Source organism: Lissotriton helveticus, chromosome 7 (assembly GCF_964261635.1).
Source record: "Lissotriton helveticus chromosome 7, aLisHel1.1, whole genome shotgun sequence".
NCBI lineage: Eukaryota > Metazoa > Chordata > Amphibia > Caudata > Salamandridae > Lissotriton > Lissotriton helveticus.
Genome location: NC_136068.1, coordinates 113,768,833 through 114,345,548, shown reverse-complemented (window position 1 = coordinate 114,345,548; position 576,716 = coordinate 113,768,833). Strand labels below are relative to the sequence as shown.

Genomic DNA, 576,716 nt, shown 5'->3' with positions numbered 1-576,716 from the left:
GCAATGCTGACAAGTGTTGAAGTGCTTTCTGTGAACAGTTAGCACACCATTCGGCATGTTGCACTTGGTTGGAAGGGTATGCGCTTGTAGGGTGAACCATGTGGTAAGTGTTTTGGTGTCATGCAAATACCCAAATTTGTGCTTTTATTGTGTGACATTGTATCTGTGCACCAACTTGAAGTATGGCAAAGAGTTAGAGATAGACGTATGCTTGTGTAGCATCGTCGTGCAAGCTTGGAAGAATATGGGGAGTGTGTGGTAGCTTAAAAAAATAGGCTCAATTAAACTGTTATAAGGATCATAAGGGCCTGGTGCAGACAAGGAACACCCTAATACTGGTGAGAAGGTACCAGCTACATCAGATAGTCCAACTGGAATCATGGCCTCATAACTTTGCAAGGTGTGACCACTACATTGCATCAACTTCCTCGACAAAGAACCAAGGTACAGGCTGATGCAAAGGAACACAAATAACTTTGCTACGAAAAGAGTAGGGGAAACCAAGCAAACAGAAACCTCTGCACAACCACAGAGACCATGCAAACATCAACCTCTGTACACTCAGAGACACCAAGACCAAGTCCAAGCAAACATCAACCTCTGCACAACCATGAAGGCCAACCAAACATCAACCTCTGCACAAGCATAGAGACCTAGCAAACATTAACCTCTTCACAAAAGTTCGCCCATGATTTCAGTATAAACTTGAGCCTGCTAACCATGCATTGGGCGATATCCAGTAGCAGTGTAAGATGCAGATCAGTTTTAATGTGTCCACCTTATCTTCTGTTGTTGGAAAATTACCCTCTCTGAAGGGTCACTCTAAACTTTTTGCCTCCCTCTCCTCCTAATTTTCTGGCCTCATTTTTGTTGGCTGGAGGACTCTGGGCACTTAACCACTGCTGGCCAGTGCTAAAGTGCATGTGCTCTCACCCTCTAAACATGGTATCATTGGTTTACACCTGTTTGGCATATATGATTTACTTGTAAGTCCCTTGTAAAGTGGTATACCATATACCCAGGGGCTGTACTTCAAACGTTGATTGTGCCACCCACAGAAGTAACCTTTCAAGCCTGTCTCAGGCCTGCCACTGGAGTGCATGGATGTGCAGTTTACTGTCACTTCGATGTGGCATTTACAACTATTTGCCAAGCCTTAAAGTGCCCTTTTATTACATAGTAGTCACCCCTAAGGTAGGCTCCAGGTAACCGAGCAGGGTTCTACTATGTAAGTAAAAGGTAGGACATGTACTTTTATGTTTTGCATGTCCTGGTAGTGGCTAGAGTCGGCTTTAGGGCAGTGTGACTAGTGCTGTGACCTCAGGGGGGCGCTGTGTTTAGCAATATCTTATGATGGGAGAGATAAGGGGCACTTTTGCTGGTGGTAGGGAGAGAATCCAAAGACGTGGTCATGGGATGTGGGGGCGCCAAAAGTGATTGTCTCACAGGGCGCCATCAGCGCTAAAGCCGGTCAAGGTAGTGGCAAACAGACTATTTAGGTTTTCACTACCTCTAAAATGCCAGCATTGGAACTTCCTTAATACATTTTTAGACTGTAATTCCTGATTAGAGAGGAGTAGCGTTATCATGTTTCATATGTTTGGAATGGTAATGATAAAGCCTCCTTATGTGTGAAGTTGGATTTAACATTATTGTTTTAGAAATGCCACGTTTAGAAAGTGGACATTTATCTGTGCTTATATCTGTAAGTGCTTAGCAGCTTCTCTCCAATACACGCCTGTGTTTGGTGACAGCTACACTTTGTGCATTCCCTCTAGACAACCACAAACACCAGAAGGTGAGGTTCATCTGCATTCTGAGCACTCATCTGTATTCCGATGGGAGGGGCTGACACACTTCAATAGGTAACATCATGCCCACATACAAAACACTGATTTACCCCCCAGGTTTAGCATGTCAGATGGGACTGGGCTGAACGGGATCCTTGTGCACTTTAGAGAGCTTCTTTGAAGTCACTCCCTACCCGACCTTTGGGTAAAAGTACTGAATCTCTGACCCCCTAAAACGAGGCACTTCTGGATCTTGAACTGGACCTCTGTCAGAAGGACTGCTGTGCTGCCTAAATGACTCGACTGGACTGCTTTTCTAGAAGGACAACTTTTCTGCTTGATGCGCTGCAGCCTACTGCTCCCTGACTTTGAAGAGGGAAAATTGTGCCCTGCCTTCCCTCCAAGTGGTCTCCAAGAGGTTGCTTGTTTCCCTCCTGTTCTTCTTAATTCTCAGGCACACAAAATACTTCCTATAATTCTGCTGGTGGTGCTGGACTCTGCTGCCTGTGAATTTTGCCCGTGCCTGAGGTAGCCACTCCAAGTTCTGGGACTCAGAGGTGAGTTCTGCAGCTTTTGTCTACAAAAGACTTCCAACTCACCCCTTACAGCTCCTGGGACTGTTTTTAGCTTGCTCTTGGCCCTCAAGAACCGCTGCTGCAGTCTTCAGCCCTTCTTGTAAGTGTTTTTTGGGCCCCTGAAATCAAGCACTTGGGCTCCTCATAACCGTGAACTGGTCAGTTTGCACTGGGACTGCAATGCTCGCTCAAAGGATCAGCACGAGCCACTGTAGCATCGTCTCCTCGTGCAGCAAGCATTCCTGACCAAGAGGCCACGTCTGCCGTCCGAGATGCCCAGCTGCCTCTTCACTCCCAGAAGATCACTGCTGGCGACGTTCTACTTGCTCCTGTGACCGTCTACCCCATGAAAAGGGCTCTTGGCTCAGCTTTAGAAGGTAAAAACTTCAGCAGGCCTTGTTTGAAACTGTATCTGACCCACGCTCAATTGCAGTGGCCTGAACTTTACCCCAGTCTAGTACGACCTAAAGTAACCTGTTAGCGCAATTGATTTCTAAGCACTGTTTTTGGTTTATTCTTTAAACATTATTAACCCTGGTTCTACTAGTTGGATTTTTGTCAATTTGGTCTTGTTTATTCATAAAAATATAATCTATATTTGTAACCCTGTGTGGAGTATTTTTTTGGTGTATTCAATGTGTTATTGTGTGTGTGTACTTTGCACAAATACTTTACACATTGCCTTTGTGGATACGCCTGACTGCTCTGTGTGAAGCTACCAGAGGGTGAACACAGGTTATCTTACTGTGTCTCTAGCTTACCATGACTAGAGTGGTGGTTCATGCCTGGCCTGGGTGCATACCTCAGCCAACCATAATCCCCATTTCTACTGTCAGTCAAGACCACTATTCCAAGATTGGCTCTGAATTTAGCTCTATTAAACTGCAGATTCTGGCAAGAAGGCAGGTACAAGTTCTGATTGATAATGATGCCACCCATTTCCAAACTCTGGCACACTTCCCAAGAGTCGAGACTCTTACTTCTTGGAGAGTGACTGGACTGTCTAGTTATTCAAGTAGGGAATGACCCAGATAAACTAATCCTATAACAATCCTATAACTTGAGTGAGCACCTCCGAATATATTCCAGGTGCATATTCCTGGCAGAAGGGAAGATGAAAGTACTTACTGACAGCCACAATCCTCTAGCATTCTCCCAACAAAGGCAAGCAGAGAACACACTAAGCTTAGTTTGGGAAGCATGTATGAAACAAAATCCCAAGGGTTCAAAAAGAACTTGCCAACCACGTTGGGCTTGCCTTTTAAGTCCTAGCTAATTCTACATTATTATCTGTAAAAATTTCCAGGGATTCGAAGCAGGCAGCAGTGACTCACTTACTGGAAATGCCATCACTGGAGGTTTTTTTGTTTTTCTACCGACGATTGGCCATATCATGTTAACATTAAGGAAGGCAAGATAACTGAACAAACTGACTCATATTTTGAAATCACTCCAGTTGAGATTTCGCCCCGGATGAAGTGAAAAGCCCATTCTTGAGCCTGCCTTGAAATGCCTTCAATATCAGCTGAGGGTGACATGTTTGTACACTGAATTCACTAGATCAGCACTCCATTTAACTCTGCTGGCCATACAATGTCGTAACAAAAGCCACTGCAGCCCGGCATGCCGGGGGGACCCAGTGCCTCGGGGCCCCGTCAACAAAAAGTGATAGGCGGAGGGGGTGATTCATGTACTTTGAAAGGGGTCCCCTCAAGCTTTGGTACGCCACTGTGGCCATACTCTCGTAGTGGACCGTCAGAAGCAGGCTGCCACTTGTGTGACTGTTCTTGGTTGGATGACCTCTTTCTTTTTCTCGATGTTGAGAAACTATTGCTCTGCCTCTTTTGGGGCACAGGCTTTCAATCTCTGACATGGTGTGCCACATTCTCCACTCTGTTAGTGAGCCAGCTACACCTTTGTTGGTGCTCATATCCTCATTTAGGGGCCAATTGGCACCATAGTTCCCTAAGCTAACCATCAATGAATGTTTATTTAGGTGGCTTCCATCTTTAGGGCTCACCTTTTTGGCACAAATGAAAAACATTTTTCATACTCGTTGATATATATATTCCAACTTAGGGGGTCAATTCACCTACTACAACTTCATGTATTCATAAATGTCTTTGTGAATTAGCCCTTTGTTACCGATTACTTTTCTTTTGCTGCAGGAAATTGAGTTTTTGTTGCAGTGCACCCCCACTTTTTGCCTGGTATTTGATGTAACTTTGACTGAAGTGTACTGGATTCCTGCTAACCAGGTACCCAGTACTAAAAACTGTACAATTGTTCCCCCAATTGGCAAAACCTTTAGCACCCTCTCTAAGTCCCTGAGGGACTAAAGAGGGTCCCTAAGGGCTGAAGCACGAATAGTGCCACCCTAAGGGACCACTCACCAAGCGCATGCAAGACTGCAATTGGAGGCTGCGTGTCTTGGTGCAGACAAAAGTGAAGATACGACATGTCACACATCCCTGTGTGCCATGTCCCTAACACTTCATGTAATATTTGTAGGTCACCCCTAGAACAGGCCTTACATCCTTAAGGCAGGGTGCTGAATATTACATGTGAGGGAATACCTGCATGAGCAGAAATGCCACTGCGCTGGTCAGTCCTATTACTGCAAGTACAATTGACCAGGAATACCATTTTAAAACATGTGCTGAATACTGGTGAAAATGAGTTCCCCATCTACATGAGGGCTTCACTGAAAATAGGGATGTTTGGTATCAAATATCTCGTATTATTAAACACGCACTGATGCCAGTGTTTGATTTATCTATACATGCACCCAGAGGGCACCTTAGAGGTGCCCCCTGAAAGACTACCAGCCTCTATTGTGCTTGCTGACTGATATCTGCCAGCCTGCCACCCAAGTCACCGTTCTGACGTCTTAGGGTGTGAACTTTTGCTCTCAGGAGGCCCAGAACAAATGCCTGTCCAGGGAGAGGGTGTAACACCCCCTCCCACAGGATAACCTGCTGATTAGCCTCCTTCAAAGAAGCCGCCGGCTATTGAATGCGAATATGGCTCCCCACTCAGGAGAGGAAGCTACACTCCCTGTCCAGAGTCCCCTTGGCACCTGGATAGGCAAGAAAATTAGCTAGTCAGGTAGGTGTGCAACCTCCAGGCTAGTACCACCCCTAAGGTGGGTTACTGTGTGGTGAACATCATTATTCAGATATAGCCATATTTGTAATGGAATACTTAGGAATTCTGGGACAGGGTTATACATACTTCTGACAGGAAGTGGTCATATAGGGGGCGTAGTGACCCCAAAGGTCAGTAGCCCATTGGCAACTACTCTACACTGCCTTAACGCCCCGAAATTCAGTATTAATGGGAGATTCTGACACCAGAGAAGTAGATTCTGACAGCCTACGAAGTAGAAGGACACTAAGAGCTGCAATAGCTGAAGACTGAAGAGAGTACCTGACTTGGCCCCAGCCCAGCTGACCTGTCTGCCATTCTCTGCCTAATCTGCACCAAAGATGACTCATCCTGCAGCTGTGCGCCTCCAAAACCGTGGGAGGACTGCCTTCAAGAAAGACTCAAGACCTCCTGTGAACAGCGGTCCTGTTCTAAAGAAGTCCAAAGAAGAAGACTCTGGGGCCTCCGGAACAGCCAAAACCTGACACGAGAAGCACCCACTGCACCCATCGCCTCCGGCCCACGCTGAAGTGGGCCAACATACCTACAAAGTTCCCCAGCCCTCTAGAGCCTGAGTCCAGCGTGGTTTCAACCCTCATGGACTCCTCGACATCGCATACAGCTTCTGCATGCAGCCCCCCTCGACCACAACTGCTCCAGTAAGGAAAAAACCTAACACCTAAGGACGCCTGTGCACCCGTCACCCCTGGGCCTTGGAGAAGAGGACCAAAGGTGCCCTCCCTAAGCATCGCCAGGCCTGAGCTCACTTGTTGGTTGAACCAGACTGGCTTCCTAGCCAGAACCTGAAGCCTCTTTTTTACAAAAACAGATCCCCATTAAAAGGCATTGGGCTCCCGTCGCTGATTTGCACCCGGCTGCCCTCGTGCCGCTGGTGGTGTTCTGCTGGTGCTGCCTTTGACCTCGCCCATCACTCCCCTTAACTCCTGGAAATTGGTCTTGTAAGTCGCTGTACCATACCTGTTTGCAGAACATGTTCTTCCTTCCATAGGATAACATTGCAGAACTCAGATATTGCACAAAGTGGCCACTTTTTAAAGTGAATTTATTTTTGGAAATGTACTTACCCGAATTAGTTTTTCTGATGCCTAAACATATATAAAGGTTCTTGGTAAATGTATAAATTGGTGTGGATCTACTTCTTGAGTTGTGTGTGTCATTTATTAATCATTGTGTGTATATGGAAATGTCTTGCACTCCTCTGTGTTAAGCCTTTGCTTGGTTGACCACACTACCCACTAATAGAGCACTTCGGGTTTGCATAGCAAGCTCCTGTCTACTAGTAAGGGAAGCCCCGGACTCTTTACACATTATATCAGATTATTGATATATCATATAAAGAGTCATCTTCCTACATGGGCCTGCGACCCAAACACCATAGATAGAATTGGTGCATAGTCTGCATAAGGAAAGGATCTTTTAATGGTATTTGTGTTTTTAGATGTCCTTCTGTAGTCAGCTATATTTATATTTTCTAACTGTTCTCTTGTTTATCCATATTTATTTTTGATGAAAGAAAAAAACGAATTTGCAGCTTTGTATATTTTCCCATTTTGTATGGGGTTGGTGTACACTCAGACCTTGATGTCTGTAAGGTTTTAGTGTTCTAAGTGAGCAAATGAAACCATGAGCATTGGGGGACCTGCAGCTGGGCACATTTGAAGCTATTTTAGCTTCGTAGGTACTCTCGCTCTTTCTAATAACTTGCTGTGCTTTATATTTGCAAATATGAATAAGCTGTCAAAATCCAGGCCTGCAAATCTGTAAATATGGCAAATTGGCAGCCTTAGTAATGTGTTATTGGCAAAATGCCTTTATGAAGTCCCCTTGGCACGGTCAGTGGATGTCTGTAGTCTAGATGACTGATTCTGAACAGTATTAAGACTGAAATCCTCTCATCTGCTGAGAAAGATCGATTGACTCTCTGTATTCTAAGCCCCAGTGCGGAGACCTTGGCCTAACTTATTGATCAGATCAACTGTATCCTGCACCTGCATTTCCTGTCTGTAATCGCTACAAAGAGCTGTGCAGTACTTCTGTTATTGTCATATGCCTATGAATAGCGCTACAATGTTCTGATCTGTAATAGAACATTGCAGTGACCTGACCTGGGACACACCTTAGTGTTATGTTATGTTATCATTATTTATAAAGCGCGGCAATTACTCGAAGGTGTCCTGGCGCTAAACCACTAATTCTCTGAGATATGGTCAAGCTATCCAGGTTAGTGAGTGAAAAGCCAGGTTTTAAGGCCTCTGCGAAAGGTAAGTAGGTCTGTGGCGTTTCTCAAAAAGGGGGGAAGCTCATTCCAAGCTTTGGCTGCACATGGAATGAAACTTCTCCCTCCCCATGTGGATTTTTTAATGAGTGGCACATTCACCAGCTTGCCTCCTCAGGAGCGCAGGGTTCTACCTGGTGTGTACCATTGCATTTTCTGTTTCAGGAAATCTGGTCCTATCCCATGGAGTGCCTTAAACACAGTACTCAGAGTTTTAAAAAGCACTAGATTCTTGACTGGCAGCCAGTTTAGTTTCTTTAATTCCTTAGAAATAGATGCGTATTTGGGTGTGTCTGTAATCAGCCTCGCAGCTGTGTTCTGTAGCATCTGCAATTTATTCGCAAAGTGTTCCTGAATATTTAGATACAGGCTATTGCAGTAGTCAAGTCTGGACAGAATAAGGGCAGTGACTACTGTTCGCTGACAAGATATAGGCAAAAAGGGCTGTATTTTCTTAATCATTTTAATTAAAAAATGGATGGAAGAGGCCACAGCATTGATTTGGTCCCCGCAGTTCAGTTTTTCATCGATAACGACTTCTAGGTTCTTCACCTCCCTAATGCTGGCTCCAAGGCTTTTAGCAAATGCAAAATTACGTGTGAAGGTCTATTCAGGCGCTGTTAGACTCATGCCCTCCATTCCTCTTCAACTGCTCTGGCTTCTTATATCAAGGAGTAACCATTTCAAGGCGCTATGTTTTAATTTGGAAGATGTTCACACTTCTGAGCCCTTGGTTCTTTGAGAGAAATATAGCTATTGCATCTCCTCACATACTCTTGGCTCAGGAGCAGGTAATATACTGTTCGTTTAAAGCTTTGGGAAATGAGGACTAAGCGATTATTCTGTAATATCACTCAAAATATGGAATTCACTTTCTCTATCTGTTGTGGCCATTGACAACCGCCTGCCTTAACTGCCTGCACTCAAGAACTAGCTGTTCCTGCATAAGCGGCAACAGGGCAGAATCCATGGCGCTCAGTGTCAGTGGAACCATCATGGTACCACGTCGTAAATGTTTAGGACATTAAAATTATTGCTTCATTTATTTTCTTCTGAGCTATTCCCTCATTGGCCACCAGGCGTCACTGATGCAATATTTTGTCTGGTCAGAGAGGCTCGTCCTGGCTCACACTGCGGATGTGCTAAAAACAAACACAACCTGGATGGAGACGTCTAGAGCGGTGTGAGTAGGTGGAAAATGTCTGCAGGAAAGTCGGGTGTGTAGTGAAGCCCCAAATTGCCTTAAGTGGGGGATGCCACTGTGCCCCATTGGCTGCTGAACTTGGTCTCACTAAAAGAGGGGTCTCCACCTGTTCTATAGTGAGAGCTACCTCTGCTCAACAGGCCCGGCTCTAGGGGGGTTTCTTTGGGAGGGACGTAATGAAGCATTGGTGGGCCATGAAGATGAATGGGTACGGGCCAAAAAACAACAAAGTATTTAATCGATCTGATATTTTAAGTATTTGGCACTTTTAACAGAATAATCAGTACCCAAGGTGCTACCTACTTCGCTTTCGCTTCTGGCTTTGGGGAAGGGAAGGGACACGGATTGCCAGAACTCATGAGTAGTAAAAAAATGTTCCTTCAGACATGCAGAGTCACTTTGCAGTTTTTTATTTTGCAAAGCATTGCAGTTTAAAAATACGATGCAATCATCATAATGTATTTTTCAGGAAATCCGTGCTGGCCTTTTGTGCATCATGGCAGCTACTTAACTCCGGTGATTTCACACCTAGGGCGAGGTTAACAGCAACAATGCAAGGAAAGTCTTATCACTGTGAATCACCTCCACGTGACTAATGAGAGTCCAACCAAAGCAGCCGGGGCACTAATGTCAAAGACAGAACCAGGAGTCTCTCCAACTCATCTTGACTTGTCATTCAACTATTACATTTAAATGCCCTTTAAAAATGCAACCATTTGCCCTCATCAGCATATCAGCTTCTGAACATAGGCTTCTTTTTCTATCAAATACCACTTTCTGTTATCGACGGACAAACACAGTTTTTGCCTTGAAATTATCAGGTTTTATTTAGAGGCATACACAAGCCTCAAACATCAGCTTGACGATTTCATAAAGTAATCGTATGTACACACGTCTCACATAGGCAGTTTCTGCTTCAAATGCCCAGGAATCACAATCATAAGTCATGGATGCTCTCCATAGCCCCAGATAAATCTGTAATTTGCCAACAGTCGCCACCTTTATACGAGGGCCAGCGCTGGAGCTTATAATAGGCGTGATGCTCACTATATATGAGACATGGCCATAATTATGCAAGGGGGCATTATTGTGTAAGGGGAAACAACCTTTACAACACAACTTTTACAACGCACTACCATTACAACAAAACTTTTACAACGCAACATCCATTACAACGCATGTCATTACAACGCAACCATTACAACGCATGACACTACAACGCATACCATTACAACGCATGTCATTACACCGCATACCATTTCAACGCATATCATTACACCGCATAGTACCCTTACACTATCCAACATTTACCCTACTGTTGCACCCCCTAGTGTAATTTTTACCCCTACACTATCCAATACTTACCCTACTGTTGCACCCCCTGGAGTTAGAATAGAAATAGTAATTTTTACCCCTACACTATCCAACACTTACCCTACTGTTGCACCCCCTAGTGTAATTTTTACCCCTACACTATCCAATACTTACCCTACTGTTGCACCCCCTAGTGTAATTTTTACCCCTATACTATCCAATACTTACCAAATATGCGTTGTAATGGTATGTGTTGTATTGGAATGCGTTGTAATGGTAGTTTTAGGAAATTCGTTGTAATAGCATGCGTTGTAATGGATTGCGTTGTAATGGATGTTGTGTTGTAAAAAATGCGTTGCAAAGGCATGCACTGTAAAAGTATGCGTTGTAACGCCATACAACCTTATGTAAGGGATGGCTATAAGGAGGCCTGTCGTGCTTCTAATTTGCCAATGATAGCTGCTAGTATGCCACAACTAGACCACGAATGCCCAAAATATGTCCCAAATATGCCCATGGTTACCCTTAAAAGGCCATTGCCACTATTATGCCATGAATGGACACAACAGTGCCAGAGATGAACCCTTTCCCTTGTTTATGATGGTGGTACCATATATTTTTGATGGTCCTGGACACCAGTAATAGGAGGGGGACACTGATTATTAGGGAGGGACATAATGCCAGACACACACCTAAATATACACCCATGCATATACACACAGACACATGTATACGAGACTCTAAATTGTCTCAATATGGATCCAGGCTCTCGTTAGCTCCTGGACTGATCATGCACCGTACTCACACAAGTTCACTTTGGCTCCTGTACTCACACACTTCAGCAGGCCCACGCTGGCTCCTGCTCTGACTACTTCTGACACTTTCCTAGTCCTTTGTTTACACAGAGTGTGGCTGATAGAGCAGGGTCTACAACATGGCCAATCTCCTTGAGACTTTGCGAGATTGAGAGTGGACACAGATGGTCATGCAGAAGACCCATAGCCTGCCGCAGTGTGTGTTGAGTGTTTTCATTAGGCTGCAGCTTTGGTTTAAGTGGTTGACATTCTAGTGTCTTGAGATGAGCAGTGCTGCGTTGTATGATGCCTACAAACCATCTGAATTGGGTACTGAGCTTGGCTTCACCTCTGAGAGCTACTTCTAGGATGTTGAAGAGCTACCAGTAGCTCCAGATCTACTGGTTGGAGACTCCAGCACTAAAACATAAATTAGTTACCTATGGGCATATTCTGTTTGCAAAGTGCTCGTAAAAAATATTGTCAGAGAATACAATGACAACAGGGCACGAGTCAGAGGTGGACGGGGAGGCCAGGAGGTGTCACCCTGTGTCCCAGCACTGCAACAGCTTGCATTTATAAACCCTGTGTGCATGTAACTTGGCCTCAGGGTGACTTTAAACCCTCCTTCCTGCCGGTAGCACCCTTTTTTATGCGAAAGCCTCAGTTGGGAAACTCCACACCATTAACCGTTCTATCACCGAGAGAACTGCAAAGGTGCAGTGCCTGTGTGCTCTGTCGCCAGGCAAAGAAAGGAGCAGAAAGCAACCGTGCAGGAAAATCAAGTTTGACTGTTTAAAAAAGCACACTAACCACATTGTGTTTACCCTCTAAAGACAGTTTAAAATGTAATCCCGAGCTCCGCACGTATGTTTAAAAATAGTGGGGCATATTATCAAGAACGGCGTTAAAATTATCGCCGCTTTAGCGGCAGGAAACTGCCGCTAAAGCGGCGATAATGGGCTTGATAATATGCCCTGGAGAATTCCAATAGAAGCCCATGTTCACACCAGAACATGGGCTTCTATGGAAATTCACAAGGGCATATTATCAAGTCCATTATCGCCGCTTTAGCAGCAGTTTTCTGTCGCTAAAGCGGCAATACTTTTAACACAGTTTCTTGATAATATGCCCCAGGGTCCCTTCCAGCCATTTCTGAGTTAAATACACCCTGAAATGTAGAAACCATTCAATCTATTTATAAAAAGTGAAACAAACTCAAACTTGTTTTTCTCATTTGTGCATGGTTTTCTAAACTTCTTTTTGTAAAATAGGCCGGTTCCGCATTATAAAGGAGGGATATTACAAGGGCATGACATTACATATTGTGAGGTCAGTTCCTGTGATGTAATTGTGATGTACTTATGTTAATGAGTCCCCCCACTATTTTTCGTAGGATTTGTGGCCAGCATGACACAGGGATTTGGAAGGTGGGCTAACATGCACCACTGAGAAGGAGAAATGATAACAATAGGGGAAAAGACAAAGGGACAAATAGAAAAAGTGAACCTCTGAGAGAGAGAGAGGTGAGAAAGAAGCAGTAAGGATGAGAACAAAATATGGTAGAGAAAGGAAAGAACGAATGAAAGGAAAAAGGAAGGGTAAAAAAGAAGGAAGAAAACATGAAAGGAACAAGGACGAAAAAGTGAAAGGGTGCACGATGGAGTGAAAAGAAGTGTGAGAGAATGAATTAATGTAAGGGTAAAATGATGTTTAGATGGAAGGGTGAACGGATGGATAGATAGTGAAAGGATTGATTGGTGAAAGAGTGAAAAGATGGAAAGGTGAAACATAGACGTGGAACAGTGAAAAGATGTATGAGTGAAAAGTGGTCAGGGTATTTATTGGTATGGTTTAAGTAGGGGGTAGTGTTTTAATTTTCTGGCTGCTCTCTTGATGAAAGTCTCCATAATCTTGAATCTGCATGCGATGAAATAATTGATATTCCTAAATCTGCATGTTATTCCACATCCGGGGGTTTTAAGGGTCGCATTCCGAGTTGTCCTGAGTTGGGCAAGGGAGGAGATATCTGGACTAGAATTATTGATTTGCCAGTAACTACCCCTCAACTCCAGGAATTCTGAGTGAAAAGTCCCTGTAATGGGGAATGGCTTGCTTGGCCCAGAGTTACCAGTCAAAAACAGTAGGTTTTCCCAGAATCAGGTAACTTTTCCGCTTTTCCGAGCAGCGTTGTGATTGGTCAGCCGCTCAGGCAGTGTTTGGGAGCCTGGGCATGTTCTCCACTAGACTGTGCAACACAGCCCAGTGGAGAACAAGCTAAGTGCTCAAGACTGTTTGGCTGGCCTCAGAGTGCCGGTCAAGCCGTCATGCGAACTTAGGAAGTGCAAACCACTCCTGCTCCCTCTGACGGCGGGGAGCGCAGCCCCGTCCCGCAACTAACATGGTTTTGAGTGGCCCAGAAAAATAAAACAATAACAACTTATTGTTATTCTCATTTTATCTGTCTTTTGCACTGCTCAAAGAGCAGTGGGGCACGCTCCTCCACCTTAGCGGAGGGGCCGCCACTGAATAAAATCCGTCTGTACAGAGCTTTGGCAGGAGGCTTCCCTGTACACAACAATATTCTCTCTGGAAAGCTGCGACACAGTGTTTATAACTAGCTGCAGATGAAAATTCCAAACTGAGAATCAAGGGCGAGATGTATGAAGCTCAAATGGGTTCGGTGTTTGTGAACTCATTTGAGCAAAATGGTATGTATATAGCAAATTTCAGTGCAAAATAAGGAATCTCAAATTTGCGATTCCTCAATTTGCGATTCCTTAAATGCAATGTATGATGCAAAAAAATTGATAATTGCCCCTAAGGAATCGCAAATTACCACCAACTTCAAGTTGGTGGTAATTTGCACATTTCTTGAAAAATGCCAATTTTGGCATTTTTCAAAGTGCCATGTGATGCACATACATGCCCCTAGGGCATGTATGTGCACCACATGTGCATCCATGCTTATTTCAGGGGTGCAACAGGGTGTCCTTTGGACACCCCTGCACCCTTGAAATTATTCTCAATTTGCGATTAGCAAATTGCGAATCGCAAATTGAGAATAATTCCACATTCATTCCTATGGGCCTCCTGGCCCATAGAAATGAATGGGAAATTATTCCTTAATTGCGATTAGCAATTTGCTAATCGCAATTATGGAATTTTAAGAAATTGCTAAAAAATAGCGAATTTCTACATACATACCATTTTGCAATTCTCAAATAGCGATTCCTTAAAAATCACTATTTGAGAATCGCAAAAGGGTATCTTGATACATCTGGCCCCAAGTCACATGCAACTACCCAAAAGGTCAAACGTTTTACTAATGATGGGGGGTGTCTGTTATAAGTGCTTCCAATTTGCGGCTGATGCGAGAACTGATGCACCAAGAGATTAAAGGCTTGATTTAGATCTCGACGGACAGGTTACTCAATCACAACAGTAATGGATATCCCATCCGCCAAAATATAAATCCCATAGGAAATAATGGGATTTATATGTCGGCGGACAGGATATCCGTCACCGTTATTATAGAGTAACCCGTCCATCAAGATATAAATAAGGCCCTAAGTTTGACTCCAGGTCCTACTCATTTTCCTCTCCTCACCTGTGAGAAGGTTTGAGTGACTTCCTAAGATCACAAAAATATCAAGGCACCACAGTGGAAACTGTGGTTGTGGGCGATGGGCACGTCACTGAGTTTGAACTCAGACTGCACCCTTACACCACACCTGTCTCCAGTACAGTTTGCAATGCTCTGGGGTGAAAACTTGTATTAATTAACAATTTACGTCTGTTTGTGTTTTTGCAGGCTATCACTACAAAGACCTAGTGTCACCTCACTACTTGAACATGATTGCCAACCTTTCTGGATGCTCTGCTCATCGCCGCTCCCCAAACTGCTCCGACATCTGCTTCCACACACGCTATCGAACGCACGATGGCTCGTGCAACAACCTGCGGCATCCGATGTGGGGTGCCTCACTCACAGCGTTCCATCGCCTGCTGCGGCCAGCCTACCAAAATGGCTTCAACCTTCCCCGTGGCTTTGCATTGACCGAGGAATCTGGGGAGCTGCCCTTACCGCTGCCCCGTCTCATCTCCACGACCATGGTGGGCACCGAGACCATCACACCCGATGACCGCTACACCCACATGCTGATGCAGTGGGGGCAATTCTTAGATCACGACTTGGATCAGACAGTGGCTGCCATCAGCATGTCCCGCTTCTCAGATGGGGCACCTTGCTCCAGTGTCTGCAGCAATGACCCACCATGCTTCTCTATCACCATCCCTGAAAACGACCCACGAGTGCGAAACGGTCGCTGCATGTTCTTCGTGCGCTCCAGTCCTGTGTGTGGCAGTGGAGCTACTTCCCTACTGATGAACTCAGTCTACGCCCGGGAGCAGATCAACCACCTCACGGCATACATTGATGCCTCCAATGTCTATGGCAGCACGGAGCAGGAGGCTCTGGAGCTGAGAGACATGGCCCAGCGTGACAGCGGGATGCTAAAGCAGGGGCAGCTGGTGCCTGGCACAGGCAAGCACCTTCTGCCCTTCGCGGTGGGGCCTCCAACAGAGTGTATGAGAAGTGAAAATGAGACCTCTGTCCCATGCTTTTTGGCTGGGGATCACAGGGCCAATGAGCAGCTGGGTCTGACCTCAATGCACATCCTGTGGTTCCGGGAACACAACAGGATTGCCAAGGAGCTGCGAAGCCTTAATCCTCATTGGGATGGGGAAACCATCTATCATGAGGCTCGTAAAAACATTGGAGCCCAAATGCAACACATCACCTACACGCACTGGCTACCCAAGATTCTGGGGGAAGCCGGAATGAAGATGCTGGGGGATTACAAAGGATATGACCCAAGTGTGAACGCCGGGATCCTGAATGCATTTGCAACAGCAGCCTTTCGTTTTGGCCACACTTTGATCAACCCAATCCTGCAGCGCTTGAATTCTACCTTTCAGCCAATCCGTGAAGGACACCTCCCATTGCACAAGGCTTTCTTCTCCCCATTCCGGATCATCCAGGAGGGTGGTATCGACCCCATCCTGCGTGGCCTCTTTGGAGTGCCAGGGAAGATGAGAGTACCCATGGAACTCCTGAACATGGAGCTGACAGAGAAGCTGTTTTCCATGGTGCATTCTGTGTCTCTGGATCTGGCTGCCATCAACATCCAACGTGGCCGTGACCATGGCATCCCCCCGTATGATGACTACAGGGTTTTTTGCAACCTCACTTCGGCACATGACTTTGAGGACCTCCGCAATGAGATCCAAAACCTGGAGATAAGGGAGAAGCTACGAAGGTAGGTCACTAGAAGGTTTAATCACCATAACATGAAAAGATCTCTTTTTCTTAACAGACATGATATCTTCAGAGGTACTTGCAACCTCCCTCCATGTCAACAGAATGCTACGTTTCCAGTCCTGGGCTTTTTGGTTAAAAATGTTCATTTGAGCTGCATTAATCCAACTAATGGAAGGGAAGCACACAAAGACTACAGCTTCCAGAACACAACATAAGGTGCCCCGGGGGCACAACCGGTGTTGGTACCTGCTTTTTGCGTCCTTGGGGCACTTTGGTATTATAGAAGGGGTGCAGACGCTTGTGCGTCCCCTTCTATAATACCAATAGCGCTGGCGCACTTAGTGATATCAACAGAGGGTGTTCCCTCATTTGCATAGGGGCGTGCCATATGCAAATGAGGGGATTCCTTTGACTCTGCACCCATGCCATATTACAGACACGAGTGCATATTCAAAAAAGCCCTCAGGAGGTGCACTGACATTGCGCCATTTAAAAGATGGCGAACTGCCAGTGCGCCCCCTGAAAGCAGCCCTCTGCAGAGGGTAAAGGGGGACCCATGGACCCTCCAGACATCCCCTTGCAGGCGGGTGCAGTCCTTGACTGCACCCGCCTGCAAGGGGATCTCTAATCCCCTTTGAAAGTGCAGGCGGGTGCCGCCTGCACTGTGAAAACAGGGAGCAGCTGCTCCGTATTTTCACATGAATGCGCTGACTTGGGCACAGCGCAAGTTCTCATCTGCCCCATGGCGGCGCATTCACAATAATGGGGCGCACTGGCATTGTTTGCGCTGGGCGCATCTTTTCAAAGATGCTCTGGGCACAAACAGTGCCAATACGTAATACGTCCCCTGGTTGTCGCATAAAATCCCAGGATGGGAAACATGGTGTCCTGTTGACATTGACTGAAGCTGTATCCACACCTGAAGCATCATCTGATGTTTTTAAGATCAAGTCTTAGAAATGCAAGTCATTGAGGATAGTGAAGTTTTGTTAGAAAAGCAAATTGAGCTTATAATATTTTGCCCTCTAGGTGAAATTTTAGAAATGGAGTTATTTTTTGCCTTTGAGGAAATAGGAAATGCAAAAGGTGTATTTATTATCATTATTCTCATATTTCCTCAGGATCATTATTACATAGACAATCACTTGACGTCAGAAGAAAACAATATAGTCAATGTGAGAAATACGCTTCGTTTGCATTTGCTTAATTAAGTGAAATATCAGAAAAAAATATGTGAAATTATGCATAATACCATGAAATATAAAACTGACATATAGAGAATCAGGACCCATTGATTTATGATCTTTATATGGAGAACTTAAAGTTATAAGACTCATAAAGGATGACTCATAGCTGTGAGACTTGGTAAAATATGTCTTATATCGTGGATTCCAAAGAAGCTAAAATTAAAGATAGCTTAAAGCTGTTAGAGACTACACCTGTATGACCCGGTGAAACCTCTCCTGTAATGGTGTGCGGACTGGAGAATGATGGCTCACACAGGTAAACAAAGTATGCCTCTATCCTCTGTAGCTGTACGACCCAGTAAAAGATTTCTAGTAGCAGTTAAGATCTGGAGAAGAATATTTTATAGCTGCACAACTGAGAGAGGGACATATTAAACCTGTAAGGTTTGAATTAAGATGTCCTATAGCAGTAACACTGGTAGAAGGAGGACTCATTTCTGGACACCGTTGATGTTTTATAGCTGTACAGGCTGAAGAAGAATGTTTTATAGATGTGATCCTAGTAGAAGGCTGTATTTTAGCTCTAAAACCAGGAGAAAGATTTCTTAAAGAAGTAAGACCTGTATAAAGATGCATTGCTGGAAGTTCTGGAGAATATCACATAGTTGTAAGATAAGGGGCAAAATGTGTTCTGCCATGGAGAAAGAGGCCTTATACTATTCTACTGTGAAGCTCAGGCAAGGATACCTTATAGCTGTAAGATCTAATGGAAAATGTCTTTCAGAAGTCAGATCTGAGAAGGAAACATTATCGCTGGAAGCCAAAGGAAAGAATATCTTAATGTGTAATATCAAGAGAATGCTGCCTTAGAGCTTTTGGTCAGGAAGAAAGATAGCTTATAGCTGTAAAACTCAGACAAGGATGTCCTACAAATGTCAAACCCAATAAAAGATGGTTTATACTATTTTAGTTAGGACTTATTGAGCCCAGGGGTCTCTTGGCTTATAGCATTCTGACCTCTTAATGAAACCTTATTGCTGAAAGCCTAACAGAAGGATGCCTTGATGCCGTTCATCCTTGAGAGGAACACTTTATAGATGTTAACCCAGATGAAGGAAGTCTTATAGCTTTGGCCCGGAGACGGAAGACTTATAACTAAAGGACCTGGCAAATTAATTCTGAAATCAAGGGGTCCTTGAGCAGGAATATGAAGGCAGATAACAAGAAGTTGGAGTGTTAAAGTCTTGTTAGCAGGAAGTCATTCAGGTGCAGTCCTCCTTAGATGGAGAACCCAAAAAGTCTCAGAAAATGAAAACATTGTTTTGCATAGAACAGATTCTTCACTGCTCCTGTATCCTGCTCCAATACCTTGGAAATGCCCCTTTCTCCTACTCCTCTCAGATACTATTTGGTAGGTCTAATTGTTTTCTTTGTGATTTCTCATATTGTTTAACACTTATTTTTCCCCACTGTTTGGTCTGTCCACTTCCCCCTCTGCCATACCAACCTTGTCTTCCTTTTCTCTTTCTCCAAATTATTTATTACCCTATGCACGCTTTCTTTAGTCTGCTCCATTCTGTTAGTCAGTTGCACTTTTTTTCTTGTTTCGCGTTCTCAGATTTTTCCCATCTGTCTCTCCTGCAATTCACCTGTTCTAAGCTTGACCATAATAATTATTGCTATCTCTCCCCAACCCATTTATACACCTATCCTTTAACAGCTTGTACGGGACACCCAAAAACATTGACTTGTTCCCAGCCCTCATGGTGGAAGACCTCGTCCCAGGGAGCAGAGTTGGGCCAACATTGCTGTGCCTCCTGGCCACTCAGTTTAGGAGGCTCCGCGACGGAGACAGGTATAGTGACAAGCTCTCACAGCACCCATGCGAGGTAAAAGTAGGTGATTTTGTACCAAGTGGAGGGGAGCAACATCAAGTAGATGAATCCACCGAAAAATAGAGTTAATTACCATGTTGACCATCGTGATGGCATATTAACTACTATGTCCTAGGTATTTCTTTTAAACAAGAGGTTGTAGCTTGTAGATTAAAGGTCTTCTTTAGAACTTGTCTGCTGTTAAGGCTGAAATCTTCCCACAAAAATACCCCCCACATACGAGAGATCCGCCTTCAGGGAATGTTGAACCATGGTAGCAGATATTCCTTTCCAACAGGGGACTATCTTCAGGAAGTATATATTGTTCTCCAAGTACTAGGATGAAACTGCAAGGGTGTGAGAACAAGTTTCCGTTTTTCTGTCCTGGACCACCACTGGAATATTTGGTGGTCCTGGAGAGAAATTACACCAGTGAAAATGATGAACAAGGGTCCTCCCTGCTGAGACGAGAAGACAATATTTTTGCCAAAAGGACAGGGGTGCCCGTTAAGCCCTTAGCTTATCGAGGTTCCCGAAATATCCATCTTTCTCATAGCACTTTAAATTCCCACCTAGCGGAGTCTACAACAGGCGAGGGAGTCCTCGAGACGGGACATAGTGAAGGCTCATGAGAACTGGGAAGCAAGATCTTGACGTCAGTTGTGTGGTGGTAAATAAGTAAGCATGAGGTACCCCTGAGAACATAAATCGAACTATTACTTTAGGCACATTAGTTCTCTTTATTTACTAATGGCATTTAAATCATTTCTTGTGTATTTTGTTTTTTGTTTTTAAAGGTTCCTTAAACCAAACTTCTCTTGAAAACAACCATATAGATTATATTACCCACATGGCGTGATATTACAATACTTGTGCAAATACAATACAAAACATTAAAGGAAAAAGCAATATACATTCTTATTCACATAACAAAATTATACATATTTACATATATTTCGTGTACATTGAATTCGTCCTACAGCTTCTTGTTATGTTGCTGGAACCTTTCTTAATTGGGTTCTCTGCTACAGCTTTACTAAAGGTCTGTTGGGGGCCAGGGACAGTCTTGGTTCTCTTTTTATCCTTTGTTCAACACTTAGATATGAGTTCCACACACTAACTGTATTAGATATATATTCTAAGTCTTTGTGTCCTCTGATCCTCACAAAAAGGGGTGCCAACGCGTTTCGACCTTCTGTACTTGACCTCTGTTTCTCAAATGAAGGTCTTCTTCAGGGCAATATATTTTGTGTGTAGGACAATATGCCTATACCTTCTTCCATTTGTTGTAGGGAATATGGAATTACTGTCAGTCCTATCCTGTGTATGTTTGTTCTACAACTTTTTTCCTTTTCTTTCTAATGCAACTTATGACCTTGTATCTTGGCCTATGGGTCCAAATGGATCTGACGACATTCCTGTATTTCCCCTATAATAATAGTAATAGTTCGATTTATGGTCTCAGGGGTACCTCATACTTACTTATTTACGTTGATTCTTTCCCCTGTAGTCCTTAACAGAATCACTCCCCTTTTCTTTGTAATTCAGTTGTGTGGTGGTGTCACTGGGATCCCTGGGCAACGATAAGGCATAGAAATGCTCCATTCATATTTTAGCACTAACCCCTATACTGGATACAATACCTTGGAATGTTAGGGCTGTATTGACGTGTCAGATGGTAAAGTGTAGTTCAGACAGTTTGGAATTCAAAACTAGAAATCTAGGCTTTCTGACCAGAGAGAAATCCCCTCTTCATTCCATCACAGTGATCAAATATCATGGATAGAGGTCATGTTTTCTCCTCAGTTTTCTTCACAACAACCCTCTAATTCTGTGCAATCACATCTTCCTCTTCAGGTTCTGGTACACCAACCCAGGCGTATTCACATCGGACCAACTCGTCCAGATCCGACAGGTCTCATTGGCACGCGTGCTCTGTGATAATGGTGATGACATCCGGCATCTCCAGCCTGACGTCTTCAGAGTAGCTGAGTACCCCAAGGGTATGGTGAGCTGCGATGACATCCCGACTATGGACCTGCGTATGTGGCAGGACTGTTGCGACGGTACGAATGGCACGGTCAATGGCTGGGGCAGGCTGGGGTTTGGGAGTTCAATCTGTAATCCCCAGTGCACAAGAGAGCTGTATCTAGTAGGCTCTAATGGCTGCCTGTCACAATCAGCCAAACACACAAGGTGATGGACGGAATGTTGCACATTGGCAAAACATTCACCCCCCAGTCACAGTCCTGGGTTTCATCCATCGTTATGGCCATATGCTAATGAGTCTTGACCCTGTGCCTCATGGGAACAGTCCAGCCCGAACTGCCAAGCCATGTCTTCCCTGGACCGGAATCAAGCATCCTAGGACCAGTTTCTGGCTATCAGCCGTCATCAGCCAGGATAGCTTGACTCCAGGAATGGCATGGTGAGCAAAAAAACAATGGATTTAGGCCCAGATCTCTGTACTGGGGCGAATGTATGACATTGTTCTGCATTCTGTCCAGTCACAATCATACAGCATCAACCTCAGTGCCTGCTCGTGTACCAAAGTTGTGCCATGTCGTTTTGATGGAGGTGTAAAGTACCTGCATGTGGTGCTGTCTTACTATTACTATTTGTAAGTCTTCTCACAGTTAGCGTTCCTTCCTGTTTTCCAACTTGATACTATCTGTCCTACATGTAAAGTGCTTGCACATTGTGACAACTTGTATTTCATCTTCACTGCAGCCGTGCTGTCCCTGCATGTTGTACCAACTGACTATTTCTTTAGTTATACCAAGTAAATATTTCTATTTGTGGTGTCACTGGTGTGCCTGCATGATGTGCCTCTTTGGTCTTATTATTTGTTGTGCAAGTGACTTACTTACATATTGTGTTAACCTACTATTTCTAGTTGCTGGGATGCTCCTTCATAGAGACTCAACCTGCTATTGCCCCTTCCTCTGCTTGGACGTGCCTACATTTTTTGCCATTTTGTTTGGCTTTTTAGCTGAGTTGGTGATTTGATTCCTTACCATCCCCGGTTGATGTATCTCCATTCTTAATACATGCGAAATGCCTTTCTAGTGCTTACAAAAACAAGTTCGGTGTAGCCATATTACTTTTCTTAGTGTTTTGATTTTCAGCGTTAAACGCTGTACATCAATAACTGGCCCCGAAATAACGAGAGGCTATCAGCTCTCTAGGGGTTCAAACTGTTTAATTTCAAGTACCCTACAGACACCTGTGGAACAGGCAGGAACCACCAGAGCTGTCTCTACCTGTAAAGAGTATTCCATCTTTTAGTGATGTAGGGATACCTGCTTGATTAGGGGGAAGGTACATTTATCAAGGCCATGAATCTGCTTCCCTGGCAGCTCAGGAGTAAACAATCATGGTTGCCATTTTAGGACCCCTCCCTTGTCCCGCAGATGGAAGTCACTGCTTTGGATTAGGTTTTTTTATCAGCTGTTTCATATCAGAAACCACAGGATGGAGGTATCGATCAATGAAGTAGGTATAGATTAGTACCCTGGTATGGGATGATTATGACAGTAAATTTGATTTGTCATAGTTTCTTCCATCTATTTTGGTGTCAAAATCTCAAACCTGTTCTGAAAGGACATGGAGGTTGGGTAGAGACTGTGGAACTACAGAGATGGCTGCTTAATTCTCATTTCCAGCTGCTGCTCCCTCTTCTTCCCCTGTAGACTGTAAGAGTCGTGGGCAGTTTCACGCCCTGTCCCAGCAGTTCCGGAGCCGCAGATCTCCCATCTACAGCTATCCTGAAGAAAACCCGTCTACAGAAGAGAAGAAGGAAATCAGGTAGGAGACAGTCGTCATTTTTTTAATCCTATGGAACCACTAAAAGATGGTGTTGTGAGTGCGGGTGTCTTACATATATGGAGGGGAACTGGCTGCACTGGGAAGTAATGCATGGCTTTTAAAGCAGCAAAAGTATTTCATATCAAAGGAGTGTCCTGCAAAAGAACCATGGGCTATGCGATGGGAACATTTCTTTGCATCATGTGCATTATTGGTGGTATTTATATAGTGTAAACTAGGGGTGCGCAGAATTTGCGTAGTCGCGCTACGCATAGCTTTGCGAAACGGTAAAAAATCTCCGCGAGCACACATAGTTCCAGGAACAAATGGAACTGCTTGATCTGCCCGTTCGCAATGCTTTTTTCCTGTTCGCGAATGCTTTTTACGTGCTCAGGGGGAAATATCTCACAAACAAGCATTTTGAAAGCACTAACGAGCAAACAATTCCGCGAAGCCACGGATCGTGGAATTTTTGGCAATTCCGCATTCTCCGCAGAACGCAAAATTACCCGCATTCCACAAATTCCGCAAGCGGAACGGAATTTACCGCCCAGGCCTAGTGTAAACCAAGCTGCAGGGCCATGGCGAAATGCACACTGTATCAGGGAGTGTGTCAGTGTGACTGGAGATAAGTTCTGGAGTGCTGGAGGTAATGGCGATCCTAATCCGCACATTGCTGTTATTCCAAGACCTGAATGCATTAACTTAGAAGGCTTGCCTTCTGAGCTTCTCCTTTTAGCATTTCTTGATTTCATCTATGATGATTTTATTACTGTTTGCATATCCTTGGGGTCCTCAGGTGGTTCGTTTTTCTGCTTGGTTGTGTAGAATGCACACTGTTATGGCTTCGTAGGCAATTCATCAGGTTTTGAAGAGGATTCAGTCCTTAAAGTGCAGATAGTGCAGTGCAGGTCATAGTTGTTTAGATCTTTTCATGATGGAGACCGAAACCTGGAAGACACTCGTTATTGGAACCAAAGTGAAATCAGTCACTTTGTTGAGCAGCACGTTGCTACCATCTAGATTGAGAGAACGAATGCCCAGGGGGTCGAGCGTGAGTCTTAGTAACAAAGATAAAGTTTCATTCTGCATGGAGTTAGAGAGTTGTCTCTGGCCTTACCCTCAACATCGAAACTGCGAATGCAGTTCAGTTGTTGAGTGTAAGGCCAGTGTAGGGGATAAATCTAATTATTTTTACATTTCACTTAACCCCTTCCATGTCTGAGATCCATCTCTAGATCTAAGTTCTTCTGGTGCAGTTGATGATGGACATGAATTAATTTTTTTCGCCATGTTCAGTTTGAGGTACTCTTCAACTCATTGTTGGCCATTGAGATTGGGGGGTACCCACCTCAATACGTTGTTGTCTGTAGGAGGTATCAGGGATGTTGACAAGATCTTGGTCAGGGTTTGTTGGGCCAAGGCATCTAGTGCCATGACTTTGCTCTGCAAATACATGTTTAAGTATGAGAGTGACCACACACAGGTGTAAGACCCAAGTCAAGTAAAAACATTAATAGACCCCCCCCCCCCTCAGGTGGACTACAGGTTAAGAACTACAGCCTTAAGACATTCTTTTCACCAGGAACCTCTGTCTCTTCATCAGCTCATGTTGAGTCTTCACTGAACTCACAAAACAGAACTGGACGCACTACCTTACATCATTCGTACGTATGAATCACGACACTCAACTCTTGCTATGAGTACCTACCACTCACATTGCACTCCAAAAAGCAAACACACATCTCGTTCAAACCCAGCACAACCAGATATAAACCACTCATTGTCACCAACATTTATGCAGACGTAGACACAGCCACCACTTAAAAAGTTCCGAACTATCAGCATCCTGGTACACTCAACGGTGTAATGCCAACACAAGGCAAATACACAATTCAAAAAAGTCAAGATGCAAGTTTCAAATATCACAAGATCCAGAAAAATTGCAAAAAATCCAGCAAGGCTCACAAAACCAACTCAGCAAAAGCAGACTACTAGCCAAAACCTATACCCTTGATCAACATCACATCAAAGCCGTTTTCAAGGCAGTTAATAACAGAATCAATTCCCTCTCAGGGACAATACCCACCAACATTATTCCTTATTTCATGGAAAAAATTACTTTTCCGCATAACTATGATATTGAACTCCCCACACTGACAAACTTTATATACCTCCATACCCCAGAGTCCCACTACACTCCTTACAATTCCGGACTGGCTAATCCCTAGCCAGAAATATCAACTCCTTAAAAACTACTACAAATGACCACATACTCTCCCCCATTATCAAAGCCATCAGCTCAAATGGTATCGTAGCTATCTTACAGGTACATTTGTGAAGAAATATTCTGCACAGAATACACCTGCATAGCTGAGTTGTCACTGATTTATATAGAGCTTTATTAAATGTAGAGTTCCATTCATTGTTCTCCAAAAGGTATTCTTTCAGTTATCCATAATCATTCTTTGATACAGGACATAGAGCTCTTTCTACATTTATATATATGGACTGGTTGGAAGGAAATCAACCACACAATGCATTTCGTGCTTCTGTTAGCATTTTGTCAGGAATATGATTAGCGTAAGTCTTCATAACATTAAATTAATTCTGAGAAAAAAGGAACAGAATAAATGCAAATGTATCCAACCCTCAATCGCAATGAACACTTTTATAATCCATGAAGGATCAAATCCATATTCAGCATGCATACACATTCTGATACTTTAAGTATGATATGTTGGTAATAAAAGTCCTATTTGCTGAGTTTACCATCTTCTTAACAATTTATAGTGCATACGTTTGGGCCTAAAGCAATTAGCTATAAAGTTCCGGAATGATTCTGTCAAGAAAATCGAAAATTGTACATGTAATACACCCAGATTCTAAGGATTACCGGGACCACCCCATGTATATTAACCTGTAAAATAATTTGGTAGTGACAACCGAGTACTTCTCCATTGCTTAACCTGCTGCTTCCCATAAATCCCTTCCCAGGAAGAGGACATCTTGTCTACTATAACCTATGTATTTCATATTAAAAACCAAAAAAAATTCAAATTTGTCATTTAAGCCTTTTAACATCATTCATTTCAAATGTTTAACTCAATAGATTTCTCTTCGTGAAGGACTTTGCAATGTATCCCTTCCTTGTTCTTATTTAGGTACTACGTCCAAGATCTGATCATGTAATTAGCTGTAATGCTTCACCGAGAGGCTTACCTCCTGGATGTTCTAGTCCTGTGACTGGCCTTTGCCATCATTTACCATCAAGCCTCACTTGAAACATTCTTCACATCCAACACAGACTGTCACCTAAACCTCATCCTTTTATGTGGTAAAACAGCACTTCTTAAGATTCCCTGTTCTTCCTGGTCTCTTGTGGCATCCCGCATGGCTCTATGCTGTTCCTCATTGTCCAGCCACTTCATGAAACTCCTCCGGCTGAATCAACTGAGCATTTCCTTGATCTATATATTAATAACACACAACGCTACCTCAAAGTCTCATTCATCAGTGAAATGAAATTCTAGCTAGGCCATATGACACTATCCAAACATCAATGTCTTCTGCTCTTGAATCTCCACCTTGAAAAGGACAGAGCCCATACTCCTAAATGGCAGCAACCCCCATCCAAAGTTTCATTCCTGAGTGTCAATCATAAACCCTCATGGTGTTTCTTCCTGCCTTCCTTGTACCAAACCCTTGACTTCCACAAAGATTCCTGCCTGCTCTATAAGGAAAGATGCTGGTTTGTCTTTGTTAATGTTTCATTAGTTGAGCACGGTAATTTGATTGCCACCTGATTTATTATATTTTCTTAGAAATAAGTCCTTTGTAAACCATTGTTTTTGTTTGCTTGTGTTGACCTAGGTTCCCACTGGCATAACTTAAAAAAAAAACTTAAGACACCTTTAATTCTGTCACAAGTTACTGGCCAGAATCAAGCTCTTCTTTTCCTTTTAAAACGTCCTTTCCACCGTTAAGGCATTTAGGCGGTTTATTCTCAAATAGATAGTGGAACTAACCTACTGAGAGACACCACACTGGTATCCCTTACCGCTATCTTGCAATGTGACTATTAAGAATACCCAGAGGCCTGTGCGCTTATAGCTCATCCGCATGAGACCAGAGATTACAGAGGAACAAAAAGAAAGAAGATCTGGCGCAGCATATAGATTGCATCTTCATAATGCGAGTGGCAAGTTATTGCCTTGGCCAATGCTTGTTTGTAAGGCACTGTCAGAAAAAGTAAAAGAAGAAAACATTTCACAATAATGGAAAAAAAGCAAGCACATTTTAAGTACCTCAAAACTACATTCAATTAAATATTTTCAATCTTTATAAATGGCACAGTTTATCTTTCAAGTATGTTGCACCCAGGAAACAGTAAACAGAATTTAAAAAGAATAAGGAAGTGTTAGAATGTAAAGTGAAACCATTGACAAGTTCTAGTTTACTTTAAGCAGGACTCAGACTGAAACAAATGGTCCTTATAGTAATCCAGGGAGCAGGTCTATGGGCCCCCAGGAGAAGCACAGTAGCAAGCCCCACCCCTCCCAGAGCACCATAAAAACCTTATGGTTTATGCTGCAAATGAAGATCTCAGGACAGCGGCGCTCGAGTGAAAATGATGAGAAGCGTCTTCAAATGGTAGGTTGCCCTGGGGGCCACGGTGTGCTGCAAATGGACAGTCCATGCCGTCAATGAGTCCCAGGCGCAGTGCTCAATTAAAAAAAAAAAAGAAATAAGTGCCAGGGCCCTTATCAGGAGGCCACTGCAGCTTGCACCACCTATTGCTCCTGATATCGCTGTCAATGACAGTACCAACACAACTACAAACCATCACACTCCTACAAGTCTGACAATTCATAATATTCAAGGCCGCCAAAGCTATAGTAATAGCTTGGACGCAGGTATTAGTCATTTCTAAAGTATATTTTAAAAATAAACAGCTGTAGTTGTGCTCATCTGTAAATTAGACAAACAGCGCCTCCATGTGGCAGACTGTCATAAGTGCTAGTGTTGACAATTATGTGCTGGTACCGAGCACCAGAAACCACCGGCTCAACTTAAGCATGGACCGGGAGCCTGCGAGGCTAGAATAGGGAGCAGCGTGCTTGGGAATGTGCCCTGGAAGGAAGTGTGATGTGGTCCTGGGCTCATTGCTCTCCTGAGTTGTCTCGTAGACCGCTGGTCGGGCAGCACCTTGTTACACATCTTGCTTCCCTCCAGGTCACTCTTCCAAGCGGGGGCTCCCTATTCTATTCACTCGAAGAAACAAAAGTTATCACCATCATTCATATTTTGCATCAGACATGGGCATAGCACCTACTCCCAGATTCATCAGTGGGGGTCAGCCTGCCACTGCTACGCAGGAGTCCAGTGAGGTGAGAAGACAGGCTCGGCTGCATATATATTGGACACTGCTGTGTGATATAAACTCTGCAACATAGTGAAAACTGTCAGCTTACAAAGCACTGAAGGCCGTCAGTACCCACAGCTAAGCATGTTCTGCAGTATCTGAGATGTGATACAATTGCTGTATGTTCACATAAGTGAGGTTGTGCTTTTGGCCGATTAGCAAATTTAGTTATGGATCACCTGCTCAGCTCTATATTGTTCAGTGCAAGCTTTTGTAAGGTACTCATGAAAGCCACTGTGCACATTGCCAGCTTGTGTGTATACCTGAAGGTAAAGTTGGTCTGGTGCATGCTTGTAGTATTACTTTCCGTGTGTTTGACATTTTTCAATTTATCTGTTCATAAGATGAGCATTTTCTAAAGTGCAATCAGTTGCTTGGTTCAGTGCGGCCCAAGCCTCAACCATGCACATGGTCTTATGCACCTACTGAGTGTTTGTCGATTCAGCTTTATGTTTAGACAGCACTTTAAAGGTCCAGTGTTTTAGGAGGTTAATGCGGTTCAAACCTCAGTTTAATATTGGCATATAATACAAAGTGTTACAAGGACATCCTGTGGTGTCACACAGGCAACCAATGAAAATGGAGGGCAGGGAAATTGTTTTGCAGTGTGACTTTTTCCTGGGTTCACATGCTGTGCATTATTCCACCTCTGGTGGTTGGGTCGGGAACCTTCCTCTTGCATAGCAGTCCTTTCTTCCTATTTGCTGTCTTTTTGTTGTTGTTTGGAATCATGGGTCCCAACCATTTGGTGAAATAATATTTCCCCCACACGATGGAGCACAGATCTGCCTAGTCATTTAAACCAATGTCCATCCACTCTTTTATGATTGATTATTTTCATCAATCCCTGTCCTTAGGTTTCAAGAGCAAGAATCTTCAGTCGACTCCTCCTCCTCCTCCTCAGAGAATCTTCAGTCAGTGGTGACCAGGATGGAGAAGGCCATCTCTTCTCTACAGAGGAAGGTAACATGGGGTGGGCTTGGGTGATGTTTTATAGGGAGGGTGGGAATGCGGTAAATTGGCCCTTAGGAACTGGGAGTTTTTACAGTTGGCTTGTGCCACTTAACAGAAGGTGGGGAGGAGCAGATGTTTGTATGTCAAGCAATTGCATAACATGATCCATGACCAATCACAGGAATTGGTCTAGCAGGGAATCTCACTATTTCCAATAGAACTGCTGGCACGGGCAGTGGGAATTTGCAGGTTCAAATTGTGGGTTTTTTAATTTTTCTGCCTCAGTCGTACTTTCTTCTGAAGCCCACAACTTTTCAGTTCCATTTTCCAAATCAGATCATTTGATTTCCCAAAAATATAGTTGCTCAGACTCAGGTGAGACCACAGTATTAAACTAAAGGAGCTATAACACAGGAGATTTAAATACACGTTGGTGCAAGTGTTACTCTTCCACACAGAAAAACATTACAAGTAAACCCGGGCCACCGTCTGCCTTTAAAGCACAAACTTATTTGCGAGCGGTTAAAGCGAGCATGTTTGCACTACAGTTTAGTTTGCCTTTGTTTCGAGGGTGTAAATAATCAGTGACTGGACCACAGAGGTGCATCTCTTATCACAGTTATGTGCCTGCTTCCTTTATTAGTCCGTGAACGTACAAAGTAAGGGGGTCATTACACAAAGAAACTGGAAGTAAACGCAAAGCTCCCTGGACTACTTTTCCATAAATACTTGTGTCATTATATACTCATCATGAGGCAGTGTTTTTGCTAGGTCTGGGCGGAGTTCACGGATTTCCGCTATGCGGAACTCCGCAACGTGACCAAAAAACTCTGACGCAGTACGAAGAGTCTGGCAAATGGCAGAGTGCGTTAGTTCGCGCCATTTGTGCCGATTGTTAATGCCAGGTATTTGTCTCATGCTAGAAAATCAGTGTGAACAGTACTATGTGCAGCGCAATAGAGCGCGGCTTCTTTCTGCCGCTCGAGTAGATTTTCTACATGATCGGCAGCTTTCTCAACGCAAATGGATGGTTTCTCAATTAAAGTGGTCACGACCATCAGCGACCACCCGTGTTGAGATGTCTCGCTGGAAGGTGATCTAGCTTTGGAATTTCCTCACGAGTGCTTGCCAGCGTAGCATTGGCGAGCGAGGAAATATTTCACTCCGTGAAGTTTTTGGGAACACCTCGTGCTCTGTGGAGTGCGGAAAACTCCACGAATGCAGCAGGGTTCACCACTCATGCCTAGTATTTGCCTTCTACTGCTGCTCAAATGCAGCATGCCCTTTCCAAAGTTTCTACAGAACAGAATATTAAAACAGGATTCCGTGAAACGTATTTTGGCTGGGCTACAGGTAGCACCACATACTGGGGCACAATTACAATAAGGTGATGCACTGGGGGAAGACTACTAGTAAAGCCAACCAATTGGGCAAGGCTAGGGGGGAGTGTTGCACTGACTGAGGCAGGAATACAGTTCAAGCCACAGACTCGGGCAGGACTTCACACGGGGGCAGGACAACAGGCAAAGACAGACACTGGGGCAGGATTGCAGGTAAAGCCACACGTTGGTGCAGGAACGCAGGTAAATCCACACAATGGGGTAGGAATGCAGGTAAAGACACACACTGGGGCAGGATTCCAGGTAAAGACACACACTGGGGCAGGAATGCAGGTAAAGCCACACACTGGGGATGGAATGCAGGTAAAGCCACACACTAGGCTGTTCTTACAGATAAGGCAAACACACTGGACAGGTTAGCTGCCTGGGCTGTTCCTTCCCTCAAAAATAATGGGGGCAGATTTACAACTTCTGGCGCATCTCTGCTAATCAGCAGGGATGCGCCAGAACAGTTGCGACACACCATACCACCCGTGCGGCACCACTGATGCTCCGCATTTACAATACGGTGCACCATGGCGCATGGATAGGCAGATGCATGTTGCATCCCCCGGCGGAAAGGCGGTGTATTGCTGGAGTCGCGTTGCAAGCGCTACGCAGCTCCAGCAAGGCTCGGGGTTCCCCTATGCCTAACATGCTGCATCAATCCTTACATCTGCTTCAAGCAGGCGCAGGATATTGACGCAACATGGCCATAAAAGTAACCGAGTGAAATCTTGTAGGTTTCACTCAGCCACTTTTACGAGGCGTTCCTGCGCCGGAATGCACCCCCCCTGTCCTGGAACGCCCACATGTGGCGCAGGGCTTTACAACATGGCGCATCTCCCTAGGTGCGTCACGTTGTAAATACCCCACAGCATGGCGCAGGCTTTGCGCCGTCGCTGCGTCACAAAAGGGATGCAACAGCGGCGCAAATGTGGCGTACAGGGCTTGTAAATCTGCCCCATAGTTTCTCAGGAGAAAAGGTAGTTTCTTCAAGTCCTCTTTGTTGTTTTCCCATTCCTTCTTCTCTCATGAATCCACCACACACGCTCAGGGAAACCAGACGAATTTACACACAGAGGCAGGATGTAGCTCTGCAGCACAGTATTACTGTCCACGCAACACACTCTCCCTCACCACATCTCTTTAGGCCGATACAGCCTGGACACGTACTGTAGACCACTTCAACACTGTGTATACGCAATCACACTTGACCGCTGCAGCAACCTACAATGTCTCAGTCCTTGTCTCTGGTAGCCTCCTTCCACACTCCTGGGTGTTCACCATCACACCTGACCACAACACCAACCTGTGATGTCTCAGTCCTTGTTACTGTCTTCTTCACCATGGATCCTTAGGTCCATAGAGCTGATGGACTATAGTAACCTCCCTCCACAATTCTGGGTGCTCACCATCACACCTGGCCAAGATGCCAGTCTGCTTCATCTCAAGGGTCCTTGTCACCGCCTCACTCACCAAAGAACATCAGACTCACAGAGCCTCTTGCATACCTCTGCGTGCTCACAGTTACTCCTGGCCACCACACCAGCCTGCTTTTTTTCCACTGGTCTTTGTCATTGTGTTTTCTCACCACAGATCTTTGGGCCCATAGAGCCCGTAGCGTAGACCTCTTCACGCCTCTGTGTGGTCACAATCACAAAGTATTAGCCTATTCTCACAGGTTCTTGTCACTGTTGCCCAGGTCCACATGCTGGAGAATGAAGTGAAGCGGCACCATGGGAGCATCCGTGAATACAGTTGGCACAGACGGAGAGAAGAGAATTGGAGTAAGCAAGACCAGCACTGACTGTTGTCATGAGGTGAGTGTAAAGAAAGGCAAAACCAGCAGGCCACAGTGGACCTGAGTAGCTGGATTCATAGAAAAGGTCTACTGTTTGCATAAAAAGAGGGGATATTGTAAGGTATGTGACATAGGGTTATGCAGCAGGAAATCAAGGAAAGGATATAAATATTGCAACTCTAGAATACAATGTAGGTCTGCATCAAATGTCTGTTATCTGGGTAAAATGAGGTCTGCACTTCTGCGATGACCTGTCATCTTCCTGGGCTGTTCATCCCTGAAGAGATGGGACCAGAGTCTGTGGACTGAGATAAATTGCATCTGTTAAAGCTGCCTTGAGAGGTGTTTGGATGTCGGGGTCCCTAACACCAGCATCAGTGATTGTGCTAGCCTCTCTGGATATCCTGAGACAAGGCTGAAAGGACAAGCGGCTAGATATACATTCAGAGAATCTGCAGGAGAGAAGACAACATTTGGCCCTCAAATGCACAACATAGCATGAATAATCTATGGTAGGAAAAAACCATGCGTTATTGCAAATATATTGTGTTCTAGGATCAATTAATGCACCTTTTTCCATATTTATGGATTTGTTTCCATCTTCCAATTTGTCTTTCTTTCTCCATTTTTTCTTTTCTTATATCCTTCCTTCTTTCTTTTGTTCTTCTATGTTCATCTTTCTGCAATTCCCCAACTTTCCCATCTTTCCGTCTTTCTATCTTTCTTTAATTCTTTTGTATCTTCTACCTTTCTTTCTAAGCCTCTACATTCTACCTTCGTTTTCTTTTTTCATTCTTTATTCCTTCCATTTCTTTTTTTATTTCTCTTCCTTTTTCTGCCCTTCTCTACTTTCTTTTTCTTCTTTCCATCTTCCTTTGATTTTTAATTCCCGTCTTTCATCTTTCTTTCCTCTATGCTTCATCTTTACTTCTTTCTCACTCATTCATCTATCTCTCATTAATTGAATCATTTACCCACCCGTTGCCTGTCTTCATCATTAATCTCTTCATCCATCAGTACTTTCTATATTTTTCTTTTTCTTTATGAACCATTTCTTCCTCATGTCCATCCATTCATCCCTCCTTCTCTCCCACATCAATCCTTCACTCAGCCATCCCTCAAACCTTTCTTTTCTCCATCTGTTTGTCCCTCCTCATCTCCATTGATGGATCATTCTTACCATCTCTCAATCCATTCATTCTGCTTTCTCTCCTTGCATCATCCATTAATTTCTCTAAGCATCCTTCCTTTCATTGACCCCTTTTCCTTCCATCCTTTCCTCTTTGCACCCATCCTCTGCAACACTCCTTCGCGCTCTCCGTCTCCATTCACTCGTCCACCATTGTGTTGATCCTTTTCACCACCTTTTTAATTCCACATGCCTTCTTTCCCTTCCTGCTGACTGGTTGCATTTGTGTCCTGAAGGGATGAAGAGTGTGCACTTCTGCCTCAAATTCAGCACAGCATGCTGCAGCTTTTTGTTACGCCTGCCTCAGTACACACTACAATCATGCATGTGTGCTCCAAGTACCTTTGTCATGCAGATTGAGACCCAGAGGTTGTCTCCTTGAGACTCATACCATGTGTACCCCTCTTACAAGTGTGATTACCCTCAACTCAGTAGGCTGTATATGGATGGCAGTGGTGGCCGTGATACAGTTCATAGGGGCAAGAAGGCACGTTTACCCGCCTTGCTACAGATAAGTGCCTACTGGCCACTCCAGCTTTTTAAAGTCATCTGCCAGTCCATTGCAACTAGGTCCTGCACCCTTCTAATTGGGACATGGATGCTGCAAATGTATTCCTTTTAGTGCGTGTAGAGAAAGCATGTATGGGGCATTTGTGGCAAGGGTGGCTAGAGCCACATTGGGATACATTTTGTATTTGCAACATTTAAAAGTTTGTAAGATGGGGGGTTGGCTGGAAAGCCCAGGTAGCACATGTGAATTGCAAGGCTTCCCCCAAGGGCATTCCAGGAATCCTTTGTAGTAGGGCATGCTTAATAGTGTTAAGGAGAAGAGACAGAGGACCCCTTTGAAGCTAGGGAGTTTCCTCCTGACCTTTCCTGGCCCACTGGGAAAAGCTGCACAGAAAGGGATCTCAAAAATGATTGTTGGAATATTCAGCTTCTGTCTATAACTTCAGTATAAAGATGAGGAGGAAATTTCCAGACAGAGTGCCAAGATTCCTCTGTCAGAATCCAGGGTCTCCACACCATTGATGATGAGAGAAAATGCATGATCCTATATTGTTTCACAACCAAAATCCCTTTGCCAACTTTGAGAAACGAAACATAGGATCTTTGCTTCAGACTGCCAGGACAGCTGCCTGTAAAGGGTGAGATGAAGCAGTCCTTCAATTCTGTCTAAGCTTAGCTGCTGGAAGTAGGGGAGGCCCTTTTCAAGTGGTTGCAATGTCAGCCTACACAGGCAAGACGAGGAAGATGATCCATGCCTTCTAGAATTAAGTCCCAAAGGAAGAATATGCCCAAGGTAAAAAAAAACTTCTGCAGATTATGAAATGCTTGATTACAGGTGAAAAGGTAGAAGTTAATAGATGGAATCTGCAAGGTCAAGACATAGAAATGCAGGAAAGCCTGATTAACAGAAATTTACTGCCAAAAACTAGAGCATAAATTATTGTCCAAATGATAGGCGGTGAGCGGTGAATGTGACAAAAAATAAACATCTAATGGGTTAAGACACATTTTCATCCTGAACAAGCTTTCTTTCATATGCTCCTAACATGAAGTCACATCAGAGGAAACTCTCCAATGCTTTCTTGGATAGGGAGACTTAATTAGACTTTATGGAGTTTAAACCGTCTGGGATAAGGAAAAGACAGAGGCCTGGACTGTTGGTTCAGAAAGGAAAGCAATATGAAGAGCAGATAAGGCACTCAAATAACTCTTCCTAGCTTTAGAAAAGGGCATGAGAGCTATTTTTTTCCAATATGCACAGGATTGTGGTGTTCTATGCTGGGCGCCTCGATTCAACACACGTAATTGAACCTAAGTGGTGCCATGATGTACAGATGCCTTCGTGTGGCCAGGATACCGAGTTAGGAATGTAAGCATAACCCATACTGCTGGGGCTGGAGCCATGAGGGACTCCAGCTGGTTTGTGTGTCCATGTCGTGGAATCTGCTTGGTGGGAGAGAGCTGACTAACTGCTCAAGAGAGACAGTGAGGGAGAGTATAGATGCCCATAAATACATAAGAGAGATGCCCAGAAACTGGGCCGAGACCGGGACAAGCTAAAGATGTCTGCAGTGTACCGCGGAAAGGAGCTGCACCACTCTGCCAAGGTGAGGCCTAGAAGTCCCTGAGGTGTCACCACAGTGTGGCCTGATCATGTATCGCCATGAATCGAGCGTACCTCTGGACCCCAGCATTGTCCGAGTTCCCCTGCAACATCTGAGCACCATGAAGCTGCTGGAAGAAATTTCTGCAGTCCAAGTATGGGTAAGCCGAACTTTCAGTTGAGGACAGCTTTAATGGAGAGGCTGATACCAGGAGCAGAGTACACCTAGATGTTTAAGTTTTTTTTTGGGATGATTGCCCAGCTGCAAGTTTTACCAAGCTGTACATACCACAACCACAAAGCCACCTCTTCAGCCAATGCTGGTGCCGCCTACGCTCACCTAACCTGCACCAGCACCATTAATGCTGATTGCTCACTAGATACTCGATGCAAGGGCAAGCTCAATTAACACCAGGGACCAGAAGTGCGCACCCTATGAGGAGCGCAATCCCATTGCGGCATCCGACCAACACAGGCACAGCCTGTGCCCTAAACAACTCAACAATGAAATAGTACTACCCACCACAAAGAAGGCCAAATGGGGTGAGGCAATATCAATACAAACTGGGGAATAGCCCAAACAGGCTCTCGATTTATCTGGCCACCCTCCTTAGAATTTCATGAGCCAAATGAACTACCATGGGTATGCCTGAGCAAGGGATAGTGGCATGGAAGTATCATGCATGTTTCTTTCATGAGAGTAGCCTGTGCCACCTCCTACAGTAATCACTGAAGCGTATTATTACAGCTCACCTTTTGTTTTCTTCCTTCTAAATCATTGATGAACAGAATTAGGTAATGTGAGGTTTAAGTAAAGTACTTTTGAAAAGATTAAGCACTGGAAGACATTCTGTCATTGATTTGTGTTAGTTTTTTTTTTGTTCTGAGTCTCTAAACCCACAGTACCTCTCTGAGGAAGGATTGAACTGCTCAACCTTGTTACCCTTAGGGTCAAGTATTAAAGGGATCTACATGGGGCCCAGCTTTATGTCCAATAGTAAGGTTTAGCCCAAGAATACTAATGGTAAATGGCTCCTATTGACGCAATTTTAGCTCCGTAATCTCCGATCTTCTGTGTTTTCCCAAAAAGTTCACACATTCACTTACCCCACAGAGCCATCATTCTTTTTTTCGAGCAGTTACATTTATCAGCTCCATCCCTAAATTGAAAGATTTTCATCACTGCCCAATGTGAAGTAAATTGAGTGTCGGAACATAATTCAAACCTTATGGGCTACCAACCTTCTTAAGTAACTAGATAGTCATTAATTGTCTCTGAGCAGTGGATTAAATGCCAAAATCCAGGTGTACCCTAGTCTGGTATGTAGGACTGCACCTAGGTCTTATGAGATTTACCTTCAAGTAAGACAAGTCTCACACAGGGTTCTTGGAAATATAAAAAGGTGGAGGGTAGTCTTAGTAGAAAAGAGTGTCTCCAAAGCCCAGAAACCCCTCTCATTCCTTTCACAGAAGATAAATCAGCCCTAAAAGTATCAAAGACATTCCTCACCGCCCTTTGAAATCAACAACCTGTAACTCCGGGAGAGCTCTGGAGCTGGTGCAGTGAAGAGAACTGGACAAAAGGCCGATGGCATGGACAAGTTCCAGACAGAAGTAATCTATACTAATATAATAAAGAGAGAGCCCAAACCTTTGAGGCGGGTAATCTCAGGAATCACAGCACCAATCACAACACCCAATACAGCGTTGGAAAGGGCAGTTGCAGCAGCAGGACATAGGCTATGCAGACGCCCACCATATACATTTAAAAGGTAAAAGAACCGTGCCAGCAAAGTAGTCCCTTGTGGGCGTGTCTACGTTGTGCTGTGGGCATGTGCTGGGGGCGTGACAAACGCTGGGGCCGTGTGGTACGTTCTGCCCTTTATACCATGTCTCATATTGTGTGCTGTGGGTGTGTGCTGGGGGCGTGGGCGTGTGCGGGGCGCGGGATTACGGAAAAAAAAAGCGAGCGTTGTCCCCAATATTTCTTTTTTTTTTCTTCCCAGGTTCTGTACATTCCAGCTTCGGGTGTCCACCCTGCTCCCTTTAAATACCCCTGCACCCCATAATCATAACCCACCCTTACTCCTTAAAATACCCCAGCACCCTTAAACACTAACTCATCTTAACCCTATAAATATACCCTGTACCCCAAAACCCAAACCTATCCCTAAACCCTAAAAATACCCCTGTACCCTAAAACCCAAACCTAGCCCTGAACCCTAAAAATTCCCCTGTACCCCAAAACCCAAACCTACCCCTGAACCCTAAAATACCCCTGTACCCAAAAAACCCAAACCTAGCCCTGAACCCTTAAAATACCCCTGTACCCTAAAACCCAAACCTACCCCATAACCCTAAAAATACCCCTGTACCCCAAAACCCAAACCTAGCCCTGAACCATAAAAATAACCCTGTACCCCAAAACCCAAACCTACCCTTGAACCCTAAAATACCCCTGTACCCCAAAACCCAAACCTACCCCTGAACCCTAAAAATACCCCTATACCCCAAAACCCAAACCTAGCCCTGAACCCTAAAAATACCCCTGTACCCCCAAAACCGATACCTATCCCTAAACCCTAAAACTACCCCTGTACCCCATAACCCAAAACTATATCTGAACCCTTAAAATACCCAAACACCCCAAAACATATACCTCAGGACCCCAAAACATATACCCCTATACCCATGCTTACCTTTTCCAAACATTAAAAAAAACATGCTTTTACCATTCATGAATTTACAACGAATTTCGTTGTAAATGTATGCGTGGTAAAAGCATATAAAATGTAATGTCATGCGTTATAATGGCATTGCGGAGTCATGGTACTTTCGTAATGAAAGTATGCGGAATGATGGTATGCGGAAAGAAAGTTGCGGAATAATGGGTGTTTACCCTCCCCCGGTAAGTACATTGGTGGCACGGCGGCCCACATCTCCAGCAACATACTCATATTTTTTCACCACCGATTTGAAAAATGCACAGGTCTTTCTCATTGATGGCCAGCACCGACATACACTTTTAGACACACCTCCCGCCACAAGTTCTAGACTTGCGAAATTTAGAGCTGGGGAGCTACGTTCGAATCTCGGCATCAGCTCAAAATCCTGTGATTCCAATCAATCAATCAATCAATCATGCCATTTGTATAGCGCACTACTCATCCGGGAGGGTCTCAAGGCGCTTGGGGGGGAGGGGTATGCTACTGCTCGAACAGCCAGGTCTTGAGTTGTTTCCTGAAGGCGAGATGGTCCTGGGTCAGCCGAAGGTGGATGGGGAGGGAGTTCCAAGTCTTGGCAGCCAGGTAAGAGAAGGATCTTCCTCTGGTGGTGGCTCTTCAGATGCGTGGTACGGCTGCGAGGGCGAGGCTGGTGGACCGTAGCTGGCTGGTGGGCGTGTAGAAGGTCAGGCGGTCGTTGAGGTACTTGGGGCCCAGGTCGTGGAGAGACTTGTGTGCATGGGTGAGGAGCCGGAACATGATCCTCTTGTCGACGGGGAGCCAGTGCAGGTTCCTCAGGTGGCTGGAGATGTGGCTGCTTCGGGGGACATCCAGGATGAGTCGGGCGGAGGCGTTCTGGATGCGCTGGAGTCTTTTCTGTAGCTTGGCTGTGGTTCCGGCGTAGAGGGCGTTTCCTCAGTCCAGTCGGCTGGTGACGAGTGCCTGGGTGACAGTCTTCCTGGTCTCGGTCGGGATCCAGCGGAAGATCTTGCGAAGCATACGCAGGGTGTTGAAGCACGATGAGGAGACGGCGTTGACTTGTCTGGTCATCGAGAGGGAGGGGTCCAGGATGAAGCCCAGGTTGCGTGCGTGGTCTGTTGGCTTGGGTGCGGTGCCCAGGGCTGGGGGCCACCAGGAGTCGTCCCAGGCGGAGGGCGAAGATCCCAGGATGAGGACTTCCGTCTTGTCCGAGTTCAGTTTCAGGCGGCTGTCCTTCATCCACTCGGCAACGTCTTTCATCCCTTCGTGTAGGCAGGTTCTGGCGGTGTCGGGGTCTCTGGTGAGGGAGAGGATCAGCTGGGTGTCGTCGGCGTAAGAGATGATGTTGAGGTTGTGCTGGCGTGCGATGGCTGCGAGAGGTTTCATGTAGATGTTGAAGAGGGTGGGGCTGAGTGAAGATCCTTGCGGGACGCCGCAGATGACTTCGGTGGCCTCGGAGCGAAACGGGGGGAGGCGGACTCTTTGTGTTCTTCCGGCGAGGAACGAGATGATCCACTCCAGTGCCTTCTCTTGGATACCGATGTTGCTGAGGCGCTGGACTAGGGTGCTGTGGCAGACCGTGTCGAACGCAGCGGAGAGGTCCAGGTGGATGAGGGCCACTGTTTCCCCCTTGTCGAGCAGGGTACGGATGTCGTCGGTGGCTGCGATGAGGGCGGTCTCGGTGCTGTGGTTGGCTCTGAAGCCGGACTGCGAGAGGTCGAGGGATCCGTTCGTCTCGAGGAAGGCGGTCAGCTGTCTGTTGACGATCTTCTCGATGACTTTAGCAGGAAAAGGGAGGAGCGAGATGGGGCGGAAGTTTTTGAGATCTGTGGGGTCCGCTGTAGGTTTCTTCAGGAGGGCGCTGATCTCAGCGTGCTTCCAGCTCTCCGGGAAGGTAGCGGTGTTGAAGGAGGCGTTGATGATGTTCCGGAGTTGGGGTGCGATGGTGGAGTCGGCCTTGTTGAAGACGTGGTGTGGGCAGGGGTCGGTCGGTGATCCAGAGTGGATGGTCCGCTTTGTCTCCCCGTGCCTACCACACATGAATGTGTTCTTCTGTAATGTAAATTGTGCTCATGCCATGTTGTCGAGTTCGCGCTATATAATATTGCAAGGAAAAATAAAGTAGGGAAACTAGAGTTCACACACTACTGAACGCGCACTCTTACGTGCATCAGCAGTGCACTGTGAATCGGAGCGTTTCACAGGCCTGTCACAGATAAGAAATGCTATCAAAATGAAATCCTACAAAACAATATACTAGTGGCCGGCAGCAATTCGTACCCAGACAACGCCGGGACGGGCTGCTAGTATCTAATAATGCTAATATTTTCATGTTTGTATGTGTGCTTTTGGTATAAATCTAAATTGGCACCACTGTTTCCTACTGGTGTGTGGGTCAGCCACGGCTTGTGCAGATAAGACCGGTGGGTGGTGGGGCTGTGTGGGGGGTATTTTGACGAACGATAACGAGGGAAAATGAATTATTTCATTTTCCCTCGTCATCGTTCGTTGAAATTCCGCCCCCACTGACCCACCGCCCCACCACTCTTACCTGGACAGGCCGCGGCTGGTGTGGGCTTTCTTCATAAAGCACGTGGAAATATTATTAAACTGCTCTTACAGTTGTGATAGGCAGGCTTATACTATCCAACACCCTACTCAATTGGTTGTTCAAAAAGCTTAAGACAAGAAGAATTGACTTGTGTTCACGTCTTTTAAACAAGTCTAGAAAGCATGAGTAGCATTTAGCAATGGATTTCAAGAACACATCCCGGGCTATGGATAAACAAAAGAAAGGGCTGGAAGATAGTGATTGTTTCTTTAGTAAAATACAAAACTTTTTTCTTGAAGGGGAGGCCCTGTCTGCAAGATCTGACACTTCAAGCCCAAAACTACAAAGGAAAATATTTGAGATAACAGACTTGTCCCAAAAGAGTGCTAGTATATATAAAAAGTATTACGTAGATTCCCAAATTCCAAAGAAGAATACTTTAGTTTCAATGAATAGCCACAAGATTGTTGCAAGAATAGCAACACAGCAGACTGCTTTTTGTGGAAAATAGGACATTCGATTGAGTTGGGGGAGAGTCGGTCATATGCCAAGCAACCTCCAATCAGCGGCGATCCATGCAGATAACAGCGGTGGGGCCGATGCAGAGGGAAAACTAATTATTTATTTAATTTTCCTTCTTCATCGTCACTTGAAATACCCCCCCCCCCCCCATGCTGCCCCACCGCTGTTACCAGCACGGACCATGGCTGCCTTCAATTAAGCCTCCCTTTGGTATTGTTATTTCCAAAAGTGCTTCCAAAAATAAATAAAGCTTGGACATCCAAATGACTTGCTAGCTTTGAACATGAATGCATGTCATATAAATTAAAACCAAGCCAGGCTATTCAGAAAGGGGTCTTCAAAATATTATCCTTTCTTGGGGTAGAGGGTTCTATAGTCTTGACAAGCATATGGTGTTATCATGTTAGCTGCCTCTAGGTGCAGCAAAATCAAGTATGGAAGATTACAACAACAATCAGTAGACTCAAGAGTCTCCAATTTATAATATGTACTATCAGTGTTCCTTTTGAAGTGAGACTCTGAGTTACTGACCTGCCAGCTCTGGTGCTAGGATGTTTTGTGACCAAGGCAAAAGAACATGCTTCGGCTTTTTAGTGTTTTCTTTACCCAAGCAACAAAAGCCTGAATCAGGCCATTTGTTGTGAGGTCACATCCTCTTGTGGCCACCTTTAGTGTTGCTGTAAGACAACCCTCTACAAGAATCTTAATGAAGCTCCAGCCATGGAGCAACAAGTGGTTCTAAAGGTAGTAGGTGTCTCCAAGATCACAAGACCTCTTTTTGTCAGTCTCTCCTAACTTTAATATAGCCTTGGGCTCAACCGGCCATTAAAGGCCTGTCCCAGCGAGATAGACCCGAGCTGAAGGCAAGGTCAATTAACAAGGGAGCGAGCCTTTAATGGCCGGAGGAGCCCATTATGGAGGGCTCTAAGGCTATTAGAATATTCTGCCCCTAAAGGGCAGAATGTTCAAACTTGTAAAACAAAGGCCTCACTGAGCCTGAGGGGGCTGAAATCCCCTTGGGCTCCGTGAAGCCTTTGTTCATAGCAACAGCTGTGAAAGACATTAGAAGCCCGGAGCACTCCATTGTCTTCAATATTTACATATTTACTAAAACGATGCTGACAACCAATCAAAACCGTTCTGCCTCCCCTGTTCTGAACACACTGCATGCATAGGCAGGGAGTGGGTCATCAAATTATTTAGATTTTGTCTAGAGCAGTGCGCTTTTCATTTGTATCTCAACATTGTACTTCAATCGAGCCAGAAGATCCGTTTGATTGAAGCACAATGTTGCATCCTCTAGTAGGCATTGCTCTACCTACAACACTGAGGCATAGTGCAGAGCACTGCCTTTCTAACCAGAAGGCTGTCAAACTTATCTTCCCAGGTTTCAGACGTGCGTCTTAGCCCTCCTCTAGTAGGAGTCGGTTAAACTAGAAGGTCCAGTGCCCACCGGCCAATCTCTCAATCCTTGAAAGATCACTCTTCGATTAATGTTGTCAGAACGAGTTCACAATCTTGAAAGAAACCAAAGAGCATAGAAATGGCAAAACCAGAAAGGAAAAACTATTCTCCTGTGTACTGGAAGGAAATACAGTATGGTACATGGACGAAGTCAGATTCCACTTATGAGCAACCACTTCCCTTAGTTTCTGGAAACTGATTCAATTAGTAACCAAGCAACAGTAATCTTACAGCAATTGGTAGGGGAAATTATAAATAGAAAACTGATACAATTACTGGGCGAGGCCATGCATACATCGAATATTCAATGACAAACCTTCCACCCATGGGTGACGTCTAACTCAGTTTGATTGCAATATTTAATGTCCTTATCAGGGTTGGCCCGTGGAGGGAGTTTCGGTGGGCCAGAGAGGCGGGGTGGGGGGGGGTGCTAAAAACGCAAAATGTGATGCAGGGTGCGCTACGAAGTTCGTTTTATTTATTAAATTGTTTACTTACCTTCAATTATCCATACTCCGGTTTTTAGCACCCCCCGCCCCGCCACTCGCCCCACCGAAACTCCCTCCACGGGCCATGGCTGGTTATAAATGAGTTGTAAATGATAAGCTGACACGGGCAGCAAAGTTACTATGGAAACATGAGAACAAAGGTCATTCAATTGATAGAACTGGTGACAAAAATCTGGTATAAATCAAAAAGCAGATAGATAGAAAAATGTGAATTACAGCAGAGAACAATCCAGTGCAATTAATTTATAATGTTAGGTTGTGTAGCAGAAAACCTGTTATTTGAAGCACCACAAAATGGCACAACTATGCAGATGTAAGGGGCTATAAAAAATTATAATGCATGGGATTCTGAAATCCCTTTATAAACGGCAGTTACTAATTTCTTTATATTCTGAGACTAGTAACGCACTCAGTTGCCATTAGAAAGAAAGTACTTCAGAACTCGACTATTATAAGTTATTACAGTTGAGTTCTGACGTCATAATGCCTGTTGCCAGAGTAAGCAGGGGAGGCAAAAGGCAGGTCAGGTCACAGAGCATAATTGAAGCAGTTGTTTTTGATGTGTTTAATTTTGCACTAGAGGTTTTTTGTTTATTCTTCACATTTGCAAACATGCTCACTTTTTCATGTGAAAGAGCTACTAACCAAGGTTTTAAGTGGTTTGTGGGAAAGGTGATGGTGTGACCTTGTATTATATGTGATAATGTACCCCCTGGCATACATGATAAGGATATTTTAAGTCACAGAGGAGTTCCATAACCTTATAAAGGAACTCGGCCTTCAGCCACATTCCTCTATGGGGTTATGAAACTCCTTGGTAACTTGCAATATCCTTATAATGTACAGCAGGGGAAACTTTATCTCTTCTATATTACTGTTATCAGTGATAATATTTTTCAAATGTTGATTCAAAGATATAAGTGGAAGTAGACGCACAGCACAAATAAGATAGTTGATTTCTAGACCATATGGCTCAGAAAGCAAGGAAGTGCAGTACACTCAAGAGTGGATTATTACTTCCATACCCTGATCTCTCTTGCAGCACCACTACATCCATCACTGACACACCCTTTTTGCATGATTCACACAAGCACTTTTCCATCTCCATTCTAAACCATCACCATGCTGCAGTATGCCCGTTCATACCGCCCTTCTCCTGCATGTTCTACCATCTGCAAAATCCACCTTGTGTACAGCGCTCTCTTGCCTTGTAGTTTTGTTTTGTTATACAAGCCACATAAACCCACTATATATATATATATAATATATACACGTATATATATATCAATCACAGTAAATGATGATGACTGTAGTTATAATTAAGTCTCAGAAATGGCGTGCTTTGATTTGATTATAACTTTTGTGCAGTTTGACGAATCTTTACAAAACCTTCCAAATCAAACGGCATAATTGGAGAAGTCTCAACATGTCAAGTTTCATGCAGATCAAGTCAGGGCAAACTAAATGAGGGGTCACAATATCTAGAGTTAAATACGTGAATGGCTTTATGCCAAGTCAAAGTCTGGCATATAAGTTGGACAACGTACAAAATAACCCAGACCTGTACTCTTCCCACCCATCTCTTGGCTATACTGTTTTTTAACCCCTGCAAGCATTTGTGGCCAAATGTACTATTTCCAACTCACAAAATAAAGACATCAATTTGCTTCCAGTATTTTTGCGACCAGTAAATAATATTCATGATGTAGGACACAAATTGTGACTTGCTCCAATTGGAGGCCTTCAAAGGGATGGTGGCCTTCTATTGTCAACAGACAACCATGTATGTGGTTGCCTTCCAATAAAGTCATTTGTTGTTTAAATTCATCCTGTTTTACTTAAAGGAAGTGGAGCTGTGATTTAAAAGATTAATGAGTTAGTTAGTGAGACCGCTATGGACCCCTGCCTAGTCTCCACCAGATGTTTTCTGTTGCATTCACAAAAGGACTTCTTCCCGTTTGTGAATTGGTTTCCGCTCCACCACCCCCACCTCTAACCTGGGAGTTGGTAAAATTTGAATGGTTTACCATGGCTTTTTCTGTCCTGAACCATGAGATTTTGTATCCGTTTCTAAACCCGTTTTAGGAGTTGGAAAAAGTTTAATACATTGCAAAATAATTGGAAGTCTTAAACTCTGAATGGAGTGTTTGCAACCAAAGAAATGCATTGGAGATCTGGCCCTTAGTTTCTTGAAGGGGCTATGAGTGGAGTTTCCCAATTAGACCCCAGCTTCAAAGCAGAAACCTATCAGGTGCACCAGATTCAGAGAAACCTACATCAGGATCAGAGACACCTACACTTAACAGGTACATTGCAGGATCCTCACCGGTGGTACATAAACTTTAGGCCTTCACTTCTAGGGTGTTTGTGCGCTCCTGTGCCACATATCCTCTTTTTGCGCAGACCTTGACATTTGAACCTTGTATCCAAATGGTACATATAATTTTAGGAACATACTGAGTAAATGTTTTCTGGCATGTATATTTATTCCAGATTCTGACTGCCATGTTCACCAAACAATGCATAAATATATTTTATCCAAAGAAATTATCTTAATTTGGCTAACAAAATGTTTTATTTGCAAGCTTTCTTAATAAAGTCTAACTACATCTATCAGTCTGCAAATTATGGTTTGAAAGAAACATGCACAGTTGTTTTGACATGTTGTCGTGTATTTCTATAGGTTCTGAATCGATCCCCCTATTCCTGACCCTATTCTGGTTAAACTAACTAGCTAGTTAACTAACAGTCAGCCCATGAGGCAAGAAAGCCCCCATGATGCAGATACCGTTATCTGACGCAGTCACACTACGGCACAGGAACGTGTTATCTGATTAGGTCATAACGCTTGAGATCTAATTAGACAAGCGACATTCCTCCAGCCCCTGATAAGGCATACGACGTTCTCATAACAAATCAAACCTATGACAACCTGGACAATCCGTGCGGCCATTGTTTTGATTTCACAGAGAACTTTTGCAAAAGAATGTGCTAACGAGCAAGTCGTATGACATCTTTATTGACGTACCTATGTCCATCCTTACGTCAATCCCGGCACCTTTAAGGTATAAATATTGCCGACCTTGCCCTATGCAAACACACGCGTGGTGACAAGCCGGAGCAGCCATACTTGCCGAAGCCGAGAGCAGAAGCAGACCCCGCAGGCAACAGCCCCGCCTTCCTGACGCGCTGAGAGACGCGCTGCTATCTCAAGCCGAGAGACCCAGCACCGGCGCTTCCGGGTAGCCCTCGCAGGCAGCCTGGAATATCGAGAGCAGAGAAAGAGATACCATTCCTCATCCATCCTAAATTCCAGGTACAGAACTGAATAACCCCTCCTAGAGAATTCTTTAGTTATTCACTTGGCAAAAACAAACTTAACTTAAACTGTAACTTTCTATTCCCGCCCACGCATTAGACTTAGGTCAGGTACACGGGGTAGGCGTATTTAGAAACACCAGTTGAGTACGTTTAGTCAAATGTATATGTGTATGTAAATATATTTTAATCATTTTAAAACATCATATGGCTCAGAAACCATATCAATGTTTTTACAGTATTATTTTATACTATTGCTTTTAATGTATGCACTTTACTTAACTATAAGTATTGCAATAATATCGATCCACTTCTCATGTATGAGAAAAGAGACTGATCAATAAATAACACCTTTTTATTGAACACGCCCGTCTCTTCCTTTTCTCTACATTCTGATGAGACTAAGAATGCACGTACTGACTGAGTAAAATAATTGCCTTGTGCTCACACGACTCTTGAGATTGACTCTTGATTAGGGGAGAGCAAAGTTGTCATGTTCTATGGTTGTCAGAAACTAAATCCCTTCTTGTCTAATCAGGGGAGGTAATTCTCTCTTGAACATTCGAGAAAGTTTCTAGCGAACTCTGAGCTTAGCTGGCAAACCCAAAAATTAAGTCTAGTATCGACAGTAGTAGACCTAGTTAACGTCTGGTCTAGGCCTTTACTGCTGTAGGTACTATTCCAATGCGCAGAGCCTATTGGGAAAATAGGAGCTACACTACATGGCGCCCAACGCGTTTGGAAAGGGCGATAAAACTAACGTAAGACATTTAGAGTAACTCAGTCGTGCTTTCTCACTCAGACCCCTTTTCCCAAATACTCCAAAGACGTCTGGAGTGGGTGAAAGGTTATTATATCCTCCAAAAACCTCGCAGGGTGGAACTCCTATGTATGGTTCTTGGTCTAGTCAACGTTGAAGGATAAAACAGTTCCAGAATATTGTGCATCTAATCTCTGTTTCCATAAAGAAACCTGATCTGCAAACAAACATAATACCATCCTGTCTGTAAAATGGCAGAGAGTGATGATGAAAGAGAGGCAATTAGATTAGCCACTGAAATAGCAGATGCTGATGCTACCATGCAAACAGCAGACCCGGATATAATACTCATCCAGGTCGCCAAAAGGAGATCTATAACCTTAAAACTTATAGAAAATGGACTGACACCTAGAGGTGGCACAGTCATATTCGTAATTGAGGCACACGAATATCGGCAGACAGAGGTATACTATACATGGATACATTTTCCAGCAGCGAATGCTGTAACAAAGTACTTCCACTATTACAAAGTAGAGGAACCTCCTGAAATGTACACTCCTTTCGAGGAGGTGGAAGTACCACTCAAATTCCAAGAGCATTTGCTCTTATTTGATGGCGCCCTAAAACATAACAATCACATTACAAGGCTCGGTCCTTTAGGAAGACCAGGAGCGACGTGGCCGGTCTTAGCCGGATACACACCACATCCAGACATCGAAAGAATGCCTGCAGCAGAGCTGTTAATACAGCTAAAACAACTACTAAAAATTCACAGACAATTAGTTCAGTATGTAATGCGGACTTCAACAATTCAGCCAGCGATTAAACTACCACAGCTGACCCCTCACCAGGGGAACACAAATAAAATTACACCACAGAACATCCAATCCTGCCTAGGTAAAGTTCCAGCTAAACGGGAACAAATACCATTCTGGTTGGCACAGAAAATCACCCAAATAGAGGCGGTGTTTCCTGACACCACCCCATTAGAAAAACACAGGATTCTGACTATATGTCTCCCAATGGGAATCGCACCACACATTGAGGACTGTGACACTTGGGGTACAGTCTTTGCTTCCATCTATACAAAAACGCACGGTGTTCCATCCATTTCGGTAATACCAGATGTGCTAAAACAAATTCAAGATGAATACGGTCCAGAACCTGCTTTAACTCTTGGTATGAAATTACTGAAAGACTTCAAGCAGGTCTCGGCTATATTACTAGCCAACATAAAAGGTGAAGCAGCAAACGTGGCGATCCGCCAGAGGTTAAAAGAGACAGATATAGCAGACCAACCAGCTGAAATTGCCAGAATCATAGAAAAATCCTATGAAGAACTAGGCAGAGATAGTCTAGGTGGAATACCAGTAAAACCGCAACTGACTACAAGTCCAGAAAAAATATTTTTTAATAATAATAATTCACCAAAAAAGAACTGGGATGGAAACAAACAATCCAATCCTAAAGAAAAGAAATTCCAGTCCAGAGGAAGGTCTCCTAGGCGAAGAGAGAAATCTCCAAACCCGAGACAAAGATCACCCCAGAGTGAACCCTCTGGGAATAGATATAACCTTAGAAATAGGGATAATATTAAAAAACCTGATAGATATCAAGACATTGATACACGTCCCTCTCAATCTTTTCAGAATTCCTAGCAGAAATCGGAAAGAAGAGGACGATCAGAAGAGCACGCCAAGTCCAAAGACAAGGAACCTGCTCAACTTAAAAAGAAATCACAATTTCCAAAAAAGAAGGTAGCCAGTATCAAGGTAGTTAAAAATGCCGAGAATACTGAGGACACAACTGAAAAACGGAGAGTGGGCTCAGACAATGCTAGACAGCGCAGCAGAGGTGAGCATAGCTCGCAAAGTCCTTATGAATCATCTGGAGACAGTGGACACGAATGAATATCTTCAAGTGGAAACTGCAGATACCAGAGTTAGCAAGCCCCACAAGATATACGAGATAACATTACGTATAGAGGGAGATAAGACTAGGAAAATAAGGGGACTATTTTGGGATAACCTATCCAAAGGCTATGACATCCTTCTAGCTGAAAAAGACTGGCCACCAGAGTTTGTCAGGGAGTGCCCTCATGGCGAAGAAGTAATTATGCCTGCCTTCTCGAATCAAATACCGATTCATAAAAAATATACACTTGCTAGAAAGTGGGCAGTGGCCTTAGCACCTGCTTTATATAAAAATCATGTAGGATGGGATGAGGATTCTCCTCCTCACAAAATCCAGTTAAAATCACAACCTACTGCACAAAGGCAGTACCCAATTAAGCAAGAAGCTAAAAAACAAGTAAATGAAATACTAGATCAGCTAGAATACCAGGGGGTGATTGAAACTTGCACCTCACAAATGAACAATCCTTTGTTTCCGGTCTCCAAACCAGACAATTCGTACCGTCTAGTTTTGGATTACCGACACCTTAACACATGTTGCAAAACTTTTGCAGTGCAAAACTCACACAGTGCTGCACTAATGAATAACATAGTGCGCAAAAAATACAAAACAACCTTGGACATCTCCAATGGATTCTTTTGTCAAAACATAGCACCAGAGAGCAGATATTTAACTGCATTCTCAGTAAATGGCACTCAAAAACAATTCTGTCGGTTAGCCCAGGGGTACAAGAACAGCCCGGGGGTATTCTCAGCGAGAGTAACAGAATTACTACAACTATATGATGATGAAGCATTATCTTATGTCGATGACATTTACTTAACAGATGATGACTTGGAGACTCACTTGAAAAGAGTGAACACCATAATACTTGGTTTCGCTGCAGAGGGTTACAAATTCAACTTCAAAAAGTCCAGAATTGCCCATCTGACAGTCCTATTCTTAGGATATGAGCTATCAAGTGAAGGTAAAAGCCTGGCAGACAATTTCCTAGAGAAATGTGCCGTTATCCAAGCTCCTAAAACACTAAAAAACCTACAATCAATTTTAGGCTTCCTAAATTTCGGAAGAACATACATTGCAAATTACGCAGAGAGGGTGAAACCCCTTTACGATCTAATTAAACCAGACTTTAAAAGATCCAGTTGGACTCAAACACACACAGAAATTTTGAGATCCTTACAAACAGACATGCTAATTAAAACAAAATTAGAAACACGTGATAACACACGCAATCTTGTGATCCGAGTCATCCCAGGGAGATGCGGATTCACATACCTGACCTCTAATGAGGGAGAAAAGGTACCAATTGCATTCAAATCACACTTGTACACAGAAGCTGAACAGAAATTCAGTAATACAGGAAAAATCATTCGTGCAGTTCAAACCGCAATAGCTAGAGAAAAAGACATAGCTGACGGTAGACATATCACAGTCAGAACAGCAGAATCAGCCTTTGAGGCACTAACAACACCGTGTAATTTACCAACAACAACATTGAATCCGGAATGGATACAATGGGTGAATTCAATCACAACGGACAAAGTATACTACTACTTTGATCCAGAACTAGAAGAATTAAAAAATCTAAAATATGAAAAGACGTATCCTCTGCCAATCGACATTCTGCCTCTACGACATTACGCCTGTGTAATCTATACAGACGGACATGCTCAACCCTCCGTTTGGGGAGAACAAGCATACAATCCCACATGTGAGATTACAAAAGAAGTGTGGCGCGGAGGTAAACTAAGACCTCTATTAACAAAATCACACTCAGTAGAAACTAATTCAGAACTACAAACTAAAATAATAGCTTTGAAAATGGCGCTAGATAATGCGGATCGCGAATTCCCGACACTTATAGTGTCAGATTCATATTACTGCGTCAAATCATATAACAGCGATTTGCAGACATGGATTCAGAACGGTTATAAAGATGACACAGATGCACCAATAAAGCAGAGACTGCTCTGGGAACAAGTAGCTCTTTTGAAAAAAGAACTACCAAAGACTCACGTGACTCACTCACTGAGTCATCAGCGTGATGGCGTTCACGTTGTAGGGAATTCATTGGCTGAAGCAGCCGCAGCGGCAGCCACTAAACTGGCTCCCGTAGATCGAAAAAAGCGTGCATTAAAGTACATTGACGGCGAAACATTGCTGGCAGTGAAAACGTCATCAAAAGGCGACTGCTCAGGGTTACCGATCAACTATCCACTCAATTACACATACATCATAGATGCAAACTCCGTTCCTTTTGCTCGAATCCCTGGAGTGGGGGATAGAGTGATTCCAAACATGGACAGGAGACACTTGTTAATCGCAGACGCACATATGGGCGAGGGTCTCAGACACCTTAAATTAAAAGATTCTCTGGAAGAATTACAATCACGGTACTGGTGGCCAGGCATGAGCCTGCACTACACCATGTTTGTAAAAAACTGCCCAAACTGCAACAGAGATCGCAGAGGGGAGAGAAGCAGTTTAATACCTCGTCGAATCAAGGCAGATAATATTACCAGCAAAAAGAATGGCTTGCGATTAACATACACAGGCTAGTTCCACTTATAATGTAGATCCACAGCACTCGGCTGACGTCCGGACTGTTATACAAGATTTGCGAGCCTAAATGGCATATACGCTAAGAGCATGCTACGTTCGACCATTTCTTTCACTCAGGCAATCCAGCCTGGGGGGGAAACATGGCCAAATGAGCACAGCCCAGCGGGAATCTTCTCACTTCCTTCCTGAGGGTATGGGATGGTGTAAAGAAAAAACCAAGGCAGAAAGCAATCTATAATGGAAAGGATATTAGGTTCGGGAGCTGGGTGGGTCAAACATCTAATAAGTGTCCAACGTAGTCTAAATAACTTGCCAAGAAATTCTCTGAAGGGATTCAGTCCGTACGAATTATTATTCGGAACTAGGATGTTGATCTCTGACCTTGATAGTCAGACTTCAGTGGTAATAGAAAAAACCTTTGATGTCAAAGACCGTTTGGCTATTTTGCAGGACTTAAACAAAACAAGAAAAGACCTGAGCAACATACAGTTGAAACAACAGCCAACAACCACTGAAGAATCACCACCTGTCCCAGCAAGACCTGTCTGGATTCCAAAAGTCGGGGATCTAGTCAGGGAAAAGATCGCGGTAAAGAAGGAATTTGGGCCTTCTTACAGAAAAGCAGTTCCTGTCTTGTCTGTCAACGGGACAAGATCAGTTGTACTACCGCCACTTGCTGGAAAAAAGGAGAACCGAGTTGTATCCATCGACCTGGTAAAACCACAACATGTGGCCGATAACAAACAGTAGGCCAAGTGGACTCCCAATAAGTAGCAGAACACCAAGGTTTGCTACCAGTACAGAGGTCCTATCAAAGAGGCTCATCACATTCGAAACGCCTACAGAAGAACAACGAGGACTATGCAACAATGCAATAGAACTAAGACCTCTGAAAACCCAAATAAAAACATTTAGCAGAGACACACCAAATCAAGATCTCCTTGAGTGACTTTGCAAAACCAAACTCATTTGCTGATGATTGGGACTTTGAAAGTATAAACAATATGATGTCTGACTTAGTAATGTCTGTTAAATTTACAAAACATGATTATTTGCAAGGTTCTACAAATTATGATAGTATGTATTGCTATAACCATTATGGTAACCATTTCTTGCATAAATCTGCACAACCTAGAAATGTTTTAAATTATAATCAATGGGAACATTGTGCTACACCTCCAAAAGGGAGCTCTAGAACCGTTTATGACAAATATTCATATTTTTCAGGTTTTAACATAACTAATGCTGAAACATTTTAATACAAATTGTCAAACAAGACAGGGATGAAAACCATGATAACCAACACAAAATTGATATATTCAGATTCATTCTTTGAAAAAATGAATACTTTTGGATTTGATTATTGGGACAAAAACGTTGATTTGAAAAGTGTTTGGGGTACAAAAGAATGGCAAGTACAGGGTTTAGAAGCTTTGTTTAGAGCCTGCATGATCCCAGAACAAATGATATTTTTAAATGACACTGTTCAACAAACCACCTGTCTTGGCTTAGCCAAAATCAAAGATTTAAATAACCCGTCTATTCCAAAGCCAACAATGTTTAGCAATAACTCTGATACAGATGAAGAAATAGACATAAACCATATACTTAACCAAAACAGAACACATCCTGATTGGAAACAATGGTTAATCTGGCCCACAGATACAAATCACTGTCAAGATAGATTCCTGAATAAAACACAGGGTTTCAAAATGACCAGGCCAGACCCTAGATATCCTCAAAGACATCACCCAGGGATAATAACAATCTACAGTGTGGGCAAATTATGCCTTCAATGGCTACAGACTTCCACACTGCCTGAAATTAAGCAACACCTAACTTTACTTACTGATGGTGCTGACTTGCGTGATTTCATACTGGGACCACGCAAACAGCGTCAAAAGCGTTTCATAGCAGCCTCTGTATATGCAGCATACAATGAGGCCTGGAAGGTTACTCAAATTGAAACAGCAGAGAGAATACGTGAAATTGATCGTATTAATTTGGAAAAATCACTTTCTGTAGTGGACAATGGGTTAATGACTCTGTCCTCCAGAATTTTTTCATTGGACAGCATTGTGTCTTCAGCAATCGATATATTATCGCAAGACTTACTGTTATTACAACATGGTCAGTCACAATTGCGTTCCATTGTACAGCTTGGCTGGACGTTACAAAATCTGCGTTCAGGCTATGTGCCTTGGCGTTTAATCAACACAACGTCACTATTCCAAATCTTTAACCTTACTGATAGACAAATCGGTATGGCGCAGAAGGGTGCTGATTATACAATCTTGAGCATTGAAAAACTTGAAAGATTACCAATGACAATGTCAGAACGACCTGTCAGTGAATGGATAATCCACGGAATCATAAATATTCCGATCTCAACCTTCAGGTTTCAATACTGCCAAAAATATATACAGGCTGGCATGTACGAGAAATTGGGAAAGGGGTACCTTAAAACAACTTGGAACCTGCCCTATTCACATGCATGTGTCAGAAACAAAGGACAGAAAGTGTTTCTTAGTGGCAACAATTGTGCGATGTCACTAAGCGGCACGCTTCTGTGTAACGGTATTAGTTTGCACGGAGCCTGTGAAGGGAATTCATACAACCTTTCATGTCACCAGCAAGGCGCACCTGCAACTGAAATAGAACCATTCTTTCAAAGACTCTATAATGGGAGTTACATTCTTATTGTAGACCGCAGATGTTGCAGTCTTATGCCCGGGACTCCTTATCTCGTCACTACGACGGCGAAGGTCAAGTGCTGTGGACGTTCTTTGTTCCCCAGCTCCTTTCCAGACAGGGAGGCGAGGGCATGGCCCAGTTTGAAAATTACTTCTATTCGAATAGATACTTTAAGCAGAATGAAAACAGTGCTTCTTCAGACGCCTACAAGGCTCACGTCATCAAAAGAAACGTATGATCTACAAGTCGCAAGGACGACTGCAGAGATACATACATTATTATCAACTAATTCCCCCGTACATTTCGCGGAAATCCTGAGCGAAATCTTAAATATTTCTGATACCACTGGGGTCTCAAAGGTATTTAAGACAGTATTTTCTATGGCATTAACACCATTCAAAGCCATACTGGGTATTTTTCCAGATTTCGTCCATTCGATTTTTGGCGGACTTCCCCTGATCCTGGGACTAATTGCAGGAATCCTATTCCTAGTCCTTATTTTTCGTTATGGCAACCCATGTCACAGATCAAACTCTCGCGACAATGGAAGATACGATCCTAGCCATTGGATACCGGGACCGGATATCAAAAATCCTGGGACTCTCCCGGCTTAGAGACCTAAACATGACTTGGTTTCTATCATTTCGACCAATGTGGCAAAGGTGTGTTTTACCTGTACTAAGGTGTCTGCTATGCAGAGAAGAATGCGTGTTAGACACCTGTCTGACGCTACAATCGGATGCGCCAGTGGATGCAGATACACTGTTGGTTCCTACCAAGGTTCACGCACTGTGCTGCCCTCAAAGGCTGCCAATTCTGATGACGGCATTCCTGGAATCTTCACCACTACGATTGAAGAGTAGTGAAGTTCAAGATGAAAGCAGCATCGAACAGGTACGACCTTCTGTCAGCAATGCAAATCAGAATGTCAATGAAGACAATCATGCGCACGAATGCATGGTTACCCCTATTTCCGACTTAGAGGAACTTTCCCATGAAGCTGTTGACAGTTTTTTCGAAAGCCTGAATGATATGATGTTCTCTCCAGAACAGAAATAGAGACTTTTGAGTAAACTCGCACACGGCGTTCCCTGAATTCGGCCTTCAACTTTAAAAATAAAGTCACATGAACAATTACAATCCAGTTCACGGACAGCAACTTTTTTCAGCAAGCCCTTAAAATATTTTTCTATATATTTTTTCCCCGGGACACTGATCTTCTGCTTAAAGTAAGAAACTATTCCTAGAGAACTAAGATTTCTATTTTTAGATACTTTATAGACTTTAGCTGCCCGCTGGTATGTTCACAAAATATATTATGTGATGAAATGGTTTCGACTTTTCTTTCTGTATAGCCATATTAAGAGCCATTTCATGTGTATTTCTCATATACCAACAAGCAATAATGCATAAAATACGTGCTTACTTTTGCATTTAATTCATAGCTTAAGTGCATACAATATATATGACTGCAATTTTTCAGTATATTTGAAAATTTCGAAATGCATTTATGTATTTTGGGGTGGTAAGGTATACACTATACTCTATAGTATGTTGTACTATGTTATACTATGCATAGATTAGTAGATATGACCATAGTTAGCGTGGAGTGGGTGTCGTGTATTTCTATAGGTTCTGAATCGATCCCCCTATTCCTGACCCTATTCTGGTTAAACTAACTAGCTAGTTAACTAACAGTCAGCCCATGAGGCAAGAAAGCCCCCATGATGCAGATACCGTTATCTGACGCAGTCACACTACGGCACAGGAACGTGTTATCTGATTAGGTCATAACACTTGAGATCTAATTAGACAAGCGACATTCCTCCAGCCCCTGATAAGGCATACGACGTTCTCATAACAAATCAAACCTATGACAACCTGGACAATCCGTGCGGCCATTGTTTTGATTTCACAGAGAACTTTTGCAAAAGAATGTGCTAACGAGCAAGTCGTATGACATCTTTATTGACGTACCTATGTCCATCCTTACGTCAATCCCGGCACCTTTAAGGTATAAATATTGCCGACCTTGCCCTATGCAAACACACGCGTGGTGACAAGACGGAGCAGCCATACTTGCCGAAGCCGAGAGCAGAAGCAGACCCCGCAGGCAACAGCCCCGCCTTCCTGACGCGCTGAGAGAAGCGCTGCTATCTCAAGCCGAGAGACCCAGCACCGGCGCTTCCGGGTAGCCCTCGCAGGCAGCCTGGAATATCGAGAGCAGAGAAAGAGATACCATTCCTCATCCATCCTAAATTCCAGGTACAGAACTGAATAACCCCTCCTAGAGAATTCTTTAGTTATTCACTTGGCAAAAACAAACTTAACTTAAACTGTAACTTTCTATTCCCGCCCACGCATTAGACTTAGGTCAGGTACACGGGGTAGGCGTATTTAGAAACACCAGTTGAGTACGTTTAGTCAAATGTATATGTGTATGTAAATATATTTTAATCATTTTAAAACATCATATGGCTCAGAAACCATATCAATGTTTTTACAGTATTATTTTATACTATTGCTTTTAATGTATGCACTTTACTTAACTATAAGTATTGCAATAATATCGATCCACTTCTCATGTATGAGAAAAGAGACTGATCAATAAATAACACCTTTTTATTGAACACGCCCGTCTCTTCCTTTTCTCTACATTCTGATGAGACTAAGAATGCACGTACTGACTGAGTAAAATAATTGCCTTGTGCTCACACGACTCTTGAGATTGACTCTTGATTAGGGGAGAGCAAAGTTGTCATGTTCTATGGTTGTCAGAAACTAAATCCCTTCTTGTCTAATCAGGGGAGGTAATTCTCTCTTGAACATTCGAGAAAGTTTCTAGCGAACTCTGAGCTTAGCTGGCAAACCCAAAAATTACGTCTAGTATCGACAGTAGTAGACCTAGTTAACGTCTGGTCTAGGCCTTTACTGCTGTAGGTACTATTCCAATGCGCAGAGCCTATTGGGAAAATAGGAGCTACACTACAATGTCTTACCTGTTTCTACTCTTGCTGCAAATTATATTGAGGAATTCCAATCAGCCAGGCCTTGCTTAACAATATACCATGAAGTAAGACTTTTCCATCTTCAACTTAACTCATTTGTACACTGCTGATGAAGTGATATTTTATCACAAAATGTGCAAGTAAATTATTTAGCTACCCTGATAAAGGCACTAACCCGGGTTTCTTTACAAAAATCACAGGAAATAGCTACATTTGGAGCAGAGTTTCAAGCTGAATTATATGCAATGCAGCTAAGTTTAAAAAAACAAATCAACCTGTTCAGATGCGAGTCCTTGAATATGAAGCGGGCTGGTGTACAGAGTTGGATAGTGTTGCATAGAGCAGTGCAGTCACTGATGAAGCACAGCTTTGCTTGTTAATGTAGCTTTGCTGTAGGAAGAATGGGCCTCTTCACAAGTTTTTTCATATGTTTTATTGTAAAGTGAGTTGGATCTTGGAGTTGTTTGTGTCTTTAGGAAAGCACCGGTGAAGGGACCAATCCAAATAAGGTGTCACAATTGGGTATCTAGCCCTGGTCGCCATGTATAAAGCTGTATATTTGCAGGATACTCCTTTTATCACTTGCACCTCAACCTGTCTGCATTGTCTTTTTCTTCCTGTTTAGAAATGTTCAGTCTCTTCTGTCTAACAGCAAGTCTGCGTACCCACAGAGAAGCCTCTGGAGGAGAAGGAGGAGATGATGGTTGACTGGGCTGTCCAGGACAATTACATTGACTGGGACTTTTGTGAAGTCCATTGACTGTATGAAGAACCCCTTAACAGCAACAGTCCTTCTTAACTGAGCTCCTATTCAAGATACACAAACTTCTCCAGAAACTCAGTGGAAAATGTCCCTGGAAGGCTCTATCAAGATCTCTGGCAAGCCTCGGCAATATAGATTTATCATCTCTAAGACTGGACAATGTCATCTCCACCAATCTACTATTGTAAGAAGACTTGGGAGAAAATGAAAGACAAACTTGGTCTGCCAAACGTACCAGAGCTGTGAATTTCAAAGTCACTCCAACTTGCAGACACGTGGGACTGGGGACTTTCTCAGGCAAGCAACTGGCTGAACATTGGGAAATCACATACCACTATCCCTGTATGCAGGATTCCCAGGAAAGTGTGATGATATCTAAAGGCACAATGGAAAACTGAGATTATCCAATAGGCCACCAGGGCCTGAAATGTGCCTGGTGCTTCCCCTGTCCTCTCTGAGTTTTGAGACACTGACCTGTTAGTAAATGTCCTAACTGACCAATTAGCCAGTTTGCTTCTGAAAATGTGGTGCTTTATCATGGTTTACATACAGGCACTCTGGCAAAACCAGAGGGTAACACACCTTTGTAGATTACAACTTTACTTTTCTCAACAAGAATGGCAACACTGTAATGTTATTCTTTTAGTCCTGCAGGTTCTTCTGTGGAGTCTATGACATATCTTTATTTGGCTGGCATCCATTAGCTCTCATTAGAATCTAAGGGCATATTGTGCATCACTTCCACTTTCAAGTCAAGCAGCCTAATCGTCTCCTGACAAATGTCATATACATGACTACTCTGGGATCTGTATGTCTATTAACACATGTTTCAATGTCACAGTCATTTATAAATATACACTGACAATGGATAGTGTGTGTGATATTGTGTACATGTGATCTCCTGAACCTACAGACCGCTCGTGGCACTCTACAATGAAAGCCCAAGGAAAGGCCAGCATTGCTGTTTTTATGAGGTTGAACCAATTGCAGCATGTTTTAGGATGAAATTTGCAGGTGTTCATCCCAAAAGAGTTTGCCGAGTTTGTTGCAGGCTGTCTTCCATCCTGCCGACTGTAGAAGTATCCTTACACAATGTTGTGGTAGTTTACAATTACAAACAAAGGAAGTTGTGTTACCACTGTATGACTCATTGACACATTTGTAGTACTGTATCCAGATTGAGGACACCTCTGGACCAACGTTCTGAGCTGTGGATGCCACATCTGGAAGCCTTGCCAAGAGTATTGTGTTCTGGAGGCAAGGTCTTCAGAAGTGTAAATCAGATACATACGTTTTTAAGACCAGAGCTAAAATGTTGCATGGTCAACTCCCAGAATCTTATGAAATGATATGCAAGAACATAAATCTATATTGTCTGTATGTGATAGAGGAGACATGGAAGAGATATTTATATATCTCGGGGGTAAAATGCGGTAGAGCATGGGTGCTGCCATAACTGAATCCGAAGGTTGCAGGAGGTGAGGCCTCCGCTTTCAAAACCAGTAACACATGAGAGCAAGCCTGAGATATATGAATTTTCCCCTCTCGTGGACCCATTCAGCAGAGAAGTCGACATTGTAGAATTCTGAAAGTAATTCTGTATATATACACACAGCATTAGAACAGTAAACAATATTAAACACTACAGTGGCACCGACACAGATTAGTGAGTGAACATTATCCAGAGACTGTTATAGGTCAAAAGTTTCCAACACCTTTTTATGATGTTATGATACACATACAAGAAAACATGGCGGTCCATTGCTCCTCTTTTGCGCATAACCCTACTAACACAGTATCATGGTGTTGGACAAATGGACTCAAAGAAGAGTTGGACAATATCAAATCCACTGAATATTCCATCAAGCGAAATGACAAACGAAGATTATACATTCAGAAACTTACAAATTGAAATAGACAATTCATGCAATCATTGTAAAGCATTATCTAAACTATTGTTCCACAATTTTTCTCAAATGTTTTTTAGCATAACCTTTACCTAATACCCTACGCACGATTAATTAAGACAACCTTTGGCGCTAGCTACCGAATTGCATCATCCACCTAATTCAATTTCATATGTACGCCTCAATATTCATTTAAAGAAACATGAAGTTCCACCCAATGGAAAAAAGTCCTATTTGATATTATCGTAGCTTTGAAGTCATCATTACAAAAAATCATGATGTTACATTGCCACATCCAAAAAATAAGCACAAAAGGCACCATCTCACCTAATATCACCACCTTTACTAGGCCCCAGGAAATGCTGTTAATATACCTCACATTCATCCCTCTACAGAATTGCAGCAGATAGTGTTTGGGTACCAAAATACTGTGGGCTATATATCGCCTGAAAAAAAAAGTAATCTCCTAGATGTTGTTAACAAATATTTCACCCATTGGAGTTAATAATAGAAAATCTACATTCAATTGAGCAATATTTTTCTAAACAATATTTAGAGTCAGGCAATATTTTTAGTATAGATATTCTAAAATATAACTGTAGTCAACATTGTGGTAACTAGCCACACATTTTCAAACAACTTTCCCAAGGTTAATTTTTGTGCATACAAATCTCACAATGTCTGTTTGCAGGTGTATATTCATTTAAAAAATGTCCCTTTCACACCTTTGATTCCGCTTGAGGATTGAAAACCCAGGTTTATAATTATTGTTGATTTCAGAGAGTGTAGGGATCCCGATATCAATGGAAATTGTGGCTTGTAAGACTTGCTTGGTAAACCTTAACCATGTAGCCTTGCACTTCAGCGTTGCCTCAGGACTGCATTACCCGCAGATGTGGTTCACTGGTAAGAGTTATTCAATCATTGGCTAGAATGGTCTGAATGGTGAAAGTAAATGCCACTCATATCTAGTTATTTTCTCTGGTGTGAGAATTCAGATATGGCTTGTTGTGTATCATAAAAAGTTTTAATTAGTATAATTTGTTTATGCCTTTTCCATAGGAATGTGGTGGTTGATAATGTCCCTGTGAGAAATAATTGAAAGAAGTACTGAATCACATGTTGTAATTCTTCATGTCCTGATGAAGGTGGGGTTGGACCGTAAATCTTTTTAAACAATACCTAGACCTTACAAACCACATCCTTTCAACTATACACAACTATAAGTTAATGGAAGGTGCATTATTTCTACTCCTCACTCCACTGCACTCTTAAGTTACTTTGACCTACATCAGGCTAAAGACACCACTTTGGTCAATAACACATAACACCAAAACACTTCTTAAATAAGCTACACTGCAAATCAACAATAATGCAACCAAGCAATCAATAGTGTATGCATGCTTCCGGCCCACTAATATTTGTACGCATGCACATATGTGGTATTTCCGTAGCACGAACCTAGACAAAAGGCAGCAGAGTGATGTAAAGGGTCAAGGAAAAGCATAAAGAAACAAGTGTCAAGAGAGTTTGTTGGTTTGTGGGCTACTAATGTATTGTGATGTAATGTTCTCATCTCTTTCCTAAATTGGAGCAGTGTTGGTCTTGTCCTGGCGGTTACAGGGATGTTGTTCCAGATCCTGGATGCATGGATGGAAAAGGCCTTCTGCCTTGTACTTTCTTTTTTAAACTTCTTAGTCTGCAGTCGGATGGTGTTCAATAGTGAATTTGTTTGCAGGATAAGTGGGGATGCTGCTTGTGGTTGCTTTGTAAATGATGTAGCTTGTTTTGAAGATGTATCTGCACCTCATAAGGAGTAAGAAGCACGATATGAACACACTTTTCACTGCAATTACAATACAATGCAATACAATACCTATGTGTGCTTAGAAATTTCACAATCTATATTTGGAAGTGATACTAGATTTATAACTGAACCTTGAGTATTAATTATTTTATGCATTTCTAATAGAAATAAGATGGTTTAATTGACAATGTTGGCTATGTGATATGATTACTTATCACAGCTGTGTAAATTGGATTATTCAATGATGAACGTTCTGGTGAAGTCTATCGTTGCAGGGTAAATCAGCCAAGGCATTATCAGCATGACATTTATGTGTTATCAAATGAACACCAGTATCCCTAAGAGAGACAGTCATAACAAATAATAAAAATTTCAAAAAACGTTTATATACCTCCACTCAACACTAGCATTTATATTACTGTAATACGCAGATTTACTAGACATGAGTGGCTTTTATTTTGGCATTCAGATGATTCCAGCCACTAGATTAGAATAAAATATAAAACCAGTAGGTCATGCAATCCCACAGCACCCAAAATGGCTATGACTCAAGAAGCCAACACTCCCATGATTACAGCTTATCAATTAGGTTTGGTGCTATACACGGAAGACTTGCCAATATTGTCTGAAAAAAATAATTATACCTATGTGCTATCACAATAGAATTTATGTTCATGTAGCTAAAGAGAAAATATTACCATTCACAAGACACAAGTCCATTACTTGGATCCACAAATCTTAAAGTGAAGTCTAAAACTTCTTTCCAAGCTATGCCACTTTTTAACTTTCCTTGTAACAATCGAGCAGTGGCTAGATGGACAGTGCAAATACATGTATCATGATTATTTTGATAATTAAAGAAGAAATAAAATATCGGGATGCCCTCTTTATGTTCAGCTATTCAATTAAGTAATGTTGAAAAAAGTAGGGGACATATTACCAACAAATAGCGATATTAATCGCTAAGTAGGGTTAGCGGCAATATTTTTATCGCCGGGCATCATCGGTTTTTATCGCTGAGATAACTTGCTATTAGCAAGGTTTATCTCAAAAGCGATAAAAATGCAGGCGATAGCAGCGAAATGCATGAATATCGCTGAGAATACAGCGATATTCACGCATTAGCGAAGAAATGCTCTTAGCCATGTTATCCACCTCCCATTGGCTAAGAACTGGTCTGGGCAGGTGTTAGTATTTGGAGATATTCGCGCTTAGCGTGAATATTTCCATCGCTACGCCTGCCTTGCTAATAGGCGATAGCGACGTTAGCGACTGCTGTCAGTCGCTAACGGGTTGGGTACGCCCACTTTGCATGTCATTAGCGATAAATATCGCTGACATGCAAAGCGGGCCCCAAAGCGCTCGCTAATGCCTACAAGCTGTCGCTAACTGCTGTTAGCGACAGCTTGTTGATAGGGCGATAGAAGTATCGCGGCTTAGCATCCGAAAACGGCCGCTAACGCGGTGATATTCGCCTATCGCCTTCCTCGGTAATATGCCCCTAGATAATTCACAAGTTCATATCACCACAGACTCGGTCTACTACTGACACCCAGAGCTATAACAAGGGGTTATTACATAGTCATTGACCCAGTGATGGAACACTGCCAGAGACTCTTTCCACAAATCTGGTGATTTAATCAGTCTATTAAATTTTAGCAGCTCTGCATAGTCATGCCCTAGGCACCAAGCTCAATATACTCTGTGTAAGCATTCGAATTGTATCATTCAGAACCGCATTATTAGCACATCCGGCCAGTCGTCATCACAGAGTTCACTATCATCTGATTCCCATGCCTCAGTGACTTACCAAAAGGAATCTGAAGTTTTAATCACTAATATATGGTGGACTCCTGATATCTTATGGAAGCAAGTTCAACTGTAGTTAGTTTGGGTTCAACAGCAATGAAGTCAGGCAATGCTTCAATATTATGGAGGTGTGGAATGAGGGCAAGGCCTGGGTTTAAGTATTAGTTCCGCTTAATGTCAACATCTGTTTCTGACACAGTATGGCACCTGACTTAGAAATCGTGTTCCACAATGCAAAGCTCTTCAGATTTTCTATCAGAGAAGAGCTTCTTTAGTTAGGAAGCCACCCCAATCAATAGCCTTCACGACATCAATCCACATACAGAACACATTTGTATAGCAGGAGTGAGATAAACCAGAATATAAAGTGTCCTAGTTTTTGTAACAGAAAGTTTCAATTCTATTAAGGACATGGAGGCTAGGATTATGCATTACTTTCTTTGCTTTTATTAACAGCAGCCATATTATAACATTTATAGAAAAACTACAAATACCATGAACACTTGGGAATAGTTCATAACAGTTCATCCAGTCAGAGAATGGATCTCCTTTCATAGTCCTCTGTACATCATCCTTCCTCTTCTTTCTTGATGCAATATGATGCCGGGCATTCATATTCCTGTTTGTTCAAGTCAGTCCCTGCGAATAATAAACAACATTGAGTCAACAACCTTAACACTTAGGGAAGCATTTATACAATCATAACCATGATAAACCATAATGATACATCATCAACCAAACTTACATTGATATACAAGAACTTTTCAATAGTAAATGCATTACTTCCGTAAAGTACACATTTCAGCATCTAGACCAGGTGGGACAGTCGAACCTTGACCCCAGGAGGGATCTACTTAATGACCCTACGATCAAAACACTCCTTGCAGACCTCTCCGCACTACAACTCAACCCTCTCATCTCCACTCCAACTCACCTAGCTGGCCACATCCTAGACCCAGTTTTTTCAAATTTAGAAGAACTCACCTCAGAGCCACCCCTTCCTATGGGATGGACAGATCACTCCCTTATTAAAATGACCATTCCGGTCAATAAAAGCAGGCTCAAGACGGCATCGACCAGCCGCCTAAAAAGACCATGGCATAAACTGTCTCAAGAGGACTTTCACAAGACCCTAGGGGATTTCTACCTTGACAACAACTCTGACATCAACGCCAACTATAGCACGTTTCACGAGTGGATTACGGGTGGACTAGACAGTCTTATCCCAGCAAAATGGACAAAAGGTCGTAACTCTCCATCCAACCCCTGGTACAACGACACACTCAAAAATCTACGGAAAGAGTGCAAAAAGGCAGAACGCCTCTGGCGTAGGGAATACAACAAAGAAGACAAAGCTAAATACCTTCTGTTACAGAAAACTTATCACAAAGCCATCCGTGCTGCACGGACCGCTTTCTACGCCAACAAAATCGAATCTAGTCCCACTCCCGCTAAAGAAATCTTCAAACTGGTACAAGAACTGCAGAGCAGCAAAACACCCCTCCCTACTATTTCCTCCGAGCAACAATGTGAAGAACTTGCCAGGTTCTTCGTTGACAAGGTACGGAAAATTCACACCTCCTTCCCCCAACACGACCCTAGTACCATCAGCAATCCTTCAGTTTCTCCTAGCTACTCGACCTTGACCTACATCCCAGAAATCTCCAAAGACATCCTCATCAGACTATGTAATAGAGTCAAATCTGGCTCCCCCGCAGACCCCATGCGCCCGGCTCAATTCCTGGAGTCACTCAACTTCTTCCTACCAGCGCTAACCGCCATCCTGAACCTCTCCTTCACTTCAGCGTGTGTACCATCTGCCTGGAAGCAAGCATGGGTTTCGCCTATCATCAAGAAACCCACCCTAGATCCATCTAAACCGGAGAATTTTCGTCCAATCTCCCTGCTCCCATGGCTATCCAAACTCGCTGAAGCGCATGTTAACAGCACTCTATCCCAGCACATGGTCAAAAACAACATTCTGGACCCATCACAAAATGGGTTCAGACCAGGCCATAGCACTGAGTCTGCTCTCTTAGCCACCACAGAGCACCTCCGTACGATCTTAGATGCCGGTCAAAGTGCTGCGCTGATCCTTTTGGATCTCAGCGCGGCATTTGACACGGTATCCCATGTCATCCTTCTTAAACGTCTGGAGACCTTTGGAGTAACTGGTCATGCCTTGGAGTGGCTTAGATCCTTCCTCGAGAATAGGTCTTTTCGAGTTTCTGCCCCCCCCTTTCTATCTAAGCCCCACCCTATTGAACAGGGAGTCCCGCAGGGCTCTGCGTTAAGCCCCTCTCTTTTTAATCTTTATGTTCAGCCTCTGGCGGCAGTGGCCAAAGAATGGGGCTTGACATTAGTATCGTACGCTGACGATACACAACTGGCCATCGCTCTCTCAGATGGTCCTTCCAACTTTTCCTCTAATTTCAAAAACGGACTTTCTGCGGTCGCCCAATGGATGACAACGAACTGTTTACAACTTAATGGCGGAAAAACAGAGGTGCTCCTCCTTGGCAAAAACACCAGCCTTTGGAACGAGCACTGGTGGCCGTCCTCCCTCGGTACCATCCCTCCCCCCAAGACTCTAGTGAAAAACTTAGGTGTCTGGATGGACGACTCACTCAACTTTCGAGCCCACACCAAAAAAGTTGCCGGCACCTGTATTGGCCTACTGAGAAGCCTCAGCCACATACTAGGCTTCTTTGACGCAAAGACCCGCCAACTCATCATCCAAGCCACCATCCTCTCGCGCCTAGACTATGCCAATGTGCTCCTTCTTGGTGCCAACAAATGTGAGTTAGCACGACTCCAACGCGTGCAGAACTCTGCGGCTAGAACTCTGGTCGGCCTCCCCCGCAGATGCTCAGCCAGAACGACCATCAGAAAACTGCACTGGCTCCCTGTAGACTCCAGAATCAAGTTCAAGACCCTCATCATGACCTTCAAAATCCTCAAACTCAACACCCCCCCTCTGCTTCAACCCCTTCTTACTCCCTACGCGCCGTCACGGAACCTAAGATCGTCCAACCAAAACCTTCTATGCGTCCCACGCATAAAACTCTGTCGCACGGGCGGCCGCTCCTTTAGGTTCCTGGGAGCCAAGATGTGGAATGAACTACCACATCACATTCGCTCGATAGACAACTTATCAGCTTTCCGGAAAGCAGTGAAAACTTTTCTATTCCCTGGCCTGTAATCCTTCCTCTATCCATGGACTCTCCACGCTTAGGATCTGATTCGGGTTCCAGCGCCGGGACGCCTCATTGCCGGGGCAGCTGTAGCGCTTTACCAAACAATAAGATAAGATAAGATAATCCTCATGTACGTGTCCTTAATAGAATAGAAACTTTCCGTTACGAAAGCTAGGAAATGTTATATTCTAATCAGGACCGGAGGTGAGGATTATGCTAGTTCAAAGCTTATCTACCACCAGAACTGCCACACTGGCAAATGACAAAGTAGAAATACTGACACATCAAATCCGACGACCAATCTGCACCATTCATAATATCTTTGAATAGTACCCCCAAGAAAAATTCTTTAGAAGCCATCGCTTCTCTGGTAGAATGTGCACCACACACCTTTGTATTGATGCCAGCATCCTGCATTACCCACCGTACCCATCTGGTGATGACTGGAGGCCACACAGCTTTATGTGGTTTCCTGAGAGCAATGAGTTTACGCTCTCCTAAGGAATGAAAATCCTTTGCCGTAGCCTCATAAGCCTTAATACTGATCATTGTACACAACTTCGGAGAATCCAGAAGAGCCAGATATAACACTATACAAGAGTTGGTTTTCGCTCATTGTGAAATGTAGAATGTAACTCCTTCCGGAGTAAACACTCTTCCAGTGATATCCAGTGCCCTGACATCATATACATTTCTGGAAGAGATCAGACATAAGAGAGATGCCAATTTAGCTGACAGTCGTTTTCGAGAAAGATATTTGTTTTGGGACCATGAGGTAAAGAAATTAAGCAGCACATTTTCATGCCATAAGACCGAATATCTTGCTTTAGACAGTTGAAATGCAGAGCTCTTCTTCAGGCCATTTTCCTTCCGTGGAGTATTCTCCACAATGTGCCCCCCAACCAACGCCACTAGCAACGTATTGTATGACTAGGTCCAGTCGAGATCCGAAGATGGCGCGGCATTTTATGCCCCCATGTGGGCTAGCTATAATTGGAGTTCCACTTTCACATTGGTTCAATGATAGAATACCAATGTCACTAAGCATTGGCGCAAAATCCGCTACGCTCGCGGATTTTGCGAATTTTCGGTAAATCCGCGATCCGCGAACTCTCGCGAATTTACCGAAAATTCGCAATCCGCGAGCGGCGGATTCCAAGGTCAAAAGTTCAAGCCTTGCTGGCCTGTTGTTGTAACTATTTTACGATGGCGCCGGCAAGCTGCCAGCGCCATCGTAAAATAGTTACTAAATTAGCTTCAACAGGAAGTACTAATAGATAAAATCAAGCAGGCGCTCGTGCATCTGCTTTATTTTATCTATTCGAGCTTCCTGTTGAAGCTAATTTAGTAACTATTTTAGGATGGCGCTGGCAGCTTGCCGGCGCCATCGTAAAATAGTTAACAGGCCAGGCAGCTGTGCCCTCTTCCCAAATATACCATCGAAAATCAGATACAGAGGTATGAATTGTAAATTGGTCTGGGTCTCTTTTTAGCTGCTGATAGCAAATAAAAGATTTAAAGCAGTGTATTATCATTGGCTTGGGGTGATGAGCACGTCTCGTTTGAGTATCCTGATCATTGTTCGATTGAAGAGACTTCTAAAGTCTAAACCATCTACACTTTTGTAGTTTTCAACTAAACGTGTAAGTCCTAGAACCTGATAAATATAGCGCAGTATTTTCTCGTTAATATACGAACGCTGAAGATAATAGGTGTCTCTTTTCTCCAGTATTGGCTTACGGTGTAATATCGGTGTCTTCGCTGCATTTTCCTGACGGTGACTGACCTGAAAAGCTTTTGTGCGGTATCTTCCAGCTCATTGTCTGACATTCATTGGTTAAGGTAGATACATCATCTTGCTTAACAAAAAGTTAGATTTAAATATGCCTTAATGTGACACGTTGCACACTGTAATTAAAGCTGCCATTTCTCCCATAGCACAGCTGTGGTACGTGTCATTCTCATTTATAAAAGACCGATACCGTGCATCGTTTCTATTGATCGTTGCAGAACATAGGGTAATATTTCATTCATTTTTTATTTTTGTGGACCTCCGCAACAAACTATAAAGAATAAGGCAACACTGTAGCTGTTCTTTGGTCACCTGTGGCTCATGTGAATGTCATCGATCTTTTAAATAATATCACTCAATAATAAATAATAGCGATATGGTAACACTGTGGGTGTTTGGGTCCTCTCTGTTTCACAAGCATGTCTATGTATTTTTATCGGAGCACTCTTCCCTTTCTGTTTTTAATTGGCACATTGATGGCATGTGACTTTCGGTATTTTTGCCCCCCTGTTCCTGACTTTTTTGCTCTGGCTAATACAGGTCTATTTCCATTCTTTACTGCAAACAAATGTAAATAAGATTATAGATACCTTGTTCCATCACCCTGTCTGAAAGAACCATATGTATTGGTTTTTATAATTACAGATCTCAAGTCTTCATCCGCTGCTCTGATCGGTCTCTGACCTTTTATACACACAAGAGGCATGTGCACTCGCATGGAAGCCCCGCCCCAAATCCGCAAATCCGCTAATCCGCAAATACGCGGATTTTGCGGATCCACGATCCGTGAATACGCAAATCCATGAATCGTGGATCCGCAAAATCCGCCCATGCTTAAATGTCACAAACATCAATATTCTAAATATCGAAGAAAAAAAATCAACTGCAAAAATATCAACTCCCATACCGTAACAGGTAAGGTAAAAAATATTGAATCAAAAATATCGAGGTAATACATATAGATGTAAAAAATATTGATTTAAAAATATATATCTAAAATAAAATAATATATATTGCATATACATATTATTTTTAACAAAATAAATTCAATGAAAACTAAATATAACAAATACACTTAATTAAACAAAATATAAACACACAAACATATTTAATTCTATAAACTTTAAAATGTTATAAAAAATAATATATATATCAATAATTTAAATAAAAAAATTCTATAAAAAATTAAAACACTAAACTATAAAAAAAAAACAACTTACACTTCCCAATACAATAAGTGCAAAAGTAGGGAAAGTGTAGGATAGCGGAGTAATTAAATTTACTATTCCAACTCCAGTGAGTGCAACAGTAGGAAAAGTGTTGGATAGCGGTGGGGTAAAAATGACTATTCCCACTACAGTGATAGCAACAGTAGGGAAAGTGTTGGATAGCGGAGGGGTAAAAATTACTATTAGCCACTCCACTGAGTGCAAACGTAGGGTAAGCGTTGGATAGCTGAGGAATTAAATTTACTATTCTAACTCCAGTGAGTGCAACAGTAGGTAAAGTGTTGGATAGCGGAGGGGTAAAAATTACTATTCCCACTACAAAGAATACAACAGTAGGGAAAGTGTTGGATAGAAGAGGGATAAAAATTACTATTCCCACTCCAGTGAGTGCAACATTAGGGAAAGTGTTGGATAGCTGAGAAACCAAAATTACTAATAGCACTTAAACAGTTGGAAAAAACCCATAAAATATTTAAAAAAATTACAAATCATAAAATAAATAAACAATATTTAAATATAAAATTAAATATATTAAACATATAAAAAGAACACATATTAATAATAGTAATTATATATAACAAAAACCCACAAATATATAAACTAAATTAATATATACATTTATAAACAATAGTTATTTAAAAGTAGCAACTATTTAAAACATAAATGTATTTATTTTATTTCCTACGCTATAACACCACACCCATTACAAAACGCTTCAACATTTTTATTACATTTATTTCCATAATTAACATAATTAATAATCAATTAAAAAAACTAAATAAAAAAACATTCATTGAGTACAAATGCTTTAACACTATATTATCCACAACATACACCTAAATTAAACTATAAAATATTAAAACATAATTATATATTATTTTTAAACGAAAAACTATTACTATTAACAAATAATTAAATTATTTAAATGTATTCAATACCAACCTTGTACCCCTTTTGAAAGTAAAAATAACCCACATAGAAATAAACAATTACAAAAAATAAATATCAAATAATTAACATTAACAACTATATAATAATTAATTAAACACAAATTACTTACCACCCTTTACACCTTTAAACACCACAACACACACCTAAACTTGTTTACACAATTACCATATTTAATTAACAATCAACTATTAAACTAATTAACAACAAATTATTAATTAATTAATAATAAATTACTTTGCACATTTAACACAATAACATCTCAATAAAACAAATATGAATAAATAAAAAATATTCAATACATTTAATATAATTAAATTACTTCCCACACCATCACCCTATAAACCCACAACCCAGTATACAACAAAAAATGCCAAATTCAAATAAAAACTATTAATCACTAATAAAAATAATCAATTAATTTTAAATAATTAAATTACTTCCCACCCCATTCACCTATAAACCCACAACCCGCTATAGAACTAAAAATGCAAAACTAAAATAAAAATTAATAACTACTAAAAAGTCAACACGTATATTAAAAATACAAACAATTCTTATAAAAAAAAATACATCACCATATTTTTGCAAACAATATTTTACACTTCGATATTTTTAACATCGATATTACTTACCTAAAATCAATATTCTTGACCACGAGAATTTGTGTGTCGATATTTCTGACACACAATATTTTTAACTCGATATTTGTGAAATTCTATATTTTTTACTCGATATTCTGTCTCTGCACCTTTCGCATCATCCACTCGGGCTCTCCGTCAGAACCATTCCCGCACCACGTCTTCAACAGAGCAAGCAGCTCCATCGCACCCCACCTGCGCAACATCATCAATCTCTCCCTCAAGACTGTGACCTTCCCAGAGATCTGGAAACACGCAGAGCTCAACGCCCTACTCAAAAAACCTAAGGCAGACCCGAGAGACCTCAAGAACTTCTGGCCCATCTCTCTGCTCCCCTTCCCAGCCAAGGTCATCGAGAAAACCGTCAACAGACAGCTAACCCGATACCTCGGTGAAAACAGAATACTGTACCCTTCCCAGTCAGGGTTCCGCAGCAACCACAGCACCGAGACTGCCCTCATCGCCGCCTCCAACGACATCAGGACCCTGCTGGACAACGGCGAGACCGCAGCACTCTTCCTCCTATACCTCTCTGCAGCCCTCGACACCGTCTGCCACCACACACTACGCGCACGCCTCCACGCCGCAGGGATCCGAGACAAGGCTCTGGATTGGACCACCTCCTTCCTCTCTGGCAGAACCCAGAGCGTCCGCCTCCCCCATTCTGTTCCAAAGTCTCCGAGATCATCTGTGGCGTACCCCAGGGATCCTCCCTCAGACCGACGCTGTTCAACATTTACATGGCCCCGCTCGCACACATAGCCCGACAGCACGACCTCAACATAATCTCCTACGCCGACCACACTCAGCTGATCCTCTCCCTCACCAAGGACCCCATCACCACCAAAGCTAACCTCCACGAAGGAATGAAGGCCGTCGCGGACTGGATGAAGACCAGCCGTCTGAAGCTGAACTCGGACAACATGGAGGTCCTCATCCTCAGCTCCAACCCTTCAGTCTCGGACGACTCCTGGTGGCCGACGGCACTGGGGGCAGCCCGACACCCACCGACCACGCACGCAACCTGGGAATCATCCTCGACTCAACGCTCTCAATGACCAAGCAAGTCAACGCCGTCTCCTCCTCCTGCTTCAACACCCTCTATATGCTCCGCAAGATCTACAGATGGCTCCCGACAGATACAAGAAAGACAGTCAACCAGGCCCTCGTCAGCAGCAGACTCGACTATGGAAACGCCCTCTACACTGGAGCCCGACCAAGCTCATCAAACAACTACAATGCATCCAAACGCCTCGGCACGACTGATCGTTGATGTACCACACCGCGGCCACATCACTCCCCACCTTAGAAACCTGCACTGGCTCCCCGTCAACAAGGGGATATCCTTCAAGCCCCTCACCCACGCACATAAGGCACTCCACAAGACCGGCCCAGCTTACCTCAACAGACGGCTCTCCTTCTACATCCCCAACCGCCAGCTACGCTCCGCCGACCTCTCACTCGCCACCGTCCCGCGCATCCGGAGAACAACCACCGGTGGGATATCCTTCTCCCACCTCGCCGCCAAGACATGGAACACCCTCCCACTGCCTAGGACAGACCCAAGACCTGCTGACCTTCAGGAAGATACTCAAGACCTGGCTATTCGATCAGTAGCTACCCCCCCACCCCCAGCACCTTGAGACCCTCGCGGGTATGTAGTGCGCTTTACAAATGATTAATTGATTGAGGTGCACTCTGAGATTATGTGAGGCTCTTTCGGAGGTAGGATATCTTTAGCAATTTTAGGGCTCAATAATGAAGGGGCGGGGAAAGATAGCCTGAATGGACGAGATAGAGGAGGCCTACGACCCTCGTGATCTGCCTCAGGGAAGTATAATGGTTGGACAACATACATCTTAGCTTGTGTTTGATGTTGGCTATCTTCCATGATGGAAGACTCAGAGTGGCTCGGACCAAAAACACTACAAAGCCCTGAAAAACGAGGGATTGTGTTGCGTATCAGCCCGATTTCTTCCCGTTAATGAGAAACCCTAGGGATTGGAGTAGGGAGACCATCAATTGGAGGTTAGCTGTCAGGGTCTTTGGGCATTGGTGTATAAGAAGGATATCAGAACCTTGGTAAATCTCAAGGAGCTGAAGATAGGCCAAATGTGAGTGTGAATTTGAACATTTGCTGACACCAATGAAACTGCAGGAAGCGCTGGTAGCTCCGGTGTGGCAGGAAGATCCGAATTGTGAAATACACATCTTTAAGGTCCAGGCATCTGGAGGAGATGAATACCCTCCATTTTGAAGTGGCAGAAGACCAACCACTCAATGAATTCCTTGAGGTTTATGATGGATCTCTGACACTACTGCGCTTGTCCATCATGAACAATTTCCTCATAAGCCACTATGGGTGAGGGTGAGCAAGGGCTATGGCACCTTTGGAGCGATGGTTCTGAACTGACTGGAGAGGCCTACCCATTGGAGAACCGTAACAGGGGAGGGGGGCTAGTTGGGCAAGGGAACCATAAGATTCTATCCTGAACCCCTAGATGCTCTACAGGACCCAAGTGTCAGATGTCATGGGTCTCTAATTATGGGCAAAATCTGCCAATCTGCCTCTCAATCTTATGTGGGAAAAAGGGATTATACTCTTTGTGAGAGAAGCCTTGGGACTGGCTGTCTCTGGGTGCTCCTCTGAACCCCTTGCCAGGGATAACCTTGGGTGATGTAGAACCTGGTCTGATCCAGCCATTGTCCGCATTTAGATGTTTGGACCCGGAATGAGGCCTGATGTTGAAAGCAGCCGGCTGATCACCCCCCTTCCACGACCCGCCCTAATGAAAACCTGGGGATTAAATATTTTCTTTATGGATGACTGAGCCTTAGCAAGTGGAATTTAAGATGGCCACCGATGTACTCAGTTCTTTAATAAAATGATCACCAAAGAGCCCCTATTGGGCAACTGGGTTGGCTTCGGAGGTGATACTCCAGTTTCGGGTCAATTTTTATGAGCAGAGATCTCCGCCACTCTGTCAAAAGGGCACAAATGGGATTACTAGGAGTATGATCGCTCTATGCACCCAACCCAAAAGGATATCTGGGGAAATGAGGGACCCAGAGGTTTTGGCGTCCTCGTCCATGTCCAATATCTTTGTGAGGGGGCCGGCTATGTCAAGGAGCTTGTCTTGACAGGACCACCAAGAACATGGGGTCTCATGTGTACTTGGCATGGAATGTCGCCATTTGGGGATCTATTTTGGAAGTTAGGGCTACTTTTCCCTCCAGTGATGGATGAGGACACTCTGCCTTAAGGCAGTTACAGATCTTTTTGTCAATTGAGTTGTGCAATCTCCCCACCCCACAGATGGCTACTTTGTCTGCAGGCCCAAAGTCCATGGGTGCATTAGGCGCTCTGGGTTGAGCATGTCGGAGTCAAAGCCAAGTGTGCTCTTGCTGCTGTTGAATGGCTTAGAATCTGAAGAGGGATACCAGGGTATTTCTGGCTCCATATCCCCTACCAAGGCAGTGGGCGAGTCATCACTGTCTGGCACGGGGGATGCAGGAGATGCTGCCGGACTTGTGATAAGCTGAGGGTGTTCCCACAGGGTCAGAGAGAATGTTTTGACCCAAGAAAGCGAGTTTGAGCCTGTCGAAGGGATCTAGATTGACACCTGGTTCGTGGTCCCACTGTTTCTTCGACTTCTGGAGCACCTCTTTAGGTCTCCGTAGTCACTAGGGCGGATGACCCTTTGGGTTCTTCCTCAGGGCAAGCGGTTATAGCCACCATGCTGTGATATTAATGAGATTTTGTCAGAGACCGTCCTCTGTATAGAGGCATCCACGACCTAGCAGATGTTCTCATCAATCTATAGGTAAATCACAAATTCCTCCTTCATATAGGAATCCTGCAATTCCTGCAAATTAATGGCAAGTTGGATGGGGTGAACCTGGTTAGGATGTACAGCTGCCTGTGAAGGCACTGGACAAAAGGTCCTATGGACTCCACCGCCCTAAGTGTAGACTGACCAAATTATTTATTTTATGGAGTTTGTCTAAAAGATAGGGTTTAGGATATGCCAGGAAGTATGGTGCCTTGCTATGTTTGTGTTTAGTGTATTTGCTATGGTTTTGACATGGTGCAACCAGGATAGGGGGAGTACCCTATACCCCTATGTGTGTGTGTGGGTAGAGACCCACACAATTAAAGACAAAGTCCCCTGCACACGTTATTGGGTTAAAAGCACTGATTAGCAAAGTCTCTTGCAACAAGAATGTTATCATTCAAGGTCCACGCAAGTTATTTACAGTCTCTTCAATTTGTTTAATCTTTAGGGACACAACCAGCCAACACGTGTTTCGTCACAATGGGAAGTATCCCGTGACTTCTTCAGGGCTGTATGGTAAAGTGTTGGTATCAGGTGAGATCGCTCTGTCGGTGATAATTCCGACCCGGCTGGTCTGGTAAGGATAAGAAAAGAACGTCCTCGTGAGTGTACAGTGTATGAACACAATGCTCCGGTGTGCTGGAGATCCCAGTCAGTATGGTAAAAGTAGAAGGGACTCGTTCTAGTGAATCTACAGTAAAAAAAAAAATCAAAATGCACCGGTGTGTCAATGATCCCCAAAAGTGAGTACCTGTGATCCAGTTGAACGGCGAGTCCGCCGTTGAAAAGCGTATGCACTAAGGCGGAGAACAGGCAATGGTTCACCTCTGCTCCGGAAGCAACCTGAGCATGTCCTTGGCCTCAGCTAGGTCTGTAGTTATTTTTCGGGGAAAAGACGCACATGTGGACTTTTGTGAGGGTTGCATTCACAAAAATGGTGCTCCCACCTTTTTTCTAGCTCTTAACATCATGGTGATAGATCTCTTTGGGGATTGGGTGGGTGCAGAGAGGCCTTAGACAAACTCTTCCTGCCAGTGGATGGGTGGCCTGGAAGCACATGACTTAGAGGCTTCCTAGTACTAGCACAACTTCAGAGGCTGGCGGCATGTGAGCCTAACCGGAATACCGTCGGCAAGGTACATCAAGAAATACTCGGCAATACTTCACTAGTTGAATGTATTCACCCATTCCTCTGCCTCCAATTGAACTTTGATATTGTTGAGGGCTGCAAAATACTGATGGGAAAGATCATTGCAAAAATCATAACACAAACGTACTCCCCTAAGATATCCCTGTGGTGTCTTATTGGGCCCAAGGATACTGAGCCTTAATCATATTGTATGATATTCTTTAGACGGAGCTTCGATCAGAAAGACATGGAAAATTTATGAGTTTGGGGCCCTTAGATAGTTTGCAGACCTAAGGGAGGAGTATGAGACACACCACCCTTCAAAGAGCAAGAGAACGAACAAGGGACAATTCTGCCAATGATTCAAAAGCCAACAGGGTCACACAATTACGGACATGGGCAAGAAAGTGCCACACATTTGCAATTCTATACAAAGTGATCAGAGAAGCATGATGACGAGATGGAGGTGAACTGAGAGGTAAATGGGAGAAAGACTTATTCAAGAAGCTCACTGACAGGGAATGGCCCATAGCTCCCCAAAGTTTGTCAAAGACCCTCCAGAAATGCAAGGATCAAGCTTATCCAATTCAATTCTGTACACTAAACATACCTGACACCAACACAATTGCACTCCATAATCCTGATGTGCCATATATATGCCCCCCACAGGGGCGGCTCTAGGCTCATGGCGGCCATGGCCAGGGAGCGTAGGTAGGGGGCCCCGGAAGAGGGGGTCCGGGCGGGGCAGAGCCCCCCGGAGCACAGGAAGGTGTTTTAATAAAACATACAGAAAAGGCGTTAGATGACCAGTACCTGCGCCTGCTCCTACCCTTCCGAATTCGTCTCAGAACGATAACATTTAGGAGGATATTGTGACACACGACATGGCCAGCAGTGGGTAGGGAAAAAAAGAAGCCAATCAGGAACCAGGAGGAACGCAGGCGCGGAGGCCAGTGAAGAGAGGGAGGTCAGGGTGTTTGGAAGTGGAACAGAGCAGGAGGCCGCCAAATCCCGGCCAGGGGCCGGCACGCAAATATGTATCCATTATCAGAGGATTATTATATTAAGGATATATATTCGCGTGGCAGCCCCTGTGGTTTGGTGGCTCTGTGCTGGTGCACAGCTTGCACATGCCTAAGGCCGCTCCTCCCCCCACGTAAGGCCGAGGAGGCTGCCTTCTACCCTGTGCTTAATTTAAGCTTGTGGTTGAAGGAGGGATGAACTGGCATTCAGTTTTGGGAACCAGCACATATATTGTCCTCGTCACACTTTGACCCAGAGTAGGAGGAAAGAAAAGACAAGAGTAGAAAATAAGGACGAAGAAAAAGACGAAAAAACTGTGACAAGAACAAAAGGCAGGAAAGAACCTGAAAGAGCAAGAGAAAGGGTGTTGTATGAAAGAGGCAAGAGATGGAATCAAGACTACACAGTATTTTGTATTTGGCACGCCGACATACAATACCGTCGGCTGTTGGCTTCTGATCAAAACTTTGGAGGCCAGCACTTATTCTGCTACAAATTAAGCACTGTTTCTAAGACATGGGGGCATATTACCAACAACTAGCGATAATTATCGCTATGTTGGCTTAGCGGCAATAATTTTATCGCCGTGTTGCGGTGATTTTTATCGCTTAAGAGCCTTGCTATTATCAAGGTTTATCTCCTAAGCGATAAATATCGGCCGAAATGCATGAATATCGCTGTAAAGTCAGCGATATTCATGCATTACCGAGCTAATGCTCTTAGCCATGTTATCCACCTCCCATTGGATAACATGGCTAAGAACTGCTCAGGGCAGGTGTTAGTGTTTGGAGATATTCGCGCTTAGCGCGAATATCTCCAAAAGTTGTTAATAGGAGATAGCGATGTTAGCGACTGTTTCCAGTCGCTAACATCTTGGCACGCCCACTTTGCATGTCATTAGTGATAAATATCTCTGACATGCAAAGCGGGACCCAAGATGGTCGCTATCTCCTACTAGCTGTCGCTAACTGGTGTTAGCGACAGCTAGGTAATAGGGAGATAATTTTATCTCCGCTTTCTTGGCTTTTAAAGCCAAAAAAGCAGAGATAAATCCCTTGATAATATTCCCCATGGTTTGGGGGTACCTGGCGATCCAGAATTACTGGAATAGGATCATGGACCACGTAACCAATCTGATAGGAAGGCGACTCTACATTAGGTGTAAAGTATTTATATTAGGACTCAAGCGAAGACCAAAGTCTGAAAAATCTACTTGCACGTTAGTAGACATATTCATGCTCTTGAGAAATATCTGATAAGTGGAAGCCCACGACTGTCCCAATCTTTGTCATGGAAGTTAGAACTGAACTTCACAAATGGGCACAGGCAGAAAATGATACTGCTAGGCACCTCAACGTGACAAAAAGGGCAGAAAAAAACAGGTGAAGTGTGTAGGTACTCTCTGCTGCTGGCGCGCGACTCCAAGTCTGATGACAACCAACCGCAAGGACATAGCACTGGACCAAACATTTTGTATGTAATACATTGTGCTGTACAGAGGAGTGCGTAACCAGTTCAGATCCAAGAAAACCAAACTTTGCAATATGCTTAATAGAACACCAAATACCATATTTATTGTGAATGCTAAATCTGCCCCCGCTAAGTTTGTAACAATTTCTTTGACTATTGAATTACTTAATGCACACATTGACAACTTATTGAAGTGTGAATTGTAAAAACTGGGCGAAATGTTGTCAGCTGTAAACGCATCGAAATGAGGTAATATCAATAAATACGATAAATAAATAAAGATTTTGAAGGAAACAAGTCAGACAGTTCAGGAAGCATATTCAAAACTACTGACTAGAAAAGGTAACGCTGATCTGGCAAACATAACAAAATGGAATGGCCGACATGCAACCCTTAATTGAGCCCTATTACAATGGTATAGTTACAAAACAAAACCGTACATCAAGAAGTTTGCCCTGATGAGGATCAAGATGATGTGTCTCACACCAGATCACAAACTTCTCTCAGCATCCAGCACAAATGGATTTAGTTGAAGAATTTCTGGCTGCAAGAATGGAATCTTCTTCATGAGGCAGCAAATCAAAGGAACTCAGCTGTCACTACTCAATCTCCACACATGAAGCTGTAGTTTGTGTTGACTCAGGTGTGAGGCCCTCCACTGCTGCGGAGACAAGAGGGTCCTAACAAAGTTGTAGTTGTATTGGAGGGCAAATGTTTAAGCTCAAACATCTGGCCCTATACCCACTTGGCCTAATCCAGGCTATCAAGATGACTTGAGCCCAGTTGTCCGGATTTTCTTCAGAACTTGGGACAGGAGAGGTAATGGTGGTAATGCATACATGAGACCCATGTCCCATCACAGATGGAATGCGATTCCCAGTTACTATCTTGGAGGGACCATTAGAGCGCAAACGTTTTCACACTGTACTTCAAACCAGAGCCAGAACATGCCCCACTGTACAAAGATGCCTAGTGCTACCTCTAGATGGAGACAGTGTTTGTGGTCCACCAGCCAACGTTTGCTCCGCTCATCCACTCTAGTGTTCCATGACCCCGCCATGTGGATGGCCACCAGAAAGATCTGTCACTGGTCCATCCATCTCCAAAAGCACTAAATCCTCTGGCACAGGATCCAGAACCCAGCTCTGCCCTGCTTATTGCAGTGCGATATGGCAGTTGTGTTCTCCAGCCTCCCCTAGATGGTCAGAAGGAAGGCTTTCCGAGCCAACTGGATTGCACAAAGCTCCAAAGATTGTATAGTGCTGGCACTCTGCTCGAGGCTCAAAGCCTCTGATCTCCGCCTCTCCACCACCCTAGGAGTGACATGTCCATCAAGACCATGAAGCCTGCCTGGGTGGGAAAGGAAGAGTGGCTTGCGAAACGTAAGGTTGGTGTTTGTCTGCCAATACAGAATAACCGGTCTCCTGAGAGAGCTGGATGGAGTCAGGGAGATAGCCCTGGTTCTGAGCCTACTGAAACCTGAGGTTCTGCTGCAGGACCGGCATATATTATCCGGCAAATGGCACAAGGAGGATGCACAAGGACAGGAGTCCAAGAAGACTCAGAATCATCCTCACAGAGAAGAATGAAATATCTGCATCATATCCTGAATGTTCCAAACTTGCTGCATTGGTGGAAACCCCTTAAACATCACCGTATCCAGTATAGCCCACATAAAGTAATTTTTGGGTAGGGCTTAGGTGGGACTTGCAGATGGAAAACCTCAAGGGAGTAGCAATTGTCCATATATGGACTACAATGGCCCTGCCTTGAACAGACAGTCATCGAAGTAGGGGAATATATGTGTTACCACCATCCAAAGATGAGATGCTACCACTGACATCACTTTTGTGAACACCAGAGTGACTGAGATAAGTCTGAACGGTAGATTGGTAAACTGGAAGCATTCACACCCCATCACAAACTGCAGGTAGAGAATGTAAGACAGTAGAATGGGTATATAAAAATTCACAAATAAAGGACACCATCCAGTCTCCAGGATCCAGAGCAGAGAGAATATGCACCAGAGTGAGCATTTTGAATGTGTCCTTTACCCAAAAGGTGTTCATTGGCCATTGGTCCAATATAGGCCGGTGGCCACCTTCCTTTTTGGCAGGAGCAACTAACACAAGTAGCACCCCTCATAGAGTCTTGCACTCATTTAATGGCCCCCGTGGCCAGCAAGAGTTTACTTCTTGAATTAAGACAGGTGGTTTGCCTAAATTTGACTGGCATGCAGGTAATATGAGGCAAGAAAGAAGTAAAAGTAAGGCATAGCCCATTTGAACAATCTGAAAAACAAGGCGTTCTGATGTGACGGATTTCCAGCTGGGGAACTAATGCCCCTTACTGGCTGATTGTGGAACAACAATGGCAAAAGTGACTTGGTTGCCTCTGAAGGAGGGGGAAAGGATGTTGTTGAATGCTGCCCTGCTGGTGTAAAAGGTTTTGACAACCTCCACGTCCTCTGCCACTAAAAGCTGTACCATTTGCTGAACCGGCTTAGAGGGTTAACATTGGCTGTAGCCCAGGCACCGGCTGAAAGGGTTAACATTGGCTGTAGCCCAGGCCTCTTGAGTAACCACAGACTAAACACAACAGGAGATTACAGGTCAATTTATCAAACTAAATACAAACATACAAGAGGACACAAACAGCAAACACTCACAATTTGAGTGGCACCATGGCTAAGAAATAAGTCCCATCAGCCCACCACCTTTGGCGGAACATCGTCATCTGGGAGATAATGGAATCAAATCTGTATAGCAAGACCACAAATGGAATAGCTATATAACACTAGATTTTGATCCAATAGTTGGCCCGGCCAAATGTGCTCTCAAAAACCAATGATGCTGATGATGTGCAGTGCAAGGTGAATGTGATAACTAAAAATGACTACAGGGACAAATAATATGTTTATTAAGAATTGTCCAAATGTCATGATTAAAAACAACCAGACAGTCTAAAAAAATTAACTGTCATTGGCAATAGGTAGAAGGTCATACATTGGCTGTAGCCCAGGCACCGGCTGAGAGGGTTAACATTGGCTGTAGCCCAGGCCTCTTGAGTAACCACTACATTTACTGTACTATTGGTGGAATTGGCAGACTGGTGACAATGACCCCAAGGATGGTGCTGCGGAATGACCATTTTTAAATCATTCAAGTGCTCAGTCAGTCTTTTACCCCAAAAGTCGAGATCCACCAAAGGGCAGGCCCATGATGAATGCCTGGACGTCCACAAAAAACTGCTTCCTAGAGTGTAATCTAAGTACTACCCCGGGCCGTTACACAGCCTATGCAATCGTTGGTGTCCAGGTCAGCACGCAGCCCATGTATGAATCATTTGGGTATGAGACTCCCTGAGGTCTTCTGGGCCAGCCAGCAAGACTTCACTGGTCATGTCCCACAAAGCATGGGTGTATTTGCACAGAAGGCACACTGCTTCAAGAAGCATAGGGCAGATGAAAACATATTTTTGCCAAATGTGTCCATGCACTTTGATTTCCTGTCTGGGAGGTTTGTTAGTAAGGCATATGGATTTACCTTGTTCGTTGATGCTAGTGGCACTTCAGGTGTGGGGTGTTTTGCGAGAAAACCAGGGTGCCCAGTGACCTGTCTGTATACTCTGGCTACAGGTTGGTTGACTGATGAGCAGAGCATGGGTTTGACCATGTATTTATTTTTTCATTTTAAAGGTTTTATATAGCGCTGGCTAGACCCGGAGGTATCAGAGAGCTTTACATGAGCATCAGATCATAGTTACAGGTTACATCGTTACAAAGGTTACACAGTTATTAGAGCATGGCAACATAGTTACTTGTAAGGTCAAGATAAACAATAAGGACAAATACGTAAGGGGAAAAGCAGGCAAGGGGAGAGATTCAGGGGAGGGGGAAGGAGCTGGTGAAGTAGACAGGTAATGAAGGCGGGAAAGAGGAGGGGAGGGTGAAAGACACCGCATGGAAAGAGGAGGGGAAGGGCGACGGGGACACAAACCGGGAGCCGAGTCAAAGATACGTCAAAAGTCTAGTAAGCTGTGATCCCAGGGGAAGTGGTATCGCTTCCCTAACTCTGTTGCGGGAGGCTCCCTTTATGCAGTGGACTCTCTCAGAGGGGTCTCTGAGACTCCAAGGCCTACATACTGGATCCTTCCCCATAAAGGGGAGAGGGAGTGCTATGGCAAGGGGTGTCATACCATACCACAACTGTGAGTGGCTCCCTTGGCACAGTGGACTCTCTCAGCGGGTATGCTGAGACTCCAGAGTATAAATATTGGACCTTTCCCCAACAAGGGGAGAAGGAGTGCTTTGTCAAAGGGCACAAAGGACAGGGGCTAGGCCGACTAGCAGGCAAGGTGAGAGATTCAGGGGAGGGTGGATAGGAGCTAGGAGCTAGGGAGGTAGACAGAGGGAGAAAGAGTACTAAATGGGAACAGATTTAATTAATGAGTTATTATATAGCGCTGGCTAGACCCATGGGAATCAGAGCACTTTACATGAGGTACAATAATGTTGCAAATTACATCAGTTACAAATTACATAAGTATCAAGAAAAGCATTTAAAGAACATAGGGGACAAGGTGAATGGAGCATGAAGGGTAAAGGGATAGGGTAAAGGGGTAGCAGGAAAACAGGACACAGAGACAAGGGGAAAATCTGCCCTAGGTCCGGCTGGGTAGGTGACGTCAGGGAGGGGGAGTCCACAACCCATCTCCTCTTTAGCTATATGGCAGCTCTACCGGGCATCAGCCAAATCGCTAGGTCACCACAGTCTGGGGTAAGTTCCGCAGGTTCCAAGTCCTGATGTGTAGGCAAGTTAGGGGATAGGTTCAAGGTCTGGTCAATGTCCAATTGTTGTCCCAGGGAAGTAAAACAACGTGTAGGGGACCAAAATATCAAATCCAGCATGCACACACCATCACACGCACAGACATGCACAAGCACCCACCAATGAGAGCACATACTCTCCAATGCGCACTGACACACACAGACAAGCACATAGCCAGAAACATCCAAGAACACAAACACACATAAAATCCTATGCACTAATGCAAAAACACCCATATACATGCACACGCAAACACCATCACATGCAAAGACATTCACAATCACACACAAATGCGCTCACTCTCATATACACGCAGACACGCACAAACTCACATACAGAAACTATCAAGAACACAAGCACACATACAATCACATGCTCCAGAACAAAAATACCCAAGGACGTACACACAAATACATGCCCACACACACATCACACGCACAGACATGCACAAGCACACAACAAATGTGCGCACACACTCTCATACGCGAACAGAGGGCTCACATACAGAAACATCAACACGCACAAGCATACATATAACCCCATGTTCTAATACAAAAACACTCAAATAATTAAATGCACACATCACACGCAGACATAAGCACACAAACAGAAACATCTGCATGCACAAACACAAGCACACATAGAATCACATGCTCTAATACAAAAACACCCAAATACATGTCCACACCATCACACGCACAGACATGCACAAGCACACAACAAATGTGAACATAGTCTTTCATACACGCACAGGCGCACACACACATGTGCGTATGCACACACCCCCTCATACACACACACACACAAAAGCACTCCCATGACACATTTCTCCAGGACTGCCACAGCATTGATGGCACACAAAGGCAGAGTCAGCGGTACCGATATCCTGGGGGCGCCTTGGTGTAATGGAGCCTATCCCTCCTGTCAGCCACCATCTTAGGGTCAGGCACTTAATGGTGCACGATCATGGTTGGGCTAAGAACATAATGGCAACAAACATTGTACGAGCCTTACAGAATGGACGCTGTACCTTATGAGCAGGTTGGATTGAGTCTCTCTTCATCTGCCGCTTTGCAGGGTGAGGAGGCAATGGGCCTTTTACCGGGGAGGTCACGCAAGGCAATGAGGGCACCCCGCAGCCCCAAGCATACATGTTGGGAAGAGCCAGGTATTTATTTAGTTTCCTGTGCGTGCTATGTGTTTAGTCAGGTGCACCTTATGTCCCTTCATATGCTGCTTGCAAGGAGCAAATAAGGAGGGGGGGCCGCTATGCATCCATGCCCTCTGGTGAGACCTGTAGCCTCTTGTTTCACACTGTGTAGGGTGTCTTACCCAGGCGGGCGCTTAGGTGCGCCTGCGCTTTAGTGTCACTGCAGGTGACCTCCTCCACAGACGTCACAGCACGCGTCTGGTTCTGAGACTCTTCATACACTTTCTGCGGCCGCCATCTTATAATTAATGTTGCTTTGCTTTAAGACGTGGTGTGGCTTACCCGGTGCTGTTCTGAGGCGGCAGCAACTTTCCGCGTGTGATGTGTGCGCCTCCTTCTCAGCATGCTTCTCATCCCACCGCTGATCCGCATATGCACTTGCCTCTATGTGTCCTTGAGATTCGGGAGGGAAGGGAGGCTGGGCTAGGGTGACCAACTGGCATTGGTGCAAATTCAGGACGGTGAGTGAAAAAATTCAGGACAAAGGGTCAAAATTCAGGACACAAATTCAGGACAGGAGGTCAAAATTCAGGACAAAACTTCAGGACAATAGGTACGTTTTACAGACACATCAGAGGTCGCGCAATAGTATATAAGTAAGCCCAGCCATTTCCAAACATATTCAACCATTTGCAAACCTATCCATCATGTATCCTTCCATCTATCATTTCACTCATCCATCCCTTCATCCATCCCCTCATTCATCCTTCCACTCATCCTCCATTATCCATCCAGCCATCCACCCTTTCAGCCTATCCATATGTACACTTATCCATCCACTCTTCATCCCATCCATCCATTCACTCATCCATTCAGCCATTTACCCTTTCACCAATCCAGCCATCCTTTCACTTACTAATCCTTCCACCCATCCACTCTTTTAGTCATTCATCCATCCTCCCTTTCTCTCTCCATTGACCCTTTCACTTAGCCATCCTTCCTTCCATCCATCCACCCACCCATCCATCCATCTACTCATCCACTCATGAATCCATCCATTGACCCTATCATTCATCCATCTATCATTTAACTCCTTCACACATCTATTCATCCTTTTGTCCATCTACCCTCCCTTTCACTCACTCATCCATCCTTACATCCACCCTTTCACTCATATGTCCATTCATTCACCCTTGCACTTATCAATCCATCAATCAATCCATCATTTCACTCATCCACCTACCCACCCATCATCCACCCAACCAAACCATCCACCCACCCACTCATCCATCCTTTCACCCACCCAGCATCCAATCCACTGATCCATCCTTTCACCCACCCACCATCCACCCACCCACTCATCCATCCATCCATCCTTTCACCCACCCACTCATCATCCATCCATCCTTTCACCCACCCACTCATCATCCATCCATCCTTTCACCCACCCACTCTCCATCCATCCATCCTTTCACCCACACATCATCCATCCATCCATCCATCCTTCCCCTCATCATTCATCCATCCTTCCCCTCATCATCATCCATCCATCCTTTTCCCTCATCATCCATCCATCCTTTTCCCTCATCATCCATCCATCCTTTCCCCTCATCATCCATCCATCCATCTTTCTACCCACCCACTCATCATCCATCCATCCTTCCCCTCATAATCCATCCATCCTCCCCCTCATCATCCATCCATCCTTCCCCTCATCATCCATCCATCCTTTCACACACCCCCTCATCATCCATCCATTCCCTCATCATCCATCCATCCATCCTTTCACCCACCCCCCATCATCCATCCATCCACCCTTCCCCTCATCATCCATTCTTTCACCCACCCCCTCATCATCCATCCATCCATCCCCTCATCATCCATCCATCCATCCTTTCACCCACCCAGCCATCCATCCCCTCATCCATCCCCTCATCCATCCCCTCATCCATCCATCCTTCCCCTCATCCATCCATCCATCCTTCCACCCACCCCCTCATCATCCATCCATCCATCCTCCCCCTCATCATCCATCCATCCTTTCACCCACCCAGCCATCCATCCCCCCAGCCATCCATCCCCTCATCCATCCATCCCCTCATCCATCCATCCATCCCCTCATCCCCTCATCCATCCTTCCTTCCCCTCATCCATCCATCCATCCCCTCATCCATCCATCCTTCCCCTCATCCATCCATCCTTGCCCACATCCCTCCTTCCCCTCATCCATCCTTCCTTTCATCCATCATCCATCCTTCCCCTCACCCATCCATCCATCCCATCCATTTATCCTTCCTCTCATCCATCCATCCTTCCCCTCCATCCAACCATCCATCCTTCTCCTCATCCATCAACCTTCCCGTCATCCATCTTTCCCCTCATCCATCATCCAGCTACCCTTCCACCCACACATCCAGCTATTTACATTTTCTCTCCATCCTTCCCCTCACTCATCAATCCATCCATCCTCTCTCATTATCCATATATTCAATCTTTCATTCATCCATTCACCCTTTCACTAATTCATCCAGCCATTCACCTATCCCTTCACTTACTTACTCGCCCACCTTTTCATATTAATTTTGAGCTGAGCCTTTTTGAAAAGAGGCCCATCAAGAACTTCACCCTCGCTGCAGTGGCCGTTCCAGGACTGGGACAGAAGCCACCCAGGGCGGAGACAGGATCCACCACAGGGGGGGACAAGAGCCATCACAGGCGGGGGTGGACTGGAGCCACAACATGGGGGGACAGGAGCCATCACAGGCGGGGGTGGACTGGAGCCACAACATTGGGGGGACAAGAGCCATCACAGGCGGGGGTGGACTGGAGCCACAACATGGGGGGACAGGAGCCATCACTGAGGGGAGGGCAGGAGCCATCACAGGAGAGTGAACAGGATCCACCAGGGTGGGCACAGGGATGGGCATGCAGTATTCTAGTATCATCTTGGGCTCCTTGCCCCCTCCTGCACAAGACAGCGAGAAGACAGGCTCTCTGTCCAAAATGCCACCCCCACACACTGATGTACAGTACTTACAGGAGATACTCTAAGAGAACTGATTGAACTGATTTTCCTCCATACTTTGTTAATCAGTGTGGGTGCGATTGTGCCATTTCTTTATTGTATTACATTATAGACTGCATGTTTGAAGAACCGAGGTTTGCTTACAATTTAGTGACAGTAATTAAGCTCGGTGAAGAGAAGCACATGCTGCCTCGGTGTAATCAGGGGTGTAATCTGGCCGAGTCTAGGATGTTTGGGGCCCTGGGTAGAAATGGAATGTGTGAGCCCCCCTCTAAATAGCAGAGACATGATGCATTCAGGGCTGTTTGCATGTGAATAGATGTCGCTGCTCCTGAAGGTGCAGCCCCTCCCTCTCAGTCACCTTCAAGCACCTCTTAACAGGTCATCAAGGGCTGGAGGTGTGAGGGTTGCCATCCCGCTGTGCCTCTCCAATGCTGCTGAGTATCTGAGGAGCTTTGGTGCAGCATCGGAGTGAAGAAGGGAGGTGGGTGCAAGGCAAGTTGTGCCGGCTTTAGGGTGAGGCAACCGGTGCCCTGTTAAAATGACGGACAAATGGCGTCCGTTAAAGAATCCTTCACGGACAACGGACAGACGGCCGAAATTACGGACTGTCCGTGAAATTTACGGACGGTTGGTCACCCTAGACTGGGCGATGGGCTCACTGCAGCACTCAGTTATTGCTCACCCCTCCGCTGCTGCTGGCATCTCTTGGTTTTCGCCTGTTCCGTCTATCTTAGTCACTTTCGATGGGGTCTGACTCCGGGGCACTGTGCGCGCTCAGGCAGGATCACGCTCTGGGGTTCTGGCAGCCGCCATCTTAGGGTCAGGCGTGTCTGTGAGTGCCCTATTAAATGGCAATAGTGGCTCTGACAAAGACACCGACATTCAAGGGATGCAGTCACCAAATGGGTTCAACCTTAGTTCGCTGTAAATCTAGCTCCTCTGCGTTCTGCTACTGCAAAGTAGGCGCTTTCTTCAGTTGAAGGACTAGGTGGTAAATCCAGCTCTGTCTCAAGGGAGGTGTCCAGCCCACTGGCCTGGGTATAGTGCTTCATCAGTTTAGTGAGGGGGAGCAGATTGCCTACCTCCTCATCATCATCATCAGTGTCCTGTGTAATGTCTATAGGCCCTGAACTGTATCAAAATTGGAATCCAAATAGGACCTCTGGTTTCTGGTCATACTAGTGTTGTGGAGGAGGCTTAGGATCTGGTTGATTGGCCATTGCTTGCACCTTGGTTACCTCCCAGTGCGACACAGGACTGGTGTGGGTTGATGTCAATTTCGGGGTCAGAGACCAGAGCCCGGACAAGGTCCGGCTCCAGCGCAGTCTGCACTAGCACCGCTGGCACTTGAGTGACTGGCATGGACCTTGACGTTGAAGTATTAGGCACAGCTTTTAAAGCACGGTAATGTTTGCAGCATCAACACATTACAGGACAGGAAGGTGGTGCTCCCGCTGTAGAGAGAGGCAATGTTTGGAGCCCCCAGTGAGCAGCTGAAACAGTAGGAACAATAGAAAGAGGAAGGAGAAAGGAGGAAGGGTGAGCATGGGAAAGGAGATAAAGAGGAAGGACCATTGAAAGGAAGCAAGAGACAAGCTCGTACTGGAGGCGTTACTGCAGTTCCCGTTAACAAAGAAAACAAAAACCTGGTATAGGGCATGAAGGAATGGAAGTGAAAACCTCATGCATTCCAATTTTTTAATAAATCCAACCTAAATAAACCACAATCGAACTATGGGGCCGATTAGGATGGCGGACGGACGCCACCCCCGAGGTGGAGGGACCGTCCACAGGGGCAGCGGGGGTCCCTCCGGTGCAATTAGGATGTGACCGCCACCCTGGCGGTCACATCCCGTATCTTTAACCTTGCAGCGGGTGCTGCTTGAAGCAGCACCCGCCGCAAGGTTAAAAATGCATGTTTTGCAGTTACATGCACAAAGCGGCAGGCACCACGCGGTGCCTGCTGCTTTGTGCATGCAACTGCAGGGGGGTACCATAGGTACCCCCCATGTGCACCCCCACCCCCCCTTCACTCTGGGGGCCCTGCGGGCCCCCAGATGTAAAGGACCACATGCTTTTCCACGGCGGAAAAACCGCCGCGGAAAAGCATGTCTGAACACGCATCCTAATATGGCTGGCGGTGTCTGATAGACACCGCCACCATATTAGAGCTTTTCCGCCAGTCGGAAGCCGACCGCGGCGGAATAGCGGCAGACGGTCTTCCCGTCCGTCGATGACCCCCCCCAGCCATCCTAATCTGGCAGGGGGTCTTTGAAGGCACCGCAGCGGTGAATCCGCATCCTCCGGGCCGGCGGTGGCTTCCGCCGGCCCGGAGGATGCGGATTCACCGCAATCCTAATCGGCCCCATAATTATGTCGATTCAACTGTGTAACAGTCCTTTCCATTTTTTTAAATCTTTTAAAATCTTTGCCTGTATCATATAGAGAAGTGACAATCTATTCTAATCAGACTTGGTCCTGCTTCCTAAAGGACCAGAATGATAGACTTGCTAGAGCAGCGGTCTTAACCTGTGGTCCGGGGACCCTGGAGGGTCCACAACACCTACTCAGGGGGTCTGTGACTGCTTAGAAAATGAAATAATATTAACTGATTAATAAAATGTATATAAAAAGAGAAGCAAAATGTAAATTGAGAAGTTTAAAACGTTCTGTTTGAAGGAATTTGAAATTGGAGGCTAAAAATGTAGTCGGTATCCTCAGGCGGATTCACGGAGCAGAGCCGCTGCATCAAACGGGTCTATGGGTGACATCAATTGAAGTTAGAAAAGCTCCCACTATCCTATTTAAATTAAAACTTAATTTTGTTATGTTTGTTTGTGGAATAAATAAGATATTTCATCATTTGGGTATTTGTTTGATGAATGCTTATTTCTGAATTTTTGTGCATTGATTGTTTTGCGGTTAAAATCATTGACATTTCTTAGGCTGGGCTCCCTGACTTCTAGTAATGACTAGGTGGGGGTCCCCAGATTCCAAATAACGATTCAGTGGTGGTCCCTGAGTTCCCGTAGTGATTAAATGGGGGTCCAGAAAATTCAAAAGGTTAAGAACCGCTGTGTAACATAGCAGTGTGGACTTTGTTTGGCCTCATCATGAAGGTGCCATTAAGCGTAAGAATGGGTCTGTGCTTGCTTGTGTACCTAGTCAGAGTAGATGTGGTAAAGCAGTTGTCAGAGTATTTGTTTTTTGGAGGGAGGGTCGATTTGCATATGGTTGTTTCACTTTTGCACACATACAAACATGTCAGTACATTAAGTAATGCAATGCCTCTTAAAGGAATTCCTAATGGGTAAGACTGAATACAGCATTTGGTATATCAAACCTTGGTCTATATTAGCAGTTCTTAACCTGTGGTCTGCAGACCCCCTGGGGTCCACGACGCCTACTCAAAGTCCAGAACTGTATATAAAATTAAATAATAATACGACTAATAAAGTATATTTAACCCGTTTACTGCTTCGAACGTTCCGCGCCAGTGCGGAACGTTCAAAGAAACGGGTGGGGCCGCGTCGGCCGGTGGACGTGTGCAGCACCAGGGAGGTAGCTCGCGCAACGGCCGACGGCAGCAGCGAATGGGTTAAATAAAAAAGCAAAATTGAAAATGCAAACTATTAAAACGTTCTGAAATTGTCAAGGAATTTGACATTGGAGGCTAGAAATGATGCTGATATCTTTCGATTGATTTGTAGGAACAGAGCAAGCACAGCAAACAAAATACAGTATATATGATGTGGGATCTCAACTGAAATACTAACAAAAAGACAGCATGCATTAGGAGCAAAAAAGAACGATTTGATAGAGTTTAGCATATCTCTTCTCTTTAAGAATTAAAAACTGCATTTAGAAAAGTTCCAACCTTCCAATAACATTTTTATTTTCCTATATTTAATCCCTTACTAAACTAAATTAAATGCAATGTTTTAATATATGTATATTTGTTTTGATGTATACTGGTTAGCTACTATTTTTCCAATGTCTTGAGGTTCAGTTCACATAAATTGCTTAGGCTGCAAGACCCCAGCTTACAATAATGACTCATTGGGGTCCCTAGATCCTGGTAATGGTTCACTTGGGGTCCAAAGAAGACAAAAAGTTAAGAACTGCTGGTCTAAATGATTCTCCTGTGCGGGTGTGAGAGTAGCACCAGCCATGTCGTAGTATCTCAAGGTTATCAATAGGTGTCCCGGTGGAGTGGGTGGTGCTAATGCACCTCAAACAAATATCTTTGTAATTATATAAAATAAATAAGACACTATGTTAATTCTAACTTTTTTACTCGAGAGGAGTAGCTAGTTTTATATCTTTCTTTTACATGTGCAGAACACCAAAATCAATTGTACATATTTCTAGCATGTGCAACAAAAACATATATAAAGAAACACTTATTGAATAGTGCATAGCTTTTACATGGGGTATAGACCATTCTAAGCACAGAAACTACTTATGTCCTAAATTCTGAAAGCAACATCAGTTGGGACATCCTGTGTTGTATGGCGGCAGCAGTGACGCTTCCAGCTCTCAGCATTACTTGATTGAGTCTGCATCAGGACATGAGGAAGCTCAATAGAAGAGTGGGAGGGAGGGGTCATTTAATTATGTGATGACCTGTTCTGGTTGTTAAACTGTCAACAAAAGATTGAGCTAAAAAGATGCTGCAAGTGGTACATGTACAAGCTGGGCGTAACAAAGGGTGCATTCCCTTTACTTATCGGGTCATTTTACAAGGGACCAGGCCATGCAGTAAATGAGAAGGTTGCCTATGCCGGTTCCATAAAGATAATGCATTTCACATGAAAAGATGTTGAAGACCACCATGCACCTGAAGCCTAGCAAGGTTGAAACATCTGGAACAGCATGTGCACACTTTTCTTATGAGAGCTGCTCTAGTCGGATATCTCAATTTGAGATTTGGCCCAAGACTGATGTGGTCATTTCTGTAATAACGCAGACTAGCTACAAACTAAGGAACATATGCTCCCAGAGGAATTTTCTGTGAATTTGGTTGATTCGAGTAATTTTCATAATTTTTTTGCGCTCATTCCAGGAGCCAGATGTCAGACTGTTTGTTACATTATTCTTGGAAGTGGACATTAGAGTGTGGCGCCGCTCCAGCATCCCGCAACTGAGCTCCAGGAATAAGAGCTTCACACTGTGACTTTACCCCACAAGCCAGAGGTCAGAGTGTGACATTCCAGGAACTGGACAGAGAGCTACTACTTGCGGGCCAGACTTCAGTCTTTCAGAGACGCTACATCTCTCCTCGTTCGTATTTAGGAGGAATATTTCAATACAAAAGTGTGTACTTTGTGGAGCCTTGGAATAGAAAAAATAAAATAGTACAGCACACCCTAAGAAAACAAAAGTAAAGAAGAAACAACAGGAATGTAAAGGGCTCAGCCCAGACGGAAAGGTAAGCTAGACAAACCCTCTAAACACACAGAGATCAGCAGTCACTTAATGACAACGTTAAGGGAAGTAAAGCAACCTTTGGCCGGCACAGCTCTTCCTCACTTCAGATTCAGATCAGATGTGTTCTGGCAGAAACAGACAAGAAGCGGTAAGTGCCTTCTGTGAATAGCAAAATGATAGTAAGTTTAGGATTTTGTCTTAATTTAGTTCTGTGAATCGGGCCCGGTGTATCTGAAAGGCCAGATGGGTTGGGCAGAATCAGTCATGTGCCATACTTTCTAGAAAATCCCAAAAGTTGCTGAGTAGGACATGGGGTGGGTGCATGAACTTACAGTGAGGTAGTGAACCAGGTTAGGAATGTGCCTAAAATAAACAATCAGAATGTCGAAGCTGCCCAGTTTTCGGAAGACACTTTGGGGTGGTACTCGGAGCTCTGGCTGCTTTCAAGTACCATCATTGCTTAGCTTGTAAAAAAAAACTACAAGTGCCAGGGCCGCAGGTACTTCGGCAAAGGCCACAGTGGTAGGCACTACCGCCTGTCCCAGTCAGCACTTCCATATGCCAACCACCACCCAAAGCATATTCAAATTAAGCACTAGTCATTCAGTGGGAGAGTTTAACTTCTCATTCTGATGCACTTTATGGAAAATGATCTTGTGCATGATTAATGATAGTCTTTAATAAGGGCAATGAAAACAAGCATTGGCCTTGCTTAGAGCTGAAATAACACCTGTAGTCATTGGTGGCTTTAGGCGCTCAGTACTCATCCTAAGTGCACTCTGTCGCTCATCCGTGCACTCATGCATTGATGATTGCAAATGTTACTTCTCCAGACCAATGGCTGAAAAGGGCGGCCCCAAAGCACTTCTATGTATGTATACATTTTTTAATGCTTTGTTTTATTACATGAGCCTGGCAGACATTTTAAGCTAACACAACAAAGAGAAGAGTACCCCCTGCAGGCGTAACAGAGATAGTCTCTGTGCCTAAAGCTTAAGGCTTCAAGAATCACTTGTGCCCAACCCATATGTGGGACAAAGCATGTCCTTTATGAAGACCCCTCACTCACCAACCTGGTTGGTGACTTGCTTCATCATCGGGGTCCCACCCCGTAGGCCGAGTGCCAACGGGGTGTGCTGCGACACCTGATTACAGTGGAGCGGGTAATGGTTTCTTTTATATGTGCAGTGAAGAACGGTGGTAAGTGATTTAAAAAGGGGCCAGTACTACTCACTCCAAGACTTTATTCTTGAGTGACTGGACACCTTATAAAAGAAGTGTAACACCTATGCCTAATTAGGTAGGCTTCGGTGTTAAAGACGTATCGTGTATTAAAATAGCGACGTGTGCTATGTGAGTTAAAAGGTCGGTCTACATGTTTCAACCATCAAACAATTGTAGGTATTCGTCAGGACCAGTGACAGACCAGGGTGGTCCGCACACGCTAAGGTGCGTCCTGCCCTTGGTCAGTGAAAGTTGGAAACACAGAAAGTGTGTTTCTTGTACAAAGATTTTCTATCCCGGTCAGGAAGAAAAACCTGTGGAAAGAAGGTTCCAGAATAGTGGGTGGTTGGAACCACCGAACACAAAAGACAAAGGACATACAATGGTACACAAAACATAAAGGTACAAAAACCTTATAAAACTTATAAAAGAGGGAATGCCAGCACCCCGTTATGCGTGACACGAATGTAACACAGTCAATCACCGCAATCCCTGTAGTGCCCCATGTACATGTGGGCATGTGGGTTAAGCGGGCACGGACTGCATGACTGTGGCGGTACACACACGTTGATATCTGGGTACTGGCAACGTATTTTACAATATTGCCCTCGGGAGAGTTAGCTTGTTGCAGATTCGTAATAGCACTTCAAAAGAGGATGGTGGTTTCACTCTAAATATTGAAACGCTAGGCCTACACAGACTGTTAATCTATTGACTATCTATGCGGGTACCTAGAATTTGATGGAACGCCATGCTTACTTGAATTGCGGAGAGATACCGCTTCACAGGCGTCCGGTTTCCAAGGGCGATGCTTACATCACCTGAGAAGTGACAATCAGAGTGGGCGCGAAAACGCCGTTAGTGGATACGTTTCTAATCACGTAGGAAGACATAATCCAGGAATATCGTGTCAGTTGTCACTTACTTATGGCTTCTGCTCCTCAGTCGGTAAACCTACTTGGTTTCCACAACGGTACGCCCATGGGAATCCCTGATGCGTACTGAGACGGAGAGCTAAATATTAGGAAAGCCATCTCCCCGGATAGGGCGTGGTTGGCCAAGTAACGTGGGTTGATGGAGCCAATCACGGGTCTGCAGTTCCAAAGTGAGGCTTGGAACGCGGTAGCTATGGAAACCGTGTACGCTTATGGCTATTGCCGAGATTGGGTGGCTTCACCGAAGCTCAGTTCGACCCTTCGTTTTTGCAGGTCAGAAACACGGTATCGGTGGAAAGAAAATGAAAGGGAGGTTTAGAACGGAGTGTGTTCTTTACTAATGGTAGTAGGATGAGGCATCTCGTCTACAGGTATTAAAGGGGAAGACGAATAAAACACAGTTAGTAACCAAATCCTTATCTACACTTATAGAAATCTTACTATGCCTGTTGGCACAGACAGTAAACCCTCAGGCTCTGCATTAAAGGGTGAAAGCAGACAATAAGTGTAAATGTAAATTTATACCACAACCAAAGCCCCACGGGATATTGTCATTCAGACCTGTCCTGTGGGTGGACAGCCTATAAACCCATCTTTGCTCTTTTTCAAAAAGACGCTGTGTCAGGTTGTGACCTGGGTTTACTTGTTCAATAACTGTCCATTGAAGGTCGTCAGGTGTATGTCCTGCAGGCAGATAGTGTTCGGTTAGTCTGGTCATGGACTTCTTACACCTGATCGTGCTTCTATGTTCCCCTATCCGTACTTTGACCTTTCTGTTGGTCATACCAGCATAGTGTCGGTTGCAGGGGCACGTTATTCGGTATACCACATTTTCGCTGTTGCAATTGGTGTGGCCTCGTATTGTCCAGATCTTCCCTGGTTCCAGTTGTAGGGTTTTGGTGTTCGTTGTCAAAGGGCAGACGCTGCAGTTCCCACACTTGTAGTGGCCGGTCACTCTCGATAGTCCCCAAGCGTTCAGTACAGTTTCATTCTCCATAACTTTTGTTGCTGGTCTAGTGTTCACCATCGCATCCTTAATACTCCTCGCCTTCTTAAAAGAGAAGAGGGGTTTGTCCCAATGCATTTTGCCGGAGTTGAGGATTGACCAGTGTTTATTTACTATCCTGGTTACATCATTTGAGATTGTGTTATATGTAGTAACACATGTGAGAGGGGTGTCCTCCAAAGGTTTTTCTAGACTTTCCAGCAGCGCTTCCCGTGGTTGGTTGCGTGCACGCTTTTGGCTCTTATTAAGGATCTTGTCTGGATATCCTCGGTCCTTTAGTTTCAGGGTGAGGTCACTGGCTTGTTCCTTGTAGTCTTTTAATTTACTGCAATTCCTGCGAATGCGTAAATATTGTCCGTATGGAAGATTCTCTCGCAAAGGCCTAGGGTGGAAACTTTCGAACCTAAGCAGATTGTTCTTTGCTGTGGGTTTATAGTGTGTTAATGTCTGAAAACTTCCATTCTCTTTCAAGCTTCGGGGGACCGGTTTCTGGCATTTCAGCCGTCGTCGGCCCGGCTTGCTTGAATCCTGATGGTGCAATGAGCAAGGGACTCACATCTGAGTATACCCTTCCACGCTTATGGTGGACAAAATGATTCAGAAAAGGGGGTGGTGATGAACAGAGTGTCTGAATTAAGTAGACCACTCTTACCCAGTCCAAAGATCAGGGCTTGATCCATCACTGTAATGCCAGAAACCGGTCCCCGGAAGCTTGTTTCCTTTCCAGTAAAGAACTGGCTTGGTAGTTTGGTCTGCCCTGTTCCCATGATGCACTGGGCCAGGGACAGACTAATTTGCATGTAGCCAGGTTCTGAACTGGGATGGTGCAGTGAGCTAAAAAACGGTGATGGATCAAGCCCTGATCTGTTGACTGGGTAGGAGTGTTCTGATTAACTCAGATACTCTGTCCATCACCACCCCCTTTTTGAATCGTTTTGGCCACCACAAGTGTGGAAGAGTATGCTCAGATGTGAGTCCCTTGCTCACTGCACCATCAGGATTCAAGCAAGCCGGGCCGAAGACGGCGGTAATGCCAGAAACCGGTCCCCGGAAGCTTGTTTCCTTTCCAGTAAAGAATTGGCTTGGCAGTTTGGTCTGCCCTGTTCCCATGATGCACTGGGCCAGGGACAGACTAATTTGCATATAGCCAGGTTCTGAACTGGGATGGTGCAGTGAGCTAAAAAACGGTGATGGATCAAGCCCTGATCTGTTGACTGGGTAGGAGTGTTCTGATTAACTCAGATACTCTGTCCATCACCACCCCCTTTTTGAAATTATTTTGGCCACCATAAGTGTGGAAGGGTATGCTCAGACATGAGTCCCTTGCTCACTGCACCATCAGGATTCAAGCAAGCCGGGCCGAAGAAGGCTGTAATGCCAGAAACCGGTCCCCGGAAGCTTGTTTCCTTTCCAGTGAAGAATTGGCTTGGTAGTTTGGTCTGCCCTGTTCCCATGATGCACTGGGCCAGGGACAGACTAATTTGCATATAGCCAGGTTCTGAACTGGGATGGTGCAGTGAGCTAAAAAACGGTGATGGATCAAGCCCTGATCTGTTGACTGGGTAGGAGTGTTCTGATTAACTCAGATACTCTGTCCATCACCACCCCCTTTTTGAAATCACATGTACATGGGGCACTACAGGGATTGCGGTGATTGACTGTGTTACATTCGTGTCACGCATACCGGGGTGCTGGCATTCCCTCTTTTATAAGTTTTATAAGGTTTTTGTACCTTTATGTTTTGTGTACCATTGTATGTCCTTTGTCTTTTGTGTTCTGTGGTTCCAACCACCCACTATTCTGGAACCTTCTTTCCACAGGTTTTTCTTCCAGACCGGGATAGAAAAATGTTGTACAAGAAACACACTTTTTGTGTTTCCAACTTTCACTGACCAAGGGCAGAACGCACCTTAGCGTGTGCGGACCACCCTGGTCTGTCACTGGTCCTGACGAATACCTACAATTGTTTGATGGTTGAAACATGTAGACCGACCTTTTAACTCACATAGCACACGTCGCTATTTTGATACACGATACGTCTTTAACACCGAAGCCTACCTAATTAGGCATAGGTGTTACACTTCTTTTATAAGGTGTCCAGTCACTCAAGAATAAAGTCTTGGAGTGAGTAGTACTGGCCTCTTTTTAAATCACTTACCACCGTTCTTCACTGCACATATAAAAGAAACCATTACCCGCTCCACTGTAATCAGGTGTCGCAGCACACCCCGTTGGCACTCGGCCTACGGGGTGGGACCCCGATGATGAAGCATGTCACCAACCAGGTTGGTGAGTGAGGGGTCTTCATAAAGGACTTGCTTTGTCCCACATATGGGTTGGGCACAAGCGATTCTTGAAGCCTTAAGCTTTAGGCACAGAGACCATCTCTGTTACGCCTGCAGGGGGTACTCCTCTCTTTGTTGTGTTATATTGAACATGGGGACCGGGAGTTCCCACCCTACATTTCTGTTAAACACCCTACTCTCTCTCATTGTTTTTCAATAGACATTTTAAGCTGCCAGACCAAATCTAAAAAGACCTTCAATACACACAACTACATACTACACATAACATTACTTATAGGTACAAAATTACTCTTAGGAAGACAATATACAGTCTTTCTAAGAGGGTATAGCAAGTGTTACTGTTGGCGCTCTGGGAACCCCATAACTTTTGACACCTCAAAATTGGGGAACCTCAAAACATTCGACACCCCCAAACTTTACCACAATGGAATGCCTACAATTTGATGAATCAGAGATTACTTTAAAACTCAGATTCATGAGGTAATAAGTCCTCGAGTTAAGGCACCCCCCCAACACATCAAAATAATAAAAATAGAGTCAATTAAAAGGCCCACTAAATAAATGAGTTCTAGATCAATGGAATAGCTTAAAGATTTATTTCGAAATTCAAATAAGGTGGTACAAAGTCAATGTCATAAAGGTTCTCATCAAATAGATCATTACACAAGAACGCATAAATCAAAATTATTTTAAGTCCCAAGTGGGCAGTAAAATCAGGAGAGAAACTGACTGCATCCCTAGTAGAACAGGAACATTTTCTGGCTCTCCTCAAAATCAAGGGATTTTACATATTTTCGCAAACTAAATTAACAGAACTGTACATTAATAGTGATGCGATAAAAAAAATATCACATTCATAGCAAATCAGAGGACAGGCTCAAAAAACATCTTATAGCCTTAGCACCTAAACACTATCCCACTACATGCATAATTATTTTGCCCCTCTTTGCTAATGTCATCCAGAGATGGTAGAACAAACTAGATGTAGTGTGTTATATAAATGAATTGGGCACAGTGATCTAGAGGAAGGACCTTGAAGTAATAGTTGTAATTGTGACTGGGCCGAGGAAATTTAATTGAAACGATCATAGACAATGGCAGTGGAAATTAAAAAGATGAAATCTTGCTTGACAGTGTGCTGCGGAAATAGGTAAGAAAGAGATGGGCAGCGAAGAAAGACACACAGGACTGTATTTCAGATAAAATGGCTGGGAGGCATTTATTGAGACTTGGTTAACAAGTCTGTAAAATGCACTTCTACACAACATAGGAAAATTGTTTCAAAGACAACAGTACCATACCAGTGTGTATACATATAATAGAGGGCAAAACTGTACTCTCCACATTGTTAATGATGCCCAAAAATATAAGTGCAAAAAATCTTCTACCTTACCAAAGAGCAAATCTTCAACCCCCAGGGTTTGTTAGAGGTGCTAACCAAAGCTAAACCCTTGCCTACTACAGTAAGCCATGTAACAAAATACCTGTGTTAAGGATTTATAACAGTGTAATAACAATCCACCTTTAAAGGTCTATTGACATGCATGGTTCAAGTTGATGCATTTTAATTACCTTCACCACACTTATCTTACATCCATCTACCCAGACAGGGCTGCATCATCTTCAAAATGTGATGGGCTGGTCGCCATGTTCCTACATATGACATGCGGGATGTTGTCAGAGTACTGGGAGGAGGTAGTGTCATAGCTTCAACAAGTGACGCATTATTGACTTGAAGCAACAACATGGCACTGCTTACAGAGTATCCAGCAAGGTAAAATGCAACACAAATGTTTGACCCTGCCTGCTTCTAGCCAAGGGCTGCGAAGATATTTGGTCCAGGCCTTGATCGGTTCAAGGCAGGACTACGTAAACATTCTCTATCTGGGTCTTCCAGAGTATTTGCTTACCTGTCTCCAGGTAGTGCAAAATGCTGCGGCCAGGGCTATTCTTTCTCTTGCCCTAGGACCCGGATGTCTGTCCATTTGAACTCTCTCCACTGGCTCCCAATCCACAAGTGGATACAGTTTAAGGCCCTGGTGCTGGCTTTTAAGGCCTTACATGGTTATGGAGCCCCTTCGCTCTTTCCGGCTTAGAGTGGCAAAACTATGGAATGATTTGCCGCTTGCTGTGAGACTTCTTTAGGACCTGCTTTCCTTCAGAAAAGCCCTAAAACCATGGTTGTTTCAGCAATAACGTAGCACTCTGCGCTCTGCACACTTTCCCTTCCTGTCTAGTTCAGTCACACTCACCCAGCGCCGGGACACTCAGTAGAGTAGCTGTGTGCTTTATAAAAACCCAGATAACACAACATATCTACTGGCTATCCAGAAGGGGCCATCAGTGTTGAAGTGGAGCAAAGATATGGCAGAGTGGGAAGTAAGGAAGGAGGTACAACTGAAAGAATTAGGAAGGATGGGAAAGGTCTGAGAGAATGGGCTGAAGTGACACAGGATTTTTTGGACAGGCGGGATGGTGGTATCCTAGTGCTGGCCAACTATGGGAGGAACCTGCTGGCATTCCTGCACCTAGGAATAACTTTGCATCCTGAGCTGCCCCCCTGCCAAACAGAGCCAGGAGAAGAGTGAAGGATGCCTGCTGCCTGTGGCCCACCATGATTGAAAATGGTGACTGTTCCCTAAGGCAGGCCGTCACCCTGCCAGAGGCTACATGAAGACTCCAAGAGGTCCATGGGACCTCAGTTGGAGCTTGACCTCTGCTTTGTGCCGGAGACAAGTCTGTCACCATCTGGGAAGACCTCCTGGAGCACCACAGGTAAGCAATTTGTATTTTCTCCCTGTGGCAGGCCCGTCTGAAACCTAGAATGAGACATGACAGCAGAGAGGTGGCGGCGCCTGTTTGTGGCTCCTGTTGCTATAGTCAAATTGGGACCTGCAGAGAGTCTGGACGGTCAAACCCTGGGTGCCCCTCATACTGGGGGGCACCGTCATTGGCGGGCCTTGATAGACACCTGAAATTGAGAGGCTTCCCGGGAGAGAGAGGTCCCAGTCTACACTGACCAGGGGATTCACAAGGTGCTGTGTTTTTTCGGGACCCAGTGAGTTGCAGAGAAGTGGGGATCTTTGGGAAGGGAGACCCCTGAGCGCATGCCGCCTCTCCCCGTTGGAGGATGTAACAAACTATACAGACTGGTTGGCTCCGACTCTGATCTGGTTGTGTGGTGGCTACTGGGTCTTACACTCCAGGTGACTGAGAACCTGGCCCGGTCCAATGGTGGAGTGGAAAGTCTCCAGGTTGCCATCACCTGTTCTGCCCTAGAATGGGGTCCCTCTGGATTCATATTGCTTTCCCACCACCCGGGACTACATTAAAAACATCAGAACGTGACAGGGGGTCTCCAGGTCTTCTTGCTTGGCCCCCACCCAAAAGAGTGACCCTTCATCTGCATAAGGACATTGACCTAGGCCGTATGCACATGTTGCTTCCATCTGGCCAGGAGAATAATACCGCAAGCGTGGTATGATACAGACTTGTCACTCACATCTATAGTCACTCTCCAGACTAAGCACTGGTGTACCTCAGTCAGGTGTTGGGCGAGGCCCAAGATGCATCAGTCTCCACGTGTGGTGATCAGCTGTGGTTAGATACATAACGATGCTCTTCCTGAGGTGTTAAAAGAGAAGCACATCTCAGCAACAGGACCCCAACCCCAATGACTACTGATTCTCCTGGCTGAGTGATGAAAGATGCCATCAGTGATGTCATTGACCATGCCATGAATGATGTAATATGTGAGGTCATAAGCAGTGCATTGCGGGGGCGCGAGTTATAGTTAGCTCAGCTTTTGTATGAGTGAAATGTCAGCCTAACTATAACATCCCTGTAACCTTTGTTTTTTTCAGTGAATATATATTAGAAGAAAATTAAATAATAAAACTCTCCCTCCCCCCATTCTATTATGACTAGCTCCCCACAAGCGGATTCTCCTTCATAAAATCCTGCCACGCTGCTTGAATAAGGAGTGGCATTACAGCCAGTGACTCTAAACAAGTGAACGTCTGTCTCTGGTTTGATGAGAGGGCCGATGGAAAAGTGAGCATACACAACACTGTGATTAATGTGCTCGCTCGCCCAACCCCGTCTAAAAAGACAAGACATGTATTTATTTTCAACAAAAAGTTTCGGGACGCAGGAACAGTCCATTCATTTTGTTTTAATCCATGACGTCCTATCACCGTATTCCATGGCCTCAATGGAAGTTTACAGATGCCTTAAAGTACAAATGGCAACTATTATTCAGATCTGGCATGAAAAATAAATCTTGGCAGTCCTACCTAGTTTATCATTTGGATGGCGTTCAGGGGAAATGCTTTAATTCTCAGCAGCAGATCTTGCAATCTTGCAATACGAGTGGGAGGACAAGGGAATATTTGATTTTGCATGGGGGGGGGTTTGCTGAGCTTTTAAAGGGTGTGGAGGAAGAGTCTTGAGGTGAACAATGGTCTTAGGGTAGACATTATGTGTGAAGCGTGCGCTATTTAAGTGCCGTCATCCATCCATCCTGTTAAAACCTATGGCCTTCCTGTTTGCATGGCAAGGCCTACCTTTACTAGAATAGCAATAAGGAAAACAGACTACATTTGGGAAAAAAAGTTGCTTTAATTTTTTAAAGCAAACACAGACATGGTCTGCTGTCCACAGCAGGTCACCTGTGATTGTAGCCCATTCCCAATGGGTCGCAAATTGCAACCTGCCTCATGAATTTTGATGAGGCAGGTCATTTGGGAATCGCTAAATGTGTCTGAGACACATTAATACATTCGGTTTTGCGAGTCGCAAAGATAAAAGACGGAATTTGCGACCCACACTACGGAATGGTTGTACATGTGTCCCTTAAAGATTCAATACAGCAGTTGCTGTGGGCTTTTTGAAAACAAATAGAGTAACAAACGCAAGATCTAAGTGCGAGGAGTTGTGCCCTGCTAAATAAGCTTTATTGCAAGAAAATAGCATATAAAACCATAGTAATTAAAGTGGGGCAAGTAGATGGACTGGTTGCTGATGAGACGCAAACAATCAGCATTCTGATTTGAGCACTAATGGTATAAAGGTATTCATGGGGCATTACAGAATTAGTAAATATTATGCTAAACTAATATGCCAAAATGTAATTGTGTGGTATGTAATAGTTATTAAATTATACTATTGGGTTAGGGGTGTGATGAGTAATATTTGACATGTATTTAGCTTTCGCCCTTATTTCACTCTTAGTTGCTGAGACGTTTATAATCATGATGACAATTCTTGATTACATTTTTTAGGTTTCAATCATTTTTATTGAAATTTGAACATACAAAAAACAGTGATTATTTATACAAGGATATCACTTAATAAGCTTGAATATATTATAAAAATAAAACACAAGGAGATGATGGACGGAGCGCTGACACTTTTCAGACACTCACCCCCAGTCACAGATCTGCGGTGAATCTATCATCATTCTTCAGCTCACTTCAGTTCAGACCAAACTATATGCAAATCAGTCTTGACGTTTCAGCGCTCCGTCCATCATCTCCCTCTGTTTGATTTGTTCGCCCTAAGTTGGCAGGGTATTCCCAGACATGGGTCTCTTGCTCACTTTGCCACTGGATTGAAGCTAGCCTGGCTGATTAAGGGTGTTACCCAGAAACCGGCCCCAAGATGCATGTTTCGGGTACAGGGAACACATGGCTTGCCTGTTCGGGCTGGACTGTTCACATAAGGCACAGGGTCAACATTGATTTGCATGTAGCTGGGTCTGAACTGAGGTGGCTAATTGAGCTAAAGAACGATAATGGATTCAACCCAGATCTGTGACTGGGGGTGAGTGTCTGAAAAGTTTCAGCACGCCATCTGTCATCGCCTTGCGTTTGCCTCATTATAAACTACCCTTTGTGTGTACAAATTCAACGGTTCGAAAGATCTCTGCAATATTATCTACAGATGTAATAGAGTCTCTAACAGGGTTGATTTACTCTCAACACTGGTACTTTATTTGTGCATAATACACCGGGAGAGTGAGAGACACCTGCCAGCATTCCTTTCTTTTGAAAAGCACATCATCTTTATGAGGTTTAGAAAATTCACAAAGTGTGCCACTTTTGCAAAGTCATCCTTCAGTTTAAAAGTAGCCCTGGGTGGAAGGACTGCTTTTAAAAAGTACATTTGTGCCCAAACTCGACTCTGGTGTTTGGGGCTCTTAAAATGGATAACCTAAAATGTTTGGCATATTAGGAACCACCATGGTCTCCCCTATGTGTCCCAGGGGTGGGGGTTATGTATTTATACGGTGTGCCCTTATAAAATGAGATTTATATTAGCTGGGTTAAGTGAAATTTCACATTTCTCTCCCCACATTGTGATAATGTGCAGCCCAAATTCGACTTTGATGCTTAGAGCACTGTGGAGGGAGGATCTGCAATATTTCTACAGATTCAGAACTCCTAAAATCTCCCCTAGTTGTCCCATGGGCAGGGATGTGGAATTCCTATAGCCCAACACCCAGGACATATTGTTTGGGGTCAAGGGCAACAAGTTTTAATGTGTATTTTGTCCTTGGGACAAGTAGGCCCAACCCCCTGCAGCACAAACCCTTTGGCTGCCAGTTTGCAGTGCCACATTAAGTGTCAGGGAAGGGCACTGTCCGCAGTTATGTTAATATTTGTGTGCATACGTTAATGCTGTTCAAACTTGTATTTATGGTTCATTAATTTAAAGCCTTTATTATTAGGGTGAGCACTCTAAGTAAATGTAAATTCTGACTGCACTACTGACAGGGGTTCCAGTATAAAAATGTATACACACAGTTTCAAAGTTTAGCAACATGAGGCTATGCAGAATGGTCCCAGAATGCTCTCTGATTAGATGCAAATATTTGCAGAAGCTTGAAAGCAAGATTAATGATTATTTGCTTTTAATATAAAATGTTCCTAAAAAAATGAAAGTAGGGGAAAAAAACATTTTGCTAAACTACCATAAAATGTAAGGTTCCATTTCATTGCAGCATCATTTAGTAAAATGCTACTATTTCTCAAAAATATTCATATTTGAAAATCAGTGTAACCAGTTTCAATAAGATTAATGGAAATAAACAAGCTTTGGCAAATCCAGTTGGTCTGAATTTGGTGGTCAGCTTTTTAGTTTTGGCAACGCGTGACTTGTTTTGGCATCGTTTTTGGAAAACCTTATTGATGCGAGAGCTGCCGTACCCTCACCATTATAACAAACATTGGCAAAAGCGAAAATAGTTTTTGTCTCAATAAAGCACACACTACCATATTAGTTATTGGCACCAAACACAACTACTTTTTGTACCGATATGCTCCTTGTGAAAGAGCAGAATGCGATCACTCACAGTGAGGGAGAGTGCAGCTATATGGCTTTCGTGAATTTACAGAAGTAGGGCAAGAAATTGTACTCCTAGAAAATATTTGTGAACTGCATTTTAGCATGAGCAAATATGCATGTGTTTATTTGCTCATGCAAAAACCTGAGTGTTTGTAAGTTCATTTTCCCTCCAACCACTTTTTTCCCAACTCTGGAAGAAGGTGTACGTCTGCCATTATCAAGAGTACATTTCTAACATTTCTCAGTATGAGAAAAGATTAGAGAAGAGTTGTTGAAAACCCTTAAACATGCAAGTTAGTAGATTTGCACAGACTCAAAAGGGCATTCCAACCCTGGAACTATTGCTTACCACTACCTTCAGTCCCAGTATGTAGATCTGCCAACACGTGACAACATAAAGGGATTGCTAGTATTCAAACACTACTATGGTATGAGCACTTGCATAATCAGAGAGGCTATATAACAGCTCTTATATAATGAGATTGCTGCCATAATTTGTCACCGCACTACATGGCAACCAAGGGACAAGTGGATATTGTTACAGGACAAGTAGATTTATGAAGCAACCTGTCCCATGGACAAGTAGATATTTTAATAAATTCCACACCCCTGCATGGGGTAGGGGTCCTGTAGATATAAGCAGAGTACTTATAAAATATGTTTTATAAGCCCTATGGCTGGAATAATGGCCCAAGTTATTTTTCCCATTGCAAATCCCATGCCACATAGGTTAACATGGCAAGGGGTTATTAACTAATAACTCCTGATAGGATAATGATAGAACTTCCATTCAAAGACTTCCAAGAATTGTAGTGATAAATCCAACAATATGATAATGTTGAATTTCTCCTAAAATGTACAGACAAGAAGTTAAGACTTTCTTGTTTGTAGGTCCAGATTCAGCCTTCTAGTGGTCTGTCCTGATTGGTCAGAGTTAAGTGGATTAGCCAGACTGCTTTGAAAAGGTGATAAAGAGCCCCTGGGGTTAACCAGCTCTGCTGGGAGGGCAGTGTGCTGCTACAGCCAGATCGGGGGGGAGGGGTCGTAAACCATGGTCTTCAAAGGAAAGGGGAGGCCTCAGTGTCATTTACAACTCTACTATTTTGACCCCAAGCCACAGCTAGGCTTATGGAAGGAATGAGCAGATGCAGGGGGAGAGTCTATGGAGAGTAGCCATCCTAGGGGGTTGTTTAGCCTGCTTACCTCCCTGCTGGAAAATCAGCAATTATGAATTTGGAGGATTTGGTGCACTCTGGGACAAAATAATGGCACACTCTACAGGATGTGGTCGTACCCTTGGGGAGTTGCGCTGCTCCCATTGGTCAGGAGTGACCTCCTGCTTGACCCAGAGAACTTGGAATAAGTATCTAAGAGGGGCAGAGTCTCTCAGATCTGCTGCTTGAAAAATAAGAAATCAAGACGTTGCCATGCCGAGAAGTTGAGGTGCAAATTCTAAAGCCTGCCCTCTGTAGACTGTGCCAGCTGACACTACAGCCCTGTGGACTACCTTGCTGTAAAACAACTAAAGAGTGGACTCCCTGCAAGCTACAGGTTAACAGAGCTCACCTGGAACATCACCACCAAGGATCCTCAACCTGGAGAACGACCAGTGGATTTGTAAGGGTTTTGTCCAAGTGGATTGTGGAAACTGAAGTCCTCAACTTTCAAGGACCATCTTGGAGCCTCCAGACCCCTGGAGTGAGTTTGAGACACGTTGGGACCCCTTGGAGAACTTCAGGAATAAGTTCCAGAACTTTGGAGCAACATTGGAAAAAAGCTCCATAGGGGAACCGACGCAACCTGGCCAGCCAAGGCGTCTGCCTTCAACTGCTAGCCGGCCAAGCCTTCCAGGTTCGTCCCACTGAAAACTCCGTAGGTCCGACTTCCAGAGATTGGCCGGGAGTAGAAGAAATCTGAGGCCGGCGAACCCTCCCCAAATCCAGCCTGGTGTCGAGGGACCCCGTGAGAAAAAGCTCCAGAAAGGTTTCTAAGTCTGAATGTAAAAACTGTGACCGGGACATACCGCGAGGGGTAGCCGCTAAGGGCTCCATCGCGGTCAGCCTGAAACTTCGACTTTGAGCCGGTCTATCGCGACCAGATGTCCCAATATGGTGCTATAGATTTCTAAGTGATATATAATGCTAAATCTTTGAAAATTAATATCTCTGGTTCCCTAAATTGGATTTTTGTCATTTTTGTGTAATTTTAAAGATATAAATATTTCCTATATTTATAAATTAGTCTTGGATTTTTATTATGCATTGTGTCTTAATTATTTACTGAATTTGTGTTTTTAAATGCTTTACATACCTGTCTTTGAAGTTAAGCCTGCCTGCTCACAGACACGTTACCAAGGGTTGAGCATATGAATTATTTTCTAAGACCTATTCTGAGCCCTATAGTGTGTTAGTGGCCTTATTGCTAGTGGCAGACCGATATTTGCCCCTACCAATAATCTACTTTCTAACAGCCCCCAAAATATCAGAGTACATGGCAGGTTGTTACCTCCAGCTAAAACCTGGTGGTAATTTTCTGTGCAAACACAGGAGTAATAAATCAATCAATATAAACTTTATTCTGCTTTAGAGATAAAAACCATAAAAGTGAAACAAATTATATATACATTCGTTAAAAAAGACCTCAAAATGTTACAATAAATGTTGCTTAAGAAATAGATTAAAAAAAATATTTTAAAAAACTATTTTTAAAACCACCAATACAATCATGCAGAAAATTCCTAAAGAAGGCATTACAGAAACAGGCATTGGTGGCTCCTCCGCTAAGGTGGAGGCGCGTCGCCCCACTGCTTTCAGTAGTGTAAATAAAGGAAGAATGAAATGATAACTTGTCGTTGTTATCATTTGATTTGTTTCTGCTGCAGCGTCTTTTCAGGCTGCTCCACTCTCAGAGCAGGAGGGAGGAGTGGTGGGCACTCTGTAAGTGCGCAATGACTGTTTGGCCGACACGCTTGGGCCGGCCAAACAGTCATGCTCACTTTACATGTGCTCGGCCCAGGCTTCATTCCAGCCTGGGTGAAGAACATGCACAGGCTCCCATTCCCCCGCTGAGAGCCAAACCACAGCGCTTAGACCAATCGCAACGCTGCCTTGCAGAGTTGTGATTGATCAGGGGAGCCTAGGTGCTTCCTGTTCTGGCTGAGCGGAGGGACAACACAGAGAGATGACAAAGGAGAGGCGTGGTGAGGAGGTAAGTTTTATTTTCTTTACCCCCTACCACCCTCCACCTTACCACTCCCGCCCCCCCCCCCCCCAACCCTGATCCGTGCTAGCCACCACTGGAAACAGGGGTTGACCTATACACTAAAGGCTATACACAGGAACAAGCATAAGTTATGTTCAACTCCCAATGCAATTTGCTCTCGAATTTACAATAGTGCAGGGGTCTAAATGACCCAGTCAGCTGGCCACCCACTGCTCCACAACAGTAAACACATTCCACATCCCACCATTGTGCACAAAGGCAACAGAACATGTTTTACAGACCTCATACGCACAGCAGCACAAAGGCACACAGTGGAGAAGCCGTGCTCTACAACAGTAAAGCATGTTACTCACAAAAGGATGCTCACAAATACTACTGAAAACAGTAAACAGTCTATGTGCAACCTCAAGCACACACAGTGCCAAAGTCATACAGAAGACGAATTGGATGTCTGCTGTCAACACAACATTTTAAGTGATTAATGGACACCCATTCAACAGCTTGAAACAAGATATGGCAAACTCCTGCGACTCCCTCATTCAAAAACAAATCACACAGAGGCAATACTCTCTGCAAACTCAAGGCAAACCAGACCCACACATCGCACCTTCAGTAAACCATCGAAAACCATTCGTAAACACTAAACCGAATAGATCCATGGTTACATACACACTGACATAGCAATTGTGGCATGGGCCCTAATGTTGGAAACAGAAATGGGCCCCATCACCCTATGTTTGGGTAATAAAAGGAAGTCAGAAATGTGCTGGCGCCACCTGTGCCCTGCAACTGTCACACCAATGATACTTACAGGAGCGGCCTTAGGCATGTGCAAGCTGTGCACCTGCACAGGGCCACCAAACCCCAAGGGCCACCAAACCCCAGGGGCCACCACGCCAATATATATCCTTAATATAATAATCCTCTGAGGATGGATACATATTTGCGTGGCTTTCCGTGGTGGCCCCTGGCAGGGATTTTTGCGGCCTCCGGCTCTGTTCCACTTCCAAACACCCTGACCCCCCCTCTTCACTGGCCTCCACGCTCAGCCCCGACCCTCTCTTCCGGGTCCCAGCAGCGGTGCGTCCATTGGGGCGTAGGGGCGTAGCCCCACCAGCCACCATGGACGCATCGCGACCGCCGGCCTATCTAAATAAAAGACAAATCAGCCGCCGGGAATGCGCGGGGGAGGGGGGGTGTGGCCTGCTGCAGCTTGAGTGACAGACACTCAGGCTGCAGCAGACTGTAGTGGGCAGTCCCGCTGGGGAACTTATAGTGCGCATGCTTGGGAAAGTTGAAAACTTTCCCAAGCATGCGCACTGTAAGGTCCCCAGCGGGACCCAGGGGTGCTGTTCGCCTGCCACAGCCCGGGTTTACAGAGGGCGAAAGGGCGAGCAGCAAATATGCCACGCTAGCCAATCCTTGCGCTGCTGTCCACCGGTGCAGCATCCCATTGGATGCCGCGCTTGGGGGTGGCACACACACTGTCTGACGCACGCACTGCTAGGATGTCGGCGCCGCGGTAAGAAAACTTTGGGAACCTTTCTCCCGTTATTGTTTTTTTTTTCAGGACGACGTGTAAAAAACCAAATGCATTTACCATTTATTTGTAATGTTGTGTACATAGCCTGTTGTGTAAGCTGCTCGAGCCCGTCGTCCGACTCCATTGTACCTGCGTGTGTGGACACATTGCAAACTAATGTATGGTTTGTAGCAGGTCAAAATGGGAGTTGCGGCCGCGCCGTCTTCAGGTCTCAGCTGCAGCTTTCATTCTCACAGCTCTGCTCAGGAGGCTCAGCCCGGGCGGCAGCGGCGCACTTGGGTTCAAGGAAGTCAGGATGTTTTAGGTTATGTATGGTGGATATAGCCCTGAGGTTTTTTAAGGATTTGGTTGCAGAGGAAAGATGATTGTCGTGACATCCCGTCGTTGCGCAGCACTTTGGTTTCACTTTAGTGCCTTGCACAAGGAGACTCATGGGCCCTGGAGGCAGCGCTTGATCAGCTGCTTGCAGCCAGTGCCGCTCATGAAGGTCTGCCCTGGGCATGGCTCGAGGCTAGGGGCCACGAGGGTGCTTGCCCTGGGCATGGCTGTAGGCTCAAGGCTGCGGGGGTGCGTGCTGGTGTCTGGCAGGGGTGCGTGCTGGTGTCTGCCGCCGTTAGTTTTACTTCAGCCTCGGCCAGCCAACAGCCTCCTTTACTTGGGCTGGCTAAGGCAGCTCATCTCTGTGCAGCTCATCTCTGCACAGCCCAGCACTGCGCAGCTCTTCTATATCTCACTGCAATAACAGAGATCACAGCGAGGGAAGAAAATAAAGCACTGGCAGCACTCCACAGAAAGTAGAGACTTCTAGTTTATACACAGGGCACGTCTCTTTACTGGGCTCAGGTGTGAGTGGTGTACGAGAGAGACTGCACACTGGAAGGGAGTGTGTATTCCCGGTGGGTGAGGGGGAGTGCTTTGTCGGGGCCCGAGGAGTATTGTAAAGGGGTTCCTTGCCTGAAAGAGGGGGAACATCGGGTAGGAGAATTGTAAGGTGAGCACACGAGCGCATCACGGCTGAAAGTGTTTGAGTTAGTGGAAATGAGGGAGGGGGCTTCAGTGCAGAAGGAAAGGGGTGGTGTGTGTGGCTGTATGAGAGAAGCGGGAAGGTGGGAGAGGCTTTCCTCCTCTTGTGACTCATCTTTGTCCTGTATACAGTGCATCATTTATGCAGGTGCTTGGTAGTGGAGGGAATTAATTTTTGGGGTCTGAGAGCTATTTTTCTTCCACCATATTTTGGTCCAGAGCTACTACTGGAGAGAATTACAGAAAGGGAGCAAGACGAAAGCAGAGGAAGATAATGGAACAGTGACATGAAGATAGCAGGAATGAAAAATAACCTACAAGAGTGAGATAAGAACACAGGAAGAGCAGGTTGATTGAAAAAAGAAGCACGACGTGGAATCAAAATGTATAAGCCTTGGTATTCATGAACCCCTACATTCGGCAGCATGAGTGATAGCCTCTTTACAAAAAGTATGAGCTCCTTCTGTTTTTTATTTGATTGCAAATTAGGCATGGTACATGTATAAAATACCAATGAACTTGGCCTAAATGCCATCAAGGCAAGCTTAATGGCACACCAAATAATTATACATGTATCAAATGGGGTAATGTAAAGACTAGCATTTGAACATAGCTCAGCAAACCTAAACTATGTAGGATACTTGAAAAAACGTAGAACTCAAGCCCAGATGCTCAAATGGATGTAATGTATGATATTGATATGTTTCCCTGGTTTTCATTGCTTGAGTTAGTTCACGAGAAAGTGTCACTCATGGTCATTAAAATGTCACTCATAATTGCACTGAAATTATGAGCATGTCACACATTGCAATCGGAAACCTTGGCAGCTATGCAGGGAGCGCTCATAGTTCACAGCCCGTTCCTCTTCGTTCTGCTGTACAGACAGGCATGGTTTGTCTTTGTGCCTTTGTGTCTTCAAACGGCCCCTTTATTGAGGGTTTCCAGAGCAGCTCTTTGAAGGGGTTCGTATCAGAGCCATATTATCTTATGGTCACCAGGAGGTTCAGAGAGCCCCCCGCCCCGGGTGTAGTGTGGATCCTGGTCACACGGCGCATCATCTGCCGAGGGTCACAAGCAGCGCGCGCAGGGACAGAAGGACTCTGGCACTCACTCACCTCCCTCCCAGCCTCCTGCTCTTCTGGTGAAGCCTCTGACGCCTTCGGGGAAAGTCCGCGTGAGAGAAAAACGCATGAATAAATACAAATAAATAAATAAATTAGTTATAATAAGTTGGGGGTCAGAACAGTGTTGAGCCCCCACCTCTGTGGGGTCGGTGTTACGGTTCCTGCCTCCCCCTGTTCTAAGATGTGTGTGTTCATAAGCATGAGCCCTGAATATATTCTCTATGAGAGCCTTTTTATGATTTCAAACCCTTTGCCAGGTGCCTGTGCTTCGAGTCTAGATGTTAACATTCGCTGTATTTTCGCAGGGCTCTGAGAGTCTTAGAAGTTATGTAGTGTTAACCCACTAATAGATCTGAAGGTGTTTTTATATGATACACATTTTATCAACATAAGGGAGCGAAAGACGGAGTCAATCTCAATGCGGTTTTAACCACAGTCTTGCAAGTTACAGGTATTGATGCTCGCAAAGGCTAGACGGTAATAATGACTAGGTTCCATGTAAGTGTCCGGCGGATGATGAAGAACTGCTCCCTGCATGCACCATCGCTTTGGCGCTGACCCGGCTTTTTAAATTTATTTATTTATGCAATATTATATAGCGCGGACTTTACCCGAAGGTGTCAGAGCGCTTCACAAAAGGACCAATAATGATACACGAGGAACAAAATACGAAAGCAAACAATAAGTTACATGGATCAAAAGTGTCACTAGTGAGCGACCAAAATACATGAGGTAGCAATCGGTGCATTACAGGAGAAATAAAAGTGATGTGTGCAGGTTACAAAAAAAAAAAACGTTTACTCAAACCCTATTAAAGCGGCCAAATGAAAACAGCTGACCTTAACAAATGTGCTGCTAGCTGGTGGCTTAGAGTTATCAAAGAGTTGCAGAATATTGGCAACGCTAATACCGGGTGCGAGGGCACCGACTTCCAGGTCATGCCATTGCCCCAACTTGATGCGACTACAAAGCTGCTGGTTTGAGCAAGACATGGGTCCAGATTCCATTTTGACATTATGTGATTTGGGGCATATCTATGTCATTGTGCACAGAACTGTAAATGTATATGTTGATGTGCTTTGAGTTACGTGCCGAGTTATATGCCAAGTACATGTTACTGCGTCTCTTCCATTGAACCTTCTCAGCACACATCATGCTGTTGTAGCTACCGCATCCCATACCCAACATTTTTATGGTACAGCGTTTCAGGGCCTTTCAACATGGCAGTGCAAAAATAAATTTGCAGATGTGTGTACCAGCGATGAGGTTGATCACATCCATGTGTTGTGAGGCAGGAGGTGGGTCTTGCAGTAGGGTTAAAGGAACAGGGGCAGCGGGACTCATGGGAGTAGGAATGTTACCAGCATCTGAAAGTGATCACATGCAGTAGTCTGGGCTTGGTGTGTTCTTGTTTGCAGAACTGCTGGCGAGAGTTGTCTGTAAGCCCTGTCTGCGCAGTGTTTATATGTACGTCATGTTTGCTGTCAGTTGACCTCTGTTGCAAATGTATATTAAGCAGTTTTGGATGGGAAGGGAGTTCTGCCGAATCCCAGGATAGTGCCTATTGTATTATGAGGGAAACTGGGAATTGCATTTATATAGCGCCTACTACCCCTGGCCATTCGTTGGCGCGCTTCACTGCGAGTATCCAGTTGTTCCGACTACCGTCCTCAATGTAGCATCCTTGTTGGCTAGGCTACCCCGGCATTCGATGGCGGCTGTATAACTAGTTATTTTTATGTAATTAAAATGATAATGGAATCGATTAGTCGTTGACTGCGAAAAGCAGAATTTGTATGATTTCCAAAGTCGTCCTAAAGAACATTGTAACAGAAAGGTGTTTTTTTTCTCGTCAGTGCACTTAAATTGGTGTGAAATCCCCTTTTATTTAGCTCAGCGGGTTAATACATCTGCTGCAGAAATATGCAAGTGCAGATCGATTTGAAGCGCCCCAAAGGGCTGACTAAGAGGTTTGTTCTTCTGTACTTAGGAAGATTTCCTTTTTTTACTAAGGGGGGGCGAGTATATCTTTTGCGACCGATACCCACATCTGGGTACATTGCCTTCCTTCCCAAAATCCCATCAGTGCCCGATAAATGAGCCGAACAAAGGGTTAACATAAACGTCTGTAAATACGCGATGATATGTAGAATGCAGGAAAGCGATTATCAGCTTTACTTTGAGACGCCTTCACCGCACCTTGGTGTAAAGGTCACTTCCGGGATTGTGGTGGTTCTTTCGAGCTTGTGCCACATACTTGGCTCTGGAATCGACTAGAAAAGTCCGGGGTGTCTGAGAGCGCGAGTGAGTGGGTGTGTGAAAATTAGATGCACGCTGCTTCCAGCGCTGCGGCCGCGCCATGTGATCTTGTGCATGCCCATCCCCCACTGTGACCCCTGTCATTCTTTGTGCATGCTTACTGTAGTTCGTTGTCACACTTGTTTCGCTTTTGCCAAGAGGGACATGTTTTTAACGTGCCTTTTTATTCTTCCTTTTTAGTTTGAAAGATTGGAAAGCCCGCATGAACTACTTCCTGCAGCATTCCCCCGCTTCCAACGACTCCCCGAAAACCGTCCAGGGCAAGAAGGGCAAAAAGTACGCCTATTGCAGGTAAGAGTGCCACTACCTTGTGTGTACATATTGCATCTCGGGTGCTGAAGTGCACTTTATACTTTGCTTTTGGGTGACACCAAGTATTGCTGGTTTAATTGGATTCAGTTTGCTGACTTGTGATGCACGGCTTGATGGGTGCATGCATTTGTTTTCCTGTGACTAGTTTGTTCTGATATAATTGTCTTATTTGCAATAGTTTTCAGTACACAGTTTGCTCAATCAGTTATGATTTTGTGTGACTACCTGGATTCCTGGAGTGCCTCTGACTTCGTTCTGTTTCTTTACTTTTTGTGACTGTTGGTCCTGCGGGGAAACATTTTCAATTTATGTTGTCTTGTTTACTGGGAGCATTGCTTTTATTTTCCTTTAGTGTAATAGGCTGGCTGGTGAAGTGCACTTCCCATAGTGTGCAGTCACTTCAATTTGCCTTTAGGTGACTACCTGGCTTGATGGTGGTTTTCTATTTGATTTCATGTAAATCCTTGTCTTGATGAGTGCATTGGTTTTAGTTTGTTTGAGGTAACTGCTTCACATGCTGGTTTCATCACACAGCTGACACCCACCCTGAGAAAGCCAGAGCTGCCCTGTTAGTGGTATCAACACCAGTGCGCTTAGGTTCCTTACAGCTCCTTCACTTGAAGTGGGTTACCACCTACCCGTTACTTTTTGTATCCTGCTCGTACCAAGTCAGATCCAGACCCAGACCCAGACCAGTCCCCACAGTTGCTCCGGATTAAGGGACATTGTCATGTCATCTCAGGCGCGATGTAAAGACTCCCAGTGAGCTGAGGACTCTTTTGGCTCAAGAACCAACTAGCTGGAGACCCTTGTGGTTGTTTAAAGATTTAGGATCAGCCTGTAACTCAGTCTTGAGCTGGGTGGGTGACCTCGATTACAAAGTGGCTGTGCCAGATGTCCCATTATGACCCCTTTTGCCTGTCTCCCCTTCAGACACACAGGGCATAAAAGTGGGGGTTGCTCAACCCTGCCAAAAAACTGAGGGGTGACCCTAAGAGCACAGCTGCCATCCTATCAGTGGTGGGATGCTTTGGTGTGCTGGTCTGGTTTTCTGGATGCATTGGCTCAAGTTTTTTCCCATGTAATTGATTAGGTGTCTTGGTAAGTTGCTTTTATGTGAATGTCTGACTAATGACTGCGCATTCCTTTCAGTGTGCACTTGCTTCAGTTTACTTTTTGAGTCACTGTCTAGTTTGCTGGATGTATTGCTTTCATTTTTCTTTCATTAAACTGTTTGACTTGCTTGGTGCTTTTATGTTGGTGCCTGCATGCTGAGGTGTACTCTTCTTCAGTTTAAATGTATGTGCTGGCCTGTTGACTAGCACCCTGCTTTCAAAGTGAAGGTTCACAGGTTCACACTTGCTTTAGTTTACTTTTGTATGGTTGACTGCATGCACAGTTTTGCTGGATGCATTGCTTTAAGTTACTACTTGATGCATTGCTTTCAGTTTGCTTTCAAGTAATTGCCTCTCATTTTCCCAATGCTTGTGAAGGCTGTTTCCCAACTGCTGAGCAACTTCTTCTTCTCTTAGAGCTGAGATTTTCATGAAAGTCTTATAGTCTGAATTCAGCACCTGAGCGTAATAGGACGGAATGTATGAAGCTCTGTGGTTATACTGAATAAGCAGCTACCTATGTTATGCCATCTATTAATGTAATAACTGCACTTTCACAATTGCTTTATTAACCTTCCTGCTTTCTCAAATTTTTCTTGAAAATGCACGATTTGTCTTCTTTTTTTTCAAAATTTTCTAGGGGGGGGTTATCCCCCCTAACCCCCCTTTTGGGGTTCGGGCTCGCTCGCTGCGCTCGCTCGCTACGGTGCTGGATGCTAATTACTTTGCGCCCCACCACTTTCAAATGTCACCCACCGCCCCTGCCGGGTCCCCCTACCTACGCTCCCTGCCCAGGGCCGCCATGAGCCTAGAGCCGCACCTGATACCTATACCGCCGGTTTGACAGATATAGCAATAAAAAATCAGATTACAAAGTCTCCTGTCTTGCCTACATTCCGAACTGCAGAAAAGCACCTCTGAACTGCCAAGAGTGCTAAGGGGGTCATGCAAATGAGCAGAAATGTGTGATATTCTATCCTAGCAAGTCCCAACCAACGTAGTTTAGTCAATCAATTTTAGATATTTAAAACTAACATAAAAGAGGACTGTAACTCAAGCCAAACAGGTATATCTCTGCCTCTTCCCCTTTTCTTCCTCCCTACGTTGTCCTCCTCCTAGTCTCAAAAACCTTCCAGAGGGGTTCACCCAATTGCGGCAGTCGGGCTGGAAATGAACTGAAAGCATAATGAAAACGATAAAACATAACATGGTACCGTCTGAATAGATTATAAACCTTAGCTAACTACAATTATGACTTGCAGGATTATCTTTACAACCTCTTTCTCCATCACACCGCAAGGTGGGTGTTGACTAAAGACAAGAGCTCAACTCTGCACTCTCCACCGTGCTGCGTGCAACTTGTCCAATAAACCATTTTGGGGCCAAAGCAATGGGATATTGTATTGTAAGTGCATCTATATAGTGCCTACTACGCTGAAGAGGCGCTGAAGTACTTTATGGCAAGTAGCACACTACTCTGGAACCTAAGATTAGTGGTAAATCCAGTGGTTATGGTTGGGTATTAAAATTAGTCTGGTGTTTTCATGGGAAACATCCCCTGAGTTTACTTCAGCTGTTTTGTGTGACCATCCACTGGGGAGTTGTGAGTTCATGCAACAGGTTATTGAGGGTATAAATAGGATAGAGGAGAGTGAGTATTGTTCGGGTGCAGTGATATTGATTCAAACAAGAAGTTGGGATCTATTAAATGAGGTGAGGCCAATTTGCAGAAATGCAATAAAAGAGAATAAGGCAGACACTCATATGACAAAGTAGTCTTTATTTAGAGGAGGGTGTAGATTAAGAAATGGGTCAGAATGATTAGATAGGCTTGAGAGGAAAGCAATGGATAGTTTTAGGTCTTGGGCAATTTTTCATGCATGGCTTTAGAAATATAGTGGGAGCAGGCTTTTGGAAACAGCACAATCTGAGGATATAAAACTGTAGTAGGAAATATTTGCTCGTGATATACTGTACTGTGGCATTTGTATAGCGCCCACCACCCCCACATTGGGGCACTGAAGCACTAATCCAGATGGTTAGCACGCTACACTATGTGTGAGAGTGGTTAGAAGTATGTTATGTTGTGCGTGAATACCACCAAGGTGTGGTTATCGGTTTATGGGATGTGGCGCTTTAGGAGTGCGAGGAATAAGGAATGGTGAGAGGTATATATTGTATACATGTATGAATGTATATATTTGGTATTTGTTAGGCGCATGTATTACCCATAGGTCTCACAGCGCCAGCAGAATACTCAGATAACCGTGAGTGGTCTCTCGTTATTGCAGAAAAAAAGCCAGATTTTGAGTGATTTGCGAAACCTTTTGTGGTCTTGTTCTGCGCGGAGATATAGCGGTTGGGCATTCCAGGATTCAGGTCCTGTTTTGGAGCAGGCTCTGCCTCCGTTCCTTACAGTACGTACTTTGGGCATGGCTAGGAGGAATTTGCCGATCGAGCGTAGTAGTCTGAGTGGTTGGTATTTTATTCGTGTTTTAGCTAGATATTTGTGGCACGTTGTTTGCACTGATTAGTTCTGCAGGTCCCTTTATGGAGTTGGTAATGTTTCCCTACATTCTGAATTCCATTTTCTCTGCTGGTTGTGGCAGACGGTCGTTCACACTCTGATCTGATGGCAATAGGAGAGGGAACAAGTCTAGAGAAAGAAAGGGGGGGGGGCAGATCTGCCTGAATAAACTGCATTAGAGTTCTCTTTTATAAGAGTGTCATTATAATACTCCAATTAAGGAGATTTTCCAAGATGCCCTGTGTTATATACACCATTGTGCCATGATAGAATGTTGATGGTCAGTGCATTCGACGATTTGGGACCTGCAGAATGGACTATGTTAAAGTCCTCTGCTGATGTGTGGCATATCTCTCCACCCTTGCCATTCCTCTATGGTTACTATTGAGTGGACAGTTACCATATATATTACTAAAATACAAGTATCCGTGCTATTAACAAGGTGTCGTGCAAGAGTGCCTCAATCCTCGCATTTGCCAAAGCAAGCGCAGGTTGAAACAGACATAAATACAGTTACTAAGTACTGTATAAAGTCATTAGAATGCATGCTGGGGTCTACCATTTATTGTCTACCATGTATTGCAGCGTTATACCGCTACTTGTACTTTGTATACATTTGAGTAACCTGCACAGATGTCACTTTTTTCCTCCTATAATTGTACCGTTTGCTACCTCTTGTATTTTGTTTGCTCACAATTGTATTTTTTTGCCTCATGTAACTTAATGTTTGCTGTTGTACTTTGTTCACTTGTAATCTTCTCCTCATGTATCATTACTGTTCCTTTTGTGGAGCGCCTTGACACCTTCGGGTAAAATCCGCGCTGTATAAAAACGCATGAATAAATAAATAAATAAATAAACAGGTGCCGTGAGGTCACACAAGTTTGACTAGATCTGCTAGTTTCGTTTCCCAACCCGGAAGTTGGAACATAAAATCAAAGCGTACCTTGACTGAGTGAAAAGGAAACACACACTTTGCATTCCAAGCACACTCTCGGAAACCTCCGGCCAGGATGCCTCGATTACCCCCATGCCCACCACCCCGGTGCCAGTCGCTCGGGGAACAGCCTGCCCTGGGCCCCTGAAGGCGCCCTCGGGCGCGCCTCGCCCACCCCCCCGGCCATGGAGAGTTTTGTGAGGAAACATATGAACTTTCTGGACTGCCTGTGGGACCAGATATGGCTGAACTCGCCGCCGCGGCCGCCCACGCCCCCGGAGCCCGTCGACAGCCCCAAGAGACGGGTCTTCACCGTCCTGTACGACTTCCAGGCCCGGACCGACGAGGAGCTGACCGTGAGCGCCGACCAGCAGGTGCACCTCGTCGCCCACGAGGGGGACTACGTGCTGGTCAGCAGGGTGACGGGGCCGCCGGGCACGGGGCTGGTGCCCACCACCTATGTGTCCTTCAGTCACCGCGAGGGCTTCTCCGAACAGTAAGTGCCTGGTCCATGCGCGAGATTCCTGCAATAGGCTTGTGATCGATCAGCTGTGAAGGGGTCCACTTCACGTGGGACACCGTCAGCAAGTCCAGCTGTTAGCCGGAAGCGAGAGAACAAACTACTAATCCCAGAATGCAACTCTTTGCTGGGTTAAAAATATGTTCTGTCAGTGGTGCGTAACAGTTGTGGGACCATCTCGCTGAATCAACTACTTATTTTAGTTATTAAAGTCATGTTCTCATCATGGTATTTCTAATTGTTGTCTAAGCTATGCCCTTCCTCATGAGAGCACGTTCCAAATGCAAATGTAATCATTTTGAAACAATTCTTATAATACACTGAAAAGTTTTAACTCTAGCCCAAATATTCCAAGACCGATGTTAATATAACTCTCCCGGACTTTTTCAGTGGAAGTTACACGTACGCAAAACCAACCACCTGTTGTTATGAGGGCGCAGTTCAAGTTAAGAAACACTCAGGCCTGTGGTTTTAACTTCAAACAGAACGTATTGTGGGAGTTGTAGTCGGGGGCTGCTTCTGTGAATTAACGCACCCGAATAGAATTATTAGCAAAGGCGCTCAGGAATAAAAAATTAATTTCAAGAGGGTTAAAGATTATGAAACAGGGCATCCAATAATCCTGGCACTAAACGCTCCCAATTAAATTTACGATTGTAAAATCTCCTCTTCTGCGAGCCGAAAAGTTGTTGTTATCTACATTGCTTCTTTTGCATTCTCCTTTTCTGTGTTTTGTGGGTGTGATGTTTTGCACTTCCGCTCTCCGAGTAAACTTAAGTTTATCAGACAGATCAGACAGATGACTCCATGTTATCGTGGTCGACAATTCTCAGTCCGTGGATTACAGTTAAAAACAATTCAAAGCATTCAGGGAATGCTAGCGCTGGTTCCCCTTACTAGAAGCCTGGGACTAAAACATCATATTTCATATGCTTATGAAATCGAAAACTGGACTTCAGTACAATGGTCCCCAGTGACACGGATAACCTTATCTAAAAGGTCCTTGCTTCGGGAGTGTACCCAATTTCAGAGAAGCTAGTGGTAGGCTTAATTTGCGTACTCGTGCCTGCTGTGAGTATAACGTTCCTTAATTTAGTAGACCTCCTACAGCTATTATGTGTTACCTACTACAGCTTAAAGGTGCGTATCACAGCAGGGAACCAAGGAGACGACACAGCTGCGTGATGTGTTGCTCTAGTCAAGGTTGTTCCCTTTGAATTCTGGGTCTTGTAGTCCTGTTTCGGTAAAGAAGACTGCAAGTCCCATAATTCAAAGGAAAAGGAAAACACCTGCACTAGAGCAGCACATGGATCTGGGAAACTACGCATGGCTGTTTGGGGTGCAATATAGGGGCCACGCTCGGCTCATGGTCGAGTACCAATATTTTATTCTCCCAAATTCATATTAAAGCCCCAGGGTAGTATATCTACTACTTACTAAGTTTGACAGGTGATATAAATTGTATGACAGATATTTTATTTCTGCAGCGATTGCCTGTGGTCTGCTGAGGTCCTGCTCGTGGTTCCCTAAAGCTATGCTGGGTGGGGTGGTGGGCAGGGATATTCTTCTTACCACCAGGACACACCACATTTTCACAGTGAAAAATGACCCTTTTTTTGCAAAGTGCCTAGCTGGGAAGCCAATCAGGTGTGCTCCAGTCTCCTGTGTCCTTTTTTCTTGTTCATCTATCCGCAGTGTACCCACATCCCCATTATGTCACTGCACCCTTTCTACCTGATCTCTACTCTACCCTTGACCATTGTATGAACTTTTCCCCTTCATACCCATTTGACACTTCCTGTTGTGCCCACCTGCAAACTACTGCACCTGGTGTATCCGCTCCGGCCTGCATGTACCTGCTTTCATTGCTTGTTCGATCTCAAGGGGTGCATGGTTTCGGTAAGGTAGTTTTTCTGTTGGAGACCTTCACCAGGTTGCCCCTTCCTTTGACTGCTAGTTGCACTGGCCAAATGCTTCCTACAATCTACCCGGTATCGCTCTAGTAAGAAGGACCCCTGACGTTCTATGTCACCCACAAACCTCAGTAAATGTAAATGTACAGGAATTTATATAGCGCAAATCACAGAGCGGTTTCTAAGCGCTTGCTTAGGGAACCCGTCCTGGTATTCCCCTGTGAGATAACCCCGGCAGGGTATCCGCAAGGTGAAAGCCAGGCATCCCGCCGCGAGGGGCCGTTGTGGAGATTAAGCAAGCTATTGCCCAGAGTCGCAGAGTATTCCCCTGTGAGATAACCCCGGCAGGGTATCCGCAAGGTGAAAGCCAGGCATCCCGCCGCGAGGGGCCGTTGTGGAGATTAAGCAAGCTATTGCCCAGAGTCGCAGAGTGTGAACCCGTGAATCGAGTAGGCACCGGAGCGAGAATTGTCGAGTCCATGGACATTTTAGGACTCAAGACCCCGCCGAGCCGGGAATTGAACCCTGGTCCCGGGCTGACCTCTGCTTCCAGGTCTGCCTCCTCTAACCAGTGAGCCACACTTCTCCAATTGTCAGTAAAGGACAATTGCTTGGTCAGAAAGGTATCACTCCGAACTATGAAGCCGCTCATCTGCCCTCTCACGTGTATTTTTAAGGATGACCCAACATCATTGAAACGACAGGGTCTGAGGATCAGTTCTCTGACCTCAAAGGAATTGTTTGCATCCAGTTCTGATAGCTCAGTTTCAAGGAGGGATCCAGGGACCTCGTCCATGCCTCCTCCTGAGGTTCATCATCCTTGGCCAAATAGCTCCAGGCTGTTGAACAGGGTACAGGAAAAATGACTTGGTAAAAAGAGTCCACGTGATCTCCTTGCAACCGTTCACGCCTGAGGTTCATGGGCACACTGCCAATTTCCTCACTCACAGGATGTGGATTGTAGATATTAGTTGCCGGTAGAGTCCCTCAGGCCTAGTTACTCATGCATTTTTTCCATTCCTGCTGAAACACAGTTAACTTACACTTTTATTCGTTTTTTCAACTTTTTTTACTCTCACACTATGATTACTCGCATGTCCAAGTTCTCCTTTCTTGAGTACCTTCTAATAGGGCTTTGGTCTCTCTTCCCCAAACCTGATAAGATTCTCTGACTTGTTATTTTTGTGTAAGTTTTTATTGGCCTTTGTACAAAAAAACAAAACACTAGTGACATACTGGGAGAACTTTTCTGGATATTGTGGCGAATGTCGATAACAGTCGAAGTCCCTCCACCCAAATCCAAAGGCTCAATTCCTTTCCCCGTGTATTATCAAACATCATACACTGAGGCATATATTACTCAGGGTGAAATAATGGTTCATTCTCCATAGCATTGATAACATTTTAAGCTTTCATGGTTTCCCACTGTAAATTGAATATCGTGTTCCCTAAATCTATTTCACAATCTGGCTCTGGGTGGGTAGGGCATCCGGGGGGTGGGGTGGGGGGGGTAAGGGGGTCCTAACAGCTCGGAGCGCATCACCCAACAAGCCAGCAAGATATCAGCAAGATTTTTGATCTGTGTGTGCTTTATGTATGTGATATTCCTCTGCATGTGTCCATTCAGTCATCTCTCTCAGCCATTCTGTGAACTTTCCATAAGTTTTCACCGAAATTGCCAGACCCTCATTCACATCCCATAAAAAGGGTCCTGGAAAGCAATACGGAAATTAACTGCAAAATTAAAGATCCCCCATTGGAGGTTTGTGGGAGGGGGACTTCTCAAAGATTTTGATTCAGCAGAGGCTGCAGAGTGGTAAATTTGTTAAATGGAGGATTGCGGAAGAGAACCAGTTTCCAGAAGAATTGTAGCGTGGAGGTTGCGGTATTCATGTGTGAAAAGACAAAACACTTCTTTAGGTGAAATGACGATATGGTATTTGTAGGGCTCCCAGTGGTGTGCTGCACCATCTCTGTAGAAAGTGTAAAGTTGAATGGGAATTTTTGTCCATCAGAGTCTGTGGCACAAGCAGAAGCTATAGATGATGGAAGGAGAGAATCAGTGACAAATTTAATGTTTCACAGGATTACTGGTCCCTATACAGTAACAGCAGATCAGGCCACAAACCTCATTTAGTCTGCTGGATTCCCTTCTCCAACACTATAGACCAGGCTTCTCCAACGAGTAGCTCATGAGCTACTGGTAGCTCTCTGGCTACCCATGAGTAGCTCTCCTGTGTGCAATCTTAAATTAAAAGTTTTTGCTGGGCACAATTAACATGTCTACCAAAATTGAAAAATGTGTATTTGAGATGAAAATGTGTGTATTCTCAGAGCTCTTAAGTTGATGTTTGCAGAAAAATGGTTGAATTATCAAACTATATTTAGGCTGGATATTTGAGCGATAAATGGTGTGGCTTTGAGGAGACTTACTACTAAGATTATTAACTTGATACCAGGGGCTGTCAAGTATGGCTTTTATGTATTACCCACGTAGAGGCATTCCGCATTGACAATGCATTTTTTACATAACTGCCGGCAACCCTGCCTGATGCACTGAAATGATCACCGCTTGTAATCTGGTATATGGTAACTACTAATGTAATCTTGTCGGAGGTGGTAATAAGAGCTATGTATGTTCAGTGAAAATCCATCTGAGCTACCAACATTATTAGAGCTAGACCAGGAGTCTTGATCCTTTTCTATAATGTGAACTATTTCATATCAGTGAAAATAGTCCCGAGTTACTAATGACTTTGATAATTGTTGATTTAGTGACTACATGTGATAAGACCACAATAGTGGCCACCCTGGTGTATGTCATCATGTTAATATTGTTAGTAGTTCAGGATAATTTTCATCGAACCTAAGGAGCACTTAATACAGAAAAGGTTAGAGGATCCTGCCACATACCATACTTGGTCGCCACTGGTGTATTTGTGCTTGTGCTATGATTGTGCCACTCTCTAAAGTTATTCTAAGCCCTTTTGACTGCTGGTGCAGACTGCGCCCTCATCGCTCACAGTGGAAAAAGATTACATTATCGCCCTTTACACTTCCTCATGTTACTTTAGTGCCACCTTCAACAAATATTGTCTTAAAATGAGGAAGGAGAACAAGAAATTCATTTTGTTTGCATCTATATTGTTAATAAGACATAAATCCGGTATAGTGTCTGCAATTGCTCTTTCCTGTTCAGGGCGGGTGCGGTTATCAGCATACCATGCCACCTCGCCTCCCTTTATTTCTTTTGCAGACTTTCCAACTCATTCTCACACCATCCCACTTCCTTGGAAAGTCACTCCCTATTTTCCTTCCCTGCAGCTCTTACTTAGTACATTCTCTTTACCCTACCAATTTTTTCCTCGCTCTGTGTTCATCTTCATCAAATTCACCTATATAGTAAGGTTCATACAAAAATAGTAACAGTTCTACGAGTTATAAAATTCCATACACATTCGATTCACCATAAATTGAGATATGCAACAAAGATGACAACACAATGAAGAACTATAATGATGATTGTCTAAATTCATATTCGGCGGGCAATATTACATCAATTTATTCCTAACCCTTACCCATCTCCTTCAATCTGGGCATCATTATTGATGATGGTCTCTCTATGAGACAACAGGTGGCGAGTGTTGCTGCCATCTGTTTTACGATCTTGAGGTGGCTTCGTAAGATCATTTGGATGCTTCCTGCCTCAACCCAACGCACGATAGTCCAGGTACTCATCACCTCTCGCCTCGATTACGGCAATATTCTCTATCTCGGTAGCTGCCAAATGGTACTAAGAAAGCTACAAGTAGTTCAGAACTCTGCAGTACGCCTTCTTTGTCAAGTTCCTAGACAGGCTTCAATCTCGCCGTATTTACGTGACCTTCACTGGCTTCAAATTGATCAAAGAATTAAATCTAAAACCCTGTGTTACATCTTTAAAATCAAACAAGGTGTGGCACCAGCGTATCTGCAAGAGCTCATCCATCCTTACATTCCTTCTCGTCCCCTGCGCTCTTCAGCCCATGGAGACTTCGTGATTCCCAGATTTAAACTTGCACGAATGGGTGGCCATTCCTTTTCTTGTCTTGGCCTCAAAATCTGGAATTCTCTTCCGGTGTCCTTGAAGAATGATCCGTCCTGTGTCCTTGAAGAATGATCCGTCCTATCTCAGCTTTTGAAGAAATCTTATAACTTGGCTCTTTTAGTAGCAAATAGTTCTTGATTGCTCCTTTTCTAGCAATTTGTGTGCTAGGCGCCGGGAAACCCTTTTTGGGTAGCTGCGCGTGTTACAAAACTAATTTAATAATAATATTAATAATAATAATAAACTTAACCATAGCCCATTCACTCAACCTTTACACTTCCTTTAAACCTTTATCAAAACTCAAATCCTAACCAAATCTATAACTTCACTCATAACTCTATCCCTTCTACTTACCATTTCCGAACACTAACCCTAATCCCAGTTTCAAGCCTACCCCTCTTACTTAACCATTTCCGAACGCTCATATATATCCCTTTTATTGTCATATCTCATATATTTTTTTTAACATGTAAACAATATAGTTTTTTTCAGTGTTCTTTTTATGGATTTCTTCATAAAAAATATTAATGTTCAATTTTCCTCGGTTGGATATCATCATTGTGTATTTCTTTTTTATGGTTAGTTCATTTTCACGTAACATAGCTTACCCTGGTCTACTGTTTCTGTGTACCACTTCTCTTCGTGCCACTTTGAGTACGATGGAGTAGAAGGGAGCATCTGGAGAACATGACTAAGGCCCTTTCCTTTCAGTCTTACAGAAGGACCACAAAAAAGGGTTAGAGATTTGTAGTATCCAGCTAATATGCCTCATGCCTCTGAGCCCCCCAGTATTGCAGAAAATGAAGGCTTTATAAAACTTGTATTCTGAGCCATTAACATTAGTTATCCACACTTACATATGACATATTTACGCAATTGATTTTGTGATAACACATAATAAGGAACCAGGAAAATTGCTATTAATGGCGAACCTAAAAGTATCTGATGGATTCCAGACCCTACATAATACAGAAACTGTTATTCTAGAGTCACCACTTTAAAGAAGTGACATACAATGGTACAATCTCTTTCTGGCAGTGTTACAGGAGTCTAAAATTCCCTCCTAGCCTTGCACCACTGTCTCACTACTGACCTTCAAGCACAAACTGATACTGCTTCTCTTCTCCAGTAACCTACTGGCAGTTTTTTAAAAAAGAAATCCTTTTATCAGCCCAGCTTGCCTCCTTACGCCCCTTCCATCTTACTGTTGATTTCTAACCCTCTTCTTTTCCCAGCTACATTCGTCCTCACTATTCCAGCAAAAGCTTCCTCTGTTTTTTAATCTCTTTTTTAATCTCTCCAATCCCTTATGAAACTCGTGCTGCATATGATGCTCACATACTGTAATATTCATCTTGTTTATACTGTCTCTCGATAATTGATACTTTGCTGGTTTATGATATTTTCACTTACAATCACCATTGTCGTGCATCTTACAACCTGTGACCTATTTATCATGTTTCTTTTTATTTTGAATTTTCTATTTAAGATAGTCTTGTATCATCGGTTGTGTGAAGTGCTCTGAAGCCCAATGGTCATGTCAGCGCTATATAAAACCAGACTAACAAATGCAAAGCATTTGTCTGTGGGATTTATTAAAACAGTTGAAGTTAGGCCCTGGCATTTAAAGATCAAAGCAATGGTGCAGACATCTGGGAGTCTGTTTTTGATTGGTCAGCAAGCCACCCAGAAATGATAAATGATACAAGAGCATAACAAGGATGCATTTTGTCATCTGCACTATTTGCCATTTACATCAAGCCTTCATATATTAAGCATAGCGCTACTCTAGCAATTCCCAAAATTTCCATGCATGATCAATACATTAGGTTAAACTATATGATCTGGCGGTGCCCACCTGCAATGTTAGGACTACTGTGGAGCATTTGATTAACCTTAGATTTTCACAAGATTTTTGATAATAAATTAAGTACTACCAAAACGAATATATTGTAGTAAAATATGCCTTCCACAATACCAAAAGTAATCAATAGCACAAGTAGAGATCACAGTAGCTATCAATTTACCAACAAAAACGACATTATTTTGTTCCAGTATTGAAGGAAGCTATTAGACTGATGGCTTCAATCAACAACTCCCAGTGGCCCTGCTAGGGAGAATACATTTGGTTAAAATGCCTAATATACACAAACTGCTTGAAACATGCTCTAACATTCGTCCCAAACTGCAACTTTAGGGAGTATTAGCAGTTTTATTCAGTGCTCTAAAGAAGTTAGTCATTAAAAAACTCATGCAGGCTACAAATGGGGATTGGGCCAAGCTACAGGATGTGCTGGGTGTCCCTGTTAATCTATTTTAACTACAAAGGTGCGGACACCCTGAACCGCCGCTAAACCTTGTGGAGGGAGGTGCTGCCTGCCGGTTCACACACGCCGCCACGAACTTCACCTGGTTGCTGGAGGAGCTGCTCTTGCCCGGTCCGGGATCTACCGCGCTGCTGCTCCTGTGTTCACGACTTGCAGCACCCGCTCCGCGGGTGCCGCTGCGCAGCAGTCGGTGAGGGGCAGGTCTCAGCTGTTTGCAAGCGGACGCCCGGAGGAGGAAGATCCATTGAGAGCAGTCAGAGGGAGCGCGCCAGCAGGGACTCGTAAGACCAGGAGTCCCTGCTCTGCACAGGTGTGCACGGCCGCGCCCCCTGACAGACACGCCCACCCGCCTGCAACGTCCCTTATTACCAACGTGCAGGGCGCTAAGCGGGACGCGAGCGAAGCCCGAGCAAAGGGCGGGCAGTCTGTGGCAGTCAGGGGCAGACAGAGGCTGGGCTGGGCCACGTCTTTTTCATCCAGCCCTGGTGGGTTGCGTGTCATTCCCTAAAGGCGTACCTCTTACCATGTCAACCCGTTCTGGTAAATTACTTAGGAGCGAGGGCGAAAGGGGAGGTGCTGTTGGGAGCCCAGTGATTGGAACCATGGACCGTTTTATAACCAGAGTGGCGGCGGTCATTGATAAGGAGATCGCTATGTTTGAAGGCCGTCTCTCTGAGGTGTATCTCCCTTCTAGACGCTCCTCACTGGGGGCTGTAGCCCAGGCCTTGTCACCGGCCTGTGAGCGGGTCCAATCTGTTCCCCCTGATGTCCCGGATGGCTCTGTAGATTCCCCCCAGATGGTAGAAATAGGGACAAACATAGAAAGGTTGGAACATCTGGTTGCGCTTCTACCTAGTGGCGTTGTGGAAGAGGGTGGCGCAAGTATATCGCATTCAGCTGCACCCCCAAACATAGGCACAACTCAAATATTATTGCCAACTCCACCTGTTCCCAAAAAAGTAAACCTAGCTGGGGTGCCATCTGTGTATGACTCGAGTGGGCAGAGTAAAAGGGCCAAAAATAAAAGGGCAGCCAGCTCTAGTAAGGGTAGGCTGGTGAGACAGGCCGCGCTCTACAAGCGACCGAGGAAGCCTCTTGGGCAGGGCGGGAAGGACGTAAAGGGGTCGGTCCCAGAGGACAAGGCAGTGGTGGAGGGGGGCTCTGTGGACACACCCACGGGTAATAATAATTGTTCGTCCCCTAGTAGTAGTGCTGTTAATGTCTCCACATTTATTGACCCCAAGATTATTGACAGCATTATGGAGAGGGTAAACAGTCTCTTGATGCCCCTGTTGACCCAGGTTAAGGGTTTGGGGGCTAGAATAGATAAACTAGAGCAATCTACCCTCGACGGCTTTTTCTCACTTAAATCTACAATTAAACAGCATAAAAGAGTGAGTGAGAACCAGGCCATGGGACTAAAGGGGAGTGTGCCCCCAGTAGCTTCCTTGCCACTACAGGCGGATTCTAATCCTCCAACTAGGGCAAATAAAGTAGATACTAGCAAAGTGCAAGTACCAGTACCTGTAATTCCTCCCCCAACAAAAGGAGGGCCCCAACACAAGGGAATGGAAACATCTTCTGAGGTTGCCAAAAGTACACCAAAACTAACACCCCAATTGCAGCCCCCGACAAGTAGAGGGACGGTAAAGAATAGCCAAGCCTCTGGTACACAAGACAAAGGCAAGGCAGCAGCGACAGAGATGGTCGCCAAAACTGCCCCTCAACCTGCAGCCCCAGTTGCTACCACAGTGGCCCCCCGCAAATTCCCACGGAGGACCCCCCCCATAAATCTCCCACTAGATTGTCATCCTTTTGTTGCTGTACTAGTAAATGTTCCCCCACTGAAGGAATACCAGTTGGAGAATCACCAGGCTCTCAAGAATAAGTGTATCCACTGGCTAAAGTTAAACAAGCCAATCCCGAGTTGTGTGGATGGGCTAATTCTAAGTGTTCGCAGAGTTGGGTGGGTAGGACAAGGAAAAAAAACACAGGAGGGGGATTGTGTAATAATAAACTTCCAAGATCCCAGAGTGGTGAGCTCCATCTGTGGCCCTATAAAAAATATGGATGTGGTAGGGGTTAAATTAGTGGATCTAACCTTTTTTTACCCCAGGCCAATTGTTATGTCACCCTGGGCGGGCCCTAGCACATCTGGCTTAGGCCAAAACCGGGACCTATGTTGGGTTGGGGGTCTTGGGTACAACGGGTTGAACCCCCTGTGGGGGCCAGGGAGTTGTTGACTGGAGGGGGGTGATACGAGGGAAATTGTAGTTTCTGACATGGTAACTGGCAATAGAACAGGTTTAATGACAGCACCACCACCTCGAATAGTTTCACCTATAAGTACAGGCGACAGTGGGTTGGTAGACCCTCTGCCCATTTCTTTGGACTGTAATTTGCCTGTTCCCCCTGTGAGGCCTGTGGACAGGAGTGTTCTCGAGGTCAGCGACACATCAGCTGTGACGGACCGTGTTTTTAAGGTTTTCAGCTGGAATGTCGCAGGGATCGCGAGAAAGTTGGCCCTCCCAGACTGGAATGCTTTGGTTGATGAGCATGCCATATGCATCTTCCAGGAGACCTGGAGTTTGGAGCCGATACATAGGGTGGGATTCTCCTCCTATTTTGTGCCTGCACTAATCTCGGAATCAGGGAGAGGACGCCCTTTGGGTGGCCTGCTCATATGGGTGGCAGCTTCCCTAGACTGCAGAATAGAGGAGTCTCAGACAGGCTGTCCAGATATTCAAAATATTATTCTAAGAGATTCCAGGGGCCGTACAATATTGAATATTTATAACGTGTACGCCAGAGGGACTAAGGGCGGGAGGAAGTCCACTATATTATCTCTTCTGGAGAGTCTTCTTAGTACAACTTTACATAAGTTGTGTACCCTGGTCGCGGGAGACATGAATTGTACGTTCGAGCCTTTGGGCTCGGATGTTGCCTTAGACCAGGATGAGGAGGACGCTAAGATAGGGATCCCAGCCCTGGAGATTCCACCCATTAGGAGATGGTCAGAGGTGGCGTTACAGTTATACACCCTGAGTATCGAATTAAATCTAAGGGCAGTGAATGGGAGGACAAACTCAGATAGGGGGGGGGGCTCATACCTATAATAGACCAGGACACACTTCTAGAATCGACTATATCTTATTAGATATATGTCTGTGGAGCCAGGTGAGGGACATGGTTGTGGTCCCGAGGGTCGAAAGCGATCACAATCCACTTTCCTTGACCATGGTCCAGTGGTGGTGTTTTTCTAAGAAGGGTCCCACTAACCCCACATTAGCTCCCCTTGATGAGTCGGTGGTCTCACTCTGTGGAAGGCGTCTAAAATGGGCTAAATTGGTCCTCTCGGAGGAAAGGGTTGGAGAAATATCAACCCTTTTAGATCAGGCACTGTTAAACCTGGGGTCCCTCCCGGAAGGGGTGGGTAGGGCTTGCGGGGTCTTTGTCTCCCTAACAGAGGCTCTGACAAATGTGTTTACCATCCCCTCGAGCAAGGTAGGGAAGAAAGGAGGTGTAAAGCAAGGTAACGGTTGGTACACACAAATATGTAGGGTACACAAATCAAGACTTGTAGAGGCAGTGAAATTCAAATCCCACCCTGATATATTGGAAGCAAGGAAGGCTTATAATAGATCCCTTAAATCTGCTAAGAAGGAGTGGGAAGAGAAATTTTGGGAGGACCTACTTGTTGCCAGCAAAAGTAAAGACTCAAGGGGTTTTTGGAACCCTGTAGGCTCCCGGAATAGGCCCGACGAAGTTATGAGACCCTGTAATATCCCCCCACAAAGCTGGGTAAAACATTTTGGGGCTTTATACCTCCCGGCGGATGGGGCACTAAATGTCAGGGTGCTCCCCCCACGAGTATCTGAACCTCACGGCTACAATCTCTTTTCAGCTCTAGAGATTGAAAAGGTAATTGGGTGGGTAGCCCCCCGGAAGGCAGCAGGCCCAGATGGCTTACCGGGGGATCTCATGCAGGCATATCCAGTGGCCTGGGGAAGGGTTATTGCAGCACTCCTCAATGATATTATGAAGGGGGGGCCAGTGCCCGATTCCTGGAAAGGGGCGGTGGTGGTCCCTATTTACAAAAAAGGATCTAGAGAAATTCCGGGGAACTACCGGCCCATAAGCCTTATTGACTCCACCCAAAAGATAGCAGGTAAAGCTATACTTGGTAGGATTCTTCATTGGGTGGAGGAAAACAAAATACTATCAGACTTCCAGGCAGGGTTCCGGGTAGGAACAGGGACGATAGAGCAGGTGTTTAGGCTAGCACTCCTTGGCTGGAAGGTGGTGGAGCTAGGCAAGGGCAGTCTATACTTGGCCTTTATAGATCTGAGGACTGCCTTTGACCTAGTTCCTCGGGAGGAGTTATGGAGGGTGCTTTATGGGTTGGGATTGCCTCCCTACATCTTGTCCCTCCTTATTAGCCTTCACGCCCATACCTTTGCTCAGGTTCGCTGGGGGAGAAATGGAGAGCTAACTGAGAAAATTCCAGTGTCTAGGGGTGTGAGACAGGGATGCGTCCTAGCGCCCACCCTCTTTTCACTATATGTTAATGGGGTGGTGGAATATCTCCAGCAAGAACCAGCCGACGCTCCTTGTCTCGGGGGAGTGCGGATTCCAACCTTACTTTTTGCGGACGATACGCTCTTGATTTCTAAGACTCCGCAAGGCCTCCAGAAGTTGCTAACCCGTTTCCAGAACTTTTGCGTTTCAAGGGGCTTGGTAATCAACGTGGATAAAACTAAGTTTTTAATTCTAAACCCTCCAAGGAAACTGGGCCGCCCACCTATTCTCAACTCTGTTCCCTTGGAGAAAGTATCCGAATTTGATTATCTTGGAATACGGATTACGGATAGCATGAACTGGTCACCTCACATTGCCAAGATGGTCTTGAACCACAAGAGAGTAGGAGGTGCCCTTCTGAGGGAATTCCGGGCATCACCGAGTAGGTCGCTTGCCCCAGTAATTGACATTTACAAGGCTAAGGGAGTAACATCAGCCTTGTATGGGGCAGAGCTGTGGGGGCATTGCTGCCTGGATTCCCTGGCGACAGCAGAAAGCAAGCTTTTGAAATCTTTAATCGCCCTCCCTCCGAGCACTCCAACAGTGCCTGTGCTGTTGGACACAGGTTGTAAGAAAATCAAAGACCAAGCCCGGCTTCGTCCACTCCTTCTATGGGCACGTATTTGGAGGGGCGAAGAGCTAAAATCATACGCTGAAGGGTTGGCTGAGATAATGAGCCTGGGCGGTTGGGCGAAGATTAAGTGGTTGAGAGACACCAAAAAGCTTTTGGAGGAACTTGGGCTGGGGGACTGTTGGTCATCAAGAACGGTTCCACCAAAAGATGTTCTGAAAAGATTATACTGGAATTGGGTTGCGGATCAGTTAGTTATAAATTCTAGTCATTGTAAATCTACAGCTGCCTTTTTAACAATAAAAGATGTAGCAGTTTACGAACCTTACCTGGACCTAATTACCCTTCCAGCTGATCGAGCACTATACTTCAAATTCAGAGTGGGCTCCCTTCCAGTAGGGGCCCTGGTGTCAAAGTGGAAATCAGGTGCCCACAAGTCCCCCTTTTGTGCCCGTTGTACCACTAGGATAGAGTCTATACCGCATATCCTGTTTGAATGTCCGGACTATGCTAAACCCAGGAGTTTTTGGCTCAAACCCCTTTGTTGCAATATGGGTACGCGTAGTTATCTGGTAGCCCTTCGCATCCTAATGACGGACACTTCCCCTCCCATTGTTTGTGGTATAGCCAAATTTTTAAAGCATTTCTGGTTGATTCGTTGCAAGAGATTGTCAATAGCGGTTTAATTCCTTTTTAACTAACTTATTCTGGCATCACATGTCTTTTTATCTTTCTTAAATGTACATTCAATATTGCTTCTTAAAATTTTTTTTTCTAGTTTTGTAAATGCTGTATTTTGTGTACGCTTTCAAGATATCTTGCATATCGAATAAAAGCTTCAATTAATTACAAAGGTGCGTAACAATCAATTGCGCAGCAGATGCAGTGGCATGAGGTAACGTGTATTTTGTAAGCCATGTTGACTCTTGGGAATCTTGGCGCTGAATAACAGATGTAGATTGTTACCCAACACCATATTACTCCTTTTATCGACCTCAGAAGGATGAAAGGCTGAGTGGACCCACCGGGATTTGAACCTGTGACCATGAGGTCAAACACAGGTCCCAAGCCACCAGACCGGCCCTGTGGAGCGAGGGGCCCAATAGAGCACCCTCAATCAATCAGTCAATCAATCAATCAATCAGTGAACTTATAAAGTACGCTACTTACCCGTGAGGGTCTCAAGGCGCAGGGGGGGGAGAGCCAGGTCTGGAGGAGCCTTCTGAAGGTGAGCAAGTCTTGGGTCTGCTGTAGATGGGTGGGGAGGGTGTTCCAGATCTTGGCGGCGAGGAAGGAGAAGGATCTGCCGCCAGAGGCCGTTTGTTGGATGCACGGGACGGCGGCGAGGGCGAGGCTGGCGGAGCGGAGCTGTCGGGAGGGGGTGTAGAAGTTGATTCTGTCATTCAGGTAGGCCGGTCCGGTGTTGTGCAGTGCTTTGTGGACGTTGAGGATCAGTCGGGCTGAGGCGTTCTGGATGCGTTGTAGTCGACGCAGGTGCTTGGCCGGGATTCCTGTGTAGAGTGTGTTGCCGTAGTCCAGCCTACTGCTGACGAGGGCTTGGGTTACCGTTCTTCTGGTTTTGGTCGGGATCCATTTGTAGATCCTGCGAAGCATGCGGAGGGTGTTGTAGCAGGAGGAGTCGACGGCGTTGACCTGCTTCGACATGGAGAGGGAGGAGTCGAGGATGAACCCTAGGTTGCATGCGTGGTCCATGTGTGTTGGAGCTGCTCCCAGTGTGGTCGGCCACCAGGAGTTGTCCTACGCAGAGAGGGTAGGGCCTAGGATGAGGACCTCCATCTTGTCGGAGTTCAGTTTCAGGCAGCTGCTCCTCATCCACTCGGCAACGGCCTTCATCCCTTCGTGGAGGTTGGTTCTGGCGGTGTGTGGGTCCTTAGTGAGGGAGAGGATGAGCTGGGTGTCGTCGGCGTAGGAGATGATGTTCAGGTCATGTTGGAGGGCCACTTGTGCGAGGAGGGCCATGTAGACGTTGAACAGGGTCGGGCTGGGGGACGAGGAAGGGCGGGAGGCGGACTCTCTGGGTTCTGCCGGAGAGGAAGGACGTGGTCCAGTCCAGGGCCTTCTTCTGGATACCCGCTTCTTGGAGGCGTGTTCTTAGTGTGCGATGGCAGACCATGTCGAAGGCTGCTGACAGGTCCAGGAGGATGAGGGCTGAAGTTTCGCCGTTGTCTAGCTGGCGCCTGATGTCGTCTGTGTTCGGCGATGAGGGCAGTCTCGGTGCTGTGGTTGCGTCTGAATCCGGACTGGGATGGGTCTAGGATGGTGTTGTCCTAGAGGTGGCGGGTCAGCTGCATGTTGGCGATTTTCTTGATTATTTAAAGAAACAAAGGTCCTGAGCAATTTCAGCAAATGTAAATACTTACAATATATAGAACACACTGGTAACAATATAGTTCTCCTGTCAAGCCGGACCAGGGATTTATTGTAATGAGATAACACAATAGAACGTGAATATAAACATTGAAGGTAGGGCAAAATCCTGTACCGTATTCAGAAGTGAGGACAGATTGATATGGAGAAATAGAGAAGGAAAAGTTTTTACAGGCAAGGAGAAGTGAGCAGCCTGGACACTTATTATATCCATACGTCCAGTGTGATACCAGGGTAGAACATACACAATATTACACAATGGTTTGCATGCATGTCTACTTATGACAGTCGACGACGTTTCGATCCATTGCTCTAATACATGAGGATCATCTTCAGGACTAAGAATAATATTGCCTGAGTTAAATGATAAGCCTGTTTAGGAGAAAACAGGGAAAAAGAACAAGAGTTTCTTTTTTAGCAGAAAATAAGGTTTTGAGAAAGTCAGCATTTTTGTCGTTTTTACACAGTTACAATATTCGGAATCGCAGTGAACCTGTGGGTTTGTGATTCTGGTGCCACTTCTAATAAATTGCGCAGGTGCGAGGGAACATGCGGTGTGACTCTGGTCCTATTCGTGAAGATCGTGCTTAAGAAACTATTCCCAGCGGAGCGGTGGAACACTATGTGGTTCACCTATTACAGGCACATAGAATGGGGTAAGACCAATATCGTTACTGGGGTGAACAACGGCTTCTCAGTGGAAGTGACGTCTGGAGGTTTATCTCTGGTGGGAGACGGCTAGTTGGAATAATTTTTGTTGATGGTCAGGGTGTCCTGTAAGCGCGAAACCTTGGCGATCACAGTTATGCTACAAGGACGGAAGGAAGGGTGTTAATTTCGAGGAATATTAACCATGCAACTAAAGGTGACAGTGTCGTGATTCTGGTGCCACTTCTAGTGAATTGCGCAGGTACGAGGGAACATGCGGTATGGCTAAGGTCCTATTCGTGAAGGCCGTGTTTAAGAAAGTATTACCAGCGGAGCGGTGGAACACTATGTGGTTACCCTATTACAGGCACATAGAAGGGGGTATCGTTAATGGGGTGAACTAAGGCTACCCAGTGGAATTAACGTCTGGAGGTTTACCTCTGGTAAGAGACGGCTAGTTGGAATGATTCTTATCGATGGTCAGGGTGTCCTGTAAGCGCGAAACCTTGGAGATCACAGTTACGCTACAAGGACGGAAGGAAGGGTGTTAATTGGTTTAGGGGAATATTAACCATGCAACTAAAGGTGACAGTGTCGTAGTTGGAACATACCGCTATGCAATCACGGTTTGTATACTCGGTTTCGAGATTATCTGTTTTTTCCGGGCGGTTTCCGGGTTGGAAGTTCCCGCTGTGAACAAGGGGAGTAAAGAAGGTTACTCGGTTGTAAAGTGGAGCCATGGAGGCACAAGGGCAGTAGCGATTGTAGCCTAGAACTATGAGGCTTACCGATTTAGCTGAACATTGTCAGGATAAGAAGGCGGGGTCCGTGGCGATCCAACGGAGTGCACTCGCCGTGTGTTGGCCTGAAGGGCTGCACGGCGGCCATGATGATAAATCTAAACAGCGCGGTCATGTGACTCGCCTTTGTCACGTGCTGGTTTGTGGTACTAGACCGTGGCGGACATTTTGGAAAGGTGCCCAGTGATCTGGTAAGTGAGTTTTAAAAAAAGGCCGGCGCAAGTGGTGGACATATTGGGAAAGTGATCAGTGACCGGATAAGTAGATATAAAAGGCGGCGCGTGGATAGCACGTGATAAGTGAATTTGAAAAAACGGCGCAAGTGAGTGGAAAATATTAGTGACATTATAAATGGAATACATTTGTAAAATTGCATATCCATGAGAATACGATTTCGTAATTTACCAACAGCACGACTACAGTTCAAGTGCTACATACATGTAGTCCATTTCAGTTCATCTCTTGGTTTATAACTACAATAGAGTAGTCCAGTCCTCACTCTTATTGAGACCTGTCCGTATGGTATCAAATTGAATGATGCTCTTCAGTTCTTCCCGATTCAATAGTTGGGCCAAGTTACCACCTCTCTGTGGCAATTTGATGACCTTGAGAATTGTCCATCAGATATCGTCCTCTGTGTGGTTCTTTTCTGTAAAGTGTTCAACCAAAGGTGCGTTGGGAGTCCTGCATCTAATACGACTCCTGTGTTGGCAGATGCATGTCTTTGCTTTCTGAGTGGTTTGTCCCACGTACATTTTAGGACAAGGGCACAATATTGTGTAAATTACATTATGTGAATTACAGTTGGAGAAAGATTTTAATTCAACAGTGACACCATTGTGATCGAAATTGCGTGTCTCAATTGTGTATCCACAGACATTGCATCCACCACATTTCACATGACCTAGCAAGGGGGGGAGATTCCAATTTGCTTCAATAGTTGCTCTTATAGCAGGGGCAGGTAGTGTTGCTCTAACAAGATGATCTTTCAGATTCTTGCTCTTACGGAAAGCGAAGATGGGTCTCTCTAAGTGGATTGGTCCTGCATTGGTCGTGGGCCAATGCTTGAGAATAGATTTCCTGATTTTGTGTGATACAGGCGAAAAGGTAGTGACACAGGCTATTCTTTCTGATTTCTCACGTACCTTCGGTGTCAATAGGACCTCTCTGGGGCAGTACCATGCCCTTTTGGCTGCATTTTTAACTAGCCTCCTAGGGTACCCCCTCTGCTTGAGTTTATTAGACAGAGTGCTGGCTTCCCTGAAGTAGTCTGATTTGCATGAGCAATTGCCTCTTATCCGCAAGAATTGTGAATATGGCAGAGAATCTTTCAAAGCTCTGGGATGATTGCTATCATACCGTAGGAGCGTGTTATGCTCCGTTGGTTTCCTAAAGAGGCGTGTGAGCAACTCGCCTTCTTTGTGGTAGATCATAAGGTCCAGGAATGCGATCTGTGCTCTATCATGTGAGAGTGTGAAATGCAAGTCAAAGCAATTATTATCCAGCCAGTGCAGAAATTGGTGTAGCGTGTTGATGTCCAGGTTCCAAATAAGAAAAATGTCATCAATATATCGCCGCCACAGCCCAATACCTGAGTGGAATGGGTTGGTGTTTGACAGAATAGCGCTGGTCTCAATTGAGTCTATAAAGAGAATCGCCAGATTCGGAGCAAAAATAGCGCCCATTGACGTCCCCTTTATCTGTTGGCAAAAGACATTTTCAAATATAAAGACATTTTTTGTCAAACACAACTCCAAAAGTTGGAGAATAAAGAGAGTCGGAATTTTGTGTGGCCGAGGGCGTAAGTCAAGTGTTTTCTGGATGACCAGTAGAGCCGCCGTCTGAGGGATATTCGTATATAGCGACTCTATGTCAAGTTATGTTATGTTATGTTATGTTAATTTTATTTGTACCGCGCACAGCTGCCCCAGCAAAGGGGCGTCCTGGCGCTTTGAGAAGGTAAACACAACACAGCATTAAAAGCGGGCAGAAAGGAGAAGAGACACAACAGATGAGCTAAACAAATAAAAAGGTCTTGATAGCCCGTCTAAACTGAAGGAGCTCATCGATGGCCCGGATTTGTGGAGGGAGAGAATTCCACCAGCTCGCTGCCAGGACTCGAAAGGAGCGGCCACCAATTCTGCTCAACTTAAAACGCGGGACCACTGCTAAGTTCTGGCCTAGCGATCTAAGAGTGCGAGAGGGGACATAGGGGATCAGCAGTTTCTCCAAGATTTATGGGGAAGTACCCTTGAGGATTTTAAATGCAAGGCAGAGAACCTTGAATCTAATCCTCTGCTGCACAGGGAGCCAGTGGAGAGAGCGCAGGGCATTGGACACCGAGCACCGCCTAGGCAGACCTGTCACCAGTCGGGCCGCAGCGTTTTGAACCCGCTGGAGCCGCAGAAATTCTGACTGGTTAACCCCCGCCAATAGGGAGCTGGCATAGTCCAGCCTGGACAGCACTGATGCCTGGACCACCAGCTGTCTTGTGGGTGCATCAAAGAATTTGAGGATGGGTCGAAGTCCTCTGATGATGCCATAGCAAGCAGCCGCCACCTTCTTGGTATGGCAGATGAAACTCAGAGAAGGATCAAGCCACACCCCCAGGTTTTTTATCTCTTCCGCTGGGAGGGGAGTCACACCCAACTCCGAAGGCCACCATTTGTCACCCCACAAAGCCACCTGTTTACCAACCACCATAATCTCCGTCTTCTTGGTGTTTAACTGGAGACAGTTGGAATTCATCCAGTTAGCCACTTCCGCAGACCATCACAGAACCTGGGAGCCTCCAGGTCTGAGTCCCCACTCAGTGCAACCGCCAGCTGCGTGTCATCTGCGTAAGAGACCATGGTCAGGCCCCACCGCTTGACGACCGCAGCCAACGGTCTCACATACTGATTGAAAAGGGTGGGACTCAGTGATGACCCCTGTGGGACTCCCTGGTCTAACAGGTAGGATGACGACTTACCGGGCGGGATCGCCACCTGGAATGACCTATCCGTAAGGAAGGATCGAAACCAGTGCAAGGCGGAGCCAGAAACGCCCACCTCCTCAAGACGCCGAATCAGAATCCCGTGCGAGACCGTGTCGAAGGCGGCACTGAGATCTAATAACAATAGTGCTGCCGTCCGACCGGAATCCAGCACGGAACGCAGATGCTCGACCATCGAGAGAAGGGCCGTCTCCGTGCTGTGACCCGCACGGAACCCGTTCTGGGTAGGGTCGAGAATGTTAAGCCTACCAAGATGGTCTGTAAGAGTGGCATTCACATGGGCCTCCGCTATTTTCGTGGCCCAAGGGAGAAGCGAGATAGGGCATAGTGTGCATAATGTGCTAACTTGGGGGTCATAAGGGTAGTGTTCAACTAGATTCAACATGGACCATGGATTGGTCCTGCATTGGTCGTGGGCCAATGCTTGAGAATAGATTTCCTGATTTTGTGTGATACAGGCGAAAAGGTAGTGTGTTGGCAGATGCATGTCTTTGCTTTCTGAGTGGTTTGTCCCACGTACATTTTAGGACAAAGGCACAATATCGTGTAAATTACATTATGTGAATTACAGTTGGAGAAAGATTTTAATTCAACAGTGACACCATTGTGATCGAAATTGCGTGTCTCAATTGTGTATCCACAGACATTGCATCCACCACATTTCACATGACCTAGCAAGGGGGGGGAGATTCCAATTTGCTTCAATAGTTGCTCTTATAGCAGGGGCAGGTAGTGTTGCTCTAACAAGATGATCTTTCAGATTCTTGCTCTTACGGAAAGCGAAGATGGGTCTCTCTAAGTGGATTGGTCCTGCATTGGTCGTGGGCCAATGCTTGAGAATAGATTTCCTGATTTTGTGTGATACAGGCGAAAAGGTAGTGACACAGGCTATTCTTTCTGATTTCTCACGTACCTTCGGTGTCAATAGGACCTCTCTGGGGCAGTACCATGCCCTTTTGGCTGCATTTTTAACTAGCCTCCTAGGGTACCCCCTCTGCTTGGGTTTATTAGACAGAGTGCTGGCTTCCCTGAAGTAGTCTGATTTGCATGAGCAATTGCATCTTATCCGCAAGAATTGCGAATATGGCAGAGAATCTTTCAAAGCTCTGGGATGATTGCTATCATACCGTAGGAGCGTGTTATGCTCCGTTGGTTTCCTAAAGAGGCGTGTGAGCAACTCTCCTTCTTTGTGGTAGATCATAAGGTCCAGGAATGCGATCTGTGCTTTATCATGTGAGAGTGTGAAATGCAAGTCAAAGCAATTATTATCCAGCCAGTGCAGAAATTGGTGTAGCGTGTTGATGTCCAGGTTCCAAATAAGAAAAATGTCATCAATATATCGCCGCCACAGCCCAATACCTGAGTGGAATGGGTTGGTGTTTGACAGAATAGCGCTGGTCTCAATTGAGTCCATAAAGAGAATCGCCAGATTCGGAGCAAAAATAGCGCCCATTGACGTCCCCTTATCTGTTGGTAAAAGACATTTTCAAATATAAAGAAATTTTTTGTCAAACACAACTCCAAAAGTTGGAGAATAAAGAGAGTCGGAATTTTGTGTGGCCGAGGGCGTAAGTCAAGTGTTTTCTGGATGACCAGTAGAGCCGCCGTCTGAGGGATATTCGTATATAGCGACTCTACGTCAAGTGTGCATAATGTGCTAACTTGGTGGGTCATAAGGGTAGTGTTCAACTAGATTCACCATGGACATAGTGTCTCTAACATAGCAGATGGTTCCTGGTACAAAATCTTTTATGAAGAAATCAACAAATGCGCCTAATGGTTCTAAGACTGAACCGCAGGCGGAAACAATTGGTCTACCCGGAGGATTATTAATGCTTTTGTGCACTTTTGGGAGAGTATATATAACTGGTAAGCGTGGAGATTTTACATTAAGGAAATTAAACTCCTTCTTACTCAAATAGCCCTCAGTGCAAGCCTCAGAGGTGATTCTATGTATGGTATCTTGGATGTCCTTTGTGGGGTTCCTGGCTAGTCTTTGGTAGTGGTCTGTATTGACTAGTTGTTGTAGGATCTCACTTTTGTAGGAGTCAATATTCTGGAGCACAATCCCGCCACCCTTGTCTGCACTTTTTATTACTACTAGGGGATTGTTTTTGAGAGTGCTGACAGCATCCTTCTCTTGACGAGAGATATTATAAGGAATGAACATTTTCTTCTTCTCTAGTACTTGAAGGTCATTCTGAACTAGTTTTTCAAAAGTCAATATTTCAGATGGAACCATACTGGCTGAGGGCAGGAATGTAGAAGGAGGACGAAAGGGGGTGCTAGAATGGATGATGGGTGATGGATGGAGTTGGAAGAAGGCTTTTAAACGGACTAACCTGAAGAATCTTAGCAGTTCTGTTTGCAAGTCCATGAAATTAGGTCAAATTGTGGGGACAAATGAAAGTCCTTTCTTAAGGAGTTCTAGTTCGGTGTTATGCAGGTTATGGTTCGAAAGATTAAAAATAGGGATAGTTTCTGGTGCAGAAGTAAGAGAACCATCGTCTGTGGGGTCAGGTATCTCATTGGAGTCTACCATTGGTAAAAATTGTTCCTCGTCCTGCGCTCTCCTGGTGGATTGACCCATCTCTGAGGTTTTTTCACCCTGCCTCTTTGCGGGGTGTGCTGCTGGCCTCTCCCTAAAAAATTGTGTTGGGCTCCTCCCCCACGTCTTGAGTTACTAGCACCTTCGTCGGGGTCTGAGTTATCGGAAGATTCCGCTGATGTATCGGAAAATCCCACTAAGGTCTGGCGCTTATTGTACCGTCCCCAGGGTCTATTGTTCTGGGGGTTGGAATAAGCTCGGTTGGTATAAAAATCTTTCTTTAGATATGGATAGGTATTTTCTATATTATATACCTTAATATCTTTTTTAACTTTGTTTGCCTTTTTGTTTTGCTCTATGCGGTGAAAATCTGCTACGGTTTTCTCAACCTGTTCAAGCAGTTTCTTAATTTCAGCTGTGGGATCAGAGTCATTAATCTGTTTTAAAATATCATCTATTTCCTTTTCTAGGGATATCAAAGTCTCTGTTGCTATATCTATACCAAGCGCGAGCCAGTGTCTCGAACAGGTTGTTCCAATATAGCTGAAGTTGTCAATGTACTTAGGATTGTCAGTAAAAATCCCAGGTATATTTCGAACTTGGAGGCCCAGTGGGATTACATCAGCCTTCAAATAATCTGTTAGCATAAGTACCATAAGTTGAAGTCGGACCTGTTTTTTCTTCAATTTTTCGAGTTGGGCAGGTAGGGAAGAGTCAGAAGATGACGGTGCATCTGGAGTGTCAGAGAGGAGGGAGGGACCTGAACATAGATGTTTAATGTAGTCTGCTGTGTACAGAGGGGCATGTGCTGACATTTCACAGTGTGTAAGGGAGAAAGTGGTGATATATAAAGAAAGTGAAATAGGGCAGTAGGAGAGCCCGCCTCGTGCCACGAGGAACTGGTTTGTGCAACAAACCCCTGCAATCAAGCGATTGCGCTCAAGTTTTTAAGAAAACAAGGGGGACCCAAAAGGTAACCGAGGACCACACAGAGGACGATATCCGATGGACAATTCTCAAGGTAATCAAATTGCCACAGAGAGGTGGCAACTTGGCCCAACTATTGAATCGGGAAGAACTGAAGAGCATCATTCAATTTGATACCATACGGACAGGTCTCAATAAGAGTGAGGACTGGACTACTCTATTGTAGTTATAAACCAAGAGATGAACTGAAATGGACTACATGTATGTAGCACTTGAACTGTAGTCGTGCTGTTGGTAAATTACGAAATCGTATTCTCATGGATATGCAATTTTACAAATGTATTCCATTTATAATGTCACTAATATTTTCCACTCACTTGCGCCGTTTTTTCAAATTCACTTATCACGTGCTAGCCACACGCCGCCTTTTATATCTACTTATCCGGTCACTGATCACTTTCCCAATATGTCCACCACTTGCGCCGGCCTTTTTGTAAAACTCACTTACCAGATCACTGGGCACCTTTCCAAAATGTCCGCCACGGTCTAGTACCACAAACCAGCACGTGACCAAGGCGAGTCACATGACCGCGCTGTTTATATTTATCATCATGGCCGCCGTGCAGCCCTTCAGGCTAACACACGGCGAGTGCACTCCGTTGGATCGCCACGGACCCTGCCTTCTTATCCTGACAACGTTCAGCTAAATCGGTAAGCCTCATAGTCCTAGGCTACAATCGCTACTGCCCTTGTGCCTCCATGGCTCCACTTTACAACCGAGTAACCTTCTTTACTCCCCTTGTTCACAGCGGGAACTTCCAACCCGGAAACCGGCCGGAAAAAACAGATAATCTCGAAACCGAGTATACAAACCGTGATTGCATAGCGGTATGTTCCAACTACGACACTCACCTTTAGTTGCATGGTTAATATTCCCCTAAACCAATTAACACCCTTCCTTCCGTCCTTGTAGCGTAACTGTGATATCCAAGGTTTCGCGCTTACAGGACACCCTGACCATCGATAAGAATCATTCCAACTAGCCGTCTCTTACCAGAGGTAAACCTCCAGACGTTACTTCCACTGGGTAGCCTTAGTTCACCCCATTAACGATACCCCCTTCTATGTGCCTGTAATAGGGTAACCACATAGTGTTCCACAGCAACGCTGGTAATACTTTCTTAGTACAAATGAGGATGGTCTGAGTATGGCAGATTTAATATACATATATATATAAATTCAAATAAGACCATGTTCACCTTAAAATTTAAACCAATCAAAAAAGAGAATTTGATTATTTGTATTTCTTTCAGGCGTTTTATTCATTCATAGTCAAAATAGTGTCGAGCAATTTATGATAAAGACATGTAATTGTATCATCATTACATACTGTATTCGAAATCGGTGCTCTCTGTGAAAAGGGAAGGGTAGGTGAATAAGTGAGGGGGACAGAGTAAAGGTGTTGTGACATAAATAGTTGCATCCAAGTTAAAAATGAAAAAAACCTCTACAACCAAGCTAATGGGCAAAGGTTCCCAATTTAACATCACACATAGATATATGAGAATACATCTCTCAATTTGCTCCTATGGTGTGTCAAGGAAAAACGGCGTATTTCTACGTTTCGACCCCTGATACGCAAGAAGGGTGATTCACAGCCTCATGTTGGGGTCTTCGTCAGGAAGAGGAAAGAGAGCATCAGCCGACGGTCAATGAATGTGCCGTCTGCAGGAGGGGCTTTCAAATGCTCCAAGGGAATTGGTGTGCCGGCGAAAACTAGGCACAGGTAGATCAGTCCTCGATGGGGGTGATTTATCTTGCAGGGTTGGAATGTCAATGCCACCCTGTTATCCTGCGAGTCTCTTCGGATGCAGGCTGCCGGGAAGTAATAGCGCTGATGCGTGCTCGCATAAAAAGTAAAACGTACCGGCACTGAGAGCCCCACCGCGAGTGAACACGCGTTTGGGATAACAGGCTGATGCTCTCTTTCCTCTTCCTGACGAAGACCCCAACATGAGGCTGTGAATCACCCTTCTTGCGTATCAGGGGTCGAAACGTAGAAATACGCCGTTTTTCCTTGACACACCATAGGAGCAAATTGAGAGATGTATTCTCATATATCTATGTGTGATGTTAAATTGGGAACCTTTGCCCATTAGCTTGGTTGTAGAGGTTTTTTTCATTTTTAACTTGGATGCAACTATTTATGTCACAACACCTTTACTCTGTCCCCCTCACTTATTCACCTACCCTTCCCTTTTCACAGAGAGCACCGATTTCGAATACAGTATGTAATGATGATACAATTACATGTCTTTATCATAAATTGCTCGACACTATTTTGACTATGAATGAATAAAACGCCTGAAAGAAATACAAATAATCAAATTCTCTTTTTTGATTGGTTTAAATTTTAAGGTGAACATGGTCTTATTTGAATTTATATATATATGTATATTAAATCTGCCATACTCAGACCATCCTCATTTGTACTGACCAACGGACCCAGGTCCTGAGTTTTAAGGGCCTACCCCTTTCATACTCACGGTAATACTTTCTTAAACACGGCCTTCACGAATAGGACCTTAGCCATACCGCATGTTCCCTCGTACCTGCGCAATTCACTAGAAGTGGCACCAGAATCACGACACTGTCACCTTTAGTTGCATGGTTAATATTCCTCGAAATTAACACCCTTCCTTCCGTCCTTGTAGCGTAACTGTGATCGCCAAGGTTTCGCGCTTACAGGACACCCTGATCATCAACAAAAATTATTCCAACTAGCCGTCTCCCACCAGAGATAAACCTCCAGACGTCACTTCCACTGAGAAGCCGTTGTTCACCCCAGTAACGATATTGGTCTTACCCCATTCTATGTGCCTGTAATAGGTGAACCACATAGTGTTCCACCGCTCCGCTGGGAATATTTTCTTAAGCACGATCTTCACGAATAGGACCAGAGTCACACCGCATGTTCCCTCGCACCTGCGCAATTTATTAGAAGTGGCACCAGAATCACAAACCCACAGGTTCACTGCGATTCCGAATATTGTAACTGTGTAAAAACGACCAAAATGCTGACTTTCTCAAAACCTTATTTTCTGCTAAAAAAGAAACTCTTGTTCTTTTTCCCTGTTTTCTCCTAAACAGGCTTATCATTTAACTCAGGCAATATTATTCTTAGTCCTGAAGATGCTCCTCATGTATTAGAGCAATGGATCGAAACGTCGTCGACTGTCATAAGTAGACATGCATGCAAACCATTGTGTAATATTGTGTATGTTCTACCCTGGTATCACACTTGACGTATGGATACAATAAGTGTCCAGGCTGCTCACTTCTCCTTGCCTGTAAAAACGTTTCCTTCTCTATTTCTCCATATCAATCTGTCCTCACTTCTGAATACGGTACAGGATTGTGCCCTACCTTCAATGTTTATATTCACGTTCTATTGTGTTATCTCATTACAATAAATCCCTGGTCCGGCTGGACAGGAGAACTATATAGTTACCAGTGTGTTCTATATATTGTAAGTATTTACATTTGCTGAAATTGCTCAGGACCTTTGTTTCTTTAAATAACTGATACCCATGGTCCTCGGTTACCTTTTGGGTCCCCCTTGTTTTCTTAAAAAAAAGGCGATTTTCTTGATGACCTTCGCCGGGAAGGGGAGCAGGGAGATGGGCCGGAAGGTCTTGAGGTCTTTGGGGTCCGCCTTGGGCTTCTTGAGGAGGGCGTTGATTTCGGCGTGCTTCCAGCTTTCCGGGAATGTTGCTGTGTCGAAGGAGATGTTAATGATCTTCCGCAATTGGGGTGAGATGACTGCGGCTGCTTTCTTGAAAACGTGGTGTGGGCAGGAGTCTGATGGAGATCCTGAGTGGATGGAGTTCATGACTTTGCGTGTCTCTTCATCGTTAACGTGGGACCAGGAGGTCAGCTGGTTGGTTCAGGTGCCGTTCGGGGTGTGGTTTGTAGTGGTCGGGGCTGATGAGGAGTTGAAGCTGTCATGGATGTCGGCGATTTTGCGATGGAAGAAGGTTGCAAGTGAGTCGCACAGGTCTTGCGAGCGCCGGGTGTCGTTGGTGTTGCCGCTGGGGTTGGAGAGTTCCTTCACTATGTTGAAAAATTCTTTGCTGTCGTGTGCGTTGTTGTCCAGTCTGGTTTTGAAGGACGATCTCTTGGCTGTTCTGATGAGGTGGTGATGTCTGCGAATGGCGTCCTTGTGGGCTGCGTGGCTGTCTGGTGCATGGTCGTGAAGCCATTTCTTCTCCAGCTTCCGGCATGTTCGTTTGGAGATCTGGAGTTCTTCGGTGAACCAGGCGGCTTTCTTGCTGGGGTGGTTGACGGAGGGTTTTTTGAACGGGGCGAGGGTGTTGGCGCAGTCGTCGATCCACTGTCTGAAGTTTCGGGCGGCGGCGTCTGTGTCGGTGGGGTCGGTGGCTGGGTTCTGGGTGAGGGGAGGTTAACTGGTCCTCTGACTTTGCTGCAGCAGCGGCGAGGCAGCTGTTGGGTGCGGTGGTGCGTGGCTGGTTTCTTGAAGGTGAAGTGGATGCATCGGTGGTCAGTCCAGTGGAGTTCGGTGGTGTGGTTGAAGGCGGTGTGGGTACTTGTGGAGAAGACGGAGTCGAGCGTGTGGCCGGCAGCGTGGGTGGGTTCGATGACGAGTTGTCGGAGGCCGAGGTTGGGAGGTTGTTGATTAGGGCGGTGGAGTTGGCGTCGTTGTTGTTCTCGAGGTGGAAGTTCAGGTCCTCGAGGAGGATGTAGTCCGTGGAGGCGAGTGCGTGGTTGCTGGCGAGGTCGGCGACGGAGTCGCTGAAGAGGGTCTGAGGTCCGTGGGTTCTGTAGATGAGTGTTCCTCTGAGGGTGGTGTTGGGGTCGGTGTGGATCCGGAAGTGGAGTTGTTCGGCGGAGTTGAGGGAGTCGTCTGCGAGGGTGTGGACCTGGAGGGTGGACTTGTGGACGATGGCTATTCCTCCTCCCATCCCGTTGGCGCGGTCTCTGCGGGCGATCTTGTAGCCGTACGGGATGGCTATGGCGATGTCAGGTGCCGATTAATCGTTTCACCAGGTCTCGGACAGGAAGGCAACGTCTGGGCCGGTGGTGCCTATTACAACCCAATGGTGGTCTTGTGTGCTGTAGGGCCCGTGGCCCCTTGCTACATCAATGGCCACAAACCGCAAAGTCTGCCTTTCATACTGCTTGGACATTGTTTGCGTGTGCACAGGGATGCCTAGAGTGTAAATATTGAACAAATCAAGTTACATTGGCAACAGGGAGCTGGGGATTTGGTGATAGTAACTTGGGACTATGTGCACTGTTTACCAGTTGAGGGGGCTTTACATTTAATTTCCTAGCAATAACCTTTAAATCAATTAATTTGGCACCCCCTTAACAGGGCGACTCGGTGTGTACTTTGTGGCTGCGGAGCACTTTGCCATTAATGTATATGAACCATATGGGGAGGCAACTTGGTGACAATCAAAAACTGAGTTGTTCCTTGGAGTATAAATAAGGCTCCCGGTTATCCGTTTTTACAGATTAATACAGACGGAAAATAATGTGTTTCCTGTCCGTATTTATTTGTAAAAGCAGAAAAACACTGAAAATTGTGCTTCTTGTGAGTGACTCGCCGTGCTTTTTTTACGCATTCCAGGGGAGTTAAAAAAACAGGATGTGATTTACTTAAATACAGTCATATGTTAACATATATTTGTAGAGAACAATGCTAATATTTGCCTGTGGCTGTAGTGTTTTGTATATTTGCTTCTTAATTTGTTAAAATGTGAATTGCATCAGAGTATGAGTGCATGTTTATCAGTTAAATAAATGTGGGAATATACCATTTTAAACTCCATTTATTCTCAAAACACAAAATAAATATAGATAAATACCAATAACATTGCCAACAAAATAAATATGAATAAACACAGATGGAAATGTAAAATAATAAATACCATAAAACTGGAAACCCTAAGTATAAATGATACAATTATTTTTTTATCGAGCGATTTGAAATGCACTCTTTACAGGCTTTACTGTTTCTTAATTTAAATGTACACTATTAACCCCCCTTGGTTGGAGGGAAGGGGGAGTTTGCCTTAATACAATGAGAATTCTTGAGGTGCACCGGCGAACATCTAACGCGCTGAGTCACCCTGCCAGCACACAATGGGTTTTAGTAGAGCCTGACTCCATGGTATTTGTTATGTTTACCAGGGCATGAAAAATAGCTGTGATGAATGTGCTGAGAAGGAAACCTCTGTCCTTCAAGGTCCTTGCAGAGGGCACCACACCCACTGAGCTATATCACTGGTCAAGAACATTTGTTAGTAGAAGCTGTGAGCTCTTGAAGACTGGAGATATTCAAGGCCACAGCAAAACCTTATTTTGGTAGGAATCTTATGGGAAGCATGGTGACTTCCTTCATAATGTGTCAAGCGTGTCTACTGTCATGCCTAGATTGGTGCTGTAAGACCCCATATCCCTTTGCCCCTTTCTCGTCACACTTGTTAGGGAAATGAGAAAGTACTAAGGCCAATGCAAGCTGTTGCTCTATGTCCCAACAAACTTACCAAAGATTTTAGATTACATTTATTGGACATAATTCAGCACAACAAGGAAGAAAATAGCTAAGTCAATTTCCTTCAGATCATCCACTTTACTCTGAAAAGAGTTTTAAAAAAGTTCAAAGAGAGGCTGATGGGGTTGCCTCCCTCCTATCCATTACTAGAACTCCCACCACTTAGGTTTGATACGCTAACAGATCCTCTTTTTGAGCGCCCATGAATAATGCGGAACAAAGATATTTTTCCAGGTCTATGACATTGAAGTCACCATCTGATTCATTCTACTAAAGTTTGAAATGGACAGCTCGCTTCAATTTTGAGATGCCCAGAACGTGGCACGTAGATTCTTGGTATTACCGGACTCTTAAGTTTGTGATACTTTTGGTTTATGCTTGGAAAACAGTCTCCACGTCCAAGGTAAGCTTTGAATTCTCTGATAGTGCTGTAATAGCTCAGTAAATTTGAGAACTCTCTAGTGATTCCAGTAAATTGGCATACATAAGGATGTGTCCTGGAGATCCAACAGTGTTGGGTATTGAGGACAGCCAGAACAATGAATAATCCTTTGTAAAATGTCTATCGTGAATTTTATATTTTTTACCTTACCTACTTCTGTCTAAAACCATCCTGACAATATCTCCATTACGAAGAAACCAGAATTAAACTTGCCCATGTTCATATTTTATGACAGGTGAAATGTCTTTTTTGAGTATGAGGTCCCTAATAGATTCTGGAGGCCTTTGTTGCATGTTGAGAGCCATTGATCAAATTGTTACTTCTGCACTATGTAGTATTCCTACTTGGAATGTTCTCATAGAATTGTTATGTTATATTGTGGGTTGAACGTTCTGTATCTGGGAGTTGGGACTGTGGAGTTGGACTTCTGATGGTTGTGGATGTTTAAGCTGTTTCTCCTGCAATAAACTACTCTTATCTGGAAATCCTGTCTACTGGATTACATGGTTGTATGTTTATACAACGCATTCCGTTGCAACGCATGCCTTTACCACGCATGCGTTAGAACGGAATGATTTTTTAACGCATAACTCTTTCCTCTAATTCTTGCGTGGTGACGTCGTACGCCGTTAAGAGGAAACTGAAGTTTTTTTCCGTTTCCTCTTAAATGACGACGATTGCCTGCATAATATGACGTGATTTCAGGTGAGGTTTTTATTTGGGGGGGGAGACCCCCCCAAACCCCCCTTGTTTATTTTGAACCTTTACCACATATGCCTTTACTACATACCTCGTAGTAAAGGTATGCGTGGTAAAGGCTTTCGTGTTAACCACGCATGCGTTGTAATGCATGCGTGGTTAATGTATTCGTGGAAACGGCCGCGTTTAGTGGCCGTTTCCCGGATTACATCACACTAGAATCCCGAGGGCAACCAATGATGCCTATTCCATTATTAGGTCATATAATGGCTCTCACCCATGAATCCAACAGATCTTTTCCAGATGTGAATGAATGCCCAGATGAAACTTTAGACTGAACAATTTCCTAATGGTCCAGAACTAGAATAGTCTTGAATTCTCCTGTTGACGCTAGTCTTAAGTTAAGATGAATGAGATTTGGCTGATTATTTTTATTTTTTTATATTTTATTTCAAAAGGTTTTTAAAAATGCAAAACAACTAACACATTGCAAAAGCCAGTAAAATGAATAATGCAAGTAATCAATTTTTACCGTTCCAAATAGATCCACCTTAATGGGTATTTCACAGAATTTAGCATTTTTGCTTTAATAGAAATTCAGTTGATTTTAACAGGACTCGATACGTGATAAAGCATCAAATAACCCAACCTTTCTTGAACTGAATTATGGCATTGTTTTGCAGTGCATAAAATTAATCAGCCTGCCTAAATCTTTCATTTGGGATCCAACTAGTATATGGTGAAGACCGAGATGATTCCATTTGGAAGTAATGAACGTGTCTGTATCCAGAATGGCTGCGTTTTCCAGGTGTCTGCTTGCGAGAGTTGTAGAATTGTTAATTGGACCAATGTATAAGAAGGCAGACTTTGAGGACAATATAATCAAACAACTACACTCACCAATTCAAAAAGAGAATACCACTAGTCAGAAAATCTCCAAATGTGGCCATTCCCAAAAAATATATATGCCCGGCACTGACACTGAATCTAGAAAAAAAATTGAATTCGGCGATGTATTTCATAAATCCTTCTACTACCGCCCAATGTGATACATTTTTGAGTAACCAGAAAATAAGCGCCTAACAATCTGCGCAGGATTCGAAATATCCAGTTAGGACAAAGTGTTTCAAATATGAAGTACATACATTGAAGATTGAGATGAACTAAATAATATTAAGAGCAAATCATTTAAAAAAGTTACATGCTCTCATGTAATGAGATTTGAATATTTCTCTATCTTTGCCAGAATTGAAATGTCCTCTAATGAAGAAAGAGGAATTGTGTAGAGCGTTAACTTAAAAGCACTTCTCTGTTTATATCTTTTTGTTGTTTTACTTTACAGAAAACATTATCTTAACATGGTGGGATTCACCCACCGAGAGTAGACCCCTACTCTCCATATGTAACAATTGATCACGCAATAAGAGTCTCTAAGAAATCCACTTTATCAATTAATAGAGCAAATAAGTTGTATAGTCAAAACTTCACAGATGTAATATAATATGCACATTGTCTACAAATGGCCAACTAAATTCCTACCTCATTTGCTTCTACTTATTTAGTTGTTACAGACACAAACAACTTTAACATCATCCCTGTAATGTTTGGTAGATTTTTCATTACACCTTGCTCCTTCTTTCTTTTTCCGCATTTTGTTTATAGCTGTTTTCAGAAGTTGTTCTGCGCTGTCTGAGTCCCACAGGAGATATTCATTTCCAAAATGCAAAACCCAGGGCTTCGAAGTGTAGAGAAGACCAACTGCTACACCCCTTCGCATAGCCTGCGCTCTGCCCATCTCCCACTTTTAAACTAAAGCGATAAGGGGGATTCAGGTTTGCCTCCTTAGCTCCTAGATTGTGGAACTCCTTCCCTCTAGATATCAGGTCATGCACTGATCTTATGCGTTTCAGGTTGAGTCTTAAGACCTGGTTGTTTGTGCATGCTTATGAGTAATCTTTCCTTTGGGTTCGGCTAATCCTAGACTCAGCGCCATGAAACCAATCGATGTATGTGCACTTTATAAATCTCTTATAACATAACATATCATAACATTGTGAGATGGGAGGGAACATTAATACGCTTTGATATGGAAGAAACAAAATTCCCAGATCACAAAGTCAAACACCTTTTCTGTCTTCTGAATAAAATCAGTGGCATCTAACTGGTAGTGTGCTCTATTACCAAGCTGCCTGGGATTCACCCATTTTGGCCATGTTGAATAAGAGAAGCCACCTCTGCCACTATATATTTGCATAATATTATGGTTAGGATCTCATATACACACTTTGGGCCCAATTACAATGCGGTTAGGAAATCTTCCAGACCAAATCGGTTTGGAAATGGTTTCCGACTCACTCGGATCGGGAAAGTCCGACCGGGTACGTGCATCCGGATGCATCCAGATACGATTTGGTTGGACTCCCATTGACTTCAGTGGGAGACCATGGGCCCGAGTCACAGAACTAACTTAAGACAAAATCCTACACTTACTACCATTTTGGTATTCACAGAAGGCACTTACTCATTTTGGTATTCACAGAAGGCACTTACTCATTTCAGTATTCACAGAAGTAATTTAGGAGTCCTAAAGTTAGGAGTCCTAACTTTAGGACTCCTAAATGCCTTCTGTGAATACCCAAAGTCTTAAAGTTAGGATTTTTCTCAGTTTAGGAGTAGTAAAGTTAGGACTCCTAACTTTAGAACTTCTAAATGCCTTCTGTGAATACCGAAAGTCTTTAAGTTAGGATTTTCCTCAGTTTAGGAGTAGTAAAGTTAGTCCTAACTTTACTACTCCTAAACTGGGAAAATCCTAACTTTAAGACTTTCGGTATTCACAGAAGGCATTTAGGAGTCCTTAAGTTAGGAATCCTAACTTTAGGATTCCTAAATGCCTTCTGTGAATACCCAAAGTCTTAAAGTTAGGATTTTTCTCAATTTAGGAGTTGTTGGACTTGGCCCATTTTCCCCCCACATTTTTCGCTTTTCACCCCCCTAATTTAGGATGCCTCCCCCATGGTAGAAAGTTGTATAGGCCATGTGTGGTGGAAGATGCCCTGTTTAATGTGACAATGTAATGCAATGGTGTGTGCACTTGTAATGTGTAGAAATGCACCTTACTGAAATGTCGCATTTAAAATGGACGCCATGGCTGTCTGTTGTGACACCTGACTGCAGTGGGTTAGCTGTCTAGTTGTTTGGTACCCAGCCATCCCAGCATTTGGAGGCAAAGCCTGGCACCCAGGGTGCTCTACTCCTCCCCCTGAGCCAGTTTGAACTAGTTCCCCAGAGAATTCTAGAAGCTGCTGGCAATGTCTGGTAGGTGGGGTGAGGGGCATATAAATAAGGGGGCTGTGCCACCATGTGCTGAGACAGAGCAGGGACAAGAACGTGAGGGGACCTGTTGCCAGGGGATACCGCCACTTGGGCCTGTGTGCTGGACCCTGCACCTTACTAAAACCCCTCTGCTGTCCCCAGAGCTAGTGGAAGCCCCACTGCAGGAGTTCAGGCTGCTGTATAGGAGGAGGGCCACGCTACAGTGGAGGATGGTTAAGGCCTACCTCCCTGTTTTGATGAGTTCCCACTAACTGCTGACCTGGCCCAGTAGTGCCTGCTGCTCTGCCCCTTGGCCCCTGAGGAAGGAGTGCCATCCTAGGTCCCTGAGGCTGGTGGGACCTGGCGCCACGCGAACGCTACATCTAAAAGTGCCTGAAGAGGAGAGCTCTGTATTGGGGCAGGACTGAGCCCCCCAGGAGGTGAGGAGCGTTACCTTGAGGCTTGCTGTTGGGACTGTCTGTCCCCCTAAGCACTGTAATCCTAAAGCGCTGTGCTGATCCCAGTGTCGCTGTCCTGCCTCAGCTATCTTGCCCCTGGACTGCCTGTCCTGAAGCCATGAAGCGCTGTGCCTACTAAGCCTGTGTGCCTGAAGCGCTGTGCCTACCGAGCGCTGTGTGCTGGAAAGAGTTGCTGCCTGATGTGTACCTGCCTAAGCGCTGTGATCCCTGAGTGCTGGTCTGCTGAGACTGTGCCTCTGCCGATGGCGCTGTGCCCCACGTTGTACTAGCCCAGGCACTGCGGCCGAATCGCACTGTGTTCCCCACCTCACCGCTGCAGCCCAGGGCTCCCCTGTGGGCCCTTCATGGAACCGCCTGCCTTCGGCGTCATCGCATCCCTGTGCCCCGTGCTCTGCCTGGGAGCGCTCTACACCAAATCACCGCAGCGGACCCGGCGTCTAATCCCCACCGCAGCGCTAGCCGGGAGTGCGCCTGTGGGCCGGGATCACCTCCGCCACCCGGCGCCCGCAGTGAGGAGTTCCCGCAGCGGCCCCCGAAGCTTGGGGAGGAAGGCCGCGCTACGCCTTGGAAGCCGGCGCGGGAGTCGTCACGTGGCCGGGGAGCCGGCAACGTCACCAGCCGCGCCCCCCTGCCAGACGCGCTCCCATAGGTGGCCTGCAACCGCACCATTGGAGGCCGCGGGCGCGCCCTGTTCCAAGCCTCGCGGGATTGGTCCTGGGGCCCGGAGGCCTAGAGAGGCCCGGACCGAGCCCGGAGAGAGGCGGAAGGGGGCTCCCCGCAGCGAGTGAGCCCCCCCTGCGAGCCCGGACTTCGCTGCAAGGGCCCCTGGAGGGCCGAAGACAGAGGTAACACCCCTGCGGGGTGGGCGGAGGGCTCGTGACCGCCCCCTCCTGCCGGAGACCGTAGTTGGGCCCTGCTGGCCCAGATTAATCCTGTGGTGGCCCTAACTCGTACTGCCAGGGCTAAGAATAGGAGGGGAGAAGAGACTCAGGCCCCTGAACTGGGCAATAGCCGTACCTATTGACTGTGTCTGGTGCCTAAAGTTAACCCCTTGTTAGGGGGAGGGTCTTGTAGCTGCCCCTGAGCCTGAAACCCTGCTTAGGTTGCGGGTACACCATTTAGGCCCCTGTTGAACTGCTTTCAGGAACCCCTTTCCCCCCAGATTATTCCATCTTCACTCTTAATCGTGCTACCAGGGGGGGAGGAATTGCCCTGGCCGTTAAGTTGTGCTATCCGTGTGAGTGGAAGGCCGTTCAACTCCCAGGATGTGAAAGTGCTCTTTTTAAAATTTCGTTCAGTCATCACTTCACCTTCTCTGGGCTGCTAATTTATCGTCCTCCGGGTTGCGATTCTGTTTTCAGGGCTGCCCTCCCGGATCTAATTAGCACGGAGGCACTAGGATGTGCTAATTTTAACGTTATCGGAGATCTTAACCTCCATTTTGATTGCTTGTCCTCGCCCTCTATTAGGACCATTCTGGCTGATCTAGAGGCCTTGCAGCTTTCCCAGCTGGTTACCTCTCCCACTCATAGAGATGGTCACATCCTTGACCCTTTCTTTACTAACTTAGAGGGAGTTAGGGTTCTCTGTCCCACCCAGATGGTTTGGACAGACCATATGCTGGTTAAAGTGATATGCCCTATGTTGGAGTCTCCTCTTATATCTCACGACAGATTAGTTCTTAGAAGACATTGGAACAAACTAAGACTGGAGGATTTTTACCATCTGCTGGAGGAGGCACCTTTAGGCCCTTTCACGGATGTTGACCGCGGATATGATTCCTTTTGTGAGTGGATCGCCCGTGCCCTTGATTCTTTGATCCCTTTGGTATGGTCCAAGTGTCGTCCGAAAGAGCCTAGCCCATGGTATGATAGCGCCTTAGCGTCCCTCAAAAGAGCCTGTAGACAGGCTGAGAGACTATGGAGAAAATCGTTTGATCCTGAATTGAAGGCCTGCTACCTTGCTAAAACTAAAATCTACCATAGGGCGGTGTGTAGAACACGAGCAGCCTTTTATGCCCAAGAGTTTCAGAATAGTTCAAATCCCTCGAAACTCATCTTTAAGGTGTTAAAGGATTTGATGGCTAAGAGGACAACGGCGGCGGAAATATGCTCGGACTCCCATTGTGAGGGGCTGGCCTCCTTTTTCCACGAGAAAGTTCAAGCCATCTATCGAACCGTCTCGATGGATTTTTCAACTTCAGAACGGGCCAGCTGCATTTTGGGAGACAGTGAGTGTCTTACTTTTCTGCCCTTTCTATCTATGGAGGCCTTTGACTCACTGAGTCTTAAAATCAAGTCAGGATCTCCTGCTGACCCGTTGAAACCGGCCCAGCTTAAGAATATGTTGTCGCTATGTCGTACTCCGGTGCTTTCTTTGATCAACCTGTCACTTTCTTCTGGGATAGTTCCCATTAGGTGGAAGCAGGCTGTAGTTACACCTATTTTAAAGAAGGCTACCCTTGACCCCCTTAAACCCGAGAACTACCGCCCCATATCCTTGCTTCCTTGGGCTACGAAAGTCGCTGAGGCCCATGTGAACGGCATCATTGCAGACCATCTTACTAGGGCCAACATTCTTGACCCTACTCAGAATGGGTTCCGTGCGGGCCACAGCACGGAGACGGCCCTACTGTTTATGGTCGAACATCTGCGTTCTGTGCTTGATGCGGGTCGGACGGCGCCACTACTGTTATTAGATCTTAGTGCCGCGTTCGACACGGTCTCGCACAGGATTTTGCTTCAGCGGCTTGAGGAAGTGGGGGTCACGGGCTCCGCTCTATGCTGGTTCCGATCTTTCCTTGCTGAAAGGTCATTCCAGGTTGCGATTCCGCCCGGCAAGTCCAAATCCTATCCGTTAGACCTGGGGGTCCCACAGGGTTCATCGCTGAGTCCCACTCTATTTAATCTTTATGTGAGGCCGCTGGCTGCGGTCGTCAAGCAATAGGGCTTGACGATGGTCTCATATGCCGATGACACGCAGCTGGCGGTCACGCTGAGTGGGGACTCAGACATGGAGGCTCCCAGGTTCTGTGACGGTTTACGGGCAGTGGCTAACTGGATGAATTCCAACTGTCTCCAGCTAAACACCAAAAAGACTGAGGTTATGGTGGTTGGCAAGCAGGCGGTGTTGTGGGGTGATAAGTGGTGGCCTTCTGAACTAGGGGTGACCCCCTCTCCAGTATCGGAGATAAAAAATTTGGGGGTTTGGCTTGATCCGACCCTCGGTTTCATCTGTCACACCAAGAAGGTGGCAGCTTCTTGCTATGGCATCATTAGAGGACTAAAACCTATCCTTACATTTTTTGATGCGTCCACCAGGCAACTGGTGGTTCAAGCATCAGTGCTGTCCCGGTTGGATTATGCCAGCTCGCTTTTGGCTGGGATCAATCAGTCAGAACTCACCCGGCTGCAGCGAGTTCAAAATGCTGCAGCCAGAGTGGTGATGGGTCTGCCAAGGCGGTGCTCGGTCTCCAAATCTTTGCATTCTCTTCATTGGCTCCCCATACCCCAGAGGATCAAATTCAAGGTTCTTTGCCTTGCGTTTAAAATCCTCAAGGGTATGTCTCCCCAAATTTTGGAGAATTTGCTGCTACCGTATGTCCCTTCGCGAACCCTCAGATCTCTGGGTCAGAATCTGGCAGTGGTTCCGCGCTTCAGACTGAGCAGAGCTGGTGGCCGCTCTTTTCGTGTGCTAGCGGCAAAGTGGTGGAATTCTCTTCCTCCCTATATCCGGGCGATGGATGATCTTTTTCAGTTTAGACGGGCCGTCAAGACTATCTTATTTGTCTAGTTTTCTTGTTGTTTTCTTAGGCCTTCCTGATTCTTTTCTGTGTCGTGTTGTGTTTGCCTTGTCAAAGCGCCAGGACGCCCCTTCGCTGGGGCAGCTGTGCGCGGTATAAGTAAAAATAACATAACATAACATAACATCAGAAAGGTTCTAAATTGCAACTAGGAAATGTTCTATATTGAAGTGATCTATGAAATGTTGTCATCCTGAATCTGCTTAGGACAAATGTTGTTGCCTATGCTTATATAATGAAATGTTGCCTGAGGTTCCATGTCAAATGATAACGCTTCATGTTTTTATTTCAGCCCTGGAAACTTATGGACTTACCTTTTTCTCCTTTTCCCTTTTCCCTGTAAATAATCCCCGTGTATATATTGCCCAGGCGCCAGTTGGCGCAGCATTGTCATTACTGTGATTTCTATTGCCAATTTGAGACAATACAAAAGTTCTTCTTTTTCAACCGAAACTGGTGTTGTGTCTCTTTTTGTGGTGTGCCTGGTGTGTCATCTGTGCGTACTGCTTGGATGCTTCACACATGTCCTTAGGAGTTTGGCTTGCCCGCTCTGCACCACGCTACCCCTTGTAGAATTGACTACCCCATTTCTAACAGCAGTAGTAAAGTAAGGACTCCTAAATGACTTCTGTGAATACCAAAATAAGTAAGTGCCTTCTGTGAATGTCAAAGTGAGTAAGTGCCTTCTGTGAATACCAAAATGGTAGTAAGTTTAGGATTTTGTTTTAAGTTAGTTCTGTGAATCGGGCCCTATGTTCATAACCGCATCTTAATCGTGTCCTCGGTCGGGAAGACACATCCCGATCCAATTCGGAAGGAGCAAATGCTGTTAGGAGGCCTTCCTAACTGCATCGTAATCGGGCCCTAGGTGGAAGTGCTTTCCTAACCGCATTGTAATCTGGCCCTTAGTAGTGCAATGGGTCTGTCTATAAAACCCTGGGTGTACGTTAAGGGCCAGGTTTTAGTAAACTGATTAGGATGCCCAGATTGAATTATTTTTGTCGCCTGCTGTTTCCCAAACAAATGGCTAAACAATTTCACTAGCCGGGCTTAGTTGTTCTGAGAGCATTACATAAAGTTCTGTCTGCAACTCTTCCTCCACCGGTTGCTTTAAAGGTCTGCATCTATATCACAGTGGAGATGGATTGTTCTTCAGTGATCTGAAAGACAAGATTTAAAGATGCTTTGTCATTTATTATTCGCATCTCTATACTTTTCAAAAAGTTGTTGAATTTATGATGAGGAGTTGGATCGGAACTTGATATATAATTTGTACTCTGAAGAAATGACTGACCCGAATAAATGTATATTAGCAAAACCAGTTCCAGGCACTCTGAAAAACATTCATGAGCCTGATGAACATCAAAGCATTTTATGACCTTGCTAGGGGAATTAAATGCTATAAAAATTGAAACCATAAAACCTAGATAAATGCTTTAGGTCTCACAAGGGGTGTGGAAAGCACTCGTTAGCACAACATAACAGGTGCATCTTGGCTACAGGCTGCTATGGACCTGTTCTGCTTTAAATATTTCTGTTTGGCACCAGTGAGCTGGAGGCAACTGCCTTAGGACTGAGTCACCCACACCAGGATTATCTAATTGTCTGCATTACAATCAATCAGACTTTTCATTGCTGATGCGGAGCATAATCGCATAAACTACAACAAGTGCGAAGTAAAGCCTTTTGGCTGGTCGACATTTTGATTCTCAGACCTAAGGTGTTTTATAAATATGATTTCAAAACAGTTTAACGTTCCAAATGATTTGCCTGCATTTGAGTAAGAATTTGGTTCTGATCATGCGTGGCACGGCAAGGTAACAAGCAGAAGGCGGACCTAAATAGACTCCAGAAGGGAATGAAGCAACTGGTTAGAGCCTAATCTCACTTTTACTACCAATACAGATACTCACATTATTGATGATGCAGAGATAAACAGACAAATTAAGATAATTGCTGAAGTGTTCAGTACCTCTACTCTTAGCAAGACAGTGTCCTCGGTCTAGAGTGATGTGGGCTTTGTCTCGCTGGCTTATTAAAAATCTCCTGTTTTACATCAAAGTGTAGGGATCTTTGAGAAGACCGTCCTCAAATGGTTAGGTAAGGTCTCAGGTTTGCCCATCTAATTTGCTGACTTGAGGAGGAGAACCATCTGGGGACATTCCCTTTACGTTCTGTGACCCTATTGGGAGGTATCAACCTGCAGGTCACAGCCAACCGTGTCCAAGGTCGCTCAGAGGTACAGGGGGAGTGGAAGCCTTGGGTGTTCCTTTTGATAGATTTGTCAGGTTGTTTTTGATTATTTTGCGCCACTCATGGCTACATGCTACGCAAACAAATGATGGACATGTCATCGAGGAAAGAGGTGAAGAGTTTGAGATTCTTCAGAAACCGCCTCCCAACGATAGCCCAATCAGAGCGGTTCTGTGGTCAAGGTCATTAAATGCTGCCAACAGGTTGAGTGTGGCTGTCAGTACTCAGTGACCCATGTGTCTGCGTTAAGACTGTTCACTATTCCAGTACATTTACAAAGTCATTGTTGTAACTGATGTACGTTGTATTAGCTCCATACTAATTAAGGTTGCTGCCTTTGCAGGTGGTATGCAGACGGTGTTGGTCGACTGGATGCAGAGCAGATCTTGCGTTCCCCTCCAAATGTGTATGGCTCCTACCTTATCCGACCCAGTGAGACCAATCCATCCCAGTACTCCTTGTCAGGTAAGCGAATCATCTCATTTATCAAAAAGTGGGTCAAATGTAACAGGCAAGCAATGCTAGCTATCCTCCAACTTATCTTAATCTCTAATAACGAGTACGCAGTTGATGCAGAAAAGGAGTTTCGTGTGTGGATTAATAACTCTGTTGTAGCACTCGCTCCTTTAACTCAAATGCGGGTGCAAAATCAGGCTCAACCAGTCCCGTGGTTGTCACCTGAACTGAATAAGGCTAAATTTGATCTCCGCCGCTTAGAAAACACTTGGCATAGAAACTACTACGAGGAAAGCAGAGCTGGCTTTAAAGCAGGATTAGGGGACTATTAAAGAAATCTGGCTGTTACAAAAGCCAAATATTGCTCCAAGAAGATAACAGTAGCCAGTAATAAAGGGACATTTTTTATATTTTAAAGGAACTTTCATTTTCTGAAAGAATTAATGCAAGTCCTACTGTTACCCAAGAACCTTGTGATCATCTTAATCAATTATTTGCAAATGAAATGAAGATTATCAAAGAAAGTATAAACAATGTGCCATCAGCAGAAGCAGACAAGGAAGTTGTAAGGAACCCCATCTCCTTTCTTGCTTTCCAAGAAATCGAGGAAAAACGCCTATGGGAACTGATGGGGAAGGTTAAATCAGACTCACCGCTTGGTACCTGTCCTCTGACAAGTGTCTGGCTAAGGTAGTAAATAATCCTTTCCGGAACATTTTAAATAAATCCTTAATGCAGGGCACCTTACTAGACTTATTTAAGCATGCGGTGGTACTCCCTCTTTAAAAACAAGCATTTGCAATGCATAAGGTCTCGCATTAGGAAAGTTTGAGCTATTGGTATTTTAAATGACACATTTTTTATATATGTGTTGGTTTTGAAAATAGCAAAAATAATAGCTTTGTCATTTACAATGCCAATAGTTATAACTTGTGACACCTATAGCATTTGTAATGCAATATGTGTTGTATTCACGTGACTTAGATGTATTGATATTACAAATAACAATGGCTTTGAATTTTTTTAATAATTAATACTTAAATAAAAGTTATTGTAATTTATAATGGCAATAGCTTAAACTTTTGTAAATAACTTTTGTGAAGAATATGTTCAGTGTATTTTATTGTGACGAAAATCCAAGAACAGAAGTGAAATACTAACCTCTTTTTGTGACATTTGTAATAAAGCTTGAAACATTGAGAGATCATATTTGACCCAGTTGTTGGTAAATGGTTGCACAGATTGATGCTGTGGTGGGGCTGAGAGATGTTGTGGTGGCGACTAGTGATGCTGTGGCATTCAATGATCCTGTGGTAGCGCATAGTGATGTTGTTGTGCCCCTTAGTGATGCTGTGGTGATGCGATAGATAGAGTGAGTGGGATAGATAGATAGAGTGAGGGCGATAGATAGTTAGAGGGAGGGCGATAGATAGAGGGCGATAGAGAGATTGAGTGAGCGAGATAGATAGATAGATAGGAGTGAGGGCGATAGATAGCTAGACAGATAGATAGAGTGCTGGCGATAGATAGATAGAGTGAGGGCGATAGATAGATAGCGTGAGGGCGATAAATAGATAGATAGAGTGAGGGCGATAGATAGATTGATAGATAGATAGAGTGAGGGCGATAGATAAATTGATAGATAGAGTGAGGGCGATAGATAGATTGATAGATAGATAGAGTGAGGGCGATTAGATAGAGTGAGGGCGATTAGATAGATAGAGTGAGGGCGATTAGATAGATAGAGTGAGGGCGATAGATAGAGTGAGGGCGATAGATAGAGTGAGGGCGATAGTTAGAGTGAGGGCGATAGTTAGAGTGAGGGCGATAGATAGAGTGAGGGCGATAGATAGAGTGAGGGCGATAGATAGAGTGAGGGCGATAGATAGAGTGAGGGCGATAGATAGAGTGAGGGCGATAGATAGAGTGAGGGCGATAGATAGAGTGAGGGCGATAGAGTGAGGGCGATAGAGTGAGGGCGATAAGATAGAGTGAAGGCGATAGATAGATAGAGTGAGGACGATAGATAGACAGATAGAGTGAGGGCGATTAGATAGATAGACTGAGGCCGATAGATAGAGTGAGGGCAATAGATAGACAGAGTGAGGGCGATAGATCGATAGACAGATAGAGTGAGGGCGATAGATAGATAGATAGTTGTGTGTGTGGTTGTGTGTGGTTGTGGTTGTGTGTGTGGTTGTGGTTATTGTTTTGTTATGCTATGCTAATTTTTGTTATGTTATGCTATGTTTTGTTATGCTATGCAATGTTTTGTTTTGCTATTCTATGCTTTGTTTTGTTATGCTATGCTATGTTTTTTTGCTATCCTATGCTTTGTTTTGTTATGCTATGCAATGCTTTGTTGTGTTTGTTATGCTATGCTTTGTTACGCTATGCTATGTTGTGTTGTGTTGTGTTTTGCTATGCTATGCTTTGTTTTGCTATGCTATGTTTTGTTATGCTATGTTTAGTTATGCTATGTTTTGTTATGCTATGTTTTGTTATGCTATGTTTTGTTATGCTATGCTATGTTTTGTTATGCTATGCTTTGTTATGCTTTGTTATGCTATGTTTTGCTATGCTTTGTTTTGCTATGCTATGTTTTGTTGTGTTTGATATGCTATGTTTTGCTATGCTATTATATGTTTTACTATGCCATGTTTTGTTATGCCATGTTTTGTTATGCCATGTTTTGTTATGCCATGTTTTGTTAGGCTATGTTTTGTTTTGCTATCCTATGCTTTGTTTTGTTATGCTATGCTCTGTTTAGTTTTGCTATCCTATGCTATGTTGTGTTTTGTTATGCTATGCTATGTTGTGTTTTGTTATGCTATGCTGTGTTTTGTTATGCTATGCTATGTTTTGTTGTGTTTTGTTATGCGATTTTTTGTTATGCTATTTTTTGTTATGCTATGTTTTGTTGTGCTTTATTACGCTATGCTTGGTTATGCTGTGCTTGGTTATGCTGTGCTTGGTTATGCTGTGCTTGGTTATGCTGTGCTTGGTTATGCTGTGCTTGGTTATGCTGTGCTTGGTTGTGCTGTGCTTGGTTGTGCTGTGCTTGGTTGTGCTGTGCTTGGTTGTGCTGTGCTTGGTTGTGCTGTGCTTGGTTATGCTGTGCTTGGTTGTGCTGTGCTTGGTTGTGCTGTGCTTGGTTGTGCTGTGCTTGGTTGTGCTGTGCTTGGTTGTGCTGTGCTTGGTTGTGCTGTGCTGTGCTGTGTTTTGCTGTGCTGTGTTGTGCTGTGTTTTGCTGTGCTGTGCTGTGTTTTGCTGTGCTTTGCTGTGCTGTGTTTTGCTGTGCTGTGTTTTGCTGTACTGTGCTGTGTTGTGTTTTGCTGTGCTGTGTTTTGCTGTGCTGTGCTGTTTTGCTGTGCTGTGTTTTGCTGTGCTGTGTTTTGCTGTGCTGTGCTGTGTTTTGCTGTGCTGTGCTGTGTTTTGCTGTGCTGTGCTGTGTTTTGCTGTGCTGTGTTTTGCTGTGCTGTGTTTTGCTGTGCTGTGCTTTGCTGTGCTGTGCTGTGCTGTGTTTTGCTGTGCTGTGTTTTGCTGTGCTGTGCTTTGCTGTGCTGTGTTTTGCTGTGCTGTGCTGTGTTTTGCTGTGCTGTGCTTTGCTGTGCTTTGCTGTGCTGTGTTTTGCTGTGCTGTGCTGTTTTGCTGTGCTGTGCTGTGTTTTGCTGTGCTGTGTTTTGCTGTGCTGTGCTTTGCTTTGCTGTGCTGTGCTTTGCTGTGCTGTGTTTTGCTGTGCTGTGCTGTGTTTTGCTGTGCTGTGCTGTGTTTTGCTGTGCTGTGCTGTGTTTTGCTGTGCTGTGCTGTGTTTTGCTGTGCTGTGTTTTGCTGTGCTGTGCTGTGTTTTGCTGTGCTGTGCTGTGTTTTGCTGTGCTGTGTTTTGCTGTGCTGTGTTTTGCTCGGCTGTGTTTTGCTGTGCTGTGCTGTGTTTTGCTGTGCTGTGTTTTGCTGTGCTGTGTTTTGCTGTGTGTGTTTTGCTGTGCTGTGCTGTGTTTTGCTGTGCTGTGCTTTGCTGTGCTGTGTTTTGCTGTGCTGTGCTGTGTTTTGCTGTGCTGTGTTGTGATGTGCTGTGTTTTGCTGTGCCGTGCTGTGTTTTGCTGTGCTGTGCTGTGTTTTGCTGTGCTGTGCTGTGTTTTGCTGTGCTGTGCTTTGCTGTGTTTTGCTGTGCTGTGTTTTGCTGTGCTGTGCTGTGTTTTGCTGTGCTGTGTTGTGCTGTGCTGTGCTGTGTTTTGCTGTGCTGTGTTTTGCTGTGCTGTGCTGTGTTTTGCTATGCTGTGTTGTGTTTTGCTGTGCTGTGTTTTGCTGTGCTGTGCTGTGTTGTGCTGCGCTGTGTTGTGTTTTGCTGTGCTGTGCTGTGTTGTGTTTTGCTGCGCTGTGTTGTGTTTTGCTGTGCTGTGCTTTGCTATGCTGTGTTGTGTTTTGCTGTGCTGTGCTGTGTTGTGTTGTGTTTTGCTGTGCTGTGCTGTGTTGTGTTTTGCTGTGCTGTGTTGTGTTTTGCGGTGCTGGTAAGGGTATGTGAGGGTGTGTGTGAGGGGGTGTGAAGGTGAGGGTGTGAGGGTGAGGAGGTGTGTGAGGGTGAGGAGGTGTGTGAGGGGTGAGGGGGTGAGGGCGTGAGGGTGAGTGTCTCCAATGAATGTCACTGCTTCGGCTTCTTTGAAAATGTTCAGTGCTGCAAATAGAGCATGCTGCCCTAATTATCACAGCATGAGGCCCCAAAGTGATCATTATCACAGCATGCAGAGAGCAGCCCCACGCTGCTGGAGCACTCAACTGCACATTAATTATAGTTGAGTGCTCCAGCAGCCTGGGGCCCTGTTGACATGCTGTGATAAGTGGGTCTCATGCTGTGATAATTGTTGCGGCGCCTGAGGAAGTGGAGACTCCTGCTGGGATAATTGTTCTTGTGGCCTCAGGAAGTAGAGTTTCATGCTGGGATAATTGGTCTGGCGGGCTTGCAGCGCCTGACGTCCAACAAACGTGCACAAGCTGCTCAACCTTGAAGCGCGTTCACAGACCTGGGTCGACTCGTACCCAGGTCTGTATCGGGCTCGTTCACAGCTGTTACTCCCTTGACAGGGAGGAAGGTGACTATAGTCTCGCTGGCGGGAGCGCTTCGCGCTCCAACGCCAGCTCGACCTAAAAAAGCGGGTGAAGACACTGCTAAAAGACTACATGCTTAAAACCCCGCTCCTTTAATCATCAAACTGGAAGTTTACTTGGCTCAAGAAATTTGTAGAAATTTACATATGTCATATTTTCTCCATCACCTTCAGGGTTTCATCCCAGGCATAAAACAAAGTCTGTCATTTTGACCATGATCGACAATCTCAGATGGTAAGATGATGAGGGGGTGGTCTCTGCCCTGATTTTGTTCGACCTGTCCACTGCATTCAGCATGGTGGACCATAAAATCTTGGTTGACCATGTGGAGGAAGCTGGTTTTGTCCATTTTAGCACTTGTTTGTGAATACACACCTTTCAACCAGTTGGCTCACGACTGAAGGCGAGGCTAGATGTGCAAGAGTCTTATCCCGTGAAAGTGAACTGAGAAAAGAAAATTTGGTGGGTGATGCAGGTTTGCAAAGAGGGAAACATTAGAGAAGTCTATGAGGGCATGTTGCATTGTAGGAAGGTGATTGCAATTAAAAGGAGGGTGACATCTATCTAATGGTGGTGAGTTGACATAGGTATGTGAATGCATGTGGCCACTGAGTCAGGCATGAAAGAGAAGCATTTGAGAGGACCTATTCACATTTTCCTAGAGACAGTTCTACAGGAGGCTAGGTTTTGTATCCTTTGTTGCAAAGCTTCAGTACTCACATAGTTTTGTTTTCATTTCCCTTCTTTTCCAGTTCGAACTGAGGATAGAGTGATGCACTACCGGATCTTCAGGACCCCAGCGGGCGAGTTTTACCTGCAGAAGGCTGTGAAGTTCCCAACCATGCAAGCCTTACTGGCCTACTACAGGGTCAACTGGAGGCAGGTGCAGGCTCCCCTGCTGCAGCCCTTTGTCAGAGAGGTGAGTGTGCTCCCTTGGGAGGAGAGGCTGGGAGTCTGTAAGATGCCTTGTGTACATGAGCGTCAGGTGTCCATTCAAACAATGCTTAATAGTGCAGGTTAGCGTTTTAAAGGTTTTTATACATTCTGTATGGCAACAGAGTTTAGACCTAGTGGTTAAAGGTGATTTGTCCACTGTCGTAAAGTGATGAAGCCCAGGGCCGGACTGGGGAACCAAAAGCAGCCCTGGCAAAAATGATCAAACCAGCACCTCTCCCATCGTCTCATCGCACAATCTCTCTTTGCCCTTCCAACCTTCCTCACCGATTGCTTCCTCTCTGCCTTTCCCCTTCTTCCCTCTCTGTTTCTCTTGTAGCATTGCTTCCTCTCTGCCTTCCCCCCTTCTTCCCTCTCTGTTTCTCTTGAAGCATTGCTTCCTCTCTGCCTTCCCGCCTTCTTCCTTCTCTGTTTCTCTTGAAGCATTGCTTCCTCTCTGCCTTCCCCCCTTCTTCCCTCTCTGTCCCCCTCCTCACCTGCTGGATTTACCTCAGAGATCTTGGGACAGTGACAAAGGGCACCAGGAGTCCTGTCCAGTCATGATGAAGTCCGGGTTTAGAATGGATTAATCCTAGTTTGCTAACCATTAATTTACTAATCTACACCTTGCTCCTTAAAGAGTACTAATGCTGTTAATTTGCCTAGTGTGTTCAGAATCTACTGCAAATATGTTAATGTGTAAATCAAGTAAAAGGTTGTATACAGGCAGAGCTAACATGGTCTGTCATGTTTAAAGTGTTAAAAATATAGGTAATGATGACGTCCAATATTTACAGAGCTTCAAAATAGCAATGACTACACTATTAAGAAGCAATGGATGTATCTTTGACAAAATGTGGTAGTGTAGTGTGGTCCCAATAGTACCCTGTCATGCAGGAACTACGAAGTTTACGGATAACATATACCATCGGTTTGGTGGCAGAATGACTCCATACACCCCCGCCGCAAATGTTAGCCTATGGTTTACATTAGCTAGCTTGCAGTGCCACTAGAATCTCCTATTATCAGAGAGGTTCGTTTTTGGCAACATCAGAACACAATAACCTCAGACTCGTGGAAACAATATATAACTCTTCACCCAGTTACTCATGCTTGCTTGTTTTTGCTCTCAGAATGATACAGAGAAGAAACAGTCGAACATGTCTACAATAAGAATTTATTGTACAGTAGTTCTTCTCATGTAGAATAAGTGCGCTGTTATGATTGAAACACAGTAGCAGAGATATAGAACCAGCAGTACAGTGAATAAGAAGGAATAGTATTGTTCTACCATTTTGCAACAGTCATGAACGCATACATGAATATAAAATGCATTTATATAATAAAGTGCGTACTCCTAAGATGCCTGTCTAGGTTGTACCTAAGCGTACCTAGCATGTGAGTAGGTGGTATATAGCGTAAGCCTAAGAGCCCCTAAGCCTAATAGCCAAGAATCCCACGAGGCTTTAGTCAAATCCCCATACCTGAATAGTGAGAGTGTGGGACTTCATCCTGGACTTGTGCAGGATATCCAGAAAGGGAAACATCCTTTACACAGCGGATGTTTCAACGCAGTGCTGTTACGACGCGTCCTTTACAACGCAAGTCGTAACCACGACTTGCGCTAGAGGGCGCTACAGGATTAAGAATAGTATATTTACTATTCCAACACCTTCCCTAGTGTCCACGGGGACTGGTGTTAGAAAAGTAAATTATACTATTCTCGATCCGCGCCCCCAACGCAAGTCGTTGTCATGACTTGCGTTGTAAAGGACGCGTTGTAACAGCACGCGTTGTGACGGTACGCGTCGTACCGTCATACATCGTCCAGAAAGGGATCGTTAGACCAATGTCAGCAGGAACGATGGCATGCCCGAGCTGCAGCGCCTCTGGTCAGTGTGTCGGCTTTGAAATCGCGGTTCCCTCCTGCCTTCTGATAGCAAGAGGTGCTGTATTTATACAGTCTATGTACGTGTCTTACCCATTGTTCAGTATGAGGAAGACGTTGGGGATTAAACCTTGTGCATCAATGGGAGAGTTGAAGTGTACCCCCTGGAGAGTGTACTCATCAATTATTCATATGTGCTAAGGATGACGTCTTAGCAATATCGATTGGGAAAAACCCACCTTCCGCATGGAACTAAGTGAAAGGTTTAGTCCATAAAAGGCTGCAGACCTTATAAGGCGTGATGTCCTTGTAAGGCAATCTGTCCTTATTTGGAGTTATGTCCTTATAAGGCTCTTTCATGTGAAATAACGGGAGCTGATGTAGGGAAAGTGTACGATGTTCCATGGACCTATACTGCACCAATATGAAATATAACAGTAGTATTTCTCGGTCTGGATATTGCCTCATCTCCCATGGCCGGACTGGTTCCTGTATTGTCCTTAAGGATGCCAACACAGGCTTCAAGTAACAGAAACTCATGTATTACTAATAACTTAGAATTCAAAGAGCTCCAGTTGGGAGACTTAGACATACAGTTCCATTAAACATATTAAGCAGTTTTTAAATTTATACATTTTTAAACCAGCTTGTTGCCGTTTAGGTACAGGGACAAAGTGATAGACTCTTCCATTGGCTCTGTAGTGTTCTTTGATTGCTGATTGCTTCTTCTGCTTGTTTCTGGACATTGAAGGTCTTGACTCTAAATTACTGGGCTACTGGCTTTACAGATTCATCAATGTGTAATCATATTCGATTTATTTATTTATTTTATTTTGTGCAATTTTTAAAGCGCGCAAATACCCATACGGGTGTCTCGGCGCTATCGTTACAGAACTCACTTCTTAAGATGAGGTGGGGAATTAGGCAGAGAACAACCATGTTTTAAGGCTCTTTCTGAACTTGAGCAGCGTAGGGGCCGTTTTGATGTGGAATGGTAATGTATTCCACAGTTTAGCAGTAGCGATGGTAAAACATCTATCTCCCCAGCTGGCCTTTCTTGTCCGTGGGACTTTCAACAAGTAGGCTGAGGACGATCGTAAGGTCCTAATTTGTTCCACTGGGCAGAGGGCTTTTTTTAGGAACTGTGGTCCGGAGTTGTTAAGAGTTTTGTAGGCTATACACAGAGCCTTAAATTTGATTCGGCTCCTAATAGGGAGCCAATGTAACTCTTTGATGTAAGGGGACGTGGAGGTGAATTTGGGGATAGATAGTAGGGTTCTAGCCGCGGCATTTTGCACCATCTGGAGTTTATTGAGTACCCTTTCCTGAGCGTTCAGAAGAAGGGAATTACAATAATCGGTCCTTGAGAACACTAAGGTGCTGATAAGTGTTTTGCCCGCGGACTGAGGTAAGTAAGGGAGTAGTTTTTTTATTTTTTTCAGGGTGTAGAAGGCAGATGATACCACAGCATTGGCGTGATGGAGGAAAGTCAACTTATTGTCGAATGTGACTCCTAAATTGCGGACCTTGACTACCGGTAGGGGGGGGGGACCCAACTGAGATGGCCACCACTGTGGGGACCATGCCGGATGCAAGTTCCCGAATGTCATCACCTCCGTTTTATCGGAGTTTAGTTTGAGACAGTTTGATGACATCCAGGAGCTTATCGCCTTCATTCCCTCTTGGAAGTTGGCTGCAACAGCTGTTCCATTATTGTGCACCGATAATACTAGTTGAGTATCGTCGGCGTACGTTGTAAGTGCAATTCCATGCGATTTTATCACCCTCGCCAAGTCCGATACATAGATATTAAAAAGCGTCGGACTTAGCGAGGAGCCTTGTGGAACTCCGCATGGGAGGGAGAAGGTCTGGGAGGTGAATTTACCCATCTTGACTGTCTGAGGGCGATTGGCCAAGAATGAAGCAATAAGATCTTTGGCCTTGCCTCTTATTCCTAAAGCCGAGACACGGTCGATCAGAGTGACATGATCGACCGTGTCAAATGCAGCGGAAAGGTCCAGAAGTATTAGGACCGCCGCTCCTCCCCTGTCCATCGTTAGTCTGATTTCATCTGCCGCTTTGAGCAGTGCTGTCTCCGTTCCGTGCCCCTGTCTAAAGCCAAACTGAGTATCATCTAGTAGATCGTTGTCATTGATGAATTTCGAAAGCTGGATGTTCATAGTTTTTTCGAAAATCTTGGCTGGGAAAGGGAGACAGGCGATCGGTCTATAACTGGCAGGGAGGAGAGGGTCCAGAGTTGGCTTTTTTAGAAGTGGCTTAATAGTAGCCTCCTTCCAAACCGATGGGTAGACGCCTGTTGAAAACATGGCATTGCAGATAGTAGACAACGCGGGAGAAATCGCTTCTGGGATGAGATTCAGAATAGCTGGAGGACATGGGTCGAGGGGGGATCCAGATTTGGTGCTGGCTACCAGATGTTGAATGTATTCCTGATTGATGGTGTCGAAAGATGAAAAGATGGGAGAGGTGTTGATGGGAAGTGCTACTGGCGAGGGGGAAGAGGAGGAATGAGAGAAGGTGAGGAAAATAGAGCTAACCTTCTCCTCAAAAAAGCTGGCCAGAGCGTCGGATAGAGACTGAGAGCCTTCTAGGCGCGGGGCAGGGGGGTTGGACAAAATTGTAACCACCTGAAATAGTTCTCCTACCGAGTTTTTCGCCTGGTTGATTTGTGACGTATAGTAGCGACTTTTTTCCGAGACTATAAGTCTTTTGTAGATAGAAAGGGCGTTAGAAAGAAAGAAAGAAAGAAAGATCATTTCTCTGCTTGCTAAGGCCACTGAAGAGTGCGATGAATGGCTGGCGATTTTAGCTTATCTGACTCTAGTGTCCACTAATACCTTTAACACCGGATTTAAATTAATAACATTTTCTATATTCCATAGAGCCTAATTAACTCCCTATAATATCAACTGCTATTTTAACCGCACTGATGCGACCTGTCCCTGCTGCCTTGCCCCAGATGTAGAGCTTATGCTTTGGTCCTGCCTGTTATTGTCAGAGTACTGGATGGGTGCTACTGCAAACCTGACACTTTGCATAGGTCCCACTGTGGCATACACTTGGAGGTGTGTTTACTGGGTCTCAGTCATCGCACTACGAAAAAGAGGGTGGTATTATCATTTACGGACCTGGCTCTCATCTTGGCGAAGCTGCTGATCACCCGTAGATGGAAGGCAGCAACCCAACCCCCCTTCCGCTTCCGCAAGGGTACTATTCATGATGCTTCATCATCTGGTTCACCCTGACTCCTAGTCAGGGTGGGTGCAACCGTGTTCCAGGGAGCTCTATAGAGAAGTCCTGTTGACTGCTTAATCCCATCGAGGATGTCCAACAAGAAATCTACTACCCTTGGACAACTTCACATGATCTTCGTAAGCATGCAAGTCTGCCCACACATTCGGTAACAGGCTCCAGACTTTGTCTGATTTATCCTGCGTATCCTGTTTGGTGTATAATTTCACCTATTGAGAATATTATGTATTAAAGAGTACACCCACTTTGATCACTTGGTACCCAAAGCACTTTCTCCAGGGATCAGGATGCTAAATTGCGGTCAGTGAAGCACCATAATGTGTCTGTTTCTCCCCAGGATGATTCGATCAAACACTGCAGGTGGGATCCTTTGAGTGCCGGTAGCATTGCCCCCAAATCAACCTCAGTATTTTCTCACACCCAATGCAGGTGTAATGGACGCTATATAGGCAAATAATATCACTGTGCAGAATACGCAATGGGAGGGTATGGAATGCGCACAGTGTCTTTTTATTAACGTGATCTTCAAGTCTCCTCCCAGGACAGCATCTGTCTCTCCAAGACTCAATCATTGTTTTAAATTTTCCTGGCATGACCGAATCATTTTTGGCTGTAAATTACCAGAAGGTTTGGGGTCAGTTGGACCCCAGGAAGTGGACATCTGGTATGGACTACTGGAATTGCCTGCATGCCTTCATTAAGTTTACCAACTTGTGGCCCTTGTCAAGAAGAGGCGCTCTGATTTATGGCGATTTGCAGAAAAATCTGGTTCTTCCTGAAACCTATCCAGCTCTTTTATCAGCTTTTTAAGTGAGCGTCAAACACTGTAAGCTTAAAGGTATTGAGACGCAGCTTAATTCCCCCAGTAGCCAGATTATCTCTGATCTTTGTAATAAGGGTTCCAGGACGTGGACAAAAAGGGGTGACTAGGGGCAAGGCTGAGGTGTACCCTTCCAAACACTGACATCTGTTGCTCAATGCAATCCTTGCTCTGGGATCCTGATAGTTATGCAATACCAGGCCCATATATCGCTGGCTGGATTGGAAGAATCCAAGCACCATAAGTCATGAGTGAGCTCGGTCCAAAGGATCTCAGCACCCAGGAAAACCGAAACCGCCTCTCTCCCCTTCCGCATGGGATATCAATGAGATGCAAGACTTTGTCCATCTTGTGGCTCGTGCTATGACCCTTAGTAAAGCCTGCTCGATCTGCACGCATAAGGAAAAATAGAATGCCATCCACTGTGTTAGCCGACATTTTTTCGGAACAATTTGTTATCCAGATTCAGTAAAACTATTGGATGATGTGAAGTGCGGAGTGTGGGGTCCTTATTGGGTTTCGGTATAACTGAAATTGCTGCTTCAACTATAGGTGGGGTTTCACTTGTCCCTGGAAGCCACTGAAGAGTTTCACCAACAGGAAAAACAGATGAGGTGCAAAAGTGTAGTAAAAGGAGGCTGTGAAGCCATCCAGGCCCCCTGGCCAAAGCCTTTGTCGGCCTCCGGTCTCTATCCGCCCTCGGAAAGTCCTCAGGTCAGCATCTGTGGTAGTCAATTTTTGGCCAAATCGTAGAACTTACATCCTGCTGCCTGTCTTGTGGAGTCGTGGTTCAGCCATGCACAGCTTCTGATAAAACGAATGCAGCACTTTAAGATTTCCCTCCATGATGGCACGAGACAGTACGCCTCATATGTCACATTTGGTGTAAATCTACAGACTTGATGGGCCTAGGCCTATTGGTCAATGTCCTACTGTTCTAGTTACCTTCTTCTCCGTGGGACATCTGTAACCTTGCTAAGATTTAATGTGCTTTGTCATTTTCTAAGGTGCATATGTGCCATCGGAACGCTGTCCAGTTACACCATGTCACCCTAGCGGGCATCATGTTGTGCATGTTCTCTTGTCCTTTCAGTTTTTGTATAGGTATTGGCTGACAGGTCTTCCATCGCCGTATACATACATGTTGCCTTTTTAATATAGGTGCCTCTCACTACTTCCTTCAAGGCATCCCATACTGTTCTCTGCCGACCTATCCCATGTCACTGAGGGCAATGTACATCTCAATTTAATTTCGAATTGTTCTAACACTACTCGGACTCTAAACAGATAGACGTTTAGTCTCCAGGAGCCCTTTTCCATATTCCTCCCTTGCGCTGCCAACTCTAATTTACCTGTTTTGGGCCATTAAATGTCTGTGGTTTCTGGGTCACTGAATCAAGCGTCCTCACAAGGTGATTGTCTATCAGTACGTAGTATAACCTGGCATATGTGTAGTGTGCTGCAGAAAAATTTGCAAAATCTGTGCCCGGGGAATGATAGTGTCACCAAGCATCTACTAGCTCCAGCTGCTGTAAACATTGTTTACCATGTACTGGTAGCACTGGTTTTCCATTTCCTCCCTCACTCTGTTGGGATTCGTATTGCTCAGACACATATCTACTTTAAGTTTGCACCCAATTAATAGTAGACCTGAAGCAAAAGTTACTATCTCCAGAATCCCTTGCTTCAGAAAGTGTTCTTGGTCCTGATTAGGTGCACACTGTGAAACTAGGGCCATGTGGCAATAGTCCCAGGACTCCCACCCAGTGGCCTTCCCATCTCTTTCCGATGACGCCTCTGTGAACCGGCGGCCTGCATGCAATACTATCAACATACCAGCTACAGTGGCATAACAAAACTTGAGCCCCCCTGCAAAGTACATGGAGGGGCCCCCTCTTTGGAGTCAGTCAGGAACTCTCAGACCAGGCTATTGTGCTGAGGGGCCCGCTGTAGCTCGAGAAGCTCCCCGGCCCCACGGGGACCTATGTTACGTCACTGACCAGCCACCCTTCTCATTGCTGAGAAGTACTGATCCTGAAACACCCAAGATCATAGACGTCTGTAATGTGTTTCATTAGAGCTGTTTCATGGAGACTGCATGTATGTCTCCTCCGTCACAGAACAGTTCCTGCAAAATGTTGTGGTCTTTAACTCGGCTATGAATGCCCCAAACGTTACAAGTAGCGACAGTGATGACCATCGTAGTGTTCTATTCTGCGGTGTCTTCTGGGGCCAATCTCTCCGGATCAGTTCCATTGGGGTAACATAACCAGCTGAGTATCGCTTGCTATAAGCCTCCCACCATCCCCATTAAACTCCATGTCCCACCAAAATACATACTCATACCAATTCAGGTGAGCGAGTTCCGTACCCGCCTCTTTTCCTATGTAAGGAACAGTAAACCTACACAGATTGTGGGAATATATAGTTCTACTGACTCTTACAAGACCACCGCCTCGCTCGGTCATTTCCTTATGTGTTCAATTGACATGACCAAAAAGAACAGTTATGCCTCTATCTCAACATCTTAGGTATCATTTCTGCATCAGAATGCAGGTGTACAGTTCACCTTCTCAAACACCATGCAACATTTCTATCTACCTGCTGACCCTTCTGAGATGCTGCAGCACCTCTTTTTGGTTCTCCATGATTTCTGCGATATCGGGTTGATTCGCGTTCCTCTGGCCAGAAATGCTCTGCCTCCTTTCCCAGTGCAGGAGCGCAGTCTGGGCTCGCAGTCTGGGCTCTCAGAGTAAAACATGTTATTGTTCTCCTGGTCTAGTCGCAAGGCAGGCAGGGCTTTACTTAGGGAGCAGAAGGCATGTTGTTTGCCCTCCTACTGAAAGTGAAATCAAATGGGGTTGCTTCAAATGTATTTAAGGCTCTTATTTTGTTGCTAATCTGTTATTGATTTGAAGGCTTTGCATTTATTTAGAGTCACTTTAAAAAGGTCCTCAAATTGTTGCAGATGCATCCCACTGTAAGAAATCGCGCCCACTCAGCGCACTCGGTGCGTAATTTGCTGTATGTATCTGGAGAAGTGTTTCCTCATCAGGTTATCCAGAGGGCGACCTACATCATGTTTTTGAAGAAATCCAGCGTGCCCAGGTCAATCTTGACCTGTTCTTCACCAGACTTCAAGAATTATGCTGAAGAACCTCAAGACAGGAATCAATATCCTCTTGCTCTGCCGCCTGAGGCCCCTCCTAAATGTGGTTATTGATCCTCCATGGGCGAATCTCGAGTCTTCACAGTTGCTTCGTAGAACAATATGTTGCTCTTCCATTTGGAGCATCCAGCCTGGAGGCATTCACAGTCATCTCCTTGTTTGTCCAGTCTCCTCCAGAATATTCAACTTATTGCTCAGTTGTAAAGATGTTTTTCGTGATTTCGTCCAGATGTTGTAGAAGCTCCCTTATCACTACGATTATTTCCTTTTTAAGGTCCAGGAATGCCTGGATCAGGAAGCTTTTAGTGACTTCCTCCTCTGCACCGGGTATGAACCCTCGCATCTCAGGACTATTGTTCACCTTGCTTCTCGCGGGGAGGTCTTCTCCTCGGTTACTTTCTTGATGGCTCCTAAGTGGAGCATGTCCTGTATTGTTGAATCTTTTCTACCTCATCCTCAAAACATGAAGGAACCCCTGGCTACCGTGGCAGCACGGAGCGGGAGACATGGCGGGCCATGCACCTGTGGTCACCACTCGTGGTCCCTGTGGGTCTTCAGCAGACGGTCAGCCCATCTCATGCAGCTTTGTCAGCCAGACGTAGTCCAGGGGGAGACAATTCAGTTTCAAATTCACCTTGCACTCTCCTTGACAGTCAGATGAGAAACAATTTGTAGCGTATGTTTACCTTTCAATTATGTTTCCACCCAAGGAAGTACATTTTTTTTAAAAAGCTGGCATGTTCACTGAAAGTGCAACTGTGGAGAATTCTGCCTTGAAGATAAATGGAAAGTACTGTCACAAAACTGGTTGGGAATGGACTAATGCCTAAAGACACCAAGTTAAGCCAACAAAAGGCCTTTGCTAAACATGCCTGAGAAGTAAAGGGAAAAAGCACAGGCATGTTTTCAGGGGTCCTTATCCACAGAGCAAAGTAGATGAAGTGCCTCTGACACTCCACTGCTCTTCATGACGTTGGAGCACATGTGGCCCTAAAGTGACAACATAATAGTTCTCTTTAATAGGTGTGTTTCAGATATGATCCAATGTCTTGCTTTGTTTTTTCCTTTTAAAGGAAAGAATAGATACCAAAAATTACTTTGAAAATGTCTGAAAAAAGTCTGTAAGGTCACACTGCAACACCCAAGACCGTGAGGAGACAGAATTAGGTGCTGCCTGTGGACGCTCCATCTTGACGAATGTGTGACTACAGATGGGCGCCCCTCCCGGGCCCTGCTAAAAGCAACAAGTAACATGTAGCCAGTGTTTTTTATCAGTGGGTCCAAAGGTATACAGACACCACTCTTCTCACGCGATACAATACAAATGGTGATCTTGTAGCACAATTAGCATAAAATATAAACATTTGAACTAGCATTCACCATAAGGAAATTATAGAAAACATTGTTTCAATTACATGCATTTTATTTGCATTAAGCTAGAATTAATCAATTTGAGCAACACAGTTGCTCTTTCATTTCAAATTATTGTGAACATTTGCAAAAAAATTGCTCAGGATGGTGGGAAGAAGGAAAGGATGGTGATAGTGATTAAGGAGTAAGGGTTGTGGACAAGGACAGGGTAGTGTGACATATATACATCAATACTACGTATTAGTACTGGTCCGGCCTTGGTGTAAGGCCAGTTGTTCCCGGAGTAACACATAGCCATGTATGGACACTATCACTTTATGTTTAGAGTTGTCCTAGCTTATGAATTGGATGGAAGTCTACGTTTCGACCCCGGTTGGGTACACTAGGTAAGTTAAACCTTAGGGTGGGGTCTTCTTCAGGACTGACAATGTGAAGAGCACCTGAAAAAACCAAATAGATGATGTGTTACACTCTACAAGATTTGAAGGGAAGGTGAATGAACAACAAAAAAGGGGGGTCGGAATTTACATGTATATAATCCAGCGTGTTTCCTGAGCACTGGAAAAGTTAGTCAAGACTGGGCTCAGCAGAGCTCCTAAGGAACAGAGAAAACACTATTGTATCCAGATGCATCAAAGACTAGCTGTAAACATAAATACCGGGTGCAAAAATGACACTTACTCAGTGGACCGATGGGCGTACGGCCCTCTATGCACGTACAGGTGTATTGTCAATGCAGGTCAATAAGTCCCTGTCATCTCACAACACACCTTAGCGTGTGTGTTGATAATCACGATACACATGGCGTATTTTTGCCACACCCTCACCTCACTCACCTGGTCTTGACGAAAGCCTCCCACTTTTTATGGGGCTGAAACATGTAGATCCAGTACTATGACAAGCTGGAGCATTTTTCTCCAAAGTTGTCCTTTTCCTCGTTTTAATCTTATCCTGGGCCGCTAAGAATAAAGTTTATTTAGTACCAAAGATAATTTTAACTTGCACCACTTCCTTCACAAACACACCAAACCAGCTCCGCTGTAATCAGGCGTTGTAGCACAACTGGGTGGCATTCAGCTACTTAGTTGGGACCCCAATGATGAAGCATGCCACCAACTAGGTTGGTGGGTGAAGGGTCTTTTAATAAACCTAATGTTTTTTTTTGCACTCATCCAAATCAGAATACGAGTGAGTCGCTCTTGCGAGTGGGTTTATCCACTTTGTTTGTTTTGTACTTTACCTTTGGGGATAGGGACATACCCCGACATAATCCTCGCTCTCTCCATTTGTTTACCCACACTGCATTTGGATCATGAGATAATTCTAATCTGATCTTTCACTTGAGTTTGGAACCAAAGAAGTGAAAATGTGTAACTCAGTGTAAACTTTGTCTTTACACTGGGTTACGCGGTGGCCTGCTTAGTATGTATATGGTCATGGTACATTTTATTTTCATAGTAAATACAGGTGTAGCCCCCAATTCTTCTTTTTCATAAATATTTAATAACCTCCAATGCCTTCACAAACTATCTGTTCCCAGTAATCTGTGTATTTATGGTAAATTGAATTTGTACTGCCTCATTACTTGAGGGGCAGTATAGGCCAGTAGTTGTACAGGGAAGAGGGAGCATGCTGCAGGCATCTCAGCAAAGGTTTCTCATTGCATTCTGGTAAATGCAGTTCATGATAATGTCAGTAATGCGTAAGTAAGGAAATATTAATTCTGAGTTAGTGCAGCCATTTCTCATGTTTCGGCGCATTCCTGGGCATGTGTTTCTGGGTCACTACCCTTCAGCAGGAAGTCGCAGGTCTCTTGATCGATGCTTGAAAATCTGCTTGTATTTCATCAGGTCAGTACCACTCTAATGAGTGCAGTTGAATCCCAAGACTTGTCAGCCTCATCACTCCAGGTGGATCTTTCACGGTGCAGGCAGGGAGGACGTTCCTCAAAAGGTTTCCTATAGCCTTCTGTTAAATGCAGTTCATGATAATTTCAGTAAATCGCAAGTAAGAAAGTGTTCACCAAAAATGCCAGTAATGGTATTTCTGTGCTTTGATGGGCATGTGTTCCTTGGTGACTGCCCTTCTTCAGCAGGAAGTAGCCTGTGTATTAGGGGATCTTTGAAATGCTGCTTGTATTTCATCAGGCCAGTACCACTCCAAAGCACGCAAGAGCATCCAAGTAATGGCCAATTCTTCACAAACTTCAATGCCCAGTAGAAATAATTTTAATGGTAAGTGTCATTTTTACTGTCTCATTCCTTGGGGACTGGTTAGGTATATGGGTGTCAACCCCTAATACTTTTGAGCAGAGGTTGGGTAATATCTTTTTAGTCCTACACTCTTTAATATGTTGCTAAATTTGAGGGGAAGGGAAGTTACTTGGCCTACATCCACCACACACACTCTGCAAAAATAACTTACCATAGGACATGAGAAATCTCGAAAAAAGCTATGTTGTGTCAAATTCCAAAAGGTATGCATTGAGTTCAAATAAAACAGTGCAGGAAAAGATCCAAAAAGAGCATTTGTAGTTCCCATGTTGAGACTACCAGTCTAAATGAATGAGAGCTGTAAATATTCTCTCACACTCTATTAGTAATTTGGGGAGCACTGAGCCATGTAGAAGGAAAGAGCACATATTGATGAAGCAAAGCACGTGATGCCACATGAAAGAAAATTCAATCGATGGTCTATAGGACTTAAAGGCTTGAACGCAGGGGATAGCCCGTGTGGTGTATGATGACATGATGCGTGCAGCAGTGATTGGTATCTCACAGCTGGTCATTTCACCTTCTGTTATAGTTTCACCCCTTACACATTTACCAATTGTCTGACTAATTCTGACTTTTTGTTGTATTCTAGGTACATGGTCCAGCAAGTCAGAGGTACCAGACTGAGTCAGCCCATCCATCTGCACCGGTAAATATTGACTTTTTAACAATAATTCACACAGACCCTAGAAAGATCCCATCCAAGTCCATTTTCATGTCTACTTTTGACACACTCAGCTTTGTTGCTGTTGGGACGGGAACATCCTCTGCATAGTAAACAGACATGTGCCCATGCCCTGAGTGCCAAATGTGAACCTAGTATCCTGTCGTTTTGTTTGACACTGGCGTCACTCTAATCTCACGTGTGTAGAGAGACCTAGACCTTTCCCTGGTAATGTGAAGGCCAGAACCTGTTCTGTGACCTAGAGTGGTGCACCAGACATGCACTTATAATAGGGACTGGACTAATGTCCATGTAGTGGGTGTATCACCTAAAGTGCTGATGGCAGTGCACTTTGGTTTGTGAATCAGATGATTTTCTCTGTGTCAAAGAGAGGAGAGCCAACTGGCTCTTTTCTAATAAAGTTCAGGTATTATGTGTAACTCCGAACCTTGCACTGATATTTTACACACGTTGAGCGCGTGTTTGGGCAGTGAGAATAGCAGGACTGTGTGTGTTGTGTGAGTCTAAGTACTGTGCCAGTGAGAACAGTTTATGGATGCCCATGGTTTATCATGCCACTAGATGGAGATTGAAGACAGCTCTCCCAGGCAGTGGAAGTGTACTGCCTTCATTTCTGTGGCTGAGGATGGAGACGCAGACCCTGAAGTGAAGGAGGACTTAGTCAGGGCCTCCTTTGGAAATTTGGACCTGGTTAGCAAAGGGCTGCTAATTAGTTCCTTCTGAAACTGGGATGGTGCAATGAGCTAAAAAACGGTGTTTGATTTAGCCCTGATCTCTTGACTGGGTGAGAGTATTCTGCTTAATTCAGAGACTCTGTCCATCACCACCCCTTGTTGTAAATAATTAGTTCCTTCTGAGCACATCTCACCGAGCCCTTGTTTTTTAAAACGCCTGCTTGGTACCCAACTCCATTGCTATCTGGCGTGAGAGATATCATCCAGCACCAAGGCCGTGTCTAAGGAACAGACAAAAATGGCTTTTTAATGACAACCAATCCAAACCCCTTCTGAAGCCTTACACAGTAAATCCTCAGCCATGCCAAACAATGTGTATAACTTTGGCATCCAAACCACCCCATTTGGTTTCACTTCCTTGTCTTCATGACCAAAGGAGTGCTCCGCAGTGTACTCAAAGAGCTGCGGTGTGATCCGAGCTGGTGTCTGCCTGACAGCCAGTCTCGCTAAGGTGAGGAGACATCACTTGAAGTCTGCTTTTTTTTTAAGCTGAAGAAACTGAGGATCAAAGCAGAAGTACTAAGTTGAAGGAATCTATAAATATGCAATGTCACAAAGAAGTGAAAACACACTGGCATACACTTGCCCATATTAAACTGTTTTGTTTGTGGCGAATTGGAGGAATTCTGTGAGATGCCAAATGTTCGTGGATATTCAATAAAAGTAATTTTTCTCTGGGTAAAAGTGGACGAATCATATATTCTAGAGAAAAATTGGAATTGTTTGCTCCGTAGGCCCAGTTGGTAATATTAATTTCTACTCTGACTGTCTACTCACAACATGGGTATGAGGCACATTGCTAAGTCTGTGGCAATGCCGGCTGGTAATAGTTCTCTGTATCTAAGATGAGAGTCAACATTTTACAGTCCGGCTTGAAAGTTAGCAACACAAAATTAGCTCTGAGGTCACCTGCAAGACGAAAATACCTGGGAAAGGCAGTTAGCTCTAAACCTAGTGATATAATCTAATTCATATACTCTCAGAAAAGGGATACATGGTTGACTTGGGACCTCCCAGGAACTACCTTTTGGGAGGCATGTAGGACACAGAAAAACATACATTACGTGCGGGCTGGTTGCTCGTAGAATAAATGTATATACTACAACAATAGTAAAAACAGCAGATCTTCAAATTCCTGGTGGGGATATTTCTACAGAGAAATGACTTAAGCCGAGGTATTTTCTACTGTTGAGGAACTACCAGATCTCATTTGACTCAAGAAACATCATTCCTCCTAAGAGAATAACATTTACAGATCCTTTTGTATTCAGTAGCTAGTGGGGAAGAGGTAGGAATTTGGGATAAAGACAGTGAGGAATGGGGAAAAGCAGGAGCAAATGACTGAATTGGGCCAGAGGAGACTGGCCGTCCGCTAGAATCAGTTCCAACTTGATCAGTACCTGTACAAAAGAGACCAGCAGATAATATTGACAGATCTCTTCGCTCCCATAAAAAGGACGGTGCCTGAAATTAAGTGTTCCACAGCTTTATTCAGCACCACCCGCACAAGAAACCACAGCTGAGGCTCAATAACCCTCTTGATTTGCATCCAGACCCTTTTTATTTCTTTATTGCATGATCAACCCCATTCATAAAAGGTCTTAGGAAGCCCTAGAAAAGGTTCAGTGGAGCATTTTTCATAGCTTCAGCTCTGGTGTCCTGTACGGGTGGTTCTAAATGAATGAGTGGTCAGCCAATTGTGGATTCATTAATGAAAGCAGCGTTGAAATGGTGATGCCCTAAGCTCAGTTTTGCCCGGCAAGGACTAGATGTCTGGATGCATTTGTCTAGAAGATTATAGCCAGAGCACCTACTGGGAAGAAGTCAAGCAACATATTCACAATTAAGGAGGACATGGCACAACATAGTTTTAGAACACATACCCAAACACAAGAAAACCAAAGATACGGCTATTTTTAGATAGGGATTATGGCTCACTTGAAGGAGGACATTTTGGAAGTCCAATAAACTGATTGATGCCTTTGGTCAGAGAAAAACATGCCAGGGTCTCTCCAATAAAAGTGGGGTATATCAAATTGGATGCCTCTCTCTCATATGAAGATTGACATACTGTGTGAAAGAATAATGGCACACTCCAGAGGATTAAAGACAACTGTTGCCCATCATAAGAGGCAACTATTATGGAACATTTAGGAAGCAGTTAAATGATGGATGCTTCATGTTTTCACCAAACAAGATTGCCAGAACATTAAATCCCGAAGAGCAGCAAGGGTGGGTCATGCAGTGTTCTGGAGTTTTAAAAAAAAATAGTTTTATTGTTTATTTTATTTATTATTCTGGAGGTATCAGTCACTTGTGCTGTAAATTCTTTATGTGCATCTAGTTAATTTAATTCAAAGAATGTGAATCTATGCCAGATCCAGTGCGGAAGAAGAATAAAATGCTTATTTCTAGGTCTGTTCAATCAGTTTTGTTGTCCTTAGTAAATTTAAAAGCAGCAGGGCAGCCTTATCAATAAGGCATAATGAGCACACTTGGGCTTTATAATCTGAAGATTGTCATAGGGGATAGGACTTACTGCTTATTCACTTCATTCCTAACACAACAGCCTACAGAATAAGGCAACTGCATTAATGTGATTACTTTGATACTGCTAACTTCTTCTACCAAGACAACAGAGGCATGTGACTCTGTGAAAGATAACAACTTTGTATGCAACGGTTTCATTTCCTCTTTGCACCATCTATCACATATTCTGTACTTTGCTCCTTAAGGGCCACACGTAACCAGCAATTTTGCGTTCACAAACAGGATGATTCTCAGAATCGTCCCTTTTGCAAACACAAAAAATGCTTTTTAAATGTTTCAAACCCGATTTCGCGATTCTGTAACTGGTTACCAAATCGCAAAATGGGCATGCGATTCAGTATTTGGAACGAGCTTGTTTAGGGCATCCTTTCCAAATACCAAATGGTAATGGTATCTATAAATGTTTTGTGAATGCAGTTGCAAAACATTCGCATTTTTTGGTGGTAACCCATTCGCAAACAGGAAGTGCTTAAAAATGTAAAGGAAAACTTATCATTTTACTTTTTGTAAAGCACCCCTTTGTCCTTTAACCCCTTCACTGCGGCGGCTATTCCGCCGCAGTGCTAAGGGGGTGGAGCGGCCGCGCGGCGGGCACATGCTGGTGACGGAACCGCTCCGTCACCAGCCGCGGTTGCGCTGTGCTCATGACGGAGCGGTTCCGCCACGGCCCCACCCGTTCAATGGAACGCTCAGCGCAGGCACGGAATCCGCGCCGCGCAGGCGTGCCGAGCGGGCTGTGACGGAACCGCTCCGTCATCAGCACAGCGCGACCGCAGCTGATGACGGAGTGGTTCCGTCACCAGCAGGGGAGGGGTTAAGTAAAAAGGGCTGCTTTACAAAAAAGATTGCTTTATTTAAAAGCAATCACAGACATGGTGGTCTGCTTATCTGAGCAGGCTAGCATCCCTTTGATTTTTATGAATCCTAGTGGTTCGCAAATTGCGACCTACCTCATTAATTTTCATGAGGTGGGCCAATTGCGACCCATTAGAAATCGCAGAAAGTGTTCAACATACTTTAATACATGCCATTTTGCGATTTCCTAACTGCTAATCACAAGGATTCTCAATTCGGGATTTGCAAAATGGTTTATTAATACATCGGGCCGTATGTCTCTCTACAGCCATCCATCTGGAAAGTTGTGTGTTAGTTTCTTTCTCTCCATTTTCTTACTCACTGCAGCTCGTTTAATCTTGGAATGCCTTTTTCTCCTCGCGTCCATGCAGGAATTTGATTTTGAGTTTGAGATTGACATTGATGAGTGGGAGAGACCCCGGGCAGAATTTTTCCTCATGAAAAGGATTGGGGAAGGCTACTTCGGAGAGGTCTGGGAAGGCCTGTGGTTGGAGGAGCGCAGGGTGGCCATAAAAACAATGAAACAAGGTGAGTCAATTAAAAGGTTTAATAACAAGTCATAAAATTCTTCTGACTTCTTGGTGTGTCCTTCTAAGTGCTTACTCAGCATAGAATTAAACACTGCTTTCATGTTTATTTTGAAATATTTTTTAAATATATTGTAAAGTAGAGGACGCAATAGATAGCCCGCTGGAGCTCTCTTCCTAACCGAGTGCATCTCATTTACTGTATCTTAGATTATATTATGTTGACATCGTTGAAATTACAAATTTACCATTTGTAGTGCCCGCTCTGTCTAATTGCTCGTTCCGCACCTTTAGAATATTTACAAGCACCAGACTAGATCATGAAACTTTTCACACAGCATTGCTCCCACACATCTACAGCTGGAGCAGTGGGGTTCCATGTTGACTTTGGTCCATCCAGAAGTGAAAAACAGAGCCCAAAAGGAAATCAGAATGCCACTGTGCAGATCTCTTGCTTGGGACCCTTTAGATGGAAAAAGAGACCATTCCATACAAAGGGAAGGCTGGAGGGCGGCAATGATTCTGTGGTTAGGCTTGGAACCAAAGTGTTGATGGAGCACTTGAGGGAGCCTCTGTGGCAGAGCAGGTGTTCTGGCTTAGTCTGATTGTATAGAGACTGCATGCTTCAAAGTGGATGCAGTACGCAACCTGGGTTGATGCCGAGTTGACCTCCGCTCGGAGTCAGAAAGCGGTATTGGTAGAGATTTTTCTTTTGGTGCCACTAGCAGCATTTGAACCAGCATTAAAGTCAAAGGGAGTAGCCCAGATTTTTGGTGTATGATTGAAAGTCAGCAGAGAAGCCAGTGCAGAACCCAAAGCGGGGCTGAGAAGCAAAGACAGCCGTAGGATGGAGCCACCAGTATAACCCAACTAAAGGCCTCCTGCGGATCCTTCGGCAGAAGATGCACCAAAGGAAACTGGAAGAGTGCCGAAGATGTGTAGCATGGTCTCTCTGAAAGCTTTGATTTATTGTGTTGGCACCGCTGACTCTGGAAACTCTGGGTGCATTGGGCCCGATTCACAAAACTAACTTAAGACAAAATCCTAAACTTACTACTTTTGGTATTCACAGAAGGCATTTAGTAGTAGTAAAGTTGGGATTTTGTCTTAAGTCTGTCCTAAGTTTGTCTTAAGTCTGCCTTAAGTCTGCCTTAAGTCTGTCTTAAGTCTGTCTTAAGTCTGTCCTAAGTTTGTCTTAAGTCTGTCTTAAGTCTGCCTTAAGTCTGCCTTAAGTCTGTCTTAAGTCTGTCTTAAGTCTGTCTTAAGTCTGTCTTAAGATTGTCTTAAGATTGTCTTAAGTCTTTCTTAATTCTGTCGTAAGTCTGTCTTAAGTCAAACTTTACACAAAATCCTAAATTTACTACTTCTAAATGCCTACTGTGAATACCAAAAGTAGTGAGTTTAGGATTTTGTCTTAAGTTAGTTTTGTGAATCAGGCCCATCAAGACCAATTTTGGAATCGATTCTTCAGAGGATCGGTTGCACATGATGCTCTTGCAACTTCTCTGAGGGCAAAGAGTGGCCAGATAAGGACGAGTCCTGCTTGGATTTTTTATATCTTCTCTTTAACTGTGACTTGGAGATCCCTGAAGACTTCAGCTGCAATGAGGACCTATTGTGGGAACAACCTCAGGAACGGGAAGGTGTCCACACTCTTGACTTCAAGCGGGACTTTTTTTTCTCAACTAGGCTTCCCCTTCCTCTCGCTCACTCATTGTGTTTCAAATTCCACCCTTTGACAACAAAACACAGACAAAGGCTCGGTCAGGAATGCAGTGGAACTTGAAGCTGTACTGAGCTTTCTATGCACTGAGTCATCAGCAACGTTAACGACAAACAATCCGGATGATAGTGTGTCTGCACCATGTAGCAGTTTATTGTCCCTGATTGTCGCGACCAGACTACATGGGTAAGACAAATGTGCAAACATGCCTACGCCCAATGTGGTCTGTTCCTACGTAATACCCGGGGGTACATTCCACCGGAGCATAGTCTCTGAGCCCCTCAATAGAAGACCAGCACATTATTGTTTGTTTTTTTTACATAGTTACAGCAGTAGAAAATTCATCTCCCACTACTAGGGACCATGAATTGTGAACCCCTGACCCTAGAACAATCAATGATTACTTCCTGAAGGTTAGGTATTTTTTAGGGGAAAAAAGCAAACTTATTGGTTTGTACAACCTCCTTAAGAAGAGCACTGCACAAGAGAGATATGGAAATTATTTAACGTTTGAATTAGCTAAAAAGACCTTTAGAGGGTAGGGTCTGTAAATATTTATAGGGTGGGAGTTTTTGATACTTGGATAGCGTTCATGTGCTAGGCATAAACGATTAAATAACACTGGGCCTATCCAAGTCAAACCGGTGGAAGGTTTTGGAGAGGTCTTCAGGTTGGAAAGTGCGCGTTGGCTATTCACTAAGTTATTTCAGTGAAAATGTGTAAATGAAGAATGGAAGATCCCACTTTACTTTTTTTTTTTTTAGTTTGTTCCTTTTTTCCATATCAAATAGATGAAGATATGTGATTGTGTTGATGGAAATGTTAATGATCTGACATATAATCTTATAGTTTTTGGATACATGTGATTTTCAAATATCAAATCTGGATTGTTAAAAATATATCAGTTTTGGTCAAAAAACATATTCAAATGGATAGGTGTTTCTATGTTTATAAGGGTTGAAAACAACTAAAATAGAGTAACATTTGAGTGGCTGATAAACATAGAGAAAGTTGTGAATTATGTGGTGTTCTAGTTGAAATGCAATTAATAATAAATACAAACACATTACTGTGGGTTCTTGTAGAATTGCTGTTACCAATGCGTACAAACATATATGGACTAGCAGTTCCTTGTTCGCTCATTAGAAATAACATACCTTTTGGACATTCCATATGCTAGCTTTAATTCTCCAAGCTTTCTGGGAAGATGCATGACCACTAGTTGAGTATGGGTCAGCATCTCAGAATTGTGTCTTAAGAACTTTGAAACAGGGGGTTTCTTGAAAGTTTTCATTTGTTAATGAGTCCTTCTTTGTTCCACAGCTGATATGAAGAGTGATGAGTTTTTAAAAGAGATTACAGCACTCAAGACCCTAAGCCACCCCAATCTGATTCAGCTCTATGCGGTCTGCACTGTGGGGGAACCGGTGTACATTGTCACAGAGCTGATGAAAAATGGAGACCTGCAGTCTTACCTCACAAGTGAGTATTAGGAATCTTAGGCCACAAAAAATTATGGAAAGGCAGTGATGGCAGGTGGGAACCCTGAAAGCAGATTTTTGGAGATGTGTAAATATTACCGAGGTAGAAGCACCTTAGTGCATCTATAGGGGGACACTGATATCATCCTGATGAAGGCCTCTCAGTACCTAAAATAAGGGTTCTGGTACCAAACCCAAGTGCAGGGCAAAGGTGCAAAATCAGAGGGGGTGTTCATACAGGGAAAGGAGCCTTTAGGACCTGTTCATGGGTGTATAGGGCTTTACCTAGCACAATTTGTAATCACTGTATAGGTAGTTTGTGTTTTTTCTTCATGTATTGGTATTAATCAGAGAGCCCAGCAATCTCACCTACCATGTAAACTGATTTTTGCAATAGTTACTTTAGAAAACTTCTCAGAAGTTGATGTCTCACTCCTTAGTGCTTCCAAAAGAGTTATTATACAAGGAAATTCTACCCTGAGTATTTCTGAGGATAGTCTGAAAGTGTGCCCCTTCAAGGTATATAAAATATACCAGCAATTGACAGCTGGAAAACGTGGATCGACAGAAATAAGTAGGTAAATATCCAATAACACCCTGCAAAGTAAACCCTCCTCTCTGTTGTGGGTTAAGATTTAAACTTACAGTAAGTACATGTAGGAATACCATGTTGAGACAGTGTATGTTTACAAACATGCAATCCTAGAGGTGAACATTTCATTATTCTAATGTCTGTTGGTGGCAATGCTGTAATATATGCCCCTTCATGGTGAATAACAGAGAAACATACTTGCAGAAGAGTTGAGGGGGAGAACGCTCTAGTTTAAGAGGGCGGCCGTGGATGCGCCTGAGCTTTGCGGGTCCCCTCTGCAGCTGGTAATACTCTGTTATGTAGAGAATAGGAGTAGTTGTGGCCAATTGAACAATATACACACATAATAATCTGTAGCTTCATGGGTGAATGAGTATTGTGCACAGCACCGCCCACCTGAATTGAGTTGATACTTCAGGATTGTCAGCTTGTGGGTTAGAGCCAAAGGGACATTTCTTTACCGCCTGAAAGTTAGGTGGCTGGCCTCATTACGTAGGACAGTAGGCAGTAGGTTTTATTAGCAGCTTATATTTGCATTCAGAGTACCTACAACATGGTTATGCCTAGTTCAAAAATCCCATAAAAAGGAAAACCCTGTAGGGCCTGGTTATGGTGGTGGCATGACTTTTTTTGGGCTCCTGTGGCTCCTACTTCTGTTTTAGATGGAGGGCAGGGAGGGGTGCCTTGAAGAAGGGAAACATCCTTTACAACGCAACTTTTACCACGCAGTGCCTTTACGACGCAACTTTTAGAACGCAAACCATTACAACGCATTGCGCTGGGTGGCGCTCTAGGATAGGGAATAGGTTTAATGTACTATCCAACACCTTCCCTACTATCCACGGGGACTGGAGTTGGAATAGTAAATTAAACAATTCACTCTCCAGCGCCCCAAAGCACTATGCGTTGTAAAGGCATGCGTTGTAAAAACCGCGTTGTAAAGGCATGCGATGTAAAAGCATGCGTTGTAATGTCATACATCCCTTGAAGAAGCTTAATCTGCCTTTGAGGGGGAAAACTCTGACCACCTATCTGGCACAATACCATACAGCGGAAGCTCGGCGTCCAGTACTATACTTGTCGGGACCGATTGATACCTACCGAAATGTTGAGTCCTCATCATGTGAACTTAGACCTTTTTGAACAAACTTTGCCATGAGAGATTCTCTCCAGTCCATGGAGGTCCCATTCAACATTGCCGTGGAACGGTACACTGCCCATGTGTTTTCCACCAATAACTTACACTCTGTGACCTCAGAGCTGCACTGTATATAATATCCCATCAATGTATGTACCACTTGTGTGCATTTTGTTCTCAGATTCCTTTACTTCCCATCCCTGTTTTGTTCCATTATTGTATTCTGAAAAACTGTTCAATAGAGAAAATATTTTAAAAACTGCCATCAAGGAGGTATTAGCAGTACAACCTCAATTTTAGAGGTTGAAGAGGGGACGGAAGGCCTTTATGGTTGGCTTGTTTGCCTCCCTTATAGAGGATGATCACATAGAGGTAATTATACCTTGTTTCTCTCTTATGTTCAAGATACTTGAAGATCGACTGTATTTTAATTAGCAACTCTCTACGGTCAATGATAGAGGAAGATACTATTCAGTCTTTAGTGGTATCGGATCACGTCTGAGTGAGCTGAACTTCAGTCTGAAATTATACTAGGAAGTACTTTAACCTTAGAAATACATCAGAAGTGGGAGTAATCTGGACATGGAAGGCCATGTACAGGATTAATTTCACTCTTCTACTCCCATGATCTGTGACAACTTTTAGGAGTAAGTTTAACTAAATAGCTAATAATAAGCCTGAAGTGACAATTCATACCAAACAGAGGGATGAGATGGAGGCTCAAATTACTTATATAGAAGCAGCTGCTACAGTATCGGTTCTCAAAACTCTAAAGGCCTCCCATGTCTGTCTAAGCCCCAGATTCCTGCAAATTGGTAAAAGCCACTACCTCCTGGGGACATCATATGCTGGACAAAAGAAGAAAACGTGGAGGGGGAGTCTCTTCTTGGCTATTGCAGGCAGGGCAGCTTACAGGGAAAGCTTTTGACCAGTTCTTTGTAAATGTGTGGACTGGCAAGCAACACAGTCTAAATTAAACATAGAGTTTCCTTGCCATAAACTGATGTACATCATCAAGGAAGAGTTCAAATAAATGCTGGTCTTTAAAATTGAGGAAGTCAGAGGTTAAGCGGCCTGGTTTTGTGCTCCCTTGGATTTCGGCCATTCTGAACTGCCTATAAGTTTTGACTACTTCGAGCCGTGATATTGTTTGGGACACTTCCTCAGGGTGGGTCCATAGGTTCGGCCGGCCTAGTCTATGGCACAGATCTTTTATGTGTGTGAACCTGGGTAGTTTACCCACCCCTGGGAGCCCCATGACCACTTTGAGTTCCAACTGGTAGGCTATTAGCTCGGGATCGCCCAAAGCCTACGCCAAAAAGTCAGGGGACGCAGTCCAATCTCCTCCTCTATGGGTATTGTCCCAAGGTCCATAGGTAGGGGGGTGAGGTGGGTGCTTTGCGGTAGGCTCAAGGGCTGCCTCATAAACTTGTTCTTGGTTTTGACCAGTCTACCTGCAGGGAGGTGTCCCCAAAGTTCTCCCCCGTACATTACAGCACTCCTGATTTGGACTTTGTATATCTCGGTCAGTGGGCCAGGTTGTCTAGATGTTGAGTTCCTGTAAAGTTTTGATAATCCCCCTGCCATCTGTGCTAACCTTAGGCCCGCCTTTTCTTGCTGTGGGCCCCACCCAAATGTTTCCGTCAATGTAACACCCAGATAATCGAAGACAGCTACCCTCTCTAGCTGGATACCATTTAAAGTAGGATTAGGGTGAGATGTTTTACTAGGATTAAATACCATATACTTGGTTTTTAGTGTGTTGATCTCTAAGCCCCTATTCTTGCAAAATAGAGAGAAGCTGTCAAGGGTCCTTTGTATGCCATGGGTGATTTAAATAGTAACAAGGTGTCGTCCGCAAACATCATTGCTGGCACCTTGCCATGGGCGAGCTTTGGGGCATCGGTGTTGGCTACCTCGTTTAATTGGTCCACCAGGGCATTGATGAAAAGACAGAACATGGTGGGGGCCAAAACCCACCCCTGCCTTACACCCCTGTTCACTGGGAAATGTGGAGTCAGTTCTCCATGTTTCCTGAATCTCACCTGGGCAAATATTCCAGTGTGCAGTCTCTTGATCAAGGAGAGCAAGTAGGACGGAATGCCCAGTTGCTCTAGAACTGCCCAAAGTTTGTCACGGGGCACCAGATCAAAGGCTGATTTAAGATCAAAGAAGATCAAATAGAGGCTTCCACCCTCTATAGTCACCGTCTTCCAATATAATAATTGGAGCCTGAAAATTTGGTCGATGGTAGAGCTATTTTTACAGAAGCCGGCCTGGTACGGACTCAGGATCTCATGCTCGTCCACCCAGGACTGGAGGCACTCCAGGAAGATCCTGGCAAACAGTTTCGGAGTTATACCAATCAGGCTAATTGGCCTGTAGTTGGTAGGCAGGAGGCGGGATCCCCTCTTGTATACTGGGAACATTTCTGCCCCTAGCCAGGTATCCGGAATTTCCATGCGCTTTAAAATGGCAATAAATATTACACATAAATATGGGCCCCAGATATTGGGCTGCCGGGGAATCTTGTCTAGTCCAGGGGCCTTTCCAAGAGGAAGCTTCCCAATTGCACTAAGCACTACGGTCAGGGTGAAACCTCCATGATCTTCAGGGGGGTTCCCCCACAACAGTTGGTGAGATTCCCCCTGTGGGCTCTACAATGACCTGGGTAGAATACAACGATTGGAAATGAAGTTTCCAAACATCAGCTGCAACATTCGGCTCAATGGGTGAGCTCTCTGGGGTGCTGGTAGTCCGAACCAGGTTCCAAAAGGCCCTCATGTCTCTGTTAGTGAGGGCCTGTTTTATTACATCCCATCTTTCAGACTCCCACTCCGTTTTGACTATCTTTAGGGTGTCACTATAAAGGGTCCTCCTGATTTTTTTATCAGAGATCTGTCTTTTAGTTTTATGGCATCAATGAGGGCACCCTTTGCCGTTCGGCAGGATTTTTTAAACCAAATGGTTTTAGGGGTCCTCATGCCTTTAGAGTGTATCAAAGGATTAAAGATGTTGGTCAAACAAGTGGTCAGATCTGTATGGATGGTCGTAAATTGAGCAGTAGTACCATTGGAGTTGAGGGTTCGTGCAGCCTTTTCCATTACCAATAAAGGTGGAATGATTAGGGAATACAAGGCAGTGATCTTGCCTGTTGACTGCTTCAAGGTTTCCCACCTGATTCGCCTCCTGTTGTTGTCTAAAGATAGATTGGTACCAGTGAGGTTACTAGTAATTTGGGGACTGTAAGGTTCCGGAAGCTTAAGATCAAGTACCGAAGCGTTATGGTCGCTGTCGTGTCTAGGCCAGTCAGCGAAATCAACAACACATTGCCATATACTTGCTTCCACCAAAATGTAGTTTAATAAAGAAGCTTGCCCCAGTCTATTGAAAGTGGATTTTTCAGATTGGTCTGACTTGGTACGACCGTTGCATGCCCTCAATGAGTGGGTTAGTGTGACTGCGTTGATCTGTAATACCACGGGGGTCCAAGCTCTCACCGGAGGGATCAGTGGTTCGGGGATCAGCCAAAGGGACGCCTCGGCAGTGAATGAAGGGTCAGTAGGGAGAGCTAAGGGCTCAAACTGACAGTTAAAATCACGACCTATCATCAACCTGGTATTCGGGGGAACTAGCTCGATGAATGCAGTGAGCACATCTATGGTCTGGGATTCCTGGGCAAAAGACACCGGACGGGAATAGATGTTAATAAATGCAATTTTGGACCCAGCATTAAAAGTAAGGAGGGTATACAGGACGTCATCCGAAGAGGTGTTCAGCTGTTCAACAGTACAGTCCAGGTGTGTGGCAACCCATGTGCCTAACCCACCCGATGGTCTGCCTCTGCCGCCCCGTGGTTGCTAGCACATTAAAAGTTGCAAAGCCCCTCATGACAGTGTCCTCTCGGACCCAGGTCTCCTGGAACATACATACATCATGATTTTGTACAAACTGTATCCAATCAGGATTTTGGAGTTTGTTTTTCATACCAGCATGGTTCCATGACAACACCCTGAGTGGATACCCAGGTTTGAGGTGACATCACACACGATAATGCCAGAGGGGTTGATGGCGTGTGTCAAGGTTGGCTCGGTGTCTGATACTCCCACTAGGAATCTATTTTCGTCCTTGGTTGCCATTGTCAGTTCAGGAATGGGGAGGCTTGGCTGTTTGATACCTCTAGGGAAACGCCTGCTGTGCCTTGGGGTCCCAGGTGGAATTTATGATGAGGATCACCTAAAGCGACTTGTAACTCACCGGCAGTGTTTAGGGAGTGCAGCCCTGTAGTTTTTAGATTAGGCTCTCTATTAGCCCCCCCTAGCCCCTGAGTGGGAGAGGGATTTATTTCAATCCATAACTCTTTTTCTGAAGAGGAAAGGGTCATCCACTTGATGGAGGAAGCATTTATATCCTTTATCCCCAGCCAGGGAATGTCCCTACATGATGCACTTCATACTGACCCATCACCCTAGTCAATCACTATGTAACATTGTTTATGAATAGTCTAGCACCCTCGCTGGTTTTGATGTTGATGGAAAGTGTCCATCCAGACCATTCTGGTGTTATCATGGGCCAACAGTGTCCTGATAATAGAAAACACGTTGTCTACCTGGTTGTGAAGGCTCAACAGGAAATCCATCTTTGCCCTATATGTTCCATTAGACACTGGGAATGTTTTTGACCGGGTGGAGGGGTGCTTTCTAATCAAAATCCTATGGAAAGTTGGTCATGGGCCTAGATTTTTCTTAGTGCTAATGCTGCTTACTATGCTCTGACCTCTAGAATAGGCCTAACCAGCAGAATTTCTTACCCTTCGAGTTGTGTCTAGCAACTCAGTAGGGGGGCCCCTCCCCTTCTATTTGCCCATAGCATTACACCATTTGAGACTCTAATTAGCAATAACAACCTCTATTTAGGGTATCCAGGTTGGTCCAGGCTTACATAACACTTATTTATTTGTGGCCAAAGTCCTCTTTTGAGAGGTCCCTGTCTAGTTTGGTGACACAATTGGAAGGATCTGAGAAAGTTGAGAAGTTCACAGTCAATCTATCCAAATTTGAGAAGCCTAACATGACTTTGTCCCAAAAAAGGGCTCAGTTATAGAAAATACAAACAGAATTTTGTTAGAATGGAACAAGCTATTAAATACCTCATGATGAACATCAAAGAAAGCCAGCTGCGGCTCCTCCGCAACAGCAGAGGAGCATCACCGAAGTGGCTCCAAACCAGCAGCTGGAAAATTAAACAATATTTTATTATCGTTTTGTTTTTCTGCTGCTGGCTGAGCCAACATGTGTTAGGAAGGGAAGGGGCCGGGCCATGGGAAGAAGGAGGAATTGAGTGCGATTGCACTTTTAAGTGCGCATGTCTGTTTGGCCGACTGTCTTAGGTCGGCCAAATAGACATGTGCACTTAGGCTTCTAATATTCTAAAGCCAGGAGAAAAAATGGCACAGACTCCCTGTGCCTGAGCGTAGCGTCAAACCAGCCACCTCAGGCCAATCCCAGAACTGCTCGAATAGTATGAGAGCAGCGTCTGGATTGGATGGCGAGACAGTTCAAGGCACTGCTCGGAGCCACAGGAGAACCGAGGAGCACCAAAGTGCGAGGTGGCGGCAGGATCAGGTATGTTTTTTTTGCATTTTTAAAATAAATTCAAACACCCCCCCCTCCCCTACTGCCGCTGCTCCCTGGGGCCCAGTGACTTCATATTGGCAGCAGCCGTGGCTGCAGAAAGCCCTATATGGTATATAGTGTTCTTAAACATTCAAGGGCTACTGGAGGTTAGACTCCCGGATCTGCTAATGTATAATAGAAGAACACCATAAAGAGTTTTATGGCCTGATGGAGAGAGCGATTTTACAGTTGCAAAATCATATTTGAGCCTTTGCAAGCACAATTTTTTTTTTAAATGTACACAAGATTAGCAAATGGACAACTAACAACCCAATTCTTAAGTGCTAAGATATGCCCTAGTTTTGAACCTTTTATGGATCTAATCACAACTCCGCTTCCCAAACGCTTATATGTCAGATTCAGATATGGCAACCTTTTGCTGAGGTTCCTTGGCAACCAGGCCTTTGGGTTATCACTTGAACTATGTCCTGCCTGTGCTTGTGCGCAGGAGTCAGTAGTACACATACTCTTTTTCTGCACAAAATATCAACTAATCCGCAGGAGGTGAATACGACCGATCTGCCTAAACATCGGAGCCAGTCAACATCAGGTTGCCTATAGGATCTTAAAAACAGACACCTCTGACCCAATTGTTTTCGAAGTTAGTCATTTCTTATTCTCCTTTTGGATTAGTTGACAGAAGTTCCTACCATAGAGTGTGACTGCTGCTACTACCAGAGTCAAGCTCTGCAATTATGAAATGTTAACCACTGGCGAAAAAAACAATTAGTGTATTGTATAAAAGATCCCCTTCCAATACTTTTCAAGCGATGTGTTTTATAACTGTAAAACTGTTACTTGGGCGCCCCACTGTGTTTTATGTTTTAAAAAAAATCTTTTTATCATTGAAAGAACAAGAAAAACCAACGGCAGATGCCTTACATCATGGAATAAGCAACAGTTATACAAACATATGGCGAGTAATAGGCGGATAATCCCCCAGGTAAAAGCTAAATCTCAAGATGGAAGTGACGTGCGGCCATATATAATACAATAAATATCAGTCCAATCTTATCGACATTGTTCACAAGTCCACCACCCATAGGAACAGGATTATAAAAAGTATGGCAAATTCAAGTGGCAGGAGAGCATAGCACGATAGAACAGTGGACAAAAAAACAACAACCGCTACCAGCTTGCAGCAATTAAAGGCAATACATTGTAGAAGATCCTGTAAACACAACCACCCCTAGGACCCGTCCACCCACCAAGTAGGATAACCCATCAGGAAGGCACCCAATATCAGGATATGAATAGGATTTTGAACATAAAACGAAAACACAGACAATACAATAAACCCCTCCCCCCACCCTGCACCCCTGCATATGGCTTTCGCCTAACCCCAACTAGCAGTGTGCCTGTCGCCCCAACTAACTAAATTCTAAAAGTAGAAAATGGGGGAAGGCATTTCCGTACGGGTTCCCGGTCCCTTCTCCCCCCGCCAGAAACAAGCAACCCCTGCGATGAAAATAAAATTCTATCCAAAAAAACAGAAAAAGCAAATCAGGGGGAGCTGTAATACACCGCCCAATCTCCCGTGAGTCCAACAGTAACAAATCCCACATCCGTTAATGCCGCAATATCAAACCCAGTCAATCGATCTCAGCCTTGGCCCTTCCGATCTATCATGCAAACCCCTCCGGTGGGACCACCGCATCTACAGGAGAATCAAAGTGCGAAAGAGTCCAAATAAATTCAGTCCGAGACAAATCAAAAACGTTAATTCTTTAAGAACCCCATTCGCACAGAAAAGCTCCCTCATTGACGGAAAGTCCCAATGCTGTTTCCTCCACAACCGTACTGTAACCAAAGAGGGAAAAAATGTTGTTGCAGTCCGAGAACAGTTACCAACAGGAGTCTCCGGGAAGGGAACGCCAATCAGTTCTCCCACAGTCAGCAGCGATGGTAAGCTTAACAATCCGTTCGAAGCGCCAGGCTTGCGATCCTCCAATGCACTGACCAAAGGCTTCGACACCTCTTGTAGCACGGGGTCCTCGTCCGGAGTCAAAATGGTCATCGTGGGAATCTTAGATAGTTGCAGTTCTTGCAGTGGATCAGAGTCCGGTCTCACAAACCCAGTCTCAAGTAGGCCCGCAATCATTTTGTGAACCAGGGCTTCCACATGCGAATAAAGTGCCCCAATGGCTGCCAGGACTGTCTTCAGCGACGGCTCGTGCTCCGTCCGGTTCATCACTCCTCGCTCGGTACCGACCATATTCACTTCTCCCAGAGAGCTCGCTCTCTCCGGGGGAACAGACAAGAGCGGAACAGATGGCATCGGAGGGTGACTGACCGTTCTCAACGGCAGCGATCTGTACTCCGCTGGCGCGAGCGAAGACCCCAACCCACCGAACCCCGGCGGTGGCAAACCAGGTCCACGGGACAGGGACCTCCGCCCACAGCCGCAGTCGTGCCACGTAACCTCTCCCTCAATGTTAGTCAATCAAAATGACCGCCGTCAAAATCGGGCAAAAAACGACCTCCACTGCGATAGACCGGACCCTGCCTGATTCCCACGGCCGATGTTGTTCAACTGCAACCCAGCTGGGCCAGTACTCGAGGCCCCGGCTCTCCAGCTGGACTAGGCCGCAAACTTTAACTCGACGTAACTCCGTCAACCAAGCCGGTAAAATTCTCGGGATTGCACCATCTGAATGTACACCGGTTCATCCACATGGACGTCGGGCGTAAAAACAGATTTATCGACAGGATCATCTGGCAGGAGACGGAGGTCGGCGGAGCCGGGAGCCTAAGCAGCCATCTTGTTTGCTAGCATAGCTCCTCCAGCTTTATGTTTTTTTTAAACGTTTTTTTCTTGCGGTTTATGACTGACTGACTGACTGATGGTATTTCTAAAGCGCACTAATGCCGAGGCGTCTTGGCGCTAAGCAAGGTAACCAACTAAGTGCTAACCGATGCATCATTGAGTAAAAAGCCATGTCTTTATTTCCTTCCTAAACAGTCTACGGCTAGTGATCTGTCTAAGGTGAAAGGGGGTGAGTTCTATAACTTTGAGGCCAGATGGGAGAAACCCTTGCCTCCTCATCGTGATCTTTTGATTTTCGGAACATTGACCAAACGTTGCGCAGCAGACTTCAGGGAACGGCTTGGCTGATATCGAGAGAATAGAGATTGAAGATCTAAAGCCCCGTCTCCGGCCAAAGCCTTATGAACTAAGCATAATGCTTTAAACTCCACCCGTCGTTGTACTGGGAGCCAGTGTAGTTTGCTAATTGAGTGGGAGGTAGGATGATACCTGGGCAGGTTGAGAAGTAGTCTCGCTGCTGCATTCTGGACTGATTGCAACTTTGCCATTTGAGCAGTGCCAGCTCCCAAATAAAGGGCATTCCCATAATCTATTCTAGAGAAGATGGTAGCAATTATGAATGGTTTCCTGAGAGAAAAAGGGATGAACTGCAGTATCTTTATCAGCCCTTTTAGCATGAAAAAGCATGCTGAGACCACTTGGCTAATCTGTGGCCGCCAGGAAATGTCTTTGTCAAACACTATACCAAGATTCCTAACTTTAGTCACTGGAAGCGGACAAGCCCCCGCTGAACTAGGCCACCAAAGCTGATTCCAGATGGAAGCTTTTTGGCCAAACTCAAGGACTTCTGTTTTTGCGGTATTCAGCTTTAAAAAGTTCAAATTCATCCAGGACATCACCTTGGACATAAACAAGGAGAAATCGGCTGCCTTGGTCTCAATTGAATGCGAAACTGACACTATCAGCTGAGTGTCATCTGCATAAGACACTAGCTTATGGCCTTGTTGTTGAATTAATTTCGCCAAAGGGGAAACATAAACATTAAACAGTGTAGGCGACAGAGCAGACCCCTGCGGGACTCCACCTGGAAGGGTAAATGTTTCTGATTGGTGACCATTCCAGAGGATAATTTGTTCTCTGTCTGACAAGGAGGAGGTGAGAAGATCCAGTGCTATGCCCTTGACACCAGAATCCCTAAGCCTTTGAATAAGTACCTCGTGGTTTACGGTATCAAATATATTATATTCAATTATGATACAGTTTTACTTAGACAATTGATGTACAAGTTTTATGGTGTAGGTGTAGAGTATAAATTACTGTAATCTATGTACGTGATTAGGTTCGATGCTATCGGTTTGGGATAGTATTTTAAATCAACTTTTAGCCATATATTATGTATAAATCTTACCCTCGGGCATGGCAGACCATTTAAGGTTTTTGTCTCTGGAAGTGTATTCTTGCTAAATTTTGCGCAATTGGACTTATGAGGTGTATTTATGTAGACCAATGAATGTGACTGTATTATCCTAAAACAATGTATTGTACATCTTTTTTAATTTTTTTGCAACTTTGATGGCGCATGGCCGAGTAAAGTATTTCTACCTAAATGTACAAAACCCAAATTGTTACCGAATTGCAATTTGGGTGTTAGACAAAATACAGAATCGCTATTTGAAAGGAGCGTGTTATTTGCGATCCTTCCAAATACAGATTCCTTAACTTATGTATTAATGTCGTGCAAACAGAATCCAGTCACAAACATTAATATTTTACTACCAAATCCAAATTGGTGATAACCATTCACAAAAGGGAAGGGGTTCTCAAGGGATCCGTTCCACTTTATGAATGCTGAAAAAAATAAATTTTTAGGAGCAGGCAGTGAACGGAAACATCTTTGTCTTTTTTTCTTTCCTAATCATATCTTGTTTTCCTTTTAAGAACTGAGCTGCATTTAATTCAAACAAAAGAAGAAAAGATTGCTTTATTTAAAAGCCATCACAGACATGGTGGTCTGCTGATGCCAGCTTGAAGATGTCAGGGGTGGAGGGGTTTGCCAATCAAAGGGTGAAGCAATTTCAGGGAAATTGTTGTCGCTGACAAACTATGCAGTCAATCTTTATGCCTATATACTGAATGTCGGTGATTATGTATTACATGTTGAAAATCAATAGAAAGGAAATGTATGAAAAAAAAGGAAAACTTTTAGCTTGCAGTGGTATTCTGTGGTGCCGGTTTTCTGTCCAAATAAGGTCCTGGTAAGAAGGGATTGTACCTGAGGGCTTCTCAAAATCTAGCTGATAGTTTGCCTCATCTTGTTTTGGTGGTTTGTGGTCAGTTTTTTTTTTTTTAATCTGGTTGAGCAATAGCATTTCAAATATGTAAATTAATAAACAAGGTGCCTGTTTCCTAGATTGTGACCAAAAAGTTGTGAACAAGAAGAGCTTGATGCAGTTTGCCTGCCACATTGCTCAGGGTATGGCTTATCTGGAGGAGGGAAACATCATCCACCGAGACTTGGCAGCCAGAAATATCCTTCTGGGACATGACCTGGTCTGCAAAATCGCTGACTTTGGGTTGGCAAGGCTCTTGAAGGTGAGTGTCACAAATGTCTCCTCCAACCTTCTAGATTCTCTAACATGCATCACTCTGCTCACCACAATTGCATTTGGTAAATCATGGAGAAATACATGGCTGAGAGAGATAAATCAACACATTAAAGTAAACAAAGCATTAGCTGAGGGATTGGGCAAGGTGATGATCTCTGGAGTGAAGTCAGAATTAGATCTCGAAGTTATGCATGCATTTAGGAGAAGACAGTCATTGGAGTTATCGCCGGAAATCATGATAATCCAGACTGGGAACAAAATTATATTTTTAGCTTGAAATTAGATTAGAATCCACACTGGAAAGGAGATTTATAAACTGATCCTCGGGTCTTAGGTGAGTGAGCTGCATGCACCAGCAAAAGTTAGACGGCTTGCAATCAAAGTCCTAAGGTCACTGAATTCAATGAAAGTTCATTATACAGAGGGCAACATACACCAGCATTATTATCCGACGGTCACATCATTACAGGGCTAGATGGCAATGTGATAACTGTTAGTCACTGTGGGATTTCACCTGGAGACCAGGACTATAGGAATAATTGTTTGAAAATATCTGGTTTGCTTGAATATTTACTGTCTGTTTTTTTCTACTGTGTCCCAGGATGACATTTACAATCCAAGCTCCAACACCAAGATTCCAGTGAAGTGGACGGCTCCGGAAGCGGCCAACTTTCACAACTACTCCTTGAAATCAGACGTGTGGTCCTATGGCGTCCTGCTCTATGAGGTCTTCTCTTATGGAGGGCAGCCCTACAAAGGTGAAGAAGATTTCTTCATTCACAGCCTAAAGTTAAAGGATTCAATGTCTATTATGTAGATAGAAAGGAAACAACTGGGATCCTTCTGGAAAATCGCAGGTCACCAGGATTGCTGCTATGCAAGTTATGAAAAAGAGGGCAAGGGGATTTGGACAGAAGCAAGAAAGAATGCATATGAGGAAAATAAAATGATCGTAATATTGATTTCAGTTCTCTTAGATGTAGAAGATACGTTGTTTACTTTGAGAGGCTCAAGTTATGTACATATCACTTAAGAGAGTACATGGTGGGCCCTTGTCCGGAGGACAAGCCCTGCTCTCCAAATGCCTCCTCACCACTTCAGTGCTGGTAATTCCTCCAGCTTGAGATGCATATATAGGAGAGGGCACTAAATAGGAACTTTATGAGGATACCAAAACATGGTTTTCTCGTCATTGAAATTAGCACTACTTAGAGTACAACAAGTGAGAACACTACTCCACGGAATAAGCTAAGTGTAAGGTTGGTGTGGTAAAGCCAGGCCCAACACTTGGTTCTAAAATGTAACCTTACCCTAAACCCAAAAATCTAACCTTTACTTTATTCCTAAACAGTATCTTAATCTGGATTCTTGCCTTAAGCTTAACCCAAAATGTTATCCTAACCCTAAACCCAAAATGAAATCAGAATCCTATCCCTAACCATAAGGCTAAGCTTACCACCTCACCCCATTCAAGCTGTCACCCTACCCTGTACCTTAAAACTAACACTGCTTTTTACACTAACCCTAACAATACTCCTTACGCTTATCCTACTACTTACCTCTCCTGATGTAGTATAATTCTAAGTAGCAGCATTATCAGTATTGGTAATTTTGATGAAGTGGCATCTATGTAAGCGTAGATCAATGTAGTACATTCTCAGTAGTGTGCACCCTATTTTCTGCTTTCTTTTGCAATTTGCATATAGATTCCCAAATCTCTTGCGAGAATGGCAGCCAGGACATCCTGAATTATCCAAGTCAGACACTCCCCTAAACATGGCTTGTACACTGATGCCCCCTTTTTGTGTAGACAGCCAGAGCATATTGTAGTTTTCTAAAAATGCATATGGATTAGTTCAAGGAGGGCCCTTGGAGGTTAGATCAATAGGGGTACATGCCTGAGATGAGACCAAAGCAGCTTTGGCAGTAAGGGGCCAATTATGAGTCTGGTAGAACTATATCCCCAACCATCTCACCCGATTAGGAGTACACTGCTTGCCGACTCGCACCCGACATTTCCCACTGAAATTCCTCCTGCTTAAGGCAAGAAGAATTTCTGTACGAAAACGGGCCATGGATCTGCACTGCACAAGTAGGAAATAGCCCAGTAAATGTATCCCCAGAATATTAGTTCTTATTCCAGGCCAAACAATGTATAATCGCTGCCGAAAAAGTGGTGTTCCAAAGTCGGGGTTGCCCTTGAAAATGGGGGAAAGTTTGGGGTAGGTGGGTGTAGTATAGGAGACACTAATGGCTCTCATCCAAATAGGTCTGTGTAGGTAGGTCCGACACTGGGGGATTAGTATATTAAAAAGGGATATAGATGTTGTGTCTTTCCATATTCATAGTCTTGAGCGCAAATGTTGAAAATTTACTATATGCAATCAGAATCGTCCAATAATGCTGTATAAGAGTTTCTATGCTGCTGAATACCTGGTTAATAAATTTAATTTAAAAAGAAAACTGTAGAATTGCATGGTGCAGAGGTGGAATTACCAGACAGAATCAGGGATTCCAGTGCTTTTAATTTCAGCAATTCGCAGTTTGTAATCTGGGTCTAACTGCCTTAGGGGGGGTTGTCTGCGGGGCGAAGTGTTCTTTATGGTACAGCACGACTCAATTTTGTGGGAAATGGAGGACGTTGGTGTCTCTCCTTTAAAGAACCACCAAATTGAAGTCTTTCCAAGAAGTGAAACAGTTTTGTGAGATCTAAGTGAAAATTTTGGGCTCCCTTAAAATCCAAATTACAGAGGTTTATGACTGTCTTTTAAGATCATTTTTTTAATAAAGAATAAGGAAAGATTGTTTTCCTACTCACATGAAAATTTGTCAAATCCTTACGCTGAAATGATAGCTCGGTCTATAGACAAATTTGGCAAATCTAGGATCTCGCTGTCTTTGGTCCAACTTGATAGCTGTTGTGAAGTCTCTTATCCATTTCACCAGTTAACCATCACAAGTGGCCAAGGAGGGCTTAAGATGATATGCAGTAAAACTTCTTACAGAATGTTCTAAACTACCCCATGCTGTGCCGGTACTGTGGCGGAATCTTGTACTGCGCTTCCCTAAGTTGTGCCTGTCGTGTGAGAGAAGCTTGCACTGCTGTTGGCAGTTGTGTGTCTGTTCTGTATCGGTAAACAGGCTTGCACTGGTTGCATGCACACGGAGAAGCTTGTATTACTGATAGCCATACTATACCAGTTATGTAATTGAGTAGAAATTGCACAGCTGAAGCCAGTGTGGTAACTGTTCTGTATGTGATGGGCAGTTTGCACTGCTGCTGCCCATGCTATACCCATTTTATGGTTAATTTATAGTCTTTGTTCTTGTGTTACATCAACCAGAAACACTAAATCAACCTATTTTTCCCCTAACCTTGCCTAGGTTGGAACAACCGAGAAACTATTGAACAGATCTGCAATGGATACCGCCTGCCGCGCCCAGAGATCTGCCCTGCGGACGTGTACAGTATAATGCTGGAGTGCTGGCGGGACCTCGCCCACCTTAGGCCCACTTTTCGAGAACTAAAACAAAACCTAAACTCTATCCTCCAGAACATGTAGTAGCAGTCCTTGGTATTAAGAGACAGTGGAATGGAATGGAATATGAAAGTATTCTTCCTAACCTGATTTTATTCTTTAAAGTGATCTAAAGTTGCATTTCAGATGGCATTTTCTCAAATACATTGCACCAAACAATGTAGGTTCTCTTTGATTGGACTACTAAGCCAATGATGCCATAGGCAGCGAAAAGCTGCGTAGGATCAGTCGTGTCTGAACCGGATTTCAAGATGGCCATCCCCAGCTATCTGCTTACAGACCAATTGTGTCTCTGATAGTTCAGGGACAGGCACATGAGCAAAGAAGAATTACTTTTGTATTTGTTTGGCAGAGTCCCATGTCAGCACCACCTTTCTGGAATTTGTAAGCTTTGAGGCACAAGGACAGTGTGAGAAGCTTGCATTGCTGGGGTGGAGTTCCGCCTCCGGTCCCCTCAATCTGACAACGCACGAATGCCTAGTGACTTAATTTATAATAAATACTGAGTAGGCTACACAAACCAACTTATTATTAAAGGCTACTACTGAATAATGCCTAGGTAAAGTGTACATGTTTGCTACTCATCAATGCGTTCCAGCAATTTATGTCTCTGTTGAGCTTACATCACCCCGACAACTATCCAAGGTAAACCCCAAACTGCTCCAGTTCAACTCCAGAATTAGCCACAAAAGAGTTTTAAGTAGTCTATGTCTATAGCTCAGAGTCATCGGAACATGCATTATTGCCAAGGGCTCTTCTAGCAAGTCCTGGATTAATTACTAACAGGATTAAGTTGCACTGGGTCTGAAACTCGTTAACTGCTTGTCAAAATAACACCGTCGACTCAGTGGGATCCCTCTTGCATCTGTCTCAGTGTCCTATACAGCATCCTCCATTTATAGTATTCTGGGCAAGGAATGGATGAAGCCAGTTGAGAGGGGACAGAACCAACCCTTAACAGAACCAGTTTTTGGATCAGAGGAGCCTTTGAAGCCAGATGGATAGGCTTCTGTGAACGATGAGGTCCACAAAACATAAAATCTTGAACTCTTAAAGAGAAGGTCCTGTGGCGAGAAGCAAGGCCCTAGATTTATATGAGAAACCATATGCACTCCTTCAAACCACGGGAAAGCTGCATTTCACCAAGCAGATCCTTGCAGTGGGAGGCTGAAGAAGGAAGAGGAGAAGAGTCAGCATATTATATGCCAGAGATGTTATTCTTTATTCAGATGTTTCCTCTTATGGGAGATGATAGAGCCCTCATCTGGAATGGTGAAATCTAAACTCAAAGGGGCAGATTTATGATAACTGGCGCATCCCCAGGGATGCGCCAGTTATTTTGCGCCGCAGCTCCGCCACCCATGGTGCGCCGCATTTACAATGTGGCGCACCATGGGGCAAAAACGGCACAGATGCGTGACGCATCTGTGCCGTAAAGGGGGCGCACTGCTGGAGTTGCGTTGCAAGCGTGACGCAGCTCCAGCAATGCTCTGGGGGGCCCTATCTTTGCAATGCTGCGTCAAGACCTACGCCTGCTTCAAGCAGGCGCAGGGTTTTGACGCAGCATTGGCCTGAAAGTGACTGAGTGAAATCTTATAGATTTCACTCAGCCACTTTTGCGAGGCGCACCTGCCCCGGAACGCCCACCCTGCGCCGGAACGCCCACAAGTGGCGCAGCGCTTTACAACGTGACGCATCTGCCTAGATGCGTCACGTTGTAAATGGGTCGTAGGGATGCGCCACGTTTACGCCGCAGTTGCGTGACGCAAACGTGGCGCATTCCCAACATAAATCTGCCCCATAGTACTGTGCTAGCCGTGGGGTAAAACAAACAATAAAATATCAGCTAAATTATCAATAATGCTGTTTTATTGCAAGTTTATTTGCCTAAAGACATTTATTAAAAATGTTTTTTAAGCAAATGGTGTGGTGGTTTATGGTACACAAGTAGACTAACTGATTCTTGTAGTAACAGGTTGGGAAATAAAGTGTTCCCACTCATTAGTTGGTCAAAGGAATTGAGGTGGGATAAGGATAAAAAAAAAAGAAACGTTGATCCAGTAATCTTGTTGTGGGCTTCTCCCTTGTATGAAGGCTTGAAACACTTCTATGTTGTATTTCATTAACCCCTTGGCTGCTGGGGTCATTCGCCTGCCGTGCTGGGGGAAGGGAGGGCGGGCGCGCAAGGCACCCCGGTGCTCATGACGAGCTTAGCTCGTCATTAGCCACGTTGGTCGTGTGCTCATGACGAGCTAAGCTCGTCATGACCACACCCGTTTCATTAGAACGCTCGCACAGCAGGGAAATTTGCCCAGCATGCGAGCGTTCCAACGATCATGACGAGCTCAGCTCGTCATGAGCACAAGAGAACCGTGGCTCATGGCGAGCTGAGCTCGTCATGAGTGTGGGAGGGGTTAAACGTAATGTTGGCTGCTTCTAACATTATGAGAAGATCTGTGTGTAATATTGCTTGACTTAGTACAACGTCTGGATTATTCAGGGGAGCAATATTCAATACTGCTTTATCTAGAATTGCGGTCTATTAAATTTCAAGAAAACTTTTTAGATCTCAAGTACTATAGACATATGTTTTTGAATGTCAAAGATCACTTTGAATATGGTCTGGTTATAGACGGAGATGTTGAAAGAAGGGATTCCAGGAGTTGTAACTTAATGGACATTGTCCAGGGTGCTCCTCGACATCTGCAATGAGGGCCTTGGATAGAGATAGTCGTTCATGGTATGAAAAGCTTGCCGAACCTGATACAAAGTTCTTACTTAAATTCTTATCCCAGCTGTTGGGAGTGTGGTGCATGGAAGTGAATTTAGCAGAGAATCAAACACGGATCTTTCCCCAAACATCATCCACAAGCCATCTGAGGTGAAGTAGTCCTTGAAGATTGCAGAAGGTGAGGATAAGTCATCTACACATCCAAAGTCCATTGAAGAGGCACAGATAAGACCGAAACTACAGCACAGGTGAAAGAATTACACCAGGAGCAAATCGCAGGCTCTGTTTATACTTGAGGAAAGAAGCCCGCAGAACGAGTGTGATTATTGTGATCACTTGGATTAAATTCTGCTGGTGCATTCTATAAAAGAAGTGAATGAAAGACAAGTCCCATTATTTTTTAAAGGTGATTTATTTTGGGATTGTGATCAGAACTGTTTTGGCTTATGTGTCAATCACAAAGTAAAAGTAGGTGGAGTTGTTTTGAGTCTTTATCAGTAGATGAAAAATAGAACCCTGTTTCAGGCATGCATGTTATTTAGGGAAGATATGGTATTTATCAGGGAAGAGGTTCCTTTACATCAGGTTTACAGATCTGGCAGCATTTCCAGTCTATGCTATTATGTGAGCCTGTTCTGTAAGTTGCAGGCAGGAAAGAGGTGGACATAGGAATGTTACTTTCCAGGTGAACGCTATGCTCTAGTCTCCTCTAGCGTTATGCAACTGTAAAGCAGAAAGAGATCAAATAAAAAGAGTATTCACAGATGGAACAGACCCCCACAGATCTGATCCCCCAGTCTTGAGATGTCAGTACTCTAATGGGGGGGATGCTCTAAACAACAGTGCCTTGATCACAAAAGGAGCACTGTCGGCAGCTTCCTTTATCCTTTGTGGCTTGCAGAACCTCACGACAAGGTCTTACAAGAAAGGAGGTCATGAAATCCGGGCTCTGCATTATAGCAAACCATGTTGCCTTCAAACCACGACAGTCCTGAAATACGCATACAGCTTTACATGCTGCGACACCTGGGAGGGCTTGGCCATAGACAATGTAACCCTTAGCAGCTTGTTGGGCCTTAAGAAAGAAGACAGACCTGAGCCTTTAAGGAGCTAGAAAAATGGATATCATTTCAAAGGATGGAGATTTTCCAACCCTTAAAGTGGTGCAATTAGAGGACTTTTTTTTATTTTATAGAATACATGTTATTGTTACAGACATTTCAATGATCAAGACAGTGTTATACTGTTGTTGTTGTATAGCTTTATTTCGAAATATTTATCATTTCTTAAAAGCATTACAGTACAAAAACAATTTTAAAATATAGAACAGTTGTGCAGTTCGACCATCTAATACAGAAAGGCAGTACAATACAAGACAGTTTAAAATGTACAACAATTGTGCAATTCAACCATCTAAAATACATTTATACAATAAACAGCAATATACCATCATTAGGAAGAGTAAAAAAACACAACATCAAGTGGCTAAAACCAGAAGAGTCAGGATGGATGACCTTTACTGGAGGAGCAATTTCCTCACAGATCTTATCCTCCTAGCCCATCCCAGAAATTTTGCCAGGCAGCAAGCAAACAAGGGGTGAGTATCTGATCTTAGAATCTGTAAGGCCTCCAAGTGTGACCGGGTGCCCAGCCTCAAGCAAAGGGGTTTCAGCCATCTGCGACGAGGTGCAACATACGCTGAACACTCGAACATTAGATGGGCGATGGACTCATCCCTGTTGGCACAGAAAGGACAGGTCGCAATGGTTTGCCAGGGTGGTTTCCAGCTCGCTGTCCATATACCTAGGGGCAGAACTCCAACCCTAAATTTAAAATACAGTGCCATATCTCTCGGGTTGGAGATCAGGTCCAGGTAAGGTTCTCTAAGGGGGAGATCTTTAATAAGCAAAAACTCAGCAGCAGATCTACATAGGTTGGAGTGGCTCGCTCTCTCGTTTCCCACCCACGACCAGAATATTTTCTTTAACAGCTGTTTAGGTGGTGAAGATCTATTGGCCCAAGCGTCTCCCAGGCCCAGTTCGCAAAGGAGGCGCTTTACTTCCATGAGCCAACCGATCCTATACCAGCCCGGGGTTGAGAGGAGTTCACGCAGGGCATCTGCGTAGCTTGAGAGTTCAGGAACATTCCATATGCGGGCCCATAATAGAAGAGGGCGTAGCTTTGCCTGCTCGGATATGGAGCGTGTGCCTGTATCAAGTAGGAGAGGAAGAGTGGGACAGCTGTGAGGTAGCCTCATTAGATCTTTATGAAATTTGTTCTCAAGATGGGTCAGAGTGTCAAATTTCTGCGTACCCCAGAGCTCTGCCCCATACAACACCGCACTCACTGCTTTTGCCCTATAAATATCTAATATCACCCCGATGGGTTTAAGGGGAGAGGCACGATGTTCTTTTAATAATGCAGCTGTGACCCTCCTATGAGTCAGAATGATTTTTTGATGGTGCGCCTTCCAACTCATAGAGTCACAGAGTCGGATGCCTAAATAATCGAATTCCCTTACCCTTTCGAGTGGGACTGAGTCAAGGGTTGGAGGGTGTACTGTCTTCCTAGGGGGGTTCAAAACCAGGAACGTGGTTTTGCTGATGTTAATGGCCAAGCCCCTGGAGTCGCAAAACTCCTGGAACCTTGAGAGCAACGTTTGGAGGCCTAGCGGGGTTTTCGAAATCAACAGGGTATCATCTGCAAACAGGAGCGTTGGTATCTTCCTGCCCGCCAGGGAGGGTGCGTCTGCTGGTAGTTTAAGAAGATGCTCCACCACTCCGTTTAGGTATAGTGAAAACAGAGTGGGGGCTAGCACACACACCTGGCGGACGCCCCTGTCTACAGAGATACGAGATGTTTTTTGGCCCTGTGCGCCCCATCTAATTTGAGCAAAGTTGCTTTCGTGAAATTTGATGATCAATGCCAGCAGGTACGGGGGGATGCCCAAGCCCTCAAGAACAGCCCACAATTGGTTACGTGGAACTAGGTCAAAGGCAGTCCGCAGATCTATAAAGGCAAGATACAGACTGCCTTTGCCCAGCTTAACCACTTTCCAATAAAGCATTAGGAATCGGAATGTCTGCTCAATCGTGCCAGTTCCTGATCTAAAACCGGCCTGGAAGTCAGACAAGACCTGCTTTTCTTCGGCCCACTGCAAAATCCTCCCTAAAACTACTTTCCCTGCTACCTTCTGGGTAGAATCAAGCAGACTTATGGGACGGTAGTTGGCAGGGTCGTCCCTACAACCTTTTTTAAAAATAGGGACGACTTCCGCACCCCTCCACGAGTCCGGGAGGCATCCACCAGACATGGCCTCATTCAAAAGTAGGGCAATGAGTGAGCTCCACACCTCCGTGTTGGTCCGGAGCAAGTCGCCAGGGACACCATCTGGGCCTGCCGCCTTATTAGGCACAAGACACCTGATCGCTTCTTCAACCTCCTTGGCTGCAAAAGTGTGGTCTAAATCTGTGTTAGCTACCGGCACGCTGTGTCTGGAACCCCTATTCTGTCCAGGAGCCCCTAATGGATTAGAGTAGAGCTTGGAAAAATGAGCCAACCAGACCTCCCCTGTGATATTGCATGTCAGCAATGAGTCGACCGGCCTATCCCTGCCTCTGAGCAGGGCCCAGAAACCCCTTGAATCCTTTTTGGAGCTGGCGTCCATTAGATCTCTCCAAAAATTTGTTTCATGGGTATCCTTTGCCACTGCTTGGGCTTTTTTATAATTTTTCCTAGCGAGTGTAATCTGAGCAGAGTCTTTCTTTCCAACCGCCCGGATGAGATCGCTTTTGGCTGCACGACAGGCAGGGGAGTACCATTGGTCTCTACCCCTAATTGCCAATCTCCGAGTGTCCCTGGCCCTACCCTGAGGATCTATAAACAGGTTACTAAGGGATGCGATGGTCTCTGTGAATGTCGTAAGAACGTCATTATCAGAATCCGTGCACCTAAATGGAGCTTTGCTTTTAACATTATGTTCCCAGCTTGGGCCATTCTCACTTCGTCCGCGGCGACTTTCGCCCATTTTAATCGCCTACCACAATTGGATGGTACAACTTCGTGGGATGATTTCCAATTGGATCGAGGCGATGGAGGATTCCCTTCTTCCCACGGGAGGGCAAGGGTTAGGACCAAGGGATTATGATCGCTATCGGTTGTTTGTTGGACTTCCATGTCTTGGAAATACTGCCATAAGTTATGGTTTAGCAGTATGTAGTCTATTCTCGAGGTGTAGCCCACCCTATTAAAGGTGTGCGCACCCCTAGAATCTGATTTAGATCGGCCATTAGTGGCCCTAAGGTCATGTTCTAAACAGAGAGAATTAATATCAATGACATTCTGAGTCCATTTTTTAATTGGATCAAGAACGAGCAAGGGGATGCCTCTCTTAGCATCGTCTTCCCAGGTGTCCAAGATGTCTTCACTGGCTAACGGTTCGAAACAGCAGTTGAAATCTCCAGCCAGGACAATGAGGGAGTCAATGTTGCAACCACTGAGCTCCTCTTCGACTCCAGTTGAAGATAGCAATGAGTTCCCCCCCCCCCTGCCCCCCCTGAGATACAGATTGAACACCTCTAACTTCCTGCCCCCCGGGCACTGTATAGTGAGTCTCATGAGGTCTGGAGATTGGATATTTATGTGTCTTATGGAGAGCCCCAGTGTGATACTGACCCAGATAAGAAGGCCACCAGAAGGGCGGCCTTTACTGCCCTGAGGTTTGGATGCTGGTACAGAGTAGGTCGTGAAACCTACCCTGTGGAAGGGTTCCAAGCACCAGGTTTCTTAAAGGAGGCAGATCCCAAAGGGGTCCAAAAAAGAGTTCCAATCTGGCTTATCGAAATTTCGAGCAAGCCCTGCCACATTCCAACTTAAGATCTTGAGCTGGGAATTATCTATGGATCTATTGTGGATCGAGGGGGCAAGGGCAGGGGAAACAGTGTTAAAGCCGAGAGGCCGGGAGGACTGAAGAGGAATTGTAGGTGACAACGGAGCAAAAACTATCTCACTCACAATTGCAGTAGCACTGGTGGTACAATTGGTGTTGAGAGAATGCAGCGAGCCCTGTACAGGCAAAGCCTGAGTCCTGGTTTGAATAGGGGGGACAGGGCTAGTCCCAACAAGGGTAGTCGACAAGGGACAAAAACCAACTTCCACCGAAGGTGCATGAGGCTGAGTTGGTGGTGCCAAGTCAGGGGGCATTGGTAGTCAATCAACATCCTCGAGACAGTCGTACCTGTTTGAGGTTGTTATCCCGAGCCAGCCTCTAGTTGGATTATGCTCTTTGGAGGAATACCCCCAACTGGGCTGATAGGGAACCATGGACCTATTACCCCCGTGTGAGTATGCAACTCGAGGTGGATAAAAGAAAGACAATGGCCTCGGGGCAATAGAGGAACCCCCATCCTCAACAGCCCAGGAACAAATATGACTAGCCGTGTAGGGGTCTTCAAACGTCACGACTATACAATCGCCGGGAATGGATTTCCTTGTGGAACCCACCCACGGTACTCTACGTACCATTTTGACTCTGCTCGTCCTGCCATTAGGGATCGGTCTGTACGTATTAAGCCAGTGCATGACCTTATTCTGTAAGGACCGGTGATATTCGTGGTGGCCATTCGCTGCCTCCGGCACGCCAGTCAGAACCACCACATAATCATTGGCTTCTGGAGGGAGATCAATGTACCCCCCTCGGAAATTGCTCTTGATGCGAGGGCCCCCAGTAGGACGGAGGGAAGTTTTATTCTGGGAGACCTGAGTAGGGCGGAGGGTGGAACTGTTAGGATTCTGCCTCCTAGAAGCAGCCATATTAGTGCGGGTGTGTGTTTGTAAGGTGGAAGCATTTGGGATGTTAACCCCGGGCGGGGGTGCGGGATTTGTAGTGATGACTCTCTTGGTGCGTGGTTTAGGGATAGGCTGAGTGGGACAAGGCGCAATAGGGTTAGAAGTCGGGCCATGCGGGACTGTGGGGGAAGGGATTAAAGCCTGAGGAGCAGTGTTATTCTCTATCAAACCTTGGTGTTCAAGACCTCTCAAGCCAAGTGTAGCCAAGGCTATAATGCTTTTCTCCATCTCTAGGAGATGGTTCTCGATTCGAGAGAGTCTTAAATCCAGGGGAGATAAGAGGCTTTTTAGGGTTTCCCAAACTACTCCTATAAATTCCCCTTCCCTCCCCTCCTGGTCGTTTAGGTCGAGGTCTGCTCTCTCAATAGGTGTATTGCTTTTGATGGCAGCAGGAGCTACCCCAACATTATCAGTGCACCAAGGGGCCTGTGGGAAAGTGTGGAGCCTTCCCAAACTACCGTCAGCTGGGATGTTGACAGTGTTAGGTACGTGTGCCCCCAAAGTTTTGGCCTTCTTATGTGAGGAAGTCGATCTAGGGGTGCGTTTTCTTTTGTGCGGATTGTCGGGAATGCTGTCAAGTCTACCGTAGCAAGTGGACGCATCAGAAATATCTGGGGAATAAGAAGTGGGGGTAAGAAGATGATGAGGGCTAACCACAGGGTTGGACAAGCTTTCGGGCAAAGGTAGTGGACACAGGGGTGGCGAAGGGATAGGCAAAACTGAAGTGTCGTGAACATCAGCCATCGTTGTTACACACTGTTGGTTGTGCAAACGCTTCGGAGTGATGGCTGATGCTATGTGCCCTAGGGAAGATTTCTTGGAGTTAGCAAACTCTAGTGACAGCTTCCTAGCAGCCGCCAGGTCAAGGGACACTCTAGTTTGGAGTTTGGTAATCTCCTGGTCTATGGCGATATTTGTGCGTGTGATAAAATCATCCATAGGACCATTATGAACCAACCCCCCCTTGGCAGCCCTATTGCGAGTAACACGAGTACACATGATTACAAAAATAAACTACCAGTCTAGACAAAAATAATGGCCAATGTCAGTTAGGGGGAGGGCAAGGCTAGGACATAAGAGAAGGGGCCCAGACCAGACCTCTCAGACCTCGAACGGCCTCAAACGGCCCGCTCTTAGCCCGGTCTTCGCCCCGAGCTGCGTCCCGCGCTGCGGGAGTCCCGTTCCTAGATGTAGGGACCGTTATGGGCGGTGGGCGGGCCACGGGGAGAGCGGACCGGAAGGTCTGGCAGGGTCACGCAGGGACTCCTGGGCAATGGAGTCCCTGCACACACTCGCAGCCCCGCTGTGCCTCACACCCAAGCCCTATTCCACCACAGCGCCAGGTGCAGCACTCGAAGTCCAGCCCTCAGCCAAGGAAGGCGAGCTTCAGGAAGCAACAGGCAGCAAAAATCCCAGGTAAGCGCCAGGAAAAGCGCTAGCAGTAAAAGTGGCGTCCCAGGGAGCAGTTGGCAAAAAGGAGATAAAGTACCCTCCTGTGGGCGGGCCACGGGGAGAGCGGACCGGAAGGTCTGGCAGGGTCACGCAGGGACTCCTGGGCAATGGAGTCCCTGCACACGCTCGCAGCCCCGCTGTGCCTCACACCCAAGCCCTATTCCACCACAGCGCCAGGTGCAGCACTCGAAGTCCAGCCCCCAGCCAAGGAAGGCGAAGCGGCACCCGCGGAGCGGGTGCGGCGAGCTTCAGGAAGCAACAGGCAGCAAAAATCCCAGGTAAGCGCCAGGAAAAGCGCTAGCAGTAAAAGTGGCGTCCCAGGGAGCAGTTGGCAAAAAGGAGATAAAGTACCCTCCTGTGGGCGGGCCACGGGGAGAGCGGAACGGAAGGTCTGGCAGGGTCACGCAGGGACTCCTGGGCAATGGAGTCCCTGCACACGCTCGCAGCCCCGCTGTGCCTCACACCCAAGCCCTACTCCACCACAGCGCCAGGTGCAGCACTCGAAGTCCAGCCCCCAGCCAAGGAAGGCGAGCTTCAGGAAGCAACAGGCAGCAAAAATCCCAGGTACGCGCCAGGAAAAGCGCTAGCAGTAAAAGTGGCGTCCCAGGGAGCAGTTGGCAAAAAGGAGATAAAGTACCCTCCTGTGGGCGGGCCACGGGGAGAGCGGACCGGAAGGTCTGGCAGGGTCACGCAGGGACTCCTGGGCAATGGAGTCCCTGCACTCACTCGCAGCCCCGCTGTGCCTCACACCCAAGCCCTATTCCACCACAGCGCCAGGTGCAGCACTCGAAGTCCAGCCCTCAGCCAAGGAAGGCGAGCTTCAGGAAGCAACAGGCAGCAAAAATCCCAGGTAAGCGCCAGGAAAAGCGCTAGCAGTAAAAGTGGCGTCCCAGGGAGCAGTTGGCAAAAAGGAGATAAAGTACCCTCCTGTGGGCGGGCCACGGGGAGAGCGGACCGGAAGGTCTGGCAGGGTCACGCAGGGACTCCTGGGCAATGGAGTCCCTGCACACGCTCGCAGCCCCGCTGTGCCTCACACCCAAGCCCTATTCCACCACAGCGCCAGGTGCAGCACTCGAAGTCCAGCCCCCAGCCAAGGAAGGCGAAGCGGCACCCGCGGAGCGGGTGCGGCGAGCTTCAGGAAGCAACAGGCAGCAAAAATCCCAGGTAAGCGCCAGGAAAAGCGCTAGCAGTAAAAGTGGCGTCCCAGGGAGCAGTTGGCAAAAAGGAGATAAAGTACCCTCCTGTGGGCGGGCCACGGGGAGAGCGGAACGGAAGGTCTGGCAGGGTCACGCAGGGACTCCTGGGCAATGGAGTCCCTGCACACGCTCGCAGCCCCGCTGTGCCTCACACCCAAGCCCTACTCCACCACAGCGCCAGGTGCAGCACTCGAAGTCCAGCCCCCAGCCAAGGAAGGCGAGCTTCAGGAAGCAACAGGCAGCAAAAATCCCAGGTACGCGCCAGGAAAAGCGCTAGCAGTAAAAGTGGCGTCCCAGGGAGCAGTTGGCAAAAAGGAGATAAAGTACCCTCCTGTGGGCGGGCCACGGGGAGAGCGGACCGGAAGGTCTGGCAGGGTCACGCAGGGACTCCTGGGCAATGGAGTCCCTGCACACGCTCGCAGCCCCGCTGTGCCTCACACCCAAGCCCTACTCCACCACAGCGCCAGGTGCAGCACTCGAAGTCCAGCCCCCAGCCAAGGAAGGCGAGCTTCAGGAAGCAACAGGCAGCAAAAATCCCAGGTAAGCGCCAGGAAAAGCGCTAGCAGTAAAAGTGTTATACATGAAGTTTCATATTATGACATCACTGCATAAGAATAGCCAGAGGAATTGACCTTAGTAGTCAGCAACACCTGGAGTGTTTCCACCTTCGATTAACCTTCTTTATTTTTGGTGGTTTTAGAAAGGCAGAAATTCCACTCGATAACTGGAGTGGTCATCTAGAAAACTGAAAATTATGAGTCTCACAGATTCTGGAATCTGTTGGACAACCTTGAGAACCGTCTCCCATTTATTGCCTTGCTTGCGCCCATTAAGGTTGTTATGTTATGTCGATTTGTAATGTCCAACGTGTTACCAGTGAGGGTATCCAGGTGCTCTAGCAGTAACATAGGTCGGGCAGAACTCCTAGATGAACAACCAGGTCTTCAGTTTCTGGCAGACGCAGAGTATCGAAGGGGCAGTCCTGGGGTGCTGAGGGAGTTCATTCTAGGTCTTGGCGGTGATGTAGGAGATGGAGAGCCCTCCTTACTTGCTTCTTTGAGTGAGCTGGTTGAGATGCCGGCATAGAGCAGTTGCCGTAGCCTAGTTTGCTGATTATGAGGGCGTGGGTGACAGCCTCCTCGAATACCTGGGGAGTAATTGGAAAATCTTTTGGAGCATTCTCAGTATGAGAAAGCAGGGTGAGGACACTGTCACAGTCATGAGTTTGTGATCTAGGATGTTACCTTGGTTCTGGCGTGGTCTATGGGGGTAGGCGTGGGTCCCATATCGACCAGTCACCAGGAGTCTCATGGCGAGCTCTTGTTTCCGAAGATCATGATCTCTGTTTTTAAGGCACTAATTGATTTATTTTAGCTGTCTCCTGCCTAAAATTGCCTCTGCCTCAATTGAAGTCAATGAGGGAAAATGAATTCCCCTGCTTTTGTTTCACTTTGCAGGTTTAAAAATGTTGACGTGTATGACAAAAAAATACATCCTACAGCATTTCCTTTCACACTTCCTGTACTCCAGCAAGTTTGTCACGTAATTCACTGCACTTATTTTTCTCTGACTGGAAAGTGAAAAGAGTTTATGGGCACCAATCCCCATGTTAAAAAAAATACAAACCGCAATTTGTCAAAAGACACAGTCTGACATTTGACCCCTCTCTTTGAAGCGCAGCAAATGTGACAAGATAAATACAGACTTTAAAGGAATCTTTATTTATTGTCTGTACTTTTGCAACCTATCAAAAACAGCTCGTCCTGACCCACAGTGTGGAAAACATTTGTGTAACCAATTTCTTAGGTAGTACAAATGACAAGACAAACACAGGCCCAGCAGCCCTTCTCTGGAAAGCTGCTTTAGTTCCCCCTTAAGGAAACACATGCACTCAGTTGGCATGATATTGTCGTTTCAGCATGCCTGGAAGGCCATTACGGCGACCATCAGATTCTACAGAATATAGAAAGGCGATAGGCTCTTTCCTTCCAACGGGCCCTTCCCCAGGTCCCACCATCTCAGTCTCTTTCTTCAGAGTGCCATACTCGGATTCTGAGTGCAAAGCAAATATCAGAATTAAGGGCTTGATTTAGAGTTTGTCGGACAGGTTACTCCATCACAAATAGCATTTGTAATAAGTTGAACAAACTATCCTGCACATTTGTGACATAGTACACAACCGCCAAACTTTAAATCTGGCCCTAAGTCCTGCAAGAGGATTAAAAATTAAAAACCTAAGATCTTTACTATCCTTATCTTTTAAGGTAGTAGTATTAGTGGGGTTCTTCTCTCTTCACTTTCCCCAGGCTGATAAGAGGATAGGGCTATTTAACAGAACTATCTACATTAAGGTTCACACGTGTCTTTCTTTCTTCTTTAACACGGTCTGGTTGGATACAATTGGTCTACGAATCATCGCTCACTATGTAAACATATGTGCTCTACTGTACACTAATATGCAGCTGTTAAGCCATTACGAGTTTCAGGCTATGTACTCTGTAACTGGTGGTCCCAAGGTGACTGACTATATGCTTAGCTCACCATTAAATATTTGTATCTCCGTCAGATCGATTAGCCAATTTATTTAACCAACAACACTGAAATACTTGTAAAACTACTCATATATCTTTATCCAAGGTGCATTGATGGAATCCTGTACTTCTACCCCTCTGTTCGGTTTCTTTGATTTATTTTGTGTCTGAAAACCAATAAAGCTTTTGAAATCTAAAAAAGATCTGACTCCAATTTCAAATTGTAATATTTAGAAATATTGTTGGGAAAGAAAAAAAAAAAGTAGTGATACCAGGGGTCCTTACAATGTGAAAAAGCTAATCTGTCACTGAGTTACATGCCTAAAACATTTAAAAAAAATATATATTGTAACAGTGTTTGTGTTACAACTGCTTTCCAGGACTCCCTGCACCATTTTACAACAAAGTTATTAGGACTCTGCTAGTCAGCTCATGCGCGGTCTCAAAGAGACATGTTTTCAATCTGTGGGCTTAGGCCCTCCCATTGGCTTACGATTTGCTCACTCCATTTTCGCACTCATATCCTTTGTGTCAATTTGTCAACAGCGTGAATGGTCATGCCTCTTCCTGTGTTTAGCCCTCCCCTAGAACATGGACCAAGGACGTGTGTCCTTCCACTTCTCCCATTTTAGGAGCTACTTTTTTCTTTGTGTTTGGGCACTCCTCACGAGTACTCCTGTTTTTACAAGCTCCGTCCCATCCACACAACCCTTTTCTTCACAGATCGGCTTTATTATTCACCCCCTCATGCCATTTCTATTCCATTCTGTAACTTTGTTTCATTATTTAAAAAAACAAACAAAAAAACAGCTATCTGACACCCGCATCACAAGCTTGGTCTATTCACATAGCTCTCTCCCTGCAGCTTCCAGACAGTCTGCCTTTTGCGACCTCCCTGTCTGTTCTCCTCCCATTTCCTCTCCCAGCAGCTTGTTAGTTGATCCTATGATAGTGCCCTTTCTTTTCCACAACCCCCTCTGCTCCGCATCTCTGGCAGTCTGTTGTCTTGCTGCCGTTCGGACAGTATGATCTTTGCCCACAACCCCAACTAGTACTGCAGACAGAATCTTTTGAATGCCATTTCATGGCATGGAGCAGTGCGCTGTGATTTTTAGGTCTCGGCAACGAGAACTATTGTCGCCGAGTAAGCTCGCAAGGGAGTACAGAGCGGTGCACGAGCCGACCAGGGTCTGTGGACGCGCACACACAAAGGCAGGCAGGCACACACCAGACACACACAGACAGACACACGCACACACACACACCCTCCCTCTCTGCCCACTCCCTCTCTGCCGACCCCCTCTACCCCCACTCACAGGGCTCTTTCCCTCTGCAGCGGGTCAGTCACGGCAGCAGGCAGGCTCGGTGTCTTCTCCGGCGATCTTCAGCTGATGTGCACGCCCACGCTGCGTCTCCTGCGCGCCCACCACGCTGTTTCGCGCCCGTTGATCCTCAGTTTGTGATTACTACTCCTTCTAACCCGGATTCTAAATTACTATTTCTTGGTTCTCTAACTCCACTCTGTTGATTCGTAACAAACTGATATTCAGCACATTTCACAGTCTCGCTTTTGCTTCTCATAAATACAATAAGATTATTTTAAGCAATGTCTACCCTTCTTTTGGTTCTGTGCCTATTATGCTTCGGACTATAGAGTTTTAGAAAGTGTGGTGGAAGATTCCATGATATCAGTGGTGTGCACAGTGCAGAGTGAGTGTGCAGAGTGCAGAGTAGTGAGTGCAGAGTAGTGAGTGCAGAGTAGTGAGTGCAGAGTAGTGAGTGCAGAGTAGTGAGTGCAGAGTAGTGAGTGCAGAGTAGTGAGTGCAGAGTAGTGAGTGCAGAGTAGTGAGTGCAGAGTAGTGAGTGCAGAGTAGTGAGTGCAGAGTGTGAGTGCAGAGTAGTGAGTGCAGAGTAGTGAGTGCAGAGTGAGTGTGCAGAGTGGTGAGTGCAGAGTAGTGAGTGCAGAGGAGTGTGCGCAGAGTAGTGAGTGCGCAGAGTAGTGAGTGCAGAGTAGTGAGTGCAGAGTAGTGAGTGCTGAGTAGTGAGTGCAGAGTAGTGAGTGCAGAGTAGTGAGTAGTGAGTGCAGAGTAGTGAGTAGTGAGTGCAGAGTAGTGAGTAGTGAGTGCAGAGTAGTGAGTGCAGAGTAGTGAGTGCAGAGTAGTGAGTGCAGAGTAGTGAGTGCAGAGTAGTGAGTGCAGAGTAGTGAGTGCAGAGTAGTGAGTGCAGAGTAGTGAGTGCAGAGTAGTGAGTGCAGAGTAGTGAGTGCAGAGTAGTGAGTGCAGAGTAGTGAGTGCAGAGTAGTGAGTGCAGAGTAGTGAGTGCAGAGTAGTGAGTGCAGAGTAGTGTGCGCAGAGTAGTGAGTGCGCAGAGTAGTGAGTGCAGAGTAGTGAGTGCAGAGTAGTGAGTGCAGAGTAGTGAGTGCAGAGTAGTGAGTGCAGAGTAGTGAGTGCAGAGTAGTGAGTGCAGAGTAGTGAGTGCAGAGTAGTGAGTGCAGAGTAGTGAGTGCAGAGTAGTGAGTAGTGAGTGCAGAGTAGTGAGTGCAGAGTAGTGAGTAGTGAGTGCAGAGTAGTGAGTAGTGAGTGCAGAGTAGTGAGTAGTGAGTAGTGAGTTCAGAGTAGTGAGTAGTGAGTGCAGAGTAGTGAGTGCAGAGTAGTGAGTAGTGAGTGCAGAGTAGTGAGTAGTAAGTGCAGAGTAGTGAGTAGTGAGTGCAGAGTGCAGAGTAGTGAGTGCAGAGTGCAGAGTAGTGAGTGCAGAGTAGTGAGTGCAGAGTGCAGAGTAGTGAGTGCAGAGTAGTGAGTAGTGAGTGCAGAGTAGTGAGTGCAGAGTAGTGAGTGCAGAGTAGTGAGTGCAGAGTAGTGAGTGCAGAGTAGTGAGTGCAGAGTAGTGAGTGCAGAGTAGTGAGTGCAGAGTAGTGAGTGCAGAGTAGTGAGTGCAGAGTAGTGAGTGCAGAGTAGTGAGTGCAGAGTAGTGAGTGCAGAGTAGTGAGTGCAGAGTAGTGAGTGCAGAGTAGTGAGTGCAGAGTAGTGAGTAGTGAGTGCAGAGTAGTGAGTAGTGAGTGCAGAGTAGTGAGTAGTGAGTGCAGAGTAGTGAGTGCAGAGTAGTGAGTAGTGAGTGCAGAGTAGTGAGTAGTGAGTGCAGAGTAGTGAGTGCAGAGTAGTGAGTGCAGAGTGCAGAGTAGTGAGTGCAGAGTAGTGAGTAGTGAGTGCAGAGTAGTGAGTAGTGAGTGCAGAGTAGTGAGTAGTGAGTGCAGAGTAGTGAGTAGTGAGTAGTGAGTGCAGAGTGCAGAGTAGTGAGTGCAGAGTAGTGAGTAGTGAGTGCAGAGTGCAGAGTAGTGAGTGCAGAGTGCAGAGTAGTGAGTGCAGAGTAGTGAGTGCAGAGTAGTGAGTGCAGAGTAGTGAGTGCAGGTGAGTGCAGGTGAGTGCAATGCAGGTGAGTGCAGTGCAGGTGAGTGCAGTGCAGGTGAGTGCAGTGCAGGTGAGTGCAGTGCAGGTGAGTGCAGTGCAGGTGAGTGCAGTGCAGGTGAGTGCAGTGCAGGTGAGTGCAGTGCAGGTGAGTGCAGTGCAGTGCAGGTGAGTGCAGTGCAGGTGAGTGCAGTGCAGGTGAGTGCAGTGGAGTGCAGTGTAGGCGAGTGCAGTGCAGGGCAGTGCAGTGCAGGTGAGTGCAGGTGAGTGCAGGGCAGGTGAGTGCAGTGCAGGTGAGTGCAGTGCAGTGCAGTGGAGTGCAGGCGAGTGCAGTGGAGTGCAGGTGAGTGCAGTGCAGTGCAGGTGAGTGCAGTGCAGTGCAGGTGAGTGGAGTGCAGTGGAGTGGAGTGCAGGTGAGTGCAGTGCAGGTGAGTGCAGTGCAGGTGAGTGCAGTGCAGGTGAGTGCAGTGCAGGTGAGTGCAGTGCAGGTGAGTGCAGTGCAGGTGAGTGCAGTGCAGGTGAGTGCAGTGCAGGTGAGTGCAGTGCAGGTGAGTGCAGTGCAGGCGAGTGCAGTGCAGGCGAGTGCAGTGCAGGTGAGTGCAGTGCAGGCGAGTGCAGTGCAGGTGAGTGCAGTGCAGGCGAGTGCAGTGCAGGTGAGTGCAGTGCAGTGCAGTGCAGTGCAGTGCAGGTGAGTGCAGTGCAGGTGAGTGCAGTGCAGGTGAGTGCAGTGCAGGCGAGTGCAGTGCAGTGCAGTGCAGGTGAGTGCAGTGCAGTGCAGTGCAGTGCAGGTGAGTGCAGTGCAGGTGAGTGCAGTGCAGGTGAGTGCAGTGCAGGTGAGTGCAGTGCAGTGGAGTGCGGGTGAGTGCAGTGCGGGTGAGTGCAGTGCAGGTGAGTGCAGTGCAGGTGAGTGCAGTGCAGGTGAGTGCAGTGCAGTGCAGGTGAGTGCCGTGCAGGTCAGTGCAGGTGAGTGCAGTGCAGGTGAGTGCAGTGCAGGTGAGTGCAGTGCAGGTGAGTGCAGTGCAGGTGAGTGCAGTGCAGGTGAGTGCAGTGCAGGTGAGTGCAGTGCAGTGCAGGTGAGTGCAGTGCAGGTGAGTGCAGTGCAGGTGAGTGCAGTGCAGGTGAGTGCAGTGCAGGTGAGTGCAGTGCAGGTGAGTGCAGTGCAGGTGAGTGCAGTCCAGTGCAGTGCAGGTGAGTGCAGTGGAGTGCAGGTGAGTGCAGTGCAGGTGAGTGCAGTGCAGGTGAGTGCAGTGCAGGTGAGTGCAGTGCAGGTGAGTGCAGTGCAGTGGAGTGCAGGTGAGTGCAGTGCAGGTGAGTGCAGTGCAGGTGAGTGCAGTGCAGGTGAGTGCAGTGCGTGCAGTGCAGGTGCGTGCAGTGCAGGTGAGTGCAGTGCAGTGCAGGTGAGTGCAGTGCAGGTGAGTGCAGTGCAGGTGAGTGCAGTGCAGGTGAGTGCAGTGCAGGTGAGTGCAGTGCAGTGCAGGTGAGTGCAGTGCAGGTGAGTGCAGTGCAGGCGAGTGCAGTGCAGGCGAGTGCAGTGCAGGCGAGTGCAGTGCAGGCGAGTGCAGTGCAGGTGAGTGCAGTGCAGGTGAGTGCAGTGCAGTGCAGGTGAGTGCAGTGCAGGTGAGTGCAGTGCAGTGCAGGTGAGTGCAGTGCAGTGCAGGTGAGTGCAGTGCAGTGCAGGTGAGTGCAGTGCAGGTGAGTGCAGTGCAGTGCAGGTGAGTGCAGTGCATGTGAGTGCAGGTGAGTGCAGTGCATGTGAGTGCAGTGCAGGTAAGTGCAGTGCAGGTGAGTGCAGTGCAGGTGAGTGCAGTGCAGTGCAGGTGAGTGCAGTGCAGGTGAGTGCAGTGCAGGTGAGTGCAGTGCAGTGCAGTGCAGTTGAGTGCAGTGCAGGTGAGTGCAGGTGAGTGCAGTGCAGTGCAGGTGAGTGCAGTGCAGGTGAGTGCAGGGCAGTGCAGGTGAGTGCAGGGCAGTGCAGGTGAGTGCAGGTGAGTGCAGTGCAGGTGAGTGCAGTTGAGTGCAGTGCAGTGCAGGTGAGTGCAGTTGAGTGCAGTGCAGGTGAGTGCAGTTGAGTGCAGTGCAGGCGAGTGCAGTGCAGTGCTGGTGAGTGCAGTTGAGTGCAGTGCAGGTGAGTGCAGTTGAGTGCAGAGTGGTGTGTATTGACAATGTAAATGACAAAGCCATTTATTTATGATTTAAAGAAAAAAAAAATGTCATGAGCAATGCCAATAGCTCTACCTTTAATGATGCCGAGACCATTGCATTGTAAATGCTTGTTTTTAATGGCGCCCCCTCAGGAGAACACCACAACACTACATTAATTGAAATGTTTTAGATCAGCTGAATTTCGGCGGTAAGAGATATTTAATTTACTTGAACGAATGGGTTCTTGCATTTTGTGGACTATAGTCTTTTAAACAGCAGGCGGCAACCAGCCGCCTGAGTACATTTCTGTCCATCTTAACATATAAGATATCTTGTTGCTTAATTTTTGGCTTTTCTTTCTAACACTTGGTTTTGTTGGATGGATTAATTGATATTGTAAGTGATGTGACTACAATGATCTAGCCTATCTCACTGACTATTAGAGTAAGATAGTGCTCCTTCTCCTATTAGTTATGCAGTGTTCACTGAGTGAAATGCAAGGCTGTCGGAAGAGAAAAGTCCTATTGTCCCAAATATTCAACCTCGTGGATTGCCTGTCCAAATTTGTGGAATGGAACGAGTCTTGTGAGGTTTAAGCCTGGACCAACAAGCTCTCTGGGGTAGAGTGGTTTGCGAAGGAATTTTGGGTCACCTGGAGAAGGGCGATGGCAAGGGGCGACTGTCCTAGTCACAGGAGCTCCTGTGCTGGGCTTGGACCAGGTTCCCTGAAGGACATCAGTAAAGTCCTCGTTGAAAGGCAGGAGGGTTCAGAGGAGACTTCCAGCTGCAGGAACAAGGACCAGATGTTCGCCTTGACTTCCACCGAAGACAGCTGAATGTTTAGGACCTTGGCTGCCCTTCTCGCCACCAGGGGCTCATTTTGCCATTGGATTCAAGCTAGTCTGGCTGATTAGGGGTATTACCCGAAAACCGGTCGCAGGATGCTTGTTTCCGGTCCAGGGAAGACATGGCTTGGCAGTGGGGGGGGGGGGGTGAACTTTTACCATGAGGCACAGGGTCAAGGCTTATTTGCATATAGTGGTCTGAAAAAGGGTGGTGAAGTGAGCTAAAGAATGATGATGAATTCAACCCAGATCTGTGACTAGGGGGTGTGTCTGAAAAGTTTCATCGCTCCATCCATCATCTCCTCAGGTAAGAGGTATAAAAAAAAACACAAGAGATTGACGCTTGCTTCGACCTCTTGTTTTTTGTTTTTTAATGCCTCTTACCTGACGACTTAGATTGAGAGGAGAAGGACTTGGGACTCCCAGAGTGGTGCCAGGATCTTCCTCACGACAAGGAAAAAGACCTCAGAGGTCAACGGCGTGGAGTCAAAAGCCGGGCCGCAAGCAGCTTTAGGGACTGCTCCCTCAAAGCCTTTGGAAGGAGTAGTTTCTTACCTGTAACTCCAGTTCTGTAGTAGGGGTATCTCTTTTATAGTCATAATCTAGTGAATAGTCCCGCTCATGTGCGGGGACCCCAGAGCAATCAAAAATAATCTCTTAAGCGTTCTTCTGTGCAGTCCTGCATAGACACTTGAGAGAATTAAAGACAAATAATGCAGCCTATACATGCAAGGCTACACTGTCCAGTACTACAACTAGAAATGCAAAGGATATTCCACCAATATCATATTCAGTACAGTCTGCCCAGTTTCACCCATAGAGAAACTTCCCCCTTCACAAAATCCTTGGAATGATAGAGAGGAAGGGATGGACAGACAAGCCCCCTTAAAAAGGTATACAGTGCCTTTAAGGAAACTTTCCAGAACTCTCGGTATTCCAGAATGCACAGCAACTCCCTCCACTTTCAGTTCTTTTTGGAGGTGTATAAAGCTAGACCTGTAGCATGCAGTATTTCATCTTTTTCTCCACCGGGGAGGAGGGTGGTCGTTTATGACTATAACCGAGATACTCCTACTACAGAACTGGAGTTACAGGCAAGAAACTACTACTTCTGTAGTAGGGGATCTCTGTGTATAGTCATAATCTAGTGAATAGAATGGCAAGCCCATCCCCCACAACCAAACCAGCGGTGGAGGAGAAAGACAACACCACTACTGTGCAAACAGATTTCGTAACGAAGCCTGCCCAACCGGAGCATCTGCTCTGGCATCAGTCCAGACAGTAGTGCTTCGCAAAGGTATGGACCGACTTCCACGTGGCAGCCCTGCAGATCTATGCAATGGGAACATTACGGAGCAACGCTGTTGTAGCCACTTTGCCCCTGGTGGAATGAGCCTTAGGCTTACCCCCTAAGGTCTTATTAGCCTTTTGATAACATAACTGGACACAGGACACAATCCACCTAGAGATGGACTGTTTTGAGGTAGCAAGACCAGTCCAGACCGACCCATAGTGGAGATAGAATTTCAACACCCTTTACGGCTTTTCATAAGCATGGCCCTTTATACCTGTCTAAATATTTTAACAGATATTACCCCACTCGAGAACTCCGATCCACCACAGCCAATTTAATGAATGTCCCAAAATTCAAACTGATTACAAAGGGAGGAAAGTCCTTGGCAGTATTAGGTGCTAAGACATGGAACACGCTGCCTCCTCAACTGCGTACTATCACACCCGAAAAAAAGTTCAAGAAATTCCTCAAGACATGGATCTATAGTCTGCCAGACTCAGTCTGCAAATCGCTGGTTTAATCACCCTGATTGAGAAATCTATTTCCGCCCAACTTTAGCATTTGAGTCTAAGCGCCAAGATGCTCCTTGGAGTGGTAGTGTGCTATATAAATGCTTATCACATCACATCTTCTGACATCCAGGGAATGAAGAGACCTTTCCGCTGGAGTGGAAGGATTCTGAAAAAACGTAGGTAAAGTTATAGTCTGGTTAACATGAAAATCAGAAATCACCTTGGGAAGGAACTTAGGGTGAGTATGCATCATAATCTTAGCAGCATGAAATACCGTATAAGGTTCCTGGCAACACAATGCCTGCATTTCACTCACCCTGCAGGCCGATGTAATGGCCACGAGAAACGCCGCCTTCCAGGGCAGGTGCTGCAGCGAAGCCTTATGAATAGGTTCAAAAGGCTCCTTCATCAACCTGGACAGCACCACATTCAGTTCCCACGAAGGCGAAGGAAGCCTAACAGGAGGAAACACTTTCTTCAAGCCTTCCAAAAAATCCTTTATCACAGGAATCTGGAAGAAGGATGTCTGTGAAGGGCATTCCCTTTAGGCAGTCAGCGAAACGAGATGAACCTTAATAGACTGGAAATTAAGGCCAGACTGCCCCAAATGCAAGAGGTATGGAAGGATGACATCTTCCTTGCACTTCGTCGGATCATAGTTCTTGGACGTGCACCAGATGCAGAACCTCTTCCACTTGTAAGCATAGGAAGTCCCAGTGGAAGGATACTTAGCCTCCTTCAGTATGTCCATACAATCTTCAGGAAGATTCAAATGGCCATATTGCACTATCTCAGGAGCCAATGCCGCCAAACTCAAAGACGAGAGGTTGGGGTGCACCATCTGCCCCCCGAACTTTGTGAGAAGGTCCGGCTGGCACGGCAGCTGTGTGAGGAAGGAGAGACCGGTGAAGAAGGTCTGTGAACCATCACTGTCTGGGCCATTCCGGAGCAATGAGGATCATCCGCACCCTGGATTGGGACAGCTTGAGAAACACCGCCGAAATCAGGGGAATGGGCGGAAAAGCGTACAGAAAGCTGTTCGACCAGTTGATCCATAACGCATTCCACAGAGTCCCCTGCTGGTAATACCTGGATGCGAAGTCTTGGCATTTGCTGTTGTCAGCGGTGGCGAACAGATTTACATCTGGAGTGCCCCACCTGGCGAAGACGTCTCCGAGCACGTCGTCGTTTATGACCCCACTCGTGGTTTTCCTGGATCAGTCTGCTGAGTGCGTCCGCCTGAGCCTTCTGCACACCTGGCAGATGGATAGCCGTTATCGTCAGCTGGCTAGCAGCCAGTGCCAGATCGCCTGCGCTTCCTGTGATAGTGTGCGTGATCTCGAGGCCCCCTGCTTGTTGAGGTAATACATCGTGGTTGTATTGTCCGTCTGTACAAGCAGAGAGTTGGTCTGGAAGGACGGATGAAACGCCTTCAGTGCCAAGTTAACAGCTCTTAGTTCCAGGAAATTGATGTGGTACGTGGACTCCATCAGGGACCACATTCCTTGGATCTGTAACTGTCCGGAATGCGCTCCCCAGCCGTGCAGAGAAGCATCCGTCACGATAGTTTGCGCTGGAATGTCCTTGTGGAACGGAAACCCCTTGAGGAGGTTCTCTGCTGAACACCACCATCTCAGGGACTGCTGAGCGTGCAGAGATAGTCGTATCCTGTCGTCCCAGTTCCCTCGCCTTTGGTCCCACTGATCCTCCAGACATTCCTGCAGCGGCCACATGTGTAGGCGTGCATGCGGAGTGAGGAAGATACAAGAGGCCATCGACCCCAGTAGAGAAGACACCTTCCTCACTGTCGTAGATGGAACAGCAATGAGAGCCTGAGCCTTCCGAAGGATCGAGAAGCGTCTTGCCTCCGAAGGAGACACGCTTGCTGACAGCCTATTGATGGAGGCTCCCAAGTACTGTAGGCACTGGACCGGAGTCGGGACAGACTTGGACATGTTTATGTGCAACCCCAGCTGGGTCAACAGAACGGCCGTCCTGTTGAAGTGCAATTGCGCTTCCTGGAAGGTGGAGGCTTTTATCAACCAATCATCCAGGTAAGGGTAAACAAACACCTTGTTCTTTCTTAGGTGTGCCGCCACCACTGCCATGCACTTTGAAAAAGTCCTGGGCGCAGACTTCAGTTCAAACGGGAGCACGGTGTATTGATAGTGATTGGTGCAGACTTGGAAGCGCAGGAACTTCCAGTGTTTCCGTGCAATGGGCACATGGAAGTACGCATCCTGCAGATCTATCGCGCAAAGCCAGTTTTCCCTTTGTAGCTGAGGGTAAATCTGGTGCAAAAACAGCATGCAAAACTTTTCCCTGCGAATCCATTTGTTTGCATGTCGCAAATCCAGAATGGGCCTGAACTCGTTCTTGTCTTTCTTGCGTACCAGAAAGAAGTAAGAGTAAAGACCCTTTCCCCTTTGAGACAGAGGGACGTCTTCTATCACCCTTTTTCGCAACAGGGTATCTGCCTCCGCCTGGAGCTCGCGCAGTTGAAACTGTGAGCAAACCGGTGGAATCGCTGGAGGCGGGCTGAGAAAACGAAGACTGTATCCATTGCAAACAATATTCAGCACCCACTTGTCCTGATTAATTTATCTCCACTCTGCCAAGTAATTTTGTATGCTTTCCCCCATCGGAGCGGGTAACGGAAGAGGGGGAAGTAGCACCTCAGGGATTAGACCCGGCCAGGCACTTGTTCGCGGAGGACGACTGCTGACCACCTCTGCCCCTCTGGCGCTTTTGGAATGGCCGACATTGGTACTGCTGCTGCTGTCCAGCCTGCAGACCTTGCCCTCTGCCCTGCGCACTGTATCGCCTTTAGAACGGGCGGAAGGTCTTCTTCTGTTCCTCCGGCTTCTCCAACCCGACAGCCATCAGGGTTTCAGCCTCTGCCTTCATGCGGACCATCTCCTTATCCACATGTTTGCCGAACAGGGTCGCTCCTGAAAACGGTAGGTTGGCGACACTCAGCTGCGCCTCTGGCTTCAGTGACGTTAGACACAACCAGGCGTGGCGTCGCAGGTTGATCACATGGCAGTACCCGTGGGCTGCCAAGAGCGAGGAATCCGCTGCCGAGCTTATCACCTGGTTCGAGACCATCATCCCCTCATTAACGATCTCTTGGAAATCCTCCCTTCTGTCTTTGGGAAGATGTTCCAGGAACTGCTGCAGGGACTCCCATAAGGCCCGGTCGTAACGGCCCAACAGAGCCGAGGCACTCGCGGCCTTCACAGCCGTATCACAGACTTACCTGCCGGCCGTGTCCATCAAGCGTCTTTCCTTGTCAGGAGGCTCAGTTGACGACGGGGCGGTGGAGTGCTGTTTTCTCGCCGCCGTCACTATCACAGAGTCCGGTACAGGGTCCGAGCGAAGGAACGGGGCCCTGTATTTCTTTGGAGCCTGGAAGTTGCCGATTTTGAAGAGGCAGGGGTGAGGAAGAGCTCCAATGCAGGTTATTCCAGCCCTGGCAACAAGGGGCGAGACAGCTGTTTCTTATGCAGGGTCTCGAAGATCACTGAGGTAGATGGCGTGGGCACCGTGAGTGTAATGCCCAGTTCCGCCGCCCCACGTAACAACACCTCTTGGAAGGAGACTATGTCGTCTACTGGAGACACCCTCGTCTGAGGGGAGTCCGACAATATACTCGAATAGTTCCGGGCACTGGACGAGTCTGTGTGGCGGGACCTAGACCGGTCCCTCCTGTGGCGCCCTCTTGACCGTGTGGAAGAACGACGGTCACTTCTGGATCTGTCCCTCCGCCTGGAGCGAGATCTCGACCTCCTTGGCCTCGGTTTGTCCACTGGCCGTAAAGGAGGGAGCCTAGGACGTGGAAGCCCCGTAGGTGGTGTCGGGAGATGAGGCAAAGAGAGAGACCTTGGCGGAGGTGGCGGTGGAGGAGGCTTATGAGGAGGGGGAGGAGGCGGTGGTGGTGGTGGCGTAGGATTACACGGAGGAGGGTCCTTGGGCAACGGGGGAGGCATAAGCGTCCTGGGCCGTGAAGGCGAAAAGACCTGGGAGTACTCCGAGCCCGGAGACTCTACCACTCTCCTTTTCTGCGCCGGACTTGATGGGGGTGACCTAGAGGCCGACCTCCTCGTGGACGAGTGACGGCACCGCTGCGACCGTGGGCTCGTGGAAGCTGAGGAAAGGCTGACTACAGAGCCCTGGGACTCCGTCCTGGACTTAGAACGCCCCCATGACGTCGATTTTCTCCTTCTCGACGCTGACCTCCTCTACGACCTCGAGCGTCTCGACGTCTATGATCTTCCTCTTCTCGACGTCGTTGATCTTCCTCTTCTCGACATCGAAGATCTTGCTCTTCTCGACATCGAAGATCTTGCTCTTCTCGACATCGAAGATATTCGTCTCGACGTTGATCTTCGTCTCGACAGCTAACTTCGAGTCGATGCCGAAGTCGCCTCGACGCCGACCGCCGGTGCCTTCCAGACCCTTCACGACGTAGATGGCGTTTCGGCGACGAAGCGGTCCTCGACGTCGACCTCGTCCGAGGGCTCGACGTCACTCCCCTCGACGTCAAACGGCGACGTCGCTTCGACCCAGAGCCCTGGGGAGACGGGGAGCAGACGGTGGTCATCCCTCTCGACTTTGACGCTTTGGATGCCGGAGACCTGGGCCGTTTTCTGGCATTCTCTTTCCTGGGGAGCCCCCCAGAGGCCGAAGTACAGGCAGAGGAAGAGGCCTCTCCATGCCCAGACCCACGTTGATCTTGCCTTCGTTGCTCCAGTCCTCGGAGCCGAGTCTTCTCCCTGTCCTTCAGGGTCCTGATGGAGAACTGCTGGCAGATCTCACAATCCACAGGGACATGAGAAGAAGGGAGACAGAGGATACACACCCTGTGTGGATCAGATTTGGCCTTCTTCCTGGCACACTCAGGACCTTTGTCAAATAAGGAAGGCATATCTGACAAAAGAGTGGCCAAACTCACCAGAAAACTCCAGCAAAGTGAAGAAGGAACAAAAACACGTCGAGTGAAACTCTTAACACTTGAAAAGTGCAAAAACAATTAGACAAAACACCCAAAAAGGGAGAGCTCAATGCTCCAGGGTCCTGCTAGCAGGAGCCGGAAAAAAGAACTGAAAGTGAAGGGAGTTGCTGTGCATTCTGGGATACAGAGAGTTCTGGAAAGTTTCCTTACAGGCACGGTATCCCTTTTTAAGCCACATAATGGCAGCCTATGGGGGGCTTGTCTGTCCATCCCTTCCTCTCTATTATTCCAAGGATTTTGTGAAGGGGGAAGTTTCTCTATGGGTGAAACTGGGCAGACTGTACTGAATACGATATTGGTGGAATATCCTATGCATTTCTAGTTGAAGTACTGGACAGTGTAGCATTGCATATATAGGCTGCAATAGTTGTCTTTGATTCTCTCTTAAGTGTCTATGCAGGACTGCACAGAAGACCGCTTAAGAGATTATTTTTGATTGCTCCGGGGTCCCCGCACATGAGCGGGACTATCACTAGATTATGACTATACACAGAGAACCCCTACTACAGAACCATCGCCTGCCAGTCGGAGTACGACAGTCTGGTAGCGCTCCAGGATCCAGAGAAAATTGTAAGTGTGGATTAGTCCTCGACATGGCACTGCAGTTTAAATCCGGATATCTTCGCCCGAGGAAAAAGCCTACACATCAAAAATCGGCGACCGAGCGTTGAAAAAAAAGTGACAGAGGGTAAGTTTCTTCATAGCTCTGCGCTAGCTGGCGCGGAAAGAAAAGAACTGACGTCAGAAAGCTGAGGTGGTGTCTATATAGGTGACACGGATGTCACTTCTGGCTTAGACGACATTGTGTGAAGCCGACCGACGCCACCCACCGGCACGCAAATATTGCTCGACCAAAAGTCTTCTGGATCCAGCCTGATGACGTGGATATTCTAAGGTAAGGAATTTACAGCTAGATGTCTCTGAGATGCATTCTGACCAATCATCAAAAAGATGACCTCCTGACAATTTATGAAGATATACCCGATTTAAAACGCACAAATGAAGACATTACTATCTGCCTTGAGAAGCTTGGATGCAGACAGTGGTGGCTCCTCAAGGGAGTGCTGAAGGGCGATAGGACTGGGCTGGGGGGAGGGGGGTGGATAGTAAACTTCAGCATACGGCCGGAGTTATGTAAATAAATACAACAAATTACATTTTGCGCGCTGTGACGCCAAATGGCGATGCAGCGCTCGCAATGTAATTCTTTTAATTTATTTACCTTAACACCGGCCGAATGCCGGAGTTTACTACTCCCCATCCTGCCCCTCCCCCAACCTGTCCCACCGCCCTGCAGCACTCCCTCAAGGAGCTGCCACTGGCCGACAAAGCCTTTGATCAGGGGGCTGGGGCTTCATGCACAGATCTTACTAAAACCGAACTTTTTTTCTAAATTAATGCTAATGAAACTGGACAATTACCAAAGCCAAACCACTAAATCGTACTACATTGGGAGATCTCTCCCCTCTATACGTATCCAGAGGCACCCGCAAAGGTTGTCCGTTATCTCCCATTTTATTTGCCCTAACGATTGAACCGCTTTCGAGAAAACTACTTCGAGATGAAGTAATTCAGCCTTCCAATTCGGCCAAGACATTCACAAAGTTATCCTATTTATACAGGGCATCCTTCTCACACTCACAAACCAAGTGATCTCAATTCCTAGCTTACACAGCATCTTGGAGCAGTTAGAGGCAGTCTCAGGCTTCAAAATAAAGATGTTGAAATCCTTAACCAGGCACGAACATAACAGACGGGTGATGCTTTCAAAACCACTACATAATTCCACTGGGCCTCTACCTCGACAAAATGCCTGGAGATTAACACTGCACCCACAGGAAGAGATCTGTATGAAGCCAATCCCCCCTCCCCCCCCCCCGACTTTCGACTCTCTGAATTCAGATCTCCACAGCATCAGTCGAAATCTCTTGAATGGGCATAATATATCCCATTAAAATATCCCTACTCTCAAAACTTGTATATTTATCCAGGACACTTCCAAACCTTCTTCTGGAATCTGTTTTTAGTGAGTTTAAAAACAAGCATTAGAAATGCAATAGGTCTCGGGTTTATTTGAGTTAGAGCTAATGGCATTGTAAATGGCAATGTCTTTTAGCCATGTGTTATGGAGTGTATGCATGTGGTGTGTAGTGGAATTACGTGAGTTGGATTGGAATTGTAGCAATGGTGGCATGCTGCGCTTTAGATGAATATGTTTAAAAGTAAAGTGCACCATACTGCGATTGCTACAATAGTTAATTGTGGATGCGTTAACAATTGATGTGTGCACTGATGGCTGGTGGTATGTGTGCCTGTAGAAATTGTGCACTGATGGCTAGTGGTGTGTGTGCTTGGTGGAAGCGTGCACTGGCGGCTGGATGTGTGTGTGTGCCTGGTAAAAGCGTGCACAGGCGGCTGGAGGTGTGTGTGCCTGGTGAAAGCGTGCACTGATGTCTGGTGTTGTTGCCTGGTGAAAACCTGCACTGACAGCTGATGGTGTTTGTGCCCGGTGAAAGAGTGCACTGACGGCTGGTGATGTTTGTGCCCGGTGAAAGTGTGCAGTGACGGCTGGTGGTGTGTGTGTGGTGGTGAGTGTGTGTGGTGGTGAGAGTGTGTGGTGGTGAGAGTGGCGTGTGTGGTCTTATGTGTGTGGTCTTATGTGTGCGGTCTTATGTGTGTGCGGTCTTATGTGTGTGTGCGGTCTTATGTGTGTGTGCGGTCTTATGTGTGTGTGCGGTCTTATGTGTGTGTGCGGTCTTATGTGTGTGGTCTCACTCTGCACACACTCACACTCTGCTGCGCACACACACTCTGCTGCGCACACACTCTGCTGCGCACACACACTCTGCTGCGCACCCACACTCTGCTGCGCACACACACTCTGCTGCACACACACACTCTGCTGCACACACACACTCTGCTGCACACACTCTCACTCTGCTGCACACACTCTCACTCTGCTGCACACACTCACTCTGCTGCACACACTCACTCTGCTGCACACACTCTCACTCTGCTGCACACACTCTCACTCTGCTGCACACACTCTCACTCTGCTGCACACACTCTCACTCTGCTGCACACACTCTCACTCTGCTGCACACACTCACTCTGCACGCACACACTCACTCTGCACGCACACACTCACTCTGCACGCACACACTCTGCACGCACACACTCACTCTGCACGCACACACTCACTCTGCACGCACACACTCACTCTGCACGCACACTCTCACTCTGCACGCACACTCTCACTCTGCACACTCTCACTCTGCACACTCTCACTCTGCACACTCTCACTCTGCACACTCTCACTCTGCACACTCTCACTCTGCACACTCTCACTCTGCACACTCTCTCACTCTGCAGCACTCACTCTCACTCTCGGCAAACTAATCAATGAGGCATGAACTGCTATGTTCAGCGAGAGAAATTAAAAATACACCAGAGATAATCCCCTCAGTTAAAAGTTTATTCTCTGCGATAAAAGCTATTTTGTTAATTGATTTACTTACTGCTGTGGTGAGATAGAGAGGGAACAATTAGAGAATTCCAGTAGAAAGGATTTGAAAGGGCAAGTGACGACTTAACATTTTATGCTGTTTGATTGACAATGTAGTTTAGTGCAATGTAGAAGTACTCCAGCATTCTGAAACAAGAGGTATTCCATTTCGCATTAGTGCTACCAGTTAAACAATAGAGGATTAAAAAAAACACGCTCCCAAAATTGGTTTTTGTCCAATTAAAATTTCACCTCTTCATCATAATTAATTTGCTCCTCTCTGAGCACTGCATGAAAGTACTGACGGATACAAGGCTTACCAATCTATACCGGACACCTTCTTAAGAGGAATGCACAATGATGTCGTGCCCATACAAAATACTTCATCTATTTTGTATTTTCATTTATCACTCTGCCACACGCATCACACCAAATATTTCCCTTTGCTGGTTCAGTCCGTATTACTGTCAGGTTTTAATTTTCGGTTCTAAAATAAAAGACGTGTTTCTTCGGCCGCCGACGTTACAAACGCTCGCGCCTGCTTCCTTCGATCACAGGCGCGAGCTCCTGCTAATTTAATGACGTGACTCATTCAAAAGAGCAAATCCAACATCCTTGAAATAGCCACACAGCAAAGATGAAATCATATGTCTGCAAATACGATAGGGGGGCTACCAGGGAGTTTTTTTTGGGTTATACTGTATGTATAATTGAGCGAGCAAAATAGTATTTACACCTCACAAAGAGTGAAATTAATTTCATCATGAGCGGCATATTTGAATGGAGCTTATACGTGCACGCGAACCATGTGCTTATCTGTACGGTAAACAAAATATTATCCATAGACGATACCGCGGCCGTGACGGCCGCAATAGCTTATATGTGCACGCCAACCATGTGCTTATCTGTTCGGATAGGCGTGGGGGCTCCAGCAAATCGGAACATGGACCGGGTCTGAGAAAGGAATGCGCGCAGGAGTGAAAAAACAAGCTCACGCACCGCGCGCCTCTCAGCAGACTCCCCCAGCATTCCAGAGAGGCGCGCGACACGATCCGGTATGCTATGCAGCTGTGGACACAAGACATGGCCGCGCGCACAACGTTATCCTATGGGAAAACGCTGCGCGCGGCCAAGTCTTGTCTCACTTCGGCGTTCTCAGACTGCTGAGACGCCGACTATAGTTCTCTGGCGAGGACGCACTTTCAGCGCGTTACTAGCCGAGACCTAAAAAGCAACACTCCAATGTATTTTAGGAGGTAGACAGAGGGTTTCTAACAAAATGATGTGCTAATCGAGGAAAAAATAACATTTAGCACCATTTGACCTCAAAATATATTACAGGGAGGCCCAACTATGGGCAATTGCAAAATGGAGTACTAGGGAGTCTCAAAAGCAGTGGCTACATATGGATCGAGCAATTAATTGCAAGTCCGGCATTACAGAAGCTTATCTAGAAAGCTAAAAACTAGTTTCCACCAATTCCTACCCCTGCACACCAATATCCACAACTCGGCACCCTAAACAGACCGATACATTCAAGTGCATACCCATCCCCACACACATTGATCAGCTGTTATGCTTTATTTACCCCTACCTAAAACCCAGGCCATTTTTCAACATGGCTTGATGGGGATTGCTTCGTGACCGCAGACAAATTTCATAATGGCCCCATCTTTCAATGAATGCAGGAGAGGCATGCACGTCTGGTAAATGGAACGGTTTCATTAGACCCAATTACAACACAGGGTTATCTAACAAAGGCTAAGAGAAGCAGTGACCAGGAACTTTACCATGTTTGAGAACTAGTTAAGAAAAGAAACAGGTTCTAGGGGACACAATCTCCTAGCAGTATGGGCTCATACTAGTGGCAATGCACTTTGATCAGGGCACATAGATGGGAGGCACTGGCTAGGGCACCACTTAAAGACACTCACTGTCTGGAGAGCTCTCCACCAAGCTGCACATAGCATTCTGAGCAGGAAAGCTCACTATACATTACTCTTGGACTGATGTTTCTCTACCCAACCAAACTACTTAGACTGAAACAGTTGGTGGGACTGCCCGCACATTTACCAGTTCTTGTCTGCGATACTTGAAGCGCATAGTGTGATCTTTGGATACTTATTCACTCCGGACACTTCCACAGTCCTGTTGTGAGTGAGAACACCCAGGCTGAAATATCAAACTAAAGCAGATAGGACAATTCTATGTAACTGTCTGCGAGTGGCTAAACCTATAGTGGCCTCCCATTGGAAAAAATAATTCTCCCCTCCACTAAAGCACTGGCATGCACAGATATGGGACCTCTAGGCTTTGGAGAAATTGACTGTCAACACAACAGACCAGAATGCCAATGTTGACATGCCTTGGGGCCGGTCATAGCCTACTTATGCCATCTCGTTCTATGCCACAGAGATTTAAAGCATTGAATTTACTGACATTATACTATACTTTTGAGAACCAGGTCAATGACGTGAAGTAAATGCAACAAGTAAAATGAATATGCTACTTACCAGTATGCATCTGTTCTTGGCATGTAGGGCTGCTGACATTCATATCTATAGCATAGATCGCCGCCTAGTGTTGGGTCCGGATGATTGCACATTGTTGTCCTGGAAGAGTCTTCGAAGTATCACGAGATAGGTGGCTCCTCCCCTGGACTACAGTGCGCATGGGCATCGACTCCATCCTTAGATTGTTTTTAGCCATTGTGGCAAAGATGGAGTGCAATAGTGTAAGCGATGGCCATGCCTAAGAGTAAATGTAAGAAGAAGTCTGCAACCGCTACGGGCGCCGGGGAGGAGGGCGGGCGATATGAATGTCAGCAGCCCTACATGCCAAGAACAGATGCATACTGGTAAGTAGCATATTCAGTTCGAGGCTTGTGGGCTGCTGAATTCATATCTATAGCATAGAATACATAGCAGTCCCTCCACTAACGGCGGCCGCCCGTGCCATTTGCAGAAGTTTGAAAAAGTGTTAAGAACAGCCTGTCCTACAGCTGCCTGCTGTTTGGAATGCACATCTACACAGTAATGTTTAGTGAACTTATGTGGTGTAGACCATGTGGCTGCTCTACAAATGTCTTCCAAAGGAATATTACCTAGGAACGCCATGGAGGCCCCCAACTTGCGTGTGGAGTGGGCCCTGGGGGGGACCGTTAAAGTGCGCTTAGCTTTGTGATAGCAAATCTAAATACACTTAACGATCCACCTGGCTATTCCTGCTTTTGAAATGGGGTTGCCTTTGTGCTGGGCTGAGAAGGCAACAAAGAGCTGTTGTGTCTTTCTAAAATCTTTGGTTCCGTCAATGTAGTACATTAACGCTCTTTTGACATCAAGCGTGTGGAGCATTCTTTCGGCTGTTTCAGGGTTTGGAAAGAATGCGGACAGTTCGATGGTTTGATTAACATGAAACTGCGACACCACCTTAGGAAGAAACTTAGGGTTAGTGCGCCGCACCACCCTGTTAGAATGAATTTGTATAAATGGCTCTTGTACTGTGAGCGCCTGTAGCTCACTAACGCGTCGTAGAGACGTGATGGCAATGAGAAAAGCCACTTTCCATGTCAAGTACTGAATCTCACAGGAATGTAGAGGCTCAAAAAGGTGGGCCCATCAACCTGGTGAGGACCACATTGAGGTTCCATACAGGAGCTGGCGGGGTGCTGGGAGGGATGACCCGCTTCAGCCCTTCTAGGAAGGCTTTAATGGCAGGCACTCTGAAAACAGAGAGATGCTGCCTGTTTTGGAGATAAGCTGCTATGGCGGATAAGTGTATCCGAATGGAAGCATATGCTAGATTGCATTTGTAAAGATGTAACAAATAGCAGATGATGTTAGGAATGGATGCATCTAGCGGGTTGATATTGTGTTCTGTACAGTAAATGACAAACTGCTTCCATTTTGCTGCATAGCAAGCTCGAGTAGGGGGCTTTCTTGCCTCCCGGATGATGTCCATGCATTCAGGAGGCAGATTAAGGTAGCCAAACTAAGACCTCAGGAGCCAGATCGCCAGATTGAGCTGTTGCGGATCTGGATGCTGAATGTCGCCATGGTTCTGCGTTAAGAGCCTGGGTGTGAGGCATAGCCTTTGATGCGGCACCACGGAGAGTTCTAGAAACGTGGTGTACCATGGTTGGCGTGCCCAGGTTGGAGCAACCAGGATGAGCGTCATCGAGTGTTGCTTGAGCTTTCTTGCCACCAGCGGAATGAGAGGTGCTGGGGGAAAAGCGTACGCAAATGTGCCTGACCAGTTCATCCATATCGCATTGCCTTGCGACTGTGGGTGAGGGAACCTGGCGGCAAAGCTTTGGCATTTTGCGTTTTCCCTTGTGGCAAACAGGTCTATCTCTGGATGACCCCACTGCTGGAAGTACGGGTGGAGTACTGATGGATGTAACTCCCACTCATGCATCTGGTGGCTGTACCTGCTGAGCAGATCCGCCATCTGATTGTCCTTGCCCGGAAGGTGTTCCGCCATGAGGAAGATGTTCCTCTGAATGGCCCACTTCCACATGCTCTGAGCCAGATGAGACAACTGTGGAGAGTGTGTACCTCCCTGCTTTTGGATGTAGTACATGGCCGTCATGTTGTCCGTCCGGATCAACACAACTTTGTTGCACAGATGTACTTTGAAGGACTTGAGTGCCATGAAGATTGCCATCAGTTCTAGGTAGTTGATGTGCATCTTCTTTTGCTGCGTCGTCCATAGTCCCTGCACCGTGAAGTGGAGCACATGAGATCCCCACCCTTGGAGAGATGCGTCCGTCGTCAGGATAATCTGTGGCACAGGCTCTTGAAACGGTCGTCCCTTGCAAAGGTTGTGTGGATTCCACCAATGCAGAGAGCTGTATGCCCGACCGGTCACCAACACTAGGTCTTTCAATTGTCCTTGAGCCTGAGTCCACTGATGTGCCAAGCATTCTTGGAGCAGACGCATATGCAACCTTGCGTGCGGGACTATGAAGATGCAGGAGGCCATCATGCCTATCAACTGCATGAACACTCTTGCATGAAGTGAGTGTTGTGGTCTGAACTTTTGGATTAGCGACTGGATGTTGCCTATCCTCACTGGGTTTGGCTGAGCCGTGGCCGCCAGAGTGTCTATTGTCGCGCCCAAATACTGCCACACATGGGCTGGCTGAAGGTGCGACTTCGGATAGTTTAGCGAAAACCCCAGACTGTGAAGGTGAATGGTGTGGGACATGTCGGCTGCGCACTGCTGGGCTGACTTTGCTTGAACAAGCCAGTCGTCCAGATAAGGGTAGACATGGACGTTCTGTCTCCTGAGGTGCGCCGCCACTGTCGCCAGACATTTCGTGAACACTCTGGGGGCTGTGGTCACCCCGAAAGGAAGGACCTTGAATTGGTAATGCCTGTTTTGGATGGTGAACCTGAGGTATTTCCTGTGGGAAGGGTGGAGTGGGATGTGAATGTAAGCATCCTTGAGGTCTAAGGTTGCGAGGAAGTCTCCCTGGTTTAGCAATGGAAGAACCTGCTGCAGTGTTAGCATGTGAAGTGTTCTGAGAGAATGTACTGGTTCAGGGGCCGTAGGTCCAGAATAGGTCGAGTGACCCGTCCTTCTTTGGGATTAAGAAGTACAGGGAATACACCCCTGTGCCTTCTTCTTCCACTGGCACGAGCGCCTTTTTGCAGCATCGCAAGAACCTCCTGCTGCAATAAGTGCAAATGCTCTTGTGACATAGGACGGTGTTTTGGGGGCATGGTGGGTGGAGTGGATGTTAACTCTAAACAATAGCTGAACTGGATAAGTTTCCTGACCCACCTGTCTGTGGTGATGGACTTCCAGACTGGCAGGAACTGCTGGAGCCTCCCCCCCCCGCCCCCCCGACACGTGTTGGATGGTCGGGGGGCAGTGACAGGGAGTCACTGTTTGTTGGTGGCAGAGGAACGGAAACTGTTGTTGCCTCTGCCTCTGCCCTTGGAGCTGTTTCCCCGGTATCCTCCTCTACTCTGCTTGGGGTACGAGGATTGCGCCCCACCTTTGTTGAACTGTGTCTGCTGTGACATCTGGCCTCTGGTAACACCTCGATTGCCTGAGCGACGAAAAGTGTTCCCTCGAAACTGCTGGGACTGGAGAGCCCCCATGGACTTGGCAGTCTCAGTATCTTTTTTAATCTTTTCCAGGGTGGTATCCACCTCTGGAACAAATAACCTGTCTGGGTTCACCGGCTGGTTGAGGATGGTAGTCTGTATCTCAGGCTTGAACCCGGAAATTCGGAGCCAAGCCTGATGCCTCAACATCACGCTAGTGTTGATTGCCCTCGCTGCTGTGTCCGCAACGTCTAGAGCACACTTGATAGCAGCGTTGGAAATGAGCTTTCCCTCCTGGACAAGCACCTCAGCTCCCTCCTTAAACTGATCTGGTAGGTGTTGCAACAGGGTCTCTAGGGTGTCATAGTGTGCCCCGTCGTATCTGGCCAATAGTGCCTGCGTGTTTGAGATACGCCAGATGTTGGCCGCCTGAGCTGCTACTCTCTTCCCTGATGCCTCTAGCACTTTTGACTCTTTGTCTGGGGGAGGAGCTTCACCCGTGGTTTGCGAGTTCGCCCGTTTGCGGGCATTAGAGACCACTAAAGAGTCCAACGGCAACTGGCCCTTTATGTAGGTTGGATCGCCAGGCGCAGGTCTGTATTTCATCTCAATTCGAGGGTTAACAACCCTTGACCTTGTGGGCTCCTTAAAAATGTCCGCAGCATGCCTAAGGACCCCTTTTAGCATTGGAAGAGTTTTTACTGTCTTTTCAGCAGTGGAGAAAGTGTCAAAAAGGAAGTCAGCTTCCACAGGGTCAGCATGCATATCAACATCATGGTTTTTAGCTGCCCTCTCAATCAAAGCATGAAATGCCGTAGAATCCTCAGTGGGAGATGTCTTGACGTTGAACACCTGATGGTCAAGGGCTGCATGCTGATCCCCTTGATCACCTGCCTCCACCCACGAGTCCTGTTGCTCATCAGGCTCCGTGTTGGTAGGAAAATTGTACTCCTCATCTTGCTCCTCCCCATCAGAATAGGTGGGTGAGGGTGTTGCACCTCGTAAAGTCTGTGTAACTATCGGTTCAACTAAGACAGGTGTGTCTTGTGCAGGCTTTTTGCGCTTTAGAGGAATTGTGAATGACTCCAAGGGCTGCGATGCCGTAATCTTCCTCTTGTAAAGCGTTAGCTTTCCGGTGTCCGCATCAATAAAATGCTCCGTTTGCTCTGCTAAAGAGGGTGGTCGATGCTTCAAACCCCCAGGCGGGGGAGTCGTCTTCGACACCACCGAGTCCTTGGTCACCGACCGTGGAGCAAAGGCCTTCGGCGCCACCTTAGGTGGTAACGTGAAGAGGATCGGCGTCGAAGTCTGTGGCGTCGGGACAGCTTGCTTCGGTGCGGAAGGTGTCTTCGGTTCCGACGCAGAAGCCTTGTCCTTAAGTCGCTTGAGGGAGTCCAAGACCTGCTTCGTAAAGGAAGCGGATGGTTTCGTCGACCCGACCAATGGCCTCGGTCCGCCCCCATGGGAAGACCCGAGCGTTGACGCTTTGTTTCTCTGATCGAGGCGCAGGAGCATCCTTCACCGGTGCGCTGCGATCTTGGACCACGGCCGTCGACGCCTTCGGATCGGCAGCCTTGACCTTTGGCGTCGGGTTCCCAGACTTTGGCTCCGCGCCCTTGGTTGACTTAGCCTCGACAGGCCTTTTGGCTGTCGGCTCGACGGCCTTGTCCGATGCGGTCTCGACAGCCTTCTTGGCCTTTGGGTCGACTGCCTTGCTCGACACCGAGTCGACGGCCTTTCTTGAGCTTGGATCCTTCACCACTTTTGGCGCCGTGGCTGGCTCAACAGCTTTCTTCGGCTTCGAGGCCTCCGAAGGCGACGGCGTCGATGGGGGAGCAAACGTCTTCGGTTTCGATGGCGTCTCGGTTTCGATTTTGACAATGGCGGCTCCGCTAACGCGTCCGTAGCCGGGCCGGAAGGCGGGGCCATGGATCTCGGTGTAAGGTCTTGGGTAAGGCCATGTGGCGATCCCTCGACCTGAGCCTTAGTAAAAGTACGAACGGGGTATAGCTCTTCCTCCGAGCTATCTTCCATGGCCCCGTAGGCCTCATCTTCGTCCCCTACCTCGTCGACGACTTCCTCCACGTCTTGGCATTCGGCGTCCGCTTCGTAGTCGGACTCGACGACCACCGATGGAGGTGACCCTTGAAGTTGAACCTGTTGCTCGTCCACTTCGTCGTCGAAGATGTTCACCGGTGCTGGAGCCGATCGACGGGCCTCGAGGCGCGCCGAAGCTTGATCGTTTTCTTTGAACGAAACCTGGAACAGGCCATACAGTTGGCTTCGTCGAGGTCCGGCGACAGGCATTTGTTGCAGACTGGGTGGACGTCGATGTGTGGGTACTTGGATCCACACACGGGACAGTGCTTGAATGGACTCCGCTCCATGCCGTCGAAAGTCTTGCTGCGTCGACAGGGCCTCGATCCCCAAAGAGTCACATGACCCCCCAAATATCCGACTCGATGAGTTGGAGCAAGTCGGGCACCGAACGCAAACAATACCGAAGGCCTTTTGGCCTTGAAAAAGTTTTATATCGATTCCGAACCGGAGTTAACGAAATCACATCCGAACCCAATGGCGGAAAAAAACAATCTAAGGATGGAGTCGATGTCCATGCGCACTGTAGTCCAGGGGAGGAGCCACCTATCTCGTGATACTTCGAAGACTCTTCCAGGACAACAATGTGCAATCATCCGGGCCCAACACTAGGCAGCGATCTATGCTATAGATATGAATTCAGCAGCCCACATGCCTCGAACTTGAATAAATGTTGGTAGACAGCGGAAACGGACACTAAATATTGCTCCTTAATTGGTTGGAGAGACAGATAACTTTAAGGGAGACATGTACAATAGCAGCAATCTTACGTGGGTAGATTCTGTAGGGAGAGAGTGTGAAGATGGGGGTTGGTTTTGTTTCCAATTCAGAAAGTGTTTGCTTTTCCTTTTATACGATTGGAGCTCTAGGTTATAAACCACTGCTGTATTCATTTGAAATTCTGTTCTTAATATCACCGACTTATAATATAACCGGTCCCAGATACTGTGGAAATTCTCTTATCATGCCCTGTATCACTATGCAGTTTTATGAAATAAATATAGTCCATGTGAAAAAATAATTTCAATCTCTCACTTCCGCATCCATTGAGTCGCCAAGCACTTCATTCCACTACCTCACCTAAGTGGTCACCACTCACAAAATGGAAACATTGGCCTCATAGGCTCAAAGAAAATACTACACAATTCCAACCACACATCAACAAACTGTAGCATGCTTCCCATGTGCTTAAATACTTCAGAATCCCACAAAGGGATAGCAAGTGCTATATAAACACTACAGTACGATATGTGAAACTATGACACGTAGGTGTACAGAAAACAACCAATTGTCAATCGTAGTGCAACTGAACATTTTACCACAGTGTGTGTTGCCCCAGATAGCAATGGACAATCCATACATGTTTGGAACAGGCAGTGCTGAATAGAGCGAATAGTTCCATCATCATATATTCTATCACCCAGTTGTGAGTGTCCTGCTTTCCCCAGCAACAAGAACAGGCACATAAAACAAATCATGAAGCATTCGAACCACTTCTATTTTAAAAGGAGCAAACTGTGATGTCTCTTTTGATGTATGGAGCAGTTTACAGTGCAAGAGCAATGTAGACTATGTAGCCGCCGAACGTCTTTGCAGCATATAACTCACCACCTATCCTTTGTTTTGGCAGAACAAAAAACTTTTCAGTTTTATTTCAATCTTGGCTTTTATCAGTTGGTGACAGACGTTTGCTCACTCTCTTTTCAGCTGTCCATTTTCATCCGTGCTGAATGTATCAAGTGCAATGCATGCCAGAAGTTTACTTGACCCTGGTTACTGTGCACTGAACAATAGAACTACACTTCAAAGTACTACAGGTTGAATGCAGATTGTAGGAGAGGTCCTTTTAACATAATGGTATTGTCAATAATGAAGGATCTTGCCTTGACTTAACTACAAACTAGCTGTACTCCCCATAGTCTATTCTCCTTTACAGCAGAAATCGGTCCTGCCCACCATCTACTTTTTTTTCTCAAATGTTTTCAATTAGCAAAACATTTTATTGTTTAGAACCCAATGAATTTGCAACATGGTGTGTCTACCATAGATATTCATGTACTTCAAACAGAAATACAACTTACATGAAATGCTCACCCACATATAATTTGAGTTGCTTTAATATTTCAAAATATACCAAAAATACAATTATGACTTTTTTCCTCTTTATTAGAAGTGCTTGCTTATCCTCACCAGCATTACAACGAAATGACAGTAGGAGCAGCAAACTTCAGCATTCGCACTGCCACCATATTGAGAGTAAGAGACAGCAAATTCTTTGAGGAAAACAAAAAGGATTGGCCCTTACATCAGGAAAGCAAGGCAGAATCACTAGACACACAGACGCTGGATGAGAACTCGAACATGGCCCGGAGGCAGCGTGTGTGCGCTGAAGATAAAGGAAGGCTGTGCACTGAGCGAGCCTTCATCTTATAACTCTCCCACAGTATGCAGGTAAAGCATTGCCACGTGCCGCCATTGTCCATGGTTCTTTTGCTCCTCTCGCTTCAGGTAAGCAAAGGTGGTCAAGATGGGGAAAAGGTGGCGCTTGAAATTATCACCGGATAGCGATCAAACCAACGTCCATCAACTTCTGAATTTTCTGCGCTATTAATGGATTTTTCAGATGTCTGCAGAAAAGGAAGAAATGGGAGAAGATGCTAAATATTTATCAAATAGGAGCCTAGCCATTATGTTAAAATATATATATATATATATTTGTTTTTCAAATATGAAAGCAGTTGTAAACTTGAGTTTGGTGTCAAAAGGCATGCTATGAAGTCAGATGACAGAGTTGATTATTTCATTTCTGAAATTTCACCAACACAAAGTCAAGATTTAGATAGATTGAAAGAACGTTTCAATGAACAGCATTACTTATTTGCCATTTCTCCTATCTGGACATTCTCTTTGCATTAATGAGCAGTAAAATATCTCTATGTATGTGTGGTTTCTCGAACACATTTTTATAAACATACATTTTTTAATATTGGAAAAATACAAAAATTAAATGGGGCTCAAAGTGGCAACATTTTATCATTCTTTTCAACAATTCATTTACGTAGTTGTGATCTAGTACATTTGACTGAAAATAGAACCCAAGTAAATGGTTTTGAAAAAGAACCAGGGAATGGGGCATCTATACTGCTAAAACACACAAGTAAAAATTGGCCTTGCCAATTAACTAGTTTCTGAAGTTGCCTTTCCTCTTGATAATTAGCAAGGATGCACACAGTTTGCTATTGGGTATATAACAAGAAACTAATCCAAAAGTATGATTTGTGCAAAGAGCAGTGGTTGGGAAATTTATGAATTTAAAGGAGAACTAAGATTACAAGTAGCTATGGACATTTGAGTACATTAGGAAGTTTAACCAATCTCGGAAGCCTAAGACAATCAGAATAGAATGCCATCGCTAGAGGTTGGGGTTCCACAAGGGTCCATTCTGAGCCCCACCATATTTAATATCTACATGGCCCCTCTGGCGGTGGTAGCGGAGGCTTATGGGGCCCGGGTCATCTCATACGCTGATGACACCCAGCTTCTGTTCACATGCAGCAAAGGAGAGGCTTTTGACGGCGACATGATTAAAGACTGTCTGAGTGCAGTCTTTGCGTGGTTTCAGCGGCACAGCCTGAAATGCAACTCGGATAAGTCTGAGCTGCTTTTCTTTGGCTGTGCCCCTGACCCGGGCTGGAAATCCTGGTGGCCCCAGGATATGTTCCCCCCTGAGAAATCATCTTCCCAAGTGAAAAATCTGGGAGTGGTGTTTGATGATGATCTCTCCTTCCGCCCCCACATTATGGGGATATCCGGGAAATGTTTTGGCATCCTCAAGATGTTGAGGAAGTTTCTTCCTTTGCTCTCCCTACAATACCGGAAGACAGTAGTCCAGGCGCTAGTGGGTTCTAGTTTAGATTACGCTAATGCGCTTTTTGCGGGTCTGCCTAGGTATCTCCTAGCCAGACTGCAAATTGTCCAAAATTCGGCGGCCAGAGCCATCTTCGGCCTGCCTAGGAGAGCCAGCGCCCAACTGCTTCTGAATAGGTTGCATTGGTTGCCTATTTCTAAAAGAATCAGGTTTAAAATTCTTACGCTGGCCTTCAAAGCCCTTCATTCTATCGGTCCTAATTACATTAGAAAGCGGATCGCTTTCTATGTGCCGCGGAGGGTGTTGCGATCTGCCGATTTGGCTAAATTGGAGGTGCCCACGGCCAAACGTGTCCGGATGGGAGAACGGTCCTTTCAATTTGTGGCAGCTCGCTGTTGGAACGAGCTCCCTCTCTCCCTACGCAAAGCCAAGAGTCTCCTGGCTTTTAGGAAAGAGCTAAAGACCATGCTCTTTTCCGCGTAATCACTGCGACTGTGGTGCTGCTGCCTTTGTGTTTTCAGGTTTCAGGTCTCTTTGCCAAAGCGCCGGGACACCCCTTTGGGTAGCCGTGCGCTCTAAAAGTACGGCCTTAACATAACATAACAATAGAGAGGATGATCTTGCAAACATGCTCGGGAAGGCCTGATAAAAAACTGGGGCAATGGATCTAATTGAAACAAATTATGAATATGCTAGTAGTAGAGGTATAGAGTTATGTTCAGTTGGTGACCCCTCCTAGTTTCTTACGTAGTACTGTCCCCAAGTTCTTGATTCATATTAGTGCACTCCACTGTCGAAAATACCTTACCATCCACTGGGACCTGAAGCAGAGCACTTCAAAATATGCTGGAGCTGTGCAGTGCAGTCACATTCCAGGCTGCCAAATTTACTGGTCTAGGGGGTATTACATTTTCAACCTAATGACCTGTCAGACCCCTATTAAGCCTACTTCACTGAAGATTTGTAAGCAAATATGCGTTTGCACAAAGTCGATAAAGAATGAGAAAAAGTTAGTTATCTGCAAATTGGGTTTCCACCATTGGTATCCCACATAGATTTACAAGTTTGAATTTTTCCTAGTTGTTAGGCTGAGAACACTCAATAGTAAATTTTAACATAAAGGATTAGAAAACTGCAGGTGGTGGGGACGATTTGGCCAATAAGCTAGGGCCATTGCTTAGCCAAGTACCCAAAAGTGTGCCAATAACCTGCAAAGTGTGTGGCAAAGGTTAAGGCAGGTTTGTGGAATTCCTATAGCCCGACGCCCAGGACATATTGTTTGGGGTCAAGGGCAACAAGTTTTAATGTGTATTTTGTCCTTGGGACAAGTAGGCCCAATCCTACAGCACAACCCCTTAGGCTTCCAGTTTACAGTAAACATATTATGGATAAGGAAAGGGCACTGTCTGCAGTTACGGCAATGTTTGTGTCCATGTGTTAAAGCTGTTCAAACTTGTATTTATGGTTCATTAATACAAAGCCTTTAATATTAGGGTGAGCGCTCTAAGTAAATGCAGAAAGATCGGACTGCACCACAGACAGTGGTTCCAGTATAAAAATGTGTACACACATTTTCAAAGTTTAGCAATATGAGGGTATTTATAATGCTCCCAGAATGCTTTCTGATTAGATGCAAATATTTGCAGAAGCTCAAAAGCAAGATTGAGGAGTATTTGCTTTTAAAATAAAATGTTCACAATAAAATGTAGGTAGCTAAACAACTGTTAAATATTAGGTATCATTTCTGAGCAGCATCGTTTGGTAAAATGTGTTGATGTTTGCTAGTATTCCCCAAAGATATACATAAAGGAAAATCAGTGTAACTCGTTCCAATAAGATTATGAGAAACATAAAAATAAACAAGCATTTGCAAAGCCAACAGGTCTGAAATTGGTGTTCAGCCTTTTGTATTTGTCAATGTGCGACTTCTTATGACATGGTTTTTATAAAACATTATTGGTGTGAGAGGTACTGGGGCCTCAATTATAACAAACATTGGCGCAAAAATTGTTTTTGGTCTCAAAAAGCACACATTGCCACAGTAGTTCCTGGCACTGAACAAAACTACTCTGTGTTCAGATATGCTCCTTGTGAAAGAGCAGAAAGCCATCACTCACAGTGAAGCCAGCTGATAGACCAAGAGAGACAACATTTTAGTCAACACAAAAGGTCATGGTTAACACCAGATCTAATTAGGGGCCCAATTAATAAAGACAGTATCAAAAATGCACCCATGGTATATGTCAATGCATTAAAAGCAGATAGACAACTTTCGTGAATTCAAAAGAATTTACAGAAGTAGGCCTAGAAATAGTACTGGTAGAAAATATTTGTGAACTGTATTTTAGCATGATCAAATATGCTTGTGTAGTTTTGCTCATTCAAACTTTGAGTGCTTGAAAGTTAACTTTTCCTCCACTTTTTGCCCAGCCCTGAAGAAGTTTCACACCTGCCATTGTCAGAAGTAAAGTTCCAACCCTTCTCAATATGGAAAAACATTAGAAAAGAGTTGGTGAAAACCCTTAAAACATGCAAGATAGTAGGTTTGCACAGACTCAAAGGGGCATTACAACCCTGGAACGATTGCTTACCACTACCTTCAGTCTGGTATTTAGATCCGCGGCAACATAGGGGAATGATTCCCATGAGTCCTGACATAATCAGAGGCTATGTCAGAGCTCTTTTATAACGAGATTGCTGCCATAATCTGATGCAGCATTACATGGCAAAAAAGGGACAAGCGGATTTTTTTTTACAGGACAGGTAGATTTATGAAGCAACCTGTCCCATGGACAAGCAGATATTTTATTAAATTCCACATCCCTGGTTAAGGGTGACAGCAACCCTTCGTATCAGGAGGTACTGTCCTCTGTTGCTTGGCTGAGGAGATGGGAGCTGGAGGGTAGTCTGGAGGGGAGGGCAGGGGGGTTGGAACACCCAAGTGTCTGGTAGGGTGTCCAGTCCACTGGCCTGTATTTTGTGTATTAGCCATCTGCATGGTCATCTCCATAAGTCCGACTCAGATCAGAGTCCGAGCCAAAAAGCTGGTGCACATTAAGTGCACTGTAGAGCAGTAGGGCGTGTATAAGTCCAATGGGTTCAGTATAGGCTGTGGTAAGTGAAGATCTGGAAGTGGCCTCGGTCGAGCCAAAGCCGGCTCACAATTGGACAGAATGAAGGGTGGAGGCCATCCTTCGGTGTCAAGGAACAATGGGCTATTGTGGATTTCCGAGCCAAGCCTGACATCTGTACCCAACCAGAGGCGAGTTCAAGAGGTCCAGACAGGGAACATGCCAGCGGTAACCAGACTGATGGACCCAACAGATCCATGGGACCCGTAGGCGTAGCAGAGGGAACAGGAAGCAGGCCAAAACTGTGCAGCGTAGCGTTACAAAAGGCTTTGATTTGCTGTAAGGTCACCAATGGGCCTAAAAACTCTAAGTCCATCGGTACTAGAGAGAGAATCGGCTCATCTGTGGAACTGGATCGAGACTAAGGCACGCTGACGCCACTGCGCCTTTTGTGGAGAGTGGCAGGAAGGAGCAGCGTCTTGCTCAGCTCTCTTGTGTTTGTTATTTGACTTACCTGAATACTTCAACCACATGAAGGATTGGCCTAGGAAACTACATTGGGATCAAGAGCGGGACCTGGTGCGGGTTTGCGCTCTCGACTTTGAGTGGGACCTAAGCTGAGCCGAATAATTCTGGTCCTTCACCACGTAGAGCTTCACTGCTTGATCTCAGATGGCTTTTAGGTTCATCTGGGTGCAGTCCCTGCAGGACTTGGAACTGAGCCTTAAAGACACCTATTGGAGATCGGTCACAGACATTTGTTTGTGACAGTCCCTATAAGATTAAACCCTGCAGTCGCAAGAGGCAATATCCCTTAAACAATGAAAATACATTTCAAAGGACAAAATCCTCATCCCAATGAAAAAGAAGTGGAATTCCAGATCCAAGTCTGAAGGTGCAGAAGGAAAATGCTACTTGCCAGTATGCATCTGTTCTTGGCATGTAGAGCTGCAGAGTTGCACAATATGCATAGATTGCCACCTAGTATTGGGACCGGATGTTTGCAGTTTGTTTTGTTGTACAAAAGTCTTTGGAAGTCACGGGATAGGTGAGTCCTACTTTGAATGATACTGCGCATGGTCATCGGCTCCATCCCCAGATTGTTTTTCGCCATTAGAGAAGTGATGGCGCTGTATAAGAGATAGTGATGTCCATGTGATATGTATCTAATCAAGATAATACTGGAACAGATAAAGGTAGCCGGGTGGGCGTGTGCAACTCTGCAGCTCTACATGCCAAGAACAGATGCATACTGGTAAGTAGCATTTTCCGTTCGAGGCATATGAGCTGCAGATTGCACACTATGCATAGATTACATAGCAGTTCCCACACCTAGCGGCGACCACCAGTATCCGTTGCAGTTGTTTGAAACAGAGTCTTTAGTACAGCCTGCCCACAGTGGCTTGTTGTTTAGTTTGCAGATCTACACAGTAATGCTTTGTGAATGTGTGCGGTGTAGACCATGTGGATGCTTTGCATATGTCATCTAGGGGAATGTTCCCTAAGAATGCCATTGAAGCCCCTGTCTTCCTGGTAGAATGGGCTTTTGGTGGGATTGTTAATGAGCGTTTGGCTTTTTGATAACATATTTGTATACATTTAACAATCCACCTAGCGATCCCTGACTTTGAAATGGGATTGCCTTTATGTGGCGGTGGGAAAGACACAAAAAGTTGTTTTGTCTTACGAAAAGTTTGTGTCCTTTCAATGTAGCACAGTAATGCTCTCTTGACATTTAAAGTGTGTAGAGCTCTTTCTGCGACGGTTTGAGGCTGCGAGAAAAATACGGGCAGCTCAACAGATTGATTTAGATGAAAAGGGAAAATGACTTTTGGAAGGAATTTTGGATTAGTACGAAGAACCACTTTGTTATGATGCATTTGCAGAAAGGGTTCCTGAATGGTTAATGCTTGTAGTTCACTGACCCTTCTGAGAGACGTAATGGCTACTAGGAAAGCTACTTTCCAGGTTAGAAATTGCAATTCGCATTTATGTAATGGTTCAAAGGGAGGTCCCATTAACCTTGTGAGAACCACATTTAGATTCCACATTGGTGCAGGTGCTGTCTTGGGAGGAATTATTCTTTTGAGTCCTTCCATGAAAGCTTTAATAGGTGGCACTCTAAAAAGAGATAGATGTTGCCTATTTTGCAAGTATGCCGCAATGGCCGCAAGGTGTAACCTGATAGACGTGTAGGCTAAGTTACACTTTTGAAGGTGCAATAAATATCCAATGATGTGTTGAATAGACACGTCTAAAGGATTAATTTGGTTGTTCTGGCAGTATATGACAAACCTTTTCCACTTAGCAGCGTAACATGCTCTAGTGGTGGGGCGTCTAGCTTCTTTGATAACGTTCATACATTCTACGGGGAAGGTTGAGGTAACCAAACTCTGACCTCAGGAGCCGGATCGCTAGGTGAGCTGAGCTGGGTGTCTGATCTCTCCATGGTTCTGCGTTAATAGGCGTGGAGATCGGTTTAGTTTTTGGTGTGGTACTACAGACATCTGCAACAGCGTCGTGTACCATGGTTGTCTGGCCAAAGTTGGAGCGATTAGGATGAGCGTTAGGGAATGTTGCTGTAGTTTGCGTACCACTAATGGAAGTAGTGGGAGAGGAGGAAAAGCGTACGCAAATAGTTTTGACCAGTTCATCCATATCAAATTACCTTTGGACAATGGGTGTGGGTATCTGGCGGCAAAGTTTGGGCATTTTGCTATTTCGTGGGTGGCAAAGAGGTCTATTTGAGGTTGTCCCCACATTTGAAAGAACGGATGAAGAACTTGTGGATGAAGTTCCCATTCGTGGATTTGCCGAGTTTGTCGACTTAGCAGATCTGCTATAGTGTTTTGTACTCCTGGGACGTGTTGGGCTAATAGGAAGATCTATAGTGGTATAGCCCATCTCCATATCTGCTGTGCTAACTGAGAGAGCTCCAGAGAGTGTGTCCCTCCTTGTTTGTTTATGTAGTACATAGCTGTCATATTGTTTGTGCGGACTAAGACAGCTTTGCCGGACACTGGAGTTTGAAAAGCTTTTAGGGCTAGAAACACAGCTAGTAACTCTAGGTGGTTGATGTGGAGTAGCTTTTGTTGCGGTGTCCACCTGCCTTGCATGGTGTGATACAGGAGGTGGGCTCCCCAGCCGGAGAGCGATGCGTCCGCTGTCAAGACTATTTAAGGAACTAGCTCTAGAAACGGTCGCCCTTTGGAAAGGTTTTTGGTGTTCCACCATTGCAGAGAACGATGAGTCCGACCGTCTACCAACACTAGGTATGTCAGTTGACCTTGAGCCTGGTTCCATTGGCGTGCTAGGCACTCTTGAAGGGGACGCATTTGCAATCTTGCGTGAGGTACTACGAATATGCAAGATGCCATCATGCTTATGAGCTGCATGAACACTCGAGCTGGTAGCGAGTGTTGCGGCTTGAATTTTGTTAGGAGAGTTTGTACGCTTGTTATCCTTGCTGGAGAGGGATACGCTAGTGTTAGTTGGGTGTTTATTGTAGCGCCGAGATACTGTTGCATGTGTGAGAGTTGTAGATGCGACGGTGTGATTTACTGTGAATCCCTAGTCGTGAAGCAGTTGAATGGTAGCGTGAGTGCGTTGTACACACTGGCTGTATGAGCTGGCTTTTATGAGCCAGTCGTCCAGATATGGGAAGACATGAATATGCAGTCTTCTTAAGTGTGCTGCTACTACTGCTAGGCATTTGGTAAACACAATTGGCGCTGTTGTGACTCCGAATGGGTGCACTTTGAACTGGTAGTGCTGCCCGTCTAGCACAAATTTGAAATATTTTCTGTGCGCTGCGTGGATGGGAATATGGAAGTAGGCGTCCTTGAGATCTAGAGTGGCAAGGAAGTCGTTTAGTACCAGTAGTGGAAGGACCTGTTTAAGTGTGACCATATGGAAATGGTCCGACTGAATGTAAACGTTTAGAGGTCTGAGGTCTAGGATGAGTCTTAGAGAAACGTCCTTTTTTGGTATTAGGAAATACAGTGAGTATACTCCTTTGTTTTTCTGGTGCTTTGGAATTATTTCTATTGCATTTTTCTGCAGGAGGGATATTACCTCATCTGAGCAATGTTAAATGTTCCTGTGACATTGGACGCTGCTTGGGTGGTATGTTTTGGGGGGGGGGGGGTAGATTTTAGTTCCAGACAGTAACCTGATTGAATAATTTGTAACACCCACCTGTCTGATGTGATGTTTTCCCAGGCTGGCAGGTATCGTTGGAGTCTTCCCCCGACAGGAGTGGAATGGGATGGGGGAAGGGGAAGGGAGTCATTGGGCAGGGGTAGAGGCAGAGCGGGAGTTGTTATTTTTACCTCTGCCCTTGTTCTGGTTACCCTTTGGTAGCCTTTGCCGTAAGTGGATTGTGTGGGGGCTTTGTATGAGGCAGAAGCTGTGTCTGAGGAATATCCTCTGGTTGCAGCTCTATAGGACGAGCGCAGAAAATGAACGTCTGGGAGCCTGCGACTGGAGGGCTCCCATGGATTTGGCGGGGTCTGTATATTTCTTCATTTTTTCAAGCGATACGTCTACATTGGGTCCAAATAGGTGTTGCTCATCAAAAGGTTGATTAAGAATGGCACTTTGTACCTCAGGTTTGAATCCTGATATACGTAGCCAGGCATGTCTGCGTAGTAAGACGCTGGTGTTAACTGCTCTAGACGCAGTATCCGCAGCGTCAAGGGCACACCTGATGGAGGTGTTTGTAATGTTTTTACCCTCTTGGATGAGTTTGTGTGCTCTATCCTTGTGTGTTGGCGATACGCCACATGTTTGCTGCTTGAGACGCAGTTCTCTTCCCTGATGCGTCCAGTAACTTAGACTCTTTATCTGGTGGGGCAGCATCACCTGATGTTTGCGAGTTTGCTCTCTTGCTTGCGTTGGAAACTACAAGTAAGTCTAGTGGTACTGGCCCTTTAATATATGCCAGGTCTAAAGGGGCAGCTTTATATTTCTTCTCTATACGAGGGTTAATGATTCGAGTTCTGACTGGGTCTTTGAAGACTTCAGAAGTGTGTTTAATAACTCCCTTAAGCATTGGTAAAATGGATGTAGACCTTTGTGCCTTATCAAAGGTATCCATGAGGAAGTCTTAGTCTACAGGGTCTGTATGTAGGTCTACCCCGTGATATTGTGCAGCCATGTGTATCAATTCGTTAAACCATATAGTGTCTTCTGGTTGGGAAGGCCTTGAGGGGTATAAGTCATCCTGAGGGATATTTGGGACATCTGGAGTGGTATAATCATCCCATGGGTCAGGTGATCCTGTAGGTGTGGCTGGATCAGGCATGTTACCCCCCCCCCATATCAGAGCTATCATCCCTATGGTCTATAGAGGATGCTGGGGAATGCTGTGGTATGGGAGCCTGTGGTGATGGCATAGGTGGAGGCGAAGGGGAAGGCAGTCTTAAAGGCGAGGTAGCCATGTCCTTCTTTGCATGCGGAGCTGTAGCTGGTTTGTCCAGTGGTCACTTCTTGGAGGCCAAAATCAACTGTCCAGTGATTGGGTCTCTAGCCAGAGTCTTTTGAGCAGGGTCTGGATAAGATAAGTCTTCTGCCGGAGGCCGATCTTTTGGTGCTGTAGAAGGTTTCGGCACCGAAGCGGCTTGCTTTGGTTTTATGACAATGTCCTTTGTCGGGAAAGCAGGAGTCTCTCGGCTCCGAATGTTTTTTCGGTTCCAAAGGTTTTTTCGGGTCGGGTGTTTTTGGATCAGATTGTTTCTTTGGATCCGATGGTTTTTTCGGTTCCGGTGGTTTTTTGGAATCTGAAGCTTTGCTTGGTTCCGATCTGGGTTTCGGTGCCGAAGGAGTTGGGGGTTTCGGCATCGATGGTATGGACGTCGGCGTAGCCGGTGTAGATGTATTTTTCGGTGCCGGTAAGTGGGCGCCGGCACCATGCGAAGGCGGACTAGAGCCCGAGTCGCCTGGAGGCTTAATAGGCTTCTTAGCCGGGCCCGAAGGTGGAGCAGTAGAAGCAGAGTGTCGGTGTGCACCCGAGCCAGAGGGCGAGGGTGTAACCAGGGCCTTCTTTTGGGTGTCGAGGAAGAGTCGGGGTCGACGGTCTTACTTACGACCCGCTGCGCTGGAGTGATGTCCTCGACATCTGAATCTTCTTCATGTTCAGAACTGCTGTCGACGTCTTGTTGTTCTGGGACGTTGACGCCTTCTTTAAAGATGTCGTCCGGAATAGAAGTTGAAAATCGAGCCATTGTTATTCTCGCTCTTCGGTCCCGGATAGTTTTTTTGGAGCGGAAAGAGGCACAAGCTGAACAGTCCTTTGCCTCGTGCTCCGGAGAAAGGCAGAGGTTACACACCTCGTGAAGGTCAGTGTGGGGAAACTTCGACCCACATTGAGGACACTTCTTGAATGGTGTCCTTTCCATGAGCTGGAGTTGAGGCCTAGTTAGGCCCGAAGGCCGTCGGCGACGACCGGAATCTAAGTATTCGCCGTTGAAGAATAGCGCCGATTGGAAAAGCGTTCGAAACTTATTTTCTGAAAGTTGGTGAGGATTGTGTGCGGAAGGAATTTGGTTTCAACACGGAGCGCTGGAAACACATCCGAGCCCGGTGGCGGAAAAAACCAATCTGGGGATGGAGCCGATGACCATGCGCAGTATCATCCAAAGGAGGAGTAACCTATCCCGTGACTTCCAAAGACTTTTCTACAACAAAACAAACTGCAAACATCCGGGCCCAACACTAGGTGGCAATCTATGCATATTGTGCAATCTGCAGCTCAAATGCCTCGAACAGAAAGTTACTGATATCAGTGTGCATGGGTGGTGCTTATATGTAGCTCAGTTCATCTCATCCATGCCAGAACAGCATTGACAGAGTGGCACAGCACCACCAAACGATGTTCAGGAGCACAGCTTTGAGTTTTCTGGATCTAGTCTGGAGCCTGGGAAAATGCACATGATCAGGAATCTGCGGTTAGAAGTATCCATGGGAAAATCCCGAGTGGTTTTGAAAGGCATTTTTATACTTTCCTGCTGACCTCTGCTGGACTCCACAAAGAAGTAGAGGCTATATCTTCTGTGAAGGCGGCCTTTTTAGGTACTTTCGGGTCCAAGCGATTCCTTCTTAGAAGAGGGAAAAGTTGCACTCTTGCATGGTTTCATACTGGGAAGAGGAAGCAGCCCTGGTTAGGGTCTTGCTAAGGTAAAACAGTAAAATAAAATGCAGCTCTCAGGATCCTAAACATCTTGGCAGAAAGCTTTAGCTTACCTTTATGCTTTGTACAATCACAATCAAATTCTAGCCGAGTCATCCAAGATCAGCATTTAATTTCCAAATGTGCCACCAGGCCAAAAGAGGGCCTTCCTGGGAGACTGTCTAAATGATGTTAAAGTGTCCCTCTTTCAAAGCACCAAAAACTACACTCTTAGCTGAAGAGTCTGCTATAAGTGCGAGGTTGAGTTGAGAAAAAGGCAAATGGTTGAAAGTGGAATAAAGAAACTTAGCTGAAGAAATGATTAGAGATCACAGAAAACTGCTTCGAGAACGGAGTTTAGTCCAATCTTGCTTCATTGGCTAGGATTTTTCACTATCCGCGGTAGTCATTACGCTATGATACAGCCACTGTTTAAAGACTTTCATGAATGTTCTATACTTTAATTGTAACTCACTGTGGGACTCCAAACTCGATGATGGGGAATGATTCAAACTTGCACGTCCATGAAGGATTTAATAAAAAATTTACTCTAAGGAATATGCTACTTACCAGTATGCATCTGTTCTTGGCATGTAGGGCTGCTGACATTCATATCTGTGCATAGATCGCCGCCTAGTGTTGGTTCCGGATGATTGCACATTGTTGTCCTGGAAGAGTGTTCGAAGTATCACGAGACAGGTGGCTCCTCCCTCGGACTACAGTGCGCATGGGCATCCTCTCCATCCTCAGATTGTTTTTCGCCATTGTGGCAGAGATGGAGTATAGTATAGTAAGAGATGTCCATGCAAAGAGTGAATGCTACAGCTGCGACAGGCACCGGGGAGGCGGGTGGGCCATATGAATGTCAGCAGCCCTACATGCCAAGAACAGATGCATACTGGTAAGTAGCATATTCCGTTCGAGGCATGTGGGCTGCTGAATTCATATCTGTGCATAGAATGTATAGCAGTATCTCCCCTAGCGGTGGCTACCTGTGTCAGCTGCAGCAGTCTGGAAAAGAGTTTTGAGAACAGCCTGTCCTACAGCAGCTTGCTGTTTGGAATGTACAACTACACAATAGTGTTTGGTAAATGTATGTGTGGTTGACCATGTGGCTGCTCTACAAATTTCGTGTAAAGGAATACTTCCAAGGAAAGCCATGGATGCCCCTAGCTTGCGTGTGGAATGCGCCCTAGGGGGAACTGTTAAGGTGCGTTTTGCCTTTAACCCCTTCCACGCTGATGACGAGCTGGGCTCGTCATGAGGTAGCCTCCTGCTACGCTGATGACGAGCCCAGCTCGTCACGTAACATGCGGTTTCGGAAATCTCCGCGTACGAGCGGAATTCCGCCCGCACGCATGCGGTTAAATAACATATTTGGATGCACTTAACGATCCATCTGGCTATACCTGATTTTGAAATAGGGTTGCCTTTGTGTTGTGGTGAGAAAGCAACAAACAACTGTTTTGTTTTTCGAAATGCCTTAGTTCTATCTATATAATATAGCAGAGCTCTCTTGACATCTAGAGTATGCAAGGCCCTTTCAAACTACTGTTTGTGGGTTTTGAAAGAACACTGGCAGTTCTATGGTTTGATTTATATGGAAATGGGATACCACCTTTGGCATGAGTTTAGGGTTTGTTCTGAGAACTACTCTATTTGCATGTACTTGAATGAATGGCTCTTAAATAGTTAGTGCTTGCAGCTCGCTAACTCTTCGAAGTGAAGTAATGGCAATAAGGAAAGCCACCTTCCAAGTAGGAAATTTTAGTTCATATGAGTGTAGTGGTTCAAAAGGTGGTCCCATAAGTCTGGTTAAAACAATGTTCAGATTCCAGACTGGTGAAGGTGGGTGTCTTGGAAGAATTATGCGTTTAAGTCCTTGCATAAAAGCTTTAATTGCTGGCACCCTAAATAGTGAAAGGTGTTGCCTGTTTTGAAGATATGCTGCCAACGCAGCTAAATGTATCCTGATGGATGAGTAGGCCAAATTGCAACCGTTGTAGGTGCAAGAGATAGCAAATGATGTCTTGAGTAGAAGCATCAAGTGGGTTTATATCGTTGTTACTACAGTAAATGAGGAAACGTTTCCACTTAGCTGCATAACATGCTCTGGTAGTGGGTTTTCTTGCCTCTTTGATAATATTCATGCAGTCTGGGAGCAAGTTTAGGTATCCAAACTCTAGGATTTCAGGAGCCAGATCGCCAGGTTCAGCTGTTGCGGGTCTGGGTGTTGGATTTCTCCATGGCTCTGAGTTAGAAGATTGGGTGTGAGTCGCAGTCTTTGATGAGGCACCACTGACAGTTCTAGGAACGTTGTGTACCATGGTTGCCTCGCCCATGTGGGAGCAACTAGGATCAGCGTCAGCGAATGTTGGCGCATTTTGCGTGCCACTAGCGGTATTAATGGAGCTGGGGGAAAAGCGTACGCAAATTTGCCTGACCAGTTCATCCATATCACATTGCCCTGCGACTGCGGATGTGGGAACCTGGCGGCAAAGTACTGGCATTTTGCGTTTTCGCTTGTGTCAAACAGATCTATCTCCGGGTGTCCCGACTTCCGGAAGAATGGTTGGAGCACTTTGGGGTGAATTTCCCATTCGTGCATCTGCTGGCTGTGCCTGCGGAGCAGGTCGGCTACTTGGTTGTCCTTGCCGGGGGAGTGCTCTGCCATGAGAAACATGTTCCTCTGAATGGCCCATTTCCACATTGTTTGAGCTAGGTGCGACAGCTGTGGTTAGTGTGTTCCTCCCTGTTTTTTAATGTAATACATAGCTGTCATGTTGTCCATCCGGATCAACACAGCTTTGTTGCATAAGTGTATCTTGAACGCTTTTAGGGCTAGAAAGATTGCCATCAACTCCAGAAGGTTGATGTGCATCCTCTTTTGTTGTACAGTCCAGAGTCCCTGTACTGTGTAATTTAGGACATGGGCTCCCCATCCTAGCAGGGATGCGTCCGCGATTAACACTATTTGTGGGACAGGCTCTTGGAACAGTCGTCCTTTGCAAAGCTTTTGTGGATTCCACCAATGCAGAGTTGTATGCGCGACTGGTCACCAAGACTAGGTCCTGTAATCGCCCCTGAGCCTGGTTCCACTGCCTTGCTAGGCACTCTTGGAGCAGACGCATGTGTAGCCTGGCATGAGGGACTATGAATATGCACGAGGCCATCATGCCTATTAGTTGCATAAACACTTGAGCTGGTAACGAGTGTTGAGGTCTGAACCTTTGGATCAACGTTTGCATTCCGCTGATCCATGCTGCGTTGGGATATGCTTTTGCTGCTAGTGTATCTATTGTTGCTCCCAGGTACTGTTGGACGTGGGAGGGTTGCAGGTGCGACTTTGGGTAGTTTAGCGAAAAGCCTAAACTGTGCAGGAGATGGATGGTCTTTGACATGTGGTTGGCACATGGCTGGGCTGATAGCGCGTGTATTAGCCAATCGTCCAGATATGGGTACACATGGATGTGTTGTCTCCTGAGATGTGCCGCCACTGTAGCTAGGCATTTGGTGAACACTCGTGGAGCTGTTGTGACACCAAATGGTAGGACTTTGAACTGGTAGTGCTGTCCTTGAATGGTAAACCTTTCTGTGAGCAGGGTGTATTGGTATATGAAAGTATGCGTCCTTGAGGTCTAGAGTTGCTAGGAAGTCTCCCTGGCGAAGCAATGGTAAGACTTGTTGGAGAGTGAGCATATGAAAGTGCTCTGACAAAATGTACAGGTTGAGGGGCCTGAGGTCCAATATTGGTCTGAGAGGACCGTCCTTCTTTGGAATAAGGAAGTATAGTGAGTATTAAATATGCTACTTACCAGTATGCATCTGTTCTTGGCATGTAGGGCTGCTGACATTCATATCTATAGCATAGATCGACGCCTAGTGTTGGGTCCGGATGATTGCACATTGTTGTCCTGGAAGAGTCTTCAAAGTATCACGAGATAGGTGGCTCCTCCCCTGGACTACAGTGCGCATGGGCATCGACTCCATCCTTAGATTGTTTTTAGCCATTGTGGCAAGATGGAGTGTAATAGTGTAAGCGATGGCCATGCCTAAGAGTAAATGTAAGAAAAAGTCTGCAACCGCTACGGGCGCCGGGGAGGAGGGCGGGCGATATGAATGTCAGCAGCCCTACATGCCAAGAACAGATGCATACTGGTAAGTAGCATATTCAGTTCGAGGCATGTGGGCTGATGAATTCATATCTATATTTAACAACAAGGGGTGGTGATGGATAGAGTTTCTGAATTAAGCAGAATACTCTCACCCAGTCAAGAGATCAGGGCTAGATCCAACACCGTGTTTTAGCTCACTGCACCATCCCAGTTCAGAACCTGGCTATATGCAAATTAGTCTGTTCCTGTCCCAGTGCATGATGGGAACAGGGCAAACCAAACTACCAAGCCAATTCTTACACTGGGAAGGAAACAAGCTTCCGGGGACCGGTTTCTGGCATTTCAGCCGTCGTCGGCCCGGCTTGCTTGAATCCTGATTCATCACCACCCCCTTTTCTGAATCGTTTTTGGCCACTATAGGTGTGGCAGGGTATACTCAGACATGAGTCCCTTGCTCACTGCTCCATCAGGATTCAAGCAAGCCGGGCCGACGACGGCTGAAATGCCAGAAACCGGTCCCCGGAAGCTTGTCTCCTTTCTGGTGAAGAATTGGCTTGGTAGTTTGGTCTGCCCTGTTCCCATGATGCACTGGGCCAGGGACAGACTAATTTGCATATAGCCGGGTTCTGAGCTGGGATGGATGGGGCAGTGAGCTAAATAACGGTGATGGATCAAGCCCTGATCTTTGGACTGGGTAAGAGTGGTCTGCTTAATTCAGACACTCTGTTCATCACCACCCCCTTTTCTGAATCGTTTTTGGCCACTTAGGTGTGGCAGGGTATACTCAGACATGAGTCCCTTGCTCACTGCTCCATCAGGATTCAAGCAAGCCGGGCCGACAACGGCTGAAATGCCAGAAACCGGTCCCCGGAAGCTTGTCTCCTTTCTGGTGAAGAATTGGCTTGGTAGTTTGGTCTGCCCTGTTCCCATGATGCACTGGGCCAGGGACAGACTAATTTGCATATAGCCAGGTTCTGAGCTGGGATGGGGCAGTGAGCTAAATAACGGTGATGGATCAAGCCCTGATCTTTGGACTGGGTAAGAGTGGTCTGCTTAATTCAGACACTCTGTTCATCACCACCCCCTTTTCTGAATCGAATTCATATCTATAGCATAGAATACATAGCAGTCCCTCCATTAACGGCGGCCGCCCGTGCCAGTTGCAGAAGTCTGAAAAAGTGTTTTAAGAACAGCCTGTCCTACAGCTGCCCGCTGCTTGGAGTGCACATCTACACAGTAGTGTTTAGTAAACGTATGTGGTGTAGACCATGTGGCTGCTCTACAAATGTCTTCCAAAGGAATATTACCTAGGAACGCCATGGAGGCCCCCAACTTGCGTGAGGAGTGGGCCCTAGGGGGGACCATTAAAGTGCGCTTAGCTTTGTGATAGCAAATCTGAATACACTTAACGATCCACCTGGCTATTCCCGCTTTGGAAATGGGGTTGCCTTTGTGCTGGGCTGAGAAGGCAACAAAGAGCTGTTGTGTCTTTCTAAAATCTTTCGTTCTGTCTATGTAGTACATTAACGCTCTTTTGACATCAAGCGTGTGGAGCATTCTTTCGGCTACTGTTTCAGGGTTTGGAAAGAATGCGGGCAGTTCGATGGTTTGATTAACATGAAACTGCAACACCACCTTGGGAAGAATTTGTATAAATGGCTCTTGTACTGTGAGCGCCTGTAGCTCACTAACGCGTCATAGAGACGTGATGGCAATGAGAAAAGCCACTTTCCATGTCAAGAACTGAATCTCCCATGAATGTAGAGGCTCAAACGGGGGACCCATCAATCTGGTGAGGACCACATTGAGGTTCCACACAGGAGCTGGCGGGGTCCTAGGAGGGATGACCCGCTTCAGCCCTTCTAGGAATGTTTTAATGGCAGGCACCCTGAAGACAGAGAGATGCTGCCTGTTCTGAAGATAAGCCGCTATGGCGGATAAGTGTATCCGAATGGAAGCATATGCCAGATTGCACTTGTAAAGATGTAACAAATAGCAGATGATATTAGGAATGGATGCATCCAGCGGGCTGATATTGTGTTCTGTACAGTAAATGACAAACCGCTTCCATTTTGCTACATAGCAAGCTCGGGTAGTGGGCTTTCTTGCCTCCCGGATGATGTCCATGCATTCAGGAGGCAGATTAAGGTAGCCAAACTCTAAGACCTCAGGAGCCAGATCGCCAGATTGAGCTGTTGCGGATCTGGATGCTGAATGTCGTCATGGTTCTGCGTCAAGAGCCTGGGTGTGAGGCACAGCCTTTGATGCGGTACCAAGGAGAGTTCTAGAAACGTGGTGTACCATGGTTGGCGTGCCCACGTTGGAGCAACCAGGATGAGCGTCATTGAGTGTTGCTTGAGCTTTCTTGCCACCAGCGGAATGAGAGGTGCTGGGGGGAAAGCGTACGCATATCTGCCTGACCAGTTCATCCATATCGCATTGCTTTGCGACTGTGGGTGAGGGAACCTGGCGGCAAAGCTTTGGCATTTTGCGTTTTCCCTTGTGGCAAACAGGTCTATCTCTGGATGACCCCACTGCTGGAAGTACGGGTGGAGTACTGATGGATGTAATTCCCACTCGTGCATCTGGTGGCTGTACCCGCTGAGCAGATCCGCCATCTGATTGTCCTTGCCTGGGAGTTGTTCCGCCATGAGAAAGATGTTCCTCTGAATGGCCCACTTCCACATGCTCTGAGCCAGATGAGACAACTGTGGAGAGTGTGTACCTCCCTGCTTTTGGATGTAGTACATGGCTGTCATGTTGTCCGTCCGGATCAACACGACTTCGTTGCACAGATGTACTTTGAAGGACTTGAGTGCCATGAAGATTGCCATCAGTTCTAGGTAGTTGATGTGCATCTTCTTTTGCTGCGTTGTCCATAGTCCCTGCACCGTGTAGTGGAGCACATGAGCTCCCCACCCCTGGAGAGATGCGTCCGTCGTCAGGATAATCTGTGGCACAGGCTCTCGAAACGGTCGGCCCTTGCAAAGGTTGTGTGGATTCCATCAATGCAGAGAGCTGTATGCCCGACCGGTCACCAACACTAGGTCTTTCAACTGTCCTTGAGCCTGAGTCCACTGATGTGCCAAGCATTCCTGGAGCGGACGCATATGCAACCGTGCGTGCGGGACTATGAAGATGCAGGAGGCCATCATGCCTATCAACTGCATGAACACTCTCGCAGGAAGTGAGTGTTGTGGTCTGAACTTTTGGATTAGCGACTGGATGTTGCCTATCCGCACTGCGTTTGGCTGAGCCGTGGCCGCCAGAGTGTCGATCGTCGCGCCCATATACTGCCGCACATGGGCTGGCTGAAGGTGCGACTTCGGATAGTTTAGTGAAATCCCCAGACTGTGAAGAAGGTGAATGGTGTGGGACATGTCGGCTGCGCACTGCTGGGCTGACTTTGCTTGAACCAGCCAGTCGTCCAGATAAGGGTAGACATGGACGTTCTGTCTCCTGAGGTGCGCCGCCACTGTCGCCAGACATTTCGTGAACACTCTGGGGGCTGTGGTCACTCCGAAAGGAAGGACCTTGAATTGGTAATGCCTGTCTTGGATGGTGAACCTGAGGTATTTCATGTGAAAGTAAGCATCCTTGAGGTCTAAGGATGCGAGGAAGTCTCCCTGGTTTAGCAATGGAAGAACATGCTGCAGTGTTAGCATGTGGAAGTGTTCTGAGAGAATGTACTGGTTCAGGGGCCGTAGGTCCAGAATAGGTCTGAGTGACCCGTCCTTCTTTGGGATTAAGAAGTACAGGGAATACACCCCTGTGCCTTCTTCCTCCACTGGCACGAGCTCTATTGCGCCTTTTTGCAGCATCGCAAGAACCTCCTGCTGCAATAAGTGCAAATGCTCTGCTGACATAGGACGGTGTTTTGGGGGTATGTTTGGGTGGAGTGGATGTTAGCTCCAAACAATAGCCGAACTGGATAAGTTTCCTGACCCACCTGTCTGTGGTGATGGACTTCCAGACTGGCAGGAACTGCTGGAGTCTCCCCCCGACAGGTGTTGGATGGTCGGGGGGCAGTGACAGGGAGTCACTGTTTGTTGGTGGCAGAGGAACAGGAACTGTTGTTGCCTCTGCCTCTGCCCTTGGAGCGGTTTCCCCGGTATCCTCCTCTACTCTGCTTGGTGTACGAGGATTGCGCCCCACCTTTATTGAACTGTGTCTGCTGTGACATCTGGCCTCTGTTACACCTCGATTGCCTGAGCGACGAAAAGTGTTCCCTCGAAACTGTTGGGACTGGAGAGCCCCCATGGACTTGGCAGTCTCAGTATCTTTCTTAATTTTTTCCAGGGTGGTATCCACCTCTGGACCAAATAACCTGTCTGGGTTCACCGGCTGGTTGAGGATGGTAGTCTGTATCTCTGGCTTGAACCCGGAGATTCGGAGCCATGCCTGACGCCTCAACATCACGCTAGTGTTGATTGCCCTTGCTGCTGTGTCCGCAACGTCTAGTGCACACTTTATAGCAGCGTTGGAAATGAGCTTTCCCTCTTGGACAAGCATCTCAGCTCCCTCCTTAAACTGATCTGGTAGGTGTTGCAACAGGGTCGCTAGGGTGTCATAGTGTGCCCTGTCGTATCTGGCCAATAGTGCCTGCGTGTTTGAGATACGCCAGATGTTGGCTGCCTGAGCTGCTACCCTCTTCCCTGATGCCTCCAGCACTTTTGACTCTTTGTCCGGGGGAGGAGCTTCACCCGTGGTTTGCGAGATCGCCCGTTTGCGGGCATTAGAGACCACCAAAGAGTCCAATGGCAACTGGCCTTTATGTAGGTTGGATCGCCAGGCGCCGGTCTGTATTTCTTTTCAATTCTAGGGTTAACAACCCTTGACCTTGTGGGTTCCTTAAAAATGTCCGCAGCATGCCTAAGGACCCCTTTTAGCATTGGAAGAGTCTTGACAGTTTTTTCTGCAGTGGAGAAAGTGTCAAAAAGGAAGTCAGCCTCCATAGGGTCAGCATGCATTTCAACATCATGGTTTTTAGCTGCCCTCTCAATCAAAGCATGAAATGCCGTAGAATCCTCAGTGGGAGATGTCTTGACGTTGTACACCTGAGGGTCATGGACTGCATGCTGATCCCCTTGATCACCTGCCTCCACCCACGAGTCCTGTTGCTCATCAGGCTCTGTGTTGATAGGAAAATTGTACTCCTCATCCTGCTCCCCTTCATCCTTTCCATCAGAATAAGTGGGTGAGGGTGTTGCACCTCTTAGAGTCTGTGGAACTATTGGCTCAATCAAGACTGGTGTTTCTGGTGCAGGCTTTTTGCGCTTTAGAGGAATTGTGAATGACTCCAAAGGCTATGATGCTGTAATCTTCCTCTTGTAAAGCGTAAGCTTTCAGGTGTCGGCATCGATGAAATGCTCCGACTGCTCCTCTAAAGAGGGTGGTCGATGCTTCAAACTCCCAGCCGGGTGAGTTTGCTTCGACACTACCGAGTCTTTGTGCACCGACCGTGGTGCAAAGGCCTTCGGCGCCACCTTAGGCGGTAACGTGAAGAGGATCGGCGTCGAAGTTTTTGGCGTCGGGTCAGCTTGCTTCGGGGCGGAAGGTGTCTTCGGTTCCGACGCAGAAGCCTTGTCCTTAAGTCGCTTGAGGGAGTCCGAGACCTGCTTCGTAAAGGAAGCGGATGGTTTCGTCGACCCGACCGATGACCTCGGTCCGCCCCCAGGGAAGGACCCGAGCGTCTATGCCTTTTGTTTCTCTTATCGAGGCGCAGGAGCATCCATCACCGGTGCGCTATGATCTTTGACCACGGCCGCAGACGTTGACGGCTTCGGATCGGCAGCCTTGACTTTTGGCGTCGGGATCCCAGACTTCGGCTCTGCGCCCTTGGCCGACTTCGCTTCGACAGGCCTTCTGGCTTTCGGCTCGACGGCCTTGTCCGATGCAGTCTCGACAGCCTTCTTGGATTTCGGCTCGACTGCCTTGCTCGACATCGAGTCGACGGCCTTACTTGAGCTTGGCTCCTTGACCACTTTTGGCACCTTGGCTGGGTCGATAGCTTTCTTTGGCTTCGAGGTCTCTGAAGACGACGGCGTCTATGGGGGAGCAGACGTCTTCGGTTTCGATGGCGCCTCGGCCATCTTTGTCTTTGTCGACACCGTTGGTTTCAGTTTCGACAATGGCGGCTCCGCTGAAGTGTCCGTAGCCGGGCCGGAAGGCGGGGCCGTGGATCTTGGTGTAAGGTCTTGGGTAAGGCCATGTGGCGATCCCTCGACCTGAGCCTTTGTAAGAGTACGAACGGGGTATAGCTCTTCCTCCGAGCTATCTTCCATGGCCCCATAGGCCTCGTCGTCGTCCCCTACCTCGTCGACGACTTCCTCTACGTCTTGGCCTTCGGCGTCCGCTTCGTAGTCGGACTCGACGACCACCGATGGAGGTGAGTTCTAGGCAATAGCCATGTTGGATAATTTGCCTGACCCACTGGTCTGTAGTGATATTTAACCAGACTGGCAGAAATTGTTGTAGTCTTCCCCCGACCGGTGTTATATAGTCTGGGGGTAGTGCCAATAAGTCACTGTTTGGTGTTAGTGGAGGATCTATTTGCATTGCCTCCACGACCTCTTCCCTTGGTATTATTACCTCTGTATCCACCCCTGTTTGTGTTCTTGTTGTATGTGGATTGCGTGTTACTTTTGTAGGAGGAAGATTGCTGTGATGTATTACTTCGCGCTCCTCCTCTATAATTGGAGCGACGAAAGGAGCCCCGGTGTTGTTGGGACTGTAGAGCTCCCATGGACTTCGCTGTTTCAGCATCCTTTTTCATTTTGTCCAGAATTGAGTCAACTGCTGGACCAAACAAAAAGTCTGGGTTTATGGGCTGATTAAGAATAGTAGATTGTACTTCATTCTTAAAGCCTGATATGCGAAGCCATGCGTGTCGCCTCAGCAGCACGCTTGTGTTGATGGATCTGGCAGCTGTGTCTGCCGCATCTAGGGCACATTTAATTGAGGCATTTGTGATGAGCTTTCCCTCTTGTATAAGTTCATCTGCCTGATTTTTGTATGGCTCAGGTAAGTGTTGGAGAATTTCCTCTAAACTGTCATAGTGCGCCCTGTCATATTTGGCCAGCAAGGCCTGTGTATTGGCTATTCTCCATGAGTTTGCTGCCTGAGCTGCTACTCTCTTGCCTGATGCCTCAAAGATCTTTGACTCCTTGTCTGAAGGAGCAGCCTCTCCTGTAGTCTGTGAATTTGCACGCTTTCGTGCGTTGGATACCACTAGGGAGTCTAGGGGTAGTTGCCCCCTGATGTATGTGGGATCTATAGGTGCAGCCCTACATTTCATTTCAATTCTAGGGTTTATGACACGTGCCCTAGCAGTGTCCTTAAAAATGTCACTTGCGTGCTTTAAGACGCCCTTCAACATGGGGAGTGTTTTTACATGTCTTTCCGATGTTGTTAATGTATCAAAGAGAAAGTCCTCTTCAATAGCATCAGATTGAATATCTACATTATGGTAGCTTGCTGCTCTATCTAGTAGAGAGTTAAAGGCTACTGTATCTTCTGTGGGTGATAGCTTGGTTGGGTATACTGCAGGGTCTGTAATGGGCAGAGTCCCTTCATTGTCTGGTTCACCTCCCCCACCCCATGGTTGTGAGTTGGGGTCTCCATATGGGTTTTGTGGATAACCAAACCCCACATCTGCATCCTGATCTTTATCTGGGTTATAGTCTGAGCGTGCAGGTGAGTTTGTGGGATATGGGGTGGTAGGCATAGCTGGAGTGATAGGCTCAAAAAGTATTGGATAGGTAGCACAGTCTCTCTTTTTCTTGAGTGGAATTTTAGAAAAGTCTTCAGTAGGCAGAGGTATTTTCTTTTTAGTGTAAACAGTCACTTTACCAGTTTTTGGGTCAATATATAGTTTTGACTGGTATTCTGTGGAGGGGTCTGGATGGATAATCTCTTCCACAGTTTTTGGCCTTGGTGCGGTCGCCTTTGGTTTGACTTTTTTCGGGTCGATGCCTTTAATGGGTTCGACTGCTTTTGGTAGTTGAATCGGTTTTTCGACAGCTTTTGTCGGTTGGACGTCTTTTGCAGGCTTCACCACCTTTTTCGGACCGAGCAGTTTGGTCGGTTCAGCAGTGTCTTTAGGCGGTAGAGGTGTTTTAGGAGCCTGCGGTTTCGGCTCGATGCCCCTTCTTGGATCGATGGGCTTCAGCTCGACCGATTTGCTTTGGTCCACCTTATATTTCACGTTTATTTTGGGCGTAGGCCTTTTGCTTTCATCGACCTGTTTTTTCCCTTTGTCGATAGTTGAGCCTGATTTGCTCGATTCTACGTGCTTTTCTTTGGGTGTCGATTCGACGTGTTTTGGCCTTGAGGTCGATTCGACGGGTTTTGTCTTTGATGTCGACTCGACGGTCTTTGGCTTCGAAGGGTGTATTGGAACTGTGGCCTTCGGGTCGACGCCCTCGGGCGTAATCACCTTCGGTTCGACGACGTTCGGTCCGAAGACAGTATTGTCGACGAGTTTCGGTTTCGATGGAACCCGTGTTGTATGTCGTTTCTCAGTAGGCTCTTTTTGTCTGTTCTTAGTCGGGCGGTATGGCGGGGCTATAGAACCAGTATGTTGATCTTGGCTAAGGCCTGCTGGCGATGCCTCGACCCGAGTCTCTGATATCGGTGTAGTGTCTGTATGGGGCGGTGTACTCACGGTTCGCCCATTGTCGTCATCGGAGTCGTCTTCGACAGCTACGATATCTTGATCGTATTCCTCGAGTCATCTTCGACAGCTACGATATCTTGATCGTATTCCTCGAGATCGACGATTAGTTCTTCCTCTTCGAGGTAATATTCGGAGTCGTGCTCAGAGTATTGTTGTTCGTCTTGATCCAAGTCTTCGGCGCTACCTGGGTCTTCCTCATCGTCGAAGATCTTATCGGGCTCTGGTGCCGACCTCTGCATTTCTTGCCTCGCCGCCCGTCGATTCCGGATAGTCTTCTTCGATCGGAACTGGGCGCAGGCTAGGCAAATATCTTCATTGTGATCTGGCCTCACGGCCAGATTCGACGACCGGAGTGCAACAGGTGTTCAAAAAGTGTATCGGTACCGAGCGCTTAACAATACCGACGGATCCGAAGGCCTTTTGGCCTTTAGAAAAGTTTTTGTTGATTCCGAATTTAGAGTACTGGAAAGTACATCCGAACCCAATGGCGGAAAAAAACAATCTGAGGATGGAGAGGATGCCCATGCGCACTGTAGTCCGAGGGAGGAGCCACCTATCTCGTGATACTTCGAAGACTCTTCCAGGACAACAATGTGCAATCATCCGGACCCAACACTAGGCGGCGATCTATGCACAGATATGAATTCAGCAGCCCACATGCCTCGAACATATAATTTATTCTCAATCAGTCTAAATGTAAAGTAGCCTGTATTTTAGTCTGACAATTAAGAATTTTAATAATGCACAGGCAAAACAAAAAATTCCTTTTTCTATGGCAAAATATCGATGAACTGTTCTGGCCAAATCAGGATATTTTTTTAAAATCCTATAAACAGATAAATGTCAGCAGCAAGAACACAATTTCATAGAAAAAACACAAAACTGGTAACAAAACAAATACAATTTGCAAGATTCCTACTCTTGCAATAAACCAGATTTCAAAACTTACTCGCCAAGTGCTTGTGGGTCCTTCTGCATCTGTTCAAGTATTAGCCTCATGGCAGGATCGCTCATAATTTGTTGGACCTCAGGGTCTCCCATGGCTCGCCGTTTCACATCCTCTGGGTTATCATTACGATTATACTGGGACATCATACAGCGCTGGACACCATCTATTGCCTCCTGCAAAGTGGACACATTGAGAGGTTACCCAATTAATTTCATCAACTTAAAGAAGGGGAAAATAAGTTACTTGTAATCTACATCCTCCATCATGGGATCTTCATTATACATAAATACGGATTATCTTCATCAACATGTTGCATACAGAACTCTTTCACAGGATATTAGAAGTTTCCCAAAATATTAGCAAACAAATCCTATAGGTGGTATTAAAGAGCAACATTTTTTTCCAATATTACAGATGGCGCGGTGTTGTTCCGTGGTGACGCCTTACCACCCCAGACGTGATAAGCATTTGTGCACATAAGCGTGTCAGTAGCCCAAAATCTAACTTGGAACCTTATTATAATGATCAGGAGCCCACTCCACAGAATGTGGAGGTGGGAGGGTAATGAAGAATCTGTGGTTAGTTAAAGTATCCCCCACAAAGAACTTTACAGAAAGTACCCTCCGTGCTCTTCTTATCGATACTTCCAACCGCAGATTTCTCATCTTTGAAATAAATATCACAACTGAACCTGCTCAAACTGGCGGGTTTGGGGAGTAGACTCCCAAGAGAAAGTCTTTACTATTAAGGCAATAGTGTTTTGTGAACATGTGTACTGACGTCCGTGTCTCAGCCTGGCAAATGTCTAGAACTGGCAGCAGCATATCCCCCCCCCCCCCCCCCCCCCCAGTGCTGGTGTAGCAGCCTTGGCTCTGATGGCCTTCAGGGGGGTGCCCCTTGGCCAGTACTTGCAGATTTCGATGCAGAGGACTATGCGTCTTGACAGGTTTATTTTCTACATTGCCTTAATTTTATTTACGCCAGAGAATCCCACAAAGAGCTAAACATCCGCCCAATGGTCTTCTGTGTGCTCAATAAAGCTTAAAGCCCTCTTAGAGTCCAGGGGACATAGCCTATCCTTTTCTGAGACAGGAGTGGGAACAGAAAATGCTGCTGGAGTGATGGCTTGCCCAAGGTGGAAGGAAGTCCTGTTTTTTTGGCGAGAAAGTCGCCAGAGTTCTCAGCACCAACTAGTTTGGGAAAATAACAGTATAAGTATACGCACTGGAAGTGTCTTAAGTTCCCTCACATGACGAGCTGATGCAATCACAATGGAGTAGACTGTTTTGGAAGCCAGGAGATGCAGCAAACAGCTACAAAACAGCTCAAAGGGCACACATGAGAAATGGCAAGACCAAGTCAAATGCCCATTGTGGCATCACAAACTTTGGGAGGAAACATACGTTAAACCTTTATTAAATCTCATAACAGGCACTTGTTAAAAAACGACAGATGTCCGGCAAATGTAGGAAGGTATAAAATACTGAAAAATACCCTTTCATATTGCCCACTGCAATGCCTTGTTGTGCCAAAGATAAAACAAACAAAAGGCCATCCAACAGCTTTACCGCCCAGGTGTCAGTCTTGTGAAAACCACATCCAGTCACAAACTGGTCCCAATGAATGGCATGAATGCATTTCGTGTAGGGGCACCTAGCTGCTACTGCTCAAGCTCCATGAATGGAGGTGTAGGTTGTGCAGATTCAGGTGGAGGAAAAAAAGCCCTGTTGTTGAGACAGGAGGTCCTCACAAAGTGGCAGTGATTCGAGGGCAGATGCTCATGCCCAGAGATCCAGTACCACACTCTTCTGAGCCAGTATGGAGCCGCAAGGATGACTTGGGATGGTCACTCTTAATATTTGTTTCCAGCAGGAGGGGCAGGAAGACTGACTGGAGATCACCGTTACATTCAATTCGAACTCATGTACAAAAGAGTGTTACTGCAGAAACAAAAAAAGCAAAAGAAAATCTTGACATTATGTGGCCTAGATGGAGGTCAAAAGATTTAACCAGTGTACCCTTTTCTATTCGAAGAGTCACAGCCCCATCTCAGAATGTCTAGGCTACTTATGACCTGCCAGATGCCACCTGCTCAGGTGATCTGCTCTGCAATTCAGGGACTCTGCTAGCTGGTTCGTGGTCAGGAAATTACCATGGCGCTCTCATCTCCTCAGGAGGTGCAGAGCCTCCTGACAAAGTAACCCATGAACTTTCAACAGCATTCCCTGGGTGGATGGCAGAAAGGACTTCAGAGACAGGCGAATGGTCCTCAACTGCAGCTAACTGATGTGGAGCATGCTCCCCGCCTGAGACCAGAAGACTGATTTTCATCTCCCTCCGATTACATCTATATCCCAGAAGGGACATTAACTTCACAGATGTCAGTTCTGTGTGAAAAAGGGAGCGGCCCTGTCACTAGACCAGTTGCATTTGAGCAACCATCACTGCAAGTCTCGAGCAGTCTCCTCTAAAACCTGGATGGCATCTGCCCTATCGTATTGGTGCTGGACCTACTGGAAGTTTAAATTCCACTGCAGGGCACGCATTTGCCACCTGGCATGGCTGACTAAGAGGATGCAGGAGACCAAGAGATCATAAAGCCCCAGAGCTCCTCTCACTGTGATGGAGGACAAAGTTACTTGCCTTCTGTAACAATCTTTCTGGTGGATACCCTAACCGCAGCTTCCTCAAGCATCATACATGATCCAAAAACTTTAAAGCAGTACTCTTGCGAACCAGCAGGCAAAGTCACGCAGTTACACGTAATATTGTTCTGCTACTAAATTGACGAACTGAGCCACATGTAAGTGTCACCAAGACACACTGACATCAGTTGCTTTCGACGGCTATCTGCGCCCAGGTTCAGCAGACTGGCATGACCAGGTTGCAGATCTCTATATTGGGTCTGTGAAATTGCTGAGACTAAAAACTCCTGCAAGACTTAGTGGAAACGATGCCCCTCTAGACAGACCTGCCTAGGAAGGCTGTAGTGCTTCATGAACGTGCGTACAGACACCCATGTAACTAAATGTAAAGGACTAATGTCAAGGATAGGTACTCAATATGCCAACACAGTGACAGCAGGTATGTTCCTGGTGATACGAGTCTACAAGCCTTCTGGAGCTTCTTCGCCAGTTCATAGCAGATCTTTATACAGAGAATAGTTCAATAAGAGGTGGTCTGTTTTTTAATTGCCTTGACCTCATTTGCTCCGGAAAACCCTACAAAGAGCTGATCGTCCACTGGATGCTCTTGGTGAGATCAATATAGAAGATTGGAGCCCTTTAAGAGTCCAAACGATCGAGTCTCTCTTCACCTTAGAGGGATGCGGAGCAAAAAAGAAGGCTGTAAAGGCGATAGCCTGCGGGACATAAAGAGTGGCCACTTTCGGTAGAAAGGAAGTTTGGGTCCTCAACACCAGCTTACCACGAAAAATAATTGTTTAACCACATGCGCGCTAGCGGGTTTTCCTGCTGCGTGCTGGATTTTCAAAAAACCCGCGTTACGTGCCAAAGCCAGCTCGTCATGCGCGTAGCACAGGTAACGCCCATGACGAGCTGGCTTTGTCATCAGCGCTGAAGGGGTTAAGGTGGACTGAAAAAGAGCCTGAAGCTCGCTCATACATCTGGCTGATGTTATGGCGATGAGAAATACAGTCTTAAATGTAAGAAGTCTCGAAGGACACTGTGCACTGGCTCCAAACTGGGGCACATAAAAAACGTGAAGACTAAGATCAATCCCACTGGGGCCTCTACAGAGGGCTTAGGTGGCAACAAATGTTGCAAACCTTTTTAAGAATCTCATCATAACCAGTGATTTAAAAAGCACAGGCAGATTCGGCTCCAGCAAAAAAAAAAAAAAAAAAAAAAAAAAAAAAAAAGCTGAAAGGCACAATAAGCCAGAAAAAGTCCTTGCAGGGCCAGGGACAGAACAAGAATCAAAACTCAGTTTATCGGGGAAGATCCACAATCCACAAATTTGTCCCACTCACTGAAGTGCACAGATTTTGTGGAAGGAAGTCTTGCTGCCATGGTGACAAATTCAGGGGCACGGTCTAAGGAGGTCAACTGACTCCTTTTAATCTCCAAGCATGGAGATGCAAATTGTGTAGTCCGAGATGCAGTACCTGCCCTGCGGCTGAAACAGAAGATCATCCCAAAGCGGCAGCTTAATCTGCGGACCCATGTTCATGTCCAGGGGTACTGGGTGCTATACTCGCCTGCCCAATCAGGTGCCATTAGGATGACGTGGGCCCAGGCCATTCATCCTCTTCTTTAGAACTCTGGGCCGGAGAGTAAATTGTGAGAAGGCATGGGAAATCCATAGTTCTCCACTAGAAAGGAGCCTGAGAGAGTTGCTTTGGAAACTTCAATGCGCAAAAGTGCCAACATGCTTGCTTGGCAGTGGAGGAAAAGATTGAGCGAGCATTCTCCCCATTACTGAAAGATGCCCTGCCCCACCTCTCCTAGATGGCATCCCAAACTAAGCAGCCATGAACAGCGCCAGCTCTTGTCTGGGTAACAAGGGCCTGCCACTGACCCAATCGTGGTCCAGTAGCCTCAGACTGTCTTCGGCAGACTCCATCTAAATCTGTATATAATCGGACAGTTTCCCCTGTCCCTTTGCCCACTGGGATTTGAGGTCTCACTGCAGAGCCAACATGTGCAACCTTGTATGTTTGGCCAGCAAGATGCAGGAGGCCAACCTCATCCACACTGAAGAGCAGGGCAGAGGCTAAAACAGCAGGATCTTAGCCTGCATGTCCTGACTCTCCCCTCCTGCAGAAGGCACAAACCATACCACACCCAGAATAGCTCTGATGAACTGGAGTGTCTGTGAATATGTTAAGTGTGACTTTGGCAAGTTTATAAGGAACTCTAAAGATAACACAATTGGTGTTGCCTGGAGGTGGTGGAAGCAAGGTACCACCCACCAGAGTGGCACTGGTGAGGCCAAAAATGAGCACTGCACATTGAAAATGCTCATAGCCCACTTAAGTTGGTAGCTGTGGACTGCAGGACAGGGAAGTGAAAATAAGAGCCCTGCAGGTGCAACACAACCATCCAGTCTCCAAGGTCTAGGACAGACAGAACCTAGGCTAGGATGAGCATCTTAAAGTTATCCTTTTGAAGAAAATATGATGAAGGTCTCAGTCTTTCTTCAGCACAGGAAAGTAGCAGGAGTACTACATAATTCCTACGTCCGAGGCTGGAACCCGCTTTATGAACTGATGGTGGTGGAAGATGTGGTGGGTTAGAAAAATGGGAATTCGTAGCCCTGATGGACAACTTGAAAGACCCACCCTCTGAAGTGATGGCCTTCAACCCTTGTAGAAAATATGGGATCCTGACTCAGACAGGGTTGCGGTAAAGATACTCTAGAGGAGTTTTGCAGCTGTGGCTACTGAGGGGTCGGGGACAGGTCTGCACAATGTCTGTGCTTTCATGAAACTGAAACAGGGAAAATGTAGAAGTCAGCCCTGGTTGAAGGTCCTTTGTTAAAACATTTGTGTTCACCTGTGTAGTGGGGAGCTGTTAGTCTAGCATGTCTGCCTCCTCTTTCATAACTGCGAAGGTGGCACTTTTCTCAGTGGCTGGACCAGGTAGAGGTACAAGGCCAGTATCTGGAGAAGTATCAAGCATCTACTAGTTCTTTTTAATAATTTCCACTCAGTGAATTGGGGAAACGGGTGTCCCTTTAATTTCAATGGTCATTGTCTGAGCCAGTTTTAAAAGCAAAGTTTGAGCCTTACCCTACTCAGACTTATGTCTCTGAGTTTGTTGGGGTACAAGGACTGTTGAAAATGGAAGGAGGAAAGTTACCATAATATGCTTTCCACACACATTCTTATCTCCAAGAGCCCAAGTTTAGTGTGGCGGAAGACTTTGTCCATCTTGAAAATGACCCAAGTGGGTAGGGCTAGCCACATGAACATTTACCTTATAGGTTAGGCCGTCCACTGGGTTCATTCCCATCCACAAGCTTGTGCCAGGCATAAATGAGGAATCTCCAGGCACTCACTTCAGAACACTCCTGAACTGGTGGAATATCAGAAGAGGACTAAACTTGCTGCCAGAGACATGAGAAGAGCTTAGAAGACAGTCCCAGCTATATTTTTGAACCCAGGACACAGAAGTGAACTCTAAGGATCATAAGGCTTACATACTGTTAAAGGTACAGGAACACAACAAGCTACAAGATGCGCTTTCCTGCAACTGGCCAGGTGCAACTAGACCTGGACTGGATCCTGCTGTGGCATCTGCCTTCAAGTCTAAGTTCCTCTCCAGAGATCCTAGGCAGTTTTAAAAGTGAACTCCTGTGGTTGATAGATGATTGAGATTGAAAGGACTAAAGTCAGAAGGAAAATTCTTGGACCAGAATAAACATGGTTAATGTATCCGGTCCATATTACATTGCAGTCAGTGGGGCCTGTTCTACTAACTATCATTGGCACTTTGTGATTCTTGACACTTTTTCTACCTAAAGTTTTACAAATTTAAATCTCTGGTTCCCCGTATTGGATTTTTTTTGTCCATTTTATTAAGTACATTTTATTCTATGTTTTAATATATTTGTTTTTTTTATTGTTCTGCATCCTGACTTTATTACTGTTTTAGTAATGCATATATACCTTATGCATTGCCTCTAAGTTAAGCCGGTCTCCTCTTTGCCCAAAGAGACCAGGCAGTTGAGCTCAAGTTTATTTGGTGACTTCAGTGGTTCACCCTGACCAGGATTGAGATTATTACTCAGGTCAAGTTCTCATCCATCTTAATGAATAACCTAATTTCTTACAAGATAGTTAAATGTACTAGCATCTGGGCTTGTACAGAGTTCCATAAACTATGACAACCTACAGATGCAAACTTTTGCATCTCACAAACATCAGTTTTGCTGAAAGCCTGCTATTTCATCCTCTTCCCAAGCCTCACGACAGAGCTTGCATTCAAGAAGATGTTGAAATATGCACTATCAGGTCCTTGGAGATGGGGTGTTCAGGCTTTTCTGAGGTAAAGTGCAGCAGAAGAACTCTCAAATGGTACCTTTTTGCGCGCCTTTTGTGAAAGTGCTTGGAGCAAGCACTTTCTATTGAATCAACACTGAGCGCAATTGCTTCTTCTATATAAGATAGAGATCAAAGCTTTCTGTGTCTTTAATTGTTTCAGAGGGAAACGTTTTACAGGTCTCACAGCATGATACCTAGTGATAAGGATAAAGACCATAAATGCACTGTTTGTGTGGATCATCAGTTTAAATATTTTGTAAGCAGCAAAATATTTACTTTTTTCTTTCTTTGTCACTGTACAGTTCAGAGCGCCCCAGAGGGCCGGAAGATAAAAAACAACTTTTTGTGGAAGCTGAAGTTAGGACTGACTTTGATTCCAAGGAAGACCAGTAGAAGTAAATGTGTGGCAAGTGTAAGGTCAAAGATGGGGGAGAGGAGAGTTCTTATCTGGAACGCCCTCAAACATGACGAGTGGTAAAAATCTAACCTATGGCAGCACCTAGGAGGGGTAGAGTGCAACACCCACCTCACTGGCTTACGTTTAGGTTGTTTCAACAGTGTATACTGCTACTGAAAGGTGCCAAATACTCCCAAAATGATTCATGCATTTAAATCTTTAAAAAAGCCAATGTTGGGGAAACCAATTTCGTATAACACTAACTTCAAACACTACTTTAGTAAGTGCTTGAGATGTTAATACTGTACCTTGTTTGCAGAGTCCAACTCAAGAGCCTTTTGATAAACGTCCATTGCTTTGGTAAAATCCTTCATCGCTTCTAGTGCAGAGGCTTTCCGCGTGTATCCTTTTACTGCCAAGAGAAAAGAAATGCATGGGATGCACAATTTATTTATTTATTTAGTGTTTTCTATAGCGCGAACAAGACCCAGCGTAGGGTGTCAGAGCGCTTTACAGTAGAGATTCATCAGTTGTTAACGTTACATACTTCAGTTTAGCATATAGACATATATACATTCAATATACAGTTGTCAGACACAGTTAAGGTACATGAATATCTTTGTTCATGATCTAACGTGGAGTGACATAGCTTATACCATATTGTTTCGTCCGTCAAAAAGATAAGCATTTTGGCTAGGATAGCAGACCTCCCCTACGCTCTTTATGGAAGAAATTTGCTCATAAAGTACGATTTCGCTTCCTTTTTGAAGGTTGCAATGGAAGTAATTCTTCTGATGTTTGGTGGGAGTGCATTCCAAATTCTTGGTGCTGCTCCTGAGAATGCTCGGTCATATGTCTTTTTCTTGTAGAATCGAGCCGGTTTCAATAACAATAACAATAACAGACACTACATGATCCAGCCAATTGTAGTAGGGCTTGAAGAAATTAAGTGTACATAGCAAAATCACTAAGATTTGTTTTTTATTATTTGATTAAGAGACTTTCCACTTTATCCCCCACACCCATATGGATTAGTTACTTACCTGTAATCCTAGTTCTCATCCAGGGGTATACTCAGTCATAATCTATGAATAATCGCCGCCCATGTGCGGGATCCCGGAGCATATAGAACATACATATATATACCTATATATGCATATGTGAAAACATATAATTCAGCCTAAATATTTCCATAATGGCCAAAATGCTGAAAATTACATAGGTCTGTTTAGTAGCACCTATACTCTCCCAACCCCTAAGGAAGAAAGAGCGCAGTAAACATTTGTCATACAACACAACTTTACTGCCATAGAGAAACCTGTAATTGCAGGCATTTGCCAGTAGGCTGCAGTAGAGTGTAAAGAAACAAAAAAACTGACACCTTGCCTTTTAGGCATTAGAGTAGGAGTACCGTGACTTTAAGACCTGCAGGAGACCCCTGCTCCCATAATGCACCACAGGTGGCAGTTAGGTCCAATCCACAATCATCATTCAATAACTTTGCAGTAATGCTCGTCCGGGGAGGTGGGTGGGAGCTTAGGACTTTGATGAGTATACCCCTGGATGAGAACTAGGATTACAGGGAAGTAACTAATCCTTCTCATCCAGGGGATACTCATCAATAGTTATAATCTATGAATAGACCAGCAAGCCCATACCCAAAGTCTCGAGGACGAGCAAACAAGTATACAGCAAAAAAAAATAAAAAAAATAAAAAAAGAATTAACATCTTATTTAAAATGCAGTTATGCAAACAGATTCCTTAAAGAGGCCTGTCCCACTTGGGCATCGGCCTGTGCATCTGAATCAATGCAATAATGGCGAGTAAAGGTATGTACAGAACGCCATGTAGCGGCCTTACAAATCTCAGAGATTGGAATGTTACGAAGGAGAGCTGTAGTAGAAGCTTTCCCTCTGGTAGAGTGTGCATGAGGTCTGCCCTGTAACGCTTTGTTAGCTAATTGGTAAGACAGCACAATACAGGAGACGATCCATCGTGAGATGGATCTCTTTGAGGTTGACAGACCGGTATTTGTTGACCCATAATTAACAAAAATCCGGTTTGATTTCCTAAGTGGAAGAGTCTTAGCTAGGTAAAACTTCAGAACCCTCCGGAGATCAAGAGAGTGTAGGGATCTCTCCGGGGGAGTGGTTGGTTGAGGAAAGAAAGTAGGCAGAGTAATGGTCTGATTAATATGGAAGTCCAAGAACACCTTAGGCAAAAAGCCTGGGTGCGTCCTCACAACCACTCTATAGGCATGAAAAACAGTGTAAGGTTCCTTGCAACATAGGGCCTGGAGCTCGCTCACCCTATGGGCAGAGGTGATCGCTACCAAAAAAGCAGCTTTCCAGGTCAGGTGCTGCAAAGACGCCTTATGGATAGGCTCGAAGGGAGCACCCATCAATTTTGTAAGTACAAAGTTAAGTTCCCAGGGAGGAGAGGAGGATCTCACTGGTGGAAACACTTTAAGCCCTTCTAGGAGATCTTTAACCACAGGCATAAGGAAGAATGATGTCTGAGAAGGAGACTTCCTGTAGGCTGTGATTGCCGCCAAGTGAACCCTGATGGAGGGGTACTTCAGGCCTGACATGCCAAATGTAACAAATACGGTAGAATCACCTGCTCTTGACCGTGGATAGGATCAAGAGAGTTGTCTAGGCACCAAACGTAAAATCTCTTCCATTTGAAAGCATAAGACTGTCTAGTAGAGGGCCTCTTTGCCTCTTTAAGAATGTTCATGCAATCAGCTGAAAGGTCTAGGTGGCCATTTTGGATGACCTCAGGAGCCATGCCGTCAAGCGAAGGAAAGGGAGGTTGGGGTGAAACACCTTGCCCCCGTCCTTGGTCAGCAAGTCTGGGCGGCATGGCAGTCTCCAGTGAGGGACTTCCGACAGCTGGAGGAGATCCGGGTACCACCGCTGCCGTGGCCACTCCGGCGCTACCAGGATCATCCTGGTGTGGTCCTGTGGAACTTCTGTATCACCGCCGGGATCAGAGGCAGGGGAGGAAAGGCGTAGAACAATGTCTGAGACCAGGTGATCAAAAGAGCATTTCCCCGTGATCCTTGTTGGGGAAATTTGGACGCGAAGACAGGGCATTTTGCGCTTGCGAACAAATCTAAGTCTGGTACTCCCCATTGTCGAAACACCTCTTGCGTGACCTCTTGGTTGAGCACCCAGTCGCGCGCTTCTACGAAGTCTCTGCTTAGGTCGTCCGCCTGAACATTTAGGATTCCTGGCAAGTGAACTGCCACGATAGAGAGGCCCCTCGCCAGAAGCCAGTGCCAAATGGCTTGAGCTTCCAGAGACAGGACTTGTGACTTTGTGCCTCCCTGCTTGTTCAGATGGAACATAGTTGTGTTGTCTGTCTGAACTTGAATATGGCTGGTGCGTAGAGACGGGTAGAGGGACTTGAGCGCCAAGTAGACAGCCCGGAGCTCCAGGAAGTTGATGTGGTAACCTCTTTCCACTTCCAGAGACCCTGAACTTGCAGCTGGTCCATATGAGCACCCCAGCCGTGCATCGAGGCATCCTTGACCACTGTCTGTGATGGAGGCGTTTGATGGAACGGGACTCCCCGCAAAAGATGAGAGCATTTCATCCACCATCTGATGGAGTCTCTGGCACTTTACTTGAGAGAGACCTGATCCTCCCAGTGTCCTGATCTCGGAGATCATTGGTCCTCTAGGGCCTGCTGCAGAGGTCTCATGTGAAGGTGTGCATTGGGCATGATGTAGATGCACGAGGCCATCGATCCCAGAAGAGACAACACTTTTCTGGCTGTGGGACTTTGAGTGTCTAGCAGGATGCAACACTTTAGAAGCATGGATGACAACCTCTCCTCCGGACACACGCTTACCTTTGCGGAGTCCAAGGAGGCGCCCAGGTAGTGTATTCGCTGGATGGGGTTGAGCACTGACTTCTTGTAGCTGACCTGCAACCTCAAGGGATGCATCAGACTGAGACAGTACGATAGATGTTTCTGAAGCAGAACAGGCGTGGAGCTTTTCAGAAGCAAATCGTCTAGATAGGGATAGACAAAGATTTTCCGCCTACGGAGGAAGGCAGCCAACACCGCCATGCACTTGGAGAATGTCCGTGGGGCGGACTTGAGCCGGAACGGCAGCACTCGATACTGGTGGTGGAGACGGTCGATCTGAAACCTGAGGAATTTCCGGTGCTTTACTGAGACCGGTATATGAAAGTACACGTCCTGAATGTCGATGGCACACGTCCAGTCTCCCTGGTGAAGGTGTGGAAAGATCTGGTGCAGGGCTAGCATGCACATTTTTTCTTTTCTGATGAAAATGTTCAGCAGACGTAGGTCGAGGATAGGTCTGTACTCTTTAACTACTCCTCATTTTTGGACTAGAAAGTATCAGGAGTATACTCCTGGATTTCTTCGCATGGGAGGGACCTCCTCTATGGCCTTCTTCATGAGAAGGGTAGAGACTTCGTCCTTCAACAGCTGACTTTGAAGTCGAGAAAATTGCTTGAGTTGAGGGAACACTTGCGGAGGAGGTGACTTGAACCTCAGCAAGTAACCATGCTGCACAATACTCAGCACCCATTTGTCCTGTGGACTGTTTGTTGTTATTTTCTCTGCCTCTACCAGGGCGTCTCTGCTGAAAATGAGACCTTTGCTGTGTTTGAGACTACCACTGAGGGGTTTGAACCCTCTGTTGGTAAGACCGCTTGTCGCCTTGACGGAAGCGCTTTTTGAACACTTTTCGTTTCTCCAACCCCACAGCTTTAACAGTGTCCATTTCCGCCTTCATTTTAGTCATCTTGTCGTCGGCGTGAGACCCAAAGCAGAGATGTTCCATTGAAAGGAAGGTTTAGTATCTTCTTTTGAGCATCAGGCTTGAGGCCTGTAAGGCGTAGCCAAGCCAAGCGTCATGAGCAGACTCCATAGGAGTAACCATGAGCTGCGAGGTCAGAAGCATCCGCTGCAGCACTTATTACTTGGTTGGCTACGAGTCCTCCCTCCTGGAGAATCTCGGTGAAGTCCTGCCGGTCTTCTTTGGGAAGCTTCTCAGTGAACGAGTGACAGAGTCCCAGAGAGATCTATTGTATTGTCCAAGAAGAGTGGAGGCACTGACAACTTTCATGAATGACACAGAAGTGCTGCACATCCTCCTTCCATACGAATACATCTGCTTACTATCCTTTTCCGGGGGTACTGAGGACGAGGTGGAAGCAGAATGGGATTTCATGGTTGCCGCCACGATGACTGAATCAGCTGGTGGATCCGTCCTGAGAAATAAGGGGTCCTCTGCTGGAGCCTTGTACTTTTTTGCGATTCTGGAGGGTACCGAACCCACCGTCGCAGGAGTAAGAAAGGTGGACATTGCCGATTCCAGGAATCCGGGCACCAAAGGTAGCAGAGGTCTAGGAGCAGACCGGTGGTGCAGGGTGTCGAAGATGATTGATGGGGGAACCACGGGGGTATGCAAAGAAATGTTACGTTTTCTTGCCCCCCTACCCAGAACATCAGTAAATGTAGAGATGTTATCTATGGGTGACACCCGTGAAGGTGGTGTGGAGGAGGTGGTCGTAGATCTCGTAGACGAAGACCATGTAGGAGATCTTGTACGCCTTCTCTTATGGGGCCTGTCGCAATGAAGGCTGTGCCGGCCCCTAGATCTAGACCGATGTCTTCGGTGGCGAATAGATCTAACCAAGGCTCTCTCCACTGCTGAAAGAGGCCTTGCGCCACGTCCGAGTTCAGTCGCCATTCGTGATCCATCATGCACCGACGGCTGAGCTCGTCCGCCCTGGCGTTCAGAGAACCTGCCAAGTGTTGAACCATCAGGGTCACGCCCTGATGTTTCAGCCACTGCCAGAGGCGCAGAGCCTCCTGGCAAAGGGTCCACGACCCCGCCCCGCCCTGTTTGTTGCAGTACCACATGGCGGTGTTGTCCGTGAATACCTGCACTACACTCCCCCGGACAGAGGGGAGGAATCGCCCGCAGCTCCAAAAGGTTGATATGGAGCCGGGACTCCGCCGGAGACCAGAGGCCTCTGATCTCCGCCTCTCCCATGTGGCCTCCCCAGCCCTGGAGGGACGAGTCAGTCACAACTACGTCCTCTGGTTAGGGAAGGGAGAGGGATCTGCCGCTGACTTAATCGCGGTCCGTGAGCCACCACTGCAGCTGTCTCGCAGTGCCCTCCGAGATCAGGACATGGTCGGATAGGTTGCCCAGATGCTGGGCCCACTGAAACTTCAGGTCCCAATGCAGAGCCCGCATCCGCCACCGGGCGTGATGCACCAGAAGGACGCAGAAGGCCATCAGCCCCAGAAACCGCAGCGTCAACCTGACTGAGACCCGGGACAAAGGCTGAAAGAGTGGAATCAGAGCCTTAATGTCCCGAACCCGCTGTTCGGGAGGATAAACCCAAAACTGCACCGAGTCGAGAACCGCTCCTATGAAGAGGAGCTACTGAGAGAGGCACAGGTGTGACTTCGGCACATTGATGGAAAACCCCAGCTGGTGCAGGAGGTCTGCCGTCGTCTCGAGGTGGCTGACGACTGTCTGGGGTGAGCCAGCCTTCAACAACCAGTCGTCGAGGTAGGGGAAGACTGAAACCCCTAACCTGCGCAGATGAGCTGCGACCACCGCCATCACCTTTGTGAACACCCGTGGGGCGCTGGTAAGGCCGAAGGAGAGAAAACTGAGTAAACGGAGAGTAAACTGAAAGTGCTCGTGGCCAACCGTGAACCGCAGGTGGGCCGGCAGGACGGGGATGTGGAAATAAGCGTCCTGCAAGTCCAACTCTACCATCCAGTCTCCTGGGTCCAGGGCAGCCAAGACCTGAGCCAGTGTCAGCATTTTGAACTTTTGAACCGGAGGAAGCAGTTGACCTTCCGTAGATCCAAGATAGGGCGTAGGCCCCCTTTGCCCTTCTTGGGTACCAGAAAGAAGTGGGAGTAGCAACCACACCCTACTTCTGGCCCAGGAACGCGCTCGATGCCCCCCTTGGCCAAGAGGGCAGTAACTTCCTCCTGCAGAAGTCGCAAATGATCCCACGATACGCGGTGGCATGGCTGGAGGGATCGCCTCGAAGGGGTGTGAGTAGCCCCATCGGACGATTTGCAGCCCCCACCTGTCCAATGTGACAGTGCGCCAGTGGAGGAGGTGATGGCGAACCCTGCCCCCCACAGGCGTCACATGGGCCTGAAAGCACGGACTAGGAGGGTTTTGAGGCAGATGCTGCGGGGGAAGGTGTGGACTGTCCTTGCCGTTGTCCCTGACCGCCGCCACGGCGTTTTCCACGGCCGCCACCGTGTTGGATATTACTCTGCGGTGCGTGGCTGGCAGCACGTGTGGGGGCGCCCCTTCCTTGGCCACGAAAGGAGCGAAAGGCACCCATTTGCTGGTGCGGGGCCGAGAGGCCCAAGGACCTGGCCGTAGCCCTGGAGTCCTAAAAGCGCTCAAGCGCCTGGTCTGCCTTGTCGCCAAAAAGGCGACGGCCATCAAACGGCATGGCCATGAGTGTATTCTGGACATCGGCCGAGAAGTTGGCGGACCTCAACCAGGCGTGGCGACGAATCGCCACCGTCGTTGCCATCGCTCTGCCCAGTGAGTCAGTGGTATCCAGCCCACACCGGATAGAATACCATGCTGCATCTCGTCCTTCCACAAGGGCCTGGCCGAGTTTAGCCCGTACCTCAAACGGGCATTCTGGTAGCACGTCCACGACCGTAACCCACAGAGTGGGTGTAGCGGCCCAAGAGGCATGCGGGGTTGGAAGACCGCAGTCCCAGACTCAGCGAGGAGAATACCTTTTTGTCGGAAGAGCGATGACGTCTCTTCAAATTCTTGTGCTTACCTGACGACTTCGAACCTGAGGAGTGATGTCGACCCCCGGAGCTATGATGGCTCCGACCCCGCGACCGGTCACTCGACCTCCGTCTGGCACCGGGACCTCTCACGGCGGAGCAGGCTTTGTCGTCGTGGTCGACGCCGAGACAGTGTAGACACCGGCGGTGAGGGTCGGTGGCCGACATCAGTCTGAGCAGGGTTCAAAACCTGGCATCCCTACCGGCACCGTTCGGAGTCGAAGACTCGAAAAATTATCAAAAGAGATCGTAAAAAGTTTAGTCAAAAATTGACCAAGGTATCACTTTTTCCGGATCTGCACCGTTGGCGCGGAAAAAAGAAGAACTGACAGCACGCGGAGGCGGCGTCTAAGTACTCAGACGACGTCATCACGGCACCCACGACGGACGCGGAGCCGCAGACGACGCCTACCGACGCGCAAGGGTACTGCTAAGCAAACATTTCCGTATCCAGTCTGACGCCTGGGGATATTCGAAGGTAAGGAATCTAATACTAACCTGTTTCTTTCAGATTTACATTTTGCTTTCTTAATTTTCAAAGAGTTGAATGAACACAATTTCTATTCCTCCATGCAGCCTTTAAACCACTGAATCCTTCTAAGATCATCTAGGTCTATAAAGGTGCAGACAGTATGTCAAGGCCATGTTCAAATCACACACAACCTCCCTGAAACAAAGTTACTTACCGAAATTGGGGTCTAGGCGAATACACTCTTCGCAGTCCTGCAAAAAAGGATAGAAGGTTGATAAACATACCAGAAGTACAAGAGAACAAATAGAATTACTGTAAGTAAGTAAATCCTGGGGATAGTTTTCACAGATTGGATCTCAGCACCATCAGAATATCTGATCGAAGCTACAGTTATTTATGTTCCGTAGAACAATAATGTGATAATAAATACATGTACATTTACATTTACATCCATTTCTTTTATAATACCCATATACAATATTATGCTATACTGTTTCCTAAATCCTCACTTGCCAATATAGGCAGCAGAGCTAGAGGAGTCATTGACAAGCTATTCACAACAAGGCCTCAGGCAATGGACTTGTGCGGCCAAATAAAAAATAACTTGTACCTGATGTCCTGCCATCCTCCCCACGCTGGACAACTCTTCTTTCTATTACCCATCATAAATAAATACCCAACAGACAGCCAGATTATCATCCACATCATTTCTCTCACCTCCTAAATAACAAAATACCTTGAGTCATGTTGTTATCCCATACTACCCACAATGCCTTCCCCTCTCCTTTCCCTCTTTGGTCATACGGACAGCATCCCCAAAATTTCACTCTGGTCTCTGCAGACCTACAGCTGACATTGTAGGTAAATGGCAGAAATTAGCTTGAATTTATATGAACATGTAAATATGCTAAGAAATTAGCTTGTTTGTCGGAAGTTGCATGACAAACAAACCTACCAGACAACTAAACTTTGTTTCTCCTTCAGCACTAACTCTTTATACACTTTCATATCGATTTGAAGTAAAAAAAAGTAGTACGACAGCAAATTACATGGAAAGAAGGCCAAGTCCCTCACATGGAAGACTTCAGAGCACTGCTTAGCACATTTGGCTATGTGAGTGCATCATTTGTGTCTGCATAGAAAGAGTGGCCAGTTTGGCAGGTGACTGCCTTAGAAAGGAACGGAAGTGGCATATTCCAGAAGCAGGTCTAACCCTTACACAAAGTACTGTGAACTTGCATAATAAAGGTCTATTAAACGTTTTTCTATCTCATCCCTATGCAGACTGACATTCAGGAGGCTATGCCTTACTCATAAAAAAACCCTTTCTTCTGCTCACTTGGCTATATGGTACTCAGTGCTCATGGCGAGCGAAGCCATGTTGGTCGTGAATAAAAGGTGGTTGTAACCATTTTGGGCATAAAGTTCAGAAGGGATTTCAATGTGAAAACTCAAGGAAGACTCTTTAGTAAAGACCTCTAGCTTTTCTTACTTCCAGCTGACGTTAGGTTAACTTTGAATTCCACCTCAAAGATACATTTAAAGTCGTTAGAGTGCCTGGGTTCTAATAACTTCCTCATTAATAATTATCACTACACAGTTTTAATTTCAGACCGATGTATTATGTCAAAAAAATCCTTGATAATAATTTAGTTTTTTTCGCCACTAGTACACCAAGCAAATACAGTTCTTGTGTTTTTTGGATCTGGATACCGCTGCTCAGTGGACCCCTATAAAGGCATGCTGAAGCCCTGATCGAGCCAAATGTAACAAACACAAAAGGAGGTCACTAGAATGGCCTTCTTTTGTATCATTGTGGCCAGCTAAATAAGGCTTGACACATTTGTGGCACATTGGCCAGGTGGAGCAGAAACTGATTTTGCAATTATAAATTTGCAATCTCATGCAACCAAGCAAAATTGTTTGAAGTATCCCTCATCATGCCGCCTGAGCTTGGTTCTCTCTTATAGTGCCAAAAAGATAAGTCACTGCTTTTGAATGGAACCTGGGAACGACTTTATTGATCATGGACCAAGTGGCTCTGATGGAGCTCTATGCGTTAAGGTTTTTGAAAATGATAAAACCTCCAAAGGAATATTCAGCTTTTTGAAAAACCTTCCTAGGACCTCGTGGTACAGTACTCTCAATTGTAATCAGAAACAGAAAATTGCCTATAGAAAGCAGAAAAAAAGCAAATTAACTGCTTAAGAGCTGTTCCCTCTGGACACAGAGGAGGCATAGAACTTAAGTCGTTTTCATTTATTTAAAAAAAGCATCCCAACTTTTTACCCATTTTCATTTAAGTTTTCATACAAAGCAGTTAAAATTGGTAAACAACCATTAGTACGCGGATGTTAGTCCGCGTACCATTACTTCGCAAGCGTTACAACGCATGCGATGTAACAATGCGTAGCCTTTACTATGCATGTTGCAATATCGCATGCGTTCCAACGCGTGCGAAGCAAAGGCTATCAACATCGTTGTGTGGAAACGGACGGGCTTTCGTTTCCACACAACGACGTGCACCACTGACGCTGGAAGCCCGGAGAAGAGGAACCACGGCTGAAGGAGAAGAGAGGAACCGAGGAGAGAGAGAGAGGTAAGAGGGGCTGTGTAGTATAAAAGGGGGAGGGTCGTGCAGGGGGTAGTCTTCTTGGTTTTAGGGCAGTGTAGTTGTGTTTTTGTAGAGTAGTGTATTTTGGTTTAGGGTGGTGTCGGGGGAGGGGGGGTTGTGCAGGGTAGTATTTAGGAGTAGGGACAGGGTCGTGCTGGGGGTAAATCAACAAAGGAAGGAGCGTACTTGTAACACAACATATAATACAATAACAAATTCGCAATAACAATTTTCCAGAACTTCTTCTGTATTGAATATTCGGTTTATTTTCTCTGTTAGGTATCAATGGTCACAGTATAATCAACAGCCGACGCGTTTCGTCCCATTCAGGGACGTCCTCAGGGCTGTGAAAAAGAGTACAAACAATAATCACTAATACAATAATTACTGGACACAATACAAAGCAATCTAATACAAATAATATGTTTAATGTACATGTACCACAAGCTTCTATGTACATGATTCATCATAACATCACAGAAATGTCTATCCGTTAACACTTTACAACAACAGATTTTTGCTACCTATTGAACATTCTAAACCCATTGTAGGGTGCCCAAGAGCCTCATTCTTCATTAATGAGAAATTCAAATGATCTCAATGGAGCTTCGTATTAACCTAATCCTACATTCTCAGAAAAATCATCACTGATTTCAAGATATGATTGCTCACCTTTAAAAAATAGAATTTTTACTCAAAACATATAGGTCGAAAGATTCCTGTCCTTTTGTGGATATTCAGAAGGCAACCCAAAATTCAGGTTATTTGATCTAGAAAGTGACAGTAATGAATATGCTACTTACCAGTATGCATCTGTTCTTGGCATGTAGGGCTGCTAACATTCATATCTATAGCATAGATCGCCGCCTAGTTTTGGGTCCGGATGATCGCACATTGTTGTCCTGGAAGAGTCTTCGAAGTATCACGAGATAGGTGGCTCCTCCCCTGGACTACAGTGCGCATGGACATCGACTCCATCCCCAGATTGTTTTTAGCCATTGCGGCAAAGATGGAGTATGACAGTGTTAAAGATGTCCATGCTAATGATTGAATGCAAGAAGCAATCTGCAGCTGCTACAGGCGCCGGGGAGGAGGGTGGGCGATATGAATGTTAGCAGCCCTACATGCCAAGAACAGATGCATACTGGTAAGTAGCATATTCAGTTCGAGGCATGTGGGCTGCTAAATTCATATCTATAGCATAGAATATATAGCAGTCCCTCCATTAACGGCGGCCGCCCGTGCCAGCTGCAGAAGTCTGAAATAGAGTCTTGAGAACAGCTTGTCCTACAGCTGCCTGCTGTTCGGAATGTACGTCTACGCAGTAATGTTTGGTAAACGTGTGTGGTGTGGCCCACGTGGCTGCTCTGCAAATGACTTCCAAAGGAATGTTTCCCAGGAATGCCATGGAGGCTCCTAACTTGCGTGTGGAGTGTGCTCTGGGTGGGATCATTAAAGTGCGTTTAGCTTTCTGATAGCAAAATTGAATACATTTAACAATCCACCTGGCTATTCCCGCTTTGGAAATGGGGTTGCCCTTGTGCTGAGCTGAAAAGGCAACGAATAGTTGTTGTGTCTTTCTAAATGGTTGTGTCCCGTCAATATAGTACATCAACGCCCTCTTAACGTCCAAGGTATGGAGCATTCTTTCCGCTACCGTCTGTGGATTTTGAAAGAATGCGGGCAGTTCAATTGTCCGATTGACGTGAAATTGTGACACCACCTTTGGAAGGAACTTGGGGTTAGTGCGGAGCACCACCCTGTTGGAATGAACCTGAATAAATGGCTCTTGTATTGTAAGCGCCTGTAGCTCACTAACACGTCTGAGAGACGTGATGGCAATGAGGAAAGCCACTTTCCATGTCAAGAATTGAATCTCACATGAATGTAGAGGCTCAAAGGGTGGACCCATCAACCTAGTGAGGACCACATTGAGATTCCATACCGGAGCGGGCGGGGTTCTGGGAGGAATGACCCGCTTGAGCCCTTCTAGAAAGGCTTTAATGGCAGGCACCCTGAAAACAGAGAGGTGCTGCCTGTTCTGAAGATAAGCTGCTATGGCTGACAAGTGTATCCGAATGGAAGCGTACGCTAGATTGCATTTGTAAAGATGTAACAAGTAGCAAATGATGTTTGGAATGGATGCATCTAGCGGATTTATGTTATGCTCCGTTCAGTAGATGACAAAACGCTTCCATTTCGCTGCATAGCAAGCTCTGGTAGTGGGCTTTCTTGCCTCTCTAATGATGTCCATGCATTCAGGAGGCAGATTAAGGTAGCCAAACTCTAGGACTTCAGGAGCCAGATCGCCAGATTGAGCTGTTGCGGGTCTGGATGCTTGATGTCACCATGGTTCTGCGTCAAGAGTCTGGGTGAGAGGTGCAGCCTTTGATGCGGTACCACGGAAAGTTCTAGAAACGTGGTGTACCATGGTTGGCGTGCCCACGTTGGAGCAACCAGGATGAGCGTCATCGAGTGTTGCTTTAGCTTTCTTGCCACCAGCGGAATGAGAGGTGCTGGGGGAAAAGCGTATGCAAATCTGCCTGACCAGTTCATCCATATCGCATTGCCCTGCGACTGTGGGTGAGGGAACCTGGCGGCAAAGCTTTGGCATTTTGCGTTTTCCCTTGTGGCAAACAGGTCTATCTCTGGATGACCCCATTGCTGGAAGTACGGGCGGAGTACCGATGGATGTATCTCCCACTCGTGCATTTGATGGCTGTACCTGCTGAGCAGATCCGCCATCTGGTTGTCCTTGCCCGGAAGGTGTTCCGCCATGAGGAAGATGTTCCTCTGAATGGCCCACTTCCACATGCTCCGAGCCAGATGAGACAGCTGTGGAGAGTGCGTACCCCCCTGCTTCTGGATGTAGTACATGGCCGTCATGTTGTCCGTCCGGATCAACACGACCTTGTTGCACAAATGTACTTTGAAGGACTTTAACGCCATAAAGATCGACATCAACTCCAGACAGTTGATGTGCATCTTCCTTTGCTGTGTCGTCCATAGTCCCTGCACCGTGTAGTGGAGCACATGAGCTCCCCACCCCTGGAGAGATGCGTCCGACGTGAGGATGATCTGTGGTACAGGCTCTTGGAACGGTCGGCCCTTGCAAAGGTTGTGTGGATTCCACCAATGCAGAGAGTTGTATGCCCGACCGGTTACCAACACTAGGTCTTTCAACTGTCCATGAGCCTGCGTCCACTGATGTGCTAGACATTCCTGGAGCGGACGCATATGCAGTCTCGCGTGCGGGACTATGAAGATGCAGGAGGCCATCATGCCTATCAACTGCAGAAACACTCTCGCTGGGAGTGAGTGTTGGGGTCTGAACCTCTGGAGTAGCGACTGGATGTTGTCGATCCTCGCATGGTTTGGCTGTGCTTTGGCAGCCAGAGTATTTATGGTCGCGCCCAGATACTGCCGCACATGGGCTGGCTGAAGGTGCGCCTTCGGATAGTTTAACGAGAACCCCAGACTGTGAAGGAGGTGAATAGTGTGGGACATGTCCGCGGCGCACTGTTGAGCCGACTTGGCTTGAACGAGCCAGTCGTCCAGCTAAGGGTAGACATGTATGTTCTGTCTCCTGAGGTGCGCCGCCACGGTCGTCAGACACTTCGTGAACACTCTGGGTGCAGTGGTCACTCCGAAGGGTAGGACCTTGAACTGGTAATGCCTGTTCTGTATGGTAAACCTGAGGTACTTTCTGTGGGATGGGTGGAGTGGAATGTGAAAATAAGCATCCTTGAGGTCCAAGGTTGCGAGGAAGTCTCCCTGGTTTAGTAGTGGAAGAACCTGTTGTAGCGTCAACATGTGAAAATGTTCTGAGAGTATGTATAGGTTGATGGGGCGCAGGTCCAGAATGGGTCTGAGTGAGCCGTCCTTTTTTGGTATTAAGAAGTACAGGGAATAAACCCCTGTGCCTTCTTCCTCCACTGGCACGAGCTCTGTTGCTCCTTTTTGCAGCATTACGAGAACCTCCTGCTGTAATAAGTGCAAGTGCTCTGCCGACATAGGACGTTGTCTTGGGGGTATGTTGGGTGGAGTGGACATTAACTCCAAACAATACCCGAACTGGATAAGCTCTCTTACCCACCTGTCTGTGGTGATGTTTCTCCAGACTGGCAGGAACTGTTGGAGTCTCCCCCCGACAGGTGTTGGATGGTCGGGGGGCAGTGACAGGGAGTCACTGTTTGGTGGCAGCAGAGGAACGGGAACTATTGTTGCCTCTGCCTCTGCCCTTGGCGCTGTTTCCTCTGTAACCACCTCTATTTTGTTTGGGGTAAGAGGCCTGGGCGCCTCCTCTATTGAAACTTGTCTGCTGTGCCAAGTGTCCTCTGGGAACACCTCTTGTACTTGAGGGACGAAAAGTGGTGCCCCTGTATTGCTGAGACTGAAGAGCACCCATGGACTTAGCCGTCTCAGTGTCTTTTTCAATCTTTTCAAGGGTGGTGTCAACCTCCGGGCCAAACAGTCTGTCTGGATTGACAGGTTGGTTGAGGATAGTGGTTTGGATCTCGGGCTTGAAGCCTGAGATGCGGAGCCATGCCTGACGCCTTAACATAACACTAGTGTTCACCGCCCTTGCTGCTGTATCTGAAACATCAAGCGCACATTTAATCGCAGCATTAGAAATGAGCTTGCCCTCCTGGATTAACATTTCAGCTCCTTCTTTGAACTGGTCTGGAAGGTGCTGCAAAAGCTGTTTCAAGGTGTCATAATGCGCCCTATCACATCTAGCCAATAGGGCTTGTGTATTGGATATGCGCCATATGTTTGCTGCCTGCGCTGCCACCCTTTTGCCCCCTGCCTCCAGCACTTTTGACTCTTTGTCCGGGGGAGGAGCTTCACCCGTTGTCTGTGAATTCGCCCTCTTGCGGGCATTGGAGACGACCAAAGAGTCTAGAGGCAACTGGCCCTGTATATAAGCAGGGTCCCCAGGTGCCGGTCTGTATTTCTTTTCTATACGTGGGTTGACCACCCGTGCCCTGGTGGGTTCTTTGAAAATGTCAGTGGCATGTTTGAGAACCCCTTTAAGCATTGGCAGTGTTTTAACAGTCTTTTCCGATGCAGAGAATGTATCAAACAAAAAGTCAACTTCCACAGGGTCGGCATGCATCTCCACCTTGTGATTTGCAGCTGCCCGTTCAATTAAGGCATTAAATGCCGCCGAGTCTTCAGTAGGAGAAGTCTTTATCCCATAAAGCTGTGGGTCACTAACCACCTGTAGGTCACCCTGGTCACCAGTGTCTACCCATGAGTCCTGCTGCTCATCAGGGTCATTATTGACAGGGAAGTTATATTCTGCATTGTGGTCATTTCCGTCCCCATCCGAGTAAGTGGGAGAAGGTGTTGGACTCCTCCCAGGCTGTTGAGGAATGGGTTCCACAAGGTCTGGAGTATGTGGTGCAGGCCTTTTCTTTTTTAGAGGGATTACATAGGATTCCACTGGCTGGGATGTAATTTTCCTCTTGTCGAGCATTAATTTGCCCTTGTCGGCGTCGATAAAATGCTCCGATTCATCGTCCTGCGAAAGTGGTCGAGCAGAGCTTCCACTACGCTGAGTCTGCCGCAGCCCCTCCGAGTCATCGGGCACCGTACGCGGTGTGAAAGCCTTTCGCGCCACCTTCGGCGGCAGAGTATAGAGGATCGGCGTCGAAGTCTTCTTCGGTGGAACAGTCGCCTTCGGTACCCAGGGCGTTTTCGGCTCCGACGCCTTGTCCCGTAGCCTCTTCAGGGAGCCCGCGAGCTGCTTAGCAAAAGAAGCGGACGGCTTCGTCGATCCGACCGTGGGCCTCGAGCCACCACCAGGTGATGATCCGAGCGTTGACGACTTCTGTTTGGGCGCGGACGCACCCTCGACAGCAAGGCTCCGGTCTGTGTTGGCCTTATGCGTCGACGCCGCCGGCTTCGGATCGGCAGATTTTTCCCTTTGCGTCGTGGTTCCAGACTTCGGCTCGGTGGCCTTCGCCAACACCACTTCGACTGTCCGTGTGCCTGGGGCCGCGGTAGTCTTGGGTGAAGGTGTCGACAGTCTTTTTCGACTTCGACTCCACCATCTTACTCGACACGTGGTCGACGACCTTCTTCGAGGCGGCCTCCTTGGCCCCCTTGGGTGCCTTATCGTGTTCGACAGCCGTTTTCGGCTTCGAAGCCTCCGAAGACGACGGTTTCGAAGGTGTCTCCGCCGTCTTCGGTTTCGATGGTGTGTCGGCCATCTTAGATGATGTCGAAGCCGATGGTTTCGGTTTCGTTTTCTGTAACGGAGGCTCCGCTGAAATGTCTGTAGCCGGGCCAGAAGGCGGGGCCGAGGACTTAGGGTGAGGGTCGTGGGTAAGGCCGAGTGGCGATCCCGTGACCTGAGCCTTAGTTATGGTACGGACGGGGCATAGCTCTTCCTCCGAGCTATCTTCCGCGGCCCCATAAACTTCCTCGTCGTCCCCTACCTCCTCGACGTATTCCTCTAGGTCCAGGCCCTCAACGGCTTCTCCGTAGTCGGCCTCGACCTCCGCCGATGGAGGCGAGATCTGAAGCTCTTGCTCGTCAGCCTCGGGGTCGTTGAAGATGTCCACAGGTGCCGGTGCCGATCGCTGGGCCTCGAGGCGCGCCACGCGCCGAATCTTGAGCGTCTTCTTCGACCTGAATTTCGAACAGGCCATACAGTTGGCCTCGTTGTGGTCCGGCGACAGGCACTTGTTGCATACAGGATGCACGTCGATGTGTGGGTACTTCGAACCGCACACGGGACACTTTTTGAACGGACTTCGTTCCATTGTAGTTTCGTCGGGGTCTTGCTGCGTCGAAGGGCCTCGATGACCGAAGAGTCACGCGACTCCCCAGAAAACCGACTCGAAGAGTCGGAGTATACACGAGAACCGAACGCCAACAATACCGACGAGGTTAGAAAGCCTTTTGGCCTTCAGAGAACTGTTTTTACCGATTCCGACAGGAGACGTCGAAATCACATCCGAACCCAATGGCGGAAAAAAACAATCTGGGGATGGAGTCGATGCCCATGCGCACTGTAGTCCAGGGGAGGAGCCACCTATCTCGTGATACTTCGAAGACTCTTCCAGGACAACAATGTGCGATCATCCGGACCCAACACTAGGCGGCGATCTATGCTACAGATATGAATTTAGCAGCCCACATGCCTCGAACATGTAGTATCAATATATATCTATCTCACTATAATGTGTCAACAATATCATGGATCCTACGGACGGGGAGATTGATTAGTTCACAAAGCCCAGGATGCCACTTCCCACTTTACTAACCACACTCTTTATATTCTGGATACTCAAGACTAAGAGAACATTAAACAGTGAACACTGCTGGTTAGATCTTTTGCTCAAAAGTTCTAATATTCTATTCCATCAATCAACACATCGCACCATTTTAAGCTACGCCCCCTGTGTTCCACTATCCAAAGAGTCTCTCCATATTACTGTTAAGCATGTTTAATGTAGTTACCTATATCGCAATAAGTATGCTTTCCTTGTAATCTTCTTTTATATTGCAATTTTTTTATTTTTGCGCAAAATGATCAGCCTGATAATCCTTGGTGATGCGCTGCACCAAAACAGAAATACATATTATAATTACAAATGATTCCAAAAGTTATTCCCTAATGAGCCCGTGTGTACTAGTTTCCTGACTTGTTCTTATTCTCACCTTGGTTTATTTTAAAAAGCGGACTCCTTTCCCATGTCCTGGTTCCCCTCACGCAAATGTGTCATTCTTTTCGCACTATCTCGTTAATTGCCGATCCTTGAGTTCCCAAAGTAAGCGCTGTACAAAACAGACACAAAACAGTCTGTCACCCCCTAGAAACTAAGTAAAACATGTGTCCTGTATTTACTGCATTCTATTCAGTTCTCACCTCGAGTATTCCTTAGTCGGTAGCCTTCCCATCTACATCTCTGGTATGATAAATCCAGTGTGCAAGTTTACCTCGTTTCACAAGTTTTTTTATACTCCGCTCAACCAATCCACCAATGCTCACCACGTGTGCACGGGTCGGGGGGTTCCTCTCTGGTCCGCCGGTAATATTACATCCGGTGCACATGTGGTGAGCATTGGTGGATAATGAGGGAGTTAAGTAGCTTTAACTTCTCCTGTTTGAGATAGAGGTTCAAAATCCTGAGGTCCAGGATTGGACGTAACCTGCCATCCTTCTTGGGGATCAGGAAATACCGAGAGTAGCACCCCTGACCCCTTTCCTGCTCTGGAACCACCTCGATCGCACCTTTTCGGAACAGTGCCAGGACTTCTTCCTGCAGGAGAAGCAGGTGGTCCTCTGAACAATAACCTTGGCAAGGAGGGTAATTGGGAGTGAACTCCTGAAAAGGAAGTGCATACCCATTTTCTACGAGATTGAGAACCCAAAGATCTGATGTAACCGATTCCCAATCCCGTAGAAAATGAGTAAGCCGACCCCCTACCGGACCCGCATGATCCGGAATGGCGGATCTAGGGCTGCTTTGCTGCTGAGGGTGGGGGTTGATTGTTAGAGGAGGAAGTAGAGGAGGAGGAGGCTTGGCGTCCACGAGCACGACCCCTTTGTTTACCTCTGTAGCACAAGTTACTAACTAATGTCTCTTATAGATATATCGTTACACAAGTAGTATTAGATTCCTTACCTTAGAATATCCCCAGGCGTCAGACTGGATCCGGAAAATTTTGCGTAGCAGTACCCTTGCCTGTCGGTAGGCGTCGTCTGCGGCTCCGCGTCCGTCGTCGGCGCCGTGATGACGTCGGAGTACTTAGACGCCGCCTCCGCGTGCTGACGTCAGTTCTTAGACACAGCTTTTCCGCGCCAGAAACGCAGAGCCATGTCAAAAAACCAACACTGGTGCCATGGAAACTAGGGCCCTGAAGGGGACAACCCTAACCCTAGATATTGGTTCGCAGAACGGGGAGGATGGGTGGGTCGGTAAGGAATCTAATACTAACTAATGTCTCTTACAGATATATCGTTACACAAGTAGTAACTTGTGCATCTGAAAGACACGTTAGTATTAGATTCCTTACCTTAGAATAGATACCCCAGCAATACCAACCCCGGTGGTGGGTCTGCGAACCAATAATCACACCAGAAAGTCCTGGAGGATGGAACGGCCAAAAAAGCCATCCCTCCGGACTTTGCTGTCCAGGCAGTAGTGTCTAGCAAATGTGTGCAGCGATGCCCACGTAGCTGCCTGACAGATGTCTTGTAAGGGCACACCCCTGCCCAGGGCAGTGGTAGTAGCCGTGGCTCGGGTAGAATGAGCCCGCAATCCAGAAGGGGGCTCCTTCCTAGCCAAAGAGTAGCATGCCTGGATGCATAAGATGATCCACCGGGAGATGGTCCTCTTGTGCACCGCTTTCCCCTTCTTAGCGCCCACGTAACCAACAAAGAGTTGGTCATCCACCCGGAACTGGCGTGTGCGATCCAGATAAAATGAGAGCGCACGTTTAGGGTCCAGACGGTGGAGCCGCTCTTCCTCTTTAGAGGGATGCGGTGGCGGGAAGAAGGTTGGCAAAGTGATAGACTGCCCAATGTGAAAGGCCGTGACAACCTTGGGCAGGAAAGAAGGACGAGTCCTCAGAACAACCTTGTCCGGATGGACAGAGAGGAAAGGGGGTTTAGAAGATAGAGCCTGGAGCTCACTCACTCTCCTGGCAGAGGTGATGGCAACCAGGAAAGCAGTCTTCAAAGTCAGAAGGCGAAGAGGACAGTTGTGAAGTGGCTCAAAGGGAGCGCACATCAGGAACGTCAAAACCAGGTTCAAGTCCCACTGAGGCATCACAAACGGAACAGGAGGAAACGTGTGAGTGATGCCTTTAAGAAATCTGTTAACAATAGGGGACTTGAACAAAGAAGGCTGATCAGGTAGCCTGAGAAAGGCTGAAAGGGCAGAAAGGTAGCCCTTGATAGTGCCCAGAGCAGAGCCCTGCTGGGCAAGAGAAAGAAGAAAGAGAAGGACCTTAGAAAGAGGGGCAGAAAGAGGATCCACAGCCTTTGCTGTGCACCATGCCACAAATCTGTTCCACCTGCAGGCGTATACCGATCTTGTGGAGGGACGCCTGGCTGCCAGAATGATGTTACAGACTTCAGGAGGCAAGTCAAATGGCCTCAACTGTCGCCGCTCAATCTCCAAGCATGGAGGTGGAGACTGGACAGGTTCGGGTGGAGGACCGTCCCCTGCTGCTGCGACAGAAGGTCCTCCTGAAGAGGCAGACGAACCGGGGGATCGACTGACAGACTGAGTAGCTCTGGATACCAGTACCTTCTCGCCCAGTCCGGAGCCACAAGGATGACTTGGGCCCAGTCGCGCTTGATCTTCTTCAGCACTCTGGGCAGAAGTGGTATAGGCGGAAAGACGTACAATAGACCGCAACTCCACTCGCGACGAAAAGCGTCTCCGAGCGAGGCACGTGCCGCCTTGGAAATTCCAACGCGCAGAACTGATGACATTGCGCGTTCTCTTCGGTTTGCGAATATATCTAACCAAGGCTCTCCCCATCGCTAAAAGAGGCCTTGCGCCGCGTCCGAGTTCAGACGCCATTCGTGATCCATCATGCACCGACGGCTGAGCTCGTCCGCCCTGGCGTTCAGAGAACCCGCCAGGTGTTGAGCCACCAGGGTCACGCCCTGGCGTTCCAGCCATTGCCAAAGGCGAAAAGCCTCTTGACAAAGGATCCACGACCCCACCCCTCCTTGTTTGTTGCAGTACCACATGGCGGTGGTGTTGTCCGTGAAAACCTGCACTACACTTCCCCGGACAGAGGGGAGGAATGCCTTCAGTGCTAGACGAATCGCCCTGAGCTCCAACAGGTTGATGTGGAGCCGGGTCTCCGCCGGAGACCAGAGGCCTCTGATCTCCGCCTCTCCCAAGTGGCCTCCCCAGCCCTGGAGGGACGCGTCCGTCACAACTACATGCTCCGGTTGGGGAAGGGAGAGGGATCTGCCGCTGACCCAATCGCGGTCCGTAAGCCACCACTGCAGCTGTCTCGCAGTGCCCTCCGAGATCAGGACGTGGTCGGATAGGTTGCCCTGATGCTGGGCCCACTGAAACTTCAGGTCCCACTGCAGAGCCCGCATCCGCCACCTGGCGTGATGCACCAGTAGGATGCAGGAGGCCATCAGCCCCAGAAGCCGCAGCGTCAACCTGACCGAAACCCGGGATAACGGCTGAAAGATGGGAATCAGAGCCTGAATATCCCGGACCCGCTGTTCGGGTGGATAAACCCGAAACTGCGCCGAGTCCAGAACCGCTCCGATGAAGAGGAGCTTCTGAGAGGGACACAGGTGTGACTTCGGCACATTGATGGAGAACCCCAGCTGGTGCAGGGGATCTGCCGTCGTCTGAAGGTGGCTGACGACTGTCTGGGGGGAGCCCGCCTTCAACAACCAGTCGTCGAGGTAGGGGGAAGATTGAAACCCCTAACCGGCGCAGATGAGCTGCGACCACCGCCATCACTTTCGTGAACACCCGTGGGGCGCTGGTAAGGCCGAATGGGAGCACGGTAAACTGAAAGTGCTCGTGGCCTACCGTGAACCGCAGGTAGCGCCGGTGGGCAGGCAGGACGGGGATATGAAAATAAGCGTCCTGCAAGTCCAACGCTACCATCCAGTCTCCTGGGTCCAGGGCAGCAAGGACCTGAGCCAGTGTCAGCATCTTGAACTTCTCCTTCCGGAGGAAGCCGTTGACGTTCCGTAGGTCCAAGATAGGGCGTAGGCCCCCTTTGCCCTTCTTGGGTACCAGAAAGTAGTGGGAGTAGCAACCACACCCTACTTCTGGCCCAGGAATGCGCTCGATGGCCCCCTTGGCCAAGAGGGCCGTAACTTCCTCCTGCAGAAGTCGCAAGTGATCCCCCGATACACGGTGGTTCTGCGGTGGCATGGCTGGAGGAGTCGCCTCGAAGGGGAGGGAGTAGCCCCTTCGGACGATTTGCAGCACCCACCTGTCCGACGTGACAGTGCGCCAGTGGAGGTGGTGATGGCGAACCCTGCCCCCAACTGGCGTCACATGGGCCTGAAAACACGGACTAGGAAGGTTTTGAGGCGGATGCTGCGGGGGAAGGTGTGGACTGACCTCGCCGTTGCCCCCGACCGCCGGTTCCCACGGCCGCCACCGCGTTGGGTATTGCCCTGCGGCGCGTGGCTGGCGGCACGTGTGGGCGCACCCCTTCCGTGGCCACAAAAGGAGTGATAGGCAGCCGTTTGCTGGCGTTGGCCCGAGAGGCCTAAGGACTTGGCCGTAGCCCTGGAGTCCTTAAAACGCTCAGGCGCACGGTCTGCCTTGTCGCCAAAGAGGCGACGGCCATCGAACGGCATGTCCATAAGCGTGTTCTGGACATCTGCCGAGAAGTTGGCGGACCTCAGCCAGGCGTGGCGTCTGACCGCCACCGTCGTTGCCATCGCTCTACCCAGCGAGTCGGTGTTATCCAGCCCACACCTAATAGAGTACGTTGCTGCGTCCCGGCCCTCCACAAGGGCTTGGCCGAGTTTGGCCCGTACCTCCAACGGACACTCTGGCAGCACTTCCGCGACCTTATCCCACACCGAGTGGGTGTAACGTCCCAAGAGGCAGGCGGTGTTGGAAGACCGCAGGCCTAGGCTCAGGGATGAGAAGATCTTCTTCCCATACTGGTCATACCTCTTGGATTCCCGATCCGGCGGGGCCGACGGGAATGCGGTCTGGGAATTGGAGGCCTGGATGACCAGGCTCTCGGGGGTGGGGTGGGTGGACAGGAAACATGGGTCGCCCGGGGCTGGGCGGTGGCGCCTGGCCACGTTCCTATCTACGGGCGAACCCGTAGCGGGCCTGGACCAAGTGCCCAAAAGAACGTCCGTCAAGGCCTCATTAAAGGGCAGCAGAGGCTCGGCCGAGCTTGACTGCGGTTTAAGGACCTCAGTGAGGAGGTTAGTCCTCACGGTCGCGACGGGGAGCTCAAGGCCAAAGGCCTTGGCAGCCTTCATCAGCACCACACTATAAGTTGCCCCCTCCTCCGAAGCCACGGTAGGAGGGGAGACAAAACCAGTGTCTGGAGAGGTGTCCAGGCCACTGGCATCCCCCAGGTCTCCTGACCAGTCCTCATGAGACTGACACTCCCTGGTCAGAGGGTCCTTAGACCCCTCCCAGTCCTCCTCATCACCCATCTCCTGAAATTCAGGGTTCTCAACCAATGGGACCTGTTCATAAAAGTGAAATTCACCAAACGACGTCTGGAGCGGCGCCCATCGGGGCTGTCCCGACGGCTGAACAGGAACGGTGACAGGACCGGGGCCGGCGCCGGAGGTGACACCTGAGGGTCCGACGCCGGGGAGGTCGTCAGATCCACCGGCGACTAACCAGATCCCGAAGGGAGCCAGGCAGCATCCTGCGGCACCGGGCCCGAAGGCACCGGCGGCGTCGGAACAACTGGACCCCTCGGCGCCGGGCCCGAAGGCGTCGGGATAACGGGGACCTGCGGCGCCGGGCCCGAAGGCGCCGGCGGCGTCGGGGCCGAAGCACCCGACGGCGTCGGGGCCGGAGCCGCCGACCCGCTAGGGCTCCCAGATGGGTCCGCTGGGCCCGGAGGCGCCGCGGAGCCCGTCGGAGAGAGTTTCCTCATGGCCATGAGGAAGCGCTCGATCTCCTCCGGCGTCGCGTTAAGCCCAGGGACCGTAGGGTATGGGGCTGGACGCGGCGCCCGCGGCTCCTCCGGAGCCGCGTGGGTGGTGTCACCCGAACCCCCGGCCGCATCGTGCGAGCGTCGGGGGGAGTCCGAGGAGCGATGACGCCGCTTGGACTTCTTGTGCCTCTTACCTGACGACGACTTCGACCCGGAGGAGTGCGGCCTACCCTCGGAGCTGTGGTGGCTCCGGGCCCGCGACCTGTCCCTCGACCTCCCGTGGGATCGGGGCCGACTGTCGGAGTTCGAGGCACCTACGGGACCGCTCCCGCCTGGCTTTCGAAGAGAGGGCCCGACAGTCGGAGCAGGCCTTGTCGTCGTGGTCGACGCCCAAACACGACAAACACACGCGGTGAGGATCCGTGACCGACATCAGCCGGTCGCAATCGTCACAATGCTTGAAGTCGGGCATCCCTAAGGCACCGAGTCGGAGTCGAGAGACTTCGAAACAGGAATCAAAAAGGATCAAAAAGTTAGTCAAAAATTGACTAGGGTTACTGGTTTTTCCAGATCTGCGCTTGCTGGCGCGGAAAAAAGAAGAACTGACGTCAGCACGCGGAGGCGGCGTCTAAGTACTCCGACGACGACGGACGCGGAGCCGCAGACGACGCCTACCGACGCGCAAGGGTACTGCTACGCAAAATTTTCCGGATCCAGTCTGACGCCTGGGGATATTCTAAGGTAAGGAATCTAATACTAACGTGTCTCTTTCAGATTGATCTATACAAAGGGTTCTGCTGCTGGCCTTGTTTATAGGAACGAAAAGTGGATCTACCAAATCCCCTAAACTTCCTAGTGGCAGAGCCTCTAGCCTGCAGGCCCAAAGACCTTGCCGTTGCCCGGCTATCTTTGAACCTCTCCAAGGCTACATCCGCTTTTTTCCCCAAAGAGGCCTGTCCCGTCAAATGGCAAGTTTATTTAAGTAGATTGTACATCTGCTGAAAAATCAGAAGATTTCAGCCATGCGGCCCTTCTGGTGGCAACAGTAGAGCCCATAATCCCGGCCACAGAGTCCGCCGTGTCCATGCCACTCTGAATTACCAAGCGGGCTGCAGCCGGAGTATCAGAGACTACCTCATTGAAGTTCTTTCTATCTTCCTCTGGAAGCTTAGATGACAACTGTTTCACAGAGTCCATCAATGCATGAACATATCTCCCTAGCAGGCAAGTAGCATTGGTAGATTTTAGAGCCATGCTACCCGAGGAGAAACTCTTTTTTGCAGACTGATCCAATTTTTTAGAGTCTTTATCCGCTGGCACCTGAGGAAAAGAACCTGCAGACCTATTGGAACAAGCGGCCTGCACAACCAGACTTTCCGGAGAAGGATGTGAAGAGAGAGACTCAGGGTCACCAGGTGCCACCCTGTAACGTCTTGCCACCGACCTGGAAACCGCAGAAGCTGTCAAAGGTCTCTTCCAGACCTCCATTATTGGCTCAGTCTAAGCCTCAGTGAATGGAAGTGTAGGCTCTATAATAGATGAAGGCGAGTGTAAAACCTCTTAGAGGATGTTAGGCTTGTACTCAACAGTAGGCAAAGTCAGATTGAGCAGATCCGCAGCCTTCCTAATTACAACATGGTAGGGTGCCACGTCCTTAGATGGTGCATCAGAAACTGAAGGCAAACCCCACTCAGGAGAGAGTTCCAGGCCACTAGCACTATGCAGGTCCTCAAAACAGTCCCCTTGATCCAGAAGTTCTCCTTCCTCTACTTCAGGATCTTCATACTCCTTTTCCTCCATGAGGCACTACGCCCTGCGCCTCGACCACTCCAAACGAACCGAAGTCGACCGATCCGGTAAAGACTCAGACGGAGCCTGAACCGGCGTCGAACGAGGAGCCGGGGCAGCTGGAGGACGAGACTCACGAACAGGCGTGGCACCTCGATCCAACTCATAAGATCGTTCCGGAGTCAGCGAAGCCGTATGCGGAGTCGACGACCTCGGCGGCGCCGTACCGAGTCAAGGTGTATAAGGCGTCGGCATGAACGGCATAAAAGGTGCCGGAGCGTAAGCTTGAGGGACACCCAAGTTATAAGACAATGGACCCATGGGATCAACCGGTACAGCAGTGGGGTACATTGCCCTTGCATAAACGCCAAACATAGCATTAAGGAAATGTGAGGGGTCCTGTCCAGGACCAGGAAAGGGAGGGTACGAACCCATCGGCTGCTCCGGCATCGGTTCATCCTGGCCCTCTTGATTCTCAGGGTCTTCCACCGGAGTCGGAGCCCGAGGAATCTCCTCATCTCCTTCATGCTCCGAAGAGTGGTGCGACTCCAGATCCAGTTCTTGCTCTGGAACCGGGAAACCTCCAAGAGACTGCAAAGGAGAAGGAGACAGGAAGTCTTTGAGATGTTTTCAAGACTTCCTTTTCGAATCCGAAGACTCTTTGCCAGAGTGATGTCTAGAGCTATACTTCCTCCTCTGGTGCTTCTTCGAGGAGCCCGAAGCATGACCCGAAGCCGACTTGGATCTGGACCTCGACCTCACTCTGGACCTCGATCTCGAAGCCGATCTCGACCTTGATCGCGACTTCTGCCTCGAACGTCTAGACGTCGACCTGCGAAGACCTTCCAGCCTCTCTTCCTTTCACCTTCGCAAGCAGAAGCTTAGCCTCCCGCTCTCGTAAAGCCTTAGGGTTCATCTTGAAGCAGGATCGACAGTTTTTAACATCATGGCCCGATCCAAGACACCACAAACAATCGTCATGCGGATCAGTAATTGACATCATTCGGGTACAAGATCCGCACTGCTTGAACCCCGTCTTCCTCTACGACATCCTCGGTGAAGAAGAGACACTCAACAGAGAAACAGTGACACAAAATAGCAACAAGTTACTATCTGAATCACAGAAGATCCCAGAAACCGTTAGCGTCGACGACGCGGAAAAAAGTGAACCGACGTCATCACGCCGACGTGGGTCTAATAAGGAGTCAGTGACGTCAGACGGAGTCGCGCGCGATGCCATGCTCCTATGACGTCGTCCATGCCGGCGTTCAACTAAGAATTTCCTGAACGTTGCTGGCGCAAGGGGGATATTCACAAAGTGAGGAATCCACAAGGCAGATTTATCTATCAGAAAGATATATATTGATACTACATTTACTGTCACTTTCTAGATCAAATAACCTGAATTTTGGGTAGCATTCTGAATATCCACAAAAGGACAGGAATTATTTGTCCTATATGTTTTGAGTAAAAATTCTATTTTCTAAAGGTGAGCAATCATATCTTGAAATCAGTGATGTTTTTTCTGAGAATGTAGGATTAGGTTAATACGAAGCTCCATTGAGATCATTTGAATTTCTCATTAATGAAGAATGAGGCTCTTGGGCACCCTACAATGGGTTTAGAATGTTCAATAGGTAGCAAAAATCTGTTGTTGTAAAGTGTTAACGGATAGACATTTCTGTGATGTTATGATGAATCATGTACATAGAAGCTTGTGGTACAGGGTACATTAGAAATATTATTTGTATTAGATTGCTTTGTATTGTGTTCAGTAATTAATGTATTAGTGATTATTGTTTGTACTCTTTTTCACAGCCCTGAGGACGTCCCTGAATGGGACGAAACACGTCGGCTGTTGATTATACTGTGACCATTGATACCTAACAGAGAAAATAAACAGAATATTCAATACAGAAGAAGTTCTGGAAAATGGTTATTGCAAATTTATGTTATTGTATTATATGTTGTGTTACAAGTACGCTCCTTCCTTTGTTGATTTATTTATATGGTATACGGAGGTAGTGCTGTGCCTCCGAGGGTGGTGAGCGTAAAAATATAAATCACAGAATTGCTCTTAGGTGCAGCCAAGCAGTTGACCCCCCCCATGGTCAGTTTCGTGCTGGGGGTAGTGGTTTAGGGTAGTGTCGTGCAGGGTAGTGTTTTAGCGTAGGGACCGGCTTGGGACTAGGGGCAGGGTCGTGCTGGGGGGGGGGGGGGGGGGGAGTATTTTAGGTTTTAGGGTAGTGATGTTAGTGTAGGGTAGTGTTTTAGGGTTTAGGGTAGTGTTGTGGTGTTTGTGTAGGGTAGTGGTTTAGGGTAGTGTCGGGGGTCGTGAAGTGTAGTGTTTGAGTGTAGGGTCCAGGCAGGGGGAAGGTTGAGTAGGGGGTAGTGTAGTGGTGTTTAAGTATTGTAAGGTAGTGTAGTGTAAGCATGATTTTAGGGTGATGTTTTTAATTAGCATAAACCATAGTACATTTATAACCATTTGCGTTATAAATGCATGCGCAGTTAAAACTTGTGAAGTAATGGTTTATGATAAGTAGAAACATCGCACTAAAAGCATGCGAAGTAATGGTACGCGAAGTATCGACATACATTCGTTAAAATTAGATGCTGAAGCCCACATTTGTCAAATATGCTATCAAAAAACAGAAAATAAAAAAATAAAAAGTGCGATTTCGATGGGCTTGTAGATACAGATTTAAAGAAAATGCACGTTTTGAGATATTGTTCTCAGCAAAAGATATTAAGGGCCTAATTAGCCAACACTGTTCTGTGAATAGGTGTAACTTGCAGGAGTAAGTCAGTAGTATTCCTGGTTTACTCCTGGAATTCAGAAGCAAGTAGTACTCCAACAGTAGATCACAGCAAAATAAGTGTTTATCAGTTTTGGGCAAGACCAAAAATAAAAAGCATCTGAATATTTTTCTGCTCTCTCCGGAAGCAGCGGATATTCTCCAAGCGTCTGAATCACTAGGAGAAACATTTTTATTAGAGAAATTCTAGGCAATCTAAACAGCATCATAATTAAGTGAAAGCCAGCTGTAAAAGTGGGAGAGAATTACATGAAAAAACCAAGTATAAAAGAAAACATCGACAGTCCTGGTGGAGGTTACATAAAGTGGTCATACTGCATACTTATTCCGTATTACATCAAATTGAATGATTATCTTATGCCACCCTTTATCTTACCTTCACAGCTAAAGGGAATTCTAGCAGCTTTGTATAGCAGGCAGCTCTGTTGCTGTATAATTTGGCATCTTGAGGATTACGTTTAATGGCTTCTGAATAATGTTTCATTGCTAGGGGATAATCGCCTAAAACAAGAAAATACCCCACAAATCAGCACATCAACAGGGTGAACCAAAGACACTGTGCAGGAGTATAAAAAAAATCCTTTAATTTTACTGCTTTTGATGATACAGTCAATTTTACTTCTTCTGGTAATATGGTCTGGAACAAGAAATATACACTAATCTGTGACAGCAATTTCAGTGACCAAAAAGATTTGAAGGACAGCTCAACTAACTCACAAGGAAACCACACTGTATTGAGGTTGCCAACGAGCAGCACATTAAAGTGCCTCTACTACTTATCACTTCGTGTCATGTTACAATTGGCTTAGCATCAGACTAGATACAACTCAGTTCATTACGATATGTCAAATTACACATTAAAAGCTTTCTATACCAGATACGATTTGTTCATATTGAGTTCATATTGTACCCGAGATAAAAAAAAGAAACAAAAAAGAACGTTTACCAAATATTTTCCCACAACTTCAACCATAATGTAACAAGGAACAGGTTGTGACCACTCCATTCAAGTCAGTTACGCAGTCCATCTCAACAATTAACACATAACAAAGGCGAGAAAGATCAAGTAACAAAAAGAGGCTTGTAGAGCTTTTTTTCTAAAGGCATAACACATACCTTTCTGGAAACATTCATTGCCTATGCTCTTTTCCTCTAGTGCCAAATCAGGATTGATGTAAGCCATTCTCTCTTGTTCCTTTAAGATCTTCTCAGCCTGCAAGAAAAGAGATACTTAACACCCACTAGACCAATCTTTGTACTTAAATATTATAAAGCACCTAAATGTCAAATTCAGACACAAGCACACGATCATAGAAAATAAGATCATTAATGTATGTGTTGGGAGGACTGTTTGGAGGGAGGACTGTTTGGAGGGAGGACTGTTTGGAAGGTGAGTGTCCTTTCACAACTTCCAACTCCTGTAAGAAGGCAAAAGAAAATACATATGTTTAGCATCTAATACCCTGTAGGTTAGAAATATAAAGTATGCAATTTCTCTAGCATTTGTATATTTATTAGACTCAAATGATTTGAGTCATTCTGTTTAAGCTTGGCTCTTAGAAGGCATCCTAAAATTATATAAAGTGTGAGCCTACTGTACTCATGTCTGGCGAAGAAGAAAGGGTTGCATTTGAATTGATAAAAGACGAGACAAAAAAAGTACCTTTTCTAGTTATCCAGCTTATGAATATTTACGGAGTAAGACCCAGGATGCCTCTATTGCCTCTTGGACGTATCCCGTCCTTGGCGATTTTGTTTTCCTCGATTATTCGATCAAGAGAAATTCGAGCACTGGCTTTGTCTTTGTTGACAAGGCTGGCGATATTGTTGTGAGCCTGATCCGTACGATGGGTATCGGTGCTGCTGGTAAGAGCCTCTGTACGTAGTACTCTTACCTCTGGCACCACTGAAAGGAGCTTTTCAGTACTGTAGTGTACCCAGAGACCTCACCTTCTCGGTATCCTTCTTGATATCCTGGAGAGTGTCATCGATTTGTTTCCCGAACAACGCCTCTCCATCAAAAGGTAGATCCAGGATTTTATTCTGGATTTCAGGTCTGAACTAAGTCGCCCTGAGCCATCCCTGGCGACGAAGAACTGCAGCACCAGCTAGCGATCGAAAGGCAGTTGTGGCCATGTCCATGGCACAATCAATTATCTCCATTGACTTTGCCTCCCCCTCTTTTAAAATGTTCCTTGCGTCGCCTTTTTACTCCTGAGGTAGTTTATTCAGATGGGGCGAAATGTCACACCATAGTTGGCGATCATATCTGCCCAATATTGCCAAGGCATTTGCTGCCCGCACCAACAGACTAGCCATAGAAGAAAATCTCTTCCCAGCGTGGTCTATCCTCCGGCCTTCCTTATCTGGAGGAGTTGTTAAAGAAGCTGATGGGTTGCGCGACTTCCTCTGTGCAGCTTGTGAAATCACCAAGTGCGGTTTTGGGTGCCCTGTCAAAGACGCCAGACCATCTCTGGTGCCTTGTATTTCTTTGAGGCGCGGTAGTACAGGGACCACTATAGCTGGCTTCTTCATTGTTTTAAGGCCTTCCTCCCAAACATGCTGAACAATGGGGATAGATCTAGTAACGTTCTTATAAGGCTCTTTAAAGTCATAAAAAACACTCGGTGGCAACAGAAGGCATTGGAAGCTTGAATCTGCTAGAGGTCCTCCATCAACTTATGGAACCCCCCCCGATATCCACCGGAGGAGAGTCCACCGGATCCGGACATGGTGAAGCTGGGTCTGGGATGACCTACTCGTCCCATTCTACGCCTTGGTTAGGTCTACCATCAAAGTCTCGATCCTCATCCGAGGAATCATCGTGAGTGTTCAGTGGTATTGAATGTACCTGTGGAACCGATTTTGCGGCTGAGATATCACCTGAGCCAGCAACTCTGGAGAAACCAGTGCAGGGGTCGTAGGGACCGGCAGGGCTTGTGCAGTTGGAATAGCAGCAGGCTGTGAACATCTGGATTTGTAATCCTGCAGCATGTTGTGGAGATCCTGCAAGAGCGAAGATGGTACACACACCATCTCTTGACTCGTATACTCCTGTGGCTGAGCAGAATGTTGATACCCACACTCCTGCAGGTACTCTCCTTTGGAATCAGTCTCCTGACGTTTTACTAGAAGCTGGAAAGGACTGTTTGCATATCTATACGAGACCTGATCCTCCTCATCCGAGTCGTCATCATCCTCTTAACAGCAGAGCTGGAGGCAAGGGGGTAACTCTCCTCGGGGACGTCATGTCAGGTGTAATCAGTCTCATGGAAATAGTGATTCTTTCCGTCGACGACAGTATTGTCGACGATCCCGTCGACGATGGAGTTGTTCCTGGTAATGCTGCCGTCGTCGACGGAGTAGACCTAGTCGATGAGCGAACTATCGACGATGGAGGTCGTCGACGCCGAGACAGTCAACGCCCCTGCTACCGTCGTCGTCAAAGTTGTCCTAGTCGAAGCCCTCGACGACGATACTGTCGTCGTCACCGTCGGCAACGAAATCTTCGTCGTCGCTGCCGTCGTCGCTGTCACCATCGTCGACGTCGATCGTACAGTCGACGAGCCTGTCGACGGCACCACTTTAACTTTGGGCTTCAACACCTTCGTCGACGAAGCCTTCAGCTGCATCGTCAACAACTTGGAACTCGTCAGACTTCTCAGAAGACTGAGAAGATTAATTCTTGAAGGCTGGAGCAGGGTTCGTCCCAGAAGAAGGTGTAGTAGGTCTCTCCCTCTCCTTTTCACCGTGGTGAGGAGATTCGACTGGACCTTGGCTCTCTGACTCTCTGGGGGTCTTTTTTGAGGCCTTAGATGGACGCTCCACAGAAGGTGAAGGGGAAACCCTACCCTTTTGACTGACCTTCTTGAAGATGAGGCTGAAGAAGAGTCTTCACGGTCACTGAAGACTGTGTCCTTTCTGGACTTCAACTTATGGAGCCAGGTTAGAAGCCTACCCTCACGGTCCCGGAGGGTCTTGGTAGAAAAGGTGCGGCAGATCTTGCAGTCGGCAGCCTTATTATCAGGATAGAGGCAATATATACAATCTTTATGCCGATCCTCAACAAACAATCTTTTCTTGCCACAGGTGGAGCATGGCTTGAAAAGGGCCTTCTTCTCCTTATAAGACATCCTGGAAAGGACAGCCAACAATTCTGAAGAGAAATTCTGAAGAAAACACTTGAAAAGAGTCGAGATTGTGCTTAGGGAGTCTCCTTTGAGCTCTGCTCAATGTGCAGTAGAAAATCTGAGGCTCCTTCAGGAGGGTGCTAAGGGGTGAGGCTCTTCTGATTGGCTGATGATTAGTTTGGTCTCTTTTACAAAAAGAGGCGGATATGCTACAAAAGGGAATAAGGCGTAGGCCTTTCCTTCTCTTTTGTACCTACTGCTATGTTATTTTTGGTTACCGAGACTCCCATTATGACGACGGGGAATGATACAAAAGCATGGGAATCTATGAAAGTTCCAGTACTGGGGAAAATTGTGGTTCTCCTTCAGCACTAACTCTTTAAAAACTTTCATATCGATTTTAAGTAAACTGAAAGTAGTATGACAGCGAATTACATGAAAAGAAGTCCAAGTCCCTCACATGGAAGATTTCAGAGCACTGCTTAGAACATTTGGCGAAGTGAGTTCATCATTTGTGTCTGTATAGAAAGAGTGGAAATTTTGGCATGTGACTGCCTAAACAACTAACTGAAGTGGTACATTCCAGAAGCAGGTGTAACTTACACAAAGTACTGTGAACTTGAATAATAAAGGTCTATTAAACTTTTTTCTATCTAATCCTTATGCAGACTGCCATTCAGGAGGCTATGCCTTACTCATAAAAAAACCTTTCCCCTGCTCACTTGGTTATAAGGTACTCAGTGTTAATGGAGAGCGAAGCCATGTTTGTCGTGAATAAAGGGTGTGGTTGTAACCATTTTGGGCATATTTCAATGTGAAAACTCAAGGAAGACTCGTTAGTTAAAGCCTTATATGCTGACAACGTCCTCCCTACATCTGCCAGAGGTGGGAGAGCAATATAATATTATATAACAGGAGCATGCCACCCCTAACTCTGCTGATTTGGACGGGTGGGTGGGAGGGAGGGAATTGCAGGGTTTATCTACCCTTTCCACTGACACTTTTAAAGTGCGGGTGGACTCTAATTTTCACCACCACTCACTTTGCTTTGGGATGAGAGGGAAAATGTGCTGCACCCTTCCCCCTTCCCCAAACATGCTGGAACAGACTATTAGCGTTTGAACCACCCACGCTATTTAAGTGTGGGGTTGTGATCTTCAGGGTAAGACTTCAGGAGGTAGGGCACGCAGGGGGCAAGGGGCGTTCAGGGGGGGGACCTAAAAGATTACAATGGGATGGGAAAGCATAGAGGTACTTGGGTGAATAGATGAGAACCATGGTCTGTTGGGGGAAGTGTCTGAGGGGGCACAAATACGATGGGCACAAAGACTGAATTCCTCACCTTGTGAACACCAGGAATCAGACTGGACCCAGAGATTTTTTTATTTCCCCCCACAAATTCCCTCGCGTGCCAGTAGGCGGTGTCATGTGGCTCTGCATAGACTGTCGCACTGTGGAAAGTATGCCGGAGCCACATAAAGCTGCTACCTCTGTACACTGTTGTCCGTTTCTTTCGGAATTCTGGCACCACAATCAGATGCTAGCAGAGGCCTTAATTAAAAAGAATGAACAGTGTGCAGATCATTAAATGGGACCATTTAAAAGATGTCCATTCTACCGAACCAGGAGGATGAAGGGCTGGTGATGTATCTGCTGGACTTTAACAGACCTATATTGCTTAGAAACTTGTGAATTACTCTCAACACTAACTCTGTATACCAATCTCAGTGATGATCTGTCCTGGGAACATTTCACTACTATGTGAATGCCCTTCCCAATAATTCTGTCCCCTCACGAGTATGATTTATCAAAGTTCCAATGGCATAGTTAGGAATGCTTCTTGTTCAGAATACTAATAAGCAAGAGTGTTGTAACTTGTTCTTCTGTTTTTATGATTGTCGTAAGGTGACCAGGATTAAAATGTCAAGTGAACCGGAGACAATTTTGTATGACCAAGCGTTGCACCCAAAATTAGGCATCTTTGCTGGAAATACGCCAAGTCAGTGAATGTTAGTAGGGGACTGTGCAAATATTTTCCCCTCTCACGACTCAAGAGCTCCACAGAGTGTGCGTGTGTGTGAGCCTACACCATACATAATAAGCGGTTATTTGGCGATGAAGCACACCACCTGGTGTGATTAATAGTCCTAGCATACTGAAGTAGCAGGCAATTCAACAGGTGACTTATTGGAATTTCTGCGGGCAACTAGTCCAAGTTCTAGCCTGCCCAATCTGTCCTTTTCTTGTTTGTTTTAGGTTAGTCTGATTAACGAGGGTGAAAAGGCGCTTCTTACAACTCTCCCATTGGCTCCTTTATTAGGGGTTACCAGTACTACGCCCGTCAAACTGAGTGGCAACCCCATATGCCATGAGGTTTATGCCCAGTCAACTCTACAGATAGGCCCAGCAGCAATGGAGTCCATATATGGTCAGTGCCCAAGGAAGCAATGCAACACAGTACACTGCCTAAGATACGGCCAGACCCAGGCATGAATACAATACACCTTGTGCAACAACAGTGAAAAAGCCATTAAATTGGGTCTTTAATGTTCTATATACCTTTAGGGCTCCTGCTCAGTGTCTAGGTGAACCTCCAGTTGCCTCTATTCTAGGCCACTCACCTCAGGGAATCAACAGCTGGCACATGAAGGCCCTTGAATACTTAGCCTTCTGACGCGTATGCCCCTTCACCTCAACAGGATACTGTATGTAGCTCCTGCCACAACTAGGGCACCAACCAGGAAGGGGTAGAGTACCACGGCCACAGGCTCACTTTCTTTGCCACCTTCCGGGGCAAAATCAGGAAGCAGCCAGAAATCTTAACTTGTGTCATCACTGCTTTTATGTATTGGGGGCCCATCTTCCCAGTGTAATTACAGAAAGATCCAATGCACTGCCTACAGTGCAAAATTATTTCATTTACTGGTTTGTTTTTTGGGTACAGGATGGGCGAAATTTCTTTTTTCCTCCGTCATCGTCCAATGAAAGAAGTGAAGTATTTTTGTCACGGAAATGCCCTCCTCAAATGACCTTGTGCATCACACTGCTACAGCAACTAAATACGCATGTTCACCAATGAGTAATGGCATTAGGGAGGAGTCCAGTAAATGAAACCACAATGTGGCAAGAATATGCTGTCCTCCGAATCCATCAGTCTGTCTCGTTTAGAGTCGAGAGAACTGCTTTCTTTCAGCAGATGTAGACCCCAGTGGCTCAGCCGCTAAATCAACCTCAGATGACCTGTTGGATAAGGGGCAGTCTGAGGAAAGGAATTACACTGTCTGTTATGTGGGAGGAGGGTGTGATACCCTTTTGTCTGTCCATCACTGCTAGTTAAAAACCGGTGGAGAGTAGATGTTTTGTTAATGGTGGTCAAAAACCACCATGACGCCACCCCCCTATCAAGGTACTAAGATCACTGCTGAGCCATTACTGAGCTTTAAATCTGGTGGAAGATAGTTTGTCTGGGTGGTGAACGTAATGTCCTCCGCCACCCTTATGGGCTATTCTCCATCCGCCAAACTTTCAATCTGCTCCAAAGTTAAGAGGCGATAACCAATTCTCCCCATTTTTCATATGTAAAACTTCTTCTGGTCGAGTTGCATCGGTTATCAGTCAAATGACCAAATATTTTTAAGTCACTTTTCCTACTCCATCACACAGTTCATAGCACAACCTGAGCCACATCGGTTTTCAGTGACAGCTTCTGTAGGATATTCCACAGTCTACTGTCAGATCTGCTTCAGAAGAGCTCAGAGAGCACAGGTGGGGTTGTTTCAAGACTTTAACCCCCTTTTCTTTGGAACAATCTTCCTCTGTCCCTCTGAGATATCCTTCCTCTTTCAGAGTCGCACTGCACCCTTAAAATACATCTTTTTCAGATCAAACCATGTGGAAACTGTGCTGTGCCCTTCCCTAAAGGTAACAAACAAATTTGGCATAGGAGCGCTTTTTAAGTATAATAGCATAACAGTTCTTTATTTTTATTCCAGACAGCCCAATGTGGGCCCATAAAGATGGGACCATTGGACATGTAAATGAATAGATCAACCCAATTTAGATTAGTTTTAGGGTTCAATTATTTCATCCAAAAACACAAATGGGGAAATAAAGATTACCCTCAGACCTCCTTGCAGATCCACATACCCAGCACTCACCCATGGGAAGCTTCCGAATAATACTGGGACAGGAGGTTATTCAACCCCTGCAAAGGGTAGCCAGACACTGGCCTTGCCTGTTGGCAGGAAGCTAGCAACCATTCAATTCTTCATGGGGGATACAGGGTACATTAATTATATGATTTGCTCACAAAGAACCTCAATAAGGGTTGCATTCCATTACTATGTTAATTACAAATCTTACATTAGAGGCATATTTTTCCTTTAATACTAGTTACGATCGCCATCCCAAAGATATGCCATAGCACTCCTCTTGGTGGGGAACGGAGGCAGACTTCACCATTTTCTCAATTTCTAATTAGCGATCAGTAAAAAAGCGTTAGTCATGTTCTAGTTATTTTCAGTATCTTCCCATTTAACCCTAGGCATTCACCCCAATGTGATGCTTTCTAGTGACCCTGGAACTTGAACACTTGTAATCTTTTCTACTTCGCTCAGGGCCCTTTCCCAAAACTCATAAAAGTTTGAACATCCCCACATAGCATAGAAGATTGTTCCTCTATGGTCAAAACTTGCCAGGTTTCGCTATAAAATCTGCCGAGTCCAGCCGTAATGCGATGTCACCTAAACACAAACTTGCTCTCGCTCTATGCCACACGCTTGTGATCCCTCTGCATATTAACCAGGATCATCTCTATACTCACCTGCTGGCACTTCTTCAGTACATCAGGTGTCCTGTGTTCTGCCAGACTTTTATTATAAAACTGAACAGCTTCCTTGTATTTCTCTTCCTTCAAATAAGAGTTTCCAATTCTTGCGTATGCCCTAAAAAAGAAGCAGGACATTGACGTTAATACACCAACTCTTCAAAGTTAACAAAGGGTCTAACAAAGACAGAGAACTAAATAGTTCACCCACTGTGCAAAGAAACTTAAGCGGAGTTTGAAATCGCAGAAGGACAAAATTAAAGGCACTAACCTGGTGTCCATCCACATTCACTGAAGGTATAGGATTTTGACTCAAAGGACGGTGATTTAAAACCATCTGACCGAGATATATAAAAAAAAAAGACTTAAGCTTTTTCAACTCTTAGGACTAGGCGACCCTTCTCCAAGTTTTTGGACTGATGCTGCTGGTTACTAATTCTTTAATGCACTGTGCCCCACCATCCAAGCCCCAGTGGATGAGCTGTAACCATCAAAATATGTGTACAACTGGCTTAGTTAACTTGCCTGCAAGACCACAGTATATGGGACAGGAGGTGCCCAGGACTTCAGCACTTAATTGTGCCACCACTTTAGTGACAAAGGTGGAAATGTGACTATGCCTGCCACTGCAGACTAGTTGGACAAAGTTTAAACTGCCAACTCGAAACCTTCCTTTTTAACCACATCGAGGCTGATGACAAGCTCAGCTCGTCATGAGGTACACCTCTCGTACGCTCATGACGAGCTGAGCTCGCCATGAACCGCGTTTTTTCTTTGGATTTTTACCTGGACACTGAAAACACAAAACTGAAGTGTCTTATTGGCTAACATGGAGTTTCACTAGCCACCACACCAACTTCCAATTTGAACTACCAAAGATATTACTCCTAAGTATCAAATTAATTGTTACATTAAACGAGACTCATTGCTGCGATCGAATTCACTTTTAATAGAAAGGTAACTTTAAAATAAAAAAATGAATAAATAAATGCCCCCCCTCCCTTTTTGGTAGCCTTCTTTATCTATCTGCAACCGTTGTCATCTGATACAGCGTGAAGCCTGCCTGTTCGGAAGTGTGACGTGCTCCCAGGCACAGGGAGCAAAGAGTTGTTGGTGGGAGATGTCACCACCTCCAGCAAGAGGTCTACTGGAGTGTAGCCACAGATGGCCCAGCTTTAAAGACCATCACACCTCAATAGGCCCACTCCTTTGTGTAGGCAGACTGACTGCCATCTCAACCAGAAGGACAAATACCATTTCAAACCCGTTTTCTAGGAGTGTATCATTATGCTGGGTATTTATTTATTTTGAAAGTTTTATATAGCGCGAACCAGATCTTTGCAGCTATCAGAGCGCTTTACAGACGAAAGGAACAACGTGTGAGTAAATAACAATTGGGGTGGGGAAGGTACATGTGGGAGCATAGTCAGCCAGATACATCAATAATGATACAAGTACAAATAAGTGATAGCGTTACGTAGGTCAATAACACGAGTCATACAAAAATGCAAAAAAAAAAAAAAAGATCAGTAGAACTGAATGGTACAGCGTCTGTAAATATCATCCCCAGTAATAATTCAAGTGTATTTAGCCATGAGGATAGCTTTTACTTCTTTCCTAAAAGTATGGTAGAGGAGATGAGCCTGATTTCAGGGGGGAGTGAGTTCCAGATCCTGGGTGCCATTCCTGAGAAGGAGCGTTTATACGTTTTTTCCTTGCGGAATCTTTGGGGCTTTAGCAAGAGATTGTTTGTGCCTCTAGTGTTTCTGGAGCCTCCAGAAATCGTCAGCTTCTGGGCGAGGTATCCGGGTGAGCTCAGGTGGACAGCCTTGTGCGTCATGCAGGCGATTTTCAGATGTATTCTGGCTTCAAAAGGCAGCCAGTTCAGGGCTTTCAGGTCAGGGGAAATGTGTGAGTGTTTTTTTGATCCAGTGATGAGTCTCGCTGCGGCGTTTAGAGAAGCTCTTATGGGTGCCGTAGTAGTTAGGGGGAGACTGCAGAGGGCGATGCTGCCGTAATCTATTCGAGGGATGACTAGAGCTTGTACCGCAGTTTGGAAATCTTTGGAAGGAAGGGTTTGAGTTTCCTTAAGGTATTGATCTGCTAGTTCGCACCCTTAGTTGCTTTGTTGATGTGTTCCTGTATGTGGAGGTTGGTGTCAAGTGTTATGCCTAGAGATTTTGCTGAGTCCACGATGGTGGGATGAACATTGAGTGCGGTTAGGTGTTTAAGCCAGATTTGAGTGGTAGTGATCTTCGCAGGAGGTGAGATCAAGAGGAACTCTGTTTTGAGAGCATTGAGTTTGAGATGATTAGCGGCCAGCCATGATTGGGTGCTTCTGATCGTTGAATTCAAGAGCATAATGTCTTTGGGTGATTGTAATTTGAGATAAAGTTGGGTGTCATCGGCGTACATGTGGAAGTGAACATTGGATGCTTGTAGCAAGGTGGCGAGAGGTTCCATAACTAGGTTAAACCAAGTTAGGGTTAGGGAGGATCCTTGTGGGACGCCTAGCGATACCGGTATTGGAGAAGACATCAAGTTGTTACTCTTGAATTTCTGCGATCCGTTGTGTAGAAAGGACGTGAACCACTTGAGCACAGTTCCAGATATACCCATTCTTGTGTTTAATAGATCGAGTAAGTTCTCATGTTTGACGGTGTCGAATGCAGAAGAGCGATCAAGAAGGATAAGGAGGCAGGTATCGTTTTGATCTAGGATTTGAAGGGCGTCGTCAATTATGCGAGTCATAGCAGTTTCTGTACTGTGGTCCGCTCTGAAGCCTGATTGATGAGGTTTGAGTAGATCAAACTGATTAATGTGTTTAGTCAATTGAGTTTGTGCGCATTTTTCCAACAATTTGGCAAGAGTCGGAATATTGGTAATGGGACGGTAATTATTTAGATCAGAGGGGTCGGCTGTAGGTTTCTTTAGTAGAGGTGTGACTTGTCCAACTTTGAGGGAGTCGGGGATGGTCCCTTGTTGAAGTGAGCTGTTGATAATTTTAGTCCAGAGTGGGAGGAGCGACGGGGTAAGGTCTTTGACAGCGTTGGCAGGAAGGGGGTCCGTGATGTGATTGGCTGGTTTCACAGTGCTGAGCAGTCTACCAATTTCTTCTTCCGAGTAGGTGACAAAGGATGACCATGTAGCATTGTTTTTTGGTTCAGTGGGTGCTGTGCAGAGGGGTTTGGGGTAGAGACTTACGTCAATGAGGAGATCGTTCTTTATGTTGTCGTTTTTTTGGATAAAGAAAGAGGCGAAGTCTTCACAGGAGGGTGCTTCGCCCTAAGTGCTGAGTGGTTGGGGTTGTTCCTTGGATTGTGTTCTGATTAGCTCAAACAGCTTTCTCGGACGATTTTTGGCTTGGTCGAGCCGACGGCTGAAGAAATCTGATTTTGAGCGTTTTATTTCCCTGAAGTAGGCATTTCTCTTTTTCTTCAGCATTTTTAAGTGCAGTGCGGAGGGAGCTGATCTCCAGGTGCGCTCTGCCATTCGCATGGCCCGTCTATCGTCATTGAGACTCCCGTCGTACCAAGGATTGGACATTTTTGTGGATGCTCTTTTTAGCTGCATAGGTGCAGCTTCATTAACTATAGAGGTCATAGCGTTGAGATAGTGATCCGTCAAGGATTGGACATCCGTAACGCCAGTAGGAGGAAGTAATAGATTGCAGCTGTTGGGGGGTAGAGAGTTTGGGTTGAGTTTTTTCAGGTCTCTTTTCCAGACTTTGGGCTTGAAGGATTGAACCGGGTTAAATTTGACTTTCGTTGATGAAGAATGTGACAATATGATGATCTGACCAGTCACAGGGTTGGATAGTTTAGAGTTGGATAGAGTCCTCTTTGGAGATGATAAGGTCGATGATAGAGCCTTTCTCGTGGGTCGGGCTGTTGCATATTTGGAGGAGGTCAAGGGCGTCGAGGAAGTTTTTAAGACTATTTACCACCGCGTCATTATGATCGTTCCAGTGGAGGTTGAAGTCACCAAGGTATATTTGTGTGAGTTGTCGCCCTGAATTGGTTGTGATCAAATCCATGATTTGTTGCGAGAAGGTAAGGTTGTCCCCTGGTGGGTGGGAAATGCCGTGAAGAGAGCATATTGGTTTGCCCTCACTGATAATATCGAGGCAAATTTATTCACAGGAGGTTGGGGAGGGTAGGGAGGGAGAGGTTACTTTCATGACAGAGAGGTTACTCCTGTGTATACATGCGATTCCACCACCTTTTTGACCAACCCTGTCTAGTCTAGTGATGTGGTAGTTGGGGGGAACCAGTATGTCCATTATAGGTGTAGAAGATTCAGTTAGCCAGGTTTCAGTCATGATGATTAGGTCAAGGTCCAGTGATAAGATGAGATCAGCGATTGCAGAGGAGTGCCTAGAGGCCGATCTGCAGTTGAGGAGGGTGCATTTGAGACGGGGTGTGTCGAGGGTGGAAGGGGGTTCTAGAGAGAGGGGGACTTTTCTCAGGTTACTAAGGATAGAAATTCTGTTGTTTTGCGTGGGGGGTCTAAGGGGATTTGGATGAATCGTTGGAATGGCGCGGAGGGCGGAGGGTATGTTGTTAAGGGGAGCTGGGTCGTAGGAGCGGAGGAGGGTGACTGTGTCAAGGTCCGATAGTGTGTTGCAGGAGCGATGGGGACGGTTTTCACGATTGCGAACAGGGATTGAGGTCCAGTGCGGGGGGCGTTGAGTGCGAGAGTCAGCCGACCGGGTGGAGGTCCTGTTAGGAAGGGTGGTGCTGGTGAAGGCGGGTGAGGGGTGTCTGGGGTGTGTGCAGAGTAATTGTTTGAGGATGTGAATGTCTTCTTTGAGCTGGAGGAGGGAGGCCATAACGTAGTCTAGTGTGGGATGTGTGTTGGTTGTGGGGATTGGAGTGTTGGGGGAGGATGACATAGGGGGGAGGTTGGTGGTATGGAGGAGGGTATTGGTGGTAGGTGGAGAGTGCATGGTGGAGGATGGGCGTATGTTAGTGGTGATGGGGTCGCATGTAGGGTAGTGGGGGTGAGAATGGGGGGGGAAGTGGGATTGTATGTGGTTCTTTTTTGAGGAGGCGGAGTTGAGTTTATAGAGGCGTGATCAGTGTGGTTAGTTACTGGGTGGAAGTGGGGCTGAGAATGGGGGGGATAAAGGGTGGGGTTTGTCTGTGTGCGTGTCGGTCTGGTGCTGAACTCGGTTAGGCGGATTGTGGGTGGGAGCTGTGGTGTCATGGGTGAAAAGAATGGGAATGTGGGCTGGTGAAAGGGGGGAGGGGGTACGGTTGGTGTATGTGGGTGAAAGATCTATGTCTGATTGAGGGGTGTGTGGTAGCACCCGTAGGTGGGTGCATGACTAAGGTGCCGGTGGTAGAGGAGAGGTGCGTGTCGTTTTGGGGCTGAGGTAGGTTAGAGGCGTTGTGGTTGGGGGTTGTGGTGTCAGGGGAGAAAGGAATGGGAGTGGTATGAATGGAGGTCAAGGTGTTGGTGGGGGGGGACGGGGTGCAGCTGGTGTATGTCGGGGAGAGATCTAAGTCTGTGATTGAAGAGTGTGAGGTGGTTGAAGTAGGTGGGTGGATGACGACGGTGCCGGTGGTAGAGAGGTGCGTGTCGTTTAGGGACTGAGCTGGGTTAGCATCGTTATGGTTGGGGGCTGTGAGGTCAAGGGTGATCGGACTGAGAGTGCTATGAGTGGGGGTCCGCGGATTGGAGAGGTGCTGTAAGAAAGTGGGGAACAGGTTGTCTAGTAGTTCCAGGTTCCTGTCTGTGGATTGGATTAGGACAATCCCGTTGTTATAGATAGTGATGGAGGTTCTGCCTGGGAAGAGTTGGGATGGTGTGATGGAGTGTTTGGCCATGGGCGGATTTCCTGGAATTGGATACGGTGAGTAAAGAGAGGAACGTTTTTCTCCATTGAGCTCTGCGTGCGGTGTGGAAGATGATTTCAATGTTTACGGCACCATTGACCGGTGAGAAGTAGGTGTCTGCAAAGGGCGTTTCAGGGTGGGACCTCAGTAAGTTGTGTTTAAAGCGTTTAGCGGCTTTTTTGGTGAGTGTGGGTGGGTAGTTGATTCAGTATGTGTGCTTGCCGATGAGCTCCATGTTGGGGTGCCGGAGCCGGTAGGTGTGGGAGGGTGCCCAGTAATCGCCGGTTGCATGGAATGAAAGTGACACTAGTGGGCAGCCAAAGTGTATGCGGTAGTAGTCAATGCAAACAGGGATAAGAATTGTAGTGGGTGCGGGTTGCACAGATGTAGGGTGCACAATAATGATATACGGGAGCAGAATACAAACACATACACTAATACCCAGTTGCATGGAACAACAGTGACATTAATGAGCAGCCAAAGTATATGAGGTAGTAATTGGTGCCTACAGGAATAAAACTTGAAATGGGAGCAGGTTACATAAATGTAACAGGTCTATATGAGCAATTAGTCGGTGCATTACAGTGAAGTCGTTGTGGGTTACAAACATGTACAGAATAAAATATAGGTATAATACTGACGATATACTAGACTGAAATACCGATGCAGACAGTAAAATACCTGAATCAAAAGTGACAATAGTGAGTAGTCAAAAATGAGTGTTCCAAAATAAATGAGGTACATGAATCAGTAGCAATATAGAGTTGCAACAAAAGTTATATGCTATATAACAATAGTGAGAAGTCAAAAATAAATGAGGGTGTGCCCACAGCTCTTCCAAGGGGAAGGTGGTTTGACGCATTTTGGATTCAGGTAGAAAAGGGCATACTGGGATGGCTTTGTGGCCAGAACCATAAGAAGTGAGGTAAAGAGGAAAGTGTTGTCACATGGGAACTATCAGTCCTCCCCTTCCACAAACAAGACAATGGCATAAAACTGGCATCTTAGACACAGCCTTCAGATTACTATGGGGCTGGAAAGAAGACCGGCTGCCATACTGCTCCCTGGACTCAGCAAAAAAAAGGCTGCACCAAAGACTAGACTTCACCTGCTGCACACAAGGGACCTACAAAGTCGACTGTGCCTGCTGTCACCACTCATGGAAACAAGCCCAAAATGTAATAGCACCGAAAACGCCATACTGAGAGCTAGTTGGCAAGCCTCCTGTTAAGTTTCAGGACCATCAAAAGGAAAGGGAATCAGCACCAAGGGCACATCTGCACAGGAACACCTCACCACTTCTAGATGCGTAAGTGCCTGCTGGGCAACAGAGTCCAGACTTTTCACGGTGTCCCCAAGTCCTTAAGACACGTTGCAGAAGTCTAAGTGGACCCTTGTCTCCAGAAAGAAAGGATTGGCTTACATGTAAGCAACAACGGAGACTGATGTAACCTGCAGACCAGTTGAACATTGGACCTGCACTGGAATCCGCAGCTGCATCGTGGCAGTCCCGAGGCTGGAGATGACCTCTGACGCTCTTGGATGTCAGGGTGGCAACAGGAACACACCACATATCATCAGCATCCTGTTTCTTCAGCATCAGAACGGTTTCTTTGCTGGTCCGCGGTAAGGAGAGGAGTGCACTGAGGACCCGGAGACTGCTGGAGCCAATAGGTAACTATCTCCCTGGATGTAAGTGGGGCCCTGACAGGCTCCCATCCAGTTATGGTCATCAAGTGAAGAGGAGCAGCTTTTCACTCTAGCTGGCTAAAAACTACCAAAATCGCTTTCAGCGATTTATTGCTTTTTCTACAGTGATTAACAACTTTGAAAGCTAGTCTCTCTGGTTTCCCTCAATAAATGTTCTGTTTTGGTGTCTATTTCAAAATAAAAATACAAGCTATTTTAACCAGTTGGTGTATGATTTGTATTGAAATGCATTTCTTACTGGACTATTTTGGTACTTCTAAATGATTTACACTTGTTCCTTTGATTAAGCTTGGCTTATTTGTGCCACAGCTACCCAGGACTGAGCTAAAGGTTTTATTAAAGAAACCTAACTGGGCTTGATATAGATTGCAACATTACATGGTGGAGTCTCACAACCACACCACATAATAATCCACTTTCCTACAGAAACAGAGAAAGGACTACCACAGCTCTAAATTATTTGTTGTTCTTAACTTTTTTTTTTTCTTCAAACTGCAGTGGCTTCTAAATTCCCTTTGAGGATTATAAGTAATCATCTTTCAGAGTCTAGATTTGTTTTTCCAATTTAACACATTTACCAAATCTATTTGCTCACAAAACCTCTTAACATATTGCTTATAATTTTTTTTAATAAGATCAGGTAATATTTCACATATAGGTGAGTAGTAATTTTAAAATAAATTGATATGAATGTGTGAACTGTCTTTAGCATCAACAATGTCTAGCAACACAGCTTGTGGCACTAATAAGAGTTGCATATAGTTCTCAATTGTCATATTTTCTTTTTACAACAAAGCACCAAGAGACAACTTAATGAACAGCAATACTTCCAAGTTATTAACTAATTTATGCAAAGTGACTGTTGCCATGAAAGAATAGGATTTTATCAACCTTTGCACTTAACGACCTTGGGCTAATCTCCAAATAATCTGACTCTTGGGTAAAAAAAAATATATTTGTATAGGGATTATACCAGATTTTCTTCTAAACTGCCTCTATCAGATGATAGTAGTTCTAAGACATTTTTTTCCTTCCCTGAATAACCAATTCACCGTGATTCATCTGCAATGGTAGAAATTACAAGGGAAAATATCTTGCTCCAATCCCAAATATGTGTATTTGTGCTGACTAGATTTAATGTTATTTACAACAAGGGGTGGTGATGGACAGAGTCTCTGAATTAAGCAGAATTAAGCAGAATACTCTCACCCAGTCAAGAGATCAGGGCTAGATCCAACACCGTTTTTTAGCTCATTGCACCATCCCAGTTTCAGAACCTGGCTGGGCCAGGGACAGACTAATTTGCATATAGCCAGGTTCTGAGCTGGGATGGGGCAGTGAGATAAATAACGGTGATGGATCAAGCCCTGATCTTTGGACTGGGTAAGAGTGGTCTGCTTAATTCAGACACTCTGTTCATCACCACCCCCTTTTCTGTATCGTTTTTGGCCACTATAGGTGTGGCAGGGTATACTCAGACATGAGTCCCTTTCTCACTGCTCCATCAGGATTCAAGCAAGCCGGGCCGAAGAGGCTGAAATGCCAGAAACCGGTCCCCGGTAGCTTGTCTCCTTTCTGGTGAAGAATTGGCTTGGTAGTTTGGTCTGCCCTGTTCCCATGATGCACTGGGCCAGGGACAGACTAATTTGCATATAGCCAGGTTCTGAGCTGGGATGGGGCAGTGAGATAAATAACGGTGATGGATCAAGCCCTGATCTTTGGACTGGGTAAGAGTGGTCTGCTTAATTCAGACACTCTGTTCATCACCACCCCCTTTTCTGTATCGTTTTTGGCCACTATAGGTGTGGCAGGGTATACTCAGACATGAGTCCCTTTCTCACTGCTCCATCAGGATTCAAGCAAGCCGGGCCGAAGAGGCTGAAATGCCAGAAACCGGTCCCCGGTAGCTTGTCTCCTTTCTGGTGAAGAATTGGCTTGGTAGTTTGGTCTGCCCTGTTCCCATGATGCACTGGGCCAGGGACAGACTAATTTGCATATAGCCAGGTTCTGAGCTGGGATGGGGCAGTGAGATAAATAACGGTGATGGATCAAGCCCTGATCTTTGGACTGGGTAAGAGTGGTCTGCTTAATTCAGACACTCTGTTCATCACCACCCCCTTTTCTGTATCGTTTTTGGCCACTATAGGTGTGGCAGGGTATACTCAGACATGAGTCCCTTTCTCACTGCTCCATCAGGATTCAAGCAAGCCGGGCCGAAGAGGCTGAAATGCCAGAAACCGGTCCCCGGTAGCTTGTCTCCTTTCTGGTGAAGAATTGGCTTGGTAGTTTGGTCTGCCCTGTTCCCATGATGCACTGGGCCAGGGACAGACTAATTTGCATATAGCCAGGTTCTGAGCTGGGATGGGGCAGTGAGATAAATAACGGTGATGGATCAAGCCCTGATCTTTGGACTGGGTAAGAGTGGTCTGCTTAATTCAGACACTCTGTTCATCACCACCCCCTTTTCTGTATCGTTTTTGGCCACTATAGGTGTGGCAGGGTATACTCAGACATGAGTCCCTTTCTCACTGCTCCATCAGGATTCAAGCAAGCCGGGCCGAAGAGGCTGAAATGCCAGAAACCGGTCCCCGGTAGCTTGTCTCCTTTCTGGTGAAGAATTGGCTTGGTAGTTTGGTCTGCCCTGTTCCCATGATGCACTGGGCCAGGGACAGACTAATTTGCATATAGCCAGGTTCTGAGCTGGGATGGGGCAGTGAGATAAATAACGGTGATGGATCAAGCCCTGATCTTTGGACTGGGTAAGAGTGGTCTGCTTAATTCAGACACTCTGTTCATCACCACCCCCTTTTCTGTATCGTTTTTGGCCACTATAGGTGTGGCAGGGTATACTCAGACATGAGTCCCTTTCTCACTGCTCCATCAGGATTCAAGCAAGCCGGGCCGAAGAGGCTGAAATGCCAGAAACCGGTCCCCGGTAGCTTGTCTCCTTTCTGGTGAAGAATTGGCTTGGTAGTTTGGTCTGCCCTGTTCCCATGATGCACTGGGCCAGGGACAGACTAATTTGCATATAGCCAGGTTCTGAGCTGGGATGGGGCAGTGAGATAAATAACGGTGATGGATCAAGCCCTGATCTTTGGACTGGGTAAGAGTGGTCTGCTTAATTCAGACACTCTGTTCATCACCACCCCCTTTTCTGTATCGTTTTTGGCCACTATAGGTGTGGCAGGGTATACTCAGACATGAGTCCCTTTCTCACTGCTCCATCAGGATTCAAGCAAGCCGGGCCGAAGAGGCTGAAATGCCAGAAACCGGTCCCCGGTAGCTTGTCTCCTTTCTGGTGAAGAATTGGCTTGGTAGTTTGGTCTGCCCTGTTCCCATGATGCACTGGGCCAGGGACAGACTAATTTGCATATAGCCAGGTTCTGAGCTGGGATGGGGCAGTGAGATAAATAACGGTGATGGATCAAGCCCTGATCTTTGGACTGGGTAAGAGTGGTCTGCTTAATTCAGACACTCTGTTCATCACCACCCCCTTTTCTGTATCGTTTTTGGCCACTATAGGTGTGGCAGGGTATACTCAGACATGAGTCCCTTTCTCACTGCTCCATCAGGATTCAAGCAAGCCGGGCCGAAGAGGCTGAAATGCCAGAAACCGGTCCCCGGTAGCTTGTCTCCTTTCTGGTGAAGAATTGGCTTGGTAGTTTGGTCTGCCCTGTTCCCATGATGCACTGGGCCAGGGACAGACTAATTTGCATATAGCCAGGTTCTGAGCTGGGATGGGGCAGTGAGATAAATAACGGTGATGGATCAAGCCCTGATCTTTGGACTGGGTAAGAGTGGTCTGCTTAATTCAGACACTCTGTTCATCACCACCCCCTTTTCTGTATCGTTTTTGGCCACTATAGGTGTGGCAGGGTATACTCAGACATGAGTCCCTTTCTCACTGCTCCATCAGGATTCAAGCAAGCCGGGCCGAAGAGGCTGAAATGCCAGAAACCGGTCCCCGGTAGCTTGTCTCCTTTCTGGTGAAGAATTGGCTTGGTAGTTTGGTCTGCCCTGTTCCCATGATGCACTGGGCCAGGGACAGACTAATTTGCATATAGCCAGGTTCTGAGCTGGGATGGGGCAGTGAGATAAATAACGGTGATGGATCAAGCCCTGATCTTTGGACTGGGTAAGAGTGGTCTGCTTAATTCAGACACTCTGTTCATCACCACCCCCTTTTCTGTATCGTTTTTGGCCACTATAGGTGTGGCAGGGTATACTCAGACATGAGTCCCTTTCTCACTGCTCCATCAGGATTCAAGCAAGCCGGGCCGAAGAGGCTGAAATGCCAGAAACCGGTCCCCGGTAGCTTGTCTCCTTTCTGGTGAAGAATTGGCTTGGTAGTTTGGTCTGCCCTGTTCCCATGATGCACTGGGCCAGGGACAGACTAATTTGCATATAGCCAGGTTCTGAGCTGGGATGGGGCAGTGAGATAAATAACGGTGATGGATCAAGCCCTGATCTTTGGACTGGGTAAGAGTGGTCTGCTTAATTCAGACACTCTGTTCATCACCACCCCCTTTTCTGTATCGTTTTTGGCCACTATAGGTGTGGCAGGGTATACTCAGACATGAGTCCCTTTCTCACTGCTCCATCAGGATTCAAGCAAGCCGGGCCGAAGAGGCTGAAATGCCAGAAACCGGTCCCCGGTAGCTTGTCTCCTTTCTGGTGAAGAATTGGCTTGGTAGTTTGGTCTGCCCTGTTCCCATGATGCACTGGGCCAGGGACAGACTAATTTGCATATAGCCAGGTTCTGAGCTGGGATGGGGCAGTGAGATAAATAACGGTGATGGATCAAGCCCTGATCTTTGGACTGGGTAAGAGTGGTCTGCTTAATTCAGACACTCTGTTCATCACCACCCCCTTTTCTGTATCGTTTTTGGCCACTATAGGTGTGGCAGGGTATACTCAGACATGAGTCCCTTTCTCACTGCTCCATCAGGATTCAAGCAAGCCGGGCCGAAGAGGCTGAAATGCCAGAAACCGGTCCCCGGTAGCTTGTCTCCTTTCTGGTGAAGAATTGGCTTGGTAGTTTGGTCTGCCCTGTTCCCATGATGCACTGGGCCAGGGACAGACTAATTTGCATATAGCCAGGTTCTGAGCTGGGATGGGGCAGTGAGATAAATAACGGTGATGGATCAAGCCCTGATCTTTGGACTGGGTAAGAGTGGTCTGCTTAATTCAGACACTCTGTTCATCACCACCCCCTTTTCTGTATCGTTTTTGGCCACTATAGGTGTGGCAGGGTATACTCAGACATGAGTCCCTTTCTCACTGCTCCATCAGGATTCAAGCAAGCCGGGCCGAAGAGGCTGAAATGCCAGAAACCGGTCCCCGGTAGCTTGTCTCCTTTCTGGTGAAGAATTGGCTTGGTAGTTTGGTCTGCCCTGTTCCCATGATGCACTGGGCCAGGGACAGACTAATTTGCATATAGCCAGGTTCTGAGCTGGGATGGGGCAGTGAGATAAATAACGGTGATGGATCAAGCCCTGATCTTTGGACTGGGTAAGAGTGGTCTGCTTAATTCAGACACTCTGTTCATCACCACCCCCTTTTCTGTATCGTTTTTGGCCACTATAGGTGTGGCAGGGTATACTCAGACATGAGTCCCTTTCTCACTGCTCCATCAGGATTCAAGCAAGCCGGGCCGAAGAGGCTGAAATGCCAGAAACCGGTCCCCGGTAGCTTGTCTCCTTTCTGGTGAAGAATTGGCTTGGTAGTTTGGTCTGCCCTGTTCCCATGATGCACTGGGCCAGGGACAGACTAATTTGCATATAGCCAGGTTCTGAGCTGGGATGGGGCAGTGAGATAAATAACGGTGATGGATCAAGCCCTGATCTTTGGACTGGGTAAGAGTGGTCTGCTTAATTCAGACACTCTGTTCATCACCACCCCCTTTTCTGTATCGTTTTTGGCCACTATAGGTGTGGCAGGGTATACTCAGACATGAGTCCCTTTCTCACTGCTCCATCAGGATTCAAGCAAGCCGGGCCGAAGAGGCTGAAATGCCAGAAACCGGTCCCCGGTAGCTTGTCTCCTTTCTGGTGAAGAATTGGCTTGGTAGTTTGGTCTGCCCTGTTCCCATGATGCACTGGGCCAGGGACAGACTAATTTGCATATAGCCAGGTTCTGAGCTGGGATGGGGCAGTGAGATAAATAACGGTGATGGATCAAGCCCTGATCTTTGGACTGGGTAAGAGTGGTCTGCTTAATTCAGACACTCTGTTCATCACCACCCCCTTTTCTGTATCGTTTTTGGCCACTATAGGTGTGGCAGGGTATACTCAGACATGAGTCCCTTTCTCACTGCTCCATCAGGATTCAAGCAAGCCGGGCCGAAGAGGCTGAAATGCCAGAAACCGGTCCCCGGTAGCTTGTCTCCTTTCTGGTGAAGAATTGGCTTGGTAGTTTGGTCTGCCCTGTTCCCATGATGCACTGGGCCAGGGACAGACTAATTTGCATATAGCCAGGTTCTGAGCTGGGATGGGGCAGTGAGATAAATAACGGTGATGGATCAAGCCCTGATCTTTGGACTGGGTAAGAGTGGTCTGCTTAATTCAGACACTCTGTTCATCACCACCCCCTTTTCTGTATCGTTTTTGGCCACTATAGGTGTGGCAGGGTATACTCAGACATGAGTCCCTTTCTCACTGCTCCATCAGGATTCAAGCAAGCCGGGCCGAAGAGGCTGAAATGCCAGAAACCGGTCCCCGGTAGCTTGTCTCCTTTCTGGTGAAGAATTGGCTTGGTAGTTTGGTCTGCCCTGTTCCCATGATGCACTGGGCCAGGGACAGACTAATTTGCATATAGCCAGGTTCTGAGCTGGGATGGGGCAGTGAGATAAATAACGGTGATGGATCAAGCCCTGATCTTTGGACTGGGTAAGAGTGGTCTGCTTAATTCAGACACTCTGTTCATCACCACCCCCTTTTCTGTATCGTTTTTGGCCACTATAGGTGTGGCAGGGTATACTCAGACATGAGTCCCTTTCTCACTGCTCCATCAGGATTCAAGCAAGCCGGGCCGAAGAGGCTGAAATGCCAGAAACCGGTCCCCGGTAGCTTGTCTCCTTTCTGGTGAAGAATTGGCTTGGTAGTTTGGTCTGCCCTGTTCCCATGATGCACTGGGCCAGGGACAGACTAATTTGCATATAGCCAGGTTCTGAGCTGGGATGGGGCAGTGAGATAAATAACGGTGATGGATCAAGCCCTGATCTTTGGACTGGGTAAGAGTGGTCTGCTTAATTCAGACACTCTGTTCATCACCACCCCCTTTTCTGTATAGATTTAATGTTAGCCTGAAAGGACAGTTACATTTGTTTGCATGTACACTTTACAAGGTGTGGAAAAATAAATAGAATACATTTTTCAGGAAACAAAAAATACAAATGTTTAGCTTCCAACGACAGATGACGTCTAAGAACTATTGATTCATTGTAATTTGTCTCCAAAGATGCATGCGTTTGGTAATGCTTGCTGGTACCTTGAGTGGGATGGAAAAGGAAGTAGGTGGCGCTTGGCGGAAGTCACTGCCTACGGTTAGTGTCTTTGTTCGGTCATCCGGATTTTCCTCTGAAGGGAGGGTGGGGATATGCTGCTGATATTGGAAGCCGAATTGCGGTGCGATGGAGGAGTATGCTGGATAATGGTATTGCTGATATCCTCTGGGAAAGGAAGGCTGACCTCGTCCTCTGGGGCCTAGAGAGGGTACTTTCTTTATACCATAACGTGCCTAAAGATTTGTCCGTGTCTAACTGTTTTTTAAGCCTCATCACCAACATGGTTTCCATACAAAGCCTCCTCGTCGTATGGTAGATCTGGTATCTTTGTTTGGACTTCTGGACTGAAATTGGTGGCCCTCAGCCATCCCTGAAGGCATAGGACTGCTATGCCTGCAAGCGGTCTAAAGCCTCTAGAGGTAATATCCATGGTGCAGTCAAATATCTCAGAGGAGGAATGTTGACCTAGCAAAATATTCTTTGCCTCTCCTCGAACCTGTTCTCGAAGTTGGTCGAGAAATTGGGCTATATCGGACTACATTTGGGGGTTTTAGCATCCAAGGAGGGCTAGATAATTGGCAGCTCATACTGTAAGGGCTGACATAGATGAAAATAGTTTGCCATTGTGATCTCAACTCCTACCATCTTTGTCTGGGGGCCTTGTAAGATGTGCAGAAGGATTTTGTGATCTTCGTTGTGCCGCCAGGGAAATGACCGAGCCCGGTTTAGGTTGACCCATGAGGCAAGCAAGAGTATCCTCCGGGCCATATATTTCTTGTCCAATTTGGGAAATACTCCTGGTACTATTGCCAGGCTGCGCATGATCATTAGGCCCAACACTACACAGTCAATAATGTATATGGCTTTTACTGTCTTGCGATAGGGCTCATTAAAATCATACAGAAAACAATCCTGTTGCGTGGCAGGCATGGGCAGGTCAAAACGAGTGGCCAACCTTTCGAGAAGGCAATGGAAGCCTCCTATATTCTCAGGAGGCAAGTCAATAACTGGAGGTGATGGAGATGCTGGCGTCAGCAGGACATGGTCATCCCATTCATTACTGTGGCCCAGAAGCTCAAGCTCTTCTGTTGTCATCAGATGAAGTTGCGTTGTGTAAGGGTAGCACCGACGGAGATTGGTGTACTAGCAGAGGAGGAGGTAGAGTGATAACTGGCTGAGGAGTGACAGGATAGGAAGGTAAAGAAGTTACCATAACAGAAGCCTGTTGACTTGGCGCAGAGGCTGGAGGTAAGCGAGTTTTGTAGTCGGATAACATGCCTGTAAATCGATCATACCATATCTTGCTGGTACTGTTGAGGAGGATAGTCCCGAGAGTAGTAGTCTTGTGAGTAGTAGTCCTGCTCATAATATTACCCCTCATCTGAGTAATCCCGGCATTTTACATGAAGCTCCGAGGGTCTGAGCTGCTCCATAAAGGCGGTCTTCCTCCGAGTCCTCCTGATAGAGGAGGTATAAAGTAAGCAGCGAGCAAGTGAAGGCGCAATTCGTTTTTTAACTTTTTTAATCTGGGTCTGCAGCGATGAATCGCCAATGCAGATGGTCTGGCAATCATCAGCAGAGGGGTCTTCGACTAGTTACTTCGTAGACGAGAAGGGAACTGTGGTCGAAGTGTCCGGCGATGGTTTCTGTGTAGTCAACGGTGGGAGAACAAAGAAACCGTCAGCGCATGAAGTTGGCACAGATGTTACCCGGGGCGGGACAGAATGGGCATGAAGCCACACACCACCACCTATCAGCGCACATGGGAGTTGCTATGAAAAGACTTCCAGGACAGGTAAGTTGTAGAAATTTACATGATGAGGAATATGAAGTTAGAAGACTCAAAACTGTACTGCAATAGGCTGTAGCTGCATAATCAAAGGTGATTTGGTGACAAATCGGACTCCTTAGTGAACAATCCAGAAGGAGTTTCAGCATTGTGGCAAAGCCTCCATTATGCCCAGCTGTAATGTTTTGGCAATTGTTGGCTCAGCTGCTCCTGGTCTGATGAAAGTCTGATTGGTCTACCACTTAATTCAATTTCGATGAAGGGGAGGCCTTAAAGGGAGCACAATGATGAAAAGGAGTTCTCAGGAGAACCTATGAAAATCCCAAATACCTTGCAATTCCACTCGGCAAACTGGCAATTACATCCAACTATGCTGTGTGCAACTGTTACGTAAAGGATCGACAGAAAGGTACACTGAGCTAACATTAATCTTCCTAATGTCTTAACATGGTTATGACATGCATTAACTGAGTAGGGAGGGTGCACTAGATAAGCCAAAATAAAAGGGACTCAATTTTAATATACAAGTATTTTCCTTATGGCGACATTTCCACTGAAGGATGGGCAGGGCCATGAAACATCGATGTCATTGCATGCCAACATTCTTGGTTCAGGACCGCCTGACTGATAATGAAGTGAAATATATACACAGAAAAATAACCCTTTTTCACGTCATATGGTGCAGAGAAAACAGTTACACAAGGAGTAAATTTTGTGGCCTAACGGGCTAGGGCGGTCGATCTCCAATATGGGGAAACGGGTTAGAGTATCCGCAATGTCGCTCAACATCTTGTGATTCTGGTCAATTCACTTAATCACCCCGTGCCTAACAAAAATTAATATGACCTTGTGTAACGTAACTGGTGATCATGTAAAGCACTCTCATACCTTTGTGTCAAGTTCGCGCTATATAAAAAAACCACTTGTAGTCCAAACTACAATAATCCACACCGGCATAAAATTTCATACTTACTTGGCAATTTGACGATAGTCTTCCCGATTCTCTCTTCCGACGTCAATAGCCTTTTGACATAGTTCTCGACACTGGTCATAGTTTCCTTGTTCAAAATAGACAGCTGAAATATTCATAAACAAAACATGGCTTTAGTCTAAAAAAAAAAATCAGTGCACAGTCCCAGCTAACATTCGTCTTTGACAAAGAAAATGAACTTCAATGTAATACCAATCCTATTTTCGTATCAAGTTAAATGATACACACAGAGTATCCAGTAGTGGAAACATGGAATACCAACAGACAAACAGAACTATGCTGTCCCAGAAAGCAAGACAATAGCAGTTTGTGACTTAATTTCAGTTCAGGGTATACAGAAGGTAGCAGAAAGCCATATGCAACCTCTGCTTACATTCACGAGCTGTAATTGGGAGATTTATTTAATAAAGACACCCATGACGGAGAATCTAATTACATCTAAAACAATTCTCACTACAGTAGCTTTTATAAATTTCCACACTTTGATTATTACCGGTCAAGCTGGATATCGTTGAGACAACGTGCAACACTGGTTAACATTTATTTCAACAGCTGAAATAGTTAAGTACACTAGCCCAGTCACCTTATTTTGTGCACCAAATTGCAGCCAATGGGGTTCAGAGGCTTCGAGCTCCAACAGCCAAAATATTTCAAGCTTCAGATTTTTAAAGCGGAGAATTTAGAAACAGCACAGTAGATGTGGAGTGGAAGGAGAGTCACATTAATATATGAACAGTGGAAAATCTGGAAACAATGTTTCAGAGATTCAAATGCCTGAATTGCAACTGGATAGCAGAGTTAAGATGACGAGAGGAATGAGGACTGACGTTTACATAAAGTTTTGTAGTATCCCCTGTCTAATCGACATCTCAGATCCTCTGTAGAGCTCTAAGCAGTTGCCTTTGGCAAAGGTTGTGGTCTATGAAGGTATCTTACATACGTCCAAAAGAGGCAGGGCTGCGAACAGAAGAGTACCAGTTGTCAGTCCAATGGTAGAGAACACTCAATACGTTACTGCTGATTAGTTTTAAAGCTTTATTTCGAACAGAGATATGCAAGCCACCTAAAATGTGACAATCCATGTTTTGCTAATGCCCGACATTTACCTGGCTGTACCTACGAAACAAACAGGTCTTGCAAATATCATTTGTTTTGGGAAAGTAGAATCTGAGGCATGAATGAAGTTAGAAAAAAATGGCGGCAGACCATTTGCGACTTTAACGTAAAGAGGATGGGGTCTTTGGCATGAACTGTGGATTAACGGTCAGAATTATTTTACCTATATAGAGTTTAAGGTAGGAGCCCTTTACCAAAACAGCTTTCATTTCACTAATTCTTCACAGCAAATTTATTGCAAACAGAATGGCTGCCTTCAATGAAAGATGGAGTGTGGATGGCCTGCAAATGGGGTTCAAGAGGATCTTTAATTAAGAATACCCAATTCAGTGCTGAAACTGAAAGTGTTCTAAGAAATCTTATCCTAAACAGAGCACATTCCTTAGCAATGAATATGCTACTTACCAGTATGCATCTGTTCTTGGCATGTAGGGCTGCTAACATTCATATCTGTAGCATAGATCGCCGCCTAGTGTTGGGTCCGGATGATTGCACATTGTTGTCCTGGAAGAGTCTTCGAAGTATCACGAGATAGGTGGCTCCTCCCCTGGACTACAGTGCGCATGGGCATCGACTCCATCCCCAGATTGTTTTTAGCCATTGTGGCAAAGATGGAGTTTAACAGTGAAAGTGATGGCCATGCTAGAGATAAAGCGTAAGAATAAAGTCTGCAGCCGCTACGGGCGCCGGGGAGGAGGGCGGGCGATATGAATGTTAGCAGCCCTACATGCCAAGAACAGATGCATACTGGCAAGTAGCATATTCAGTTCGAGGCATGTGGGCTGCTAAATTCATATCTGTAGCATAGAATACATAGCAGTCCCTCCATTAACGGCGGCCGCCCGTGCCTGCAGCAGAAGTCTGAAAAAGTGTTTTAAGAACAGCCTGTCCCACAGCTGCCTGCTGTTTGGAATGCACATCCACACAGTAATGTTTGGTAAACGTATGTGGTGTAGACCATGTGGCTGCTCTACAAATGTCTTCCAAAGGAATGTTACCTAGGAATGCCATGGAGGCCCCCAACTTGCGTGTGGAGTGTGCCCTGGGGGGGACCGTTACAGTGCGCTTAGCCTTCTGATAGCAAATCTGAATACACTTAACGATCCACCTGGCTATTCCTGCTTTGGAAATGGGGTTGCCTTTGTGCTGAGCTGCGAAGGCAACAAAGAGTTGCTGTGTATTTCTAAAGGGTTGTGTTCTGTCAATGTAGTACATAAGCGCTCTCTTGACATCAAGCGTATGGAGCATCCTTTCTGCTACTGTTTCTGGGTTGGGAAAGAATGCGGGCAGTTCGATAGTTTGATTGACATGAAACTGCGACACCACCTTAGGGAGAAATTTGGGGTTAGTGCGCAGCACCACCCTGTTTGAATGAATCTGTATAAATGGCTCTTGGATGGTGAGCGCCTGTAGCTCACTAACACGTCGTAGAGACGTTATGGCAATGAGAAAAGCCAATTTCCATGTGAGGAACTGAAGTTCACATGAATGCAGAGGTTCAAATGGGGGACCCATCAATCTGGTGAGCACCACATTAAGGTTCCACACAGGAGCTGGCGGGGTCCTGGGAGGGATGACTCGCTTCAGCCCTTCCAGGAATGCTTTAATGGCAGGCACCCTGAAGACAGAGATGCTGCCTGTTTTGGAGGTAAGCCGCTATGGCGGATAAGTGTATCCTAATGGAAGCGTATGCTAGATTGCATTTGTAAAGATGCAACAGATAGCAGATGATATTAGGAATGGAGGCATCGAGCGGGTTAATAGCGTGCTCGGTACAGTAGATGACAAACCGCTTCCATTTTGCTGCATAGCAAGCTCTGGTAGTGGGCTTCCTTGCCTCCCGGATGATGTCCATGCATTCAGGGGGCAAATCAAGGTAGCCAAATTCTAAGACCTCAGGAGCCAGATCGCCAGATTGAGCTGCTGCGGATCTGGGTGCTGAATGTCTCCACGGTTCTGCGTCAAGAGCCGGGGTGTGAGGTGCAGTCTTTGATGCGGTACCACAGAGAGTTCGAGGAACGTGGTGTACCACGGTTGTCGCGCCCACGTTGGAGCAACTAGGATGAGTGTCATCGAGTGTTGCCTTAGCTTTCTTGCCACCAGCGGAATGAGAGGCGCTGGGGGAAAAGCGTACGCAAATCTGCCTGACCAGTTCATCCCTATCGCATTGCCCTGCGACTGTGGGTGAGGGAACCTGGCGGCAAAGCTTTGGCATTTTGCGTTTTCCTCCGTGGCAAACAGGTCCATCTCTGGATGACCCCACTGCTGGAAGTACGGGAGGAGTACTGATGGATGTATCTCCCACTCGTGCATTTGGTGGCTGTACCTGCTGAGCAGGTCCGCCATCTGATTGTCCGTGCCCGGGAGGTGTTCTGCCATGAGGAAAATGTTCCTCTGAATGGCCCACTTCCACATGCTCTGAGCCAGATGAGACAACTGTGGAGAGTGCGCACCTCCCTGCTTTTGAATGTAGTACATGGCTGTCATGTTGTCCGTCCGGATCAACACGACTTTGTTGCACAGATGTACTTTGAAGGACTTGAGTGCCATGAAGATTGCCATCAGTTCCAAGTAGTTGATGTGCATCTTCTTTTGTTGCGTTGTCCATAGTCCCTGCACCGTATAGTGGAGCACATGAGCCCCCCATCCTAGGAGAGACGCGTCCGTTGTTAGAGTAATCTGTGGCACAGGCTCCTGGAACGGTCAGCCCTTGCAAAGGTTGTGTGGATTCCACCAATGCAGAGAGTTGTATGCCCGACCCGTCACCAACACTAGGTCGTTCAGTTGTCCTTGAGCCTGAGTCCACTGATGCGCTAAGCATTCTTGGAGCGGACGCATATGGAGTCTCGCGTGCGGGACTATGAAGATGCAGGAGGCCATCATGCCTATCAACTGCATGAACACTCTCGCTGGGAGTGAGTGTTGTGGTCTGAACTTTTGGATCAGCGACTGGATGTTGGCGATCCTCGTTGGGTTTGGCTGAGCTGTGGCAGCCAGAGTATTGATAGTCGCGCCTAAATACTGCCGCACATGGGCTGGCTGGAGGTGTGACTTCGGGTAGTTCAGTGTAAATCCTAGACTGTGAAGGAGGTGAATGGTGTGGGTCATGTCGGCGGCGCACTGCTGGGCTGACTTTGCGTGCACGAGCCAGTTGTCCAGATAAGGGTAGACATGTATACTCTGTCTCCGAAGGTGTGCCGCTACTGTCGCCAGACATTTTGTGAACACTCTGGGAGCAGTGGTCACTCCGAAGGGGAGCACCTTGAACTGGTAATGCCTGTTTTGGATGGTGAACCTGAGGTACTTTCTGTGGGAGGGGTGGAGTGGTATGTGAAAGTAAGCATCTTTGAGGTCCAAGGTTGCGAGGAAGTCTCCCTGTTGTAACAAGGGAAGAACCTGCTGCAGTGTCAACATGTGAAAGTGTTCCGAAAGAATGTACTGGTTTAAGGGGCGGAGGTCCAGAATCGGTCTGAGCGAGCCGTCCTTCTTTGGGATTAAGAAGTACAGGGAATAAACCCCTGTGCCTTCCTCCTCCACCGGCACGAGCTCTATTGCGCCTTTTTGCAGCATCACTAGAACCTCCTGCTGCAATAAGTGCAAGTGCTCTGCTGACATAGGACGGTGTTTTGGGGGCATGGGTGGTGGGGTGGATGTCAGTTTCAAACAATAGCCGAACTGGATAAGTTTCCTGACCCACCTGTCTGTGGTGATGGACTTCCAGACGGGCAGGAACTGTTGGAGTCTCCCCCCGACAGGTGTTGGATGGCCGGGGGGCAGTGACAGGGAGTCACTGTTTGTTGGCGGCAGAAGTACGGGAACTGTTGTTGCCTCTGCCTCTACCCTTGGCACTGTTTCCTCTGTATCCACCTCTGCCCTGCTTGCTGTAGGAGGATTATGCGCCACTTTTATTGAATGGCGTCTGCTGCGACATGTGCCCTCTGTTAACACCTCGAGTGCCTGAGCGACGAAAAGTGTTCCCTCTAAATGGTTGTGACTGGAGAGCCCCCATGGACTTGGCAGTCTCGGTATCCTTTTTAATCTTCTCCAGGGTGGTGTCCACCTCTGGGCCAAACAACCTGTCTGGATTAACGGGTTGGTTGAGGATAGTAGTTTGTATCTCTGGCTTGAACCCCGAGATGCGGAACCATGCCTGACGCCTCAACATCACACTAGTGCTGATCGCTCTCGCTGCTGTGTCTGCAACAGCTAGCGCACACTTTATAGCAGCGTTGGAGATGAGCTTCCCCTCCTGGATAAGCAGTTCAGCTCCCTCTTTAAACTGGTCTGGGAGGTGTTGTAACAGCTGCTCTAGGGTGTCGTAGTGTGCCCTATCGTATCTGGCCAACAGAGCTTGCGTGTTTGAGATGCGCCATATGTAGGCCGCCTGAGCTGCTACCCTCTTCCCAGATGCCTCCAGCACTTTTGACTCCTTTGTCTGGGGGAGGAGCTTCACCCGTCGTCTGGGAGTTTGCCCTCTTACGGGCATTAGAGACCACCAAAGAGTCCAAAGGCAACTGGCCCTGTATGTAGGTGGGGTCGCCAGGTGCCGGTCTGTATTTCTTCTCGATGCGTGGGTTTACCACCCGGGATCTTGTGGGTTCCTTGAAAATGTCTGCCGCATGCTTAAGGACCCCTTTCAACATGGGGAGAGTCTCGACAGTTTTTTCAGCAGTAGAGAAAGTGTCAAAAAGGAAGTCCACTTCCACGGGGTCAGCATGCATCTATACCTTATGGTTTGCAGCTGCCCTTTCGATTAAGGCATTAAACGCTGCAGAGTCCTCAGTGGGGGACTGTTTCACGTGAAAGACCTGTGGATCCTGGACCGTCTGCTGGTCCCCTTGATCACCAGTATCCATCCATGATTCCTGCTGCTCATCAGGCTCTGTATGAGCAGGGAAGCTGTACTCCTCATCTTGGTCACCTCCATCCCCATCTGAGTACGTGGGTGAAGGTGTGGCACTCCGCCTATGCTGAGGAAGAATCTGTTCCACCAGAACGGGGGTGTCTGCTGCAGGCTTTTTACGTTTCAGAGGAATTGTAATTTGTAGAGTGTGAGTTTGCCGGTGTCGGCATCGATGAAATGCTCCGACCGTTCTTCAACCAAAGGTTGTCGAGGACCCACGGACCCAGCCGGTGGAGTGGACGTCGACACGGTGTCTTTGGGCACCGACCGCGGTGCAAAGGCCTTCGGCGCCACCTTAGGCGGCAACGTGTAGACTAGCGGTGCCGATGAGGTCTTCGGTGCCGATGAGGTCTTCGGTGCGTCTTGTAGCTTCGGCGCGGAAGGAGTCTTCGGTTCCGATGCTGAAGCCTTGACCTTAAGGCGCTTGAGGGAGTCGAAGACCTGCTTCGTAAAGGAAGCTGACAGTTTCGTCGATCCTACTGATGTCCGTGGTCCGCCCCCTGGGGAAGACCCGAGCAGTGTTGAAGCCCTCAGTCTACTTCTCCAAATACCTCTACTAGGCACATAGAAAGTACTAGGACTAGAATACTGGGTGCCTGTAGATACACTGTTTGGGCTAGAGAAGCATGATGCAACTTGAGACTATAAATCTGTGAATCTGTGTACAGAACGGTACAGAACATCAAACCACAGTCTGCTTAAATGCATTTCGATACAGGTAGCTTCTTTCGAGGTTGAGGTGAATGAAAGAAGAAAAGAAAACACTTACCAGCCTGATTTGTAATGTACGTCATGTTGGTGGGATCCAGATCCTTTGCTTGGTCATAGTGTTTTAGAGCAGTTTCAAAGTCTTTCTTTTTATAGGCATCATTACCTAGTTCTTTTTCTTTCAAAGCCTGAGGAAAACAAGTTTAGATATGAGCAAGTTAGAAACTCAAGTCTCAGACTTGAATATGCAGAGTTGAAAAACGTTTGCAGAAACTCCAGTTGCCCAAGAGGAGGTTAATTACAAGTAGTGGCACAGCAGCCACCTAACACATACACAATTCAGTGACCTCAAACTAATATGTCACAAAGCTGCAATACCTGTGAATCATTTTCTTTATTTCCCAGGAGTTACAAATTTGGTGAATTATGGATTTCATCCAATATTAGGCCATGAACATTAGCTGTATAAAGGAACTGGGTTATTATCAGCTACCTATTTTGAAACAAGACAATGCATTTAAACAAATAAATAATAGCTGCCTTTCAACAACCCAGCATCCATCGAATACCTCTTGCAAAGAACATGTGATCTTTTTCACATTGACAAATGACTCAATCTTGAGCACAGCCACAAGAAAATGGCATGACATTCTAAACTATCGGCACTACAGTAAAAGACAACACTGGATGGAAAAGGGAGGCTTAACCAGGTTCACCGGTTTCTAGCATCCTTTTTGGAGGTGGCCGCCTTCCTGAAATATTTTACTGTAGGGCCTTAAGGCGAGTGAGAGGGCCCAGGTAACCCAATGGAGTTGGTGAATTGCTAAAAACCTTTATTCGCCAATGCAAAACTAGGGCCTGGCAGGGAAAAACCTTCTGGGACTTGATTGATGAATGGGATGAAATGACCACGGTGGGTGTGCATTCTAAGCACACCCACCTTCATCCACTTTGAGGAATCTTAAAACAACTTCACAAGTGTTCCCTTACTTGCAGTGGAAACCCAGAGGCAGCTAAAGGTGATGACCTGGAGGCTTCAGTGGATGGTGTGGGGACAGGACCGTTAAATTCACTAGACCAGAACTGCTACTATCAAGCGATTCTTCAATTGGGGTCAGAGCAGTGACAATGTCAAGAACTCAAAAGTAGTGACAATCGAGGCCCTAAGAGCTTTATGGTGGCAGAGGCAAAAGGCACTATTTCTGCATACCATCTATTTTGGCAAGACCCACCAGCAGTGATGTAACAGGGGGAAGTGTTACGACTTCCACCTGTCAATGAAGTCACTAGAGATTGGGTTAAAGTGATATGTGATGAACAAGTTAAATGCCAACGGTAATGCTTTATTAGGTGGACACTCTAACCGCAGTCTCCCCACTTTTAGAATAATCACAGGCGCCAAAATGAATGTGTTTTACTGCAATTTGTGGCTCATGCTGTTATGTGGGGTATCATGCTCAAGAACGACCACGTGCCTCCCATAAGTGACAGTGCACAGTGCCGCCCCTGCATGCAAACTGTTTACCAAACCCACAGATGCTAATCACAACAGTCATATTGGAGGAGACACTAAACTGAATGAACCTGGGACATTCTATCAGATACAGGAGTTCACTACATAGAATGCGGAGAAGGGACTGATGTGGAATCTGTGGCTACAGTATAAACCAGACAGAGCCTTATTGAAGGAAAGTCATTTGTTTTTGTGATGGCTAAGTCTAACCATAGATTCTTTTCAATGGTTTCTTCCTTTTCCTCTTTTTCTGCCATGTCTTGCAGCATGCCTTTTAGCCTTATTCCTTCCCAAACATTTAAAATTATTTTGGAATTACTTTAACAAATACCAGCTTCCATAGAAAGAAAGGCTCGTAGACAGACCATACCCATCTTGTGAGTCTGAGACTACCTTCTTTCTTCCACAGAACTGACGAGTGGGAGGGAAAAAAAAGGGAAGGAATGTCTGACAGACAGGAAAATCTTGCCTGAGGCAGGAAAAAATGAGCTTTACCAAAAAGTAGATTATTCCGAAAGTTGAGTAAAAAGATAATAAAAAAAATAAAAAAACAGATTGCAGACAGGAAATTCAAAGATTTTTAGAGGTGTGATGCCTCTCAAGTGTTCTGAGATCCTTCACTCATGGGCAGAAAAAAACTGGTCCTAGGAGGCTATTGCCAACATAATGCATCATGGGCAGGAAAGTAGAACAGGTCTGAAGAAAACAGAACTTGTTTTCACAGCTCTCAATGTAAGCCTACCAGGCTGAACTTTTTTCCTTCATGTTAGACAGATTTTAAGCAAATTTTACAACTCAGATGCTGCTATGCAGCTTTAAGTTTGTCACTTTGGTGTCTCAGTCCAAATTTCAGGGAAAAGCTTGCCATCGGCTGTAAATGGAGGCCCGTTATATAAACTGTTTAACTTTTTCTTTCAGGTCTGCTGGGACCCTCGTTTTAACCCCCTTACCTGCACTGTAGATTGTGACTTCCACCGCCGTTTGGCGGGTCCGGTGCCTGGGGTGGGCCGCCATCTTTGACTGGGGTAGAGGCGCTTATTTCCGCCAGCGCTTCACTGCGCATGCGCCAAAGAGGGAACACCTATTTAAGGCTCCTCCCCTAGCGTAGCGGGATCGCGTAGCGGGCGCGCCTCCGCGTGGCCGGAGTCGTGCCAGAGTCCTGCCCGTCTGCGCCCGTCCGCGCTAAGGCCGTGCGGGACGCTGCAGGTAGGTGGACTGTGGTAGGTAAGATCTCTGCATGAGCCGCAATGCTTACATATTCCAGAGAGAGGCTATGTTTCATCGGTCGGGCATCGCATCGGTGCAGGCTTCCTCCTGTACACCCGCTCAGTGGTCCATACCGTTGCTGTTGCAACGGATGGGCACTTGATCTCCCGGGGTCTATCCTCCGAAAGGGCTTGTGAGCTGCCCCCCGCACTAAGGGTTTGCCGCCCTTCCTGCGGGGACTAAACTTGAATGTTAGATCGGCATTAAAACATTATCAGGACATCTATGACTTAATCGTGGATGAAGCCCTCGATGTTTTTGCCATCACAGAAACTTGGCTCCAGGATGCGGATGTTGCTATTTCCAATCTAGCATGCCCCCCTGAATACTCTATGTTCCCCTTAAATAGATCATCAAGAGGTGGTGGCATTGCCCTCATAGTCAGGTCTTGTTTCACCTGTGTATGGAGTGGCCTCAATATTGCTGGGTGTGAAAGTGCCTCTTTTAAAATCTCAGTCAGCCCCCAGTTCACGTTCTCTGGGATGGTTGTCTATCGTCCGCCAGGTAGCGACGTGGTGTTCAGAAACTCTTTCCCCGATGTTGTTGGCACACTAGTTATAGGTTGTGCCAACTATTCCATCTTGGGTGACCTGAACCTACATTTCGACATCCCTTCTAATCCGGCGGTACGCAGCATCTCTGCAGATTTAGAGGCCTTTCAGCTCTCCCAGCTGGTATTTCAGCCCACCCATGTAGGGGGTCACATCCTGGACCCCTTCTTCACTAATCTGGGTGAGACTAAAGTCATATCTGTCTCCCTGTTAGTGTGGACAGATCATTTTTTTTTTTTGCAGTTTTATATAGCGCGAACTAGAACCGAACCGAATCAGTTATCAGAGCGCTTTACATAGCACCAGTTACGTTACATTTTTTTTGTTTTTAGGCACGGGGAGATTAAGTGATTTGCCCAGAATCACAGGGGGGTTTTTGGCGTTGTTACCGAGACTCGAACCCAGATCCCCAGGTCCGAGGTCGAGCTCCGTAGCCGTTAGGCCAACCCCTCTCATTCTCTGGTGACTATCCAATGTCCTTTACCCGCGGCCTCTTCCACCTCTTTGGTCAGATGGGCACCTAGGAGGCATTGGAACAAACTTAGGCTTGAGGACTTTCACCGCCTCCTAGCGGCAGAACCGATGAACCTATTTGATGACGTGGAAAAGGGTTATGACCATTTCTGCTCTTGGGTAACCAGGGCCTTGGACTTTTTGATACCTATTGTATCAAGTAAAATCAGCACCAGAGATTCAAGCCCCTGGTATAACAGCGCCTTACGTGCCTTGAAGGGAACCTGTAGACGGGCGGAAAGAGCTTGGCGGAGGACTTATGAGGCTGATTTGAAAGCTGCATACGTCGCCTCCGTCAGGATTTACCACCGGGCAATATGTCGAGCCCGTGCGGCATTTTATGCTACTGAAATCCGAAACAGCTCTAACCCGTCAAAGACCATCTTCAAGGCCATGAAAGATCTCCTGGCGAAGCGGTCTCCCTCTGCGGCTGTGGGATCCACCTCTCATTGTGAATCCCTTGCCACTTACTTTCTGGGAAAGGTCCAGGATATTTACCGGGCCTTCCCCAGTATGGGGATTGACTTGGAAGTCTTTAATGGGGTGCTAGGCCACCTTCCCCTGCTATCATTTCCTCCACTCCTTCCGGAGGGGTTTGACAAACTTGCTTTGCAAGTTAAATCTGGATCTCCTCTGGATCCAGTAAGACCTGCTCTTTTTAAAGATCAGGCCTTTATGGGACGTACTGTCGTGCGTTCCTTAGTCAACCTTTCTCTGGAGTCGGGTGTGGTTCCAACTAAGTGGAAGCAGGCGGTGGTGTCCCCAATCATCAAGAAACCTACCCTGGATCCATCAAAGCCGGAAAGCTATCGCCCCATCTCACTGCTACCCTGGCCGGCGAAGATAACGGAGGCTCATGTTAACATCGCCCTGTCGGAACATCTCGCCCGGACCAATGTCCTTGATCCCACACAAAATGGCTTCCGTGCTGGACACAGCACGGAAACCGCCCTTCTTGTGATGGTAGAACATCTTCGAGCGGTGCTGGATGCTGGTCAGACGGCGGCGCTGATTTTAGATCTCAGCGCCGCCTTCGACACGGTCTCCCATACTATCCTTTTGCACCGACTCGAGGAGATTGGCGTTGGTGGCCAGGCTCTGCAGTGGTTCCGCTCCTTTCTCGACAACCGCTCCTTCTGTGTGGCCATCCCTCCTTTTAAGTCCAATTTCCAGCCGCTGGCCATGGGGGTTCCGCAGGGATCCTCGCTGAGTCCCACGTTATTCAACCTATACGTGAGACCGCTGGCTGAGGTCGCCAGGCAGTGGGGCCTGACTTTGGTCTCCTATGCCGACGACACTCAGCTGGCGGTTACTCTCAGCGGGGATGCGGAGCAAGATGCCCCCAGGTTTCAGAACGGACTGAAGGCGGTGGCCAGCTGGTTGACAGGTAACTGTCTCCAGCTCAATGCCACCAAGACAGAGGTTATGGTTGTCGGGAAGAGAGTGGAATTATGGGGTGACCAATGGTGGCCGCCGGAACTGGGACCAACTCCGACGTCTGAATTAAAAAACTTGGGAGTCTGGTTGGATGCCGGTCTTACCTTTGTTGGCCACACTAAAAAAACAGCCGCTTGCTGTTTCGGCCTGTTGCGAGGATTACGACCTGTCCTCAAATATTTTGATGCCCCTACCAGGCAGCTGGTGATCCAGGCCACTGTCATCTCGCGCCTGGATTACGCCAGCTCTCTCCTGATTGGAGCTAATCAGGGAGAAATTACCCGTCTACAACGGGTACAAAATACTGCGGCCAGAGCGATCGTTGGCCTGCCCAGATTTTGCTCTGTGTCAAATGTCCTTCACTCCTTGCACTGGCTTCCAGTGAGGAAGCGAATTCATTTTAAGGTTCTCTGCTTAACCTTTAAAATTTTGAAAGGTATTGGCCCCCAAATTATGTCCAGCTTTTTGTCCTTCTATGTACCCACGCGTGCCCTCCGTTCCCAAGGTCAGGCTCTTGCTGTGGTCCCCAGATTCAGGCTTTGCCGTTCGGGAGGACGCTCCTTTTGCGTCAAAGCGGCTACCATCTGGAACTCTCTTCCGGCAGATATCCGCCTGATGGAGGACCTTATGCTTTTCAGGAGAGCTATTAAAACTTTCCTGTTTTAATCCAGTTACTTTAATAGCCCTTTCTTTGTCCCTGTTGTGTTATGTCCTACCTTGTCACTGCGCCAGGACGCTCCTTAGCTGGGGCAGCTGTGCGCATAACAAATAACGATAACATAACATAACTTAAGCACCCTTTATTTTGTAAATTCTATGTAAAAAAATAAACAAGTGAACTGGGGTCCACGCAAGTAATGATAAATTATTCAAACGTTCAGGACCATTAAACAAGTTATTTACCTTCGGTAACTATATATCTTTAAGAGACAAATTTTGGTACCCCTGTGCGTCAATAGGTGGAGTCTGTCAATTCCATGTTCGTCGTCTGGATGTTGCGGTATCTACGTAGACGCCGCAGTCACGCGCTGACGTCCGTTCTTTACTCAACATTCCACGCTAGAAGTACAGAACCATGCAAGACACTGACCACTGGTGTACAAAACTAGGGCCCTGAAAGAAAGTCCTTAACCTTGGAAGTCAGTTCACAGAATAGGGAGGATGGGTGAGGCGGGAAGGAATCTATAACTAATTTATGTCTCTTACACCTATATCGTTACCGAATTTAAATAACTTGTTTATGTGAAAGAGACTATTAGTTATAGATTTCTTACCTTAGAATAGATAGCCCAGCAATGGTGGGGTCTGCAAACGAAGTTCACACCTGGAAGTCCTGGAGAACAGAACAGCCAAAGAAGCCGTCTCTACAGACTTGAGAGTCCAGGCTGTACTGTTTGGTGAATGTGAGCAGAGATGCCCACGTGGCTGCCTGGCAGATTACATGGAGAGGAACTCCACGTCCCAAAGCAGTAGTGGCTGCCGTCGCCCTGGTGGAATAGGCGTGCAATCCTAGTGGAGGTTCCGTCTTTGCAAAAGAGTAACACATTTTTAATGCAAAAAAACGACCCTGAGGGATTGTCCGTTTTTGCACGGCCAACCTTTTTTGGCACCCACATAGCCAACAAAGAGTTGGTCATCCACCCAGAATGGTCTTGTGCGATCCAGATAGAAAAATAGTGCGCATTTTGGATCCAGGCGGTGGAGCCTCTCTTCCTCTTTTGAAGGAGGCAGAAAGAAGGTGGGAAAAGTGATGGTTTGACCAATGTGGAAAGAAGTAACAACTTTGGGAAGAAAAGATGGTCTGGTTCTTAGAACAACCTTGTCCAGATGAAGAGCAAGAAAAGGAGGCTTAGAGGACAAAGCCTGAGGCTCACTCACCCGGTGAGCAGAGGTGATGGTCACTAGGAAAGCAGTCTTTAAAGTCTGAGAGGACATTTATGTAGTTGCTCGAAAGGAGCGCACATAAGGTATGTCAGAACTAAGATCAAGTCCCACTGAGGCATTACGAAAGAAATAGGGGGAAAGAGGCGAGTAATTTCCCTTAAGGAATCTATTTACAATGGGAGAATTCAAAAGAGAAGGCTGAACAGGCAGCCGAAGAAAGGCTGAGATAGCTGAGAAATAGCCCTTAAGTGTGCCCAGAGCAGAGCCCTGCTGGGCCAAAGAAAGGAGGAACAAAAGTACTTCAGAAAGAGGGGCAGAGAGAGGATCCACAGCCTTTGCTGTGCACCATGCCACAAATTTGTTCCAGCTACAGGCTTATACAGTCTTAGTGGAGGGACGCCTGGCTGCCAAGATAACATTACAGACTTCGGAAGGAAGGTCAAAAGCCGTCAACTGTCATCGCTCAATCTCCACGCAAGGAGGTGGATTCTGGACAGCTTCGGGTGGAGTACCGTCCCCTGTTGCTGCGACAGAAGAGCCTCCCGAAGAGGCAGTCGGATCAGAGGATCGATGACCAGATGTAACAGCTCGGGATACCAGACTCTTCGTGCCCAATCCGGAGCAACAAGAATGACTTGGGCCCGGTCGCACTAGATATTTTTCAGCACTCTGGGCAGAAGTGGTATAGGCGGAAAGGCATTTAGAAGACCGCAACTCCACTCGCAACGAAAAGTGACGCCAAGCAAGTGCCGCTTTGGAAATTTTAATGCGCAGAATTGCTGACATTGCGCGTTCTCATCGGTGGCGAATAGATCTAACCAAGGCTCTCCTCACTGCTGAAAGAGACCTAGCACCACCTCCGAGCGAAGACACCATTTGCGATCCATTATGCACCTGCAGCTGAGTACATACGCCCTGGCATTCAATGAACCTGCCAGGTGTTGAACCTCCAGGAATATGCCCCGATGTTCCAGCCAAGTCCAGAGGCTAAGGGCCTCTTGACATAGGGTCCACGACCCCACCCCACCCTGGTTGTTGCAGTACCACATGGCGGTGGTGTTGTCAGTGAACACCTGCACTACTCTTCCCCGGGCAGAGGAGAGGAATGCCTTCAGTGCAAGACGAATCGCCCAGAGCTCCTGAAGGTTAATGTGGAGCCCATACTACGCCGGAGACCAGAAGGCCTCTGGTCTCCGCCTCTCCCATGTGGCCGCCCCATCCCAGAAGTGATGCATCTGTTACCACTGTGAACTACGGTTGTGGAAGGGAAAGGGATCTGCCGTTGACCCAATCCTGGTTTGTTAGCCACAACTGCAGTTGGTGTGCAGTGCCCTTTGAGATCTGGACGCAATCAGAAAGATATACCTGATGATGTGCCCACTGGAACTTAAGGTCCCACTGCAGAGCCTGCATATGCCACCTGGCATGATCCACCAGCAGGATGCAGGAGGCCATGAGGATCAGCAGCCTCTGGGTCATTCTGACCGAAACCCGGGATAGAGGCTGAAAGATCGGAATCGTAGCCCAAATATCCCGGACTCGCTGCTCAGGAGGAAAGGCCCGAAACGGTCTAGTCCAGAACTGCTCCGATGAAGAGGAGCTTCTGAGAGGGACTCGGTGTGACTTTGCCACGCTGATAGAGAACCCCAGCGAATGCAGGAGGTCTGCCGTAGTCTGGATGTGGGTGACGACAGCCTGGGACGAGCCCGCCTTTAACAGCCAGTCAGAGATAGGGGAAGAGTGGAACCCCTGATCTGGGCAGATAAGCTGCGACCACCGCCATCACTTTCGTGAACACCCGAGGGGCGCCGGTAAGGCCATAGGGGAGCATGGTAAACTGAAAATGCTCGTGGCCTACTGTGAACCGTAGGTAATGCCTGTGAGCTGGCAGGACAGGGATGTGGAAATTGGATTGTACCGTTGGACTTACAGGACGCCTGTCTCCAGGGTCGAGAGCAGACAGGACCCGAGCCAGAGTCAACATCTTGTACTTCTCCTTCCGGAAGAAGCAGTTGTTGTTCCGGAGATCCAAGATAGGACGCAGGCCCTTGTCCTTCTTGGGCACCAGAAAGTAGTGGGAATTACAAACGACCTACTTCTGGGACAGGAACGCGCTTGATGGCTCCCTTGGCCAAGAGAGCCATAACTTCCTATTGGAAAAGGGCCAGGTGATCCTCCCACATGCAATGGAATTGAGGTGGCAAGGGTGGAGGGGTAGTCTCAAAGGGGAGGGAGTAGCCCCTTTGGACTATCTGCAAAACCCACCTGTCAGACGTGATCTTTGGCGAATTTTGGGCTTGAAAGGTCGGACTAGATGAGTTTGGAGGCTGCTGCAGAGGGGGCGCTGGTGGACTGGCCCGCACGGTGGCCCCCTGACCCACGGCTGTGGGATCCACATCCCCGGTCACGCAGAGGCCGGACAGTTTGTGCAGGCCTGTGGCTCTGGGCAGAATGTGGGGAGCACCCTTCCGTAGCAACGAAAGGGGGAAGAGCAGACTGCGCTGGGTGGGAGGTGGAAGAGAGGCCTAAGAATCTGGCCGTAGCCCTAGAATCCTTAAAGCGCTCTAGCGCGTTGTCTGCCTGGTCGCCTAACAGGCGACGGCCATCAAAAGGAATGTCCAAAAGCGTTGATTGGACATCACCCGAGAATCCAGTGGACCTCAACCAGGCGTAGCGTCTCTGCACTACCGACGTATAAATCATCAAGCTCGGTGAATCGGCAGTGTCCTGCCCACACCGGATGGCGAACTTCGCTGTGTCTCTCCCTTCGGCAACAGCTTAGGAGAGCACGGCCTGGGCCTCCTTTGGGCACTGTGGCAGCACCTGCGGAACCGTATCCCACACAGAGTGGGAGTAACGGGCCAATAGGCATGCAGTGTTCACCGACCGCAGTCTCGAGTTGGAGGAAGAGAACATCTTCCAAGGTGATCCAGCTTTTTGAATTCCCCATCAGGTGGTACGTTGGGGAATGCGCTTTTGGACGTGGAGGCTTGGACTGGAGAAAAACTGGGCCACCCGGGGCTGGGCGGTAGCGTCGGGCAATCATCCTGTCCACAGGTGCCCCTGTGTTGGGCCTGGACTAAGTGCCCAAAAGGATGAAATGAAATTAAATGAAAAAGGTTCTTGATAAAGCGCACTGTGACCAAGCGGCTTCCTGGCGCTAGAGGTGAGAGACTGAGGGAGAGGGAGACCAAAACTGTTTAACAAGAATAAGCAATGGAGAAAAGGTAGGTTTTTAGAGCCTTACGAAATTGGGGATAGACGGTGATGGATCTGAGTGGAATAGGGAGACTGTTCCAAAAGGAGGGGCCCAAAACAGAAAATCTGGTGCCTCCGGTTTTGGATCTGCGGAACCGAGGTACATTAGAGAGAAACTGATTAGCGGAACGGAGGGAACGGTTGGGAGTATAGGGGGTGACAAGGGAATTAATAAAGGCTGGACCGGTGCGGGCTCGGGCCATGAAAACCAGACAGCCCATCTTAAAGAAATCTCTGAGAGATGGGGAGCCAATGAAGAGTTTTCAGAACGGGAGTGATGTGGGAGAATTTTGGAAGGTGAAGGATAAGACGGGCGGCCTGGTTCTGAACAGCCTGTAGGCGGCGAAGTTCGTACGCTGGAATGCCAACGTACAGGCTGTTCCCGTAATCAAGACAGGAAAGAACCATGGCCAAAATAATGAGTTTAAGGGCGTCAGAAGAGAAAAAAACGGGACACCTTTCGGATGATTCGGAGGGAAAGGAAACAGGAGGAAACAACTGAGCTGATCTGGGCATGCATAGAGAGATCCCGACTGACTCTAATGCCCAAGGTCTTTGCCGAGGCCGCTGGTAAAGGTGGAGGGCCAGAGATGGAGGGCCAGAAAGCAGTCGACCAAGGGGAAGAAGAAGGGCCAGTCAAGACCAACTCCGTCTTGTCCAGATTGAGCTTTAGTTGGTTCCGATTCATCCAATCTGAAATAAAAACCAAAGTGTAGTGAAATTTGGGTGGGGAGTGCAAGGGAGAAGAAAGATCAAAAACTATCTGGAGGTCATCCGCGTAGTTGTACACGGAGACCCCCATATCAAGAAGGGAAAGAATAAGAGGACGGATATAAAGATTCAAAAGAAGGGGGGACAAAGAAGAGCCTTGGGGAACTCCACAGGGGACCAAGCGGGAAGGAGCAGAATACCCGGAGAGATGAACCGCCTGGGTTCGGTCTTTAAGAAAAGAGGCGAGCCAGGAGAGGGCAGTACCCTGAATGCCCGCTGCGCTGACACGGTCGAGAAGGATGGCATGGTCGACCGTGTCAAACGCAGCGGACAGATCGAGGAGCACCAAGGCTTGGGGCAAGTTAGAATCTGCCTTACTCTTTAGCTCGTCCAAGACAGACAGGACAACAGACTCGGTGGAGTGAGCCGGTCGGAAGCCCGCTTGGTGGGAGGCCAGGAGGTGGTTGTCCTCGATGTAGGAAGAGAGACAAGAAGTGATGTAGCTCTCCAGGATCTTTCCGAGGTAGGGGAGACGGGAAATAGGCCTAAAGTTAGAGGGGAGGGAAGGGTCTAGACCAGGTTTTTTTTTAAAATAGGACGAACTATGGCGGATTTGAAATACTTGGGGACCGAACCAGAGGAAATGGAGAAATTAAGAAGAGAAAGAGGAGGGTCGGGGCAATGGGTGAAAAATACTTTCAGGAAGCGGGCAGGCGCACAATCGGCTGGGGAACCGGACTTTACTTTCTGGAGTAGGGCCAAGAACACAGCCAAGGAGATAGGGGGAAACTGATTGAGAGAAATAGAGGACAGAGAGGGGACAGAGGGAAGAGGGCACGGAGAGACAGAGGGGATATTAGATGTGATCTTGGCAATCTTCTCCAGAAAGAAGTCATTAAGAGAAAGACAAAGATCTTGGGAAGGAATAGTGGTCAAGTTGGCTCTGTCGGATGCAACAAGATTGCGAACTATAGAGAAAATCTCCTTAGGTTTATTGGCTGAAAGGGATATTCTTTCCGAGAAGTAGGTGGTTTTGGCTTGCAGTATGGCTTTTTTGTAACACGCTAAAAGCATTTTATATTTGGCTCGCAAATCAGGGCAGTATTTACGCCTCCAATGACGTTCAGAGCGTCTAAGGTCCAGTTTGAGGATTTTTAGTTCATCTGAAAACCATTTTTGAGCGTCATGGGGGCGACAGATCTTGACTCTCCTGAAATCGCAAGAGGAGGACAGCCAATGGTTTACGGCATCTACTTGACGGTCAATAGGGAGATTGCATAGGTCGGGGCCAGAAGAAGCAAGGGAGACACACAAAGAGTCAAGGTCCACCCGATTCCAATTACGGGCCACGATGTTTTTAGGTAGGGGGGCCTCTCTTGCGTTCTGAGCTCAATGGAAAAGGAAATCAGTGAATGATCGGACCAAGTGCAGGGAAGGACGATGGGGGGGGGGGGATGGGACAATTAACTGACCAGATTTGGTCCAAGACATGACCGTGAATGTGAGTGGGAGAGTGAATGTGGGAGGAGAAATTAAGAGACTGAAGGGTGGCAGAGAAATCCTTAGAAGACCGATCTTCTCTGGGGTCGCCCGGCCAATAATTAAAGTCCCCTAGAAGAAGCACAGAGGAGTTATTGACAACGAGCGTAGCCAGAAGTTCCTGGAGAGCAGGAACAAAGGAGGACATATGCTGCGGAGGGCGATAGAAAAGGGCTATAGTAAGAGGAGCCCTAGAATTGACAGAAGGGGACACTAGGAAATCTACTCCACACATGGGAGGATAAGAGAGTGAGTGAAACTGGAGACTGGAGCGGATGATCATCGCCACTCCCCCCCCCCCCCCCCCCGAGTTTACCAGCGGGACGATCCGCCCGAAGAGCATAGTAAGAGTTGGGGAGGGCAGAGAGGAGATCAGGAAGGGAATCGGCGGAGAACCAAGTCTCCGTGAGGAAGAGAAAGTCAGGGGCATCAGTGTCTAATAAATTAAAAATCTCCAGCTGATGTCTACCCGCAGATCTAGTATTGAGTAGGTAGGCAGTAGCCGTGCTAGAGAAGGGGAGGGGAGAAGAAACCAAAATGGGACAGGACTGGGACAAGGGGGAAGATGACGTGGGTAAGGGTAGTGGGATTGAGGGGGATAAGATGTCCAGGGCAATAATGCGCTGAAGCAGAGGAGGGTCAATGCCCTGACCGTTATTGAAGGACAGGAGTTGAGCTGGGGTATAAGGTAGGGGAAGGGCAGGGTCCATGGCCCCTAGTCCCTGCCGGTCGCGGACGGGCGCAGACGGGCTTGCCTTTGGCGCGCCCTTCCGCTGCGCGACTGGTGGAAACACATTGTTTTATGGAGGGGATAAGCGGAAGGGGCGTGGCCTGTAGGAGGTGGGCGTGGCCTGAGGCCTCTGGGGGATGGCGGCGGAAGGGTGGTGGCCCGCAGCAGCGCTCGATTCAGCTGCGCGGGAGTGCCCAGAGCATAGGGATGTCCGTAAGGGCCTCATTGAACGGCAGCAGGGGCTCCGAAGAGGTCACTGCCGGCTGAATCACCTCGGTCAGGTTAGTCCTGACCGCCACCGTAGGTAGCTCAATGTTCAGAGCCTCGGCTGCCCTACGCTACACCACTGCGTAAGACGCACCCTCCTCCGTAGCCACAGTAGGGGAAGAAAGCAGCCAAGGTCACAGGAGGTATCCAGACCACTGGCGTCAAACTCCACTCTCCAGTCCGGTTCCTCGCACTGGTCTGCAAGAGGGTCCGCAGACCCCTCCCAGTCCTCCTCACCCTCTCCTGGTAGCCACTCAGGGTGGTAAGAAATATGAGGAGAGACAAGGGGTACAAAAGTACTGTTCGGCGCCGGGCCGGACGCCGTTGGTTCGGCTCCATGTTTTCGATGAGGGGGCGGCCAGGAACTACGCTGGCTGCGGACATTCCCAGCGTTGGAGGCGACAGAGTTGTTGTCACTGGATTCCTTGGGGCCCTGCCGCGCCGAAGCCGCCGGCATCGAAGGCCAGAATCCCCAACCAAGTCCGTGGGGCCCGACGGTGGAGTCGGACTGTGCAAAGAAGGAGTGCAAAGCTTTGTTAATGCTTCGAAGCTGGGCAGTGGTCGCTCTGGCTCCCGGAAAGGGATGGAAGGCCCTGTGGGCAGAGCCGGACTAACTTCCGCATTCCCACGTCATGTCATCCGACAGACGGGGAGAAAGGGAAGAGCGATGGTGCTTCTTCGCGCCTTCTTGTGCTTAGACTTACCCGAAGACTTCGATGACAAAGGATGGTGGTGGCTCCGTGACCTGCCCCGCGACCAGGCCCCCCGAATGCCAGAAGCTTTCAGGACCGCTTCTGCTAAGACTTCGGGTTTATGGCACGGCAGTCTGAGGACGACTTCAAGTTGTGGTCACGCTCCAGGCACCAAAGGCACATGAAGTGCGGGTCCGTGACCGACATCAATTTGTGACTGGAGTCACAAGCCTTAAAGCTGGTCGGACGTGACATCCCTCGTGCACCAGGAGTCGATCGACTCAAAAAAAGGTGTCGCAAAAACGGAGTCGAAAAGTGACTCAAGGTACTGCTCGATCCGGACCTACGCTGGATTGCGCAGAAAAAAAACTGACGTTAGCGCAAGAGGGGGTCGTCTAAGTAGATACCGCAACATCATCCTGGCGACCATGACGAACGCGGAGTCGACCAACGCCACCTATCGACACGCAGGGGTACTGCTACGAAAAATTCTCCGGATCCAGTCTGATGCCTGGGGTAATTCTAAGGTAAGGAATCTATAACTAATAGTCTCTTTCAGATAATAAAGATCACTTTGTTCAGATGGAACTGAAATAGGACTGTTGAGATGAAGGGATCAGAACCAAAGAATCATTATTTCTCTATGGAAGATCGTGGAAGATTATGAAGCAGAAAGCACTTGCAGCTCACTTCTAGTTGATACTTAGGTCACCAAGAAGTCTTTCTTGAAAGAAGCTGTCACGGAAGGCCACAAGCTTAAACTAACTTAAAGTCAGTTCTGTGTTGCATTTCAGTGCCAAGAGGCAGTGGGTGTCAAACTGACGAAACAGAGGCATTTGTTTTGTTCAGATTAGTGGATGGGGAAGGACTCCCCAGATCTCCAACAGCAGGCCCAAAAAGCCCTAGTAGGCTTTACCGGTGCCCACCTATATCTCCAGGGAAATCTGGTGCTTCAAAGCATATCTAAATATTCGAAATGTTCCCAATTGAAGTACAGGATGATCATAATATAAACACCATCATAGCTAAACCAGCATAGCATAAAATACTAAAGCGGACCCAATGATGGTAATTAAAACCTGCAGTAATTTGGAATTGTGATTTAAGTAAACATTCGTGTTTAGTTTGCAGTAAAATGATACAATATATGTGAACTCTTCCCTAAGAAAAGTTTCAGATTTTCCAACAATTATACTAGATGGGTACTCAATATATTGTCACCAGCCAAAGGTAACAAGCATTTGCAATGCAATAGGTCTTGCATTTGCAAGATTTTGACCGATTGGCATTGTAAATTACAATGCCTTTTATATATGTGTTTAAACAAACCTGCAATAATAAAAGGCATTGTTATTTACAATACCAATAGGTCAAAGTTCCTAAAAATTACACCTATTGCATTTATGACTGCTATTCAGCGCAAAAGAAGCAGAGCGACCCTGCCAGTGATCCTGTGCACAAAGATGTCTACGTACTCACAGGACTGGAGCCATCAACAGTAGGTAATGGCGGTGAGGTGCGCTCGGCCCACTCTAAAACGTCCAACACAGAGACTGGCAGCAAGCAGCACCGAGACAAGCAACAGAGATGCTGTTGCTCCTCCCTTGCCAAAGCTGGCATCCAGCGAGTGTGTGGTGCCGTGCACCGCGGACCATGCACATCACCTGTCCGGGCGCGTGCACATATCCTGTACCCCTTCGGCAGCTAAAACAACAACAATAGATATCGGCATAGCAAGCAGCGCATGCGTTGCGTCGCTAGGCGAGACATAAAAAACTCAAACAAATCAAACCACCAAGACACCTGAACACATAGCATGGGATGCTAAACTCAAAAAGCAGCTTTCTGTAAACTGAAACCAGTGGTTGAATTAAATTCACATAGCCATTTAATTTAGTCCCACGACCACAATGGGCATTTTACAAAATCAAGAAGAAGGACAGTGTAAAACCATAGTTAACTGCACTTAACAAACCTGTTTTTTGTTCTCTGGTAGGTCCTCCTCCATTGGCTCTGGTTTGGATTCTTTCTTTTTGGGCTGTGGAGGTGGAGGTGACGCTACAGTTTCTTCATCATCGTCATCTACATTTCCCAAGTCTACTCCAAGAAGCACACTAAGTGTAGTCATGACTCGAGGGTCCTGCAACTTCCTGTAATAAATATTAATATCATGAATCCCCAATGCAGTTTATGTGAAAAGTTAACAGTTAAGGCAGAGGCATTTTGATTCATTGTTAGATAACACATTCAAGCTGAGGAAATATTCACATCCACTCATTCTACTTCCAACCCAGATTTATTACTGCCCTTAGTTTTCTTAGACAAACAGTGCAAAACAGGAATCTAGAAAGGATGCTTACAGGCACTGGCGAGAAGCAATCCAGCATGCCCCTCATTACCTGAAGCAAAGGGTTTAAATGAGCAATAGCAAAGAGGAAAACCATGTCCCATGATGTACAAGCGAAGGACTGCCTTTCTTCTTGCAGATGAATATAGGCGGGTAGAATGCCTTGATCATTAGCACACATACTGAACCTTCAGGACACATGCTTTGAGGTCAGCTGAATACACGTTTTGTGTTTCATTACATTTGCTTCTTTGGAAAGGTCACTCAAGCAAAAGTCTGTCTACTTCACATAGAAGAGCACAGGACTAGCCAGGCTCTTTTCAGTAACCACAATCAAATTGCATAGTGAAGGCTATATTTTTCTGCCTCACTAAGAACCAAATTGTTCATTTACAAGATGGGGGCAAATTCAGTACACTGGATGTCTGTCAACAATATTGGTATTGGACAATAAATACAGTTTTATTACACAGGTGCAATGGGGTACGCAACTTGGCTTATCACAGAAGTAATTTGCCAAACCAAAAACTATAGAAAGAAGGAGATGCTGGTAAATGGGAGCCACAGGGCCCAAAATTGTTAACCCAAAGAACAGGGTTTCATGTTATGATTCACTTACTTAAAATTTGCACGTTTTATCCAATAGACTAAAAACATCCATATTAACAGGGATATTCACTTACGTTCCAAGGTCAGAAGGCTTGTTCTTGAGTTGCTCAATGAGTTCCTTGTAGCTAGGATCATTGAGCAGTGCTCTCGTTCTGGGATCACTCTCCAGTTTCTGATAAAGGTTTGGTGCATTAAAAGGGTTCATAAACTTTCTTTCTGTTGACAAGGAGAAAGAAGGAAACAGGCTGTGATGTAACTGCACAAAAGCAAGCTTATACCAAAAAAAAGTATAAACTCTTTTCTTACAAGAGCATGTGGTTTGCATAAAAACAGCATACAATACAAATTACGTTAAAACAATTAAGACAATGAGGCACACACTAAAGTGGCAAAGTGCATGGAGCAGTCTGAATGCAGACTAGGAGCTGTGCAAACTTTTTTTTTTAATGGATCATATGGGCAGCTTGTGGTGCGCTGGATAGGGGATAGGTGTAAAAGGAAGATAACGTTGACCATTTAGTAGAGGAAAAGTAATTAAGGGCCCCGGCCACAACAAGAAATTCGGTATTAAACTATAGCGAAGCAGTCTCAAGATCGATAACTTGCAACACAGTGGAAATTATCTAGCAACAGATACTCTAGCCATCCACAGTAAAAGCTTAGCAGCGTATCTACACCAAAATCTCTGCCTGGTTAGGAACAACAACAATATACTTATCGTCAGTAACGCTCTTTCTGGGGGATATTCCAACTGCAGTCCTCACACCTTGTGAATACCCTTAAGGCGCCACACTGGATCCGGAGATTGTTCTCAGTCATTACCTCATGAACCGATAGTTGTGTACATCTGCATCGGATCCGTCCTGCTTACCTACCACCCCCGTTGTGACATTAAAGCTACCTCTGCACACTGAAATCAGTTTCTTTTAGGTGACTGTCCGCGCCATTCGACGTGAAGCCTTAGTAATCAGATTGTGCCAGTGAGCAGATCTTCAGTTGAAATCTACTGGACCAGAAGAGTCCGTTCCACAGTAAAGGAAGGACTTTGGCTCGGTGAGGAATCTAGGATTAGATAGAGTCCACACCAGAAAGGTAAGATGCTTTTTTCTTCTGATGGATACTATTAACTGCAGATTCCTCACCTTCTGAATAAATACCACTGCAGTACCTCCCCAGGTGACGGGTCTGTGGAAGGGCTCAGATCATGAAATCCTGCAAGACATAATGTGTATGGAGCCACTCCCAGTGAACATGGCTATCCATGTCGTAGTGCTTCATGAATGTGTGAACTGACACACACGTTGCAGACTGCAAATTGTCAAAGAATGGCCCTCTATGTGCCAGTGCTGTGGTAGCAGCTTTTGTTCTGGAATAATGTGCCCGTAGGCATTTACATTTTTGCACAGCTTTCCCTTTCCTCATCACAGAGATGGTCATAAAAGGTTGACCGTCCATTCCAATAGCCCTTGGTACGATCAATGTATAAATTCATAGCTCTTAGTGTCTAGAAGATGAAGCATCTCCTCTTTGGATGGCAGAGAAGGAGCAAAGAAAGCCAGAAGAGAAATAGACTACCCAATGTGGAAAGGTATGACTACTTTCCGAAGGAATGCTGCTTTGGTCCTCCACACTTACTTGTCTGGGAAGGTAGTGGTGTATGGTTGATGGACAGAGTGCTTGCAGCTCACTCACACACCAAGCTGATGTGATTCCTATGTGGAACATGGTGTTCAATGTGAGCTACCACAGAGTGCAACTGTGCATTGGTTGACTAGGGTGCCCATATGAAATGTGAACCAGATTGAGGTCCACTGGGGCATCAGAAACGTTTCGGCAGAACACGTCAACCCTTTTGAGCAATGCATCCCAACAGGTGATTTAAACAGATGGCTGATCAGGTAATCCTAATAAAACTGATAAATCTTTAACTGTTGCCACAGCAAGGGCTTACTGGGCCAAGTGACAACCTAGAGTACTACATCAGACAACTGACATTGTAAGGATTTTATATGTCGGGAAAAACACCACGCAACAAACTTGTCTAAGCATGCTGCAGGGATGTCTCAGTAGAGGGACACCTGGTTGTCAATATGACAGACTAGTTCGGAAGGGAGATCAAAGGCTGTAAACTGTCATCACTCAATCTCCATTCAAGGAGGTATAAGTTGTGCAGGTTCAAGTGCAGGACCCTGTCCTGCTGCTGTGGAGACAGACAGAAAAACCTCCTGAAGAGGCAGCCAAAATGATGGACTCAAGGTCAGAAGTTCTGGATACCACACTCCCTGGCCCAGTCCAGAACTACTACGATAAATTGGGCCCAGTCATTCCTGATATTCAGAAATCTGGTCAGAGGAGGTAGAGGCGTAAGGCTTACAGGAGCACCGACATCTAATCTGGATGAAAGACATCTGCAAATAAAACCTGCCTTGGGAACTCAAACGTGCCAACGTTTCGACACTGCGCTTTCTAGGAGGTAGCAGATTCTCTTCACTGCTGGAAGACACCCTGTGTCCCCACTGAGTGAGGTCACCATTTGCGAGGCAACATTGGCAGAGTTTGCCCACCCTGGCATTTAAAAATCCTGTACGGTTCGACTAGGGAGATTTCACGAACGATCCAGTCAGGTTCAGGTACGCAGAACCTCCTGGCAATGGGCCCAAGACCTCGCTCTGCCCAACCTGTTGCAGTAGGACATGGCAGTAGTGTTGTCCGTGAAGACCTGCACCCATTCTCCTTGATGGTCGGGTGAAAGTCTTTAAGTACCAAGTGAATGGTTCAAATCCAACAGACTGATATGGAAGCAGGTCTGTCAATGACAGGAGTCCTCTGCTGTCACACATGACCTTCCCAAACCAGCAACGATACATCCATCACAACCCTTACTTCAGGATGGGACATGGAAAGGGGTCTACCACAAACTGAATTGTGGTACAACAGCCACAAAAGCAGCTATTTACTAGCTTCCTCCAACACCTGGCTGGAATCTGAGAGGGTCCCTTGGTACCAAGACCGGTAAGACTTCGATTCCCACTGCAGAGCCTGTTCGTTAGTAGGATACAGGAGCCAAGAGGCTAAGAAGAATAGGAGCCATTCTCATTGAGACCCAGGGGAAATATTGAGATCGTAGCCTGAATATCTTTTTATTTTCTTATTGTTTTTTTTTCTTTTTTGGTAAAGGAGACAGAAACATGCGACAATCCCGCACAACTTCCCACACAGGGGGCAAGCAAAGAGGCAGAACAAACCGGAAGGCACGTAGTCTAGAGAGGCATCGCGGCCTAGCCCGGAGGGGCAGTCCAAAGAAGCAATAATACATTCCCAGGCTACGGCTATATAAGGACCACAGAAGCAAAAGCAGAGTCGGGGTGGGTAGCTCTGAGGCCATATAGATCGAAACAGATATGCCGTATACAGTGCGTTGGGTCTCTGTGTGCCTCAGCCATGGTGTAGGATGTCACAATAACATGAACCAAGAAGCAGGAGACTATAAATGAATAAAATGGCGCCCTTCATGGCAGAGGTCCACAATAGAAAGACCTCGAAGGGAGCGGGAGGCCTCGTGGCTGCATCTCCTACCGCTGGAGACAAAGCCCAATGGAGCAGCTGTACATGGTGGAATCGTTCGGACAGTGGGACTCCGTAGTTCCGCATGCAATTTTCAAAAGTAAGCGGGGCATGGCCATGAAACAAGTGCGTGAGGGCACGACAGCCCCCCTCTCTCCAGACATCAAAGGGGCCTTCTCGTAGGGCCGGCGGAAAAGCCGGGTTGAAGTGTATTGGCGTAAAGGGAGACGGGAACGACGTCCAGCGTTCATCCCCAGACACAGAGTCCCAGACCTTCAGGGTAGTGCTGGTGGGAGTACTGATGTACGCGTTCTTGGGTCGATCTCCCTTGGGTTTCCAAGCCAAGTCCCATATCGTTCTTCCAGCTACGTTCCTGTCCATATGCAGCCAATGTTTCTCCGAGGTCTGTTGAGACCACTCAACCAAGACCCGCAATTGCGCAGCTTTGTAGTAGAGGTGCATGTTGGGGAGTCCCACTCCCCCTTCCTTCCGCGGTCGACGGAGAGTAGTAAAGGAAAACCGCGCCCTGCCCCCCTGCCAGATGAACCGAAGCATCTGTGTTTTGAGACGCCGGAAAAAGTCTAGCTCTAGGGGAATAGGGAGTGCCTGGAAGAGATATAGGAACTTGGGGAGAGGAACCATCCTGAGTGCATGGATTCTACCCAGCCACGATATGTACTTCGGCCTCCAGCGCCTCAGGTCGCCCTGTATCGTTGCCAATAACGGGGGGAAATTTGCGGAGTACAATTTCCCTATCATGGGAGTCAAATGGATCCCCAGGTACAGAATGAAGTTGGAGGTCCATGGCAGCGGCGTGAGCGGGCACAGTCGGTCCACCTCCGCCGAGGAGAGCATGAGGTTGAGAACTTAGGATTTATCATATTTGACCCTGAAGCCGGCCACTTCCTCGAAGCGCAACAAGGCTTCTCGGACGCGAGGAAGAGAGTGAGCAGGATCCATAAGAGAGAGGAGAATGTCGTCAGCGAATAGAGTAATCTTGTGCTGTTCCCCTGTGAAGGGGAGTCCGCAAATCTCCCTGTGTTCCCATATCGCTAATGCTAATGGCTCAATGCTCAGAGCGAAACGCAGGGGGGAGAGGGGGCAGCCCTGTCTGGTGCCTCGGGAGTGCGAGAAAAACACAGATAGGTGGCCATTAACCGCTACTCTAGATCGGGGGCTGTTGTAGTTCGCCCTAATCATCGAGAGGAATGCAGCCGAGAAGCCAAAGGCTGACAAGGTGAGGAACAAGAAGCCCCAGTCCACCCGGTCGAAGGCTTTTTCTGCATCGCGGCCCACCAGGACTGCTGGAATTCTAAACCTATTAGCCTTCTCTATCAGATGTATCACTCTCCTAGTATTATCATGGGTCTGGCGCCCCTTAATGAATCCAGATTGGTCTGGATGAATGAGTGCCGGCATTAGGTCTTGGAGCCTACTCGCAATGATGGAGGAATACAATTTAGCATCTATATTGAGGAGGGCTATTGGCCTATATGAGGAGCATTTGGATGGATCCTTCCCCGATTTGGGGATAATCGAAATCACGGCCTCAGCCATGGATACCGACGTTTCCACTGCCTCAGCCATGCCGTTGAAAAGGCACACCAGAAAGTCGCTCACCTCGGCGGCAAAGGTCTGGTAAAAAAGAGCAGTATAGCCATCTGGCCCGGGCGCCTTATGGGGCTTCAGAGTTCTAATGGCTCCTAAAATTTCATCTCTAGTGAATGGGGCAGTGAGTAAGTCATTCCACTCCTTGGAGACCTGGGGCAGAGAAAGACCGCCCAAGTAGTCTCGCTGTTTCTCGGGGTCAAGGGCATCTCCCGCATAAAGCGCAGCATAGAATCGTCCGAAGAGATCAGCCTTGGCTTCGTCTCGGTGCTGCATAGTCCCCATCGCATCCCGGATACCCACTACGTAATCCTTCTCTCTCTTGTCCCGGAGTTGTCGAGCCAGATGCTTCCCCACCTTGTTCCCTTGGGAATAGGAGAGGCGCCGCAATTTCAGCAGGGTAAATTCCGCTCTGTTATTATAATGAGCTCTAAGCTTCCCCCGGACCGCCACCAGTGGTCAAAGTGTTAGTCTGGTAGGGTTCAGTTTATGCTCTTGCTCAAGAGTGGAGAGCTCCCTTTCCAACTCTTCCCGTTCCTTCCGCCGCAGCCTGTTAAGATTAGCATTGAGAGCCAAGCAGGTGCCCCTCATCGACGCCTTAAAAGCATCCCATGTGTTGAACACCGACGTATCGGTCACGGGGTTGAGATCAAAAAACTCCCGAATGGCCTTACGCAATTCCTTACACGAGGACTCGTCCCGGACAAGAGAGGCCGGTGGTCCAGGCGGGAATATGGAGTGATGAACATGGGAGAAGAATGTAAAGTCTCGAGAATGGGGATGGAGAGAACGCCACCCATCCACCAAACCCATGTCACCGACCAGCTGTTGCGTCTCAGCGGAGAACGGACCAGCATCGGATCTCTGAGGATGAGAGCTATCCATCTCCTTACGCCATACCAAATTAAAGTCTCCCATCAAAAACAGGACCCCCTCAACAAAGTCCTCCACCTTCTGTAGCAGGTCCCGAATGTAGCCATTTTGGCCCACATTCGGAACATACAGAACTACAAAGGTGCATAGTTTACCAAGCAGCAGGCCTTTAACCATGAGCCAGCGGCCCTCCTTGTCGCTACGCACACCCATAGGTTGGAAGTGGAGGACAGAGCGAAAGAGAAGGGCCACTCCCCTATGCTTCGTGAGAGCGGACGACCTATAAATAAGGGGAAACTGCTTATGTTTAAGACGGGACTCGTCCTTGCGCGCCAAATGAGTCTCCTGAAAACCCACCACATCCAGCTGATGATCAATTACATACTTCCACACCTTCTGACGTTTCTGCGGGGAATTCAAACCTTTTACATTCCATGTTCCAATGGTGAGCGGCATTACGAATTAGAGACCCTCCACTGGTAGACATTCAAGAATCCTCCAATCCACCCCCATCCGGAATGGCACACGCTCAAGTCATGTTAGTGCGCCACAGTAAGTAGTGTTGCCGAGAGCAGGCTCTGGGAGACCGCCTAGCGACCAACAGCCCGCCCTCCCCTCCCCTCCCCTCCCTCCAAGCCTCACTCCTCTCCATGTCCCAACCTCAAGGACCCGTGGGCTCCACCCCTCCACCCCTCCGCCCCTCCGCCCCTCTCTCAACCGCACCGGGATCCCAACACCACACATCCAGCAAGACAGCGAAGTCGATATTGCAGACACACAGTGCCCCAGAGCCCAGCCCTGACTGGCCAGAAGGCAGAAGCATAGCAAACCACATGTCGGAAGACGTACAGACCCACACATCACGGTCACCACCACTGCCCCCCCCCCCCCAACCCTCAACTCCCCCACCCTCCCCCAATAGACCACCCAAGTTCCCTCCCCACCCCCCCAAGATCCAGGAGCCCCACCAAAAAGCCAACAAAACAGAATGAAGCAACGAAGAGGGATATAAACAAGCCCACAACGAAAAATAGGGGGATGGACAATCCCAGTAGGTGGACGTTTGTAGGCACCCCCAGGGGATGGGAGTCGTGGCAACAGTTAATGTCCCCCCAGAAGTCCGGCCCGGGGTGTCATCTCAGAAAGTACATAGGTACCCACGGTACCTGAAAGGGGTTGTCCCCCCGGCGCCAACCAACCTTCCTCCCTGAGATTAGGCCGCTCCAGAGCTATCCTGCGACTGCGTCAATGTCACTGTCGCCACAGAGGCAACTGCTGCCCCCACTTTTTGCCAGGACGGGGAGCGCCGTCTCCGCCTCGACGGGGAGCGCCGTCTCAGCCTCGACGGGGAGCTACCCCCTCTCGGGGAGGGGGCAGCGTCATCCAAGCACAGGATGTCCTTGGCAGCCTGAAGGGATCTGATCTGAACTAATCCGTTTTGCCATCTGAAGATAAGGCGAAAGGGATGACCCCAGGAGTAGGCCACATTCTGGTCGCGCAGGAAAGCTGTGACAGGCCTAAACTTGCGCCTCTTCTGAAGTGTCGAGGCCGCCAAGTCTTGGAACAGCTGGGGATGAAGGTCCCGAAATTGCAAGGAAGGGATCCCTCGTGCTTTCCGAAGGATGCGTTCTTTAAGCTGGAAGTCGTGGATGCATAGCAGGATATCAGGGGGTGGAGCCCCCCCCGGCTCTCGGCAGACCAACTCTATGGACCCTGTCCATACAAATCTCATGAAGGTCTTCCTCGCCCAGGATCTGCAGAAAGAGGGCCTCCACGTAGCTCCGCAGATCTCCAGTTTCCCCATCCCAGGGCACGGCTCAGATGCGGAGGTTGTTGCGGCAGGACCTGTTTTCTAGGTCCTCCGCGTGGGCCTGGTAGTCCAAGTTCTGCTCTGTGAGACGAATCACATCCTGCTGGAGCACCTCCTCAGCCATACCCAAATCATGTTCCTCCAGCGTGGCCACCCGCTCTCCAATGCCATCAACATCTCTCCTCACCTCACGGAGGTCCGAAGCAAACTGGGAGCGAAGCTCCGAAATATCTTCCTTTATGGCAGAGAAAAGTTCCAACATGAAGGCTTTAGTGGCGGGTGCCTCATCGTCTTTTAGTTTGGGTGAAGTGCTGGGGCCAGGCGAAGCGGTCTGCTGGGCCCCCCTCGGTGGGGCATCCTTGCCCGGCTTCTCCTTACGGGGTTTGGTGGACATTGCGTCTCCGATAATCCCACTATACCAGATGGGGCGGCCGATTCGATCCCCCGTCGTGGGAGTAGATCGCTAGGAGCCGCTCCGAAGCGTCGCGTCGTCCGTCGTGCTCTGCAGGCCCCCACGTCAGTGTGGTACCAGCCACCTCGGGCTCAGGCAGCTCCCGCCAGAGTGCGTGCAGGGTGCATGCAGGGTGCAAGGGGCCTCAGCACGCCACCACCGGTGTCCCAGCCAGCGCTCTGTAGGTCCAACACGTCCGCCAGCTTATGTGAAGCCAGGGAGGGTGATCCAGGGAGCAACCAGGCCCCCCCAATCCAAGAAGCTACCAAGAAGGCACCAGCCGCGGTACGGGTCACCGCCCCAGCCCACCAGGCCCAGCGTCCAGATAGTCAAAGTAAACGTTGAGGCCTCAGGTGGCTAGAGAGGCAGGGGGGCCACCGGTTTACCCAGTCAAGGAGGCCCTGGGGGGCGCGCTCTTGATAAGCGCTCGTGGTAGGCTCCGCAAGTCACCCACAGCGTCCAGGAGGCGTCTAGCGTTGCCGCCGGTCACTCCCAAGGGCAAGGAGCACCGGAGTACCCCAGAGGGTCCCGCCGCATCACCCCAAAAGAGCAGGAGTCCCGGATCAGCGGTAGCGCAGAGCGAAGCAGGCCTCTAAAATCCCCAGAGGTCACGTCGGGACGGCGCCTCTGCTCCGCCGGTCGTGCTAGGCCCCAGGCAGGGTCCGGTCCGCGCCGGCCGATTCGCGCCCCCGATCGGGGCAGGGCTCTTGCGTTGCACCACTCCTCCCAGCGATGGCTGCTCCAGCAGTCCAGCCCCTCCTCCGGGCGAACCACACGTGCCGGGAAGCCGCGGCCTCAGGTAGTTTCCGTCACCGCCCCGCCTCTTCCCCAGGCGCGGCCGGCTTTCTGTTCACAGGCCGCTCCGGGTGCGGACCGCACGGCTCAAAGAGTCCTCCGGTGCGCTGGGGCACAGGCGACACCGGGACCGCTCGTTCTGGGCAGCACGTACTGGGCAGATGGGAGCCCCCCGTGGAACAGCCCCAGCCCGGGAGCCAGCGCCCGCCCTTCCGCTCGCTGGAGATCGACCAGGCCGCAGGTCGCCAGACAGGCCGCAAGTCCGATCTTCGCACTCCGGGCACTGGGAACGGAGCAGAAGGCACCAGAGGGGTCCCCGCTGCGGCGGGAAGGCAGCTCGTGCTCGCAGATCGCTCGTGGTGGCCGAGGAAGATAGCTAGTCAAGGCTAAGCAGGTAACGGCGCCGGAGGGACTTAGAGTCACGTCCTACTCCGCCGCCATCTTGGCCACGCCCCCCAGCCTGAATATCTTTGACTCATTGAGGCAGAGAGATGGCTCTGAACAGCACTGTGTACAGGATGGCTCCAACGAAAAGAAGCCTCTGTGATAGAGTCAGATGTGACTTAGGAGCGAAGTTCGAACACCACAGTGATGTCAACAAGTCCTCCATCGTCTGGAGGCAGTTAAAAAATGCTCGAGGTGAGCCCATCTTCAGCAACTAGTCATTGAGGTATGGGAAGAATTGTATTACCAACCTTCAGGGATAGGTAGTAACCACAGGGATCTCGTGACAACACCAGAGGGGCACTGCTAAGGCAGAAGGGAAGTACAGAAAACTGAAAGTGCTTGTTGCGTACCTGAAACCACAGGTAACCTCTGTTGAATTGCAGGAAGGGACATGGAAATTGGCATCCTGCAAATCCAACACCATCATCCAGTCTCCTGGATCAGGAGCAGCCAGAACTTTGGCCAGGCTGAGCATTTTTAACTTATTCTTCTTGAGAAAGAGGTTTGGAGGGTAAAGATCTAGAATGGGACTAAGGCATTAGTTCTTCTTTACTATTAGGAAGTAAAAGGAGAAGTAGCCAGTACAGATTTATGATGCCTGCACTCTTTTCTAGATCCCCCTTCTCAAAGAGAGTGTGAACTTACCTTCATAAAATAGACCAGTGGTCCTTCGGTATGCCCAGGCGTGGGTCCCTTGCTCAATTGGACACTGGATTCAAGCTAGCTGGGCTGATGAGGGGTGTTACCCCAAAACAAGTCCCAGGATGCTTGTTTCCAGTCCAGGGAAGACCTGGCTTGGCAGTTCTGTCTGGACTGTTCCCATTAGGCACAGGGTCAAGACTGATTTACATATGGCTGGGTCTGAACTGGGGTGGCGAAGTGCACAAAGAACGATGATGGATTAAACCCAGATCTGTGACTGGGGGAGGTGAGTGTCTGAAAAGTTTCAGCACTCCGTCCATCATCTCCTCTGGTTTGGTTTGTATGCTCTACCAACCACAGAGGTAATAGCTTATTCGGCTTCCAACTGAGAGGGAGTCCGCAGCGAAGTGCAAGTTAAACTGATTTTGCAGAAGAGGTGCAGCAACTTGGGGAGGGGAGAAGTTCGGTAGTTCGCCACACCTGGGAGCCTGGACGCTGACAGCCAGGTCCCGACCTCTACCTTGAAATGTTTGCCTTGAAATGTTTGTGAGGTCTGCTGTTGCTAAGGCAAGTTCTGCATTACCCCAGCTGCAAGTATCTTCCAAACCCTCAAAAGGGGGGATATTGCTGGAAAAACTACTGCACAGGTAAAGAGAACGAGGGAGCAAGCTGTGGCCTTGCTCTGTTAAAGCACTTGAAAGCCGAATCCTTCTGGTTTCTGAAGAGACTGTGCCATCAAATGACATATCCAACAATTGCTTATGGACATCACTCTGAAATCCTGTGGAGCGCATCAAGGTGTGCTACCAAAGCACCACAATGGTGGCAACTGCCCAATCAATTGTGTCCAAGTTCTAGACTACACTCATATGTAATGTTTAATTTGAGTGTGACACTGTTTTAGAAGTCTTGAAATTATTTACATCCCTCCTCGTTCTCTCGATCAACTGATCAATTCTTTACAAAGAACCTTGAATGTTTGGCACAAATAACCGTTTTTATTTTAATTAATTTCATGGTTTTGTCTCATGCATCTCAACCTAACATTGTTTTGGGAGCATATTTTGTAAAACGTAATTCTACTGTTAGGCATACCCTGCTTCAATACCCTTTTTCATGCAATTCAACAATCATCCAACTTTATTGAAACACTACCACACTTTAAGCATGTGCGATAATGACACTAGCTGCATGCCACGTTACTATTCACGTAGTAACTCTAAACTCCCTAGTGAGGGGAGCGGTCTAGTGTTCTTCTTTCACGTGTGGCTCCTTATAAATTCACTTCCGGGTCGTGTCTCACCACATTTCCGGTAAAAACGCGGTCCTGGAATCGAGAGAGAGATAGTCAGGACGTACTAGTCTGAGGTAAGTGAGAGGCTTTCTCCTTTTAAGAAGCTAGGATCTTCTGCTTTTTTTCTAGGATATTGTGAGGTTAACAATGAATTGTGTCTAATGTTCACACTTCTGGTTTGATTACAGCTGTTTATTCGCAGCGGTTGGCGCCAAATTGATTTGGTCTTGCCTTGATTGGGCGTACAGATACTCCATTAAAAGATTTGAAACGCGGCTCATATTGCCATGAATAAGACGTCTTTAGGATTCAATTGCCTTACATTGAGGTAAGATGTGGATTTGGCTATCCGTTTTGTATATTTTAATTAGCACTGACTGCTACTGATGTTTTTTTAGAATAGATATAGACTTTAAAAATTGTATATTTATAGTAGTTCTCTCCATACAGATGCACAGAATCAAAAGAGAACCTTTCAACGCTGAGAGGAAACTTTCTTTAGGACCCACGGATAGGAAGCATCACCAGTTGCAAGGTGAGCATAATGCACTAGAGCCTATATATAGTATCACTTGGGACACTTGGTGTGTCAATATGTCTTATGATTACATTGGGCACTGCCTTACCATAGTGCCTTTTCTCTTTCTTGGTCCAAAGATTTGCTTTATTCTAGTGCAGGTAGGCTTGGATTTACCTAGTGTAGTTTGGGGAGACAATCCCTTAAAATTCTAGATGGCAGAGTTCCAGTGCCTATAATGTTGACTCTCACATTATTAAAACCCCACTTTGAAATAGGGGGTGTGAATCTCTATGTGCACTGGTTTTCTCACTGTTCACAAAAGGAATTTGTCTTCTTTACTTTTCACCCCAGATCTTGCACTTAGGTCTGTTATACCCTATGGACAATACTGGTTGTACCGCAAACAATGACTCACCCACACCTCGCGCTTACTTCACGCCACAATGAGGTTATTATGCCTAATGGTTCACATAATTAGGTGTCCCCAAACAAGAACTAAACAATGAACTTCATAGTGGATCATTTTTAATCTGCTACCTTTACTTTTGGTGCTTCCCTTCATCTGTTACGCTTATGTCGCTGCGTACCTCTGTATATACCAACTGTGGTATTTGCAGTAATTCTAACTTCATGCACACAAATCTGTGATATACATTATTTTCCATGTTTCCTTCCAGCCCTGAAGAAGTCGAGGGTTTTACACCCCATGGACGAAACACGTGGTGGCTGGCCTTTGAAGTAACACACAATTAAAATCAACACTTAAAGATGAAAACAGATGTTCTTTCTTGAATAACTATTTTACTGTATTTTGTCTACTTACTCATATGCGTTTGCACAGGATCTGTTGGTGTTAAAAGAATCTTTAACCCCTGGGTTTTCCAAAGGGCCTGCCGTGGCAGGGGCTGCAAGGCCGGCAGGCAGCTTCTGTAATCAACTACTCTGTGACAAGGCTCCAGGCATGGGCAATACCAAGACCTGGCCCGCTTCACCAACTTCCACCACACCAGAGGCCAGCGCTTCCAAGCAGAGGCGGCTCCAGGGGAGAAGCCTCCAACACCTCCTTTCTAAGCGTGCTCCGCCGACCGGGGAAATTATCCTTAAATTTATCCTGATAAGACAGCTGATGCTACTGTGCTATTAGCCAAAACTGATGGGGGAAATATTCGTGAGTGTCCTGGCCAGACGACGGTGCCCCGCGAGACTGTAAAGCGGAGATTCGGCGGCCGGAAGGAGGAGCCAGGGTGTGGCTGGGTGCGAGGCCATATGGGCCGCGGCGCTGCCTTGAAAATAGAGCCCGGTGCGGGGCGGCTAGATGCAGGCCGCGAGATGCTGATGTGATGAGGCTGGATCCACCCGGCGGCCACCCCGGACGCTACAGAAATAAAGAGGTGAGCACTGGTGGAAGAGGCGTGCATTCTTAGAATCGGGGCGGATTTACAATTTGGCGGACACGCTGCACAAACGCTGTAAATTGGACAAGATGGCGACACCTGGCAAACTTGACTCCTAGCGGTTGCGGCGGAGTGAAGCGCTGTGTGCACTGGGAGAGGCGCCGGGGCAGAAAAGTGACTATCCAGGTGAGAGCACGAGGCGACATTGTGGCGGCCGACCGGGACCAGTGGTGTCAGTGGTGAAAGGAGTTGCGAGCGGAGGAGCCGGGGGGGGCCGCGGGGTGCTGCCGGTCTGGGAAGCGATACTGCGACGCTAAATATGCTGCCCCCCCCCGCTTTGCAAACGTGAAAGATGCTGCAATAATACAATCTACTTGTGCCCTGCGCCCCCCTGGCTCCCCGTTGATGCTGCAGCTGCGGATTGAGTCACTGTGGGTGGGCTGACTGTGGTAAAGAGACTGGTGCACCTATGGCTGGGGCCACATTGAAGAGGGAAGACCTCCCAAATTGATAATCGCAGCAGGACCTGGAGCTAGCGATGTCGCTCCAGGAGGAGATTGGAGCGCTGCGACGTAGCTGGGTTCTTTTGCTCTGAACTCGCACCGCGTTGGTGTTGCTGCTCTGCCAAATGCCAGCAATCCTGGAAATGTAACGTAAGCTGATGCCTTGCTGCACCAGGGCGACCAAGAGGAGGTAAGCCTTTGGTCCCTTTTTGAAATATTTAGGGACATCACATTGTTGGAGTGACTTAAGTGGGAGCCACTAAGCGCTAGAACTGTACTTGCCTCAGGACTATACTGCCCCTTTCCCTGATGACGCGAATTGACAACGGAGGTCCCACTCTGGGGCATTATGGGCAAACCAGATTTAAAGCAGCCGAAGATCACATTTGATTCCAGACGCTCAACCAGGCGGAAACAGGCGCAGGAACACAGAAAGGCGTAGAAAAAGATATGCAACCCGAGGCAGGAAACGGCGACGTCAAAACTCTGTTGCTGGAAATGCGCTCCAGTCTTAAGAGCATAGATTCAAAACTGGATGCGCTGACCAAACAGTTGGACACAGTGAAAACCCAAGTGGCTGTGCACGAAACGAGACTTGACGGTCTGGAGGATCGACAAGTGGAGTTCCATGAGTTCCGAGCATAAGCCAAGGAGCAACTCCGGAACATAGACAAGCTACTGAACATTATCCGTGAAAAAAAATGATGATTTGGAAGCCCGTTCTCGCAGAAGTAACCTGCGAGTTACGGGCATTCCGGAAACAACTGCCATGTCCAAAATGGAAACATATATGACAGACATGCTACATGATATATTTGACCCACATCTTTCTGCGGTATTCACTGTGGAAAGAGCATACAGGACCCTTGGCCCTAAGCCACCGGTGGGAGGCACGCTCCGTCCAATATTGGTCAAACTACTTAATTATCAAGATAGGGACACCATTCTGCGGGTGTCGAGGGAAAAGGGCCAGATTACACACCACGGGAACTCCCTTTCCTTCTATCCTGACTTTACTCCACTGGTACAAGCGGCAAGAAAGGAATTCATTCGAGCTAAACGCCACCTCCTGCAGGCGAAAATACCCTATTCGCTGCTATACCCGGCAAAACTAAAAAGTAACCCACGATGGGTCAACCCACTTTTTCACGGACGCAAAATCTGCGCACCAACCGCCAAGCATGTTACTGGTAAGGGGACTAAAAAGAAAAATGGTGACACTGCTTCTCAGTCTGGAAGGCTTAGTGACAATGACTGAATTGGTGTCAAAACGGCGCCTACTTGAGACGTGGGTCCAATTGTTGGGAGAGGCACTGGATGAATATTTGTTTGTGTGCATTACCTGGTCTGGAGTTTACAAAAGCTAGTTGTGATTGGTTTAGGGTGGCCAGTCTAATAATCTCCCCTAGGGACTGGCTGAATTATTTCCAAATTGCTTATATGCTTTGTTCTTTATAAGTGGCATGCACTGGATATAACCCCGGTCATCCTGCGAAAGTGGGGGAGTATGCCGGTCTACCCTCGCCCCCAAGGGAAGGTTTCTTATGACTCTTTTGTTGTCATTTCCAGTTGTGAATGGGAGGGTTACACTACAACCTAATTGGGGGGTTGGTGTGGGCGGAGGGTGGAACTGGGGGGGAAATGTTTGTTTGAGCCGCATAGTCAAGTCATCATGCACGGCAGAGTAGTGAGGCTAGTCACTTGTTGCGATTTGCTGGGGAGAACTTTTGCTACAATTATACTGTAATGCCACCCCAGAATAAGCAACTGAACATTCTTACCTGGAACGTGAGAGGATTGAATGATGGACGAAAGGCACGCCTGGTCAACGCATATTTAGTAAGGCATGCTGTGGATGTCTGTTTCCTACAGGAAACGCACCTAAACGTAACGCCATCACAGAGACTTGGAGGTAGCCGTTGGGGAGAGGTACATTCTACAATATACTCAAACTATGACAGGGGTGTAGCCATCCTAATTAAAAAGGGTTTGGAATGGAAGTGTAACAACTCACATATGGACCCAGAAGGCAGATTTGTCATACTGAATGGTAAACTGGGAGGGGGGAGATAACACTTGCTGCAGTATATGGCCCTAATACGGACTCCCCAGACTTTTTTCCGGAAGGTGTGGTCACTGATTAGAGGTATTGGATGCTCGACTGTCATATGGGGTGGCGATTTCAATGCTGTACTCTCAGATGAAGCGCATAGGAAGGGAACTGCTAGGGTCCTGCATCCTCATGCGCGCATAGCTCTCACGGATATAATGACAGATGGAGAGCTACTTGACATTTGGAGAGAACGACACCTAAACTTAAGGGAGGGAACATGTTTATCTACCCAGCATAACGCTTGGTCTAGACTAGATTTCTGGTTGATCTCTAGGAATGTTGCGACTTGGACGGTGGAGGTGGCCCATATGGCCCGCTCACTGTCTGATCATGCGCCCTGTATCCTACGAATAGAGTTGCCAAATACCCCTTCCCGGGCCATTACCTGGCACTTGCCCTCACACGCACTGCTGGACGAGGCATTCAGGGAGGAAATCCGTAAAGACATTGAGCTATATTACGAGACAAATGAGGGAGCGGTGCAGACGGTGGCGGTCTTGTGGGAGGCCTTTAAGGTCGTCATAAGGGGTCAGTGTATAGCGCGGCAGGCCGTGGTGCTGAAGGCCATAAGAGGGACGTTAGCAGGACTAGAAAAGGAAATCAGAGTTAGATAAAGAAATGTGTTCACGTGGAGATCCGAAAACAGCAGGTATCTTAAAGACTAAACTGCTGGAGTTTGATGAGGAAGCGAATAGAGAAGTCAAATTCCTGGGGAAATATGCAGAGGCCCGCAGATTTGGGGAAGGAGATAGACCAGGTCGCACACTGGCATCTATGATCCGACCTGTGTCGCAAGCACGTACGTTTATGAGGTCCAAAATAGGGAGGGAGACATGGTGAGGGGACAAGAGAAGGTACTGCTGGCATTCAAGGACTTTTATCCAACTCTGTATCACACAAGTCCATAGTGTTAGCATGGTTTAATGACAATCATCGACTGTACATGGATCTTCCTATAACACAGGAGGATGTGACCCAAGTGATTAAAAGTTTGCCGCTAAACAAGGCTACGGGGCCGGATGGCCTGACGACTGCCTTTTATAAGGCATATGCTGGGGAACTAGCTCCACGTCTGTTAGCAGTTTATGAGGAGGCGCTGGAGACAGGTATACTACCACAATCAATGAGAGAGGCCATGATAGTTACGTTACTGAAGCCAAAGTAGAAACTGAGCTGGACTCCTACAGACCGCTTTCTTTGATAAATGTCGATGCTAAGATTTATGCAAAACTGTTAGCCAACCGACTCCAGCCAATGTTGCCAATGATTGCACTCCCTGACCAATCAGGGTTTATCCCAGAGAGGGCGACCTCGCACAACTTGCGTACACTGTTCTCAGTCATTCACTATTTACACCCTAGCGTAAGGGCCGCTGCAGTTTTCCTGGATGCCACTAAGGCATTTGACTCTCTGGAGTGGCCATACTTGTTCCTAGTCTTGCAGCGTATGGGCTTTAGCCCCTTATTAATTCAAAGGATAAAACTGCTTTATGAGGCGCCTAGGGCGCGTGTGCGAGTAAATGGCATGGTGTCGGATCCTTTTTGTATATCATGGGGCACAAGATAAGGATGCCCACTGTCGCCCTTATTGTTCGCCATAGCTATGGAGCCACTGGTGGCACGCATACGACAGCACCACACTTCCAGGGGAATAGGTTTTAGCTCGCGCAGCCTGGTGATCTCTCTACCCAGATGATGTCATGCTTTATGTCCTTGACCCAGAGGTGAATCTTGACCCATTATTGAGTGAGTTCATACGATTTGGAGGCTTTGCAGGTATTAATATAAACTGGTCCAAATCGGTGATTTTTCCCCTCACTGATGGGACGAGGGAGGTCTGCTCTGAATTCCCCCTTCGCTGGGAGGCTACCGAAGTTAAGTATTTAGGGGTTTGGCCGAGCCGGAATCTCCAGGATATATGGACATTGAATTTTGGTAGGGCCTATGAGTGGTTAGAAAGGAGGGTGGCTCTCTGGTCTAGACTGCCTTTATCGGTGGCGGGCAGGGTAGCATTGGCGAAAATGGTGATACTGCCCAAATTTCTTTATCTATTCGTGAACGTGCCAATACCGCTGACTATGCACTTTTTCGGGCTGCTACGCTCACAACTGCTCTCGTTGGTATGGGCGGGAAAACAAGCCAGGGTGTCTTGGGATCTCCTCACTCTGCCATTGAGACAGGGAGGACTGGGTGCTCCAGATATGTGCATATATGCACTATGTGCACAGGCGCAATTTCTTAATTTGTGGGTTCACGAAACACCATTTCAGCCCCATGTTGCAGTAGAAAGAGACGCGGTGGCTCCGACGCCCCTGGCAGTGGCACTTTATCGCACTGTTCATAGACCACGGGAAGATGTTGACACGGCAGATAAGCTGTGCTGGGTGTGGAAGGAATTGCAGAGACGTGCAGGAGTGACTACACTATATGCGCCCTCGATGTTGTTAGATAAGAATCCCATGTTTGGAAAAAGGTGTTTCTAAAACTCTGACCGATGTGCTGCAGCGGACTACGTACGCCGACCTTTACCCAGAAGGCACATTTAGGCCTCCCCCGCTGGACACTGAGAGAGGGGAGGTGCCCTTTGCTGCACGATTTCTGTATCACCAGCTGCGCACGACTTGCTGTGCAATGAATGAGCAATTCCCTGAAGCCCCTCCTGTCATGCTCCTGTTGGAAAACGTGCTTAAGTCCAAGCCTCAAAAAAGTTGATAACAAGACTTTACACGACCATGCTGGTAAACTATCCTGTGCTGAGACCTAGATCAATGGAGGAGTGGAATAAGGGATTGTGCCCACAGATAACAGAGGAACAGTGGACCTATTGTTGCAATCAGTTGACAGAGCTCCCCCCGAACTACCGTCTAAGACTGATTCAATTCAAATTTCTACATAGGTACTACCGAACACCTGTTGGTTTACCACGTATGAGGTTATGGGAAGATGCTAGGTGTTGGAGGTGTGTACAAGATCAGGCTACCTTCTTACATGTGGCTTAGAGCTGTCCTCATCTGCTTGCCTTCTGGAGTGACATTTTTGAGGCAGTGAACAAGATAGTTGATGGAGTAGATCAACCGACTCCCCTACTGGGGATTTTGGGGCATGTACGTGACACGATACCCAACAGGCGCAAATTGCATGCTCTGCTGTTGCTCTATGCCCGTCGACAGGTTGCTGTTCGCTGGGGCAGGAAAAAAGTGCCTGACTTCAAGGCCTGGCTACGATGTGACATATGGACACGCTCAATTAACATTCTGGGAACAAATGCCATCCTCATCACGCCCGAAGGATATATGGGAACCCTTTCTGAACTGGACGCGACTATCCTTACATTACGAGCCGTAGGGTACAGATAGAATCGAGGTTGGGTCTACAATACAGTGTTGATTGAGGGCCTATGTGGGATATATATATGTGCTGCCTCTTGAGATTGTCATTTATATCCCTATCTGTGTTAAGGGTTTATAACAACAGCTTTACGAAAAGATGAAAATTGTATTTGATGAAAAGGCATAGGTAACTGTCTTTCTCAGTGTTCCGTCTTTGAGCTCCCACAGGAAGGCCCAAACTTATTCTTTTACTTTTAAAGTGTTCTTTACGACTAATATCGCAATGGGTGCTGGGATGTGAAATGCTGTGCTTATGTATGCACACTGGACTTTATGGACTATGCTTGGCTCTATGTTGGCACTTCGTGCCTTTGTTGATTTTATTCTCTTTGTCTTTTCTTTTCGAAAATGCAATAAATAAAATAAAGATATAAGGTTTGTAAGGGTAAAAAAAAAAAAAAAAAAAAAAAAAAAAAAGAGTAGGGGTCAGGCTGGCAGAGTGTCCACAGGCGGGAGTCCCCAGGACGAATGCATCGGTTCTACAGACCGCACAGAGCTTTCAGATCAAGGGGACACTACCGCATCCATTAACCTTTTCAGTGATAAGACACCGACCTTCTAGACAAAGAGGTAGAGGACCTCCTCGAAAAAGGGGCTATCTGCATAACTATGCATCATCCCAAAGGCTTTATAAGCAACAATTTACTGGGCAAAAAGTGTGATGGGGGGAGACACCCCGTATTAAACATTCGAAAGTTGAATGAATGGCTGGTGTATCGCCACTTTGCGATGGAAGGGATACATCAGTTACAGATAAGCTCCAGCCATTCGATTGGATGGTGCATCTGGACTTGAAGGATGCATATCCGGATACTCCGATCTTCCTGCCCACAGCGTTTCCTTCAGTTTCTATGGCAGGGCCAAACCTCTGAGTTCACCACTCTCCCATTCGGGCTGTTTTTGGCACTGTGGTGCTTTACGAAGGTCCTCAAAACAGTAGTGGAACGCATGCACCTGCAGGGATTGAGGATAATTTACCTGGATGACATGCTTATGAGTCAATGTCCTAAAATGTTGTCCACACAATTGCAAATGGCTGTGAACCTCCTGGAGAGCCTGGGATTTGTGATAAACAAGATAACATTTCTCCTTACCCCCCTCCCAGTGGGCTACATTCCTCGGCTTAGTCAGACTCTTCAAAAGCCACCCAGAGTCTTCCATCCCAGAAGATGGCGAAAATTCACCATAAATGGAGGCAATCTCTTTCCAAGCCTTACACCTCTCTTCGACAGACTGCACGTCTGGTGGGACTGCTGTTGGCTTCCATTTAGACTAACTTCCCAGGATCGCTTCAATGCCGAGCACTGCAAAGCCTCAAGGTCCACCACTTGCAGAGAGGCCTTACATATACTCAGACAGTGCCATTGTCACAGGACGAAAAAGACGAACCCTAATGGTGGCTCTCCCACATGGAGGCCTGGAATGGACGGGCAATATTTGGTTCAACTCCACATCAAAAGTCAGACGCCAGCAGATCCAGCTGGGAGCACTTGATGTGGTAAGTTCTCCACAGGAGGAAGTTGGTCTTATCAAGAACAGAAATGACACAGACTGCCGGAGCTCCTTGCGGGGTCCTTTGCGGTAAGTTAGATCAAGGATAGGATCCAGTCTTATGTTCTTTTCAAGACAGACAACGTATCAGCAGTACGGTACGTCAACCATCTTGGGGGCAAACCGTTGAAAGCCTAGTCAAACTTGGCTAAAGACTTCTGGCAGCACTGCCTGGTTCATCATGTGTTAGTCAAGGCTGAATATCTCCCCGGTCCACCAAATCAGGTGTCAGACTGGCAGTCCCGCCATCTCCACGAAGCGAGTCTATGGAAGCTGGACTCCGAACGTTTGTTGTAGATATTGAACAGGTGGGGTCCCTTCTCAGTGGACCTGTTCGCCTCACGCCTGAACCATCAGGTGCCTCGGTTCTCCAGCTTGAGACTAGACCCCAAGGCGCTGGCCATAGACGCAGCTCTCCAAGATTGGACTCCAGAGATGGGGTATGCGTTTCCTCCATTCTAAATTATCACAAGAATCTCGGCCCAAGTGCGAAGACCGCAAACAGAGGTTGTTTTGGTGGCGCTCCTTTTGGAGGTTGCAAGTTTGGTTCCCAGTTCTGATGGATCTTTCTTGGGATTCTACAATCCTTCTCCCAGTTTCAGACGCTTCTCCTCGATCCAAACCGGATGCCACACCGATTGGAGACGGAGGGCTTCCTGCGCCTTTTGGCATGACGGATTACAGGTAGCGGTGGCAAATACCAGGACTTTCGTGACAAGTTTTGGGCTGACAGCACTGTCAAGAGTTACAGATCGGCTTGGAAAAAATGGTTGGGTTGGTGTATATGATGGGGCCTGCATAACTGGGATGCTGATGTAGTTTTAAATTCCTAATTCCTAATTTTTTGTCAGAGTTGTCATCTGAGGCTACAGATCAATCAATTCCTTTCGATCGGCCATCTCCGCAGGGCATGCTCCCATCAACAGTTCCCCCGGGGGAAAGCACCCTTTTGTGTGGAGATTGTTACAAGGAATTCATCTTTCATCACCGCCAGAACCTCGGTAATCATCTCTCTGGGAAATCCACCATGTCCCAATCGGTTTCTCGCCTGGCAAACTAATAGGTTCCTTAGGAGGAAAGAATTTTCAGCTACATTTGCCAGGATGCCATGCCTAATATCTTGTCGCAGGGGGAAGGGTGCATGCTCCCTCTTATCCAAGCACAGTTTACCTCACTGTCTTCTAGTAAATGCAGTAAGGTTACTTCAAAGTTGCTGTAGTTTAACATCAGTAGTGCTGTTATCTCGAGAGTGTTCTCTGGGGCTTTTCCAGGCATTTCCTGAGTCTCTTAAACTGTGTGGGATACAGTGCTTGAAAGCATACGATGAGATGAAGGAGGAACTCCACCCTCTTGGCGAAAGACAACACTTGATTGCCTGCCGGAAACCACAGAGGCCATATCCTCATGCACGACCATCGCCCATTGAGTCATTCAGCAGGCAGGTATAAATGTGGGAATGTTTGGGGCATATTTGGCAAGGGGGGGCGAAACTGGTGGTGGATGTAGCTCACTTGGTGGTAAGAAAGCTTTACACTAGCATAATCTGAGCCTTTGGTCCGGACACAGAATTAAAGAATGACAAATTTCCTAGCCATTGTAACAAAGTTTCAATTCTGTTAAGGACACGGAGGCAAGGATTATCCCACCAGGCGAGAAGAGCCTTGTTCTTTTCTCTTCTTGTGATCAGTAAGTATTGGTTTGAGTCTATACATGGTTAGGAGTACACATTTATGATAAAGTGTTCATTACGTCGCATGCAAACATAATTATAGCTTGCACTGCTGTGATTCTATTTTGCTTCTCTTGCGAGAATCAGTTCAAATATTCTTGGTTTTCTTAGCTTTATAGGAAATGACGATTCCAAAACAGGTTTCTTGAGCAACGGATGGTAGCGTTATTCGCATGCAGAAAAGAGGCAGCATAGATAGACAATGAACTATCTTGGGACCGCTTGGCTGTGACTGGATATTGTTTTTGTTACACTCCAAACACTTTGGGAATTATATTTTTACATTAAGCTATTTTTAAAATGGCTGCTGTTAAAATCTGTATTAAGTGGATGAAGTAAAGACAAAGCATAATCTGAGCTTCCGGCCCTTAATAGAATTGAAATTTTGATACGATAGCTAGGAAATGTTTCATTACATCTTTCTTAAAAAGATCCATATAGAATTGGCTACTTTTTCTAGTGATTTGCTCCTAATTTTGAACAATATTAAATCACCTTCCTACTGGTATTTGTTGCCACACTGGAAACTTTTATTTGCCTTACTAGAGTGGTAAAAATAGAGGAAAGAATCAAGTAGTTATTGATTTCCTCCTGCTGGCTATATCAAAACTGCTGAAGTGGAAGGCACATGCCACTACCAATTTCAGGTCTGCTTTATTGGTATGCATATTTCTGTTGTGTCTGACAATGTTCCCACTGAGAGGTTTGAGCCTTATGGTGGTCAATGTGTTAGTCCTGATATGATAGTTTTTTGTTTTACCACAACAACGCACTTTGGAGTGTTAGTTTCAGTTTTCATCCAGAGTATGCCTTCATCTACATGGCTACTGACTAAAGATGTTCCTTAAAGCAGAATATTAAGGGTTTCTATTGCAGGGCAACAGGCTTTGTGCCTTAAATGTTAAATCACTGCAGTATACATGAGCTGCTATATTTAAAGTATCACCAGTGGAACTAACAATTAGGTAGATAAAACATGACTTCATAGATCATCTCAATTACCTCTGGAAATCCTCACTGAAGTTGGAGGATGGCTTTCCAGAGTTAAATACACAGCATAGGAGGCTTTGCAGTAGACACTTTCATAGAAGTTACAACTTAACAGACAACTTTTGTACAGAGACCAGCTTCTTACATTTGTTATCATGTATAACAGTAGGTAATGGAGCAGATGCATGCCTTTCTGGCAGCTGCTGCAACTAAAGAATATAGATGAGAATTAGATCAAGAAAATGAGGGTCTTGGAAAAGAGGACGAAACTTGAGAAACAGTAGCGTACAAACATTTGAAGATGTGTGCGCCTGGCCGGGCCTTTTTTACAAGGTGTTACTTTACCACATTGGGAGTTTTTAATGACATTTCTAACTGCTCAGTCACAGGCAGAAATGTAAACTGTGGTAAAAGATTTTAATGGTTCAGGAACACAGAGGTAAAGGGACTTTTAGGAAGAGTGTCACTGAGTATATAGTTTGGACTGTCCTTCTCCACCATCATGATCACTGCATCTTTCACTAGTGGAACAAATGTCCAAACAATGTGCAGGCTGCTCTGAGGTGAGCCTTTTATGGTGACAAGTTGCAAAAGAGGTGGCTTGGAAGGAATCAATGTCTCAGACGATGCCATAGTTAGTTATTGCCATTATCTGCGATGTGGATGATGAAGTAGTTGATGGCAATAGGAAGAGCATTAGTGTCTACAATGATCACGATCGCCACTGAAAGTACAGATGGAAGCTGTGGCATCATCGACTGTCTTATCAGTCAAAGAGATGGCAGCTGTTGCTAGTGTCTTAGTCAACAGGATTGAAATAATACTGGTAGTCTGTGTTATCACCATCGTTGTTATTGTAATGGCCAAATAGCACTGACAACACCAGGGTAAAACTAGAACAGAATATATGCCCGGGCACCAAAATGAAAGCGGCCCCATTAGTAAATTAGATAGCTAAAACAAGGCAGATATGTAGGTCAAAGGAAGCAAGGGCGGCATACAGAGGTACACACATGTATTTATATATGGTACAGCAGTATTTTCCTGCACTGGATCTAAAGCCAATGGATGACTCCTAGGATGCCTAACAACCCTGGCATGATAAGAGCTCCTAAACAACCTTAACTGCCTCTGCACTTCTCCTGCAGCATTCATAGAGCGGGATGGTGACGGTGTACTGTGGGCTTACCCCTCTGCCTCAAGCCCTACACCACACTTAGTCCTACGCCTCTAATGCCAGTGCAAAGCACGGCTCCTGGGACACGTGATCCGGTCACATGTGCAATCTAGTGTGTGCTGCTGTAACCGGAGCCCACTACAAAGTTGCCTGCTCAGATATTTATTTGAAGCTTTGCCTGACAGCGGTTAACCCTTCGCACATCTGATAATATAGTGTCTTTTTTTTACATGAGCAGCATCGACATCTCAGACAAAGGACATTTACTTGCAAAATCAAGGAAAATCGTTTTTAGATTTCCCATGACAACAGGATTTTTTTTAATTGAACAAGCATCCCATATTTCAGCCTCTGCAGTTGCTGGGGGCATACAACTGCTACCCGCTCTGTCTCCAAAAGCGCACAAGCTACCTCCTCTAAAACAAATTTTAAAAAATACAAGAATTGCTTGTTAAAGTGGAGGCACAGCGTCCATGAAGCAGGTGCCGTGCTGCTAAAACAAGAGCTGTGGGGGCTCAAAAACCTAATTAAACAAACCTGGTCTACACACACTACCTTCCAGTAGGCTCGGCCTCCATTCCGAAAATAACAGCGAGAAGTAATAAAAATAACAGTGCGCAGCAAAGATAATAAACAAATAGGAGGGAACAAGTTCATGTAATAGGGCCAGTTGACATGGGAGGGAGCCAACCCATGAAAGGAGGGACAAATACAACCAAATTCACCGCTAAAAAGCAAGGTTATCAGAACAGCACATCAACAAATGAAAAACAATGGGTGAACTCAAAGCCCAAAGAGCAGATACAGCATGTCTTGAAAAGACAACAAATGCAGTGGGACCTAAAAAAGGTACGCCATTCACTGAAAATAAAGAAAAGGGAATAAAAAAAAAAGTCAAAGTAAAAAAACCATTTGAAAACAATCAGTGTCCAGGGATCTTTGCTCAGTGAGCAGATAGAATATGAAACAGTGCAACAAGTGTCCCTTCTGTAGCAACTTAAGAACAAGAATTGGCCATAGCCAATAGGTCTCGCCTTTGGGGCCTTATAAGTGTTTAGAGGGCGCTATTGGCTTTGTTAACGTTTTTAATGTGTTGCAGAGCATTGTTAATGTTGTGCAGCATGTTTATAAGTTATAATTTAAAAAGTGTTATAACCATTTGTCACTTTATAACTTAGAAAACATTAAATACAACTGAAGTATGATAATAAAAACCAGAATTAACACCAAAAATGTGTTCTAGTTTTGTTTATGCAAAGAAGGGGGCAGTGAGGGGAGTGGAGGTGGAGGGAGGGAGGAGTGCAGTGGAGGTTCAGTGAGGGAGGGGAGGGAGGTGCGGGAAGTGGAGGTGCAGGGAGGGAGGGGGTGAGGGGGAGTGAAGGTGGGAGAGTCAAGTTGGAGGTAGAGGGAGGAGGGAGTGGAGGTAGAGGGAGGAGGGAGTGGAGGTGGGGGGAGGAGGGACTGGTGTTGAATAAGGGCACAATTGACGAGCTAGTGTGATATGCCCGAAGCAGAATTGACGTCCTTTAGTGGGGCTGGGATGTTCAGGGTTGGAAAAAAAGGGTGTTGCAGTGTAGAATTGAGGCGCTTTATGGGAGGTGGGCGTGTCCAGGCCTGGTGTAAGAGGATGCAGCAGGGACGCTTGTGGGGCGCTGTAAGAGATGTGTGTCAATGGACGGTTGGGAGGATTGATTAATGTTTGAAGGGCAGCCGCCTAGAGCTCTTGGGGCAGGAATGGGGGCCCTGCAGGTCCATCTTTATTAAAAGAAAGATGTCCGGGCGCTGAGACAATATTTTAGAGATTAGACAAAGGGAAACTCTATAAAACTGGGTTCAAATCGTACAGCAAAATAGCTATTCAACACTTAACTAAAAAGAAAGGCACAGTGTTGGGTCAAAGCACCCTCAATTGGAAAGAAGAAAAAAGGCAAAATAGAAACGTCTACAATGTTCCTGGTAATATACCCATTCTGAAGATGTAAAAAGAAAGTGTCAGTCATAATAACAATGATAAAGCTCATGGTCATCATTGTACTGCAACGTTTTAGAACCCGCTCCAACATTTGCTGTACCTTAAAGTAGCTATCATTTGAGCTAATTAATGAATGTCTTAACACGAGTTCATTGCAACAGGAGCGGCAAAGATTTGCAGCGATAAAACGTACTCATGATATGTGAGGAAATGTGACATCAGGAGCGCATTGCAACAGGAGCTGCAAGACTTGCTGCAATAAAACAGACTCGGGAAATATGAGGAAATGTGACATCTGAAGCGCGGAGATGAAACGAGACAATGGTGCCAGCCAGGAGGGGGCGTTGCCATACCAGCAGCAGGGTGACGCTGACGAGCGTGTGCACTTCTTCTGTCCGTCCATAAGCGTGCACATCTAGCTGCAGAATCCTTATTGATTCCAAAAGGCTCTCGCATGGCGAGAGCAGCGCATGCGCGCTGCTAACGCCAGGCAAGACCTAAAAAGCAAACCATTTCCTCCTCATAGCGTAAATCTAGCAATATGCTCTAGGATGGTATTTTCAGTAACTTATCACAAATAATTTGCTTTCAAGGACAAGATAAATAGCAGAAAGCGGTGCACACTCTAGGCTGGTTTTCTCTATTTATATCATTTTTAAAACTGGAAAAAAAAAAGTTTAAAACTGCATTTCAGGAAGTAGCAGATATTTTACCTTCTAAGACTATCAAAGTAGAATAACACGAATAACAGAAGCTGTGAATATACACTGCACAATATTGTCTCCCCTTGCCTTCCCTACATTTTTACCTGCTAACCGTACTTCCATATTTTGTAGTCCTTCTTTCAACTGCTGATTTCCTGGTTCATGCTTGAGGCCTTCCTCATAGGTTTTTTTGGCCTCTTCAAAACGGTTCAAGAATTCAAGGGCAGCAGCCTTTCTTGAGTATCCCTGATGAGGAGGGAAAAAAGTGAATAGGCCAACCCATAAGATAGTATTTTCAAATGTAATATGCACATCAATCCATTGCTGCAGTCAAATGCTCTGCAATGTAAAAAATAAATTCAAAAATAGAATCCACCAATTTTAACAGGAAATTACCATCAATAACATTTGTTATTTTACATGTGTATTTAATATTCATTTATTTTCTTTAATTAAAGTTACCCACAAGTGTGTGTGTGTGTGTGTGTGTGTGTGTGTGTGTGTGTGTGTGTGTGTGTGTGTGTGTGTACACACACGTATAGGGATTACCTTTTAAATAGATCATTTCATAATAAGATCTGCAATCTATTGCATCATATTTGAGGTTCACTTGTGTGCAAAGAGTTTAGGTTTTCCTGATAAAACGTTATGGTTATAGTTCGTGTAGCCACAACCGGGTTTTTAGACCAAGATCTAGCTTTCTAATTTCAAATTTGGTGTAGATAGAGGTCTGTTCCTCACATGTCTCGATGCTCCATTTACCTGCATTGGTTACATATGACAAAATAGAATCCTGCCTCATTCATAACAATGGTTCAATATTTTGTTTGCTATTTTGAAGGTTGTTACAACAATGCAGATCGGGGAGCATCAGCAGCATAAACAACCAACCCGGTTTGTTATCCCTCATGTCCTCATTGGCAGGTTTCAGGTGAAATTGTTTTCCCACCTCACTTTGCTTCCTTTCCACCCGAGGTTCAACCCTCCACAAGTGAGATCATTTACATTAATAACCATGTTGAACCCGCTGTAGTAGGAACCAGAGAAAGGACTCAGCTCTACCACTACATGCAACATTCCACTCCCTTGTACTGTGTGCAGTGCAAATCACAAAGTTGGAGAGCGGGCCAGCTACAGAGAGCCAGTCTTGCCTTTGACAGAGAGCATGACACCACCCCATGTCGTAAGATCATCTCCCACCTTTTCATCTCTCTTGACAATTATGAATTTCCTCTTCAAGGGTCCATTCCATCCATATGGCTCACCCAGTCTGGCATTTCGGTGGTGGTGGTGGTGGTGGTGGTGGTGGTGATAATGGGTATTTATAAAATGATGTATTTATTATATATTACTCTCTAGTACGTTCTTATATCTCTAACACGGAGATAAACACAATACTTTAGCACACACAAAAAGTAAATAGCACAAAATACACAGTGGACCCTAGGGTCCAAACCATATACTGAGAGTGGTATAAGAACCACGACTCGGATGAAGACAGGGTCGAGAGGATGTAGTAGTGCTGGGGACCCAAAGACCCACCCAAGGGGAGTAGACCGGGACCCACGGAGAGCATGTGCAGAGTCAAAACTGTGTGCTCCGTAAAACTCTATGTGCAAGTCGTGGTTGGATTTTTAATAAGATTATGGACCCTTCCCAGTGGACCCTGAAAAAACCCAGTGGAGAGCCACCCCACCCGTGGATACCCTAGTACCCACGTTAACTAAACCACGGAAGCCAGGTGCGTACGTGTGAAGTGGTGTCGGAAACCGCAGTCGAACCCAATGGAGGACTTCAGGAAAGTGCCGCTGGTGAAGAAGGAATTAGTGTCCGGTGGAATCCTAGGATGGATTCTGGACGAGAGGTACCTGCAAGCAGTGGGGACAGTGTCGATATCACTCAGGAGTGACAAGGAGACTTGTTGGACGAATGCCCTCCGATGTCGGGTGTTACAGGATGGGTGACGAGGACCTTGACTCTTCAGCTTTGAGAACCAGGCGGCGCTGAAGAAGACCAGAAGCTGGGCACGAGCTGTCCCACGAAGAATTCAAAGTGCTGAGGGGTCGGTGTCCGGCAGGAGCACCAACAATCGTTGGCAAACGCAACCACACAGGAATCAAAGAAGGAGCAATGTCTGGACCAGCAAGGTCCAGGGGATTCAACAAAAGCAGGGGAGTCAGGCCATGCCCGAGCAATCAGGGGAGCCCAAAAGAAACAAGTGTGGCCCTCGCGTGGACCCACAGGCCGGAAGCACTGGAATCGGGAGAGGGACCTCTAGCAGCTCATCAAAAGATGCAGGCCACGATGCAGTGTGGCTGAAGATTGTGATCACTGGAGGTTCTCAAGGTTGGGGCTATTTGGAGCCCGAAGATCTCCTTGGAAAGAAGTCAACAAGCCTTTGCAACTGCAAGTTGAGTAGGTGCAGAGGTTTGGTTATTGCACCCCCACAAGGGATACTGGCCTTGGTGAGAGGGCAGGCCTAGAGAGCTGTGGAAAACCACCACCTGTGTTACAGAGCCTTTGGAGTCTAAAGGGGCTCAGGATTAGCAGACCGGTCGACTTAGTTGCGGTGCCTGCGAATGCAGGGGAGTGACTCCTTCACTCCAAGGGAGATTCCTCCAGGTGTCTGACACGCCACAGGCCTTGGAAGGTTCCTGTATGATGCACAGGCACAAGCGATTCAGCAGACTGGAAGGGAGACAAAGTCCGGCCCAAACGAAGTACAGAAAAGTCTGGCCCAAACGAAGTACAGAAATGTCAAGAGTGCCCAGACTGTAGAGGTGGTGTCTGATCGGACTCTTATCCCATGACGAATCTAGGGACCTACATCCAGGTAATCCCTTAAGTACCCTAGGGAAAGGGTTGGGAAGATACAGGGGAGGGTCTGGACAGGGTTGAGGTTACTCCCATGTGCTTTGTCCAGTTTTGCGCCAGATTAGGAGCCAACGGCTCCCAGAACTGGTTTGACCTGGACTATACGCAGGGACACCAAGTGTGCCCCTCATGCAGGCTTTCTGGTATTGAGAAGGACACCCACCCAGACCCAATACACTATATCGGGACTGGTCACACCTCCATGTGACCGAATGCCTATTTTTCCACCTTACTCTGCTCGAGCTTGGCCCAGCAACAGGAAGGCAGAAATGTGTCTATTGTCTACAGCGACCATTTTGTGCTGTCCGGGTCTAGAAGGTTGGCACCGGGAACACTGGGAGCCTAATGAAGGGCTCTTCCAGTGCTTGGAATCATACCTCCCACACCATTTACAGTGTGGGGGTATGATTCCAACATGTTTGACACCAAACATGATACGATTAGTTAGACGTTTGAGATGGTCATCGCGTATTAGCGGTGCCCCTCTATATAGTATATGGCTGCTTCACTGACACCCCGGGAGAATGCACTCCATAGGCTGCAGGGGTGTCCTGCTCATGCAGGAGCACCCTCTCACTGAGATTCAGCATCCTGCCTTCAGGATTCCAATGGCCTGCTACAGGGGTTACATATAGGTTTTAAGTGCAGTGACCTTCAGCTATAGGAAACCTATACCTGCAAGCACCAACTTATACAGGCTGCAATGGCAGGCCTGTAGTTCCATTTTGCATGGTCTCCCATGGGTAGCATAATGCATGCTTCAGCCCATGGAGACCTCTGGGGTAGCTACGCCTGGTGTACCTTAGTACCATATACTAGGTTCTGGTAAGAGTAACCCAGTATCCAATATGGGGTTGTAACTAGGCACTACACAACAATTTAGGCAGAAAGCAGATCGACGGGGGTCCTGATTCGCAGGATCACAGTCAGACTAGTCAAATACAGCATCACATCAAGCAAAAAGTGGGGGTAACCATAGAAGCAGATCCTACTCTCCTACAATAGAGGATCTGTGAATACCGCAAACTGATGAGTCGACAGTGCTCTCCCAGAGTTTGCAGAGGTCCAGCAAACTTCTTCCGCGTGCCACATTTGAAGTGAAGTATCAATAGCTGGCGTATGTGGAGTCAAAGTGCAACTCCAGCCAGTACGAGACTGTCGAAGGAAGTGAAGGTCACGTGGAAAGTTTCATTGATCATTGGTCAGAAAATTGCCAATATAATAGAAATAAGAAGTGGGCGCCACAGCATAACAGCAGTCATTCATACAGTAGGAGAACATCACCAGCAGTTTCAACCAGGTATATAAAGCACAACAAGTGGAGACAGTAAATTGCAAAGTAATGTTGCGATTAGAAGTCGACAGATGCAAAGGCGTGTTGAAAGGCCGTATAAACCGGATTCAGAAAGTGCAATGCGTGGTGAAAGCCAGGAGCAAGAAAACACCAAGTTGAAGTAGATGAGCGCAACGACTTGCAAAGAGGCAAAGATCATCCAGGTGTGAGAAAGTGTAAAGAAACGTGTAGTGTATTGTACCTCAGATATAAGAAATTAACATTTACTTACCAAAACCACGAGAGTAAAGAGTCATCCAACCTCAGCGTCAGACACAGTAACCCACGTGTAAGCACAGGGGTTGTACTTAAAAGGATATCGAATCCTGCCAAACCGATAAAGGAACCAAGAAGGGAGGACGAATAGTGCAATTTGTCAGCTCTTCCATGACTGCTGAAGCGTGTTGGATAAGGCGCCGCCGCCTTCCTAAAATCACCGTTGCCAAGAAGCAGAATATCGGCGCCCGATGGACTGCCTGGATTGAAAACTGAGAACTTTATTTGTTGATTCGCTGGATGAAGTAGCGGATAGAAAGATTAAATATCTCAAAAATACAGTTGCGATGGAGTGCAAGTGATAAAGAAAATGCCAAGAGCTGAAGAAACTACATACCGTCAAATTAAAGAGTCGTATTTCAAATTCAATCCAATGCAGCACGTGGATTACGAAAGGTACATTTCAAACCAAGAGAGACATATGTGAGAAATAAAGACATGTAAACCAAAATCCGTGCATGTCATATTTCTTCTACATGCTACTAGGCTGAAGAAGACGCTACACCTAGAACAGGTCATGAGCAATGACGGCAGAGCTGCATCTCCATACGACCCCTTGAGCAGTCGTTTCTCCCAGATATTATCTTCCATCTAGTGTGCAGAATATTGTATAGGAGCTGCATAGTAGTACATCTCAAGGTCAGAGAGACAGAGTCCTCCCTCGTCTTGATTGAGCTTCAGGGTTTTCAGGGACACTATTGTGCTTTCCACCCCAAACCAAAGTGTGGAGCAGGCTGTTCACCTGTTTAAAAGTGGACAGAGCTACAGAACAGTGTTCTGATAGTGTATATAGGCAGTGCCAATCTTTGCGATGGCCACCTGGGTCATGGAGCGTGGTCCAAAAGCTTTTAGAATTGGGCAACCCGTCGAAGATTCTGCCCATGTTGTATGTATATGGTTTCTCCACCATCAGCGCAACCATAATACTCAAGTATCAAGGCATTCCGGGACCATTGGTTGCTCCAGTAACATTTTCCATCAAGCCACTGATCTACGTGCCCTCCCCCATGCGCAGTACAACAGCATGGGTGAGTGGAACAGATAAGAACCTGCCAAACTATTGAGCAGTGGACACTCCTCAAAACATCTACTATGGTCATCAGCATCCGACAAAATGGATCTAGATATTATGGGCAAGGGAGAGGCTGGAGTATTCCCTCTTTGCTTTATAGGTCTACCTGTCTCACGTTGGAAGTTACCTCCAATCCCAATACTTTTAAGTGTACATGGCTCCTATGGCTAACCTCACCAGGAGCTGGGGACTAGACATCATATCATATACTGATGACACAACTTATCATTTCAGTCAGGAAAGAAGTGGACACCTGTAAGGAGAGCCCAGTGGGCTACCCGTTGGTGGTCATCTAAGTGGTTGCAAAAACACTGACTAAAGTTAAATGGGACAAAACAGAGGTCATCTTGTATGAAAAAGCAAACCGTTTAGATAAACATGTGGTGGGTCAGTTGACTGGGCACCTCCCGATACCTACCAAATCTGGCCATCATTACTCATGAAACAAGTGACAAGTTTAATGTGGTTTGTGGAGTCTGCTAAGGCCTACTGAGGATGAGCCGACAATCTTAAAACGGGTTCCCATAGCTGTAGAAAGATTATAGAACCTCACTATATGTTAGAATGGCCATTTGTTTTCAAAGCTGCATAGCATTCAATTAGGGACTCTGCTCTGCCTCCGCCAGTCTGAACAAGCTTCACTGGATGCTAATGAGGAAGCAGGCAGTCTTTATATTACTCTGCATTACTCACAGGGCTGTTTATAGCATGGACGCTCTGGTCATCCGGAACAAGGTCCAGAAATATATACCAACTAGTAATCTTCAGTCTAGTGGCTCTAACTCTGTTGTGCTGAAAATCGAGTTTCCAAACCCAAATGGGGTGGGGAGAGTGACGACATTTTCCCACTTGGCAGCTACTCATTAGAACGGTCTTCCACCTTATTTGAGAGCGATCTCCAAGCTTCTCCCATTCTACAAGAGGCTAGCAACTTTTCTATATGAAAAGTAGTCCATCATTTACCTCGTTATAATGTTCCCCTCCATTTTGTAGGTCAGCCTTAGTGCTATGAATGAAAAAATAAATGGATACCTCAGTAAAGGCCACCATCATGCATGGCTTTTTGTTTACTTTCAGTTTGTGTTTCTCAAACTCTCCATCTAAGATGCAAACAATCAGTCCGGATTAAGTGAATCCTACTTACTGCTCATTTTGCACTGCAACTGATCTATACACCAGTCACAGTGCGAAATGTAGGTGGGGTGTTAAAGAAGAAAATAAGTTACCTACCTGTAACTGTGGTTTTCCAGTATTGGTATCTTTTATAGATTCACATGCTGGAATCATTACAGGTCGTTGAAATGGGAATCTCACATTAAAACTGTCCGAGTCTGGTGGCTCAGTGGACTAATGCATCCATTGCAGGGGCCTGTGTTCAACCTCATGGTCACAGGTTCAAATCCCGGCGTGCCCACTCAGCCTTTCATCCATCTGAGGTCGATAAAATTAGTATTCTTGAGTTGGGTAACAATGAACATCTATTATTCAGCGCCAAGAGACCTCTGGGTGAACGAGCGCTTTACAAATACACGTTATGTTATAAACCAGAAACTAGTATAATGTTAAACATAGCCTAGAAAGGCTATAGAACCTTCACTTTAGTAACCTATCCCATATCTAGCACCCTCTAGAACAGTCCCCTCAGATTTTCGAGCATTAATGTGAACATGAAAGAGCATAAAACTATTACGGTGAGTCGTTCAGGGGAGAAAGATTTGTTTCATGTCCATCAAATACACCAATACTGAAGAACCAGAGTTGCAGGTAACCAACTTGCTTTTTTCTCCCGTATTGGATCTTTCATTGACACTTTAATCTGATTAAATAGCAGGTGTGCATGTGTGTATAAAGTATGCCCACACCCCACTCCTCCAACATCAGCAATTATAAACATGCAGAAAATAACAGCGAATTGGAGGCGGACATCATGGCAGAGAAGGCATCCGCAGCCATGGGTCAGATGCAATCAGGCAAGGAACAACAAACAAACAGATTCATGATTGAATGGTTTCAGAAACGGAATAGGAGGATGGTGGCCCCTTTACTGCAGCCTGCATTAGGGGATCACAGGAGGGTGAACTTCGGGAGGAAATGTGCTTAACAACGGTGGTGCTTATCCCAAAGGCGGGGAAGCTCCAAGATAGGTGTGAATCATATAGGTCCATATCGCTGCTGAAAGCAATCATTAAAATCCTGGCCAAACTCCTAGCAAACAGACTGAGAACTATGATATTGGAGCTTGTGCACCACGACCAGAATGGCCAGGCCGCTCAAAGCTCAATTTGAGCCAGCCGCACAAAACGATAGGGGACTCATCTGTGGGAAGAGTAGTAGCTTTGATGGACGCGACTAAGGCCTTTGAGACAGTGGAGTGGCCATATCTATTTGAGGTACTGGCCAAGAAGGGCTTCCGCCCGAATATATCAGATGAGTTCAGCTACTGTATGACAGAATGAAGGCAAACGTGCGAGTACAAAGCAGGATGCGCCAAGGGTGTCCACTCTCACCATTGTTGTTTGCGCTGGCACCAGAGGTCTTAGCAGAGTGGGTCCGGATAGATGCTCAGTTTGGGGCTGGCCAAAAAGAGGCAGAAGAGATGAATGCATATCTTTATATGCAGACATCTTATTGGATTTGACAAATGTGGGCCAGTCACTAGAACGGTTGTGGGCCATATTCCATGTATGTGGGGACCATTCTGGGTTTTCCATAAACTGGCATAAGTCATTGCTGTGCTTGATGGGGAGCTGGTATTGGGGAAAAGTGCGTGCTCTGCTGCTTTGGCTTGAACCAGAACTATTTAAATATCCGGATCACCAAGAATGCAATCTCACATTAAGATACAAACCTAGGACCCCTAATGAAAACACTGAAGCAGGACGTGAAGCATTGGTAGGCATTGCCGCTCTCGTTGTAAGGGAAGGCAGGATGTTTCAAATGATGGCACTCTCCAGGTTTTTGTACGTCCTCGCCAATGCAACGTTTCAGACTGTTTTTTTTTGCCAGAGTTTGCATGCTCGTCCTGCTTTGGGCTAGAGAATATCCCCATATTACATCAAGGGTCCTACAGAGATCTAAATACAGGGGGGGGGCATAGTTCTACCCATTGTTCGGAGATACTATGAAGCGGCACAGGTGAGCGTAGTCAATCAGTGTGAATATACGGTTTTAGAGGACCCGGCATTCCAGCAGGACAGGAATGGGGGGGGAAAGGATCTACCTACATGCTCTGTACGTGGGCAAGGTTTAGTTACTTACCTGTAATCCTAGTTCTCTTCCAGGGGTATCCTCATCAAAGTCATAAGCATTAGAATATTCCCGCCCATGCGCGGGACCCCGGAAACACTATATTATATGTGCCCCACATATATATACATATATATATACATATATATACATATACATACATACATACATACATACATACATATATATATATATACCTCCAACTCTCCACTTAGTGCCTCCTGCACGGGAAAGTTCGCGGACAACCCAAATCAGCACTCGAGGCAAGATGTAAGGTACGCTTCTTTTATTTCATAAGGTGGGTAAAAATCATCAGACGCGTTTCGGGCACGTCCGTGTATATATATATATATATATATATATATATATATATAAATATATAAAAAACAAGCAATTGCAGCCAAAATAACCATAGAGCTGGATTATGCTGTAAAGAATTTCCACCATACATGAAACATATGCATTAGAAACATGAGAAACAACATCAAAGATTGCTTTGAAACTGTTTTAATGCTGAAAAAGCAGTAGAAATTCTTACTATATCCTGAAAGAATAGAAAGCTCCCAGGCTGCATTGCAAACACACAGTCTAAAAGACTGAAAAGCTAACCTGTAGCTGCATGCTACAAAAAACTGACACCGTGCCTTTAAGGCACTCATGACCCCCAGTATCCCATCATGCCTCAGGGGTGACAGTTGGGTCAGTTGTTCTTTTCAGAGACTGAAAAACCATGGAAACAAATAGGTTAACAATATCTCTAAAGTACTAAAGATCCTTTGCCTGGGGAGGCGGGTGGGTTGCTTATGACTTTGAGGTGGATACCCCTGGAAGAGAACTAGGATTACAGGTAAGTAACTAATCCTTCTCTTCCAGGGGATCCTCATCAATAGTCATAAGCATTAGAATAGAATAGCGAGCCTCACCTCATCTCCCTGCGGGCAAAGGAGTAACAATACAGTAATAACATTACTAAGCCTAGAAAAACTAAGCTTGTACAGGCCGCAGACTACCCAAATAGATTCCTCAAAGAGGCTTATCCTACTTGAGTATCAGTCTTGGAATCAGATTCTAGGCAGTAATGCCTTGTTAAGGTATGAACTGATCTCCAGGTTGCAGCCTTGCAAATCTCGGACATAGGGACATCATGTAGGAAAGCTACTGTTGCCGCTTTCCCCCTAGTAGAGTGAGCTTTAGGTGACAAAAGCAAGGGCTTGCCTGCAAGCTGACAAGCCAATTTAATACAGGAGATGATCCATCTGGAGATGGATCTTTTGGCAGCTGGAAAACCCGTCCTCAGTGGACCGTAGTTGATAAACAATTGGTCCGTCTTTCTACTCTCCTTGGTCTTTTCCAAATAAAATTTAAGGACTCTTTTGAGATCTAAAGAGTGCAGCGACCGCTCAGCTGGGGTCGTAGGGTTTGGAAAAAAGGAAGGAAGAGAAATAGACTGATTTATATGAAAATCAGAGACAACCTTAGGTAAAAAGGATGGATGCGCCCTCAAGACTACTCTGTTGTGATGGAAAACAGTGTAGGGTTCTTTTGTACACAGCGCCTGTATCTCACTGACTCTGCGCGCTGAAGTAATTGCGACTAGAAAAGCTGCCTTCCACGAGAGGTGTTGCAAGGAAGATCTGTGGATGGGTTCAAAGGGGGGGGCCCATCAACTTACACAACACTAGGTTTAATTCCCACGGAGGAGAAGGGTTTCTCTAGAACTACAACCTAGACTAGCATTGCTGGGCATCTGGGGACCGCTGGATCATTGCTACTACCAGAAGCACCTGGTGAATTTAGGTTGCATGGTGGCAAAACAAGATATTGCTCAGAAATGGCGCTCTGGGATCTGCTCGCCCAACCACACACCATACATGGAAGCTAGTAATGGATTACCGTAAATTTATGGAAGAGAAAGTGCACAAAGGAAGAGGATGCCTGGGGAATGTTTGAAAAGATCTGGGCAGGGCGGGATGTAGGCGCACGATGCGGGGGTGAAAACAGATAACCATCGCAATGAGAGGGTAAATAAATTTGGAATGAATTTTGGATTTGTTCTTAGGATAGCTCAATCTATCCTGAATAGCATAAGAAGGAGAACATTCCGATTCCTCCCCTTGCTGAGGTGAGTGCTAATTAAAGCACCATTTCTAGAAAGAAATTTAATTTCTGCCTTGTGAAAGAGTTTGAATGGGCTTTTCATTAACTCAAAGTGCTGTACTCAATTGCTAGAAGGGGGAGGATGCTTTGAGGATACACGATAAAAAGTCATTAGAGAAACTCTTGGATGAGTCTGTTAGACCATATTGAGTGTGTTGTAGAAGAAATGGGATATTGCTGCCAAATGTACTTTAACGGAAGCATGAGTGAGACCCGTCAGTGTCAGATGTGACAGGCAAGGTAGCATCTCCTCTGGTGAAGATGAAATAGGAGGTGGTACTGAATATTTACACCAGAGACGAAAACGCTTCCATGTGAAACGAAGTTCAGTTAGTTCTAGCCACAGGATGGCCAAAGGTCTGATTTTAGTCCAAATTTGTTGAAAAGACTTGGACTTTTATTGCTTGTCTTCTATGCAGCTTGGTGAGAAGGAGCTTTTACTAAATAATTGTCTAGGTATGGAAAGACTTGTTTATTGAAACCCTCCTATATCCTCTAGTGGAGGAACAACAGGTTGTGGCACTGGTGGTGGTGGAAGAGGAATCATCCAACTCAGTAGCAACTTCTTGTCCCTAACGTCTCCTTCCTCTCTTTCTTCATCCGTAGACACACGATCATCTTCTGGAATAGCTTTGAATATGGCGTGCCCCTTTGAGACGTTGCAGACGGTAAATTATGAGGCGTTTGATAAGTTGATGAATCTACTTGCAGAGATTGAGCAGGTTTCGTTATTTGTCTAGGTGAAGTTGTTGCCAAGAAGTTGGAAATCTTTTGTAATAATCTGTAAGCATTAGCCTTAGGTCTGCAACTAGTGCTTTTGGCATACATAACATATCCTCTTGGTATTGATGTTGGGAATAAGATTGATACTCATCCGTATATTGTACTCCTTGTCCCTCTTGTTGAGGAGAGTAATATTCCTGACCATATTATTAATCTCCATCATTTTGCTGGTATTTGACGTGTAGCTCTGATGGACTACGAGCTACACCACACAGCCCTTCATCGCCAGAATCATCCTCATCTAGAAGATGACTAGGGGGAAGTGGAGATACCTTATTTGGAGAGGTATGTTCTCGGCAATGACCTCATACGTTTTGTCATCTACAGGATTTGGTTGTAGAGCATGTTATAACTAACGCCACTTTTACCATTGATGGCATTGTTGCCGTCGACCATGTGGCTTTAGAAGTCAGCGAACGGACGAAAATCACTGCAGTCCCAGGCGTCTATGTTGTTGGGTGTGTTGTAGACTATTTTGTCGTCAGTGTTGTCATTGACGACGCATACATTTTTTTTAAATTTCAACAGTACCCGAGTAGTTTAGTAGGTTCAGATTTTGACATATGATTTTTCTGAGGAGAATTTTTTTATGCTTATGCAAATGGTTTTCAGAATATTTTCAACCTTTAAAGACCAACGGTAGGTGTTTTTCAAAGCGATTGTTAGAAATTCTTAGAGAAGTTGGCCTTTTCACCTCCCTCACTTCTGAACTTTTTGAGCAGATACAGAAGAAGGTAAGGGTGGGCGAAATATTTAGTTCCGCTTGCAGAATTTTGAATACTACGCGTTACTCTCGTAATAAGGATATTTGACGTGCTCGGTTTTTTTCTTTGTAACTGCAGAATTCTGCAGTCAAATTCAAAGTTCGCCAATCTCTGTTGAGAAGTCCTCTTTTTTTATTTTTATTTTAAAGGCAAGTCCGACACTGCAGGCATTCAGATTTCTCTAGCAGATGGTAGGCGGTTGATAGTACAGAGTGTACTAATGGAAATCCCGTATTTTAAAAAATATAGTTTGAATGAGTAGAGGTCAGGGAAGACTCCCTTCACACAAAGTGTAGAGGAAAACCTGGAGGGAAGGAAGCCTCTGAGGGGAGGAGTGTGCTAGAGGTTGCTGCAGCCTAACTGGTTGGGGTGTGGTTCTTTTAAAAGACAGGGATGTTACTAAAGTGAAGGTTCTATAGCTGTTCCAAGCTATGTTTAACATTGTACTGTTTTCTAGTTTTACCGTGGGACTCACATTCAGAGTGAAGGGGAATAATTCAAGCATGTGAATCTATGAATGTTCCAATACTGGAGAATCAGTGTCCAAAACACAGAGGCTGCTTTGCATTGGGAGAGTCGATTGGGCCTGTAATCTATTACTGAAAAAAAGTATTTTTTAAACTAACCAATTTTGGAACATCGGGGCTCCCTCACACTAGGTCTAAAACAGAAAATCTGTTAGTTAGACCCTTTGAGGCAAGTTGAGGCGTGTGCTACTCTACCTCAATGAGCAGAGTTCAGGTCTTAATGGCTGGTTTCAACTTTTAGCGCATGTTTATACTTCTAAGCAAACACCGACTATAGAAAATTCTGTTGAATAATTCAAGTATACGGATTTATGAAGAATCTAATGCTGGAGAATTATTTTTCCACCAGGAACTACCTTCTCAGACCACATGACAGATACTTTCATAATAGATGTGCTGCCTATAAGATTACCGCCGATTTCAGTTAAATTAGTCTCAGAAAAACTTTTGCATCCCAAACATTTTACAACTCTAAACAGTACATCTAGCTGTGATTTTTTTTTTGTTCCAGTGGCCAACACCATTTCTTTTCTAGGTCAGACTGATAATATCTCAAATCAGTACTATTTAAACAAGCATGGTGAAGAATTTTGACAGCTTGATCCTCAGATGCTCAATGCTTCTGGCGTTGACCTGTTGCAAAGAATATCAAAATCACAGCGGTATGTTCTTTATTTGGAAAGCATACATTCTGCAGAATGCTTAGGGGATGGCTTGGGGAGGGGGTATGAAAGGGCGTTGGGGGAGGGGGTATGAAAGGGCCATAAACAATTCAGTTCACCACCTCATCTTCTACAATCGATATTACACAAATATCTGAAGAATAGGGATCTGAAGAATCTTAACCCCTCCACACTACCTCCCCACATCGGCAACCTCCTCCTTCCCCCTTCAGGTGCCTCAGATGTTCAATCACTGACTGACCACTACCTTGACTCTATGAATACAATAGTCAATGAAGTCGCCCCTCTGCAACTGAAGAGAGTCTCCACCAAAATTTCTAACCCCTGGTATGATGACAGGCTCAATGACGAAAGGCGTAATATGCGAATGGCAGAGCGCACCTGGAGATCGGACCCTTCAGCACTGCATCTCAAAAAGCTTAGGAACAAGAGAAATGCCTACTTTAGGAAAATAAAGCGCACAAAGTCTGTCTTCTTCAGCCGCCAGTTGGACCAAGCGAAGAACAGGCCAAGAAAGCTGTTCGAACTAATCAAGACCCAAACAAAGGCACAACCCACGCAATCAAACAGCACAACAAAGGACACCCCACACTGTGAAGCCTTCTCTGCTTTCTTTAAACTAAAGACTGACAACATAAGAAATGACCTCATCATGGATGTAAGCCGATACCCCAAACACACCAGAAAGGCAGGCACTCAACCTAAAAACAAGGCATCCTGGCAGTACTTCGATACCTATTCGGAAGAAGCAATACACAAACTGCTCTGCACCTTGAAGCCCTCTAATCACCTCACAGACCCTCTACCTGCTAATGCGGTAAAAGACTTTATCCCCCTGCTACTCCCTCTCTGGACCAAGATCATCAACAGCTCTTTACAACAAGGCCACATTCCAGACTCCCTTAAGGTGGGGCAAGTCACGCCTATACTCAAGAAACCTACAGCTGATCCGTCTGACCTAAACAACTATCGGCCCATCACCAATATCCCCACACTGGCCAAACTGCTGGAGAAATGTGTCCAACTCCAACTAACAAAACACATTGATCAATTTGACCTCCTCAACCCTCATCAATCAGGCTTCAGAGCGAAACATAGCACTGAAACAGCTATGACACACATAATTGATGACGCCCTCCAAATTCTGGATCGCAATGAGTCCTGCCTCCTCATCCTTCTTGACCTCTCGTCTGCATTTGACACGGTCAAACATGAGAATTTGCTGGAGCTGCTAAGTACTAGAATGGGGTAATCGGGAACTGTTCTCAAGTGGTTTTCGTCCTTCCTTCACAACCGGTCCCAGAGGTTCAAGATTGACAATGTGCTATCTACGCCTGTAGATCTAGGTGTCCCACAAGGATCCACCCTCTCCCCTACACTGTTCAACCTCGTTATGGAACCGCTCGCCACCTTGCTTCAAGCATCCAATGTACAATTCCATATGTACGCCGATGACACACAACTCTATCTAAAGTTACAATCCCCGGAAGATATCAAACATCTGAATTCCACGCTTATTAACACCCAAGCTTGGCTGGCCGATAATCACCTCAAACTAAATGCTCTGAAAACTGAGTTCCTACTCATCTCACCCCCGACGAAAATCTCCACCATCCAAACCTGGCTCAACAACCTAACAGCACTCAATGTCCAACCTACCATCGTGGACTCGGCGAAATCCCTAGGCATCACACTCGACGCCAAGCTCAACATGCAGCAGCACGTCAGCAAAGCCACAAAAGCAGCTGATTTCCAAATTAACACACTGAGGAAAATTAAACCCTTCCTCCCGGCCAAAGACTTCCAAACTGCTGTACAAGCTTTAGTCATCCCTCGAATAGACTATGGAATTGTGGCACTCAGCGGTCTCCCGCTATCAACAACAGCACCCTTAAGAGCCTCCCTGAACGCTGCCGCGAGACTCATCACCGGCTCTAGAAAGCACTCGCACATATCCCCAGACCTAAAGTCTCTAAAATGGCTGCCTTTTGAAGCCAGAATACAGCTAAAAATTGCAGTTATGACACACGCGGCCGTGCACCACAAGGCACCTAACTACCTCGCTCAAAAGCTGTCTTTATCAGGAGGTTCGAGATCCAATAGGAGCACAAAAAATCTTCTCCTGAAACCCCGCAGATTCCGGAAAGTGAAAACCTACAAGCGCTCCTTCTCTGGGATGGCTCCCCGGATCTGGAATGCGCTCCCTCCTGAAACCAGGCTGATCTCCTCCACTGCACTCTTCAAGAAAGAGGTGAAAACCATCCTTCTGGCCAAGATCTCCTGATCGTTATAGATGTTGGTACAGAGACTCTGCACTGATGTGTATCACTGCTCACCCTATCCCCTGGCACTATATTCTACTTGTTGGGGGCACTACTGCGCTACTTTCTTACTACCGACCAAGATATGATACACGTTGGTTTACTGATCCACCTGTACACCTCTGTAGTGTGAACAATGACCTGTGCTGTTCCTATATTACTCCCTTACCTGATTGTATATGGATTGGTTTTATGTATGTTTTTATTATCCATGTTATTACCATGTTATTGACTATTATACTGTCTCCCATTATCTCTGTTGACTCCTACTGCCCCTTCCCTGTCTTTGTGAAGCGCTCTTATATCTGTAAGGATCCTGTTCGCGCTATATAAAACTTTGAATAAATAAATAAATAAATAAATAAAATCTTTCCACAATGGCAAGGAATAGCAAATGCCAAAGTTTCGTCTCTAGATATAGCTTTCCAGGGAAAATATACTAAAAGGATTTAATAAAAGCAACCCATATACACTAGTCTAATACGTACAGTATTCATTGTAATGCCATTTTATTAAACACCATCATGAATTAGAAAAGAGCACCATGTAGCGGGAGAAACTACCGATTATAAAAAGGAACATGCATAAGCAAATATCTTCAACCCAGCCGTTTCTACCATGGATTCTTCATTCATGCCTTACTTAATGTGAGCCAGTGGGGGTCAGCTGCACTAGATTTTCTGCAGCAGCTATTTACCGAGCGCAGAAGTGGGAAAACACACAGATCAGAAAGACCGAGGAAGAGAAAGACAGAAAACCAGTCACAAAGGAAGAAAGCAGGAACCTGCAAAAGTGAGATAAAGGAGCACAGTGTTTTTGGTCGTGGATTAAAGAGGCATGAAGTGGATTTAAGCCTTTTAGCCTTGGTTTTTGGCATGCCGACAGGTAATTGCACTGGCCTCTTAGAAGTGCTTCACACACAGGCACTTGCTTTTCCAAATTCAGCACTGCGCCCATTCCCCATCTCTAATTCTCACACATTCTTTAAGCTCAAGATTGTTAATAAGATACGCAATTGCTTGATGGATAATACTAAAAGTTGTCAACTTTCTCTTCCAATATTTAAAGTCAAGGATTGCCCTCTGCGAGAAACAAATCATGAAACTGTTTCTTGCACTTACAACATTTATTATTTTAGAATGCAGCAAAAGATTTGAGAAAATAGGGACTGGCACCATCAAATGGGATTCCAAGTCACCATGTACATTTTCTGTATGGCTACAATGTCTGCCATGAGTACACCTCCAGTGTTGTCACCAGCTGAACAAATTAACCACACACCATAACAAGCATTGGCAAAGCCAGTAGGTCTCACCTATGGGCAAGCTACTAGCTTTGGCAACTGGCAGGGCGGGGGATAAAAGGATGATTTTAAAAAGAGCCTATGAAGCCATTTGCGCTTGCCACTTAGTGGTACTCTTTTTCCTTCTCTCTGGAGCAGAAAGAACAGACAGGGCCGGCGGGAGGTGGGAAGAAACAGAGACTGAGTGGGGAGAAGGTAAAAAAAAAAAAAGCACAATTACGCAATGCTTTTTTCTGAACAAATAGTACCTTAATCACATCGCGAACAGCAGAAGGCCAGCAGAGGGACACTAATAAAACAGTAATCTGTGCTTGATCGATACGCCACAGAAACAAAAGATGTGATGAATGGCAAGTGCTGCCTAATTAGAAGGCAGCAAAGAAGAGTGACAATGATGCTAATGAGTGGTAAGCAATTGGGGGGGTCCAATCCCATATTTGAACACAAGAGTCTCACAAGCGAGAGCACATCCGATAGCTCACAAAGGTAAGTCTTCAAGAGTGTTTTTATTTTTTAAATTAGGATTCACTTGACATTTTATTTGTATGCTCGCCCTAGCCCCCAAATTCTTTGGCTTGCCCACCTCAATACCCTAAAAAGTCTCACAGGTGGCCTCCATGCACTAGTTCATTGCTTGGTACCCTACTGCCCACCTTATCAATCCGTACTCGTCTCGAACTGTAACCTGGATAACTGCTAGTGCAGACTTACTAAGGAAACACTCAACGCCCACACATACACCAACTCAACCGCATACACCTAAGTGCATCAAATCAAATTAATTGGTGCCACCACGTTCTACCTATAATGGAACAAAATGTGCGAGGCATATATTGCCATTTATCATCATGTGGCAAACGATTTACACACTCTCTGGCAAGACTGGTTTGGGACTTTTGAATCAATTTGGCACTAAGCAAAGCTAATCAGTCTGTACTTCATACGTGCCCCATGGGGCGAAAAGGAAATGGTGTATGCCAAGCGCTATGCAATGAAAAGTCAGCAAAGAAGAGGGACAATGACGACAACTAATAGTAAGCTATTAACAGTACCAAGTCCATTACTAAACTCAAGTCTTGCAAGCATGAGAGCATGCTCTTGCAGGCGCGACCTAAAAATAGTCGAATTAAGAATCTAGGCTACCATTCCTATTCCTTCACCTGCAGAACACACAAAACCCTTTCAGTCACTTGCTTACCTTTCCCCAGTCGGGCTTAAGCTCCACAGTCTTGGACCCATCATCCAAAGCCTTTTGGAACTCCCTCTTCTTCGCGTAAGCCGCAGACCGATTGCTATACAACACATGATTCTTTGGGTCCAGTTTGATTGCTTCGGAATAGCATTTCACAGCTTCTTCGAAGTTGCCAGCACTCAAGGCTTTGTTGCCTTTTTCCTTTAATTCGTTTGCCTGCAAGGAAATGCAGAAATACATAGAATGAAACCAAAGCATAGCAGAAACAGCAATTGAAATAATGAGCTTGCAAGTTTAGACTCTAGGACCCAAAATTGCTAACAAGCAATTAGAAAAGCCATGTCACGTTTTCAAAACGAACACTTATGCATTTTACAATTTCTTGAAAAACTGTAAGGTACATGAAAAATACAATGTCGTCGCACACCTGCATGGGTTAACTCCCCAACGCAAAGTATAAAAAAAAAAAATTGAACCATTGGGTCTATATTATGCAGCGTTGAAGTAATGAGATTATTGGAAACAATTGCCCATTTATTTGAGCAGATTACAAAAAAAAAAAACTACGAACTTGACAAAGGAACCACCCCTATCTTGCCTAATATATATGAACATTAATCGAAAAGAGGGCTGCTCCTTAAGGGTGCGCACATCCAACTGCGGCTCCGCCATTGGCTTCGCTCTTCTGTCGCACAAGATTACTAATTGTCAAAGATCCTCAATTTCCAGCAGGTAAATTGTTACCTCAGTAAAGAAAGAGGTTGTTGAGATGAACAGCTAGCATGAATTCTGCAGCAAGGAAGCGTTAGTCATCACCATGCATGACTCATCCGCACTAGAACCATAACACATCCGCGCTAAATCACCACCTCGGCAAACTGCTCTCGACTTCAAGTACCGCACGTATACTTAAAGCTTTCTTACGTGCAAGGGAACAATAGATTAAACAGTATGCATCAACTTTCTTGCCAGATGTAAAGAAATTACTGCTGTGAAAGTCAAATTTAGCAAGAACCACTGTTTGAAATTGGCATGCTTGAAAAGTAGATGCAGCCAAACTCTAAATAATATTCGAAACTAATCATAAATGGAACTTATATAGGGCTTACTACCCCATAACGCGGGAACTCTAGATCACAGTTAAATTGTATAATGTGCTTTATTATTTTTCCTTGTGAATTAGTTGTAAATTTGTGCTCATAAATTCGTGTGTGTTTAAGTAATTGTATTTATATAGCGCTTACTACACCTGACAGGCGATGAAGAGCCTTCGGTGAGCAGCGCACTACCTAAAGGTGGATAAGAGCTGGATTAGTAGGGGGAAATGTAAATTGTTATTTAAAGTGGAAGACAGGAGAGTCTGTTAGTTTAAGGATTAGGGTGGAGGATACATAAAGGAGGGAAGAGTTTTGAGAACAGATAGAATTATGGGCATGGTTTATGAAAAAGAAGTAGCGTTGTTATTGTATTGGACATGTGAATCTGTTGGTTGGCCAAATGGGCTAAAAAGGAGGGGTGTGGGGAGCTTGAAAAAGATGTTTGGAAGGTCATGGTAGTTAGGAAGGTTTCCCCAATTGCACTGATGTGCTGCACGACAACTGAGCCCCAGAAATACCACTGCTAATTACTTTTGTAATCGCCTGCCCTCCTCTTTAGTCTATCAACCGTTTATGCTGCCACTCAAGTAATAGGTTCTTAAACCCCTCTATACATACAACCATAAGCACACAGAAGCAGCAACAGTGGCTTGGTTTGATATACACACGTATCTTGTGGTGTAACAAACAAAATATCCGCTTTCATATAGAATGTATCTCTTCAAAACACAAATCATAGTTCAATGTAAAAAAGTAACGGAAAGCGCCAAAAACATTTTTTTTTAAAGCAGAGGATTCAGGGCTGCCAGAGAAGATGGTAGTCACATGAGATTATGAGGGCAGTACAAAAAAAGAGATGCGACAGGGGTCACAGATTTACGTGTGTTCAGTGCACGCACGTTTGCCTCTTACATGCACCAGTGCCAGCAGTAAACAAACACCAAAGGGCACCTAAGTAGAGCAACTAACAAACACAGATATCTGTTCATACGGGCACAAATGCCAAACAAAACAAAGGTATGCATACGTACGACAAAGGTGCACTCTGGTTTATGAGTAATCTTAAATGGTATATCCATCTGGAGGCACTTAAAATGAGGGCATCTGCCTCGGTGAAGGGACTAAAAAGATTTAACAGTACTTATGGAGAAAATTCAGATCAGCCCGTCATAAAAGCCTATTTAGCAATGGTCCCCCCCGAATTTTTGTACGGGGCAGAAGTGCTTTATTTAAGTGAGAAAAAAGGCTGGGATAAAGAAGAAGGAAATATCTTAAAAAACGTACTCTCACTGCCAAAATCCTCTATGATACAAGCGGCAAGACTTGAGTTGGGAATTACCTCTTGGGCGGTAACTGCCTGTATGGCACTAATTCGCTTTTGGCAGCGCCCAGGGTCTGAAGAGCACCAAAAAATTTCCCAGTGGTGTAAAAGTGAAATTGTCACTAGTGAGCTGTCCTGGGCGAAACAGACCAGAGCCACACTAAGAGAAGAATATGGAGAGTTGGGTTTAAAATGATGTCCGCAACTAAGTTCCCCAAGCATAGATAAGAAAGAATTAAGAACACTGGGAGCTGAGACTTCCTGCAGAAATGATAGAGAGTACCTCTTGCGGAAAGTTTCAGTGTCGCATAGGACTCTGGCTTGGGAATCTAACAAACAGTACCCCTATTTAGATAGATTGCCAAGCTTACACTTAAGACGGGAGGTACTAAAAGTGTGAATGGCGATAAACCCCTGCTACGGGAATACTGAGATAAAAAATTTTATGTTGAATAGTAATGGTACCTGTACTTGTGCGTTAGGTAATCATTGCCATATCGTGCACATTTTATTAGATTGTACGAAGTTTTTAGATTCTCGGAAAGAGATTTTATGTCCAATATTTAAAACAGATATGATCAGAAATAGGATGCAAGCTGTTAGCATTCTAGTTGAGATGACGAACCTAGACATTGCTTGTGCTATTGGGAAATTTATGAACAAGGTCAGGGTGTTCCTCATGTGTACAGAATAAAAAAATATTTTTGGAAGGATCGGGAGGGAGATGAAAGAACTGCCTGACCGAACTACTCATAGGTGGACCCTTGTATCTTGTATGAAGGAAATGTGTATTTTATGATATGTATTTATACCATGTTTTAATAGGATCCTGGCTATATTTTATTAGTATTTTATGTATAAGGTACACTTTTATGGTTGTAACTAACTAAATAAAGTTTTCTTACTGACTGAAAAAGGTGCACGAAAATCTATGCACATAGATAGACGACGGGATCCATTTATCCTTGGAGTTAAATAGTACTTAAAGAAGACAAAGGAACCCTACATGCCGATGCCATCCTTGCCGTCTAAGATTCGTCACCTGCTGGTATTAACTATAGTCCATCTAGCATGGCACGTATATCCATGACCAATCTAATCACAGACTTGGCACTGCAATACAGTGGCTGTTTCTCCATATTACACACAAATAAAACTGGGTTGCAACAGTGGTCCACAGACCAAATACTGTGCATTCGTTCCTCTCACACATCTCGATTTGTGCTCGAGTCCAATCGAAGCAAACAACTCCCAAAATACAGATTTTTTATTTTTTTTTTTAAAGAGTTGTAACTAAAAAGCACTATATGGTGTATGGTCAACAGGGTGACTTTTCCCTGCAAAAACATACTTGGTCTTTATTACATTGTTAATTTGGCCTTTTCTTTTTCTCATTTCCTAGTGACACACCAAGTCATGCTGTCTACTTGGATCTCAAACTTTGATTTACCTGGTATTTAAACTTGCTTTGAATAAAATATGATGCCTGTTTCAAAATAAATACATTCTAAAGTAATTATTAAAGCAACACTGGCAACGTCAATTGGCCGGGCCATTGGAACAATGGTATTGGCTATGATCAAAGCATGTTTCCTAAGCTAAGGGTACAGTTTAAAAAAAAAGCAACAAGTCTGACATCTTTGCATTGTAAACTAATGATAGGTTACAACAAGCATTGGCAACGCCAATATGTCTGTCCTAAGCAAGAGGAACAATAGTTACTTACCTGTAAACAGGTGGTTCTCCAGTATTGGTGTCTTTCATAGATTCACATGCCTGAATCATTCCCCGTCGTCGGGAGTAGGAGTCCCACGGTATATAAAAAAGCAATAAAATGCCATAAAATATATAGCAAATATCAGAAATACCAAACCAGGAAGTAAGTAGCACCAGCTACAGCAGAAAAAACTTCCATACTCGTGACTATCCAAGTCATTATGTGTTAGTCCAAACTGCAGCCAATCAGGCGACAGCACCCACCAGAATGCTCTCCCCAGAGGCTCAGGCTCTCAGATTTTCTCGCACAGGAGTGAAGTCCCATGCTAACCGAGAGAGTCTCTGGGGGAAGGCGGGCGGGTTGCATGTGAATCTATGAAAGACACCAATACTGGAGAACCACCTGTTTACAGGTAAGTAACTATTGTTCTTCTCCAGTATTAGGGGTGTCTTTCATAGATTCACATGCCTGAATCAGAATAGTAAGCAGTACTCACAGCATAACGCTCGTAGACGTCAGAATGTCATATGCATATAAATATATACAGTAGACATGCATAACAGTAATCATCAACTTCTGAGCAAACGTCTAAAGAGCATAAATGAGGAGGTGGAAACGGAGGCTCACCTTATTTGAAAAGATTGCGAAGCACTGCTCTTCCAACCGAAGCATCTGCGTCGTCTGCTGAATCTAGACAGTAGTGTCTAGTAAAGGTGTGCCTGCTAGACCACGTGGCAGCTCTGCAGATCTGTCGAAGTGGCACACCAGCAAAAAGGGCGGTGGAAGAGCTAACCGCCCTAGTAGAATGTGCTCTTGGCAATGCTGGTAAGGGTCTACCAGCCTGTTGATGACAAAGTCCAATCGTAGAGGAGACCCATCTAGCAATGGTCTGTTTTGAAACTGCACAACCCCGGCGTTGCCGTCCATAAGCCACAAACAGTTGGTCTGTCTTGCGGATGGCAGAAGTTCTGGAGAGATAGAATTTAAGACATCTTCTAATGTCTAAAGAATGTAGCGCCCTTTCAGCCGCAGACTGTGGGTCTGGAAAGAATGTTTTGAGGACAACCGGTTCATTCAGATGAAAGTCCAGAGGCACTTTAGGCATGTACGTTGGATTAGTTCTCAATACCACTGAGTCCGTGGTGAACTGAATGAAAGGTGCTTTAGATGTAAACGCTTGAATATCACTGACCCTCCTAGCCGATGTTAAGGCTAGTAACAACGATACTTTCCATGTCAGAAATTTCAGGTCCACCTTATGGATTGGTTCAAAAGGGTGACGCATGAGCTGAGATAGTACGATATTCAGATGCCATGCCGGAGGAGGTTTCCGGACCGGCGGAAACATGTGAAATAACCCCTTGAAAAATTGTTGTATGATCCTTACAGAGAATAAAGAGTTTGATCCATCTTGGCGAAATCTAGAGATGGCTGCTAAGAAGACTTTAAGCGTAGAATGTGCCAAACCCAATCTGGCCAGATGTAGAAAGAAAGGAAGGATTTGCTCTGGTTTTGCATGAATGGGATGCAGATCATTAGATTGGCACCATGTACAGAAACGTTTCCACTTAAGTTGGTAAGTCTTGATTGTGGATGGAGCCCTGGCTTTCGCCAGCACCTCCTGGCAATCTTGTGGAATATTTAGGTGTGCAAATTCCATGTGCTGAGGAGCCAAGCTGACAATTTGAGCGAGTTCGGGTCCGGATGGTATACCCTGCCCTGATGGGTGGATAGAAGATTCGGAATGCGTGGAAGTTGGATAGGGTTGCATTCCGAGAGCAGGAGTAGTTCGGTGAACCAGTATTGCCTGGGCCATCGAGGAGCGATCAGGATCAACCGGCATGGCTGCTTCTTCATCTTCCTGATTACTTTCGGGATCAGAGGTATCGGTGGAAAGGCGTACGCGAATATTTGATTCCAATTCAGCGAAAGGGCATCCCCACACGAGTCCCTGTGGGGAACCCAGCTTGCCAAGTATGGGCATTTCCGGTTCTGGTATGTCGCAAACAAGTCCAAGTCCGGATGCCCCCACATTTGAAAGATGCGCTGTAGAGATGGTAGATGTAGTTCCCACTCGTGAGTGCAGCCCCCGGACCTGCTGAGAGAGTCCGCCAATACATTTGCGATTCCCGGAACATGGACCGCTGACAGATGGATATTGTGAGTCAGGGCCCAACTCCATATCTCTTGTGCTTGTTGCGACAACCGGGCTGATTTTGTGCCGCCCTGCTTGTTCAGATAATGCATGCAGGTGGTGTTGTCGGTCCGTATTAAGACTGAGGCACCTTGTAGAGTTGCTCGAAAGGGCTAGAAATATGGCCTGTAACTCTAGCCTGTTTATGTGCCATCTCATTTGGATCTGGTTCCATTTCCCGCTGACCGTCATGCCTTGGAGGTGCGCACCCCAGCCTGTCATTGATGCATCGGTCGTTACTATGAACCTGGGCACTTCCGCGAGGAAGGAGCATCCCACTTGCAAGTTGGATCGGTGGTCCACCATTGTATCGCTCGTCGCATTCGCGGGGTAATCTGAATGATATCCTCGAAGGATCCTGATACTTGGATCCACTGGCGACTGAGCTCTTCTTGTAAGGGCGTCATCCGAAAACGACAGTTGGGGGTGAGAAGAATGCAGGAAGAAAGCATCCCGAGGAAGGACTTGAACATGCGTACTGAAACGCACTTTTTTAGTAACAGTGCCGCAGCGAGTCGGTGGATCTTGTCCAGCCTGTCCTCTGAGATGAATACTTGGGCGAGCTTGGTGTCCAGTGTTGCTCCCAAGAAATTCTTTCTGGCTGCTGGCGTGAGGTGAGACTTTTCGAAGTTTATTGAGAAACCTAGGTTCTGCATCAGCGACAGAGTTCTTTGAACGTGATCTTGTGCCATGTCGAAAGAACTGGCCTTGATAAGGCAATCGTCCAGGTATGGATATATTTGAATCGATTGCAACCGAAGATGGGCCGCTACTGGGGCCAACATCTTCGTAAACACTCTGGGAGCTGACCGCAGTCCAAATGGAAGGACTTTGAACTGGAAGTCCCTGCCAGCCACTCTGAACCTCAGAAACTTCCGATGTCGTGGAAAAATCGGTATGTGGAAGTATGCATCCTGAAGGTCGAGTGTTGCCATAAACTCTCCCGCCGAAAGAAATTGGAGGGTTTCCTGAAGTGTGAGCATCCTGAATGTTAGTTTCTTTAGGAACTTGTTTAAGGCTCGCAGGTCGAGGATGGGGCGCCATTCTCCCGACTTCTTGCGAATAAGGAAAAATCTCGAGTAGAAGCCTTTTCCTTTCTGATGAGGAGGTACTCTTTCGATTGCTCCTTTCCTGATCATTGTGTTGATCTGGATGAATAGCTCCTTGAGGTGTGCTGGAGGGGGTCCTTTTGGGGGGCAATTTGGGGGAGTTTTTACAAATTCCAAAATGTGACCTCTGGCTACCACATCCAGGACCCATTTGTCTGTAGTAATTTTGGACCAATTTAAGTAATTTTGGGATATTTGTCCTCCAATTTGGTTCGGGTTGGCAAAAAGTGGTGGCAGGATGCGTACCTCATTTCTTATTGTCTCTCCCTCGATAATTAGATTTTCCTCGAGGTTGAGAGAAATTCCCTCTTTTCTGCCCATATGTTTGCTGCCGATAAGGCTGAAATCTTTGGTTTCCCTGGGCGGAAGAATAGGAGCGTTGTTGGTTGTAACCTCCTCTATTAGAGAAATTCCCTCTTCCTTTTGCCCCACGAAAGGAAGACTTCCGGTACTGCAGAGTACCCAGCGAACGTGCTGTTTCAGTATCCTTTTTTATGGCCTCCAGGGCTTCATCAACATGTTTGCCAAATAATGACTCTCCATCAAATGCCATGTCTATAATTCTGTTTTGAACCTTCTGCCTGAAGGATGTTGCCCTTAACCATCCTTGCCTCCTGAGAACAGCTGCACCCGCTAGCTGCCGAAAGCCAGTGGCAGCAACGTCCACTGCAGCGTCAATCATTTCAGAGGAGACACACTCTCCTTCTTGAAGGATTTTCTTCGCCTCAGTGCGATCTGGCTCGGGAAGCTTGTCCATGTACGGCGAGATGTCTGACCACATCTGCCTATCGTATCTCCCTAAAATGGCTAGGGAGTTTGCGGCTCTGATGGTTGTAGCTGCAATAGTAGAAACCTTTTTTCCGATAGAATCCAGGCGCCTCCCATCCTTGTCTGGTGGAACAGAGACTTGAGACGTTGGATTAGAAGATCTCTTCTGCGCTGCCTGTGCTACCACAGAGTCTGCTTTAGCTTGTCCGACAAGGCATGCTGGAGAAGAAGTTGGCGCCCTATACTTTTTATCTACTCTTGGGAGCACTGCCGGTAAGGAGTTTGGCTTGGACATGATCTTTATTCCTTCCTTCCAGATGAAATCTATAATTGGAATGGTCCAACTCTGCTTCTGTGGCGTAGATTTGAAATCATACAAGAAACAGTCTTCTTGTTTTGACTCCATGGTTATCATAAAACTCCTAGTTGCTCTATCCATGATCTTGTGGAATGAGGCAATGTCCACCGGTGGTGACTCAGATGTAGTAGGTTCTGCCGGAGAGGGCGTGTTAGCATTATAATCCTCATACTCCGACGATTCAGCCACGTTATCTAGTTCCCCTTCTTCTTGTTCTTCGTGTTCTGAGAACTCTTCTTCCCTTGGGTGAGGAGATGAAACTTCCGATGCAACCAACGTTGGACGACTATCCTCCAACGCCACAGTAGTCACTGGTTGCGTCCGCTTAGCAAGCGGAGTCTTTGCCTGAGGCATTGGTGTAGACATTACAGATTCACCAGACTCTGAAGGTGGGAAACGTCTGTAATAATCACTAAGCATGTATTGCAGATTGCAAAATAAATCTTCAGGCAATTGCATATCAGGAGCAGGCCTGTCAGCATGTGGAGTGGGCTGGGCGTCCTCCATGTCTTCCTCTACCTCCTCCTGAACTTTAATATGAAGGTCAGATGGGCTTCTAGCTGCCCCAAAATTTTCGTCCTCATAGGATCCTTCCTCATCGGAATCCAAGAGTTTGTCTGGTACCACAAGCGTTGAAGCAATAGTTTCCGTAGTAGCGCTCTTCTTTAAGAGCGTAGCCGTAATTGCAGGTGATGGTAATGAAATCCCTGCTGTATGCGCTGACCAAACTTGCAAAGTAGTGCAGCTTGATAGAGGCGGCGTCGACGGGACATCTGTATGCTGTTGAAACTGTTTTCTCGTCGACGGTATAGTCGTCGACGGGGTCGATGACGGTAGCTTCGTCGACGGTTGCTTCGTCGTCGACGAGGATCTCTTCGTCGACGAGGCCGTCGACGGTAACATCGTCGACGGGGTCGTCGACGGTGGCTTCGTCGACGTGGACTTCGCCGTCGACGGTGATTTGATCGTCGACGGGAGGGCCGTCGACGCCGAGGGCTTCGTCGACGGTACCAATTTCATCGTCGACGGGGATCCAACCGTCGACATCATAGACGTAGACGAGAGACTCGTCGACGGTACCTTGGCCGTCGTCGACGGGACAATTGTCGACGACGAGATAGGCCTGATCTTGACATGAACCAGCGTAGGCGAAGAAGCTGAAGACATGACAAGAGTAGGCTTTGGTGAGGAGAAAGTCATGGTGCAGGTAGTTGATGTGGCCACATGAGAGGAAACGCAGTCCTTTTTTGACGTTGAAATTGTCAATGGTGGCAACTGAGGAGGCGTTGTTTTTGAAGATTTCTTGGTAACTGATTTTGTCCCAGACTTCTTAGAGGGCGTAGAATCCCCTTTAGTAGGTGGGAGAGTTTTACTCGAAGTACTAGGCCCAGGAGCATCCTGAGAGGATTTAGACTTCTTAGCCACCTTAGCCCTTAGAGATGAAACTTCAGTTTCAGCCTTCCTCTTAGTAGAAAGAAATGAAGAGCCAGAGGCACAGCTTCCTACCTCAGACACAGGGTCATCCTTGTCCTTGAGTCTGTTGAGCCACAATAGCAGTCGTCCTTCTCTATCCTTGATGGTCTTAGGGGGGAAGGTCCGGCAGATTTTGCACTCCTTCACCTTATGGTCAGGATAAAGGCAATAAAGACATTTCTTGTGGGGATCTTCCTTGAAAAGTCTTGGCTTCCCACAAGAATCACAGGCCCTGAACAGGGATTCAGAAGTAGACATCTGAAAAACTTGAAGAAACAATGATGTAGAAGAAAAAACTGAGCAAAGCTCAGGGAGACTCCCTTCACACGACGTGCGGTAGAAAACCTGAGAGCCTGAGCCTCTGGGGAGAGCATTCTGGTGGGTGCTGTCGCCTGATTGGCTGCAGTTTGGACTAACACATAATGACTTGGATAGTCACGAGTATGGAAGTTTTTTCTGCTGTAGCTGGTGCTACTTACTTCCTGGTTTGGTATTTCTGATATTTGCTATATATTTTATGGCATTTTATTGCTTTTTTATATACCGTGGGACTCCTACTCCGACGACGGGGAATGATTCAGGCATGTGAATCTATGAAAGACACCCCTAATACTGGAGAACTACTGGCTATGCCAATGTCGTTTAGCCATAATGTAGAGCAGAGCGGCTGCTATGCAGCAAGGCTAAAGGTTATTGAAAAAGTGTTAAGACATAGCAAGCTTGAACTGTGCAATAGTGCCTTTTCTTCTTATGGTGGGTTGGGGTGACCAATATGGGCAACTAAGGAACAGTCCACTGTGATCACGAGAGGGGAGGTGGACAGAAAAGGGCAACAAGTAAAAAAAAAAGCTCCAAGCCACTTTTTCCCCTCAAGTGGGGCAGGGGATAAAATGGGCAACGAGTGGAAGAAACAATACATAGAATGGCGGCGTGGGGTGAAAACCCATACATTAAAGAGGGAGGACTAAATAGTAACAGACAACGGTGGCGATCGAGTGAGAAGCAAAGAAACAACACAGACAGTGGTGGGGAGAACAAGCATGAAGTAAAAGGGAGAGGGGGGAGGAAGCAATATGGGCATGGGAAAGAAGCAACATGGACTACAGGGAGTTGGACGCATGAAGCAACACGGTCGAGGGAGTGGGAGGAAAAAAAAGCAACACGGGCAGGGGAAGAAGAAAATATAAAAAATACCTCAAATCGCTGTGCGATCAGCAGGGGGATAGCAATCAAGCTGAAGCATTCAGTAATTTGGGATTGTGCCAGCCAAAAGAAGAAAAAGTGAGGCTGGGACACACTGACAAATTAGAAAGTCAGTAAATAGGTGAGAAGGAAACAAGTCAATGGTAAGCAATGGGCTGGCTACAAGCCCCATGTTGTATACAATATCTCTTGCAAGTGAAAGGGCATGCACCGTCACCAGCTAGATCTAAACAATGGTACACATTCTGCAAATAGGGGCAGTCTTGAAAGTGTAATGAAATGCTGTATCAATGTTTTGCAAGGTATGGGCGACTGCCGGCACAGACCCGCTTGTGCAGAAAACTGCCTCCGGATGGGGCCAGACTGCCCTGGAAGCCAGACCGACTCTATAGGTCAAAAGTTCAATTCCTGTCCAGGCCAATTCAGCCTTTCATCATTCCAGTGGAAGTAAACTAAGTAAAATTAGATTTCTATTAGTACAATTTGCTTTTTGTATTAAGAACACAAACTGTGGTAGGACACAATGTGTACAAAACATGTTCCTATTAGAGCTATATAAGCAACTTTCCCTCAACCTCATGTGCCCTTCTAAAGGCAACTGGCTTTTTGGAAATGGGATTTCAATATGCACCAGTAAGCATTTGAAAAACAGTAAATTTAAAAATAGCAATAATAATGTTTTGAGACCGGGGCCTCAAGACATGCGTGCCCTTGTACCATTTTTGTGATAAAATAACGCGGGATAGAGGAGTCAGGGCTACAAGTAACTGTGGGGGAAGCGAAGACAACAAGAAAGCAACCAGCAACAGGACAGGATGCAAAAAAAAATAAAAATACCCAAGCGCCATCGGAAGACAGTGCCTGAAGTCCCTTGGTCTTTGAATACCCAGCTAATGTGATGAGATAAAGACAAGAAAACATCTTTGTGGAAGAATAGTGTAGAATAAAGCTTTTGAATGAGAAGGTACGTACTGAAGCTGGACAGCCTAAAGCCAATAAAGCCAGCAAATAGGCAGCAAGAAAAAGTGAGTAACAAACCACAAAGCCAATGGCAAGTGACAGGTAGAATGAACTCCCAGGTCAACTTTCTGAAACTCCACAAGATGTCTTTCACATTACACATAGCTGCGCTGTCTGGTAGGCTTCGACCTAAGAGTGATTCTAAACTGGGTGGCATCCTGTCAGTGCAGAAGCAAGGCAGAAATACTTTTGTTGTACTTTACATTAAAAAAAAAAAGCTTTCTAAGAGGATTGCCAGTGTACACGCTTGTGAATGCAGACCGCACAGAAGGTTTGCCAAAAAATTTATTACAAAATGGCTGCCCATATATGCATACAATTCAGCTATTATAGAATGGTTTATTAATACTATGTTTATAAGAAACAAAGAGAAACCTCATTCAGAAACTGCTGCCACGGAAGGCCAGCGTATGATGCAGGGTATGGCTATCCCCAGCAGCATGTGATCCAATCTGTGCGCATTGGCACCCTGGTGGGCCATCAAAACAAGCCAAGGGAGCTGCGCACCAAGCACATTAATGAATTTAATGTTGAAGGGTTTGTTGGCTTTTGTTAAACTAATTAGACTTAACCTTTTCCACGTCCGACGTCACGGTGGGCGTGTGTGTCGGACGGCCGGGGGCTGTCCGAACTGCACACGCGTACTTTTTTTCCGCGGCGGATGAAGCGGTTATACGCATGATGTTGATGATTTGTAAGTGACATGCCTATAGCTGGAACTGTAGTACTTAATTGATTGCATGTTGGAGAAGATGACTACCACATTTCACAGGATCCCCACGTTGCAACACTCCCAAAGTAAGCACAAGAAGCTCGATTTATTTTGTCAGACTCGTTGATAGTTTAGTTTTTTTCCAAATGCATTTTACACCAATGAAAGTTAAGAGGAATGTAAAGTTGTCCTGTCTCTCAAACACACTAATATTAAGTATTGACATATGTACTTGAACAATAGGTACTTCCAGTACACACACATTTCCAGAAAGGCCTGCTCTCTCCACGTGCACAGGGAAGGAAAACACCATATACACCCATAATGCCAACATTTTGAAAGAAAAAAGAGGGACGCATTTTTTGTTTACAAAATTGCGAGTCACCCTGCTGAGACAGGTGTGTTGACACGTATGACATGGGTAGAAATGGAAGTCCATGCAAATATTCAAGCACATAGGAGTGCTATCTAGTACTGTAAGTGAGAAAATAATTTGAGAATTATCAAAAAAAAGAAAAAAAAAAAAAAAGGCATGGGCAAAAAAGTGTAACTAGGAATATTTTATTAGAGGCGCCGCCTTAGCAATAAGATACATCCTGCGTATACGATTATAATACCTTTAACAGCTTCATCCCATTTTTGATCAGGAAGAAAAATGGAAGTACTCCCATGTCAGGCTCACAACCCGACCCCTCCCCCAACCTCCACCCAGCAGATTCTTCAGTCCCATCTTTCTTATATCCAGTCTAGGACAAGCGGAAATATGCCAAAGCTAAATATCAGGAAGACAAAGATTCTTACATTTGGCCGCAGGACAGTCTGTGGAGCCCCACCATGTGGTATAGTCTGAAGGCCTATTTTTATTTTTAAAAAGAAAAAGATTTTAACAAGAGCGGCTTCCGATTTATTAAGAACTATTGATGGGCTATATACAAATTGTGGGTTATCAGTCTTCTAAGGAAATTCTTCTCTCTACAGGGTCAGGGGCTGTTACTTTAGGTTTCATAACAATCATGTCTGTTATTCGGGGCGTCCTGGCAACTACTCAGTACATCTAGGTTAGGGGTCTGTTGGGGGTGGCTGGAGGGAAGGAGCAGCAGTGGGGTGTTCTCTGCAAGTATGAGCATATCTTTTCAACTCTTGAAACTGCACACACAAATCATCTAGTGCTCTCTTTGACTTCCGTTTCAGATTTTGGAATTTGGGCGGCCATGCATTGTTAGGTTTTGCTTGTGTGTGTGAAATCCCTTGTGATAAAAAAAAATCTTAAAGGGGCTTACAGCCCACACTTACTTTCCATTTGTCTGCTTGCCACACTGTTTTCCTTGCTCTCTATTGGCTGTAGCATGCTACTTCCTGTTGTGTTCCGGTCTCCCTTTGTGTGTTTATCTTCTAAGTGGAGCCTGGACCAAGTACTCCTTCCGATGAACTTTTCATCCGCGTTTTTTCCTTTCATGGATCTACTTTTGTCCTCGAGATCAAATATGTTTGGAAACTGCATGTCATTTGTGCATCTGTACTCACAATTTAGATTATTTTTTTTAAAACACCATCTTCTTTGTTTATTGAAGCTGTGTACTTGAATTGCGTTTCAGAAACATGCTCACAGATTTCACTTGCTCACAGAATTTCTCATTTGGATTGGTTCGAATAGTGAGTCTCTGGTGTTTGCATGTAAAGCACATTTTTATGGTTACAAGGAGAGTGCATGCAGATGTTACACTGCTCACGGAATTCAGGTTTGAGTCTTAACAGTTGCATTTGTAATTACTTCTTCGTTTTAGACACCACCATAATGAATAAGATTTCTTTTCACAAATGTCATTTTTTGATACAAACGCTTGTATCAGTTTGCAACCCTGAGCTATCAATTAGCTACTTCACAGTGCTTGTTTGAGCTTGCACAAACTCTCAACCTGAATTCCCGAGCTTACAAATAAAAAATAATTCTTTATGTTATCTCGTACTTAATTTTGTGGCGCATATTTCAGTACATCAAATACAGCAAGGGTGACTGCAATAGATAGATCGCTTAATTACGATCCTCCTTAAGTTTTGGGTGTAACGTACTTGGTCTCTTAAAAACTGCTTTTGCTATTTCATCTCATTATGATGCTCTGTTTTGTAACATTTCAATTGTTTCTTTGTATAAAGATCATTTCATTGTTTAAAAGCAGGTATGGAAATGTTTTGTGCCAAACAATCTGAAACGGAAACATCATCTTTTGTCTTATCCATTTTAAAACCTAAAAAACTGCAGATTTACTGATTTTATACATCTACTGCGTTTCAATGTTTTCACCAGAAGATTTCAAATAGAAAAAATATATATATATATTTTAGCAATAAACACATGCACTGTCTATTGTAACTGTACGCCTTTATTTCTATGTAGAACTAATCTTGATTTGCTTACGTTTAGTCTTCTCCGTCCATATACATTAAATGCACTCCGTTGCCACTTTAGTAATTACTCTGAAGGACGAAGCAATTACAGACAGAGCTGCAACCATCAAGGTACAAAACCCCCATTTGAGTCTCTGCGTCACTGTAACATATGGTGATCTTGAGCACGTCACACGGTTTATAGGTCATTGTTAGAAATGGGATCCCTGGCTGGCCAGGGCTTTCGCCAAAGTCAGTCAGAGACCACCACTTCTAAGTCAGGGCAAGGGAGTTACACGCCAAGATAACCCCTTCTCACCCTCTAGGTAACGTGGCGCGAGCAGCAAGGCTAAACTTGGAGGCGATGTGAGTTAAGTATTTGCGCACGCACCCCAGCAACAACACCCAAAGGCCCACCACAAAGGAAACTGCAAACAAGGTTATATAAAAAAAATAGCCTTTGCATTACACCAAAACACATTAGATAAAACACACACTTTACAATGTGCCAACAGGCACGGGCAGAATTTACAGGGGATAAGTACAAGACAGGGCCACCTGGACCACTGTCAGGAATCAGCACTTTTTAGAAGTAACACTTTTAGAGATAGTACTTAAAACATGGAATGTAAAATCACTGTAGTACAAAAGAAAACAAGTTACTTACCTGTAACTACGGTTATCCAGTATTGGTATCTTTCATAGATTCACATGCCTGAATCATTCCCCGTCGTCGAGGCGGGAGTCCCACGGTAAAAATATATACAATAGCAGTGCCTAAAAATTTCTTGTAGTAGGCTGGAAAAGCCTAAAGGCCTAACTAGGCCTCAAAACTTAGCAGCCTATCTACATCATTATGTAAAAAGACCTGAAATAGTAGCCTCAGCCAATCAGCTGTCCTCACCCTCTAGAACCTTCCCAGCCCAGGCAGTTCTCCTCAGATTTTCCCAGCACAAGTGAGAATGAGTATCCATAAAACAGAACTGCCCTGCCGGGGAGGAGGGTGGGTGCATGTGAATCTATGAAAGATACTAATACTGGATAACCGTAGTTACAGGTAAGTAACTTGTTTTCTTATCCAGTATTGGGGTATCTTTCATAGATTCACATGCCTGAATCAGAGTAGCAAGCAGTGACATCATGTCTGTCGGTAGAGGAAGGTGGGAGACAAAATAAACCATATATATCCCCACACAACCAGGAAGGTAATAGAGCACAAACTTATTAACATAACATATGCATCTAAACCTTCATAAGTACATTAGATATATGACAGTTTTTGATAATGCAAAGACATTATAATGAAAAGATATGCTTTAAACAGGCAAATGAAGAATAAAAGACTGTAAAAAGTCTAACCTTATTGTAGAAGATGCTGCAGAACCGCTTCTCCAACTGCTGTATCATCATGAACTGCCGACTGCAGACAGTAATGTTTGGTAAAAGTGTGCACACTTTTCCACGTAGCAGCTCGGCAAATGTTCTCCAGCGTCACTCCAGCGAACAGGGCCGTTGACGCTGACATTGTTCTGGTAGAATGCGCTTTGACCTTTCTTGTTAAAGGTTTGTTGGCTTTGTCATGACAGAAAATAATCGTCGAAGACAACCATCTAGCTATAGTTGCTTTCGTTACAGCTTGACCCAATGTGGCTTGACCATAAGCAACAAAAAGTTGATTGGATTTGCGGATGTCCTTTGTTTTTTTAAGATAAAACTTCAGGCACCGTTTCACATCCAGAGAATGTAAAACCTTCTCCGCTGAAGTCTTAGGATCCGGGAAAAAAGTTTTGAGTTTGACCGGTTGATTGCTATGGAACTGAGTCTGTACTTTTGGAATGAATCTTGGGTTAGTTCTAAGCGTCACAAAGTCCTTAGAGAATTGTAAGAAAGGCTGTGCAATATTGAAGGCCTGTATCTCACTGACTCTGCGGGCTGAAGTGAGAGCCAGTAAGATAGCCACTTTCCAAGTTAAAAACTTTAGCTCCGCTTTGTGAATAGGTTCAAAAGGCCTTTTTAGAAGTTGAGACAGAACAATATTAAGATCCCACTCCGGGGGAGGAGGACGAACTGGTGGAAAAGCTCGAAATAGCCCCTTAAGGAATTGTTTGACCAAAGATGATGAGCATAAGGATGGTTTGTTGGAACTCTTCCTGAACCTGGATATCGCCGCCAGGTGCACTTTAATGGAAGAAAAAACGAGTCCAGCCCTGGCTAAAGACAGCAGATATGGAAGGATGTCTTCTGGAGGAGCTTGAAGTGGATGGATATTATGTTCTCCACACCATACGCAGAATCGTTTCCACTTAAGACGATATGTCTTGATGGTACTTTGCGCACGGGCCTGTGATAAGATCGCCCTGCAGTCTGAGGAGATGTTAAGATCCTTAAACTCTAGGAAGTCAGGAGCCAAGCGTGCAAGTGCAGCGATTGAGGATCCGGATGTTGGACCTGGCCTCCCTCTCTCGTCAACATGGACACTTTCGGTTTGAGACGAAGTGGAGGCTGCTGAGAGAGCAGAAGAAGTTCCTGGAACCAAAACTGTCTTGGCCAACGGGGAGCAATGAGGATGAGAGTGCAATGCTCCCTCTTCATCTTCTGCAGTACCCTTGGAATGAGCGGAATCGGAGGATAAGCGTACGCAAAGATTCCGGACCATCTCATCAAAAGGGCATTTCCCCTTGACCCCTGTTGAGGAAACCTGCTGGCATAAAACCGGCATTTGCGGTTCTGCTGCGTGGCAAACAAATCCAGCGCCGGTGTCCCCCAAGTCCGAAAGATTCTTTCTACTTGATGTTGTTCGAGCTCCCATTCGTGACAGCCCGTGAAAGCTCTGCTGAGGTTGTCGGCTAGAGAGTTGAGAGTTCTGGACTCCTTGCACATGTTCTGCTCTGTGGGATTTGCCGTGGCGTAGAGCCCACTCCCACATCTCCTGAGCCTCCAGCGACAGGGTGAGAGATTTTGTTCCTCCCCGTTTGTTGATATAGTACATGCTGGTGGTATGGTCCGTACGCACCAGCACTGACGAATTTGCAATCCTGGGAAGGAAGGCTTGCAGGGAAAGAAAAATGGCCCTCAGCTCTAGGCTGTTGATGTGTTTGTCGGTACCGACGAGGCCATCGTCCCTGGATCTGAAGGTCCTGGAGATGACCTCCCCAACCTTCCATGGAGGCGTCTGTAGTCAGGGTGAACTCTGGAATGTCTTGTAGAAAGGTGAGACCTGGTGACAAATTTGGCGCCTTTGACCACCAAAGAAGGGCTTGTTTCATTTTGGAAGTTACTTTGATGCGATCGTCGAACGATCCGTCAACTTGCCTCCACTGACAAAGTAACTCCTCCTGCAATGGTCTCATTCGGAGTCTCGCCATAGGGATGAGGCTGATTGCAGAGGAGCACATCCCTAGAAGGGAAGCAAATGTCCGAACCGAAAGTGACCTTCTTGCAAATATTTGTTTTGCCAGTTTCAACAGTTTGTTCTGCCGTTCCTGAGTCAAGAACGCCTTGCACTGGCAAGTGTTCAAGACCGCTCCCAGAAAGGTCAACTGCTGACGAGGTTGAAGCGGAGATTTGTTTGCATTGAGAGTCAGACCCAGATTCGAAAAGAGGGATAGGGAACTCCTGACCGCTTCCTTTGCGGAGCCCCTCGATGGTCCTTTTAACAGCCAGTCGTCGAGGTAAGGGAAAACTTGTATTCCCTGGGACCTCAACATTGCTGCCACTGGGGCTAAACATTTGGTGAAGATTCTGGGGGCTGATTTGAGGCCAAATGGAAGAACCTTGTACTGAAAGTGGACGCCAGCCACTTGAAACCTTAGGTATTTGCGGTGTTTTGGGTGAATAGGGATGTGGAAGTAGGCGTCTTGCAGATCCAGAGAAGCCATAAAGTCCCCTTTGTTGAGACAATTCAGAATGTCCGTCAACGTTACCATGCGAAAACTCTGTTTCTTTAGATATTTGTTTAGTTTGCGCAGATCTAGTATTGGACGCCACTCCTCTGAAGTTTTCTCTACGGGGAAGAAGCGAGAATAAAATCCTTTCCCTTTCTGAGAAAGAGGAACTCGTTCTATCGCTTTCTTGTGGAGCATCTTTAAGGCTTCTTTGAAGAGTAAGTGAAGACGAGGGGGAGGGGGACCCCTGGGCGGCGTTGTTGGTGGCTTCTGTATAAATTCCAGAGTATGTCCGATCTTGACAAGATCTAGGACCCACTGATCCGAGGTTATTGTCCGCCATTGTTGGTAAAAGGCGGAAATTTTGGCGCCCACGGGAAGGGGAGAATGAACGGCTGACGTCCGGCAAAGCTCATTGGCGCTTGTTGGAATCACGCCCTTGATTGTTTGAGCGTCGTTTCCCTCCCTGACGAGAGAAAGATCCAGAGGCAGGCTGTCTGTAAGAGCCTTGATAGTATGGCTGTTTGTATTGAGACTGGTATTGGCGGTTTTGCTGATTGGAATAGTTCCCCCTAGAGGAATAACCACGGCCTCTCGCTCCCCTAAAGGATCCCCTCTTGTATTGTAGGGTACCAAGGGATTTAGCTGTTTCTGTGTCTGTCTTTATTGCCAGCAAAGCGTCATCAATGTGTTTTCCAAAAAGTGAATCTCCATCATAAGCCATGTCCAAGATTTTTGTTTGGACCTCAGGCCTGAAGGTGGTGGCCCGGAGCCAACCTTGACGCCCAAGTACTGCTGCTCCTGCCAATTGTCTGAAGTTGGTGTTCGAAATATCCAGGGCGCAATCAATGATCTCCGATGCCGCCCTTTCTCCCTCCAGTACAATCCTGCGCACCTCTGGTTGCTGATCTTCAGGGATCAATTCGAGGTATTCAGACAGATCGGACCACATCTGCCTATCGTAACGGGCCAGGATAGCTAAAGAATTAGCAGCTTTAATGGAGGCCGCTGCATTTGCAGAGAACTTCTTGCCAATGGCATCCAGCCTCCTGCCCTCCTTGTCAGGTGGAGTAGAAATGGGAACTGAAGGATTCTTGGATTTCTGTTGTGCAGCCTGGGATATGACAGAATCTGGTCGAGGGTGACCTATTAAGCAAGATGGAGTATCCGATGGTGCTCGATACTTTTTCTCTATGCGTGGAAGGACTGCAGGAATGGAAGCAGGCGTTTACATATGGAAGGAAGGCCTCAACATTATGAATTCAATAATGGGGATAGCTCTGGTAACTCTGCGATATCCCTCTTTAAAGTCATGCAAAAAGCAGTCAGATTGTTCCACTGTGACAGTCAACTCAAATCTATTTGCTGCACGTTGCATAATGTTATGAAATCCGTCGATATCCTCAGGTGGAGAATCTGAAGGGCGGGGTGCAGGCGGTGAAGGCATGGGAATGACATAATCCTCCCATGGATCTACAGGTGTATTATCTGGCAATTCGCCCTCTTCTCTGCCATCATCGTCCTCATGAGAAGAAGTATCTGTGTCATGCTTAGGTGCAGGACCAGTATCTTGTCTTGGAGACAATGATGCTCGCGGTGACGGAGGTCTTGGCAAATTAACTGGAGTTACCGGCACTACAGGTGCAATCGGTGTCGGAGGAAACCTCTGGCGATAATCGGCCAACATTGCTTGTAAATCCTGAATTAAAGTGGATGGCAATTGAGCAGTATTCTCAGATTGTTGAGGTCTGGCATGGGGTGAGTGATATGGTGTCAAGAAATCCTCATGCCCATAATGGCCTTGGTCATTATCCTCATCATCATCCTCCTGATATTTAATATTCAATTGTGACGGGTGACGCGCAACTCCAAAAGGACCCTCATGCTCTTCACTGTCATCTGACTCATCCTCCACATATGTCTCCAATAGATGTGATGGTAAGAGTGGAGAAATATGGGAATAATCTCGCCGATACGTTTTCATTTGAAAATGTGTATACTGAATTTTGGTAGGGGCAGCACTGGGCAACTGATGAGCAGCTGCCACTGCTGTCGTCGATGACGACGAAGCCATTGTAATTGGAATTTCCGTCGGCGGAACCATCGACGCTGACAGAACTAATGATTTCGCCGTCGACGGGGTCTTCGTCGACGAGTCCTTCGTCGACGAGGCTGACGATGGTGTTTCGTCGACGAGTCCTTCGTCGACGAGGCCGTCGATGGTGTCTTCGACGTCGAGTCCTTCTTCGAAGACTTCATCGACAGCCTCATCGTCGACGAGTCCTTCGTCGACGAGGCCGTCGACGGTGTCTTGGTCGACGCGTCCTTCGTCGACGAGAGCGTCGTCGGTGTCTTCGTCGACGATGATGATAGTTTCGTCGACGGGATTGTCATCGACGGACCGGAAGGCTTGTTAGATGAGGCCGTCGTCGGAGACGTCGACGACGGGACAGTTTGTCGTCAAAGTCTTCACAGATGATGACAATATTTTCACAGACATCAGAGGAGAGGTAATAGATGAAGTGGTGACCGTAGAAGTAGTTGTAGAAGTAGAAGTCAACGTAGTAGTATGAGTAGACACCAGAGAAACAGTTTTTGTCTGGGCTGTACTCACAGTTGTCGTCAGAGGAGAAAATGCACTCTTTGAGGGTTCTGAAGCTCTCTGAGAGGATTTTAGTTTCTTCTTTCTCTCAGGAGAAGAGCTTTCCCTGGATCTGGCTCTCTTGCTGGAGGTAGAGGCCTTGTCCTCATCATCAGTGGAAGAAGACTTCAACCACAAAAGAACCCTTGCCTCTCTATCCCTGATTGTTTTCTGAGGGAAGGTACGGCAAATTCTACAGTCCTTCACAACATGAACAATAAATGCAGTCAGAGTGCTGGTCATCCACATGGACTCTCTTCTTAAAGCAGGTACCACAAGCCTTGAAAAGAGCTTTCTTTTCAGACATTTTTCTGAGGAAAAAAGCCAAAAAAGCTAAAGAACTGAGTAGGCACTCAGGGAGACTCCCTTACACACGAAGTGCGGTGAAAATCTGAGGAGAACTGCCTGGGCTGGGAAGGTTCTAGAGGGTGAGGACAGCTGATTGGCTGAGGCTACTATTTCAGGTCTTTTTACATAATGATGTAGATAGGCTGCTAAGTTTTGAGGCCTAGTTAGGCCTTTAGGCTTTTCCAGCCTACTACAAGAAATTTTTAGGCACTGCTATTGTATATATTTTTACCGTGGGACTCCCGCCTCGACGACGGGGAATGATTCAGGCATGTGAATCTATGAAAGATACCCCAATACTGGATAATAGCGCGTGACCAGTAATCACTGGTAACCAGGACCTCACTAGCACCACCTGCACTAGGAGAAAAACCACCTAAGTATCACAATACCTGTAGGGGTGTAAGCACATAACACATGATGCAATGCATAACATTCATTCAGAGGTGTAAGGAAGGAAAACACATGATGCATCAACAATGCATCATGAGGTGTAAGAACAAGGCACATGACGCATAAAAACACATTCAGAGGTGCAGAAAAAAGTACAGTTGCGCCAAACTCACAGAAGTCACCACCTGTGACTGTCCCTAGGCCAACTGGCCTTGTTGGGGCTAGGACGCCCTGTGTCCCAAATGTCAGGGGGCCCACAAAGTGCTGGGCAACTGAAAGAACAATGGTGGGGACAACGTTGGAGCCTTCCATGCCCTGAACAAATAAACTGTCCCCCTGAGCCTCTCAGGGCCCTATACAAATGACTGGCCCTCCTGAGCCTCTCAGGGCTCGTAAAACCAAAATGCCCCCTTGAGCCTCTGTGGCTCGCCAAACAGAGAAATGCCGCCTGGAGCCCTCGTGGCTCTGGGAACAACTGTGGCAGGGGTCGGCCCTCTGGTGGAGCCTTGCAGCGCTCCAAACAATGCCCTCACAAGCCTCTCTGGGCCCGTCACTATCGTTGGAGTCGCTCCCGGGGGACTCGAAATAAAAACAATTGGGCCCCTGAGCCTCTCTGGGCTCCTTCAACAACCAAATGCTGCCTCTTCGATGGAGCCCCCCTCCTGGGGACTCGAAGCCGCTCTGGCCCCCAAGAGCCTCTGGGCTCGAACAGAATGCAGCCTGAGCCTCTCTGGCTCTGAAGTAGTGCCCGTGCCGTCAGAGTCCTTCCCTGGGACTCGGAAAGGAAATGCCCCCTATGCCCCCTGAGTCTCCCCTTGCCCGTGCACACTCACCGGGCTCTCAGGCGGAGGCTCCTCGGTTCCTCTGGCTCTGCTACCGTCGGGCGGGGAACTCCTCTCTTTCGTGCTCCGCCCGGGGCACACGTCCAGGCTCCTCGGCAGGCTCCTCGGCGGGACACCCCGGGGCTCTCTCTCTCTCCCTCGGGAGCCCCGGAGGAGACGGCCGCTTCCTGCTTCTGGCTGTGGGGGCGGGACTTCCGGGGGCCGCGCTGTGATTGGCCGACGGGCCCTCGCGGGCAGCGCGGCGGCCCGTTTCAGGCACTGTAGGCGGGGGATCAACTTACCGAGGGGTGGGCTCCCTCGAGGTAAATCAGTAAATAGCGGCAAGGTCACTCGACAATAAGCGAGGTGGGCACTCGCCAGGGCAGCAACACGGCACGCAGGCAAAAGATGCCGGGTGGGCATCGGCAAAAGCACCCAGAGCGCTCCCAAGCGCTAAATGAAATTTAAAGCGCTCCCTGCGCTAAAATGGCAAATAAAGCGCTATTAAGCGCTGGGTCACAACAAAGCGCTCTCAAGCACCAAAAGGCAATCCAAAGCGCCCCCAGGCGCTAGGGGCCAACAAGCCCAGCAAAAGTCCTTCTAGGCAGGCAGGGGGGGCAAGGCTGGGCCCAGAGCCAGCTCACTGGGTCTCCAGGCAGGGAGACAATCCAAGTGGTGGTCCTCTGGCCCAGCAGCAGCAGCAGCCCCCTCAGGATCCTGGAAGAGAACAACTTCTGTGGGGACACAGCCCCATTTTTATACTTGTCAATCCTTTGTCTGTAGGTGCAGGGCGGGGCGGAACCAGTCGCAGCTGGTCTGTGAGCACTGTTGATGGGCTCAACCACCCTCTCTATTCACTGGCAGGGCTAGGGTCGTTAGACGCACCACAGGGGGGCGGAGCCAGCATTGTCAGGGGAAAACCCAGCCTCATTCAGGACACAGGTACACTCCTCCCCAGCCATCAGCATGCTAATCTCACACTCCCCACCGGGCAGACCCATCCAGACTTCCTGGAGCCTGGCATCCCAGCCAGCTCCAGCCAATCACACGCCAGCACCCTCACAGCACACGTACAGCCATGTCTAGGAATGGCACTTCCCCACTAGACACATACATGCCGCATACACCATCTCGCAGCATTCAATCACACGAGTCCACACATACCAGACTCGGGCCCATACACCCCACGCATCAGGAACTACCAGGGACACATACATTCCCCATGCATTCCTATGGGAGGGCAGGCCTATCTTACTCCACGCACTCAAAGTGCGCACGCACTTTCCACTGGAACACAGTGAAAGTGCGCAGAACCCAAAAATCACCATCACCAGGTCACCATTAAAAGCAAAAAGTCTAGGGGTGAACCTGCCATAAGGGCCAAGTCCAACAGTCATCCACTGGAAGACTTCAGAAACTGTTGACACTAATTATAAGATTTCTTCCCAGGAAAGAAGCAGCTATCCTTTAATACAATCGCAACCATGCTTGCTTTTGGCATTATCACTTTAATGTTCAAAGCACATGGTGTAGCTTCAGGACAGTCTTTGCCAAGTAAGATGGAAGCATTGTTGGGGGATTGTGTTAAAGGATGGATGTCTTTTTTTCCTGAGAAGAGATTTTTATCATTTGCGTCAACAGTTCCATAAGTCAGGACTATCGAAAGTCTCCTGGCAAATGCATTAAGACACAGTAGATGTGTAAAATCAATAGGTCAGCTGGTAGTTAGGGTTAAAATGGGCAAGAAACGAAAAAGGTTTCCATTTCGAATTGTTTGGCCCAACACATTTCCATGTCTTCTTTCAAGTAAAATAGTCTTTACACAAAGAAACGCAATGGAAATGTTACGAAAAAGCATCATAAAGAGATTAAATAAAGCATTTTTTATTAAGATACTAAGCAAGATACACAAACCCAAATAGGATCGTAATTAAGTTATTTACCTATTGCAGTCACCCGCGCTGTATTTGATGTTCTAAAAAGTGCACCACAAATTTAAGTACGAGGTAGGACACAGAATTACGTTAATTTGTAAATTCAGGTTCAAAGTCTGTGTGAACTCAAACAAGTATTGTGGAGTTGCTAATTACATAAATCCTGAACTAACGAATGAAAGCGTTTGTATCAAATGAGTTCTGAGAAAAACTGTTTTGTTTTTTAATCATAAGTCTAACGGCAAAAGCATTAACACAAAATTGAGATATGTTCTCCGGCTCAAATGAGTCATGCATTACAGTTGCATGCGGTACTTTTGTGCATGTAAAAATGTGCTTGCAAACAAATATTTTCTGACAGCAAAGATACATAACTACATGCATTTTACATTCATAAATCGTGGTGTCCAAAATGGAGTAATAAAAAAAGCAACGTAATACTCAAACTTGAATTTCTGCGAGCACATACCAGTTGCATACGCTCTCTTTGTAACTATAACAAACATTGGCAAAGTCAAAAGGTTTAGCCTATGCAAAATTATTTGGCAGGTCGCAGAGCAGCTAAACTGCTGCGCAGCATGGCTTAAAAATCGCGCGTCGAAAAAATAGCTGGACCTTGGGTACCGAGGGCAAGTAAGCTCAACGAACTCTGAGGATAGGTATGCCACAGTGGACCCCCCTGTCTTATCAAATTTAGGCAACGTGCAATTAATCCCTGCATTGATCCTTTCCATCCCTACCACCTCCCACTGTCTGTGCAGCCAGTCTAGTTTAGTTGGGATGTCCTCCGTGCCCCATTTTACCAGGAGAACCTGCTTAGCTGCCCCCAGCTCTAGAGTGATCGCCCTACCCCTGCAGGACCGGAGAGGGTATGTGAGAGGGTTGGCAAGTCCCAGCAGGTTGTAGCTAGGGAATCTGGGGAGTTGTTTCTGGTATATGTGGTCAACCAAGGGCAGTATAGATTCCCAGTATGCATACATCTTAAGGCAGTGCCATAGAATGTGGGACAGTGTGCTCGCCTGTCTGCATTTCCACCAACAAAGATTGCTGCTGAGTGGCCGCCACTGGACGACATGCGCCGGCGTAGAATACCAATAGTGCGCGATTTTTAAGAGCATCTCCTTCACCGATGTGCTGCACAATGAGGCCCGGGCCCTGTGAATGATGTCGGCCCACTCTTTCGAGGAAAATTCCCGACCCAGCTCAGATTCCCACCTACGCTGTGCTGGGGACTTAGCTTGGTTCTTAGCCTTGTTGAGAAAATTATAGATATCTGACCGGAGGCGTTTGAGGTGCGGGTAATATACCAGAGCTCAAATTTCGTAAGGAGCCGACCTGCGTGTACCCGGGCTTGAGGCTGTGTGACCCAATTAGCCTAGTCAGTTTGTTGCGGAACCTAGAACTAATTGCAATACAATTTCTGTGAGTGGATTCTTTTTGAAATTTTTCCATAGAAAACGATGGTGAAAAGTCTACCACTATCCTGACGAGTTAATCCAATATGGCGGATTTTTCAAAATGGCTGCCCATTATTTGAGATATAGGGTATAACTGTTTATATGCCCATGTGTGGTATCATTTTATATGTTTTTAGGGACGGGAAAGTCAAAAATATAATCAAAAATTGTTTGATGACCATAATATCAAATGATCTCGGAATATGTCAGATAGACAAAGTTTGTATAATTTTTTCGTTGACTTATATGACAAAGTGTGAAGGAACGTAAATATTACAATTAACTTTTGAAATAAAAAGTTTGCTATTGTTTGTGTTTTTTAACTTTGTTATTGTTTGTTTTTTTGTTAATCAAAAATGTTTCATTTATGTGTTACAGGTTCTTGCGAGTTGCTGTGAGATACAGTGAAAATGGACGTCGAAAAGGGTTTCATTTGTGATGTGGTGTTTCAAGAAGATGACGATGTATCTGTACTCCCTGAAAGAAGCGTGACTGGAATTCAAAAAACATGCAAGGAGAGAAAAATATCTAAGTTTCACGTTTGTGTTGGGCAGAAAGTTCACAAGAAATGTAGAGCGCGTTTTGTTAACTTGAAAACTCCATTCCTAGAGAAAGAATCAGATCCCACAACTTCTCATGTTCTACGGTCATGTGAAACCCCGTCTTAATGACTGTTGAAAATTTTCCAGTTGGAGTCACAGTGGCGATAATGCCCATCCCATGAAAAGTAACATGGCCATCTATTGTAATAAAATTGTGATCAATATTATCAGCTGCATATTGAACGAATTTCGGAGGACTTTCAGAAGGTTCCACAAGGACAGGTATAGTATTTCCTCTTTCTGCTGCAGCTGAACGTTCAAAACGAAAAACTTCTGAATAGGAGCTGCAGAATCCCATATGATTTACTGCTTCAACTACAAATCTCGAGCTTGTATTGTCATGTAATTGAACTGTCAGCCCTAAATGCAACTGTGCAACTTAGACTGGTGGGCGCACAGCTTGCATAATTGCCTGTCCTATAGAAGCTACTTTTCTCTCTCTCTTGGTTTTATCAGTAACAAAAACTGACAATAAGAGCCTTAACGAATCAGGAATATAGCTCACATAGTCCCCACTACTCATGTTTTAAATGGGTGGATATATTTCTGGTTCTACAGGGATGTCTTTAATATCATTTCTTATTATTTCAGCAGCTGCCATAAGGAGATTGTTTTGATCCTCTTCAACATCTTCATGGCTATGACTGTGGTACTCATGCAATACATGAGCAGCTGTACTTTTAAAAGTAACGACATCAGCAGTCCCTGCAACTGTTCCTATGAAGTTTTCATCTTCAAAATGCTCTTTGAGTTTTTGTTTCATATACTTCGAACTGTATGGTTCGCTATCTTCTGGCAGTAATTCTCACATTTTATTAACAAGTTCTTTAACAGTAGTTTGTTCTTCATCATTTTCCTCCATGTATTTAACTACTTGAAGAAAAGTTTCCTGGCGAACTGAGTCTTCTGGTCGACCTGAAAATATTGGAGGGTTATCAGTGAACTGCCCAGGAATTAATTTTCCAGTATAAAAATGGACGGAACACTGTTTGTGGTAGCATGCATCTACAGCATGTAAATCAGACACATTTTGGATACGTCTCTTAACTTTGTCTGCCCATTCATCATTGCGTTTATTGCATTTTTGTAAAACTGATTTTTTTAATTTAACTGTTCGTGCATTAAACCACGCATTTTTTTCCTCTCCCTGAAGTATAAACTTAACTCCGTACCACAGAAAAAACTATTTTTTTTCATTCAATCGGGGTTTCACACGACCGTAGAACACGAGAAGTTGTGGGATCTGATTCTCTCTCCTGGAACAAAGTTTTCAAGTTAACAAAACGCGCTCTACATTTCTTGTGAACTTTCTGCTCAACACAAACGTGAAACTTAGATATTTTGCTCTCCTTGCATGTTTTTTGAATTCCAGTCACTCCTCTTTCAGAGTACAGATACATCGTCATCTTCTTGAAAGACCACATCACAAATGAAACACTTTTCTACGTCCATTTTCACTGCATCTCACAGCAACTCGCAAGAACCTGTAACACATAAATGAAACATGTTTGATAAACAAAAAAAACAAAAAAACAACAGTTACATAACAAAACACAAACAAGAGCAAACTTTTTATTTCAAAAGTTAATTGTAATATTTACGTTCCTTCTGTCATATAAGTCAACGAAAAAATTATACAAACTTTGTCTGACATATTCCGTGATTATTTGATATTATGGTCAAACAATTTTTGACTTTCCCGTCACTAAAAACATAAACTGATACTACCCATGGGCATATAAAATGATACCCTATATCTAAAATGCAGCCATTTTGAAAAATCCGCCATATTGGATTAACTCGTCATGATAGAGTGGTAGACTTTTCATCATCGTTTTCTATGGAAAAATTTCGATAAGAATCCATTCACAGAAATTGTACTGCAATTAGTTCTAGGTTCCGCAACAAATTGACTAGTCTAAAGGGTGACACGGCTGTGGACAGCTGACATTTCTCCTGGACCTTGTCCCATACCTTCATGGTGGCACGCAGAACCGGGAAGACGTACACCGTCTGCGGGCGATGTCATTTGGGGAGCCAGGGAACCTTCCAGATGTGGATCCCTGCCACCCCCATCCATGAAGCACCAGTGTTTTTCTGACTGGTACCATTCAATCATCCAGCACAATTGCACCGCCTCATAGTAGCGCCCAGGATGTGGGACCTCAAGTCCCCCTTCCTCAAGTACGTGAGGTGGCGGACCGTACGCACTCTCTTTGCCCCACAAATTAAGTCATTGATTAGTTGCTGCATTTGGGCCAGTATCGTAGGCGGTAGACATAGGGGGAGTGTCTGCATTATGTAAAGAAGACTGGCAGAATCGTCATTTATTGGCGGCTATCTTGCCCAGCCATGAAAGGACAGGTTTCTTTCAATTGTTCAGTTTGTGGTGAATCTTGGCCAGTATCTCAGAGTAGTTCACCTGGCCAATCTTCGTGGTGGTCGAGAAAGGTATGTGATGTCCCTAGGTATGTGAATGGGTAGTGCAGCCTTAGCTGGTGTCGATCCGCCGCTAGCAGCCTGAGGCTCAGAGCCCCGAATCCCGACGCCGCGCTAAAGGCATCGCTCTCTGGCAGCAAAGGGGGGGAAGAGGGGGGAGGAGAGAAGAGATAGCAACGGGAGAGTTAAGAAAAGGAGCACGTCATCTGCATATAACGAAATCTTGTGCTCTCTATCTCCCATCCGGATCCCGGTGACCGTGGGGAGATGCCGGACCCTTTCAGCAAACGGCTCCATATAAAGCACGGAGAGGAGATACCCCTGCCACGTCCGATCTGGAAAGAACGGGAGACCACCCAGTTAACCCGAATGCGGGTCTGCGGACCATGGTAAACACAGTTCATCCATTTCCTAAATCTCTCCTGTAACCCAAATCGGCAGAGAACCTGTTGCAGATAAGGCCAATGGACCAGGTCAAATGCCTTTTTAGCATCTACCGATAGGAGTATCCCCGGGGGCTAAAAGTGAGTTGAGTCTTGTCTATTAGGTGACTCGAGTCCAATCTCCGCAAATGCGGTCCAGGATGAAGCCCGACTGGTCCGGGTCCACCAGGCTTTGCAAGTCAGGATGCCAAAATACTGGTGAAGATCTTCAGATCAACATTAAGCAAATAGATGGGGCGGTATGAGGCGCATTCTCGAAGTCTTGGGAATTACCAATACCTCTGTCATGGACATCGATGGGGCAAGTTTTCCAGTTGTGCTAAAAGTGTTGAACAGGCGCGCCAGGTGGGGATCGAGGTCCGGAGCGAAGATTTTATAAAAGGTGACAGGAAAGCAGTGTTCGCCCGGTGCCTTACCAACAGAAAGTCCAACGGCGGAGTCCAGTAGCGGGGTCACTGGCGCCGCCTGCGCATACTCCTCAGCCGCTGAGTAAAGAGCTGTATAAAAGGCATCAAATTCAGACGCAATGTCTCCATCCGCACGCAGGGTGTCTCCCTGGCCATTCATAAGTTCTGCGACCCGACGTGTCGCCATCTCTGCCCTGAGAGAGTGTGCCAGGAGTCTCCGAGCCTTGTTACCCCCTCTCGTAGTAGCGCTGCTTAGTGGGGAGCAGGGTAAATTCAGCGCAGTCGCGGTTAAGCGCCCGCAGCTGCTTTCTCGCCTTTGAGAGTAGTTGCCGTGATTGGACCACCCCGTATGGCGATGAACCCGCTCCAGCTCCTTAATTTGGCCCTCTAATTCCCCCGTCTTAGCCTTCCGTTCCTTGTTCAGGCCCGCCACAATAGCAATACAGCATCCGCGGAGGACAGCCTTTAGGGCAACCCAGAGCGGGTCTACCCCAACCGAGCATACGTCTTTCGCTTCTAAATAGGCTTTGACAGCGCCCAGCAGTTCAATGATACTGGCAGCGTATGGGAGCAATTTGTGATTTAAGCGCCACAAACTCTGCCGTGGGGAGTCGCCAGGGAGGAGCAATGTTAAGATGATCGGGGAGTGGTCGGAGAGAGCTGCCACCCCAACAGATAAGGCATCCGTGGACGCCGTGACTCTAGGAGAGGTCCAAAATAGATCTATGCGGGCGTACATTTGATGTACCAGTAAATGACTGCAAACATCTGCATGAACGTAAGATTACAATAGAGTATAGATGCTGGCCTGAGAACCTGCCGGGTTTACCCATTCCTCCACATTCCTTGTTTGGCCACAAGGCCTTTTTCAAGTGGAATGGAGAACATTTACAACCAGCGCGGATGGCTTGACTGGGTATAGGTCAGGTATCACACAGGCACCACAGGACCGGTCTACTCTACCCAGCACCCTCTTCGGGAACGCAAAAGGTGTCAACTTGACTTGTCAGTATTTTCACCTTTAAAGATATGCCTAAACTGTTTGACAGCAGGTTCTTGTAATGCTGCAAGCAAATGGAAATATTAGTGGGGGCTTCTCCAGCACATTTAAAAGCTGCATGGACAACTAAGTGTGTGGCAGTGCTTCCTCACCATGGAGAGGAAGCCTGCCCACTTAACTGGGGTTAGAACAAATCCTAATACGCCAAGTGGTGTTCTGCAGATCAGCCCTGATGCTTTCTTACCCACATATCAGCCTCATACTACAAGGAGTGTAGAGAAAGCTGACCAGTAAACCAAAAGTCTCTACCCCTCACCAAAGCAGGACATGCGGGAACACACTCCACAAGTATAGGCGACTTAAGAGGTGATTCTCTTGGCAAGAACACACTCTGTATGCATCATCTCTTTTTTCATTTTTGTGTGAACTACTGCCACCACCTTGCCCTATTTCTGGTACTTACTTTCCTCTGGCCTCCATGGCATGAACCAAGACCCATGAGCAGACTGTAGCACTGGGCAACAAAAGTATTCCAAAGCCTAGACCTGAGAGGCTGCGCAGATCTACAGTGCAAATCATCTATCTCACCAAGTAGATAGAGATATAAGAAGGTCTTATGCAGTCTTCTATGTGGGCCCTTGGTCTATGTACGGTCAAACCTAAACTTCCTAGGAGGGCACAAATACCAACAACTACCCATTGTGATGTCTGCTCCGTAAATCCTGGGCTCAGAACCTTTAATGACAGACTAGCTGATCAGCATTCTGGTCAGTTGGAACAAATGTAGTCTCATCTTTTATACTGACAAGTGGTGCTTAAAATTTCAACATCCTGAGAAAAGACAACATAAAGAAAATGAAATATATAATCAAGCCTGCCACCAATAGAGTAGCTTTTCCCTTTTTTAAAATCGCACATTGCGTGTACATGCATAAGAATAAACATTGTGACTTTGTTTTTGAGTATTGAAAGGTTTTTTGTTTTTTTAATCTAAGTGTATCCAGACCACAAAGTGAACTTACGTCTCACCTGTTTTGCCCTATGATCAGATTAATACTACCAGACAAACAAAGAAAAGAAAAAAAAACCACAGGCGAACATTTGGAGTAAATGATCAAGAGTCTGTAAGAAGTGCCCTGGGGTCCAGATCGCAAAAACCACAGTTGATGGACAGAATGTAGAACAATGTCTTACATTCACCCCAGTACAAAGATCTGGGCCTAAATACATCGTTTGTTTGCACTCCACACCACCCTAGGTCAGACAATGGCTATATGCAAATCAGCCTTGACCCTGTGCCTCATGGGAACAGTCCAGCCCGAACTACCAAGCCATGTCTTTCCTAGACCGGAATCCAGCATCCAAGGACCGGTTTCTGGCTATCAGCCTTCTTCAGCCTGGATAGCTTGACTCCAGTGATGTGGAGAGCCTGGGACTCACGTCTGAGCATACCCAGCCCACTCGGGGTGAAAATTGCAAAAACCACTGTTGATGGACAGAATGTAGAACAGTGTCTTACATTCACTCCAGTACAAAGATCTGGGCCTAATTCCATCGTTTTTTTGCACTCCACACCACCCTAGGACAGACAATGGCTATATGCAAATCAGCCTTGACCCTGTGCCTCATGGGAACAGTCCAGCCTGAACTACCAAGCCATGTCTTTCCTAGACCGGAATCAAGCATCCAAGGACCAGTTTCTGGCTATCAGCCTTCTTCAGCCTGGATAGCTTGACTCCAGTGATGTGGAGAGCCTGGGACTCACGTCGGAGCATGCCCAGTCCAGATCAGCAGTGACACACCACAAGATGGCTGTGTAATATGTTGCACTCAAATAAATATCACTGCTTTTTAGGTCTCGCCTACAAGGCACATGCGCTGCAAGACGTACCGTTTACAATTCAGTGGACTAACAACTCACCCACAGCTTACTATTAGTTGTTTTTCGTTCTTCTCAGTCTTTTTGCAACACCTTATTTTTTGTATTATATAAGCATGTTGTTATTATTTCTGGATGTGTAATGTGCTTTTCTACTTTTAACACAGGCACACAGCGTCTTACTAATGTTGCTTTCACCCTATCTGCCGTCTTACTTACACACACAACTGTACTGCTCGATGCTACGCCCCTCCACCCAAAACCTCCCTCTTCTATGCCACGCCACTATCTTTTAGCCACACTGCTGTACAGCACGGCTAAAAGGCATTGGCAAAGTTTATAGCTCTCATGTAGGTGAAACATATTGCTTTGCCAATGCTTCTTTTAACCCAAAAAAAGTTGTTTAAGGCTGTCAATAGACTATAAGTAGCAAAGGCTCCTGGGCCAGAATGGATACCCGGGATTAGTATAAATACTAGCCCTTAGTGTAGGGGCCATATATTAAATTATTTTCTAACGCAATAGTTGCGGGGGTGAAATTCCAGAGACATGGAGAGGGGTAGAGATAATTGCTGTATACAAGAAACGAGATGCCTCAGTACCTTCCAACTATAGGCCTATTAGCTTCATTGACAGTTTGCAAGGCAAGTCCTGGATCAACTGCAAGTATGACATTGGATTCTGTCCTTCTACCAGGCAGGCTTTCGCGCTAAACAAGTACAAGCAAACAGGCTGTTCGGTTTAAACACTATTCACTTGGAAATATGTGCTGCTAAAAAACAAAAAGGTGTACGTAGCATTTGTTGACCTGAGAGCCATGTCAGTCCTTGTGCCCCAAGAGACCCTCTGAAATGTTTTGTTAGGTCTGGGAGCCCTAGCTAATCTGGTAAATCTGATACAGAGAATGCACAAGGGGAAAACAATGCCCGGATCCAGTGAGGAAACAAGGTGAAATAACCAGGAAGATTCCTATTTGACACGGGGTACACCAAGGATGCGTACTCACACCAACTCGATTTTCGTTGAATATTAATGAGGTGGTGGGTGAACTCATGGATTGTAGAAAGTATTCCCCTGTTCTGAATGGTAAGAAGACACTGATCTTGCTGTTCGCAGATTACTCTTCACTCATTTCCAGGACCCCAATGGGCCTCCAGAACCTATTAGATACATTTCTGGCTTTTTGTGTAATAAGATTCTAAAACAATGTAGAGAAAACTAAATTCATGGGAAGGGCAAAGTCAGAACACGAGCAATGAGAATTGCTGACAAACTCTTTGAGAAGGTAAAGAGCTTTGATTACTTTGGAGCTAGGTTGACAGATTCACTAGGATGGGAAATTCAACTCGATAAAATCTATTCTCACCCAATGTCAGAAATCTAAATTAATATCATGATTTCATAAGCAGACTAAGACCTGGTTATTAAGCCCTGCTTTGACGGTCTATCGTGCTAAAACCCAAAGTGCTGTGCTCTATGGAGGAGAGATTTGGGGTTATGCTGACACCCACAAATTGGTGGTGTGTGACAATATTTAGGTTAGAACTCTAGAGTCCGTCGCGACCAGAACCCCATTGTTCTTTGATCTTGGGATCAGAAGAATTGGGGATGTGTGTCACTGAAACCTCTAATGTACTGGCGTGGCATGCAGACTACGCCGTAATTAACTGACCACTGCGAGTGGCTCTAAAAAAAAAAATCTCATGGCTCCAACATGTTGCAACCTGGTGTAATTGCTGGGAATGGCCAGTTTGTGGGACACCTCAGAGGGCTAGCAAAAAATAATTCATGTAAAAGCTAATTACTGGGTGTATGTGGCTGATCGGTATGCCACATGCCTGACCACTAGACATCGAAATACTCAATTTTTTATTTTTAAGTCATACCTAATGTTTGAGCCCTTCTTATATCTGATTCCGCCACCACTAGCAAAAAGTTTGTGATTGAGATTCTGCTGGGGCTCTCTACCAGAAAGGGCTTTCAGCTACTGGGCCAATTACCAAGCTTCAGTTATGTGTCCTGGCCACTGAGTCAGAGGAACATATTCTGCTTTTCTGTACCGAATACCATTTCTCTCGTAGGAAGTGGCTTCGACCAATGTGCCTGAACATGGCAATCAGGCAATATTGGGTCGATTACAGGATTTTAAAGCCTGACACCTCTGGGTCGATTACAGAATTTTAAAGCCTGACACCTCTATTCCTATTGTTTTTGCTCTAAGCCGCTTTTTACTGAATGTTTGGGTCAGGCAAAAGGTTTTTGACCCAGATAGACAAAGAGGCTATTACACCTGGTACGTTAGTACGTGTTCAATCAATCAACACATTTGTTTGTAGAGCGCGCAATTACCCGTAAGCGTCTCAAGGCGCGGGGGGGGGGGGGTTTGAGAGAGCTGCTGCTGCTGCTCGAATAGCCAGATCTTGGGTGATTTGCCTGCTTATTATGGGAAAAGTTAACGGAAAGTTGTTTTTATTCATAATCAAAAGTATGGAGTACAATAAACCCACCTCAAAGCCAGATGCTGGGAACTGTGCAATTCTATTGAGTCAGCCGCCCAATAACAACAGAAGTATGAGTGCATCTCAGAAGCTGCAGCCTGTCCCTACACTTAACAAAACCCATACATATAGCCTCTTTCCAAAGGGTAAAGAACAAAGCTGCACAGATATCATGCCTGAAAGCAAGCAGTATTGCACTGTACCAACTAGGAGGTGAATCCCACCTACATATCTTGTGATGAAGAACAAGCAATCTCCCTTCTCAGGGTGGTATAGTTCAGTTGAAGACGTGTAGCAAATGTTGTGGTTAAAATAAAATGGGAGCTTGAATGAGGTTAACAAAGGAAATGGTTTGATTTGGGAAAAAGAAAGTTGCCTAGGGTCCATGTCTGTAGGTATGCTGTGAAAAGGAGTACAATTGCTTAATTGCATGTTGTTACATAGTAGAAGCCTTTGTTACTCAAGTGTGGAGAGGAGGAGTAGGAGGGTGGCATTATTTTGGCTCCAGGATATCAAGAACTGCTGGGAGGAAATAATCCATTATTTCACGCAACCATGCACCTGGGTAACTAAACATTATGAGATACTCCTTGTGATACAACATATAGGGCTAGAACACAATCTGATTGCTAAGTTTCCATCTGGTGGAGGTTGCAAGTTGATTGTAATGTTATTTGCAGCTGTTTAAAAATATGCACCTTGATAAAGTTAAGGAGTATTTTCTCATGTTAAGGCATTGGGAGCAGAAACATGAGGATACGTTCATACATTGTTTATGGTGAAGAATGAATAGACTGATAATGTATGGTTTAGACCTATTCCTCCTAGAAGCTTTCATGATAAAGTAACTAGGCTTGGTTCTAAGAGGCAATATGGACTGTCTGGTACCAAGAGTGCACCATAGAAAATGTGGTGATTTTATGAAAGTGGAAGTTGATAGTGAGCAAAGCCGGTGGTCTATGTCAAGTCTGTGAAACCTTTGGTTGGTTCAGTTTAAGTTTGATAAAGTTTCCTTCAGGACCATGGCAAAATTGGTAATACGTTTTATGGGGCCTTTTCTTGCTCTTCCATGGTGTCCTTGTACTGCCATGTTCTTAACAGATTTTTCTCATAATGGCCAGAGGAGATCTTTTTTTTTTAACGTTTTATATAGCGCTGGCTAGATCCAGAGGTATCAGAGCGCTTTATATGAGAAGATAATATAAATCCAAACATGGCATACAAGTAGATAAAAAGATCATGCCACAGTGTCACATTATATTCGGAATACCTGGGCACCACAACGGCTCAAACCTACGCAACACGAATTGGTTCATTTACTATATTATATGGGAACGGGGAGACATTTGGTGCGCTGGCTATAAACATGGATTAGAGAACACACAGCAATCCCGCTTACTACACTCAGGGACACCTGGGTTCAGGACACTGATTCGGTACTGACTGATAAGGCATGGCAGATTATACCTGAACATCCCAAGCGGATATCGCAGCATGTTAAATTAAAACGTATACAGGCAATGGTGCTTCACAGGGCATATCTAACTCCCAAGAGGTTACACAGAATGTTCCCGGACTCCCCCCACTGTTGCCCGCGTTGTGGGGAGGATGAGGCTGGATTCCTCCACATGCTGTGGTCCTGTCCACACATGTGGAGTTACTGGAAGGAGATATGTCAGGTACTACATACCATTACCCACCTGCCGGTTCCGGAGGAAGCTCTGTACTGCCTAGTGGGGTCTCGTAAACGATCCAAAACATTGAAGGCTAAACTGAAATTACTAGACTTGGCTCTTTTGTTAGCAGTCAGGGCATTGACGATGAGATGGAAATCCCCCAGGCCCCCTAGAACAACCATGTGGCAGATGGACCTAGTGAGGTGGGGCCAAGCAGAGGGTGCAGCTCTTAGAAGGAAGGAGGAGAGGGGTCAACCGAAGCATCCCATAGCACTGTATTGGGAGGTCATGCTATTGGAATTGGAAGGGTTAGATTTAATACCATCGCAGGAAGACAGGCCACAATAACTACACAGTGCGCAGAGACTTGTCGAGGGGAGATACTGGGGCCCGAGATGGCGCACATGCTACTCAAAACCCTTAAACTACAGTATAAAAGTTTGCAATGGAAGCTAGGAGGTAGTCTACAGAAGGATTCCACTGCGACCAGGAGACGGGAGAGATCAAGGTGGGAGCTTTGGGGAGGGAGGGGGGATGTTATGTTTTTTGGTTATTCACGAAGGTATGGATGAGTCCTGCTGATCTTATGTACAGTAGAAAATAAGTAGCATATCAGAGATGACTGACTGGCAAATATACTGTGTTTTTTTATATATGATGAGAGTGTAATCATGGAAATCGTCAATCACTATGGCTGGGGAGAAAAAGGAAAACAATGACTGGTATATGTATGTGATAATTTTGACACCACTGTATTTGTTCCTGTGCAGTTAAGAATAAAGAGTTTTTTTTTAAAAAAGATAAAAAGATAATGAACATCATGTGAAATATACAAATCAAAATAGATATACAGGTGCAACAGCTATACACTACAAGTAATTAGGTAGAAGATGTTCGGGAAATGGACAAATATTACTGGACAAATATAAACATAGTGATTGGAGATCAAGTGCAGGTCACAGGTTAGGATCCCCAATAATAATTGAGGAGGTGGATTTTGAGGTCTTATTTGAAGCTGAAATAGGAGTAGTTACAGCGCAGGTTTTTTGAGAGGGCATTCCAGATGATGGGGGCATTAGCAGAGAAGGAGCACGTTTGTGTGGCTTTCTTTTTATGCAGTGGCGGGATTAGGAGGAGAGTGTTGGTGCTTCTCAGAGGTATTGTGGAGCCCGCAATGAGGAGTTTCTTGGAAAGGTACTGCGGAGTGTTTTCGTGGAGTTCTTTATGAATAATGCAGGCAGATCTGCCTTTAATAGGGAGCCATGTAGGAGATTTGAGAGCCAGGGATATATGATCGAAGCATTTGCTGCCTGTGATGAGCCTAGCTGCAAGGTTGAGCACAGCTTTGATTGGAGCAAGGTGGACCTTGGGGATTCCGTTGAGGATGGTGTTACCATAATCAATACGTGAAACAACAAGTGACTGAACTACAAGTTTAAAGTCATCGGTAGGTATAAAGGGTTTGATTTTCTTGAGGTGACGGAGAGTGAAGAGGGCTCCTTTAGCAGAGTTTTTGATGTGGACGTTAAGGGTTAGGGTGTTGTCGATAGAAATACCAAGAGAGAAATACAAAGAGATTTTACGGAGTTGGACAGGGTGAGTGAGCAGTTGAATGTATTGAGGTCAGAGATCCAGGATTGAACGAGGAGAGGGTTATTTTTAGGGGAGAAGAGAATGATTATCGGTTTTATTAGGGTTGAGCTTGAGATGATTGGAATGGAAACAGGTTTGGATCTTGGTGAGGGTGTTATTCAGGTGTAAGATGTCAGCATGAGTTTTAATCTTGTAATAAATTTGGGCGTCATCGGTGTAGAGGAGGTAATGGATGCCTGCTTGTTTGAGGATGAGGGGTTCCTTAAAGAGGGTGGAAGGGAAATAGATCCTTGGGGGACTCCAAGGGAGACAGGATTGGGGTTAGAAGGGCAATACTTGTACCTTTTGAGAGGTCGTTGAGTTGAGCATAATTCGATGGTTTTTGACGATTACGTTTCTTGGACTGTTAGTTGGCTGTTAAAGAGGGAGGTGAGTGGCGTTAGGAAAAGGTGAGCATGTTGTGAGGAACGAGGACTGTGTGAAACGGCTTGGAAAGTCCGAGTGTGCAAACTTTTATATTCCTTTTCATGTAGTTGGGTTTGACTTGAGGAAATGCTCTGCTGGCTCTGCCATCAACTTCGAAACATGCTACTGATCACACAATGGTAAAAATAGAGTCAGCGTTATTCCCATTTTTAAACTACAAAAAAAACATAACCGCAAGCAACGCTGCACAGCTGTATCATACATAGAAAAACACATAGATGCGTCATGCGAATCATAAACCCTCACACTTAAAAGCAAAGAAAAAGTATAACCCATCTCAGATTTTTAAACAGCTACCCACGACCACATCTTGCTCTCGGATAGGACGGTGGTGTTGTATCCCAAGTTACACATCTCATTGTTCCGCATTACAACACTTCTTATTACCCTCAAAACACACTTGACTGGCTGCCCCAAATACTTGAAGACACGTTTTCTTCCCACAATTCGACTCTCAGCCCTCTCTCCAATTCTGAACCCTCAATACAATCTCACTGCCTCTTATGTAAAGAAAACAATACGCCATCTACCACATCAGGCAAGGTACGCTGCATAAAACTCCACCATTGCAAACAAAAATGTGCAACCCCTTGTGGGTGAGAACGATGAACTGCCACCCGCGTGACACATCACAGAGCAGGTCACCCCTCCCCCACGTCATGAAGAAAAAGCCGGTAGTGTCCCTTGCTGATGCTCAATCTAGCTAGCAGATCTAGCATCTTCCTCCTCAATCCGTTCCTTGCCCACCCCCCGGTACCGGACTCTCTCCGCTCACCTTCTCCATGTTGCTTCCTGACTGTTCTCTGTCGCCCACAGCAGCTGCCGCCGTTCTTCTTTGCTCCACGCGCCTTCTGGAAGTTACTAGAAGCTGACAGCTTTCCTTTCTCTACGTTCATTGGATGCTGCTCTCTGCCAGTCTTCTCGACGACGAAACTGATAGGTCGGAGGAACCGGCTAACCAAGGTCCCGCCCTTAAAAGATGACATATTCCCGTCAGATGCCACAGGAAAAGTCGAAGATTCGAAGGCTCCGCCCAGTCCAGCCGACTAGGGCTGGGAAGGGGTTCCTTAACTTTAGTGGTGTTTGGGATTAGGATAACTGTTAAACTCCTTTTCAACCTAGAATTCAAATCCGAAGTGTTTGTGGAAAATTTGCCACTTTATAACCGTAACAATTTATCTCCAACCTGACTTGAAAGAAATATGTCAATTGGGTGTATGATACATTTGTTTTAGCATCTTTATGTTTTAACACTGAATCGCTCTGTCCGTGGGCTCAAGTTGTGTTTAAGAGAAACCTACTCGCAATGAAAGGACACGCCGTTTGAAGGAACCTGTAGTTCAGAGTGAGGGGTGTGATATTCTAAAGTTTTTTTGTGCCTATATTGTTTTGGGAGAGGGTTTCATAGGCTTGCCGTACCCTCGAAGGGTCTTCCTTGTTGGGCCAGTAGCGGGCATGGAAACAGAAGACGGACACGAAGGGCTCAAACGGATATTTGGTGGCCATCTTCAAAGGGACAACTAAATACTTGCAACACAAACGAGAGCGACTGTATTGTAAATCGCATAGGAGGTCATGCTGTACATTTTTTATGCCTCAAAGTAACAACTTTCTATTCAACTGTAATTTAAGAAATATTAGTAACACTTTTCTCTTTCTCTTCTTTTCACCTGAACCACTTCTATAGTTAATAGAAATTCAGCCCTTCTCGTTAATTTCGATCGCCTTGCGGGATTACTATTTTTTTGCCTTTTCTCGCAGAATCCACGGGGAGCACCAAACGGCAAAACCAAGGTACATTTTAAACCCGATTTATAACATTTTATGGACTTTTCTATTTTTCCAAAAATATTATAAGTCCATCGTAAGAATAGTACATTAGTCATCTGCCTAGTTTTAATAGGCATGCCAGATGCCGACTTTTTTTCCTCTTTCTTTCTTTCATTATGTCAGAAAACCGTGCAAGTGAAAGGGCGAGCTTCTTAAGGTCATTCCGGGAACTCTAGCACCGCCCACTTTCTAGGCTCTTCTGGAATTTTCTCAGACTCTGACAGTTCACCGGAGCATGACGTCGGTTTGATGCCATTCTTCACTGGAGGACGAGACCGCCCGTCAAAACGGATTCACCTATCGAAATGAGAATTCGCGGGACCCTCGTCAAAATCGTGCTTGTAGTCGCTTGTAATTTAAATGGTTTACTTTTAGACAATAACACCCAGAATATTTCCGTCGCCAGTGTTGGAATGAGATGATTGCGTCTCTCGGTCAGCGTTCTGTTTGTTGGGAGTAGATCGCGTTTCTGCTAGACCCGGGTGCTGCTGCTCTCATCGCACTGTTGCATTCTTTAGGCTCTCTAAAACGGGTAGAATGTTGATGTTGCGTTTTTTCGGAGTCTTCAATGTAAAGAGCGCAACTGACCAACAGGGAGCTGTGTTTTATCCTCTAAGGATTGTGTTGCTCTGCAAATGGACCTGGTCAGCTGTCAGCATATACATTCAATATCAAATAATATCTCGGAGCTAAAGTAAAAACCCATTATGCTTCACAATGAAGACTGACACGTGCCAAAAACCATGAAAGTGTATTGAAAAATTAAAGGCATTAAAGAAAGTAAAGTGGGAAGAAGTCAGTCAGTCAATTTCTAAATAAAGCATGACGCTCACAAAAGGCAGTATATGAAACAGCAGAATAGAGTTTACAATAGGTTTTCCTAGCCTTGGTGTCAGAAAGGCTAGATTTTATTAGAGATATAGAGGGAAGTATTATGCATACTTTTCTTGCTTTTATTTCAACAGCAGCCAATAAGAAACTACATTACCCAGAAAACCCTCAGACCAAAACCACCAGTACATCTCAATAAAATAACTACTCAGACGTGGAGCACTGTGATTATCTTGACTGAGAACAACTAATCCTCTTTTCTTGCTAAGAGTCAGTGTACATGAGGTCCAGGGAGAAACAACAGAACGAAAGCATACAACAGCAGAACAGTCACCAAATTATTGAGAAAATCCAAAAGAAGCGTTGGAACGAAGATCCGTACAATAGTCCCAATGAGTGTAACAGTAGGGAAAGTGTTGGATAGCGGAGGGGTAAAATTTACTATTCCGACTCCAGTCAGTACAACAGTAGGGAAAGTGTTGGATTGCGGAGGGGTGAAAGTTACTATTCCGACTTCAATAAGTGCAACAGTAGGGAAAGTGTTGGATAGTGGAGGGGAAACATTTACTATTCCAACCCCAATGAGTGCATCAGTAGGGAAAGTGTTGGATAGTGGAGAGGAAAAATTTACTATTCCCACCCCAATGAGTGCATCAGTAGGGAAAGTGTTGGATAGCGGAGGGGTAAAGTTTACTATACCCACTCCAGTCAGTACAACAGTAGGGAAAGTGTTGGATTGCAGAGGGGTGAAATCTACTATTCCTACTTCAATAAGTGCAACAGTAGAGAAAGTGTTGGATAGTGGAGGGGAAAAAATTACTATTCCCACCCCAATGAGTGCATCAGTAGGGAAAGTGTTGGATAGCAGAGGGGTAAAGTTTACTATTCCCACTTCAGTCAGTACAACAGTAGGGAAAGTGTTGGTTTGCGGAGGGGTACAATTTAGTATTCCCACTTCAGTCAGTACAACAGTAGGGAAAGTGTTGGAATGCGGAGGGGAAAATGTATTATTCCAACTCCAATAAGTGCAACAGTAAGGAAAGTGTTGGAGAGTGGAGGGGTGACATTTACTATTCCCACTCCAGTCTGTTCAACATTAAAAACAAACAAAATATCTTCAACACAATAAAAAGTATATTAAGAACAAAGTTAATAAAAAAAATATAAATATGTTCTAAAATAAAAATATATTTACCATTAAAATAAAAATAAAAACAATCACAATCTTAAATACATATCACAAACACCTACAAATATTCTACTTTACAGTTCCAAAATGGCTCAATACCAGGTATGATTTTTTGAAATACACTGTTGAGGCTGATAAGTACAGGCTAGCCTTTCTTGATCTATTTTCTCCACACCTACGGGCAGGGTTGGATTGGGATTGAAAATCGGACCGGGCACGCAAAAAAAAAATCGGCCCACATTTGCTTAATCACTCCTCAAATCACTGTTTGACGTAATCTTATAAAAAAAACTTTAGGAGGCTGGGGTAAAAAAAATGCATGCGTTAAGTTTACAGTGGTGAAACAAGTTAGGCCACTTCTACTCAGGCCCCCTGCCACCACCCAGTATGTGCACACAATAATGGGCCGGCCAGCGAGACAAAGGGAGTGACACCTCTTGCTAAAACTGAGGTAATGATCGCCCATCTGCCTCTAGAAAGGCCACTCAGACACCTACGGGGCCGCTGGCTGATTTTGAACAATAGAGACAGCGCCCAAATGGCCCCCCAGACTGCTAAAAAAAGAGGCCCATAGCAGCACTCGGACACCGGCCCCTCGGGCATTGCCCGAATGCCCTCGTTACCAATCCGACGCTGCCTACGGGCTAAGAGAGTGAACTATACCGTAAGCCGATGGCCCGTAATTCCCTCCTGTGTTATGATAGTCAGCACCCGGGAGACTATTCTACCTTTGGCAGGCAGCAGGCTCACCTGGCATTCCACAGCCTTTCACCGACGCCCATTTTGAAGCCTACACCTCGCTGCACCCGCTCCGCGGGTGCCGCTTCGCGTGCAAGGACTTTGGACACCGCGGGTGAGAGGCGCTAGCGGGGCTGCGAGCGTGCAGGGACTCCAGGAACCAGGAGTCCCTGCGAGACCGTCATCCAGCTTCCGGTCCGCTCTCCCTGCTGGCCCTCCCCCCGCCAACGAGGAGTGAAAAGCGACCCTCTCCCCCTGTTCTGTGGGAGACTATTCTACCTTTGGCAGGCAGCAGGCTCACCTGGCATTCCACAGCCTTTCACCGACGCCCATTTTGAAGCCTACACCTCGCCGCACCCGCTCCGCGGGTGCCGCTTCGCGTGCAAGGACTTTGGACACCGCGGGTGAGAGGCGCTAGCGGGGCTGCGAGCGTGCAGGGACTCCAGGAACCAGGAGTCCCTGCGAGACCGTCATCCAGCTTCCGGTCCGCTCTCCCTGCTGGCCCTCCCCCCGCCAACGAGGAGTGAAAAGCGACCCTCTCCCCCTGTTCTGTGGGAGACTATTCTACCTTTGGCAGGCAGCAGGCTCACCTGGCATTCCACAGCCTTTCACCGACGCCCATTTTGAAGCCTACACTTCGCCGCACCCGCTCCGCGGGTGCCGCTTCGCGTGCAAGGACTTTGGACACCGCGGGTGAGAGGCGCTAGCGGGGCTGCGAGCGTGCAGGGACTCCAGGAACCAGGAGTCCCTGCGAGACCGTCATCCAGCTTCCGGTCCGCTCTCCCTGCTGGCCCTCCCCCCGCCAACGAGGAGTGAAAAGCGACCCTCTCCCCCTGTTCTGTGGGAGACTATTCTACCTTTGGTAGGCAGCAGGCTCACCTGGCATTCCACAGCCTTTCACCGACGCCCATTTTGAAGCCTACACTTCGCCGCACCCGCTCCGCGGGTGCCGCTTCGCGTGCAAGGACTTTGGACACCGCGGGTGAGAGGCGCTAGCGGGGCTGCGAGCGTGCAGGGACTCCAGGAACCAGGAGTCCCTGCGAGACCGTCATCCAGCTTCCGGTCCGCTCTCCCTGCTGGCCCTCCCCCCGCCAACGAGGAGTGAAAAGCGACCCTCTCCCCCTGTTCTGTGGGAGACTATTCTACCTTTGGCAGGCAGCAGGCTCACCTGGCATTCCACAGCCTTTCACCGACGCCCATTTTGAAGCCTACACTTCGCCGCACCCGCTCCGCGGGTGCCGCTTCGCGTGCAAGGACTTTGGACACCGCGGGTGAGAGGCGCTAGCGGGGCTGCGAGCGTGCAGGGACTCCAGGAACCAGGAGTCCCTGCGAGACCGTCATCCAGCTTCCGGTCCGCTCTCCCTGCTGGCCCTCCCCCCGCCATCTACGCCCCCTATAAACTTCCTTGTCCCTCCCGCAGCGCGGGACGCAGCCTGGGGCGAAGACTGGGCAAAGACTGGGCCGTTTGAGGCCGTTCGAGGTCTAAGAGGTCTGGGCTGGGCCACGTCTCTTGGTTGGTTGGTGCATTATACAGTTTTATTGGTGTTAAATTTTAATACTTATTTATTGTTATTTATTTCTTAAATCTGTATAATGTGCTCACGGGGTAGTAGGAGTAAAACCCTTATGGCTGCAAGTAAATCGAACTCCAATCGGACACTGGACGATTTCCTGGTCAAAACCAATCTGGCTATTGACGAGGAAATCAGTAAAATGCAGCACAGGGTCTCTCTAGATCTTGAAGCTGCACGAAGGCTATCCGAGCACTTGGCCACTACTAGAAAGTCTTCGATGGGGAATATTGCGTTTGCCCGTACACCCGAGCATACAGTAGGTCCGCAGCCATTACTCATAGAGGCTGTTATCCATCCAGCACCTCCTGTTTCTCCATCATTATCCCCTACGATCCATTTACCCACTCCATTGGTAATAATTGAGGATCCCGTGCCATTAACCTCTATGTTAGGTATCATGCTTCCCCCTAAAACTAATTCACTTGTGAATACAGTTAGGGCTAGGAAAATGGCAACACGTAAAAAAAGAAATGTATTGCCAGGGCCATCCATGCTCGAAAAAAGGCGAAAATCGCTAGATCCAAATTTTTCGATAGCAGAAGAGCATTAGGACCCCTTGGGATAAAGGATGGTAGTTTAAAAATTAATCCGGGCACACTGGGTGTGGCAGACATTTCGGTTTTAAATAGCTCCGTGGATGATAGCACCCCGGTTGCCTCCCCAGAGATAACTAGAATTGAAGATCCAATGGTTCAAGTGGGTGGATCACCAAATGATAGAGGGGGTAATGAAGAATTTCTTAATCTAGTTTGGGGTACGTTAAAACAGCTACTTACTCCCTTAGAATTAAGGCTCTCTCGTATAGAGAATAATTTGCTGGAAATGGATAAGACCATAGTTACCTTGGCCAGCTTGACTCTAAAGGAAATGGAAGCTAAACGTGCTAGCGAGATTGATTTAGCCCCCAAAATAAAAGAACCAGTAGCCTTGCCATTACCTGTACAATTACCACAAGATGTTCCTACGTCTTTACCGTCAGTAAAACCTATACCGAAGCCACGCACCACTGTTGCAAATCAGACTTCATCAACTCCCATTGTTGTTGCACCAAAATCATGTCCCTTACCTAATCCACCTAATAGGCAGAATTCTAATTCACGACCTGCCCCACAGCATAGGAAAATGCAAAATTCCCTGAATAATTTTCAGCGGCCGATTAGTCGCCCCAATTTTCGTGGTGGCTTTATTGATCTTCCACCAGAAGCTGCGCCCTATGTGACCATACTTGCTGGAGTTCCAGAGTTGGATCAGAATTCTCAGGAGAATCCTCAATCCCTGAAAAATAAAGTCATTCACTGGCTTAATTCCAACACACAGCTCCCTGTTCATCATAGAAGCAATATATTAATGGTCCGTAGAGTGCCATGGGTAGGCCCCACACCTAAGTCTTTGGTAGGTGACTGTATTATTGTTTCTTTTGCTGATCCTTATACAGCACAGAACATATGTGTGCGGCCATCGTATGAAGTTAGTCCTACAATAGTTTTGAGACCCCTTACCTTCTTTTATCCTCCAAGAACTTATTATGCGAAGGAAGGTGCCTGGACTATTGTCCAGAATGCTGGACGGACAACAAATAGGTCCAATGGATATAGTCAGCAAAATTGGTGGCAAGGGGCACCAACTACCAACATGTTTGGTCCTTTGCAGGAGGTGGCGGGATGGTTCCCAAATAATATCCCGTTAAGAAATCGTTTTGATCCACTTATGGGTATGGATGAGCAAGATTGACCACCACAATATTCTCCTGGTAATGCACTGATAATAGAAGAGGCCAGCCAGAGGGCGAAGGGTGAAAGTTGCAACAACAACCCAGGGGTGATAGCTCCTATTGGTGACGGTTGTGCTTCTAAACCCCAAGTCCCTGTGGCTGGTATTAATACAGAAAGTTCGTCAAGTGTAACTGTTAAATGGCATGTTCCGGAAGTATTATCTAAGTCAGTCACAAAGACCCAAAGTGAACAAAGGATCTGCTTAATTTCATGGAATATTGCTGGGCTTGCACAAAGACTGGAGGATGAGGCATGGTTAGATTTTGTGGGTGTCTGTGATATCTTGTGCCTCCAGGAAACATGGAGTCGTTGCACACAGGATATTGATGGCTTTCAAGCCCTCAGTACCCTAGCTGTAGCCTCACAAGCTGGTAGGGCAAAAGGCGGTCTAATGACAGCAACCTCATTAAAACTGTGTAAACTTATAATTACCAAGATAATTGACACCGCATGGTTCCAAGTGCTTATGTTGGTTAATTTGTTCCCTGAACCGTTGTTATTGATTAATTGGTACTATAACATCTTTGATACTAACGACACAACTGTAATGTTGAAGTTGGAGGAGGCCATGACCAGGGCACGTCACGAGCATCCCCTACTCTTTGTCATCTGGGTGGGGGATTTTAACTGCTCTTTATGTGCCCATGGGGACTCGAAGGTGTGTGGATTGAGAGATTCCCACGACCTTCCGTTGACACACTTCAAACATACACCCCAGGGGGACGCTTTAAATAACATCATTATTTTGAATGATCTAGCTATAGTTGACCCCTGGGTTGGTCCAGACTTGGCCCCAATACCGACATTTCAGGGAAGTAGAGGCACGATGAGTTTTATTGATTTTGTAATTATTTCCAACGGGTATTTCCATTATGTTGATAAATTGGAAGTAGTTGCTAATGCTGCCAGTGACCACAATCCCTTAATCCTATCCCTTCTCTGTCCTGTTAAACTCAAACATTCTGTTTGGGATCAACCTATAAAATGTAACAGGAATCAAGGTATTACTCTTAAATGGGGTAAAATAGATGCAGCAGGTCTTGAGGCAGAGATCATAACTGAACATAGTATAGAATATGATGTATGCCTATCACCGACATCTAATCCCGAAAAGGTTATAGAGAATTTTGAAATAATATGTGGGCACGTAGCCAAACGCCTTACAAAACCAATTGGGAAAAACAAAAGGTCAGGGCCCAGATGGTTTGATGCTGCATGCTCGGCCACACATAGATCCCTGAAAATGGCACTAAATCAAAAACCTAGGGATATAGAATTAGTTAGGGCATCTAGAACGGCCTATAAAGAAGCAATAGGAACAAGGAAGCAGGACTTAAAAAATCTGGCATGGGAAGATTTAGAAAAAGCCTCTGATTTGAAGGACAGTAGGTTATTTTGGGAAGTAATTAATCGTCCTCTTTTTATAAGTAATGGTAAGGATAATATTGTGATGCAGATTCCCTGTGAAACATGGGAATCACATTTTGGGGCTATTTTTAACCCACATGGAATTTCACCTAATGAATTGTCATTGGGCGACCCCAGGGAATTAGTGGTGTCGCAATCAACTTTGTCTCTGAGTTTATCACTCACCTTGCAAGAAGTAGAAGATGCTCTGTTGAAAGGTATGTCATTAAAAGCTCCCGGCCCTGATCTAGTGCCATTGGATTTTTTCAAGCACAATGTCAAGATTTGGGCCCCTTTTTTATTAAATGTATTTAGAGCAGTTGTTATCAGTCGTATTCCATCATCATGGAAGGAGGCAGTAGTGGTGCCAATTTTTAAGAAGGGCAATAGATCTGACCCCCGATGCTATCGCCCAATCTCATTAATTGATGCATCATGTAAGATATTGGGTAGGGTTATTTTAGCCAGATTGGAAACATGGGCAGATTCGGTGGGCCTTATTGTAAATTCCCAATATGGGTTTAGGAAAGGCAAAGGCACTGTCGAACAGTGCTTAAATCTGGCACTGATTATAGGGAAATACATGAAGGCAATGAATTCCTCTATTCATCTTGCCTTCATGGATCTCTCAAGTGCTTTCGACACTGTCTGCCGAAACAAGCTGTGGAAGATGATGGAGGATATGGGCTTCGAAGAACCTTTGGTTCTTCTGCTCCGTAGACTCCATGATGCAACCACTGTAGCCATAAGGTTCGGGCCAGGGGGAGAGAAAACAAAGTCCATCCCCTCGACTGAGGGCGTCCGTCAAGGATGTATCTTAGCCCCCTTCCTGTTCCTAGTTTACACTAATGGGCTGGAAAAATACTTGTTGGATCACTGCCATGATTTTCCAAAGGTTAATGGCAGGAGTGTACCGATGCTTTCTTACGCCGACGATACGGTGTTAATGACTCTCACAGGAAATAGCTTGCAGTATTGTCTTGATGCCTTTCATACTTTCATGTTGGACCTAGACCTGAAGGTAAATTTTACCAAATCCTTTGTTATGGTCTGTGGCCCAAAGGGCACCAAAACCAGAAAGTTTGTAGTAAACAACTGTGCCATTGAAAAAGTGGAAAACTTTAACTATCTGGGAAATCTCTTTAACAACAAACTAAGTTGGGCCCCGGTAATTAAGACTCGAGTCCAGAGTGCTAGTCGCTCTATTGAAGGACTGTTTCGTTTCTGTGGGAAGTTAGGTCAAAAACCCGTTAAACATCTAAAAACCCTGTATAAAGCGAAATGCTTGTCAGTAGCTACCTACGGGGCAGGGGTCTGGGGAACCGAAAGCCCTGATGCAATACAAATTATGGAGAATAAATTTCTAAAACGTGTATTGGCTATTCCACTAAGTTCTTCAAATAGATTTGCCCATGATGAGGTAGGTTTGAGTTATGTGAGTGACACAATCCGTTTCTCCCCTCTTTTATTATGGGGCAAAATATGGCTGTCAGAGGACTTACAATTGTCTAGAGACATCCTTCGGGATTGTCTGAAATTGACACACATGAATAAGATCCCATGGTTGTCTTATGTAAATGAAACACTTCATAAAATAGGCCTGGGTGATATTTTTGATAGTCCTGAAAACATCCAGGGAGATATCAAATCAGTTATTAAAACAAGTTATTTGAAATCCTCACTTGTTTACTCTTTGGTTAACCCCCAAGAATTTAAGGTTACTTTACATGATCAGTTTTATTTAACCTTTATAAATCATGTGCAATGGCGATTCTATTTGACAAGGTTTAGGTTAAACATTTTGCATTTTCTTTTTGCGTTCCCTAGACAGGGGAGTTGGTGTGAGAGACTGCCCCCCTGTCCCTGTAACAACAAAGATAGCCAAAGCACGCTGCATGTTGTTCTTTTCTGTCTCTTATACAAGGATCCGAGAATGAGGTTCATTAAGCCGATCCTTAAGGAAAAACAACTTTGCCATTATAACGAGGGCTATGACCATTTGTTAGCTTTGTCTTCACCTGACGTCTGTTGTGCAATGTTAAACTTCATACGTGTGTCACTCATGATTAGAAAACGGTATAGCTAATTTTGATTTCCAGAACCAGTTTTGTTGTTCAGGTATACTGTTGTTTTACTTTAAATATAATATTGATATGAAGTATTATGATTAATTGAACCTGATCGAATAGTAATGGGTCACAATTTTCGTATTAATCAATGTACGTTATCAATTTATTGTACAAATTTAAAAACTGCTTCTAAATGAATTTTAAAGTATGTTCTAAAATGTATTAACTGACTTTTATGATTCTTATGTGAATCGAATAAAGTTTATGATTGATTGATTGATTGAGATAGTCAGCACCCGCAATCTTTGCGTGACAGCCTACCGTAGTGCTAATTCCTCCGAGTACGGAGGAATTGTTCCACATTGAGCAAATATAAAGAGCATGCTAAAAGCCTATCTGAGCAACTCAAAGCCAGAAAGTATCCGAACAGACTCTTTAAGCGCTCTCTCAAACGTGCCACAAATAATAATTGTGATGCACTACTCGAGCCACCCCTTGAGAAACCACCACTAGGACGCTTAACCTTTGTAAATACTTACAGCACCATGGCAAATGGTATTAAAAAATGTGTCCGAAAACATTGGCGGATTCTGAACAGTTGCAATGATAAAATACCCCTTCCTCTCTTTTCATTTAAGAGAAGCAGCTAGTACATACTCGGCCCAAGGAAGTAATCCCCAGAGTGGTGGGGACACTGTGGGACCTTCCTGCAGTTCAAGGCCACTTTCCCTGTGGAGCCTGCACGATCTGCCCACAGACTCGACAGTCTAAAACTTTAGATATAGGAACCAACAGACCTTGGGTACAGACAAGTTTTACCAACTGTAACAGTAATAATTTGATTTATCTAATAACCTGTCCATGCAAAATCCAGTACGTGGGTATGACAACTCGTAAAGTCAAGGTTAGAATGTTGGAACACAAGAGCACTTTCAGATGCAAGAAAACAACCATGAAATTGACAAGACATTTTGTAGAAGGTGATCACCAAGCCGAAGAGAAGAAGTACTAAAAATGTAAAACATATTAAAAACATAAATACCACATACAAAACAAGCATTTGCAATGCAATAGGTCTCCCATTTACGCGAGTTTGAACTATTCGCATTGTAAATGACAATGCCTTTTATTTATGTTTTGTTTTTTAAATCATAAAATAAAAGGCATTGTCATTTACAATGCCATTAGCTTAAACTCGCGTAAATGCAAGACCTATTGCATTGCAAATGCTTGTTGTAAACATGTAATTCATTTGTATCATGAAGCTGTATTCAATTTTTAGAAACCCTGTATGTGTACATGTGTAAATGGAAACCTCTAGATTCTCAGTGCAATCCCACGGATCAGGATGTGTTAATGTCACCCTGAATTTAGAAGGAAGTTTAACGATCCCTTGTGTGGATCAGCTATGCCCTAATTGGAATACCTACTGGCCTCCTATTGTCTCTAATGTTATGATTGGCTCTGGTTTGTACAACAGCATTGCTTGAGTGGGTGTACTAATGAAACAGATTATTTATTATATTGGTTCAAGTTGCGGAGAAAGGTCGAATCAGTCAATGAGCACGGACGGATTAAAAAACCCAACAGTGGATTGGTCAACGGGAGCCGTGTAGAGGCCAATGACCCATCTCTTCCCAAAGAAAGGGGAGGAGGGGAGAGAAATAAGTAACGTAGCATGAAAGGAAAAGATAAAGAACAATGACGGGCAAATGAAAAGCTGAAGGCTCCAGTAGCGAATAGGGCATTTCTCTCATGGACTCCTGGTGACTTCAGAGAAGAAATCGGAGCTGGGATTCTCCACAGAGGTGACAGGGCACATGCCCGCCTGTACGGTTCAGAGGGGACAGGTGTTTATCACCCCCCCCCGTGAAGGAGGGGTGACACCAGGGTGCAGGCACTCCACAGAGCGTGAACACACTCCTGTCCGCGCACCTTCCATTATCTGCAGGTAATGAGGGGCTTCCAGGTAGGGAAGGAAGGAGGGGACAGTTGTGGAGCCAGGCAGGGAAGAGGCTGATAGAGATATATTTTAAGAGATGGTGGGGTGCGTAATGTGACGACAGAAGCATAATACAAAAGTGAAAATGATACGGAGAGGAGATTGCGTCTGAGAGAGCGACACAGGCCACAAAGTAGAAATCTGGGGTAGAGGTAGCTATAATTCATTCAAGAGGTAGATCTGCAGACAGGTGGGCCGAGCAGGAGTCCAAGAAAGGCAGAACGGACAGGTAAAAGGGACAAAGGGGAGGAGAGGTAGAGCAGGAAAGGGAGAGTGAAGCAGTAGCTGCTGGCGTGTGCTTTAGGGCGGTGCTAGACTGTCCAGCTGGGGCCAATGGGATCTCCAGTACACTGGACGGTCTGAGGTTGACTTTAGGGCTGGAGGTTGTCTGTCTCAGCCTTGAAACTAATGACGAGGCGGCGATGCTCTCTACTGGCCCCGCAGCCCAGGCCTAGTCATCCACCAACCCTGGATTGAGCATGTATGTAAGTGCTAGCTGCATTCACCTCAGGACAGGACGTACCTCCAAAAACACAGCAAGACTGGGGTCAGAGCTATTTTCTACCTGCACACTATTCCACTATATATAGTCTTTTGTCAAGTGCTCAGAACCCTGTCCGTATTGGTCGAGGGCGTGACCCGTGAACACCCCCTAAATAGTGATGCAAAACATCACATGCAATAAGAAGAACACAGTGACCCGCACAAGGGAAATTATACACAAATGCAACAGTATTTTTCAAACATATAACATAAACTCTTTCCAGAGAAAAGAGAAGTCCAAGTCTTGAAAGTTGTATTGGAAAACTTTTTATTCATGAAAAATAGAAATTCCGAAAATTGCTAGCTGCCAACGCGTTTCGTCACAAACGTGACTACTTCAGGGCTAGAAGCAATTGTACATAAAACAAAGAATTACACATAGAAAATATTTACAGGTTAAAAGCAAGTACAAACAAATATTATATATACACAACATATACAATTTAAAAAACGGTAGTTGTACTAAGCCTAGTGCAACTAACCATTAAGTGTTATACTCCATAAGTTCCATATTTTCTGTTGTGATCTACACTTATTATAATTTTATCTAACAAATACAAATTTGCATTATTGTACTTCACACATTTGGAAAGCGACAAACAAAATGACATGTGCTCCTATTTCGTATACAGTCTTTCACAAGATTTAGGTAAGACGCTAACACAGGGAGGAAAGTTAGCCTCAAAATACCATCTTGCTTTGCTACTAAAGAGTGAATACTATCTGTTATAGCTTGATCAGACATTTTGAAATATCATGTATGGTTAGATAATTACTATGTATTCTAGATATATCATAAATCCACATTCCTCGCTGAGTCAGTTTCATGTCAAATAATATGAAATAGCTCTACCCACACCACACGTTTTAAGCACTTTAAAACATTGGGTCATACCTCTAAAGTCAGTAGAACTGTAATAGATAGAGCTTGCATCGCTTGAACAGAGATACACCAAAAAGGGGACCTATGAAGTATCAAAGTCACATATTAGGTTGCTGTATATTCTTGTAGATGGTATATACTGAATTTTTGGTGTATCTCTGTCCCTAAACTGGCACAGTACTGAAAAATAAAAGGATAATATTATTGTGTTATTGTCATTTTAACTTTCTTTTTTTCACTGCTTAGAGAGCAGTTGGGCGATGCTTACCACATGGTGCTCCCCCAAAGCTAATAGCCAGTGGGGAAGGGGGCCCGCTACAGGCCCCAATGTAAATTTCTGACAGCCTTTTCATAGCGGGTAAATCACCATAAAATGGCCGGCCGAGGAGGGACATCATAATCCTCATGGGGTGCCTGGCAGGCACCGCCACCATTGTGGGGATTGAAGTTACCTCCCGTTGGATCTTTTGCTGTTGGTCTGTCCGACCGCCACCCATCTGCCCGCCATCCTAATGTGGCGTGCAGGAATCTTCATTACGATGGCGGTGGGACCGCCACCAACAGGTTGTCACTAAAGCTAGAAGGGACACCATACATTTGGCCTTCATGGACCTCACCATGGCTTATGGCTGTGTTAACAAACAGAGTCTTTGGGAGAACCTGAGTGAAACGGAGGTGAAGCCAGAAGTAATTGCCTACTTGCTGTGTAAACATGGTAACTGAACTTCTAGAGTGAGGTATGGGCAGGAAGATAATTGTATCAAATGTTTCAAGATAGAGGAGTAAGGAAAGGCTTTCTCCAAGCACCTTTATTGTTCTCTTTATATACAAACCGATTACTTGAGCTTCTGAGTACAATGAGGAAGGGCGCTCTAAGGGTTGGCCTTCAATTTCTGCCAATCTTGCTGTATGCTGGCGCTGCCATCCTAATGGCAAGAACAGCAGTAAGTCTGCATAGTTTGATGTGTAAATGGGGAACCAGGTTTGAATCTTGGCCTTGGCTTAACATCCTGCAATTCCGGGTAAATCATGTAATCCCTGTGCCTAAAAAGATGAGTAACTTTGTCCGGCTGTTGTAAAGCACACCAATGCGCTTGGGCCAAGTCACACTATGAAAAACTGCAAAAAAGGCTACATGTACATTTGTATTTAGATATTAATTTGACTAAATCATTTATACTTACTACAATTCTAAAGAGCCAAAGACATTGTTCATAATTTGCATTTAAAAATAAAAGAATCGTTGCATCTAAATGGAAGTAGCTCGTATCATCTTTTAAACAGAAGACACCATAAATGTGTACAATCTTTTGGGGCTGTCCATGTCTTTGTAACTAGAATAATTAATCTCAGGCTCATACAATTACTGCTTCTAAAGTCAAGTACATCCCTACGGTGTCCTATGGAGACAGGAGTATAGGAATATTTTGATGTGAATTCCATACATTTAGAGGTAAATAGATTTTGTAAGTGACTTTTGGGATTGCACCAAAGCTGCCACCTTTCTCCTGTCTCAAAGAGATGGGTTGAGTTATACTGAGGACAAGTTGAAGATTGCACCTGTTACCCTGGATAGCAAAATGGTCCAACCCAATCCTGAATTTGAAATCCTAATCGACTACAGGGCTTATTTAAAATTTGATAGAGAGGGTATGCCATTGCAAAGGTGACGGAGTATCCTCTCTAAACTGAAAATCCACCTGCCTGATTTACAATCGGGCAGATCTTAAGTAGGTCACAGGCAGGCCTTCAAAGATTTAGGGGCCGATTATGATGTTGGTTGGAAAGCCTCCGACTGCAAGTCGGAAGCTTTCCTACCACGGACAGAGGCTTTCCAACTGACACGGCTGGTTTGCGGTCCAACCACCAAATTACAATGTCGGCGGTCGGAGCGTGAACTGGTCAGTCATTCCGACGCGGTTCCAACCGGCTCTCAGAGTCTTCCACCTGTTGGAACTGCACCGTAATCCCCTATGGAAGCTGTTTTAGCCATCAGGATTAAGATGTTGGTTTCCCCAAGCCTTTCCGTGCCAGCCTGTGCGACACAGAAAGGGGGAGGGGGGCCTGCTAAGGACCCCCAAAGTCCCTTTCGGGCTGCCATTTCATGGCGGGTTAACCGCCATGAAACAGCCAGTGGAAATGGACATTGTAATCCCTATGGCAGTGCCTGAGCAGGCACCGCCACTGTTGTAGGTGTACAAGTCCCTCTGACGGGCTCCTTGAGCCTGTCAGATCTATGGAGGTCGGTCTCTCCAACTGCCTACCATACGCCCGCCATTGTAATGCAGTGTCCAATGGCGATCGGGCCGCCACCGACAGCCTGACGATATGAGGCCCTATGTTACATTTTACTTCTTTAATTAGCTTTTTTGCCAGAATTAGATTTAAGAAGCAATTTCAACATATACAATGTTACATTTCAACTAATTTGTTCACGGAATTTCTGAAAATCACTGCTTTTTCTCCCTGACAGAATGCCTAACCTATTTGAGGTATACTTCAACAGGAAGAAGTCTGAAACAGACACTCATTCTCTTTGTGCTCTCCACTTACTGAATAGTTGCAAGGTGATAGAATGTCCTATATGTCAAAAGACTTTCAATGAGGGCAGGACGCTGCTCCACCTCTACCTCATAACTGTATGTCATCTCCATTGAACCATTGAACAAGGTTTGCATAAGGAAACGTATAGAAGGAGCGCTATGCATGCCAAAACACTGCTCACATAAGCATCAAGACGATGAAAGGATCCTATCAATATCGTGGTCTCTGCACACAAAGTCAAGAATATCAACTTCAAGGTTCAAAAGGCATGTGTCATTCACCTCAAAATATCACCAAAGCACACAAACGCAAAATAACATCACTGGTACACGGAGTTTGAAGATCTTTGATGTCGAGTAACACACCATCAACCCTTTCGATATGGACTGAAATATCTTTCATACCACTCTAAAAAGCCTATAGTTGGTGTTTTTGAAAGGAATCCTATCAGGTGTAGTCAAGAGCTACAATAACAAGCATTGGCATAGCCAATAGGTCTCGCCTTTAGGACCGTGTACATTTTTGGCCATGCAGCACATTATTAGGGGTGCTACAACATCTACTGATGCTTTACATGCCTTTAGTGAACGGGGGAGTGAGAACCACCAATCAAGCCAGGATGGGCTTGTACGGGCCTCAAGAGAGTGAAGAAGCTGCAAGGGTCAGGTATTATACTATAGAAGGGCGGGTGGAACATGTAGTGCCCTTGTAATAGTAAGAGATATAATGGGGATGCGAGTGTGCCTGCCCACACGTTAAAGGAAATAAAAAGACAAAGACAAACCTCGCAAACAGCGCTAAAATGTATGGATGTGTCCATTTTAGACATGAGGATGCATTGTGTACGTAAAAAAAGCATGAAAAACAAAAGTACTGTGAATAACATATGCTCGTTTTGTGATCATGCATGTTGTTTTTGCGATCCCACTTAATTTTTCAGCAAATGTAGCAACAAAATCCTTCATATAAAAGAGTACTAGTTATCTAATATATGCTCAGTTCGCTGATACTCTGGGTTTGAGCAACTAACACTACAAATTAATCAAGAGACCTGTAAGCATCTAATACCAAATATCCGCATATTAAAGTCTGTCAGACTTACTTTTACGCTGAAGTTAAAACAATAATGCCGCCTCCCACAGCTCGCATCAGCTTATGGAGGGCACGATAAGAGAGCACAATCGTGGTGGGTCCCGCTCCTTTACAGTCACTAAGTAAAGTAACAGGGCCCATCTTGGAATGAATCCAATATAATAAGATACAAGTGTGAAGTGCAGAGAAGTGGACATATAGGACAGCTTCCCATTAAAAAGATCACAACATACAACCATAATAAGGATTTCCTCACTGTTAGACCCGTCTGCTTCTGAGAGTCCCCTCACCACTATGATTTCTTTTGTTCCCCTGTACCTCCCAAACTTTGTCGCTTTTTATTTGTCTACCAGGACTTTTTATGTGTTGTTTCATGGGGTTAGATGTTCCTTGACGCCCAGTTGCTCACAAGGTTTGTGGCACCTATTTACAAGGCGCCTGGCCCAAACCTGTGGCATTACAAGCTGGGGTTGTCAACCTGTGTAAATGAACTTAAAATGGTGGACACCCTTTTTCCTCATGTGAAGTGACTCCCATTGGAGCCTTCATGAACCCTGGCCTTTTGAGGTTTTGGCGCCCTTTGTTTGGCGCGCATTTCTGACAGGAATTCCTTTATTTTCCTCAGGTACACAAAATGGCTGCTCTAGAACCCCAGTACGGTGGCTGTGAGTGTCCTAAATACCCCTCAAGAGTGCCATGTCATTGTCACAGCCAGAGAAGGTTCTAGAACCTTCTGGCTCGTGCTAGTACCCCAGGGAACTGGCTATATAAGGCCCAGTCCCTGGCGGCCATTTTAGATGATGGCGATTAGTTCAGACTAGAGAAGAGATTCCAGACTTGACACCAGATTGACACCTGCCCTGTTGACCCCCTGAGGTGGCTGGTAGCGCAGGCAGTAGAGCAGCAAAGGGTTGCTGGCATTGTGTCTGACTGGCGTTCCAGTCAGCTACGTGAGAAGTGATCTAGCGCCTACAGCGCCTGCCCAGCGAGTACCTTATTGCCCCCAAAGACTGTGGCCAGATTCGTGTGCCTCTCCGCCCCCCCGGTGGTGAACTGTGATCGACTTATCGAGTCGCGAGAGCAAGTTCGCCGCGACCGCGATCGTCAGCTGTGCCCCCCTTCGCGTCAGGTGCCTCTAGAGGGGAGCTCGGACGTCTCCGAGCCCCACCAGCGTAGAGCGCTTCCTGCGCAGATAGAAGGTGAGGTGGTGCGCCGGGGCGGGGAAAGACCGGCCTTCGTTGGGCAGGACTAGCGTCTCTGCCACTCCCCAGTGACCCGGGAGCTGTAGCTGTGGGCGGGAACCCCCCCTGTATGTGGAAGTCGGAGGGAGGTCCGTGGAGCCCCTGAGAGCCCCGTCGCTAACGAGAGGAGTGCTGTGCCCGACTGAATCGTATCTTGACTGCAGCCGATGTGAGGTGGGCCCGTTTCCTCATAGTGAATGCAGCGTTGTGAAGGAACTGTGAACCGGCATTTATTTGACTGTGAGCGAAGGTTGTGTGACCTCTCCGGCAGCCCGTTCGTCAGTCTAATGACTTTGAACTGGTGCCGCCTGTGCTCAAGTGGTGCTAAAGCCCGTAGGTGCGCATAGACTTCACCGGCAAAGCAGAGATCCTATCCCGGTGACCGCCGAGTGCAAATGATGTATTTACTGTGTTTCCTTGCCTTCTAGATATACGCGCATACGCCTTGAGTGATTATTAAAGAGTCCCAAACCTTATTTTGTGCTCAGAGAAGCCGTATACCTGGTCATTGAAAACAGCATAAACTGTAAGAGTTATCTTTCCCATTTGAAACGTATTGCAGATGTAATGATTCTAAAGTATTTAATTGGTGGCAGCGATACCAGAAGAAACATGTGGTTGTTTATTTAAATGAACCAATATTCATTCTGATATTTATTCTGATATTTATTCTGATATTTATTCTAATATTTATTGTGATATTTATTGTGATACTCATTCCTGAAGTTATTCTATTTATTAATACTATTTATTACCAGAACTGTATGACCAAAAGAAATGTATATGTGCTTTCCCAGTCAACCCTATTTACAACAAAGAACTTTTATATAAAGGAATCGTATTTTTCTACAGCAGTGGTGTGGCGTCCTTCTTTTTGGTGTGGATGTATAAGGAGTTATTATTGGGTCAGAGCCGGCTTAACACTACAGCCTTCACTTGCCTTGTCACTTGAGCCAAGCTACCCCCTTTGTGCTGGGCTTGCCCATCGCAGGTCCAACATAAAATTGGTGCTCAGCGGGTGGGATTGCGAACCGTGCTTGTTTTGAACCCCATAATAATTCAGTGTGCACCACAGGTACACACCCGGAGTTTTCTCCTAGCGGCCCTCAAATTCAACGTTTTGCTTTTTCCAAATTCTTTCCTGGAGGTGGGTGGAAGTGACCCTCAAAGTTCTTATCCTGGTCACCTACTTCGGGGTGGTGGTCCACACTTTTCACTGACAAGATGTAATTCGAAATGTCAGAGCTGGAGACCTATACTGTGGCACAGCTCAAGGATTTCTGTCAGGAGAGGGGAGTGTTTGTCAGGCGAGGGGCCAAAAGAGAGGAGCTCCGTACTAGTCTGCGAGCATGGGTGGAAGCACACACGGAGGGAACGGTGGAGGAGGAGGAATCGGACAGAGGTACTGTCATTGATAGGACTGCGGAATGTCCCCTGGGGGTGGGTGAAATGTCAATCAGCCCCAAGGCAACCTCACGGGAGGGCAGCAGTGTGTCATCGAGAGGGTTGTCAGAAACCGAGTTAGCTGACAGGAGAGAGGAAAGACTGTTAAGGTGGGAAATAGCAAAAATGGAGTTGGAAGAAAGGAGGGAGGGGAGGAGGCTGGAACACGAGTTCAAGCTACGAGAGCTCGAATTCCAGGCCCCTAACATCACTCCGAAGGGTGTCGAGTCAAAGGAATTTGCCAGGGAGCCCAGGCCCCATTTACCCAAGGACGTAGTCGCCAGTTATACCGCTGGAGATGACATAGCCAAGTGACTGGCAGCCTATGAGGTCTCCTTAAGAGCCCATGGGATCCATGAGAAGCATTGGGGTGGTGGATTATACCGGTACATGCCTCCGACAGGTAGGGATGCCCTATTGGCCCTAGACCGGGAGGAACAGGTTAATTACCCCGCCATGAAGGTGGCGCTCATCAGGAAGTTTGGGTTGACCCCCGAGAAATACCGGCAAAGGTTTAGGGGCAGCCACAAGCTGAGCTCACAGAATTGGGTTGACTTCCTTGATTTTGCCAAGAAAGCCCTGGATGGGTGGGTCCAAGGTAATGAGGTGGAGGACTATCGAGGGTTGTACGACCTGATACTCAAGGATCATCTACTCGAGAAATGTCTTCCCGAGCTGAGGCAACACCTGGTAGACAGCAAACTTACTTGCCCCCGTAAGCTTGCTGAGGAGGCGGACATTTGGGCTAGCACCCGAGTGTCCACGAAGGGGACGGGAGGAGATTCTCAGAAGTCCGGACAGGGCGCTCCCCAGAAGAAAGAGGGGGGAGATAACAAGAAGCAGGAGTTCTCCAAAGGCCCCCAAAATACCTTTAAGGGGAAAAGTTTCTTCTCCACTTCTAAGGCCAACCCGCAGAAGAACCCTAATCCTGGCCAGAGTCAGCAGCCAAGGGTTATCCATTGCTATGAGTGCGGTGGTATTGGACATTATAAGGGAGACGTGAAATGCCCAAAGAGACCACCCCCTCCCACTGGAGGAAAGGCCCCGGGAGTCGCTAGTGTAGCGCTCGGGGAGGAGATGCCCTTAGTTAAGGGGGGGGAGTGGGCGGGTGTCACCTTAGTGTCCCTGGGTGATCGGGAGATGGTTCCAAAGATCCAGGTGCCCTCAAATACTACCAAGTATGGGCAATGGGTCACCATCAATGGCCATAGAGGGGAAGCTCTGAGAGATACAGGAGCCAGTATGACTATGGTAAGGAGTCATCTGGTGTCCTCAGAGCAGGTGATTCCAGGCGTACTTCATCCAGCCGCGATGGCTGACGGCAGAATGGGCCACTATCCTGTGGCCGAGGTTCCCTTTGAGTGGGGAGGGGTTGCAGGTTCACTTCGAGTTGCCGTAAGCCCCGCCATGCCAGTCGATTGTCTGCTGGGTAATGATATGGAGCACAATGCTTGGAAGGAGGTGGGATACCGGACTCATACTGAGATGCTGGGTACACCTGATTGGGCCTGTGTGAGTACCAGGTCTGCGGCTGCTCGGGAGGAGAAGTCGCGTGGGTTGGAGCCTGGAACAATGGCCCACCCAGCTGCTGATGAGGGAACATTTCGAGGACAGGAAGAGCCTGCCTCGATGTCCATGCCCCGTGAGACGGATAGGCCACCTGTGGAGGTGGACCCGGAGTCCGCGGAGGAGGACATGGTTCCGTTGGAGGACTTGCCTATCCCCGCTGAGTGGCGAGTGGAAGGAGGACCATCCAGGGAGGAACTGAGCAAGGGACAAAGGGAATGTCCCACCCTCGAGGGTCTGAGGCAACAGGCTGAAGCCCAGGCAGCAGGTAACGAGTCTGGGAACTATCGTGTTTACTGGGAGGATGGTCTCCTCTACAGTGAACCCAGGGCGCCAGTGCACGGATTGTCACGGGCCCTGGTAGTCCCACAGTGTTACCGAGCCTTCCTATTAGAGTTGGCTCATGAGATTCCCTTGGCAGGACACTTGGGTCAGGACAAGACCTTTGCCCGGCTTGTCCCCCACTTTTATTGGCCTCGAATGAGGGCGGCGTCCGACACATACTGTCGGTCGTGCGTGTCATGCCAAGCCAGTGGGAAAACAGGGACGAAGCTGAAGGCTCCCCTGGAACCACTTCCCGTCGTTGGCACCCCCTTTGAAAGGGTGGGCATCGACATTGCTGGGCCCCTAGATCCACCTACATCATCCGGTCACAGGTTTATCCTGGTCCTGGTGGATCACGCCACAAGGTATCCAGAGGCAATTCCTCTGAGAACCATTACTGCACCAGTAGTGGCCAAGGCCCTGATGGGGATCTTTACCCGAGTGGGATTCCCCAAGGAAGTTGTGTCCGACAGGGGGACCAACTTCCTGTCAGCATATATGCGGGCCATGTGGAAGGAGTGTGGAGTGACTTACAGGTTCACCACTCCTTATCACCCACAGATCAATGGTCTTGTGGAAAGGTTCAACCAAACCTTGAAGGGTATGATCAGAAGTCTACCCGAAAGCCTGCGGAGGAAATGGGACGTCCTCCTACCCTGTTTGCTCTTTTCCTACAGGGAAGTGCCGCAAAAGGGAGCGGGCTTCAGCCCCTTCGAGCTTTTGTACGGGCACCCTGTACGTGGACCTCTCAGCCTGGTGAGGGACTCCTGGGAAAAGTCTCCCCGGAAAGTTCCCCAGGATGTGGTGAGCTACATGCTGGCCTTCCGAAGCCAAATGGCTAAGTTGTGGAAGCAAGCTTCTGACAACTTGGAAGCCAGTCAGGCAGTTATGAAAGCGTGGTATGACCACAACGCTCACCCAGTGGAGTTGGAGCCTGGCCAGAAGGTGTGGGTGATGGAGCCTGGAGAGCTGAGTGCCCTCCAGGATCGTTGGACAGGCCCCTACGAGGTATTGGAGAAGAAGGGCAAGTCTACCTATCTGGTGGACGTAAAGACCCCTCGGCATCCGCATCGGGTGTTACATGCCAATCGCCTCAAGCCCCACTACGAGAGGCCCGAAGTCATGTTGGTTATGGTGACTGACGGATCGGAGGAAGAGGACACGGAGCCTCTCCCCGACCTTTTTGCGTCTCAAGAAAAGGATGGGTCAGTGGACGGAGTGAAACTCTCGCCAACCCTGACTCCTGAGCAGCAGGAGGAATGTCGCCAGGTCTTGGGGTAATTCGCTCCTCTGTTCTCCCTTGTCCCGGGTAAGACTCACTTGTGTACCCATGACGTGGACACAGGGGACAGCCCACCTGTGAAGTCAAAGTCTTACCGGCTGTCTGACAAGGTGAAGGCCAGTATCCAAAGCGAAGTAGCTAAGATGCTGGAGCTAGGAGTCATCGAACCTTCAAGTAGCCCTTGGTCTAGCCCGGTGGTGTTAGTTCCTAAAGCTGCCCCACCTGGCACCACACCAGAATTGAGATTCTGTGTGGACTACCGAGGACTAAATTCGGTAACCAAAACGGATACTCATCCGATCCCTCGGGCGGATGAATTGATTGACCGGTTGGGAGCTGCCCAATATCTCAGTACTATTGACCTCACTGCAGGGTACTGGCAGATTCCCATGTCTAATGGAGCCAAGGAAAGGTCAGCCTTCTCCACACCTGATGGACATTACCAGTTTTGCGTCATGCCCTTTGGGCTCAAGAACGCTCCTGCCACTTTTCAGCGGCTGGTGAACACAATCCTCACCGGGATGGAGTCATTCTCTGCTGCTTACTTGGATGACATAGCTGTCTTCAGTAGCAGCTGGGAGGATCACTTGCAGCACTTGCAAGCCGTTCTCCAGACCCTGGAACGGGCTGGCGACGATCAAGGCCAGCAAATGTCAGATTGGACAGGGGTCGGTAGTGTACTTAGGACACTTGGTGGGCCGGGGAATGGTGCAGCCCCTTCAGGCGAAGATTGAGTCAATCATGGCCTGGAAACCCCCCAAGACCCAGACTGAGGTCCGAGCCTTCCTGGGCCTCACAGGTTACTACAGACGATTCGTGAAAGGGTATGGCACTATCGTGGCACCCCTTACAGAACTCACGGCCAAAAAGCAACCCAGGAGAGTCATTTGGACGGAGGCTTGCCAGCGAGCCTTCGACACTCTGAAACAAGCATTGTGTAAAGCTCCAGTCCTGAAGGCTCCAGATTTTTCAAAAGAGTTCATTGTCCAGACAGATGCATCCGACATTGGCATTGGGGCGGTGCTATCGCAACTCAATGAAGAGGGTCTGGATCAGCCCGTGGTCTTTCTGTCACGAAGACTGCTTCCCCGGGAACAGAGGTGGAGTACCATCGAGCGGGAAGCCTTTGCGGTGGTCTGGGCACTGAAGAAGCTGCGACCATATTTGTTTGGTTCACACTTCCTTGTTCAGACAGACCACCGACCCCTTCGTTGGCTCATGCAAATGAAGGGGGAAAATCCCAAACTGTTGAGGTGGTCTATCTCCCTACAGGGAATGGACTTTCGGGTGGAACACCGGCCCGGAGTTGACCACGCCAATGCAGACGGTCTCTCCAGGTATTTCCGCCTTAGTGTTGAGGACTCCCAAGGGGTTGGGTAGCTCTCCCCACTTTCAGCTGGGGGGGACGCCTGTTAGACCCGTCTGCTTCTGAGAGTCCCCTCACCACTATGATTTCTTTTGTTCCCCTGTACCTCCCAAAATTTGTCGCTTTTTATTTGTCTACCAGGACTTTTTATGTGTTGTTTCATGGGGTTAGATGTTCCTTGACGCCCAGTTGCTCACAAGGTTTGTGGCACCTATTTACAAGGCGCCTGGCCCAAACCTGTGGCATTACAAGCTGGGGTTGTCAACCTGTGTAAATGAACTTAAAATGGTGGACACCCTTTTTCCTCATGTGAAGTGACTCCCATTGGAGCCTTCATGAACCCTGGCCTTTTGAGGTTTTGGCGCCCTTTGTTTGGCGCGCATTTCTGACAGGAATTCCTTTATTTTCCTCAGGTACACAAAATGGCTGCTCTAGAACCCCAGTACGGTGGCTGTGAGTATCCTAAATACCCCTCAAGAGTGCCATGTCATTGTCACAGCCAGAGAAGGTTCTAGAACCTTCTGGCTCGTGCCAGTACCCCAGGGCACTGGCTATATAAGGCCCAGTCCCTGGCGGCCATTTTAGATGATGGAGATTAGTTCAGACTAGAGAAGAGATTCCAGACTTGACACCAGATTGACACCTGCCCTGTTGACCCCCTGAGGTGGCTGGTAGCGCAGGCAGTAGAGCAGCAAAGGGTTGCTGGCGTTGTGTCTGACTGGCGTTCCAGTCAGCTACGTGAGAAGTGATCTAGCGCCTACAGCGCCTGCCCAGCGAGTACCTTATTGCCCCCAAAGACTGTGGCCAGATTCGTGTGCCTCTCCGTCCCCCCGGTGGTGAACTGTGATCGACTTATCGAGTCGCGAGGCGAGAGCAAGTTCGCCGCGACCGCGATCGTCAGCTGTGCCCCCCTTCGCGTCAGGTGCCTCTAGAGGGGAGCTCGGACGTCTCCGAGCCCCACCAGCGTAGAGCGCTTCCTGCGCAGATAGAAGGTGAGGTGGTGCACCGGGGCGGGGAAAGACCGGCCTTCGTTGGGCGGGACTAGCGTCTCTGCCACTCCCCAGTGACCCGGGAGCTGTAGCTGTGGGCGGGAACCCCCCCTGTATGCGGAAGTCGGAGGGAGGTCCGTGGAGCCCCTGAGAGCCCCATCGCTAACGAGAGGAGTGCTGTGCCCGACTGAATCGTATCTTGACTGCAGCCGATGTGAGGTTGGCCCGTTTCCTCATAGTGACTGCAGCGTTGTGAAGGAACTGTGAACCGGCATTTATTTGACTGTGCGCAAAGGTTGTGTGACCTCTCCGGCAGCCCGTTCGTCAGTCTAATGACTTTGAACTGGTGCCGCCTGTGCTCAAGTGGAGCTAAAGCCCGTAGGCGCGCATAGACTTCACCGGCAAAGCAGAGATCCTATCCCGGTGACCGCCGAGTGCAAATGATGTATTTACTGTGTTTCCTTGCCTTCTAGATATACGCGCATACACCTTGAGTGATCATTAAAGAGTCCCAAACCTTATTTTGTGCTCAGAGAAGCCGTATACCTGGTCATTGAAAACAGCATAAACTGTAAGAGTTATCTTTCCCATTTGAAACGTATTGCAGATGTAATGATTCTAAAGTATTTAATTGGTGGCAGAGATACCAGAAGAAACATGTGGTTGTTTATTTAAATGAACCAATATTTATTCTGATATTTATTCTGATATTTATTCTGATATTTATTCTAATATTTATTGTGATATTTATTGTGATACTCATTCCTGAAGTTATTCTATTTATTAATACTATTTATTACCAGAACTGTATGACCAAAAGAAATGTATATGTGCTTTCCCAGTCAACCCTATTTACAACAAAGAACTTTCATATAAAGGAATCGTATTTTTCTACAGCAGTGGTGTGGTGTCCTTCTTTTTGGTGTGGATGTACAAGGAGTTATTATTGGGTCAGAGCCGGCTTAACACTACATCCTTCACTTGCCTTGTCACTTGAGCCAAGCTACCCCCTTTGTGCTGGGCTTGCCCATCGCAGGTCCAACACTCTCCATTGTTGTTCTTATGTTATTGAACTCAATGTTTCTCCTCATGTGGAGACAAACACTGACCTTACCAAGCCCATCGAGCGGCCACGCTCTACCCTGCCCTACCACAGCCCGAGGGAGGGAATAAATACAATAAGGACTCACAAACAATTGCATGTGAAAAGTAGAAATGCGACCACATAAAAGGCGGTGTTGTCCTCAACAAAAACAAGCCATAAACAGAGCGGATTGTGGGATGGGTGGGAGAGCATTATTGCTGGATTTAACAAATTGGCAGTCAGGGCAGAGAACAGAGACTAGTGCTTCAGACAGTGCTGGTCAGGACAGGAAGCAATGGTCCGGGTAGACTTCAGATGAGAGCAGGTGCACACTTTCATGAGGGTGCGCGATGTCTCCGATAGTGTGGTCGCATTGGGAGGTGAGTTAAAAACAAGAAGACCGCGAGTGGCGCATGCGCACTGCAAGGAATGACCTGAGTGGTGCACGCGCACTGCAAGGAATGTAAGGAATGCAGCTGCCATCCTGCGCGCTGCTGCTCGCTCCCACAAGCAAAACACTGCGGGAGAGAACATTTGATAAAGAGTTGGGACGTGCGCCCACCTTTAGCAATTTTCAGGCTGCAAAAAATAAATGACACAGGCAACAACCAACCTAATGCGTTGGGGAAGTCCTAGACACACGGAGAAGTTTGGAGTGCTCACAAGAAGCTTCCACATAGAGCAGTGCATGCGCGCTGCGCTAGGTTCGACCTAGAAATGGACCAGAGGTCTAGTCTCCTCCAAGGATTGCATTGTAGACAATAATACAGGGTTCAGGGGTTTGAACATCAATTGTGTCTTTGGGAGTTTATGTCGAATACTCCTTCAAGGAGACCTAGGTATGCGCCACACACATGCAATTTTTCCTGATGGGTAACCGCCTTATTTCAATATCTCTGAGAAGACAAATGCAATCCTGCATAGTGCGAGATAACGGACACCATCCAATGCAATATCTGAGGACCCAGCGGAGACTTTTCCTCTCCATCATGCCTCAATCACATGCATGGTATCACTCATTGACGATATCTTGATGTTTCCAGAAGCGTTGGTCAGAGGAGTTGCTAAAAAATCTGTTCCTTTCTTAGACCCGTTAGCTGTGTTTCTTTTCGGCATTTTTTAAATTCCCCAAATCACAATCCTGATCACTCATGACTCTTGTACTTGACTTACTAGAACTGGTTATGCAAATGTTTACCTCTTCAGGACCACATAAAGCAGTAACTCCTCGCCTTACAAAACATAATTCTCACCAAAACAGCGGCCCCACTTCTGATGAGATCATCCACTAAACCTGGAAATAGGGTTGCCATTTATGAAGCAATACTTTAATGTGTTCTAGATGTCTGCACCACTGGCAAAAATCAGTGTGGCAGTGAAGTCACTTTTAGAAATCCTTTACAAAGCAGAAGGCTACTACTTCGTCAGCTCTTGTCATTAGTCCTGACCCCTTCTGTCTAGAATGTGGGGCACGGCTGGGCCAGACTGGGAACCCAAAGCTACCCTGGCAACTTTTGGCAGTCCATCCTCCGTACGGTGCATAGTGAGTGCATCCAGTGAGCCTGACCCTTACACGTGGGTTTAGGGGGTTCTCCCCTAAGGAAATTTGGGTAAAAATTGTACATTCTGCACCTTTTTCATTATATAATCAATTGTATTAGCATTTAAAGCATAGTAAATGATGAGCGTAGAGTGCACCTGGATTTAATCATCTTTGTTGGAGCTCTTAAATGATTCCCTCTCTATCACCCTCCAACAGTGGCCCTCATCTCTCAATAACACCTCTCTCACATGTATTTGATTTTTTTATAGTGCCTCTCATACCAGTGTAGGATGTCATAGCACTTTACATCACATACAAATACAAAGACAATAAATCATATATGTTTAAATCAGTGTAGAGAAAATGTTATTTTGGTTTAGTTTGTAGATTTATATAGCGCAGCTTATCACCCGTGTGGGTATTCAGGCGTTGTCCATGGGGACGAGGAGGTTAATTGATTTGCCCAGAATCACAGGATGTTGTGCCGATGAAGGGATTCGAACCTGGCTTCCCAGCTCCCGAGTAGGCAGCTCTGGCCGCTACACCACACCCTCTCCTACGTTACATAAGACAAAGGGGACTACAAGGTGTAGGATTCGTGTCATCCATACTGGTAGGCATTTTCTCAGAGTGCTTGGTCTGGAGAAGTGGTTAGGCTAGGCTTTACTAATAAGAATGTATTTCTCCCCAAATAAACCCTTTTTAGTAACATTAGGATACTGAAAGACTCAGAAAAACATAACTTTCTAACCTGTACCATGTAGTTTGCATGCAGCTCTTTGATGGCACTTCATAGCTCACTGTGCTAGATTATGATTGTAACTTTTGAACTGCACAGTAACAAATGGCCTCAGTGACAAAAGCAGTAACCCACGAAGTTTTCACATAAAATACAGTTCTGTGATCTGCATAGGACAAGTCTTTTGCAGCAGGCATATTAACCCTTTGCGCTACCATAGATGAGAATACTGCCACTAGACAAAACTCTGATCTCTCTCCAGCACGTATATTATTAATCGAGGCTATCTTGACATTTTTATTGTTGCCTGAAAACTACTTGATATACAAGGAAAGCAGTTGCTTTCTAAACTGCGGTACTGCTACAAAATGGCCTCCAGTAACAAAACTGACCCCCATCCTTTCAGCTTCCCGGGGAAATGCCAGTCTGGCCTTTGGCACAGATTTACCACAGATCTATGGGAAGAGGAGACATACTTACCCAAGAGTAGAGTATGAAAATACCACATTACCATTGTGTAGAAAGCTGTGGTCTGGGAATCAAAGTATCTCTGCGAAAAGCAGAGATCTTAAGGAAGAGCTTTCTTTTAAAATTGTCAAAGTGTATATAGGCTGCTGCAACAATAGAGTACCACATGTTTTCAAGAGCATAGATTCCTACCTGACCTGTTTCTTTCATATTGAAATTGGCCTTAAAAATGGTATTAGAACATTGGAATGTTGGGAGCTCCATTGAAAACAATGGAGTAGCTCCGGGCTTATAATGGCTGGTATTCCAATGTTTCTTTGTTCACAGCTGTCAATCCCCTCACGCACCCTGAAGCCTTTGTTTTATTTGTTAGAACATTCTGCCCTCTAGTGGCAGAATGTTCTAATAGCCTTAAGGCCCTTTGTAGCTGGGCTATACCAGCAATTAAAGTCCCGCTCCCTTACTAAAGGCCCTCGCCGAATGCTGGAGCAGGCCTTTAATACCCGTTATAGCCCACTACTGTGGGCTATAAAGCTTTAGTATAGACCCATCCAAATACCTTAGAGCATTGTTTCCCAAATTGTGGGTTGGGAGCCGATCTTTGGTGGGTTGTGAAAATCTAAGCAATAAATAAATATGCCTTTAAATTTAGTATTGTCTTGTCACATTTGTTGCACTTTAAAGACTGAGGTCAAATATCAGGCTATGTCTTCTAACAAATTGCTGCTCATGTTTTTAACATGGTGATTGGTGTTTACAAACTCCTCTCACTTTGCAGTCAGAGAAAGAAAAACAAAGTGGATTATGAGACAATCTTGCTGGAGTACGGACAGTGTGAACGACTGTAGGATGTCATTAATTGTAACATGCAACAAAATGTAAATACCTGTAAATGAACTGTACACATTTAGCAGTTAGGAAAGCAAAAAAGAAGCAAATTTTGTGTAATTCTTAAGTGTGATGAAAAGAAAGCTTTGAATAGGATCATGGCAAATCAAGACATTGTACCTGGTGATGCACATAAAATAATAATTTTTCACTGAAACTCAATTTCCACACAATAACTTTTGTGTTCAATATAGTTTAATCAGAATGTCTGTGTAAATCTAGTGGCTATTTGAGTGGAACTTGTAATGTTTCTGTAAAATACCGTACACTGCCACCCAATGATTTAGTTACATTAAAAAATCACCTCCCTTAAGTCCATGAGAGCTAGGTGAGTAGCAAACTTTTGTCGTTCTAAAAAGTGGGTCATGGTTCTAAAAAGTTAGGTAAGCATTCCCTTAGAGAACAAATGTGTGAAAAAAGAAACATCATAGAAGCTAGCATTAAATTAAAATTTACCTTCAGTTCACCAAGTTGTTTATCCTCATCTGAATAATTGGGGCCTGACAGCCAAGTACTTCAGTACTTTCAGGCCAAAGCCGTATTAATGCTTTATTTGGTGTTGTGTAGGCAATGAGAAATATCACTTTTTGTTATCACAAAATATCAGGGTTTGGACCCAAAGGATGCACACTATGTACTCCAGAGAAGAGACCATCATCTATACACCAAAATGTAATTTGCTGTCCTACAAAAATACCCGATGATACGTTAAATATCTTTTACACTGGTATAATTGCATTTTCCAAATTCATAGTCTTCAATGCAAGACCTTACATAAGATAACTGCAAAAGCACCTTTTCGGACAAAATGTCCATGCTGAGAAACAGAAACAACAAATTGACAATGTTCAGCAGTATTACACCCTTCCAATGGTGACCAAAGGAACAGAAATTCATGTATCCGCATTGAATAGACCCTGCCAATAAAGATATTTGTCGCAGATTCTTATAGGTACAGAGGACCTGGGTTGGATGTACTAAGCAATTTTACAATGGCATCCCCTGTATTTTGCAAAATCACATTGTTTGCAATCGCAAAATTTATGTTTGGTATTTACAAAATCCAGTTTACGAATCAGTAAAGTTTTGCTGACTCATAAAATGGGGGTTGCGGCCTGTACGAATCACCATTTGGAAGGGGTGCTCTTTCCAAATAACAATTCAGTATGAAATGAATGAATGGTTTGAGTCTGCAATTCCAGTTGTAAACTACTGTACAGTTACCAACACTTCCAAGACGGTGGTAACTGATTTATCACTTATAGCTCGCCCTGATGTTTTCCTCAATTGAAAATCTTTATAATTTATTTAATCAGCACCTGCTCCTTAAAGGAACAAACAGGCTCATGCATCAACCATTTTTGTGAGTGCAAACAGTGCGATTCGCAAAAATCGGCCGTTTGCGCCTGCAAAAAGGGCTCCTGCCATTCATCAACCTGTCAGCCTCCCGCAATTTAAGAAATCACAAATTATTGAGATTTCTTAAATTGCGATTGCATTTAAGGAATTGCAAATTGCGATTCCGTAAATGCAATGCAGGATGGAATCGCAAATTGCGATTTTGCTAATAGGGGGTGCAAATTACCATAAATTTGTACTTGATGGTAATTTGCAAAAACTTTGGAAAATGCACTAAAGTGCATTTTTCAAAGTTAGAGGTTACACACACACATGCCCTTGGGGCATGTGTGTGCGCAACATGCGTGCACAGATCAATTTCAGGGGTCGAAGAGGGTGTCCTTTTGACACCCTTGTACCCTTTAAATTGCATGCACAATTTGCGAGTACCTGTTGGTACTCGCAAATTGCACATGCAATCTCCCATTCATTCTATGGGCCTGTGGGTCCATAGTAATGAATGGGAAGGCATTCCTTAATTGCGACTCGCAATTTGCGAGTCGCAATTAAGGAATGTTTGGGAATCGTTAATTTTATAGCGATTCCTACATGCATAGGCTTATGCAATTCCTTAATTGCGATTCCTTAATAATCGCAATTAAGGAATTGCAAACGCCTACATTGATGCATGTGCCTGTACAGCTGCTTTTAAAAAATAAAATAAATTCAGTTTAGGAATGCAAACACAAGGATGTTGGGCTGCTGTCCCTTCTAGGACACTAGCCCCATGGTTGGTAGCTAATCACAGGTGTAGCAAATTGTGACCAGCCTATGTAGGTATTCTTTTGACCCCCCAGTGACTGATGATTTTGTGAAGCATCCTAATGGTACATCTGTCACTTCATAAAATCAAATAATGGTCGCAAGAAGTCAGTGTACAATATATGACCTCTTTTCACAACCAGGATGGTAGTACACCTGGTCCCTGATTCTTGAAGATGTTTTCTTCCAAATGAGTATATTAGAAATGAGGGTGGACCATCTGTCTCTGACATCCTTTGATCTAGTTTTGTTGAGCTACAAAGTTCTATTTTAAATGACCAACGCAAATATGTTTTACCTGTGCAAGCAATGTGAAGGTGGAGTGGAGGATCTTATTGAAAGAATTTCAGGTCATATGAGATTTGCTCAGTGCCAAAGACATTAGGCTATTACTAATACACTTTATAGGTGCACTAAACCAGCAGGAGGGTATGTTAAGAAGAAGCATATGAGATCACAAATTAATCCTGAATGATGACTTCCTGTTTTCAAAGGTTTAGGTTCTCAAACTAGCACCAAATTGACTTATTTGCAACAGCAGAAAACATAGAATATTAAAAGATCAAGTCTGTCAAGTAGAGTGAATCAATTATTTTCTTTAATCTCAGAACTGCTGTTCAAGCTATCATATGCTTGCCTCCAAGTGGTGGTAATCCCTTGTTCCATGGCCTCACAGATTCCGCATAGCTTCCCCTTAAGGGAACCTATATGCTGACCCATGTGTCATAAAAGGCCTGCAGAAATATGATCATATCCAACCCATTCTGATGTAACTCCAGTGACTCTCCTTACCAGCCTGCACCATCTTCAAAACAAGCTGCATCATTTACAAAGCTTTCATGGCTAGCACCATGCTTACCTTGCTGGCAATCCCATCATCCCTGCTGGCTCTCTGTGCACCTGCATCCAGATCACCATCAACCTATAGACTAAGAAGTGTAAAAAACAAAAATCCAGTAAACAGGCCTTTCCCATCTATGCACCAAGGACCTAAACAACATCCCCATTTCCATCAGAACCACCAGAAGGTGTCAGAAAGAGTTAAAGACACTCCTCTTTAAGAAATAATACCTCACAATGCTGTAAAAGTACACTTATTCTGAAAGGGCCCAGCTACTTCTCATATCACTCGTTGACTGTGCTTGCCTTTGACCCTCTGCATGCTCCGCCGCCCTGTGGTTAGATTTGCACTATAGACATATCATACGCATCTACACCTAGTATTAGAAGCAGTGGTCAGGAGGCAATGCCTTTACTTGACCAATTGGTCGAGTGCATTTCTCTACACGTTTCCTCCAATCATTCTGACTTGAATGGTTCTTCTGAAGCTGAAACTGTCCACAATCAAAATGATCTTTATATTCCAAAAATTGCCAGTAGTGGTTCACAGATCTACTTCTGGTGTTGTAGCAGCTAAAACAGTGATTGCTATTTAGCCCTGGTCTACTAACCTTGATACAGGAAAAAGATGATGCACCTAGGCCTCACACCTTTGAACTTAATATCTTGGCTAATGAAATTCAGCAATATGGTGATCGTATGGACATTCTCAAGGAAGCAGAAAAAACTTTCAAGAGGACACTGTATACCTTCAAATGTAAGAGTTTCTGTTTATGGTTCATCGAAAGTTCCATGAATTTTGTGCTAAGGAGAAACCGTGCATCCTTATCTTTTGCACTTGACCAGATCTGGGTTACAGTTTACGTCCTTGAAGGTGAATTGTTCTTCGCGCTCATTGCTTATGAGGAAACTCTTTCCAAAAATAATTTTTTCAAAATTTCAATCATTATGGATCTTCTGGAAGGACTTGGAGTATTCCCCCAAGTAAGAAATCCATCTGTCCTGCCGAAGGTAAGTCAGCTTTACCCAAATTGATAGTCCTTCTACAAGCCCATGCAAGAGGCTACATTTCAACTTCTTCAATCAAAGGTTTCCTTCCTGTTAGCAATTATGTCTGCACTTAGAGTTAGGGAGATCCATGCAGTATGCTCTAATGAACCATACACCATCTTTCAGAGGAGCGAAATGGTCTTAAGAACCCCTCCCTCTTTTCTTCGAAAATTCACATCATATTTATATGTCAACCAATACATCTGGTTACAGACCTTCTTCCTACTGTGACATTGATAGATCTATCCTATATTAAAGGTGAGGACAGCATTATGAAACTACCTGTAAAAACAAGGATACATATTACACACTCAAATTAGTGGCTCAATCTATATGGGATGGCAGATTCTAAACATTGTGTGGCCGCTCTTACCTTTGTAATACTATCTTTTGTTGGATACATCTTCCTGCAAATTCCTCAAATTGCTGCTTCTAGGCTTCAGATAGGATCCGGATAACTGTTTCCCAGTGGGTACTCACCAGTATGGCTAGGTGACTCCATGCAGCTTTTACCCCAACTCTGTCTCTTGAGGTGACATTACAGGAGTATATTAGGCACCAAGCTGCATGTTGCCCTCAGCTACTGTTTTTCTCTGCCTTATCAACGTAGTTCAGAGCTCCCTCTTGCTGTCTCAACATTGACTAGGTCATATGTTGCAATAGGCATCAGGTTTTAAGCCTTTGAGAATGGTGCTGCAAGATTATGTCCCATTTGGACTCCCATGACAACTGTATACTGTATCTGGCCTTCATCTGCATTGTGGCCTGCACCTCCATGCCCCCAAAAGCCACCAGGGAGTGGGAGGCAAAGTTATTTTTGACTAATGCCTGCAGACAGACTCCCAGTCAGACCCCCTCTCCCATTTTTCAGGGAACATTCTTTTAAGAGCTCCCCCCAAACCCAATATTATAAAATAAAAACACAAAAAGCAGCATAGGAAAGAGAAGTTGTCCTCTTCATTGCAGAAGCAGTCTTGTTCCTTGGATCTTTTCGAGCCTTGATGCCCTTCCTTGATGCCAGAATTTTTCTTGACATCTGGCAACCCCTGGAGCCTAAACGGATAACATTGGGTTCTTTGGTCGGGGTCAAGGCCTTCCGTCTAGTGATGCTGGATCTCAACGGGATTGCTCTACAGTTCTCTGGCTACTCCCGAAAGGACTCTCGGCTTGGCAACTCTGGCAACTCCTACTCTGATGCTGCACCGCCACAGATTGGTGCCCCAGCACCTTTGGCAAAGTCAAAACCAGCTAGAGTGCTGTCCCCAGTTTGCTCTGACCCTCCTATGACACCGATTTTGAAGCTGATGATGATAAAGCCCACTGAGTTAACCCCAGCGTCAACCAAGGAGCCTATTGGGAGCAATTCTCCTGGGGTCAACGTTTTGCCCCCAGTGAAGATTTTTTTTGTTGGATTCAGATGCCTTGCGCAATAGATGATAAGGGCTATAGCAAGATGGAGACCAGGGCTGTACCATCAATGTCTGGAAGTCTAACCTCATTTCTATACGAAGGCTGACCTTTATTGTGGTGCTGCTTGACACAACCCATATGAAGGCATTTTCTCAGAGGATTGTGGCTATTTGGCTAATGATTCTGATGTGTCTGACTCGAGCTCACATCCCAGGTTTTGTGCCTGCTGCGCCTCAAGGCCTCTTGCATCCTGTTGGTGTTTCAGGTTAGGTAGAGGATGAACGCCCTCCAATGGGGGTTTAAAAGGCATTGGCTGCAACACCAAGAATGTTTCTCGTCTCAGATATGGACCTTCCAGGACCTTCCAGTCGGGGAACCGGGATCTGCACTGATTGATGGATCTTCTCCAAACTTCTGAGCAAATTAATGTAGGTTTAAAATGGACTGCAGCATGTGCAAATGGAATATGTAAGTGTGCCCTACAATGCAGCTGACACCCATATTTATATAATTTTCTGTGTTCACTGTAGTTTCTATGTCCTGAATGTCAACTACTGTAACAGCAAATTCACATGATGTACCACTGCCTGAGCACTATCCCAAACAGATTAATTCTTGGTTTTCCAAATTCTGCATAGGTCACTAGGTCATTTCTCAGCTGTGACTAGTCAGTACCAGTCAGTTTGTAAATACACTCAACCTCCCCAACCTGAAGGCATAAATCTGACATGAACACAGCCAGATGGAACAGAGTTTCCTTGCTGAATGGACAGCAACAGCAGCAATACACTGATAAAATTATGAAACTTTTACAATAAACTCCTGGACCTTTTGCAGATTTTTTGTTTTTCCTAATATGGTTGCAGTTTCTGCTCCGCACAGCCTGGAAATAGAGACAGATTTAGGAGGTTTGGGAATGCGAAGGACTTATCCTTACTCAACTTGTTACAAAGCCAGTGACACTCACATTAAACTTGATCTGGATAGTCTGAACCTCTAACAGTGTTTGTCTTAATTTGGGAAGCTGTCTCTACTGTGCTGTACATTATTGGGAGACACTGACTTATACTCCTGTGAGACCTTTGTGAAAGCTGAGCTCACATCCTATGCAGCGAATCCAGACAAAGTCTCAGGAAGGCCTAGGTTTGATAGAGGGGTAAACCATTAAGACCTCTGCAGGTTCAGGCTAGCATGGTCATGAACGCCTCTTCGTTAGACTGGGGTACTCTTCTAGGCGACATAGCGGTGCAAAACCTTTGGGTCATGTCGGAGCAACGCCTGAACTTAAACGTGTTTGAGCTGCTGGCTATCAGTGTAGCCATGAGGTCCTTACTTCCTTCCGCTTACAGTGCAATATCCAGATTTTGTCAAAGAACTCCACCACTGTCCAGAGGATGGTCAGGTCCCCCATCTCAAACCTCAAACACTGCAGCTAGAAGCTTGGTGTATGAGCGGCACCAGATAGAATCCTTTTTCCTTTCTTTTTTTTTTTTTCACAACAATTTTATTAGCAGGATCGGGCAAAAAGTACGCGTGGCTCCCCACAGTCAGGAGAACACCACCAAGCATTGTGTCACATGTACAACATAAATCTAAGCGTCCAGCTAAATAGTCAAGAGAAAACAATTATAAGTGGAATACAACTATGTCCTCCCCTGCCCCCGCTTAACCCAACTACCCAACCCTCCCATTCCCATTCCCGTGCCCCCCCCCACCCCCCCCAACGCACGTGTGTAGAGATAGCTTCAGCGTGTAACCATAATGCGATATTCGTGGCGCAATGCAAGAACTTGCAAGTAACCTGCAACTAAAGATCTTCCTCCAGTTCTGCCGGTGGGTCTAGCATTAATCCTCTATATTCAGCCCATCCCTTCCATATCTTGTAATGCTTGCGGGGGCAGCCACGCGCTTCAAAAATAGGACGTTCCAGACCCATACAAAAGTCCATTCCAGCTTTCCAGGCACACAGGGGAGGAGCTCTCACATCTTTCCAAGCCCGGGCCAGGTCTCTTTTGGCCATTACCAATCCCAAGAGTAGCAAGTGACGTTTATAAGTGTTTCCACCAACCCCCTCAAGGACGTGAAGCAAGCCCAGCCGGTGAGTGCGAGGAAGAGTCCAGTGTAGTACCTCAGACAGGCAGTCCCACACACCCCTCCAGAAGCCCACCAATCTAGGGCAAGACCATACCGTGTGGAGCAAAGTGCCCACCGCAGCTCCACATCTCAAACACTCCGGGGATCCAATCAAGCCTGCTTTCCACAGTCGTTCACGGGTGAAATAAGCCCTATGGAGAATTTTGAATTGGATTAACCTAAATCGAATAGCAATGGCTGCTCCCCTAGGGGATTCCAGAGCCTCCCTCCAGTCATCCTCATCAAGGGGGCCCACATCAGCTTCCCAAGTCGTCTTCAGTGGAAGAAGGGTGGAGGAACAGTGAGTGACTAGTGTCTGGTAGATGCGAGAGACTTTCTTATCCCCCAGATCACCCATAAAGACTTTCGCCTCGATAGGACTAAATTCAGGGAGCGAATCCATATCAGCAATACTGGGCGTGAGTGCGTGCCGGAGTTGTAGATACCGAAAAAATTGAGACTGGGGCATATCAAATTCGATGCTGAGCGTCTGAAAGGACTTGAGCGTCGTACCAGACATCACATGTCCCAGCTGCGAGATCCCAATTGCATCCCAGCCCTCAAAACCAGATAAGGCCGACAATTCAGGTAAAAGGCCATTGTGCCACAGCGGAGTCTCCGCGGTCAATCGGCCCCACCATCCCATACGACGTAAAGCCTGCCGCCAGACAGCAAACACGAGGCTCGTGACCCTCGGCAGCTTCCGGCGCAGGCGAGCCGAGTAGAGAATCGTGTGGAGTGTATTGTCACCCATCAACGTGCGTTCCAGGGCATAGGCTGGATCCCCACTGTCACCGTACCACCAATCGTTCAGGATAAGTAGATGAGCGGCCTGGTAATAGGACAATATATCCGAGGTGGCCAGGCCTCCGCAGTAGGTGGACAAGAAGCACGTACGTAGTGCCACTCTGGCCGGTCCCCCAGCCCATAGAAAGCGGCCCAAGATCGAGTTGACCTGCCGGAACCACTGAGGTGCAATTGGATAGGGATGGTTCTGCAATTGATAGAGGAGACGTGGGAGCGCAACCATCTTAAAGATTGCAGATCTACCAAATATAGAGAGGGGCATTCGAGACCATGTCTTGATATCCGACTGAACTCGGTCCCAAACGGGCAGTATGTTACGTTCCCAGGCAACGCTAGGTAAGTCGGACAGAAACACCCCCAGATATTTTATGCCATGCGTGGCCACCTGTAGTCCCATCGACCAATGGTCCGCTTCGGTATCTCCATTCAGCACCCAGAGGGTAGACTTACGCAGGTTCAGATATAGGCCCGAGACTTCCCCAAAGATTCGCATAATTTCCAGGACCCGCGGTCCCGAGCGCCGCAGATCGGTGAGAAAGAAAAGGACGTCGTCCGCGTAAAGTGCGATCCTATCCGATAAGCTGTTGTTCCAGACAAAGCCCCTCATTTGCGCATCTATACGCACCCATGCAGCCAACGGCTCCACTAGGAGAGCGAACAAATAGGGGGAGAGAGGGCAACCCTGCCTGGTCCCTCGTCTAATCTGAAACGACTCCGACACCGCTCCCGCAACCCGCACCGAGGCCGTATTATCTGTGTACAGTAGTTTGATGTAGGACAGGAAGACCGGGCCCAGATTGAGGCGGGGCAGTAGGGCAAATAGGTAAGCCCAACTAACGGAATCAAAGGTTTTGTCAATGTCAGCCAGTAACAAAGCCGCCCGCTCCCCGGTAGCACCCATGGCATCAATCGCCGCCTGTGCGCGTCGAATGTTATGTCGCGTCGCCCTATGAGGCATGAACCCGGCCTGGTCCGGATGCACCAGGTCCGTAATATACGGGGACAAACGATTCGCTAGAGCCTTGGCCAGAACCTTAGCCTCAATATTGAGTAGCGAGATGGGACGATACGAGTCGTGCCTCTCCGGAGGTCTGCCCGGTTTCTGAAAGACTACAATTTCGGCATGGCGCCAGTCTCGGGGCAAAGTGCCACGCTCACACGCCGCCTCAAGCGCTCGGTGATAATGGGACCCTAGCTGTATGTGAAATTGTCTATAAAACTCACTCGGATAGCCACTCGGGCCAGGGACTTTTCCGGTATTAAGCTGTCCCAGAGCATCGCCCAGCTCCTCAGCCGTAAGGGGCGCATCAAGCGCCTTCCTGGTGTCGTCCGACACCATCTTAGGGGGCAGGTCCTCAATAAATTTGATCACTTCATCAGCCGATAAGCGATCACATTGGGCGTATTGAGTAGCAAAGTATGCGGCAAAGCTCGCCGCCAATTCTACTGGGTCAGTAATGACCCCACCATCCATGGACGTGAGTCCCGGCAGCGTAAGCGGCTGAAGGTGGCGCTGGCAGAGCCTATGAAGCATCGTACAGGACTTGTCCCCCCACTGGTATATTCTACTACGTGTAGCTAGCCACGCCTGTTTGGCATCATCGAGGAGGACAGATGCGTAGGCCTGCTGAGCCTGGAGAAGGAGTCGTAACCCAGCCACATCCCCCCCCATGCGTTGCTGCTCCTCCAAGGTTTCTACCCGTGCCGCCGCTGCAACAATCAGTTCTCGCCGCTTGCGCCGGGCCGCGGCACACCACGCTATATCTACTCCCCGGATAGTGGGCTTCATGGCCTCCCAAATCACCCCAGCGTCAATGTCTCCTACAAGATTCTCCCGCCAATACAGGTCTAATGCCTCCCGTAAGTGCGCCACATAGGCCGGCTGCTGAAGATGCCACGAGGACATCCTCCAGCGAAACGGTTGGCGTTGTCGACCGAGTTCCACCCTAATCGATACTGGGGAGTGGTCAGACAGACCCCTAGGCAAGATGGCAGCACTCTTCACTCTACACAGGCAGTCGCCAGGCACAAACACGCAGTCTAATCTAGAGTGGGAGCCATGCACAGCGGAGACATACGTATACTCTCGTGCAGTGGGGTGCATATGTCGCCAGGCATCCGACCAGCCCAGACCCTCAGTCATAGCACGCAATCGAGTGTGCGCGGGGGAGGGGGCAGTCTCAGCCACTTCCCGGCGCCGCCAGCGATCCACATTCGTCTCCATCACATCATTCCAATCACCGCCAATCACCGCCAGGGATTCGGGGATGTCCTCCCATATCGTGAAAAGTTTCTCAGCTAGGGCCCATTGCAGGGGGGTGAGGTACCAGAATCGATTCCTGATCACGTAGTATTGATAATCGATATGTTAGGATTAGCATGGTGTCACTAAACTCACACTGTAGACATGCATAATTAGTATTTACGGTATTTTCTTTCCACTTAGCTTCATGCCACGTTACGCTATATGAATACCATATTATGGCCCTCTCTAATATCGTACATGCACAGGCCTTATTCTCCTTTAGCTCTAAAGGCCCTGCTTCTGGGAAAGAAACCAACTGTTGCAGAAACTGCTGTTTCAGCTCGGTAGGCTCGGCAAGGTCGTAGTTAGCCGAGGAAGGGCCGATAAGCACATTCCGGGAGGGGTGCAGGGTGGTTTGTCTCTGAGAAGACAGAAGGGAGTCACCCGTCTGACCTTGCTGCCTGAGCGAAATCAGGAGCTCTTTGTGTGCCTTATATGGGCTTTCCTATTACTGTACTAGCTTGTACCAATTTGTATTTTTCCATGTTAGGCCATGCCAGTGCCAACGCAATTGTATATATGTGATGAGCTGACAATGTGCCAGCAGTCTTCTTGGCGGACCTTTTGGGTCAGGTCGCAAGGAGCTCCTCTGGCAGAGTTTGTGTTTGTCTAATAAACGCTTGAACCTTCTACACTGCCGACCGACTGCTTATTTGTAATGATAAGGGACTTGGTAATGTAATGATTATTGTTGGGAGGGGATCATATATTTTTCGGTACTTCAGTTGGCGACTCCGCCGGGACTCCGCGTTGGGGTCGTCCCTGTGTAGCCACAGGCGACATCGAAAGGGGTCCGCTTGATCGGGAGAGTTGCAGACCAGACGCATAAGAAATTGGGGTTTTGCTCTGCCCTCCCGATCCAGAGGGCTTCAGCTGCTAGTAACCCCACGCCGGAGTCCTTCGGGTGCAACCCGAGAACCTGCAGCGCTGATACTGGGCAAACGTCGGCAGTGAAGAACGTTCCGGCAGACCTGCGTGCACCAGGTGAGTGTTGTGTCTCGTTATATGTTGAATTGCATATGTAGATTTAAATAACGGGATCTAAGCATTTGGTGGCCCATGGTCACGGAGAAACTCTGACTTTGCATTAGTTGTCACAGAGAAGATTTGGGCGGAGGTTCGACGGGGGCAGTGTGGAACTGCACGTGCGAACGCTCTGGGTACACTAAAGATAAGGATTATACGCCTAGGGGAACTGCGGTTCCTGCTCGGCCGGACTGTTCTCGGGAAAGCCGATGGTTGAGATTGGGTAGCACCCGGACAAATCTGGAGCGGCGCTGAAACGCGGGCTTAGCCAGAACAGTTCGGGAGGTGAACCATGAATGCTGTCGGATGGCCTGTAGACCGGTCTGTGGTTTAAAACCTGTGTAACTATCTTTAGGCAGTCTGAGGACGAGACTGTTGTTGGTCGTGTTTTTGCAGCCTTTTTGAATAAATTAGCAGAAGAGTTCTCCACGAGTGGGAGCCGACGGGCTCCATTTTTTCGATTGCAATTGCAGGAACTTATGTGTCACGTTTTACGTTTGTCTGATGTATAAGGAAAATACGGATGTGAGAATGATGGGTGTCATGGCCATGAGAATGAAAGCGTAAGGATAACGTGATATTTAATTTTGTTGAAATTGTACTAACGGAGAAATTCCTTTTCAGCCAGAAACTAGATAATACAATATGCCGTGCCTTAGCAAATTGTGTTTCGGTTGTGTCCATAGTGAGGAAGGGAGGTTAGACGAGAGTCAGCCGAACCCCCCAGAGGGGACACCTAGCCACTTTATGTATTGTAAGCACGGTATTGGCCCCCTCATCTTTAACTCTCTGTGGCATAAATACACTAAGGACAATATAGAATTACAGTGGCCAAAAACAGGGTCTTTCGATGAACAAAAACTGGCATATTTACAAGAACGTCTTTTTATTAAACGCAGCCGGCAGTCGATGTTCGACACCCTTAACAAATGGCAGAAAGAAGCTAAGAGACGACGCATTCGATCTGAAAAATTAATGAAGATAGAGCAGGGACAGACTATTACCCAGAAGGCTATCGCATATGACAAAAATAAGGTAGAACAAAATATTGAAATTGCAGACAGGCGGTTTAAACTGCAGGTAGACCAATGTTATGTAGCCAGAGAAGGGGCGGAAGATGAGATTGAGGAATTGTTAAATGCAAGGCCTCCCCCACCATATGCCCCGGAGCGTATATACCCTGCAATACCTGTCCAGCCAGACGTTAGACCACGGGCATCTGCGCCCGAGGAACGGGGCTCCGTTATCAATGAACAAAATAACGATGTTTCCTCACCTCAAGGTGGGGCCTTGGCTACGCTTGTCCCCGAGTCTACACAACTGATCACTTCCCCTCAGACGCACTTGAGTCTCCCTATGCCGGAGATATCTTCCCCCCGAGCTTGTATTACACCCAGAGGGTTTGACCCGACCCCGAGGGGAGCTGTAGGGGGCCTAGATGGCAAGCGTTTGTTCACTAGAGCATCCGTAGAATATGGCGAAAAAGAAGCATTAGGAGACCAGGCTGTCAAGTGGGTGCGGAATGAAGTATATACCCTGATTGACATATGGAGTACTGTGAAGGATTTAGAGCCAGTCATGCAACAACATGTGCTATACGAAATGTCCAATTCGCTCATTGGGTATTGGGAAATAAGCTTTAGGGACGGGACAGCCCCCCAGATCCTGTATACTATCAGAGATTGGGCCCATAAATTTAGCCTAACCCCGGAAGAAGTATTTAAGAATGTAGACACTTTGGTACAATATCGCGACAGATTATTCTTGAAAAGTCCACAGTGGACTACGCAATACCCTATGCGAGAAGTACACCCAATCTATCATCCCGAAATCCCCGAACAACGAGATGGTAACCAGGCGATCATACGACAAGGGGTGGCGGCTCGGTTCCAGGAACAGTGGGTTTATACCCCATGGAAAAGAAGTGAAGTACTGGCGTTGAAATCTCAGCTGCCAGATCCCCGAAAGAATCCTACTGCGTACTACAAAGAATTGACCGAAGCAGCTGCATCCGCTGTAATGACTTTAGCCGATGTTGAATTGTTCTTCGGACTGCTAGTACCGGTTGATATATGGCGACAGGTGCACGATTCTAATCATGCTGAATTTGGTGGCACGTGGGAAGAGTTAAGGGGCTGGGACCAGGATCGCAAACCAGGGGACAAACCCAGAGTGGAAATAACTTCTCTTCCAGCGAAAATAATAACTTTCATGCATACTCTGATCCCACCCCGAAAAGTCGATTGGGATAAACTGTCCGCCTGTAGACAAAAGAAGGACGAAAGTGTGTCCGACTTTTTTACCAGGTTCGAAGAGGTTTTTATTGATTTTAGTGGACAAGATTTGGCCACAGAAGGGGGCACAAGGTTGTTCGTTAACAGGTTCGTTACGAACCTGGCTCCGGAAATTTCAGCACGACTGGAGGCGGCAGAGAGTACCTGGACTACCTCTTCCCCGTCTGTAATACTCAGCATGGCCCAGTACTACGAGCATAGAGAAAATGAAAATAAGGATAAGGTGGATAAAAAGGTTAAGGATCTGAAGACCCGAGTACTGTTACAGCAAGTGGTTCGAGGGCAAGGAGGAGGTAGAGGTGGTCGGGGCCCAATGACGAGAGGGGCGGGGACAGGAAGGGGTTCAGGAGGAGCCCCGTCAATAGGCATCAATCAATGTTCCTATTGTAAAGAGGAGGGACACTGGAAGGCTCAGTGTCCATACTTGGCCGCCCAGAACGCAGCAAATCGCGGACGAGGTAGAGGACGAGGGGGCCCCGACCGAGGTGATATGCATAGAGACGAGTACAGAGACGTCCAACAAGACAGGTCAGAAAGGAACCACTTCGATAACACCCAACGCAGACAATACTATCATGGTGACTATGCCGAAGGGAATGATGATGAATATGCCCCAGCATAGGATAGCCAGGGACAGAGGGGGGGCCATGTGTCAATTCCGGTTAATCAGAGGGGACCCTACATCAGAGGGGAAGTGTTGGGGACATCTGAAAATTTTCTAATTGACACAGGAGCAATGAACAGTTCTGTTGCTCGATCCTTGGTTCCAGGGGCAGCTCTGTCCGGGCAAAACAATGTTTCGGTGGGTTTTTCCGGAGTCCCCGTTGTAAGCCCCATCTCTAAACCTATCCCCTTTACGATTGGTCCAGCCACTATGGACACCCCTTTCTTATTGACATCGAATTGTGGGGAGAACCTGTTGGGATTGGATATGCTGAAAAGATTGAATGCTACTATACATTGCTCTGCGGATGGGGTCTATTTAACTATACGTCCCTCTGTAACACCTGTTAAACAATGTTTTACGAAAAATGAACGACTCCCACCGGAGTTCGATGGCGTCCCAACCTCCCTTTGGGCGACAGGGGACGCAGATGTGGGTGAACTGGACATACCCCCAGTTCACATCACGTTGAAGCAAGGCGCTAAACTACCACGCATTCCGCAATACAAAATAGCACCGGCGGGGGAACGGGCTTTATTGCACATCATCCAGGAACTGATTGACAAAGGGGTTGTAGAGGAAACAAACGCCAATATTTGCAATAGCCCGATCCTCCCGATTTTGAAGAGGAACCATGACCAAGGGGAGATGGGTGCTGCCTATCGTTTTGTGATTGATTTGCGAGCCGTTAACAAAATTGTGGTACCACAGTATCCTGTGGTGACCGATATCACTACCATTCTCACCATGATCCCTCCGACTGCACAGTACTTTTCGGTCATTGACCTGAAAAATGCTTTCTTCAGCATTCCTATCCACCCTGATAGCAGACAGATCTTCGGATTTTCAATATCCGGACGCAGTTTCCGCTTCTGTCGCGCTCCTCAAGGCTACACTGAAAGTCCGAGCATATACAGCCAGGCTCTGAAGGCTCTGTTGGATGACTTAGAATTGCCGGATGGCAATGTCCTCTTGCAATATGTAGATGACTTACTCATTGCATCTGACACAGAGGATGGATGTAAACTAGCTACGGTTAAATTGTTACACCATTTGGCTGTCAAGGGGAACAAGGTATCCTTATCTAAATTTCAGTATTGTCGAAAGGAGGTGACCTACTTAGGTCATCTCTTATCGAAGGAGGGTAGACGACTAACACCTGAACGTATTTCTACTATTTCTAACATGTCTGTACCTTGCACGCAGCGTGAAGTCCGAGCTTTTCTTGGCATCACATCTTACTGTCGCCAATGGATACCTAATTTTTCACTTCTGGCTAAACCTTTGTTGCATTTGACTACCAAAGATGTGCATGAACCCCTACCCTGGACGGATGAATGTCAGCTCTCTTTTGACTCTCTAAAAACTGCTTTATGCTCCGCCCCTGTTCTGGGTACTCCAGATTATCGTAAACCTTTTGTACTATATGTACACGAGGTCGACGGTTGTTCATTATCTGTTTTAACGCAGGCCTTTGGAGGTAAGCAAAGACCGTGCGCCTATTTGTCAGCAACATTGGATAATGTTGCAAGAGCACTTCCTAGCTGTCTGAGGGCTACGGCTGCAGTAGCGGTGGCCATCCGGCAGTCAGAAGGACTCGTTTTAAATTCCAATTTGACTGTAATGGTGCCGCATGCAGTAGACACCTTGCTAAATAAAACAAAAACGCAGCATCTTACGAGTGCACGCCTTACTGGATATGAGCTGACCTTATTTGCACCTCATATTACGATTACTCGATGCGCAACATTGAACCCAGCTACATTGTTACCACTCCATACGAGTGAACAGGACACTAATTTACATGATTGCATATATCGCACTGAGGAAGAGACCAAGGGTAGAATTGACCTCACAGACACACCCTTAGATCAGCCCCAGGGAGAGCTATATGTGGATGGTTCCTGTTTCAAACTAGCAGATGGCACAACGACAGCTGCATATGCCATCACGACTCTGAAAACAGTTGTTGAAACACTTAGACTACCCCACCGATCAGCCCAAGCTGCTGAACTTATGGCCTTGTTACGAGCCTGTGAGCTGAGTGAGGGACTAGAGGTCAACATTTACACGGACAGCCAATACGCCTTTGGCGTAGCCCATAGTTTTGGGCGGCTGTGGAAAGAGAGGGGTTTCCTTACTTCACACGGTCAGAGAATACAGAATGGGCAACTGGTTTTGAGGTTGTTGGATGCTCTCACTCTCCCCAAGAAAGTGGCTATTATTAAATGCAGTGCTCACAAAGTAATTGTGGACGAGGTAGGAGAAGGCAATGCTTTTGCAGACCAGGTGGCCAAGCAGACAACACAGTCGCTGATGTCACCCATGTACGTTCATTCCTCTACTAGATGGGTGGGGGGAGACTGTGAATTATTTGATAATACTATGGAAAGTGTCAGAATACTACAGAAGGAAGCCACCTCAGCGGAACTAGAGAAATGGGAACAAGAGATAGGGAGATTGGATGAAAATAATTGTTGGATCGATTTGACTGAAAAACAAAGATGGCTACTGCCCAATGCATTGGTACAGGCTGTGGTAACAATGGCGCACGGACCAGCACACATAGGAGCAAAAGGTATCTGTGGGATCTTAGATCCAGTTTGGAATAATCCGAATATCCAGCGGACGGCTGTCCGTTTGGTCCAATATTGTATGGTCTGCTTGCAGCATAACCCAGGAAAAGGAGAAACTGTTTTAGCCGGGAATTTCGCACCACCTGCATTGCCTTTTGAAGTGCTCCAAATGGATTATATTCATATGGACCGCGTCAATAATCTCAAATATGTACTGGTTGTAGTTTGTGCATTTAGCAAATGGGTTGAGGCATACCCTACTAAGGAGAACACAGCATTGGCAACTGCAAAAGCTCTCCTGAAAGAGTTTGTGCCTCGCTTCGGATTGCCTCGCTTGATCTGGTCGGACAACGGGCAACATTTCCATGGGGCCCTTGTACGGCATATCTGCGAAGGCTTACACATACAACAAAAGTTCCATGCTGCCCGACACCCCCAATCAGCTGGGCTCGTGGAAAAATATAATGGCATTCTAAAATTGAAAATGGCGAAAATAAAGGAGAGCACGGGGTTGAACTGGCCTGACACTTTACCTCTAGCCCTTATGTCTTTACGTGTCACCCCGCACTCACGTTCGGGTCTCTCTCCATATGAGATACTGTTTGGGAGACCTGCTAACGTGTGGGGGGTACCTCGACCTCGTTCTTTTGCAGATATTGAATATCCTATGTTGATTGATTACCTGTATGTTTTGACTAAAGACCTTCGTTCTATTCATCAGCAGGTAGCTTCTGTACTGCAGCCACTGCCAGAGGGCCCCGGTCATCGTCTACAGCCCGGCCAGTGGGTCCTAGTCAAAAAGTTTGAGCGAGACACCAGCTTGGCTCCTAGATGGTCTGAGCCACGGCAGATTCTGTTGGCCACCCGGACGGCGGTCAAAGTGGATGGCAGGAAGCATTGGATACATGTTTCGCATCTGAAACGACTGCCACTTCCACTTCCCGGTGAGCGGTCACGTCCAGGGGAAATTCTAACACAGGAAACTGAAAGAGCTGCTGCATTTGTGCCCTTTTCTGATGCCTGTGAGATTGAGCAGAGGCTACGGGAAGGATCGGCGAGATCAGATGACTTGGTCTCCACTGAAGTTGCAAGTGAGCGTGCAGTAGTGTTGAATTCTGTTTTAAGTACCCCAGACGACCAAGCGTCACCAGTACGGAAAACCCCGGGTGTGCTTTTCTCTGACCCTGAAGTGTTGGGTCGTGAGCGATATAATCTTCGGCCCAGAAGGCCGACACACGGCGCCTCAGACCACATTGTCAGGAGATAGGGAAGGACTTCATTGCATAAGATAGGGTTTGCTAGACTACCGGTCTGAGCGCTGAGCGAGACACTGGACTGAACTCGTTGAGAGCTGGAACTTTTCAATCATTGTGCTCTGTTCAGAAAGAAGATTTTGCTCAAATGGATATGGCTTCTACCTTGGAATAGGGATACGAGTCTGCCTGTGAGACTCTGACGGACGCAGGAACGAAGAAACCCTCTGGCAGGTCGGACTGCTAGGCCTATCTCTGGACTTTTAGCTAGCAATGTACCCTTTTGGTCGTGTAATCCTAGAAGAAGAGTTTCCTATTGCGCCTAGACGCATACCTTTCTATGAGCCAATGTTTTCCACATGGACCACGAAGGTCAAAATAGCTTTTGTTGTAACTATAACTGTTATAGTAGTTGTGTTCATGAGTCTGTTTGTATACCTAGAACATAAATACCCCTTACAACAGTTTTTGCCCACAACTGCCGCACCTCCCGAGCATTTCCTGTTTACCCTAGCGCCCCACAAAGAAAGGCATCGCCAAAAATATGCTAAAAATGTATTCATAGAAATGTTGCATCAGACGCACAATGTTACTAACGCCACGGATTGTTGGGTTTGTGGACTCCTGCCTACTGTGGTGCGCAATCATGATCTATTTCTCTCCCGCCCTCTGTCTTATCTAGGTAGTTGTGAAGCATGGTACAAACTGTTTCTGGCCATATACCGGCATGGGAGTGAGCATTTCAGGGATCTAGATGTCAATGAGCACAATATTATTCTTGATTATGTTCGAGCGCACTATGCTTATAATAGAACAGGACATGGGGATAAGGTGATAATTGACCCACAAGGATGTATACAGCTGTATTTAACAGTAATGAACAAAACTTGGTTAAAAGATGAACTGTATGATTTTAAAGACTTTAATGCCACTCAATACTTTCAGATTTTCATCGAACGAAATGTTACCAGAGACCGCACTGTCCCCATTCCTATTTTGAATGTTTCTGCAGGATTCTGTGTACAAGGGATAGGTAAGGTACAAATGGGGAATAGCATCTGCAATTATACCTATCGACTGCGAAAACGTATTAGCCCTCCTTTGATTACCCCCCACAATGTGTACTTCGTGTGTGGGGAACATGCATACACTTGGCTACCACGAAACTGGGGGGGACGCTGTTATCTGTCATTTCTGTTTCCCCCTGTTTATGTGGCTCCCTCCAACTATCATAAAACGCATCAGTTATACCCGATGCGGTCGTATCATGGGAACCCAGCCGCTCCAATCACAAGCACACCGATAGCAAGCTTCACCGAGGTGACCTCGAGCCATTCCCGTAGTTCACTCTTACACAGAGCACGTAGACAGCTCGATATGACTGAAGTTGATCAGACAGATACTTCATTGCAGCAATTTACCGATTTCAGCAAGGGTCTAGTACCCTTTTGGGGGCCCATTTTCAATAGTAGGGAAATTAGGAGACTGTCTAGAATAGTGGAGAATGTCATTAATATCACTACTGATATTTTAACTAACCTAACGGTGGAAATTCAGGCTACTCGCCTTGTAGCGCTTCAAAATCGAATGGTTCTAGACGTTATCTTGGCTGATCGGGGTGGGGCATGCCGCGTCATCGGCAGTTCTTGTTGCGTATATATTCCTGACTCCGCCCCCTCCGTCCATCTAGCCATCCAGAAACTGCATCGCATTGCTTCCGAAATGCATGTTGATAATGGGTCTTGGTCATTATCAGGTTGGTTTTGGGGACTTCTGGCCACATGGGGATGGAAGGTAATGTTAATTTTAGGAGGAGCTGCTGCCATCATTTTCACATGCTGTGTCTTGATGCACTGTGGTCCAGCCTGCTGTTCTTACTGTGCTTCCCGTATCACCACTCTGTGTGTTCCATCCCCTATCGCTGTTAAAGCCCAAATGCTGCAGAAAGAGGTACATGGTATGATGATCATCGATGAAGAAATATTTGAGGAGTAGATGTCTGTTATCATTTAGCGCCACCACGCTAAAAGGAGGGTTTGAGGTACCAGAATCGATTCCTGATCACGTAGTATTGATAATCGATATGTTAGGATTAGCATGGTGTCACTAAACTCACACTGTAGACATGCATAATTAGTATTTACGGTATTTTCTTTCCACTTAGCTTCATGCCACGTTACGCTATATGAATACCATATTATGGCCCTCTCTAATATCGTACATGCACAGGCCTTATTCTCCTTTAGCTCTAAAGGCCCTGCTTCTGGGAAAGAAACCAACTGTTGCAGAAACTGCTGTTTCAGCTCGGTAGGCTCGGCAAGGTCGTAGTTAGCCGAGGAAGGGCCGATAAGCACATTCCGGGAGGGGTGCAGGGTGGTTTGTCTCTGAGAAGACAGAAGGGAGTCACCCGTCTGACCTTGCTGCCTGAGCGAAATCAGGAGCTCTTTGTGTGCCTTATATGGGCTTTCCTATTACTGTACTAGCTTGTACCAATTTGTATTTTTCCATGTTAGGCCATGCCAGTGCCAACGCAATTGTATATATGTGATGAGCTGACAATGTGCCAGCAGTCTTCTTGGCGGACCTTTTGGGTCAGGTCGCAAGGAGCTCCTCTGGCAGAGTTTGTGTTTGTCTAATAAACGCTTGAACCTTCTACACTGCCGACCGACTGCTTATTTGTAATGATAAGGGACTTGGTAATGTAATGATTATTGTTGGGAGGGGATCATATATTTTTCGGTACTTCAGTGGGGGGGCATAGACACTCCCGAAGACCACCGATTCAGTGCCCACCATGCCCTTGACAAAGATATAACGACCCTGAGGGTCAACCCACTGCTTTTCATGGACATAGGCCACTCTACGATGTATTAAAATGGCTACCCCCCTAGATCCCCGGGAAAATCCTGCATGAAACACTTGATGATAGCCAAACCTCTGTAGACCCAGCACTTTCGAGCCCATCATGTGAGTTTCCTGGAGTAAGAAAACGTCAGCACTCTCACTTTTCCCCCATCTCAACACTGCCCCACGCTTGATTTTGTCGAGCATCCCCCTGACATTCCATGTGATCACCCGCAGAGAGGCATCAGGAAGTCTATCAGTCTTGTCAGCCATAATCTAGCGGGACCCACCGACCTGAACGTCCTCGCCATTGCCACTCATCGCCCACTGTAAGGAATACTATAGCAGAACACCCGTGCAGTCCCACCCACCCGCCCCAGAACCCCAAGATAACATGACAAGCAACTCTCGTCCCACCCCGACCCCCAGAACCAAACATCAAAGGAATGTCATCACAATTTTGAACATGTTGCAGCCCCAACTCAGTGGCTCCGTCCCCGGCCACTCGTGCCCCGCCTCCCCCCACCCTATACCTCAAAAAACCATGAAGTACCTGTCGCGGCATGGATGTCCCCGAGTCCAGAACCGAGGACCCTGAGCCAGCCATGCCAATGGATCCCAACTCCCCAGCAAACAACAACCTCATCACTCCTCACCCCGAACCTCCCACATTCGAAGGAGAGCAATAGCCCATATGCATGCACCCCGAGTCCCCACCCACAATCCCCCCCCCATGGTCAGCGGACAGTCACAAACCCATCCTGAGGCCTCCCTGGCGCTACCAGCACATCGGGCCTCAAGAGCCCACACCACGTCGGCCAGGGCCCAAAGTAACAAGAGTACAAAGGGGGCGCAGACGCTTCAGATTTGGCCGTTATCCAATTCAGACTGGTCTGATTCTTCGGTCCTACTACCAGCCTGGGCGCCGCTGAAGGAGGCCGACCGCTTACGCGACCGAGATCGCCGGTTCCTCTTGGGCCTGGTCGCTTGGCCACTCTGCTCTTGTGACGCCCCCCTCGAAGGGCTCGGATTCAGACCTGGCTGAGGATTCGGCTGGACCCTAACTGTCTCATCGGTCCACTGAAAGAGAGCCTCCAGAGTATCGAAAAACAAGGTCCGAGATTGGAATATCACCCTCAGGCGCGCTGGGTACAGCAGGGAGTATTGGAGTTTGAGACCCCGCAGCTTCGCTTTGGCGTCCATGAAGGATTGGCGCTGCTGCTGTACCAGCTTCGTGTAGTCAGGGAAAATCATTATTTTGCGATTCTCATAAAGGAGGGTCTCCTTGGTTCTTGCTTCCCTCAGAATAGCATCCCGGTCGTGGTAATTCAGAAGTCTAGCAATTACGGCCCTAGGCCGTTCACCCTCCGGCGGCATCTGTGACAAGGCGCGGTGTGCGCGTTCTATAACGAAGCAAGTAGAGAGAGCCTCCGGGGGCAGCCAGGTTCCCAGCCACTGCGTGAGGAATTGTTCCATATTACCCTTCTCACACCGTTCCGGAAAGCCGATAAAGCGGAGATTATTGCGGCGCGCGCGCCCTTCAGCATCCTCCACTCGGAGCGCCAGACCCCGTTGCGCCGCCTCCATTGCCGCCATCTTCTTCTTGAGCGCACCCACGTCGTCTTCCACCACCGACACTCTGGATTCAGCCTCCGTGATCCGCGCCACAGCATTTCGCAAGTCTTGGCGCAAGAGAGTGACGTCTGTGCCCACTGCCCCTATCTTGGCATCCAGCATATCTCTTGATTGGGTGATGGCCGCCATGAGCGCCGCGTTGTCAGGCCCCCCCCCTTGCTGGCCACCTCCTGACAGTCCAGGGCCACCACCGGGCCCGGTGAACTTGTCAATTGTCACTTGTTTGGTGGAGCCGCCGCCACCCCTGGTCATGGCTGCAAGTCTCTCACGAATTGCCCACTACGCACGCCAAAATGGGGGAGGGTCGCGTAACAGCAGGGGTACCAACAGTGGGCCCCGGATAGACTTATCCGTGTAAACGATCTGTGTCCAGACACGGTCCAGGCAGGCCCCGAAACCAGCTGTCAACCTGCCGGTAGCTGAAGGCCCCCCGTCCCCCCGTGGGCCAGGCAGCGGTCAAACAATGGATTTGTAATGCATCCTAATCACTCCAGTCCTCAGGTGTTCTTCCCCCCCCACTCAACTCACAGGCTCCACAGCAGCAGATCGCCCAGATTCAGCACTGATATTGCATGAGGGGTCACCCTTGTCCGTTATGTAGCCCAGCCAAGGCTCATGTAGGCGATTTCACCCACTGCTGGAAGCCATCCCCAGGACCCTGAATACGTGTCTCTGCCCAGGGAAGCCAAAAATAGACCACAGGATCCCCTTCCACGCTGCAAGCGGGCCGCCAGGCTATGCTGCCCCCCTGGGTGTAGAACGTGTGATGGCCACCACCTCAGCTGACCAGGGCCCCAAATGCTGGTACTCACGACACCCCTTCCACCACGGGGCCACCTACGGCCGTCCCGCCGTGTTCTAGGCCGTCTTCAGTGCAGGAGCAGGAGAGGGCCGTCACAAGGATGTAGCTCCGAGGCCTCGTCCAACCTCGGAGGCGGTCCGCGAACCAGCTCGCGCCCCAGGCGGGCGTCGCGAAACTCGAGGCCCCCGGCTTCGCGAGTGTCACCAGGCCGCAGCGGCCAGCAGGACGAGTCTTCGCCTCGCTGACGCTCAAATGCGCTGTCCCGCACTCAGGGCCGGCGTGTACAGCAAACTGCCAATCCGCAGGGCAGCTCCGGCTCTCACAGCCGACAGGGGGGTCGCACCCGGCCGGCGGACCCACTGCGGGAATGTTAAGTGAGTCCCAGGCTTCCCAGTCGCGCACTGGGCCGCTCCTCCCTCGCCGTCACCCCGCAGCGCCCAGGGCGCACAGGGCTCCGCTGACCACACCGGAGGGAAGCCGACACCCCCAGCAATTATCGCCGCACTCCGGGTAGGGTAGGTAGGCTCGGGGGCCAGGATAAAAGGAGGATTACTGCGCGGGCCAGCGGGAGCACTAGAAGGCTACGACCGCCATTGCCGCTCGCCAAGCCACGCCCCCATCCTTTTTCCTTTCTGATTGATTGCCGACTTAATTTATGCTTCTAGGAAGCCTGCCTTGAACTCTTCATAGGCCCCTGGAACAAGGTTATGCAGTGGTGTGAGTGAGAAGGCCTTAATCCTTTTACATATTGTAGGAATCTGTTTTTTAGTTGTGAAGGATGTGAGGCCTTCACAAGTAATAAGTCCACAGTTTCCCTTTACTGGGAACCAAGTACCCCATTGTAGCGCTTGACTCTCTTAGGGTAGAGTAGCAGGGCAGCCAAAGGCCTACTCAGGAGAGGTGCTGTTTGCTAGTAATCACCATTAGCTGGCACATGATACCACTCAATAAATGATTGTCCAGTCAGTGTTCTTTATTTATAAAAGAAAAAGTACATTTATTACACACACACACTACTAATTACTACACATTAATTTACAAATATATACATATGGCAAAACAAACAAACCTTGGATAATGTTATGACATCCTATTTGACCTCAAAGGATTGAGACCCTTAAAATCACAGACCACCCCCACCGACAACATACCACACTATAGAGGGTTATCACTTTAGATAAAACAGACCTATTTGCTTTGTCAAGGGATCACCATATTACAAGAACAACAAACCACTGTTAAAAACACCACCATTTTGTGCATAAATGCAGTTATGAATAATAACCATGCGTAAATGCAATTAATAACCAATAAAGCAAATCAACCTTGACCAGTAATCATTGTCAACATTATTATATAAGTAAAGCACTTTAAATCTTACATATGAATATCGCATCAGATGAAGTCATAGAAGCAAATGCTCTACTCCAGGTGTATTCATTATATATATCAAAAGCTCCAGCTATGAAAATGCTTTAACAAAATATGTTACAACCTTGGAGGGTCTTGGATTCCTTGACCCCGCAAACGTAGGGTCAGTTTCCAAAGACTGCTGTAACTCCTACAGCGCTCACAACACTTTCTGAATTAGTTGGTACTGCCCATGTCCTCCTGGGGCCACCATAAAGCAAGAGAGATGTGAAAATTAACCTCTCCTGAGGCATTATGGGGTGCTCTCTCAAAGACGGAGTGAATATTTTAGGAACAGGTTTCCCACAGTGCGGGAAGCCCATGTGCCTTTTTCCTATGTTTTCCTTTTTGTTGTATTTATAAGCAGGGGTGCCCAGTCCCACCTGGTACACCCCCAAGGAAGGGTCATGCAGTGGGGGCAGACTCCTAGGGCCCATGCAAGGCGTGCTGGCTCCCAGCGCACCGCTCCATTCTGGGCAGGAGCTGGCAACAGCCATCCTCCTGCCCGGGCCGGACTGACTACCGCGAGTTTTGGAATGCTGCCGAGCTGGGGGCTGATTCCACAGTGTTGGAGGCTGATTTCGTTGATGGAGACCTGCGTGTGCTTCGAAATAAAGCTGATCCGGACTGCGCATGCGCGAGTGATCAGTACCCGCAGAACGCCACAACGAGCGATTGGAATCTCACGAGCCTCGCTGGGCGTATGAACGACTTGCCCGCTCTTGAACGCTGTACTGACTACAGCGCCCTTCTAATTATTGTTCCCCGGCACAGACCTGTCAATTTGAGAGTCTCCGGTCCCGCGCCATTTTCTGGACATTCCTCTTGTAGCTTGTGAGGACAAGCCATCTTTGGCCATAGGATTTTTGAGCAGAACCACTGCTCCTGCACACCACACTGAATAGGAAAAAGACTGGCCCTGAGGAGAATCCCCTGTGAACTATAGGGATTCGAAACGCGTAGACCGCTGTTCTGGTCTGCCTTTGTGATCCTTGTGCTGATTGATGTTGCACTTGGTTTATTTTACACTACCCTTGTAGAATATATGGTCCTTGAAAAAAATGACGGTCATTAACTTATAGGAGTGTATTGTTTTAGAGAATTATTGTTTTGATTTTTTCCTGAATATAGAGCAGACCTATTACTTCTCACACTGGTGTACTGAATCCACCAGTCTGCATGGAGTATTGTGTATGAATGTATGTATGCTAGTGGTTTTACTGTGATATGTCTGATTTATGATGATAGTGACGGTATGGTTGTGATTTCACTTTGTTGTGTTTTCATTCATTTCTTTGAGTAATTTGCAAATGAAATGAGGTACTAATTCTATACTTTTCATTTTCCAAATTGTTTTCAATAAATAGCTATTAAATAGCATTACCCAGAGTTGAATTGTATACTTCTTCTGGATGATACATGGTCATTTGAATTATATCATCAGTATTGGCATCTCCGATTTGTTATGTTGTTTGATTGGCTCAGCCTTACTGATTAGAGCCAGCCCCATTTGTTACTAGTAGTCGAAATAAACAAAGAAAAACGAATTTCGTTCTGCACACGCACGTCCCAATCAACGAAATCAGCCCCCAGCTCAGCAGCATTCAAAAACGCCCGGTAGCAAGTCCGGCCCTGACTCCTGTTCCCGGCGTGTGTGAGCATTCTTCTTTTGTCTACTGCCTGAGGACCAACGTTACTTCGTACGGGTCCCGGGACCCAGCACTGTTCTTCAGGGCCCAGGGAAGGGGTCCCAGACTCCACTGCATACACCGGCCCTCGAATAAGCTCCCCAGGGCTAGGAGGACTTTTGGGAAGTGGGCCCCATACATGCCCCTCTCCCTAATGAACAATTAATTTGCAGCGTGCAGACCCCAAGGCCCTGGCCCACAGCGAAGATTTTCTTTTGGAAATACAGCAGTGACCCACGTGCTTCTTCACTCAGTGAAAGGTCAAAGGTCGCCAACCTTAAAAGGCCATCACTTGAGCCCCGTCGGGCCGATTCGGATGATCCTGGCCTCGTTTTACTCCTGGTGGTGAGTTCTATTCACCAGGGCAGTTCTAGCAGGCCTCTTAGCCTAAAAGGTGTTGTACCATGCAGGGAGCTCATTCCACTGGCTCACTGTGCCAGCTTTCCTCTTGTTCTTGGTCTCTGGGAGCAGAAGCCCAGATCCTTCCCACAACTGGTCCTCAGGTGGTTTGAGGGCCCTTGGAGATACCCGCTGGTCCTGTGGATAACTGGGGCAGAGTCCTTGGTCTTTATGGACATATTGCGGTTTCTCCCTCCAGTTGTCCATGGCAGTCCCAGTCTCAAGGTTTAGCAGTGAAAAGCACCAACAGTAATTTCTCTCCTTTGTGCAAGAGTTTTTAAAAGGGGGTGAAAAGTTCTAGAAGCTGGGTACCCATGGCAAATCCAAGGGTGCCACACCATTTCTCGACCCCTATCCCAACCCTCCTGCACAGCATGCTGGCACAACTCAAGATGGCATCATCCAGGAGTAACTGGTCACGTCTGCTCTGGGGGCCTCAACTCCACCCCTCGTTGACATCAATGCAGGGCCTTTGCACCCAAAACTTCAAAGAGGAGCCCCCTCTTGTGTTGGGTCCAGTTGTCTGGGCCTACCCCTTTGTTCAGTGGCCTAAGTTGTCCCCAGCCTTGGTACAATGTCACAGGTATTTAACAGATGCAGATGTTCATCCCCACCCCTTCCTCCTCAGGAGCTGGGGGACTACTCCTTTTGTATGAGGCAGCCTTTGTTTCCTCCTCTGTGGGGAAATGTTATTAACTTGGCCCACCACGGTGACAAAATGGTCATGGCTCTGATCTGGAGCTGAGCCAGAAAAATATGACAATTTTGGATGATCCATAAGATGTACAGTTATGTGTTTAAGACTAGTGTAATTCATCTTGGAATACATGTTTCACCAATTTGGAATTTTTTATGGACTTTGTAGGCTTAAGGGAAGCAAAACTGCACTCTAAGGCAGATGTGTATCATAAAGTGTCACAATAGAAAAAACAGAAGAACATACTAACTTTACCTAAAGTGCCCACTGATATTAAAAGCAGTGGCAGCCCCTCTGCCAAAGCTGAGGAGCATTGCCCCATTGCTCGTTGAGCAGTGCAAAATAAAAATAAAATAACAACAAGAAGTTATTATCATTTTATCTTTCTTTGTGGGAATCCAACTCCAGCAAGGTTGGGTGCAGGGCCAGACTGGCCATAGTGGGAACCAGGCTTTTCCCAAGGTGGGCCCCCATGGTTAGGGCCAGTTTTGTTTCCGGGGGCCGGCAAAATCAGCTCCCTGTAGCAAAATCCATCAAACCGGCCCAAGTAAACAGCTCGCCTGGACCCGCCACAGGGGGGCCGGCCAAGCAGTTTGCTAGGGCCGGTTTCGGTTCCTAGTCCGGCCCTGGTTGAGTGGGGCGGGGCTAGGCTCCCCACCATCAGAGGTAGAAGGAGTGGTTTCCACTCCCTCCCAAAGTGCACATGACGGCTTGGTTGGCCCTCTAGTCATGCACAATTGGCATGTTCTCCACTGGGCTGTGTTGCACACCCCAGTGGAGAAAATGCCCAGCCTCCCAGTTACTGCCTGTGTGGCCGTTTTGTCCGCTCTAACCAATAACGATGCTGCTCCTGCAGCTATGTGATTGGCTGGGAGTGTCCAGGAAACTGGGTGCGTCTGGTGCTCTGCAGCGGGTCAGCGGCAAAAAAGTTACGTTCATTTTTTTTTTATCATTGCCTTTCTCTTTCCCATCACTCCGTACAGAGGCAGCCGCCACTGATTATAAGCCTGCAGAGTCCCCTTTGCACCAGTCTACCACGTGGCAGTTACTGGCTATGCACAACAGTAGTCTCACATGCACAGCCCGTACATGTGTGAAAATGTGTGTGCATACGTGTTCACATGCAACCAGCAAAGTGCCCCATACCCTAGCTGCTTTACAGTGGCCTTATCTTGAAAGGCTGGCACTGATGGTAAACACATGAAACTCATTTACTATGTGCTTACCGTGATTGAGACACATGTAGTGAGACTCATCCACAGTATAAAAGTCCAAAAGTGGGTGATCAAAAATTCAAACAAAAATCCGGGAGTGTTAAATGGGTGAACCCCATGTGGCAATGCATATCACCTGTCTGATGTTTTTGATTGCAAGCAGGGTCTCACAATGGCTTAAGTAAAGGCTACCTGGCAGATCTGTCTGTGTGTGTGTGTGTGTTCCTGACCAATCTTCTCTGTTTTAAATGGCTACTATTTGTGCATTTTCTGAAAGGTTTGAATGACCTCTTCACTCTGCTTATTGTTTCTTAGTGTGCTTTGGAATTTTGAATGCACCTCCATTCATGTCACAGCATCATTGCCCAGTTCAACCTTTTACTCTAAAAACTGTTCTGATGATGACTATTACTTCTGCCTGCTAAGTTGGAGAAATGCAAGCCGTTTTGGTATGTCCGAACCTCACAGTTTTCTACTCGGATAAGTTGGTCCTTTGCATTTGTCCATCCTTTTAACCCAAAGTAGATTCAACATTTTATGTGGGCTAGTTTATTACCCATACATATTTATTCTCTCCTTCGCATATAATTATGGAGGAAGAAGGTCTGCATATGTTGCGTCCCATGAGTGAAATGTCTTAATACATCTGAGACAGGAAGGAACTGAAAACTAGACTATTCCCCAGATAAGTGATCTTTGACAATTCTGCTTTGTCCCTGTTGGTCGGTAATTTTTAAGCGTCAGGATACCCTTTGGGTGACAGTTGTGCTATATAAGTGCACATTACATTACAATTCAAACGACAGGATATCATTGAAGACCCTCTCTTTGTGGGCTTCGCTGGAGCTAAAAATGGTAAGGTGGTAATCAAATGCACCATTTTGCATAAGGTCATTCTCTCTACTAAGATCTGCTATAAAGTGACCAAGAAAGAGCAGCCTATGGGCATTCATGCTCCTTCCGCCAGGCCATGGCTGTTTCTACTGATCTTTCCGGATCTGTCTCTTTTTCAAGCATGAGCCAGGCAGCTATTTGGCCATCTTTGCATAACTTTGCAAAGCACTCCAGGCCCACATCTTATGCAAGTACTGATGGGTACTATGCCTGAACTGCGTTACATGATTTTGTTGGTTAACCAGAACTGTTCGATCCCACCTCCCACTGAGGTACTGCTTTGGGACTCATTCATAAGCTTAGGAATCTCTGGGAAGAAAGATCCCTCAGAAGAAAAAGATACCTACCTTTGGAAACTATATTTTTGGTGGAGAAATAGGGGCACATGCATCAAGGTAGGCTTTTGCAATTCCTTAATAATTGCGATTATTAAGGAATCGCAATTATGGAATCGCAAAAGTCTGTGCATGTAGGAATCGCTAAATAAATAGCAATTCCTACACATTCCTTAATTGCAACTCGCAAATTGCGACTCGCAATTAAGGAATGGCTTCCCATTCATTCCTATGGGCCTACAGGCTCATAGGAATGAATGGGAATTGCATGCGCAATTTGCGAGTAGCCATTAGGTACTCGCAAATTGCGCATGCAATTTCAAGGGTGCAAGGGTACCAAAAGGACACCCTGTTGCACCCCTGAAATATGCATGTGTGCAGATGTTGCGCAAACATGTAACTTTGAAAAATGCACTTTAGTGACATTTTCAAAGTTTTTGCAAATTACCATCAAGTTAAAATTGATGGTAATTTGCAACCCCTAGTAGCAAAATCGCTATTTGCAATTGTGTCATGCATTGTATTTTAAGTAATTGCTATTTTATCGATTACTTAAATTACGATTTTTGCATTTGTGATGATGCATCCCAAATGCAAAAATACCGCTCGCAAAGGGACAGATTCTGCAAATCTTCCCCTTCGCAACCGGTTTTTCGGTTGATGCATGGGGCCCATAATCTTCTTACAGGTTCCTCAAACCCTTGATAAGAGCCAATGGTATGTAAACATGTTTTGTGTTAAATTTAGCCCTGCCATGGCTCAGTTAGTTTCCTCTGCACAATTTGTTGGGGCACGCAAAACATATGAGGAACTGACACCAGCACAGTTTTAGCTGCCTGCTATAATATGACAACATCACAGCTGGAGAAATGTCACGGCTGGAGCCACTGGTGCCACCTGGCTGCAATGAACAATCATTGTTGGGGAAACAAGTTCTTTGGATCAGTCTGAAGCCTGGAAGGATTATTCATTAGGTAAGGAATCCACAGAAATATCTTGTATCTTTCAGGAACACAGATCCTGAATGTAAATCATCAAAAAGTGAATAGGAAGATTCTGGGGGTCTTTCTACAGCTTCTGAAGGTTTCTTAGACTATGCCCATTGCAGTAGAGCAGTAATCTGAAGATCGTAGCTTACATTGGTAAGACATTACTGTGCAGATCAGGGGGGTCCAACATAAATTCAGGATGGCCTATCCATGCCGTAATGCCAAGATAGCTGCTGACTGGAAATGGGTTTTGTTTAGATGCACTGTGTTCAAATGTCTCTGAAGTACATATGTTAAGAATTTGCCATGGATCCGCCTGCTTTGAACCTATGTTGGACTCCCCTGGTCAACAATCTGTGTTAATGGGGGATGCTAAAGTGAAACAGCATCTCTGTCTAATTTGTTTGGTAGCACCTTAAATAATCTTGACCTGTTCCTTGTTCGCACTGCTCCTTTCTAATTCTGTCTAAAGTCTTACCTACAACTAGAGCTTCAAGATGGAATGATTCCGATGCCTACGCGGGGCTTTAGGATAGCAGGTTAGGTTGCAGCCTTAAAGGCACAGTGCCCTCAGTCAAGGCTGTGCTGCCTATCCTAACAGCGTGCTTTCATTATTATCCCTGTTTAGAAAATGAGCTACATAAATTAGAATTATCTAAACTTAAGCTTTCAGTTGGTTTAATGGCTTCCCTCGAAGAGTCTCTTAAAAATGAGATTAGTGCATTTATTTACTACTGAATTAAAAAACAATTCCCTTCATTTAGTATTAGGATTGTAAGTAAGTAAGTTAGCTTTTTCTTCAGCTGCCCCAGTGTCCAACTCCTAATGCAGGCCCTTCCTCAGCCATCACCATTTTGTATATGGCAGCATACTTCCTCACTTCACGTTACACTTTATTTTTAGGTTGACGATTCGAGACCTCTTGTATATACTTTAGTGTATACTTATATGTGCATGTACTTTGTGGGCTCTGGATCAGCCCTAGGACTTGTCTGCTTCCGATTAAGGACTTTTTTTCTGTTCAACTGCCTCTATTTATCTGTCCTGATGGAAAACGACCAGTAGAGGTCAGTCAAATACCAGAATTGCGTTCTGCTTGTTCATCTGCCTGTAATTAACAGGAAACAGCGTTTACAACGCTGTCATTACATCGCGTTACACTTACAATGTGGTTGTTACAACAACTGCGTTGTTAGAATGCGATACCTTTACATCGCAAGTCATTAGATCGACTTGTTGTAGCAGGCGCTCTAACATGAGGAATAGTATAATTTACTATTCCAACACTTTCTCTATCGTTGCACACGCTAGAGTTGGAATAGTAAATTATACTATTCCTAAGTCAGCGCGCCCCCTATAGCAAGTCGATCTAATGACTTTTAACGACCGCATTGTAATAGAACGCAAAGTAATAGCATGCGTTGTAACATGCTAAATTCCTATCTAACTGTAGTGATAGAAAACGACCATTAGAGGTCAATACAATACCAGAATTGCTTTCTGCTGAGGGACTTTCTGTTTTTGATTTTTCTGGCAACTGTCTCTATTTAACTTTCTTGATAGAAAACAACCAGCAGGGGTCAGTAAAATACCAGAATCACTTTAGCATTCTCTAGATTCCAGTCCATAGAAATTGTTTTCCAGGAGCACCCATAGACAATATTTTTTTCAAATCTTGTATTTTCAGTGATATGACCACCAAAGGCCCTGCTTTTATATTAAAAACAGCGCTTTGGACTACACCATTTTCCACTGAAAGGCAATGTTTCTCTCCATGTGTTTCCATACCTGGAATGCCAAGCAGTTTGGTGCTTACTTTCCCCCTATGTTAAAGAACAGTAGATGTTTCAGCACCCAGGCTAGTGTTCTGCATAGCTAAACACATATCAGTTCCCAAAGGCGAGACCGATTGCATGCAAATGCTTGTTTTTCTCAAACTATTTGTAAAGTTTATCAAACATGACAGTAAATACAGCACAAGGCTTCTTCGTGGAGCTGATTGAGATGGAAAATGGTGTAGGTGAGCAGAAGGCTTCTAAGAGGTCTGTGTCGCGCTGCAAGACATGTTATAATCACATCGCAAGGACTTTAGTTTCATAATAAAAGAATAGACACCTTTGTTTCACTTTTAAATCTAAAGGGCAAAGCTAGAAAAACAATGCAGAGCAGGGAAATACGGTAACCGAGCCACAGACTCAGATTCGTGGGGTCCCCGCAATTTTCTCATCTTTGTTCATGGTGTGTTATATAAGAAACAGTAAAGTCTCGCGTGCCTCCAGAGATGCTGTTTGTTGTCACAGCCCCCTCTGTGGCTGCTAAAACCACTGGATGTTAAATTTACTTCCCACACAGGGGCTTGGCATTTGTTTCCGCAAATCTAAAAATAACATTTCTTAACAGTTGAAACCACCCTCTCGACGTACTTTCCAAGGGAGTCGTCGAATCGAAAGCTCTTTTTATTTTTTTTATTTCAGCACTGCTGGCAGTGAAAAGTGAAAGGTTAAACTGGGGGAGGCGTTCCTGGCTGTGTTCTACTTCTACGTATGGAAGAATGGGGTATTGCTGCATTCACTTTTCTTTTATTTAAATAGGAGTGTTCTTGCAGGTGTGCTAGTGGTCGTGGGGAGGCTTAGGCGGGGGGGGGGGGGGGGGGGGGTTGCAGCAGCCCCTCACTCTCCCATCAAAATTGAAGAGTGCTACCTGAGAGGTTCACCTGACCCCGTTCCTCCAGCTTTCCACAAGCGGCCTTCTCCTACATCTTCACATGCTACTCGCCGGAAAGCGCTTCGATGCCTCGTCAGGGGTAGTAAGCGCTACTATAAATGCAATTACAATTACAAGGCGCCCATTGACCAATGGGGGCTTTTCCACAACCCTCTTTCCTACCATTATATTTATGAACAATTCTTAGAACCGTGTAGAAGATGGCTCTTTTATTCCTTATTGGGTTTTATTTTTTCTCTCTCTTATTTCTTTCTTGAGTTCTTATTGTTCCTTATTTATTCTAGTATTTACTTTTGGAGCGGAGAACTTTGTGGAATACTTTGTATTCCATTGCAATTGTTTTTCATGTATTATGTAAATATCATTAAAGAAATGTTTAAAAAATATGTATATTAACAATTCTTCACGTCTTGTGACTACAACCACATGTCCACTTAGGGCAGACTTCTTCCTCTACACCAGGGGTCTCCAACATTTTCTGTACTGAGAGCTTCTTATGTTTAATGAAATGCATTGACAGCTACTAATATTATTAGTGCTGTATAATTTTTTTTTATATGTATAATAACTCAACCAAGCGAAAGATCTCTAATTGAATAAGCTGGGCTGCACACAGGTGAGCTACTCAGAGGTAGACGGAGAGCTACAGTAGCTCACGAGCTATTGGTTGGAGACCCCTGCTCTACACCTCCTTCATTCTATGGGAGGGCAAGAGACCCATTGAAGCTCAAGGAAGCTCGGTCTATTCACAGCCTGGGGGCTGGGTGGCATTGTTCCCTTCACACCGTGATCCTTGGCCATGCCTGTAGGCTTGCACAGCACACTGTGCATCCCCTTTATTGCCTGTGGGGTCCAGGACAAGGCAGTGTTACCTTTTTCACAACCTTTGCTCTGGGGCTCAGGAAGCCTATAACCACCCCCTGGAAGAGTCTACTTCCAAAAATCTTGTTTAGAGGAATGAATAGGTTCAGATCAAGTCCCCTATAGACCACTGTTGTCAGAGGTCCTAGTTATACAGATTGGCTAAATGTAAAGATTATGATGGATAATTCTCCCCGCAAGCCGTCCTATTATCCCCAGGTTCCAGACTAAATCTGGAAACTTTCTGGCTCCACATGGCAGCGCCAAGCGTTTTCAATTGCGGATCCTCCTGTTCAGGAAGTGACAATACTTGGCTGTATACAGCTCCGCCCAGCACGATGTAGTCCTCAATTTCTGTTTCTCCTTGTCATTCCAATGCGGGTGCGAGGCTGTTCTTTGCTTTCACAGAATTCTTCAGAGATTCTAACAGCACTTAGCTGAACAGGTCAAATGTTGCTCTTGAGGTCTCAGGCTTAGGACATGCTGAGTTGGTCAAAAGCAGATGGTCCTATCCGATCACCACAATACCAGAATGTGGCTCCTAGAGACTGACACTGATCCCTCGACGTGCGACTCTTCTTCCATAATGCACTCGAAGGCCATTAGAGGTTAGGAAAATAAGTTGTTCATGGCTCAGACCTGAAAGTAGACACTCTAGTTGGTCCCTTTCTCCTCCCTCAGATATGCCCCTCGACAGGGAGCGATCCTCCAAATGCTGCGCCCACAAACAATATAGAAAAGGGAAAATCATCTTCTTGGTTGTCAAAGACAATGGTCCTGCATCTGGGACTGCTAAGTTCGAGTTCGAAAAATCTTTATTTCGATCACATGATCATAAAAGATATACATAACATCATAAAACAATTCATTTACAAATTAAGAACGCATTAAATAAGAACAGTGATCGTGGTTATTTAATATGATTGAGGTGTGCCAGAAATCAAGTCTATACTGAGTCACCAAGTCTCTTAATATAGCGTTTGCGGGCATACCACATTGAAGTTAAAAATTTGGATAATGCAAAAACCAGAATTGGGGCCAAATCAGTCTTTAAAACTCTATAGGCAGGCAAAAAAGTTCTGAATCCCATGTTTTTAAGTAAAGGAACGAGCCAGTACTTCCTACTCCTCTCGTAGGCTGGACAAAAGAAGATCACATGTGCATCGTTCTCTTTTACATGGGCACAAGCAGGACAGTTTTCAGTAGAAGGGTGGGAGGACCATGTTGCTGTGAAGGATGCCAAGGGGAGGGTCCCATATCTCCATTGAAGGAATAATTTCCTGGTTATTGCCGGGGTCATGGCGTCTAGGACACTTTCCAGTTGATAAGAGTCTTTAATTTTTATGAACTGATCGGTTAGGGATCCATCTCGGATGCCATTAACGGATTGTAGCAGCATATGATCATAATATGCTCTCGATAGTGCTTTTCTGGAGGTCCTAGTACTTGTGTTTGCTGGATCTGACCAGAGTTCAGGGAATCCAATTACCTCAAAAGTTCTCTTAATGTATTTTAGCCACGGTATTCTGGTGGCATTCGGCAACATTAAGAATTCCTGTAGCTCTGCTCTATAAGTACTGAGATCTGGGCTGCTCCATAGGCGTCTCCAAAATGCAAGCGGTTTGAGCCCCAGCTCCTCAGTTATAGGCCGGAGGCCCAGATCCAGCCTTAGAGGGAGAATTGGAGTGCTCAGTGGAAGAGCGGTGATCTGCCTCAGGAACTTGTTCTCAGTAGTGAGTAGTTTTGGTGATGGGATATGGCCCCACAGATCTCCCCCATAAGTGACACCTCCTCGAGCCTGTGCCTTGTAAATATGAATGACGGGGGTGAGTGGCCGGTAGGGTGATTTATTCGCTAATCTCATCATGCCACCCGCCAACTGTGCCAGTTTAATGTTAGCTTTTAACTGATGGGGTAACCACGTTAAATTTTCATTGAGCGTAATCCCCAGGTATTCGATGGTATGGACCCGTTCCAATTGGACTGTACCTAGGGTGGGTGGTGGGCGGTTAAGGGGTTTGGGATTGAGAATCATGAATTTGGTTTTCTGCGGGTTGATTTCGAGTCCCCTATCAGTGCAGAACTCCAGAAAACCATTCAAGACTCGTTGTATGCCCATTGGGGATTTAGACAGCAGCAGGGTGTCGTCTGCAAACATAATTGCAGGCACCCTGCTGCCAGTCAATTTTGGAGCATCAATGTTAGGGATCCTCTCCAAATGAGCGATTACCCCGTTCACAAAGAGGCAGAACAGGGTCTGTGCGAGCACGCAACCCTGCCTTACCCCACTGCAAACGGGGAACCTTCCTGTTAATTTACCACCTCTACCGCACCTGACCCGCGCGTAGTTGTTGTGGTGTAGTCTCATGAGGATTGCCAAAATGTCTCCCGGGACATTCATCTCCTCCATAACCTGCCATAGTTTCGCTCTTGGAACCAAATCGAAGGCGGCACGTAAGTCCACAAAGACTGTGTACAAAGTGCCGCCCTCGATTAGTGCTGTTTTCCAATATAACAGGTTCAACCTGAAAATTTGATCGGTTGTGGACACCCCTTGCCTAAATCCCGCCTGGTAAGGAGTCAAAATCTCCATCTCTTCAATCCAGTTCTGTAGCCTATCTAAGATCAGTCTCCCAAAGAGCTTTTGGGATACGTCAATAAGACTGATCGGACGATAATTGGATGGGAGCAGAGGGGATCCCTTCTTTAAGATAGGGACCACCTCTGCCCCCAGCCAAGTATCGGGGACCTCCATCCCCCCCAAGACAGCATTGAATATGAGCATAAGGTAAGGGGCCCATATCCCAGGTTCTTGCTTGAATAGATCGCCGGGTACCCCGTCAAGGCCTGGGGCTTTCCCTGTTGTTAACCCAGCTATAGCTACCCTCACCTCTTTTTCTGTGAATGGCTCCCCTTTGGAATCTGGTACTATCCTGTTGGGTAATATGGTGAGTGCCCCCTCCTCTATTGAGTACAGTGACTGGAAGTGGTTCTGCCATGTACTGGGAGCTATATTCGGTTCAATAGCCGAGGATAAATCCTCTGTTCCATTGGCCACTATTCGCCAGAATTTACAGGAATCTCTGATGGTAAATGATCTTGCTAGTTCTTCCCAGTGTTGTTGGTCCCACTCGGCCCTGGCATTCACCAGGAGTTTCCTATAGGCCCTTCTCCAGGATTGAATTTCCTCCCTGGGTTTATGCTCCTTTATTGCTAAAAGTAATTTAGTTTTTGCGTCCCTACATGTAGCATTGTACCATGTCCTCTTAGTTGTTGGGCCGGTTTTTCCTTCTTGTTTGGAAAAAAGGTCCAGCTCCAAGGTACTAATTAAATCTACATGAATCTGAGCCAACTTTTCCTTGTTGCCCTCTTCTTCTATTTTCGCCCCAGTGTAAAATGCGCTCTCTAAGAGTGGGGTGATTCTGGCATACAATTTTGGTAGCTTATTGCTGCTAGTGGCCAGTTTCTCCCACCTTACTCTTCTCCGGTTATTTACCAAGAGCAGGCCTGACTTATTGTTACTAGGAGCGGAGGCTGTATCCTCTTTTGCTGGCAAGGCATATTCAAGCTCTAAGGCGTTGTGGTCACTATCCCATCTCTCGGTAATCTTAAAATCAATGATTTGAGACCACAGCGGTAATTTGACAAGAATATAGTCAAGTCGCGATTCGCTACCTGGTTTATTGTAGGTATGTTTGCTGGGCATGTCTGATTTGCAACGCCCATTACAGGCCCTTAAACCCTGGTTTAAAATAAGGGCGGTTATCTGCAATGCGAGAGGGGTCCAAGCTCTGGGTGGGGGCGCCACAGTGGTCGGGATTAGCCATCGTGAGTCTTCTTCAAAGGAGGATCCATCACGAAGGCCTGGTAATGGTTCAAAGTGCGAGTTTAAGTCAGCACCCACTATACAGTGGAGTTCCCCTGGGATACTAGCTAGGAAAGCCGAGAGCTCCTCTATAGTAGTAGATTCTTGTGATGTGGGTACAGGCCTCGAATACACATTGACTACCACCAATTTCGTGGAGTTGGGCCACTCAAGGAGGACAGCCAAGATGTCCTCAGAACCTGTCGCCATACATCTGGCCTGGCAGCCCAGGTCTGAAGCTACCCAAGTTGCCAGCCCTCCTGACGGTCTACCCCGTCCCCCCCACTTGGCTGGTTTAGAGAATACTGCATAACCTTGTGGTATGAGTTCTTCTCTAGCCCAGGTTTCCTGGAAGAGACATACACTCTTTGAATTGATAAAGGAGACCCACTCCGGATTATCGATTTTATTGGCCAACCCAGCAATATTCCATGAAATTATTGTCATGGATGGTGGTTTGCTATTAGGTGGCCCTATATTTGGGGCCTTAGAGCCATTAGTCTCGTGGATGACCCACGGAAGAGGCGGCAGTTTCCCCTGGTCCAAAATGTTGTTAGAATTAGTCTCAGATATGTCCACTAGGGGAGGCTCTGTTATGTGGTGAGGTGTTAATTCCCTATGTGCTCCTGTGGATTGTGATCTTTCTGGGGATGTGCTCTTCCCTGTCCAGATGGTTGGAGAGGACTCTCTTCCTTGTAAGTTGAATTGTCAGTCAACCATTTCCAGACTACTATATCTATTGTAGGTTGGGAATTGGGCTGGGTAGTGCATTCTATGCGGCCCTAGAACTCCTCTCCCAATTCCCCCCCCTCCTCCCCTCCTCCCAGCTTTATACTCCCATCCTGCCTCCTCCCCGTATGGTAAGACGTGATCAGGGACTCTGCATTTCTGATAGTAAGGATCCCTTCTCTCCCTGCAGCGACTCCCCCAGTCGTCCAGCATTTCCTGGTGTAGCCCCCATCTTTGATCCTCCGAATTATATAAATTCGAAGGATAGAAAAACGAGAGCGGGAGGACTTGGATGTTACTGCCTTGGTCATCAGAGGGCCATGTGGAGATGTAGGAAGCTGTGTTTGGCTCTCTGAAAGTGACCAAGACGCAGTCTCCTCTGATTGTTTTTCTAGAATATCCCACCCACGGGGCCCGCCTTACCATGATGATGTCACTAGTTATGCCATGTGGGAGCGGTCTATTAATAGACAACCAGCTAATTACTTTATTTTTAAGGGAGGGGATTGATTCTTGTGTCGCAGGTTTTAGTTCAGGGACCCCTGTCAGAATCACAGTATAAGGGGACGCCTCTGGTGGAAGATTCACAGGTTTCGATTTCCGGGGAATGGTGGATTTCTTCCCCGAGAGAGTTAATTCAGTCTGAGGTGTGATCTGGGTTGTGACTGGGTCTTTGGATGGGGGAAGAGTAGTGGGAGTTGGAAGCGAAGACTGCTGGGTCGTTAGAGGGGCAGTATTTGTGTTAGGGTTAGGGAGAGATTTGGGGGTCTTCTTTTGGAGTGATGTGGGTTGGGGGTCCTGAATGGCTAAAGCCGGGGCCTTTTTATTTGGGATTGTTGTGGACGCAGTTCCTTTTGCGCATTTTGGATCTATGTCCCCCTTAGCTCCTTTCAATTCAAGTTTCATCAAGTCTGCTAGTTGGACAGTAGACTTTTCAATATTGACCAACCTAGCTTCGATCTTAATTAAGCGAGCTTCAAGGGGGCTCAATAAAGACCTAAGGAGTGCGCCTATATCAGCCAGTGTAATATCATCTCTGGAATCTTCCACTACGATGTTATTTAAATCAGCCGATTTAGCTATATGCGTGGGGGCCAGAGGTGAAATTGTTATACTAGGGGTGTTCTGACTAATGTCGATGTTGGTGATGTTAGTAACATTTCCCTTTGGTGAATTGGATTTTGGGGCTTTTGTCCTACTGCCTTCCTTGTTTGGTCCCCCCTTTCTCTTTTTTTGAATGGCACCTTCCCTGGTGCCCCTAGTTAGCTCAGAGTTAGTCTCTTTGTTAATGACTTGGACTATGTTTGGTTCAAGAGTCGGGGGTGGGATTGCAGGTAAGTTATGGGGTATTTGGGCTTTGGGCAGGGCCATTAGGCTCGTATCGTCAAGGCCACTCGGAGCCTCTAGTGTAAAGTCTGGGTTGGTGTTTAAATCGCTCGATAAATAATTAGCCCCCCTATCCTTCGATGCATTGTTTATAGGTTCTAATCTCCCCTCTGGAGTTCTAGCTTGAGCCAATGGTCCCATTGAAGATCTCCTGACCCAGTCTATTTCCTGGGAAATTCTTCTCTCCAGGACCTCTATTTCCTCAATCAAGAGTGATCCAGCTTTAACAAAATAGTTGTCGATGGTACCTTTTGCGGCTCCAGCCGCAGCCAAGGAAGATTTGCTCCTGGTTTCCCTGGTACACATCGTTTCTTTCTTTTACTGGAGTCTGCAGGCAGGGGGGTGGACCAGGGCCGTCCTCTGCCGTCCTCGAACGGCCTCAAACGGCCCGCTCTTTGCCCGGTCTTCGCCCGCGCCTCCGTCCGCGCGCGTCCCGCGTTCGCGTCACAGGGCTGGACTAAGTAGAAGAAAGGAACTCCACCTGTGAGTTGGGGGCGGCGCTTGCAGGGAGAGCGGGCCAGGTGATGGTGATTGGCCGACCGGGGACTCCTGGGATCTGTAGTCCCGGTCTTCGCTCGCAGCCCAGCAGCAGCCCTGAACTCCCCAACTAGCACTTGTCCTTGAAGCAGCAGTTCCCCTCAGGCTTCAGGAACGATGCCGGACCCGCGGAGCGGGTCCGGCGAGGTGTGGGGGTCCAGAGAGTAAAAGGCTCCCACACAAGTATCCAAGGGCAAAGGTCCGTGGAGCAAACAGGTCCCACAGAGGAGAGTAAAGGGAAAAGTTTTTAACTCCACCTGTGAGTTGGGGGCGGCGCTTGCAGGGAGAGCGGGCCAGGTGATGGTGATTGGCCGACCGGGGACTCCTGGGATCTGTAGTCCCGGTCTTCGCTCGCAGCCCAGCAGCAGCCCTGAACTCCCCAACTAGCACTTGTCCTTGAAGCAGCAGTTCCCCTCAGGCTTCAGGAACGATGCGGGACCCGCGGAGCGGGTCCGGCGAGGTGTGGGGGTCCAGAGAGTAAAAGGCTCCCACACAAGTATCCAAGGGCAAAGGTCCGTGGAGCAAACAGCAAACAGGTCCCACAGAGGAGAGTAAAGGGAAAAGTTTTTAACTCCACCTGTGAGTTGGGGGCGGCGCTTGCAGGGAGAGCGGGCCAGGTGATGGTGATTGGCCGACCGGGGACTCCTGGGATCTGTAGTCCCGGTCTTCGCTCGCAGCCCAGCAGCAGCCCTGAACTCCCCAACTAGCACTTGTCCTTGAAGCAGCAGTTCCCCTCAGGCTTCAGGAACGATGCGGGACCCGCGGAGCGGGTCCGGCGAGGTGTGGGGGTCCAGAGAGTAAATGGCTCCTACACAAGTATCCAAGGGCAAAGGTCCGTGGAGCAAACAGCAAACAGGTCCCACAGAGGAGAGTAAAGGGAAAAGTTTTTAACTCCACCTGTGAGTCAACGGTGCCATTCCCCAAAGTCTGCTTTTTTCTCTTTTGCCTTCGAGCCGATTCTTATCCTTAAGAAGCTTTGACTGGAATTTCTTGCTGCCTCTGGCAGTCGTCTCAGTTTGAAGGTTTTAAGGAGGCTTGTCGGACCTTTTTAGGTGTGTCCCTCCTCCTTCTGGGCTTTTTCTACCTCACAAGGATGAGCTGCCAAAATCGCACCTCCACAGGCTCCGGCATTGGTGCCTTCTGTCGGAGCCACCTCAGACACCGAGCAATGACTTTCAGAGTGCTGTGTATGTCCTCTCAGATGCTGCTGTCCGATTGGCATTATGGGCTGCCTCAGCTGTCAAAATCAGAGGAAATCCTTTCGGTGGCTAGAGAGCTTTGCTGTGCTAATGAATAGACTGTTTTTGTCATCGCATACCTTTCTCGCTAGATAGGCCTGCTCCCACACTTACAGTGGCGGGTGCAGGCCGAGTAACCTCTGTACCCGATCAGGGGATTGCAACTCATCCTTCTGTATCTCCATTGTTCACTAGCTACCAACTGGAAATTTCCAGTCTGGGAGTGTCTTTAGTGATCCTGAAAATGAACAATATAAGTTGTCCTGTTGATAGAAGTCAGTCCCTCTGCAGAAATCTAAGGAGGCTGGTCAGACCGGATTCCACTCAAGTGCACTTTCAATAAATATCTTTGGTTTGTATTCTCTACTGTCTCACCGACTCTTAATTTGTGAGGAAGGCTGAGAGGTGGTCGCGAGTTTCCTGGGGGACCGTAATCGAATATATGATGTTACCACGATTTCAAATACAACGCATGGCTTTACCACGCGAAATTTACATCGCTAGTGTCTTTACCACGCAGAATAATAGAACGCAGCATTTTACCACGCATAAATACGTTAGTATTCATCCAACGTCTATTATGCCCAAAAAAACACTGAAATAAACATAATGAAACGGATAGGCAAAAAAAATATGTCTTCAGTAGTGACATTGTTTGTCTTTTGTCACTTTCACTGACCCTCTAAAATCGTGTCCGCAAGCAAGATGGCTGAATATTTCATCAAAGAAGGTCATTTGTTAATTCGTAATACACGTTTTATTTACACATTCAGTTATCTTTTTTAATTGTTTTTTAATGTAGATTCCTTAATGTTTTTTGTTGTTTGTTTGGGGGGGAGACCCCCCAGCCCCCCTTTAAAAAAATATATATATTTTGTTTTTTTGGGGGGGGGGGAGACCCCCCCAGCCCCCCTTTTTTATTTTTTTCCATTTCCACCCATCCCTTTACTACTTATCACGTATTTAATGTATGCGTGAAAACACTTCTATCAAAATAAAAAAAGGACTTCTCTTTTTACGTACATGCAGAACGTAGGATGGTTGACCGAAACGTTTCTTTCGTGGTAAAGACGATCGTGGAAGGCATACGCGTGGAAAAACGTTTACGTGGTAAGGGCCTCGTTGTAAACGTTACGCGTAGTAATGCCTTTGTTGTAAATGATGTTTCCCACCGTAATCATGTCACTTCCTTGAGCGTCAAGCCGAGGAAGGTGGCAGAATCTTCCAGGATGGACGAAAGAGTACAAAAAGAGGATTGGTGGTGTACAACGAAGTCAACAGAGGAAGAGGAAGGAAATGAAGTCCTAATGTGCAGTAAGGTGTGTGGAGGACCCCTGGTCCCAGGTCTACAGGAATCAGAGCCAAGCCCTTCTTCGCCAGGAGAAAACCGAGGAGACCAGCCAGGAAGCGGAGACGAGACCCGCATGCCGGAAGAACCTGGTGCTCCTCCAACCCCCTGGAGGAGCGTAGCTTCCGCAGGTGTGTGGACTGCTTTTAAACAGGGCCTAAAGCCAACCAAGGGTTTCATAAGAGGAATTGTTCCAAATTTCGAGCATGTGAACAAGGTAAAAATGCACTATCATAAAAACTTCGAAATGGAAAAACTGAAAACATCAGAGAACATTTTACTTGTGAATTTCAATTTCAATTGGATTAAGTCTGTAGATAAGCATTATCTTGATTACATCCTCTTTCCAGACCTTTAAATCTAGAATCGTATTACATACTTTGAATAATTTAAAGGATTGCAAATTTAGTGTATTCACCAGTAGGATAATTGTATTATACACTTAATCACATCCAATTGCACTTGAGATCAGACATCATATAGATCAAAAGATAATATTCGAGTTAGAGTAGAGCACTTTCACTTTATAGATAGTTACAGCTAAGAATAGGTTTGCTGCCATCTACAAAATGTACCTTAAAGTTTACATTGAGGCTTTGGTAGACACAAAAACCACAGAAGAATTTTGATCCCTTGAGCTTCTACTCAAGAAGTTGTCACGTCCCCACTGGATTATGACAAAACAAGCAGAAGCAAAGATCACATGAGCTTGATAGCAATAAGAAAACAGATCCATTGGCTGCGACTAACCACAGATAGCTAATGGGGTTGGTTTCGGATTCAAATGGTACATATATATTATTGCATTTCACCCAAACTGCCCAGGACATCTCATTTGTTCTAAGATTATTTATTGAACGGAACAATTCTTCCTCCTGAGGTGAAGGGTCAGGAAGGAACACAGAAGAACTTTCTTGGAATGTAGTCTTCGAAATGCCAGGAGCACCTGTGCATAGACCCCCAAATATCAAGACAGTGCTCATATGTGTCTAGATTTCACTTCCAATTCCTTTTTTTGACCTTTTTCTGTTGGAAATGGTGCCTGACAATTGCCATCCCTAGCTGTTCCTCCCTATTCATCCCTTTTGTGAGTTTAGGCCTTCAATTTGACAGCATTTGATAGCTCCAAAACAATGAGGGAAGTGCAGAGGAGTTGATAGAATCACCCTCCAAAACGATGTACATAAACAAAGAGATTCTATCAATGTGTGAACATATATTTAATTGGTTTTTCAGTGATGAGACTGTAGTGAAAGTACTCTCTCTTAGGGTGGTAAAGATGAGAGCGCTATGTGCTTTTTAAAATACCCCTCACACACTAAAAAAATCCAATAGTGTCATGCTTCATCATTGGGGTCTTCCCGTCCCTCTACGGGGCGGGGCGTGCTACGACCTGACCGACTGCGCGGGAGCACTTATGAGGTGACAGGACTATGTGATAGTGCAAGTGTCAGTGAAAGTGTAGGGACCTAACAAAGTGTGTGAGTACAAAAAGTTAAAAATCCTCTGGCTAGTAGAAAAAAACGATTTATTAGCTTCTCTAGCTGGGGACGTTAAGAAGGGGGTTTTGGGGTTGAGCCGATCGCTGCAACCTGGTCTACATGTTTCGTAGGCAGTCCCCTACTGCCTACTCATCAGGACCTTCTAATGGTCCCTACGAAAATAAGCTCAGTTGCTAAGTATTGTCAGCCTGTCTTCCTACAAACCAACAGTAAAAATCACTGTTAGTTTTTGCTTCAGGGCATGAGCTGGCCCCCTGGGAAGCAAAAATTGTAAAAAATAATGACCCAAATGTGGTCTCTGTAAAGAAAGGGAAAAAAAAGGGAAACACAAGTATTTACATTTTTAGCTGTGAATTTTGCGCTTTCATTATTATTTGCGCCACAATTACACTCGTCAAATCCATTCACCCATTACATAGAGATTTTATGGACAGAGTGATGGTTCAGTCTGCCATCCCCTGGCTGTCCGTGGGAGATCCCGGACAGTAGACAAAAAACACAGAAGGTCAAAATTGTGCTGTGATTTGTCATTAGCGCTTATGTGATTGTCTGCGCCACAATTCTTGTCTTCAAATTTCAATGGCGCATTGCCTAAAGCCCTAATATAAGACTTTATGGACAGAGCGATGATTCAATCTGCCATCCCCTGCCTGTTCGAGTAAATACCCGAACTAAAACGTACCCTTCGTGATTAGGGTTGGTTCTGTCTCCACACACACACACCATCGCGACTCAATACACAAAACGACATTACACAGGAATAAAAAGGGAGGAACCCGTTTCCTCATACTAGTCTTGAGGTTATGGTCACTGAGTCAATGAAAAATCCCACAAACCGGGACACACCCCTGCATTAAAATGGTAACCATACATACTGTTGTGGCAACTGCGTCGTGCCTCATGAGCTGGCAATAGGTAGGAATTCACAGCGGCGCTCTGCAAAGGAGAGAGCCACGCCCTTAGCTTTATTGTGCAATCTATGCGAGTAGTGGAAAAAGTATCTCAAAACCCGTTTGTTTTAAGACCTGGGATAGAGGTCTGTAACTTACTTTGTCCGCATAGTCCCTAAGTCTTACTTCTACCAATGTTGCCGCTCCGCTGAATGCTCGCGTGTGGAGAGCGGTGGTTCTTATAAGCTTCATTGCGCGCTGGGGCTGGGTGTGTCCAGACACTAGCGCGCTAACCTAAGATGGCCGCCCGTGATGGAACGCGGGGGGTTTGGAAAGCGGAAGTCTGCCTTCTGTGTCTATTCGGGCTCAAACTGTGCCGGCATAATAGGAATATTGATACACCAAAGGGTCGCTTATTCACAGATTAGATGGTGATATAATGCTAATAAACAGTGGATGCATGCACAATGTTAATATCAATTTACAAATTAGATCGCTGATTGTGACAGATGAAGTTGTGCTGCAGCAAAATAGTGCACAGAGCCATATTATCGTGAAAAAGTCATTAGGGGTGAACCTAGATATTAAGAGTTGCAGGTGATAAAGCCATTACTCGGGACAAGTATGCCGGGGTATTAGAATACAGCTTGGAATAATTACGCAGGTTATGCCCATGGGTTGGCCCATGGTGCTGTGTTCCAAGGCGGGGGCTGAATTCCGCATGCCAGTAGAGGACCTCTGTTGTTGTCTTGGCCTCTGGTCAGGGTGGTCAACCAGTGAGTGGGGGTTCTTTGTGGGGGTACGGGGGTGCTATAACTGGCCCCACGGAATTTCATCGTTCAACCCGTTTTTATTGGACTGGACACGGAAAACCCATCTCTGTTCTTTTTCGAGGAGATGTCTTTCGTTGTCGATCTGTTCAATTACAGTCCACAGTATGTCTTCGGGTTTATGACCACTTTCCAAGAAGTGATTTGTTAGTTTAGTGCTGGACTTTTTGCACTTGATTGTGCTTTTGTGTTCGCCTATTCTTAACTTCACTGCCCTGCTCGTCATGCCAATGTATTCGAGTTTGCAGGGACACGTGATGAGGTACACAACATTGGAACTGTTGCAGTTGCTGAATGTTCTTTGTTCCCATGTGGTCCCGTTGTTGAAGGTCAATTTTTTGCTTTTCCTGGTTAGACAACATACCTTGCATCCACCGCAGGGGTAGTGCCCTTGTACAAAGTTAGGGTTGCCAGTGCTGTTCACCCTGTTGGCATTTGGTCTGGTATGGACCAAAATGTCCCTGACACTTTGTGCTCTTTTGTGCGAGAACATTGGTTTCGGGATTTCCAAACCCCCACTGTTGAGAATCTTCCAGTTTTTGTTGATTATTTTGCTAACCTGGTCAGAATTGGTGTTGTACGTGGTTACACATATGGGTCTCTGCTCTTCCACTTTTCTTACTTTGTCCTCCAGGAGGCTTTCCCTGCAATTGTTCCTCGCTCTCTTGTAGGCTTGATCAATAATCCTCGATGGGTAGTTCCTCATTTTCAATTTTTGCTTTAGCTCTTCTGACTGAGTTTTGAAATTTGCAACTTCCGTACAGTTCCTGCGGAGACGCAGGAACTGGCCGTAGGGGAGGTTATCCCTCAGGTGTCTCGGGTGAAAGCTCTGATACATTAAGAGACAGTTTTTGGAAGTGCTTTTGAAATGGGTTGTAGTCATCAGTCTTCCATTTTTGGGGAAGATGTTTAGATCCAGGAATACCAGATTTGTTTTTGTTGTGACGCTGGTGAATTTGAGGAATTCATCCTGATAGTTGAGCCATGTCAGGAACTGTTGGGCACTCTTATCATCGCCGTCCCAGATGATGAGGATGTCGTCAATATACCTCTTCCAGGTTAAGATCTTAGGCCAGAATGGGTTGATGGTGTTTAATATCTTTGTAGCCTCAAGGTGGTGAACATAGAGACCAGCTATGCTTGGAGCAAATGTGCTTCCCATGCTGGTCCCATGCTTTTGGAGGTACAAAGTGCCGTTGTACTCAAAGAAATTCTCCTTGAGAGCCAGGGCGCAACATTCCATTACCACGTTTCGTGGTGTTTGGTACTCCCAGTCATCTGCGAAAAGGACATCCTCAATTATCGCCAGTGTTTCATTGTGAGGCAAGCTGGTATACAGGCTCTCTACATCACAGCTAATTAATAGCTGTGTGTTAGGATCAAATGATACCTCTTCGAGCAGATTGAGCACGTCTTTCGTGTCCCTAAGGTAGGTTGATGTGCTTTGTACCATCGGACGCAGGAACACGTCTGCAAACCTAGAGACTGGTTCGAGAACCGACCCGATACCCGATACAATCGGTCTGCCCGGTGGGTTCACAAGATCCTTGTGGATCTTGGGTAGGATGTACAGGTAGGGGGTCTTTGGGTTTTTTTGGCACAGAAATTCCCCTTCTTTTGTGGTAATCCAGTCGTGTGACAAAGCCTCCTCAACCATTGTCTTTATCTTTATTGAAATTCTCTCAGTTGGATCTGACGAGAGTATTTCGTAGTTTCTTTTGTCCTGTAATAGCCTGGTACACTCCTTGTCATATTGATCTATATTCATCAATACAGTTGCACCCCCCTTGTCTGCTGGTTTTATGACCAATTGTCTGTTGTTGCTTAAGTCACGGAGTGCCTTTCGTTCTTCATTTGAAACATTCTGGAAAACTTGTAGTTTTAATCTTTTAATTCATGAGGAGATTAAAACTACAAGTCTTCTTCAAGGACAAAGTGGACACTCAAGAGAAAGGAGATACCGGACTCAAGCCTCGATCAACTTTCACACCAATGAACAACACCCTCCCCATAGAACTCCTGACCTTTGAAAAAGCTGTCATGAAAGATCTGGAAGCTCTGGACCCATCGCAGAAACGCGTTTTCCAGAATGTTTCAAATGAAGAACGAAAGGCACTCCGTGACTTAAGCAACAACAGACAATTGGTCATAAAACCAGCAGACAAGGGGGGTGCAACTGTATTGATGAATATAGATCAATATGACAAGGAGTGTACCAGGCTATTACAGGACAAAAGAAACTACGAAATACTCTCGTCAGATCCAACTGAGAGAATTTCAATAAAGATAAAGACAATGGTTGAGGAGGCTTTGTCACACGACTGGATTACCACAAAAGAAGGGGAATTTCTGTGCCAAAAAAACCCAAAGACCCCCTACCTGTACATCCTACCCAAGATCCACAAGGATCTTGTGAACCCACCGGGCAGACCGATTGTATCGGGTATCGGGTCGGTTCTCGAACCAGTCTCTAGGTTTGCAGACGCGTTCCTGCGTCCGATGGTACAAAGCACATCAACCTACCTTAGGGACACGAAAGACGTGCTCAATCTGCTCGAAGAGGTATCATTTGATCCTAACACACAGCTATTAATTAGCTGTGATGTAGAGAGCCTGTATACCAGCTTGCCTCACAATGAAACACTGGCGATAATTGAGGATGTCCTTTTCGCAGATGACTGGGAGTACCAAACACCACGAAACGTGGTAATGGAATGTTGCGCCCTGGCTCTCAAGGAGAATTTCTTTGAGTACAACGGCACTTTGTACCTCCAAAAGCATGGGACCAGCATGGGAAGCACATTTGCTCCAAGCATAGCTGGTCTCTATGTTCACCACCTTGAGGCTACAAAGATATTAAACACCATCAACCCATTCTGGCCTAAGATCTTAACCTGGAAGAGGTATATTGACGACATCCTCATCATCTGGGACGGCGATGATAAGAGTGCCCAACAGTTCCTGACATGGCTCAACTATCAGGATGAATTCCTCAAATTCACCAGCGTCACAACAAAAACAAATCTGGTATTCCTGGATCTAAACATCTTCCCCAAAAATGGAAGACTGATGACTACAACCCATTTCAAAAGCACTTCCAAAAACTGTCTCTTAATGTATCAGAGCTTTCACCCGAGACACCTGAGGGATAACCTCCCCTACGGCCAGTTCCTGCGTCTCCGCAGGAACTGTACGGAAGTTGCAAATTTCAAAACTCAGTCAGAAGAGCTAAAGCAAAAATTGAAAATGAGGAACTACCCATCGAGGATTATTGATCAAGCCTACAAGAGAGCGAGGAACAATTGCAGGGAAAGCCTCCTGGAGGACAAAGTAAGAAAAGTGGAAGAGCAGAGACCCATATGTGTAACCACGTACAACACCAATTCTGACCAGGTTAGCAAAATAATCAACAAAAACTGGAAGATTCTCAACAGTGGGGGTTTGGAAATCCCGAAACCAATGTTCTCGCACAAAAGAGCACAAAGTGTCAGGGACATTTTGGTCCATACCAGACCAAATGCCAACAGGGTGAACAGCACTGGCAACCCTAACTTTGTACAAGGGCACTACCCCTGCGGTGGATGCAAGGTATGTTGTCTAACCAGGAAAAGCAAAAAATTGACCTTCAACAACGGGACCACATGGGAACAAAGAACATTCAGCAACTGCAACAGTTCCAATGTTGTGTACCTCATCACGTGTCCCTGCAAACTCGAATACATTGGCATGACGAGCAGGGCAGTGAAGTTAAGAATAGGCGAACACAAAAGCACAATCAAGTGCAAAAAGTCCAGCACTAAACTAACAAATCACTTCTTGGAAAGTGGTCATAAACCCGAAGACATACTGTGGACTGTAATTGAACAGATCGACAACGAAAGACATCTCCTCGAAAAAGAACAGAGATGGGTTTTCCGTGTCCAGTCCAATAAAAACGGGTTGAACGATGAAATTCCGTGGGGCCAGTTATAGCACCCCCGTACCCCCACAAAGAACCCCCACTCACTGGTTGACCACCCTGACCAGAGGCCAAGACAACAACAGAGGTCCTCTACTGGCATGCGGAATTCAGCCCCCGCCTTGGAACACAGCACCATGGGCCAACCCATGGGCATAACCTGCGTAATTATTCCAAGCTGTATTCTAATACCCCGGCATACTTGTCCCGAGTAATGGCTTTATCACCTGCAACTCTTAATATCTAGGTTCACCCCTAATGACTTTTTCACGATAATATGGCTCTGTGCACTATTTTGCTGCAGCACAACTTCATCTGTCACAATCAGCGATCTAATTTGTAAATTGATATTAACATTGTGCATGCATCCACTGTTTATTAGCATTATATCACCATCTAATCTGTGAATAAGCGACCCTTTGGTGTATCAATATTCCTATTATGCCGGCACAGTTTGAGCCCGAATAGACACAGAAGGCAGACTTCCGCTTTCCAAACCCCCCGCGTTCCATCACGGGCGGCCATCTTAGGTTAGCGCGCTAGTGTCTGGACACACCCAGCCCCAGCGCGCAATGAAGCTTATAAGAACCACCGCTCTCCACACGCGAGCATTCAGCGGAGCGGCAACATTGGTAGAAGTAAGACTTAGGGACTATGCGGACAAAGTAAGTTACAGACCTCTATCCCAGGTCTTAAAACAAACGGGTTTTGAGATACTTTTTCCACTACTCGCATAGATTGCACAATAAAGCTAAGGGCGTGGCTCTCTCCTTTGCAGAGCGCCGCTGTGAATTCCTACCTATTGCCAGCTCATGAGGCACGACGCAGTTGCCACAACAGTATGTATGGTTACCATTTTAATGCAGGGGTGTGTCCCGGTTTGTGGGATTTTTCATTGACTCAGTGACCATAACCTCAAGACTAGTATGAGGAAACGGGTTCCTCCCCTTTTTATTCCTGTGTAATGTCGTTTTGTGTATTGAGTCGCGATGGTGTGTGTGTGTGGAGACAGAACCAACCCTAATCACGAAGGGTACGTTTTAGTTCGGGTATTTACTCGAACAGGCAGGGGATGGCAGATTGAATCATCGCTCTGTCCATAAAGTCTTATATTAGGGCTTTAGGCAATGCGCCATTGAAATTTGAAGACAAGAATTGTGGCGCAGACAATCACATAAGCGCTAATGACAAATCACAGCACAATTTTGACCTTCTGTGTTTTTTGTCTACTGTCCGGGATCTCCCACGGACAGCCAGGGGATGGCAGACTGAACCATCACTCTGTCCATAAAATCTCTATGTAATGGGTGAATGGATTTGACGAGTGTAATTGTGGCGCAAATAATAATGAAAGCGCAAAATTCACAGCTAAAAATGTAAATACTTGTGTTTCCCTTTTTTTTCCCTTTCTTTACAGAGACCACATTTGGGTCATTATTTTTTACAATTTTTGCTTCCCAGGGGGCCAGCTCATGCCCTGAAGCAAAAACTAACAGTGATTTTTACTGTTGGTTTGTAGGAAGACAGGCTGACAATACTTAGCAACTGAGCTTATTTTCGTAGGGACCATTAGAAGGTCCTGATGAGTAGGCAGTAGGGGACTGCCTACGAAACATGTAGACCAGGTTGCAGCGATCGGCTCAACCCCAAAACCCCCTTCTTAACGTCCCCAGCTAGAGAAGCTAATAAATCGTTTTTTTCTACTAGCAAGAGGATTTTTAACTTTTTGTACTCACACACTTTGTTAGGTCCCTACACTTTCACTGACACTTGCACTATCACATAGTCCTGTCACCTCATAAGTGCTCCCGCGCAGTCGGTCAGGTCGTAGCACGCCCCGCCCCGTAGAGGGACGGGAAGACCCCAATGATGAAGCATGACACTATTGGATTTTTTTAGTGTGTGAGGGGTATTTTAAAAAGCACATAGCGCTCTCATCTTTACCACCCTAAGAGAGAGTACTTTCACTACAGTCTCATCACTGAAAAACCAATTAAATATATGTTCACACATTGATAGCATTTGATAGCTGTCAATTCTTGTGCCACACCAACAACGCATGTCCTGGTGATGATTGGTGGCTGAGCAGCAGACATATTTGTCCCCCTTTGTTGTAACACATATCACTGGTGGCCTTGCCCTTTTCCAGTGAAAAAAACCCTGAAAGGTAAATTGTAACCTTCTGTTTCACTGGCTTCCTGCATTGGACCTCTTCATTAAATCTCTAAGAGGACTTATTAATGTCAAGGACTCCATTTTGGTGCCCACTCTGGTATCCCCATCAACTCTGAAAATATTCTCATCAGCTGTAACAAGCTTTGTCAGCCACCTGGCCCTTCTAGCGGGACAAAACACCCTAGTAGTTCTCAGAATCCATCAACAGCAACCTCAAGACCTACTCTCTTCCTGGCCTTCGGGAAGACCCCGGTATCATCTAGCATCCCAGATTGTAGTTTGATTGCTCAGGTTTTGGGGAGAAAGAAGGCACTCAGGTCTGACTCAAACTGGTGAATTCGGTCAAAGGGTGAGAATTTTTCTGAGTTGGTAGGTGGGAAGTAGGCAGTTGCATTGCTTATCAAGAGCAGCCATTGTCAGAACCCATTGATCTACACAAATATGCCCCAAACAGTGAAAAATATTCTTCTCTGCCATCTCGGACCAGTCAAACGAACTGGACTATTGCAGGCATACTTAGGCTGCAGAGGAGGGGTGTGTTTTTTCTACACGGACGAAGGCTGAGGCTTGAAAGGAGTTGAAACCCTTGTCTTTTAGATTATCATTTCGACTAATTATAATGTATTTTGATTTTTCTTTTTAATTGCGCTGGTCAGCAATTTGTCAAACTAAAGTGTTAAAGCACCACAGTACTTTTATTCATCTAATATAAATAATGATCAATAAGTGGTCTTGTCTTAAGTGCTTTTTCACTTCTAAAAAATGTATTCTATCTAGGGAGAAGTGCAGAATTGAAAAAAAGGCATGTTGACTAAACATTTGAAATATACTAAAAAAAATAATTGTTTGAAGCAATTAATGAAATGCCTAATACACATGCAGATCACAAGTACTGTAGTGAGAATAGTTCACAAAAAAATTACATCAATATTAATCTCTTTATTGACTTGGGTGACATATATCATAGGAGAGGAAGGAGAGGAATTGGGAGCATACAAGTTGCAGTAAAAAGTAAGGAAAGTATTTGCAGTAGCCCAATGAATCGTCTTAATACTACCAGTATATTCATCTATATTTGAATCAATATTTTTTTATTATTTGTTTATTGGCATTTATAAAGAGTACATAAAATCAAGGTACACATACATGTTGCCGAATGTCACATTGAAGGGTAACAATTATAACATAACAAATACAACAAAACCAAAAAGGAAGTAGCACATCTTGATCATATGTTTGAGTGACATATCATATCACATACAAGTAGAACAGGGCAATAGTCTGTGGATACACACAACATAGCGTTGTATAACATGAAGACTTTTTGCGAAATGTAACACAACTCAGCGACAGTAAACATGCCGTAGGGTACCAAACTAATCGTTAGTCGTTACTTTGATTTATCTCGTGAGTAGGTGCAGCAGCTTGGTCTTAAGCTAAATTAAAAACAGTCCACCAGGCCAGGAAGGGTTATGTTATGTTATGTTATGTTATGTTAATTGGGCTCTTCTATAGCGCAACGGCTACTCACAATGGAGTGTCCCGGCGCTTTGGCGAAGAGGACCTTTATTGGAAAGGAAACATAACTGAGAATAAAAGACATCACAATTCATAAGTAAAAAGCCATGTTTTTAATGCCTTTCTAAAAGACAACAGACTAGGGGCCTGTCTAAGAGCAATCGGAAGTTCATTCCAAGCACGTGGGGCCAGGTAATGAAACGAGCGCCCCCCTTGTCTGGCTCGTTTGATGGATGGAACGAACATTTTGGATAAGGAGGCGGAACGAAGAGCTCTACTCGGTTGGTACAAAGCAAGGCGCTTTCTAATATACCTAGGGCCCGAGTCATGGAGGGCCTTATAGGTTAGCGTCAAGCTTTTAAACAGCACCCTTTTGGCTATGGGAAGCCAGTGCAATTCCTTCAGCAAGTTTGAAGCGCTAGCTCGTCTAGGAAGACCATAAATAGCCCGAGCAGCTGAATTTTGCACAACCTGGAGTCTCCTAACAAAATATTTAGGAAGGCCTAAATAAAGGGCATTAGCATAGTCCATGCGCGACCCTACCAGTGCCTGGACAATAACCCTTCGATGATTCACAGAAATCAAAGGGAGGAATTTCCTGAGCATCCGCAGGATACCAAAACACTTCCCTGCAAGACAGGCTATTTGAGGTCCAAAAGTCAACTCATTGTCAACAATGATGCCAAGATTTTTAGCCTTGGTACTAGCATTGGTAGGAGGAAAAAGATCCTGAGGCCACCAACTTTTCCAGTTTGGTTCAGAGACACATCCGAAAAAGAGCAGCTCCGATTTGTCGGAGTTGCATTTCAGGCCGTGTCTCTTGAACCAATCAAAGACTGCTTCTAAGCAGCCTCTGATACGGGTCCCATCAAACACCTCGTTCTTATTCTGAGTGAACAAGAGCTGAGTGTCATCAGCATAAGACACGATCTGGGCGCCAAACAACTCCGCAACCTCTGCAAGGGGGGCCATAAAGATGTTAAAAAGCAGGGGACTAAGAATAGACCCCTGAGGGACCCCCACTTCCAGGGCTGACATAGCTGCGGAGTGAGGTGGCGCCCAGATCGTTTGTCGACGGTTGGCTAGAAATGATTTAAGCCATTTCCACACCGTCCCCCTAAGACCACAATCCCAGAGTCGAATTAGGAGGGTGTCATGGGGAACGGTGTCGAACGCCGCCGACAAGTCTAACATAACCAACACGGCCTTTCCTCCCGAGTCTAAAACCTCTCTAATGGCGATGGTGACTTCCAGTAATGCGGTCTCTGTGCTATAATTCGCACGAAACCCAGATTGAGTACTGTGCAACAAGTTGTTATTCTCGATGAAGTCGGAGATGGATCGGTGCACATGTCTTTCCGCCACCTTCGCCAGAGCAGGGAGGAGAGAAATAGGCCTATAGTTGGCATGTATGATGGGATCCAAAGTTGGTTTTTTGATTAAAGGAAGAATAAAAGCGCTCTTCCAAGCCTGAGGGACAATGCCAGAAGACAATGAGGAATTTAGAATGGAATTAATAGGACTATTTAGCACAAAGGCTATTTTGTTAAGACAAGAGACCGGGCAAGGATCAAGAGGGGAGCCCGATTTCAAGCCTGTCAAGTGATCTAATGAAGCAGCAAGGCTTAACTGCGGGAATTCCCAGAGAGTGGGGTTTACAGAAGAGATAGCATCAGGATCAACAGCCCGAGGCTGGTTGGAATGAGTGGCAAGGTCGGCTTGGGCCGAGATGCTAGTGGTAGTAATTTCCAGCATGTGTTTAATTGTTCCTGCCAAACTGTAGTGTCTAGCATCCATGTCTTGATGTCGGGGGAATTGCGCTTGCCCCAGTGCTTCGCAAATCTACACTTGGCTAACAGTAGAAGCATAGCGAATAACTAGCGATGTCCAATTAGTGCCTCCTTAACATAGCCCAAAAGGCCTATCTTAGCTGTAGGAGTCATATTAGTCTCCAGTATCTCATTTATTGTGTGAAATACCTCTCTCCAAAATTTCTCCATTGCAGGACAACTCCAGGCCACGTGAAGAAATGAAGCAATGGGAGTTCTACATCTCAGCAGTTTGTATCAAGGCGGAGACCCATGCATTTAAGTTGCATAGGAGTTCTGTAGATTCGGTGCAGGTATTTAAAATGTATGAGGCATAATTTGTAGTTGTGTGAAAGCATCTCTAGTTGCCCACTGCAGATCTGCCCTTGGGCATCCGAAATGGGGTCAGCTAGCTTTGCATTCCAGCTCACTAAGGCTTTTCGTTTTGTGACCGGGGATGAACGTTGCATGGAGTTGTAAAGCCGAGTTATACGTTTATTAGGTGATGGGTTGTTGAGCATTGATTAAAGGGCCGTGAGAGGGACTGAGGGGGAAGGAAATGTGTCATGTAGTTTGCGGCATGTACCTCTAGTACTGTAATATAACAATATGTCGGAGAATCTATAAAACTTTATAAATAAATCTGGAGTTCCCTACAGGCTCTGTTGTAGGAGGGTTTATGAAGTTATCGTTTGGGTATAGATCAGTGAATGTGTCCCATTCCATGTTGTGTGCACCTGTGGAGTTTCCCTTATCTTTCAGTATTGGCAGCTGTGGATTTTGGGCGAGTGCAATGGATGGCGCTTATAGTGTTGAATGTCCTGCGCGGCTGCGGAGCCTGTTCCAGTCCCAACGTAATGTTTCCGCAGTGTTTAAGGTAATGTGTTGCAGTTTATAGGACTGATAAAGAGCTACCGTTAGTGTTAACGGGGCTTCGCTGTCAGCTTCAACTGCCACGTGGGGTTGAAAGGGGGTGAGGAAGATCCAGTGATGTAGGAATTACGCCTGTGCTCAGAAGGCATATAGGGCTAAGTCAAGTGCACCCAATCAGCCCTGAGCCAGGGGGAGCGTTAGCACTTCCCATGATATACACAGATGTTTCCCTGCCCAGACCAGTGAGATCATTAATGACCTAGGTGTGTTCAGGAAAGACTCTGTTAGTTGCAACGGCAAGTTAACAACTAAATATAAGAGTTTGGGCATTACTATCATCTTGGCAATGGCAATGCGACCGGCCAAAGAAATAGGGAGTTTTGACCAGATGACCGTCTTTTCGTCCAGCCATGTAAGCGTGCGACCAAGGTTCATGCCCCAAAGATCTTGTTTATTAATACTCAGCCATATCCCCAGATAACGGACTGGTCCAGTCGCCCATTGGATAGGATAGTCTGACTCAAAGGGGATCGTCATGTTTGTGAGTGGGAGTAAGGTGGATTTGGCCCAATTGATGTGTACACCTGAGGGGCCACTGCACTTGGTAAGTTCCCAAAGGACTGGATTCAGGTTTTCTAATGGATCTCTGAGATATAGTGTGATGTTGTCGGCATTTAAAGATATAATTAAGTCACTGGCCGAAAAGTCTAGTCCGCGCGTTTTATGATGTTGCCTAATCCTTGCTGACAGGGAATATTTGAATCCATAATTGATCGCTCTCTTGTAACTTTTAGATATTTTTTCAATTATTTCTACATCTTGTTTTTCCCTCCATAATACTTAGATTTGATTCTGAATAAAGTATCTCATGCTTGTTCTGTTGTGAACTTATTACAGTCTATCTTGGCTTTAATCTAGTTTTCTAAGGCATCTTTAGAGGAGTAGTATACATATTGCAAGTTATTAGTGTTTCTTAAAATTTAATTTGTCCTGCTTTCTCCTGACCATTTCTTTTTGGATACATATTTGATAATAACATTTGCTAATGCCGTTTTAAAAACCCCTACATTTTCAAGTCAAGTCACGATAACTTTATTCGGTTCAAATGGACCATAAAAATGTAACATACCAAAATGATACTGTGAGAAGTTGGCCTGATGTGCAGTGCTCACTATTCTAGTGATCACTATATATCAGTCCAAACAACCCTTATTGATGATTGGTTGTAAGTCAACCTTATAGACCAGCTATCCTAGTAGCATGGATACGAGCAGTCTAAGGCTAAGACTCTAGAGGGCGTGTTAAGCCAGCTGTTTTACCATCACATTACCCCTTGAACATCCAGTGAAAGGACACCACACAAGTGTTATGAAAATAAACAGTGTATTTATTAGAATCACAACAACCCTGTACTCTTTATGAGGACAGGGTGCTAGGCACACAACAAAACTCTTACCAAAATACTTAAGTTAGCACGGTATACACAAATGCCCGAGGGGCACGAAAAACCATATACTCTAAAAGTGGAATGCGAAATTACTAGCAGGTAAGTACAGTACTAATAGGCTTTGGAATCGCTAGGACTTGACTAGGGAATCATTAGATTACTTCTAGGAGGCCCAGGGGACTCGGTGCAGAGTGTGCACTCTCACGCGGGATGCGGGACAAAGTCTATGGAAGCTAGTAAAGTTAAAGTTAGTGTTCACGGGCGAACCCGACCTGGTAGGGAGAAAACGACAGTGGATCCTGACCCTTGGATAGTGAGGCTATGCTGGGGCACCGAAATGCCGAAGTTACCTAGCCCAGGGGCTGCAGCTGCATATGTCTCAAAAGACGTCGGGAATCCTCGTTGCCGGACCAGGAGCCTGGAAGAAAAGATGCTGGCAGGCGACCAGTGAAGATAGTTCGAGTTGATCCAAGCCTGGATCTGGAAGATGGATGACACCTGAAAGCAGAGGGGACCAAGTTCGTGACTACTAGCCAGTAGTCAGTGGGCACCAGGAGGGCACCGGATGGCAGTCACCTCGACTAGGTGAGTGGGCGACGCTGGCTCTGCAGATCTCACGGACCAGGAGGCGTTGTCGGCGACCAGGATGGAGAGGCGAGCTGTCCCACGATGGATGAAGCTGTCGGCGTCGAAGAACCCAGGATTGGGCAACAAAGCCTTGGCTAATTCAAGCCCACGCGGTGGACTCAAAATGGCGTCTTGAGTGGACCAGGAGGGTCCGGGGTGCTCCTCTTCTGGAAGGGAGCAAGGGCCAGTCTGGAGCAACCAGACCAGCAGCAGTGATGTCATCGGGCGTCGTTCAGAAGGCCACAAGCCAGCGGGCTAGTAGCCAAACAACGCGGTGAGCAGCAAAAAGCAGAAGGGCCCCACGCCGATCGTGGAGATGCTGGGGGGGCTGATCTTCGGTGCTGGAGCTGCTCAGGGTCAGGGCTTCTCGGACCCCAAAGCACTCACCAGGAAATTACTCGGCGGGCTTGCTGTGCAGAAGTCGTGCAGTCTTGGCAATAGTCGGTCCCTTGAGGTCTCGTCGCACTCACGGTTCTCAGCTTGGCTGTAGAGGTGAGTAGAGGTCGGAGGTGCCAGGGAAGCCGGGTCTTGTCGAGCTGGGCAGTCGGATTCCGGAGGAAGGACTTACAGCAGACCGCAGTGTTCTTGCGATGGTGCCTGCGGATGCAGGGTGACTACTCCTTAGCCACAAGGGAGAATCTTGAAGAAGGAAATCTTGAAGTCCTTTCGTAGAAAGTCGTGTCTTGATTCCAAAGATGATCTAATCTGGAAGGGGGCCTGCTCCTACCTTTATCTGGGAAAAGGGGGCTGGCACGCGACTAAGTCCTGCCCTATGGGTGGGACCAGGAGGGGGGTGGTTACACCCACTTCCTTGGCGGGCTTTTCCCCAGCTCAGGGTCTGGAGTGTCCCTGGAACTGGTTCAAGCCGGCCTATGCATAGTGAGCACCGGGGTGCCACTTGCAGTCACCTTCCTCTGAAGCCCTGCCTACCTAGGATACACAAAATCCTGTCTGGGACGGTGCTGGCACCGCCCCTGGCAGGAAACCCTTTGTCCTTATCTCCTGCTCTGGGAGGACTCCCAGCAGCAGGAGGGCAGACTTGTGTCTCGGTGGCAGCATCCATTTTGTGGAGCTGAGGCTCTGTTTGATTTTAACCGGGGTTAGGGGTTACATACATGTCGTGTCCCTCTAGAAGGGTGGAATGCTAACCCCGTCGCCAGAATTGGCGAGGGGTTAGTATTCCAATTCGTATGACACCTTACTCGACATGTTTTGATAAAGCGATACCAGAGTTGGCACATAACCGCGAGGATTATAATGCACTTAAGAGTATATGGTATGCGATATCATGGAAACGGCTAAGGGATAGATCCCGAAAGCCGCAGACAGGCTCAGCTCATGCCAGAGCACCATCTCACCTGATTCCAAGCACTCTGCCTTCAGGATTGTTAAGGCCTGCCATAGGAGTGACTGATAGGAGATCTGTGTGTCCATTTTAGGGTTAGATATAGGTATACTATATCTAAAGCAAAGGGTGAGTACACCACCTTGCCCCAGCTGTCGTGCAGCCAGTTGTGTCAGTTTAGTTAGTCAGTCCAGGGGTGGCACAATACATGCTTCAGCCCCTGGGAGACTTCTGGGTGCACCTCAGCCCTGGGTACAGGGACTTGGAGAGGGCCCAGTGCCAATTCAGTACCTGAGTACAATTTGGATAGAGAGAACAGCTAGGCTGTGGGTCTGATTAGCAGGCCCACAGCCAGGGAAAGTCGTAAACCAGTGCAGCAAAAAGCAAAAATCTGGGTGATCATAGGATTGCAGACCCTACTCTCCTACAGATACTTAAAAGTGACATCTCCAATGTATACAATAATGTAGCTATTAACTCTAAAACTCACCACTTAAAAAAACATTGTTTCTTAAAAACTGCTTAAAATTGAGAAGCACCATTTTGATTTACAATTCATACCGTTTTCTTATAGAAAGTGCAATTTTGATCAAATTTAAAACAGAAGTACAAATAACAACTGTAGATAAAGAACATAAGAAACTAAAATCCTCTTGATTTCTCTTAGGATTGGGATGAACAACCTTGCCCTCGGCTCCTTATAGAGCGTACAAAACAGCATAAAGTGCAAGGTGCTTTGTTGGGCTAAATTATTGCATGGGCAGGGATTGAGATTGTCACACCATCCAGCCTGCTTAGGGAAGGCCACAAGAAAGTGCCATGTGCAAAGTCGAAACCTGGTCATAAAAATCGGTACTGTACATTTGTAGTAAAAGACAGGTAAAATTCTTGTTGTAAAGGGACCGATCAAAATTATATTGCAATCCTCGATGCCGGCGGCGATTGGTCAATACTGCAAAATACACTTCTTTGAAGACAGATTTCATATTTTTTTGGATACTTGCAGGATTATCATAGTAGTGCCCTAGACCATTTTCATGAAATATTTCTTTAACAATTCGAAGCCATGGAATAGTCATGGCGTTATCGAGGGTCATGCAATCCTCAATAATTTCCATTGAGAACTTTAAGTCCTCAGACAGCCAAATTTTGGCCCATAGGACTAATGAGGCGATGTTAATTCGGTCCTCTATGAAATCGAACCCTACCTCAGAGTCGCAAAAGGCTGTGGGAGCACGTTTAGGGATCATCAGCAATCTTTTTATGAACTTATTTTTTAAGATTTGTAATTGGGAACTTTTATGGTGACCCCACACTCCTGCCCCATAGGGTGCAACAGACAGGCATTTTGATTTAAATAATGTAATTATTCCGCCAACGGCTTATGACCCAAATTACAAGCGAAACGGAAAGGCCCTCCACTTCGCGGCTAGTATGCTGTACCCTAGCTACATATTATAAATGGAGGTGTCTGAGAATATATTGATTTAAAAATAAAAAAATTGCAAAATGTTGACATTTTTAAATAAAATTGCAATTTTTTAGTAATGCAGGATTTAACATCCATCTTCTATTTCTCCCCCAACAACAGATCAAAATCAGAAAAAACTAGGGCATGAACTAAAATCAAAATGCAACCAATTTCAGAATGTAATAAACTAGCTGTGGGATTTCTACTAGAAAAAATATAATCTATTGTAGACTGTAAATTGTATGCTAGTGAATAAAATGTAAATTCTAATTTACCAGCATTACTAATTTTCCATGTGTTTGAGAGCACTTCCAGTTTAATAATTTTCTCAAACATTTTGTGCATTTTAGAAATAAATGTTGTTTCTGATGTCCTATCACCTGCTAAATAAATTACATTATCAACATCACTGTGTGACCAAAATATTAGGTTACCAGTATTAGAATCATATATATTTAATAGTGATAGAAGCACACTATTAACTGTAACACAAATAAAACACCATCTTCCTCTTCCAAATCATTTTTTTGAGAAATCACAACAATATAAAGAGAGCTTAAAAGAATATAGCTAACCCATTATATTTACCCAAAGGTATAGAATAAACAACATTACTCATCCAACTTCATTTCAGCTTTTTAGATTCAACAACATTTAAGTGAGTCTCTTGTAATCAGCAATATCTACATGTAAACTGGAAAGATCAGTACATTCTCTTTGATGTTTAACGGGTTATGTACATCTGTTATATTCCGGAAATTATGCATACCTTTAGACAAAAAATGGAGAACATCACAACATTGCTTCAAATAAATATTAGAATTGTAAAGCTACACACACAAAAAATGTAAACAAATAAGATAGAAAGGGGAGAATAAATAGAAATATATATATAACAACAGGATGTCAAATATCCAAAGACACAGACAACTAAGGTAACCTAGAGAATGAAGGGAATTATCATAGGGCATAGTGAATACATCATGAACACAGAAACAGCTCAGGTCCCACCACAACCAACATGGATCTCCATTGGGAAAATATAACAGCAGGTAAAACAGGGAGTCACAAGGGTGAAACAAATCTATAAAGAAAGAGAGAAATTAGAAATAAGATCATACAATGTCCTTTATGTGAAATATAACAGTTAAAGTATAAGTTAGAACACATTCCATTATTACAACAGAAACATGGATATACAAACAGAAGAACATTTAAATAATATCCTGTTTGGAAGTACTGTTTTATTATCTCTCTGACTAAAGATGTATTCTTTAGGTTTAGCAGGATCAAAATAAATAACAATGTAATACTTATGTGTGACTTTGAAAAAGCAAGGATGGACAAGGTTATATCTAGCATTAAGCTTTTTTAAAGAAGGTCTTAAGTTCAGAAACCCATTGCCTCTCGCAGCTGTAGCTCTTGCAAAATCTTGAGAAATAAAAATATTCTGATTATTCCAACTCAAGTTCTTTTTCTCTCTTGAAGCTTTGAACCACTTTTAAAAGATCAGGATATTCCATAACATAAATGGGCTTAGAGGTACTCTTACTGTTGATAACATTCTTCCCCATCCTCTGAGCTAGCTAGATATTAACTTTCGACAAATCAGAATTGATGAATACCTGTGGAAAAAAGGAATCCGAAATTTAGATAAATCACCTCCTTCTGAAGACTCCAGGACCCAATAAACCATTAGGGTATTTCTACAATTTCATTTTCTAAATCGTCAACCTGAATTTTAAGTGACCATATTTCATTCTTCATTTTAACCATGTTAGGAATTTTATCTTCCACATTGCTAATTCTGTGCTCCATTTCTGAAGGTCCCCTTGCTGCAGTAAACCATTGTCATCTAGGCTTTGTAGCACTTTGCTAGTGTCCTCCATAAAAAGTTGGACCACTCGAACCTCCTCTAATAAAACAGAATTGAGGAGTTCTAACAGGATAAGACATGTCACTTGATGGTGTGACACATCTAATAGACAGGTCTTTCTTGCTTTGGCTGGAACTGAAAGAAGATTGTGTAGACAGTTTAACAACACTATTGTCATTTTTGGTCACTTCAGAGAAAGAAGGGTGCATAGTATGAGATACATCTGTGATAGCCTGTATAAGACCAGAAGAAGGAGTGGTTTTATTTGAAATTAAGAAAGGCTTTTTGCCCCTGTTCATAAGCCTATATATTTAACTGAAATGGCAGTCTTAATATTACTATATCCTTAAACAGCAGTCCAGACACAAGTAAATACATAAGAGTGTGCAAAAGGGCCCTGATTATATAATGAGTTCAGAAAACATTGCGAGGAGGAAGGAAAGCACACTACAAGAAAATCCAATAAAACCTGTTTGTGAAAGTCACTTTCTGAAAAGTACTGCATAAAAAAGGTTGTATTCGTTTTTGAATATAATTAGTTCAGCGTGTTCCATGCAGTATATAAAACTGACAGAACAAAACCACTGCCTTTTTGTTAGAGAACTGGTTATCTTGCTACTATATTTACTTAAAGGTCAGAATGCTATTGTCATTAAGCAGAACAAATGGTTTTAGTTCACAGAAAGACATTCCTTTCATGTTCAGTGGAAAGCAGCATGTGAACAAACAGACAACATATGACACAGTGAATCAATCGACTCAGCACTTAATCTCCTCAACCCATCTTCAAGAAAATGCCAGTTGTGGCCTGAAAAGATTCACACAAATGGGGCGTGTCACATCCCAAGCAAATGCACAGCACTTTGTGCCATTTTGGCATACATCTATCCCTATGAAACATATGTTCATTTTTTCTCCGTGTTTTTCATTGTAATCCAAGTTTTATCTCCCCTTTGTAAAAACTCCAAATCGAGTCCACAGGTTTTGAGTGTACATGCTTATTTTCAACTTTCTATTGCTCTCACTGTGTCTTTCCGGACCTTCGGTAAGAACATGACTGAAGCACGGGTTTATATCAGGCAGCGTTTATTCAAAAAAAGTGACCCAATGCATTTCGGGCTCAACGCCCTTCTTCGGGGGTCGCTGTAAATAATCATAAAGCACACAATTACCAACTTAATTTACACAAATCATGACATTAATCATTTGCCTACTATAGATACTCAGTTCTCTACTCTGATAAACAAATATGGGCATATCTACCAATGTCAGCATGTACTGAATCACATGAGTGTACTACTTGCAACAAACCATTCCTTTTCTACCCTTCCGTTCATCTCTCTTTTCCTACATATCGTTTCCCCTCATTATTTGTATGTGTCGACCTAAAACAAGCTCGAAACTGAAAGTTTAGTAATGAAATATTCTTAATCCTCCAAGTCGCCCTAGCGATTGCAAGCGCTGTTCAGCCTTTGGCTCCAATACTACCTCCCCCTTCTTCATTCTCCTTTATCTACCTGCCTAGATCTTTCCTTTAACCCTTAACTATCACTTCTAGTTTTTAATATACATACTCACGATTCTAATTCCCTTCTTTTTTTCTTATCCCTCTGAATTGTTCCAGTTACAACCATTTCCCTCTACTGAGAAACCTCACACTTTACGCTATGGATGCCATTTAACTTGCACATACCTGCCAAGTGCTATTAAAAATCCTTCATCCTCGCTGTCTGTTAGATCGAATACAAAATGCGCCCACAATCCTTCGCGCTTTAAATCAATCCCTCCAACCTTCCTATTGGTTCACTTGTTCAAAAAATCCCGCTCTCCCCGTACACTCCTAGTTGCACCTGATGCTTTCCCTGACAACACTTCATTGCCCATAATTCAGTTCGTTCACAATCCAACGAGCGGTAATGTCCCATAACGTGAAAACCAAGTTCATTTAAATGATTCCATGAGAAGATAAGCCTTGGATAATTGTAAATCGTTCCTTAGTTCACAAAAAAAGTCCATTCCAACTTGTTGTTCACGCCATCTGTCACAAACCCCATTGTTGTTCCGGACGTGTGGACTCGTACCTTGTTGAATATTCTTTTAATTTTGCTTAATCCTTGGGTGCTTCCTGGTTTGGGCATTAGTTAAGAAGACGTGAATGAAAGATACAGGATGCACACCTTTCCTTTTAAATTAATCTTAAACTCTTTTTTTCTCCAATATATACTCAGGTTGCGTGCAGATTTCTAAGTGCCATGCCCCGTGGCACTACGGTAATAGTATCACACAAATGGGGCGTGTCACGTCCCAAGCAAATGCACAGCACTTTGTGCCATTTTGGCATACATCTATCCCTATGAAACATATGTTCATTTTTTCTCCGTGTTTTTCATTGTAATCCAAGTTTTATCTCCCCTTTGTAAAAACTCCAAATCGAGTCCACACGTTTGAGTGTACATGCTTATTTTCAACTTTCTATTGCTCTCACTGTGTCTTTCCGGACCTTCGGTAAGAACATGACTGAGGGTAGAAAAGGAATGGTTTGTTGCAAGTAGTACACTCATGTGATTCAGTACATGCTGACATTGGTAGATATGCCCATATGTGTTTATAAGAGTAGAAAACTGAGTATCTATAGTAGGCAAATGATTAATGTCATGATTTGTGTAAATTAAGTTGGTAATTGTGTTCTTTATGATTATTTACAGCGACCCCCGAAGAAGGGCGTAGAGCCCGAAATGCATTGGGTCACTTTTTTTGAACAAACGCTGCCTGATATAAACCGTGCTTCAGTCATGTTCTTACCGAAGGTCCGGAAAGACACAGTGAGAGCAATAGAAAGTTGAAAATAAGCATGTACACTCAAATGTGTGGACTCGATTTGGAGTTTTTACAAAGGGGAGATAAAACTTGGATTACAATGAAAAACACGGAGAAAAAATTAACATATGTTTCATAGGGATAGATGTATGCCAAAATGGCACAAAGTGCTGTGCATTTGCTTGGGACGTAACACGCCCCATTTGTGTGATACAATTGCCGTAGTGCCACGGGGCATGGCACTTAGCAATCTGCACGCAACCTGAGTATATATTGCAGAAAAAAGAGTTTAAGATTAATTTAAAAGGAAAGGTGTGCATCCTGTCTCTTTCATTCACGTCTGCTTCTAAAAAGAAACACATCTAATCTCCTAAATATGTATAACGCCTCACCAACCAAGATACATGTTGCATCTAGGTTTTATGTTCCTTCCTGTTTGTTTTTGGACCTGATAAACTACTTTCATGATCCCAAATGTCAGTGGTCTTTTCTGCAATTGGTGCGTTCTGGTTGGAGGCTGTAACTGTCGTTCCTGGCTTCCAAGCCACGCCCCCTAGAGATTGACAAATCTAATTGTGTAAATGTTCCTTATACCTAAGTGTATTTTATATCACCACCTTGAAGCAGTAATGGGGCATGGGTATTGAATTATTATTATTATTATTATTTTGAGTTGTATATATCGCTAGCTAGACTTGAAGATATCAGAGCGCTTTACATGCTATGTGATAAAATAATTTTGAAGTAATCACATTCAATAAAGATCAATATCATTATCTAAGCAGACATGTTTTTTTGCAGGAAATACGTATTCAAAAACCATCAGAATAATCGAATGGTTAACATGGAACACAATAGGATAACTTCAGTGGCCTAGCGTTAACAGTTGTTAACATATGACCTCAAACAGTTCCTAAATACTATAACATAGCCAACAAATTAGCAACAACCTATACTTTAAAAGTCGTTTTGAGAAGTGTGAGGGTCATCCAGGTAACACTGCAATGCTTAGTTTAAGACTGTCAGTCAATGAAATATGACAAAGTTTTCAATAGATACTACTTTTTTTGCATTTTCCTAATCTATAATCCCAGGTGTCTGAGCAGGATTCAGAGTAGGTCTCACTGGCAATGGGTGTTCCTTTGGCTTTGTGTTGGAGGAGTGCGTTCTGGTACCCCTTCTCAGTGTACAGTGGGAAGTCTTTCTTCACTTCCCATTGCGCGTATCATTGTCTCCACAGTCACGTCTGCTTTAAGGGCCATGCAGAGCGCTGAGTGTAGGAGACAGTCGGTAAGGTGTGGAGGCATGAGAGGTGTCAATCATGGGCTTCTATTTATCTTGCAAGCCAGTATTCAGAAATACCATTTTCCGGAAAGGGTATATAGAACTGTATATCTGTACACATTCAAGATGGTTGTTTTAACAGTCTTTGGTGGCTGAAAGTCCCAAACAAAGATGGCCTTTGGCTTTTTTTCCTGTGATATAATATCCTATCTTAATTATATATGAGCAGGTTTGAGCTTAAGTAGGATGAGTGTCAATGCATTTGATACCTGATTTTATTGTCACGTTCGTCCCCCATTTTCATTCATTTTTGTCCCTGATTTTTTACCTTTTCTATCAGATTTTGTTGTGGATTTTGCTGTTGGTAAGTCTTACCCTGGTGCTATCTTAACCATGATTGAGGGTGTTTTGGTGCCTTGCCTTTCAACCTTAGTGTTTCCTCTTAACTACAATCAAGAACCATCAAAATTGCCTACAATGTTTTTTGCCGTTGTGGCTTTTTCCTCCTAATTGGGACCCTCTTAAGAAAACACTTAACATCTTTCACATGTGTATTAAAGTGCAGAGTAGCACAATGGCTACAGGTAGGAGTCGAAATACAGGGACCTTATGTCAAAAGTCCAGAGACCTGGTTGGTGATTTTATGGTTACTGCTTACTAAGTCAGTGTGTACCAAAAAATGTATAAGAAAGAAAAATTTCTTTCTAGAGTCCCCTCACTCACCGGGGTTGCCCCACGGTGACATGCTTCATCATTGGGGCCATCCCAGTTCTCTACGAAAAGGGGCGTGCTGCGACAAGGCGACTACGCTGGAGCACTGGTTTTGTGAGATGACTATGTGTGGTGCAAGTGTGATGATGGTGGAGTGGGTGTGGGATTAAAAATACCGTGCTAGTGGGCCTCAACAATTTATTTCGCTCCTAGTGTGGTATAAAAAATTAAAAAGGGGTAACACTGTGTTCCAACTTTTACTGAGTTAGATCAGTGTCAAGGTCAACATGTTTCAAGCTCCCCCAAGCTTTTCTTCAGGACCATACAGGGTCCAGCCCTGTATTGCCACTCCTGTTTCCAAATGAAAAAAGTGTTTCATTTGGGATGGCCCCAATGATGAAGCATGTCACCGTGGGGCAACCCCGGTGAGTGAGGGGACTCTAGAAAGAAATTTTTCTTTCTTATACATTTTTTGGTACACACTGACTTAGTAAGCAGTAACCATAAAATCACCAACCAGGTCTCTGGACTTTTGACATAAGGTCCCTGTATTTCGTACACAGACTGGAGGCCGACCTGGTCTGGTTTAACCTCCTTCTCCCCCCTTCTTTGTTTATGTATACAGGTAGGAGTCGCCTTTCCATGGATAATCGAGAAGGAAACTGGATGGAGTTCATTTTTGTCCATTCCTTGACAAGACTGTATTAGGTCATTTTCTTAGAAATCCATCAATCTGATCCCTTAAGGCATTCGCTGTGGGTCTGCCAGTTCTGTTAAAGTGAATCATGTCTTGTGCGCATTACCACAGTGACTACTTCCTTGTTCCATTCATTACACTTGGAGGCGAGTCCACCTCCACAGATAGGTATCCCAATCACCTTACCCGGCATAGATTAATCTTTTAAGACCATCATTTGACCCTCAGGGGGAGAGGTATACCCACATAACCTTTAAAATGATATCCTGGGTTTTTTCTGTCTTCAGTGCAGTCATTAAGGAGGCAAGATTCCTTTGGGATGCTTCACATAGACTTGCTGATGCATCTATCTAATGTTTAACACAGACCGCAATTTTTTTTAGGATCTGCCTCTTGGTCCCTGAATGGTTTGGGCTTAGGTTGCATGCTCCTGGAGGCGAGGCTGATTGCCGTAACTCACCAAGTGTATTGTGTCTCTAGCTGGGCCTTTTTTGCCCAGGAACCTCATCATAGCACTGCTCTGCCAGCTTGCTGAGATTCCTCTGGCATTGAAAGCATATCGCGAACCACTGGAAGATGCCAGATGAAACTTCCATGTTTCTGCCATGTGCCTGTTTGGTTGCGAGAAGGAGGAGCAACCTCTTGTGTCCCTTCTCAACAGTGAGCTCAACCTTAGCATTGCACTGGGCAACCTGCAAGACTGCAGATAAGTGCTGATATAGCTGGGATCCCCAGCACAGTGACATGGGCCAGATTTGTTGAGATGAAGACTTCTGCATGTTACATATCTATTTGCGCGAGGCCCATGTATGGAGATAATTGAAGTGGTATCACATTGGGGAAAATGCCTATTTTTTTAAAAAAGGAAAAAGAAGACACACTATTCTTCTTTGGTCACTTAGTACCAGAGCTGGACCTTCTCCTTTTGTAATTAATCTCCTTTTTATATTTCAAAGTCTCTTTCTAATAGGTTTAAGAACTGTGCTGCTGCCAATTTCACAGTGGGAATGGTGGTGACAGCCACAATCCAAACTTAAGAATGTGTTTTCTGTTGGTTCCTCTGATAAAGAAAGGGACAGCAGCAGTAAATCCAGATGCTCCTTTTCTCCATGTTCTGGTACGTGCTGCAAAAACTCGACCTATCTCAGCTAGTGAAACCCTGCACATAGTTGAAGAAGCAGTGGCTAAGATGCTGGCAGGGGAAAGTGCAAATTACAGTCACCAATGGCATCATGGTACAGGGAATAAAGAGTAGGACTGCTATTCTTCCTGATTCTAGAGCCTGGAAGAAGCTTGCCCTTCAAATTCTAGCAAATATATCAGCTGAGAAGAAGTGAAGCCTATTCTGGAAATTTGAAGACAAATCTGGGTTTTCCGAAAGTGGTGTCAGTGGAGGATTCTGCTGTGCTGCTCTTTTCATAATGTGATAAGCACTCAGTACTAGCTGTTCCCTTACATGACATGGTCCAAGCTCTGATTCTAAGGAATAGTGTGATATGAGCTAGATTTGAAATGTTATTTCCGTAATGCACAGAATTGAAATGTTCCCTTTGCTATGCTCAAATTCTATTCAGTGTTAAGTTAGCATTCATAGCGCCATTTGTATTGGCGCCATCTTGTTCTGTAACTAAGATCGAGCTTCTGTCTCATAATGCTTGCCCCAGCAGAAAGGCTGCCCCCGCGCCTTCAGCTTGTACTTCTGATGGTTGAAGCTTCTCTGCACTAATGAATGTACTATCCATTGTTGCATACTTTGCTGTTAGATAGACACGTTCCCACATCTTAGAATGGTAGACACCGGCCGAACGGCCTTGGGGTCGAGATATCATGTACCCAGCCCTGTGCATTGGCTCATCCTTGTTTGCCACCTTTGTTCACCATGGCCTGAGCTGGAGAATTACAGTTTGGGTGGGACTCTAGAGGTGTTGGAAATTTATATTTTGTGTTACCGTGTGGACGGGGGTCTGTCCCTCGGCAGTCATCTCAGGAGAGTGGTCAGACTGGGCTCCGCAGCAGCGTATTAGCAATATCCTACTTGGTTTGTATTCTCTACTGTCTGACCGACTCCTCATTTATTGGGAAGGCAGAGAGGTGGTAGTGAGTGACCCGGGTGACCCTAATCGGGCCACTTTGGATCATCTTCCAATATCCCATTTCATACAGTGGATGTATGCATATGGTTCTTGCTCACGCCCTGATTATTTGTCACACGCCAATGGCTGATCCACATCTGGGTGATGTGTTGCTCCTCGGGTAGGGTCGGGGAGCATGTTTGTGGGCCTGGTCTTGCTAGAGGGTGCACGAGCTGTATAGACAGGGAGATCTTGGTGCCTATTTTTCTTCTTACATTGAATGGTGTTGGTCTATCTGTCTTGCCGTCTTTCTTCAAATCCACTCACACCCTTATCTTGGAAACTTAGGGGGGCATTGGTTCAATGCTTGTGCACAATATGGCCCATTTTTCTGTTTGTTCTGTCGCAGCTCCATCAACATACCGCCGGCCTTCCTCCCCCGGCGACGCGCCCCTGCCTCTGAGATGTCGGGCAATAGAGGGGGCAAGAAAGGAGAGCGCACCCTGCCCGAGATGCTGGGCAGAAACGCCCCGAGACAGGACAGGTCCCAGCCAGCACCGAGCCCTTCAGCTAGCTCTCGAGGAGCGGAGGGGGGTGAGCCCCCGGTCACCAGGTCTTTTCTGGAGTCGCTGTTTAGCACCCTCAGGGAGGACTTTCAGACGCTGAAACAAGAGGTGGCTGGCGAGGTCCGTGAGGTGCGGAGAGAAGTCGACTCGCTTGGAGAACGTGTCTCCACCATGGAGGACGCTAATCAATCCCGAGACGAGGAGATCGTGCACCTACAGCAGGAAGTACTGCGGCTTCGGGACCAACAGATCGACCTCCAGGCCCACGCCGAAGATCTTGAGAATAGGTCCAGGCGCAACAACATCAGGGTCAGGGGCGTTCCGTCTAAAGAAGAGGGGGAAGACACGGCGGCCTACCTAAGGGACCTGTTTCGTGACATACTGGGCGAATCGGGAGACTTTCCGGTGAGAATCGACAGGGCACATAGAGTTGGACTCCCGCGCCGAGCCTCAGCGCCGCCCCCAGATATCTTGGCCTTCTTACCGGATTTTCCTCTGAAGGAGCGGATCCTGCGCGAGGCACGTCAAAAACATCCGGTGAGCTTCCGAGGTCACCAACTAGCTTTGTTTCACGACTTATCCACGATCACGTTGCAGAAACGCAAATCCTTCAAGATTGCCACGGACTTTCTGCGAGAGCACGACACGCAGTACTCCTGGGGCCATCCCTTCAGGCTTATTTTTCGATGGAACGGAACGCTGCATCAGATGAGATCCCTTCAGGACACGTGCGGAGTGCTGGGTATCACCGCTGCGGATGATGATGTGCCGACGCCTCGCCGCCGCAATTCCAGGAGGGATGGCAAACGGTTCGACGGCGCCGAACCACGCGCCCGCCTCCCCGACCGGACTCCCCCACGATCAGGGCGGAAATGGACAGCGCCATACGGGAGGTATCCGGCACCACGTCGCCTAGTGATACGGCCTTGACGGCCTGAGCGTCATCCGGGGGGAGATCGTCTTGGCATCATCGACTTTGCAGGTTTGAGGGTTCTGGGGGGGGGGAAGGCTCCGGGGGGGCACAGGTGGTGGCTGGACGTCCACTCGAACACTTTTCCACAGACTTGTCCGCTAGGGACTGGACTGGGACAATGGAGCTTTCCACAAAGTTGGGGCCGGCGTTGCAGGGCGAGGGGGGGGGGTGGGTAGGGCTCTGGACGGGAGATGGGGATACGGGGAGTTGGGGAGTTCGGGGACTGTTTGGGGAGTTGGGGTGGGGGGGGTTCGGGGTTCGGGCTGTGCCGCATTTGTTTACTGCCACGCTTACTATGTCATCATGTCACTTTCCTGGGGCGGGATGTGGTCTGCTCGAGGGGAGATCCAGAATTCACGCTGGGGTGCTGCCCTAATTCTTTGTTGCTGCTGCTGCTTTGTCCTTCCTCCGCTGGGCCGGTGGGCGAGGTGTTGTGTTCGCTGTGGGTGGCTTTTGTTCCGACCCACTTTGCCGGCTTGTACTGGACCCACTGTTACTTCAGGCCCACTTAGCGCCACTCTTACGATGTTTCTTCATGGCTCTTAGAATTGTCACTCTTAATGTCAAGGGGTTAAATAATCCGGTCAAACGCAGAGCAATACTGTCCCTACTCGAGAGTACCCAGGCGGACATCTGCCTATTGCAGGAGACTCACTTGCTGGCCCGAGATTGTCCCAGATTGCGGTCCCCAAGGTTTCCGGTGCAGCTCTTTTCCTCTGGGGCTACTAAAACGGCGGGAGTGGCTATCCTGATGTCCAAGAAGTTTAAAGGGGAGGTTTTGCACAAGGTCGCAGAGCAAAAGGGGAGACTCCTGGCTTATAGGGTTAAGATAGGGAGATTCCTATTCACTGTGGGCTCAGTATATAGCACCAATGACCGTCAGGACCTGTTTTTACAGTCTGCCCTAGCAGATATCGCGACTACCCCAGATAGGCACATAATCATTGGGGGCGACCTGAATATGGTCTTTAACTCATCCCTGGACAGGTCCATACAGCGCCTCCCACATACCGGGGAATTTTCACAGTTGAGTAACTCCCACCTAGGGGATCTGGACATACACGATCTTTGGAGACGCCTACACCCCACTGCACAGGCCTATTCCTACTACTCCCACGCACATAGGTCATATGCGAGGCTGGATTATCTCCTGGTTACGGGGCCGATGGCGGAATTGGCGTCCGCTTCTGAGATAGGGGTCCTCTCGTTGTCTGATCATGCTCCGGTGACGGGATCTTTCCGACTGCCGCCGGAGCCCCGGTCTCGCGGGGTCTGGCGCCTCCGGGACACCCTGTTACACAGACCAGCGATACTGAAACAGGTACGCGCTGCGATTGCGGAGTTCCGGGAACACAATGAGAACGACGATACCTCCCGGGCGACGCAGTGGGCAGCACTGAAAACGGTACTTCCGGGTGAATTTATCGCCATCTCCTCGGCGGAGAATAGGGACCGCCAACGGAAAACGGACGAACTCACCGACACCGTACGGGAGCTAGAACAGATGCATCGGAGGACGGGGGCCCCCAGAGTATGGAGGCAACTCAAAGCGGCCCGGAAGCTCCTCTCCGCGCTCGATATGGATAGGGCGGAGTATGCGGCGCTGCGCATGAAACATGCGTACTACACCGGTGGTGACCGCTGCGCCCGACTGCTGGCGAATAAACTTCGGGTGCAGCATCTGCGCCAACGGGTTACGGAGCTGTCCACCCCTGGCGGTCTGGTGGCCACGGAGGACCAACGGATCGCAGACGGCTTCCGCCGTTATTATGCCGACCTATACGCGGGTGATGCCCCCTCGGTCTCAGCTGGGACCGATTACCTTGAGTCGGTCGACCTCCCTGTTCTCACATCAGAGCAGGCGGCATACTTGGAGCGGGATATCCGACCGGAGGAAGTGATTAGCGCTATCTCCCGCCTCAAGCATGGGAAGGCCCCGGGTCCCGACGGTTACACCCCGCTTTTCTATAAAGTGTTCTGTCTAGAGCTGGTGCCGCTGTTGACGCGGCTCTTTAACTCTTTTGCCGAGCCTGGGGCCATCCCTCCGGATCTCCTACGGGCCACGGTGACGGTTATCCCTAAGCCTGGGAAGGACCGGACCGAATGTGCCTCTTACAGGCCGATCTCGCTACTCAATGTGGACCTCAAGCTCTACACTGGGATTCTAGCGGCGCGTCTGGCACCATATTTGCCGGGACTTGTGGACCCAGATCAGGCCGGGTTTGTTCCAGGCCGACAGACGGTGGACAACACTAAAAGAGTCATCCACGTCCTGGAGAAGGCCTCCCGTATCCCCGGAGAGCGCATGCTGCTCTCGGTTGACGCGGAGAAGGCGTTCGACCGGGTGCATTGGCCATTCCTGCAGCAAGTGCTTTGCAAATTGGGTATAGGAGAGAAATTCCGCACCCTCATATTTAATTGTTACAAATCTCCTACGGCGATAGTGAGAGTGAATGGCTGCGACTCTGACCGATTCGCGATAGAGAGAGGGACCAGACAGGGGTGCCCACTTTCCCCACTGCTCTTCGCTCTTTACATGGAGCCTTTTGCTCAGAGGATTCGGCGCAATCCGGAGGTGACCGGCGTCCGGATGGGGGGCTACGTCCACACTATCAGTTTGTATGCGGATGATGTGATTTTAATGCTTGCTAACCCGAGGGAGTCGCTCCCCGCTTGCATTGCCGAGATGGACGCCTTCGTTGCGGTGGCGGGTTTTAAAATGAACATGCGAAAGTCAGCGGCCCTTGACATCTCGCTCGCCTCTGCTACGCGACTTGAGCTGCAGAGTAACTTCCCCATGCGATGGTCTAGAGATCTGATCCCATACCTTGGGGTATTACTGGCGCCCTCTCTGCCTGCCATGGTTACTGCTAACTACGCGGCCTTGGGCAAGAAAATGAAGGAGGAACTGCTCCGTTGGAGCAAAGGTACGCTGTCCTTATTGGGACGGATTGCCGCGGTCAAGATGACCCTCTTGCCGCAGATACTGTACCTGTTCCGGGCCTTACCACTCCAGCCGCCGAAGGGGTGGATACGTCAGGCTCAGACCGATATCGCACGGTTTGTCTGGCAGGGCCGTAAACCCAGACTCAGGAGGGCCCTGTCTACCCTGGCACCCGAGTCCGGTGGTCTGGGCATTCCGGACCTCCACAAATATTTTCAGGCGGCGCAGCTGCGGTACCTGGTTGAATGGAGCAAATGGGAGTCTGACAGACACTGGTTGTTCCAGGATCAGGCGGTGGCGGGCAGGACTCTACAAGAGATACCCTTCCTTCGCAGAAGTCACAGACCCCCCAATCTCTATGCGTCCTTTGTCACCCAGGTCCCGCTCCGTGTCTGGGACGCGGTGAATATTAAACACGACCTTACCTCCTTCCCGTCACCGCTTACCCCGCTGGTGGGGAATCCTGACTTTCAACCTGGGATGGAACCTGGAGCGTTCTCGCTTTGGCGGGCGGCTAGATGCTGCGCACTATTCCATATCTATGGCCCTGAGGGGGCCGTGCCGTTCGAAGACCTTCGCCGGGAATATCACCTGCCTGAGACTGAGCGTATGCGATATTTGCAAGTACGCCATTGGGCGCTTCAGCCGCAGGTGCGGGAGCTGGCCGATCGGAAACTTACTCCGTACGAGATGTGGCTGGCAACGCGCTCCTCGGACGCCAAGCTCATTTCTGACATATATCGACTCTTGCAACCCCCCCTTACCACATCTATAACCCCGGGAGGGCTCGCTGGGAACGAGAGCTGGGGAGGGAATTGAGTCACAGGGAATGGGATGATATCTCCAACCGAGCGCGTCACTCCGAATACCACACTGGGCTCACAGAGACCTTCACTAAGATATCTACGTACTGGTAATACACACCCCAGAGGTTGCACGAAATGAATCATCACGTCCCGGACACTTGTTGGCGCGACTGTGGGCAGATAGGCACGCTTACACACGTCTTGTGGGACTGTCCGTTGCTAGATCTGTACTGGAAAGAGGTCTTGGACGAAATAGACCAGTGCTTTAGCATTGAATTACCTCGCCTCCCTGCTTATGTTTTATTAGGGTTGCCCAACAGGTTGATGTATCCTCTACGCTCCAGAAAGGGCAGACAGATAGCGATCGCCTTAGGCTCGGCGATCCAGAACATACTCATATATTGGCGAACCACCACCCTTCCTAACTCTGTTGGCTGGCTGCACCGGGTATGGCACGTACTGGGGATGGAGAAGTTGTCCCTCACAGTGGCGGGGGAGGTGGATAGATTCGACGACCTGTGGCAGCCTTTTCTAATTTTGCTGCAGTCGGAATTTAAGGAGATTACCTGCCCACGATATCTTAGGCTGATGCGACTCACGCACCCGATTATCCAACCGACGTAGAGTGAGAGTACATTGGAAGGTGTAGCTCCTCCACAGAAGTGCTTGAGATGTAGGACATTTGCACAGGCACGAAGGGTGAGGGTGGGGAGGGAGGGGTTGGGAAGGAGGGTATGGGAGGGGGGAGTTGGGGGGGTTGTTGGCTCTGGAATATGTCGTCTCAAACCCCTTGCATACAACTATGGCTCTGCAAATGAGTGGATAGCAATATGTGATTTTCAGATGGTGGTACAGGAGGAAGCCTTTGCAGTACTTTATCACGACGATTGTATTCCTTGTTTGTCCTGTTTTTCTTTGTTTCTGAAAATGCAATAAAATACTTTAAACCTAAAAAAAGGGCTATGTTTTATAAAAAAGAATTCAGGTTAAACTCTTTACATTAAAGAATTTTTCTTTCACATAAATGTGCTTTGTGATTGAGCACGAAATTAACTTTGCTTGGTGGTCCAGCTACATCAGTTTCATATATTTATACAAGCATCATAATAACATCATTATATCAGATAACATGTCACCTCACCTGGGTCAGACACTAAAACCCATGTCCCTCATGCCCTACTCTGGCGATTATTTCCTCTACTATGGGTTTAGTGTAAACATTTTTACCAAGGCTGACTTTTTTGCAGTCCAACCCCGACCACTGTAACTAAAGATATGTCATTTTAGCTTTTTAGATATGTTCATATTGGACAGCTGTTGCCAGCGTCTAACCAAGAGTTCTCCAAAAATCCTTCATTGATTTGTGTCTGCTTTCCCCATGTATCTGCATGGCCCATGAAAACTTTGTTATAGCAAATCCAAATCAGGAATCCTAGGGGCAAGCTCTTTCCAGAGTATGTGCTCATTAAACCCTTGGCCTCTCTCCAGAGTTCACAGACCATACCCTTTTTAGGGCCCGGCACTCTGAAGAACTGAAATCTTCATTCTCAGGGGTCTCACTAATACAAAAGGACTTGGCACAGAAGCTGAAATATCAAAAGACATCTTTATTAAATTTAATAAGTGAGGCTACGTCACCCAACTGCCTTAGCAATTGAATGAGGTAGTCTAAAGAATACAGAACACAGAGGCTTTTATATGCTTAGAATTTACAAACTCAGCATACAAGAAAGGGGCAGTCCTAGCTTCTGCAAGCACACAAAATACCTAATATGGACATACAAGATCTGCAAAATATTAGCCAATAGAAAAACATCATGTAACCAGAATGTCCCCCTTATGTCGTGTTTCTGCCCAACCCATAAGTTAATCAACTTCAGCACTTATAGGTCAATCAGTAATGGCAGAACGTGTCTGTATGCAGTTAGGCCAGCTAGTGTCTGAGATTGCTTTCAAAGCAAGGACAGAGGGGGGTTTTCTACACGTTGTAGTCCAAAGGGCAGAAATACTTCATGAATAGAGCAGCCTGTGTAAAGGCAACACAAATTCATGACAAATGTAAGATGGAGTCAAAATTAAAGAACCTCAACTCCCTCCCCCCTTTTCATCCCACTTATACCTTGTTTCCAGGCATAGCTTTCTATTATGAAAACAGTGCATGCTAGGATGTGGAGTCTTAGTTCAATTCTACTGGACCATTAAGAGTGATACACCTTAAAAGAACGACGTGGAAGGATGGCTCAAGACCAGAATGTCTGTGTCCCAGAATTTCTTCAATTATTCTATGCAAAAGTTAATTCGCTCCTTGGTCATGACTCACATCCAACCCTACATGAGGAATGTAAACTTAAAGGCTCCTAGCACAGATTTGATGTCATCACCGATGATACCCTCCTCAAAAATATTTTGAAAACAAATTCTTCAAGCCACTCTCTAGACCCACTCTCAAGCGACCTTGCAATAGACTAGACCTTTACACCTACACACTCCCCTACTGGTCTAATCTGATTAACCTCTTCCTCAGCCAAGGATCCTTTCCTGATGCCCTGGAAACAGGTCAGGTGACCCACTACTAAAGAAAACCTCAGCAGATGTGAATGAACTTAACAACATGCGCCCTATCACCAACCTCCTTTTCCTTGCCAAAATTACAGAAAGATGTGTATCAGAGAAACTCACCCAACACATCAAGGACAACAACCTTCTAGATACATTTCAATCTGACTTCAAGCAAGGCTGAAGCACTGCAACAGTGCTACTACAGGATATCGACGATGCCCTACAAATCCTTGATCCTGGTAGCTCCTGCCTCCTGATCTTGCTGGATCGCTCTGCAGCCTTCGACACTGTAAACCATCACACACTCCTTAACACACTAAAACATAGAATAGGATTTGAAGGTGTAGTTCTTAAATGGTTTGAATCTTACCTGATGGGCAGATCTCAGATGATCGAAATCAAAAGCAGTCTCTCAACATCAATGGCTGTGGATCATGTTGGAATAAAAATGTTTTAGCTGTACTGTTCGTGCATTGCACATCTTAAGTTAGCATTTGCAGCACCATTTTATATTCAGCCGCCATTTTGAGTTATGATTGAAACTAACTTCTGTCTCTATGCCACAGCTGAAAGCAGCTGCAATAGTTGTGTTTGTTTCTCCAAGGTTGAGCTTTGCTGTATTAATGAATACACTGTTCCTTTTAGTGCATACCTTTCCTACTAGATAGGCCTGTTCTCACCCTTAGAGTGGCGATCACAGGCAGAGCGACCTTGGGGCTGAGATAGCATATTCTCGGTCCCAGAGTCGAAACTCATCTTACTGTGCTTCTTTGTTTTAGCTGCACCTGCTAGTAGATTTCCATTGGGGGGGGGGGGGGGGAGGGAACATTCTTGGTTCAGAAAGAATACATATTGTATCTCTATGTTTGTGAAGTCATTCACTCTGCAGCAATCCAAGGAGGCTGGTCAGACCGGACTCCGCTCCAGTGTATCTAAATAAAATATATTTGGTTTGTATTCTCTACTGTCTGACTGATTCTTCATTTTTATGGAAGGCTGATAGGTGGTCGTGAGTGACCCGGGTGACCCTAATCAGATCACTTCTTTCAGTTGGCTCCCGAACAGGGACTCCATTGGGTGGCCCATCTTCAACCGCGGAAGGGTGAGGAGGTTGTGGCCATTGTTGGGTCGGACGGGCGGACCAGGGATCCCTGCACGAGAGAGTCCTGAACTCGCAGCAGCCCCGTCTGCCCCGTCGGTGTCTCGCCCAGCGATCATCTTGACTGGGGTCCTGAACGGCGAAACCCTTGGATCTGACCATTTGGTCCGAAGAGTCGGCAGTGGAGAATACATTTGTTTGACCTTTGTGCACCAAGTGAGTTCGCTTTGATTCTTTGTGGATATTTTACCATTTTCCTTTGTTTTGAGTACGGTCTGAGGCCTTATTTAGAATTGTCTTTGGTACGGTTTGAGGACCGCTTTGGATACATAGTGTTTCTGACCACTTCTCTAGGCAACATAAAGAATTTGGCTTACTTTTGAAAATGCCTTGTTTTAGTCGTTTCTTGGTTTCTTGTTGTCGTTGTTGTTCTGCTGATGCTCAACTGGAAGAAAGTCAGCCAGCGCTTCCGGAAGGCACTTCGAATTTTGATATGTATAAAAAACATTATTTCCAAAGCAGATTGTGCTGTGTGATTTGATCAGAGGCGGTCCTAAAATGGGGTCCACGCCGACAGTCGAGGCAATACTCAGAGTGACTGTCCACTGAGTATTGCCTCAACTGTCGGCGTGGACCCCATTTTAGGACCACCTCTGATCAAAACACACGGCACAATCTGCCACCTTAACAAAAGTATACTACTTCTAAGCTGCCGTATTCTCCCAGCCTCGAGAACGCAGCGCACCGTAATCTGCGGATTTTAAATCTTCACTTGCGTCGACTTACCGCCCGTATGATCATTGTCATACCTGCCTTATCATAGTTGATAAGGAAATGTAACACAGGCATGAATTACAATGTCCTGAGGATGATCCCTTCATCCTAGCATAGGGATCGATACGTCGTCGACACCATATACACTATATATCTTTGACTATACTATATGAAATGTCACAATAGTGTATTTACGATTTATTAGCCTGCAAAATTTGATCGTACGCAGACTGTCTCCCCTTGCCCGACACTCCCCTTTATGTATGTCACACCTGTCTATATGTTGTAGTAGGACACAGGCTGTGTCCCACTTGATATTGTATAGATAAACTGACTACACGAATATATGATATATTAAATCCTATCCGGCTGGACAGAGAGTATAGAAATCACTTGATCTATATTTATTTTTCATGTGTATCCTTCGCTATCAAGGGGCCACTGTCTTTGAAAATACTGTATGTGGAGGAGGAGCTTGGCGGGCATCCGAGATGGCCGCGTGAGCACAGCGCTCCCCGGACCCCCGCCACTCCCGGCATAATATCCTGAACAAATCCTGATTTTCCACGAGGATTTGTATAGAGGACGTTGGGCTGATCTACCTGGACCTTTCAGAAATTTATTTTGACACCGGGTGCCGGAGTTACGGTGATTTGAACTTTTGGGCTCCGCCCTTGAGGTGCGCCCGGGACTGGGTGAGGTTCAGTGGCCGTCTTGGAGTTGAACAACAACGGCAGGGGGATTGGACTTGTGGGTCCCCCTCTTAAGTTTCGGTTTCGATTCTGCCTCAGGCTGAGACATCGGCTAGAGAGTCGGGCCAGAGCTGGGTCCAGGGCACGAGTCGGCTGTCGGGCCTTTGGCTGGACTATTCTCCTATTTGGCTGTCCCTATCCTAGCGGTACCCTTGTGGCGGTCCTTTGGTCCCGAGGCCTCCCTTTCTGGTGCCCGATCCGTTGACCCTGGTGAATCTCCTTGTGACGCATCTCCAAAATGGCGGGCAGAGGGGAACGGGAGACTCGGAAGACGAAGACACCTCTGCGCGGGGGTCCGGTCCAATCTAACGTCATGGACCGTTATACCCACTCTAAGGGGTCCCCCGGAGCTGCCCTGCCCAGTTCCAGCGCGTCTGACCACATCGTGGATGCGTCGACGGAGCCTTCCTTGCAGGACATCATGGGCGCCATTTCTGGCATGAGGGAGTCGATAGGCCAACAATATGAAACCTTGGCCCACAAAATTGACACCGTGGCCATTGATGTGAACTTAATTCGAGCCGATCTATCAAAAACCAATGAAAAGGTGAAATCATTGGACATCAAATCCTCCAGCCTCACGGCAGACGTCTCTGAGATACAGACGGAGATTGGCAATCTCCGTAGGGTGAACGATTTCATGACCCGGCGCTTGGAAGACTTTGAGAACAGGGCACGTCGCTGTAATGTTCGCGTGGTTGGTGTTCCGGAGAATCCAGAACCCCACTCGGTTGATCTCCTGGTTGAAGACCTGATCGAAAACCACCTCTCTCCATCTGGACTGAGTAAATTTTTCACAGTGGAGCGTGCACATCGTGTTCCGGGGGGCCAGGGTAAGCCAGGTGCCCCGCCGAGAACTATTGTTGCAAAACTTTTCCACTATAGGGATCGGGACGCTATCCTGCAAGCATCACGTGTGAAGGGCCCGGTGGCCTTTGAGAATGCCACGGTGAACTTTTATCCGGACTTTTCCCAACAGGTCCAGAAGCAGCGAATGGGATTTCGTGGTGCCAAGAAGCGTCTTAGGGACATGGGGATGCGCTACGCTATGCTTTTTCCGACCAGGCTGCGGGTTGAGTACAATGACCGAACTCTTTTCTTTGATCGGCCGAATGCTGTGAATGACTGGCTGGACTCCTTGCCTGACCGACCTCCTGAAACTGAGTCCGATGCCCACCCGGGCGGTGCTGAATGTGGTGTAGAGAGCTGAACATTTCGTCTTCGCCTGGTGCCTTGTCTTGAATAACTTTTTCCAGGAGTGTATGCCTACGTTCCTCTACTGCTTATGGGATTTGATGTATGTTTTTTCTCGTTATTGGTCTTGATCGGGGTGGCGGGTCGGACGGAGCCTTTCCTCCTCCGGGGTCTTTGTGTAGAATGGGGGTTCTTGGGCGACAGGCACACTGCAGGTTGGGGTGGCTTTTTAGCTTTTTGCAGGGGTGCAGGGTGGGGGGTGTTCTCTTGTTAGTTGGGGGGTGGGCGGTTGGGAAGTTCGTTGTTTGTGTGTTCTGTTCTCAAGGCGACTCTATCCTGTATTTGATGATGTTTCTTGTGTCATGCTCATTGGTGGGGGGTCTTGGCGTTGTTGGGTGGGATGGGGGTAGCGGGTTGAGATTTGTTTCGTGGAACGTTAACGGTCTGGGGGACCGTATCAAACGGAGTGTGGTGTTGAAATGCATACGACGTTTATCTCCAGATATTGTTTTCCTGCAGGAGACTCATTTGGTGGGCAATATCTGTCATGCGATGAATAGGTGGGGCTATCGCCTCGTAGCACATTCGGGGTTTACCTCGGGTTCTAGGGGTGTGGGTATCCTTGTTCGGGCTTCCCTCCCCCTAGCTATTGATGATGTGATTCTGGATGATCGGGGGCGATATGCTGTCCTTGTGGGTCGCTATGAGGGTCGTACCCTCTCCTAATTTACGGTTTACGTGCCCCCCGGCCTGCAGACTTCTACCTTTTCCGATTTGGGCCGTGTGTTGTTGGACCTCCCTAATAGTACTCTATTTATGGCTGGTGATTTTAATTCGGTGTTCTCCGGTCTACACGATCGCCACCCCCCTAGAGATACTCCTGCGGCCCAACAGTGGTTGGGTGGGTTTTTGGATACATTTGGCTTGGTGGATTGCTGGAGGCTTTTGCATCCTACTCAGCTTCAATACACCTTTCACTCTGGGGCCCATGGGAGTCTGTCTAGACTGGATTATTTCCTGATGCCTGCGGCTCAGTCGCCAGCGGTGCGTGAGATTGTACACCTACTCAGGGGCATTTCTGACCACTCCCCACTCTGGCTCCGTTTTGAGGTTGGAGTGGAGGCGGTGGGCCGGGTGGCTCCTATCAACCCGTGGTACCTTACCTCCCCCGAGACCCGCAGCCTTTTGCTTAAGTCTTTGGACGCATATTTTCTGGATAACGAGGGGTCGGTTTCCTCTGCGGCGTCCCTGTGGGAGGCTTTTAAGACGGTGATTCGTGGGCAGGCCCTCTCCCTTATTGTGGAAGCTAAGAAGGCGAGGAATCGGGAGGTGGTGGACCTTGAGGGGGAGGTTTCTGCATTGGAGGCTGCTTTGGAATCGGGGGTCACGTCTGCGAAACTCCACGCCCTGGGTCTGAAACAATTTGCCTATAAATCTATGGTCACGGATGCTGCTAAATTGATGTTTCGGGAGCAACAGGGTCGTTTGTATGATGTGGGGGACAAAGCGGGTAAATTGCTGGCATGGTTGGATAAGAAGGAGAGAGCTAATCGTGTGGTGCCCGTGATTCAGTCATCGAGTGGTGAGAGTGTGACGGACCCGGGTGGAATAGTTGACTGTTTTGCTGAGTATTTTCGCGTGGTTTATACCCCTGTGTCTGTGAGGGATGTGGCTGACTCTCGCCTTCTGTTGCGAGATATAGCTCTGCCCAGTGTTTCCGATTTGGATCGTGTAGCGTTGGATTCCCCCTTTACTGTTGATGAGATAGCTACTGCCATCCGTTCACTCCGTTCGGGCAAAGCATTGGGCCCGAACGGGTTGCCAATTGAACTGTACAAGCTACGTCCCGACAGAGTGGCGCCATATCTTCGCGCCATGTTTCTGGAGTCCCGGGAACGGGGTATTCTCCCATATGATCAGCGTCTGGCCACGATAGTTGTCATCCCCAAGGATGGTAAACCGCGGGACCTTTGTTCATCCTATAGACCCATATCCCTGCTGAATGTTGAGCCCAAGGTATTGGCGAAACTCCTGGCGACCCGCCTTCTGACGGTCATTAGTGACTTGGTCCATCCAGATCAATCCGGATTTATCCCGCATCGCAACACGGCTCTTAACCTACGTCGTCTCCACGGTGCGATTGCGAGGGCGGGGCTTCTGACGGAGCCGGCCATTTTGGCGTCGTTGGATGCCTCGATGGCTTTTGACACTGTGGAATGGCCTTATCTTTGGGCGGCTCTTGAGAAATTTGGTTTCGGGCCTGAGTTTATTGGTTGGGTCAAGTTATTGTATGCTGAACCCCTAGCACAAGTAGTGGTAAACAGTAGAGTTTCGACCCCTTTCACCCTTGGCAGGGGAACCCGTCAGGGTTGCCCCTTGTCTCCGTTGCTTTTTGCACTTTCCTTGGAACCGTTAGCTGCATGGCTTCGGTGGGAGCCTTCGCTTAAAGGGATTCGCTGGTCACCGGACTTTGAGGACCGCGTCTCGCTTTACGCGGACGACATTCTTTTATATCTCACCTCCCCGCGTAAATCTCTGACTGTTTTATTTGATGTTCTTACTTCATTTGGAGCCAACTCAGGCCTCGTTATTAACTGGGCCAAGTCCTGCGTGTATGTTCTTTCGGGTGTTTTACCCCTATTGCCGAGCAGACTTCCTATACAGGTGGTCCAGTCTGGCTTCAAATATTTAGGGATCTTCATTACGTTGGACTCCTCGCTCCGATTTGAGCGTAATCTCCTCCCCCCGTTGTTTAGATTGCGACTGGACGTGGCCCGTTGGCGTAAGCTCCCTTTGTCTCCTCTGGGCAGGGCGGCTCTGTTTAAAATGATGTCCTTGCCACGGTTCCTCTATGCGCTCCAGAATTCCTATGACGACATCCCCAAGACCTACTTCCGAGAGATCGAGAGTCTTCAAAGGCAATTGATTTGGGACGGGCGTCCACGTATTGCCCTCGCGAAACTCAGCATCCCTTGGTACGACGGGGGCATGGCGCTCCCCGACATCAAGAGATATTATTGGGCTTCCCAGTTGTCTGCTATTAATCACGTGATGTTTTCACCGGGTCGAAATCCTGCATTTGAGATGGATAAACTCCAGCTGCCGGGTGGGGACTTTAATAGAGCGCTTTATTCTCGATCAGCCGGGCGCCATCTTGTGGGTCCGTCCAGGATTGCAGTCACTGTGTGGCGAGCCGCGAATGTGAGTTTGGGATGGGAGGATCGAATGACATTGGCGACGCCGCTTTATGCCTCTGAACGTTTGGGGTGCCTCTGGTCTACTAAGGGCTTCGACCGCTGGGATATGATTGGGATATGTAAGGTGGGTGATGTCTGTTCAAAAGGTAGTGTGAAGTCGTTCCAGGCCCTCCAGGCGGAATACGGTTTGAATGGTAGAGAATTTTTTCGTTATCTGCAGGTCCGACACGCCCTCGCCTCAGTCCTGACTCCTGATGAGACCCTGCCCGAGTCTTCCCCCCTCGATGATCGTGTCCTTGATGGCCACCTGCCCGATAGCACTATTTCCCTGATCTATAAGAAGCTGATCAATAATCGGGCAGACTTATTGGTCCGACTTCGGGAGGTTTGGGTCGGCGATGGGTTGGAACTGGACGACGAGGATTGGCAATCGGCACTCTCTTCTCCGAAAGAAGTAGCCATCCCTGCCCGTCTCCGTTTGGTTCAACTTAAAATCCTTCATCGAGTTTATGTCACTGGTCCGCGTCTGGTGACAATGGGCTTTTCCCCGGATGGGTTATGTAAGCGTGGTTGTGGGTCGAGTGCTACTTTTTTACATATTCTTTGGGAGTGCCCAGTGGTGGCGGCCTACTGGACTGCTGTGCTTGAGGTGATGACTGCTGTGACTGGTGTTGCCCTGCGGCCGGAGACACGACGGTGTCTGTTGAATGTGTGGGAACCCACTGACTACTCTGTAGCCCAGACCAGATGGGCTACCTTGGGTTACATGATTGCAAAACGGGATATTGCGCAACTCTGGGGCGCATCCAGACCCCCTGAGGTCTCGAAATGGGAGGACAACATGGACTGGTCCATGTTTCGTGAGAAGACTGTATATGTGGCCAGGGGCAGACCCAGGGCGTGGACGAAGATTTGGGGCCAGTGGAATGAATATCGTGGGGATATCTGTACCCCTCCCTTTGTTGGCACCACTGATGTTACTCTATCTCCCTAGGCGAGCGTTCCCGGAACCTTTTCATACTGTCTTGTGCATTTCCGGTTCTCCCCGCTGCTCCCCCCCCCCCCCCAACCTTATTAGAGTCTTAGGGCTCTTGTTATGTTCTCCTGATTGCTGACCATCCCCTCCGTTCTTTGGGCTGACCTTGATTACTATGCATTCGCCTTTTTTAGTGTTTGTTGTGTTTATGTATAAAACAGAAAATCAATATGCTCTGTGATATGTTTGGAGTAATGCTTGGTACTTGATTTGTGCCTGACCACGGGAATACATTTCTACTTATTTCCTTGTGCCTTATTATTAGCGGCCAGCCCGTGAGGTTGTAGGCCCGTTCTTGTATTTTTCTATGCTTGCTCAAATAAAGGTTTTTGAAAAAAAAAAAAAAAAAAAGAAAATACTGTATGTACCCATGGTCCCTGACCAATTGCTTGACTGGGTTTCCCTTGTGCCTTGTAACAATGTATATAAAACATGGCCTTGGCCCTATTATGTTTAGTATGTTATGGCACAAATATACGGGGGACAATGGCGAGTTACAGTGGCCTTTGACAGGCACCTTTGATGAACAAAAAATTGGGTTTTTACAGGAAAAGTTGTATGGAAAACAAAGTAGGCAATCAATGTTTGATTCCCTCAGAACATGGCAAAAAGAGGCTAAACAGAGGCGGATGAAAGCAGAAAAAGAGGCCCGAAAGGGGAGGATGCAAACATTGATTTAGAAAGCTGTAGCACATGATAGAGAGAAACAAGAGATAGGAATTGAACGTGGATAGGAGGTTTTGACTGAATATTGATAGATATTATGTAGCCCAAGAAGAGAAAGATGCTTTTGTGGAAGAATTGCTTGATGCTCGACTTTCACCTCCGTATGCCCCGCAGAGGGTATATCCCCCTCTTCCCCAACAGGCCCAGCTACCCAGTTCTTCTGCCCCTGCTATTTCTGCTACTGTTGCTCAGTCCGTCTTGGCCACGGCACCTCCTGTCCTTTCTTTGTCTTCGCCGTCTGTAGCAACCAGGACTGACAGCATTCCTGTAACACCTATTGCTTCGGCATCCTTTTCGCCAGCTCTTACACCCATGATGCACCCGACAGTGACGTTAGTGTTTGCTCCCTCTGTTGTCACCCCCACTGTGTTCCTCCATTCCCCGACATCACTGAGTAGTGAGACACCGGTGAGTGGGCCAGAGGATAGAGATTGGCCAAAATTTAAGGAGCGCATATGGCGGACATTGGTCCGATCTGATGTGGGAGATGCAGGGGAAAAGGTGGTGGCTAATCAGGCAGCAAAGTGGTCTCGTAACTCAATTTACAGTGTGGAAGACGTGTGAAGTGTGATGAAAGATTATGAGCTTTTTGTACAGCAGCATGCCCTTAAGCACATGTTGGCTACTCTGATCGGTCTTTGGGAGCAGCATTTCAAGGGTGCAGCATCACAGGCAACAGATGATATTAGGGACCATGTGTATGTTACTGATATGGAGCCTGCTCATGTCTTTGGTAATGTTGCGACACTGGTTGCCTATCGGGGAAGGCAGCTAGAGAGGAGCCACACCCCGGTACCTTCTCAGTTTTCGATGGGGGAGGTACATCCTATATACCATCCTGGGATACCAGAGCTATGGGATCAGCATGATAATGTGACTAGGCCTAGGGTAGAGGCCCGTTTTCAAGAACAATGGGTTTATACTCCATGGAAAAGGAGTGAAGTTTTGTCCCTTAAGACTCAGTTGCCTGACCCTAGGAAAATTCCTACTGCGTATTACAAAGAATTGACTGAGGTGCCTTTTCAACGGTGATGACGCTTGGGGATATTGGAATGTTCTTTGGTTTGTTGGTTCCTGTTGATATTTGGAGACAGGTACACACACAGAACCATGTTGTGGAATTGGGTGGTTCCTGGGATCAGATAAAAACATGGGCCCGGGAGAGGAAGCCTGGTGAGAAGCCTAAGGCAGAGATACTTGCTGTGCCTGGCTGAATTATCACTTATATGCATTCCCTTATTCCACCACGAAAGATTGATTGGGACAAGCTGTCGGCTTGTCACCAGAAGAAAGATGAGAGTGTGTCAGATTTTTTCCCACGGTTTTAAGATGTGTTTCTGGATTATAGTGGACAGGACTTGTCGATTGAAGGTGGTGTGCGTTTGTTTATTTGTAGATTTGTTTCCAACTTGCTCCCCGGGATCGCGACTCAATTGCAGGCTTCCAAGAGTACCTGGTCCACATCTTCTCCTTCTGTTATCTTCAATATTGCACGGTATTATGAACACAGGGAAAATAAGGAGAAGTAGAAGGTGAGATAAAAGCATAAAGATTTAAAGATGAAGGTGTTGTTGCAACAGGTTTCCCGAGGGACTGGTAGAGGACGTGGTGGTATGGCCCGACTGCTTCCCCGTAAAAGCAGGAATACTACGCCTGTAGGACCGAATCAGCATGCGTACTGTTAGGAGGAGGGGCACTGGCACAGTGAGTGCTCAGTGCTTTTGCAAAAGATGGCGTTCCCAACAGGACGAGGTTCCTGTGGACGGGGTTGTGGAGATGATGGCCAGGACAGAGCACAGACAGCTGGGACATCGGGGGGGTCAAACTGATCAAAATTACTTCGACGACCCACGGGGCAACCAGAATTATCATGATGACTATGATACGTATGAGGTGACAGGGATGTCTTACAGCTAGGGCAGCATGGGACAGAGTGAAGGACCAGTTCCGATATCTATAGATCAAAGCATTCCGTATGTTAGTGCAGATGTGCATGGTTTGGCTCAGGAGTTTTGGTGGATACAGGTTCAACGAACAGCTCTATTTCTCGTTCCTTGGTCCCTGGGATGGCTCTGTCTGGCCATAATAATATTTTGATTTTTCTGGTGTACCGGTTGTGAGCCCCTTTTCGAAACCCCTTGCTTTGCCAATTGGTCCTTTCACAGTGGATTCGCCATTCTTGTTGACGTCCAATTGCGGAGAGAATTTGGTGGGTTTGGACTTGTTGAAAAAATTGCATGCTACTATTTATTGCTCCCCAGCAGGCGTTTATATAACAATGGGTCCTGATGTGTTGAGCGTTAAGCAGTGTCTATCCAAAGATGCGCCTCTCCCTGCTTAATTTAAAGATGTGCCACCCACATTGTGGGCAATTGGCGACGCAGATGTGGATTTGTTGAAGATATCGCCTGTTTCGATTCGTGCCAAGGAAGGTGCTATTTTACCCTGCATTCCTCAATAAAAGATACAGCAGGCAGGTGAGCGAGCTTTGATTCACTTTGTGCAAGACTTGATTGAGAAGGAGTGGTTGAGGAGACGACTGCTAATGTTTGTAACAGCCCTATTCTTTCGATCCTCAAATGGACGCCTTCGGACCCCTGAGAAGATGTTTAGCGTTTTGTGATTGATTTGTGCGAAGGTAATAAGATAGTGATTTCTGTGGTCCCTGACATTACGACTCTCTTGACGATGATTTCTTCTTTTGACAAATTATTTTCTGCCATTGACTTGAAAAATTCATCCTTCACTATTCCCATTCATCCTGATAGCAGATATCTGTTCGGTTTCCTCCTAGCTGGTAGACGTTTTAGATTCTGTTGCACTCCTCAAGGCTATACAGAAAGTCTGAGTATTTATAGTCAGGCATTGAAAACCCAGCTGGATTCCTTGTCACTCCCCACAGGTAATGTATTACTTCAATATGTTGATGACCTGCTCATTGCCTCAGACACACAACAAGGTTGCAGAGTTAGTGCAGTTAAATTGTTGCTTCCTCTAGCTGACCATGGTCATAAGGTATCCCTTTCCAAATGTTAGTATTGTTGACAGAAGGTCACCTACTTAGGTCACCTACTGTTGCAGGAGGGTAGGAGATTGACCCCTGAACGCACCAGTATCATTGTTAAAATGTCTGTCCCGCAAACTCAGAAAGATGTGCGTGCTTTCATAGGTATTACTTCCTATTGCAGGCAGTGGATACCTGGCTACTCGCAGCTTATTAAGCCCCTGCTTCCACTGCTTGCCCTAACATTAAAAGATGTGCATGAGCTCCGGCCTTGGACGCCAGAGTGTCAGCATTCTCTTGAGCAATTAAAAACTGAGCTTTGCTCTGCTCCAGTGCTTGGTGCCCCTAATTATGCTAAATGCTTTGTGTTGTACGTCCATGAGCTGGGTGGTTGTGCTCTTTCTGTTTTAACACAAACATTTGGAGATAAGCAACAGAAATGTGCTTATTTCTCGGCTGTACTTGACCCTGTCGCCCTCCCCCTCCCGAGCTGTCTCAGAGTGGTCGATGTGTGGGCGTTTTAATAACACAGAGGGACTCGATACTGACCTCACATTTATGGTACCCCATGCTGTGGATACACTTTTGAATAAGACAAGGACACAACACCTCACCAGTGCACATCTGACAGGTTATGAGCTAACGCTCTTTCAAAAGCACTTTACGATCAAACACTGTGCAACCCTGAATCCAGCCACGTTACTTCCCCTCCCTTCTGAGAACGAGCAGATTTACATACATGATTGCATCTTCCGGACAGAGGAAGAGACGAAGGGACGGGAAGACCTGATTGATGTTCCCTTATCTGACCCCAAAGGGGAAATATATGTTGATGGCTCTTGCTTGAAGTTACCAGATGGCACTACAACTGCTGCATACGCAATTACAACACTGAGCACGGTAGTTGAGACATCACAAGTTCCCTATCAGTGGGCCGAAGCTGCAGAGCTAGTCACACTTATTCGAGCCTGTGAATTGATTGAGGGCCTGGTTGTTAATATTTATACTGATAGCCAGTATGCCTTCGAGGTCGCCCATAATTTTGGGTGGCTCTGGGCAGAGAGAGGGCTCCTTACTTCCCACGGGGCACACATTCAGCATGGTCCTCTTATACATAGGCTTCTGTTCGCTTTGACACTCTAAGAAAGTGACCATAGTGAGGTGCAGTGCCCATAAGAAAATTACTGACGATGTGGGTAAGGGGAACGCTTTTGTGGATCAGAGAGCTAAGGAAACAGCCCAAAGATGAAAAGAATGTTTGTAGCAGGTCCCGCCAGCTGGTGCCTGAGTTCTCCATGTTTGAGGATACACTAGAAAATTTGAAGGAGATCCAGAGTGAGGCCACAGTGGAGGAATTAGCGGTGTGGCAAGAAAGTACAGCAAATTTGAATGATGAAGGATGTTGGATTGACAAGTCAGGGAAGCAGAGATGGATGTTGCTAGATGCATATGTTCTTCCTGTAGTGACAATAGCCATGGCCCAGTCCATATCAGGGCTAAGGGTATCGGTAGTTTGTTATACCCCATATGGCAAAATAACAACATCCCCAAGACAGCTACGCACTTAGTAAAATACTGCATGGTGTGCATGATGCACAATCCTGGCAAGGGTACCCCTACGCCACCCGGAAATTTTGCACCTACCACTTTCCCTTTTGAGGTCCTTCAAATGGACTTGATTGAAATGGACAGGGTCAATAATTTGAAGTATGTGTTGGTGGTTGTTGTGCATTCAGTAAATGGGTTGAGGCCTACCCCACTAAAGAGAATACAGCCATTGTGACTGCAAAGATACTCCTGAAAGAGTTGTTTCCTCGCTTCAGCTTGCCCTGTTTGATCTGGAATGATAACGGAAGTCATTTCAATGCCTAGGTTATTCAGCTAGTCTGCGAGGGACTACACATTAGACAGAAGTTTCATGCTGCAATCCACCCCCAATCCGCTGGTTTGGTTGAGAAGTACAATGGTACTCAAACTCAAATTGGAAAAGATTCAGGAGACTACAGGGTTACAGTGGCCAGATGCCTTACCACTGGCTCTGTTGTTCACAAGAACTACTTAGTGCAAAAGAAAGGAGCCCCTACCTAACAGGATAAACCCTGGTAAGGAAACAACTTTTTAGAAAAGCAAAAACTAGCACCGGGTTTTGTGCATAATTTAAATCATCAACTAAACGTTAAACAAGTGTATAATTTGTACCACACAATGACATGATATATAATTTCACTTTCTTTTTTATTGCATTATTTATTTTTTGTTTTTTCTAGAGTTCATTCTTTTTTCCTCTATAACTATCAAGTAAACAAATGTATATACATTTATTGTATTACACATACATGGGATACAAAAAACATTATGATACAAATGTCCTTAAATTACAATGCAGTAGTCCATGATTGTATACAGAACCAAAATTACAGAACTACAGCACACTCAGGACAGGATTGTCACCTTACAAGGTCGTGTTCGGATGCCCGGTGAATGTCTGGTGCGTCCCGCAACAGTGTACGTTCTCGGAAATTGAGTATCCTTTGCCGACAGATTACCTGTGTGAGTTAACTAAAATTCTGTGTTCTATTCACCAACGGATACATGAGTCTCTACCACCTGTACCCGAGGGGCCCGGACATGATAGCTGGACTGGTGACTTTGTCTTGGTGAAGAACTTCCAGCAGAAAAAGAGTTCGGAGCCCGGCTGGAAGGGACCAGTTCAGGTCCTCCTTGCTACCCCACAGCTGCAAAGGTCGCCGGCCAAAAGAACTGGATCCATTTGCATCATTGTCGCAGGGTACCCCTGCTCTTGCCCTATGATCAGTGGGTAAGGGAAGGCATTGGGGACTCGGAACATGAAAAGGTGTCCCAGTTCATCCCATTCAGAGATGCGGTTTTAACGTGGACCCAAACGGATGCCGAAAATAATGAGGTGCTAAATGCTGCAGTGCCCCCGGAGGTGGTCTTGAGTGACCCGGGTGACCCTAATCGGGTCGTATCTTCAATCATGTCCTCTTTCAATGGTAGTGTCATTCAGGAGCCCCTTTCCACTGATTCCTCTGTTCCTGAGCCCCTTTTCATTGACCCCTCTGTGCCTGGAGTTACCAGGTACAATTCACATCCTGGGGTGAAGGACAGTGCACCAATGGAGAAGTCAGATTAGTTAGGGATGGACTGTGCAAGTCAGGGTGTACTTTGTCAATAGCACCAACAGTGTTAGTTCAGAGGTGAGTCGCGATTGGTGCATTGTTCGGACACTGGACTGGATGGATCGAACGGGCTCCCTTGAAGGGGAGTACATTATCCTGGGTGACATGGGATTCATCAAGAGCTAGGACTAGGTAGCTCCACCGCCGGTGCTAAAGAGCGCCAACATTGATGAATAATGGGAGTCTACCAGTGAGGCTCTAACGGACACTGAGAACACTTGCACTTGCCATCAGCTTTATTGTATTCCTTTTTTCCTTGTTTCATAATGTACCTGTTTTGTCGGCCCCATTGTGGGGGAGGAACAGCCATTTGCATCACCGCAACTAGCGCAACAGGGCTGGTCCAAAAAGAGTAAAATTGTTTTTGCGTCAATAGTTGTGATTGCACTAATAATTGTATTGGGGATATCCTGGTTCTTGGAGGAGAAGTATCCTGTACATTCCTTGGTTGGTAAAACACCCATTCCCCCTGAACACAAATTTGTCACTTTGGCCCCTCACAAAGGAGAGCACCAAAAGTCTTATAAGGATAATGTATTTATATAAATATTGCATCAGGCTCATGAGGTGTCGAATACAACAAATTATTGGGTGTGTGGATTTCATAAAAATGATAACTTGTTGTCCATGCCGTTGTCATACATCAGTAGCTGTGAGGGTAGTTTGCATTGCTCAGTATGGTGCGCCCCCAGTCCCAATTTGATACTCTGGATAGGACACCTGCTGATTCTTGCATTATGGTACAAAATGTATATTTCCGTCACAGAGTCCCTCCCGATGGTCCGACAGGCCAAGAAGTGTTTAGTAATTGTTTTTAAGGTCCTGTATGAACGCATACAAAACTATAAAGAACCGGACATGGTCTTGAATGGAGATAGCTGATTCCGAGGGTTTAACACTTCAGAGTACTTCCAGTCTTTCCAGGCTCGTAATGTTACTGAGGACCAACCAATACCAGTGTCAGTGGTCAACACAACAGCCAGTTTCTGTGTCCAGGGGACCGGGAGGATAAAAGTGGGGAGAGCAGATGCAATTCCACATATGAGTTGAGAACGACCGATAGCCAACACTTAATACCAGAACCCCTAATGTCTATTTTGTCTGTGGATCCCAAGCTTATGTCTGGCATCTGGGGGGATGGTGGGGCAGGTGTTATTTCTCTTTTCTCCTTCCCCCTGTATATATAGCTCCGTCCAATTACCATAAAATCATCGGCTGCAGCGTAGGAGTGTATACTTGCCCAGAGTCAGAAGGGTCATTGACACAAAGGATATAGACCAAACAGATACTAACTTACAACAGTTTGAGGATGCCATGAAGGTATTGTACCTTTTTGGGGCCCCATGTCCAATAGCCCTAACATTCATCGGCTCACCAGAGTTGTGGAAAGGGTCATTAATACAACAGCAGGGATAATGACCAATATTACTGCTGAGCTCCAGGCTACAAGGCTTGTCACCTTACAAAACAGGATGGTTTTAGACATTATCCTTGCTGATCGGCGAGGAGCCTGTCGTGTTATTGGCAGCAGCTGCTGTGTGTACATACCTGACAACGTCCCCAATGTGTATGCTTCCATACAGAAATTGCATAGACTTTCATCCGATATACACCAAGAAAATGGTACTTGGACTCTCTCTGGGTGGTTCTGGGGTATGTTCACTCCCTGGGGTTGGAAGTTCCTTTTCTTTCTAGCTGTGAATGCGGGTATTATCTGCACATGTTGTCTTTGCATACATTGTCTCCAAACCCGCTACACTTATTGTATTAATGTTCTCACCCCTAAACGGAATCTGGACTCAACCCTTGCAATGTCAATTTCTGATACTGAATATATGAATAATTCTGAGTGTTGATGCCTTTTGTTTCTCTGCATATTACATCTTTTTTGTTCCCAAGTCTGCAATGCTTTAGCAAATGCTAAAAGCAGGGTCTGTTGGAATATAAATGTTTTAGCTGAACTGTTCATGAATTTGCGGCACCATTTTATATTCAGCCGCCATTTTGAGTTATGATTCAAACTAACTTCTGTCTCTATTCCACAGCTGAAAGCAGCTGCAATCGTTTTTTTTTTGTTTCGCCAGGGTTGTGCTTTGCTGTATTAATGAATACACCGTTCTTATTAGTGCATACCTTTCCCACTAGATAGGCCTGTTTCCACCCTTAGAGCGGCAGGCACAGGCAGAGTGACCTTGTGGCTGAGATAGCATGTACCCGGTCCCAGAGTCGAAACTCATCTTACTGTACTTCTTTGTTTTAGCTGCACCTGCTAGTAGATTTCCATTGGGGGGGGACATTCTTGGTTCAGAAAGCATACATATTCTATCTCTATGTTTGCTGAAGTCAGTCCCTCTGCCGCAATCCAAGGAGGCTGGTCAGACCGGACTTCGCTTGAGTGTATCTGAATAAAATATACTTGGTTTGAATTCTATACTGTCTGACCGACTCTTCATTTGTATGGAAGGCTTAGAGGTGGTCTTAAGTGATCCGGGTGACCCTAATCAGGTCACATCTTCAATCATGGCATCCCTCAAGGATCTATCCTTGCTCCCACTCTCTTCAATCTTTACATGGAGCTGTGGGAGAACTACAACAAAAGGCAGGGATCCCCTATCACCTCGATGATGGGAACACCCAACTATACCTCAAGGTGTCCTCCGCACACAACATTTCACTCCTTGCCACCACCCTCAACTCCATCCAAGAATGGATGACGTCTAACCACCTAAAACTTAATCACACTAAAACCAAATTCCTTCTTATCTCAAACTCAAACCCTCCTCTTCCTATACAATCATGGATGGATAATCTGATAATTCTTGCAAAACTACCATTGTTGTTAGTACCAAATCCCTTGGAGTCATCCTGGACAAAAGATTTAACTTCCAATTACAAATCAACACCATGGCCAAGAATGCACGCTACCATTAGTGCCTTCTCAGGGGGATATGACTTTTCATCCCTGAACAAGACCTGAAAACAATTGGTCAATCTTTGGCTCTCTCCAGATTGGACAATTGTAATTCTCTCCTTGCAGGGCTCCCAAAGATCCACCTTTCTCCTTTAAAATCCATCCTCCATTCGGCGGCATGCTTCGTCCACCCAGTCAAAAGAAATAACCATATCACACCCATGCTGATAACTCTTCGCTGCCTTCCCATTGAAGCTATGCCAATATTTAAGACTTCCTGTATCACCCATAAAGCCATCCATACTGCTACCTACCTAACAAACTCAAAATTTCAGGTGGCTCCTGACCCCCGCATAATACCGAAAACCTATTGCTCGAACCTCAAACTTTCAAAAGGGAAAGACTTATGCCAAAATCTTTCTCTGGTAATGTAGCCAGAATTTGGAACTCGCTTCCTCCAAACCTTCGCACCACCACTCCATCTTCAAAACAAACCTTAAAACTCTTCTCTTCCAAAGACACTTTTATCAATAATTTTCATCTCCCAGCTCCCCACCAAGCACACACCCTCACATCCCTTGGACTCTGACTGCTTCATCACACTCATGGGAGAGCTAGGTCGACATTCGGCCTCAGCTGTGTAAATATGAAAAATGTACTC

At 46.2% G+C, this 576,716-nt stretch overlaps 3 protein-coding genes across 5 annotated transcripts in view; 2 read left to right on the top strand and 1 right to left on the bottom strand.

Annotated features, from left to right (window-relative positions):
* Window positions 1-63,549, top strand: part of LOC144768184 (peroxidasin homolog) — a 235,201-nt gene extending 171,652 nt beyond the window's left edge. Inside the window, exons 15-21 of the mRNA XM_078651647.1 lie at window positions 14,935-16,441; window positions 19,351-19,485; window positions 21,362-21,570; window positions 23,197-23,311; window positions 29,594-29,699; window positions 32,775-32,892; window positions 58,808-63,549. Coding sequence (XP_078507773.1) covers window positions 14,935-16,441; window positions 19,351-19,485; window positions 21,362-21,570; window positions 23,197-23,311; window positions 29,594-29,699; window positions 32,775-32,879 — 2,177 coding nt within the window. The 3' untranslated portion in view covers window positions 32,880-32,892; window positions 58,808-63,549. The remainder of the gene's footprint in view (window positions 1-14,934; window positions 16,442-19,350; window positions 19,486-21,361; window positions 21,571-23,196; window positions 23,312-29,593; window positions 29,700-32,774; window positions 32,893-58,807) is intronic.
* Window positions 63,550-121,100: 57,551 nt separating this feature from the next.
* On the top strand, window positions 121,101-248,697 carry SRMS (src-related kinase lacking C-terminal regulatory tyrosine and N-terminal myristylation sites). 3 transcript variants are annotated; one of them, XR_013598492.1, is made up of 10 exons: window positions 121,101-121,606; window positions 163,323-163,444; window positions 169,291-169,457; window positions 182,858-182,914; window positions 187,461-187,617; window positions 190,663-190,821; window positions 203,403-203,584; window positions 204,200-204,356; window positions 206,983-208,350; window positions 208,472-209,059. XR_013598492.1 is itself a non-coding variant. In XM_078651645.1 (9 exons), exons 1-9 carry the CDS (start codon window positions 121,296-121,298, stop codon window positions 207,159-207,161), a joined length of 1,491 nt encoding a protein of 496 aa, XP_078507771.1. In that variant the 5' UTR covers window positions 121,101-121,295; the 3' UTR covers window positions 207,162-209,059. The 3 variants fall into 3 exon arrangements, 2 of the variants coding, with proteins under 2 accessions (XP_078507771.1, XP_078507772.1); XM_078651645.1 differs by having other exon boundaries at window positions 206,983-209,059; XM_078651646.1 differs by lacking the exons at window positions 206,983-208,350; window positions 208,472-209,059 and adding an exon at window positions 247,928-248,697 and having other exon boundaries at window positions 121,135-121,606.
* STIP1 (stress induced phosphoprotein 1) lies at window positions 247,903-447,808 on the bottom strand. The gene is made up of 14 exons (XM_078651644.1): window positions 447,669-447,808; window positions 407,042-407,251; window positions 388,609-388,750; window positions 361,054-361,195; window positions 359,999-360,173; window positions 343,724-343,850; window positions 336,918-337,020; window positions 319,099-319,219; window positions 311,263-311,359; window positions 310,523-310,647; window positions 289,538-289,574; window positions 281,317-281,420; window positions 273,606-273,778; window positions 247,903-248,384 (listed from the first exon to the last, which is right to left on the bottom strand). The coding sequence occupies exons 1-14, from the start codon at window positions 447,675-447,677 to the stop codon at window positions 248,312-248,314; spliced, it is 1,638 nt and encodes a 545-aa protein (XP_078507770.1). The 5' UTR covers window positions 447,678-447,808; the 3' UTR covers window positions 247,903-248,311.
* Window positions 447,809-576,716: the final 128,908 nt, after the last annotated feature.

What these genes read in the sequence shown, in the direction of transcription:
- SRMS (XM_078651646.1), top strand. Translation starts at nt 121,296, where the DNA reads ATGGAGAGTTTTGTGAGGAAACATATGAACTTTCTGGACTGCCTGTGG. An exon ending in TGCAGCCCTTTGTCAGAGAG is followed by an intron (nt 169,458 to 182,857) that starts GTGAGTGTGCTC and finishes GTTGTATTCTAG; the next exon opens with GTACATGGTCCAGCAAGTCA. An exon ending in CATAAAAACAATGAAACAAG is followed by an intron (nt 187,618 to 190,662) that starts GTGAGTCAATTA and finishes TTTGTTCCACAG; the next exon opens with CTGATATGAAGAGTGATGAG.
- STIP1 (XM_078651644.1), bottom strand. An exon ending in AAGCCTTCTGACCTTGGAAC is followed by an intron (nt 360,174 to 361,053) that starts GTAAGTGAATAT and finishes TATTTATTACAG; the next exon opens with GAAGTTGCAGGACCCTCGAG. An exon ending in TACCAGAGAACAAAAAACAG is followed by an intron (nt 343,851 to 359,998) that starts GTTTGTTAAGTG and finishes TGTTTTCCTCAG; the next exon opens with GCTTTGAAAGAAAAAGAACT.